The sequence below is a fragment of the Streptopelia decaocto genome (assembly GCF_964273445.1).
Source record: "Streptopelia decaocto genome assembly, chromosome: 9".
NCBI classification, from domain to species: Eukaryota; Metazoa; Chordata; class Aves; order Columbiformes; family Columbidae; genus Streptopelia; species Streptopelia decaocto.
The window spans coordinates 19756743-20274943 of record NC_138664.1 but is presented as its reverse complement, the minus strand read 5'-3'; the positions used below and the strand labels follow the sequence as shown (position 1 = coordinate 20274943).

The 518201-nt window shown below is 44.8% G+C and overlaps 7 protein-coding genes and 1 long non-coding RNA gene across 19 annotated transcripts; 5 read left to right on the top strand and 3 right to left on the bottom strand.

Annotated features, from left to right (window-relative positions):
- Positions 1–1140: 1140 nt before the first annotated feature.
- Positions 1141–8666, bottom strand: ADPGK (ADP dependent glucokinase). Of its 3 annotated transcripts, none has more exons than XM_082061064.1 (7): positions 8444–8666; positions 5675–5900; positions 4685–4747; positions 4333–4453; positions 3207–3403; positions 2779–2877; positions 1141–2274 (listed from the first exon to the last, which is right to left on the bottom strand). In XM_082061064.1, the coding sequence occupies exons 1-7, from the start codon at positions 8632–8634 to the stop codon at positions 1723–1725; spliced, it is 1449 nt and encodes a 482-aa protein (XP_081917190.1). In that variant the 5' UTR covers positions 8635–8666; the 3' UTR covers positions 1141–1722. The 3 variants fall into 3 exon arrangements, with proteins under 3 accessions (XP_081917190.1, XP_081917191.1, XP_081917192.1); XM_082061065.1 differs by having other exon boundaries at positions 1141–2271; XM_082061066.1 differs by lacking the exon at positions 8444–8666 and adding an exon at positions 8181–8250.
- A 76917-nt stretch (positions 8667–85583) lies between these two features.
- LOC309443810 lies at positions 85584–91635 on the top strand. 2 transcript variants are annotated; one of them, XR_014184863.1, is made up of 4 exons: positions 85584–86071; positions 86615–86729; positions 87444–87584; positions 88933–91635. It is a non-coding gene; the product is annotated as an uncharacterized lncRNA (long non-coding RNA). The 2 variants fall into 2 exon arrangements; XR_014184864.1 differs by having other exon boundaries at positions 87444–91635.
- A 16287-nt stretch (positions 91636–107922) lies between these two features.
- Positions 107923–267398, top strand: NEO1 (neogenin 1). Of its 6 annotated transcripts, none has more exons than XM_082061227.1 (28): positions 107923–108254; positions 158449–158766; positions 177183–177458; positions 180767–180920; positions 188543–188679; positions 212881–213032; positions 213792–213912; positions 231649–231868; positions 236214–236368; positions 236874–237022; positions 237807–237945; positions 240946–240995; positions 241832–241976; positions 243577–243687; positions 246278–246472; positions 247142–247237; positions 248380–248555; positions 251403–251541; positions 253823–253930; positions 256194–256388; positions 258633–258701; positions 259466–259613; positions 259919–260157; positions 260546–260638; positions 263150–263308; positions 264520–264774; positions 265083–265222; positions 266619–267398. In XM_082061227.1, the coding sequence occupies exons 1-28, from the start codon at positions 108140–108142 to the stop codon at positions 266700–266702; spliced, it is 4338 nt and encodes a 1445-aa protein (XP_081917353.1). In that variant the 5' UTR covers positions 107923–108139; the 3' UTR covers positions 266703–267398. The 6 variants fall into 6 exon arrangements, with proteins under 6 accessions (XP_081917353.1, XP_081917355.1, XP_081917354.1 ...); XM_082061229.1 differs by having other exon boundaries at positions 212881–213035; positions 231709–231868; positions 248332–248555; positions 265083–265219; XM_082061228.1 differs by having other exon boundaries at positions 212881–213035; positions 231709–231868; positions 248332–248555.
- Positions 267399–283179: 15781 nt separating this feature from the next.
- On the bottom strand, positions 283180–375321 carry HCN4 (hyperpolarization activated cyclic nucleotide gated potassium channel 4; the record flags this gene model as incomplete). Its single annotated transcript, XM_082061480.1, has 8 exons — positions 283180–284735; positions 295115–295279; positions 296975–297215; positions 299062–299208; positions 310934–311152; positions 319865–320026; positions 347280–347703; positions 374618–375321. 8 exons carry the CDS (start codon positions 375319–375321, stop codon positions 283180–283182), a joined length of 3618 nt encoding a protein of 1205 aa, XP_081917606.1.
- Positions 375322–417724: 42403 nt separating this feature from the next.
- On the top strand, positions 417725–430401 carry REC114 (REC114 meiotic recombination protein; the record flags this gene model as incomplete). The annotated part of the gene is made up of 6 exons (XM_082061106.1): positions 417725–417859; positions 418402–418491; positions 424159–424242; positions 426449–426661; positions 427960–428028; positions 429615–430401. 6 exons carry the CDS (start codon positions 417725–417727, stop codon positions 429774–429776), a joined length of 753 nt encoding a protein of 250 aa, XP_081917232.1. The 3' UTR covers positions 429777–430401.
- NPTN (neuroplastin) lies at positions 429867–483139 on the bottom strand. Of its 2 annotated transcripts, XM_082061487.1 has the most exons (9): positions 482923–483139; positions 459637–459984; positions 454252–454414; positions 450313–450407; positions 441758–441891; positions 440017–440290; positions 432869–432890; positions 431325–431398; positions 429867–430978 (listed from the first exon to the last, which is right to left on the bottom strand). In XM_082061487.1, exons 1-8 carry the CDS (start codon positions 483008–483010, stop codon positions 431338–431340), a joined length of 1185 nt encoding a protein of 394 aa, XP_081917613.1. In that variant the 5' UTR covers positions 483011–483139; the 3' UTR covers positions 429867–430978; positions 431325–431337. The 2 variants fall into 2 exon arrangements, with proteins under 2 accessions (XP_081917613.1, XP_081917614.1); XM_082061488.1 differs by lacking the exon at positions 459637–459984.
- A 14780-nt stretch (positions 483140–497919) lies between these two features.
- Positions 497920–508431, top strand: CD276 (CD276 molecule). Of its 3 annotated transcripts, none has more exons than XM_082060866.1 (8): positions 497920–498042; positions 501329–501476; positions 502829–503173; positions 503538–503834; positions 504603–504743; positions 505948–505989; positions 506457–506492; positions 507456–508431. In XM_082060866.1, exons 2-8 carry the CDS (start codon positions 501428–501430, stop codon positions 507476–507478), a joined length of 933 nt encoding a protein of 310 aa, XP_081916992.1. In that variant the 5' UTR covers positions 497920–498042; positions 501329–501427; the 3' UTR covers positions 507479–508431. The 3 variants fall into 3 exon arrangements, with proteins under 3 accessions (XP_081916992.1, XP_081916991.1, XP_081916993.1); XM_082060865.1 differs by lacking the exon at positions 497920–498042 and adding an exon at positions 498850–498915; XM_082060867.1 differs by lacking the exon at positions 497920–498042 and adding an exon at positions 501014–501231.
- Positions 508432–512476: 4045 nt separating this feature from the next.
- LOC309443832 (zona pellucida sperm-binding protein 3-like) lies at positions 512477–515725 on the top strand (the record flags this gene model as incomplete). The annotated part of the gene is made up of 9 exons (XM_082061105.1): positions 512477–512691; positions 513122–513440; positions 514033–514151; positions 514236–514339; positions 514519–514696; positions 514772–514892; positions 515000–515091; positions 515161–515306; positions 515715–515725. The coding sequence occupies 9 exons, from the start codon at positions 512477–512479 to the stop codon at positions 515723–515725; spliced, it is 1305 nt and encodes a 434-aa protein (XP_081917231.1).
- Between the last annotated feature and the right edge of the window lie 2476 nt (positions 515726–518201).

The following is a 518201-nucleotide window of genomic DNA, read 5'->3' as shown; positions in this document are numbered from 1 at the left end:
GGGCCAGAAGGCAGCGCCGGTGCAGTCGGCCTCGCGTCCCCACAAACCTCTTTGGAAGAGGAGTGAAATACAGCAGCGGGACTGTTGCTGATGACAGTTTGTGCCTATTTAGTTTTGTTTCCAACTGGAGAATCCACAGTTTGGCCCAACATCAGGAAAGCGGGACCTGGTGTAAGCGAAGGATTAGTTCTCCAGCTGGCAGAATGGTCTGAGAGGTTCAGTGCCAGAAAGCTGTAATGGAAATTTGCAAAATAACCTCACTAACGACCTCAGACCTTTGAGATGGATGAAAGGAGAATAAAAAATCTGGATAGAAATACTTCCAGCCTTAAGAAGGTCCCGCACAGAGGTAAATGCTGAGACTCAATGGAAGACCAGGATCGTCCTTCTAAAGCGACGTCCTACAAATTGTGGTACAGCTCCGGCTTGCACAGACGTGCTGACCGCATTTAATCCAGTCATCTGAAAAGTATGTATATATACACACTTGAAGGTCCTGGAAGGGGACAGAGACAAAACCATGCTGGAAAAACACCAAAAAAAAAAAAAGCTGGTGCTATGTAATCTATAGTGTGCAACTATGAAGGGGGAAAATATATGAGCGAAGTATTGAACAAGGACAGATGGTTCTATTTTTCTACTTTCCAAGGCTGTCCAGAGCAAAGAAACTATCAGTGACCTAGTTAAAGAAAAGTAAAGAAAATCAAACCTGAAAGAGCCCTCCTCACTGCAGCCTTACCTGGAAAACGCTGCTGCAGCTTTTGAGCCTCCGGAAGGACCTTCCCATAGATATTAACCCTTCGGAATGGAGGGAAACTGAACAAAATAGCACAAACGTTCCCAAAAGAAATAAGTCTCCAGCACGCCATAGGTTTTCTGTAAAATAGCAGCTAGAAGCACGCACGGTTAGCAAAGTGACAGCAGCCGCCAGCCCCCGGGCTGCAACTCTTGGTGTTCAGTGTGCAGCAAACACAGGTAACTGTGCTTGACCTGGCCAGAAAATAAAGCTGTCTGCCCAAATAGAAACCCTGATTACCTCCACGTCTCATCACCCAAAAACTAAGCGTGGGTTGCTCTGGTGCAGCTGAATACCCGTAGTCCCAGAGATCAGATACCCAAAATAATCCAGGCAGCCTCGAGTCAGGTTTTGTCTGTGTATTTAAGGAGCAGGTACAGCATCACATTTTGGGACTGGCCCCCTCCAGCGCTGGGGACACTGAGGTCGAGAGGTCATTTCATCAGTAAAACGTTCCATCATCACACCAAGCGAGCGCGAGGTTTGCTCTCACCACACAGAACGTGCTGTGGGGAGATAACAACGCAACAGCCTTTCATTTTTAATCTCTCGCGCTGTGCTCTCCCTGGGATCCTCACGCAGGAAACTCTCCCAGCACCCACAGACACGACCCGCGCGGAGTTACAAACAAACCTCAGCCAAACAGGGATTTCGATGCTCGTTTTCCTCCCCACACGCTTAAGACAAAGCCCAGCCAGTTTTCACATTAAATACTAAAACATCTGCACCTAACTGTGAAGTGTTCGAGTCACTGCCAAGTGACTGGAATGTATCTGTTTATACCTGGAATTATTCTTTGGCTCTTTTTCAGTTTTATCCAGAAAACACACCCTGATTCTGTTCCTATTCCTTTTCACCACCACTGAAATCCTAACAAGGACACCGTGGATCCTCAGACATCGGAGAAAAAGGAGCGTCTTGGTCTTCTACTGAGGATACACTTCTGAGTACAGCAGTCCTTCGGCTGAAATCGCATCCCCAAGCCCCACGGTCCGCACGGGATCTTTACAGACCAAAACGGGAGTGAAGTGGAACGAGATGCCTTCTCTGTGCCAACGCACCACGGGCTCGTCTGGGTTTAACGAGATTTTGGCGGGCGCCTCCAGCTGGGAGGTCACAAACTCCAAAGGAGCTTTAAGAAAGACTTTGCTGGTGTCGATGGTGTCCGTGGCGCAGGCCTGAGTCCCCGCCGCTCTCGCCCCGGCGGCCACAGCGGCCGCCTGGTTGCCCCAGTAGCCGTCCACAGTGACCAGGATGTGATAAGCCAGGGTGTGGAAGTGGATCCGCGTGAGATCCGAGGCCCTCTCGGCCGTCTTGCCGTGCTCCTTCAGGATCCAGAAGAGGATGTCGCTGACGACCCCCACGTCGGGGACGCCGCTCCAGGCCGCGAGGGACGCGTGGGGACCGGCGGCCGCTTGCGTGAGGAACAGCAGCTCCTGCTCGTTCAGCCCCAGGGAGTTCACCAGGGGAAAGACCTGCTAACAGAAACACAGCAACAACGGTTTTGCCTTTCCCGGAGAGAATCAGACCCGGGCGTTGTTTTTACAAGATTGTGTTGCAGACTTTGCCACCAGCGTGCTCAGGAGGGAGCACCCAAAGCAACCAAAGGCTTCCTCATTCTACACGTCTCCAAGAATTGACTTAGCCACGAAAACACGTCACGCCAAGGCCGCATGCTTGTTTTGTGCGGGTAATTTTCTGGACACGTGCTTTAAGAGTAGCAAACCAGCAAATTCACATAGAACAACACTGGGATGCAAGCTGAGTCAAGCTAAGATCAGTAGGACAGAAATTCTGCAAAGAAATCGAGGCTTTTTTAAATTAAAAACTCAGCTCAAATTCAAATCCTGTTCTCAATTCTTCTCCAAATGGATAGCCCTAATTTTAAGTTTCCATTTCTATATTCATCTACCATCTGCACGTTGTGATCCTGGTGAAAAGGAAACAGATTAAAAAAGAGCGTGTCCTTTCGTTTTCATTACCTGATGCACAATGTTGCTCATAAAATCCTGATCAGTCATACTGGCCAGCTCCAGGTGTATGGGGATGTCTGTGGGGATATCAGAGATGGAGGCCACAGCCTACAGGGGACAGGAAAAGAAGAGAAACACCCTAAACCAAATATTCATGATGATCATCTTGGTATCTGGGACAGAATGTGTCATTTAGCCACCAGGTGAGCTCCGGTAACTATGTCAACGTAGTTTTATCCCCCCAGACAACCCACTGAATCCAGGAAACAAGATTAAACTTTTGCCATTCTTACAGTTCATGTTCTTCTTCCAGCATGCAAAGCTGGAAAGATTTATGAGGGATCTGAAGATGCAGCCTAAATTCAAACCCAGGAAACGAAGACTTTGTTGTAAAGGTGGAAGGACATTAAGAAGACACCGGCGTTCAAATCTCCTACCTCCATAAGCCGTCTCTGTCGCGCCTCCTTGCTCTGCCCTTCCATCATGTGAAGTCCTGAAAGCACCACCAGATCTGGCTGAAACTCCTCCAGGCTGGACACAAACACCTCCAGCATGTTTAAGGCGCCGTTGGAAAGGTCGTGGGAGAAGATGAAGCGGTTGGCGTTGGGCGCTCGCACTCGGCCCCACTCTTCACCTAAAGCGACACAAAGAGAAGCGAGTTAACTCGGAAGAGAAGCAAATCAAACCACGCGTCTGGGGGTGGTTTTGGGGTATCCTGCTGGAACCCCAATGCGCGACTTCGGTGTGACCGTGCCCATTAACAGCTCTTCATTAACATTCCTCATTATGATAACAGGACAGAAAGCAATGTAAAGGGAATAAGTAAGCACCGGTCACAAAGGGCAGCTTGAACAGAAAGCTCTCGAGGGATTTTTGACACTATCAAAGGCAGAATCTCCACCTCAGAACCAACCTGTATATTTGTTCACTCATCTCTCTGTCGTTTTATGGAAAACACAACCAGGATTTGTGGAAAAGCTACTAAACCAGCATCAGGGCTGCCTTGTCTTGAGAAGTGTTTCATGCCAAAGCTCTGCTTAGGACAAAGATCCCCAGATTTTATCAGGATGACACTTCTCACCCAAGAACAAAGATGCTGAGAAAAGGAGACATCATATACTGATGTATCATCACATCAGGAGGCTTCCAGAAGCAAGAAGAATTGAGATTTACTTGGACATGAGTGTAATTTAATAAGTGCACTTAGTTCTGGTGACCTTGTCTCAGCAGGAGTCCCTCAGAGTGCAAACTCTGGGTGCTGCTCCACCCTCATCAGTTTTGCTGCTAGAAAGGGGGAATTAGGTGATTCTTCCCTGTCAGTATTTACAGTGACAAAGGAAAAAAGATTCAAAAAGAAAAAGGAAGATATAGTTTCAAAATATTTTAGATGTGTGTTCACCTATCACAGCTCCCTGAAGCGCATGGAATTAGCCCAGTGAGAGCTCATAACTTACACAGTCCTCCTGGAATTAGCCGATTTTAAAAAATCCTTAACTTTAAAGCCAGCATTATCTTAGTGATGTGCAGGGTTCCCATCGAACATCCAGCCTTCAACAAAGGTACCTGCTTGATACTCCAAGATAAGATGGAATTCATCTCTTTCCTGCATGGATTCTGGTGGCACAACCACGTTGTCATCCAGTAGTTCGTGGAGTTTCGGACCAACTGGGCCACAAAGGAGGATCTAGAAAATGAGAAACAAACATAAGGATCCCCTGCCATGTCCCTTGGCATCATCTCAGTGCATTTCAGCATCACCTAGACAACAATGATCATAATTCAATTTCACTTGTAAGGCCAACTGTATATTCCACCATAACCTAAGAAATAACCACAAGATCCCCAAAATCTCCAGGGAAGCAATGGGAGCCTCATTAAAGCTGAGCGAATAGTATGAAACTTCTGGAACGCGTACCTTCAGGTCTGGATTTGTCGCAAGCTTCTGACCGATGAGAGCAGCATTTCCTCCCACATAAAGCTGTGAAACAAACGGAGGTAGAGATTTGAGCTTTTTTAATCTAAATATTCACCTTCAGGTAACTCACAGCCCCATACAAATCAATTCATTCCTAAAGCAAACGGCCCTTAATTCTGCGCAGCTTTTCTGTGGCTGCTGGAATTTGTGTTTTATTAGCAAGGTGACAAGCAATCATTTAAAAACTGCAGCAAAACACTTCACCCAGTTGCAAATGGAGGTTAAACCTGCTACCTGTGCCCACATGAAGTGAAAGCAAGAGTTTCTTCAGGCTGAGAAAGGTCAAACTTTCAAGTAAGAAAACTCCAACGTGAGCTTTGAAACCAGACAGTACAGATTGTCAAGAGGTTCACAGGCACTCAGAGGCGGCAAAAAACAGGAGGACACAGCTCATAACCAGGTGATTCCAGGAAGCCAACGTAGAAAATGTGGCAAGAGACAAATGTTGAGCTCCTCCTCATTTTCCGAAGCCGCTGCCAAACCGTGTGCACCGCGGCATTGAGCAGTTTGTAGCAATTCACTGACTGCCAAGCAAGGTAGCAAGTTCGATTCAGAGGACCCGGTGTAAATTATAGTAACGAAACTTCGCTTTTGACACTTCTGGAGAGAATTTAAATAGCTGATGCTGATCAGAGTGTTTACAGCTCCTAATGCTTGGATTGATTTCCTCGCTTCTTGCCTCATTACAAGACGTTAGAGCCTTTTACAGCATCAGCCCCACCTGGCTCATTTATAGACGCGTCTTGGACGGACACTTTGGCTTTGGGAAAGCAATTGAGGGGCAGACCGGTCAAAGCTCTATTTGTGGTGGGTGCAGAGTTCTGCAGCATGTCATTAACGCACTCAAGCTTAAATGATTTGCGCTGTCACCAACGATGCAGGAAACAAGAAATATGCTTCTCAAAGGTTATTTTTGGGTGTAAAACCCACCTGCGCGCCGGGGTGCTCGGTGGCCGCGCGCGCGATGCGGTGGAAGGCGTCGGCGTCGCTGAAGAAGCGCTCGGCGGCCGCCCCTTTCTCCATGAAGTGAGCGAACGCCTCCCTCAGGTCCTGTCCCGACGTCAGCACCGCGTGGTTCTTTCCATCGGCGGGTTCCAGACCCAGCGCCTCCAGCAGCTTCACGCCGGACAGAACCACGTCCACGCACGCGTTGACGCTGCAACAGGGGAAAACACACACTGGGAAAACCACACGTACCTTCTCAACGAGGCGATCCCTGCCCAGCCAGCCATTATTTGCTCTTTGCAGCCCTCGTGCTAAGGGAGAAAACAACCAACAAAATAAAAACCAAAAATCACATTAATTTGCTGAAATTCTCTACTAAAGCGTTCTCCTTTCGATGTGCTTTTATTGCAGAGGAGAGAGATGTTCTGATGCATTAAAACAAATGAGCTGCGTGGTCCAAAGGTGGTTGTGCATATTGCAGAACATTTTGCCTTAGGCCTGCTCAAAAAAGAATAGGCACAATAAGAACAACACTTTAAATCTTTAATTCTTAAGAAGGATTTTTTGTAAATATGCAGTTCTGCTCTAAAGCGTGCCAGCAATTAAGAATTGTTAAAAAGAAAACTGAAAGCATTTCAGTCCACTAGATCAGCCTTTGGAGTTTCAAGCCCTCCTAACAATAACCGAACCCACACACCCCCCACACAGGCTGGTCTGTTTATAAGAATTCAAAAGAGCAATTTGTCAGGTGAAATATTAGAAAACTGCAATTTCACCAGAGCCGCCCCAAATTTCCAGCATTACCACACTGCCTTCTCTCAAATAGTGGAGACGGGAGAAAAATCCCGCAGTAGTCAGGAAGAGATAAGAACCATATCAGCAGATCTAGACTTTATGTGCCGCCTAACCTGCGGCTCAAATCTTCCAGCCCCCATTTCTTATTACATCAATTTAAACTGAGTCTAATTCAGATTAGAGAACAGGAAAGTCTCTGGGCTGGAGCCAGCCCCCCAGGAACCAAGTTCACAAACGCTTGCCCTTGTTTCTCCTCCTTGGTTTCAGAGAGACGCTGATATATCCCCAATATTCCCTGTGATGACACCAACCATTACTAAAGCGCCTTCCAGAACCGCTGTCAGACAGGTGTGATTTCTGTTCCTCTGCCCCAGCTTCCCTGGCATGGATCTAAACTATAAACTTTTGCAGGCTCTCCAGCTTATTCTGCGTCGACCCGTGAGGCAGCAAATGCTGATGCCCCCTTACACATCAGCATGAAACCCACAGCCATTTAGTGTTCTCTGTGGCCTTTCACGCACGACTTGGGCCACAAGACACGAAGGACAAAATAAAGGACATTTAGAACCCCGAGGCTTTTCAGTAGGTGAGGTAACCAATGCATATTCTACCAGAAATCCTCTGTATTGCGCACCATCTCATCCACTACGCAGAGAAAAATCTGTGTGTATTTATTATATATATTCAGTTGCTTTAAAGCAAAGAAGAAAGCAAGGAATGAACCAAAGATAGCTGGCGCTCTTCCAGGGAAGGCGTGGCAAAAGAAAAGACTAATTGAGTAAAAAACCCTATGTATTTTGTCATATATCCACAGGAGAAAGTCTGCATCAATCAGAATGCAAGGGCAAGACTAACACCGTATCGGCTCTGCAGCCACCGAGGTGGAATGACTCTTCCAGCACCTGAAGGCCAAATTTTCTAGTCAAAATCAAGTTATCCTGGTGTGGCCTTATGTTTAAAAGTAAGTCACACGCTATATATAACAGCAAGGCATATAGATGAGGTTCTTAGGGACATGTGTTGGAGTCGATAATCTTGAACTGAAACTATTCTAAGATTAATGGTCAGCCTTAAACCCACCACTGAAGATCAATGGGATGCTGAACTTTCCCCTCGCCCTTTTTTTACAATAAGAAAAAGGGTGTTGGGTTTCCCTGCACACACAGGTGTCTCCAGCATCTCTCTTTCACTTCTCCCTTCCCTCACCTCTCCTTTGTGCCTCTGCCTTGTCTCTGTTTGTTCTGCCCAGCCGCAAAGGCTTCACTCCCTTCCCCACTCCATAAACCCATTTATTTATGGCCGGACCGCGCTCCCCAACCGCCAGCAGCTCCAGTCCCTCAGACTCCAGCTGTAAATTTCCCAGGCAAGCCCATGGGTGATAAGGTCCTGCACCCGGCTCTGAACCACGCAGGACGCTTAAATCACCAAAAAAGTGACTTTTGGGCAGAGAATCCCACAATGTTGGAAGGGCCCTGGAAAGCTCATCCAGGTCAATCCCCCCATGGAGCAGGAACACCCAGATGAGGTTACACAGGAAGGTGTCCAGGCGGGTTGGAATGTCTGCACAGAAGGAGACTCCACAACCCCCCTGGGCAGCCTGGGCCAGGCTCTGCCATCCACACCAGGAACAAGTTTCTTCTCAAATTTAAGCGGAACCTCTTGTGTTCCAGTTTGCACCCGTTGCCCCTTGTCTTACCATTCATTCCCTCAGATGAGGACTAAGCAACGCAGCGGACAGGGCCCTGCTCTCAGGGGAATGTCCTTGCCTGGAAAATTAAGAAGCTCAGGCCTTTCTGGGCAAATATACACACATATAGATACATATATAAGAGTTATATAGAGCCCAGGGCAGGGGCTCCCAGCCGCGCGTCCCCCGCCCCGCCGCTAGGGGGCGCCCTCCCGCGCCGCCAGGGGCGTTCTGTCCCGTGCCCCTCCCCTCCGCGCGCTGCCGGCACCTACCCGACGGCGACGCGCGCCCAGGCGCGGGCCGGCCGCACTATGGCCGCTTGCCAGCCCGCCAGCGTGCGGCCCTCGGCCGAGCGGCCCCACCGCAGCGCGCCCAGCAGCGAGCCCGGCAGCCCGGGGCCCAGCAGGCACAGGTAGCCCAGCGCCAGGGCCAGCAGGCCCACGCACACCGACCTCTGCCACATCGCGGCGCGGCTCCTCCCTCCCGCCGCGGCTGAGGCGGGGCCGGAGCGGCGGGGCCGCCTCCTCCTCCTCCTTACGCCGCCTCCGGAGCGCCCCGCCCCCGCTGCTGCCGTAAAGCCGCTTCGGGAGGCAGGGCGGGGCTTACGCAATTTGCGCTGCGGCGGCTGCGTAACGCGGCTTCGGGAATAGGGCGGGAGGACGTGGCGGGTGCGGCGGCTGCGTAACGCGGCTTCGGGAATAGGGCGGGAGGATGAGGCGCCAGCGCGTCGTGAGGGGAAATGGCGGCGGGAGCGGGGCTCTCAGGGCCCGGCCCTCTGTCAGGGCCTCCCGGGGACATTCTGACGTGGGAGAGCTGGGCTTTGGGCCCGCGGGGACGCAGCGCCGAGGTGAGGAGCCTGCGATGGGGGCTTAGGCCTGTCTTGGGGCCTGGCCCTGCTGCCTGGTCTAGGCCTTTCTTGGGGCCTGGCCCTCACCGCGTCACCAGCACTGAGCAGAAGCCCATCTGTGGTCATTGTGCCCATACACTCTTCTATACGTGGTACTGCAAACCCTCCCCTGGGTTCTTTCTCCCTGTGCCCCTTTTCCTGTCACGCAGCACCTTTGTGCGTCTGTGTGGTGTTTTTCCCCACTGTCTCCTCAGAGGGCCTGTCACTGCTGACCCCCTGCCCTTTCTCACACCAATCCCTCTGTCCAAACAGCTCACGCACAGCAAAGCAGTGACTGACCTGAAGGTAATCACTGGCCTGGTGTAAATTCATGTTTTGTAGTGTAGCTGCTGGTTTCAGCCTCTTTTTTCCCTTCTCCAGGCTGAGGTAACTTGAGGAGGTCTCTGCCCACACTCCTGTGCTGGGAGCAGCAGGAGAGTGTCCTTTGTTTGTTCAGTCCCATTGCAGGGGTGTTGTAGCAAGTCAAAAGGGAGGTTTCCTGTTTTTAATGAAAGGGATCTTTTTCTGTGCTGCTTCAGAAATCACAGAAATGTTAGCTTGAAGACTTAATGACAAAATTTGCAAGAGTTTGACAACTGTGCGCCGTGGTGCGTTGGCTGAGGCAGCTGATAATTTACTTACTCAGTTCTGTGTTGTGAGTGATTGTCATGTCCTTTGAGTCTGACAAAACAAACAGTAAAGGAGATGGGATAGTGGGAGGTTTCATGTTGATTTTTCTTTTTAGGGTGCTAGAATCAGTATTCAATCAACAGCTGGTGTACAGCAGCTGTTATGAATTCATAGCTGGCCCTCAGGGTGGTTTGGCTGCCCATCAGATTCCATTTTGTACCAGTCCTTATCAAAAAAGCCTTCCTCATTATTTTGTTATGTTTTTGTTTGTGTTTGTAGGAGCAAGTGAAGACCAGGGGTGCAAAGGTGAGCAGGGCCAGTAGATGACAGGGGCTGGAATTGCTGAGGAAGGAAGGAGTGAGCAAAAGCCTCCTTGCATGGTGGTCTGCAGGGGCACTGACTGGTTTTATGAGCCTAAAGTGTAATGATAATATAACGATTTTTAACAACAGAATCCTGAAAACAAATTAGAGGCCTAGCCACCTTCCCTGTTCTTCAAGAAATCCTTCAACCAGTTCTTTCTTCTCAGATAACTCAGTTATTAAGTGCCCTTTAAAAGAGTGATTATCTTCATCTCCTCTCAGACTGGAGTTCAGCCCAGAGTTGGTCTGTTAATATGTAATCCCCTTTTTTCTTTGTTCAGGTGGTCTCTGGGTTTTATGAGGAGGCTTTTTCATTTGCACAAATTTATTATTATTTTTTTTTCCCTTTCAGCACTTTTCCCCGTAATGTTTGATGTAGATGTGTTTGTGGAATCTCTCTGGGATTCCCTGGGTACAGGCCTGCAAGGTTCTCGCGGCTCTGAGCAGTTCTCCACGCAGGCAACACTGCGCTGTGCAAGAAGAGAGCAAATACCTGCCAGAACCCCCCATTGCTTGCTGCAATCAGGTCTTCACCTGGGGGAGCGTGTATTTATAGCCTTGTCACAGAACATCATAATTAGACGTGCCCATAAGGCAGACACAGCCCATAGCACTGTCACAGCTCAGGGACCCTGTTATTGTGTGTCATCAGAGGGTTAGGCTGCAAGCAGATAACCCGTCTAATACAGCAATGCTTTGGGGAATTAGCTACGATTGCGATTTGGGGTGATTCGTTTTTCATCTGATCCTAATGCAACATTCTGTGTTGTTGCTTTTAAGACTAAAGTTGTGTTTTTTATGCCCGGGACAGGTACGGTTTCCATATCAATGAGTCGAAGCTGCTCAGGATGAGCCACTGCTATTTGGGGTCCATAAACTGCGGGTCTTGAGCCTCCGTGACCAGTTCTGGCAGTGGACTTCAATGAGATCGCAAAGGTAATGGAAAGATTTGTTCCATGATCTTAATTCTTGCCAACAAAAATAAAAGGCTTAAAAAAGAAAGGGAGTTCCCTCAGAGAATGTGTTCTGTTGCAGAGCTAAAGAGCAATTTTGTGGTCAACATTCGTTTTAAGCCAATGTGGATCTAGATTTGCCTCAAATAGTCAAATTAGAGGTAAAACTGTCAGTTGAGAACTGGAATTTGGGTCCTCATTTGTTTCCTTTGAGCCACCCAGCACCACACAAATTTTAGCTAGAGGTAACAGGGAGACAGGGTTGTCGAACATGCTGGAGTTGACTCAAGCTGCGTAAAAGATATTAAAGAAATACTTGTTTAATTATCAAGCTTGTTACTTCTGGTTCAGCACTGAGTGTTGTTTCAGATGTAAACCACACGGATTTAAAGAGTTTTTGCTGGAATATTTTTATTATAGGCATAGGAAGAGAAAGGTAAGAGTGGATTTTAGAACAGAAAGAGTTAAATCAAAACTTGATGGCAACAATTTTCCTTTGTTTCTTCTTCCTGGTTATATGAAGTGCTTTGTGTAAGAAGTACTTTTCTTGACACTGTTTCGTGGTATGAGCTGCTTGTGAGTGAGGGAGTGGAAGAGGGACAGCGGATTTAATCAGTTTTCAGTTATTGGAAATGGAACTTATTCCCTTTGGCACAAAAGAGGAAAAAAAGACTTGGTCTGCAGGAGGCAGACAAGCGATGCATTTTCTTGCTTGTTTGGAAATTATCTATGGAGAGTTGCACACGTAGCACGTGTTCTCAACAGCCACTCAGGGCTGACAGACCTTTGTATGTGAGCTTTTTAATGACGACAGGCTCGGTTTTGAGAAACGGGGCTTTGCCTGACGCTTATTAGGCAGGAGGTGAGAGGAAAGGGGTTAAAGATGGGCAAGGGGAGGAAATAGCAGAGGGGGTTGAAAGCCAAAGCTTCCAATTCCCAAAGGAGCTATGAAAACCTGTTTTTCTTAGTTGGAACTCCCAAGCTTGAAGCAATTGTCTCTACTCTTTGTTAAGATGAATTTACATATTCAAATGAACTCAATCTCCTTTGACCTACTTTGGCCAGCTTAAACTGTAGGCCTGTGCACAATGGGGCGAGGGGAGGAGTTTTTCCTCAAACTATGAATTCCTTTATTGCTGCTGGGATCGTTCATGCGTATCTGTAATGCCTGGGACAGAATCTTTAGCCGTACCCAATAAACGTTCGGCAGTGCTCAGGGCAGGATTTGCATTGCAGATACTCACAATCCTGTTCCATCCTGTCCTACTCAACGCTCCTGTCATATTTCTGCTTCTCTCTGTGTTCCCCAGGCTTCACAAAGTCAATTATTCAGGTTTTAAGTGTCCAACTTGCTCGTCTATGTGTCATCATGCCTTCTCTGCCATCAGACTTCTCCCTGAAATCACGCAGCCCCCTGTCTTTGCTTACAGGCCTTGTTTAATCTGAATTAGAAATGCTTTACAGAAGGAACCATATATGCATGAAATAAGTGCGTATGTTTGTGCTGCTTGACCCGTGACATTTAATGAGAGCCACCAGCAGAATCCATGGGTGTGAGTGGTGGCTACTGGCATGTGTTCACCGTGGGAGGATTAGGAAAAGGTGGAAAATAGGCCTTTTGGATGTATTCTCATAAAGGCCTGGAAAATTCCAAAGGTGAAAGTTAGTGCTGAGCCATGCAGATGAGCTGAGAAACTCTAATTAAAATACAGACTCTGTGTTGTTCTTAGAAACTGGGCAACGTTCCCCATCTGAGCTCTGCCAACATCTCTCAGCCCTGGACTTGGGCACCCACTGCTGCTCTGCTCCGAGGCGCCCGCTCGGCTTGGCCAGCACGTCTCAATCTTCATCTGTAACACGTCCTGCTGTTCCAATCCGGGGCCCTTTTTGAGCAGAAAATGCCATCTCTCTACTAAATTGTGCCAAATTGCTTAGTTTTGGCTGCAGAACTCATTTTCACTTGTCACCTAACGGGATACCTAGAGACTTCCATCTATAGCACTGTCAGCAACAGAGGAAAAAGACCATGTGAATACCTCACCCCCTGCTAAGCCCCCTAATTATATGGTGATGTGTTAATAGCAAACACGCTTTCATGTCTTGGCAGTTGCAAAACACTGGCTGGTGGTGCAGTGCTTCAGAAGTAGCATCGCACGGGAAAGATGCAATCACACTTTAAATTACTTAATTAGTATCAGCATAGTATGTACCCAGAATTAGGGTTTGGAAGGAATGCGTAGTAGGAAGTTGTCAGATGCCAGTTGTTTAGATGTTCTGCAGAATGTGAACCACCACATTAGAGAGAATTGCTGTTGCAGAAGCGAGTGTTTCTGCACAGAGAATTAACGATTCTAACTCCACCTTCCTTGGAGACTTCGCCATCATCCATTTTTGTGAGAACTCAGCAGCGGGGTGGTGGAGCTGCTTCCACCTTGGCTGAGACACCGGGGCTGGAGCTGGGAACATCCAGCTCCAAAGTGACGCGTTTCTTTCAATATGAGCCAAATTGCTGGATTTTGCAGTGCTGACGGCTCGCGCCCTGCAGTGATCAGCCTGGCTTCCTGCGGAACACGCAGGAACTGGAGCAAGTGTGAACCACCACGTGTGCTGGTGAACACCCAGAGCAATTAGAGTTTGTGGCGGTGACTGCCCGAGCTCGGATACAATCACCTTGTTTCTGGAGCAAGTGATACAGCCCAAAGAATAGAAGAACTAAAAACTTTGTGTGAAGAAGGCGGGTTAGGAAATTATCCTCAAGAAAGAAATGAGAGAACTTGGGCAACAAGATGTCTCAGTGGCCTTTCTATTCTTGCCCCATGGGACTCCAAGCACAGCTGCCCCAACAGCCCAGCTAAACCCCTATTTATCTGTCAGGTTTGGCCCTGTAAACAGTCACGTGAGAGTTATTAGCTGTATTACAGGTGGTATTGTATGCTGGCCAGGAGAAAGAGTGGCTCTATGTCTTCTATGAGCCGTGCATATGGACAGAACAATGCTTTCAGCACTTTCCTGCTTTGGGGAGATTGAGGATGAATGACAGATGCCCAATCTTATCTTTGGAAAGGAACTCTGAAAACAAAACTCACAAAATATTCCTTAGTCCCATAAATCAATCCAATTGACATACTCATTGGTGAGCATTATGTGAATTGCATCTTGTAATATATACTTTGGATTCTTTATTATGTAGTGATAATTTCCATTTGCATTAACAGCAGTGCTGGTGTCAGTGGTTGTGAATGTGCCTTGAAAGGTGTCTTATCAAATCTGACCTCACTACTCTGATAACAAGGGTGTTGCTAAAATGTCTTCGCTACCTCATCAGCATGTACCTCAAACTAACAAATCGGCTAGCACAACCCCATCAGCAAAATTACATGTCAGAAGTGCGACGCTTGTTTCTGTTACCGTTCAAGAAAAGCCAGATCTCTGAGAAGCCTTTGGTTTGCAGCCCTTTAGGCTCTAAATGAAGCCCTTTAGGCTGAGGCAGAAGACTGAGGAAGTGAGGTTTAGGCAGGCCTGGAGAGACTAGAGAAGTTGCAGTATTTGCTGTCTGTCCGGTCTGTGTCCTGGCAGTGCAGCACCCAGGGGTCTGTTGAGGGTATTTTGCCCATGAGCAGAATGGCCTTAGGTCTGATTTCTGCCAGTGTGATGGAGGGAAGAGCCAGAATCTCTGGCTGTGAGCCACATGGTTTTACCAGCAAAAATATACTCTTACTAGCATAATTGTATGAAAATCACCTTTTTTTCTTTTTCTGTAGCAATCAGGTGTATGGTTCTGCTTTCTCACAGGTGGCTGATCTGCTGACTGATAGGATGTGTTGTATTGTAAGCTAGGCACATTTTAACATGCTAACCATCAGATTTTGCAATAAATTTGTGTATTGGCCTACTGAGAGGCTGCTGTTTCAGAATTTCCCCAGTGAAACTGCCAGAACTATTTGTGTATTTCATAGTTCGTGTTGTAAACTACTCGTGTACATCCCCATGTCATATATTAACTGACAAACTCATAAATAGCGGTGCCTAGCAGAGCTGTCTACAGAGGCTTTAGCCACAGAACCTGCTTTGACAAAGTTGTCCCTGGCATTTTCCTCCTGTGTGAATGACAGGAGGCATGAGGCATGGAGTATTTGATATAAAATGAAACCAGTAGCAACCGTGGCTGCACGTGGGACCGGGTTTGTCTTAATTGGCAGAAGAGGTCTCTAACCTCTTCCGCAAAGACGCAATGAGCAGAGAAGTCGAAACTTCTGTAGAAGAAATGTGGCTGAGAAGAGCAATATGTGAGTGGAATACTCAGAAAATGTTTTCTAAAACAAAAGAGGAGATGGAGAAGCAATGGGGTGGTCAAACTGACTGTGTGGGGAAGGGCTAGAACAAGATTTGAAAGAAAATATCTTATCCTCTGGAAATAAAACTAAAGCACTGGAAGTCACAGAAATCCAGAACTTAATCTGTCCTGTTATAAATATTATTTGAGGTCTGTTTTTTCATATGTGAGCACATAGATATTTTTGAGTCTCTGTGAGTGTGAAATTCCTTTTTCCTTTGTAGATTTGCGTCACCTGCAAGTCTTGTGAGGACGTGTTGCCTCTAGGCTGAGGTAGCGTATGTGTCAAGGAGGGGTAGCTAACCAGAAGAGATTGAACTGGAAACCAGGTGGATTCCCAGGGAAATTGCTTTGTGCTCACATGGGTGACCGACCAGACCAGAATCCAGAGACGTCCTTGTGAAGGTCTGCGTGTGATTTGTGCTGTCTTCGTTTGATGAGCTCAGAGTTGATGCTTCGTTAACGCTGCAGGACTGAATGCTTTCCTGTGATAGCTTCAGGCTAATTTGGGTGGCCGGGGTGGGGGGGAAGGACCCCAAGAGCGAGTGACTGCTCCATCTCCCGTCATTCATCTCTGAAGGAAACACTTAGACTTTCAGTGACTCACTCCTGAGGAAGTCAGCGGCTAAACCCTCTGCGACAGAGCACTCCTTTTAGCCAAACGCAGACTTAAAGGAGCAGTTGTGGTTGCCCATCAACCTCAAAAAATAATATGGTATAAAAAATGTCCAGGGAAGAGCAATGGGAATAATTGTCAATCTGGACCAGTTTCTGTATGAGAAGTTGTCTAAAGGGGGACACTTGAGCCTTGAGATGCTCTAGAGCAGTGCTGTGGAGTGCTCTGAAGTCCTTTTTGTCTTGAGGGTGACCAGGGAATGACGGCTTGCTCTTTCTTGCTCTTTCTTTCCCAGACGTCATGCTCCTCACTGCTGTCAGAGATGAGATAACAGGCTGCATGGGTCGTTGTCTGATGTGCCATGGCTGTCTTCTGTTCTCTGGAGAGGAGAGGTGTTACTGAGCATGGTTTTTGCTTCAAGTGAAGTCCTGAGATGCCAAATAGGGAGGCATGCAAGGGAACCCTTTCCAAACAGAGTTCCCTTATGGGAAAGGAGCTGATAACTCTTTGGAGGCTACTCCTGATTTAGCACGTAGCTGGCAGCCCATGGTGGGAAAGACCTGTCTGGGCAAGGGCACAGCTCTGCACTAATCACCTTGTACCAGACCGAGAGATTAGCAAAGTAGATGAGCCTAAGGCCGTGTGACCAGATGAGGAGCAGGAGCCTGAGGACAGCTGGATTTTCGGTACTGGTGCATGTTAGTGGCTCCATCGCGTTCTGCTGGTGACACAGGTGCCGAGATGATTCTTGCTGTTGAGCTCTTGAGCTTTCAGCTGGGCACCCGTCCAGCCATCCGTCACTCCTTGGATCTTGGCCATGGGAAGCCAAGTGTGATGTGAGCGTTGCCACCACAGCGGGGGTATCAAACAGACACCTGGCATCGAACACAAACGGAGGTGAATTCAGTCGGAAAATAGAACCTTGGCTGCTGGGCGAGAGAGCCTGTGGTGAGGCTTCTGGCTGCTCCTGGGTCACGGCCTGGCACATCAGCGCCAAACAAAAGGCAGAACCAGATATTTGGGTGTAACCGTAGAAAAATAGATGTGGGACAGCTCAGACCCACAGGTAAATTGAAAGCCAAGGCGGGCTCTTCTTTTTTCCACTGTGATTTGATCACAGGAGCAACAACTGAGTGGGCTTTTCTGTTCTTTGTGGTACGACTGACAGATAATGTAGGGGAGGCGAGACTGGCTTTGTTTTCAACTGTGAAATCCATGAAGTGATATGTTCTTTGTGAATTAATTAATCTGGGGAAAATAGAGTTTAACTATTTGACAAAAAATTCATTTCCACCCACTTCCCAGCTGGCGCTCTAGTGCGGTCTAAACATGGACTGTCAGATTCCCATCAGCCTTCAACGTTTCAACTGAAATAGCAACTTTTGCCTCACGTGGCAGCGAGTAACAGTCGTGAGCCCTGGGATGCTGAGAGGTGGGAGACGCAGGACCAGGTTCTGCCCTGCTTGGTGCTGCACGTCCCATTCGGTGGACACTGTGAACAGGAGTTAAACTTGAATCCCTCTGAGCAGAGGTTTAGGTTCATTTCCCAGGCCAGTAGAAGCCTTCAGGAATTTTCCTCTCGACCTTTTTGTAAAGTGGGGGAAGTGATACTGTCCTGCACCCCAAGGGAACAACTTCCTGTTCAGATTATTCAGTATTTTAATAGGACGCGTGGGATGAACCCACTGATGTTCCACAGACAGGTGCAGAAATGTCTTCAAGACAGAAGCTGCAGCAGGTCATAATCACAAACTCATTAGTCTGCTAACAAGAGCTGGGGGAATAAACTTAAAATAACATTCTAGTTTTCTGTAATAGCATGCAGCAGACACCTGCGACCTTCCTGAGCTTGGGACTTGGCCCTGGAAAGGTGTGTGCCGCTAATAATAAGCCAGTTCAAAGACCGGTAGGATATGTGAAATCCCGATTCTTTCCAAATCTTTCAAGTATTTGCAAATGTTTAGTTAGCTTCATGGAAGAGAGAACTTTTATGGAGACATTTGCATCAATGTGGTGCACCTGGCCCACAGCAGGTCTTGTCCCTCAATGCACGGAACAGCAATACGAACCGAGAGGTGACAGTGTCATCTGTTGCCAGTAAATGGAGTGGCAGGAGAGCAGCGGCTTTCCTGTTCTTGTCACCGCTATCAACAGAGCAAAGATACCTTTAAATAGCACAGGAATGTTTAGCAATTGTGATCTCATGTGAAAAGTTCAAGCTGTATTTCAAGGACAGAAGGTCTTCTTAGAGGAAGGAGATCAAATCCACAAGGAGCGGTTGGAAAATGCCACTGTTAGTGCCCCCAAAATGCCTTCGGCTTATTTTGCTGAAATGGCATGCTGCAGCTTATGTCTGTATGACAAGAAAAGGACACAAATGTGCGCAGTCGGGACCCTGAGCCTTGCAGATCATAAATACAGCAAGGCAACAGTAAAATGAGATATTTATTCTGAAAGAAAATGCAGAAAAAGAGCATCAGCCGAACTGTGTGCCTGCTTTGGGTATAGTTAGGGAGAATCTGAGAACAAACTGTGCAAGGCAGATTTACAGGTGTGAATATATGCTACTCTGTCAAGATTAAGGGACACCAGAGGGGTCCCATTTACTGCCTAAAAATACTGAAACAAGATAGTGCAGCCCTCTGGAAAGACTGGCCTGGGAGCTGCGTGGCAGAAGACTCTGATAAGGTGTATTTGAGAAGGAGAAAGAGTCGGATGGACACAGCAAGGACCTGTATATCTCAGACAAGGCTGACCTAAGCCCAGCAAATCTAGTTCTGTTCAAGTCTTCAGCTACCTAAAGCACAAAATACTTCCTTGAGATGCCTTTCGTCAGTTCTGTGCATTTTGGTTTTCAGCTGCAATGTCACCCTGGAGACACAAACTGTATATTCAGTAGCTGAATTTGCAGGGGCTCTGCAAATGTCCTCACACTCCTGGGATGGAATAGCTAACTGTCTGTGCTCGGGAGAGGAGCTGTGGCAGCTGTGGAAGAGGAGGTTTTGGAGCCTGTCCAGATCAAAGTGGTGGGTGCAGTTGCATTTAAGAGAGCTGGGATGACCACAGCTCTCTTAAATGCAACCACAAGAGACAAAGCCAATGTAGGGGAAGCTTTGGGACTGTCATAGCCTGGCACAAGGTTTGATGTCAGGGTGGGGTGTATATGCTTTCAGTGATGGAGTTGGGCGTGTGGACCTTGCTCTTGTCTCCTTTGGGCAACATGGACTTGACCTGTTCCTCAGCCTAGAGCACCAAAAGGGGAATTTGCTGACTTTTTGGTATTTGCGTGCCCTGAAAGGTGATGCTCTCAATGTTACCATAGCCAGCAGTGGTGGAAGAACTAAATAAAGGTGAAAAGCGATGAGAAAAAGCAAAACCTCCTATCAGCAGTACACAAGAGACCCTCTGGAGCTACCACCAGGAGATCTTGTCAGTGTTAGACTGGTTTTTGAGGCTAAATCATGCACTTGGAAGCTGGTAGAACCTGTTGAGCAGATCAGTTGTTGCTCATTCAGCTTAGCAGTGGAGAGTCATATACTTCACTGAAACCACAAACACTCCCTGCAAGTGTGAGACGAATGAGACTTGGAGGCTGGTGAAACACGCAGTCTCCCGGGGCTTGCTCAGCAGCGCGCAGGAGGAACACGGAGCTGCCAGCCTGCTGTGGAGTGTGGAACAGCCTCTCAGCCCTGTCGCAAACCCTGTCGTCACAAGCCAGGCTTGCACTCACCCACGTCTAGCTTCCCACGCAGCATGCGCGAGAGTTTTCATGATGACAGGGAAAGAAGAAAAGATCTTCCTAAGCCTGGAGAGAATCCCTGAGGTGCTAAACCAGCCGAATTCAGGTTGGTGTTGCTTGACTGCCCAGGGAATGCAACAGGACAGAGCTGTAAGAACATATGACATGATGCAAGAGACGTGATGTTTATTTTTGCTGTCTGAGATGAATGTGGCAGGAAGGAATAGAACAAAAAAGCATTTTCCAGCAGCAGGTGCTGGTGCATGAGCCTGGGTATGGCCTGAGGGCACATCTGGCCAGATGCTGCAAGTGCCTACGCTGGAGAGAGCAGGGCCAGGCCACAGCACAGTGCTGCTGCTTCTTGCTCAAGGGGAGCCCTGGGCTTCTCATTTTCTTTTGGGCCAAATGTTCTGGTCAGTTGAAATCCATTTTTATTCAATTTGTAATTTCTTTTGCTGACTTTATTCCAGCAGCCATCGTATGGTGCTGGATGTCCTGTGGGTCTGGCTCTGATGCTGAGGGCTCCTGCAGTCCCTTGCACTGAGGAAGAGCAGAAGTATTTCTACTTTCCAAGTGTTTTCATGGCAGCCAGAGATCCTTTGCTTCTGGGCAGCAGTGTTCCCTGCCGAGGAAGGCGGACTTTTCCACGTTGCTCCCCTGACAGTGTGGAAGCATTCAGCCAGGCCTGGCAGCTCAGGCAGATTTTAATGCCGAGCCTCCTCTTTGTGTCTAATGAAGGTCCCTCATCCCTTTCTGGATCTCCTGGGGGTGGGACACCTCGTTTTCAACCACTTGGAAGGTAAAATGACAACTGTAGATGAGTTTTATTTATTTTGTCTATGTAGTATGTCTGTGTTTGTATCCTTGGCCCCCAGCACTAGGAGCAGTAACTCATCCTTTAAACTGATAACCGTCCCAAGCAAACTCCTTACATCCTTGTTATTGCTTTACCTTTGACTTCACAAAACTTCTCTCATGTTTCTTCTGAAGCATGTGACGCTCCTGTGCCCATGGGTTGAGGGGCAAGGCCCCAGGGCAGGTTGGTCAAGGTGTCTGGAGCCAGCTGGTGAGAGAGGCTTTAGAAATCCGCTGCGACGGTGGTACAAGAACAGAGTGGTGAGTTATTCTGGCTGTTCGGTACACTGGTGATGAGTGATGAGCAGAGACCAGCATCCAAAAGAGGGTCAATTACTCCACACTCCTCTGGCGAATGTCAAGCTCAGGCCCCAGCAGAACTCCCTGAACAGAACTCGCCTTTATCCGAAGTGCCCAGCAGCTGACAGAAAGCAGCAGGCAGGTGACGATTTCTTCCTCCGCTTGCCAAAATGCCACTGGCCTTGGCTCAAGGTGTGTAGAACTTACTGCTAGTTTGGGTGCTGTCCTTGTGAAACGCCAGCTCTGCATGCCAGGTGATGCCTGGCTGCTCGCGTAGCTGGTGTGAAGCTGGCACCGCCGGCCGGCAAGCGGGGTGTCTGTGCCACGCGTGCCCCAGTGCTGGCAGCGGCACGGCGGGCCTGGTCGGGCTGCGCGGTGCCGAACAGGCTGAGCCCGGCTGGCCCGCGGGAGAGGGCGCTGCGGGCCTGCGCTGCGCTGCTCCGCTGCAGGCAAAGCAGACAAAACCAGCAGCGGCTTCACCTCCCAGCTGAGAGATTTTGTGCCTTTGCAGGGGAAAAAAGGTTCAGGGAACTTTTATGTGAAACAGTCCGAAGAGGGGAGGGAACAGATGGTCTCTAACCACTTCTGAGAAACAAGGAGCCTGTGAATTACTAGATTATATTTGGTGCAGAGGTCTCTGTTTGTCTTGAAGGGTGTTTTTGGTGGATTAATGTACTTTGGAGTCCAGCTGTTGGTCAGCAGAAAGGACAGTGGGTTTTGTTTCATACAATCAGATATTTTTTCCCCTTTTTGTTTTGTTTTTTTTGTGTCTGCAAAATACCCAGTCCTGAAGGTTGTCAGTAGGAAAAGATGCTAGAAATGGTCCAAATCTACATCAGAAAAGGTGTATGTGTCACAGGCATTTGTTCTCTTCCCATTTCCATGGAAACATGCAGGCATGGACTTGGTGGTGTCAGGCAGAGCAGCCTGGCAGGATGGAGTGGAGTCTGTCCAGGAGGAGCTGCTGGCCAACAGCACATAGAAACATGGTAACCTGGTCCTGGAGAATAACAGGACGTGATATATCGCATCAGAAACAACAGCTGGGATGAACATTGCACTCCCGACTTTCCCCTTGCCATCCGACCCCTCCACATCCCATTGCCCCATCCAGTCCCGCTGAGAAAACAGTGTACACCACAGGCCATGATTTTTAATTTCCGGGGGGGGGGTGGAAGGGGTGGAGAGCACATCTTCTGGCGACTGACAGGCTTTTTTGTTCTGCGTCAGTCCTTTTATTAACCCCCTGCTAGATCATTCACTCTCTCTGCTTAGCCGCCCCTGCTGCGTTAGTGATGAGAGAGTTTGGAACAGCAGGTCTGCCTTGGGAGATTATGGGGATCCCGTGGCCAGGGAGCTGTGGGTTGGTCGGTGTGCGCACACAGATTGCTGGCTGCAGCTTGGCCTCCATCTGCCCTCTCTGCCAGCCTCGATACCTTTTATTATCCCCGCAGCGACGGCAGTTGCATGTCTGATCCCCCGGCAGCAACCCTGTGTCTCCCCGAGGGCGGATTTGCTGTCCCACCATTGCTGCCAACGGGTAGGAAGGTTAAGGCAAGAGCATCCTCCACTATCCCGTGCTCTCTACCATCCTTTGGCTTCGCCTAACCCATCTTATTTATCTGACATCTTAGGGAAAGGCAAGTGTTTCCACTCAATAATCTTGTCCTTTTCCCATTCTGTATTTAGGGCCTTGACTCCACAAAATATTTGTCCCAGACATGGGACTGAAGAATTTAAGGGAGCAATCTAGATTTCTCCGGACAGTTGTTTTCTTTTGGACCAGACTGGTGTTGGTGGTTGATTATTCAAACAAATTAATTTCGGATGCACACATAAGTTCTAATTAGCTGTAATTATTAGCTTACTTCCTCCCGGCTTTCCTCCCACATCAGTAGAAATTCAAAAGTATCACCCTAACACAGTGTGCCCTTCAATAATTATCCCCCAGGCCAATCCTGAACCTCTGAATCTCCGATCAATACCTCATCCGTCAGCCACGATTAATTAAACGGAATCCCACTTTCAGGGCTTTGATTCATATCACCCCAGAACAGCTTACTGCGTGTTATAATCCAGACGTGATTCTAATACTGTCCTCAAGTGGAAGGGAGGGGGTGACTGATACATCAAACCCCAGAATCATTAAAAAGCCAAGCGATACAGAAGTCTCATTGTAAGGCAAGTGATAAGTAGGTGGGACCGTGTTCTCCTCTCGAGCCTGGCTGCTTCAATGGGAAAATGGCGCTGCTGAAATCAAGGCCGGGAGCGAGGGCATTGCTCTGTGTGAGGAAGGGAGGCAGAGTGAGGCGCAGCGTGATCACTTTGATGTCTGCGTCCTCTGCGTGGGTGCATTCTGTTCCACAGTGGCTTATTTTTTTGGCCAGCGGTTGCAATTCGGGAGTTCGATATGGTTTTGAACGGTAATCCAATAGCCAAAGGCTGTTGGGAGCTTCCTGGCTGTGGTCTGCGGTGGTCCAAGCCAGGACGCCAGAGATGCTGTAACAAAGCTCTTAAAAACAATAAAAATGTTTTACTTGAGATTCCTCTGATGCTTTTAATAGCCCTTCATTCTACACATGGAGTGGTAAAAGCCAAGAGGGATGTTAGGCCAAGCCACGCAAAGCAGGGCCTGGAGCCAAGCTTTGTGGCTCGCTCTCCTCTTCACTGCCTTCCTCAAACAGGAAAGGAGGTCAGATCTAAAAGGGGGGATTTGAATCTGTTCCAGGTGTTAAACCTGAGCGCCAGTACCCTTTTTGCTGATGCTGACCATGTGTCTCAGCCAGACAGCATCCTCTCCCAGGATTTCTGCCTTCATATTCTTTTATTCAACTCTGATTCACAGTCGGGTTCACTCTTTCCTGGATTGCTGTCCTTTGCGCCTTCACCCTCAGGACTTCCAAAGACTCACATCCAAAATCTAGGAGTCCGAGGGCAGCTCCCATTATCCGCAGAGGCCTGGCAACTATGATTTTGTGATTTCTGTGAACTCAGCAAATCTTCAGGTGATAAGAGACAATGATTTCCAACTTCAAGCTGCCTGGAAGAAAGTGAAGCTGCTGATGTTGCAGAGTCTTGTGACCCCAGGACTGGGAACAGCAAATCTAAGGACTCCTGAGCTCTGCGGCAGCCCTCAGTCTCCAGTTTTCTTAGTGCAACTGGCTGGGGGTTTCCAGGACATCTTCCCAATGACAGATGTGTTTTGTTTTCTGCTTGTGTAGGACAAATGGCTTTAGAGCCATAATCAAAGGGGACCAGGCAAGCCGTGTGGGTCAGCTCAGGATTTGTGCTGTGTGCGTTAGAGGAGCGCGCAGTGTTTGCACAGCACAAGCAGGAGCTTGTTCCTGGTGCTGGAAATGCTAGATTTGGCCTTCCTGGCAAAATTTCTAGTACTGAAGGGGGGAAGCAGCAGGTACGTACAACCTTCCGCTCTGCCCGTGTCCGTGTTCAGCAGGGGCTGGAGCCCAGAACCGCAGCAGCGCTGCTCGAGGAGCCGCAGAGCCGACAGCAGCCTGGAGAGTCATTCTTTGCATAGCTGCTCCAATTTGAAAGTTCATTCCAGTTCAGTGAGGCAAGTGGTGTTTTCGTGTTTGCCATTCGCACAGGGTTCTAGTGTTGGAGTTGTACCAGCGTCCAGAAATTATTAAAGCAGGAACATTTGCTAGGCAAATGTTGTGAGTTTGATACGTCACTCAATTAGGGAAGAGAAATGGTAGCTGCAGCATGCTGGTCACCCAGTCTGCCTCACCGGCAGAGCTCGCTGAGGATTTCAGTGGCTTTGCAAAGGAAAAACCAAGATGTGGCACTTGGAAAATGAATAATTTCGTAGGAGTTTGCTGCCTGGCTGTTTCCAAACCCATATTCTTGCCTTTTGCTGAAGGTCAGAATGGTACCCAGGCTGTTACTTTGTTTGCACTTCAAGCTTCAGCTTATAAATAGCAAGTCTCTGTGATCAGAATGATTTTTAGGCACATGCAAGCCCAAAATGCCAATTTAGCTCCCCACTTAAGAAAATTGAGCAGCGGGGTTTGTAATAGAGCAATAAGGCACAATGCCTTTGTGGGGGAAAAGTGTTAGCCTTGGGTTCATTGCAAGCCAGAGGAACAAAGGCCACTTTGCTTTCAGCAGCCACTTGAGAAGTACAGACCCCCCACCACACTCCTGGGGTGAAAGGCTCTGCTGAGGCTTTCTTGGCAGCAGAAAATGAAAATTGCACACAAAAAATAGATGAGAAAACTCGGATCTCTGCGTCTGAGTGCTGTGCTGGGTATGACATCACTGCTAGCCAATCAGCAAGCTCCCTTTGTGTCTGGCTTTCTAATAAATGCCACTTCCTCAGAGTAATTTGCAATAATAATTTACTCACCTTCTAGGAACGACACCACCTGACACTCTTACCAGCCCGCGAGGGCGGGTGTGCAAAGGTCTCCAGCCCTGGACGCTGTAGTGATGTGCGGAACGAGTGTATCTCCAGCACCGACTTGATAAGAGTTGCATTCAAGTTGTGGATAAGTGATGACTTGTGTTAATTAATTGCCCGATGGTTGAGCACCCCAAAAGGTGCTCAGTGCTGCAGGTGCTCGGAGCAGAAAGGGGGTCCCTGTGACAGTGGGAAAATGGCTCTGGTGCCACATAACCAAAGTGAATCTGGGCAGGGTGTGATGGGTTCCCCTTGCTCCCCAGGGGTGTACAGGGCCAAGGTGCTTCTTTGAATGGAAACTGGGAAGAATTTGGCCTTTTTGAATTTGGGGGTTGCTTGAAAGAGGGGCAGGGAACCCTGCACTGGGAGCACAGAGGAGAAACTGAGGCACCAAAATGTTCTGTGCAGCTGAGTTGCCTGGTGCTAAGCTGGGGAGGATCTGAAGGTGCAGGGATGTCCTCTGGCAGTTGTGTCACTCGCTTCAGCTCAGAGAAACCTTTATTCTGTGTTCAGATGTCTCAAAGCTCTTCTGTGGTATCAAACATGCCATCCAGTCTTACATGCAACGAGTGATAGCTCTGCGGACGCATATGTGGGGTTCAGGAGCCCAGCATGGAGATGCTGGGCAGTGAGGTCAGACTGCATTAAAAAGAGAAGCGGAGTCTATAGGATCTCTCCCTGAAGCACAAGAAAATGTTGTGTAGAGTGAGGTCCTGCAGTACTTTGGGGTTGAGTGAAGGAGATATGGGGGCTGCTTGTCCCCCGTCTCTCTAGGAGGAGTTCCACCATGTGCAGGAGGCTCTTCCAAAGCTATAATATCTTAGCCAGAGCTGTGCCCTATAACTGCTTGTGAACAGCATATGGGACAGATTTTTTTGGGGTGTAAATCAGGCTGTGGACAGACAATGCTGGATTTGGAAGTGAGCATGGAACAGAGACCAAAATATGAAGGCAACTAAAATAAGAGATCACTTCCACCCTGAATAATTTGCTTTATTTTACCGTGAGAGGAAGCAGCAGAGCTGGGAACAGCAGGCAGGTGTCATGAGGCAGCCCAAGGAGCTCCAGACAGACACGCCGATATCACCATCAGCACACCGAAAGAGGTAATGGAGATGTCGATTGAAAATGCAGCTGGGTTAAAAAAAACAGGTTTAGGTGCCAGCGCCAAGGGGATATTTTCAGTGTGCAGGCAGCAGCCCTGCTCCCTGGCTGAGCTGTCAGCGTGGCTGCCTCAGGATCGCCAGGGTGTCTGCACAGCCTCTGGAGATTTTTGAAGTTAAAAACCTCAAATCCCAGCAATTCAACCAGCGGAGTAGATTTGCTCTGTAAAAGCTTCTGCAAGTGCATCCAGGGAGGTTTCTCTCAGGGCTTTCTCCAGCAGTTTCCCCTCGCCCCGCGTGCTGCATTGATCCTGTAGAGCGGGACAGCTCCAGATGATGAATAACCTCCTCGCAGCCCTCCTCATGTTCACCCAGCAGCCTGGCCTCTGTTCTATTTCAACAGCAACCAGGAAAATGTTTTGCTGTTTGGATTTTGCCCATGTATTTGGTTGGGTTGCACTCCTCCTGTCTAATAGAATGATTTGGGCTGGAGGAGCAATGCAGAGGAAGCCGGGGAGAGAGGAGGGCAGAGGAACTGCAGCCAGCTTCTGTCTGTAGGACCTTTTTAAGTGTTGTTTATTGATTTACTTTGAAACTACATCCTTGGCCTCCAATGAGTGCAATTGAAGGTGACAGAAGAGTTTATAACATATTTTCTAAGAAGGGAAAATGGAAGGGTAACGTAAACATGTACAATGCTTGGGCATAATGGCTATTACTGTGCAGAGACAGTCGTCTCGGAGTTCAGAGTGATCTGATGAAGTCTTGTAGTGGAAACTTGCACAAAGCTGCACTTTGCAAACTCAGTTCTCTTTGTAAATGAAGCTGTGTTTAAAAAAAAAAATATATATATATATATATATATATATTTATATGTCTCTGAATCACTGTAAGCAGACAGTCTGGAGAGACCAGGCCACCTCGTTCTGACACAACTCTGCACTCCACGAGCCTGGCTTGCTTTCAGCTAACCTCTGCTACTCACCCCCTGGAACCAGCTCACTTCATTTTGCTTATGGGGTTTGTACCAGAGAGATGTTTGCGCTGCTCACCCCGTCGCACCAGCTGTCAGTCAGCGAGGGACGTTTTCCGAGGAGTTTGCATTTACTGGCTTGCAAGGCTGGGAGGGAGACGGTCGCCTTTTGGCATGGTTCATTTATGAATCAGCGCCGTGTAATATCTTGCTTCCATCAGGATTTGTGTACCTTAAATGTAAAAGCGGTTTCCCTTTGTCATGCACACGCAGACAGAAACAGTATCGTGTCTAAACCACTTATTTAAGGTTCAAGTGTCTCACCTGCTCTTCTTGGCCAGGAAATTTCCAGACTGGAAGATGTCTGACTTGTTGTTATCCTCAGATTAGGCAGCAGCAAAGTTGCTTAAACCTGGTTTAAGTGTCGGAATAGGCCCTTTTAATACAACCCTTTCTTGCAACTGTTTTCCTGTTGCTCTGTTCCAAGCACCCCCTCCTTTCACTCTGCCTGGAGCTTGCTGGCCTTGCAAAGAACCTCTTTGGGGCTAGAAATGGATGCTCTTCCCTTCAGAATCACTTTGCTGCCTTCAGCTCTCAGCGTTCCTGCCTAACACCTGCAAAACCCCCCATCCCTCTGGAAATTGCAGGAATCCCTTCCTGACAAATGAGAGGCCGTTGCCAGTGCCAAGTTAACCTGGATGTTCCCTGCATGCTGCCGTCTGCTTTCCAGCCAGCACTCTCAGGTAAATGGGCCATTCCAAACCGCAGCACCTGGCCAGCTGGCTCTGTCATCTCGGGTCAGTTGTGACTTTCGGGATCCTGCTGCCCCTGCACATCACAAACACGAGCTCCGTCTCTTCCAACACCTGAGTAGTGCTGGGTAGGCTCAGTTTCCTGGCACAACTCCCTGCCAGCTCCAGCTCTGCCCTTGTCTTTCCCAGTTTATGGCACCAACAAGGTTTTTTGCCCTCTCTTTAGCTTTGGTGGGGGACCTTGCAGCTTTCTCTGGAAGGACTTCACTCCCCCTTCTTGCAGTATAGCTGCCAAAAGCTTAAATGAGAACCAGCCCCTAACCACTGGAAGGTTTATCCTCTCCCTGCCCTTCTGATGAGGTCCTTGCAGCTGCAGCAGCCAGGGAAACTGAGGCAGACATTCACCCTTGGAGAACCAGGACCCAGCAGCGTCCCAGGCCCTTTCTAGGTTTCTTGTCGGCATCTGGTGTGACACGTTTGCCGCCAAGGGACAGCTCAGCTGCTGGAGGTGTGTTTAATGCCCCCTGCTCACAGGGCAGGGCAGGGTTGCCCCTGCTATGCCGTATCTCAGGCTGTGCTTGTCCAACCTTCAAGTGCTGCCAGCTCCTCACCTGCTCCATCCTTGGCTGTGCGCCCAGCCCTCCTCTTTTCCTCCTCTACATTCCCTCTCTGGGTGACCTTATTTACAAATTTTGCATATGTAATCTCCTGCTGATGACTCACAGAGTGATCGCTTTCCTCCCAGCCTGTCCAAATTAATTCACAGTCTGTCTTTCAGACAGTGCTTCGTGGACACCCACCTACTGGCTTCAGCTCAACACAATTAAAGCAGAGTTTTAAATCTTGTGCTTGCTTTTCCCTGCTACCTTTCTTGATGTCTCTTTCTTACTATCTGCTCAACTCTTTGGTCCTCTTTGACTTGACCTCTCTCTAAACACCCATATCTGGGCCCTGCTGAAGACCAGCTTGTTCTTCCTGAAGAATATCTCCAAAATCCAGCTCCTCCTCCCTGTCTACCCAGCTGAAATCCCTTTGGGATGCCCTGGTTTTCTGAGCAATCAGATTTCTGCCATGCTTATCAGTTCTGCGCAGAGTAGCATGCACTCTTATCGTTGGGGTTTTCACTGGGAACCTCTGGCAATGCGATGTTAAAGGTGCTTGCAGACCCTGTCTCATCAATCCTGTAACAATTGTGTGTTTCTCCTGGGTTACTCCCTCTGCAGCGGAGAAGCAACCTGTAAACCCTAACAAAGCATTTTATCCTTCTTCCAGATCCCTCTGAAACACTACCGTGCTATCCTATGTACCCACAGCAACGTAGTTGATGCGTGCAGCCGCTCCCCAGCATCTGCCGTCGTGCCTGTTAGTGCTGCTTCGCCCGCATACAGCAGCTTTGTGTCCTCTCTGCATGTCCTTGGGATGTATGAACATTTCTGAGCGTGGGACTGGCCCTCTGAGTGTCCTCAGCGAGATGAGACCATTATACAGCCTGTAATGAGGGAGGAAAGCGTAATCATTTGGAAGCCTAAATTATTAAGCCCGGTCATTGTGGTTTCTGGGAGCAGTGATTGGTTTTAGGGCTTGCAGATCTTCAGTTTCCCAGGCACGTTGCTGTTGTGTTGCCTCTGTCAAATGCAGCAACTTGGGCTCTCCTCCCACAGATTATCTGGGCATGTAAATGACCTGAGACAGATACACTGTCATTTTCTCATGCTGGGATATTTGCTTACACCCCCCTGTGGTACGTGACAATAAAATTACCCCTCTTGTTCCTTTCCCACAGCCAACCTTGAAGGCTTGTCAGTCAGCACCACGTGTACCGTCCTCTATCCGTTGCCTTTGGGACATAGGGGGTGATTTGGGAAGGATCTGTTGTGCCCTAATTCGGCTCTGTTTGCCTTTAGGAGAAGGATTCTGGTTTCTGTGCTGTTTCCTCTCGTGCCTACATGGTTCTTTGATCATAACCTGACTCCTCAGGCCTTCAGAATTAGTTACCTTGTAAGGTTTGCCCATAATCCCAGTGACATGTTGTTTCCTGACAAGCTCTGGACTTTACTTGCTCCTGACTTGTGATTAATGGCTATTTCTGATGGACTCTGATTCTGCTGTTGCCACAAACTTCCTGTTTCCCACCTATGTTTGAGTGCTGTTTGGATTTAAAATACTCCTCACCTTCTCTGTTGCTGTCATCTCACCTTCCACATATTCACTTTAAAATAAGGAAGATTTCAGTCCTGGATCCATTTCTCTTTCTCTTCTGCACAATATACAACCAGACCTGCGCCACTAGCTCGGGTGGTGAACCTGCTGTGCTCACCAGCGCTCGTTAACAAGGTTCCTGTCTCGGAAACTGAGCCAGGAGGAAGAGAGTGTGTCAGCAGTGATTTCCAGCCCTTGGGCTGGGTGATTTCTATAGAGCCAGACTTTTTTCAGTGGGCCCGATCAAATCCGATGTGCAGAGGCCACATCTAGATCCAGGTAACTTTTTGGAGGCCTGAAATGTCTGAGTATCTAAGATTGTGCTCTGGAGAGAGGGAAGGGAGAGCAGCCAAGGACGGAGCGATGAGGAAGATGTTGTCCAAAGTATTGCTGCAAGAAGTTCCCTGGCAGAGAGGGGAAAGCACTGACTTCCATTTTTCCGTAATATTTTTTGTATTTTATAATATCAGTAGTGACCTCTTGGTCAGACATTTCGCGGGATTTCATGACCAGCTGTGAGAAGGGACCTTGGCTTCACCTTCTATGTTCCAGCCTTGCATGAGCCTCCAGACTCATTACGGGCACGTGCAGCAGCACTGATGTTACCTGGCGCTTAGCAAGGTAAAGTTTTCCGAGGTGCTGCTTCTCCTCCCTGAATTCTGGGCAAATAGGGTTCACAAATCCTTATTCGTACAAGCAGAAAATGTCATTATTCTGTTCAATTATAATCCCAAACTTAAAAGTTCATTGAGGCGGGTATTAAATTAAGTAGGTTTCACTTGAGTAAATATTTCCCATTTTGGAGCCTAATCTATTCACTTAATAGTCAAAAGCAATTTATTAATTTTTTCTTTTAGTTCCAAAAAAATAGTAACGTCTGTTCTATTAGGAGCTGTCACTGACTTAAGAAGATTTTGATCCCATTTTATGGTTTGATTTAAAGAAAATTTATTCTTGTGATAGGTTTAATGATTCTTAGCTAACGTTGTCTTTCCAGCTGCAATTGGACCGTGATAAAAAACCCTTTGGCTTTTGTTAGACTCGCACATTCTTGACTGCCAATAATGATTAATCTTTCCCCCTACAAGATCGTCTTATTACTTGGGCTTGACTTAGGAGCTGCCGTTCCCTCTGGAGCCTGCTCAGGGCTTTGTCCCCGAGCAGCGCAGGTGTCACCTGTGCCGCCTCCCTTTGCAGACTGTCTGTGCCTCTTAATTACTGATTTGTGGCTTCCTAACCTCCCCTATGCAGCAAAGCGATTTTGGGAGCAGCAGAGAATTAATTGCAAGAGGAATTCCTGAATAACTCCACCCGTGGAAGGTGCCTGGGAAAGCATTACAGATGATTCTGGGGTGTTGCCGCACATACAGGACCAGAGCTTCATGCTGAGAACATTTTGTGCTTTAATTCATGGCGATATTGCTAGTGTTTTAATGACTCGTAGTAATAAAAACCTTTGGAACAGGAAGGGAAGACACACTTAGCCAATTCACGAGAGACCTTTGCTGTTAACAGGACACATGTGCTTTCTGATGGGCTTCTCGCATCGAGCATCAGTGAATTTGCGCTAGATGAATTTGCTGTACTGCCTCCCTGCCTTCACCTGTGGGGTCTTCTGGGCAAGGTAATCACACCAGAGATGCTGCACAAAGGAACCTCTTCCCCTGCCTGTGCTCTGAAAGGCACAGGATTGGCAGCTGATTGTGGGAGGAGAAGCGATCAGCAGTGCCCACAATTAAAACAGAAGTGGAAAATGCATGAGACATTTGGGCTGGCACCTGGAATTTCTTTTAGAAAGCCTTTGCAAACGACCCTGAGGGGTCAGGGCTGTTGTGAAGGCTCAACCAAAACCCTTCACAAAATTCTGGTCACATTCAACAAGTCGTCTCAGCTGGGGAAAACCGGATTAGAGCTTCAGTCGTTTTTGACTTCTTTAAAAAGAAAATTTCTCAAGTTTTCATTTTGAAGAGCCATTTCATTCAGAAATTTAGCTGGCTGACATGTTTTTAAGCACACAAAAGTTTCTCAAACCAAAAACAATAGGCATTTTCTTTTGGGCTGGCCGATCTGTGCCATTGCTTCTGAAAAATGCATGGAGGGTGTTGGTCTCTTCTCCCAAGTAGCAAGTGATAGAACAAGAGGAAATGGCCTCACGTTGCACCAGGGGACATTTAGATTGGATGTTAGGAAAAATTCTTCACGGAAGGGGCTGTGGGGCATTGGAACAGGCTGCCCAGGGCAGCGGTGGAGTCACCATCCCTGCAGGGTTTAAAAGGCGTTTAGACGAGGCTCTTAGGGACATGGTTTAGTGCTAGAGTTAGATTATGGTTGCACTCGATGATCCTGATGGTCTTTTCCACCTGAAACAATTCTATTATTCTATCAAAAATGGTTTTTAGTTTGTTTTTTTTTTTGATTCAGCAAAGGAGCCTGACAATCTTTTCTTATGGGTTGGCCTGATAATGTGTTGTTTTGTTTTGTTTTTAAGTTTGGTCTTGAGATATCCTCCAGATTGCTTGGACGGTCCTACTGGCTGAGATGTCCAGCTGTGTTGGGAGACCCCTCCATCCTCCTCCTGGTCAGAAAAGGGACACGGGTGGGCCCTGGGAGCCGAGCGGCTGGAGAGCAAGGGCAGGATGAGCCGAGTCCTGCTGCTCTGGTCAAGAGTAAACGTGGATGAACATCCCCTCCCCTGCTGATGGAGCAACACGGATTCCTCGCCTCTCTCTGCCTGCCCTTCAACACCAAATGGGTAAGCTTGCCCACTTTCTGTTTTTTTAATCATTGTGCCTGCGTTCCTTTCCAAGTGTTGGGTCAGGGTTACCGTATCATGTGTAAGGAGTATGTTTTCCCTGTCCTTGCTGTTCCAGCTGGCTGCCCATCCCTGTGTACCCCTCTCTAACGCTATTTCTGGGCTCAGAGCACTTCTCACCTTCTGTGAGCGAAGGCCGTCTTTTCTCACGTCCTGCTCAGCCATTCAAGTAACATAATGAACCCTTTCTACTGCGAGCAGCTCCGGGAGTGTGAAGAGGACTGATAAAGACTGTGTTTTAGTTTTCACCCTTTTATTTCTGCCACCAAAGCCTTTAATGCCCCGCATTCAGCCCCCAGACTGGCTTGGGTTGTCACGCTGGATCAGCAGCCCCTGGTTGTCCCTGGGGGATGCGCTGGCTCAGGTCACGGGTGTTTCAGCTGGACTGACTCACAGGCACTTCAAAGAGGCTTCGACCGACAGGAATCGGGGCACGTTAGAGACACACTGAGGCTTTTATTTTATGCCAGGACTTCAAAATGTTCTCGCTGGTTATTTCTGAGGCCTCATTTTTAACCACTCTTAATATGTGTAGATAATATAACATGAGACCAGCTCCTGTGAGCCACACACACAGGGTGGATGTCACAGGACCCTTGACATGCGTTGGAGAGCCAGGGGGCTCCAAGGGGGTTCAGGGCTGGCTCCTCCAGGTCTGTTCCCTCCAGCAGTGAGGAGTCAGCGCACCCCGCAGCCCCGGCACCGCTCTGGAGCCTCAGGTTGGCCATCCCGGGTTCTGCTGACGTGGCCACGCTGCTTCGTGCCTTTGGGACACACCAGCTCCCTCGGAGTGTGCACGGGGAGGCAGTGCAGAGATAGCCAGAGGTCCTGGCAGGCTGGGGAATTGGGGATGCTGGAGTTTTGCTGCTTTTTCTCTTCTCTTGTACGTTTGCACCCTTTCCAGACACGCGTCAGCTCCACTCCTGCAGGAGCCTGGGGAGGAACACGCTCCAGCTGCTGCTCCTCCATGGTTTCTCCCCAGCAATGTAAACAGTTTACAGGGGACTTTGTAAACAGCAGATTTGTTTAGGATATTTCCTTAGGATGTTTCCTTATTCAGCAGCACAGGGGAAACACTGCTCTGCCAGCTGTAGGTCTGCAGCTTGTGTTGTCGGAGGGGAAGGTGATGACGACAGAGAGGAAGGAGTTGTGTACGCTCCTGCATTCCCCGTGAGCCCGGTGGGTTTGGGGGATCACACACGACTGCGTGGAAATGTTTCTGCATCCAGCAGAGAGGAATGTTGGCATGGGATGGAGCTGCAGCTGAGCCCCACACAGGATGCGGTTGCGTGAGGAAACAGAGTGGACGTGAACAGAGAGTTTGTGCTGGGAGGTAGATGAGCAATCTTCAAAGACAGGAGCTTCATTTCAGAAAAGCTCTGTCTGTTTGAGCTGTTGGTTCCCTGGGGATGCTGATTGTCCACCCAGAGAATGGAGGCTGTGAAATCAACTCGGCTTTCATCCCGGGGGAGTAATATCTGAACATTTGTTCTCTGCCTTCAGAGCTCAACACACAACCAGTTGCAGGAATGGATGAGGAAGGCTTGAAATTGAGGTTAACGTGCCAAAAAGAGGGTCGAGGTGTGGAGGGGAGCAGCAACCTGAAATGTTTAGGAGCAGCTGGGGCAGCTGGGTGAGAGGGTGATGTTCCTCAAGCCCCCAAATGTCTCTTGCAGCTGAGAGTGAGTTTAACTGGCCCTCTGCTACTAAGACATTGCTCCTGCAATGGAGCTGTGAGGGACGGGTATCCGAACAGGAGAGCACGGCTTTTGGGAAGTACCCAGGGATGCCCAGCAGACCCCAAAGAGGAGGGAAAAAACCTCAAATGATACAGTCCACCTATCTGTTAGGCTTTTTGATTTTTTCTGTTGTCCTGCTTAAGCCTGAGCAGCTTAAGTCTGTGCCAGGCCCTCGAGCCGCTACCTCTGTATTGAAACATTCGGCACTGCTGGCGGGCTGGCTGCCCTGCACAGGCTGTCGGGAGCTGACAGCGCTTTGTGCTGCTGTATGTTCACCCCGTTCCCTGCCAGCCACAAGTCTGAGTCTTGAATTTCCAGCATCCTCAATGAAAAGGATGAGATCTCCAAATGTCACCTCCGATTTGTTGCCAGGGAAGCCCTGCGTGCAGAAGACACAAACAGCTTGACAAAGCTGAACACAGGGAGAAGCAATCTGACCCCGTTTTCCCCAGCGCTGGCTTCCAAGGATGTGGCTGCTGGTTGCAATTCAGGCGTGGTCTCCACCTCCTCTGTTAGTGTGACCGTGTGAGGGGCTGGAGACCCACTGGCCACGTCCACATATTCACCAGGATTAGGAAGAAAAGGTCAGCAAGTTCTTTCTGCTTCACTGAGAGCCATGAGGGTATGGCATGGGCCCAGCCTGGCCTGGGAACAGTCAGGAGGGATGAATTTTGGATGTCTCTGGATGTTTTAAATACCATGCAAAACCCCTGTTTTCCTTTGGGGGATGTGGATAGTTGAGTGCTGTCCAGCAGAATCCTGTTGACTTTCTGGTGAGCTTTAACTGTAAATATTTAAACAAAAAATTAGCTGGTCTTAACCTTAGCAAAATGTAATCCTTCTGTACATAGTGAAATCTGGCTGAAGTCGCATGTGAAGATGAGAGGGATAGTTTGAGGTGATTCCCCAGCGAGCGTTGGGCCACATCAGCACAGAAACCGGTGCATTGCCCCATACGTTTGGCAGCCTGTTCCGCTGGAAGGGCTGCGAGAGCAGCTGGGCTTGCTGCAGAGGGTGGAACTGTGTTGACTGAGTGTAATTTAGTCCAGACCAGGAAAGCAGGAGGGCTTCAGGTCACGGTGGATGAGCTGAGATGCAAGGTGGAATGCACAGGGCTGTCCAGAGAACTCCTAGTTCTCAACTCTTTGTTTCGTTGCAGGGTCTGGAGTTTGCCTGTAGCTTGGGACCAGTTTTGCTATAAACCCCAAAGCTGAAGCAGATTTTTAGCTCTGCTTTGAGTAAAATCCCCCTCTGCTCAGCTCACTGGCCTTTGTTTTTTCCCTCTTGGGAGGACAGTGGATGTTATAGGAAGGAATCAGCTAACTCCTTCCTTCTCTTGGACTTTATCATGTCAAAGGATGGTGAGGAGGAGGCAGGAATGTCTGCATTCCCTCCTCCTTCTGTCTGCCTCTTTTATTCCTGGCAAACTCTGCTGTGGCCTGGGATAGGGGTGCTGAGCTCCTGGAGAGCAGAGCCGAGTCTGAGGGAAGGGAAAAAGGGTTCAGGTAACTGAGGAGAGGCTGAGCACGTGTGGATGGATGGAGGGAGAGATGGACTCGTACAGCCTGGAGATTCAAATACTCCCAAGCAGACCTGAACGTGTAATGAGATCTTCATAAAAACCTTAAATAAGCAGTTGAAGCGGACTGGGGTTCCTTGGAGCTGGTAGTGTTAGTGGAGCAGGGGAGGGGTGACAGGTCGGGAGCGAGGACAGAGCCGCCTGCCCGGGCAGCAGGTCTGGACCAAGGCTCTCCCAGAAAGTCTTTGCATTTCTGCTCAGAAAAGATACGTAAAGCAAGTTTCCGAACAAGAAGTAGCTGAGAGCTGCCTCCTGCCACCCTCTAGTGCCTTGAGATCCCACCTTCCTTTGCCATAAACAGGGGCCTTGCTCAGTTAGGCCCCATGAGTGGAAACATCTGGAAGCTCTCACCGTTCACCCCAAATTCACCCTACTTGAGACACCCAGGCAGGCAGGTCTGTTCCTTCTGTACCCAGACCCTCTTCCAAAGGGATGTTGTGGGGCTGCGCTCCCGTGTTTAGGCCTGGACTGAGCTGTGCCTGGGAACCCATCCAGTGGGAGGTGCTTGCTCTTCTGCAGTCCAGCTCAGCTCTGCTCCCTGTTTCAGGCCTTGGCTTTGGCATAGCGACCTGCTCCTGCTGAGAAACACTGCCTTTGGGTCAAAGTTCATAGAATCCCAGAATGTCAGGGAATGGAAGGGACCTGGAAAGCTCATCCAGCGCAATCCCCCCATGGAGCAGGAACACCCAGATGAGGTTACACAGGAAGGTGTCCAGGCGGGTTGGAATGTCTGCACAGAAGGAGACTCCACAACCTCCCTGGGCAGCCTGGGCCAGGCTCTGCCACCCTCACCGGGAACAAGTTTCTTCTCCTCTTTCAGTGGAACCTCCTGTGTTCCAGTTTGCACCCATTGCCCCTTGTCCTGTCACTGGTTGTCACCAGAAGAGCCTGGCTTCATCCTCCTGACACTCCCCCTTTCCATCTTGATCCCCAGGAATGAGTCCCCCCTCAGTGTCCTCTTGTCCAGCTCCAGAGCCCCAGCTCCCTCAGCCTTTCCTCACACGGGAGATGCTCCACTCCCTGCAGCATCTTGTTGGCTGCGCTGGACTCTCTCCAGCAGTTCCCTGTCCTGCTGGAACTGAGGGGCCACAACTGCACACAATATTCCAGATGCCATCTCTGATGTGCGATACAGCCGTGGGGTGGCAGAGCGCAGGCACAGGGAGCGCCTCGGTCCCGGTGACGCTTTCTGCCTTGTGTCTGAGCCCTCACTGCCCATCCTTGTGCCGCAGGGCGTCTGCGAGGGAGCGCGTCTGAGACCAGAGCAGCGCCCGTACGCTGAGCCCTGTTTTGTCTCCAGGCCCCATGATGAGAGATTGCAGTAGAGTTGGGAGCGAGCTTGCAAGATGGCAAGTGCCATCTGATTAGTAGGGAAGATGATTGTTAATAAACCAGATGTGGTAATAGAGGTGGGAAGGGCTGATGGTTGTAAAGGTGCTCAAAGACTGGGAGTACCTCGAGTGCTGTTATGTGCAGAGTCTTTTGGTTCTCGCTCCTGCCTGCCCCGTATGAGTGCTGGGAGCTCATCCTGCGAGCGCAGGCGATGGGGACGTCTGTAACAGTTCCCATTTAGGCTTGACCTTTTGCTGGATATTAAAGCCTTGCTGTGGCTCAGCGAGATGAACTCTGCAGCAAACATAATTCCTCAAGATGAAATATCTCTCCAGTGGGTAATTCCAGCCTCATTTGAGGGTTGTTGTGTTTTTTTTCTTTCTTTCGTTCCCACTGAATCATTTATTCTTGGTGTCAGGAAGGTGCAGAATGACTCTCCCCACTGGCTTTCAGAGCTTCATTGATCCTTCAACTCCCACTCCTGCAGATGTGCTGGAGCAGCAGCCCTTTTGCCTCTCTGGTTTTCCCAGGTGGGGAAGGGGAGGGTCTCAGGACGGGGGGGGCTCTTCAGTGAACCCATTCGCAGTCTGGGGGAGATGCCGTCATGTTTTCAGCTCCCTAGTCCAGAGACAGCATCTTGATTTGTAGGTTTTCTGCCTTAAATGCCTTCTCAGCACTCGGCTGTCTGCGTGGGGAACGGGGGAAATAGGGCACATTAGAACTGCTGCTGAAAGCAAGTCTTGTGCTGGAAGGATGGGGAGTGGGGCACAATCCCAAGTCTCTGCTCACCCTGAACGCCTTTGGGACACTGACAGCGGTCACCAAAGGCAGGACAGAAAGAAAAGGGCCAGGGCACATTGCAGCAGCTCCCCCAGAACAGGGAAATAATGACAGGTGGATGGTAGAAAGGGGAACAGCGAGCAGGATCATGTGCTGCAGTCGGTGTGTATATATGTGTGCAGCACCTATGGCATCCCTGAGATTGTACAGAGCGCCGGAGACCTTGGGCCCTCCTGCTTTCTGTTTTCTCTGTTGCCACTTAGCTCATTGCTCACAGTGGGTATTAATCCGGCCTGTTCCTTCAGCAAAGGGAAACAATCTTCCCCCAAAATATGCGTGCTGAAAAATTCAATTATTGCGCGTGTGCCAGACGGGAGTGATTGAGCCCAGGTCATCAATCCGTGTGCAGTCCCGTGTCTGACTTACTCGTGTTCACCGGTGCGGCTCCTGGGACACATGGAAACGCTCTTCTTCTTCACAGCTGGGGGAGATGGAAGGAGAAGAGGCCGGGAGCAGGTCTGAGCCCTTGTGTGGATGCCTCATGTCCAGCAAAACTGTTTGCCAGGCACTTGCAACTGAGCTCCAGAGCTTTGATTTAAGGAGTTTCAGGCAGTCTGGCCGTGCCCGTTACACGATTCCCCTGCCAAGTGGTTGTAAATGTTTCCATTTGTTCTGTGCTTGGCCCAGTTTCTCCTGTTTATTATCCTAAATGTGCCCAGGACGTGACCCTGCTCCCCCTATCCAGCACTCACTTTAATTCCATTTAATTTCTGCTTCTGTGTAAACCGCTGTAACATAAGTACCATTCAAAGGGCAGAAAAATGAAGGGAGGTGTGTGCTCACAGGGATGTGTGCCCTCCTTGGGGTCGGTTACGGTGCTCTGGATGGGTCCAGACCTCCCCGTCCCACTAACAAATGCAAATGGGTGCTGCTGGGGGCTGGAAAGCGACGAGGGTGCTCAGTGCTGGCAGATATTTAAGTCGCTGTTTATTGCAGTGCTACAGAGGAACAAAAAAGATCAATATTTATTAGTCGCAGAAAGCGTAATTTTGCATGAAAAGCATCGATCAGTGTGTCAGCCGAGACAATGTCATTACATCTTCTTTATGATTTGGTCAACATCGCTAAATTAATAAGGACATTGCTGCCCTAGATAGACCAAAACAGGGGCTGCAGCAGTGCTTAATATCATAGGCTGGGCTTAGGGGCTCTGGCTTGGGCTCCAGTTCTCTACCTTGTTGTTCTGTGTGGTCAGTACCAAAAGAAATGCACTGCTTCAGAGTCGGGTCCTAATTTTTTACTCTTTTTTTTCCTAGTGAAATAAACTGCTTGTCAGCTGGGGTCAGGGTGAAATTCACTAATTTTTCCTATAATGTAGTATCGTGCAATTATGGGCTTTATGGGATGTTTAGACCATCCTTTAAGGCAACCCAGTGTATGTGGGGAGGATGCCTGTAGGTCCCAACTCTCCTCCGGTTGTTTGGTGCCTGTTGACTGACTCCAGCCCGACCTGAGCCGTGGGTACAGGTCTCCATTTCCAGTGCCTGGCTTGGCAAAAACATTCTGACCACTTCACAGGCTGGTTGTGAGCCTTAATCTAGGTGTTTGTAGATAAAAGGTGTTGTCAGATGAAGATGAGCGGCTCTGCCTGGCTGTCGGAGTGATTAGCGAGTTGTTGTTCCATACGCACAGAAAGGACCTCCGTGTGCATCTGAAATCCGTTTTTAAGACAGCTGTTGCTGGTTCCGCAGCCCTTTGGTCAGTGAGAGGGGCTGTTCAAGAGATGATACAGACTAAAGCTTGGTCTAAAGGGCCTGGGTAGGGTCTGAGGGTCGCGTTGCATCGAGGAACATTGGGAAGAAATGAGCTTTCAGCCCCGTTTTTGCTCTGCCAGTGCAATGCACAGAGCAGGCAGCTTTGCCGCGTGGAGTTTTAGTGACCCATTAATTTTGTATTAGGACATAAAAACTGTTTGAGCTGAACAGCGCGATAGTCTGTCCAGCCCGGTATCCTGTCTCCAGCAGAAGCCAGGGCCGGATGCCTTAAAGGAAGGCATAAAAATCCCATAATGCCCGTAATTGTGCAATACTACCCCACGGGGGGAGATTTGCCCTGACCCCAGCTGGCAGGCAGCTCCGACCCTGAAGCAGGAGAATCAATAGCTGTTATGATTTTATCTGAGCTGGTGTCACTGCGGATGCTGTTCTTGTTCACGTAAACGTCTGATCCTGTTGTGAAACTCTCTAATGCTGTTTGTTTTACTGTTCTTTTGATATCCTGGTGAGGAGCTGAGCCCTGTTCAGGATGGATCCTGGAGGATCTGCCACAGGCTGCTTATAGGAGAGCAGAAGTGGAGCTAAACCTGTTCCCCACCACCCCAGCCAGTCCTTGCCCCTTTTTGTGCTCATTATTTCATATTAACTCTCCCCATGACCGTGGTGGGGAGGAACATCCCTGACTGTCCTGTGTCTGGTTTTGGCTCAGGTATTGTCCTACAAGTAGCAATATACCAAAGTTAAGTTTCTTCACCTCTGGAATATTTGCAATATAGTCCTTAGAGAGGGATCATGGAGCTAACAGGTTGATCTATGGCCAGGTGTGACCTCCTCAGGTGTCAGAAGCACTTTCTCATCTGACAGTGCCCTATCAATCCTTTTCACCTTGGACATCCCCACCAAACCTCCTGCTGTTAATTTTGGAGACCAGGACAGTGGCTCCCTGCAGTGTTTGGGAGGAGAGCTTGACATGACTTCAACTCTAAGGAGAACATTTGGTTAGACTGTCACTACATAAGTAAAAAAGCCTTGATTTTCACCCAGGAAAGAAGTCCATCTTTAGGGTGAGAGACTGTGGGTTCCCCCAGCCCAGAGCATGGGAGAAGGCGGAAAGCGAACTACCCAGGAAGGAGCGGCGAAGGTGTGTTTGCCCGCCAGCAAAACAGGAGAGGGGAACGGAGGCAGGAGAGCAGGTCTCGTCATGTAGAACGGGGAGGAGGTGACACAGCCCGGGATAATTGGACCATTAAATCTCCCAAAGGCACCGACACTTACACAATGTGGCTCAGGGAAACAAACGTTCTGGAGTAACAATAACTCTCCAATAGCAAGAGATAATAACCATCTGCAATCATTTTTCTGCTGATTCGGTGCTTAATCCTATTGTTCAGACTCCAGGTCAAATTGTCCTCAGAGCGCGGTGCGGAGGCCAGGTAGGTTTACAGGGATGCGCACGTGTGACTGGGAGGAAATTTTGGCTCAGGAATCCGTTTGTGAATCTCTCAGTTGTCTGCTTTTGTTTGCTGTGCCTCCTCGCTGCCAGCCCTCCAGAAATCTCCGCAGTCCTCCTGGTCAAACCCCCTTTATTCTGCCCCAGTGTCTCCCCGTGAGTCTCACGCACTACAAAGAATGCCAGAGCTGCCCGAGACGGTCACAAAATTGGCTTAAAATCCTTACAGTTTACAAATCTGGCTTGAACTCCTTTTATTTATTGTAGGCCTGAGGAGGAGAGGTTTAATCCTTGAACTGCATTCTCAGACTTTGCAGCTGCGAGAGCTGAGAGTGCCTTTTTTTGCAATAACAAAAGTGGAATTTCGCACACAGACATGGGGCCCCAGGGGTGAGGAACAACACTCCATTTCTGAGAGCTTCACAGTAAAGTCCAAGCTCTTGGTGATTTGGGGCTTCCAGGACCAATACCTGTCTGGACGAGATCTTTATAGATGCTTAATTCACCAGCTCTAATCCCATGGGGCATATCAGACCCCGCTGGATTGTTGTTCGTGCTGTCAAGTCCAGGCGCAAGCTTTGACCAAGACGATCCGATGTGGTGTTGGCTTTGTGGCACTGGGTGGCCCTGGCCATGCGCAAAGCCCAGGTCCTGTGTTTGGTGACCAGGTCCCATTTGGTGCTGGTGTATTCAGGGTGCAAACGTGCCCATAGCTGGAGTGCTGGCAGGAGCCCTGAAGCTGGAGAGAGGCTTAAGCTGGGTTTAAAAGCAAAGATATAGAGAATTTAACCTCTATACTTGCTTGGGTTTTTCAGATGGACATGGAAGAGCAGAAAAACCCCTTTCTCAGTCCCGTGTCTGGCCAGGCGGGGCATTGCATAATGCCACGGATGTTCCAGTTCAAGTGCAGGGAACTTTGCTGGGTGTTGCTTCTGTCTTGGGTTACTCTGGGCTTTGAGCCACCAGGCTATGGTAGAAAAATGACTTACATATATTAACCACACATTTAGCTGATAAGACACGTCCCTTTTTCGAGGGCGCAGATGCATTTGAGAGCGAGTTGATTCAGCATTCAGCTGATCTTTCTCCCACAGCAGCACCTTCCTGAGTAGCTCAGTGCTCCTGAACTGGAGCGAATGATGCTAGTGTGTGAGAACGCCTGCTATATTTTTACTAGCACTTGGGTGGTGGGATGTGCCTCCTTTCTTATAGTCCCAGCTCCTGTGTTGCTTCTGGATCAACTTCACCGCTTCTCCTGCACAACCACACAGGTCCTGCTAACAGGACAGGGGTGCGACTCTCCACTGGGCACAAAGGGGTTGAACTGGGGCAGAAAGATGCCAGACTGTGTGACATGGGTGTTGTGAGACACCGGACTCAGGGCTGGCGACGGCGTGTGGTTGGAGTCTCCTTGGTGCAAGGTGAGCTGGTCATGAGAAGTTTGACTCCCCGTAACTCATTCCCTCCCTGGGGCCGTCTGAGCTCAATTACGACTTTCCAGAGATGTCTAGAGAGGGAAGATGCCTGGGATATATTTGTTTTCCTCTTCTTTCCCTTTGATGTCTCTTCCCTAATCACGGGAGACTTCTGCAGCTTGGGGTTGACCTTCTCTGCTCGGGCTGGACCGGTGCTCCCTTGGTGAGGAGGAATTAACGGCAGCGGAGGGCAGGACCTGTGATAACTCAGTCTGGCAGCCCCAGCCCCGTCAGCACCAATGTGATGGAATAGTCTTTGGAGACCCAAAGAGCTTCGGTCAGCGCTTCTTTCTGAAAAGGGTTGTTGCAAAAGGAGTAAAGGAAAGTAACCAAGCCCTGAAAACCTGTAGGAGGGGACAGAAATGGAGACATTAAAAGGTTAAGCTGATACCGTCCCAGTAATCAGTGCTGGTGTTAGCAAGTCTGGACTCGATCCTGCTCTTCCTACCGATGAAACTCTGCCGCTGTCTGCGTCTGAAGGTGTGAAGTGGTGCTTTGTTCAGCCTCTGTGTGTTGGGAGCAGGGAGGCCCCAAGTGTCGCTGTCGTGTGTGCTCAGCCCTGCTGGGGAAGCCCTTGGGAGGAAGGGGATATCTGGGCAGTGCAGATGGCATCTGGTGGCACCTGCCTGGCTTCAGAGCTTGTCCCTGCAGCTGTGGGCGAGCCCTGTCCCCTCCCCGAGCCAGGGACTCATGGTTCTGCCTTTGGGAGGGTGTCACTGGGCAGAGGCTTCACTTTAACATTTCATTTGAACAAAGGAATAAAAGAAGGGGAATGGATTTTCCCTCTGCCAGATTGCTATGCATCTGTCTCACCCAGACCATCCCACCGCTTCTCTGAGCCCCAGCCAGACTTTTGAGAGCTGGTTGCGGCTCATTTTTCTGCGGCTGAAGATGCTGCCCTTTAGCAGTTAGTTGGGCTTTGGGTTCCACAAGTTCAGACCTTGGACTCTGTGGCATGTTCTGTGGTGGCACAGCGTGAATGCAGAAACCTCCTTCTTTGTTCTTTCAGCGATGGTGATGTCAAGGTACCATCCTCTTCCCTGCAGATGCTTTTCATCACCCTCCTATTAAGCTCAGCCAGCTTGTTAACACCGCACACCTCCCAGGACCCAGATTTGTCAAACCGATTGGCTGCTCTTGCTGCAACATGCAGCAGTGTGTTGCAAAATGATTATTTCCTCACGTTGTACCATGCCAGAATGCTTTTGGGGGTAGGAAGCACCTTTAGTTTGTGAGTGGGATTGCACCTTATCTCTGCTACTTATATTTCTGTATCCCCTATGCAGCAATGAGACAACTTGGTGCCCAGGAAGGTTATCCCAGCACCCGCAGCTCTGAGCTTGTAGCCGTTGTGCATCTGGAGGTTGGTGATTTGTTTTGTACATGTGCACACTCGGAGTGTATTAGAGTGATCTCAGCTACTTGTGTCACTGTCCCTCATTCCCCAGGCTTTGGTGTGGGGCTGGATTGACAACTGGCCAGGCAAGGGAATGGCTTCAGTCATCACGCTGGAGCTGCCCCCAGTCAAATATCTTCTGTCACTGATTCTTAGCAGTCTTGTGGCATCCCCAAATGAGGCACGGGGGATTACAAAGCAGTCAGCTTTTGTTTAAAGCCTGACCTTGGCATCGGGCTGTTAGCGTGGCAGGGAGGAGAGATGAGTTAGCTGGCAGCCTGCCGCTGTGTGGCAAGGGCTCTTTAAAGCCTCAGAGGATGCATTAGTTTGATGTCAGCAGCTTTGTTTGTGGCATTCCCTGGAATAATCATCCTCCCTCTGCGTGTGTACGCGGATCTCCTCCCTGCCTGCATCTCTGATGTTCCCCGTCCCGTGTCCGAAGAGCGCAGACAGATGGAGATGGATGCAGGGCTCTGTGGGCACAGCTGCGTCCCTGACAGACCCCTCTGGTCGTGCACCTGTTAGAACTATACTTAGCATGGGAAAACATTCCAGGAAAGAGAAAGCAGGGAGAAGCGGGGAGGCAGAAAGGCTGTGAATTTGGCCTCATTCTCCCCCGCCACTCCTGAAGCTCAAAAAATGCCTCTCAGTAATAGCATCCAAAAATGACAATGGGGTGGAAAGTGGGCAGCGCACCGAGGTGTGCTGGCGCTGCTCGGAGACAGCCCAAGCGAGTGACGGCTTCATCACTGCTGGCTGCGATGCCAGGAGGCCTGGCGTGTTTGTCCTGCTGAGCCCCAGCCATCCGGATCACTCGGCAGCCGCCGTGCGGGAGCTCGGGCAGGTCTGGAGTGAGGCACGTGCTGGGGTCACAGGCTGAGCCTTCGCCGTCATGAGACGGTGCAGACTCAGTGTCCATCGTGTATCACGTATTGCAGAACCTCTAACGTCACCCAGTTCCAGCAGACTCCATTCCTAAAGCGCTCAGCAGGCTGTCTGCCACACTTACAGCCATCCGTCCGTCTGTCTGTCCACATGTCCATCATCCCTGTGCGTAGCCACCTACCCATAGAGCTCGTGTGGAATGAATGAAGGAGAAAATCCTCCTTTTGGCACTCTACGAGGTTCTCGGTGAGAAGATGGGAGGCTTTTCAGCTCTTCTTTACCTAAGTGAAGACCCTGGAGCTAGGTGCCCGTGCTTTGATGGTAAATAAATGTGCCTTGGCCCCTGCAGCCCCTGTTTTGCAGCCAGGGCTCCCTGGGAGCCTTGCGGCATGCAGACCGTGTTGTGCTGTCCTGCCTGAGCATATGTGGGTCTAGAGCCCGTCCTTTCTTTTGTATTCTTTTCCTTTGAGAAGCGCTGAGCTGCATTTTCACCGTCAGCACAGGAGGTGCCCGCTGGGCATCTCTGCTGTGTCATTCATGACAACAACCTCTCCAGACCACCCCTCATCTTCCTCCCTGGGGAGAAGCTCCTGAGCTCTTTCTCTGGAGAGAATCCCCTGCCCGGAGCTCCAGCTGGCGAGGAGTGAAACTCAATCAGAAACTGCAGGAAGCTTGGAGTGAATGAGAATCCAGCAGCTCTCCGATGCCTCTGAGCCGTCCCAGCTCCCGGCCCTGCTGACAGGTGCCATCGTCCCCCTGCAAGGACACTTGGCTTCACTTTCAGCTGCTCTCCCGCCACCCCTGTCTGCACACCCTCGCGCAGTTAGCGTTGTGGGATTTACGGCCACCTGGGTTGTTGCTCAGCGGGGGGATTTGCTGTACTTAGATAAAAATGCAACAGGAACTTTAAAGTGCTCTGTGGCTAAATTGAGAGCAGTTTTCCAGCCCCCGCAGCTCTCTGCCCCTCTTAGCAAGAAGTGTGAAAAAGATGATGTCGCGTTTAGGACCCACCAGGCACTGTGGGTTATACTCAACATTTTCCCTGAACTGTGTCCCTAGTCAATGTTTCCTCAGCCTCGTGGAAAGATCTGGGTGTGAAACCAAGCAGGGAAGAGGGAATACAGCATATAGTGAGGATATCGGCAACGTCTCCAGCCCATATCCATAATGTTGGCTCCAATCCATAATGTTGGTAGCTGCCTAATCTGGATTTTTGCGGCACCGATCAATGTGTGTTTACACACCTGTGCAGCAGATGTGAATAGGGGCATCTTGCCGTTTCCAAGCACTTGAGCCCTGCTGGTACCTGTGCTGGCTCCGGTGCCGCAAATTGGGTTCTGTGCCATTGAAACTGGGAAATCCGTGTCTCCTTTCAGTGGCCGCTTGCAGGTTTTTCTTCCTAAGAGTGGGAAAATCCTTCTCATCTTTGCCAACTTTCCCCTGTAGCGTTAGGAAGTGATCTGTAGCGAGAACCATACCTATTTCTGCTCGTGAGCAGGAGAAATGGGAGGTTGTTCGGGATGATGGAGATGGATTGAATGAAACTGGTAAGTGTGGGGTAACTGGGTAACCTCTCTTTTACTTGCAAGGTGCTTAACTTCATAAATGCCATGAAGGCTTTCCTGGAACCAGAGCCACTAGCCAACATAAATTGCTTCTGTCAGTGTGCTTTATTGGACTACATCAAAGTAGAATCGATAAAGAGTTAAAAAAAACCCTCAAAAATGGGCTTACTAAGGCAGACCAAGGCATAAACAGATGAGGGTGCTGTGGAGGTCAGGTTTCGGCCGGCAGTCATGACAATAGGGGGGTTCTGGTGCTGTTGGGGGGTGATTCACTGGAATATTCCAGGGGAGGAGAGTTGTACGGGAGTTGTGAACGCGCTGCTGCCAAGAGAGGGGCTCCTCGTGCCTCAGGTTTCTGCCTCCAGCTTGTCACAGATCTGTACTGATATCTTTTATATCAGTAGAAGTTATCTGTTTGCAGTTAACCTAGATGAAAGCCTGAATGTCGTTATTGCAGCCTAAGGTTGCTGGAACTTGTTAATAATTTAGAATAATGAAGTTAGTCAAATTAATTCCCTCCTAAAACTGAGTTTATTTGCATTGGCTTGTCTTTTGTAACAGATCTCTCTGCGGGCACATGTTTGTGTAAGCTTTTTGTATGTGCTCCTGAGTGTTTGTGTGCATACGTAATTTCCTTTACCATCTTATAACCAAAAGAGGCTGAGCTGGCTTTAAACCGTGTGCAAGAAAAATAGTTTCTCCCTGCCTGCGAATATATTCAGGGAAGGTCCACCCCAAAGTGAAGCCGAAGAGCTAAGGGATAAATCCACAGGAAAAAATGGGGTTTGTAATGGAAACGCTCCCTCTCTTGAATTATAGCTCGGCATATGTGAAGCTGAAATTCACGCTGCAGCATCCAGACGGTGCCTCAAGCTGGCTGCACATGCCCAGAAATAAAGAAAAATCCCCCAGCCTACCTGTAAAATGACCTTTCTCCCTAACACCGACTCGCGGCTCAGAAGCTTTTTGTGCTGGAACAAGCTGGGGAAGATCCATGAAGTGACAGATTGCTGCTGACAGCAAAAGGCTCTTTCAGCTGCGTTTCTCTACAGCCTCGGCGATATATCCAGGGGCTTGTTAGAGGAACAACAGCCCCAGCCAATAACCAGTTGGTCTAAGCCCTAGAGATAGACCGTCTGTCCCACGCTCTGCGAATGTAGAGGAAATTCAGCTGCCGTCTTGCTTCCCTCCCCGCATGTTATATAGCCAAGAAACCCACCCGTGTATTTATCCGTCCATGGCAATGCCTGTATCTATAAATAACGATGTTTGTATCTGTGTATGCATGTGTGTGCATATTTATGTGTCTGTGTCCAGAAAATGCAAATCCTTTTGTGCAAATCACGCTTTCTTGGAGGAGAGGACAGACAGGAGACCAGGGGGGATGACATTTTTTTCTTTTTTGTTGAAGGCAAAACAATTTTAGGGAAAGGTTCTCCGAAAAAAAGTCCAGTTGGGGAGGCGGCTCAATTGAATTTCTGGTTCCTGGCTGCCTGCCCGAAGGGCCTCTTGTCACTTGTGCTTTCTTCCAAGGAGGCAGAAGGCAGAGCTGACAGCAGCCGTCCCGCCGGGCTGCTGGGGAGGCCAGATGCTTTGCCTCCCCGCTCCCTCCCCCTCCTGCGGCCCAAGAGCTGGAGAATTCACTTGCTTAACTTTTCCATCTTTGCTCTGCAGAGTTCCTGGTCTGACCCGCGGGGATCCCGAGGAATAAATTAACGCCCAGCAAGCACGCGCGAAGGGATTCCTCACTAGCAAGAGACAGGAGTGTGGGTGTCACGCAGTAAAGAGTCATTCTGCTTTTGTACAGAAAAAGGTGATATTTTTGTACAGAGAGTGTATGCAGAGGCACACTGGTGGAAATGGGCTGATATAGGAGCCTCAGCCTAACGCGAAACCAGGGCAAAGCGTTGTGTAATGTGATTTCAGAGCTGTTCCAAACTCACTTCTAAACTGGCTCTCAGCCCGTGCTGTTGGTGTGACTGCATATAGGTTACACTGTAGGTGATCGCTAAAATATTCTTAGGATTTTTTCTGCAAGGACAGCGTGTTCAACCCCTCTCTTTTCCTCTTTGTATGGGACGATCCCCTTTAGATGGTAAGAAATGTAAGAAGGTTTCAGTTGCTGTTGAATTAACATTTCTATATGCATCATTTAACTAGATAATTTGCTGACTCTAAAATTTTTGTGTAATCAAATTGCTTGGCTGTTTGAACGTCCTTAAGTGGTAGTTAAAATGAGGACGGAGCCGTTTCTTTAGATTCAGGGCAGGAGCAGGGTACGGTTCTCTAATGGAGTGTGTTGAGACAGGACCTGCCCCGAGTCAGGGGTTGCGCGTTTCCCAGCACACACGACCCTCGGAGCTCTTGCCTTTCCCTTCCCAGTGCCAACAACCACAAAAAGGGGTGACAAATCGGTGCTTGGTGGCCAGGAAATTATACCCTCTCCCTCCCCAGGATCATCTCATTGCAAAAAGCTCCAAATGCCAGTTAATATGTGAACCCTTCACTGCTAAATTCATCTGAATTGAAAATGAGCGTCTGCAGGCGAGTCTCTGCAACCTGTTGTCTCTGCCAGGGGTCATCCAGCCGTCTCAAAAAGCAGTGAAATAGGGTTTCATTAAAATACTTGGTCCCTCTGCCACCTTCCCCACGTTCCTCCTCATTCGACACGTGTTGCTGCTTGTGCCAACTCGGGCAGGAGCGAACGTCAGCCCGGGGCAAACCACGAGCATTCGCAGCCTGCAGCGAGGCAAAAGGTTTTGCCCAGAAGAGCCCTTGGAAATATTTTAATTACACCTGGTTGAACTTGCAATCGGCTAAGTTGAGGTAAAGATCACAAGTGGAGACAAAGTCTAAGGGGAGTATTGTGCTTGGAGTCAAATTTCAGCAACATTTTGGAAGCATTTCTGGTTGGTGATGGTTTAGCAGCCATCACCAAACATCCCCAAATCAAAACAGTTCTGATGTACATGGAAAACAAATCACAGCGCAGTATTGTCGGGTGGATGAACATGGGGCTTATAAAAGAATCAGAGTATCAGCCTAACCATGGAGGCTTTTCTGAGCAGCTTTATAGTCGGGAGGCTTCTTTAATGGCCTGTGAATCAAAAAATAAGATGTATTTTGTGTTTCTGCAGACTTGCTGGTGAAAGAAGAGCTTGTGTGTGCCTGGCTGCTTTCCGATCGAGTCACCTTTGCCAGCCAAAGCAGATTCTTCTTGCTGCTTCCAAGAGGCACGAGCTTAAACAACTGGTCTCAGAGCAGGGTGTCTCTACAGTCTTAGCCGTGAAGAGAGGTGATTATTCCTCCCTCATAATTCCGTTTCCCATAAGGAAATTATCACATGCAGAGAGGCGTGCACCTTCTTCTGTTCTGGCGACGTGCACTGCTAGAAAGATTTATTTCAGTAATAAGGTCTTTGCAGTGAAACTTAACGAAAATGAGGAGGCGAGTTTATTAATTATATATTTTACACTTAATGAAAGATAATATTTAACAGAAGTAATTGCAGGCGTGTGCCTTGATGGCCCAGTTCGTTTTCAGTAATAAATGGTTTGTTCGACTGATCAGTTACAGAGACAAATCCTGCCCCATGCTAAGCCCCTCTTATCTCTTTTCATTTGCAGGAGGTGAAATGTTCTCCTCTTCAGTGTACACAGACAAAGCTGGAGCAGAGCTGCTGTCTCTCGAACAGTCAAACTACAGCGAAATCTGAATTTTTTGTTCACGTTTCATTGCCTGCTTTGAGGAAAACGGTGCTGGTGAGATCAGACATCAGCCTCGGGGTGAGTCCAGACACCGCCCACCCCAGCTCTGCCGACACACCGCCATCTGGAGCTGCTTCTCGCCGTTCCTGTCTGGTCTCGGGGATTTCATCCCTCCCGCTGCTTCTAAGCAGCTTCTCGCATTTCTGCTGAAGCATCTTGTAGGAGCACGTGTCACACGCATCTCAGCTTGTGTTCAAACCTGGGCCTGGATATACGTTAACTATGGAGTAACCTGACAGGTTGTCAGAGCACATGGCCCTTTGGTATCTGATATAAAGGGTGACTGGGTGTCTTCTTATGTTCTCTGACATTTGTAGGGTGAGAAAGTTTATTTTGTAGATAATTTTTCTACTCTCCTAACACTTTTCAAGGGAGGAAAAGGAGGTTGGTAGACTGTGCCTCATGTAGGTGTCCGTCTCCCATTACCTTCCTGCTACCTGAGGTGCACTGCAGAGCCTGTGACACACCGTTGAGTGGTTATTTAGTTTTTTCTTTTTATTCCCTCCACTTGAGGGAAGTATCCTACAACATTTTACACTGGTCCACTGCGACTGACTCATGCCACTCGTTTCTGAAATGCAACCAACAAGGTGTGAGTAGTTGAAATGAGTGGGGACGGGCTGTATCTGCCCTGAGCTTCCAGCCTGGCTTCACCTTGGTCTGATTTTGGAAGGAAAGACTTGGGGCTGAGTCTGGGCAACCAGTGCAACGGAGTAAGTAGTTGTAAGGGCATCTGTTAAGCTCTAGTGTTGGCTACTCTGCTGTAAAACACAGGCTTTTCTGCAGATCTGTCTTGTAAATACTGAAATGCATGAGCAGTGGAACCAGCGAGTCTGGGTGGAGATCTGTGAGCTGGAGGGAAGCGGAGAAAGCGCGAGTTGCGTTTCTCTTTCTCACGTGTCTGCACTTCCAATACCTTCCAGAGAGATTTTCATCTGAGGGGCTCTGACAGCCCTTCAGGCCCAATCACGAGCTCCACGATGACCCTGCAAGGTCAGGGAGCGTTATCCGGTGGGGGAGAAGCCCCTTTGTTCCTCAGAGGAGCAATTTGTGCCTGAGCATGAGAGGTGAACAGAGGACTAGTGATTCCTGCGAGCGTGTTCACTCGCTGCAAGCAGAGCTTTCCTGATTCCTGGAGCCAGGGATGGGAGCCAGCTCTCCTGAGTCCCCGTTTTCTGCCTCGACCACTAGAAATGCTTCTTCCCCACAGAAACCTCACTGTGAAGCTACCCGCAGGAGAAGGGCTTTGTTGTTTGGCAGGGAGAGCACAGGCTCTGCTCTACCCAATCCGCAAGCGCATTTTTGGGGTTGCGTGTTTACTAAAATCTTGGCTTTGCCAGTCTGGAGAGAAGAAAAGTTGATTGTTCAGCAGCCAGGAATCGGCGTCTCCCTGCCTGTGCGTGTAAATATCTCTGCGCAGCCATACCAGGCCATAGGGAATGTTTGTGGTGCAGCAGCCTGCTTGTATGAGAACCCTTGTCTTTTTTCTGTGGTAAACACGTCTCCTGTTACCTGTTCTCACCGAAGCTTTTCTGGCTTCTATCCTTTCCTTGGCCACTTTGGCTTCATCATAGCTGGATTGATTAATTTCATAATGAGAGTTAAAGTGGTTGTTTTCCAGTTTGTCCCAGGCAGTGGTTGTCTCTGAGGAGCCAGGTCATGACGGGGTGAGTGTGGAGGGAAGCAGGGCTGCCTGGTGTGAGCCTCAGCTCTGCCAAACCCACCGTTCCCTCTGCCTCACAGCCTTCCCAGTGACCTCCCTCCCCCTGAAACGGCAGGATTATGACGCTGTTGCCAGTTGCATCCCTCTCAGGATGTGGCAAGGATAATTTAAAAGGGAGTTCACAGCCCAAATCTACAGGTAGGACCACGTGACAGTAGAGAGAAGAGGACAGAAGACAAGGGGTGGACCTTCCATGGGTTATTTCTCCTGTGCAGGTCCCTAGGAGGGGTCACAGCACGTGCTGGCTGTCTCTCTGTGGGCCCACATCCGAGTGTGGCTGCTTGGCACATGGAGGAGCTCCCCAAACCCAGGTTTGGCTGCGCAGATCTGGGCTCGTGGGGCAGAACGGAGCTGCTCTGCATGGTGCTGCTGATGTGTTTGGTCCTGTTGGGACTCTAGCATGTCAGGTTTGTGAGACTGGGTTGGTTGTCCTGTTCACTAAGCCAGCATAGAATCATAGAATAGTTTTGGTTGGAAAAGACCCTTAAGATCATCAAGTCCAACTGTTAACCCAACACTTTCCCTAAAACATGTCCCCAAAAACCTCATCTGCATCTTTTATACCCCTCCAGGGATGGTGACTCCACCACTGCCCTGGGCAGCCTGTTTCCCTACTTCTCAACCCTTTCCATGAAGAAACTTTTCCTGATATCCAACCTAAACCTCCCCTGGTGCAACTTAATGCTGTTTTCTCTCATCCTAATATAGCATGTGATACTGAGATTGTGCAAGGGGAAGCGTGATGGGAGAGACCTGAGCATTGTGGGGAGGGGAGAAGGCAGCAGAGGGAAGTGGGGATGGTTATGGAAGTAAATTCTTGGTGGAGATATAGGGAGGAAGATGGGAGGGAGGAAAAGACCTTCCTCTGGCTGAAGAAAAGGGAGAGACTGAGGCTGGACACCTTCAGTGGCCTTATCCCATCTTCTATGAGGGACAACAGTATCCTCCTCCTAAGGGTTTGCAGTGTTGTCTGTTTATTCACATGACTGGGAAGCAACTGCAGTCTTCTGGATGATGGATTAATAAGTGTTTTAAACCACAAGTCAGAGATCTGTGCTCTGGATCCTGAACTGAGGCATCTGCTGGTCCTAATCGGAGGCAGTTGATTCCTGGCTGCTGTGGGAAAGGCTTCCCCCACCCCACAGCTTCACACACCGTACCGACAGGTCTAATGGGCTGTTTTGCTGCTTTAGGAGACTTGATTTTATTCTGCTTTGGAAAATCTTGACTTCTTTGTGACAGCACAGCTTTGAGCAGTCAGTCGAGCTGCTGCGTCACTGATGCTTTCCTGTCCATGGGATTTACAGCTGGATAGGAAACCTGCTTCCCATCACTCTCTGATCTTGGTTTTGCAGAGTGCTCAGGTGCATCTTAAAGACTTTGTGTTCCAAGAGGCAGAACTCTGTTCCAGCTGCAGCTCTGTGCCACGGGTGTTTCGTTTCCCTGAAGGTTTGGCCCTTTCTTCAGGAGGAATTCTGTATCTTCACAGCCTGTAGAGCTGATAACATTGAGATTGTTTCACACAGCAGCAGAAGAGTGAAGAAAGCAGAGGCAATCAGGACCCCAAATAATTATTTTTATCATCTGTAATCATCACACAGGGTCTAACAGCACATAAGGTGCTTTCAGGAACACAGAATGCAGGCAGTATCATTAGAAGATTCTCTGATTACTTAAACAGATAGCAGCCAGCCACTGAACAGCACAGTGGGGGATTCTCTGGATGGCAAGCGCACCTATTGATTCCATATGTGGAAAACAAGGGTATAGCCAGTGCTGTACCCATCTCTGTGGTGTAGTTTCCAGAGTCAGGCTGTGGAAATAACAACTCAGGCCCTTTCTGAGTGATCTCAGGGATTTGGAAGGTATAACCTGGAAGAGCTGCTGGCAGAACTGTCCTCCACCGCGCTGCTGCACAGTCTGAGGGTGCTAAGCAGAAATGTCTGAGCAAATTCAACCGGTCTCAGGTCAGAAAAGCCCCCTGAGAATGTTTGCAATCAAGAAAAAACAACATACTTCAACCTATATCCTTGCAGCTTAGTCCTCTCTTTCCTCATGCTGTGCTGTTAAGGAAAGCCAAGCTTTGGAGCAAGGGAGAAAGGGCCAAGGAAGGTCTTGGCCATGGAGCAGTCAGTTGCTCATTTAGCCATTTGGTGGAAGGTCTTAGTAATGATCTGCTTGGAAGTAAAACTCTTAAAGCTGAGAGCACAGGAGGAGTTGAAGCCAGATTTGTCTGTGTAGCGGAATTAGTTGGAATCCCATCAAAAGCCTGTGACACTTCATCTCTTCAGCAAAACATCTGAGATGCTGCACATGTATTATACGTACTGTGATGGTCCAGGTTGTAAAGTGGCTTTGGAAACCCCTTGTTTTCCATGCTGATCTCCAGGTGAGGATGTCAAGTCCTTACAGGATGTCGATCCTGAGGTGTCTCTGTGTGAATGAGGGGTATTTCTCATCCTCTCAGTATCTGTCAAAGGGAACTGGTGTTCTGCTGCAGACACCACCCCACCGCCAAGAGCTCTGCTTTAGCAGGGCTCTTACAAACCACTTCCAAACCCCGAAGGAGGTTTTTTTAGAGCCAAACACCAGTGTAAGTGCATTTCTACTAAAACTCAAATGCAAATCAATCAGCATTTCACTCTAGCACTTCAGTTTTCCTGCAGATTTGTTTTTCCAGAGGCACCTTCTCCTTCTGGCTTGTCTGCAAGACTGAGGTAATGCTCTCAAGGCGGGAGCTGTTCTATCAAAAGGACAACCAGCTTAGGGACTGAGCCAGGTATTTCTGTTTGGTATCTATCTCCCACCAGGGAGCCGAGGAGCAGAGCTGAGCTCTGTGGCACGTTCCCTGCCTGGTCAGAAGAGCTTTGCCATTAACTCAGCAGGTGAGGTTCTGCCTGTGGTTTCAGGGATGGATAATCCTACAATCCGAGGATAATGCTGGGTGAAAAGAGCCCCAGGGAGTCTTCAGTCTGGGCCCCAAAAGCACAGCTGGCTTCAAAGCGAGGTCTGGTTGGTCTGGACCCGGTCCAGTCAGCTTTTATATTCATATACCTTCAAGGACGGGGATTCTACTGCCTCCCTGGGCCCCTGGCCAGGAGAACTGGGGTTTTCCTGGTGCTGAGTGCTCAGTAACCAAGTGTGAAATCTTGTGCAAAGATCTTTGTCCTTTTCTGTGCTGGGATGGCTTCCGCTTGCGAAGCAGGTTTATCACTAAGTCAACATCTGCCAGACTTCCCCGGTGCTCTTAAAGCTCCTCCAAGCTGCTGGAGGTGGCCAGAGGAGCAGTGGAGCAAGACTGACCATGGTCTTGGTGCTGCACCCTCAAACTGGCTGTAGGAATCAGAGCGAAAGCAGATTTTGAAGAAGACAAGTAAGGAGCTTTGTGGGTGTTTTTTTCCCTTCTAGAAGCATGAATAAAGAAAAGCACGACAGTGCTGCCTTGAAAATCTGGTGGGTGGACTGGTGCTGTGAGCTGGTAGAAGATGGGGGCTGATTCCTTCGTGGTGAATGAAAGATGACAGATGGGGAAAGGAAAGGAAAGGCCTTCAGCACTGGTATAATTAACTTTGAGAACACTGGCATGGGCTTTTTTTCCTAATATGAAGAAGAGGAGATGTTTGCCTGAGAGTCGCGGGATAAAGGGAATTGTGAAGGTGAATTTGGTTGGTCCTCTGATCCTGAGACACCTGAAGCAAAGATCCCGGACCAGCTTCAAGAGCAGAAGGAGAAGATGTCCCTGTTCTTAGGGAGGGACGGCTGCCTGGGGCTGGTCTGTGTCCTCCTGGCGTCATCAGCTCTTGTTTTGGAAGAGGAGGTGAAAAACTAATCCCCCTTCAGCCCAATTATGACTTCACACCCTGACTTTTTCCCCCCCCCCGCAAGCCTTTTCTCTTGCAGGCTAACGAGTCTGAGCCTACTTCATTGTGCTGCAGTAATTGTGCTTTTAATTATGCTCTGTGTCTTTGACCATCTGTTGTGCTCTTTTCAGAATCTGTTTCAGTTCTGATATCCCCTTTGAGATGAAGGGACCACAAGTGCACACAGTATCCGAGGTGGAGATGAGTCACAGATTTTTCTGTTCTGTTCTTTTTCTTTTTTAAATTTCCAAATGATTCATACCACTTGATCTGTTTCTTGATGGTTACTGACATTTTCATGGAACTGACAGCTCTATGTGGAAGAATGAGGGCCTACTGAGAGGAGTGAGAATGATGTCTCTTGGAGAGGAAAGCCAGGCTTAATGTCCACAGATTCGGTGCGTAGGATAAACGTAGCTGGAACAGAGGGCTGAGGTCTGCAGGACCTGGAGGAAGAGCAGGAGGTGATGACCTGCAAGTGGCCTGTTCTCCTTTGTAGAGTCAGGAAATAAAACTATGGGCTGGGGCAACTGTCAATGTGGTTCTGGCACCTTTTGGCTGTGTACAGGACATCTTTTCCCTTCATAGGGAAAACGGAAGTCCACGTGGTTTCCTCTTTATCGTGTCAGCTCTTGCTCTGGCTCTGTTCTCCTGGTGTGCGGGGCTGTCCTGGCCTGTCCTCTGGCAGCTGCTCTGTCTCTTGTCTTCTGAGCATCTTTTACAGATACCTCAGACTGCCTTGATGTGATTTCCTAATGCCCTTTTTGACCTTCCTCTTTCTTCTGGGCCTGACAACGTGGTGCTTTAGATACCACCCATCATTGCTGCTCCAGACGTCACCCATCATCACTGCTACCTCCACGAGCAGTGAAAAGAACCAGCTGATGTTCTGCTTGCTGCCTCTGTTCCAGCTCTCAAATATCTTCCATCTCCAGCTTCCCGCTGTGGGAAGGAATTGTGGTCTTTGGCCTCATGGTTATCAGCCCAGGAAAACTGTTTATTAGCCAGAAAGCAGGAATGACACGTGGCTAAAGTGACCAAATCTAATTCCCATTGACAGGAGAAAATGTGCATCGCTAGTTCTGTCTGAAAGGGAGAGCAGCAATGGGGGTGGAAGGATAAAATGATGTACAGAAGCAAGTTACCTGGCTGAGATCAGCTGGGGTCCGTGGTAAATTTAGAATTACCAGGAAGATCACCTGGCATAACTGTGTCCATTAGTTACTCAAGAAACATGAGAGAAACCAGAAGATTCTTTTGGAGCTAAGACCGCAGAGATGATTTGGGAGCGCTGCTGTCTTCTTGGCAGAGTTTCAGACTAGATCCTCCTTATATTCTGCGCCCCGGCTGCGCCCCTGGCCGGATGCCTGTGCCCTGCTCAATCCCAGCCCTTCCCGACCCCTCCGTGAGCATCTCTTGGTGCTCAGCTTACAGTATATTCTGGTTTAGCGGGGCTGTCTTGTTTTTTAGGCAGAGATACGAGTTGCCAGGTCTGAATCTCCAGGAGCGCTGCCAGCTCCACACTCATGTGCGAGGCCTTTCCCCGTCGTCCTTCTGCTCTTGCTGTTTCCTTATGCGCGGAGGATGGTGAACATAAATATCTCACCAAATTACTTCAGGGGCTCTCTCTCTTATTCCTGTATTCTGCAGACAGGTTCCTTTCCGATGGACTCCCGTACCTGCAGGGTTAGGTGCCAAGCATCAGTCATGTGAGAGGACTGTAAATGAGGTTCCTTCAAAAAACTACTTCTATTTTGCTTAAGGCCATAATGGGGAAACTGCTGTGTTTCCATTAAAACCCCTTTGTATCAATCTGTAGAGCTCGGCTGTGGGTGAGAGGTGCTGGGATCCCAATAGGCCGCTAATTAATTACCAACCCCACATTCTTTATTGGCAATGCAGGGCCCTTCCGGCACCGCCTCGCGATAGTTAATTAGGGGGAAAGCCAAGGAGAGGCTCCGTTTCAGTGGCGATCAGTTAACGTTCCCTCTGGCTTTATTCCTTGCAGACACGTCTTGGCATTGTGAGGGGAAGCCGAGATTGAACATATGGCTGATTGTAGATCCCTGACCTTCCCAGAGCGCCACATGGCTGGAATTGCCTTCAAGTGCCACTCAGAAGCCTACCTGGTGCCATGGAAAGCCTCCGTGTCATTTCTGGGAGAATAAACCCGTGGGCCAAGTACCAGCAGTTGCTACTGCTTGTGTTATTCCTGATTGTGCAACACGGACGGCTAAGAGGCTTTTGGTGGTGCGGTAGGAGAAGACCACTGATGAAATCATCCGAGGTGACCCTGGGATGGCTCTGTGAAGCCAGGGGACTGCAGGAGAAGGATGGGGACACCTGAGGGCACACTGCTACCTCTGTCATCAGAGGAAAAAGCAGGTTTTGTTAGTTCAGACGCTGGCCAGCAATTCTGGGCATTAAATCTATGACTGGCCTGAGAGGGACCTTGGGTAAGCAAAACAGAACTGCTCACAGCAGCTTGCCGAGACGTGGGTGGGAAAGCTTTCTTTGAAGAGGGTGTCCCGTCCCTTCTCCTCAGGTGTCCCCAGCTGCTCAGCGTGCTTTGTTGCCACGGCCTCGTGTTTGGGATTCGCTTTTCTCTCAAGACCTTGAAACCCACCCCCTTCCCCAGCTCCTTGTGGAGTTTGCTGCAGCCTGTCTCTGGTAGCGCAACCGTTCGTTCCGTCTCCGGAATCTGCTTTGCACAGAAGTGATTTCTACGTTCTTTTCTTTTTGCTTTGCAGCGACCTAATTCATTAACTGTCTGTTGCAGCCTCTTCCTACAGCACTTGCCAAAGAGCTCATCAAAGCCTCTCTGCCACGGCACTGGGGGAGGCGGATTATTAATCTCTCTCTGTTCAAGGTTAGAAGAGATGTTTCCTCCTCTTGTGGACTAGCGGCTCTTCCAGACACATCTTCAGCCTCCTCATTCAAGATGAAAACCGCAGTGGCATTAGAGTGGTGCTTGTTCAAAGGCGGTGAAGTGACTCTCAGCCCTGCCTAGTGCAAGTGTCAACCCTGGCTTTGGGGAGGATGAGTGTTGAAAGGAAAAGAGTTTGGCAGCTGAGGCTGGTTTGTCACTTTGGGAGCTCCCTGGGCTGTGACCCCACCTCATGGGAAGTGTCACCATAGCGAGCTGAGAGGTGCAGGAACGCCAGAGGCTGAGCACGTGCTCTGGAGCTCAAGAGCTCTGCTGATCGTGTTTCTTCTGCTGCTCTGAAGGTGTCTGAGGGCTGATAACACTGAGTGTTTCCACAGAGTGGACTTGACAGAAGATTCCTCCAGACTACACTGGAATATCACATTCTTGGCATAACTGGATCCCTTCGATCTTGAGATGATTAGAGGAATGTCTCCTTCCTACCTTGGCAAAATAAGGCTCATAAACAGCTGTATTGCTCCTGTGGCATAGAGGCTGATGCGCATACTGAGCGCCAAAGGCTGATGTACACAATGTATGTCAGCGCTGACTGGGATTTCCCACGTGCGTGATGTCTTAGAGCTGTGGCAGTGTGCTGAGCAGGGGATATGTGAGAGAGCGGGAGATCCTGGTGAAATACCCGTGTCCACACTCGGATTTCAGGCGTGTGTCCGCGCTGCGTGATCAGAACAGCTGCTCAGGCCTCACTTTGCCAGTGCCCTGAGCTGCACGGAGCTCTGCAGCATCTGGGAACGAGTGTCTCCACTCCAGGAGCTCATTTTGAGTACAGAAAGCAAGAGCAAGGTTTGCAGTGGTGGGTAAGAAGGAACCAGTGGTCAAGCAGGAGACGCTGGAGGAGCGTTGGAAGTTGCTGTCAGAGCCGAGGGAAGCCGATCTGACTTGTGCTGGAAAACCACTTGTTTCCCCAGGAACACCATCCCGGGACATCCAGGGCTGTCCCCAAACCAAGGGACTCGTGTACTGCTCCCTCCATCGCACCCTGCGCTCCCGGGGCCGTGGGTATCACCCAGCACGTGCTCCTGGGCAGCAGCTGCTAAATCCATTTTCTCAGCAGGTGTGTTCTTGCATTCTCTGGAAGAACAGGATTTTCAGAAGAGAGGGGGAAGAGAACAGAGGAAAAACTGGGATGCGGGAGCGGACGAAATAAAGGGAAGTAGAAGACAGAGGGAAAAGGCAGCGCATCACGGGAAGAATTAGAGATGGAGCATGGAAAGGACTGCATGTCCCTGGTTGCTGTGAGCACTCAGCAGATCCTGCGGTGTGTCTGCTTTATTACTGACAGAGTTCTCCCTTCTGTCGGCTTGTTTCCTAATTGCTGGTCTTGTAAACTGCTTGATTTATGGCTCTGTTCATCAGTTCTGGCCCTCGGGTATAACATGCTTTTCCTTCCAGGCTGGGAAGTGAATAACGAATTAACAGCCCGCCCTAGGTTCAATAAGAAGCTGAGCATTCAGGGATCTTTATTGTGATGCACGTGCCAAATCTGACTGCTTAATTTTTACTTCTCATTCATGGAGGGTATTCAACAACTCCATCCCCAGGGCAGCAGCTGCGTTGTGGATGCGTGGTGCCTTTGAAGTGTCCCACAAGAGAAGCCACCGAGGAATGGTTTCGCTGTTGGTTTGCACAGAGAACTCCAATCTGTTTCCTCGCAGCTTGCTCTGAAGCTGACATTGTGCGCCGTGCACGTTTGTCTCGGGCAAACTTCCTTTCAGTGCAGCTGAGGGATGGAGATCAAGGCAGAGAACAAAGGGCCCCGCTGAGCCGGAGCCACCACCCCCGGTGTGCGCGCAGCCATCCAGCCAAGCCTGGCTGTCATCCCCGTGTTCAGCCCGGAGAAGAGGTTTGTCCTACACCCCGGAGCAGCGTCCCTGGAGTCAGCGCGGCTTTAATCTTGTACTGAGTGAACCCAGTACAGTCCTTGATGTCAGTCCTTCCATGCAGCTCTGATCCACATGGCTGCGTGGTCGTGCCATGATGCACCAGGTTTATGGAGCATCCGGGCCTTGGTGTGGTCAGGTTTGTCCCTCCCTGCCACCCCAGAGGGTTGTGAGGGTAGGAGCTTTTGTGTAGAGACCAGAGAAACTCCTGTAGAAATGCGGGAGCATGTTCTGCAAGCACAGTGCTCTGCAAGTACCAGCTCAGGTCTCGAACAGATCAAGTTGAAGCTGACAGCTCGAGATTTAGCAGCTCTCTGCTGTCGTGCCCTTGAGCAGCCTCTGAGGATGCTGGTGCCATCTGGGAGCTGCTTCGTGGCTGGTAAACCTGATCTGCCTGGAAGGGGGAGGTCAGGAAAATGGCTTTGTGCCCTCTGCATGCTGCTATAGGATGTGTTCAGCTCTGCATCACACGAGGCTATAAGTGAAGGTGAGAAATCTTAGGAAGTCAAGGGGAGCATTAACATGAGGGCTGCAGCCCCTCAGGTGCTGTAAAAACTCAGTTAGGGGCAGAGTTTTAATAGACAGTCCTGATCCAGTCCTCGCCTATCTGCAGGAGCTCAGCTGGATGCAGCGTTTTCTCTTCCGAGGATCCTATGGCAGTGAGAGTTGCTGATGTCTGTTTTTTGTGTTAGGGCACGTACAGTAAAGCAAAGCAGGAGTAAACACCGGGGTACATTTTCTTTCCCAGTAACATCAGTAGCACAGCTCGATTAGATCGTCACAGCCGTCCTGTGTGCTTTATCTCCTGCTCTTCCTTCCCTTGCTGGTCTGCAGGTGCAAAGAACTGTGTCCCTGTCTGAGGAGCAGGGAGCTGGTGTCTTTTGGAAGCATCTGCCCAGCCCAAGCCCGTCACTGTGGGTCTGGAATGCCTCCAAATCTTGTATCATATTCTTCAGCTTCTCACAGGGCTCAAGAAGCCTGAAGTGAGCTTGGTCCTCATGTCTTTGTATGTCATATTCAACAGGATCCTTGATGTGACCTTCATTTCTATTTAAAATTAATGAGTTCTCCCCCAACTGCCTCCTTCTAAATGATGCAGCAAGCCTGTAAGTAGACAGCACATCTTGGCGTGCAAAGCACGATGACGGGACGGCAACATTCCACACCACACGGCTGTCATTGCTTGGTTCCTTGTGCTGTGTAGTCCACGATCCACGAACATGAGGACAGAAGATCAAAAGAACCTCTTTCTTGAATTTCACATGTCCTATCACCGAGAATATTAACTGCTAAGTACTAAATTAATCTGAATATATACTCAAAGTCCAGGTGTTATCACTCACTGATAACAAGGCTTGAACTGCCTTTGGTTCTTCGTGTGAGTGCGCTCACACCCATGCAGAATCTCAGTCGTATTTCCTAAATTGCACGGCAGGCAAGATGGTTCAGATACAATAAACGCAGGAGGTTCAAGGTCCCGGCCGTATCTTCCATCTGGCTGATCAGCGCAGCCAAGATCAAAGGCAATCGTCTGGGATCTGTGTTGGGGGTGGCCAGAGGAGATGCCTGTGCCCTTCCCCTCCTCCCGTGTAAAGGTTGGAGTTGTTTTGAAGCTTGGGACCAAATCAGCCCCTTTCTGGGTGCTGTTTTGAGTGACATCAACACAGCTTCTCTTCAGACCTGTTCCTATGTTCACGGTGCACGAAGGGGCCTTAAATGGGATCAGAGTGAAATATCCCTCTTTAAACTCGATATTTATGTGGCAAGATCGTCTCGGTCACCTTGTACGTGTTCCTGCCTGGCTGCCGGCATGGATCTGAGCGCTACAGCGTTCAGTCGCCCTCCAGACAAGCGAACAGGAGCTGTTCTGAATACCAGCGCTCTCCCCTCCCCTGCCCGTGAGCAGGAACCATCTCGAGCAGGTCGTCGCAGTGTGTGGAATAATGACCGTATCAGTGAATGTAGTTCCTGTTGCCTGGATGCGGGTAAAAAAAAATAAGCCTGCTAGTAGGAAGGGGATATCGTACAGCTGAAGATGTGATCAGATGAGCACCTGTTCCATCTTTAGAGTCTTGTCTTTTTTTAAGGTTACTACATTTCAGCTAAAGGTTACTGCCCCTCTGCTGTCGGGTCTCTCCCTGCAGCTCCAGTAAGTAACTGTTTCTGCTTCTGTTCTGTACAGAAAGTAAAATAGGTTGGTGTGAAAGCCCTGCTGACGTGCTTTTCTTGTTCAGAGTACAATGATGTTGCGGATGTGACCTTGCACAGGAGTTGGTTTAGCTGCGTGTGTCACAACAGTCTGCCCCATGACACTCCCGGCCCCAGCCGACGCTTCTGTCCATCTAGGTGATTGTGGTTGACATGAAAGGATGGAGATGGGGATTTTTGGGGGGGTGAACCCCTCTGTAAACCTCAGGGAGAATTTTGAGCTCCCACCCGGGAGTGTCCGTCCACTGGCCAGAAGAGGCGAGGGTGCCCTCTTCCTAGCACACGTTGTTTTGGTGACTATCAGGCACCAAAGACCTGCACCAAATACTTCTGAAAATGGCTTTGGCTAAGCTATGTTTGGACTGGGAATGCTGGTGAGGAGCACGCTGGGCTGTGCCGGTCTTCTGAAACCCGGGGATGTGAAACACCAGTCCTACACCCGTGAATTCCTAATTTATCCCAATACATCCCTCCCTCCCGTGGAGGGATGAGGATGCAGAAGCAAGCATTTATTTGCATTTAGAGCATGGAAAAGGACAGCTCCTCTTGACTGAAGTGGATTTGGGAGCCGTCACGAGTGTCCCCCGGCTGGCAGATCTGTGCGAGGGCGGTCGCGGGGAGCGGGATGGTGACAAGGTGTGAGAACAGCCGCAGCTGAGCTCTGGTTTTTCTCCTTGGCAGCAGTTTGGAGCCTCCAGCCCTTCCCCCTGCCACACCGGTTTGCTTGCAAACGACAGGGAGAAGCTGGTGGCAGCCTCCACAAACATTCTGGGTCCTTTCCAGATCTCTCCTACTCTCTGTAGCAGCTCTCAAGTCCAGGCCATACATTAACTCACTGTCTGTCTTTTCTCTCTCCCACACAGCATGTTGCAGTCTGGGATGTTACATGCAGGGTGATGGGAGCTTTCTCTGGCCTTTTTGGGGATGGAGAATATTCAATAGTTTTAGTTCTCCTTAGCCAGGGGGATGCTGCACCGCTGAGCTTGCTCTGAGCATCGTGCTGGGAGCATCCTTGGCTCATCCCTGCCAATGGGAAGGGAAAACTCGCCGTGCGTGTGCGCAGCTCCCACTGACATGGAAAGTTCTGGCAAGGTGAGCGTGGGGAAAAGGAGGAGACTTTTTTCTCTTGGTTGCTTTGTTCGTTGTTTAGGTAACGTCTGGAAGAAAGACTTTGCCGGCTCGGTTAAGGAAGTGATTGTTTAGTTGAGGGCTTATTTGTTCTTTGCCTTTGCGGAGGGGATATTGTGTAACAGCAGTTCATTTTAATCACTTGCTGTTTCTTTACCTTGGCTTCTTGTGACCAGAGAAGAAATCTCTGAAAGGAGAATTTTAAAAAGAGAGGGAGAAAAAGCAAAACAAAAAGCCCAGATTGGGGCTGGGGTTTGGGATCTTGTCCCTGATGTGTACCCAGTTAACAGGAGAAGGTTTTGCTGTGGAGCAGAGGATGTGTCCATCGCTCTCCCTCTCCCCCCAGCCTCTCCAGTCGCTGCAGGGAATGAATGAGCCAAGTCTCCATATCTGTGTGGTGGGATTAACGGCAAGAATGTGTAATGGTCCATTTTCCCAGGAGAGGCTGGTACCAGCAGCCCTTTGGGCCAGTTTGGTCTGTATCTGTTTGTCTTTTAGAAAAGCACACGATAATTTTCTTCTTTCGGTTCTTTTGCCCTTGAGGGTGAGTTGCAGCAAATGCTCCCGAGCTGGGGAGCAGGGCAGGGGATCCGTCATGGAGCAGGTGTTGCTGGGAGGGTATTTAGACACCTCTTTATCTGACTTGAGTGAGAATTAGGCATTAAATAGGACTTGAGTCCAAGACACAGGATCTTTCCCTCTCTCCCCTTCACATCCATCCTCTTTGATATCCATTTTCCTCTCTTGCAACCCCATGGGGAAGATTCCCCTCTGTTCCGCCCATGTCTCCGAGTTGCAGCTGCCCACGAGGCTGGGGTGGCTTTGGGGACCCTCTCAGCTCCGGCTCTGCCTCGTCACCACTTCTTCCCCCCAGAGCTGCAAGGTGACGGTCACAACAACAGCCGGAGAGCAGGGCCAGCCAGCTGGGCTTTGACAAGCTATAGGTCAGGCCAGGGTTTGCTTTTGTGCAGGGCATAAAGAAAGGAGCCCTCCCGGTACAAAGAGAGTTAAAAATGTCTCCATTAAAGCACTCCCGGCTGCCCAAGGCTCTCCAGAGCGGATTTGGAGGCCGACGGCACTTGCCGGCAGCCGGTTGCCCTCGGAGCGGAGCCGGGTGCCTCCTGTCCCCTCTGTTCTCTCCGAGGGCACCTCCCCGCTGGTCGGGTCCCAGTGAGCTCGGGGTCACTTGCACTTCAAGCCTTTTTCTCCTTTTCCCTTTCCAGCTCCTTAAACAACAGAGGTGTTGAGGGGATTTATACCTCTGCCTGGTAACAAGACAGATCAGCAAGACGCTGTCACGGTTTTGTGAGGGCTCCATAGATTTTTATTGCTTTTCAGTCCTTGGGTTCCCAACCTTCCTTTGGCGTGTAAATTGCCCACAAAATGCAGACACAGCTCCTATTCTGTGAGTTCCTTTGATGATTTTATTTATATCTCTTGCTTTGTCTTGTCTTTTATTGCAGGGAGACTGCAATTAATTATTATCCCATCAGCTTCCATTTAGGCTGGCAGTACAATGCAACACTCAGTGTCCAACCTTCCCCTGCCTCTGTGTGCACGAGCGGGCAGCTATTCGGAGAAGAACAAAGGCGCTGGCGGCTTTGGAAAGGGACGTGCTGCTAAAGGGCAGCGTAAGCGAGTTCAGTAGCACCAGCAGAGCACGGTTGTGATACGGCTAAAGTGACCAGACATCCTAATTTCATTGTGATGCTCCTGATTTTATCTTCTCATCCAAAGTGTATTTTAGACTGTCAGTCTTGGAGTGGGAATGGGCTCATGGTTAGAGCAGAGCCAGGGCTCTCGTGGCTTTTCCCCACGTCTCTCACTGAGAAGATCTTTTCATCTTTTCTTAATCCAGCTGTGAAGTAGAAATTGCACCTGCGAGTTACATAAACCAGTCCCTGCTTGTCCCTCAGTGGGAAGAGAGGAGATGCACACCCTGAGCAGCAGAACGGAGCGATTGTACATCTAGAGAGCGCTGCCCCAGGGAGCGGAGCAAGGGAACTGGCAGCGTCTGGGCAAGAGACAACTTGGAGGACACCTGGTGACGTTCTGGTAAAGAGGGAGGGCAGGAATGGACTTAAGGTCCATTCAGTGGACTTAAGGGATGTTCAGTGCAGATGCTGGGAAAGTGGGAGGAGTAGTAATGGTGTGAGCATATGTCCTGGACTGGAGAGGGAGAGTCTCCAGTGCTGAAGCTTCTCAAATAATTTTGGATACACGTCTGTTTTTTTCTGTGAGCTTACGTGTCAGAGGTGCCCTCTAGAAATAATAATGACTGAAAACCTCAAGAACAAGTGTGTGTTAGACAGGGAAATGTTTGATGGTAATTTCAGGACTCGTTTCTGATCCCGTCTTTAACACTGGGTTCTGTACAGGGAATATCACTTTACTGGCCATTCTGTCGCTAGAAAACCAGCAAAGCCATTTTCACTCTTTTCTTTCTCTTCACATCTTGCAAAAAGGTTTATTTGCCCTATGGGCCCATGGACCATGTGACGCTGTTCCCGAGCAGTGCTGGTGATGAGAGAAAGATGTTTTGAGAAGATCCAGTGCCAGGTGAGCAGAAACTGCTGTTAAACCAAATGTTTGTGCACTCCTGCTTATTTCTCTCGTTGTCTCAGTTGATCTTGGCAGCCTTTGGCAGGGCAGCTCTTGGCCTGACCTCCCCAGCCCAGCTAATGACAATGGAGCGGAGCCTCAGGGCCAACATTTTAATGAAAATGTCAGTGTAGTCCTTCTACGCCAACCTCCTCGCCTCTTCTCCCCAGCAGAGTTCACTCCAAGCTTCAGAGGAAGCTGCAAGATTGGGCTACGATGCCATAAATTCAGAGCAATGTTTCTTGCTCCTGTTTTCCATGAATAATGCGCTCAGTAACCCACGTGGCTCCCAGCCGTTCGCTGGGTGAAGTTTTCCAGTCCAAGCCAATGTAGCTGTGGGGCTCGGTGGGAAACGAAGGGCATGTCTGGACGGGGAGGACAGACAGACCAAGCCGTGTCCTGCTGGAATGGAGGTGGCGGGAGCTGCAGGGCTGGGCTGGTTGGTAGATTATTGGCTCAAGTTTCGGACTGTCTGGGTTCACCCTGCTTAATTATCCCTTCTGAAAGAGCAGGTCGAGTGGCGCGGGTGCAGTTCTGCTCAGTGAGCCGGGATGCTCTTGCAACCCTGTCTGATGTTGTCAGAACTCAGCTCTGCGGTGTTTCAGGACTCCCTCTCCCGTGCTTAGAAGCTGAAGGTAAGAGCTGTAACTTGATGTCTGATTCCAGGTCTCTTATTCCAAAACCTTGATGAAACGGTCAAGCGAGCTCTTCTTCCACCTCCACCCCAGCTGTGTCCCAGCTGCTTTTTTCCTGTGGTTACTGTGATAAAATTGCAACTGTCAGCTCTGAAGCATGAACTCTGGGGCTCGGTCTTTACATCAGACATGTAATTACTTGTCTACAAAACTAGGAAAATGTAGAAGGCAAAAAAAAGAGAGGGAAAAGCAAGTTCTTTGTCAAATTAGAGAAAGGCTATCATTTTCCCCATTATTTTTGTGTTGGTTTTCCTCCGTTCACAGCATAGCTGTGCTTAATCCAGCTGGGAACCTGCTCCAGAGATCAGCCTGTTGATAAGCTAAATTGTCACTACTGACCCTCAAATCCATGTAAGGACTTCATGTTTGAAAACCCTGGAAAAATTCTCAAATCTGCAAGATCTTAGAAGCTGGAAAGTCTATTTTCCTGCATGAGAAGGGTTTTTTATGGTGACTGAACACTGAATTGCAATCAGAATGGCAGCACTATTTGTTAAATGCAAGTTACTTAAATAATTCATTTTTCTCGCTAATTATACGGTACGTGGTTAGCTTCAATGATCACATGTAATTAAAGGGGAATGGTTTCTGCAGCGCTGTCGTGACTTTGATGGTGCTGATCGAGAAGTGACTAAGATTTCCTGGTCGTCTACAGATTCTGTGCTAATTAAGGGGTTTACGTGGAGTGGCGTGTGTGTCCTCTGCTTGGCGACACACCTGGAACAACAGGCAGCAGCTCCTGATTTCCTGGAGGTCCTTCGCTTTCACCGAGCTCCCAAGTTATCAAAACCTTCCCTTCATTTCAAATATGTGCTTAAAACCTTTTGAAGTCAATGACACTTAAGTGTGCTCTTCAGCTTTCGTCATACACTGGAGCATTTTGCCGAATTGGGGCTGCGGGCTGGTTGGGGATGAAGCCTCACCCGTACCAGGGCCACATTTATCCCCTTGATTAACCCATCCAACACCTCGATGACTGTCATGATGAGCTTTATATCTTTTATAATACAATAGGCAAGCCCCTAAGAGCTCAAGAAGTTTTTTTTCTTGAGGAACGAAATGAGATTATATGTTTGGCTGTATTATTTTACTGTGCCAAGCAGTAAGGAAGCCTGATGGAGAGTTATGTATAGGGGAAAGGCTTGATTTTCTGTACATGCTTTAGTGACCGGACCTTTGTTCTGCCTTTTAACTGCGACCATTTAGTAACAACTTGACTCACTTTGCTCTCGGCAGGGTGTTGCATGTAGCTTCGCGGTGTTGAAGAACACAGCTGAAATGAAAAATGAAATGTAATGATTCAGTTGCTAACAGGCCCATTACCCAGTCGCCTGCCTGTGGCGTGGCCCTTCCTGAGCATCCGTCCACACAAAAATGCTTCCCTGGACAAAAATTACCTTACAGGTGTTACGTGCTAAGTCTCCAGGTCATCTCGTCTTTTAAATCCCCTGTGAATCTCTACTGAATATTTTGCCAATAACAAAAGGAAAGACAATTCTCTCCTCGAACAAAAAAGAATGGTCCCTACCAACTCGGAGAGGAAGCTGACGTGCCTAAAGGTGGCACAAGAGGACAGAAGCAGAGCTGGAATTACACCCCAGCTGCATTTGGATGTGGGCAAACCCGATGTGGAAGGACATTATTATCTACAAGCCATCGTGGTGGGTAAAGAAACCGTAAGAAGCCATTTTATATACCCACAAGAATTGAGGAGGGCTTCTCTTCAGCTCAGGAGAGGAGGTACCTGGAGCAGCACGTAGCTGACAGCCCAGAGCAGTCAAGAAAAGGAAGAACAAGCATATTTTGACAGAATTTATCAGTGGACTTTAGTTCTCTGGACTCGAGCTCAGTTCTTGCAAGGAAGTCTTTCCTGCCAAAAAACCCCAGGCTGGCAAATTCCCCCAAAGCCCTGGTTCCTTGGAGATGGATCTCTCAGCATGATGGTCATGTCCATCTCGTCTCCAGGTCCCAACCAGACAGCGGAGTGAGGGGAATGGAAGTTTTGGTTGGAGAGAAAATCCCTGGTTGCCCCGAGGGAAGAACAACAGGTCTTTGTGCCCGGTGTCCTCAGACAGCTTCGTTGGACGTGACTCTCCTGTCGGGCAGGGACCGGACAAGAAATAGTGGATTTGGATTACACAGGGAAAGATTTAGATTACATGGCAGGAAATTTGTCCTGTAGTCAGGGTGGTTTATCCATGCAGTAGCTTTTTTTAAATTTTATTTTAAATTTTTTTTCTAGTTCTATTAGCTGTAGAAGGTGCTGATGCCGTCTGTGGTTGGAAGCCACCAAGGCAAACCTTCCTGTTGTTCCTGCTCCCTGAGGTGCTTTGTCAGGGTCCATAGAATATCAGATGAGATGAAATCCTATTTTCAGTGTCTCATGGCAGGTTTAATTCCTTGTGCTGCGTCTCTGTGAAAGGAGTTAAGTGTCCTTGACTGTAGCGGCCCTCTCTGGAAAAATAATTCTTCTGTAGCTCTCCTTGTGCCTGTACCCTCTATCTCTCTCTTACTCTGGCCCGTTCCCAAAATGATGCAAAAATGCATATGGTCCATCACACTAGAAATAACAACAGGAGGGAAAGATTCAAGATCTTTTAGTTTGCAGCTGTTTTTTTAGAGAGAATAAATTTACTGTAACAGGAGTGAGTCAGCATGGATGTATTGCAGGTAAATCACGTCAGACTAATTTGATCACTTATGCTAATGAAATAACTATCAGTCTAGATAGTATAAATCTATCTGGCTGTCCAGAAGGTTTGAAGAAAATTTTGCTGGATGGATTATAGCACAAACTCCCTAAACGTCGGTTAAAATTATGTAGTATTGGAAAGGGTGAAATAGTGGCGAGAAGGCAAAGTCATGGCGTGGAACTGAATGTCAGAGAGGTGACAGGAGCAGATCCTCTGCTGCGGCTCTTTAGTATTTGTATTAAAGATGTACACAACGCCACAGCATTAAATTTGCACATGATACAGAGCTCAAGGGATCAGGACTTGCTGGTCTTTCTTGGGAGACAAATTGCTTTTTGGCAATATAATCTTGGTAAAATGAGGTTCTTAGGGACATGGGGTAGTGCCAGAGTTAGGTTATGGTTGGACTTGATGATCTTGAGGCTCTCTTCCAAACAAAATGATTCTATGATTCTATAAATAATACAAGGAGACTCAAAACCACCCCATGATCTTGACTGGACCAAGATGTTCCACAGCAGTTCCAGCACCATTAACAAAGAACTGGAGGTACCAACTGGAGTCTTTTCAGTGGAGATGGAGAGGTTGATATCATAATCACCAGTAGGACAGAGAGATATTTTTCCTTCATTTTATAATTTTTTTGAGCCCTTAATACTCTCTCATGATAAACATTTGCATTGCAGTATTTGATAGGAAGCACCGGGGGTGGCCATGTTTTATTATAGTATGTAAAATATATATTTTATGTGTAGCTGATGTAGCAGTTAGTTTGTATTTATGTCTCGAGTAAGGACTCGCCTGCAGTGGAAGGAGGGGGAACGGGACAGGAACAAAATGTTCTTGTTCTCATGTGTCCGTACACTCTGGAGTTAAAACTGCGATTAGATACTACACTTGTAGCTCCTGTCCTGTCACAGCACACAGTAAGGCTGTGGTGTAGCCGTATCCCAGCCACATTTAGCTCTGTAAATATTACTCTTATCATACGATCTGAGCTACCGAACCTCACCTTCAGCTGGGTTTCTGGTTTTCGGCATTCTTCATTATGCAACGTCTGGGCAACAGCTGGCCGGTCTGGGCAAGAAAAGGGATTTCCTTGGCTTCAGCCCGTGCCCCGCAGGCTTCCCAGCAGCTTTTTTACCCATTTTGAAGAGCAATGTGATGACTGCGCTTCTCCAGTGACTGTTACATACGCTCCTCTTTCTGCCGCCCTGCGAAAATGTTCAGTCTTTGGAAGATGTGCTGTAATTGGCGGGTGATTTGTCGCGTGAGATTCTGAGGAGGGGAAGAGTGAAAATAACAGGAGGGTGCTTTTTCTTCTATTTTGGGCTCTGATTTAAATCAGCTTCTGAGGCAGCATTAATTTCTGGGAGAAGAGGGCTGCTTGTGGTTGGAATTTTCTGCAAGAGGAGCACGTTTCCGAGTTCATGCAGGTGTTTAAAGGTGGCTGGTTGCAGTAAACCCAGACGCCATGCTCCAAATTGCTGCACCGCTGAGAAGCTGACCTGCACATCTTCAGATGGCTCTGATCATTAACAGAAGGGCAAAAATATTAAAATGTAAGCCATAAAATCAATCTATTAAATAAACCAGTTAGAACAAAAGAGGAAATCTGAAATCCCTGTGTAGTGGGTATAACTCATTCTTACTGTCAGTTCAAAATGAACCATAGCAGGAGAATTCAATGATACCATTGTTTGGTGAAATTAGACTTGACACTGGCCAGTTCCCGTTTATTTTGGTTGGTTAGGATTTGCAATTGTTTGACACTCATTAGAAATCACAGCAACCTGTACAAGATTACTCCGTACAAGATTACTCATCACGCCACAGCTACGTGCTAATCGGAAAATAACTAGTGAATTACCACGTCTTCCATGAGGTGTCATCTGAGCACGTCAGGTAACATACCAGAGTGATCTGGCAAAGAATTTGGTCATACACAAAACAGCTAAGAAAAAACTTGCAGGAAATTAATGTTACAATAAGTTCTCAGATGCAAAAATAATTATTAATTCTGGTGATTTATGGGAATTCACTTGACCTTCTGTTTCCTTGAGTGCCTCCAGCATGAGGACACGTGGTTCCCTACCTGAACCTCAGCCTGGTTTGGTTTTGTTTTCTATTTAGAGCCTGCCAGTGAGTTAGAGAAGCCCCAGATGTTTCTTAGCAGTTACACCTGCCTGAGGAAGCAGCAAAATGCGGTAGGAGCAGATCTGGGGAGGGAAATGTTTGGTGCTGCTCTGCTCTGTGTGGTTTGGGGGATTTATTTGGGCTGGGTCTGATCTGGCCCCATGGCTTGGCACCTTCCATACCAGCTGGGACATGTTGGGTGGGTTTCTGGAGCTTGTCTTGTTTAGTTTTGTCTGAAATTAATCCAATTCTGCAGCGTGGACCTAAATGTGGTAAGCAGGGAAGAGTCACCTCAAAAGAGCCGTCCTGCTTCAAAATAAACCAGAGGCCGATGGGCTGCAGAAGAGTCTGCAGGAAACTGGTCAGACCAGCCTCTTATTCCCGGAAATCGTTAGGGAAAATTAAACTGAATGCGCACAGCCTGTTTGATTGTTTTTACAACATGTTTGCTCTCAAATGCTTTTGTTCCAGGGAAGCAATACCTCGCAATAAGGAAGCTGCTTATTTCGCGATTAGCGTCGCTGTTATCCCCGAGGGAAAGGATGGCACTGTCTGGACAGACTGTGGATCCAACAAGGCAACTTGGATCTGGTTCTCCAGCCTGCATCAGCTGGAAAAGTTGCCTGGTTGCCACCGGTGACTTTGGATTTAGGAGCCACGAGATGCTGTGATGTGTGGGGCCGTGAGTTCACCCGCTCGCCATGACGTGGGTTTTCAGCCTCTGTTTGGCAGGAAGATGTGCAGGTAAGATTTGCTTTATCAGTCTATTTTCTGCAATGCGTTCATTTTTTTTAATATAGAAAATATACTCTTTGTAGCACACTCCCCAAGTCTATGTGTCTGCACATTCAAACAGAAGACAAATTTTCACTTCTGACAGTTCAGCTTGCAAAACCGAGGGAGAGATGGAAAAAACGCCCTTCTGCCTCAGCTTGATGATTGATTGCTTTTTATTTTTGCTCAGTTGCCAGGCCTGGATTTGAAATAGAAAAGTAATACAGTATTTTATGGAGTTACTTCAGGAGGGGGCCCTGAAGGAGGAATGTAGAGTGCTGTAAGACAGGGCTGGAGAGATCAGAGAGGATGCGGCACAACAAAAGGCGCCGCTGTCAGAGATCGGGGAGTTGGTGCTGGATGAAGCGGGGCCTCCCGCTGTTCCCCGCTCACTGTTGCCGCGGCCGGGCTGGCATCGCCGTGCAAGGGGAGATGCAGGCAAAGAGCTAATCTGTGGAAACAGAAGGACAGATTTAGCTTGAGAAGATGAGCATGCTGAGCTGGTTTCTGCTCCGCTGCACCCTGGAACCTCACTGATATCTGTGCCGCTCCCCAGTCGTAACTTGGAGCAGACAGGGGTTCTTTGTGCGTTTTCTCCAGAGCCAGACTGGTGAGGATTTGGTGAGGACTGGAGAAACTGATATTGAGATTTGCAGCTCGGCAGGAGGGTATCTGTGTTTGCTTAATTCGGGAAGAGACAGTCGTATAAGTTACAGTTTGTAAAGCTTAAACAGAGCAAGTGTTCCCCCGAGCACAGCGGAGAGTTCAAGGCAGCGAGGAAAAAGCCATTGAGGCCTCTCGAGCCTTTCTGCAGTGCTTCCCCAGTTCCTTCCAGTCCAAAGAAACGTCTGCTCCGAACAGTTTGTGCAAGAACCAAACCCCATCTCGTAATCCAGGCATTACAACAGCCATGTTTAGTCTGACCACCTATATAATTTCTCCCAGAAGCTGAGTCAAAAAGCGCTTTCTGAAAAACAGCTCATCTCATCATTTCACGTGGGTCTCTGGCAGGCTTTTCCAGTACTGAATGGCCTTCCCTCCTGTTTCTGGTAGGTTTTATTTCAAGGTTAGATTTCCAATAGCCAGCTTTTGCATCGTGGTACCCGACGACCCTCTCTCACAGTTGCCTTCCCCCGTATCGGTGCCTGCAGCAACAATCAGATCCTGGCTCAGTCACCATGAGCCAACAGGCTTGAGCTTTTACAGAAACGTGCTCGACAGCTTCTGTGTCCCAGCTCCGGGGTCATTTTTTGGCTTTACCTGAATAGTTTCTGTATTTTCTTTTTCTCTGTGAAGGGAAGAACACAGCCAGGACACGGCTTTCCAGCAGGTTGTCGGTGGAGCAGTGTACGAGAAAGAATGGTTCCTGCTGGGCTCTGCAATTGCCCTTTCTCAACACCGAGGGGTCTCTGTGGTGTCCTCCAAGTCCTTTTCTGAGGCAGCGTCCTGTAAGTGTAACCTGCATTTCTGGTTTTGGACGTCTTACCTCACATTTGACTTTTAAAATCATGTTTCACTGGAGTGCAGCCAACTCTCAGTTATTTCAGATCGCTGAGTATCGATAGTCCAGTTCTGCGCGTTGTTTCCCTACTGCCAGTCTTGTTGGTATGTGCACACTTGGCCACAACAAGGATTTTTATAGCGTCTTTTAGATCATTGATAAAAATATTGAATAAAAAGGTAATGGGAGTTTCACTGTTCCTTTATCCCAGGTATTTTTACCCAGTGGAATATTACTGTACCTTTATTGAATTGTGGTTATTGGAACATTCAGTAAACATGCCTGTGAAGAGCAGCCAGTTTCCAGGAATGCTTTCCACCTGAAATGTGTGTTCCCAGTCCATTACGGCGGCAACCAAGGGAAAACAGAGCTGTTAAATGCACGGGTGTGTGCATCATTGCCCAGTGCCAGCTTGTTTGCCCAAGCGTAACCAGATGCCCTGTGGTATCTAAGGAACTTGCTGGTTTTTAGATTGGCAATTAACTCTCCTTTGGCCTTCGGATTGCAGCAGTTTCTGTGCTGAAGGCGTTATTGGTTCAGAAGAACTCTTGTTCTGGGCTTTGTCTCAGAGTTGGCTTCTGGGTTGGAGCTCACCACAAGAATGCAACTTTGCTTCGTGGCATCTCATGGAGAGGAGGTCACAGCCATGCTGGATGTTGTCATGGTGGTGCCCACCTCCTGAAACAGTGCTAATGCACATTTGGAATGGTTTTTTTCAGTTACCAGCCTGGATCTCGGTGGGGAACGGGGCTGCTCTGCTCGCCATGTACTGGCAAGGACCTGCAGTGGCTGCAGACCAGGAGCTCAGGCTGTGAGGGTTGCAAACCCAGGAAATGGTTTATAAATTCACCCTCTAAATCTAGATTCAAAGCATCTACCGCCCAAAGGATCTGCATCTCTCCCAAAGGATCTGCACCTTTCACAGAGCATCCTAAGGCGGGAGATGTTCCTGTTGCAGCTCTTCTGACACCAATCATGTAGCAAACCTCTTTACAGAAACACATCTTAAAATCTCCAGGCTGCTCAGAGCACCCCAGCCAGATGTCCCCAGGTTGGGAGAACAGAGCAGGAAGGAAAACATAGATATTCTGACCTTGGTCTGTAGCTGCACAGCACCTGAAAGCACGGGGCACGTTTGCACCTCTGGGGAGAGAGAACGAGGAGGCAGTGCCGCCTTCGACGTGGTAACAGGAGCTCTGCCTTGCAGAGCTGGAGACAGAATAGTCATTATGAAAAGAGGGTGACTTGTCCTTCATGGAGACATTTGAGCTGCTGTGGTTTGCAGATCCCCGGGTCCTGAGTCCTGAACCTCGCAGTGGGGTTGGCTCAGTGCAGTGGGTTGGGAAGGAATCCACTGGCTGCGGAGCTCTGGCACTGCCGGTGTGAAGAGGTCGTGCAAAATAAGTTAAAAGAGTCCCTTATACGGGGTTGAGGAATACTCCTGACCATACACAAAGAAAACGTAACTGCTTAATATCAGGCCTGTTGCTCATGACATACAGGCAGGAGAAAACAAGAGAAGACAAGTGAAGGGAACTCCTTCTCCATTCAGCTCAGCACAACCTGGGAAAGCTCTGGGCAGCCTAATCCCCATCTCTGTCTGCTTTTCATTATTTTATTTTTTATAGCCAGAAATAAGAACTTTATTGGCTTTATTCATCTCCCATCAGATGCCAAATCAACATCTGGCGATACAGCAATTCCCAGAAAATGCTGACCTAGCAAGATCCGGTGGAGCAGGCTGTGCTGAGGACATTCTCCATCCCTGACTGCCCTTTACATTACCTTCCCAGCCAAAGCAGGACGTGTACCCCACCTCACCCTTGCTACCTGCCTGCGTTTCAGAGCTCCAGGGTCATGGGGAGCTCCTGCGGTTGGAAGGCACCTGAGAAAACATCTGTGGCATGGAGGATCAGGGAGGAGTTGGGGACCATGTGCCAGTGCCAGAGGAGCTCAGCTCTCTCTCCTCCCGTACGCCGGATGCAGAATTTGTGCATAAAAATGCAAGGGTCCTTCCCGAAGGGTTTTTGATAGAGTTTCCTGCAGGTTGGAGGATTTGAAGATCTAGCTGAAGACTGAATACAGAGGAGTACCTTTTTATTTACCTCAGTGCGTAGTGGACTTATCATACGGCTCAGGTGCAACAAGCCAGAGGCAAGTTCTGTTCACAGATTAGCCCACGTGGAGCTGCTCCAGCAGGTCCAGCAGGTTCCCGTTGCATCCCTGGGCTCCCACAGCCCATCTCCTGAGCCCCCTTTTCCCACACGGTCCTGCCCCGACTGCTCCCCTGGGGTGTGGGTGTTATGGTTTGTGCTGAATTGTGGTATCCGCCTTTTCTTTGCTCCCTATCTCCTCAATTCAAGCTCCAGCCAGGCGCTCAGGGCCGTTCCTCCCTCTTCTCTGCCAGAATCCTCTCCCTACATTTTGGTCTTTTTTCACCAGGGCAGATATGGTTACAGCTTTTCCCTCCTGGGCCGACTGGTCTTGGAGTAGCAAACCCTGCTGTGAAACAGGGACACAAACCCTTCAGCGGTACCAGGTGCCATTTTTGGAGGATGCGGTCTTCAAAGGCCGTGTCACATCGCCAGAGCTGGGTATCTTTGGTTGTCCTCAGCTCCAAACCCACAGCGAGAGCTACAGATCATTCAGAGAAAGGGTCCTGGCCAAACCGCCTCATCAGGTGCCCACTCATGTGAGCAAATGCCACCGGTGGGAGCTGAGGCTTCATCATCCAGCCCATAATGCTTCTTTAAAGACATTTCAGCAGCTCAATTAAGTTTCCACTTGTGTGTTTTCTTTTCCCCCCCTTTGCTTTCATGGTCATTTAAAACAAATAAAGTGAGCAGAACATGGCAGCGTGATAACCACCGTTTAATTCCCTTCCCACGGGTCTCCAGATTATTTGGTGATTCAGCGGCCGCAGGGGGAACATTTACGGAAAGGGAGGCGGGAGCTTCCCACAGGGACCACAGCTCACAAAACCATGGCCCCCTGAGCATCTTGGCCAAAACACGTGCCTCGGTTTTCCTTTTAAACACCACGGATATGGTGAATGTAACACCGGAGTCCGGGCCACCCGCTCCCGCACTTTTGTGGCGTCCCCATTCTCATCGCATGTCTCACTGCCCTTGTTGTTCTCGCATTGTGAAGTGTGGACGAAGACCAATGTTCGGGGTATATTTCACGCTTCTGTGCAAACACAATATGAGATGAAGAATTCGTACCCTTAGACAAGGAGACCAGGGTGTATTTTCTCATTATAAGGAAAAGCAGCCAAACGGGAGCCTGCCAATTCCTCTTCAATGCTCCCAACTTCCCTAGGAAGTTCAAACAACCCTGTGCTTTTAAACTGGCAGAGAGAAGTATATTATATTTTTTAAAAAAACAAAAACCAACACAAATCCTTTTGGATCTTTTTTTACATTATTCTCCCAACCTCTATCTTGGTAGGTTTTGATCTGCTGGGACTGCGGTGGTGGCGAAGGAGAACACCATGTGTTTTATGTGTTTGCGAACAATTAATAGCAGGACCGCGTTTCACTGGAGCAGCATGTAAAATGCACCCCAGGAGGGGGAAAAATAACAACTAACCAGACTGTTAAGCAGGCCGGAGCTTTTGCTGTCCTGTAGGAAAACAGTGTGGGGGTTTGCGTGTTCATCAGCAGCAATAAATAACGGGCACTCACCTTGAGCTCTCCTTCAGCCGCTGCTGCTTCTCCCCAGCCTCTGTGCTAGCAAAGAAAAGAAATATTGACTATAATTTGGGTGACAAATTGTGGGGTTTGTGGCTGTTTGAATTTTAGCTTTTGGGGTTTTTTTCCCTAAAAAGCTCTCATTTCGTAGCTTTGGCTTTGTCTTCCCCAGCATCCAAAGCCTCTGCCAATCTGCCACTGAAAATGAGTGGTGAACCATTTGCGTGAACCTGCCAGCCCCACGTCACAGTCAGGCGTGCAGGTGGTTTGGCCTGGGAAGGCCGCGGAATGCACGTTAGTCACTTAATCCGTTGATAATCTAATGGCACTGTCAGCAGGTTCTCTCACCCCTCGCGCAGAACGTCGAGATGCGTTTCCATCCCGTGCCAGGAGGAGGAACCGGCTCACCCAGCGCTGGATGGATCCGAATTCCCTCCGGCAAAGGTTGTAGCGGCGTCGGGTCCCTCGTCCTGCCTCCTGCCCTCGCGCCTTCAGGACTGTTTTACCCAACACCTTCGGAACGTTTCCTGAATTAAAATGATTCAGGAAACACATTTTCAGACTGTCAGCGAGGTGCATTCATCACTCCCCTGAATATGCACCAGATTGTTAATGCTTTGGGCCAAATACATGTCTTTTTTAATGCCTACAAAATGTAGTGCGTGTTGCTGGCTCTGTATTTATAATAATTATAAAAGCAACAGGAGTAACTGCATTCCTACAGGCTAGAAATGGCCAGGCATGGACAAAAAAAAATGATTCATTGTCGCAATTAATGCTTGAGCTTGCACCTGTGATTAATTAGCCTGGCAATAGTGCTATGCAAAAGATCAGGATGAGAATTAATAGGGAGACAAGTGCCGACTTTTAAGATGGTTGGGCTAGTATTTAGTGCTCCTTCCTTGGGCTGCCTCTGCCCGTTTAATTAAGAGCAACGGCACAGGCTTGCTATGCACCAATAGACCCATAAGCAGGTGGTGCAGAATATTTATATTACAGTGTTCTGTAGAAAACTTCGAAATTAAACTCCCATCCAGGTCTCTAAATAGAATTTTGAAATGTCAGAGATGCTCAGAAGGATGCTGGCGTGGATGAGATTGCTGTCAGGGAGAGGCAATAGCATGCCAGATTTATGCTGGTCTAAATAATGCAGGTGACTTCAGCTCTGGTGTTTAAAGAAACCTCAAGCGTTCTGATGGACGTTCTTCAGCTGGTGGGAGGGAGAGGAACGGGCAGGAGCATGTGCTAGAGCTTTGCACCCCGTCGCCGATCCCTGCGGGCTGCCGTGGTATTTTTTCCTTTTCCTCCGAGCGTGCCCCATGGTGAGGAGCAGCTTTGCTCTTGTTTAGTCGGTGACTTTGACACGTGAGAGGGAGCAGGGACAGCTCCCAGGAGCCTGCGAGTCCCCGCCAAGCACAAGCTGACCCTTTCAGGTGAGCCCTGTTAGCGAAGTTTCTCCTCCAGATTTTATCGCTCACTCCGTCTGCTGGCTCATTGTCTTGTCCTGCATATTTGTGCCTCCCACCACCCCAGTTCATTTCTTCCAGTTGCAGCAGCTATTGACTGGTGTATATAAATGGGGTTTAACTAGTCCTGCTCCTGAACCGCTGACGAGCCCGATTTCTCTGTTCACGCATCAATCTGAAAGCACATGCAAAGTTACATCTTGGCTGACTTAATTGTTAGGAGCTGCAACCTAATGTCTTTGTAAATAAAACGGTCTGATCTCATGGGACATGCCTGGCGGAGAGAGTCGAATAAATACATCAATATGGAAATAGATCCACAAGAGGAGGATGAACTGGGACTTTGCAAAAGTGATAAAGCGTCTTAGGAGACGGGTTGTCACTACGCTCCTTGCATATTCTGATGAAGCAGAGAGCGCTGCTGGGTCTGGGCTGTGCAGGGGAAGGGAGGGAGAAGCGTGGGCACGGGCGCACCGTGACTGAAATGCTTCTACGGATTGATTTGACTTAAATATATTCCGAGGCTGGTCTAATTGCTGGTTTAGTCTCAGGCTTTGATTTTCCTGGTGCTTTCCCATCTCTGATGCTGAGTCTTTCATGCATTTCAAGCAGCCTGACTGAGGGCAGCGTCCAGCCCGAACCGAACCTCCGTTAGACCAAAAGAGACGATGCCCATCCTCCCCGAACCCTTTCACACCGCGCCTGTGGCAAAGCGGGCAGGAGTTACAGGCAGCCAAGGTCAGACTCTTGCTGGATGAGTGTTTTGCCGGTGTAACAGGCAGAGGGAACCTGTCACCCTCACCTTGCCGGGGAGAGGGGCGGAGGAGACACCTCACATGGCGTAGTGGGGGCCGCTGCCTCTCTTCATGCCGGCCGGGCTCCAGCCCTTCTTTTGCAGCATGCACAGGGAATTTTATCACCTTCAGCAGCGAAATCTGTCACCTTCGAGCTGCTTTATTGTAAGCTGGAGTGTTTCATCTCGTCCTCTGTCACCCAGCACAGGTGCATCCCTCCCCACGCCTTCGCTGACATCGATCGGGCTCCTTGCTGCCACTGTCCCCATTAACTTTAGGGACCACATTTGTACTTGTTTTCTCAGGGGGATCAGAGCGTTAATTGATGTTTCTCTTTGCCTTCCTTTGGTCTCGTGTGCATCTCAATCCCATTCATGTGGTGGCCGCTTCACCTCCCCTTCCAGCCCCAATCTGGAGAATAAAAGACACTCACTACAGCCAGGATTCAGGTGACCTGCTGTTTCAAATAAGTACAAATACATATTTTAAACCATGATACCTTTGTGTTGCATCAGTTATAAAAATACACATATCTGCATCAGATTAACTGAGATATTTTCTCTTGGAAAAAGCAATTTAATATTATTTGGGGAATGGTACTTCAGCAGACGTGACTTGGGTGTCCCAGCTCTGGAAGCGTGGTGGTGCAGAAGGCCTTTTTCTGGATAGTTTGGTGTGGCAGAAGGAGATAAATTGACTTTGTTAATCCACATTTATTATATGCTAAGATCAGAATATTGCTGCTTTGCTGTTGCTTCTATTGTAGATGCATTTTTGTTTTAAGGGGTAAGTAGTTTCATCTGAAATGCAGTTATTTGCATTTGTATGGGCTAATTAAAAACTTAACGTCAGAGATACATTTCTGTGAGCAATCGTTATACAGCAAAATGGTTCTTGCTTTCTGTAGATCTCTGCTTCAGTGCAGAAATCTGAACGTTTAAAGTCATTTGGTCAAATCTTTAGATTTTCAATGAATAATCAGTCTTTGCAACAAAAGCTTTAAGCAAAAAAACAGGTGTTCGTTGGAGTTTTTCCACAGAAAAAATCTATAACTTATTATTAAATATAAAGAGGCTTATGTCTTGAGTTTCATTGCGCCACAGCTTATAATAGCTTTTCAGAAATGGTTTTTTTTTTCATCAAACAAAATGCGTCGTTCCCGCTGCCGCACTCGTTCCCCGCAGCGCAGGGGAAGGTGCCGGGGCCGCCTGGGGCTGCTCCATCCGCCCCATCCCCGGGAGTTACCTCATGAGCAATGGAAATATCGATTGCAAAAGGATCCGAAACGCAACCAGAAAGGAGCTTTGGGGAGAGAAAATAAAATCGCGTTACTCTGCGTCCCTTGAATTGTTGGGTTTGGCAGGAGTGGGGCTGCGTCAGCGGGCAGGAGGCTGGGAATACATAAATACTCCTGCTGTGTTTTCGTTCGCCATGGCCAAGTTCCAGCGTGCAAACTGGGATTACCAGGGATGAGATGCAGTTGGGTTTGACCTCTGCTGACCTGTTCCAGCCCTGGGACAGCTCTGGGGATGCAGCTCCACACTGATGTTTCACCCTGATATTCCTGCCTTAAGTAGGTCCTAAGCCAAGACTACCAACTCACATACCCAACTGCAGAGGTTTTGTGAGGAGCCGATGGAAACCTCTCCTCCAGCACACACAAATATGCTTTGCGAGGCAAAAATAAGCAGTAATGCAAACATCAAACCCTTATTTTTTCCTTTTCCCCCCATCTTTTCTTCCATTTGCTCCAGGAAAGCAGGAAGAGGCGAGGAGGGATTGACACTCATCCCACCGAGGGCTGTTTCTGAGCCGCCTGCTGGGAGCACTCGCTCTGTGTTTCTCTTTAGGTAGTCGCTCTTTTGATTTTTCTCGCTGCCTTACGAGTCACACCGAGGTGCCTGGAGAAGGATTTGCTGATTGCTTATGAAATCCATTCTCCCTCGAGGATCTGCTCTTTCCATCTTGATAAACTTTTAATTCTTGCTTTCCAATAACACTGAGGGTCTGCGTTTTATGCCTTTATGAGGGTTGTGTGATTGATGTTCATCTGTGCTTGCAGGAGACCAGTAACCTCAATTTGGTTTTGACAGAATGTTGCAACAAGCACCCTGTATCCTTCTTCTTGGTCATGTATCAAAGGGAAAGTAAAGCGAATATAATCTGTCCAGATCTGTCAGTCTGGCTCACTTGTGTGCTCTCACCATATTACTAAACTTCCAACGCTGTTTCTGTCCAGCATGGCATATGGGCACGTGTTTAAAGGACACGGTCGGCTTCTTTTTCATATTGTTCTGTTATATATTTTGTTTTGGTTCTGTCCACTAACGTCTGGGATATTTGGAAGTACCTGCTCTAACCTGGCGTGGGAGTAGATTGCTTAAATATCACCTCACAGCGTCAGTGTAAATTTGTAGCAGATAAGACTTGGATCCCAAATGCCTCTTTTAACCCATTACTGTATTTTTTCTGATTCTATTTCCTCTGCTCTTTCTGATCCATTTCCTGCACTTTTGAGATGAACGTGGCTTCTGTTTGATGCTTAGACTGACCTCATCTGTGATACCCAAGGAGTTTCTACACGGCTGGTAAAGAGATCTTGCATTTCTCTGCGTATGTATGTGCACACACATATGTACCCACTGCTGGTGGAGGATTACTCAGTATAACAAATCCTAGAGGAAAAATACCCACAAAGATGGCTTCATAGAAAAAAACATAAAATACTACACCCAGATAGCTAGGTGATACCATTCACCAAACTGTGACACCATTCTCATAGAGAAGATGTCATTTCCCTTTAAAAAAATCTATTTTCTTTCCTTAGGAGAAAGGATATTTAGAGCATGTACGCTGAGCGGGGGAAGGTGGAAAGGCCTGTGAGCGCGTCCTGCTCCCCGTGCTCTTACACACGTTCTAAATGCAGGTTTGGTTTCTTCTTACGTCTTTCTTTTTCATTTCTGCGTTTTTCCTTTGAAATACCTGCTTGCGTTCTCAATGAAGAGCAGCTGAGAGATCAAGAAAATGGCTTAAGGACTCGGCGGGCAGTAAGCTATTTGGATTTAAAATAGTGCCTGGGAGAGAGGTTTTTCCAGCGCATCACTAAACAATTCTGCTCCTGTCACCGTCCGGGGTTGCCGTCCTTTGTCCATCGTGGTGTCGCCTTCGCTCTGACTCTGCAGAGCCCCTGGGGAAATGAAAAGGGGGATCCCTACAATTCCTTCTTTTCAGAAGCCCCCCGTGCCAGCCTTGGCTGCAGCTCACCCTTCGCATCCCGCAAGGAGAGCCGGCTTTTCGGGCATTTCTGAAGCCATTTTTGTGCAGAAATTCCTGGTGTTGGTGGTTTTGCTGACCTAGGCAGGCCGTATCTTTTCCAAACGTTTCTGACATTTCTCACAGAGTGATCTATTAATGTCACAGACGAGGATTCTGCTGACTTTAGTTTGGCTTGCGTTCCCCGTTGGACGGGCTCCTCTCTTTATGAGGGAATGCCTCAAGCCAAAAAGAGAGGAGGGAAAAAACCCCAACCCAGCCCCGAGCTAACTGAAAACAGGCCCAAAGGGAAGCGCTTTCCAGCCACATCGCCTCTCGCTGCCTGGCTTCTGTTCTGCGCTTGGGGACATGCCAGACTTCAGTGCCTCCCTGCTTTTGATTCCTGTTTATCCCCGGCAACGTGATTGTCTATAATTATATATAATCTCCCCCTTGTTTACTCTTCTTCCTCCAGGCCTGAACGCAAAGCTCGATAGCAACTCTCTGCTCACTCTGCCAAGGCTCCAGCTCCAAACGGCTTCTCGGCATCCTCCACCTTCTTTTCCCGAAGTAACAAAGCCGTTTGATTTCCTCCCACCCCTTCTCGGTGCGCCCCTACGCTCTCCCCATCCCCCTCGCTGGCGCTGGGGTTATTTATACAGAATGTGGAAACAATTTGCAGGAAAGCGAACAATGTAAGCTGGAGCGAGGGGAAGGGAGTTTATTGTGCACATGCATAGCCCAGAAGTGAAACACTGCTTTTTGGAGGGGGGAAGAGGGAGCGGACTGTTTTCCTTTCCTTCTGCTCCTCACTCTCGACGTCTCGCTGACCCGCGTTCCGTCTTGCCAGAGTCGGGTCCAAACCGGAGCAGCCAGATCTGAGCGCGTGTTTTGGAGGAAGTTCGCCTTGGATCCCTCCCCGCGTCCCAGCGTGATGAGGCGGTATCTGTGTACTTAATCCTCTCGGATGGTTTCTGCTCCTGGATTAGCGTTAATGAAGAGCATGTGTGCTGGAGAGGTCCTGATCCGGGCCCGGAGAGCTGCAGCCGTGCTCAAGGCACCGTTCTTGTTAGACACAGGTATTCTGAGGATTGTTAGGCTGAAGGAGAAGACTCCTTGGGAGTGAACGAGACAGGAATTGTTTGCAAAGTCTTATTTCAGTCTTTCTCCCCTCAGCCACTCAGCATTACATTTGCAGAGCATCCCAGCACCTTGGTAGTGCCAATGTGTCTTTGTTAAATGAAGCGGTTTGCTTTAGTGCCCACCGGAGAGCTGAGCTCTGCCGGAGCTTGGGAACGAAGCGCTTGCAGTTCTCAGAGGTGCAGGGAAGCCATGCGAAGCTGAACCAGCAATTTGTTCCATACCGTTGAGCAGCTCTGAGGTCTTCAGATCTTGCTGTGCACCATGAAATCCTCCAAAAGAAGTGGTCCAAACCCACACATCTGTTGGGATGTTGGTGAGGCAGAGGCAAGGAAACATTCTCCGGAGCAGAGTGGCTGCCTTGGTAAGCTTCTCCCTCCCCAGAGCTCGCAGCGCCTTTCTCAACAGCCTCAAGACATGGGACGTGATCTGAACTGGTAGGGCAGGGCCAGGAAGCTGCTGAGTGGGACATCGCGTTGCTCTCTAAGCCAGGTGGATTTCTGACCGTGAACTGGTGCAGCAGATCAACGGTGATCCTGTGGCACAGAGGGACGGTTGGAAGGAACCTGTCCCGGGCTGTTCCTCCCTGAGTCCTGTATCATCTCCATGTTCCAGGACTTACTGCTCCTCCTCTGCCTTTGTCCTCAAAGTGTGACTGTTCAGTGTCTGTTCTGTAAAATGCCGCATCTGCTCTGCCACACAAGCGTCTGCCTGGATGTTATTAATGTTTACAGGTATATAAAGGGTGAGTGTCAGGAGGATGGAGCCAGGCTCTTCTCAGTGACAACCAGTGATAGGACAAGGGGTAATGGGTTCAAACTGGAACACAGGAGGTTCCACTGAAAGAGGAGAAGAAACTTGTTCCCGGTGAGGGTGGCAGAGCCTGGCCCAGGCTGCCCAGGGGGGTTGTGGAGTCTCCTTCTGTGCAGACATTCCAACCCGCCTGGACACCTTCCTGTGTAACCTCATCTGGGTGTTCCTGCTCCATGGGGGGATTGCACTGGATGAGCTTTCCAGGTCCCTTCAACCCCTGACATTCTGGGGTTCTGTGATAGGCTGACGGTCCTAAAGCCACCAGCACAGCACAGAGACCATTCCCAAAGCTGCTGCTGCTCCTTTCTTTAACCTGAATTAACAACTCAAGGTGTAAAACACAGAAAATACCATAGCAAAGATACTTTGGCCACCTATGGTTTTGTGTTATCTCCTCTCTTTGCGCTCTTCTAATATTCACTAACTCTCAGAAGGGCAATCTTTTTTTCTGTTTTCCAAACCAGGCCCCAACACTGTGCTCTGGGATCCTGTGGCTGGGATTGAAGCGTGGTTGTCGCCATCACCAGCATTGCAACCCTGTCCCACCATGTGAGCCCCGCGGAGCCATAGATCTCGCAGGTATTCACCCATCCTCACCCGTGTCGGTGAGCACAGCGTGTTCCTCAGCCCGGCTGCCTCCCGCAGAGCCTGGGGATGCTGCACCAGCCTGCCTGGGCACGTCGCACAGCGTGCTTGGCAGCATCCCGGCCTACGGAGGGTGTTTAAGTGCAGAAGATGGGAGAGGAGCCGCTCTGGTCCTTCCTGCAGCCCTAACTGCAGGCTCAGGCTGTGAGAACAGCAGCTCTGGGTTTCAGGGGAGGCTCTGGGCACCCCATTTAGGGAGCAGACAGACCTTGCCAATCTCTTTCCGACTCCCGAGGGTCCTCCCCTTGCTCCTGGAAACATGTGGCGCTGAGTTAAACTCCATGGAGAACTCTCAACCAAGCAGCTCACAGCAGCAATGCAGGTTTGGGCAAAGTAGAGTCTTGTAGCTCTACCTGTGGAGACTTTAAAACGCAGAGACCAGGGGACCAGAATAATTTCAGGGAAACAGTCACTGGAGCTCTTGTGCTTTATCCCTTCTGCTTCTAAGTGTTCAAATTCTCATAAAAATATGGGAAAAACTCTCCTTGGAATGATTGTGCTGCTGAAACCTTTGTCAGCTTTTTGGAATTTCCTCTTCCATCTTGTTTGTTCTAAATTACTTTTAGGGCTATTTAGATGAGAACAGATTTGTATTCTTCTCTTCATGCCGCTCGCTTACCACCTGAAATCCTCATCTGCTCTTTGCAGTTCCCAGCACAACCGCGAGCAATATCCTGAACAGAGCCTGTGAGCGCCAGGTGAAGAAAAGCAACAGAAGCAGATGGGCTTGTAAACAGCAGAATTCTGGCTCCCCCACAGAGGTCCTGCGGAGCGGAGAGGAGCAGAATGGTTGGTAAACATGCAGCAACTTCCATTTTCTGGGCTGAAATGCGATGATCTGAGGAGGGGAGGATGCTGCAGGAACAGCAGCTATGGTATCTGGCACAGTCAGCTATTCCCAGCAGACGGTGTTCGCGTTCAAACTTGTAGCAAATTGGAGAATATGGAAAGAGGGGTACGTTTTCCAGCATCGGAGACTTTGTGGGTGATGAAAACAAGATTTCTAGCAGCCCTTTTACACCAGCATTTCAGTTGTGGTTTCTAAAGAAGTATCCTCCTGTTTTTCTGTTGTTCCTCCCTCCCCTTGAATTCCTTTGGAAACTGTCAGTCGATCAGAGTTATCATGTCAACGCTATGAAATTCCCACGAGTTACCTGATGCTTTGAGGCTGGATGGAGGGGAAAAAGAAACCCAAAGGTTGAACCCAGTGGTGGAAGAAAACCCAACCGCGCATCTGTTCAGAGAGCTGGGACTCCTCACGCTTGAGCTGGGGTTTCTGTTTCTCTTGGGGATTGGGAAGGGAGAAATTACTGAGTCATTGAATCTTAATGTAACATGATTAGAATCTGGAACGGATCCCCAAAAGACATTTAGGGACAACTAAACGCACAAAACAGCTTGAGTATACGTAGCACCAGTGTTCATCCAGTGCTGGATAAAGCCTCTCAAATGGGCAGCGCTTTAATAAAGTACATATGTCTAGGGACCCAAAATACAAGAAAAAATTACGAGGAGGTAGAGATAACACTTTCTCTGTTTCTTAGAGAGGGAGAAAATGCCAAAAAGTTATTAATTTATTTTCCTGAGAATGTCTCAGTTGGACAAGAACCACCACAGGTTAAGACGATCCCCAAGACCTGACACTTGCAGAACAAGCAGGCTCACTTCATCCTGCCACAAATCCTTCTGGCTTTTCTAGGGGGATCTGTAATTCCAAGTATTAACCTCAGAGGTTAATTGAAGCCTCAAAAGAAGTTTATTTGGTAGGTGAGCTAAAGGGTGTTTTAATTATGTGTTTAATCACTGTTGCTTTAAGCATTAATTTTGCCTGGGAAAGGAAGCTGCAGTATTGGGAGCGACACCTCACAGCTTAAGATTTGGAGACAGATAAACAGGGGGGGGACTGACAAAAGCTCATAACCTGTTACGGCAGATGGAAACGAGCTCTGATTTAAAAGAAGCTCTTTTGTTTTGGGCCAAAAATAACTGGACTCGGTAAGGCCTGTTTCCCTGAGAATGGTGCTCAGCAGTTTTTTGACAGTCAGAAGGAAGTTACCTGAAATGCAGACTATATACCTCTGGATATTTTTTTGTTGCCTTACTTCTCTTTTCTGCTTTATGTGTCCTATCCTTGCAGCTTTCCAGAGCAGAGTTACTCTTCCACTTGTTCCCTTTGCCTCCTGCTGAGTCGATTTCTTTATTTTTCACCATTATTTGTACTGCAGTCACTCCTGGAATCTGGGAAATCTCAGAAGTCTCCTGCGCTTACCGCCAACTCTCCCACTAAAGCAGTTCGTTCTTCATTATAAAGGAGAATAAAAGGCCAGCAAAGCGCACCGTGACACCCATTCAGGTGTTGTTACCCTGTAATTCTTTAAAAATTCTTTAAGTCGCTGGGAAGCACTAATGTGGGAAGCCGATGGACTAAATCGGTGTGAGCACGTGAAAAAGCAGCAAGTGCTGTGGCCTGGGCAGCGGGTTCTGGTTTTGGTTTGGACACTGACTCAGTGAGCTCGGGGAAAATCATTTCCCTTCTCTGTGCACCTGTTTCCACTCCCCACCTCTAATTGTCTCCCTGTTTGGACTCGGAGCTTTCAGGACACAGCGCCTCAGCACAAAGGAGCCTCGTCTCGCTGCGCGTTGCAGCAATACAAACAAGAATTAAAGGGATGCCCAGACAGCAAGGCGAGCTGCCCAGACGGGCACGTCTGGAGCCCGCTGTGCTCGAGCTCCGTTCCCACTCCTCGGCTTCTCTCAGCCACCCAGCAAAGCAGACACCAGTCCCAGTTCCAGCGGGGAGGTGAACTGGCACGAAATCACCAAAACTCATCAGCACCCAATCGGAACCTCCATCCTGGAGCTGTGCCACCTCCCCACGGGTGAAAAGCTCCTTTTGGAGCCAGCTCATCCCGCCCTCACAGTGCACGCTCGAGCCTGCTCCAATTTGCCAGCAGAGAAATAAGCACAAACGTTTTCTCCTTTCCTCCCTTGTCTGAGGAGGTGCGTTCCCGTCTTTTTGGCTTTTCTTCTCCTCCCGTTGTTTGTTCCTTCCCCGCACTCCATCCCACCTTTTGCCGTCCTCCCTGCTTTGCTGCAGCATCTCGCGGATGCCGCTTCACACGAAGAGAAGGGGTATTAGATGGATTCCCCATAGAGTAGAAATTGAATGGAGAGAAGTGGCTGGTTTCCCAGCAATAATTTATCTGATTAAAAAAATACTCCCCCAGCTCCCCCTCCTCTGCTGGGCCTACGCCTCCTCCAAAAAGAACATTGGCACTCGGGCTAGTGTTTGAACTGTATTTATTCAAATTGCTGGAAGAGGGATTTAAATGGGAAAATAAGTGTCAAAAGATGGTTCTCTGGGGACAAAAAGCGTGAGCTCTGAAATTTGGAACATGGGTTGTTGTGTGCAGGAGGCAGAGAGTAAATAATTCTGAGTCAAGTACCTCCGTGATTTCTAGCTCTGCCCTCATCTATTAATAACAAATACTTTACACAGACACGCACAGATGCACGCACACACATTTCACAGAAGGAGCCCTTAGCAGGAACTCCAAAGCACAGCAAACTGTTTCTGCTCTTCCCTTTCTCCTTTTTTTTTTTTTCTTAATTCAGGGCTGATTCCAAATAATAGAAGAAATCCACGTCATAAAATGCTCGTCTCCTTGTTTGTTGCCTGTACAGGTTTTATTCCTTTTGAATCAGCGCCATCCAAGGCTGGCAGTTTTCTTCTCCTGCCAAAGCCAACATGGACCGTCATAATTAGGGAATGGAAAAGTCCCCCTGACTCCCGTCTTCATCACAGCAACTCAGCATGGTTGACCTGAACCGTGTATTTCTGGCCCATCTGTGTTTCACCGTAGCCTGTTTCTTTGCGGGAGAGCGGCTGGTATTTTCCATTTCACACCGCTCCCGCGGTACGCGGTGATTTATAACAGGAGCTGCCTTATTAATGTCAAGGGCAGAACTGCTACCGACGTTCAAGCTGCAAGAGCGGATGAAAATCATTTTGTGAGCTGCGGCGAGGTCCCGGCACCGAGGGCTGTTGGCTGATGTACGTTCCGCTCGCAGCGTCCGCCAAGTCCGCGCGCTGGGTTCTGGGCCAGCGGCTGGAACGTGAACGAGCTCGTTCCGAGCCGGAGCTTCTCAACCTCGGAGCAACCTTAAGCCGGGGTTCAGGTTTCCATGCTTTTTGACAGGAGTGCTGTTCAGATGAAACCCCGCTCCGCTCCTTCTGGAGGATTTACACTGCCACAAGCCTTTATTTTTTCCAGATGTTTTACGTAATAAATCAGGGAGGCTCATCAGAGGATTCGAATCCAAAAGCTGTTACCATGACTTCAAAGGCACAGGCTGGAATGGAAAGAAGCAGCGCAGACATTTTCTACCACTCTCTAGTCACTGATCATGAATATACTTTCTGGTTCTTGTATTTGTTTCCTGTGGATACCAAAACTCCACCATGATTAAATAAAACAGTGCTGTGCTCCTTCAGCCAACCTTTGCTGAAAAGAATTGATCCAGAGCCCTCGTGGGTGTGTGGTGGGCAGACACCGAGGATGGCGCTGGTGCTGAGCTGAGCTTTGCCAGCCCAGTCCAAGATCAGGGACCATTAACACAGGTTTGAACTCGCTCTGTCTTTACAGATCAATACGCGGCTGCATGTTCTCTCTCCGCGCTAGTTTAAGCTGCTCTCATGTAAAGGATTCAGACGTCCATTCATATTCTTCAGATGTTTGGGAGAGAAAAAGATAAAAGGAGTTATATGGCCGCAAAGTGTGATTGTGATTATTCATACTGGTTTGTTCCTTGATCAATAACATAACTTTATTTTGTTTAATATAGTGGACGCTTTCTTTTTACAGTGTCTATATGGTGTCATTTTCTTTTGCTGCTGCGTTTCTGAAGATAAACGCCCTGGCATTTTGAGAAACTGTTTTGTATGTGTTTCTAATAACAGCACAGTGTACTGCAGGGTAAGGTAACGAAGAAAAGCACCTGAAGAAAGGGAAGATGTTCTGTGGGTAGGTGAGCCCAAGAGCTACAAGGCTGCGTTTTGTCGCCTGCTTTCCTGAAGAACTTGGCTCTGGCTGCGTGAGGTGCTGCCCATCAAAGATGCCTCACGTGCGTTGTCTGCTTGGACATAAATTTACTCCAATTAGATCACATTCTATGTGTCCCAGGCAGCAGAGCGTCCTGCAGCATGTTTAACCAGATCTTTAAAAATCATGGCGGTTGCCCAACATGTTTTCAGATAGGATGTTTTGGAGAAGGGGACGTCCTGCTGCATTCTGGTGGAGGGTGGTCAGAGTGGGAAGAGCCAGGTACGTATCATCTCCTGTGTTGTAATGATGGGTTCAGACCGAAAAATAACGTCATCTAAATCTTAATAACAAACTAACAGTTACCACGATACTATCTGTTCCTGCCACAGACTGCAGAAAAATTGCTGCTTATCTTCCCTCCCCCAGCACCCCGAACTGCTGAGGCTGCCTGGGCTCAGTGACATCTCGAGTGATACGTGTTGGATCGTCAGAATGGAGTGGGAGTAGCACAGCTTGCTTTCGGGAGCCAAAAATAGGTACTGTCATTTCAGAGCTGAATCTTCCCATCTTCTTCCCCACCCAGCCCTGCCTGTTTGGCACGTGTAACACATAATCGCAGCGTTCCCGTCGTCCCGAAGAAAAACCACATTCCTCGAGCAAGCGGCGCGTTCAGTAGGGGACGTGCTTTGGGAGCAGGGTGCGTTACGATGTAGATCCTAAATTAGCGAGCGTCAGCGATGATGGTTTGCAGATGTTTGACGGGTACAGCTCATCTGCTGCATCGCCACGTGGAGGAACATCAGAGGTGTTCAGAGATGCGCCGTAAAATGGGGAGCTTGAATTCTTTTCACTGGACAGCTGCTCAAGTGCTTGTAATTGAATGACTGAGCGATGAACGTAGCACGTTTGACTTTCTTCTTTGGTTCTTTTCTGGCTTTTGTTCTGTAGCTCTGTGAATCTCAGTCATGCTTTCACCTTTTTTTTAAGTCTGCTCACTGGAGTAAGTATTTGTCTGCTTCTGCCAGACCCCAAAAGCTACATTTCATTAAAAACCCCCTGATTATTCAGGAAGGGTGAAGTTTGATTCACAAAGGTACCACTCTTTGAAGGTGTCTGCTCCTTTGGTAGTGGCTGATTTAAATGGGAACCGTTTTACTATGCCTGTTTCGCTGTTCTCGAGGCCACACAAAGGAGGAGGAATTGTGCGAGGCCATATAAATCAGGGTTTGTTATAGGGATGTCAAATGCAACTGCGCCGTGGGGTGTTCATAGTGAGCAGGCAAGTAGTCAAAAGCAAGTCAGAACCACCAAACAAAAGCCACAAAGCTAATCTGGTTCGTGATGCTTCCCAAAAGCTCAGTGTCTTGTCCGGGAGGAGCTTGGGGTGTTAGACTGACCCCTGTCACATTTTCAAAGTGCTCCGGTAAGTAATTGGGTGAGTAAGCTTGGAACATCTTTGGTTCTCAGTTTCTCCCATCAGGAGAGATCTAAAAATGAAGCTACATGAGCACATCACTAGTCCGGGTCTCCTCCTACTTATTAACACCAAGCTGAATTCGGGCTCAGCTCAAGCAGCGTGAGGAGAAACAGCCCACAGGACACACACTGAGGGACCTGCTGGGTTTAACTTCCATCCAGTAGTTCATCATTGCGTGGAGGACAAAGACTCCCAGTCTTTGTGCGTGCAAATGAGAGTTCCCATCTTTTCCAGCAGCGCTTTGTGGGCAGAGCGAGGGCAGACAAGAAAATTTAACCAGATTGAGAAATCCGACAAACCTTTTAGTGCAGACTGGAGGCGAAAGCTCTCAGGCGATGTTTGGACCACAGAAACACCTCATGGACTGCAGCGTTTCTCCGGAAACGTTCACCGCAATGGGCCCTGTGCACATCTTGGAGCTGGGTTCCTGCTGGCCTCCTGAAAACCAGAGCGCTTGCTACCCAACATCAGTCTTTACCCAACATCATAGTGCTTTAAACTAACTTCTTTTGTGCAAAAGAAATTAAAGAGAGCGGAAGGTTTCAGGATTGGCTGCAGCTTGTGGGCCAGGATCTCAGGCTGCACACACATGCGTGCACATGTGCCTGTGAGTACATATGTTGTGGTTTCCCTATTAATTTTTGTTATTTCTCAATATTCCCATCGATATTTAACGTATTTATCTTGGTTGGTGGTAATTACAGCGGTGAAAGTGCTGACTCTGATGTCCCTCTGGGACATGACGTTGGCTGGGGACAACCCAATGTTTTTGAGTGGGCCCACAGAAGTTGCTCTGCCCACTATTCTTCAACCCCAAGAACATTCCTGGTTTCTCTGATAACATCCTTAAGCACAGCGCTGATATAAAGACTTCTGTATATATGGATGACCTGGCACTTCTAAATATTATTTATTTTCCAGGACTTCTGGGTCACTAGAAGTGATTAGAATTCTACTATTAAGGACTTCAGCTACCTCAGTCCTGTATCTTCAGCATCCCTCCGTTTCACAGGTAATTTTTTTCGGAAAGAAGCAAATCTGGCACAACTAGCAAGCAGGGAATGAGAGTCCAGACCAGGGGAGACCGGGGTGCCCTGATGGCAATTTTTGGAAGGCAGTAACTGAAGCTGGAAAGGACTGGTCCTGGTAGGGAGCACGATCACTTTTCATCCGCAGCGCAAAGGCTGATGCAGGTGCCCTCCAGTTGGATGCACAAAGCTGGATTTCGCCTTTGTGAACATTTGCCGATTATAACACATCATGTGCGTCAATAGTGCCTCTAACCTGCCTTAATACCTTTTTATGAGAATAAAATTTGTTCTTATATGGGGCTTTTCATGCTCGAGGCAGTTCAAAGCGCTTCGCTAAGCACAGTAATGAGTTGGGTCTGGGGAGTGCAGGGATTGTGTAGGCAAATACAGGGACTATTATGTGCTCTGCAATAATTCACAGAGCTGCCTGTGCTAGAAACGGTTTTATTTATGGAAGGGAGGAATGTTGGCTGGATCTCATGGCTGTCCTCTGGAAGATTTTAATGATCTTTAACTTCCATGTAGAGAAATTGGAGCCAAGAGACCTCGCTCGAGGGACGAGGCACTGTGGCAGCCGTGTCCGCTGAGGTGAGGGGCCCTTGAGCCCGAGGTTTACCTTTCCCAAGCATATTACATCTCCCAGAATCCTCCCAGTGCCTTCAGCCTGACTCTGTTGTTTGATGTCCTTTTTTGCCTTACTTTTAGTTATAAAAGAAAAGCTTTTTCTGTGCAGGACCTTCCACCCCTAGGTCTCGAAGAGGGATTACTGAGTTCAGCGGTGACGCTGTGAAATGCCGTGGAAGTATTGCTGTTCTCCACACAAATAAAGGGAGGTTTAAGGCTGGATCCGAGCAGATGTCTGCAGTGAAATTTGCACAGAATTTAGGCACCTTAGTTCAAAGTCCTGATGCTGAAAAACCTGCTCTTGGCTTTCCCTGCTGCAGGAGCTGCCTGTGCACTGCAGGCTCTTCGTTCGCAGAGTTTAACTTCTTCTCAAAGGTGCTTGGGGATATGTCTGGCCGGATAGACCTTTCCTGCTGACCAGACTGAGTCTGGGGTTTATCCCTGGAATATTTGGGTCAAAACAAACTGTTCTGGTGGAGAAGGGCAGTAGCTGCTTCCACTGTCCTGCCCGTTTGTGCTGGTAGGAACCCTTTGAGTGAGTGAAGACACCACGGGCAGTCTGGTCCTCAAGGTAAATTCACGTCTTTTTACCTTTTCTAGAAAAGGCCAGATGACCCCTAGGACCTTGTCCTGAGTTTTGTGGGTACCTACTCATGGTTGAGGTGCCCTTCCTAATATTTAGAGAGGTCTAGGTGGAAAATGTGCCTTATTCACTTCTGCACTGCAGTGTGTCTCTGCAAAGGGAGCCACCTTTATCCTATTGCTACATGATTATAGGAGTCTGATTAAGAAAGCGAGTGGAGTCAAAAAGGAAAATGCTGCCCCTCGTTTCCTCCACAGCGACCTGGCCTGCGCTGCTTCACTTTTTTAAGCTGTTTGGTGTATTTGTTTTACTGAAATGCTTGTTTCGTGGCAGAGGCTCTGCCCTTTGGTGTCCCCTTTGCACACCACAGCAGCGGTACGTAGCACAACAGTTAGTAAAAGAAGTTTCTTGGGTATTTGTGGTGCCTCAGGAAGCACTGCATGTTCTGGGACAGCCTTGAAACTCTTCTTCAGGCTCCTGTGAGGCCACTTAGGCTTTGCCTCCTGGGAACAAAGGGAATTTGCATGACTTTTCAGCATCTCCCGCCTGCCCGGTGATTTGTGTGTTAACTCAGAATAAGTCATTACCTCTCCGGAGCTGAGGGCACCAGAGGGTTTCAAACTGCGTTACAAACAGGGCAGCCCCGCTGACATGAATACAGCTGGTCAATTGGGAGTGTAAACACAGTCTGACTTATTATCAATTAACTTCCTACTAATCACAGAGGTAAGGAGAGGAAGGCGTCACTTCACGCTGGAATGGTATGGGGGGCGTAGCTTCAATTGTCCAGAGCACAGCTACCCCCAGCTAAAACTGTAAGTAAGGGCTATCTCTAATTGAAACCAGATGGAACATTCGAGTAGGCAGCCTACAAATGCTTTACAAAAAGTAGAAAGCTTTTTGTATGAGAATTAATCTTTAAGCCTCGCTGGGGTCCTAAGAATTCAGCTCAGTCAGCACTGGTCTGTAAAGATCTATGTCCAGGTTTGCATTTAATTCTGTTTATCTGGGGCTATTAATTACCTCCTTTCAGTTTCCCTGTGAAAATCCGCGTGTTAGGTCTGCTGAACACTCTTGCACAGAAAGATCTGTCATTGACTGTTTGGGCAGCTAAATTGGGTACAACAGTTCGCTGCTCAAAGGTATCTTAACTTCGCATCCTTTTCTGCTGGGGCAGGAATACTGGGGATGACTTCAATCTTATTGTAATCTCCTTGTACACATTGCTTTTCTAATTTCATGCCTAGGTACGGCATTTCCATTACAAAGGAGTTTTGTTGGTTGAGCTCTGCTGGTCTGGGTCTTTCAAAAGCTGATCAGAGCTTCTGGTCATGTGCTTCTGCTCTTTTCCCGCAGAACAAAACATCATCTACGCAGATCCCGGGCTATCAAACAGTTCAAGTGCCAAACACAACCCAAACGGCAGCCTGAGAAAATTATGTGTCCCGTAGGAGCTGTTGAATATGCACAAATGTATGATCTGTTTTCCTAACGTGGCTGTTGGAACCCTGCTGGTGCCTCCAGCAGGGAAAAATATTTGGCATGGGCCATTTTCCCCCAAACTTTCCTCCGTACAGGAAATCAAAAATGTTCTTTTCCTACATATTTATTTGTGCTTCACTGTAATCACAAAGGGTTGCATTTTTTCCCCTTTCTCATGAATGTCCACTCGCTGCCAATTCTGTTTCCTCTTCTCGTTCCGGGAGCTGCGAGTCTTTTCAGCCCTTCCTCTGGTGTCTGCTGTATATTCCAGTAAGAATTCAACGTAGGAGATGAGCTTTAGGATGGGTGGGCTGTATTCAGGTTTACTTAGCACCCTGTACTGGCTTCCCTGTTTATTTTATTTAATCCTTGTTCTCCAGGTGCTTCTGGTAAAAGTGTTCTAAAGCGAACAAGGCTTTTCAATACAACTATGTATGCTGCTGATTTTTCAGACCATCTCTTTTGCTTTCCCCTACATTGAATGGTGGATTCCTTTGGTCAGAGAGAAGATCCCCACTGTAAGTGCTGGCTTAGAGCAGTTTCACTCACTACCCGCTTTCAAGAATCTACTTGTTGCTTTTTGGGGGGTGCTAATGAAGTTCCTAGCGCTGTATAAGTTAATGCATAACTTAATTAATATCTACGTATCTTTCAGGCTGTGGTCTGCTCACGCTCTGCTACACAGCCATCCCATAAAGGACTCCAAACGGGGATTTTGTCCACACTGACCGTTGCATTGGCATTTGCACGTTCTCGATGTCATCACTGGAGTGACCCCGTCTTTTCCCAAAGGTGGGGACTGGTTTCTGCTGCTTGCCCCGCTGCTCTGTTCCATTGTGTGGGGGTGTTTTGCAGACTGCGGCTGAATACTATAGGTCTCTGCCCTCCTCCCTTCTGCCATAGGTTTTTGGATTATTGGATCTGTGTTCTCTCAGCTTCAGGACAGACATGGTGACAGATCCGTTCCCTGACACCAGACCCACAGCTGGAACGTGGTCTCCAAGTCAGCTGCTGCGATGCCACAGATCCGGTCCTGGACTCGTTGATACCCATGTTCTTTGTGAGTAAAAAAATCTACTTTTGAGTCGTTTGTTCCAAAACACAGCCAGGATCCGGTCTGTTATCTGAGTCCACCTATCCTTTCAATGCTGCAAAGAAGCTGGAGAGGATCACAGAGCTTTCTGCGCTTAGTCCTTCTTTACATACAACGTATCTGTTATTTTTAGGTGAAGCCCGAGATTTCTTAGATTTGTCACTTCTCGCATGGTAAGCATCATTCACCTGCGTCGGCTGGAAGGCAGTAAGAGCTGTCATGTGTGGCTGGCTGTAGCCAGGAACAAGACTCTCTTCATCGCTCTGGTTTGGGAATTGCTTGCTGTCAGGTATTTTCCTCGCTCCATGTCGAATTCTCACTTCTGCAGCAGGAACCTGTGCACAATACGTGCTGCTTCAGGGTCTTTGGAGGCACCGTACCCCACGGAATACTGCACTTGTCGGAAACTGCATACAATACTTTAAAAAAAAGAGAGAGAATAATAGAATAGGAGTTTTATGTGAGGTTTTTCTTCCTGATGTCTTTCTCTGGTACTTCTTTACAGCTTCCTTTTTAAGCTGAGCATAATGCGTGAGCTCTGCTCTCCAGTAAAAACACACATTAACAGCATTAGTAGCAGTAAACATCAAAAGCACATCGGTAATACTATTCCTTATCTTCCCCTACGCTGCCTTCTCCAGAAGTTTTACTTCTAGAATGAGCTGGTGGCATGAGCAGTATTGGCAACACTGCAGATACTGCGACAGGAACCCCAGAATAATACCAGGGAATGTCTGGTGAGTGGGCTGGAGGTCGGGAGGAAAAAGCCTGGCTACCATTGGAGAGGATGGTTTAGACAAAACTAACAGATACTTAAGCAAGCTTCAGGCTGCAAGAGGGTTTTAGAGGCAGATTGCAGCCATTCGGGGCTAGAGAAACATTAGATTTGTGAGAAAGCTTTTCTTCCTCTGTCAAAGATGTATTTTTTGTTACCTGCCTCAGAGGGCTCGCATCTGGAAAATGCCACTTTGTTTCTTCTTAGAATGTAAATGTTCATTCCAGATGATATACACATAAACCTCAATTTCTTCTCAGCCCTCACTCCAGGTTTTCGAACATTGAGTCTTTTTGAGAAATACCTTTCTTGCTGAATACATACACTTCTGCACGTCCAGAAATGACGGGTACTTCAGAGAGCCTTAACCTCTTTCTCTACCAGTTCCTCATTTTTAGCAATGTACATTTGTTCCAAACATTGAAATCCTGTCCAGTTTTTGGTAGTGATCCTTTTTTGCTGAATTATTTTGGGAATGTGAAGGGCATCTTGCTTTTACACAAAATCTCCACTGCGTGTGTAGCACAAGAGTGTTTTTTATTCTCAGATTTCCTGCCAGCACGTACCTCCCACTGCCCTGAAGGAGGATGTGCCATTCTACCTTTGGTCCTTCTAAGAGCATCCCCCAAAACGTGTATTAGTGGAAGGCGAAGTAGGTGGAGCAACAGCCCCGGGAACATTTACAACGTGGAGGTACCTGCTCACTAGAAGGTGCATTAGCACCTTCCCCTCTTTTTGGGCCAGGCTGCTCGTGGGCAGCGATGTTCAAAACCCGCCCATCTCTCTGGGTATGAAGCAGCAACGTTTAATTTCCTGCAGTTCCTGCCGCACAGTTTTGTATCTCTGAATGTCTTTGTGTCTTGCTTGGGCGCAAAGTCGCATTCTGACCTCTTTGAAACTCATTTCATATTTCTTCGAATCAATAAACTTGGAATGCAGTTGCAGAAATACCAAGCAGTCAATAAGTCCAGTCAAGTCACGTTAGGAGGAAGAACGATGTGCTGCAAAGGCAACATTTTCGTAAGGGACTGCTCTCCAGCCATATTTGTTGTTCCAATTAGTCTGATTTAGTGGCTCAGGCAGGGGGCTGCAGCCTGGAGCACTCAGCCTCTAATTTGATTTTTAAAGTTGTCATTCAGGTCCTAAGGAAATAAAAATATACCGTAAAACCACGGTGTGACAGCAGATGTATAGATGCTGATGTTTAGTGTGCAGCCAACCTGTCAGGAAGATCTGCAGGTTCACGGCATGATCACCCGCATTTCACATCCCGTTGGAGCCGCGTGTTTTGCTCCCCGGGCTTTGATCACCGCTCCCCTGGGAGGAGCATGGAAAGGTGGCAGAATGGTGGTGGTTTTCCAGATCTGCTGCCCTGAAGGGATGTTTAAACAAAAAAAGAAAGTAAAATTAATGTGTGTGAAAAGTGCCAGATTGACAGCTTTAGCGAGTAAAACACTTTACCTATTTGAAGGCTACCCACGTTTTATCTGCCAGAGCTCTCAGCATAGTGCCGTCTCTCACGCAAAATAGATTCTTTTCTTTTTAAACTGTCCTTGTATCTCCAAAGTGCTCAGTCCTGAATCTGAAGAACAGTCAGACAGCACTGATGGGGGTAAAAAGTTGAACTGCTGAAAACTGGGAAGAAACGTTGTCAAATGTGCCCTGGTTTTGGAGATGCTTACAATTTGCAAGCGGCTAGAAATGATTTAAAAATGAAATTTATGCAGAACGCTTCAAGGCATTGCTCTGCTTGCAAACTGGAAACTGCTGGGAACAGAAGCTTGTTTCTGTCCTTGGCGAATCGGGGCTGTTGTTGCTCTCTGCAAAGAGGCCTCTGTGGCTCCTCCGACAGCGGCAAAGCCGAGGGCACGTCCGGGCTTTGGCAGCACGAAGGTGCTTTGACAGACACCATGATCACCTGGCAGGAGATCACTGGCAGAAGACAAGTCCTTCAGTGGCACCTTATGAGCTTGGGGAGTTTACACTGTGTCTAAACAAGGTCTTGGATCTGTTTGTTCATGGCATTGGTAACAAGATATTCAGCTTACTGGATAGAGTCCAATTAGGTCTCTGCGCTTTTATGCAGAGATAAATGTCCATCTGAAACTGCACAGTGAGGTCTTCAAAGTACCCGCTGCACAAACGTGAAGAACTGTGCTGGAAAGCCCAATTTACAACTGTTTGTGCTTGTCCCCTTTTCAGACGACATGGTAAAAATGAAGCAGTCCGATATTTCTTCCATGAAAAATGCGTTGTAAATTCCTTCACAGCATTTGAAAGGGCGATGAGGAGCAGACCCAAAACTCCCATTTTACAGAGTGGCCTGAGGAGTGTATGAACAAGGTAGTTGCTCATTACAGCAAACAAGACTCTGTATTGTCTAACGTCAGTATTCCTTCTCGTTTCTGCAGATCATCATCTTCACTACATCATATTAATGATGGGTGCCACTGTTTTTAAACTGTTAATTTTGTTCATATTTACTATTCTGTCACAAGGTTCTAAAGGTTCTCTGTGCCTCCAGTGTCTGCCATTTAAAATGTGGGGGGGATAGTTATGCCACTATTTTCAAACAGGGTGTCGTGGAATCATTGTAGCTGGTTATTCAGGTGAAGCAGCGAGAGCAGTCTGAGCTGGCAGCCCTGACTGAGTGCCAGCAGCACAGGACGCCTGTGGGAGCTGCAGGTGTTGACTTAGCAGTCAAATGTATCTTAAGTTTTATGCATGAGACTTAATTAATATCTGTAAAGTGCGCTGAGATCACCGGGAGCAATGGGCTGTGTATTTTCCAGGCATCCTCTCTTGCTGGTCGAAGATTGTTTCTTTGATTTCTCAAGCCCAGAGGCAGACGACTGTTTTTATATGCTAAGTATCAATTCTCTTCCTTTTGTTTTGAGCCTTTCTCCTCTCCACGTCTTTCCTCTCTGTTTTGAATTGCTCTCAGACTGCAGTCTCACTTCCCTGCCTTCGCTGGCACAGACACTAGGAGAAAATGTGAGAGTGTTTACGTAGCACTGAAGCACTAGGACTCCGGAGACGTGAATTGGGGACCTGCTGCGCAACCTTGGTGACTTTGGACACCTTTCCCCAGTTCCGCTTTCCTTCCAGCTCCCTTCTAGACCATAACCTCTCCAGGAAAGGACTTGCTTTTATTGTGTGATCCCTACTGTGTCTCATACAATAGGTCCCAACCTCAGGTAAGACCTTTAGGCACTCCCATTATATGAGAACAAGATTGTTGGTGTCAGTAATTAACATTCTTGTGGGATTGTTGGAAATGCTTTGGGATAAATAACGCTTGCAATCCTGTCTGGCTTCTGTGGTTTTTAAGCAGCGGCGGAGGCTGATCCTGTTCGTGCGAGAGGCCCTGGACCATCTGTCCCGTCTCTTAGTGGGTACACACAGTCCAAAAATGAGTTATTAATACAATAGCTCAGTGAGAAGTGGAATGCTGGAGAAGGGAGGGCGTTGCCAGTGGGGAAGAAGGATGGAGGCTCAGTTTTCAGTCTCCAGTTCTGATCTCACCTGAGAACAAAGACTACGGGACAAGTACCAAAACAGAAAGAAAAATACCAAGCTAAGTGTCGCCGATGACACAGGGAATGCCTGTGACACAGTGTCATCCCATGACAGGCTTTGGAGATGAAATCTCACTCTGGTGACGTGGATGGCAAAACTCCTGTTGACTGCAATGCCATCCGCCTTTCCCCGTGGGGGTTACCTGGATTTCTCTCCTGAGTGCCCAGAGAGCCACATCCCACATCATTATGCACATTCCCATAAAAAATAAATTATTCTTTAAAGTGTGGATTGTAAACCCTGAATTTTGGACTCTAAGTTCCCTCTATCTGCATCTGAAATCCCTAAATAAACAAACATTGAATTAGAGCTCGAGAGCTCCCTCCTCTCAGCAAGTGAAGCCTTTAAAAGCATTTCACACCAACTGCTCTGCTCCTGTTTCACTCAGTTGAACGCTGACTCACGCAAAGGGGCTCTGTCCGTCTTCCCCTCAAACTTCCCAGGGAACTCACCTTCCCTATTGGAAGGTCTGTCTCCAGCGAGGAGTTGGAATTGTTCAGCTGTTGACATCAGGAATGACATAAATATGGGCTGAGGTTAGAGAGTTGCTGGCAAACGGCCCGCTAACCTAGAATTTGCTCTGCCAAGTCAGGAGGACGACTTTTTAACCTCCAAGCAGTTTGTAAAACCGCATCTGTGAGCAATAAATATGAAAAATTGGGAAAAAAACCAATCTAGTACGTAGTGAGTGACGAAAGACAGCATACCTCGCTGGGCACCGTGGTGCAGGCGTCGGTGTGGAGGAATGATCACAGAGGTCATCGCTGCCAGAAGTCTGGGGACGTAGCTGATGCCTCATACACAAGGGAGGCAGCACAGCAGATTAAATTGAAGGTATCTCATGGCTGTGTCTTAATAATCCAGGTCTTTATTTGTCCCGTCTTAGCCCCGGATTGTCTTATTGAGCTGTTAGAGGATGCCCAGTAACGGGAAATTCTCTAGATAACAATAAATTGGTGTAACGCTCAGTGTCACCTCACATCCTGCTAAGCGATAAACCACGATCAGAAAAATAGACACAACCGGAGTGCCACTGAGCAGGCGGATCCTAATTTTAACACCCTTTTTGCGGGCCACAGATAACCCAGAGTGACTCGCAGCAGCTCTGAAGCGGCTCCAAATCTCAGCAGGAGTCAGAAAGGCTGAGTCCTAGCCCGGGGACGGAGGAGTCCCAAAGGATCAGTGGAGTTGTCATTGTGCCATAACCTTGCTTCTGCAGCAAAAAATCCAGCAAGCTGGTTTGAAATCTGAAGCACCTCAAGCAAAAAGACAAAATTTTAATCACTGATGAAATGAAGGTCCTCGTGTGGATCGCTCTCTGGAGAATACTGTCTGTCTCTGATGATCATGCACAGACTCCCAAAGAAGGTAAATGTTGAATTTTAAACTGTACAGTGTCAATAGCTGAATGACAGCATTAAATCTGGGCTGTAATGCTGAGATATCTCCAGGAGGAGAAAAACACCTTTTGCACTCAGCTGTGTAGAGGTGGCTGAGGTAAATATATTGTCTCCAAATATTAAAGGCTGAGGGAAGAATTTATACACGTATGTGACACATTTGCAGCCTAAAGGTGTTTTGTTTTTAATTCAAGAGTTTAAAAGGTCAGCAATGCCGACAGTAAGGTGGCCTGTGCAACTGTAATTTGTCCCTTTTGTGCATTTGCATTATGATACACTATTTAATTGTAATTAGATCACATGCTGTTCTTTCGACAGGTTCCCTGCTTGACTCACTGTACAAAATAGACTGTGCTCACTAAGTAATAATTTTATTTTCTCCTTGCTGTTCAGTATGTGGCCCGTGCTTTATTTACTGCACACTATTCAAATATTGTTCTGAAGACAGATTTATTCATTTCCTCCTGGGCTTTTCCACAGTACTCATCACTATGGTATCCAAGTGCTTCACAAACTCTAATTCATTTTCTCAACACGGTTGCGAGAACTGGTATTACCCGTATTTTACAGATGAGGACCTTCGGCATACAAACAGAATAGTAAAACCCGTCTTTTAATTTTGGATATCTGTCTCTGTTCTGAGTGCTGTGCTTTGCATCCCTCGCCGGAGCAGCCGTCACCCCCTCGGCCACAGCGCCAGGCGGCCTTTCCCCGCTGTTTCTTGCAAGGTACATGAAGTCCCTAGATCTTTATTTTTGTAGTAAATTAAGTGGAAGTTGTTTCAGCACTTACCTTGGTTCCTTGACCTTGGTTCAGCATCTGAGCCAGGCTTATCCTTTTGCCCTGGCAGCCTTTGTTCTGGTATTTCATAACTCAGGAGTGTTTTACTTTGCAGCCTAACTACTGTTGTTTTAATAGAAGGCTATTTCTCTTCCGTTTAGAGCTAACGTAGAAAAACGCCAGCAATTTAATTCTGTGTTGACATCGACGCAGGCTGTCAGCAATGTGGAAACTTACCCTAAAATGAGGAATGTAATAGTTTGCATGCCATCCAGCACTCGAAGGGGACAAGGTACGTTCCAAGTGTATTTCAGATACTTGCTGCCAGTCGTGATGTGACAGTTTTCCAGTTGGTTTTCATTCCCGTTCCTAAATCCTCACCTTTCTGCTCTGCCTCCCTCAGCCTCCGTCGTTCCCACATCTCCATCCCTGTCTCTAGCGAATTCCCTCTTCCCCTTGGGGTTGTGTGTCCTCCTCCCTTGCCCGCTCCCCCTCTCCCCTCTGATCCCTTTTGCCCACCAAATTTTCCTTCAGCCCTTAGCCAGGTAATGTACTGGTCTTGTACCGGTCTTGTGCTGGTCCTCCTGGGTTGCACGTCCTCCTGGCAGTTTTCTCCCCATTCCCAGTCTGTTTTCAAGCCTTCTCCCAACACGCTGGCTTCCAGACTCTTCTTTGTGGGCTTTGTTTTATCCAGTTCTTGTCCCTGGTCCAGTTCTTGTCCTGGTTCAGTTCTCATCCCCATGAGTGTTACTGCAGGAGTTTCCTGCTCTGAGAGGACTGGAAGGACAGGTTCTCCGCTTGCTCTTCCTACCTTCACACTTGGCATGGTCCAGGAAAGCGCCCGCTCTCGTTTGCAGGCTCAGAGATCCCTGACAGAAGGAAGGAAAGAAGAAATGTTTATAATTTAACCCAAGGTATGAACTTAAGATGCTTAAATTTCAGCACAGCGGTTCGTCTGGGACTATTAAAAGTGGCTGAAGGTAGGATTTTAGGATGGGAATTGCTAACCAGCTTTAATAGGGGTTCTACTACCAGTCCTGCCTTTTAATCAGTGCTTCCATTTTCAGTATAAATTACAGTTCCTTGCTGGTAATCCTCCTGGCATATCAGATATCCGCGTAACTCGGCAAGCGTAACGGAGAGAAACCCAAACATCCTTCTGAGGAGGTAATTATTCCTCGTTGTGAAAGTGCTCCCGGATATTTTGAGTGGAGGACAAAACCCCTGTTTCCTGACAGAAACAAAATTATAAAATAATGAAGCAAGTTTCACAATGAAAAGCACTTCAGACACCGGTATTAGCTGGTGCTTTGTAGTCACAGCAACGATTAATTAATCGTGCACATCTCTGCATCTCTATGTACAGCAAAATTCACCCCCGCGTTGGGTGCTCAGCAAAATGTGTTGTTGAAAAGCCTCTAAATCTGCAAATCCTGCTGGATCAGGGATAATTGCAGGAGAATATTGAGGTGCCTGCTTTGAGAGGGACACCCCGGCCACATGCGGGGAGGTTATCAGGTAAACTTGGCTGGAATTGGTCCTTGCTACCTCAGCGGGAGTGTGGCTACCGGTGCAAAAACGTGTTTCTTTCTGGATTTTAAACTAATTTTAAATGGTTTTGCAACACAAATGCACATTCTGGGGGGATGTACCCGTGTTCCACGTCTTGCAGTGCCCCAGGGGTACGGTTATCTCATGGTTACCACTTCTTGAGCCCCGGTACTACATAATTTATGTGCTGAAAGAGAGGATTCAATTAGTCAATAATAAAATGAGCAAGGATGGCATGCACATTGTAAAAACACAATTTAGTGGGCAACAAGCTGAGATGGAAAAAAATATAAGGGTACACTCCATGTGATGAGTGGAGGAGGAATGTATATTTATAGCTGTTATTGTGTCCTTTGGAGGGATATGGGATAGACTAAAACCGGCTGGTAACGATGCAGCATTCAAATGATTTGGATTTGAATGGCAAATGCTGCATAAAATTAATTACCCCCAGGAGGATGAAAACACATTTCATTTGCCTTTTCAAAGTATGTTTGGTCTTTTCTTCCCATTTATTTATCCTTTGGTTTGTTGAGAAACATGCTTGTTTACGAAAGCCAGCATCCCAAACTGAGCAGCAGAGATCCTCCCCGCACAAGAAAACAAGTTTCTGCAAGTTATTTTTACAAGATTAGTGTGAGATGTATTTTTTTCCTCTCGCCGGTTCCCAGCAACGCGCACCCGACGCCTCCTTGCTTGGCTCGCTGAATTTGCAAGGATAAACCTGATTTGCGCTTTATAATTCAGGGTTTTTTGCACGTCTCCGCGCACGGTAACACGGGCGGGTTTTGCAGCCGCGCTGTCTGGGCTGAGAGAGGGGGAAAGAAAAGTTGGTTTCACCGAAAAGCGGGAGCTTCATTGCTGCGCCTCTTGGCAGGAGCGACGGGCTGCAGCGCGGGCTCGGCCGCACCCCGGGGCCGCCTCCTCGGGGCCGGGGGCGCCGTGTGCGCTGAGGGGCGGCGGTACCGGCTGAGGGGACAGCGGTGCCGACTGACAGCGGTACCGACCGAGGGGACAGTGGTACCGACCGAGGGGACAGTGGTACCGGCTGAGGGACGGCGGTACCGGCTGGGTGGACAGTGATGCCGACTGAGGGGACAGTGGTGTTGACTGAGGGGACAGCGAGTGCCAGCAGTGCCGCCTGAGGGGACAGTGACACCGACTGAGGGGACAGTGATACCGACTGAGGGAACAGTGATACCGACTGAGGGGACAGTGGTACCGACTGAGGGGACAGTGGTACCGACTGAGGGACGGCGGTACCGGCTGGGTGGACAAGTGATGCCGACTGAGGGGACAGTGATGCCGACTGAGGGGACAGTGGCGCTGACTGAGGGGACAGCGAGTGCCAGCAGTGCCGGCTGGGGGGACACTGGCACTGACTGAGGAGACAGCGGTGCCGGCTGAGGGGGCAGCGGCACTGACTGAGGGGACAGCGGCACTGACTGAGCGGCCGCCCGTCCCGTCCCGTCCCGTGCGGTCCCGTCCCGCCCCGGGCTCGCGCAGGCGCAGTGGCGGGCGGCCGCCCGGGCGCGCGCACACCTGGCACGGGGGTCGGCGGCGGGAGGGAGCGCGTGCGCCGCCGTCTCCCCGGGAGCGGCGGGAGGGGCGGAGCGCGCGGGCGCATGCGCACGGGAGAGGGGAGGCGGGTGCGTGTGTGTGAGAGTGTGTGTGTGTGTGTGTGCGCGCGGGGCGGGGGCGGCGGGAGGAGGAGCGCGCGGCGGGCGCCCCTCAGGCTCCGTGTGCGGGAGCCGGGACCGGCCCGCCATGGAGTGACCGGCTGCTCCCGCCCGCGCTCCCGCCTCGCCGGCCGCTCTGTGGGCCGCCTCCTCGGGGTGCGGAGGAGCGGGGGAGGCAGGAGGAGCCCCCCTCGGGGGAGGGGCTGGCGCTGGGTGCCCGGCTGCCGGGCGCGGGGAGCGGAGAGATGGCGGCGGGGAGAGCCCGGCGGCTCCTCGGCTCCCTCTGGATCGCCCTTCTCCTCGGGCAGCCGGACCCGGCCGGGGCCGCCGCTCGGAGCGGCTCCCAGAGCCTCCTCACAGGTAAGGAGCCGGGCTGAGCCGGGGGGCGCGGGGGGGGTGTGCGGGCGCGGCGGGGGCTGCGCGGGGGCGCCGCGGGCGGGGAGCGGCGGGTCCGCTCCGCGCGGACCGCGCGGGCACCAGCAGAGGCCACTGCGCACCTGCGGACGGAAACCAGAGACACCTGGGTCCCCGTGAGCGCACAGCGAGTCACCTGCGCGGGGTCCCCGCGCTCCTGAGATGAGTCGGGACACCAACCGGCCCGGGCTGGGCTCCCCGGGACCGGGGAGGGCTCGTTACCGGAGCGGAGGCGAGCGGGCAACCTGTGGAGAGAGGGGAACTTGCCTGGAAACTGCCGCAATAGCTCAGAAACGAGCGAGCTGGCGGCGGTTCAGCCGCTGTAGTTCTCACACCTCTTGCCATTGTTGCCTTTAATGATCCATTATTGAATCCTGCTTTTTTTTATAGCCCACGAAAAGCGTAATCTCATCCAGATGAAGTGCGGTGTGCGTATGAGAAGCCTGTCTAAAAAAATGCCCTTGTAAAAGGCGATACTGTAGAAGGCTCTCTAGGTTTGCAGTAATGCTTATTTTGCAAAATATTTTGTTTTAAAGAACTTTATTTTTTCCCTTCCCCTCCTCGTCAGCAACAAGCTGCTAGAAACCTTGAAGAAAAATCTGGTTTTGAACGTTGGATGCTGGGATTTTTTTTAAATATTCCCGTGTAGATCGAATCCTGACATTTTAAAAGAAAGCTCCGTGCAAGTGGAATTTGGCAAAAAACTGCTGGTTAAATGAATTGTTTTTAGCAACTTGTAAAAGTAAGAATGGTTAGGCTGGTATTAAATGGTGTAATTATCCTATCCCAAATGCCATTAGGCAGCAGTGTCCGTGGTAGCTCTCATCTCACATCCTACTGATGTAACCGCGTGTGCTGACTCCTGTTGACAGGGGATATATTTATTCTCTTACACGCTACAGGCTTTGCAGATTCCAGGTTTGAAGCAGATTTTTTTTTTTCTGTTTGATAAATATCATACATGGAGTCAAAAATCTTCGGAGTATGTGTCATAGATAAGTTACTTTTTTGATGTGTAAAGCCTTGCCACGTGATGAGTCTTTTCCAGTATTTACTGCTCTACTGACAGCTCAGTGTAGTTACTGTTATGTTGGTCGCTCTTTGCTGTGTTAAAAAAATCCTTTGTGGTTTAAGGAAATCAGATTCATAGATGAAGTTTTATCAGTTAGAAGGCAAATATGTGAGCTCAGTTAGCAAAGGGGGAGTGATGTGCTGAAACATGCAAACTAAAACCTTCATTAAAGCTGTTTGGAGCGGGAATATAGGAGTAAAGGTGTGGGAATTTTGGAAGTTCGGTGGATCCTGGCTTTGTTCTCTTTTGTGGGAAGTGTTTTTGTGCCGTATCGGTGGGTACTGTCCTGTGTCATACACGTTAAGGACCAGGAGCTGGAGTTACTCTATGTTTGTACCAGTTATTTAGAGGGAGTGAGTAAATGAGGAGGAAGAGGCTTCCTGGATTCTTTGTCTCAATGAGGATGACACACTTGATCTTAATTCCCACTATTTTCCACCTGATTATTACTGTTTTTTTTTTTTTCTGAAAGAGATGATGCTCCATGTATATATTTGGTGGGAGGAGAGATACCTTCAAGTCCCTCCCTGCCTGAAGGGGAGGGAATTGGGTCCAGGCGTGAAAGTTCTCCCCTTTGTGTTGTGGATGCGAGGATGACTGCGTCTTATGTTCTGTCCTGTTCTGCGTGAAGCTCCGTCTCCTTGGCGCTCTCCAGAGAACCTCATTAGGTTGGAACCTTGTTAGGTTGGCGTGAAGGGCTGGGGAGGCAGAGGAACAAACACCTCGTGTCTAGTTCCAGGTTTAGCGCTGAGACTAAAGTGCTGCTTGTTGTATCCAGAACAGTAGTTTTTTAAATGAAAAAAACAACAAAAAAAGGCAAGCTGGCCTTCTGGTGTTGCTAAAGATGACGCAAATGAGCAGGACTTACAGATTCGGAAGCCCGTATTCATTGTATGTAGCCATGTATGTTTGAGTGATATTTGAACCCTTCTATAAATAGCCAGTCATTGCTCTCTGCAGAAGAAAAGAGTGTAGCTGAATTATCTTGGGGAAAAAAACCTATATGACTTCATTTATTTGTGCATCTGTAAACAGTATGTTTCCTAGTTTATGTGGTTGATTTGCAAATAAGATAAAATGAGCTACTGATTTTAGAATTAGGACAACATTTCACTTAGCTAAGGGAATAAAACAAAGAAAGTAAGGAGGAAGCATCAATTTAAGTTAAATGCTGCCTCTTGTAACTGTTTGGAGCTGACTTGATTTTAATGGAAAACCTTTGATCTATAGAGGATTGCATTACTAAGAATAAAATTCAAGTAGGTGTCACTATTAACTTTTAATACAAGAGCTCTGATAACCTATATACAGCATTAAGATTGCAAATTAGATTATTCAGAAGCTGGAAATTTGTTCTGTCTCCCCCCTGCTCTTCTCTAAGCCCTTGGGATCCATGTATATTTTGTTGTTGGACAAGCTGGCCATTTTGGAAATCCACAATCAAATGCAATTAGAAATTGGTGGCATGAAAGTTGCACGAGACTCCCAGAACTAAACAGGTGTTTTTAGCAACATGTTGATCAGGGATCAGCATATGCTGCTCTATAGGATGCTCTGTCTAGGGTATGGGGTATTGAAAGCTAAGGAAGATGGGTGCATAGATCAGCTGGGTTCCTTGGAAACATAAGGTCAGAATTTGTTTCTGTTTTGTACACACTTCTTGATTATTTCTAAATATATCACAGGCTAAAAATAGAGTGAAAATATTCGGGGCTCAGTTACATCCCAAGTCACTTAACACAGGTCTCCAGTTGATATTCCCGTTTCATATAAATACAGTACATGTGTTCTGCATGTTGCGTAGGAGCTGATAGAGCAGTTTGATTGCCTATAGCTCCTGAGATACGTGTTCACCAGCGCCACTCATTTTATTTGCATGTATAAATAGGCAACAGCAAAAGGGTCTGTTGGTGCTGGAGCATATTTCTTGTGGGGGTGAACAATTGTTTCAATAATCCACGACTCACCTTTCAGTGGGCTGGGGTGCTGCGCTGTCGCTTGTCCTGGGACAGAAGCGATTAAGTTGCATCTGGCTTTTGCAACCTGTGTTTAATTGTTTTATTAGTCATCTAAGAAAGTGATTTGGCTTGCTTATGAAGGTATCCTAATAAACTAATGTTCCAATTTAAAAATTGTAAGGTGTGTGTGCACACCTGTGCCTAATATTTATCACAGTGAAAAACAGCAAGCAAAACTTGTCATATTTAAAATAAACAAACACCAAAACCCAACCAACCAACAAACCCCAAAGCAAAACACTTGGCTTAGTTACCTCCCGCTAGCTTATCAGTGCAGTTTAAGTACGGAAATTATATATGGTGGTAGGTTTTTCTTTATACGAGAGTATTTGATTATTCCTGATGATAAAACATCCTGGTGATTTACAAGACATTAATCTTCAACCAAAGATTTTTAGAGAAATCTGAAAGCTATGTTGGCACCAACTCAAGTTTGGTGTGGTGCCAAGAGGAGGAGGATGAGAAGGAGCATGGAGATGGAGTGGGAGTTTAAGAAAACTACACGAAAAACTACTACAGTATGTTTCTTAACCTTTACTTTCAAACTATAAAGGCATTTCCCTTGTGCAACCTCAGCCTGAGTATGATAGAGGGTTTGAAAGCAAATTCTTGTACCATCACTAGTTTGGCATTTTGTGTATAAAATGTGTGCCAATATGTTGATAGCTACCTTTTCTAAACATGCCGGATTTTCAGAGTTTCACTTGGCATTGTGTGTAAGGGGGTATAGTTGAAATTCTTGTTAAGGACTAATTAATGCTCGTTTCCTCCAAGGAATCTGCACTAGTGTTGAGATGCCGGTCAGTGGGAGGGACGTTGGGTTCTGGGGGGAGAGGTGCTGCCCCAGAAATTCACATTATTGCGCTGAAACTCATCTCTGTGCCGTGAGTAGTTAAATATAATGCTCTGAGCCTATTGATCTTTAAAAACGGCAAAACAGTTCTTAATGGAGAAAATGCCTCAGTGCTGTGGAAACAACACTCATATTGGACTGATTGGATGCTATTGATTTAGTTCCCCAGTTAAATTGCCAAGATGAAAGTGGTAATCCTGATTAATTCCATAGAAATAGATAAGCACAATTTGTATGTGCATAGTTGCAGAGTCCTTTAGGAAGACTGAAACCCTAGCTTTATATGGTATTTCAGATGCTTTAATTTTAAGTGGGTTTTTACCATTTTGTATTCATGCTGAATAGAGTATCTTAATTTTATAAAACGAGCAGGCTGTCAGTTCATGATGAATCCTTTTTGCATCAGTTAAAATAGTGCGGGTTGTGTTGGGGTGTATGTGTTGCTGTGTTTTTTTATTTTTATTTTTATTAATGAAAACTGTCCTTATCAGAGGGATCGAAGGAATTGGCAATGTTCTGCCGTGAAACTTTCTTGGAGTTTCCCTGTAATATATGACAGCCATGAGACGTTTGAGGTGTGTAGAAAGTTAAGAGAGTTCATGTTTAGTTTTAATGAAAACTATTTAATGTCCCTTTAATAATCTGAGGAAGAAGTAAATTACTACAAAGCAAAAAGTTTATGTTTTTTTATACCATGACTAAACAACATCGCCCCTCTCCTTGCTTCTGGATGTTGTGGGATGCTTGGAAGCAATTAGAGATGTTAGCAGGAAAAAAATCACAACCAAATCCCTAGAGGTGCTGTTCTGAAGGGGCTGGCCAACTAGGGAACCTACTGGCCTCCAAATACCTATCCACGTATATATATATATATATATCTTTGAACTTTCCTGGTTCAGTTTGCTATGGTGAAGCGGCCAGGGCTGAGTATGGCGTTTTTAGGAAGGTGCTGGTAATTTCTGTTGTGACACTGGTTTATATTTTACACTTCTTATTCCTCTTGCATTCTAGCTTTCATAGCTATTCAGTAAGAGGTGTTCTCTTGAGCTCTTTGTCTTTAAAATGCATTTTTCTGCATACATTGCATTAAAAAACCCCAAACTGTATATTCGCTGTTTTTTTCATTTATCTGCTGCAGAAGCTTAGAAAATGTGTTAGTTTTTGAAAGCAGCTGAGCCACTTCCCATCGCTGCGTTGGATGTTTCAGCCCTTCAGATCTGGTGTGTTTTTACCTGGTGATGATGGGAAAACTGTCCCAAAGAAACGCTGTAACCCGTGTCATTCTCATGTTTTTGTACTTCTGCCCCTGCTCCTTTAAAATTTCACTTCATCTCTCCTGGTTTTTGTTTTTTTTAACTGCCTATAGACTTTATATCCATTTGGGTTTCAGTGGGGTTGTATTTCTGCTTGATCAGCATAGCTCTATTGAACTTACTTAGGGTTTTAATCTTTCTTTTTGGCTTAGAAGTATGGGCATCTTCTGAGTTGTTGATTCTAGCTTTCTGCCCTTGCTCTTAATATCTTCCCTTTGTTTTTGTTTGATGTCTTTTTTAGGAGTCTTGAAGCTGTCACGTTGTGTGACAGTGGGTCAAAGCAGGTGTCTGTAGCCAGCACACTTGTCTTCCATTATTATTATACTTTGATAAATTTATCTTGTCTGATGTGCTTTTAGCTTTTTTGACATGTGTCTGATGTCGATGTTGACCTAGAGGAGAATAATGCAGTGCTGCCAGCATGTGTGTGGTGTTCTGGAGTTTGAGCTTTGCCAATATAGGTTTAAGTGATGTTTCTTGTCAATTAAAATATTTAAGTTATACTTAATATCATTTCAAAGAGACATTGTACTTCTCTGCAGCTTCCATCTGTTTAATGTTCTGCATGTAGTTTTCAGCCAGGTAATAATGAGTCTTTGGCTCTGAAAGTTTTGCTTGATTTATTGTTTTCTTTACTAAGACATTTTGAGCCATGGAAGATCCAGATTTGTTGTTGTGTGACTCTGTGAACACAATATTTTCATGTCTGCAACACAGCACTTCCTACTCTGTTGTCTTGAATGTAAAAGCTGGAGCCAAAATGATGAGAAAAACATTGATTTCTCTTACTTTGGCAGAGACACTTTTGTATTACTGATATCGCCAACAGCTACTTCTGACTTGAGCCCTCAGGAGCAACTTCCAGCGTTTTTAGCTCCCAGTTTTCAGTGTAATGGTCCAGCAGCTTATTTCTACTTGTGCTGAGGTGGATGGAGTCCAGTCCTGTATAAGCTTCGTCTTTCTCGGTTTTCGTCTCTGGTTAATGAACCTGAACATCCCTTTTTAACACCACTCTGCAGTTCATGCATTGAAACCTTATAATGTAACTGTAGCAAGAAAGGGAGAGACACAAATAGAGGTGTTCGGATATTCTTTCTAAAAGTAGAACAGGCTGCCAAAAGTCATTTAAGTCATTAGGCCTGTCATGACTTTTAAAATCTCTTGAGTGTGTGTTGAGAAGCAGAGTATGGCTTGCTTGCTGAATTTTTACTGTCACATTGATTAAAAAAATGAGTAATTGCTTGAAACCAATAGCTGTTCAGTGTTGTACATAGAGAGGAAGGCTGGGTGTTAACAAGATGAAATATTTCCAAAAGTAATGCATAAAGCCAAATGTTCCTGTTTGAAAACAGGCAAGGAAGGAAGCAGTAGTAATCAAAAACTGCATCCAGAAGCATTTTTTGCCGTGGTAGGACAGCTGAACAGTTTGTAGTCTGCTCCTGCGCAGCTGGAAGTGGCATTTTTGATGTTGGGCTCCCGGTGCTCACGTTTCAGAAAAGCCAGGTATTTTGTTATCAGTTTGTGAATCTTCTATTGGAAATGTGTCTGGGCAGATATGAAACACAGCAGACAAGAAGTCGATGCCAAATGTTAATCCTGTTTTGATGTGTTTAGTTTCAGCGTTTGGAGCTGGCGGTGCCAGCGCAGGGAGGAGGACGCGCGTAGTCTGCCCTGCCGTTTGCTTTCACAGGCGTTTGCGGAGGATGGAGAGAGTTGGATCCGTTCCCTCATCTGCAGGAGCACTTGTGTGAGCAGAAGGGAGAGGGTGACATGAGCACATGGGAACGGTGCTACGAGAAAGGGACGCTGCTTTTTCTGCTGGGGGTAGACATCGGCTTAGTATTGGAATGGGAAAAGCACTAGGAACAAAATGTATCGCGTGTCTTCTGTCACCGTACCAGTCTTTAATATTATGATGTATTATAGCACATTGACTTCAGATCTATAGACGGAAATTTTGTCAGAAAATGTGTTATTGTTTTTAAATGAATTTGCTAATAATGTGTCTCATAAAAGCGAATTTTTAGATTGGTAATAAATTCTCAATTTAGCTTTAATTACTGTTTGGGTTTTGTTAGTTTTTTCCCCATGCTGAAATCTCATTTGCTTGACTGATTCCAAAGTGGGAATAAAGCTCCAGGTTTCACCTGAAAATCCTTAGCCTTGAGGAAAAGAGCTCTAAAACTACCAGGTGGGTTACACGTTCAGAAGAGGGTAGTGGCCTGGCAATTCTTGGAATGCAGTATCCACTTACTTGCTAGAAGTCCGAGAAAACTTAATTTAGTGCTGATTCCCTCGTGTAGCATATCATTTCAGGTGTCACTTTGAATCCGTCCCGTACTAACAGCTGCGGTGTAGCTTTGTGAGGCCAGGACTTTCAAAACCAGCCCTGTAGCAATGATGACATTTTGTAAGGAGAAAACGGAATTGAAACCTGGTGGAGAGCATAAGAAAAGCTCATAGGTGCCGTATGATGTGCCAATATGCTGGTGAAGATATATGGAAAGCATACGTGGCAGGCAAAGCAACTCCTTGTGTGGAGACTTCCCTTGCCTCTACCAACCAATGTAACAGTGCAGTGCATCTGGACTTGGTTAGATGCTGATAAAGGGATGGTCTGATACTAGAGGAGTATTTTCTTATTCATTTGCAAGGCAAATATGTTTCATTGGACACACTATTTTTATTAAGAGCTGTTAGAGTGTATACTGCAAATATAGGGTGTGACAGCCCTCCTTCATCATTTTCCCACGTTGCTTCCTTTTGTAGAATGTGGCATGTCTTGTCTTATGTTTGTAGTGTAAAATAGCTTATTTATCCTAATCTTCACATGTAGTTGTTTGCTTATGCCTAGTTCAGGTCTTTGTAACCTTAATTTTAGGTTCTGTAGTTTTGTTGCTATGGATTCTTTTTACTCATCTCCTTATTTGAAGTTATGATAGTTTTTGAAAAATATTGAAATACTAAGAGGTCACAAATGGCTTAGATATCTGCAGTGATTTGGTAACCATTTCCGTGTTGTGGTTTTCTGTAACTTTTTTGAGGTTCGGATGAAAGAAAACACACCCAAACCATAGCTACAGGAAATTAGTGTCATATTGGAACTGCTGAGGTTTCCCTGTTGTGCTGTGGAGCGTAAAGCAGTGTTCTTCACCTTGCCACTTGTTGTCTTTGAGTATGGACAAACAGCATTCTTCATAGCCCATGGAAATAGTGTAGGTCTGGTCTAAAATAAGGAGGCGGGATCTGCGAGATAACACCACGGTATGTGGATAGAGGTTTTCTTATTTCAGATTTGAGGCTTTTGTAGGGGAGAAGTTGATTTCTGAACAGGGAAGGAGGAGCAGCCAGTCATCAAATATATCCAAAGTAGGATCTGATATATTCTGACTTCTAGGTAGAGCTAGTTAAAGGCTTATTCTGGTTCAGCTCGACTGGAATATCTTGTGCTCATGGTAACAGCATTATCAGCCCAAAATCTGAAGTGGTATTTTGTAAAGCAGCGTTTTTCAGTTGTTTCTATATGCTGTTTTTGCCAGCTTTCCATTTGACTGTGGAAATCAATCTAAAAGAAGAAAGCCAGCATTCACAGTAACTGAAGGTATCTGCCTATACCAGAGCTGATCTACATGTGCATTTTAATCTGCCCTACATTTGTTCTGTCTGGAACTTACGCTGTAGGCACCATTGCTCCTGACTCCATCGCAGAGATGGAGCCTGTGCTTTGGAGCTTCATCGTCGCTTTCACATTCATTATGCACAAGCCATATTACTTTGGTATAACATTTTCAAGCAATGATCATTTTTGCCTTTATTTTAAATCTTATGTCATCCTAAATAACCCTTTTTTCCCAAGTTTAGCCTATAGGCAGGCTATTCCTGTTTCTGCAGGAGGCTGTGAGGGGTTATCAGCTGATTGTTTCTGTTATATTAGAGATTAATATATGGAGCTCTGGTAGTGTGAGGAGCTTTATCGTTCCTAATTTGCATGCTAAAGGGCTGTTGGTTATTGTGGGTGCACGGAGTGGAGAAGAGAGGGTGATGGTGTTTATTTAATAATAATAATAATAATGATAATAATAAAAAGGCCTTTGTTGATTCTCCCTCACAGGTACTGGTGGTATCAAGTGCCTTGTTGAATTATGACTAAATGCAAAGCCAGATTCACTGGCCTGTCTTGACTGCAGTTCCCGGGGGATACAAAGCAGCTGGATTGAATTGGTAAACTGAACCTTAAATCACAACACGTTCAGTGAACTAACCATGTCGCTAGCATCTAATTTCTTGTAATTCTGCAGTCTTACTCTATGTCAGCGTATTAAGAAGGAAAGCGGATTATAGGTTGAGTTGATGGTTTCTATGAGTAGCTTGAAGATTGAAAATTTATGTATTTCTTTCAAAATGTGTGGCTTGTCATGGAACAAACTGGCTTTAAGATACAAAATGCAGTGATTTCAGAGAGATTTAACCTTGTCCTGCAGTATCAGGAAAAGGTAGAGTTTGGTTTCAATGAGGGAGAGGTTGATGCATGAGCAGTAATTCCTTTTTCATAGCAGAATGGTTATTGTTTGGCACTACCTGTTACTGTTACTGTGGACCTTTGGAAAAGTGAAGGGTGGGTAGAGGTCACGTCACCGCTCAGAACACCTGAAAGGTAACGCTGGAATGGGGTAACAGCCTGTTCCCTGCGGGCAGGAGATGGTCACGAAGGTTAGTGCTGATTCTTTTCTAACTTTCCTATTAGTGGTTTCAGAAATGGCACTTAATAATCTTTCAGGGCTTCCAAAGGTGGTGTGTGGGTGGGAATTAATGGTTACCTGTTCTCTGCAAATAAGCAGGAATGTTTCTGCTGCTAGTGCTCTGCGGTTTGTTTGGTTGTGGAAGCTGTTACAGTTTTTTAGGTGGCATTTTGGAATTCTAATCATGAGGATACCTTTTGCTTCATAGTTTGGAAAATTTCTCATCAGGCAGTTTTCTAAAAGAATGATAGAAGGACTTTAGATGTTGACCAAATGATATCTGGGTATCACTATGAAAGCAGTTTCCACATTGAATTCATTCTTCTACCTTTTATGATAGTAACTGTTACATTTATGCAGTCTCTTATAGCAGTTTCAATCAGAAACATCCATGCTTGTTCTGCAATTGCTTATATGCTCTTCCAAGGCTACAAAACAGCCTTCAGTGCTGTCTGTGTAGAAGTAGTTCCATTTTGAGGTGCCATTTCCTAAATGTTTTTAGAATAAAAAATATTATACTTGTTTTCAAAGCTTCGGATTTGCATGGAGGGGGAAAAAATCGATCAAAGGTGGTAGCTACAATGTATAAATGAAAGTATGAGCTTGAATAGGCCAGTTTGGCAAAAATAAACTTTAAAATGAACAAACAAACCAAATCAAAACAAAAAAGCCCCAAAACCACAACAACAAAGACTTCTAATTTTTGTAATTGTAACTGATCTGCATTTTACTTTGCCAATGAGCACACACATGACTCAAAACGAAGTTAAGATATTTGGCAGAAAGCAAAGCTGTCACCAGAAAACTCAAGAAATGTGGTCTCCAAGTGTTCCTTTCCTTAGCAGGCTTTTGATGCAGGCAGAGAGCAACGGCACAACTTTGCTTTTACACAGCTTTTAGCCTACCAGAAAGCGACATTTAAATTCAGGAATTCATCACAAAGGCATCTCATGTTAATTATATGTCATACACTTTGATGCCGGAGTTCTTGTTTTAATGAACCGTTCTGGGGGAGGCGGTTGCTGGTTTTTTAGGTTGGCTCCTCCCTTTGTGTAATCTGTTGTGCATTTCCTCAGCATTTGCCTCCAAAGTCACTCCTAAGCTGGATTTCACAACTTTTTGATAAAATTAGAAGCGTATTTCTGTGATTAGCGTTTAATTGCTGTGGCCTTGCCGTCCCTATATCTAACATTTTGTCTCTATAAAGATAGATCTGGACCTGACTTAATTTCTCTCCTTTATACATGTTTTTACACTTTCAAACTTTGATTTACAGAAAAGGATCAATAAAAGTGTTTATTGTGGAAGTCCGTTTTAAACTGTTTGTGACATGTGGCATAATTCTTCACCTTGCTATACTTGCCTAAAAAAGAACTCCGGTCCCCAGAACCATCACAGGAAATCTAAACTGCTCTGGTTTATAGGATGGTCATTTTAAATTAAGCTTGTTCTGATAACTTGGCTATATTTTTGAGCTCTGCTGTAATATCATGCAAGATCTTTCTGAAGTTGCTTCATGATTTTTGGTGTACAGAAATAAAGATGTCAGAATATACTTCTGGAATGTTGACATAACCTGGTTTCTGTCATCCACAAGGCTGAATGTAAATAGCAATTGGGAAACTGGATGTAAGTATTGCGGTTAAAATCCTTGTTAGAATTCCTATCAAAAATTATCTGGATGAATCTGTTTGGTGAGTTTTCCAACCTGGAAAAAATCCTTGGCTTCCTTTTGCATCCCCACTCGGCACAGTGTGTGTGGGCAGCTGCGTGACATAGATAATGAACACAGAAATATAGGTAGAGGACACATACAGCACAGGGACTGCGAGAGGTGGTGTCTGAGCTTGAAGTGCCTCGGACACACATCGGGGGTCAGATGAGCCAGTAAAAGAGTTGGACGGATCTTTTAGTGTCTTTCCCTTATCTATGCAAATCCACCTCGGAGTGGGAATGACTAACACATCATGGGCGAGTAACGTGTTTGTACACACGTTCCTTACACCTCCGCTCGACTTGCAAACAGTTAAAAAATATAAAATTTGCACATCTCTAGTGCCAATGTAATGCATAAACCTGTACGTGCTTTGTAGGAGTAGGATTTCACTTCATAAACTTACAGAAATGTGGGTTTTTTGGGGGGGGGAGATTGTGATATTTACTTGTGGTGTGCTGTGAAGCCGGGAGGCTCTGTAAGGATATGGAAGCTGGGAGGTGAACAGGACTCCTGAGATTTGGGGTGAGGAGCAGGAGAATACTCTCCCCCACCCCAGAGCTGGAAAGGAGAGTGTTTGCACTCTTCCTAGCTGGCAGCAATTAGCTTTTCGAGTAAACATTGATTTTTTAAATCTGGGAAGAGGAGTATAATTACGAGATTCTTAATACATTAATGTGGACTGGAAGCTGGACTTTGATTGAATAATTTTATTTAGCTGTATTTACGTGGCTAAGTAGGTGAATGTAAAATCCAAACCCGAAGACTGTAGCAAGGGCCTCCTCCTCAGGATTGTTTTCTTTCAATTAGCGTGGTGCTTAGAGCTTTTCTCAAGTGTTCTCTTGTTCCTCATTGTAGGAAAAGTATTTTCCTTTAATGCTTTCTTTTTTTTAAACCACTTTAACCCTTGACCACTCTGGTATGAAGTTGAATAGAAGACTTGGCTGTGCCTATACTGAAAATTTGAAAAAGGAAGAGAAGTCTTGCTTTCTGTTGCTGCTTTGTCTGCTTTTTCCTAGTACGTGTTAGTGCAAGAGCAGAAGTCCTGCTTAATGAACACTAACAAACTTTGCATCCTGCAGGCATTTTAAGGATGGAAAAGTATCACTGAATTTTTAAAGATCTTAATTTGTCTGAAGCTCAACCCCCCCCATGAATGGTTGCGATTTAGAGTCACTGCCAGCATTGCACCCCCCAAAAGATGTCAGTGTTTGGATGTTCGAGGGCCGGTCTTTCTCGCTCTAATCCCGTTGCTGATATTTTCATTGCTTGACGGAGCAGAGGAATGTCTGAGGCCGCGGCAGGGGGCTGCGGCAAGCGGCCCATTGAGCCCCGCGTGGGGAAGGAGCCCCGCGCGCTCCCCTGCGATTGAAAAGAAGGGGCTGCAGCCCGGCGGATTGTGATTTACACACAGCACGCTCGTCTGGTGCGGGAGGAGATGGAGGCTCCATTGATGCAGCTTTATTTGCTTGAGAAATTAAATGCCTTGCGGTAACTAAGGACCAGGATTGCAACTAATTGCTTTATACCTGGAGTGACTCTTGCCCTGTTGTGCCGCTCTGATACCAGCTTTGGCCGATAGTTGAATCAAAATTATATCAGTTTTTAGTGGGGATAAATTCTAGGGAGACTGAGAGCTTAAACTGTTATTTCTAACGTGATGGATGTCAAAGACAAAGCCTTTCACAAGCTGTTGTGGCAGTTTGTCTGGGTGGCTCATTGTTCCTCATTCACACTTGCACTGGAAACGTTTTTATGGTGAAGAGCTGCTTTGTATTTATACAGAGATATAAATAAATCTGGAGTTTTACTTCTTGACAAGAAAAATTCAAATGCTATGAAAACTAAGTGCAAAGACAAACACAGAGAAGCTTTGAAGAAGTAGATATGTTCAAATTGTATTTTTGTTAACACAATTGATTTTTTATGCGACTTATACGTAAAAATTTACTTTTTTGATGTCTGAGGTTAAACAGTTAAAACATTATTCTGGAACATTACAAAATACTGGGGTACGGACAGGTTATGTGGAAATGAAGCTGTGTATTCTTGATGATGTTCATCCAAACGTTAGTCAGTGGTGCAGCCTTTTGTCACGTTTGCTTGGAAAGTGTTATGAATCTCATCTTTAGGTCTTAATGGTGCCAACATTGACCCAATTCTTTCTCTGAAAACGAAGTAGCTAATCAATATACAGTGGTTTTTGGGGTTTTTTTTTAGGTCTCAAATGTTGATTTTTAACACTTCTTATCCATCCTTGGCTTTCCTGGCTCCTCAGGACATTATTTTAACAAGCAGGTCGAGAAGTGTCTTTTACACGAGTGCCAGTTTTGCGGCACGGTGCAGATCTGACACAGGAATTACATATATCTAGTCATCGCAAGGATTCTTCGTGTGGACTAAACAGTGTAGCTTTTAATATACTAAAACAGGCTTGTGAGAATACAACACAGCTATCTGCCTTGTGTCTTGAAGGCTCCAAAGCAAGCTCTGTAATTACGTTCACTAATCAGAAGAATCCAACCTGAGAATATGACTCCACAGCTTCTGTCAGACACAGACATCACCAAATCATAAGCCCTTGTTTTGGTGAGGTTACTAGTCTTCTGGTGTCCATCCAAAAATCTCCATGGCAGGAGAACTTGAGGATACATTTTTAATTTGCATCGGTTGGAGACAGAGGGTACCATGCATACAGATTTATGCTGCTAAATTTAGATGTAAAGCATAATATTTAGCTCAAAAAGTAGTTTAAAATGTGTATTTGTCTCACGGTGCTGAAGGGCTGGCGGCTCTGGCTGGAAGAGCTTGAAGAGCAGTGCGGCACAAATTAAATGGTTAAAATATGACCATGTTATTGAAACAACTGATACAGGGTAGGTAAAAAAGGGCTAATCCTATTCCTTTCCACCATTCTGTCAGCCTGCGTGTTGTGTTGGTTTTTTTTTCTTTATAGATTTATGCACTTCTTGTTTGATTTAGCATTTTTTCGCTACCTTTTGGGGTAGCTCTTTACATATTTTGGCTGCTGTGTGAATGTAAAGGAATTCTGTAGACACAAAACTGCATTAGCAATGGGTCGGGCACTGTGTGCATCCCATCTCCAGTCACTGCTTCTAGTGGCAGTGGGCACTTGGCATGCATGCTGTTTATTTTGAAGAAAACCAGGAATTTAAATAAAATGTGTCAGTCTTTTCATAACAGTTTTCATATGGAAATAAATGTACTTGGCTTGTTACTTTGACAAGCGGATTTTATTGTAATGTGTTGTTTCACTCTTGTTTTGTGCAGATTATACCATTCTTATGCATATAGTCTGGTCACATAATAGTTTATTCATGACTAAAAATTACTTTGGGAAGTGCAGAGCTACAAGCAGTTGTCACTTTCCCGAGTCTTTCTGAATGGCTTGAAATCACTCTGAACTCTTGAACTGTCTTTTCTTGTTCCTCGGAATATTAACTTTATCACTTGAGAAACGAGCACAATTTGCGTGCAGAGAATACGCAATATTTCATCCTCCCAGCCTCCAATTTTACTTTATATGGAAATCAAGCTACTAAATTCCCAAACCTGAATATTCTCACGTGACGGCCGGGTGTAAGGTGACCTCCTTGGCTCTGCTCCCAGGCCAGGAATGCGTAGTTTCTTTGAGTTAGACTTTGAAACAGGTATTACTTTACAATTTAATTGGCTGCATGCATCGCAAAGGGTAAAAACCAGTGGGTTTTTCCACTGTGGAGACATAAAGGCTTGTTTCACTGAGGAGAAGGCATAAACACGCTGGTACAAGGAACCCTGTGTGAACTGAGCTATACCGAATTTTTCGGGGGAAAAAGAAGTCAGATATATATTTTCTTGGCCTTGTGGGTTTGGCAGCGTCAAACAAAACAGTCAGTGTTCTCCTAGGAAAATGAAAGAATTCTTTTATATCTCAAAAACATATTTAGAGGCCCCCCGGTGTTTGTGCATCACTGCGAGTGTTGTTCGGTCTAACTTTTGCTGGAGGTTCTTGCGTGGTTTGGTCGCTGCCGTGTTTTGCCCGTTCTGGTGACAGTTTCAGATCTGGGGCAGCAACCAGCTGCTTTGAAACCAAAGGCCGCTGACAATTAGAGAAAAGAAAAAAAGGAAGAAAATTCAAAATGTTTGGAAGGGCAAAGCCTTTCTTTTGGAGGTTTTTTTCTTTTCTCTTGTTTTTAATAACTGAAAGTGATCTAATTAGTGTCTGTAGCTGGATGAGAAGCCTTTTGCTGACCTATATTCAGCCGCCTTTCATCAGCTCCTCTGCGGTTCAGGTCTTGGGAGCAGTTATTTAGCAGTGGGGAACCAGACATTGCAAGGAGGGCGCACAAGCCTTTTGGGTCTTTGAATCTTGTTTTGCTAGTTGGTTGGTTGTTCCTTATTCAATATTTGTGGCTTGTCTTTAATTTAATCTCACTTTACTGTTCTTGGCTTTCCTTTTTTGTAATCTGCGGCTTTTAACGTCTAAAAGGTCCTAAATATTTGATCAAAATAAGACCTAATTCCCCTTCTGAAAAGAAGAAATCACGTTAAAAGTGGCAGAAAGAGAAACCACGTGCAGGCAAAATGCGGCTTGAGGGGGAAGCTGCAGCATGGCACTGATGTCCCTCTGCTCCCATCCCCTCTCAGGCTTCCAGTACAACTTCAGTCACTTCCATTAAACTAGTTAACGTTAAGAGCTCTGGGTGCAGAACTTTATACATGTGCATTTGCTTAAAATCTCATTTTCTCCTGGTCGCCTTAGTCTTGGTTTCTCCAGTTTCTTGTTCTGTGTTTAAATCTGTGCGCCAGCCACATTAAGACTCATTTCTGAATTTTTTGGAGTGGAGAGCGGGGATATGTTTGTGTGACTCTTTTGTAATTGCAAGTAGGATGTAATAACGATCTGTATCCTTCCTAATCCTGTTTTAGCAGAGTTTTCTGCAGTCCACATTTACAATAAATTCCCTTTAGTGAAAAGCTGGTGGTGAAACTACCAGATTTGTAGTACTCAAAGCTGGGTCTCTAGAATAAACTTGTTGCTGCAAACTACTGGAGGCTGATGAAGAGCTTTGGAGATGTCAAGTGCTGCAGAAGTGATAAGCAGCGTTAAGCAAACCGATGAACGCGCAGAGGTGGCAGATGTGGGTAACGTCTGTGGCAAAATAGCTCATAGTTAGTCACTGAAGTACTTAGAACGTTTTTCCTTGTGGATTTGGTTACTAGTAATAAAATTGAAAAAAATACTAGAAATTATCACTGTTCTCTCTTTTTGCAGAATCTAAGATCTGATTTTCAAGCAGTTCCTGACCCGTTGACTCCTGTACATTTTGTTTAATCCCATCTGAATATTGTCTGGCAAGGTAGTTAAAATATTATTTAAACAGAGTATCACTTAAAGCTGATTTTCTTTTTTAAGCTAAATATTTAAAGTTTTACTTACTTTAAAATCAACATTTATATTAATGCGTAACAATATTCTGGCAGGACAAGTCTGACATTTAAAAGAAATTCATGTGAGCAGGAGGGGAAGTCACTAGATCAGCGTTAGAAGCAGAGTTTGTGATCGGCTGGATCCTGACGGAAATCAGGATTTATGCCAATGCAAAAAACAGTCGCTTTGAAAGTTCAGTAGATACTTTGTGCAACCTTAAAATATTAATAAGGAACAGAAAAATCAGGGCAACTGTGTCTTTTGCTTCAGTCTGTAAATTAGGAATTGCGTGTGAGGAGCAGAGATCATAGGACCTTTTTATCAAAGCTTTTCAGCTCACCATCTATAGAGACTTTTGTTCAACAGAGAGATCTTAATGTGCAGAACGTGATCGGCTTGTAAGTCAAGAGCATTTAATGTCTATTTAAAGAAAACACAAAACAACTTCCATGTTTGTTTGCAGCATTCAAGTTAATTCTCTAGAAAAACAGCTTGACGCTGATATAAAGTAGCTGTATGTAATAAATAGTAATAATATCTTTTTACATTTTACTGTTTTAGAAGGTAATGCAGATGGTTTTTAAGAAGTGTGATAGCCTGATGATGCACATAAAATATCTTTCTTGGTCCAAAAATTGAGGTTTGGTGTAATGATTACAGGCTGTCATCTTGAAAACTATCAGCCTGGCTTGTGGGGGGGAAGGTTTATAAGAATAAAATAATTAGTTTTAAAACAACTGGGGGATGGCACAGCACAACAAAATTCACTTTTTGTGTTCTTCAGAGTAATGGAATTAATTGTGTGTATATTTTTCCTCCCCCTTTGCTCTAAGCACTGAAAGGCCACCACCTCACTAATGCCCTGCTGTAGTTCCGGTGACTTAATTTTTTAGTTTTGAGAATTTTTAAATTTTCATTTCTATGGAAAACAAGTCTGATGAATTTGTGGTAAGTAACGAGTCTCTTACACGTTAAGATCAGTTACAGGTGAACATTTATTATATACAAATGGAACAAGAAGGATGTGTTGTGTGTGCAGACACATTGCCATTTTGGAAGGAGTTATTTGTTACCTTAAAGATGGAGGAAAAGTAGATTTTGGAGCCTGAAGAAGCATGATGTTAAATGGATCGTGAAAGAACTCCTTTTCTTCCCCCCACGTGTTTGTGCTTTGATTTACTGCATATTACTTTTCTTCTTCCAGAGTTGTTCCCCAGCTCACTTTTCCATTTGTGCTTGGAGACCGTACATAGCGCTTACAGATGAATTATAAATAGCCTGAGACATTGGGCATTACCTGATCCGTTCATTCTTATTCTCCTTCTTTATGGTGGCAGCCTTGGCTGAAAGAAAAACCTATTGTTAGTGAGCCAGAAACAGGTCTGCGTCTGCATTTTTAGGAATGTGCTTTTAATATTCTTGGACAACTTACCTCTCACCAAGAATTGTTGGTGTTGGAGCTGCAAGGGCTGAACAAACTTCCCGAGAGGAAGCAATTGTGAATTATCCAGGAAGCTGTTAGGAAATGTGCGCTTCTGTCTGCGAGCTGTATGAAGGGCTGAGGCTTCAAAAACACCAACTTGCGTGTCACAATGCTTGAAAAAAATGGGCTTGTTCTCCAGTTATAGGCAACTTTGTTTTGTCGGCTGGATGTCAGCAATGTGACCCTCTGTTTTTCCTTGTTTGAACTTGAGCTCATCTGAAGCCAGCCTTACACTTGCTGCCTGTTCTGTGCTTTCTCTAGTGACACTTATTAGCGGCACAGTGACAGAAGGTGGTTTGTGTTTGTTTCTTCTTCCCCCCGTTGCCCTGGCTCTCACCTACCAGGCAGACCTGGCTGCTGTGATGCAGGGCGAGAGTCACTTCCCCGGAGAACCGAGGTCTGTGAGGATAAAGACAATTTTACATGATCAAGCGCATTCTTTGGCTGCTGTAATATGTGCCATTTCTTTGGTTTTGTCTTATTAATGTAAATCAGAACTGTCAGCGTGTAAGTACGTAGTCTCAGGTAGAATAATGACTGGTTATCTAACCGCCAAGTATTGCAAAAGTATAAAATCAGGCTATCTTCCTTATGATAATGTGGATGAGGAGTGTATTTGGTGTTTGTTAAAGGTTTTCTTCAGGTTCAGCTGTGGGCTCCACATTGTGCAGGGATATGGGAGGCTGCAGTTCAGGCCTTATCTGAAGGAAAGCTGTCCTAGCAAGGTTACACACTGCACATTTGCTGTAATAATAAATAATTCTTTCAATATATTCCTCATTAGCATTGAAGTACTATGTGGATTTTTTTGAGGTCTAAAAAGTCGGAGTTTACAGCCTTTTTCCTCTGGAGAGCAGTGAATCTTCCACCTTGATGTGACTGCCTTTTTATTAATTTTGTGGGACCTCTTGGAAATCATTCTCTCTGTCAAATTTGCTTAACATTTGCAAATACAGACTTGGGAGTCCCTGCAAGTCAGGACTACGGGCAAATGCATACATAAATATGCACGTCTATACAAAATTTGCCTTGTTTACTTGAAAGCAGCTAGAAATGGTGATGTATGACCGATGTTTGGTGGCCAGAAGGATTTTGGACTTGCTCTTGCCATCTCTGACCTGCAGATGGTTTGCACTGCTGAACTAAATTATAGTTTGAACATAGTTTTTTGGGTTCTTTTTTGGCTTTGGCCTGTTTGTGGGTTTAGGCGTTTTCGCAGCTTGTAGAATGAGTTAGCAAAACTCTGTTTTTCTGTGCAGTTTCATAAGAGCTGGCCATGCTTGCTTGAACTGAACTAATTGGGGTGTGATTAACCTGATTTACTTCTGAAGAGAACAGAAATCTAAGTATATAATTAATAAAGGTCATTTAACTTGGTTCTTTTCTTCCCTTCTCTTCCTGTTCAAACGGGAAACTTTGCAGGACTTGCAGTGAGGTTTGTTTGGGCGGCACCATATGCAGTGATATCCAGACTGTTGAGACCTGCAGTGTAAGTTGTACTTAAGCACCAATGTGCAGGTTTCATCTCGTCCCTCCTGCCCTTCTCCTGGGCTTAGAAAATAATTCGATAAAGCAAAATAACTTTTGAGAGCTATTTTATTCTAGAATTAATAATGTAAGAATTGGTGCTAGAATTTGATCCGGTATTCATAGATTTCTGTTGGGGCAGGAGTTAGAACAGCCTCACGAGGAGAGTTTAAAAATTACATTTTAAATAATTATTAATAATTTTTAAAGCTGAAAGAATCGCGCAGTCCTCGAGAAGAGTTTTGGAAATAATTTGAGTCTCTGCCTGTTCCTGTACTCCAGTTCTTCTACATTCTGTTATTGCTGGAAATGCTTTTCTTCTACCTCAGAATTTTGCTGTTCCTGTAATATAAGCCTCAGAGGAGGTGTTACAGAACTGGTGAGACTCCTAGCTGGATTGTATTTATCAAAACCCATCCGCCATGTCTTTCCTCTGTGCCACACACCGATTTATCTTGCTTGGCCTTCTCCTTGATGGCAATGATGGGTTTTGTCCAGCTGCTGTGTTAAGTTTAATTAACTTCAGATGCTGGGCACTTCTGTCATTGGCGATGTGTTGAAACCACTATAATCTAAAAGTGAGAAAGTTCTAATGTATCTCAACTGTAATTGTTCCTTAAAATATTTTAGGTTTGTTTTTTTTTTTAGTAGGATCTGCTATGTGCTCATTAACCATCTTGAGGAGACCTTGCATAGGAAGCCTGCAGATGCAGTGACCAGTGTGTTTGCAGTTGAAGGATGGATTTCTCTGTGCATGCTTGTTTTTCTTGTTGAGGACTGCCTATGGTGAGAATCCTCACCCAGTCCCCAAACTGCTGCTGGGGAAATAGTGACGTTCTCACGATTGTAATGTGACAAGCATTTTCCTCTCTGCTCTCTGGTACACTGCATTTTAGCGAAAGAAACTTACGTGTGCTTATAAAGTGATTGTATAGTCCACCCTGTGTTCTGCACAGGGCTGAAATTTCTTGAATGAATGAATTTAGGTCTGTGAAACATGCTTGAGGAGGAGGGGTGCTGGGGCAGAGGGCAGCAGAGGGTCTGTGTTGGGACATCGACTCTCCACGGCTCACCTGAGAGCCATAACCAGGTTTGGGGACATGGCAAAGTGTTCTGATCATGCTGGAATCCCCAGTTTCCTTTGGATAACCCTCTGTCTGGGACTTGCCATCTCTTTGAATGGAACTGGCAGCGTGTTGAGCCTGGCGTTGTAGAATTCAAAGAAATGATCAATCAAACACTTGAGAAATGGCTGAATCCCAGCAAAGGCTCCGTGGGACACACTGGGCTTGATGTCAGCCGTGCTGCAGGAAAACACGGTGGGTTTGTGACCCGGGCAGTGCTGACGGACGGTCCATACTGGTTGCGGTGTCCTTATGTGACATCTTGGCCGCATCACAGGCACAGGATATATCTGGTACAGTAACAACAGTGCTAACACGAGTCAAGCTCTAAAGAAATGGGCATCAAGCTTTTTTAAGGACTATTTTTGGTAATTTTTAAGTAGAGAATGCCTGAACGTAAATAGACTTCCCCATCCACTAATGAAAGGATTGGGTTTACTTTGCCTTAGCGTGCTTTTCTGGCTATGCTGAATTACTTGAATATGGCCCTCGTGGTTATAGATTGAATTTTTCTGCAGCATGCTGGCTCCTCTAGGTTAAAGTCTGTGTGGACCATTGTTATAGCAGTTTTTGTTGGTAAAACCTCTGTATGCGTAAGCAAAAGAACAAAAAAAAGTATTTGATTTATTAAACTGTATGTTAATCTAGTAAATATTGACTAAATGTAGTTTGGGGCATGGGTAAGGCTTTTGAACGTGAAGACAAATTTCAGCCTAAAGGGAAATTGTAAATGTAGGATCTGGCTGTATTTAAACAGAGTCTCCCGTGGTACATGGGTAGGACTGGCTGCTGCTCAGGATTTATTATAAACGAACACTGTGCTTAAGGTTTGCCTTGCCTTGAATTGCCAGCATCGGTGGTGTTTCTGGGAGCCGTTCCGTGAGGATGAGGTAGCCTCTAGTAGGTTGCCCAGAGTTGTACCCCAAATAGGTTCTCATTTCTCCCCGTTTCTGTGTCAGAGCTTAGCCTGGTGGTGTTCTCCCAGCTTTATGGTGTTTCTCTGGAAATGTTTGGTGTAGTTTGCATGTGTCAGGGCGGGCAAGGAGCCCTTTCCCCTTTAACATGTTTTGTGAAGCCTTGGGTGAGCAGGGTAGCTTGCTCTGAGCTGTACCAAAGGCCAATGCATTCAGTTCCTTTGTACTGCTTATTTACAGCATCACTGACTAAAATGTCCAGAAGTGATGCAGCTTTTTTTAAAGGATCTGTCCTGCGATTCTCCTTGAAATAAGGCCTTTTCTTCAGATCACATACAAATAGTACTTATTCATAAGTACTATTTTTACTCACTCTTGTTTTGTATGGAATTGTAGCCAGCTGCTTTTGAATGAAGAACGTGAATTATTTGCCTTTAACTGTCTTCAGCAACTCACCACTCTCCTTGCTGTCTGAGTTCAGTTCTCCTGAGAAGAATCGGTTCATCCTTTATTATTTGCAGGTGCACAAGGTACAGAGAGATCCAAGCTTGCACCTTGCTCTGGTAGGTGCTGCCAAGGCAAGAAAACCTTGTTTTAGAGTGATGGAGTAGTTGCTGAGTGAAGAAATGGATAACAAATCTGGAAGGACAGCTGGAGTTAAGTCATCTGTCACTTCACAGCGCTAGGGATTAGAATAGAAATGTGTTTAAACCAGTGTTTATTTGAATAGCAAGTTGAGTAATAAAGGTAATACCTTTGCCATGAGTACCAGAACTCTGGCATTATTTAAATTTGTTCTGCTCTTCACAAAAAGACCTTCTTTGCCTAGGAAAATAAACACCTGTTTTGAAGAATAAACCAAAAAGGACATTTGTGTATCACTTCCTCATGGTTGCGTGGTTCCTGACTAACAGGCAGCATTGCTTATATTCCTTGAAGCTGCAAGCATCTTGCCCAAAATCAGTGTGTGGCTATTGAGCAAATGCAACTGCTTGCCAGAATGCAGAAATCGAGGGCTCCATCAGTGTAGGAACGTCATGGCAAATTGAACTGCCAGATTTGAAAATTCCCAAAGGTATGCGGCTTCAGTGCTTTTCTCGAATTTCAGGATAGAAGTTTGCAGTGTTCGTATTCTACTGATAACCATTCAGAAGAAATCAGGTCAAGTCCTTCAATACCAGCGGCCTCGTTAAGGTTGCATGATGAACAAAACAGCTGAAATCCAGGATTATCTGTGAGAAGTTTTTTTTATTTAAGCAAAATGTTCTTACAAATAAATTAATTTAGGCTAGAACTGATTAGATTTCTGTATTTTATTTCATAGTTGGATACTTAGAATTGTTAAAACAATTTTTTAATTATCTGCTAATTTGCAAACTGTTTTTTTTTTCACATACAAGCTACTTGTAGATTTAATAACTTCAGTACTTTGCTTTTGCTGTTGCAGCAATATAAAAATACAGGAAGAGGGGACAGTGTGAATATCCCTGTCTTGCCGTGTCCTGTCCCTTTTTAGCACTCTTGTGTATTTATATTCAAAGCGAGCAAAAAAAGCCGGTGTCGTAGCAGAAGGGATTTTGGTTAATCTGGCTTGTTGCTCTGCTTTGGCACTCTAGAGCTGTATTAATTATTGACAAGACCAGCCTCATTCAAAGTCACTGCTGTCTGAAGGATTAATTTACCCCATAGCCTGGTGTGAGGAGAAAAAACATGGTTTGCTGTATATATGTGAACCACATTTTTGAAGCCAGAAACATTGCTTGGTGTGGAGTTTTATGTAAAATAGCTGAGGGTGGTCGGCTCAGCATGGGATGTGTTGTGTTTGTACTGAGTTCAGCTGCAAATGTAAGTTTTCTTTTAAATGAAAACTCCCATTCAGGAAGTGGCGGTAATGTAAAACTGATAGTACCTTGGGGCAAAGAGCTGCGGGTTGTTGTTTGCAGGTGCCCAAAAAGGTTTTTATTTAGATCCTCGCACTCAGAGGGTGGAGAACTTGCTTGGCAGGAGCTGTGCTCTGGAGATGCAGCTGGTTGCACAGGGAATAGTGAGGTTGGAGTTGGTTAGGGATGGAGATGTGATGCCATAATAATACTAATAATAATAAGTTTCTACCAGGAAGCGTGAAGCGGAGCTGAATGGGTGTTGGGAACTGCGGCTCCCTGTGTTCATCACTGTGATCATACCGTTCCATCATCCTGCTTCAGGGCTGGTCGTACATCCTCAATCGTGAGCTCTTTCTACTCACTCTTCATCCCTGATCTCAATTGTTCATCGTTCTGTCCTGTTTCCCACCTCTGTCCCAGACACTTTCCTCTGGCCACGTTTCCTCCTGTTCACCCAGCACCCTTCTGGACGTCCAAACCCCACAGCAGCATGTTCCACCCTTTTTGGAAGCCCCTGGACCTGCATTACGAGGTTTATCTTGCACGAGCGTGCCTAACGGGGGCTGAAAGCCGCTCAAAGTGATACTGCCTTCCTGCCACACCTGTTTGCGTTAGAGATCCTGTTCCTACTTATCAGTGGCTTGGAAGGTACCAACTTTCTTGGCATCAACTCGTTGCTCTCTTGTCCCACTCCCATGAATTTTGGCATTGTATTAATTCTTTCATGTTCAGATGCCACCTGTGACACTTGCATTCCACAAGTAACATTTCTACCTCTGCACAATGATATCCTGTAGTTTCTTTGGCCATCTTTAACTCCTGGTGTCCTGCGGGACTTCATAAATATCACTTCCTCCAGCAAAGCTGCTGACATGGAGCAAAAGCCATCAATAAATTATTCATATGCCGTTCATTTTCAATGTTTAGGAATTAATGCGGCTTCACTTAAAAATTCTCTTCCGTGGCTGAAGTAGAGTAAAATTGCTAGAATTGAAGCTGCATGCTAAGCTATGCTTTAATTTTCAATAAATCATTTTGGATTTTAGAACTAGTAGTTTGAAAAACAATTAAAAGTTGCATTAAAAGCTCCCACTGTAATGTTAAATACTGTAGGTAGGTCCGATTTAAAAGGATTCCTGATGTGTATGTCATTAACGTGGTCTGGTTTTTAGACAGTCACTTATGTAAAGTGCAATTTTGTGCTGTTTATAAGACATAATTTGTGATACTTTAATACATTTATGAAGCAGTATCTTCAAATTAGGTAATTTTGAGGTTACAAGATGCTGTTTTCATTAAAGAACAAAACAAAACCCACAAACCGAACACCTAAGCCTCTCTAAATCCCCGAAGCCTATGGTGTTGATTGCTTCTATCACATTAATGGCACGTTATTTTTCAAGAATGTGTTTTCTTTGTAATTTGAAGAAAGTGCGAAATTATATTCTTCTCTCATTTTAGCAATTATCCGAGATGCAAAGGCCTCTCATGGATGTATATAAATAGGCTAATTCTGTAATACTTGGCTGTCTTTGTGTGTCTTTTGTTTTCTTCAGTCTCAGACCATGTTTCTGGACTGGTTACAGTAAACAAGCACTTTTCTGTAGGGCACAGATTTAGTTCATGCAAATGTCCAACTTTATTCCACAGGCACTTTATTTCAAGCCTTGAAACACTGAGAACAATGCTCTGTGAAGGCAGATGATGGATTTATGTCTTTGAAACATAGCAGAGATGTTTAAAAGCATCCGCTCTGCTGCAAGGACAGCAAGTGAGGAGGAGCAGTCTCAGCCTTGCTTGTGGGAAGGGATGATGAAGAATTAAGGTTTCCTGGCTGGTTACTAAATGAGCACTTTGTGACATCTCGGTCATCTCAACATTACTTTTGTTTTTTGGTGTTACTGTGCCTTGCTTTAAATCATACAAAAGAAAATAGCGTCAATATTTAATTGCTGTGATGGTCCTAAAAGGTAGCTGCTGTGATTGGAAAGCATTCGTCCTGTTAGTTTGTTGTAAGGTTTATTTTGAGCACAACAAGTGATTCAGTGTAGCTTTTTTAACCCGATTTCCTTGGTGACCGAATGGCAGAAACTGTGGATGTGGTGGGGATCAGCGGTGCCCACACACGGGTTGGGGTGCACAAGAGAAAATAATCTCTTGGGTGAAACTTTGCTGCAGTTCTTTTACGATGCAGAACCCAGCGTAAAGCAGTATAAGTATTTTGCGATGGGTATATTTAGCTGCTGTGAAAATGTGCTACAGGAACTGCGAGTCACTTGGTGAAACAAACAGCTTAGTTAAAACAGGTTATAGAACCACATTACGTGGTGGGGACTGAACTCGTGGGACTTTGTGCTGGAGGAGAAGGGAGGCAGCACATTCAGAAAGGGTCGGACGTGCTGATGGACGACAGGTCAGGAACAGATCTACCCCCCATGACTCCTGTATAGTGGTGGTAGGTACCTGAGGACTGCGAGGGGAATGGGCTATAGAGAATGGCCAGGCTTGGTATTGTCACTTAAAAGAAATGCTGCTGTTGCTATTGCTGGAAACGGAACTGTAGGTCTCACATTATGTATGTTTTCTTAAGCAAAGGGCAGACAACTCTAGGAAAAGCGTCCTCCTTCAGTGAAAATGGAGCTCCCAGCTGGTTGTCATGCGTTTCTCAGCTTCCTTTTACGACACTGCTCATTCTACACCTCTCCATTCATGGGGTTTTGTGTTTTGCGAATCCCGGAGCTGTCGTGATGCCCTGTGCAGGTTCTCTGCTGCAAGGAAGGTTTCTGTGTTATTGGTGCACTGCTGTGCCATATCAGTTAGAAGACAGGAGCATCACTCCTTCATTTTTGTGACTAGAAATCTGAACTGTTGATATGCTACCAGGTGTACGATCTTTTTACATTCGGGACCTATTAACCAACAATTACAGGATTTCTATATGACTGCTTCCTTAAAAAAAAATATCAAACCAGGTTGTCTCTCTGCTCATCTTTGTGATGGCAAATACATCCTAGAGAGTCTGCCAGCTTTGGTCACAAGAGCTGAAGTGGTGGAGAACTTTCCACACTTGTCAGTCACCCAGTTGAGTGAACAATTACTTGTCTTAAAACCGTAACATCTCTAGTTAAAGCTTGTGGACAGAGACAACACCAGGAATTGAAATATGTTCTAATGTTTTATAGCATCATTTTGTGCAGGTAATTACTGGTTTTGAGTTGTCTTCTAATTTCCTCCACAAAAATTAGGTTTTCTGGCAGGACTTTCTGTATCACTTACTTTTGTAGGCTTCTGCTGTACTCGTCTTCTCTGTAAGTTTGGCTTGTGCTGTAGGTGATGGATCATTACATATATATATAATATAACTTCTTAGTGATAGCAGTGGCAGAATTCACAGGTCCTGTTAAGTTTGGGTGGTGGTCAGGCTGTAAAAGGAGTTACGGCACACACTTCACTTGTACCAGCAGTGCTGGAGTATGTGGCGTTTAGGGATGTGCTTTAGTGATGGAATTAGCAGTGAGAGCTTTACGGTTGGACTCAATGATCTTAAACATCTTTTCCAACTTAAATGATTCTATAATTGCTCAGGATTTGAGATTTTTGAGCCTTAGGATCATGCTGGTATTTGCAAAGTGAATGTTACAGGGGAGACATGGAATGTGTTTGCCATGTTTTTCATTAAAAATTTTGAAACAGATATTTGTTTTAATTGTGAATAAACCTTTTATTTTGTGCCCTTCTTGAGGTGTCTAAAGTCACCGGAGTGTCTGACCGCTAAACGGATTAGAGAAAACTCCCATCTATAAGGAATGAGAAGTGGATTAGCAAAAGCTACGACATGAGTAAGGTTATCCATGGAAGTTAGTGGGGAATGCTGGTATCAGAATATGTGATGTCAGATTGTGTGTCCTTAGGCTGAAGTGCGGGTCTGTAGTGTTGGGAAGTCGTGTTGGACGCAGATCACAGGAGATTGATGTCAGGTAGGTCTGAAATGATGCTGTTCCATCTGAACCCTTCAGCGCTCGGTGTACAGTGTTGTTAAAAGCACGAGATACATCTCAAGTGATTGGTAGTAATAATATGGTAGACTTGAAACGGAGCTGCTAAATCTAGAGTAGGATGAAAAGCAACTTGTTTTCTGGAAGAACCTCGTGTTAATTGTGCAAATACACGAATGCTTTATGGAGCAATGAGTGATGGGCAGTGCGTTACCGCCCTCAAACGCTGCGGCTGTAAATCACCTGGAGCTCTGTGCGTGCTCTCTTACCAGGGAGAAAATGAGAGGCTGAATGTCTGAATTATCCGTTGGCTAACCGTACTGAAGTGCCACCGCTTCAGTGTTGGTGCACCCACCTTCGGCACCTCTGCAGGAAAACAAATAACAGACTTGTTTTGAAGAAATGGAGAAGAATTGCAATTAACGCTTGGGTCGTGTCAGATGTGGCCCTGTGTACACGTACGTCATACCTCTGCCAAAGAGCTTATGGTTAATTAAAGAGTTAAATACGGAAAGCATAGGACATGGGAAAGGCATTGAACTTGAGTAGCAGAGCTTTAGTGTAGTCTAAACCCTAAAATCTCCTCCTTTTGTATTTGGAAAAATTCCTGTGCTTGTGTGGGATAAGTAAACATCTGGATGTTCTGTCTTAGATGCTTCATAGTTATTGCAGTTGTTGCTTTTATTTAAATTTTCCCTGAAGACGCAAATTAAAACGAAAAAAGCGCAGAGTTGGAAGCCGTTCCGCGCTGTGTGTTGCCGGGGAGCGCTGCTCTGCTCACTGGCTTTGGTGAATTCTTTTCTTGCAGGAACAAAGGAATGGGAAGCTCTGGAACGGAGCTGTAGTGCAACCGCACTGAACTTCTAAGGAAAGAAACAGACTCGTGGGGTTGGGAGTGTATTTTAAATATCAAACACTTGTGTTTGGGTGTGGGATGGTTTTTATTCTGGTCCACTTAAAGGACAAAGCAACGTCCTGAAGAGCTTCAAATGACAGAAAAGAGGCTTGAAGTGAACTGGAGGTGAGGTTTGGTTGGGGACTGTAGTGCAAGCACATCTGTCAGGTGCACGTTTTGCTGAGTTTACAGAACAGGTTTATGCCTGGAGAAGGAAAACTTGGCTTCGGAAACAGCTGAAAATATGTGACTTCCAGCAACGTCTTTCTAGCCGATACTGGAGTAACTATCAAGTGCAGCATTGCAAAGGTACTTTATTTTGCAAAATGCTTAACTTTCAAGAATACTTACTTCCTGCATGTGGAAAACTAACGCTGTTTGTATTAGTGATCCCCAGCTTTCCATGTTGCTCACTTGTTCACATGTTGAACTTACTAGGTATCATTATGAATGTTGGTAACTTCAAATATAAAACTCCGTAAGCTTTATCTTTTCTTCAAGAGTTTCTTTTTACTGTGGTTAATACCTGTTTTAATCCTGGTCTTTTTTCCATAGCTTTTTTTTTTTTTCTTTTTAATTCACAACAAACAACAAAAAACCCCCAAACCAAACAAAACAGACACAAAAAAATGAAAGTCAAACCCAATTATTTGGTTTGTGATCATTTTCTCTGGTCTTTTTTCACCTGTTAGTAGTCTTTCCAGGGTGTAGAAATCTATTTGAAAAGCATTTTTGGATAGTTATTATGGTTAATAATATATGTTTTGTTGAAAGGAGAAAGTAGCCTGACTTGGTTTTGATGTGTTTGACACTTGTGTTTTCCGAGCCACCATCTCTCCGCTCTTGCATTTGGTGACAATTAAAGAGAGACCAAAGCAGCTGCATCATTCCAGCTGTTGCTTGTGCTGCGTGACTTCACATCTGGTCCATTCGATGCGTACTGTGGAGATGTGATGGAAGAGGAACACACAGTTTAACCAGATAAAGCAAGTGAAAAAACTAATACAAGCAAAACCGGACATATTTTTAAGTTGGTAGCTGCAGGAAGGTAACCGTGTCAACTATGAATAGATGTTCTGCCTCTCTTTACAGCTTTTCCAATTTCTGCTCACACCTTGGAGAAAAAGGAGGTTATTGTCCAGCGTTAGGAAGGGAAAACTGCTGTTTAAACAGCCTTTCCTAACAGCAATTGGGATGCATCTCCCGAGTGTATATTATCTTGGTGGCCCTGGTACACGCTCTCAGCCAAGAAGAATGGACAAGAGCAAAAATGGCTTCTAAAATGAAATGGTTTTGTGTGATTTCTTACAACAAACTTTGCTCTTAGTGCCTTCATGTGAATGCACCCTCTTGCTGTTGTGGTCCTTATTTAGTTTCCTAACTCAGGGATCCAGACTATCAGTTCACATAGGGACGAGTCTATCTTTGTTAGAACACGTGGGTTTGGGGTTTCCTCTGACATTTTCCAAAACCCTGAGTTGGTTTTAATTTTGATTGTTGCCTGCAGGTTGAGAGAGACTAGAATTTGATAAATTGCTTCTATATTCTGTCTTGTTTTGCCACCATCATCTCTACCTTAGTCGTCTTGGTCTTGTCCTTCTCAAAAATGTAATTGCTTCTGGGAGACCTGCCTGGTGAGAGATATTGGGTGTCGCTGCTCAGGATAGTTGGGGTTTTTGTCCTGAGTGTTGTAGGAAGTGCCCATCTGTATCAACGCCTTTCCATGTGTTTCTCAGCTTATCAGAATCAACAAAACCCAAACAAATAAGACAGCATCAATCTGGCCAAGGCATAGTATACGGAAATTGCAGGTGGCCCTGTGTCTGCAACAATTGCTTTCTTTTTTTCCTTTTTAAGCTGCACAGCTCAGCAGGGGGTGGAAGTCAGTTACAATAATGTTATTTTTTTTCCGGAAGAGCTGTTTTGCAGAAGTAGGAGTTTTTCTCACAAAGGGCACATCCCATTGTGTTGTATTGCTGGATAGTACTTGAAGTGGCTGAAAGAAGGTAGAAGAGCTTCCTGATTATTACAGCATCCTCGCACTGCTGCTGTAAGTGACTCGCGTTTGAAAGGATTCCTTTCTTTTCCATCAATCCCTATCTCTCTGTAAGAGGGTAAACTCTTTCTCACGGAAGTCTGTACTTAAAAACTATCAGAAACAGAGAATTGGGGCTGCAGAAGCAGGTCTCACCGGGACAGTTTGAATGTGAGCAGGAGCCTTCTGGTGACACCAACCAGTAGGAGCTTTATAGAAGAGAGAAGAGAATTCCTATGACAGATATATATATATATATGTATTTTTCCCCTCTTCACAGCTTGCATTTGCTAGAATTACATTTGTCATTCACTTGGGAGGTTTGCATCTCTCTAGGGAAAACCTTGAGTTTGTTTCTCCTGTGAGAACCATTGACATTGTTTTACATTGCTTCAAATGAGGAGCGTAGAAGATTTGGGGACTTGTGCTTTATTCTGGATGTGCTCTCCGGGAGAATCTCAGCCCTTGAATGAGCTGGTTTTGGTCAGTTTAAAGGGAGTTTGCTCTCTGAATGTCAAGCGATGTTGTGGTGCTTTGTGTGAGTGACAGGTTTGTCAGCACTGGGGATCTGGGGACAATTTAGGGGACACAACCCACCCCCAGGTCCTGCCCTTCCTGCTCTGTAAATAACTTCGGCGAGGATCCCTGCAAGCTCCGCGATCTGGAGTTTGGCCACTTGTGCTCCATGGGGAGGTTGCGACTGCTGTATCTGATTCCCCAGAGCTGCCAGGATTGCAGTAAGTGGAGCTGTGGAGATGGAAAGGGTGAAGGGATTAATCTTTCTTGCATTTCTCTGCTTTTCCTATCAAATATTTTTGTGCACAGCCTCTCCAAAGACTATTAGTGTTAATAAACTGGCCGTTTTTTATCCCAGTTCTGAGAATTTCACTTTCCCAGTCTCATATATTCTGAGAAACTCTTCAGCTGTACTTGGTCAGAGTTATCACTTTCCTTGCCTATCATTATCACAATATTAAACTTTTATACTTTGTAGGTGACTGGCCAAAAAGAAGTCCTTGGTTTTTTATCCTGAATAGTTACAATGCTATGCAATCATGAAAGTTTTATTGAACTAGAAAATGTTTTTCTTCTACTATATAAGCTGATTAAATTTTACCCCAACTTTTCTTCCTACTTATCGTTCATAATGATCTGTAACCTTATGAACAATGAGATTCTTTTTAGGATGATGGGTTTACTACCCATTTGATTTCCAAGGCATTGGATGCACACACAGATTGTACTAAACCAACATGCAATAAAGCAATTCAACACCTGAATATGAGCTCATAGTACATCTGATTTATATGGTTTTCTTCTATACTTTTTTAGTACGGGCAGTTATATCAATAACTGATTGCTGAGTGTTTAAATGTAATCATGGTGTTGCAAACCGATGTGTAACTTTCTGGTGGGCCAAACTATAAAACTATACATATGTTTTTACCGATACCCTCGCTAACACATTTCTTCAGAAGCACAAAAATACGATTGTGCTTTCAAAAGTATTTTGTTTTTTAAATAACGTGCGCGTGTATGTGTATGCAGCTTGTTCTACCGTCTTCATGAACTAAAGCTCAGATTATAATTTCTTTTCCAGTTGTAATGAATGAGTCACTTCTGTTTATAAGGATTTGGTTGTTTACTCTGACAAACCCTTGATAGGAGACACTCAACAAGATCTCAGTAAATCAATTTGTTCAGGATCTATAAGCATCTCATTAGCATTTATTTGCAATGTTCACTCGAAGCTCAGCTGCAGCTGTTTAACACACTGAATCTCTCAAAGATTTCCAGGATTGTAAGCATATGTTTGGAGATTGTGCTTTAAGTGGAGGAATTTTGTGGGCTTTTTTCTTCTTTTCATTGCCACTGTTGACAAAGATCTTTTTGAATTGAATTGCAGGCTCCGTGTCTATAATCTTTCCCATTTCTTGACTGCTGAAAGCTTAGTTGGAAAAAAACATTACTGCTGGAGTGGCATTGACTGGGAAACTATTCTTTTTCCCGTCATTCTCTTTATTTCACCATTGCTGGGAGGACAACACTCGCATTTCAGTTGCAGTTTCTGAAATAATAGTTGAAAGGAAACAGAACGCTTTTACCTTCAACAAATCCCACGCGGTGACAAGCGACGTTGTCTTTGGGACTCGCAGCTCCGCGCATCCAGAACGCAAGCGGGTGATAATGCTGGATTTCAGATTGACTAATGTGCCTTGTGGCACAAAAGGAGGCCACGACCACCTGCAGCTCCCACTGATTGATTTTCAATACAAATCTCGTAGTAAGTCTATTTTAAAGAAGTGTAGCAGAAAACTAGTTGGATACGAACATTTCAAAAGGTAACTAATAGTAAGTAATGTCTCCAGGATTGTTACTGAGGGCAAGTTATTCTTGGGTTTGTTTTCATTTCGCAAACTAGACTGTGGGGAAAGGAGAAAACAAAATAGAAGCTTTTTTAGAGAGCAACTGTGTAATTCCCATAGTGCGCAGGCCAGACTGGGGCCAGGGAGCGCTCTGTGCACGCAGTCACCCATCAGCCTGCCTGTACATGTGTTCTTTATTAAAACTAAACCCTAACTTTGGCGAATACCAGATTTGGGGAAAGTACGAACATATAAAATGGTTCTTTTTTTGTCCAATCCTGTGCCTTGCTGGCAAAGCCAAAGTTGATATTTGACACTTACCCCTAGTATTTAAATCCCTGCGATTCGTACCACTCTCTGTAATTCAGTTAACCCGCATCTATTTTTCTTTCATATTTACGAGATGGAAAAACGACTGTAAGGCCACAGGGTTGTTTTGGTTTAAGCAGTGGGGGTTTGCATGACCCCCTCTGTGTTCACCCCCGTTTAGGGGTGGCTCTGTCGGCCCTTGGCTCTGCGAGGGACCGGGAGCATCCTCAGAGCATCCCCTGAGCAGCGCGGTTGTGAAGGTGGTTGTGAAGGCTCCTCTCAGCTGCCATCACCATGGCAACGGGAGGATGGATCCCAGGGCCCCCCATCCCCCTCCCGGGAAACCCGCCCTTGTCATTAGACCCTTCCGAGGAAAGGCGTTTATTTGACCTGTGGGTTCAGGCAAAAAGTGGAGAAGCGCTGCTTGCTCCGTGCTGACCTGGGAATGGGCCGAGTGGTGCGGCGCGTTGGACGTCTTGTGTCCATCTTTCTGGCTTGCTTTCCCACCTTGCAGGCAGCTACGCCAGGTTACTCAGAATTAAAACAGCAGGAATTGTCTGTCGATAAGCCACGGTAATTATTTTTTAAAAAGCCTTGTATGCCTTTGAGTGGTGCTGTGTAAATAAAATTAGATTTCAGTAGTCGGCCTTAGTGTACCAACTTTTTTCTGAGTGTATCAGAATGGAAAGTATCATCGGATCCGTGTATCTGAGTGAAAAAGGCTGTATGTCTGCAGAAGTGAGGGCAAACTGCTGCTTCTGCAAACTGTTTTCAGAATATTCGTTCTTTTTTCTGCAAATGGGAATCACATTCTTTCCCTGTAGCTGGTGCAGGGTCTGCTGAATCCCTCCTACAAGCACTCTGCAGTCCAAGCTGTTTAAATATTATTTTCTAAATTCCTTTCCTTATATGCAATTGCAAACACTGCAGCTCACTCCAGCTGTTGCCCCGTGGGTTGCCAGTCCCGTGGATATCTCGCTAAAGCTGACCTGGCCTGATCAATGGTGCAGTGAAAAACTGATCGTGTGTTTTCATCTCAGATCAAGAATGGATCAGCGGTTTGGGCAGACTCAAGATACCACCCACTACAAAATATTTCTCATAGAAAAAATGTATTTATGGCTGAAACCAGTTGTGCTGAAAAAATGGTCTAATAAGAAACTTGTGATCTTAGAGGCATAATTGCAGGACAGCTGAATGAAAGCTGAATCTTAATGTACAGTTTTGGAGCGATGAGGAAGAGGTCTATGACTTAGATTTTGTGAACATTCCTTCTCCTGTAGTGTAACACAAGGGGTTTGCAGCTTTAAACGGGTGTGAACATTCGAGATTGTACTTCAAAGCTACACTGTCTCCTTGATTTAAACTTTTTAAGACAAAGATGCAGTTTGTAAGCGTATGGAGAGTTCTGGAGAGATTTGAAGGACAGGTGCTCATTTATTGAACTTGACGTTTAAATAAAATTAAGACAACTGTGGCAGGATCCAGCAGGAATGGCCGTGTTTGAAGAATCCCTGTCCATGCCCCAGAGCAGCGCTCTCATTCAACCAGCTTTACTTTGCTAATAGTGGAGAACCCTCTTTGCAGCCATGAACTCCAGTGCCTCTGCTGCTTTATACCAGTGGTGGTGTCTCTTGTGTATTAAATTAACCACTTCTTTGTAAGTCCAGTTGTTAGCTGTGAAATACTAGAAAGTAGGTTTCCAACACCTCACACAAATTACAGGAGAGCGATCAATATAGCCGTGGTAACAGATAGTTAAGGTAAGGCTGGGGGGATTTTTGGCCTGACACTGTTATCACCAAGATGAAATGATAAGTGGGTGGCTGAAAATGCAGCTTGTTTTATTCTGAATTTAATTTAAATTTGAACTTGGAAATAGTGTGGTGGTGGCTGGTAGTATAATTGTAGCTTGACATAATTGCCTTTTTCTTTAGCCCCTTTTGACTACATTGAAAGATCTGTCTTTATTTAGTAGCTCCACCAATGTCGTGCGTTCAAGGTTACTGGAGAGCTGGGCGGAGGAGCTGGGTGATGGGGGGTGAATAAAACAGACCTTTTTGTGTGTGGATTCTGAGGGTGAGGGTGTCTGAACAATCTTCCGACCTTGAATTGTACAGTGGGGAAAGGGCTCCCACTTCCCATCTGACCGCTTAATGAAGACTCAATTATATTTTTGGCATAGCATTTAGAGAATGATCTATGAGTTGCATGCAAAATTAATAATCTTTCATTTAATCGATGTGGTATCCCAGGCACCTTAGTCTAATAATAAGTTTTGACTGTGTTAATACTAAATTTTACCCTGTGAGCTGCACAGACTTAAGGAGCTCTCCTTCTTATGTTCCATTCAGCTTGCAGTTTGGACCTGGACTTTGCATGTGATCGGTTTTTGGTTTGGTGGGGTGGTTGTCAGTCCCCTGCTCTTTTGGTGCAGGGTGAACTGGCGAGCCCTTCCTTTGCCTTGCTCTATTTTCCCCAGTTCCCTATGAGACAGAGCTCCCGTTAGACAGTGTCCTTTTACATTTTGTGGTCATTTTCCATCATGTGGTCCTGTAGTGTAGCCCCAGATTTTCTAAAATTCTACATAATTATAGTTGTCAATGAGGTCTCTCTGATTAATCATGTTCTGGTAAAAGCAGTTCACCTGCAAAACCAATTTAAAATAGGTAGCGCTGGTGTCTGGGGTTGCCTTTTTCTCTGTATATTTAAACAGTAAAACTGGCGAGATGAAGCTCAGATGCATTTCCGAACATTTTGTGAGACTGAAGATATGCAAGAAGCGGTACCTGGTGTGCGAGACGTCAGCAACCAGCGCGCCTTTGCTTCATTGAACATCTTTGTGAAGAGCCCTTGGACCGCTTCCGCAGTAAAATTATTAATAATCTGAATGCTGAAGCAGATCTACTGCCATCATTGGTTAAGTCTAAAAGGATCTATTATATGCTTTCTTGAAACCCATGGATTGATCATCTGCCCGTTGATAGTTCTAGCTTAATTTTTGCTTTAGCGATCATGGCATAGGTAATATTTACCAGTCTGAAGGAGGGAGCGTGCGTGGGTCGCTGTGGCTGGGGGGAGATGCTTTTAGAGCTGAAACAGTTAAGCCTAAAAATGTGAATAACTTGCCCCTCCCTCTGTTACTTTGCAAAGATCAAAACAACTTTTAATACATGTAAACTATGTATTTGAAAACTTTGGGAGATAAAGTCATTACATTTGAATACTGGCTGTAAGAAATCTCTGCTGTGTAGAAGCCCTAATGAAACAAGAGCAAAGCATCTTAATATTCTGTGATTTATATCCCAGCTCATGTGCAAGTAAGAGTGCAGTTAAGTGAAGGAGGACTGAAATAGTGCATGTTATTGGGTGATTCAAAGCCAGAAAATCTAAGATAAGCAAAGTTTGACAGAAACATGACGATTTTTTATTAATATGTTCACTCTTTTTTTTTTCCCCTCAATATTTTACAACATGTTTGTATGTGCAGAGCAGTGCTGTATTACAGTGCCTCACCTCTGAGATCCCTTGTCTTTAGATGAGTTGCCCAGTTCCTCTTGTAATCAGATGTGCAGCCGTGGGTGTTTCTGTTCGGGGCTGATAAAATGATTTTACATGCTCTTGTCTGGGACTTTTCATGGTTAACAGTGACACGAGCTCGGCTCTCAGGGAAAGCTGCATTTCAGCCCTCTGTACTGAAAGGAGCTGGTTCAGTAGTTGTGTTTGCTGGTTGTGGTTCTTGAACCAAATAAAAACCTCACCAAACATCAGGCAACGTTTTCTTGGAAATCTCTGTTTACAAAGTGAAAATTACTCTGCTAGGAAGCACAGCTTCCCGTTTGTGATAGTCAGAACGTGATGTGAATTGATGGAAATAAAGCTTTTTTGCCCCTTAAACATAGATTTTAAATGTTAATGGTAGCCTCAGCAGGGACTGCAGTCTAATTACCTGATTCTGGTGATTAAGGTATGTTTGAGTTGGGAAAGTTTCTCAGGAGAAGATTGTACAGGCTATTTCTGTGAAGCCCCAGAGCGGACAGGCAAACGGAGAGGAAAAATAGACCTGTGTGCCCTGGTCTTAGTACCAAAACCACGCTTAACATCGCCGGTAGCATAAACGCAACTGTAATGATTAATGAGAGTCAGACGCTGGGATTTTCAGAGTGTGCTGAGATTTTGTGTTGTCCTCCTCGTTTCCCATATGGTAGCGGATGGATCAGGAACATGGTGTAGCTTTTCTTGCTGGATTCCTCGAAAAAGATCTTTTCCTAATGTTGCCATTATTGTGGCTTTCTGTGCTGCTTCCGGTGCTTTTAACGTGAAGATATTTAACAGCTCACTGCTCTATGTGAAATAATGGAAAGCCAGTTTGGGGTTTATCTTTCACCAGGCTTTCCTGCTTTGGATGCTTGGACACTTCTTGCTTGTCTTGTGCCTGTCCCCGCAAAGAACCGCATCCAAATCATGTTTTATGAAGTAGCATCAGCTGAAATTTTATTTCGGAAAGTAAGTTGCATCCCACTGTCCAAGCAGGTTGAAGAGCTTTTTGTCATATGAAGGTGAACGTTTCTCTTGTGAAAACAATTCGGTTACAGTCTCCTCTCTTCAATTAAACGTTCTGTTCAGTAGCTCATACTTTAGCTCTCCCTCATCAGGTAAATTTTTGCATCCTAAAAGCTCAGAGGTGTCGCCAGAGCAAAGGGCGACACCAACACAGTCTGCACGGGGTCCCTGAGCCATCTGCTGTGTGTCGGAAACTTGTGCGGTTGTCAGCGCTGGGAACAGGTATTGCCCTCTTTCTGTGGAGCTGTTAGTTCTGTTGCCATAATTAATCAAATAATATTTCATCAGGTCTGTCTGTTTGTTTAACAGCTTAAAGTTGCGTGAATTGAGTGCTGCCCTCCAATGTGATATGCGGAGTTCAGGTCTGGGTCCTGTTTTGATATTACTTGAGCTTGAAAATTCTGCTTTTTATTAAGCAGAGGAAAATCTTGGAGCTGGAACCTTCTCAATAGCCGACCAGGTAGCTGTCAGACTACTGAATGTGTTCTGTGCGTGCCCATTCATAAATTCATAGTGAGAAGAAGAGAGTTATCCGGCGCAGAGCCAGCCGGTGAGGGGAGTGAGCTCAATGCTCTTGTATCGAGATGAGAACTTTTACCATCATGGGGAAATCAGAATAAAAGGGACATAAGGAAATTCCTTCTAATGTGACGTACACATTTGCTTTTCTTAAGCACTTCCGACTTAGTAGTTCAGGTAATACCCGTGTCTATATGATGATTTAGTTAATATATGCAATATTTGTGTTGCCACTCTTGTGTAAGTTCCTTTTAAACATGCTTGCTTTCCCACTTCGAAATAATATATATTATAAATGAGCAGATAAATCTGTTTTTTACTTGCACATCTATATAACATTTGCAAAGCTAATGCTTGTAAATATTTTTGCTAATATATTTACAAAGCCACAGTTACAGTTTTTTATTTGATTCTGACGAAACCTGCGCCAATCAAAGCTACGAGACTTCATGGGAATTTAGGAGGTTAAGCGAGTAAACAAGCGAGATGAAAGCTTTGGTTTGTCTTGTAGAAATGAAACAGGAAGCCGCTTCACTTTCAGAAGAGACAAGAATCTGCGTAAAGCCTTTAAAACTCCTCTTTCAGCTCATTTTACTGTACTTTCAACTGAGATCAAACAGGGAGAGCGCCGGCAGTTGGACGCACTCTGTGACATCCCCTGCTTTCTGTTCTCAGGTCAGCTAGATGTGTATAATATTATATGACTGCCCTGCTTGCCAGGAACATGTGGAAAAAGAGACATGAAGAATCGGGGTTAAATTGAGGCATTTGGCTAGTTTTCTTTTTAGCTTTTCTTATAAAGAGCTTGCTACTGGCTTAGTGGCAATCTGTTACGGAAAACTGGCAGCCGGGTAAAACAACAGGACTGCAAACTCGTAATAAAGGATCAGCGCAATTGGATTTTTTCATAGATCTGTTGTGAATACAGATACGTTGTTAATAGTCCACAGTTGCCTTGCTGAAGTGTAGCTCTTTGATTTCATATATGAAAAAGTAATAAACAAAAAATCCAATAATTTGCTCTACTCTGTATGTTCAGCACGCTTGAAATAATGAAGTTGCGGTAAATAAGACTTGGGGATTTTATATTTTTTTTAATTCCAGATCACGTTTGTGCATTTCACCATAAAGGATCAGCGAGATTTACAAATATTTCTGTCATGTTTAGGCTCGGGGGTCTGTAGTGAGTTTAATCTAGGATGACAAAGCTGCTGAGGTAGGTGTAGTGTACCTGGGACAGCTTGTTTAATGTGAGGATGTAGTCCGGAGTCGGTGGTGCAAAGCCAGAGCTCAGGTTTGGGTGGAGATTCCCTGTGGAGGCAGCCAGAGCCCCATTCTGCTTCTCAAACCCGTTATCCATTGCACCCAGCCAAACTGTATAAAAGGCAGGAAATGTTTCCAAATCAATGGGCATGACTCACACTTGAGAGGATAAAAAAACATGTTTGAAGCTTGTAAAACCAGTGTATTGTTGAGGTGACACAAATGGAGACTTTTATCCACTGCTCAGAGTAAAACACTAAGTGACTTGAAGGAGTTGTTAACTCAGCGACGTGCACTTGAGTTACTGCTGCAGCTATTCTGCTGGCGGACACATAACTGAGTGGTGTCTCTTCGCTTATTCTTGGCCATGGTTAAAATGGTGTTCATTTGTGACTAGTTATCCTCTTTTTTTAGCATTGGGGCTGATCTGGATAACAATTTTTGATTTCTGCATCTTCAAATCTCCGTGTTTTACCAGTTCTGAGTCTCCTAAGTTGTCCTGTCATCTGGTTCAGTAATATTCTGTTTTTATAAGCTGTATGATGTGTATTTGTTTATATGGCTAATAAGTTGTGTTTGGTTGATGCTTGTGGCAGTTTTTATAATTATTAAATGTTTGTCTTGATAAAGTAATTGAGGTTTGAAAAATAATCGGTTGTAGAGGACAGTGGTAGGTGTATGTGTAACATATCAAGTTTATATATATGCACACTTTATGTATGGGTGTGTGTATAAGTGTTAATGAAAGGCATGATGTACATGACTTAATGATTTGTTGCTTAAAGTTCACAGACTTCTAGATGGTTGCTACTATCTAATGAACTTTTTAAATCACAAGGCTCATTCTTGCCTTTCCCAGGGTTTCAAGACTAGGCAAATTTCTAATCCTTTGTCTAATGACAAGTGCCTTGCATATTTTTCTGTAGTTCCATTAGTATTGAGTGTGTGAGGGGACTGAGCATCTCCAGGCTTTTATCTTTAGAATGCACAGCTTTTTGGGGGCCCTCTCAAGCAACCAACGTGCCAAACCCTTCCGCTCAATGGCAAACCGAAACCAACGGGTGATGCTCCTGGTTATCAGTTGTTAGAACTTATATTTGGGAAGAATCAGTTTTATTGCAACTTAATTCATCCATGTAATGAACTCTGCCACAAATGTTGGATTTTACGGGATAGAAAAACTAGCGTAAATATGTTTTTAAATTGTGGTTCTTAAAAACACTGCGGCATGTTTATAGCGTCTGTTATGTGCGTCTTTGCCTTTCTGCTGTTCGTGGTTTTTTCACTAGCATCTGAAAGATCAATAAAATCCTCATTTATAAATAGCTAAGGTGATTATATTTTTATGTATTGCGGATCAACAGTGTGATTGGACAGTGGCTGCTGCATAGGGAGCCAGATGAGTGAAACAGGCTGTACAATTAGCTATGCTGAGCGTACAGAATGAACTGGGTGTCTGTATCTTTCAGCACGAGTCCCCTAAATTAGGGCCCCCAAGGCAGTTCAGGGGTGTCGACACAGGTTGCTGGTACTTTTTCTCCAAGAGCTATTGAGCTGAAGAACAAAACCCACTCCCGGCCGCCCAGGTCCCTCAGTCCCATGCCGAGGCTGAATTTGGGCGGGTTCTGTGTGTGTTTGCTCAGCTCTGAGCTGTTCCCTCGCATCCGCTCTCCAGTGCGCTGTGACAAGACACCGAGTTGAAAGGATTCTCTTTGCTCTGATCTGATGCGCCTGTTCTTCTGTTTCCAGGTCCTCTTAGATAGTCTTTGCTTGATCTTGCATTAAAGGTATTTGTTAAGATATTTTTATCCCTCTTTTATTTAACATGACAGGTCTCTCTCTTTACAAAGACACTGGAAAAGATGTTCAGCAACTTTGAGTTGTGTTCTTGCTTGCATCTTTATTTCTTTTTAATGTTCAGCCCTTTTTTTCCCATGTCAAGCTTCCCATAGAGACCAGGCTTCTTCTTATCATCCCCATCTATCCTCCTGTGTGCCGTTTTGACTGTTGCCTGCAATTGGAGCCCTCCTGAGTTGGTAACAGCATCCCCTTGCCCTTCACACCTCTGCAAGCATCTTTGTCACCGGTGTCATCCCCCCGAAGCGCTGAATTGAGTGGGTGGGCTGGAGGAACCCACCACATGCAGGGGGATCGTCCCCTGATGGCGCGGGGGAGCAATTTGAGGGTTCTGCCTGCTGCAGAACAATGTTTAGATTTCTTAAAGAGAAATGCAACCTTAAAGAGTTTGGTGGCGGGTTTGCTCTGTTATTTAGGAAGCAAACTGTCAGGTGTCTTCCCTCTCTGATGACCGTTCGCTCCAGGGCTGTGTCTTGTGGCTCCGCAGACAAACTCTCAGGCCAGGCCTATGTCTGTCATGGTGTGAATGTTCGGGATTCTTCTCTCCCTGATAACCATTGGCTCTGGAGCCTATTTTTAAAGCTCCAGTTGCAAACCTTCAGGTGAGGCCCTTAACCACATGCAAAACAGACTTTCAGGAGACATAATTCTCAGAAAATAAAAAATGTAATGGGGTAGAATAGCAGAAGGGCTGGCTCAAGCCGGGTACCTGCGCAGAGGTCTGCCCAAGCATAGAAAGCTACAAACTTTTATGTTTTTACAGACCGCTCACACCAAAATCCAGTCCAACAGGAAAATTTCAGCAGCAGGTCCTTTGCTCCCCATTGGACCTGTTTTCTTAGGCTCCACGTGGGTTTGTTTTGTTCAGTTGTAGACATTGGGTTTGGTCCATATCCTTGAAGGTGCCGTTTTGTCTGGGTAAATCCTTTCTTAGCGAAGTGCACAATAGGCCCCGCTTTGCAGGTGGCTGTGATGTCTCTGCCTTAGCCTTGGATCGTTGTTATCCAAGACAATTCCCCTTCATCTCGCAGTCATTCAGTGTAGTCTGCAGTTGCATTTGGTAAATACGAGCAGAACCTTACAGCTTAAAATTTTAGTAAATCTGGTCTGCCAAGTAACATGAATCAAAGAGCACACTAAAAATCATACAACCTTATATCTCTAAATAATCTATGATGTTTGGTGTGCATCTGCTTAAGCTAAATGATCAACATTGAGCTTAAACTAGGCTCATTCCCAGACCTGTGAGTAGTAAATCCATTGCCATACAGCTAATTTTTTTATACATATTTATATTCTAAACCATTTTTGAAGTACCAGTCTTGCAAAAATAAAAGACTGGGGCAGCGAATCTGCTTCTCTGGTTCTGGGGAGGGCTTGGGCGAACCAGTCACTCCAGCGTGAGCAGCCAGAGCCCAGCCGGGGTGCCAGCGGGATGAGAAGGAGGCATCTTTTGCTCTGGATGTTCAGCATCTTGCCTGCATTGTGTGCAATATGTGTTTTGATTCCTACAAATGGCCTTTCCATTTTTTAACCCGTTGAAAGCCACTGTTTGTTTTTAGCATTGCATATATCTAAAGAGGTAAATTCTGTTCCTGAGCACCCAGAAGACTGGAACTCTAGGGAAAGAAATCCATTACTCCCGAAAAAAATGGAAGTTGTTCTTCACCTGCTCTAACTGATGTGGTATTGTCAGGAGCTAACATATGGTAGCTATTTCTGTGGAAAAGTCAAAGTACTATTGTTCACAATAGTGAACAGAAATACATTTTCTTCCTTTCGTAGGTGTCTTCACAGTGCCCTCTAGTAATCTTTTGTAGAAATGCTCGATGGATCTTTTCTCAGGCCAGTCTGGTAGAGTCATGAAAACGATCATTGGAAGAATTAAAAAATTGGACGAATTGAACACTGGTCCCCTGTAACTGATGTGCTTTCCGAAGGAAGCACTGCTAATAATAAAGAGAAGTAAAAATTGCTCGGTATTCTTCTCTTTTTCATCCTTGATCAGGAAGAATATGAAAAGTGTAAGTACTCTGCAGTCAGCTTACTGTAAAACTGCCAGAACTGACAGCTGTAAATTGGCTACTCCAGTAATGGGGTTTCAGCCAGGGCTGTGAAGTTCCAAGCAGAGAAATTACATCTTTTTGCTTGAAGCGTGAGGAAGAAAATTGCAGGGGAATAAGAGCCATGCAGAGCATAAAAAAAAGGGATGGAATGGGCAAAAACCCCGCTCCTGGCATACTGTTAATTTCCTATGAAAGGTAATCACTGTGGCTTATTTTGACAGGTGAGAAAAGCGGAGTTTGCCGCGGGATGAAGGTTTGTTGGGTAGAGCGCGCGGGGGCCGTGGTGCTGGTCGCCCCAATGGCGTCGGCACCCGAGAGCATCTCGAGCTGCTCCCAGATCACAGCTCAACAACTGATCCCCGAGATTGTGGTCGAGGGAACCGCTGTGCCCGGAGCTCAAGTCAAAGAGGTTTTCACCTCGCTATCATTCTAGCGTATTTCTGTCATTAATAGCAATAGAAAGGGGATTACATCTGCAAGAACGGTTTGTTCTTACCGTTTTAAATCCTACTCAAGCTTAAAGGGGTGTGTCGGAGATTGGCTATTTAAACAAAAACTGATAGTTTTATGAAATGAGAGGAATGGCTTTGGTTGCTCCACAAAAGAAAGAAAAAGGTTGATAAAAATCCTTTAATCTATTCCTCTGAAATGATTATGAAAAGAAATGTTGCAGTTAACGATATTCAGGGTAATTCTTTCATTGGCTTAACGTGGAAATATGGCATTACATGGTCTGGCTTGCTTTCCCTCTGACTATAAAAGCAAAAACTCTTGGAAAGGATGTTCCTTGCAGAAGATGAGAGGTTTGTGGGATGCAGTTCCTAGAAGCGAGTTTTGTAAAACCCAAGGGTTGTTTTTAAGCAACCCGAAAGAAATCCAGTTTTTTCTTCTTAGTGGGTATACAGGATTCTTTTTCCTTATACACCAGGAGGAATAACAAGTCCAACCGATCTTGTTTTTGAAGCACAGCTGGTTGGCAGTTTCCTGGGTTGGAGTGTAGATTGAAGGTGTCCAGAAGCCCTTGGCAGAAGTTAACTGTCGAAAAGCAAGACTGGAGTTTGTGGCATCTTTTCTCCTTCCGTTTTCCAAGCCTGATGGTTCTGCTCGGTGTGGCACAGCTCCTTAGCTGGCTCGGTAAGGGAACCATCATCACAGAACGTATGGCAATTAAGCGGCAACGCTGGAAGTAATGAAGTTGCCTCCATGCATTCAAAATTCAGGTAAAAATATCCAGCTCCCTGGAGGTGTTAGGAAGGCCATGCAACGAAACACCAGACGTAAACGCATCTCCTAGAATGGCTGCTATTTGAGATTACAATCTGTGTTTGGATTTTGCTGTTGATTATTATCTTGTTTTCCTTCCCATTATTTAATAATATATGAGGAGATGGTATCATTTACAGGAGGAGTGGTTGGAGTAAGTGCCTGGGTGCTCGCTTTTCAGTGGTTTACTGCAGGCACACACTGTTTGGATGCTTTTTTCTTAATTCTGTTTCTGCATATTTTTTTAATGGGCTAATTTTTTCAAGTATAATTTTGTGCTTGAGTTGTGTCAGGAGGGTCGGTTAAGATTAAGCCAACATTAACTCATTATTAACAAGTGAAAGTGAACTGGAAGTATGGACAGAGCTGTAAAAGCATTGTTGCAAAATGTACTTTGCTTTGCTTGAATTTGTTCTGTGTTTATTGACTGTACTCTGTAAATGACAAGGACATTTCTGAGTTACTGAAGGCAAAGTCTTGAAACATGTATTATTAATATGTCTTTCTATCTTATAGTAATTTCTATGATGACGAGCATCTTGGCTTTTGTGCTCCTGTTAGCACATGATGTCAAAACCTTTCCTGACTTGGTAACATGAAACCACTAGAGAATAATGCGCAAAAGTAGGCGGCTTTTCCCAGCTTCATGCCTCTAGAAAGATACCCTTTGAAAAAGGGCAGAGCAGAGTTCCTGCTGCTAGAACTGTCCTCTGTGCGCTGGTGACAAGTGCACGTGGGCCCATGGTACCCAGACGGGCGCTCTGCACTGTGGTCCATACACAGGAATGTCTCTGAACGGACAATTGTGTGGAGCCAGAGGAGGGGGCGGGTTTTCTGGTGGTGTCCCAGGCTGTTCTATTCGCTCAGCATTGTCTGCTTGGTCTGTGCTGTAAGGAGACACCTGCGTGTCGGATTGGTGACTCCAGAGAAGGACAAGCACCCGACTTTGTGCTGCTTTTCAGGAGAATTTACTTGAACCAGCTGTTTTCCTTGTGTCTCCCTGCTGCACAGAAACAACCCCTTTTTATTTTTTGAAGGGGAAAGAGGGTCTGTACGGCTTGTTTCCCTGCATCGGAAATAAAACACTGTCTGTCCCTTGTGGATCTCGGAACATCCCTCCTTCTGTTATGGGCCAGGGCCCTTCTGCGTCGTTCTTCAGGCATCATTGCTGGCCAGCCATGCTTAATGATGCTGGGGTGAAGATTAACTCATCTTCTTGATTAATATCTTTGTTAATAGTGTATTAAATCATAAAAAGAGGAGTTCTGCTTGTGCTGAAGGAGAAAGGAATCTAGTAAGTCTGGGAAGGTCTAGATTGATACATGGCCCTACTCATCGTGTTACATCACTTGTTCTCCTCGGTTCCACTGTCAGCCCAGCGCGGGAATTATTGACGTACCAGCACCATTTATATTGTACAGCTGCAGTCAGGGGTAGCTCTTACCTTTTGTTCTTTTTTTTTTTTTTTTTTTCCCCAATGCTTAAAGGCAATATCATTTTTGTCTCATAATTTATGGATTGTAGAGGCTTTGTAAAGAAAGAAATGAAATGGATTTTAGAAAATGCAATTTAAAGGATTTGGCCTTGGTTTTTCAGTGCAAGAGGACTCGCCAACCACCATGTATATGATTGGGCATTAGATGTGTTTAAAAAACCCCCGAAATCCTAAAGATCTTTGCTTGGTTGATGTATATTGCCATCATGCGCAGCTTCATTTGGTCAGGTGGTCTATATTCTATATTGCCCATAAGAGAAACATGTAATATTAAGTAGAAAATAACTCTGCATCTAAACATTGGTTTATGTTGTAATATCATCTATAAATTTTTCTTATTGGGTAGTGCAGAATGTTTCCAGTGTTGTCAAGGGAAAAAAAAAATTCAACTTGCTAATACTTACATTTTAATTAGAGATTAATGCATGTAGCACTTTATCCAGATAGATAATGTGCTCCTTGGCAATGGATGTTGTAACAAACCACAAAACAAGTTCATCGTGAGCTCTTGCTGGCAGCTTGCGAAGAATAACATATGTAACATCTTCAATTAAAATACGTTGGGCTAATTCTCGAAGACAGCTTTTTTAATGATCTAGGTTAGGAAGGGCATGACATACTGGTTTTAGGATTACAAGAGCCATTGGGAATGTTAATTAAATTCTGGTGAAAAGCCTTTTAAAAGTTCAATCCCGCAGCAAGAGAGCTTGGATCTTTTATCGTGGGCTTGCAGTACGCAAAAGGGGCTTTGTAAGAGTTCCTGCCGCTCTGATTAGGGTGCTGTCAAATACTTCTCTTTTAACCGTCAGTTTTCAAAGGCATTATATATGTGCTCTTAAATTGCTTCGGAATCTAACTTAAAAGGACAAGTATGATCTCCCAATTGACACAGCTTTCCCCAACACGCAAAACAAGTGATGGTTCTCCATCAAAGCCTCGTATGAATCTAACATCAGGTATTTTTGATGAAAGATGCGTTTGGTTGCCTTCAGTTATCATTTCTATTTGGAAAAAGCGGTTCTGAAACTATACCTGCGCTTCACGTTTTCTTTCTGGATGGTTATTGGGTTTAGTGTGTGTAAATGGAATGCAGTTTCCTTCCAATACTCACGTGAAATCTGGTATTAAAAGTCCTCTGCTTGCAATGGAGTTGGCGGTCGCGGCCAGGAAGACGTCAGTATGAATTAGTTGTGTGGCAACAGTGAATTGAAGGTGAATCTGTAGCCGTGTGCTGCTTGGAGGTAATTTATATGTACTAAGTAGAACTGAGAGCAGAGTCATTTTGTCTGAAGTTATTTTCCTGAATGACATAATTTTTAAAGAGCTCGTGTCAGGCAGTTGTACAAGCGCACATTTAAATGATGTAAGTTTGATACCGGAGTGCTTGTCTTTTTCACAAATTAACTGAATAACGCAGGGAAGATTCTTCCCACTTGAGCAGCTGCTTTATATGTACTATTCCAGGCACCCCCTCACCTGGATGTACCACTGCACCAAGTGTACAAAACCCACAGGTCTGTAGGCATGGTAGCGGTGAAAAGAAGGCAAAGAACAGCCTTAGATTTCTTTTTTCCCGCTGAGGTCTGCAGCCCTTTGAAAACGCAACGCTGGGATGGGTGATTGATGAGCTCGTTGTGTCTTACCTCACCGCCCTCAGATTCGCTGTAGCTGGGAGGCGTCACTAAAACGTCCTTCTTTGGGGTTTCAAAGCGCTTCTGTGGTCTGTGGGGAAGCGTGCCCTGAGGAGAGGCTCAGGCTGCTTCAGCTCAACTTGCTGAACTCGGTGTCATGTCTCAGATGTGTGTTGTTGGCCCGTTTTCAGTGAGAAGCGTTGCGTGCTCACAGTCCTTCATCCCAATCCGAGAGAGTCAGGTTTGAGCTAGGCTTAGCAAAGGACAGCCAGAAAGTGAAACATTTTTCAATCAGGTACTGGTACTGCCAGACCAAGTGGGTTGGTTTGCTGCACCAATGTCAGGTAAAAATAACATCCTAGGTACCTGTGCTGTACAGTGGGGACAGGTCTGTCTTCACTGCTTTATGCATTGGCTGAACACTCATCATCTTTGTTTCCTCAATGGTTATGAACTGCTCTGGAAAGGGAGATGGAACTTCTCTGCCATGGCTGTTAAAGAACGTCATCAGACGTGACTTGAAAAAGTTATTTCTCAAATTTGTAGCTAATAGCAGTCTAAGGCTGCTGCTGCATGCTGAGGGTACGTTAGTAGACACAGTGGTTGTAAAATACACTTTATTTGTTAGGATGGTGGTTTATTTGCTGCATCTATGGAAAATAGTTATTTTCTAGGCCTTGCAAAAAGCCCTTTTAAGTTTGGCTGTGTGTTTTCAGGTGGCATTTTTAAGCGTTTGCTTTTGCAGCTTGCTTGCTTTCTGTAAAAACAGGAGGAATTGTCACAGCTCCAGGTTGAAGGGACTGTCTCCAAAAGCCCTATTAACTGTTCAGTCTGTGCACTTTTGTGTTTGGATTGCTGGTAGGCAGCTACTGGTATTACAGCTTATATTGCCGTGATGTTTTGTACATGTATCCCACTCCCAGTCCCAAGCCGAGGAGAGGTGGAGTTTGTCACAGTACAGGTGGGCAGCCCTGGTGGGGCTTCTAAGGTTGGATTTAAAAATAACGACCCTGTTTGCACTCAACACAACATTGTGCTGATTTGGAAAACTGTTCTTCCCTAAAAGTATTTTTCTTCTTTCTCTTTTCTCTGGATGATGAAGTTAAGGCAAGTCCAAGTGATATTGACACAGTCTTTCTGCTTGACCCAATACACCAGAAATACAGTAATTAAAATTCCCTTCTTCATGGAAAGTAGATGTTAATTATAGAAGTCCTCTGGGAATACTTACAATGGAAAAGTAATTGTGTTTATCCTGTGCTAGAATAGAAGAAAATGTTTTATGGCACTTGCATGATGAGTTAAGCTCAGAATTGGCATCTCTTTTTCTCTTGAGGGCTGAGTTATTCTTAATATATCTTGATCTTTATTATACAAAACAAATGACCGCACCGCTGTGGTATGGCAGCCGTACCACAAAAGGCCAAAAAGAGAGGCCTGGCAGTACATACCGTTTGTTATAGATGTGGTACTCGGGCACATCTATGGGTCTGCACAGGTTTTGGTGAGGCTGACTGGTGTCCGCAGCGGATTGCTCGGGGCCGTTAACCACATCGGCTCCACTGCGAGCAAGAGGATGTGTTACAAGGATGAAAATCTCTTTAAATTTGAGTGTTCATAGATATAAATAATCAAAGCAGAAAATACTGTCATATAGACCAAACTATTTTTACCATGTTCAGGAAGACGACGTTGCAAGTAGTGGGGACTGTTGCGCGCATCACAACAGTTTGAAATGACGATGCATTTTCTGTTTAAAAAAATCCAGAAGGCTAAACCCCAAACTGTGATGCAATTTGTGTTTTGCAGGATCCCTTGTGAGAACCTTCTCTCCTTTTTACTTTCTGGTGGAGCCGACGGATGTTCTGTCAGTTCGCGGAGCATCTGTCATCATGAACTGTTCAGCTTACTGCGAAACTTCGCCAAAAATTGAATGGAAGAAAGACGGGACTTTCCTGAACTTGGTGTCCGATGACCGTCGCCAGTTGTTACCAGATGGATCTTTATTAATAAACAGTGTGGTGCATTCCAAGCATAATAAACCTGATGAAGGATATTATCAATGTGTGGCCACTGTGGAGAGCCTGGGGACCATCGTCAGCAGGACAGCAAAGCTCACGGTAGCAGGTAAGTCTCTTTTTTTGGTTGTTAATATAACAGTACATGTGTACTCTGGCCTTACTAAAGGAGGAAGGTGCTTTTCAAGAAACGAAAAGATAAGTTTAATCAATGAAACTGGGGCTGCATCTCTCGTGTTACGAGCTGGAAGGTGTCACGTATTCTATTCACCTAAACGGCTTAATGTGCATTTCTCAGAAAATGCTGAAGATCAGGAAATCTGAAATGAACGGATTAAAAATATAAAAAAGTTGCATGTAATCACAATGAAGATTTACCACAGCTTGAAAGGGGGAAAAAAGAGCAATGTTCTCTTTATATCGAAATACCCTTAAAAATACCCGTCGCTGCCTGCTTGTATGTTGGCAATTGTCTGTCCACGCGGATGTTTGGGAAGCTCTGACAGGCCCTGCAGGACTGGAAGGAGTGCTGGGAGGTTGTTTTTCTCTTTCCTCAGTATCAGCTATGAACAAGGAAATTTGAAAAGTAACCACCAACCAAATGCTTAAAACTTCCCTGACGGACATTAGGAAACTCAAGTCATAACCTCCTTTGGTGTTCCGAGTAACCTTTCAGACAGAAGAGCTTTGATTTCGGGGGTGGAGAGCAGGAAGTGAAGCTCGCACCTAAAACTACGGAGCATGGCTGGGGAAGCGATCTGTTTTCAGAATGTCACTTGCTTACATGGCAGGGCTGGGGTGTCAGATTGGCCTGTAAACAGGGTAGCTGGAAGAGACCTATAATTACTTAGTGAGACTTCAAAACTGGAAAATAAAGGTAAACTTGGGAAAGAGCCTAGGAAGCAATTTTCTTTTGTGTCTCTAATGATGTTTGCCAGCCTTTTTCAAACAGTTTTTCTTTCTTTGCTTAATAAACGTCTCAAGATAATGAATTCTTCCTGACTAGCGCTGCAGCATCTCCCAGAGCTGCTGCTTACTGGCATTTATATTCTGATGTTGTTTCGATTAAGTTAGCTTGTAGCATTATTGTGAAACATCAGAAATGTCAGAAATAAAAAAGAACCAAGGGTTTTATACCTTCAAGGAGTGACTCTGAGTCTCTGAATGAGAAATAAATTCCTAAGTTTCTCGGCAATGAGGACAATAAAAGCAGTTTTCACGCACTTAGCTCAGGCAATTACCACCTTCTTACATTGCTGCTGTCGGGATGAATTCTGCTGCTTTCCACATGAGATCATTCAGCGTCTTGCTTCTGCCATCCTTCCGCTCTCTATGATCATTAGGTGAGGTTAATGGGGTTGGAAATGAAGGGAATCCAAAATGTCTTCAAAATTTCGAGTTTGCTTTCCCTCTATTTGTGTAGAAGACGATATTCTAACTGATAGTTTTTAAAAGGATGGAATCTTGAAGAGCCTTTCAGTATTAAAACCCAGCCCAAAGCCAGACAAACAGAAGCACACACACAAAACCAACCACCCAACACAGTCCAGGTGAGTTTTGTTTTCAAAACATCTTGGCTAGAAAACTGAACAAATAGAGTCTAACCCCAGTTAATACAAACATTTACTGCACAAATAATTGCCTTTGTGTCTCATATTGGCCTAGCAGTTGTATTAGAAGATTATTGGTCAACTCCATGCAATAAGAATAGCAAATTGTTTTGATTGTCATTCAGAACTAGAGAAGATGCTCTTAAGGCGTGTTCTCTATTACCTTGTGCCGCTGTGAAGATAGAAGCTGGCACAGGAGCATCTGCTGCAGTGTGCAGAGGCATTCGTTTCGTCAGGTTTAGGGGGGTGAAAACCTATTTACTAACTCAACTTAGTGCCAAGAGCTCTGCCAAGGCTACAGAGTGTAACCCTGTAGTTGTGGGGAAGGGTAGCTTTGCGTGCTGAAGAGAATATTTAAATTCAGGTTTCCTATATAGCTTTTCTTGACCTCCTTTGAATCTCTCAGTATTATCAGTGGATTTTATTGTTTCTTCCCCCATCTCTTTCTTTTAATTGGAGGCTCTCAGGCTGCGCTAAGTGTGGGGATAGTTAGCGCTGTAGAGTTTCTCTTCAGCCCCAAGGTAACAGTGGGAGGCAGCTAATTCCCTTCTTAATTGAGCAGTGGGATGCTGGATTCATATGGGGGGGTGTGTTATACGGCCATACACTTAATTTATTCAAAATATAATATTACAAAGCGTAGCTTGTGTGTTTTAACTGCTACTTATTCATGAAATAACTTCATTACTTGAAGATGACAAATTGTGGTGAGTAATGTAGGCCAGGGCAAAGAAAATCCAGTAAAAACACGCTGTGGTACCTTGTATATATATGAATATATGTGAATGAATACAGGTTTTGAGTTTTTGGTCTTGAAACTGCACAGTTTTCTCCAACAGACAATAGATAATGCTGAGCAATGTACCTTGGAATAAAGGTCGAACAGGCTGAGAAATTTGGATAAATATTTGAAATAACTTAAAGGACTTTATATAGAAATTGTTTTGACAGGTCTAAAATTTGCGGAGGTCAGAAAGTGTGGCTGTATGTAGACAGATGGTAGATGTTGGAAATGTGAGGTGTTGCAAGGGACTTAATCAACCGGTGTGTGGTAGAATCAAAGCGAAACACTCAGTTCCTGCGCAGGGACTGCTGGGCAGTGACAGGGTGCTCTGTGTTACAGCCCTGCCGTCCTGGGGTTTTGCTTCAAGTCGTGTTATGGACACGGTGCTGGAAATGTGTCATTTCAGGGCAAAATTGATGACGGCGCGAGTTGGCAAGTGTGCGGTGCGGGTGACTGTGCTCTCGAAGAACCTTTGCCATGTGTGATAATAGATGAGGAGCCTTTACTCTTTGTGGTTTATTTGAGGTGTGAGAATCAAAGCTTCTGTCGCAACTGAGACTCATAGAAATTGATCTTTTCTTTCTTTAATCTGTTTTCTCAAGCTATTTAAAAAAGAAGTGATGATAACGTATCGCATTATGAAACGTATTTTAAATCAGCACAGTTAGTCTGTGGCTTGAAATCAGATGCTACTGCACCCTGATAGTAAATTTACTGTTCAACTAGACTTCTTGTAGTAAATATTTGATTTTTAGAAATGGCAAACAGCAAGAAATTGGATAGTTTTCTTTAATGAGCAGCAGTTTCAGGGTGTGTGTATCTCTCCCTTTGGGGTGTGTGTGCACCTGCATTTTGGTTCCTTTAGCAAATGAAGGTTGAGATTGTAGATTCCTGTGTTCCATTTCTTTCTAAAATTGGTTTTGCTTGCTTGCTTGAAACCAGAACATGACTGCACGAACATCAGGGTCGTGGAGGGAGATGGTGTCGTGGTCATCTAGTCCATATAATACGTTTTTGTCATTATTATGATGGAGTTGAAGTAGGTGAAGTCAAAGCAACTGCCTAATTTATGTAAAGCCACAACACGTTTTAATCAGTGCCTTACTACAGTATGTTTTTTAACGGGCTTTTGAAGTGCAAATGTGTCTTTGATACCTAAGTGCCAGTTAGATCTTCAGAAGGGTTGAAGGGCTAGAATAAGTCTTGCAAAGCACAGTTTTAAAAAAGGTTTACAAGATTTTGGGGAACTGTGTATGTAATTCATCTCGGGGAAAATAAAATCGTGTGTATTTTAGTAAAAAGGATGATGATCCTAGCTTAAAAATATTCCCAAGATGATGTTTGCTGCTACTTAGTTGCAGCTTTCATTGGGAGAACAGATACACGGAGATCTAAAGGTCTGAAGTGTGACGGTGACACCGCGTTTCATCAAAAGGATTTATCAGTTCTGTATATCCATTGAAAGACTGGTCACTGAATTATTCATTTCACCTCTTGTCTTCTTTTTCCCCCAAGTGAACCCATCTGTTTTTCCTCCTTTTCTCCCACTTATCTTTGTGTTTGTTGGTACTTGGTTTTGCGCTTTCCATCTCATTTCCTTGGCTGCCATGATGTAGCTGTGTTGCTGCCTTCATACGAACTTTAAGTATGCCCAAGTTTCATTCAAAAAAGCACTTGGTGATAACTGATGACCTTTTTTTCCCCTCACCTTGACTGAATAACCTATGATAAAATTTCTACAAGTATTTACATGAAAAATAATTTTCAACCCTCTGTTTTGTGATTACTTTTAGAAAAAGCACAGGCAAATTGCTTCTGTTGAGAAATATTCCTGCCGTGTAGTATCCCAATCTAAAAAGGGTTCAGTAATCAGGAAAGGCAGGTTTGTATTTAGTAAAAATGTCAGAATGCAGTGACTGTGCGATTACCTGAACTATTCAGAGGCCTGGATGAGCAGTGACTGTGGTATTTAATGTAACGTGGCTTGGGTTATCAGTCACGAGCCAGGAGATGCTGATATCTAACCATGATTTTCTTGCAGGCCCGTTATACGGCCTCAAGATCCCCGTGCTTTGCCTTTTTCTCAATGGGCTACTAAAGAGTTTGCCTTCAATAAATTCAGTGTTACTTTTTCTAACGTCCCGAGATGCTGTCGATGAGAACTCTAAGACAAGCCCGTGTAGGAATTTTGTGCAGCATTTTTTACTCAATATTGCATATTTCCTTCAAAGCGAGGGCGGGCGGGAAATCTTCATCTTGTCTTCATTAATAAAGAGTTTTCTGTGCCTTGGAATTGGAAGAAATCTGAAGAGCGTAGGTACTTGAGCAGAGAGCACTTGAGAGCACTTACCAGTAAAAGTGAGACAGGTGATAAATTTTCGTCACAAAAACACATTTTTCTCTGAAAAAAGCACCTGCGTTTTTCATAATCGGCTTAGATCAAAATGCGTTTCTCAATGACAGGGAAATGGCAAAGGTGGTTTTAACAAAAGTGCAGTTTGTACAGTTTCTGTCAGCTGTTATTTAAAATGGGAGAGTTTAGACATTTAAGACAATAAATGCTCTACCTTATGTGTCATTCTAAATTCTTACAATCTGCAGTTGTCCAGTTAAAGTAGGAACAAAAATCTATATGAGCCCTTGAACTGATCTCTATTAGTACTTGGACTGAAAGCAAAGGTCCAGATGCAGAACTATAGTGTTTTCGGTGTAAGGTTAGGAAAAATGAATTAATAGACTTTGGCATCATTTTCTTTGTGTCGAACAGTAACTGTATAAATTTGGGAGATGGGAACCGAAGTGATTGAAGTCATTTGTGATACTGAGCCCTTTATTCTTGAGTGTGCGGCCTGGAAAGACTGCGGCGTAGCCTTTAGTGCCTTTTCTTCTTTCTTGCCAACAAAACCCAAACAGATGCCAAAACAAAATGGTGTTGATGTTTTCCTGTGGCCATGAATGACTCTGTACCATTTGCATGGTGTTAGAGAGTTCGGGTACCATTTTTCTTCCAGAATTTGGTTGACTTTAATTCATTTTTGGGAGTGTGGCAGGAGAGGTCTTGGGATTGAAATGCATCAGTGGGAATCTAATGTAACTACATCTGTGTCTTTTCACCTGGAAGTGCTGGAGGGATCAGCAGGGTGTCAACACAGTCAACTCTCTGGACTTGGAGGGGAACAAGAGCTGCTCCTGCCTCCCTTGTTCTGTGCTGTGCCTCTAATTCATCCAGCCCAATTTTGAGTCCTTGCCTCCCCAGTTAATTCATCCTGCTTTTCAGAGTGCTGTCTTCTCTCCTGCGACTCACTGGAAAGCCGTATACCCAGTTATGATTTAGTACCAGGCGGCTTCTTGCCACATCTGATGCAGATAGCTGTGCAATTTGTCTGCAGCTGAATCGATGGTTCTCATCCTGGGTGAAAGCCCCCGGCAGAATTTTAGACCTGCTTGTTTTTAAGCTATTCACCGATACCTAATGATCACATTACAGCCTAGTTGAATGATATTAAACACACTGTTTCTGTTCTAAAATGCAAGGTTTTTTGAGCTTTTGTGTTTCAAGTTTATTACATCTAATACTGAATCAAATCACCCAGCCCGTTTTGACCGATACCGTCCCTGTCCCCAATTGTGTGCGTGGGTGAGCTGGTTAAAGCTGATTTGTGCCATTGGAGGGTGACGGATCCTCTCCTGTGGCTCTAGGAGAGAGGACACACGTAGATCTGTAACACTCCTGCCTGAACTTTATGCTTTAGTAACAATTTATTATTGTTCTGAAGAAAAACCCCCATAGTGTGGGGTTTTTTTTCCTTGCCGCGATATCTTGTTTAAGATGGTTGTTGTAGCTAATTGTCCCGATTCTTAAACACCCAGCATGAAGTGTTTAAATCCAGTGATCATTCATTAAGATTTCCTTAATTAGGCATTATCTTAGGTGCAACTTTCCATGTTCTAAACGAGAAAGATGAGGTTTTACCAGTTTGCAACTTAAATTGTTTAGTCTTCTAATTAGCGAAGCAAGTATCCTTTGGATGTTTGGTTAATGGACAAAGTTGTCTAGATGTTGATGTGCTTCAGAAAAACAACAGAAACTTGCTGTAAATAATAGAAAATCAAAGCTCTTTGTATACGTTTGAAGCTTGACCTTTGGTTTGGAAAATAGGGAAGGTAATGTAGTTGTGATGTGAGAACGGAAAGCGAGAGCAAGCTGCTGATGCTCAGCACTCCTCAACAAGAAAGCCAGATGAACTTGGTTTAGGTTAGTGTTCTCATTTGTTAATATTTTCACTCAAATATGTATTTTTCTTGATGTCTCTGCATGTCAGCACCAGCCCTTTTGTAATTCTGTTTGACAGGCTTTCCCATGGATTGCTCACTAAATCCCAGACTGTCAGGGGACTGACAGTTACACATGCAGCCCGTATTCCTAAATCACTGCTGTTCTCGGGTGAGACTCAATAAGATGTTTCAGATTCAGTTACTACAAAACTAAAGGGTGTCCACGCTGACATTGTTCAGATTTAACTCGACTGAATGTTGCGTTTTGAAAATTAGAACAACTATCACACCTACCCAAATGAAAGATGACAGGAAAGAAGGATCGCGGCAGAAGTGTGCGTATGATTAATTACTTGTTTTTTCATAACAGAAATTCAAGAAGAAGTTTAAAGACATTAAAAAGGAAAAAATATTTTTAATAAGGCAAAATGATGCTTGCTGTGGTTGATTGCAGTGAGGTTAGTGCTTGGTAACGTTTTAAAAACATAGGCCACGTCTCATTCATATAAGTACACTAGAAATATGTTAAATTATTAAACAACCCTGCACCTCTTGCTTATGTGCATATAAAAACCCAATTTTGGGGAGAGCGTGGGGAGGTGTCTCTGTATAATGTATATGTTTCTGTAAAGGTGTTGCTCTTCCTTCTCTAATGTCTTCCGAAGTCCCATTCCTGGATTAGACACGTCAGTCTGCTTTTCTGTGACTGGTCTGAAGTTGAACTCATTAAAAGTGAAGCCATACAATGCTTCGTTATGGAGAGACCTTTAAAAAGCTGTCTCTGATGTGACGAGCTTAATTCCCAGCCGCTGGCCGGGGCCAGCGTGTGACAATGCACCCCTTAGCTTGAGCAAAAACCCACCGCCACTGCCTTGGAGCGAAATGCAGTTTTGAGGAATCATTTGCTAGTTGTGCTCCTTTGAGTCTTTCTGCTCCTTTCTGCCATGTCTCTAAACTCTGTCTTTTTCAGCTAGATGTTTCTGTCTGTAGAAGCTCTTCATCCTGCTGTATTTATGTCTCCTCTTAGGTCAGTCTTCAAGCCCTTTATTTTAGAGAGTTTCTTTGCTATTCTGGATTCCGAGTGTGTCTCTGAAATTGTTCAGGGTTTTTCCTATCCCTAAATGTCTCTCGTCAGGTACCAACTGGCTTTGTCACTGTCTATAGAGCTGCCTGCAAAATGTTTCTTTTCTATCTTCCCTTTCTTCCAGTTTCTTGATAAATTTCTGGTGACAGTGCTCTGTGTGCGTTAATCATCCTTGACTAGCTTGTTCACACGAGCCTTCGGAATTCATAGCCTCGCCTGGACCTAAAATGATTTAACCTGTCAAGCTCTTCCTTTCACCAAAATACTCAAATCTTATTCTTCTTTTGTTATGGCTATTGATTTTGTTTTAGAAAGAGTAATTATGAGCCTGTACTGTTCTTTTTTAGGCAGTCTATTGATCAAGACCTGAGGTTTCTTAACTGATGAGGTAATACCTTATTGTAAGGGCTCCTCTTAAAATCCAACAGCGCTTTCTTCATTGTTCTCACCATTACAATGATCTCCACAGGACCAAATAAACTATTCCATAGTTTGCAGTTCATTTTTTGTGTTATTGGGAATATCTACTTACCACATTTCTCGGTGTCTGTACAGATCAAGTTTCCTGTGGTTTCTGCAGCTTTTCCTGCTGCCTTGAACTGCTATTGATGCTTCTCTGGTCTTTGGCCCTTCAGTTGCACGTCCTGTCTCTGGTTTTAATGGTAGTGTTCTGTCACCGACTCCATTAGCAGAATTATTCTTTTCTGCATTCCTGCACCATTTCCTGTAGCACTTTGAGCCCGACGTTCCCCTGTGCCATGGGCAGAGCCCCCAGCTCACCCCTGTTCTGTTTATTGCAGTTTAAGGTTGGCATCTGCGACCTGAATTTTTTTAAGATCTTCCTCGACTCACCGTTCTTGTTCCCATTTCATTCACAGAATAAATTATTGATCTCTTCTTGATATCACCTGACTAGAGTTCAGGTTTGTTTGTTTAGCCTTGGTCTATTCTCTAGTCTTGTGCTTGTTTTTCAACACTTCCAATGCCTTATCAAAGATCTTCGTTGCTCATCTCCTGCGTTTCCTCCAAAGGGTTTCTGAGCTACTTCCATCAAGGACAGCTGGATTAAATTTTTGCTTAGCATGTTTTCTTTTTGCATTATTCATTTTTTTAAGTACAGCTGAACAGTACAACATTAAGGGATTTCCAGGACTGCTTCACCCCAGCTTGAGCAGGAATACCCATTGAGTTATCTTCATCACAACTCTGCTGGAACACATTCTGCGCTTGCAGAGCAACCTTGCTCCGTGAGGTTGTCCGATGTTCATTATTGGTGATCTGCCATTACAATAGTTTCCATAGTTTAGAAAGGACAAATATGTTTGTGCAATCGTAATTTCGTTTTCAATATAAAATGCCTCATGCCAGTAGCGTTTCCTTCCAAGTCAGAAGTATTTGATATTCCAGTTTCTTTATTCTCCCTGTCTTTCTCTGTGAAGTTAGAGTGCACCAGCCCTTCGTCCCTTCTCAGACCTGATCTTATTGGTTCACAAACAAAGATGTTTGATGGAGGGATTTTCTTCTCCTGAGCTGCAGGGCTGGGATGTCACAAAGCTGCTGCAGGTTAATTTATTTTGGCTAGAAACCCGTATCCCCGTTGATAGAGTATCAGGATGTACATCATGGCTACTCTCTATTTCTCGGTCTGTTTTGGCACTTCGTTATTCATGGGACTTCTGTTAAAGGTAGCGCTTGGCAAAATGGCATCATAAAGTTATTTCTAGATGTACAACTTGTCTCTTGCTCAGTGTTGTGTTGTCAGTCACAAGTCTAGTGGTTTCACCAGGATTATCTTATGGACTTTTGTCTCACTTGTTTTCATGAAGCTTTTACAAATGAAGGTGGGATTATTGTGTCCTGGTTTGGGTGGAAAGAGTTGTTCCCGGCTACGCAAAGTTTCTTGAGAATCCAGGATCTCTCTGTATGCTTTTGTCTTGAGTTCAGCAGGTGCTCTGAGCTTTTTCTATCCTGGTTCAAAATCGGAATCGATCTGTGATACTCAAACAGGCTTGATCACATCAAGTTGTGAGTTTTTTCTGACATCCCCAAGGCTGCGTTCTTATGCTGTTGAATTTCTGTTTGAGCTTCTGAGATACTGGACTTTGCAAAATCTACTCTGGGATGCAAAGGACGATGATATAAACACTTTTCATCAAACCATTTATTTTTTAAAACTTTTTTACCAGGTAAAACTTGAGAATATTCCGATGAGTTTTACTAGTCCAGACACCCTGTTAAATTTTTTTATGTGTGGTTTCTTTGCTTTGTTTTTGGTTTGTGGTTCTGTGGCAATTGGATCCCAGTCTGAGAGGGGATGGGACAACCTCCAATTCCTGTAGTCTGGCCCTGTGCCTCAGGCCTGATCAATTTTGCTCAAACTTTCCCTCTTAGAAGTTTGTTTTCAAAGATATTGTGGAAAGACGAGCAGAATTATATTTTGTGCTATACTTTGCTGTCTCCGTAGTTTTCTGTATAACTTCCCCATATCATAGTGCAATAGGATCATGGAGCTTGGAAGGGGCCTCGGGAGATCTCTAGTTCAGTTGCCCGTTCAAAACAGCTCTGAGGTCCTACTCTGTGTGCATTAATTTTATATATATATATATATAGGTATATATATACCTATATATATATATATATACACACATAGGTATATATGTCATGTGCATTAGTGATATGTACAATGGCATCCTCTCCCTTTTCCTTTTCTTAATTCTGATGGAGGGATACCCTTTTAAATCAGTATGTGCCATGTTAATTATGCTACTGAGTCTGTGTTTAACGAGTTCAGAATTCTGAGTATGCACCAAAATGTCTCGTTCCTGTTGTGTGTGCTGCATAATTGAAGCTTTAATTTAACCAACAAGGACGTTTGGTAGGTTTTCCTCTCTTTGTGTTATAATCCTTCTATGAATTCTCAGTCTCCTCTGGCTAGTTGTCTCTTGCCCTTAATTCAGGTGATGCCGGACTTCTGTTCTTCGTGAATGTTTTGTAATTATGAAGTCTAATCTATTCACTGGCGAGATTCATGAAATATGTCTTATTAACAGAATAGTATTTTAAAACATGTTTCACACCTCTGCCACTCAGACAAATGATGCTGAATACCGTTGAAGAAAAGGAGCTGTGATAATTTAATGAAGTGTCCACAGATGGCTGGACTTATTAATTTTTTAACAGGGTTCGCGTGGAAAGCTGATGCTCTAACAAAATATGCGGCATCTTTGAGATCCGCTGCTTCACGGAAGGATAACAGATGTTGCAGCTATTTCAACAATAGGGTATCATGTTCTGTATCCCTTTAGCTACTTGCATTGCTAAAACCTTCGCCCTTCCCAAGAGGTTCTTTTAATGGAGTTGTGGATTTGTCATAAGTTCAAATTCGATTAGGCAAACAAGAACGGGGCAAAATTAAAGCGTCTTAAAATTATATCAGCAGTTTGCGTAATCATTCGCAGGAGCTGGATGCAGAGGGGTGGGAAGGTGAAAGCTGGGGGGTTGTGGTGTTTGTAGATGAAACTGCTAAAGTTAGTTGAGTTTTGGGTAAGTTTTGGGAAACTGGTGTAAGATAACATTGGGCAGCAGAGGGTTTTCATAGCTCGTATACAGGAAGTAATTGGTTTGGAAAAACTCTCGGCTACTCCTGTGTTTCTACTTTTTCCCCACTGAAACAGAAATAATTAGGGAAAAAGCAAGGAAGATATTTAATGAGTTCATTGAGATGCCACAAAAAGCCTGAAAGAGGGTTTGGGAAACAGCTAATTGTATAAACGTGTAAGACGTTTGTGTGTTTAAATCTAGTTAATGCTTACCCAAAGTATTACATTATATTCCAGCCTGTGGAGCAGCGATAGAGGGGACTTGGGCACGTGAAAAACATACTCCCAAAGACTTGGTCTGACAGGGCAGTAGTGAATTTCTGTAGCGCTGCCTGCTGCCCTTCAGACAAGGAAGCTGTTCTTTTATTTTTGGTTTGCAGTCTCGATTTGACAAGATTGATGCTAAAAGGTTAGTAGGATTCTAAAGAGGATTCAATGTGTGTCTGGTAATAGCATCCATGTGAAATAAAATCAGGCATTTACAGTGATGGCCGACAGTATTTAGCGCAGAAAACAAGCATTTACTCTGAAGTTAGAATATTGTCCTATCAGCAAGTTACGTAGTAATGGTTGATTATGGAAGTTGGGTTTTCTTTGGGCGTTCTTGAAAATAATTGACAGTGGCCATGGTTGTGTAGAGGCTGCTGAGCTACACGAGCATCTGACTCGGTGCAATGAATTCCTCTTCTTCTGGAGGTGACAGGAGATGGAACAGCGGCTCCACTGACAGCAGACTGCAGCCAGGACTTTGCCATTTGTGTTTTCCAGGAGCATGGGAATTATCGCTTTTCCAGGCACATCTTTGCCTTTTCAGAAATGAAGACAATAGGTCACAAATCTCAGTAATGCTCAGATTGGGAATGCTGCCTGAATGGAACAAGTTTGCATTGAGTAGCTTGTGCATTTGCATTCCCACCACTGCTCTGGTTCTTTGAGGAGGGAGGAGGGACAAAAGGGAAGGAGAAAACGGGCAGAATTGACTTCCCTCCCCCATTTGTGTTGAAGTTTGTGGTGCATCAAATTCCTATTGTATGTGTGTGAGAATCTGTTGCTTATGTGTTCTGCCATGTTCAGAGAACATTCCAAGTGGAAAATCATCCTTCCTAATGGAGTTTATTAACCTGTGGTCAGCTAGGTCAGTGGTGTTTTCCTTCAGCATCCTGAAATCGATACCTAACATATTTGTGCTGCCATGGAATGATTAATGTACATATAAACATGAAAAAAAAATCTTTAATATCAGAACTTCAAAGTAGCATTTATCATTACATCTGCAAAAGATGGGGAAGTGCCTGCGACTGAGCGTCTTGCAGTGCGGGTGAGGAGCGGGTGCTGCTCGCTCATTAGAAATGTAACTAATTTTCATTAGATCTTGGTGATTGAGAAATACAAGCCATTGAGGAAAAAGTAACTATTTTTTAAAATTTAATTTTGAAAAAATAGATTAAAATGCGTATTTAGTTTAAATAGACTGGATTTGCTTATATGTTAATGCATTTGCGGACGATGGAAAGTTCGGGAAACACAGGCGTACAGCTCAGTTGCTGTGCCGGTGCGCTGGGACCTGCTACTGTGTTTATAAACAGGGCTCGGAATTAATAGTAATTAAGGCTTATATTTAGAGCTCCTTTTGTAACACATCATTATTGTTTTGTCGTTGTCTGTTGGCTGAAGGAAAAGGGTCCCATTCCACAATGGAGGCTTTTAAGCAGTGCAAATTGCAAATAATCAAGAGTAGAACAGAAAATTACTCTTTAGGACAAAATTATAGCCTAGGTTAAAATATATATTTTAAAAACACACAAAACAGTGATCAAATAAAGATTTTACTGGCATTTAAGATGACCTGGGAAATGAACTGTAATTTTGTTTCTAGTGAGTAATGAAACCATCTTAAATAAAGCTTATTTAACCTTAATGGAGCACCTGCACACAGCAGAATGCACAATGCCTATCTTGTCCAGAAAGCGAATAGTACTAGTTAGGGCTTTAAATTAAAGCATGGTTGAGCTTTATGTGAGAAATTACAGGGATTTAGTGCTGCTGTAACAATCACACTTATGTGCCAAGTTGCAGATACAATGATTGTACGAGTGGTAGTTATACGGGGTGAAGGGATGAAAACCTCACGACAAAACAAGGAGATCCAGGACTCCTTTCTATGCCTTAACATGCAGGTCTGTTAATAAAGATTTCTACTGAGTTGTGGATTCAGCCCACTCAGTTTGATGTCAACACTGTGCCCTTTTTGCAGGGATTTTGGAGGCAAAAGTGGAAAGAAGGCTGAACTGCGACATGCCTTGTGTCTGCGGTTTGTGTCTGGGTCGGTGGCTCAGAGCCCTGTGATGCGATGAGCACACCACGGCACAGCCCGTCGGTGCACTCTCCTGTGAGAAATTGGGCAGAGTGGTCGAAACTGAAATGAGAATATTGAGATTGATAAGAATCTGAGGTAATGATGAAAATGGGTTATATCGAGAGGGAAATCTTCAGAATGGAATGATGCCTCAGAGACTAGACTTTAGAAAGGTGATGTTTGATGTCTTCATCAGTCATTTTGCTGTAAGAACAAAGTATATGCTAACACAATTAGCAAGCGTGGCAAATCCAGGAGACCATGTCACTCGTGCTGTGGCCTCCAATGGTTTTATAGGAAGCGTTAATTAATGCTACAGACTGAATAATGGTGAAACTTATTAGCACAGTGTGCAAAGTCATGCAGGTACGGCAATATTCTTGGTGTGGTACTAAGCTGGGACAGAGGGACGGGTGATTTTATGAGAAAAAAGGCAGGTTACAGGATTGACCGTCACCTGCCGGTGTGCAGACAGCTAATGTGGTTGCGGAATCTTTCGGGGAGATGTTTTCAGTAGATGCAGGGAAACAATTTTGATACGTTCCTGTGGATTTTTTTGATCTTAAATTACAGCAGGCACTTCAATTTGTCTGTTGTCTCTTTGTTCTGCCAGCGGTGCGAGGTGGGAGAGAAGGAGGTTTTAGAGATCGGTTGAAGCAAAAGCGGCTGTGACTGGGTTGAAGGATGAAGTTCTTCACCATAGGGACCTCAGATGGTAGATCAGGTTGTCCAAGAGGTGGTGCCATCCCCATCCATGTGGATTTTCAAGATCCAACTGACCAAATTGCTGGGTAACCTGCTCTGACCTCATAGCTGGCTCTGACCAGGTCCTTCCGACTCAAATGGTCCGCAATTCAGAGCCTTTAAAGATGAATAGATGGGGAACGAGGGAAAGAAACTAAAGACTGTAGCTTTATTAACTAAGCAGATGGAAAGTTGAAAGCAGCTGTGATTTTTATTCATGCAAATACCTTAGAGGGAGGGAGTAATGGATAAATATAAAAGATACAAAATAATTAATACCGAAACAAGGTCAAGATCAAAGATAAGAAGTTGGTTGTAAATATACTGGGAGGGGAAACGAGAAACTTTCTTCTCAGGGAAATGAGGTTGTGGAAGGAGCCTCCAGATAGAACAACAAGGAGGGGGGAAAGTGTGTGATGGGTGGAGATGGACCCGTACAAGGTTATGGAGGGAACTGGGTGGCAAAACAGAAGAGAGCTGGATGTTCCAAATGTACTGTGCTAAATGCAATCCACCTGTGCTGAAGGGCTGGGAAGATCTCTGCTTTTGTATCTGCTCCCCAATTAGATGCATGTTTTATGTGCAGTTTGTTTTCTCTATAGAGGTTAAACACATTGTTTCACATTGCATTAACATTTTTGATCTCTCACATAGTGGCATGTGATTGTTTGCGGATGTTGGTCTTTAACTATAGGTCTTTTGTTTAATGTAGGTTGTGAAAATGGTGTTTTGTGGGTTTGCTCAAATCTCTTACCTGTTTGGCTTTGATTGCAGAACACTGGAGTTGGTTCAGACTTGTTTTTCTATGGGAGAAATATATGCAAAGGTTCTATGAGAAGTGTGTAGTAGAACTCGTGCTCAAGTGAGTGCTAATAATGGACAATCCTGCAGCCCAGGTAAAGAAGTTTTCCATTCAAGTGAAAAAAGCCTGAACATGTGACATCAGAAGCTGTTTCTTGCTGCTTTTCCAAAGATTTCTGAAAACAATTGGAGACCTAAGATCAGACAGTTTAAAAGACAAACAAACAAAAAAATCTGCAGGATTCTCCTGCAAGTAAACAGGAATTCAAGCTGGAAATGATAGGAAGTACCATTTAAAGAAATGTGTGTTACAGATTCTTTCCAAGGCAGTGGAACATAGTGAATGTGGTCAGAGAGAACTCCATGAGCTGGGTTCCAGCACCAGTTAATAGCTGATAAGCAGCATGCAGTAATGTACTCTTCTAGAACACTGGGGCTCAAGAGGTAGCCAACTCAGCCATTCCTTGTCCTGCCCTTCATGCGGCAGAGCCACGTGGTGTTTTTCACCCGTGAGTATTTTGTGTACCTCAACATCAGGGTAAAGTCCCTGGGCTGACTGTTTTATTTTCCCTTTTTAAAGGAAAAGAGAATTGCAAAGCGCTGAACTATGCATTTTGCATAATAAATTTTAAAAAAATCTACATGAGATTGGTCATACTATTGTTAAATTCGCAGTGCGTTCTTGATAGATATGTGTTAAGAGAGACTTGTAAAAATACAGGGTTGACCTGTTTGGAAATGAGTATTTAAACAGTGTAAAAGAATCATCTTCACAAGAGATAAATGGGAATTTTTCCACTTAGGTCAAACTTTTGACCACTGAAGATAGTGGGTAAGAGATTTCACCTTTAGATTTGCTAGAAGAAGTGGAAAAGGTGAGAACCGACCTAAACTGTGTTGTGTTTTCTGATCTGGAGCCCTGGCAGCAGCACTGAATCAGAGGTTCCCAGGGCCGGCTGCCTCCCGGCAGGCGCCATTCTCACGCTTCAGTAATTGCACTGGGATGGTTTAACTTCTGCAACCCGTAGTTCCACTTTCCTTCTTTAAACTGAAAGCACACAGTGTACTGACTTCAGAGAAAAAAATCATAGTACATGCTTGAAGCTGTGTGCTCTTGAGAGGGAAGGGTAAAATGTCGAGAGTACCGGCAGGCTGTTTCTGTGACAATATTAGCTTTAAGTGCAAGCGTAAAGAAGAATGAGACTGTTACTGTGTACATGGCCACAACCACCCCTGTGTGGCTGCAGAAGGGAGAGCTGATAATCACAGAATCATACTGCTCTGGAAAATAGAGCAAAGAGGCTTTTCTTTCTCCTGTCCCATGATTTGTCCTCTTCCCTCCCCACACACACACACTTTCTGTTGCATTTATTGAACCGTTTGCTTACATTGCTAATGGATGGGGAGGGGGAAGGAGATGAAAAAGTTTGCAGGTTGAGACAGATCACTGGCACTTGGGGAAAATTAATTTAATTTCTTGCCCGTTAAAAGAAAGTTGAGTGGTAGGAAAACAGAGACAAACACTAGAACACCTCAGCCTGCCCTCTTCTCATTTCCCAGGCTCAGCTTCCCGCCTTCGTTCCCGGTTCTGCTCCCCCTGCGTCTACCGGAGCTGCTCTCCCTCCTCCTCCTTCTCTTTGTCCTCCTCCTCTACCCGTGCTGTCACAGGGCTGTTTCTCACACACCCCTGGTGCAGCAGTTTCCTCATTTTTGGAGGTGATTCCACAGAGGAGCCACCGGCTTTCCTGCCCGGCTCAGCTCTGGCCTCCACAGGCCCGCTGTGGGACCAGCCAGAACCAGCCGTGTCCAACACAGCGTGTCCCCAGCCTCTTGTCACAGAGGCCACCCCAGCAGCTGCTCACTGGGCCACGGCCACCCAAACAAAACCTGAAGCCATTCAGTGGGATTTGGGTATTTTTGGAGAACATTTTTCCGCAGAAGGTGACAGGTTTGTTGTGCGGCGCTGCCGGGTCGGGGTGGCAGTGATACCTCGGTGTTATGCTGTGGAGAAACTCAGTTCTCGTTACGCTAGCGTGAGAGAGAAATATTTACGTAAGAATAAATGCAATTTTTACCTTATGGTGCTATATGCAAGGCTTTTTTTGTAGCTGAAATCTTCAAAGCGATATCCTGTTTCCATTGAATTTCAGTGAGATTTGGTCCTTTAACACCCTCAGGCTCCATTTCATGGTCTAATTAAATTACTGTGAAGCTAAACCTTTACTTAGACATGGTTGGTGACAAAGCTTTAGAAAATACTTTTTGACTTTTTTGGCTTATTCTTAATGGCTAAACTTCTAATTTTAAGATTAGGAATCTTAGAAGCCGATCAGAAAAAACCCCTCTCATTATAAGCAGTCCTGTAGGCAGTAAATGTAAATTAAGATGTCGTGTAGACTGAGAACATGAGAGTGTTGGGGGTGCCAGAACTCCTCCTCCATCCTGTCTCCTGACTCAGAACTAGAGGGCATCTGTGTTCCTCTGCAAGTCAAGCAGAAGCTCTTACAAAATATGGTTCAAACTGTATTTATTCAGATGTACCAGGCAGAGACACTGTCTTGGTTTTTGCCACTCTTGTGCTGTATGTTCCTTAAGGACAGCAGCAACTCCGGAGATCTAGCAGAGCCTACCTCCAGGCCTAGTCCCATTTTTGAGGCCTCCAGTGAATCACAGAATAATGCCAGGGATTGGAAGGGCCCTGGAAAGCTCATCCAGTGCAATCCCCCCATGGAGCAGGAACACCCAGATGAGGTTACACAGGAAGGTGTCCAGGCGGGTTGGAATGTCTGCACAGAAGGAGACTCCACAACCCCCCTGGGCAGCCTGGGCCAGGCTCTGCCACCCTCACCCCCAACAAGTTTCTTCTCATATTTAAGTGGAACCTCCTGTGTTCCAGTTTGCATCCATTGCCCCTTGTCCTGTCACTGGTTGTCACCAGAAGAGCCTGGCTCCATCCTCCTGACACTCCCCCTTTCCTTATTGATCCCCAGGAATGAGTCCCCCCGTCAGTCTCCTCTTCTTTTCTTTTCAACATCTGCTTGTTCCTAAAACTCTTGTTTTTAAATCTCTGCTTTTGTTATAGGTTTATTTACCCTTACACCAGCTATATTTTGCATTGTGCTGTTGAGTATTAAGATTTTGAAAGTTGGAGAGCAGCTTAATTATTTTTAAACTAGGTTCATGAATCTTGACTTGGACTTCAAAGCTTTGGTGCCGTTGTCACATTGCCTCTAATTGTTTGTTTTTCTAACTCTTCTATTTTGTATTTGCAGGCCTTCCCAGGTTCGCCAGTCAGCCAGAGTCCTCGTCCGTCTACAGAGGAAACAGTGCAATCCTGAACTGTGAAGTCAACGTCGACCTGGCCCCGTTCGTGAGGTGGGAGCAGGATCGCCAGCCCGTCTTTCTGGACGACCGTGTATTTAAATTGCCAAGTGGAGCTCTAATTATTAGCAATGCTACTGATACGGACGGAGGACTCTATCGCTGCATCATTGAAAGCGGTGGGACCCCCAAATACAGTGATGAAGCTGAGCTCAAGATTCTTCCAGGTATTAATCTGTTTTTCTTTGAAAAAAATGTTTTCTTTTCTCTGTGTGTAACTTGAAATGGGTGTGGGCACTTAATGCTGAAGGATTTTGGGCCTTGGGAACGTCAACCTGTATCTTGCAGGTGGGAAACAGAAAAGCAAAGTCATTTATCAACGTCTGAGCTCTTTGCAGTGGCTGGAAAAAGGCCAAAAATTTGCACATACTTTTTTGTCATGTTTAATGGTTTAGCTTTTAAGGGCTTTTTGGGAAAGTCTTCATTTTAAAGGTCGCCAATAATAAACTTCCATCGTGATGTGTTACAAGGAGGGAATTGGCTGTTTTGAGTAGAAACATTTGGGGATTTCTAAGTTTCTCTGGCTTGAATCCCATGTTTAAAATGCTGTTGAAGTTTCCAAAAGAAGTTAGTGCTTAGTTCCTCATGCCTGGGATGCTTAAATTGAGGCAGTTTTAATTGTCACAATATTTAGGACATTATGTTTCTTTAAACATTGGACCCTTGTGGGAAATCTCCAGAACACAAAAAGGGGAGTGACTTTATTTTGAAAGGTTTAGCTCTGCCTATTGTGCTGAAATGTTTGGATTTTGTTCTTAATTAAAACAAAAAGTCCAGTCCTTTTTCTACATTTAGGGTGTTCTGTTTGTGTGACACTACTGTGTGTCACAAGATGTCCTAACACAAAGCTTTGAAAATTGACCCAGAATAAGACAGGAGCACGAACCACGCTTTGCCAAACTAGGGAAATACAGGCTGTGTTCTGTACGGGTTTTCCAAATTACTTCCAGAACTTTGTGCTGACTCTTCTGAATTAGTCTTCGTGTTGGAATTCTGATTCCATTGGTAGTGCCTGGAGAAGTGCCGGGGCGGGTCGCTGAATCGCTATCTTTGGAGGGTTTTGGGGCTCTTTAAAATACCCCAATTTTACCATTGCAACCTTCCCTCTTTTAAAATGGAAGTGTTTGCTAGGGTTTGGAAATGAATCATGCTTAAAAAGTAAGAATTTGTTTCATTAAGTTCTTTAGACTTTCTGAAAAGAAAGGCTCATCACAGGTTTAGAAAAGATGCTTAATTTAATTACTTAGTTTGCTTTACCTTCATGTTTCTATAGCCCCTCAAATGAGTGCTTAAGACCTTTCTGTTTTTTTGGGAGATTTCCTGATAAACTTCCATACTGTGTTGATCTTTCCATTTCTTATGGTTCCAGGTATAGTTTACTTGCTTTTATAATGTTTTGCTGAAGTTGATGAAGTATAACGCTGTTAGAGAATACAAATAACGCTATTTCCTTGCTTGGTCATGAGTCTGAAAGTGCTGATAGAGTTAAATTTTGCGCAATCCCTCCCAGCAGCCGTTTTTTTTTTTTTTTGAGGTGGGATTAAACTGTCGAACAGAAATCTCTCTTAATCTTGAGTGGCCCCATAATTGATTGTTTGGTCTGAGATGTGTATGAAAGAAGGATTTGAATTAATCTGTTCTCCATTCATTTTATATCTGATGCGTGCCTGACACCACCCTGCTTCTGAATCCCCGAAATGCACCCGACACGTGCTCGCATCGCACAGATTTGGATCCATGGGCAGCATTCTGCTTTTCCTCTTTTTATCTGTGGAGCTCCGTCTGCATTTCTGAGCTCTGCTGCCTGGTAGCAGGTGCTTTCAAATATAGGAATGCAAAGAAAAAATAAAGACTTTTAATCTTTGAATCCAGCTTGCACTAACCTGAGACCTGAACTCCTTTTTGTGAGCTCGGAGCATTAATGAGTTGTGTCTGCGGTGACTCGTACCAGCCCCTCTCCCTGGTGTCATTACCTGCTGGCAATCTGTTAGACCTGGTTTTTGCAGCTCGGTTTGCTCCATATGCCACTCCACGTCACTCTCTGTGTTACCCGCCTGTTCACACGTGCTTTTATTTCTGGAGCAAGCGGACTTGTTTCTTCCAATTGGGAATGTGGGCAGAGCTGCTGTGATAGTTCGTGTGTGGGCCTGAGACAGACAGAACGATCCAGGATCGCTGGAGTTTGGCTCCCTTGGCCCAGGACAAATCTGGAACGTGATTTCCATTGCGCCTGGTTCTCTCCAATACCCTGGCGACCTTATCGTACCTTGAAACACGTGCATGCCCTTGATGTAGCGCTGTAGATGCTCAGTTAGTATTTTTAGCACTTTGAGCTGAAGAACGTGGAATCCAAGAACTTTCAGAATTTCCTGGGGGTATCATGTGGGTCCCAGGTGAAACAGGGACCAAATACTGTGTGTGATGGGCACAGAATGGGCTTCAGCGAGCAAAAATAGCGCAGGTACAGAACAGCCTGCCCCATTTAGGGGACCGAAATTAGCTTGTCCGATGCTGGAGCTTGCTTGTCATACAACTTGTATTGAGAAAACTCCAGTGAATGCAGCATAAACACTGGGGTTTTTTGAGCGGTTGACAGAAATGCTGGTGTGTAGTAACTCATTTAATTATGGGGCAAGGAGGTATCGCAGAGACAAAGGGTACAAGCTGCATCTTCCATCAAGGTGTTACTGGGGTCCCTTGATGAACTGGTTGCAGCTCTGGGAACTGTGTCCTAAGGTTACCTTTGGGAAGTCATGGAGATTTTTAGTACAGTGGAAAAGTAGCCTTTTGTTCTGGATATTTGTTCTTGGTAGTTTAGTTCAGAGTACACTGCTTTTATTGGTGGGTATGTTTTCAGATCTCACAAAGGGCCTTTTCCTGTAGGGAAGAGTGAGTAAAGACTAAGTAGGAATTTTGCTTGTGCTTGTTTTAAAGGGGGAGGAGAAAAATGAAACAAACCCCCCTCCAGCCCAATTCAAAGCAAAACTGCTTCAGAGGATTGACTGTTTCCAAAGGGATGGAGAACCAGGGTGGATTTTTGTTTTAGTGTAAATCTTGTGTTACTTCAGCATGTGAATGATCTAGTTATTTTATTTCACTTAGGGTTGACTCTTTACTGCAGTAATTTCATTTTCTAGTGCCTAAAAGCCTGAGGTTGGCTGGACAAAGTCAAACCTGTACCTTTATTTACTAAAGCTCTGCTAGCTGGTGGTTATTCCAGCTTCAAGGCAGTAGCTTTCAGCCCAAATTGCTTTCCAGGGAGTTGGAGGAGTCAGAATCCCAGTTTGCCTGTCTGGAGGAAATGGTAAAGAGTTATTCATGTGGGAGGAGGGAAAACCCCGTATGTAGCTAAGATGATGATTCAATCCTGTGAAGATGCAGGGAAGAAATCAGATGTCTCATTTGTTCTTTTTAATATGATCATCTTCCAATTCCACATCTGGTGACGACTTTGTCATTTCCAACACGTTTGCAGATCCGGAGGTGCCGCAGAAGCTGAGGTTTGCAAAGCAGCCGTCTTCTCTAACTAGAGTTACTGGGCAAAGTGCAGTTTTTCCGTGTGTTGCCGTAGGATTTCCAACTCCCTACATCAGGTGGACAAGAAATGAAGAGGAGCTTATCACAGAAGGGTGAGTATATTTTTATGTAACGGTAGGAATCCAGCTAGAGTTTTACACGACAGCACAATTTGCTTTCTGCGTCATTTTAAAGCAGAAGCTTCTAGACGGAGTCTTGTGGCAGGTAAGGTGGTTCATGAGGCTCACGGAACAGTCTCAGTGTTTTCATTTTTTTGTAGGCACCTGAAACCAAGAAATCTTATTTGAAGCAGGGTGGTTATTAAGAATATATTACTTTTAGATTGCCACTGGAATAAAAGAAGCAATCAAGGGAATAAGGACACTGCATAAAAGCTGGTTCTTCTTCATGCTGGCAAATTATGTGTGTGAAGCCCTGCACTCGCATTACTCTTTGGGTAGTGATGTTCCAATATGCGTCTGAATGTTCCATAAGAATTTAAGAATAAGCAGAATGTCATAATTTCTCATTAAAAGAGAATATTAAAATGTTAGGCATGATTTAAAAAAACGGGGTTTCAGGAATGGATTAAGTGAAAACTGCTCTATTATACACTGTCATTGCTGGTGTATTCACTCAAAATAACATGGTAGAAAATATGTATATAAACCAAAACAAGTCTTACCAAGGAAAGTTACCTTTTTGTCTATTTAATGAACATGCTAGAGCAAGGAAATTACAAACAGATACTTGAATGTTCTCAGTGTCCTCAAAGTCAGTGGTGAGATTAATGTGGAAACAAGTTAATTGTAAAACAATTAGGGTTAAAGTTATATTGGGGCATGGCTGCCACAGAAAGCACCTAAAGGAATATGAAGTATTTCTGCAGTACCAGCGATGGTAATAGATCTCTCTTTTTTGTCAACTCTTAAATTAAAAAATCCAGGGGCTCATAATTTCAACCGTCTTTATCTGGGAAATGCAAGTTCCTGTGGGTAATGACTAACACTGCTAATACTGAGAAACTGTCTCCGTGTCAGTCTGATGGCACATGATTTAGATTGTTTTTTCGTAAATCATAAAGAACTGTACGGAATCATTAGGGTTGCACAGTCAAATGTGATGAAATGCCACAATAAATGCACCTGGTAAGACATTAATTTGTTTTTCTTGTATGTAAAATGATATCCTGTCATATCTTAAGTTTTGGTGCCCCTCTGCGCCACCCTTCTCCAGGTTATGTTGCATTGGGTGCGGGTTAAAGGTCCCTTAACGCAGACCCAAATTTTGAACTCGTGCTCCGAATACAGTCCCGTCCATGTCCTCAGGAGCTTTCCTGGGCAGGCTGGACATGAGTGACTAAAGTTACCTTGCTGCTGAAGTGGATTTTTTCTTACATTGAAGAGTGTGCTCATTCTAGAGTTTAGTCTGAAGGCAGGTAAAGTAGAAGACTGGATTTTTTCCCCTCTGCAGCAGTAAGATTCCTTCATTGTTTAAGTGATCACACTGTGCCAAAACTCTGAAGCCTGCGACTCGTGACTATGGCTTAGCAGAGAACAGATTCAAACAGTAGGCAACAAAAAATTCCTAACTCCTTGACCTCGACAGCTGCTGTATGATGCTTTAGAACAGAATAACCGGAAAGTCTCTAGAACTAAACATTAAGATTTATTGTTGGAGTAAAGCCAGCAGTTAGACTGCTGCAAAATAGGTACCTCATCTTGTTATGCATGTTCTGTTAATTTAATTACAAATGAAATCACTTTTAATTTGTATTAAAATCCCCTTTTGATATCCAAGTAAGACTTCTCTTATGAGCATGACTTTTCTTTGTCCCAAGAAAAAAACGGTCCATTTAATCTGGAGGAGTTTCAATGTACATTCTGCCTGGGAAAGGCTCTTAAATCACGGCTGCTGTCTGTACACACACACTGCAGCCATTAACATACATATATATGTATACACACCTGTATATACATAAATATTTGCACCCATCTCTATGTACTATGGGGTTAGCCTGGATTGCATGGTCAGTTGTGTCCCTGATTTTTACTCCTTGTTAAATGGTTTAGGCACACAACCTTATTTTTGTCTTTTTTAACTGTGGCAATTAAGCCAATACAAGGTTAAACATTTTCCTTTCAAGCTGCATTTCTAAGGAGAATATGTATTTATACAGGAGCCTGTATTTATATGAAAAATAGCTTAATTTTAAGGATCTGGAGTGGTGAGTTTTTGGAATTAAATATTTGTTAGAAGACCTGAAAAAAGGGAAGGCGTTGAATTTCAATGGAGTGTTTGTCAAAGGCTGCAATGAGATTGATGTGAGTGGATAAATCTGGGTGAAGTTGAATGCTGGCAGGCTTGGCACTGGTTCAAACAAGCAGCCTGGAATGCAGTATCTTGTGAAATGAGTTTGCTGTGATAAAGTACTTTCTAAACTAATTTTGGTTGAATTGGCTTACTAGTCAAGCTAGTAATGTTTGATATGTCATAATTTTCTCAAAACTCCCTAGTTAGAAAAGAAAGGAAAAGGCCAAACCCTATTCTAGGCTGAGATTTCTGGTGTTTGTAGCTCCAAACCAGAGCTTTACAATGCGAAGCTAGCCTGTAAGCTCAGAGCAAAGCAGAAGAAAGAAGCCCATTATATGTATTAATTGTTGTATAATCTTTGATATATTGTATTGTGCTCATAGTTCTTCAGTTTAGGATTGGCCACCCTGTCATATATGTGGTTCAGCAATGTACAAACGCATTCTGCTTTTTCAGCTGGATTTCCTCTGTAAACTGAGAATATTTCTGCCAGGAACGGATCAAAAACTGAGAGCAATGGACGGTCAAGTGTACAGCTATTTGAATAGATCTGATGTCCTTTACAGAAAACTTTTACAGTGATTTCACCATATTTTTAATATTACCTGATACAAAAGGCTGTAATGGAAATGTTAGTTATATACAGGTTGAAGAGTTTTTCAGGTTTTGCCAGCTTTGAGCCTTTCGTACTTGTTTTTATTCTTTGTTTTTAATGTCTGGCTAAGGATCCACTGTGTGAGGTTCTGTTTTTTTGCAAATACAGGAGCAGTTTTGTGCTTTCGCTGATTGTGAGGTTGGGAAGGGACGTTTCAGGTGAGGTGGCTGCACAGGTGGATTTCCAGAGCCTGGGAGATGGACACAGGGTTTCAGTCGTTTGGAGAATGATGTTCTGCTCTGAAACCTCAAACAGCATATATTGTGTATCTTGATTTGTATTTGGACACTTATATGGGAGAAATTACAAATGCATGTGCCTCAAATTCTTGAAAACGTTACATTAAATGAGATGGTTCATCTGAAAATAAACAATTGGAAGGACCCTGAACAATAACATCCTATTTTACTAAGGCTCTTGAAGCACAGATGACTCTTTGGTGGTTTGGGGCTGTTCAGTTCAGCAACATTTTATGTTGGAAAATGCCTGCAAAAAACTGTAACGTGGTTTTATGGTTAATAATTGTCTAAAGTGGACCAGAAAGCTGAGGTTGCATGTGTGGGCTCAATTTAATGCTGTTGCTGTATGTGTTCAAATGAAGTCTTTAATTGTATGACCACATACATATTCTTAATGCTTCATGCAGATGTGTTATACTTTCAATTATTACATGTTATTGTTTGCCAGCCATTCAGAGTGATTTGTATTAAGTGAATTACACTTGCCCAACTCAGTAAAGGTTAAACATAGCAGAGTAATTATGGAGATTTTTCTGGTAGTAGATTCCACGAAATAATCTAATTTACTCTCTAATTTTATCTGCTGTACTTTACCGAGGCTGCAAACAGATTAGAAGATGTTTTGGGAATAGTAATTTAGAAGAGGAAAAAAAGAAGCTGAAACCTCAGGGTATAGCTGGCTGTTTGAATACAGTAAATTAATAAAGGCTCACTATGTTTTGTGATAATGAAGCATAAAATGAGTGTATGAGTTAGGTATCCAAGTAGCTCAAGTAATTGTATATAATGAGTGTGTAACTCAGGGCTGTATGGAATGCATATAAAAGGCTTGAATTTGATTTTCTTGTTACCTGACATTTGAATGATCAATCCTTGTTGTTTTTAATGACACTTGAAATTACGTTACCGCTACTACATTAAGCTGATTTTTCTCTCCGGCGTCTGAAATCTGATTGCTTTGCTCTTGTGTGGAAATGCTTCCTTGTCCTTACAAAATTAAGATGGTTTTACTTTATTATAAATGCACGGGGTTTTGAAGTCCGGAATTCTTCCACAACCAATACATACAGAAGGAATCACCAAAGAGTCTGGCAGATCAGTTGTTTTCTTCCATGCTTTTAGCAGCAGTGAACTTGCATTGGATCAATATTGGTAAATAAAAGTATAGCACGCAATTTAGATGGCTGAGAACTATATAACCTTGTTTCTTGAAAAGAAAGTGAATTCATGTAAATGCTGCTGTGTACAAGGAGTTTGTGAGATCCTGCATGACAAACCTTTGTTGCTAATGTGACAAGATCTAGTAAGTTTTTTGACACTTAAGTTCCCATGTGAAGTGCTGGTCAGTGCCCATGACAGGCTCCGCTTTGCCAGAGGCTGGCTGTGGGAAAGTGAGCATCGTAAAGCACGTGATGCTTTTAGGCAGATAACAACAGAAGTTGGTGGATATCCGGAAAAAGGCATTATACGGCATCAAAATCACACTGGGCCTTTTAGCATTCCTGTGTGATTTAGTCTCAGTTTCTCACTTCCAGTCAGTTCTTTCCAAACTACTTTCCTTCCTGTTCTGTGTCCTGTCACTGATGGATGTTTCACATTTACCAGTTGGCTCCATTCCATAGAATCATAGAAACATTTCAGTTGGAATAGACCCTCAGGATCATGGAGTCGAACCATAACCCAACTCTAGCACAGCCCTATGTCCCTGAGAACCTCATCTCCGTCTGTCCAGCCCTCCAGGGATGGTGACTCCAGCACTGCCCTGGGCAGCCTGTTCCAATGCCCCACAGCCCTTTGGGGAAGAAATTGTTCCCAGATCCAACCTCAGCCTCCCCTGGCGCAACTTGAGGCCATTTCCTCTGCTCCTGGCGCTTGTTCCTGGGGAGCAGAGCCCGACCCCCCGCCCCAGCTCCAAGCTCCTTTCAGGCAGTTCAGAGATCAGAAGGTCTCCCCTCAGCTCCTGTTGTCCAGACTCTTCCCCAGCCTGCACCGTTCATGGGGTGGTTGTGACCCAAGTGCAGGACCTGGCACTGGGCTTTGTTGAACCTCAGACAATTGACTTCAGCCCATCGATCCAGCCGGTCCAGATCCATCTGTGTGGCCTTCCCACCTTCCAGCACATCAACATCCACCCAGTTTGGTGTCATCTACAAACTTAGTGAGGGTGCACTCAATCCCCTCGTCCAGATCATTGATAAAGAGATTCAACAGAACTGGCAGTACTGAGCCCTTCTTTTATTTTAGCCCTCAGCGGATTATATGCCAGTCAGAATAATTTAATTTGTTTTGAAAGCTACAAAAAATAATCAAAGAAGGTATTTTACATACTAAAAGAAGATGCAGAACTGCCTATATGTATGCATCACGGTCCAGACTTGTCTTACTCATTTATTTTTCTTTAGGCATGGTTTTAGTGCAGCCTTAACGTGTCAACGCACCATTCTGTTCAACTTGACAACATTTGGAAAGCTCTTCTGTGTTCGTGGACTGTTGATGTCCAGATACAGACAAAGAGATTCAAGAATTGGGAAGAGCATCATTTTCTTAGATGTTTTTAGATGTCTTAGAACTTTCTTAGGTGGCCACATTTGCCATGGAGGTGGTGTAGTCCAAGACTTCTGTGTTAGTTTCTTTGTGCTGACTTAACAGACTTGTGTGGTTTAAATCTAATGAATTTATCTACATAGAATACAAGAAAGTGGGAGAAGAGGGGGGGAAAAAAGTGATAGAGTTTTGGCAGCTTCTGTTCACATCTCCTTTGTGCAGGCTTTTCTTGCTGCTCGAGGTGGGAGATGGATCATCCTTTGTTATCTTTGGTTACCAATAGAGCTCTTGGTTTTTTCTACATATTAGTTTTTCATCTGATCCACAACAGGGGGCTTCTGCTTGGTTTTTTTTTTGGCTGCACTGACAATAAAATACCATCAAAATAATCCAAGATATATCTTCCCATCTCCTTATTATGTCCTTGGATCACTGTTGAGCGCTTCCAAAAAGCCCCTTTAATGACAAACTTGCTGTTTTCCTCTTAGCCAGAACCTATTTGCGGTGCTGTTCACAAACTCCTCTACTGTTTTTTCCTCTTTTTAAAGCTCCTAATAAATATTTTCATATTTATTAACATCTTCACTCAAATTCCCTACGCTTCTTGCAGAACAAACTTTGTGATCCTCCCGTTACTGGATCACGGAAACAGGATCCCTTTCCTTGAGTAGGACTGGATATGGACATGCTTAGGACTGGTTTCTTTCACTTCATTCCAATAATGATTTTGTTTGGTTGGTTTTTAAATGTATTGAACCAGAAATTTGATGAACAATTAGAGTAGTATCATAAATCAATAATTATATGGTAATTACTTAGCTGAATCAAAAGTCTTTGTGTCCTAACCATTTGCCTTTCTGAGTAAGAAAGAGCATTGGTTCGACTGACATAATTCCACTAAAATTTCAAATGGAGAAAATAATTAGTTGGTGGGTTTTGAGAGATCAAAAAAGTTAATTGTTTTAATGTGCTGTTAAGTTAATATATTGAAAGAATTCAGTCCATTCCTGCCCGCTGAGCCATTGCTTGGTAATACCAGAAAGGAAGACATCAGGTAGACTCTTTTACATACATACAGATATATATATATATATATATATATATATACTTTTTTTTTTTTTTTTTTTAACTGCAATTAAGAATGGCTTGGGATGAGCATCCAGTTGTGATCTGTTTGGTGTTTTTGGTAATGGTATTGACATGTTATTGTGGACACTTGGAGCAATGAAGAATCTTGGAGAACTCTCGTACAAATTTGTATCACATAAAAGGGAATGGTGGTTGCAAGGGGAGAAGGATGCTGAGGGTACTGCATAGAATGCTACATTCAGCATAAAAAGCAGATCGTCTATAAGTGTAAACCCTCCCCCACCCTTTACAAGTCAGAGGGAGAAAATTCTCTATGGAAATTTTGCCAACTTGTTCAATTTGTCTTTTGAATTTTTTCAACCTGTACCTTATTCTGAAATCTGACATCTTACTGAAGCAGCTATTTTATTACAAAAATTCCATTAATTTACATAACACAATATACATTGCTGTTATTATGTTGTACAAGCATAAGTCTGGCATGTTATAGTTCATTTGACTTTTCAAGCAATCATTCCAGCTGTATCTGCAAAATGTGCTTTTTTTATGATGTGGTTGTGTTATTTAACTTTTAAAGTTTTAGTTCCTCTTGTCTCAATACTGTGAAACGCATTTAATTAAGAAGAACTGAAGCTGAAAGCGTAAAAAAGGATGAGCTGCTCTTGTGGAATTGATATAGTTGAAGTTAATTTTCAATGTGAAGCCAATTCTGGAGTTTGAACATCTAGTTAAAAATTCCTCTCTAACGTGGCTCCTTGTAAATGGCGCCCAGGAATATGATATGTAAGCACTTCTTTGGGTTACGTAGACACTGCAGTCCAGGTGTTCCCAGAGAAGCACATGCAGGTTTAGGTGCATTTGGCCCTCAGCTCACCCTGTGTCCTGTTTTGCGCAGCTCGGAAAGGTTGGTGCTGCTGCCGGGGGGCAGCCTGGAGATCGGGGACATTGCGGCGGAGGACGCCGGGACCTACACCTGCCTGGCGGAGAACGGCAACGACACCATCGAGGCGCAGGCCGAACTTTCCGTGCAAGGTGGGGCAAATGTTTAATTTTCAGAGAGAACAGATCCCAGCTGAATTTTCACAAGAGTTTTGTTGCGCGATCGGTTAAAAACCAGACAAAACCCCCCTCGATTCTGTTGTGTTACGTGTCACTCTTGGTCAAACTGCTTATGATTTAATAAGTATTCAAATGCGGAAGTTGCTTACAGAAAGCATCTTGAGCGTGGCTAAAATCTGCTGTATTTTATATAATATGTGGTTGATGCCGTATACTTTTTGCTCTAAAGGCGGACAAAGGTCCCAGTGTGGCTGATCACATCTAAAAACAGACCTAGAGTACTACTACTAAGGTCAGCCTTGAAAAGGACATACAGATATATGCATATATATGCATATATATATGCATATTTTGCATAATCCTTAAATATACTGTTGTTTTTGAAGAGCTTGAAAGAAGATAAAACCCGAGATAAGTAATTATTTAGTAATACCCTGATTTATTGTGTGTATAACATACTGTGTGTCTTTCTTCCTCTTGAAAGCTATTTTTACTAGAAACAGCACTGAAAATTTGATAACATTGATTTAAAAACCTGTGCAATTAAATTGGACTTGTTAGGGAGCGGGAGAAAAAAAAGGTAGAAGTTTGGCTTCTTCACCTTTCTTGCTTTCATGGGGGAATGTGTCCTTTTTATTAATTGGATCTTGATATTGATTTGAAATTGTTCAGCAGGAATTTACAGGCATGTGAGGTTTTTGAAAGCCAAGAAATTCTGGTCATGCAGACAAAACCCCCACGTTTTTCTTACCTTGTTTCTTGGGCCAAAAGAATAAAGGTAGATGCTCCATCTTTTGAAAGACTTACATGCTTGATGCTTCCCTGAGCTTTATGATGGTTTTACTCAGCTCAGTGTGTGCTGCGTTTAATTCACTTCCCACCCATATATTTTACAGAATGGACATGAGGCTTTGAGCTTTATGGGCAGTGGTAGAAATTAATAATATTAATGATACAATGCAATTAAGCGAAGCAAGTCATAGATGAGTGAGATTATAACCTTAATGTAGGATATACAACCAGGTCGCTTGGGGGATGGAAGTGATCTTGAGATCACTCTTTGCTCCTTATCTAAACTAATGTGATTTCTTTACTTGGTTATAAAGATTTAGAATATGTTCTGCCAGCTCTTTTATGCTGAATTTTTCTTGCGTGCCTGGCACAATAAAAAGAAATTGTAATGCTTGAGTAGTAAAATATATTAAAGATTATACTGAATGCATTTTGGAAAGCTGATTTTCTGATTTTACTTGCTAGTTCTAATGTTAATTCTGCTTTCCTTTGAGAGGTCACTATAGAGAGCAATTGTATTTCTGCGTTACTATAATTTGGCGAAGGGTGGAATAGTTGGCGTAACTGCTATCTGATCACTTACCATTTGCATCTAGACTAGAAAAAGTGTCATCTCTCCCCACCTAATAACTTCCTGAGTTTGCTTTAAGCTTCTTCTGTCATTCCTTGAAATGGTACCTGAAACTAATGGAGCTTACTCACATCCTACTGGCGACACTTAAAGATACCATCTCTTTCTTATACCTTGAGTTGAACAGGCTACCCTGTGTCTTTAAAAACTATCACCCAACTTTATTATCCTCAGTGTGTATCTGGGAGCTAGAGTTACGAGAATTGCATTTGATTCAGAGGATGATGGGAAAATTAATGGAGCATTTTGATGAATATGCAAAATGTACACAGTACTGGTCCTGAGAACACAGGAAAAAGTAGCTTTTCACTACTTGTAAAAGTAAGTAGTGGTATTCACTTGAGAAATCACTTATTTTAGGTGGGTTTGGAGAGAAGAAAGAGTGTTTTTAAAGTAGCCTACCTTTTTGAGGAGAACAACAGAAAGAATCATAAATGAATCCCTGTTTTTGTCATTAGTGACCTTCTTTGTGCCTTTATCTGTGAAACATCTTTGAATTTCAACCCTTTGCTAAACCTAGTTATTCTTTGATATGATAAGTAGGGATTTTTTTCTTTTTTTGAGAAATACAGGGAATTTGGAGCACTAGGAATCTAGAGTACCTCTTGGAAGGTGGTGGGGTTTGCTGTAGCTTCTGTCGAGTGCCTGGAATGAATCGTGTGTGTAGTGGTGAGTGACTCCAGCCGCTCCTGCCCACTGGGATGGTGGGTGCTGGTTCTACTTCACAGCCCCTCTATCATCCATTGACTACTTTGTGAGCTCTGAGGCACTATGGGTCACTTAAACCAGGCTCTTTTTAGGCTGATTGGAGCTATTTTAGATCATTCTGACCAAAATTTCTAGTTATGTGTGTGCAAACTGGAGATGTTGTGTACCCATGTGCCACGCACCTGATACTTGACTTGCTCATTTAAGAAGTGGTTTGAATATGGAAGAGAATGTGAAATGTCCTGAGGGAAGATCTGGGGCTGAGACAATCTAAAGCTTAACATTTCTGATTCTCATCCATGTTGAGGTAGATGTTAGTGGTGGATATCAAATGGATAAAATGTGTGTACAGCTTTGTACTTAATTGCTTTTCCTTGAGTTAATCTTGGGTGCAGTGAGCGTATGGCATCCCAGTTTTGGGCCAAGCACCTCCAAGGTACCTTTGCCAGGGTAGGTGAAGGGAAACAATAATTTGGTGTCTGAAAATCTTGGGTACGAAGTGAGATTCCTCTGAGCTGTGTTGCCAGTGTTCATTCCCTTGTCAGCGGGAGGAACGGTGCTGGCTACCACACTTATTTACAACGCATGTAATGAATTGAGACCACTGGAAAAATTTGTTTTGCTCTCACCAGCAATGAAAGAATCCGTAGTATTTCCGTCAGATAAGAGTGGAAAGCGATGAAAGGTGGGGAAAGAAGTAGTAAATGTATTTAAAATATAGTTGGCTTGCTGCTGTTCAGTCTGCGGCTGGGAAGAGCCCGAGTGGCAGTTAAATACTGACAAGGTTATAAGTTCATTGTTCATCTGGGAAATATTTCAGATTTGTTCCTGTGCCCAGCGCCCCTGGGATTTGTGCGCACGCCGTGACGCGGGTTAGAGCAGCCCCGGCCTTCCTGCCGCCTGCCCTCGCCCGGAGGGAGCTGGCTCTTGAAATACGTACTGCACTTAATGCTGAACCAGAATAATAACAAACAGACCAAAAAAATGCCATTTTCATTTCCCTTATGAATTGATACGGCAGGTCTGAAGTCTTACAAATAAGTCAATCGCTGCATTTGTGTGAGAAGAGTCAGAATTGCTCTTTTTTGTTGTCTGTGTTTTGGGGACTTGCTTTTGAGTCACTTAGGACAGCACTCAGTGTCTGATAGCACATCTTAAATATTATGCCGTAAATGCCTTGCTGTGTTAATGTACTAAAACTAAAAAGAAGAAAGGAAGGCTTTATTTTGGGGTATCTGTAGTGAGAAATGAGAGCTTGCACATGGCAATAGGCCGATCGCTACCACGTTCGAGCTGCCAGAGAAAATTGTATGGAAAAAACAAATGCAGAAGTGTTTTGATAGAATTATCGATTTTGTGTTTTGAAAGGAAACACTAGAAATATTTTCAGTATAGCTGAAAAGCTTTATGCTAACTGTAAATCCTCGTTCTAGCAAAAAATACATAGATTGCAAGAAAACATTTTTTGTGCTTTCTGTGCAAGGGCTGGGTAGTAATTGAGATAATAAAAGAAAGCGAGTTCAAGTCTATATTGTAAGTATTTTGTATTTCAAGATCTCAGCTTAAAAAACTAGTTGGGATTATGCTCCTATATGAATTATTTTCTATTTCTATTTATGGGTTTAATTACTGTTTTTTTATACTTAGGGATGATATGGTCTAAAGCTGTCAATGAAGCTTTAAAAATAGTTTGAAAAAGGGCTCCCTTTTACACTAGCATTGAGAAACGGGACTTTAAACGTCTTATTTTAATGCTTTTTGTAAACGTCTCAAAAAATATTGAGAAAGATCTGGTTTTAAACTTAGTGCATGGGAAACAGGCGGACTCGGTTGTTGCATCGTTATAATACCTGTTAGTCACAGTTGCCTGATTTCCCGTTGAGCTTGCAAAGTGGGAACATTCAGTCCTGTCTGTTTAGTTTCCCTCTCTTGTACAAAGAGCAGCTTTATTCAGTTTTATTTACTAACCAGCCTGAGTTAAACTTAAGACTTTCTTTAAACTCCAAACAACACAGTTAAGAAGGAAGAGCTTTAATGTAGAAAATCTTAGACTTGTTTTCCAGAGGTACATCTGACCAGATCTGCAGATGCTTTGATAAAAGATAATACAGTTCTCAAGAGATTGAAGATGTTTGAAAAGCTCATCAAATTCTGTAGCAACAGAATAATATGTCTGGGTAACTCTTATTTTTGCATTAAGCTTCCATCATTATTGGATACAATTCTAGGGCAGAAATTTGAACCAACACTGGAAATTGCTAAAACCTTTCACATAGCTTCGAGATTATCGATTTCTGTTCTAATTAAGCTCAGTGCTGTATCTTTGATAGTAGGCTGCACTTCAATTATAGATTCAGATGATGCTGCACTAAACCTGATGCTGTCCGTGGCGTGTGTTTGGGGCAAAGTATTGTTTTTATCTCTGAACTCTGGGGGAAGATGTTTAAAGTAAGAAGAGTACAGCAGCTTTGTATATGTTATTTCTTTCCCTTGAAATTGTAAAGGCGACTTTTGTTAATGATCTTTGCTCCGTAGTGATGCAAAAGGAACACAGTCAGAGGAGTCTGATGCTGGGAAGATTGATAAGCTGAATTCACTGTAATTTTGGTCAGGAGCATTGCACTTCACTGTGTTATCCGAAAAGACTTTCTACTAGTCCTTGCTGCTGCTCTTAAGTATAGTTTAATGTTTATGGAATTGTATAGTTTGCTTGTGAATTTAACTACATATGAATATAGATAATTTTTGAGTCAACTTGTGTTCAAGGATAATGGAACCGGCGGAAAAGTGATAAAGAAATGTTCAGGAACAGACACAAAATTGGGAGGAAGGAGATGGCAGCATTATTTTAACACTGCATCATTTGCTCAGGCTTTACCTGGAGACCCAAATTGCCCATCTGCATGAGATGAGTAATTTTTAATACTAAATGTAAACTTCCAGAGACATAAATGGTTCTTTGCACCATGCAATAGGTTGCGGTTTTGTTGTGCTTAAAGATGCTGTGATCTGTTGCTCAGTGCTGTTCTGCAGGACGTGGGCTCAGCAGAACCTTGGATTCCCTCTGCATGGTTCTAAACCTGGCCCTACAGTTGGTGAACCATTGTAAATTTTTTGGCCTGTCTTCCTGTTTTTCTAAGACCAGGAGGAACAGTCCAGACCTTGCCATAGTTCAGGACTATTACCGGTAAAGCTTGTTGGAGAGAGCTTGCTACAATTCTTAATAGATGCCCAAAAATGTGTTTTCTTCAACCATATTTCCGAAAATGATGAATGAGGTTTGCTGGAGTTTTGAATGATTCCCTTGTAGCAAAGCAAATGTTGAAAATTCCGTGGCAGCGTTAGGGAGCAGTGCAAACCCAACGTCGTACCAAGGACTGGGGAGCTTTCCCAAGCAGTGATCCCTGCGCTGCTGCTTCCTCTTGCTTTTCAGTGTTCAAAGGGGGAAAATGTTCCCCAAAACTAGGGCTGGGCTGGTTTTCTGAGCTTACCTGGGGTCAGGCTTGGGCAGAGTCCATCTCCTGTGGTCAGGGCAAGTACAGGGTGATGGTTGAACCTGGTGGTGCAGACAGGGGTTCTGTGTGTGCCTTGGAGAGCAGCATCCCCACTGGTGTGAACCATCCCCAGGCCGGTGGGGTGCTGTGGAGGCTTCACAGACCCAGCGCTCATTACATGTACAGATGCTTTTTGGTACAAACCGTGCTGCTGAGGTATGTGTGACACATTCAACTATCAGAGCGTGACATCCACCCCCCGACAGACCAGAATGAGGAACGGGAAATGGGTGTAGTGTCTGCAATGCTCCTGGCACGGGACGGGGACCTGAAATGAGTCCCGCTCTTTGATGGTGCTCCCAGCACGAGCTCTGCCCTGCGCCGTGACCTGGGACGGGCAGGAAGGACACCAAAGGACCACCGATGTGGCCATTCGCTGGGTTTGGACACCGTCCTGGGGACAAGCTGTCTGCAGCAACACAGCAGGGGTAGCAGCAATGGGCTGGAGCTCATCGTGTTGCTAGGTGGGCTTTTTCTCTTAAATTATCTTTTCCAAGTACCTGGCAACTGTTTATCACAAGATTCTTTTACATGAAACATCTATAATTTACTAGGCAATTTGATTGCATTTGGAAAAATGTTCGGTTTGTTACGTAGGTGCTGCATGGTGTTCAAACAGATTTTTATGGCGCTGAAAAAAAGATTGCAAACCAGCCCCAAATGGTTAGGTGTCAGTGAGGACAAAGATCAGATCCTTGGGGCGAAGCTCCCGTAGCTGAACTGCATGGGGGTGGGAGGTGATGTCTCCATAACTGCACATGCAAGGAAGATGAGCTACACTTAATTTCAAAAAAGCTTTGTGATTTATTTATAGATATCTTAAAAATACCATTAAGAAAGACAAAACCAAATTACCAGTAACCCATACAATTCACCCAAATGGTTTTCCTTGTAAATGTTCTTGAGCGAAATCCTTGGAGATAATGAAAATGTTACTAAATTAAGCGGCAGTGTCTTAAATATCTACAATGTAGAAACTGATATTGAACTAAGGGAATTGTAAAAGCTGGTTTCTCTTTCGGCTCGAATTTCTAATAAAGATCACGTTGATGGGGGTTTGAGCCAGCTGCTGCTTTATGGAAAGAAATACTTTTCCTTACAGAATGGCTTTTAAAAATACAAGCTGAGGTTGCTATCGACACCTTTCCCAGGTTGTTGTTCATTATGCTGCTGCCTTGCACTAAAATGCACATTTGAAATATTAATAATACTGTTGAGATGACTTTTTAGCTTTGGGAAGACACACAGTGAAGCTGGCCGGCTCTGTTTGCTATACCTAGTTTCAACTTATTTCTTGGACGATGTTTTGTCCTTCAGGTTGTTTGGAACAAAAAGCTTTAATTCCACGGGTTTTGTCACATCATCAGTGTCACACATGACTATACATAGTACACTATATGAAGCATACCATTATGTTCCTTGGGAGTTAATTAATACTGGGTGGAAAGCTCATTCTTTCCACAACTAACCTGCTGTTATGCCGCGTGTTTTTCATACAGCGATGTTGAAGGGTAAGACAGTCGAGTGGCCCAACTGGTTCATTGTTCCAAGTGCTCTTCAGTACTTGTGAAGGATTGAAGGTTACAGTAAATATAAACTAGAGGTAGACTACAGTTTTTTGTTACTATTTTTCTTCCCTATCAAAACGAGATGTCAGAATTTCAATTAAAAATAACAAATGAAAGATTCAGTAGTGATTTTTAACTTGCATATGCCAAAGCCTTTCAAGAAAATTGAATGTGTGAACTACGAAGCTCATTAAAATGCCTCCTTCTTCTAAGTGAGAACTCTTTTTATAGAAATTGTGCCCTAAATGGCAAGTATTTTTCTCTGTGTATTGAGGTCATCCTTCCATGTTTAATTGGTTGAATCAAGCTTTACGTCTGATTCTTGGATTTACAGGTTTTAAGGTTCTTTTTTCCATTTCAACAGAGACTTTTGCATTGTTTTTGCTGCTCTGAGCTTTGTGATGAAATCTGAGGGTGGTGGTAAAATGGAAATGAAGAACACCATGCATTACTTCAATAAGTCTCTAGAGACAGACCGTGCCATAAAGTCTACATATACTTTCTTTCAAGTTAAATTTTTATGATCGTTAAGCTGAGGCTCATACCAGCAGATAATTTATTTCTCTAATGGGAGATAGGTTATTGCAGTTTCTAGATGTCTCATTATCAAACCTACAGTCCTTGGCAGGGAAGTTTATCCCAAAGTTACACGGACGAAACAATCCAGTAATTTGTTGTAAGGAGGCACGTCGTTATCTGCAGTGCCTTATTCCCTATGCAGTCTTGCAGTTAATTAGTTTCTCTTCATGATAAGAATAATTAAAAAGAAAAACACCACGCAGTTAGGATTCCTCGAGTAAATACAGCTTCTTTCGTTACGGTCTCAATGTAGGTTCAACATACTGTTTGACAGTCCATGTGGAGGCCTTTGGGGCAGGGGTGATCTGTGTAATAAAGTTGTTTTATGCTCCTCAGTGAGGCTTCTGAGGTTCTCTCTTCACAAAGGAGCTGGAAGAAAACGTGAGCAGGATCCCGAATACTAGATAGGAGGAGACGGGGCCCACAGCAGGCCAGTTAATTGTCTGTAAATGGCAGAAATAGCTTTTTATGTTGAATATTTTTCTAGGCAGTCTGCTACTCTCGTTTATTTTCAAGTGCTGACTCAAAGATTTCTTCTGTGGTCTTTCTTTTTGGCTTTCTTAGGTCAGCTCTACCCTCAGTGTTAAACAGAAACCATTTGACAAGTGAGAGCGTGAATTGCTGTACTGGGGGTGATTCAAAGCACCCTTGTGCTCCAGACATACTATTCCACTGGCTCTGTGCTCTGGCTCCCATCAGGTGCCTTTAGTTCCTGTGAAGTATTTTGTTCTGTAAATACAGCTTAAGTACAAGTGGGGTTTTGTGTTCAACAGAAGTTACAATAAGTTACAATACTTGAAAGGCCCAAGGTAGGCCCAAGGGCCTACTGAAACCTTACTGTCCTTAGTAAGTTAATACGCACAGAACACACACTTACTAAACAATAAACGTATTTCTTCCACCAGCGGTAGGTGTGCAAATTGCAAAATCTTCCCAAAAGTCCTTTTTTATCAGTGAAGATCTGTAAGCACAAGGAACAGGTAAGTAGGACAATGGCGGTTTTGTGTTGCGGGGTGGAATTGAACTTAAGGGAGATACGGAAGTTTTCGCAGCCTTCAAAAATAGTCGCTTGTGCTCTGTAAGTTGTCAAGCTCAATAGGATTTTGGAGCTCCAACTTGAAATAAATTCTCTCAGTTTATTCTAATGGAATATGTTTTACGAAATGGATGGTGCACTTCACGTTTGCCAGGCTGCGCGCTGGCTCGAGAAGCTGAAGGCGGCTTTGTGCATCGTCACGAAACTAAGAGGCTAGAAGTGCAGTTTAAAATATGGCAGTCTTGTGTAATGAAAGTCTCTTTTGAGCTGAGTTTAGCAGCTCACGGCTTCCGAGAGTTGAGTCAATGCTGTTAAGCATACATTTTAGTCAGTTCAGATGTTTTACTATAAGCTCTGGGTGACACTTTGGGGAGAATTTTTAAAATATAATTTTGCCGTTCCTATCCCCTTTGGGCAAATAATTTTTCTTCAGCTTTTCCAGTCCATGTATAATTAATAACTTTGTTTACTGACAGCGTCACCAATATCATAGCTCTGATTTATAGCATTTCTCTTCTGCCTGTTTGCTTCCTCACTAGCACATCACAAAATGCCACATAGGCAGAATAAATCATATCTTAGGAAGGTGGTTCTAGTGAGAAAATAATAGGAAAAGAGCATGCGAGCACCGTCCTGTCACATTCTCTTTGAGGCAGAAAAATCATAAGGCCCAAATCATTGTGCTTTAAAGAACTGGTTGAAACTTTGTTTTGGACAGCTATCCAAGAATTCGCATGGAGTGGGGAGGGAAAATAACCACTGGAGGCTTTGCGGGATGAAAAATGAGGTTGTGTTATGCAAGATCAGGCTCCTGAGGTTTTGCGAACCGTAGCGTATCTATCCTTGGCACTGACTGTACATTTCCTTCCAGTCGTATACTTAATCTGAACGTTGCATGGTTATTGCTCTACTAATTTACTTAAATTATCATTAGTGTGATTAACCATTATAGGAGTGATTTGCAGAGTTGCTAATCTCCCTGCCACCTCTTTTGATTATAGCTGGTATAGGCATCAACTCGGAGGATTACAAGCACGAGAACTGAGGATTTAAACAATTAACCTCTTAACTTATGTAAAATTTAGCTGGATTGTAAGCAAGTGCAATAGGATACAAGGAGTAAAGCTTTTATGAAGCCTCTTCAGTGGTTTCCATTGGCCCTTTTCTCCGCATTACTGTCGGTAAAGCTTTGCGTCATCATATTAATGATACAATAACATTAAATCAGTACTTTGAGTAGTTGGGCAAAAAATTGCAACTTCACATCTTCAGCTGATTCTCTTGCAAAACTGAAACTTGGTCTCTTTCGTTTCACGTTGGGCTATAATTGTTGGTTATTGCTTTCTAAGTACAAGAGGAATTTTTTCAAAGTGCAGACAAATGTTATATATGAAGGGGAATAGTTTAATTTTTTTTGTTGTTTGGCTAGAATAGCTCAGATAGGTAAAATTTTGTTTGAAAGAGCGCTCTTCCCTTTTCGTTAAAACAGTGATCAATTATTGTACTAAAAATATTAAATAAGATATTCTTTAGAATTATATGCCACTGTTTTACTAGGGAAGTTCTAGTGCTTTATTTATGTTCAAGTGGTCACTATTTAATTTACTAAGTTGAAATGTGAGTAACTGAGACTCTTAGATCATCTCTTCCTAATCTATTAACAGCTTGTATAAGTATTTTGTGAATGCTCCACAATCTATTTGTGTTTGCTGGGAAGAATGATTTTCTAAAATATCACAAACTTGAAAATTTCTTTGATGGATTTGACATATGCTCCTTATCCGTAATATCTGCCTTGATTTATCTACCTTAAGGAACCCCAAACTTACTGGATTTAGTTAAGAAAAAAGCTTGAGTGAGGGACGTGCTTCGGTGAGACTGATTCTTGCAGCGTGCTGAGAAACTCATCCCCACATTCCATCTGTGATAATTCTAGAAAGCTGGGAGATTACTTAGGTGTGCCTTTGTGCAACTAATCATACAGTTTACAAACATTGCCTTAAGGTTACTTCAGGTACTTCAATTGTTAGGATCCAATGTTTAATTTATTTCTTAAATGGGAAATCAGAACACAGTATCTTGGTCCAGTGCAGTGTTGCAGTGGGGCGGTGTTTCTGCTCAGCCGCAGCAGCTGAAAGCGGTTTCAAACCCATCCTGCCTCTAACTCATCTTTATTTTTGTAAGACACTTGATGTTTGAGCACAGCGAAATGGTTTTTAAGGTTTGCATCCCGAGGTGGCAAAGGGTCTGTTCCCTTTAGGCACAGCTGGCGCTTCGGGTGAATTTTCTGTAGGAAGAGCTCTCCCTTTTAAAAACACAATTATTTTCCTAGCTTGTGTGGGAAAAGGCCGAAGCAATCTGTCCTTATTCCCCCACTATACCAGACACAATATTACAGGCCTTTATTGTATCCTTTTCAGTTGTTTCTTTTCAGACTGCAGTCTTAGCTTGTTTGCTTGTTCCTTATATGGCAACTATTATTGAATTGTAAGGGGATTTGTAATTTAGAAGGGACTTTGATGTGAAGATCGGCCTGCATTCATTGATCTGGAAATAGAAGCCATTGGATAACTCTTAATTGATGCGCAAATCAAGCTTACAGCATTTGTGTCGTTATAAACCGAAAAGCAAGCAAAATGGAAAAGAAGAAACTCTTCATCTTTTTTTGACATAAAAAGGCACTTTTTCCTGGTGAGCAATGAGTGTGGGGATGTGGCTGGTTCCTGCAGGAGCCCAGTGTTGGAGCTCACATGGCGCTTTGATCCAGATGAGAGCGGCGTAGTGGAGCAGTGGATCCAACCAGGCGTTTTTACTGTTCACAGACACTTTGGTATTTGAAATGATCTTAAAATCTGTGGCCTTTCTGGCCTTGGCCAGCTTCTCAGTCTCCAGCACACAAAGGCTCCACAGGCAAATACTCAAAAATACGACATTTCAGGGCTAGCCGTCTTTAATTTGTCACCTTCTTGTTATGGGAGGGACTTACGGAAATCTTAAAATACATGTTCTCCTGCTGTTTCTCCCTAGGAGCTTACTGCCTTGAGCAGTGCACAAACTTCACAGTACTCATTTATTGAGAAAATATTCAATATTTGATATTTTTTTCTTATTCAGGGGATAGTACCATGATTTATTTATTATGTTCCGTTCAAATCCATATTTATTTCTGGTTTGGCATTCAGCGCCATGGAACCTGAATCATTCATAAACACTAATGAATGCGTTTTTGCACTCCGCTGAAACGAAGCGCTATCACATCCCTTTTAAAAATTGACTGAGACGCAGAAGAATTAAGACGGACTGTATCCAGCTGTTTTAGCGCCCAGTTTGAGACACTTAAACATTGATTTTGCAGAACGTGCATCTCTTCACGTGTCCCGTTAGAGCCGTGTTCTGCGCTGCAGACGGTGAGCGGCTCTGCTGCTCCAGCACCCACCTGATCGCAAGTCACCTGTGAGAAACTGCATTTGCTTCTTAAGCTGTAGTTATTCTTTCTAGTCTCTGACTAAATCCTGCTCTGCAGATTTTGGGTCCCTCCAGCCGTCTGTTCTTCTCTCAGTTGATTCCTATTACTCTGCCTCTTCAGACAGTTTGTGCCTTTACCCCTTTTTCCTCGCCACCTTTTTTCTGTCTCCATCAGTCGCACTCCCTGAGATATTTTACAAATCTTTTTTCCTTCCCAACTCTGTCTGTGCCTGAATTTATCCCACCTGTTCCAGCTTTCTCACCCCGTCCTGCTGTTCGCAGTCCCCTCTCCCTTCTCCAGCCGTCTCCCTCCTGTTGTGCATCGCTGACATGAAGCATTTTAAAGTCCAATTTTTCCTTCGCTGATCAAACAGATCTGAACAATTGTAAAGTTTTGCTTCGAGTTTTTGAAAACTGCAGTTCAAAGAAGAAGATGCCTGTGGATGATTTGCCATATTCCTATTTTGGCAAGTTATAAACTTGTTATTAGCTAAACACGCGGGTATCATTCACTGTAGATGGAGACCTCAGCTTTACCTGTAACAATAGCTCAGAAAACAACCCAGCCTTTGGTTTGCCGTCTGCTGGAAAGGCTCATCTTAGTTGTCAGAATCACATAATTATTTAGCAGCTTTATGGCAACACTACAGTGTTTATATACGCATTAAGTGTGGTAGTCATCTTTAAAAAGTCGTTACACACTAATAAATGAGTAATAATAAACCACATGACACTGTGATTTACTGAGGACTACAACTTTTTGGTGGATGTGTTTGAACTTGTACATCATGCTGCGTGTTTGCGATGCTGGTAGTTGTTTCAAACACACCTTTCAGGAAACAAACCCACCACCCATATCCAGAATAAATATCTGTAAACGCCAGAAGGAAAGGTTTTTATTTTCCACAGTGATTGAAGCGATGCTGCAGATCCCTTCAGTGAATTGTCTCGGTATAAACAGAGGATCTGCGTTAGTGTTTTATTTTAGGCAGTGAGGTTGGGGGCTCTAAACAAAACCATCTTTTAAGCTCCTCTTACAGCTTTGCTTTTGAGAGGTGTCACGCTAGGAACCCAAATTGGGGGTTTCAGTCACAAGCAGCTTTGCACTGAAAATTGGAAACAAGGACCTGAGTCTCTGGGCCTCGGTCCTGCCCAGGGCTGTCTCTGCACCTTGTGTTCTCTGTGCTCTGGAATTCAATAAAAATTTCATTGCCTTTGGCGCTGCTGTAAGAAGTTTAAATTTTGATGAGCGTTCATGTTATTCAGATGTTTCCGCGGCATGTGGAGTAGATTCAGGGTCAGACAGACTTGATTTCTCTCAGAAGGGCTGGGGAAAGAGGGCTTAGTAAAACATAATGTAACATTTTTTACATTACTGATGCTTAGATTAAGATTTTTACTTCTACAAATCATCCTAGAAGTTGCTTAGAAGGCCTGCTTTGAATAATAATCAGTAATAGCCACTGATAAGAATTGTGAGTGAGCTCTTTTTTAGTTTATTGTGATTGTTAAGCTTTTACATATGGTCTGGATATCTCATTTTAATAGAGAAATCTATTTTGTCATCTGTTCTTTGTCATGACTTAATTGCTCTGTTCCCCCTGATAACAGCATGTTAATCCAGACTGTGCCTCCAGAAGTTTTCACAGAGGGTGTCCATACACAAAGGGTGGGCTCAGCCTTAACAAAAAGGAAATAAATCTTTAGGTTTTAACATTGAAAACGGTCATAGGAGGGTTTTACTACAAATGCTAGAGGGGAGATAAGTGCAGAAGGTATTGCGGCAAAACCTCTGTATCGTCACATAAAGAACAGAAATTCGCAAAGCTCTAAGAGGAAGAAGGAAAAATAAAAATCTGTTGGGCTGAAGCAGGTGCACAAAATGGGAAATGGGGTTTTTGTTGGAAGAAGGAACAGCAAACAGTCTGATGGTGCTAAGCAGGAGCAGTCAAGCGGGTGCCTGCCCGGGGTCTCTTGTTGTCCATCACGTCAGGCCGTGGTGGTACCGAGGGGTGAGGGTCTGTCCCCGAACCAAGGCCCATTGCACTAGCTTCTTGTTCACATTGTTCACCACCCTCGGCCTCCCCGTTGTGCTCTCCTCGTGTCCGTGGTGAAGCTGTCACCGTCCCGTGTCATTGCACACGCTGGGCTTGCTGACATCTGGCTAGTGCAGGTTTTGTACGCGCACATAATATTCATTCACTTACACTGGACGTTGTTAGTCTCCAAATAGTTTAAGCTTTCGTCTGTGCATTCACCTGTCGTATGCAAGATAGTTAAAATTTAGTATAGAACAAGCAATTACTTTCTAGTGGTTGTAATACTCTCAAGTCTTACGAAAGCAGCTTTTCATGGATCCTTGTACAAAGTTCAGTGTTCTATCCATGCAGCGACCAGCTGGGGAGGTGCTGGCATATCTTCTCCCCAGCTCAAACCCCCGCATCCCTTAGGATGTTGTGGCCGTACAAGCACACACCCTCATCCCAATGCATGTTGGAAATAAAACTACAAGAGGGCTGTGCTGTTACTGCACCTGCTTTTGGCATCTCCCTGTTGAGCTCTGGTTGTGGTTCACCCACCAGAACCATCCTTCCCCAGCACAGGGCTGTTTGCAGAGTATGACTATATAGGCGAAACCAGATAGAAATTACAGTCGGTAACAAATCCCAGGCTTTCACCATTGCCGAAAGTGTCACCCCGTAGGACAGGTGCAGTGTTTGAGGGTAGTTTGATCACCGTGGGCTTCCACCACGTTCATCTGCGCTGCCTTGCATGTGCGGTGCCAAGCCCTGCAGCTTTGCTGTGCTCCTCCAGGGCTTTTCTTTCCCGGTGGAAAGCAGCGCTTTGTGTTGCTCCTGTGACACCGTGCGGTGCACTGACCTCGAGTTCTCCCACCTGAGCTGTCCCAAAAGCTGTCTACACTGTCCTCTGAGGCCTGCCCCTGTTCGTCACCCATTTGTGTCGTGGAGGGTGATGGGGAACGAACACCAGCCAATGTGCAGAACTAGGGATAGGCTGTGTTGCATTTCAGTGCATCCTCATCAACTGAGACATCCCCCAAGTATTGGTCTGGTGAGGCGTTAGGGAGGAGCAGAGCGGCTGCTGAAGAACCCCAGCCAGAGTGCACCCCCAGCAGGGTGATGCTTGGCTGGGCTGCTGTTACATTGGGTATAGAATTCTCCCAGCCCCAGCCTCTCTTTTGCTTCCTCTGCTTAATAAATTGAACTTCTCAGCATCATGTTGCTGGTGTTCGAGCCCCCCCCCCGACCTGCTCAAGCTCTGCCCAAACTCCAGAAGTTCACACAGATCAGAGGAGATGCGATGCCTTATTTTCTTGTGGGGGGTGATACACTGGATATGTTTGAAATTTTTAACACGCAATCTCTTTAAATGGAGACTCCAGACTTAAATTTGAAGAGCACGGTGTTAGGGCTGGACAATTGATTGCCTCTCCAGAGGGGTGACATTGATCATCACCATCAGCATTTAGCCTTATAAAAAGGGATCTACATAATATCAAGGAAGCTTACTAAAACCTAAATGAAACGGCACAGCCAAAAAGGTTCAATACTTGGCAAGTGGAGCGGCATTTGTTTAGGGAACTGTGTGATGTTCACAGTGAATGTCTAACACTTGTCAGAAATTATCTTGGAAAGACAAAAACACCCCACCACCAAAACCCCAGCAGAAATCTAACTGCAAAGTAAAGCTAATTATTTTTCTCTTATTGGTATGCAAGTAAAATAGTACAAAGCTTTCAATCATTTGCTAATAACGTAAACCTCTTCTAATATTTTTTTCCAAGCCTGTCAGCAGAAAGCATAGGGTCATCAGATGATTGAATGTCAAGAGAAAGGGGTGAGAAGATGGCCTGAAGCAGTAAAGGCAATCTTGAGATCTGTGTTCTCTGCAAAGCTGGAAGGTTTTTTTTAAATAATATTTTGGTTTTTTAAATTAGAGCTTTTGGGGGGACTCACCTGAAACTGCGGAGCTAATAAGATGTATTTCAAAACAAATCCATAAAGTGAACAGTAAGAAATCATCAGGAGCAGATGGTATTCCCTCAACATTTCTCAACGTGTTTAGGTGTGAAGTGCGGAGCTCCCTGGTGTGGTGTGTAACCTAGCACTTAAGTCAGCTAATCAGACTGAAAAAACCCACACTGAAGATATTTGGTCAACGTGGCATCGAGTTTTTAGAAGTCTTTTGAGGGAAGTCTGGGAAACTGTGGCTGAGTTAATCTGACATCCCGACCAGTTAAATTGATGAAAGATTGAATAAAATGTAGTGGTGTTAGACATTTGGGAAATATTGTGTATTGAATCCATTTGTGTGTATTTTGTGGGGGAAAAGCCTTTTGAAGGATGTTGAGGGCTCTTCCCAGAACACTTGTAGCAGTCTCTCACTAAAGGCCTCGAACAATGGAGCTGTGAAGTCAGAGGGAATGTGCTCATGTAGATAAGATAAGAAATACATTGTTCAACAGGTATAGAAAATGAGAGTGGGGTTAAGCAGTTTGTTTTTCAAGTCTGTGCTGCTCAGCATCATTGGAGGATTTCTGGAAAAGGGGGTCCTAGGGTGACAAACTTTGCTGTTGCTCCTGAGCCGACTGGGGCTGTGAGGATGAATGTGGGCAGAGGAGCCTCAGAAACACCTCCTGGGGTAAGAAACAATTAAGCAATTAAGTGGCAGGTGAAGTTCCATGTACTATAAAGTGCTATATACAGGTAAACATAGTTCTAGAAAGGTATATACCTCCGAACTGCGGCATTTTGTACAGGCATCAAATATGGAAGTTGTAACACACAGGTCTTGGGAAAATGCAAGATCTTAAAAACCAAGTTAAAGGTTAGGAAAGGAATAGGCACCTAAGCAGAAAAATTGTAACAGCACTGCGTAAATGTGTGGTGGTCCTATATATCAAATGCCGTGAGCAGTTCTTGTTCCCTCCCCTCTTAAACGTAGCAAAGCCAAAGGAGGTGTAGAGTGTAACAAGGATGATCAAAGACACGTGGAACGTCGAAAACTCTTCTGTAAAATCCTGAGTGCCATGGGGAGCGTAAATACGGAATGAATGCTTGTTCCTCCTCAGTTGGAAGAACTGAGAGTCCGTGGTTGATGGGCTCCAAGACACGCAAAAACTGGTACATTTTCTCAGGGAGCGTCACATGGACCATCCTGCTGTGAGCAGTAGGGCTGCTAAAGGCTTCTCTGGGTCCAAACGCAGCGAGAACAAGTTTCTAAGGGCAAAATCTAATCAGGATAAGCAACCTTTGTTCCCTGGTTATCAGGGTACAGTTATGTGAAAACAGCGCAAAGCAGATGCTGCGTCTTCAGCAGGTGCCAGTTAGATAAGGTCGCTGCTCTGAACACTCCTTGCTGTTGCTGAATGGATCGGATGACAGTAATAGACGTTATTTTAGCTTATTTTTTGTATCGATAGGATTAAGGGAAGCACGTGTGATGCTGCAGTTTAATGCCAGCATGCAATTAGCGTATGGAATTGATCTGCAAATGCTAAGGCGCCCCACAAGTGCAAACATACATACCGCTATTAATAGGGATGCTCAGAGGGTTTGCTGAGCGTTTGTGCACCTGGGAAACTGCCCAGACGGCTGCACCGGTGGGTGTGTGTGCATCACCTCATGCTCTGCAGCCCCAATCCAAGCGCCCAGCTGACAGCTCACGGCTTTTAGTGAGAGTTTGTGCTGAATACCTGGAGTCCTGCATATCAGAAGCTCATAGCTTTTCTTTTTTTAGACTGGGACAAGAATCTATATGTTACTCCCATATAGTTTTTCCTGTGCAAGTATGATATATATATATATATATATTTATTTATTTATATATATATACACACACAATTTTTCTCTCTGTTGCAGTATTTATGTATTAAGCCGTCTCACCTATTTGAGGTGTCCCATTGCATGACTGCTTGGTCTTGCCTGTGCTCAAATCACTGAATCCAGGACTTCCATTTTTCTTTCGGAGCCACTTTTCTGAGTCATTGATCATTTTCGGTGCTTTCTTGTGTTTCCCCGCAATGCGGTGCCCAAACAACCCGCTCAGCAGCATTAGTGTGAGTCTCCTCCTGGTACAGTTGCTCCTTTCGCACCAGTATGATACTGGGAGTCTGGTTTAGTTCATGGGTGTATTTGTGATCTCAAATAAAGTATTTTCTTTTCCTCAGACCTTTTTCTGCAAAGTTTATTGCTATTGTTTCCTGTTCCATAAAGGTACAGTTATTTCTCCCTGAAAAAGAAATGCACGTTTATTGAATTATATCCTGACAAAGCTATTTTACCTTTGTAACTGATCAATATAATTTTACTTTATTATTGGTCTGTACTATTCATCCTCATCTGGTTTCTTGGTAGTTGTAGTATAATGATCATTGAATGTTGTATTTTTCTTCATTCCTGCATCTGCAATTTTATTTAGGGGCTGTATTTCAGACCTTAGCAATATCTGAATGAAAGCTTTTCACTGTAATGTGGAATAAGTGTATTCAAGTGCAATTTGGAAATCCCCGCCCTTCTCCCACCTCTCAAGTCGCATCTGCATGTCAGAGATAGAGTTTGTGAAGGAAGCTGTAAAACAAAGCCATCGATTGTTTACTTGTTAGAAACAGCCGTGCAGTCATTACCTCAGTAGGTAAGAAAAGTAATAGAATGTCGCTACCACAGAAACTTTCATCTGCAATTTCTGTTCAGAAACTGGAACTTGGAGGTTGTTCAATGAAAAATGCTGTGCATGTACTAGTTTACATTTTTATAACTTTTCTTGGTATACTGTTTTTTTTAATATTCATTTGACAGCTTTCTATTCTGTGGGTATTTCTCTGAAAAGATCCCTTTTTGTCAGCTTTTGTTTGCTATGCCGATTTTTCAGCTGCATATTAAGTACGTGTTAAGGACATGACAGCCCCGCTCAGAGCTTGGGAAGACTTTTGACTTTCCCGTGACATCATTTTGGGTTTTAAATATATATCTTTTTAATTTTTTTATGTTCTTTTCACAGTACTTATTCATATACCTTTGCCACTTTCAATTGTTAAAATCAAGTTTAACTTTATAAGGATTCTAAAAGGATTTGTAATGTACCCAAATGGGATATATCTTGTTCTCCCTGGAGGAGAAAAAATACCCCAGGGCTTATCCTTTTATACTGATATAGAAAGGTTTCTGTAGTTAAATACCCACTTTAAAGACTGTTGGTAATCCTGGTTATTAACTGAAATACAAGATTGGGGTTCTACCGAGAGCGTATACCAGAAATGTAGTTATAAAATGGAAGTCATTTGACCATGAGTGCCTAAGCCGTGATTAATCAGAGAGAGATGCAGAAAAATGATCCATTCTACTTAAATTTTATATCCGCTATTTGGAGGGTATGAGAACTTTTGGATTTAGAAATTGGTTTTGAATGGTAAGCATTGATTGATGGAGGAATATTTCAGCCGTGGGCAAGAGTATAGAAGGAAGAAGGTGAGATTTCCGCAAAGAGACAAGAACTGTGATGAAATCGTGTGACGCTGGAAAGCACGCTCCTGGTTCTGGGGATCGAGGGCATTTGCAGGTGGCTGAGGAAGCAGAAACGGCAACTTCGGTCTTGACCTTGGCAACTCCTGTGTGGAAATTGAGCCGTTGCGTTTCAGTCCTTTGCCTGCCTTAGGCTGTTGCAGAAGCGTGTTATACAGGGTGCTTATATCGCCACTTATATATAACAGTGGAGTCAGCTCTATAGAATTTGGTGAATCAATGGGAGCAAGAGAGAGATTGATCTGCACGGGATGAGGGGAAACAGTATAACATCGTAATAAACTTGATATGTACCTTTTACAGTCTGTGTGTGAGCTGCTTGTGGTCGGATGCTACTGCAGCAGCTGTATTTATTAATGCATTTTGAAAAGAGAATAAGTATTTTTGAAGTATGGTTTGCAATCTGTGTTTCTGTTGCGTGAAAACGAGTCTCTTCTTGGTGCTTCGTGTACAGCAGACGGTGTTTGGAGTATTTTAGGAAGTGAGATGATGGTGCAGCTGCCTGTCCCGTGAGGAGTATTAGGCATACAATGCTTAGTTCGGTTTTGGATACTTTTAAAAAAAAATATTGTAGACTTTCAGATTTGTTTTTCTTATTATTTTGGTGTAAACGGCCTGCGTGCTGGAGATCACTTCTCTGCAGGCTTTTCCTTGTTGCCCAGACGTGGTTTTCAGGAGTCGCTGCTTTGGCACCATTAGGGATTTGTACCTCCTCTGCGGAGGGACACGGAGGGGTTTGACTTTGGGGAAAGGTTCACATGGATAAAAGTGAGATCTTAGCTAGAACAGCAGCATTTGGGGTTGGTTATTGCCAGAGAAGCTTTGTTGTGCTCGTAACTAAGAAAGCTGAAAGTCCTGATTAGCTAATTTTTCCTTGTTTTGTGTAGTCACAGCTCGGCTGGAGGTTTTGGGTTTGAAGTCAGATTGTGAGACCAGAAACCTCTGGTCTTCTATCAGCAATGGTCAGGCTGAAAGGAAAGCTCTTCAGGAGAGGAAGACACTGTCATTAGTTTCTCTCATTTGAAGCTCTACAGATGGCTGAATTGAAAAGAGATTCTTTCGCCTGTGCCCCTGAAGGCCGCAGAATTTCTCTCATAATGAGAGTGAACAGGCCAGAGCCACTGACCACTGAAAAGACACTGAAGAAACAGGCGTTGTGTGAGGTTTGGGATAAATGATGCTGCTTTAATACTCTCCATGTAGCTATCCGAAGGTTTCTGAGCCTTGAGCGTTTAAAAAACCAAGCACAATGTGCATCTGAAGTTGTTGTTTGTGTGCTAACGTTAAGAGGGGTAGGAGCAGGATGAACTGCCAAGTTGTCTTTGAAGTTTAATTGTCTGTTTGGTGGCGGAACACATAATCTTCCTTTACAAATCTTATTTTATATGGTAATTGGCTCATTTTCTCTCTAGTTATCAATTTAACTTCTCTACCACAAACATCTGTACTTGCATTGCATTAATCTGTGTGAAGGTGAAACACTGACCAAGTGATAGAAGTGTCTTTTAAAAGCATTTTTTAATTCATTAACTGGCGAGTAAATCATAGTACAGTGAGCACTTCTCACATTGTTATCTAGTTGCGAGCAGCTTGGCATTTGCTCTGAAAGCCAAAAAAGCAAAGTCACTTTGAAATAATAATAATGTGTTTCAAATTCTTAATCTCCTAAATTAAAAATATTTGAGAGCAGGTAATGGGATATCTAGTTCAGCTTTCATTGTTGTGGAAAAGAAACACTGCATCTCACAATTCAGTATAAATGCCGGTTTGGAGACGATGCCCCGGGTTAAAGCAATGTCACTCACTAAAGATGTTTGGGTGCTTTCCACGTGTCTTCATTACCAGTGAAACACTGGTGGAGAAAACAGAAATAATCCCAGAACTTGCCTTTGCACTAATTCTGTTTCAGATGTGATGGTCCATCGTTCCCTTAGGGTGCTCCTCCCTGTGATTTAATTAAACATAAATTGGGTTCTAGTATGTTTCTGATCAAATAATGACTTGGGCAAAGGCAGTTGTGAACCAGAGCAGCTATTGTTCATGTGCCACTCATGATTTCATTGACCTTCTCTTCCGTACCCTTTTCTCATCCCCGAGTTTCACAGCGTAGCTGCTCAGTACGGCAGTTTCCATGTGTTCCGAGATCAGAAGGTCCTTATTTTTGCTTTTGAACGCTATTGGCTTGTGTTGATTAGGATTCCTGTAATAAGTTTAATATATGGCTAAGCAATGAAATGTTAGCCTGTATGTTATGACAATAGGAGCACTGTAAACTCGCAGAAAAACTCACATTTTCATGTTTCCAGTTTTTCTGTTCCCCTTTTTCAAGTGTGTAAGCACTTGTAGAATCGATACGTGTGTGTGTCTGTGTACACATGGAGAAAGATTGAAAGGAAATGAGACCATAAACTATTGATCAAGCAGACTGGAACAAAACTCCTCATTAGTTAGAAATGGCTAAGGAAGGGAGAACAGTATCTGCCGCATTGGTCTGGGACATCTGGAAAAGGGCAAATCCAGTAGTAGAATGGATTGGGCAAGACATTTGCTGCAGTGCTGACACTGTGTTTGTGCCGTTTCTCAAGTCACCAGTGAGATGCCTCTGAAATTGCGCGCAATTAATTGAAACTGCGACTACAAAGCTGAATTCAAAGTAGGGCAAACACAGCGGGTCTGTCTGTAGGGGGGGTGTGGTCAACTTAGACCAGGACTAAGCAAACGGGACTAGTTGGGCCTGCCCAAATAAAGCTGGGATGCGGGAAGGGAGTGGAATAGTGCAGCTCACAATCAATACAAATGCCAGGGAGGAATAACAGTTTATCACAAAAGGCACTGTTTTCATACAGAATAAATAATCGCAATTTGGCCACAAGTAAATTCAGAAGGCAGTTGTCAAATGTCGGAGTTATATATGGTTATAACAGATAGTACAAAAATACCTGAATCCTTTTAAGGTGTAGTTTATGGAATTTTTGGTAAATTTCTGGAACTGATTATACGCAATGTATGTCTGAACTCAAAGGCAACTAGACTCAGCCCCATCTAGATTTTTCCTCCTATGTGAGAGAGTTCAAGCAGTTAATGTATATATGTACATCCTTATATAGTTTCTGATATAGTTTTACATGTTTATCTGAGAGTTAAGCCATTTTCTTACTGTAGAAATAAATATTTCCATATGTGTATGTTCTCTAATTTATAATCCAAAATGTGAGGAGGTTTGGGAGCTGCTTGTTTCCACCTCTCTGGTTTTAAAAATATTAAATCCACCTACAAGCCTTTACAACAGGAAGACGTAAAATATGATCTAGTATTTCCTAGCATGAAATAAATCCCATTGATAGGCAAAGCGTATAAAATATTTGCCTAAACTCTGTAACCTTGCCTTTGTTTGATAAATATTAAAGGACAAAAGGCCGCGTTTGACTTTCCTGGAACTTGAATGATCAGACCCGCCAACATTAGTAAGCAAATTGCCCTTATGCCAGTGAGCGGAGTAAAAACAAATAAATAGGTGAATGTTCTTCATAATGGATGATATTAAAATTGTAGGTGCCTGCAAACAGCTTTTGTTTGTGCTGGGAGCAGCGGAGAGTCCTGGGTGGTGTTCAGTGGCACTTGTGTTCACAGGAGGTTTTTAACATGTCTGTGCATTGGACCCTTTGCGGCTTATATTACCAAAAAATCCTCTATCTCTCAGTTTTTATGGGTTTTAAATGTCTTTAATTAGTCTTACTCTGAGTACGTTTTAAAAGGCAGCCAAGTACCAGCGAAAACAACTTTGGGACGTGTCTTAAATGACGAAATTCTTTGGGTGAATACAGCACTATCTATTTGAAGAGCTGGAAACACAAGGCAGTAGTGCCCTAGGAAAGTTTCATCTCTGTTTTCTGTGCATTCATTTTTTAAATTAGTTTTGAAATATAACTTTAGTTTTTGGTTACCTACTGACTTGAGTACAAAGAGCACCCTGAAAAGTTTCTAGTGTATCAACTGGAGGATTTTCTCTGAATAAATAAATAGTTGCTGCCCTCCTATAACTACGTGTGTTGTGTGTTTTACGGAGATCCAGCTGGAGTCACCGTCCATCCAAGTGGAGATTCCTGAACAAGTCGAACTTTACACCGAGCTTGTATGAGCTTCTATCAAACCCTGACCTGAAAACTTCTCCCAGCGTTGCTACTGTTTGTGCAGAAATCCCTGAAGCCATCGTTGTATGTTATCTTAGAATAGAGGCACAAATGATGGGTTTTTGTGGATGCTGACACCATCTTTTCTCTTTCTTCTGCTCTATTTGAAGTTCCTCCCGAATTTCTGAAGCGACCTGCAAATATTTATGCTCATGAATCCATGGATATCGTGTTTGAGTGTGAGGTGACTGGAAAACCGACCCCGACTGTGAAATGGGTCAAGAATGGAGACATGGTGATCCCCAGTGACTATTTCAAAATCGTTGTGAGTATATATTGTCCGTTTGGCTGATTTTTAAGCTGTTGATTTATCTGTTAGTCCTCTAACCCACAGGCAGGTTCTTTGGTAGGACCGGCTGCCTAATTTTGTACTATGGATGTTTGCAGCCTGGGTGGGAAATGGTTTCTTGAGACCCTTAATGCTCCATAATTCAGTTGGTTTACTGAGATGCTGAGGCGTGTTGCTCATATCGTGTGGGTTGATTTCTTTATAGCTTAGATTACCTATGAGACAGACGCACACACAAATCGCACTTTGTTGGATGAACCTGTTATAGTGCGAGCTCGCCATGAACACCATTTCAAACAGGAGTTTAAACATAAATGTAACTGAGTTGTGCATCATCATGAGTTTTGGCATATCGGTACTTCTAGAGGGAAATTTTAGAGGTAGTGAAAGTCATTATTGAGACATGGTTGAGAACTTAATGGTCGTATAATTGGGTATACCTGAGGTTGTAGGATATGTTCAGGTTATATTCAGTCCTTAAAATAACATAAAAATGGCTGTGGAAATGTTATGATAGGTGATGCTAGAAAATGATAGCCATTAGGAGGAGCTGCTGCTGCTTTTCAATACCGAATAATATGAGGATTCAGTGCAAGAGAGATGAAATCTCCAAATATACTTTCCACATTACCGCTCACAAGTTTCTCCTGTTGTAACAATATACCATAATAGCACCATTGTTTTTCAATCACAACCTGGTTTTAAGTGTTGTAATTTTCCTTTTCTCCTCAGAAAGAACATAATCTGCAAGTGCTGGGGCTGGTGAAATCAGATGAAGGATTCTATCAGTGCATTGCAGAAAACGATGTTGGAAATGCCCAGGCTGGAGCCCAGCTGATAATACTCGACCTCGGTAAGATAAACCGTGACGATACAGCCAAAGATAGGGAGGAACAGTTCCAAGGGACCATTTCCAGATGATATGTCACATCTATAACTCAGCTAGAGCAGGATATATTTTGAAATCATATGAGGTTCAGTGTTGTCTTCTGCACACTTAAAGTTACTTAGGAGGAACTAAGGAGTTCTGTGGGATTAGCCATGTATTTTGGAAAAAATAGAGAAAATATTTAGTGCAATAATAAACTGTAGCCAGAAATCTGAACTGTTGTTGCATGCTGAGATTTAAAAAAACCACACAGGATAGCGGAAATGAAAACAGTCACTGAAATTACAAAAATAAGCAATTATGGAGCGCACCACAAATGAAATATTTGCACTGTAGTCATTCTGGTGTCAGGAGGGTTTTTTCTGCTATTAGTTTAAAAAGTAGTAAGCTTCTTAAAAACAATTCCTAAGAGCGTAAGGAAGAAAACCAATAGTAGGGGGGGATAAGAGGAGAGACAAGGCAGACAAGGAAATACTAATTCTGTACTTTTGGAGGCTTTTGTGTTGCCTGTCTTTTTTGGGATATTGGGTCAAAATTGTAGTTTATTTTTATTTGGATGGAAGGGATTTAGGAGAAACAGTCTTTGTATGGTCAGAGGCACGATGTAACTTCACACTTGGAATTTCAGCTGATGTAAATCTGCTACACCTGCTTGTGGCGTTCAGCGTACAGAGAGTAAGCTGTTAGGAGCGTACCACAGAAAGAGGGATTTTCCATGTATTTTCTGGTTGTTTTGTAGAGTAGTTGTGCACTTAGAACTTCTTCTGGGTTCTGTTTCGGCTCTGGGTGCGCTCCCTTGCTTGCTGGGTGATTCCGCAATGATTTGGGGAACGGCAGGTGCCCTGTGCGGGGTTCAGCGGCTTTAATAGTGCGGAGCTGTGGGATTTCAGCCTCCCAGTAGCGCTCGGCAGCTGGATCCCGCAATGAGCTACTGTCATCAGCTCGCCAGAAGAAATTATTAAAAGTAATTTTATTTCTGCTCTATGCATGAATCACCGGAGTAATTTCCAAATCTTTCAAGTGGAAGCGTTATTCCGTATTTTCCACATTTGAAAAATACTGAATAATTAATAGACTTGGGTTTTGAAGCCCTGCCCAGGTTTGTGCTTTCTCCCGGTTCCCAGTCGTGGTTTCTGAATGACTGTTACTGTTATTATTTTAGTTGCTGTGGTCTCACTCTTCTTCCTTTCCCTGCCCTGTTGTTTGCCCAGTGGTTTCTCCTTCCACCCGAGGACTGTGCCCTCCAACACTGTCCTTTTTCTTTTGCATGCTGCCAGAGGATGGTGGAGCCTCCCTGGGCTGTAAAGATGCATCCCGAAGTCATACCATTCTGTTGCGTGGCCCCTGTGTAACGCTGGCGTATTGTAGTTGTAGCGATAAGCTCACGGTACATCACCGACCTGCATCGTGTTTTGCTTTTGGTGTTGAGTAGCGGCATAACAAGTAGTGCAATTAGGCGTGAATGTGCTGTGGCTTGGTTGTGATAGATGAACATTGGTATAATATACAACATAGAAGAAAATGCAGATGTTCAATAACTTCTTTTAATTCATATATTCCTATATATGAATGGCAAAGAAGGAAACAATATTCAGGGAAAGAGGATGAAGGTTTCATAAATATTACTTCTTTCATGACAGATGTCTTGATATGAAAATTAAAAACACTAATTTGAGCAAAACGTATTCTGAACAGTCATTAATACAGAAAGCTTTAAAAAAAAATCATACCAGATGAGAAGAAATAACCTACTTTGCCAATTTGAAAAGTAGTTTCAGTAAAAAATGTGAAGTGTTGGTCAAGGTTGTTCCCGTTTAGCAGCGTGTCCCTTCCCTTGCTGTTCTCCGTCTTCTCCTTCCAAAATGGAATTGGCAAACTTGTGGCTATTTCCCATTAGCCCTTTTGCTTATCATCTTTAATAAATTTATATTAGAAATTAGAAGCCTGATGGAGTTTCTCAGACGGGGCGCACATATTTTTTTTATTTTAAATACAATAGGCATAAGGTATCTGATGTGATTATCGGCTACAACAAAACCTACTTTGCAGGTAGCAATATTTTGGTGATTCGGAATGTACGTGAGTGTATGTTGTGCAGAACCACACAGACCAGTTCAAATGCAGACTCTGCTAGGCTGGAATAAGCTTAATATAACTGTTGTGAGAAGAGATTTTAGGACAACTATTTGTAATGGAGCAGGTTGAAAGGCCAGGAGGAGGAGGAGGATCCAGGTGAATGATCTGAGTAAATACTCTTCCACCAGTATTTCCTGTACTTGAGCTCAGGTGCAGAATTCCCAGCGCCCTTGGAAAGCATCCCAGCTACTTTCCAAATCCTTGGAAACTGGAAGTGGTGTCTCTGTTTCTCAGGTACTGGCCACGTGCCTTTGGGAATTGCACTGGAGCCTTTCTTTAACTTAAAATTAGATCCTCATGGGTCAGCCTCTGACCATCTTCATTATGGATCAGATATAATCATATGCTCAATTGTAACAAAGCTATTTCTTGTCATCGTTTTTACAGCCTTGTTTTGTGTAGTCTGTGAAACTTCAGTAATGGATACATTGGGGCTTTCCTCGTGGAGGTTAAATGTTGGTGACAAGACTGAAAAATTGAGCCCGGACCCATAACCTGACCTCTCCCAGTGTATCTGGCGTTGCTCACAATGGCCATTTGGGGACTGAAAACGGAACAGGTGGTAATGAGGAAAAGGAGGTGCCTTGGAGAGGAAGGCAGATGGTTCCCTGTCACCCCCGTGCGATAGGCGTTTGACAAGTGCGCAGGCACCAAAAAAATGAAAGGAGTGATTGTTGAATGCTGTATAAAGAAAAGTCGTAGACTGTAAACAAATATGTCATGTTATTTAGAGAACAATTTCAAAACATTATTTGAGATGCACAGTATCACCATCAAAACTCCAAAGTAAGTGTAGTATACTGCGTGATTTCTGTACTTTTATACTATTTGCCATTCTGTGCTGTATTTGGGAGCTGTATGGGAGTGAGATCTTGCAGTGAATGAATTGAACATGATGCTGGTATCCAGTGGTATCAAGATTTTTTTGTGGTGGAACTATCAATTTCTTTAAACTGAAATTTATCATTAAACATAGTTCATAGCTGAGAAGGACTATCCTACATGTGAATTAATGTTACCAGCATGAGAAAGAAGATTTTCTTGGCCCAGGTTATCCGTGTCTGATGGGATGACTGGTGGAGGTGCGTGTTGTACCTGCTATCCGGGAATTAAAATGAACTGGTCAGAGATCTAAAGGTCACGCCAGCCTTGGCAGCAGCTCTCCTGAGCTGCTTTAATTCAAGCTTTGAGAGAACCGAGCAAAGCAAATAGCAGAATTACAGCCTTGGGCTTCAGGACAGGAGATCTGGATTTGTTCAGGGGTCTTTCTGGCAGGTTGCTGTGGGAGGTTGTGATGATGGTGACCCGTTTGATCCTTACAGAAAGTCTCAAAGCACAGGGGTGGGCTGTTCCAGAGGGCAGGACTTTGAACATGTGTGTCAAGGAGACCAGCAGGGATAAAGCAGAACTGCTAACTGAGCTCAGTCACAAAAAGAAAGTGCATAGAAGTTGGAAGCAAAGGCAGAAAAGTAAGGGATATTGCCTGGGTGTGTGGGGATGGAACTGGGAAAGACAAAGCTCAGCTGGAGCCGGAGCCATTTCAGAGAAGGTTATGGAGCCATGTTACACCAGAGAAATGGTGATGACCGGGAAAATCCAGCAAGATTTATCGTGGGCAAATTGTGCCCAACTATCCCAGTAGCTTTCTGAGTTTAAATGATTTGCCTTGTGGTGGACAGAAGTGAATATAGTTTCCTTTGCCATCACCAAGGCCTTTGGTGCTGTCTCCAGTAGTGTCCCTGCAGCTAAACTGGGGAAACTCGGACTGGCCGGGCGGATGGTGGGACGTGTGGGGAGCTGGGTGTCCCAGCAGATGCTGGATACTGGGACAGAGAGGGGTTCGGCCAGTGACCTGGCTGACGGGACACCAGGTTTGCAGGTTAGACCATGAGATGTGCTGTGACTTCGAGAGCAATGAGTTGGATTATTCCTGAAGGACGGCAGCCTCACGACATCTTACTGCTCAACCAGCTGCGGGAGGGCCCAGAGCGGAGGGAGGTAACGGGAAGATTTCTGAAAATTTCTGATCAGATAAGAGCAAATAGTTTGGGATGGCAGTTGCAGTTGGAACAGGTTGCCCAGGGAGGTTGGGAAGTGTCTGTTGTTGGAGATGCTCAAGGCAAGGCCCTGAGCAACCTGGTCACAGGTGGCTCTGCTCTGATGGAGGATCGCACAGAGGGACTCTTGAGATCCCTCCTAAGTCGTAGTATTTTACAATTCAGAAAACTTGCTGGTCTGAGAGGTGTGAATGGGCCCCATTTCTCTCTTTATGTGGAGTCTTAATGGAATAGTCAAATGATGACGGTTTTGTGGTGCTCATTTCCACGCTGATCTCCTTATGAGAAACACAAATGTCTGGTATCGGTGGCACAGTTTGACATTACAAACCAAACTTGATTACAGTGTAACATCGCTTCGCTTGCCCTGTGTGATACTGATTCCTCGCTGAATTGCTTTATGTGAATCCCGATTCTGAGAGAGTTTTAAAGACATCGTTTATTGACCTAGATTGGCGCTTTCTTTATGTAATTTAGTTCTGTCCAGGACCGTTGCTGCTTGACTAATTTCATTTTATGTTGGTACTTCTCCGCTAGAGTTTGGCCACGAGCGATCTCGAGTCTCTGATAGCACTGAAATGAGGTGGACAGGCCAGGGTAGGGTGGAGAACATCACAAGTCTGATCAACATAGTCTGGAGTTGGCACATCCCAGCTAAGATTGTGCTGAAAACCTGGCATTTCTATAGCATGAGTGGTGTTTGATTGCTTGAGGTTAGTTCAGACACGGACTCGGAGATTTTGGTGGGTCAGATTCCATTCTTAGAAGCTATTTCAGCCAATCCAGCTATAACTGGATTTTCAACTTGTTGGTAGCCAAACCTTGGACCCTTTTTTCCTTAACTGGTAGAGTGTCGAACCCTGGCTCTTTCTTCACTTTAACAACACAATTTGAAATTCTAAATGCACCCTTTGATGCGCTTCCAGCCCTCCTGACTTTGCCTTCATTTAAACCTTATGAGCATATTCTCTGCTCCATCATCCAGCTCTTAAAAAAATACATTGAACCGTATGGAACTCGCTACACCGTCCTGCGCACCCCAGCTCTGTATCACTTTTCCTTCTCATACCGCAGCAATGAGAACTATTCTGAGCGTGATTTTTCCAGCCAATTACGAATCCAATTTTTGTGGTGGCCTCGTCTGGAATGTATTTGCCTGCTTTTGACAATGTCACGCAAGGCAATGTTAAAAGCCATACTTAAATCAAGATATATGAAATGCTCTGCCTTTTCCATATCTGTAAGTTCCATTATTCTGATGTAGGAGGCAAATATGATTTCTTTTGGAGGAATTTTGGCTTCTGCTGAAAGAAATCCAACAGTTGGCACTGACAGGTTTGTGCTCTGCTTCGAAAAACTGGGTTGCACTTTTGGGTATTTTCCATATGTAAAAATTAACATAAATTTAACTTCTCCCCTCGTCTGGTTCAAGCCCAGAGGCAGAAATCTCACGTGTTACTTCAGAACCTATTTTGGATGATTTCACAGATATCAAATGTAACTTCTCAGGCGCTCTCACATTTATAGAGGTAATTTTTTAGAGTATTTTGTATGCAGTCACATACTGTGAATCAAAAACATTTGGTGGTGTTGTCAGGGTAAGACAGTAAATATTTTCTCAGCCCTGGAATGCTATGAAGCTTGTGGAGACTATAGGTATACTTGAAAAATACACAGGGTATTGCGGGTGAAACGGCCGAGTAAGGCGAAAAAAAGTCTGTGCAATAAAAGAGGAGGGTTATTTGGGGTATTCTTCATGTTCTTTCTGTCTTGCCCAATCTTAGATGTTCTAATGGAAGGGTTGATTTGGGAGATCCCGTCTGGGTGGGGAGAAGATCCCAAAGGAGCAGGATGGAGAATCCAGTCCCATGAGGCTCTTCAGAGCCAGAGCCAGCGGGGGAATTTCCTCTCCCCTCGAGAACCCTTCCCCCTTTTGTCTCTCATATATCGACATAAATCCATGGGTTTTTTTTTCCTCAGCGGGCTTTTAAATGTACGCAACCAGCTGCCATATTGAAACATGATATTCATACAGCGTTTATCACAGTTTATGTCAAAAATCGTGTCTCACATTTAGAAAATAATACAGAGGGTAACGGCACTGTGATATTTGAGCCAAATATCTTCTACACAGTATATGCCATTTAAAATATTTTGGCTCTTGGGGCAGTTATTGTATTATGAAATCCAAGTAATTTCCTCAACACCACGGTACATGCACATCACCTCTTTTGTGCACACATATATTTGCATATGTAAAATATTCACATGTAGAAATACTCATTTTTAAATGAAAGTTCTAGGATGCTGTAGGCAGCTACAGTTCTGTGAAAAACTCTAACAGCGGCAAATGTAACAAATACCATCTCAATACTGGTGGCACAGTGAGGTTTTTAAAAGATAATGACGGTGCTTGTGTTGTAAGCGGGCGAAAGCTTTTCAAACCCGTCTGACAATATCCAAATATCCGCGGGAATGAGGGATGAACAGCTTGGGAGGCTCCGTTGGAAAGTTGTGTTTCAGGAACACAAACAGCATCTGAAATCAAACTGACTCCAAACAGTGTTTTGTAAAACCGGAGCCAAACTCTGAGGATGTTTTGTTACTGGCTGTGTACACTCCATTGCTAATTTTCGGTAAACATAACCGTATGTTCTCCTCTTTAATGCTGAAAGACATTTTTCATTTTAATTTTGATTTTAATTTACCTTGCTTAGTTAGTCTTCCTCAGTTTCCTGTTTCTCATCTTCAAAATGACCAGAAAGCTGATTTAAATCAGTTAATTTCTTGACTCAATCCCTGTTTAAAAAACAGCCTTTATTTATTCCCTCTTATGGCCCCTGCTTATATAAAGTCTTGTTGAGAAGTCCAGCTGATTAAACTACACCAAATCATAAACTTCTTGAATTTTAACTTCATGAAACCGGGCCCCAACCAGCTCTCATATTCTGTATTCAATAGACTATTCACATATAAACTTGGCATGCACTTGAAATAAATTGCTCTAATTTAGATTAAATTAGTAATAGATTAATGTTTGCCGGCGCGCGGTGAATCGCAGGCAGGCATAACAAAATTGATGGGATATTTTGATGGCACTTATTGCTTTTCATTTCTCGTTTTCTGGCTGTATTCACAGTTGAGTTGGCAAAGCAAAGCGCAGCCCGGTGAAGGTGCTGGTGTCGCATGGGGCTGCAATTTCAGTATGCTCAGCACAAATTCGGGTTATGGGGCTTGCAGCTCGTGCACTTACACGTGGAAACACTTGGACTGCGGCTCCTGTTTCATTTTGGTTTTCCTGAGTGAAGCGAATGGCTAAAAGGTACTTGTGTTTGAAGAAATAGATGTATTGTAAAGAGCAGTAATAGGTAAGGAACGTTTGGTGGAGGCAGAGAAGGAACCTGGAGGAGCAAAAAGCTTCCATGTGTTTTGAGAATCATTCAGCACGTATTAGTACATGTTTTCTACCCTGTGCTGGTATTTATTCTGTGTGAATAAATACCAATGAACCAGGTTGTGTCTACACCGTGAAAGAGGCTCAGAGACTTTGAGTTCCTGTTTTAAATCATCTCTTCTGGGTCATCCCGAATTCCCCGCAGAGCTGCTCGCTTCAGTAACAGTCTCTTTGCCACCAGAAGGGCTAAGAAAAGCAGATACGTTTACTGGAATATCACTTACCGAGTCCACCAGTTTCACGTTCTGATTATCCTCTTGTATTTTATATAATAGCTGTTTCTGGCAGCTTGGTATTGAGCAAACGTGAGTGTATTCAGTGTGACCAGCTCCTAGGAACATCGGCTGTGTGGGATGCATTCATTGAATCACCGTGGGTGTTTATTTTTAGAGGTTTTTGGTTGTTTCTTGTTTAGATGAATGGTATAATGGCAGGATTAGCTTCATTTTGATATCTGTCATGACTACCAAAGGCCTTTATTATTCATAAACAAAGTTGTGCAGATTGACAGGAGTAGCCTTCATTTGTAATTGATCCCAGCCCCTGTTGTAAAGGAAAAGATCAGATTTTGTCAGTCTCGCACCAGAGGGGGGAACAAACGTGTGGATATGGTCTTAACTGATTGCTTATATTTCAGAGTTGCTAAATTATACAGTAATATCAGAGACAGCTGAATGCCATGTGGAGAAAAAGGAGGATGACTGGTTTACAGTTTGGTTGCAAATGTAATGGCATTCATCTCATTGAATATCTGAATCTAGAAGACTCTCTTCTGATTTTCCAGCAGTCTTGACAAGGTAATAGGCTTATGGGTTTTATAGCATAAGGAAATCAAATAAATGGAAGAAATAAGTGACTCTAACACTCATTTCTGATGACATGCATTCAATTGTGTCTCAGCAGTGAACACCTCACCTTGGGACTCGGGTCTGTGGCCTTTCTCTGTCTCTTCTTCAGCACCGTTTGCCATGGAACTGCTTGTTCATCTCGTTAGGCAGGAGTTTTTAACGGCGGTAAATGACCAGAGTACCCACATTTAAAATGTCCGTTTGGGGAGTAACCTTGTGCTGTGGTGTGCAAAGCAAATTCCCAAGCCTCTGTGCTAGTGAAAGAAGATCTGTTTTAAAACTGCTGATGGGCTTTACTATTTCTGTTAAAATCAGAAATATGAAGAAGCAGAAGAATGTTACCTTGCTCTTTAAAAATATAAAGCAAAAAAATCTTAATTAAGAGTTCATAGGATTGGCTGTTGTGTCCTTTGTGTGAATTCCCAACCATCCTGACACCTCATCTGGTTTCTATAAAAACAGTGAATCTGAGGTACTTGTGAGTGGTAAATATGGTCTTTAATGGAGAAATCCGGTTGAAATGATTGTAAAAAATGCCAGTACCACGTCCGGTAGTATTGCTGCATACCTGGTTATAGCCTAAAAGAGGAAAGGTGGGGTTTGCTTGGGACCCTCTCTCCCTTAAAAAAATAGTTGTGTGTATCAACCTGACCGAAAGACAAGTAGAGTGCACTAGATACGTATAAGAAATAAGTAGTTATAAATAAGTCAGTGTTTGAGAAAGAGATTAGCAGAAGTGAGTACAGTTTGGATACACAAACAGCTTCTTCAGGCTCGGCCGTTGGAACTTGAGCTTGTCAGAGTCATCGGAAGTATCAACAGACCCCGAACGGAGGGAGGTTATTTTTCATTTCCAAGTTATTTCTCAGAGAAAGCTGATATTTGGAGAAATCCTGGGTGCTGCAGCCACCCATAAACCACAGGTACCTTACATTGTATCCAGTGGAAACTTTGAGGAGCTTTACAGTCATTTAAATAAAGTATTTCCACTTACAATCAAGGCTATCAAAGTTATATGCAAGAAGCAGCACTGCAGGAATTGCACCTGGTGGATTAGCTCAAGGTAATTTATTTCAGTTTAGACTGTTACTGAGAAATAAGAGGAAAAAGAGCAATTACCCTGTGGTGTTTCTTTGAAAATACGTCGTTAAATCATCAAGGAGCAGGATTTGATCCCGGTACCGGCGCGTTGGTTCTGCTCTGCCATCCACACACTGACTTAGTCCTGAACCCGCCTGGTTGAACTGGTTCTTGTGAGTTATTTGTAGCATTGACAGAACTGGCAGCCCCTGTTACCTGGGGCGTGCGGAGACCCACCAGCGCTGCCAGAAACGCCCAAGGTGAGACGGGAACCGAGCGATTCGCTCAGGGTGATCAAAGAAATTATTGGCAGAATTCCCAGGGAAACGTGGAGCGGAAGGAACAATCTTGAACTCTTCAGGTGTGGAAATAGCTGCTGTAAAAACCAGCGCCTCCCAAAATAAACGGGGTTTTTAGCGGGAGCCGTTCCAGAAAGAGCTTTGCACAAACGTTACGCATCAGCTTTTGGAATAAAATCATCGCGCTCCTGTTATTGTTGAAGTCGAGTTACCACATATTGTTGCAGGCTCTACTGTTCTCAAGAGGCTTTTTTTAGTTGGCGTAAGAGTTTGCTTGAAGAATATTTACATTAAGAGGATACAAGGGGTTTTGGTACATTTATATGCATTTTTACTGCCTCGTTCTATATTTGTATTTTGTTTAGGGGTTTTGACTCTCATTTCTCAATGAGAAAATTAAATACTAGCAAACTTTAAGATGGTCACGTCCATCATTTTGCAATATGTAGTTAAGATTTGACTTCCTTTCCAGTTACAAAATCTGTTTAGCAGTAGTTTCAAACTCCTCAGGGACAGGTAGAGATATGTTTGGCTTTTTTGGTGAGGTGAGTCTCGTGATCCAAATGCTCTTGTGATCCAAATTGCTTTATATCCGATCCGCTATCTGATCCGACCTGGCGGTTCCTGCGTCACCGACGCCCAGCACGCCTTTTAATGCTTGTTTTCAGACACAGGAAGATAGCCAAATTGTTTCCTCTACACCATTTCATCATGAAATGAAAGAGGAGTGTTCTTATCAGAATGGATTTTATGACTTCCTTTCAACTCCGTGGCCAGGATGTGTTTATTAGTATATTTATATAGTCTCAATTTATGCAGCGCCCATCGTTGTCCATTAGAGTGTAGAAGCAAAAAATGCTTAAAATCATACTGACGGGGTATGAGGCATTTGTTTGTTGTGTGTTTTAAGTGAGCTTTTCCAAGGAGTATGTGTTGAGTGAAGAGTAAATAACTCTTCTCATTCCCAGTGGTAATGTAAATTAATCTAAGGCAATTAAAAAAAAAAAAAAGGCGTTTTGCCTGCCCGCTTCAGGCAAGAAGTGTCTGCATAGAGAAATAAGGAAGCCTCTCTGTTTCATTTCATAGGAAAATGAGGGTTGCTTTTCCCTGGGGGAAGGGCTGTTCCCAAGGAATGGAGGGTTGCGTTGGGCTTTGAAATCTACTAGAGACAGTGCCTCCATTTCCCAGCCCTCACGGACTGGGTGTTAGAGCCAAAATCACTGAAATGCTACAAACGTTAAAATAATTATTTTAAATGACTTATTGAAAGTAAAATAATTGGTTCATAAAACCAATAGATGGAGGTTTCTTTGGCCAAGTAGAGTGGCGGAACAAAATGATACTAAGATACTATTGCCATGAGAACATATAAAAAATAGCACTGGAAAAATTCTATTATCAAAGATTCTACCATTTTCCCGTCCGTTTTGGTACCAAATGTCTTTTCTATCCAATGGTACGCATTACTAAGGGATTCTCAGGTAATCATGGCAGACAATGTATAAACCACTGCAATATAATCTAATCTATGCCCACTCTGTGCGTTTTATCTCCTGAGCCTGTTGTCCTCATGCCGGTCCTCGTGTGGTTGATTTTTTGACAAATCCCCTAATACAGCAAAATCACAAAGTTGTGCAGTTTAAACTACCCCGCAAAGTGCGATTTTGTGCACAACTGTTGACATCATGTTGAATTTTCTCTGAACTGGTGACTTTTGTTGTCTTTTCACGGTCACCTCAGGCAGACGTAGATCCATGTCTCACTATCTTATACACCATAAATTCATTTAATACACTTTTTTTTCCCCATATCTGTTGATTTACTTTATCAGTTTTGCATGAAAGCACCTTTTTAGTAGAAGAATAGGAGTCTGATAGATTCCTTTTAATTACTTCTTTCCAAGGGAAGGAAGTAATTCAGTTATTAATACTGTAATTGATGTATTGAGACAAAGCACCAACCGTTGTGGCCACTTGTCCTGGAAGAACTTATTACCGCTAGTAAGCGTGTTTTCCTTTGATTATGGTATCATGTAAGGAATTACTCGGAATAACAAGGTGATGTCCCTCCTGTCATATTAATAAATTTAGGAATTAAGCATTTGAAGAAGGACGACAATTCGATATGAATAAAAATGGGGAAAAATAGGAGAGAAAGCCAGTTTTTAAAGGATAGTTGTATAGCATGCACTCCCTGGTTTTATTATTTCATACTTATTACATTGAGCCAGTCACTGTGGTTTATGTGAAAAATATTAGTTATCAAGTACGTAGTTTTATCTGAATACCCCCAGTCAAACATATTAGTACCTCTGAGGTGTTTTTTTTTCTTATGTTATTCAAGATGTTTGGAGATCTGAGTGTCTTACATCATGTTTTTTCTAACAGATTTTTTGGCAAAACAGTATTTTGCTGTTTTCCGTTGTTCTAGGTCAGAGCGTGGCCAAGAATGCCTAAATATGGCCAATAACTAGTTCTTAAGGTGTTTATGCATCTTAATTTCATATGTTAGAGTCCAGCCGTCCCATGGCAGGTTGTGACACAGATGAGGTGGCCTTGGGAGCTGGACCCGGCCCAGGTCGTTCCCATACAGCAGCAAAGCCCAGGCAGATCACAGATAACATTCCAATCCGCTTTTCCTTTGTGTCCTGTGTCCCGTGGGACCACGGGAATGTCATTGCCCACGGCAGGAGGAAGCCGTGAATATGCCAATAATGCGCCACAGGAGGAAAAAAGGAGGAAAAAGGAAATTTAAACCGGAGGGGCTGGACGACATGGAAAGTATTTCTAATAATTAGCTAACAAATGGAGCATTTCAATGACCGGTTTTCAGGTGTGGCGTGTTTGACAGAGTTGTTTTGATCGCATCAGCATCCTGCAGCGCTGCTGGTTGAACAGCACCGCGGACACACGCTCGAGTTTGTCGTCACACCACAGTGAATTTCGCTAAAAACACGGGGGTCATTTTTCCTATGCAATTAAAAGCTGGATCCCACGTTAGCATAAAACTAATGTGTGAATGTTTTCTGTATCAGAGTAAAACTAACTAGTGCCTTTTAGTCTTTACCAGCCTCACGTTTGTGCTTTTGCTGGTGAAGGATCCAAGTTATAGAAGTCATCGATGGTTATTTCTTTGAGTCCAGCTCCTTGTGGGTATTTGTGCACTCTGCAAAACATTGTGATATTAATAAAATAGTTGCAATAAGTGATGTCTGTTCAGATGAAACCCTTGGAAAGAGCGGCTTGACAAGGGCTGTGAGAAATGGGTGATGCAGATGTGTTTGAGAAGCCAGGGCTGATGGAGGAGGAATCTTCGCCTGCCTGGGTCGGTGGGATCCATGTTCAGATTGGCTTCCCACAGGTAGCACAGACGCACGACGCGACGCGTCGCAATCCCATGGAAACCATATGTACCGTGAGGAAAAATCATTTCCAGCAGATAGTTAAGAAAACGCTGCTTTTCTTATTTTCTGGCTCCGTCGCCCTGTTGGCGGGTTGCTGGGTGTCCCGCGGTGACTGGGTTTCAGTAGCTGAACGCTACCTGTCTATTTAGTAGTTTAGACATTGTTCTGTTGCCCCGGTTACTGCATCAGAAAAATTATTATGCGAAGCAGAAAAAAATGACTGCTTGAAATGTTTTGCTTTGGTTTAAACTTATTTTCATTAGACTTTAACTTCGTTAGATGCAGACAGATGAATCAAGTGACTTTCCCCGTCTATCGATCCCAAATTGCAATTGTATTGTGATGGTTTTAATGTCATCTCCCACTCTCAGCCGCTGCCTGCAGTGGAGCCGCCGTTTGAGGGCTAATTCATTTAATGTCAGCTCTTTGGCCAAACAATTCCCTCCAAACGCGGCTCCTCACAATGTGCTGGATCTTTGTGCGATGCCAAATTGAGCAAGGGCTCATTCTTGATCCCGTGGAAAAATATACGCTCAGAAAAACTGATACATCAGCAGTGTTTGAAAAGGTAAATCTGTTGTATATGTGTCTGGCGTGCAACAGCGTCATTCTTTTTTCATATTCTCAGCACGCCACTGCATATGCATATTGTGTATATATATATATATATATATGTACGTATTTTTTTTAAATTGAAGTTAATGCGAAACTGTGTAGGAATAGGCCTGCAAAGAATATTCCAGAGCATAGTTACTTTTTTAAAAGTGATGAACTATATGTTAGAAAGAACAGATTTGTTCTGCATGTTACTTGTTACACCATGCTTAAAACCTTGAAGTAATAAAGCTGCTCCCTTATTGGCGTTCAAGCTAATTTTAGTGTAATTACTCATTAACAGAGCTGTGCGCTGCTGAGCGTTCTGCTCGCGCGGCTGTGTACAAATCGGTTTGTAATGGCACTCAAGGCATTTTGAGGAAGAATGGGGGAAAAAAGGAAAGGAAATAACCTAGTCTTGTAAAGGCATTCCACAGCTATTAACAGAAGCAAATTGCCACCAAGCTGCTATTTAATTGCAGCTTGCACTGGGCGAGTTTTCCAGCTTATTCATTGCTTACCGTACTTGTATGATTTACAGGTCCTTTGTGCTTCTGTTTGCTTCACAGTTTATTTTTCAGACGCCGCTAGTTTTCTGTTGTGTTTGACCGATCTACCCATAATGCTGTCAGAAGAAATGTCTCTGGGTTTGAGTCTCGCGCGAGGATAAAGCCGGGTTTTTGTTAATCTCGGCAATCTTGGCAGCTCTCCCAGACTCCTCGTCTTGACGCCTGCAGGTTCGTCAAGCCCTGTGTGCAGATCACTTAAATAAAGGATGGATCTTTATTATAGAGGAAGACAAATAACATGAGTGTATGGGATGTGTTTGAGATTAAGCAGATGAATTCTAAAAAACTATCAGGAAAATCATTTTCCTTAGAGCAATTTCAGCATTTTGCTTCAATTTAACTATTTAAAAAATCTTCGTATTACATTTTAACTAAACAGAATGATTTTTAAAGGTAGGTAAAATGCAGCTTTTGTCTGCAGAGCATGTAATTTGAAGCAGATCACCCGACAATATTACCAAGAGACAGAGGAGAAACCAAAGTATTAATGTAAGGAGACAGAAGATGGGTGGTTTGCATTTGAGTGTGAATAACTATCCCAGCTGTACAGGAGAATGGCAAGTCTGAGGCTCAGCGCTGGAGTTTTGTTCTTTGTAAGTTCCTACAGCAGAAATGAATCTCCTGCAGTCTTCCCAGAGTTAAAACGAACAACCCAAATGGTGGTTATAAGGAATTTCTGTCCTGTTGTGCTGGATATGAAATGTCTTCACTTTCTTTTTAAAAAACGGAGACACTTCACATGTTAAGTAGTTTAAATAAATGTGTGAAGCGATCAGTCAAAGAATTCACCAGAATGGTTCAGAAGATGCTGCTTCAGAAGGGATATGGCTGGTGCAGCTGGCAAACACCAGTTTGTTTTTGTAACAGCTTCCCTGCAGATTATTCCTCAAACTGTTTCATGGATTTAAGTAATATTGTGAATAGAATCAGTTAATAGAAGGGTAAGAAATTAAAGCTCTCTGCAAGGGAAAAATATTCAATTGAAGTGCAAAGCGAAGTATAAAATCTGAACTGAAGCAGCAGTCAATCACGCGGGCACTCTGGGAGAGATGCTGAAAACTCTGGGCACCAGGAGGTTTGTGCAGGGCCCTGTACCTCGTTCCTCGGTGGCAACGTGATGAGTAAAGGCACAGTGAGTAACTCTCCAGTCCACAGCCTCAAATTTAAATGTGGGAGAAGCCTGGCTGGTGTAACCGGGATTTCATTGGCACTCATCAAAGAGCAGAGAGATGGTAGTTGGGAAGATCCCAACGCATGTGTTGGTGCTGAACTCCAAGGTTCCCACTTCTTGAACATGCCAGGTACCCTCCCCACTTTCCTTGGGATCTTGAATTCCACCACCTGAGGGTCGTTTCCGCTGAGGATGCCACTGACTATCACATCTCTGATCAAATTTTCCTCGCAAATAACCGATGTAGGAGAGCATCATCCAGCCCTGGTGTCCAAACATCGACAGCACACTTGGGTCTTCACCGAGTGAGGAAATGGTGATGCTGGAGGTTGGAGGAAGGGTAGAGCAGTAACTCTAAGTGCTGGTAACTTCAGTTTTAACCTTTCCTGCTCCGAGACGCTGCTGTTGCTCCTCAGTATATTGTACCGTCGAACAAGGGGTGAGGCCGTGTCGTGAAATATCCCGTAGTGAGTGGTCCGGAACAACAAGGCCCTGTCTGAGTCCAGCAAAAGAACTAAAACGTGGTGCTTTTCTGGAAAAAAAAAAAATTACGGCAGCATAAAAATAGTTTAGGTTTTGCAATGAATGTGAAATTAATAGTGGTGTCTATTCATTGGGAGGGGGGCGCTGGAGAATTCATAATTGTGATCTGTGGCTGTCACACTGTGGAAAGGATAATTAAGAAGATGATAAATTATTGAGTACTTGTATATCTGGGATCTGTGTTTTCGAGGCCTCCCTGTGATACGATACATTGGTTGGCAAGGTTTGTTTAGAATTGAAGATGAAGTTGTTGATGATGGATGTTCTTGGTGTGTCACCTGAGGGTTTGGTTGCTCAGATCACACCCTCTGGTTTACTCAGGTGTTGTGTGTCCAGTTTCCTCCTTGTCTATTGGGACACAGGACCACGTATTCTGGTGGTATGTTGGGTAGAAATGCTGAAGCTGTACTATTCCTGAACTCTTTCTGGGGACAATCTGAACCATTTTAGTTAGTTTCCATAATTAATAAATGAATGAAGGTATTTGGCTGCATACATTCCTGGGTGGAAAATGTCATTGGGTGGCCTAAGCTGGGTAAAAAGTTAAGAACCCAGAAAAATCAGCGTATCCTGAGTTAGGTTTTTGTTACTAATTGTGCTTCCTGTAATACTCTGTGGTAATTGGGGTCCAGCTGCTCAGAATATTACTGTTAGATTTACTGGACGGATTGCTTTAATGGGATTTCTAGAGCAGCTATTTGTACCTTACAGCTTGGACGTCTAACTCTCCAACCTTTCAATGCAATAATCCCAGAGATATCCCGGCTTTAACATAGCTATACATGAAGACGTACACGACTTAGCACAAAAAGTTTGTTAAGTCTCCGTATAATACGAAGCAAGAGTTGTTTCTGCGTGTTAGTATCTTTCTTAAATTATGTGTTATATGTTATGAGAGGGAGGAAAAGCCTTGATGGAAAGAAAACAGGGACATTAGTGAAAATTAGGAAAACGTTTCTATTTCTACTGCCATACCAAGTTGGTCAGCACATCTTAGCAGTGGCATTAGTAGAACCCGGCCAGCTCCGAATGTGAACTCACCGCAGTCTTTGATTGGATGAGTTATGAACTTGGTGTGCTGTCATTTTTTATGATTGAGAATAGTATAAAATCAACTCTGCATGGTAACGAAATATAGTAGAAAATTAGCTCTGGATGTATTTTTTAATAAACAGTACCAGTTGGGTTTTTTATTGGTAACGGTTGGGTATTACACCTGGTTTACGAAGCACTGCAAGTGCAGTTTGCTGCTGGTCAAATGTTATGCTCAGTTTTCACCCTTCCCTTCCCTTGCCACTTCCATTACAATGGAGATTTGGTCTGCTTGCTCCACAGTGACGTGTCCTTTAAAATTTCCCATTAGTTCCCAGTAGTTACCTTTGCCTGCATGTCGGCCTTCAGTTTAATGGCCTTTTTTGTGTGTGTTCATTTCTTTTGTTTCCCATCGTGGTTTTGTTTATTCCTTTTTTTTTTCTTTTTGTTTTGTTTTTTCTTTAACCGTGGTGATGTTTGCCCTTCATATTCCCCAATGTTTGCACATGACAAGATGTTGCCATCCCAACATTACCTCCCACTTCACTGACCAGTGCCACTAATGACCATCTAGCACCAGCCGCGACGGGACCGCTGCCCTCGGCCCCGCGGGACGTCGTGGCCACCCTGGTCTCCACTCGCTTCATCAGGCTGACGTGGCGGACGCCCGTGTCGGACCCCCAAGGAGACAACCTCACCTATTCCATCTTCTACACCAAGGAAGGGATCAACAGGTAAAGATCTCGGCGTGGAAAACGGGTTGCGCTCTGGCGGGACGCTCCACATTCGCTTTGCGAGCTCGTGCTGGGGTTTGATTGAATGCAAACATGTTTGTTTGACTGCAAACAGTCGCTACCCGCTTTTAGCAAAGTGCTCGGAAACTACGAGCAAGCAGAGGCTGTAACACCCCTTCAGCAACACCAGCACTGCTGTAAATCCATAAATGCTGTCACGACGAGCACAGAAACATCCTCCAGAATAACCCGTTGGGCTGACGAGGGACAGCATTCACTTCGTGCTTTCAAACCCTCTAAATACAGTCTGATTCTGGGGAGAACCGCGTAGCAGGTGTTGGTTAAACGTTGATCCTCTCCCAGTAATCCCTGTAAATGGAAATTTCATGGATGTGAAGCATTTGTCAGTTTTTGACATATTATCCCAATGGTTCAGTTCAATCCACCCCTTCTTCTTACTGATGGCATCTGCTGCTCAGACTTAGAGTAGTGGTCAGTTTGAAGGAGTTGGAGCTAATAATTATTTTGAGCAATGCTTAATTAATGGCAAATTAGCTTGCTTATCAGATTTATTACTCAAGAGAAAATGATCTGTCTACTTGCTAGAGCTTGAGACTCAGTTGAGAAAGTCATTTGAAAAGAATCTAAAACTACTCGTGATGAATTGCCACTGTCTTAATTCAGTGGAAAGACATCTCATCCAGATTCATGATGACTAATTGAGGCAATTAGTAAAATGTTCTTTGCTGCACAAGTGTTGTTTTTCTATTTCCTTACTTTAGTAATATCCATTTTTATTTTGAGATGGGAAAAAAGGTGGGATCTTGGTCCTTGCCTCTCCCCTTCACATCCCTGCTTGTAACCAGCCCAGCCTGCTGGGTGCTTAGAAAATAATTTGCTGGAAATTGGCTTAATCCCCCCCTGTACTGCTTTTGAGGAAACAAAATGCATCCCCTTGCACTACATACATGATTATAGAAATCTAGAAAACATTCCTTTGGGGCCAAAAGCGTGTGCGGAACACAGGGTAAGAGGTGTCTCGTAATTGGTGGTGAATAAATGAGGAAATTGCAGGGTAACGTGCAGAAAGCGCCGTTTCCAGTTCTTGCACCGCGGTGTGCGGAAGGGTTACCCAGCAAAGCGCTTCAGCTGGTGCTGATGGGTGAGCAGGTGGGTCCATTGACCTCAGTGAAATCTTTGTTTGCTTGAGTGTCCTTCTGGGTCAGGGTTCAGAGTGGGCTCCGAAAGCCTTTTGTTAGCACATATTCACCATTTCCTCAACTTCACCACTCCATCGCGTTTTTAACGGGTTTTGTTATGCTTCATAAAAGTGGTCGGAATCACACATTTCATGGATTTATATGAGAATACTGTGAAATCCTGCCGCTGAACCTGGGTTTAGAGAGGGAGAATGATGCCATTTTTAAAAAAGGAAAAGAAGAAAGTAGTTCTCTTTACCATTGATGTTACGTGGTACTTTTTGCCCAGTTTGTTGGGCCTTGTGGAAATGTTGGTTAATTATTGAATAAAAAAGCAGATGAGTGTGTAACACACAACTAAACAGACAGAAATGAGAAAAGCTCCAAGTCAAGCTCAGATGAGCAACCCTCCTTTTTTTCTCAGCGTTATAAAACTGCTTAAATGATTGCTTTGCAGTCCTTGAATTATACATGATCACGGATCTTCGCTGTGGTTTTAAATGCGTATGTTCCATCTCTTCGTACCGTTATATTTTTGCCTACATGTGCCATTTTCATTGCACGTGTTACTGGTTCCTTTAGTAACTCTGTTGTCTCTTCCTGGCTTGTATTTCAGCAGTGATCAAACTCGCTATTTGATTTATTGACCATTTAAATTGGGCTTGTGACAAATGAAAAAATAGGTATAACATGGACCGGCTTAGCGAGATATTCTGACACCTCTAAACGATATTTCACCTTTTAAATTCAGCATCTCCTTGCAGAAAAACATTGGCCCCTAAACTGAATGTTACAGAAAGCAGCAGGAAACAAGGAATTACAGGAAAAATGCAAATGTTGCCGAAGCTGTAGCTGTTTTTTACTGCTCTGGAATGGTTAAATGGTTCTGATAACGTCAGAGAGAGGCTTTTATTGAGGGAATTCCATCCCAATGAAGCGGCTGTCTGATGGATTTGTCTTCACACCTTGGGTAATCCCATCAGATACAAACGTAGGGATTCCATCCTTGCATCAGGTAATTCCAGATTGAAGTTCCCCTGAAAAAGGGGTGAAAATCCCAGCAAGGTGCGGGGGGCAAAGGGAGGTTGAGCTCGGTGCCGCTCCAGACAAGCACGCAGGCAGAAAATCTCCAGACTTTCAGGATTTGGACAAAAATAAAAGAGAATAGCACATGGCTGGTATGAGCTGGTAAATCCCACGTGAGAGGTGTTCAGCTCACGGTTCAGCATAGGGTGTTTAAATTGCAGAAAATGGAGTTTAATTGTGTGTAATCAGTGCCTGGCTCCACAGCTGACGGGGCCGGCACACCAATATTCGCTTTTTAATCCTTCCCTCCAGCTTGTTTTTTGTTCTAAGTGTAACTTAAAACTCTGCATTTCCAGTTCAACATTTCTGGGTTTGAACTTTTTCCCTGAGGTCCTCCATAGCTGTTTTAAACCTCAAGTCTAGTTGACAAAGCTCTTTAATTGGGTATTAAAGTGGAATGAGTGCGAATGGTCGTGATGTTCTGTAGGGTACTGCAGTTATTCATATGGACCAGCTGGTTTTTACCTGTTGTAGCTACCTGAACACATCAGAGCTCGCAGAAGTTGCTCAAGGCTCCCTGAGCAAGGGCATAAATGAGAGATTCCTGTAGCACTTAATGAGATTAATCTCTCCATATTTTTAACAGAGGGAAGGCGCAGTTCCCAGTTATTACAGAAAATTTCAGTACTTTGACGCCTCTATTTATTTTTTGATAAATGCTATCCTTCCATTAAAATAATTTTATTTTTCTTGTCGTTTTAAGTAATAACCTTGAATTGGTGATTTTTTTCCCTAGATCAAATCAGAGACTGCGTTTACACTTGAGGCAGAAACTGCAATATATTTTGCATGTCAATGGGAGACGATGTTATTCAACAGCTCTGAATCAGTTGGCACTTATCCTGGCTTTTCAAATGCCATCGTTGTATCTCAGACATGTCTCAAAGGAAACTACCCATTTGAAACTGGGTTTTCCAGCAAACATTTTGCACTAGAAATAACTGGAAAAGTCAGTGAGGGAAAATATTTCTTGTTTTCCCTGCCCTGCAGTTTCATTCTGTGCAGTTATGCAGGATCAGCAATACTAGTTGATTTTAAAAGAAATCAATTAAAATGGGGATTTTGACATCATATTTCCATGATACAAACCACAGCGTAATGGCTGGATGGTAGGGAAGGGGAGACCGGGCTCATTTTGCCTGGGCTTCTGCATTAGAAATGGTTTAATAGCCGCTGATGGTCAGGATGGGAAACGTCTGCCCTCTGCTGTGGAGCTGAGCAGACAAAAGGCAAAGAATTGTATCCAAAGCAGTTGATTTTCTCAGTGGGGAAGTTCCAGATTTCATTTGTAAGACCCCTTGCCTTTGTATTTTCAGGCGAGCAGCTCGTTTTCCAGCAAGGCCGCTGTGTAGATGGCGTTACCCCAACGTAGCTCTGAGAGCTCACGTGCCAAGAGCAACGTCTTGGAAATCAGACCTGTCGTTAGTTGATGATTAATCTTTCAATCTTCCCCTCAAGACAAGAGCCGCTGGGGTTTCCTGCCCCGCGTGGGGTGCGATGGGGGGTCCGCACCCCTGCAGTCCCTGCGGTGCCCGGGGGTGCGCCAGGCAGAGCCCCAGCGCCTTTGTAAAAAGTCGAAATATTAGGGAGGAACTCAGTAAAGTTTGGGGGAAAAAGAATCCATGAAAATGGTTGCTTTGAGGAATACGCAAAAAGCAGCCCCACGGGATGAACAGAAATGCCTTAGATCTCGCCAGACTCTGTGTACGTTGCTTAAATATTTCTTTTCGGGCTTCAGAGCAGTAGGATAAGCTGTCAGGATGAATTATCGCACGCTGTTAGGAGAATAACAAAGAAACTACTTAGAATTTTGTGATGTCGAGCGTAATTTATTTTTTTTACTTCGGTGCGTGGCTGTTTTTCAAAGAGAAGTTACAAATTTAGAAACTGTTTGTCACCAGCAATTTTGGCATGTCACTGTTACATGGCGTAGTCAGCACCGTATAAATAACTACACCATTAAATACATTAAAACAGGATATGTCTTAGTAGCATCTACCACTTTATAAACCGCTCTTACTAAGCCATATTTCTGTGCCCAAACCTTCTGTTTCCGAAAGGGAACGCGTTGAAAATACAAGTCGTCCTGGAGAGACACAAGTGACCATCCAGAACCTGATGCCAGAAACGGTTTACGTGTTCCGCGTTGTGGCCCAGAACAGGCACGGCCCCGGCGAGAGCTCCGCGCCGCTCAAGGTGGCAACGCAGCCCGAGGGTGAGCCCACCGTCGCTTCCATTTCCTGACTTTAACATTGAGGTTTTATTGCTGTTTTCCCCATTTGTGACCTTTCCCAGAACAAGGTGATAATCTTTCAAGTTGCTCTCCAAGCCATAGTTTCAGATTTATTTTCCACGTTACCATATTGATATGCTTCTGTGAGTTATTCCCGTAAGAAGAACTGAGATGATGTTCCTTGTTAAATTCTCTGCATTTGTTTTAAAAGGAATAATTCTAAATTGTCATTAACTGGAAGAGGTTAAAAAGGAAAAAGGAAACTTGAAGAAAATGCAGAATGTATGATTTGTTAGTATCATTCAGGACAAAATGAATCTGAGCAGGATCTCCTTTGGAAGCTTGGTCCCACCTTTACACCCCCACTAATGAATCCAGCCAAATGGTGGTATGTGGGAAAACAACCATCTTTTAAGTGGAGTCGGCTAATAGTGAAGTTGTTACTAAAATAATGATGTTCTAGCAGTGTGTCGTGCTTCCATTTCAGTTCAGCTCCCCGGTCCGGCCCCCAACATCCGCGCGTACGCGGGCTCCCCCACCTCGGTCACCGTCAGCTGGGAGACGCCGCTGTCCGGGAACGGGGAGATCCAGAACTACAAGCTCTACTACATGGAGAAGGGACAGGACACGGAACAGGTACGGAACCTCCTCTTCCTGCATGAGAAACGACGCCAGGGGCAGCCGGTTTTCTTTCATTATGTGTTTACCTTATATTTCCAGAAACACCTTGTGAAGTGCTCATTTTTTCTGATAGACTGAGTCGTTTAGCCTGAAATACAGAAATACTGAAAATCAAAAATCCATCATGAAATGTATAGGTCTTGGAATTAAAGCAACATTTTATGTGGTGGCTTATTTAGTTATTTGTCAGCATCAAGAAACATTTGGGTGTGTTCATTGTATCACTCAAATAATGGCTGTATCATCCTTTAACGGTTCTGCTTTGGGTAGCATCACAATGCTTGCACAGATTTTATACACTGGCCAGTTTTAGTTTAGTAAAGCAGGCGAATTACTGATTTCAGCATCATCCTCAATCTGAACTGCTCTTGCTTCTTGAGTTCTTTGATTGATATTTTGATAGTGGTGAGTGTGTAATCGATTAAATGTTCTTATGGTCCGACTGGAAGGATGCAGTATGGTCCGTGCAAGTATAGGTTGGTGCTTAAGAATAATCATGGCTTTGAAAGGATAAACCCCAGCCATTAGTCCTATCCGATGGCATAGGAATATGACTCCAGCTTTAAAAAAAGCTAAGGGAAGAATATTTCTGTTAGCATTTACAGTACTTGTTGACAGCAGTTTTTAAACAGGAATGTTGTATTCCTCAGATAAAATTACCTTTCCTACTTCTGCCTCCCACTATTTTAAGCTCACTTAACTCTGACCTTGACTTGCACGTGCGTGTGTTTGTGCGCAGGACGTTGATGTGGGCGGACTCTCCTACACCATCAACGGCTTAAAGAAGTTCACGGAATATAGTTTCCGAGTGGTCGCTTACAACAAGCACGGGCCCGGAGTCTCAACTCAAGATGTTGTTGTACGAACGCTGTCGGATGGTAAGCTGCTTTATTCCAATTTGTTGGGGTTTTTTTTGCAAGAATTATGCAGTAATTTCCTTTAAGCGAATTTTTAACCAGAAAGACTTCTATGGGTTTTGTGTGCCCTGTTTTATTAATAATGTCGCTGTTGTGTATGGCCACGTGTGCTGAAAGTTCCCCCGGGGCTTTCCAGATGAGGGGAAGGAAAATTACTGTACCTGATTCTGATTAGGAAACAACGGTGTCCTTCATTTTGCCATCAGTCGTTTATTTCATGGGTTATTGAGTCTACAAACTATTAAGAGTGGACAGAAACACAATTATATTGAAGGCAACAACTAGAAATTATTTTTTAGATTCTGTAATATTTTTACGTATGAGCAGACTTGGAGTGTTTTTATTTTAATTGTGGTCATATGGTCATCTCTGGACTCCAGCACACATACTATTAAATCAATTGCATATAACAATGAAATCACAACGTGGTAACTATAAGGCAAATAAAGAGGCGATGTGAGCAAATATAGATGTATGAACAACTGTAGAATGATGAGAATTAATTTTTATTTTTTTCTTGAGAAGTTGGTTTATATATAAGAACAGCCAGACCAGAGCCTGGAATCCTCTCTCCAGCAGTGTCCACAAGCAGCACAGAGGAGCATTGTCCCAGATTCTGTGTCCAGAAGTTTGTTCCTCTGGCACTTCTTGACTGTGTCGTGGCTTCTCTGTATTTGCTAATGCAGTTTCTCACCCACGAAACCCTGTCAGCATCATCTTTAACCCATGTCAGCTTTTCTCATCCACAACATCAAGTGGACAAAGGTTCTGCACATCAGTTTTCTGTGAAAAATCACCTGGTGGTGTCTGCTCAGAACCTGCCGTAGGTTGGTGTCGTTTGTTCCCCACCGCTGTACTGTGAATACTCAGTGAACGCTGAGTGTGCACCAGCCCTCTGCCCCACTCCTCATTTGGTAGATGTTTGTTGCACTTTGCTGTATTCTTCCTCTTTCATCCCTTTTCCAGACTCAGAAGTCACAGGAATACTTGGCTGTTCCTGTTCCAACCTCCAGTGCCCTTTTCTGAACTTTGTTTGCGGTTTCTTTTCTCCTGCATGCAGGTAGAGGGGACCAAAATTGCATCCAAGATGCAAGTGTGTAATTAGTAGCATCTGACCAACTTTTTTGGCTCATTCTGGGCACAGAGGCAACATTTTTGGGGTGGAAGTGGTGAGCTCAGAGCCATCATTTTGCATATAGAGACAGGATCATTTTTCCCATGCGTGTAACTTTATCTCCCGTGAATTTCTCTGTCACTTGAACATCCAGGCGCAAAATATCCCGAGGTGTTTCTGCAGCTCTTCAGATCTCATCTGTACTGACATTTGTCACCTTGTTCATCTCCCACCACCTTCCTTCCCACCTTCTCTTTCCTCTCTTTCAACCACTTCTTTTCTCAGGCAAGGGCTTCCCCTTATCGCTTCATTTCTTCAGAGCTCTCCAGCAGGTTTACGACGCAGGATTTGCCTTTAAAAAGTGAAAAATATGTATTATTCCTCCACGTATCTATGAGTTGCATACTTTATTATAGTTTATTTGCCTAATACCAGTTTCCAACTGACTTCTGGACTTCAAACTTAACATTTTTCAATACTGGCATTGAATTTCCCATCTCCTTGCACAGAAATAACCTGTGGGAGGTTCCAGCCCGCTGTGAGTCGTGCAGCTGGTTCTGTTCCCAAGTTGCTGGAGAAATCCTGGCTGAATAACATCTAACCCTGTTCGTTGTGTCTGGCGCTTCCATCAGCCTTTCTATTGGCATTTCAGTTTGAGAGATCCTGTAAGTTCCTTGTGAAGGGCGGCATAGAAACCCCTGTTATCACTTCCACTCAGTATAAAGGCAAAGAGGTTGCTTGTATGGCCTTACTTCTCTACAATTTCTCTGAAGAGCTTCCAGCTCCTGATTTAAGAAGAATTTAGGATTAGTTGTAATGTCATTTTCAAGTTTTCATTAAATTTATTTTGGCCCAACTTTTGTAGTTTAACCCAGTGAATTTTATTATCTACAGCTTTCTGTTGTCTTTCTTCTAACCGGTTTAAAACCTTTAAACATGCTCTTCTCCCCTTCAGTCTCTCAAATCTTTCTGGATGAGAGATGCACATTTTCTTCTTGTGTTTTCCTGTTGTGGGGCCTGTAACCCAGTTCCATGTTCCCTACAGGGTTTTCATTCTGAGCTTCTTCTAGCTTCTGTTTAACAAGCTGCTGCATTTTTATGGAGCTGCTCGCTCCTAATCTGAGCATGTTACAGTGGTTTGTCTAGGATTAGCTCTTCAGGTGTTAAAATTTGAACCAAGGTTTATGCGATGCTCATAGGGATTTCTTCTGATTGTTTTGCCCTTTCCAAGCTTGCAATATATGCATTAATTATTAATCATTCCCTGTGAAACCTGTGAGTTATTTTTAGGTTGTTCTGAAGGTACACACACAACAAACAGCACAAAAGTAGTAAAGACCCAGCAAAGAGTGGAGGGTGAAAGGCAGAAACTGTCTTTGCGATGCTCTTCAGTAACACAGGGATGTGTTGACTCGGAGGTTTTCGTGTCACGGAGAATGACGCTGATCAAACCCACAGCTAGAATTTTACATCTGGGTTCCCAGAATCCAGCGTGTAAAATAAAGATTTGATTTTGAAAAGAATTGAATGTGATCTTTTTTTCTTAAGAGTTTGTGGGAAATATGTTTAAATAGAGGGTGTGTTTAATTCAGATACCTGTGATAAGTAAAGAGCTGAATTAAAAGTGAGTTTGTTCTTTGTGTTGAAAATCCGTAAACCTCTTCAGCTCATACTGTATGGCATGAAGTACCTCTGGTAGCATCTTGTACTTACTTTCCAGAGTGTCTCCAACCAGAATGGTTTGTGCTTTCATAGTGAATGACGGCAGAGAGTGGTTGTGTGTGGAAATGCAGTATTTCATACAGTGTATGGCAATTCTGGAGTTGTAATTCCTTTAATATTTCTAGTCCCCAGCGCTCCGCCGCAGAACCTGACGCTGGAGGTGCGGAATTCCAAGGTAAGAACTCCCCCTTGGTAGCAGGAACAGAAGAGGTTGGTGGATCTCAGAACAACCACAGTTCAGGGCTGCTTTGGGTTTCTTTTCCACCGTGCTGCTTTTCAGCTCCTTGTGCATGAGTGTCCCGACAGGACGGTGTCTGGCGCGGGGTTTGGAGCATTAGAAGCTCCAGCGCCGTTGTGGATCGTGTGTCACAACGCGGTGAAGACAGTGACGATGTACCAGAGCATGGAGGCTGATTATGAAAGGGGCTTAATCAGGCTCAGCAGCCTGAAGCTCCAGAGCTTGAATGCATTCCTGGTGATTAATTACTGTTTATGGTGTGTGTGCATACACACCTGTATTTATAGTGTCCTGGGCACGTTACAAGAGAAAATTATATACTTAGTCATTATGACTTTACTGGTTATGATGGGAGATTTTTGAAAAAGCCTTTTCTAAACTCTTTTCCAAATACCTTTTTCTGCTGCCAGTATGATTAAAAAGGAATAACTTCCTGCACATAAGCTACGGTTCAGGTCATTTGTACCTTGTAGAGGCAACACCAGTTTGTATAGATAGGTCCTCAAATAAACCGTATCTTAAGGTAACCTGAAGAAAATGAGAGGGAAACCCAAGGGGCCATTTGTGACATGGGAATCCGAAGGTCTCATAGGATTGAAGAGCTTTGATGTGCCCTTCTGTAGGCACAGGTATGACCTGGGCTGCTGCTCGGGCACAGCAATTGTACTTTGTACAGACAGCGTATGTTTTCCTCTATGAAAATGCCCGGGTTTGTCTCGCGTTTCGTGAAGCAGCAGCCCTGGAGCGGTTGGTAACACGCTCTCCCTCCGCAGAGCATCATGCTGCACTGGCAGCCGCCCCCCGCGGGGACGCACAGCGGGCACATCACCGGCTACAAGATCCGCTACCGGAAGGTGTCCCGCAAGAGCGACGTCACCGAGAGCATCGGGGGCACCCAGCTCTTCCAGCTCATTGAAGGTGAGCTGGGATTTGCACACATTCGTTAGCAAAAACGGGGGTTAGATGCTTTTATGGGGCTGAGGCTCAGAGACGTGGGTTCTTGCCTTGGGAGAAAAAATGAAAACACTTAAAATTAGTGATTGTAGGTTACGAGGTGTAGCGTGGGCTGGCTGGTGGTAACCGAACTCTCATGACCTGTTTTCTAGCCCTGATTTTGTCATTGATCTGCTATAAGGGGACTGGACAAGACCTTTCAAAACCTTTATAAAGTGTGCAGGGGTTGCAGGGAGATGGGCACACACAGTGAGCTCAGGATTGAGCTGAAAGTCCAGAGGAGGATTAGGAGAACTGCAGCCTGGCTGCTGTTGGGCAGAGTCGCCGCTTTGCATGTAGGATATAATGTATAGAATCATACAATGTAGGTGTGCTCTGTTTGTCGGTGCTCACCGACAAGCCCAACTCAGAGTCCTGTGAACTTCTAACCGCCAGCATCTGCACAAACAAATCATCCCATTTAGTTCCACTAACACCAACCTTTCTTCTTCTTTCTGGCATGGACATAATATAGCCCCTCTTTATTTTGTACACTTAAAAAATCCAACCCTGTACATTACTCAGTATAAATTATATCTCGTCACTAGAATTTTGTATAGCAAAAACAGTACATGAGAACAGGAGCAAGACCACATATTATTCATTTTTTAAACCTGTGTAAATGAACAGTTGGTCGAAAGAGGAGAAATTGTGCAGCTTTAGAAAACGAAGATGCACTTTTTAACAAGGAAGGCCAATGGTACCTGGGGTGGGTTAGAAGGGGGTGGTCAGTAGGTCAGAGAGGTTCTCCTGCCCCTCTGCTCTGCCCTGGGGAGACCACACCTGGAATATTGTGTCCAGTTGTGGCCCCTCAGTTCCAGCAGGACAGGGAACTGCTGGAGAGAGTCCAGTGCAGCCACCAAGATGCTGCAGGGAGTGGAGCATCTCCCGTGTGAGGAAAGGCTGAGGGAGCTGGGGCTCTGGAGCTGGACAAGAGGACACTGAGGGGGGACTCATTCCTGGGGATCAAGATGGAAAGGGGGAGTGTCAGGAGGATGGAGCCAGGCTCTTCTGGTGACAACCAGTGACAGGACAAGGGGTAATGGGTTCAAACAAATGCAGGAGGTTCCACTTATCTATAAGAAGCAACTTGTTGGGGGTGAGGGTGGCAGAGCCTGGCCCAGGCTGCCCAGGGGGGCTGTGGAGTCTCCTTCTGTGCAGACATTGCAACCCGCCTGGACACCTTCCTGTGTAACCTCATCTGGGTGTTCCTGCTCCATGGGGGGATTGCACTGGATGAGCTTCCCAGGTCCCTTCTGATCCCTGACACTCTGTGATTCTGTGGAGATGTTTGATTTGTTCTCAGAAACTCCAGCTGTGTCTCAGTGAGTTTGTTTTCTCCCAGTAGCTGATGTGTGCCTATAACCACAGTACATTTTAGCCAGCAGCAGTGCCCGTTTAAGAAATTCCGCATATCAGATTTTGAGTGCATTTTCATACTGCTTTGACTGTCGATTATAAGCTCTCACACCCCATAACCCAGCTGACATTCCCGCTTTGGTGTCTGGTGCTGTTTGTGTCGCAGGCCTTGAGCGAGGCACAGAGTACAGCTTCCGCGTCGCTGCGCTGACCGTCAACGGGACCGGCCCAGCCACCGACTGGGTGTCGGCAGAAACCTTTGAGAGTGACCTGGACGGTAAGATCATAAATGTGACCGTCGTTGTGGTATCAAAACCATCACAACTCGTGGACAGGGCACAGGAATGTTTGATTGCCTTTGTTAAATCTGATTTCGTTCCATTGTTTTGCTGCCTTCTAATGATACAATGTGCTTTATTTTCTATTAAGTGAGATTAATTTTTATTTTCACCTAAAATTCTTACTAACACAATTAAATGGCTTGAAATTCAACCCCGCTTCTACTCTTCCTAGCAGTATGTGCTGGCACTATGTTTTTCTCTGCTAAGGAACATCCAGTTATGAAGGACAATGTCAGTGATACAATATTTAAATAATAACGTAAGACATATAATAACAATGGCTCGATTTTTATCTTCGTCAAATATGAGAGAGATGCCACAGTAGGAGAGAACCAGCAGAATTATTTACTTGTCACCCACAGACCTTTGCAATCTTACCATTGTGTTTCATTGCTCTCATGTGTCCTTAAAATATTTTTCCTGCCTTTTTTTGTTTGTTTGCTTAAATTTCTTGGACTTTTTTTCTAAAGAGAACATTGAACCCACAGTAACTGGTAATTTGCCACAGGAGAAGAGGGAGATTGATTCTATTGTCGGTACTGGTAGACTAGTATAGACCGTATCTTCCATCAGAAATTAAGTGTTTTCCACCAAAGCCGCAGATTCATACGTGATATCCAGAGCCTTGGTAACATCTTGTTTTCCCAATGCAGAGGTTAACAAGCAAAGCAGAAAATGTCCTGTGAATAATTGTGACCTGTGATAGGTGATCCAGATGTTTGGTATTCATCACACTAGAATGATTTGCAAGGGGGCACCTGATCCTTGCAGATTTAAAAGGAGAAGATTTGGGAGTGTGTCCCAGAATCCGCCAAAGAGCGATGAAAATGGAAGGAAAGTGCCGTTTTAATGAAAGAGCTTCAATTGGTGTCTTAGGCAAACATGATGCTCAACTTAATATTTTGTCCTCTTTTTGCTTCACTCGCTTAATCAGGAGCAGTGCGCACCCCAATGTTACTAGTAGAGTTCAGGTTTGTAGTTATTTAAATTTGCAGTCCTCTAGGAAATCTAAATTTCTTTATGCAAATGCCTTACTATTAATAAAGCAATAAAAATTCGCCGTTAAGACAATGTAACATGGTATTCATACCATTCTATATACACGTATGAGATATTTGCGTATGTGCATACTGGAAGGAAAGACGCATGTTGCTTTACTTTCCTTAGTAAGCTCGTGTGCATAATTTTAATACCGTGCAAATGTATTTACAGTTAATCTTTATTTCTCAGGTTCAATAGACACGTAAGGCATAATTCCTTTATATTCCATGGCTGTTTTTTTTAGCATTGTCAATGTAAAGGGGAGCCAGAGTGCTGCAGTTTAGTGTCCGTAGTGTTCGTAGGTTCGTACCAAGGTTCTCCCCAGTGCACGAACTTCTGTGCAGTTAAACATGCCATCTCTTATATCACAATTCTGTCGCTTTTCTGTATTTAATAGTTGTGAACTTTAATTGATCAGCTGTGTCACCTGGAGACCATAAACTCCCTGGGCTTGCAGGCCGATGGCCTATTACGATGCAAATAATCCTTTTGTGGTGCTTTATTGAATGTTTTGACCGAGCTGAAGCTTGTTTCATTAAAGTGAAATCCCCGCAGGAAGCAGAATCTTGTTTTGGAGTGAGAAACTCAGCACAGAATTATTTACGCTCTGTCACCACACAGCAGGCCCAGCGACCTGAGAATGTGCTTATTTCATTTTTGAGAAGGTAAAACAAAGGTGTGGACATTTGTAGGTACGATTTGCTTTTAAATCACTCTTTAAGTTGTAATCAACGTTGGAGAAAAATCCTTTCAGTAAAAATCAGAGGGGATTTCAGTGACGTATTTTGGAAACCCTGCTGTGGTGAAGGATCCACGTTCCGTCCCTGGGTCATCAGTAGATTTGTGCTGCTTGTGTGGGAGGATCTGAGCGCGAGGTGTGGACTCTGAGCATTCCTCGGGCGTGTGCTGTGGATGTGTCAGCTCCTCGACATTTGGGGAATTATCTGCAAGAGACTCCAGGATTTAAACAGCGACAAGTGTAGGACAAATCACAACCAACCTTTGCAGCAAAACCCCCTGAGTTTTACTGACCATGCGTAGAGCTTTGGAATGCTCTTTTTAATCCTACAGCGAGCTCAGGAGCCTCTCCTTCATCATCAGTGTGTTTTCAATATTCTAATGCCCACAAGTAAGTGGAACTAAAAGTAGATCGCTTTGTGGAGAGCGGGACGTGATAAATTCAACGCGTGTTTTGAAGAATTAGAGAGAAATGCACAAACATCAAAAAACTCGGCCTTGAAGCAGGTCTGATACTTTTCTTCAGTACGACTGTCCTCTCTTCTAATGAGGATCTATTAAAATCTATCAGTGTGTGAAAATGTGTTAATTTCTTCTCCTTATTAGAGTTTTTTGCTCTCTCTCGTATCCTAAAGCTTTGCAGCGCACTCATTTCAAAGCCGCAATGCTGCGTTTGCCCTCGCAGCTCTTCACATCATCCCCTTTATTTAAGACAAATGCTATAAAAGCCTCATTTTTCCCGAGCAGAGACTCGTGTTCCGGAAGTGCCGAGCTCCCTGCACGTCCGGCCGCTGGTCACCAGCATCGTGGTGAGCTGGACCCCGCCGGAGAACCAGAACATCGTGGTGCGGGGCTACGCCATCGGCTACGGCATCGGCAGCCCGCACGCACAGACCATCAAGGTGGATTACAAGCAGAGATACTACACCATCGAGAACCTGGGTGAGCCGCTCCAAATGAGTAAAATCCCAAGCGTGGGTCTTCTTTCCTTATTCAGATATTACATATTTCAAATAAACTCAGTTTTCTACTGGTAGAGAATGAGGCAGAGGAATAAACATTTAAATTAAAAACAACAATCCAAACCCAGAATCCTAAATTCACCAGGTTTGCAGCAGAGCGCATTTTGATGTGATGCTTTCCCTTATGACAAAAACTCCCCTGCTGAGCAGCATTCCCTTATTCTCCAGAACTTCCCACAAAAGCAACTAAAATATCACCAAGGTACAGCGGCATCTACTTGAAAAGAAAAATATAGAATCACAGAAGTCTCTGTGGTGGGTAAAACATCCTGAGAGCAAAATAAATGCTAGTATTGCAAACTATTGAGAAGTTTCATAAAGTTGGAGGCTTGATAATGCTATAGCAGAGCAACTTAAAATGTTGATTTTAAAACGTTTCTCCTTGCTGCTGTTTTTTTACTGTACTTGAGATAGATTTGCTGTCAGCGTGCGCTTCCGCTCTATGAGAGTTATCAAACACTAATGTTAGGCTAGTTAGTTCATGTATTTCACTTAAAAATAAAATACCGAACAAAGAGAAAACGGAGAAGCAGAAAATAGGATTCACAAACGGTTTGTGCTAAAAATCTATTGAATTTTTCTCTTTCAGACCCCAGCTCCCACTACGTGATAACTCTGAAGGCGTTTAACAACGTGGGGGAGGGGATCCCCCTGTACGAGAGCGCGGTGACCAGGCCCCACTCAGGTAACGCCCGCGGCGGCGCTTCCCTCCCGCACAGCCCGAAGTTGGGATGTGACGACACTCAACTGTTGGCTTGGTTTTTATTTTAACCGATTGGCCTCACTGCTTCAGGGTCACGTGTTTCATCCCCTTATTAACCACCAAAAACTGGTTTCATTTTTTAAATTACACCACTTACCTTTCAGCTCACTCAAAAAGTTACCGTTACGGTAGCACAGATTGTGTGGGTGCAGTTCTAAAGGCATTGCCCCTATTTGTTGGTTGGTTGGTTGGTTTTTAACAGACAAGCATAGGGGGTTTTTGGTCTTTTACTCTGAGATTTTGAATACAATGTCTGTGTTTTCTTTTTCTAAGTCTCAATCTGCAGTCACTTATGCTAAACAAGTTCTTGACTTTTTTTTTCATCTTGTAATACATTAATAGAAGATTTTAAGCAGAGACATTTGCTCGCAAGTGGGCTGTTGCAATGCTATGGCTCACCGTGCTCCCTGACTGTTAGGTATTTTGTGTAGATGTTAACAGTGCTGTTTGGTTCCGTCTCCTAAAGAGCAGGAGTTCTTACAGCTTTTATAGAGGACATTGGAATTGCATTTTCTTCAGTTCTTGGCAATTTGTATGGTGCTTGGAACTTGAGCCATGAACGCTTTTTAAAAGGTGGTGGGAGTTCCCTGTAACTTTGCCGAAGTGTTATTTACCTATCCAGACAAGTCCAGCTCTTTTTCCCCCTCCCTGTTTTCTGGAAGAGGAATCGGGGACACTGAGGGAAATAAAGTCAAAGTTAAAATTACTGGATGCTTGGGGTTGGTTGAATGTGCTGAACACAAACACAATTTGGTATATATATATGTGTATATATCAGCATATGTATGTTGTCTTACTGTCTTAAGAAGGGAACACGATGCAAGAATAATTTTATTAGCCAGTCCTATGTCACCTATTAACTCTGGCTTTTCTCTCTTTTTCTCCATTTCTCACCTCTCATTTCATTGTACTACCCTGCATTCCCCCTTTTTTGTTTTCTTTTTTGTTCACATTAAAATGCCACCTTCTCCCTCTTTTAATTATAATACACGACTTTTTGCCCATCGATTCCCTAGACACTTCCGAGGTTGATTTGTTTGTTATTAATGCTCCATACACTCCAGTGCCAGATCCGTCGCCCATGATGCCGCCGGTGGGAGTTCAGGCTTACATCCTGAGCCACGACACCATCCGCATCACTTGGGCAGACAACTCCCTGCCCAAGAACCAGAAGATCACGGATGCTCGCTACTACACCGTGCGCTGGAAAACCAATATTCCCGCTAATACCAAGTACAAGGTACCGGAGTTTCGACACCGCTAACGCAGCTGCGTTTTTTTCAGTGCGAAATTTAACGTCTAAGTCAGGCTTAAGTGGAAGCTGAGAGTAAAGACAAGCACCTAGAAAAGGGTATAGAGTGTGCCCTCGTTTATTTGAGTTGCCCGGACTGAGCTCACATCAGTCCCGCTCAGTTAAGTCATCCCTTCAAAGCCGCTTCTTGATTTAGTTTAGTGGTTGGTTTTGCGTATCTGTGTGAAGGAGACTGAGACGGGGAGTTGTGTGTGAGCAGCTCCGGGAAGGACGGCCAACACTTCAGAATTACCTTCTTTCCCCAAAAGTAAGACACGGTCTTATATTAATTTTTGCTCCAAAAGATGCTTACTTTTTTACATGTATAGTTGCCTGGACACTATTTAAATTGACTTTTTTTATTAATTTGTAACTAGGGCTTATTTTTGGAGTAATGCATCCTGAAAAAACATGCTAGGGCTTATTTTCAGGGTAGGTCTTATTTTTGGGGAAACAGGGTACCTTCTGCTGTGGAACCACAGACACGGCAGTGGCCCTTCTGCTTGACCCTGACGCGTTGGCCGTGTCTGACAGATATGCACGGGCCTGCCTTCCGAGGAGCCAGAACGCATTAATAAGGTTTGCGTTACTAATTAACAAGGTTTGTGTTACTAATGGCTTCGCTCCAGCGAGCAGAGGCCTCTGAATTTGTGGGGTGAGTCACGCAGGGAAAATATTTACCCTGCCGGTTTCAACTTTTGTTTTACAACCTTTTCTGGTCATGCAAAGTTGATAACGAACCTTTCCTTTGGGACCGAGTGGGTGCACAATAGCTGACGATAACTTTGTGATATCCCTGCCTGCCTTGATTTCCATCTTCCGTTTTGATGTGGAGATTCAGGGCTCGGTTTATTGGTTTGGATTCTTATAGTCAGATGGTTGGATTTTATTCAGTTTTCAGAGTTATCTGGAGGCCCCAAAACTGCTGACTGCAAATTTCACATTTGAAATGAGGCTCAAAGGAAATGGTTGTTAAATTGGAGCTCCCTTTATGCTCTTGCCGAGCAATCTTATTACAAACCAGATTTTTTCTTTTTAATTGAAATGAAAAGCCGTGTTCTTCCTCTGAAGGCGAGTTATTTATGAACCCACATTCCTGAGTCATGTGCAGAGGCCGTCTCGGGAGTGATTTATATAATACTGCAGTTACATTAGTTAAATGCTTTCCAAAAAATGGTGGTAAATGAAATACTCCCATTGCTGTTGGTGCCAGTGGTCAAGGAGTTTTATTGTGGACCAAAAATAATACGTAATGGTGGAATATAGTTCAAAATTACTCATCATAAAAAGCATTTGCCCAAAAGGACTTAAGTTTGAGAACATTTGCTCTAATCGTTTTTGACCCGTGATGTCTGAAGAACTCACAGCCCGCTTCTCTGTCTTGGTTTAATCATGAATCCTGTTGGACAAGAACAAAGAGCCGTTGTTGGCGGAGCAGAGTCGTCCTGCTCGCTACCTGTGATTTATCGCAGCCTAAACTCTTCAATCTTACCCTGGATCTTTTAGGAGAGTATAAAAGGAAAACAAATTTGACAGGGTAATATTTATGAAGTTTATTTCTAGCGGGTGAGCGGGGTTTAGTATCAGGGGACATGTTGTGATCTCAAAAAACAGTAAGTAGTGTTAAAAAGCAAAGCGGAGAAGTCAAAGTTTAGCCTTTCATGTGTCATTTACATTCAATATGATGCGCAGGGAAACAAAATACCAAGTTTCCAAGGCATAGATGAAAAATACAAAGGAGGATTCCCTGCCATGTCTACCTGGCAAAAGACACCTGTGAACAAGCAAAATACTCTGTACAAATCCAAATCTCGCTTGGCTGACGGCTTCCCGAATGTCACCTGCTGGAACAAAACACCTGCTATTGATATTAGGGAAATAAAGGGGTGCAGAATTTGGCCGGTATTATTCATCGACTGTGCATGGAACATGCATTTATAGACCCATGCTTGCCTTGAAGAAGAATTGGCTGCCAACAGCTGTTTTCTGAAGGCAGCAGTTGTATGCGATTGTTACATGCCCTGCCAAATACTGAAACAACCAGCTCTTTAATTCTGTGTTTGCATTACTGTAGGTCAAGGTAAGGAACGTACGAATATTTGTTGTTTGGTTGGGGTTTTTTTCCCATAGGTCTCAAATACTTTATGTCTAATTCATGTCTAACAACTATCGGATATTTTAACCCAAAGGTCAAGAATTCTACCCGAACGGCTGTTACAAATCGCACTATAAACCATGTGTAGTTTCAGTGCGTGATCCTAGACAACCAGTTTTTGCTGCAAAATATGGACCTGTTAATAAACCTTCACTATCTTCAGCTCTCTCAGCACCTGTACTTTCAGTTGATTTTTTAAAGTATGTTAAATATTTACAGAAAATTATAACAGGAGCGTGAAAGGCAGATATTTGGAGAAGGCCAGTTATTGTTAGCTGGGCTTCATTGTTTTCCCCAGCCAGAGGAGTTAATGAAATGCTGTAAATTAACCCCCCCAAGCAGACAGTGATTTACCCTGCCACATAACAAGTGTGCTCTGCACCTTGTAGTGCTCTCTTTCTTTTTGAAATGTATAATTGACTGCTATTAAATGCTCTTGCTGATTACAGAAAGAATTTCTAGTTTAGGATAAAACAACTGCACATTAACACTTGATTAATGTATTTGCATGACAGAGCAAAACCCGTACGGAATTAATGCCCGTGATGCTGCAGTGTTTGAAACACCTGAGACGAGGCTGGTGGGAGCTGGGGATGGATGGTTTCGGTCCAGAAGTTCCTGACATGTTGCTTTTCTTCCAGACTGCAAACGCCACCACTTTGAGCTACTTAGTGACCGGGTTAAAGCCAAACACCTTGTACGAATTCTCCGTAATGGTGACCAAAGGTCGGAGATCGAGCACCTGGAGCATGACGGCGCATGGAACGACGTTTGAATATGGTACGTGCTCCGCAAGGGCCGACGAGACGAATGAAGTCGAGTCTGCCAGAATTCTGGAGGAGGGAAAACATGTATTGAAATTATGCTGATGAATAATTGCTGGGGGCTTTTCTTCTTTATGGTTTAGTCAGAAATTCTGATTAAAAAACAACGTACTTCAAAATTCACAGGGATGATTGCATGCAAAAGAATTTACATCAAATTACGGAGGAGTAATGAATAATGTACCACAGTTCACAGACAGGAGATAATAAAGAAGCATGTTAATCGCAAATACAAAGAAAATACTTCAGCAAAGAAGAATTTCAATTTGCTGTAGTTACAATGATAATTACTACAGACTTGGGAAGTGCACGAGGCAAATGAAGTTTTAAAACATCCCAGTAGAAATGAAGCCATCCCAGTTAGACCTGAGTTCTTGTTCTTCAGCAGGAACTGCTCTTGCCGCACTGTCCAGGTACAGGAAAGAAAAGGGGTTGTAGGTACCGGCAGGAACTCGGGCCCTCCGATCCTGCAGTGGGAAATGGTGTTTGTGCAGTTAAATGCACTGCTGCTTGTGCTCGTGTTTGTGAGTATTGGAAGTGTAAATACAAAAAGAGCCCATCCACGCGACCTGCGGCACTCAGCCTCAAGTAAAATACAGCAAAAGTAGCAAGCGTTGGTGAGTTCATCCAAACATTCTAAACCAAGAAATGATAAAAAGGAAAACCAGGATAAAATCAGAACGCTTGTAATTTGTTCTGAATCTCAGAAACCTTTTGTGAGCTTCAGTTGCTTTAGTTTTCGTTGGGAATCCACCAGTCTGGACCGATGCTTTCCCATCCCAGATATTATACAATGCCCTTCCCACAGCACAGCACTGTATTTGGTATTTTGGCTGACAGACGTACAATTCTTGTCCGTACCTCTACACTAAGATGAGAGATTGCAGAGGTCGCACAAATAGAGTTCGTAAAAGAGAATTTGAAGCTCAAAAAGCACAGGAGCGAGGGCGAGATGCAGGAGGTCTCATTTCATTTCAATAGAAGCTACATTTCTAGTTGGGCTGGTTATAAAGAGTATTTGCAAATATGACTTAAATCTTGGGAACTAAAAAAAAAGGCTAAGTGTATTTTCTCCTAACAGATCTTGTGATTTATATTACTCGCCAAATTCCTGAGCGTGTGACTCATTATTTTTGAATACTGGTGAGCAGCAGCGTTGTACAGGACTTGCTCCTCGGCTAATGCCCAAGAGTTTCTATGTATTTATTTTCTCTGAAGCTCCCTACAGGGCCTTGATTGGTGCTTCACGTCTGTCCATTTCTGTTGAGCAGGTTTTTAAGTATTTGGGATAATAGTTACAGGAACTCTTGAGCTTTTGCTCTCCCTGGTTTCCTCTGTTCCTGTTACTCTGCGCAGGGATAATGAGGAGCCATCTCAGCGGACGGACAGATTAATTCCTCATAGGTAATGCACAGAAAGCTCTTTAAATGCAGAAAGCACCGTGTAAGCACTAAATGTTACTATTATAGTATTCAATATCCAAGGCGGATTTACTTTGCTAAAAGGTGCCTCATTAGAAGTCTCGGGTTTTTCATCGTGGGGCCTTGCAAAGCGTGGCTGGTTAATGCACCTTTGGAGACGCTGGAAACCATTAATCTGAGCCCCAGCTGGAGAGCGGAGCTCACAGCCAGAAAGTCTCCGATTTCAGGTTTTCTCTGGAGCAGTTTCCTGCATTTGGGCAGGAGGCTGATGGGGAAGCAGCGCTCCCCTTTCCTTCTCTCACTCTCGCTCTGCCAACCGGGGAAAAAGGTTGAATGGTGTTCAGCAAAGATTTCTGGATTTCCAGTGCTGTGGGGGTGCAGATTTCCTCGCCAATCACAAATAATTCTTCACTAAATTAAATCAGCAATTGCGGATTACGATTCGCCACCTCTGGTGGATTTACCTCGCTCACATTGGCATTTCTAGGTCCCGCCATTAACTTGCAGATACGGAGATATTCTGTATATCTGTACATACAGAATGTGTTTATTTCATCAGCTCATGTAATTTTTACCATGACCAGACAAAGTTAGAAGCAGGGACCTCCTTACAGAGATGCCGTGCACCACAATGGCATTTGCCAGCTGGAGTAAACCAGTAGGAGCGCTGCACTGGGATGGTGGATGTGTTCCAAGACTGAACATTCAGCGTCATTATTATTGTGGTTTTTTCAATGGTGAAACAGAAGGGAAGGTGCTTATCTGGTGAAGGGGGCAGCCCGCTTCTCACAGCCTGCTTTGGTTTTCCGTTTGCAGTGCCGACTTCTCCTCCCAAAGACGTGACGGTGGTGAGCAAGGAGGGGAAGCCCCGCACCATCATTGTGAACTGGCAGCCTCCGTCCGAAGCCAACGGCAAAATCACAGGTGCGGTTTGCGTGAGCGATATTGCAGATATAAGACACGCGGTTAACGGCAGAATCTAACCTGCATAACTATGGGAACATGTTCCGGGTTTCATTTAGCCCAGAGCTAGCCAAGAGGTTTAGATCTTCTTTGTCAATCTTTTTAGTAGCTCAGATTAATTATTTACTTTTGTACCTAGTAAAAATATATTAAGATATAAACCAACTGCAGTGTGAAATTGGAGCCTAACCAGAAATATAATTGAAAGTTGAAACAGCTCTATAACCTTTGCCTTCATCAGCTTGTGCTGTTGTAGTAGGTGCCTCCAGAAATACAGCTGTAATGCATCTGGCCCATCCGTATTTCATTTGGAAGACTCCATTCCAGAGCTCTTTGTCATCTTCGTGTCATTTTGTGGGCACAGAACAGACTTAAAATCAGTTTATTAGTCCCCTGGCATAAGTACTAAGAGTAAACTGTTATTCGCCTGTGAAACTGCATCATTTTCATGGCAGACAGATCATTTTACAGAAACTAATAATTAGTGTTTCAGTAATTTCTGTTTGGATTCTCCTTCCTCAAGGCTTTCGCTTCAGTTTTCCTTTTTACCCCAAGCTTTAAGCTTTTAAATCAGGTTGTATTGACACATAGTTTGCAGTGTATGAGTTAGTTTGCTTTTATTTTCAGAATTAACCATGGTGCAGAATGAAACCTTTGAAACCAGCTGGCGTCTGATTAGGCGGGAGTCTAGCCCAGGTTCTAGACAGGAGACTAGAACTAATTAGATCCCTTGAAAGGGCAGAATGCTGGAGACTCTCAGCCTTGAGTAATTGAAATAAAGTTTTATGCAATGTGTAAGAAAGACCCGTGAAAGGCTGCAGGTAGGACAGAGGCTGTAACAGGTACATGCTTTGTCTCTTGGGCTGCTCTTCTATATCAAGCCTGTCCAGGGTTATTTTATTATCAACAAGATGTTTGCTCTGTACAAGAAAGGTTTGACGGGAGAAACAGGAGCCGTTACCGTAACTGTAGGTTAAAGGCCACGGTTGCAGGCGGTCAGGGGGTCGTGCAGACGGGTGAAATTTAAAGCACAAATATCCCCGGGTTATAGACGCTCTTGCAAAGATCAGCCTTTCATCTTAGATCAAGCGCGTGCACAAGCAAGGGAAGACAATGTACAAAGAGATCAGCCTTGCCTGGCACGAAATGATCATATGCATTCCATTTTCCAGGTACAAAATCTCCTGGCAATGTCTGTGAAGGAGAACCTCACATTTATTTGCATGCATTGAATGAAAATGTATGTATTAGTTTTTGCAGGGACGCGGGGGCTGAGTGCCCTCTGCTGGGGACGGCCACCGGCGCCACCTGGGGCCGCAGGAATTGCTCATTAAGTAATGCCGTACAAACGACGCGATGATGTAACTGCAGCACAGCTGTGCAACAGTCGTCTTTCCAGCTCTAACCTCCTTTTCATGGGGGTGGGATGGATGTGAGATATGAACTGTGCTGGTCTGGAGTCCAGATGCTTGTGCATCAGTATAGCTGCTGACTAATTAGTACGGTCATAAATTAACTCAGTAGTCCTGTGCCACTATACTATATAGAGAGCTTTTAACTGTCACTATATATATAGATGTATATGTGCTGCTTCTTAGACAAGTTACAGATATGTTGCTGTGTGAGCTCAACAAGTAGCTCTGCTTCTTATATAACAAATGATACAAAGCTTTGACTTTATATTGCTTTGTATCTACAATATATTTAATAACAGATCATAAACACTTCCCATAGCTTTCTTCTTTGCTGTGCAAGAGAACTTCAGTTCTCTTTGTATTGTTGTCTTTGTTAATAAACTGAAAAAATAATTTTAAAAGTGCTGAACATGTCCTTTAGCTGTGCATGATAATGTTATGTTGGTTTAATGTTAATTATTTTTGATAAATATGAATGGTTTGAGGATTTTTTAATAATAAGAGCTTTATGTTATATGACATTATGTGATCCATGAATGGGTAAAGATAATTTCTCCGTATTCAAAAATAACGTTGATGTTGAAATTGCTTTTTTTCTCTTAACATATATTCTTGAAAGGTTAAAAATTGAAGATGGGAAGGATGTATCATATTTGAATGTATTCTTAGTCTTTGAAAAAGTAGAAATAGACGTTCAGAAAACCCATAATCCTTTAGCTGTGCAAATACCAGTAGCACATATTCTTTGAGATCTTGGCACTATCCAGTTCTTTCAGGTCTAAAGTTGTTCTGCTTTTTGCCTCCGACAGGATACATCATTTACTACAGCACGGATGTGAACGCCGAAATACACGACTGGGTTATTGAACCTGTGGTGGGAAACAGACTGACCCACCAGATCCAGGAGCTGACCCTCGATACCCCCTATTACTTCAAAATCCAGGCCCGCAACTCCAAGGGGATGGGCCCCATGTCCGAGGCGGTTCAGTTCCGAACACCCAAGGGTAGGATAAAGATCTTTCTTCTCATTTCCCGAATGCAGCCTCTGTAAGGATAAGATAGCAATAACGTGAATTTTATATTTAAACCGGAAAAGTCAGGAAGACAGTGGAGATAGACTAGAATGAAATGTTGTGTTGGATGGCTCCTGCATGTAGTTAACACACGTGGAAATGTTGCTCCGCTGTTGGATTGGTCGTGTTGTTTCAAAATTACCAGTGGGACAGGTCAGCTCGTTATTAACGCCAAAGGTCCATGTCCTAAATGGGCTTTTTAGAAAAGCAGTTTTGAGTTGCTTTAAGGTTCGAGGTGGTGTGTGGAGTTGGTAGCTGGATGGTGTCAGGGGAATCAGTGTGACACAACTGCTCGGTGCTGGGTAACTGGTGGCATAGGACAAATGCCTGATATCTGGAGAAAAATGGACTCTAAGGAGAGGTGAAAAAGTGAGGAGTAGAATTTCTGTCACTACTTTTTCCATACGAGTGCTGGTGTTTGGAAATGAGAGCTCTGGCCAGGGCGCTTATGCGATGTGAAACTTTAAATTCTGTCTCTCGCTCCTTCAAGGCTTGTGATCTTTCTCTTGTTTTTCCTTCCCTGTGCTTGCCCCACTAGCTGAGTCCTCAGATAAAATGCCAAACGATCAAGGTAAATGACCAGCCACGCTTTCTCTTTTATCCCATCCTTCACACCGTGTTTTTCCTGTCCATGTGCTGTTGCATTTTTGAAGTGAAACCAATATCTCGAAGTGTAGATGAGCAAGTTCCTGCGGTGCTTTTAGTAGCGGAAGAGCGGGCAGCGCTGGTTGGGTGTTAGGAAGGTGGAGGGATCTCTGCAGTCAGATGGCCCAGGGTTGTGCCAGCGGGTTGTGCCGGAGCTGAATCATTCTGTCCGAATGCGTTTGGATTAAGTGATGCTCCTGCCAACCTGTGCCAGGGCTCTAGAGCTGTAATTATTTTCATAAGAAAGGAAACTCTGTCTGCTCTGGAAAGTTTTTCTGGTCGGCTCATTGAGGCTCCAGACTCTCAAAAGCCCTCAGGTTTTAAAATGCTGGCTTGAAAAACGGCAGCTTTGAGTTGAGTGCATTGGATTAGAAGGTGAATGTCTCAGGGCTATTTTTGGTTTCTTCCAAATAACCTACAAGGCCAATAAAAAGGGGAGGAATTAGTCTACAGGCATGAATTTCAAAGGACATTGGCAATCAGCACAGATGTACAATTAAATAGATCCTGAAGTGTTGAGAATGAATTTATTTTACTTGATTTTCAACTTGTTGCTTAGAAGTAATTAATTAAACATGCTTTTACATGTTGTGTACCCAATAAAGCAGACAGTAAACAGTTACGGAGTAAATTAATATCCAGAGACGCTGGGTGAGATTCAGGATGGCTGTGGGGAAGCAGATGTTTCATTGGCAGGGAACAGGGGAAGGTTCAAGTGCTTGCTTTATTTAAAACTTGCTGGTTTGTCTGTTGCACTATAAATTGTCAGCCATCGTGACCATCCTGCAGTCCTGTACTCTCCTGTCTTTTTATATCTTGTTATCTACTCCATTATTTTATGTGATCTGTTAACTTCAGTAGCAATTATTTTAATTTTCTGTCATGGTGTTATTAAGGATATGAAATTACAGTTGGCCAAGCAGAGGTCTTTGCAGAACTCAGAAGGGAGGAGGAGGGAAAGGGAGCCCCAGAAATCCACACTCATTCCTCACAGCCTTTCATGCCCTTTCATAAAAGTGTTTCCCAACACGCAAAAAATACTACACTTTAGTGCAGTACCTCTCTTTCAATTATACTATATTTCATTTATTCCCCTAATATTCATAATTTCTTAATGTATGTCAATGTATGACAGTTATATTTGAATGATTTGACTATATAATCATAATTTATTATGCATATTAATTTATGCAAATGTATTATAGGATATTTTGAATTATTCCATTAATAAGATTGTTTTGATTTATTTCAGTAATTAATAATGATTTAATTTTTATTATTTCATCTTTTCTGTTATTTGTATTTTTCTTTACACATCACCAGCTAACAGGATTTTTACTCTTTCCAAATAGCTTAATAATGACACACCTCATTACTTTCACAGAAGGTTAAGCCGCACAGACAGGAGGAAACTCAGAAAAATGGTTCTGTTTCTAAAAACTGAACACTAGTAGTGGCTCCTGAGCTTAGTGACAGAAATACCACAGCAGTAACAGTGTGTGCCAATAACTGTGCCATGTCCTGTTGCAGCATCTGGCTCCGCAGGGAAGGGCGGCCGCCCGCTGGACATGGGCCCGGATTACAAACCCCCGCTCGGCGGTACGTGCTGCTCTAAAGCTTTGCCTGGAAAATACAGGGGGGTCTGTGTTTTGCTGTGTCTTACCTTCAGATATCCGTGACATCTTCCCTAGTAACTTCTCTTCCTGATGGGAGTTGTTCCTGTGCCAGAAATGGTCTCGTTCTTCTTTCTTCATGTTCTTACCTCCTGTGTGGGGAACATGGAAAGAAAATCTCATTACACACGTTTACATTTCAGTCTTGAAAAGCTAACTGTACAGGGAACGGGATCTGAAATAGCTGCCCTAGTATACCAGCAAAACTTATTCGGAAAGATCATCGTAGGATTGAAAAGAAATCTCATCTAATCTCCTCCTTATTGGCCCTGCCCATTGCAGAAGCCTTGCCCAAGATTGCACTCGTTAGTGTTACAGAAAACGGGGTTTTTCTCAGAGGAAAGTGACCACTGTGGGATCCTGATACCCATTCCTGTGATGACTTGGTCCAAGGAAAGTGCCTGCAGTTTTGAAAAGGTCCCAGGTTAACTCTCCTTAGACTCTAAAGCTATTTAGCAATTAAAACAAAAAATTATATATACATATACATCTCTATATATAAAACACTATATAACAGTTATCCAGAAACACAGATGACAAAAATAAGAAGTGAGCACTTCACTAGACATCCTAGCAGACAAACCACCTTTCTCATTCGACTGGTCTATATGATTCTAGAAACCTTTCCTGGGCACTCCTTGCTTTTGATGGCTGTTTTTTCTCTCTGTTAACCCCTTTTCCCCCCCCCAGGCAGTAACAGCCCCCATGGAAGTCCCACCTCTCCCCTGGACAGCAACATGCTCCTGGTCATCATCGTCTCCGTCGGGGTCATCACCATCGTCATCGTGGTCATAGTCGCCGTCTTCTGCACCCGGCGGACAACCTCGCACCAAAAAAAGTAAGATGTCAGTGTGGAACTTTGCCGTTGTGTTTAGAATATTCTCTTAATAACTGTAAGGACTGCAAAGCTAATTTTTTTAAATGAAAGTTGCGCAGCATGTGGTGGCATTTGAGACAAATGTCGTGGCACCAGAGCTGCGTTCTGCTTTGTCAGATGGAAAATTCAAAGGTTCGTCCCAGTGGGCGGCTCTTGCTCAGCTGGCCACAAGATCTGAAGGATCCAAGGATCAGTGCAAATTTGCCTTCCTCAACAAGTGAAAGGAAACTGCATCTCAGACCATGGCATTTGTTTTCCTTCCCAAGGAAACGAGCTGCCTGCAAATCAGTGAATGGGTCCCACAAGTACAAGGGAAACTCCAAAGATGTCAAACCTCCTGACCTTTGGATCCACCATGAAAGACTCGAGCTAAAACCCATCGATAAATCTCCAGATCCCAATCCCATCATGACCGATACCCCCATCCCTCGCAACTCCCAAGACATCACCCCGGTGGATAACTCCATGGACAGCAATATCCATCAAAGGCGGAATTCCTACAGGGGTGAGCGATCAACGAGTACTTCAACCATAATATTTAAAATAAAATACATTTTACTATGTCTACTTGACATCACTTCACTGACATATTATTCAGTATCTTTGTATTTTCCAAGTGGGGAGTTGGTTTTGGGTGCCTAGTTTATAAGACCCTCTGAAAAGGATGGGTCACTTGTTTTAGTGAGAAATCTGAGTGCACAAGAGTTAAATGATTAATTTGCCTTGGTAAATACTGATTAGTAATCAGAAGATCATCTAACAAGTGTTTCGTATTAAACTGTTGAGAGACGCGTGTGACTTTTTTAATTGGTCAAACACAGATTCGGGTTTTGGTGCTTTAACCAGCTCCATCTCCCTGCAGTGCTAAATAACCTTCCGGATTTTTCCTTCAGGGCACGAGTCGGAAGACAGCATGTCCACACTGGCTGGAAGAAGGGGGATGAGACCCAAGATGATGATGCCTTTCGATTCTCAACCACCTCAGCGTAAGTCAACGGCGCTGACGCGGGGAGCAGCCCAACAAGGCGCGTTGATGCTGCACGCGTGGGCAGCAACACTCACGTGCTGCCTTCCTGCGGCCTCCTAAGGAATTCTGTCCAGGCTGCAGGGAGCCAGCTCAAGGACGACATCCCGAATCCCTAATGGTGAAAGCATCCTTAGCTCACGTTAAAAGGAACACTGAGCGAGGAGTGTGCACATTGAGCTAATGAGATCAGAGATCGTCACCTGTATCTCCAAAAACTCTTTGCTGAGTTCTAACTGCAGCATTCTAGTTACTATTTTGATTATTTTCCCCTCACTGTGTTACTGTACACTGAAGGGATGCTCAATCTTTTTGCCCCCTCGCTCAGTCTTGTGAGGCCCTTCTGGAGTTATTTGCCATCAAATAGTATTTAACTACCCCACAGACCGTACTATTATTGACAAACTTGAAGACTGCACTGATTGCTTCTGGGTCACTGAGAAAGATAATTGATTAAAACCAGTCCCAGCATTGATACCTGGGGAATCTCCTGGTGACTCTCCTCAGTATATTGACATATATTTACTGGCACTGTCTTGAAACTGTGAGCTTAGAGAAGTGGGACTTACTTTTACAGGAGTCACGCTTAGTCTTTTCTAAACGACCATTTTACCCTTATCTGCAGTCATACTGAAACATTCAATATAACTGCTGTCCTGAGGAGGATGTCTGGTTATTTCTTATCTATGTATTTCCCTATTGTTTAATGATTATTTAAGCAAAAGTGCCAAACTGAAATTTTGTTGAGTAGTTTAATCATTATTAAGAAATATTTCCAGAATTAAACAATATATCTAGTTTTCAAGTGATAAGTCTGAGATGGAAGGGGACTTGGCTAAAACCTCGTAACAACTAGACAGAAACCCTGACTTAAGAACACACGTCAAACGCACAGAAGTGAACGTGCAGTGACAGAACTGTACAGCAAAATTACACAGTGCTTAGTTGGTCTGAGCTGTAGAGTTCCCTGAGCTCTATAATCATGTTCAGCCCTCTAGCCAGGTAATGATAATGATTGAAAGCCTTGCTGAAGACCAGTGGTTTCTACAAATAGAAGTCATTAAAATGTTTATGTCTTAAAAATCGTTAAGCCTCTTACCTTGGTGATGCACACGAGAAGTCCTGGTGTCTCTAACGCCCATTGCCTATGCCCGGACTCCTGATCGCTGAGCTTTTGTGGGTTTTTCCTCCCTTTCCCGATTTCCTGCGAGACAAAGTGGCATTTTATTCTTGCTTGAAGCTCTTAAAGAGAATACGTGACTTTTCACATCCCCTTGAGAGCTCTCACAGGACTGACATCTAGAACCGAGCGATTGCCCAGTATTAGAGTTTAGTTGCTCTTCATTGACAGGAGGTTGATAATGACATTGGCGTAACTCAGTGGGAGCAATTGTTCATTGGCAATAGCTGCAAATCTCTACACCTATCGCCTCCACTGATGGGTTCCCATGTCCCGTCCTGCCGACAGCCTGTTCTCCAGGAAAGGGGGAGCTTCGGGGGGACAGGTTTGTTTCGTCAGCCTTCGTGTTCAAACCGCCTGCGTCAGTGCAACAAGTCTGACCCGAAGTCACCCTTACAATGATGGATTTGTGCATTATGCCATTCCTAGAAAGTAACGTTCAAAAGCAGCACATTTGGAGAATTTCCAAAAATGGTTCAAACGAGAATAACCAACCACAACCTTTTTTCTCTTTATGGTGCTAGTGGTAGCATTCCCCTCCTGTTTTCTGTGTTGAGACTCTTTCGTTTGGAAGACTTTAAGCAATTCAGTATTATAGGCTGTCCTAAGAACTAAATTCTGCACGTGCTTTTCCTCCCAGCTGGGGAGAACTGAGTTTGTTATCACATCAGGGTGAGGGCAAAGGATGATTTACATTCAGTATAAAATTCATGGCTCAAACCGGAAAAAGAAAATAGCAAAATCACAAAAGGAAGGGGAAAAGAAAAAGAGGCTTTCGGGTTGAATTTATTGGAGCAGAGCTTTACTAAGTCTGCACCAAGTGTCTTGCCCTACTCTTACCCTTTGTCTTGCATTATTTAATTAACCAAAGATGCCACGTTTCGTTACAATGTCAAGAAGTTCAATGACAGCCAGAAATTATTTTGGAATTTGAGCTCCTAGTTCTCCTGTATTAGGTCTGACATTTATAGCACAGGGTGAAATACACGGAAGGTCTAAAGGGAACTGACCTTTTCTCAAGCGTAGCAGAAAGCGCTGGAAAGATTCAGCCGAGAGAGATGTACTTTGTGCCCAGGGAAGTGAAGAGCTCTGCCTCTCGGGGGGGTTGTGTATCTTGGCATGAAGTGCTGGAGCAGACTTGGAAAATCGGTGCAGAACCATCATCTTGGTGTCACTGGAAATCCCGTTGCGTGGCTCTGTGGGAGAAGAGAGGGACACAGGGTGCATTTCAGGACATACACGTGCATGCTTGTCTGTGCATTAAGCATTTTTCTGTCTTGTGTCCACCCACAGCTGTGATTAGTGCTCATCCCATCCATTCCCTCGATAACCCTCACCATCATTTCCACTCCGGCAGCCTCGCTTCTCCAACTCGCAGCTATCTCCATCACCAGGTCAGCCCGTGGCCCATTGGCACATCCATCTCCCATTCAGACAGGGCCAATTCCACAGGTGAGATACAAATCAGCAGGGAGATTTTGCTTGTCATGGAAAAAATGAGTGAAACGTGGAAATCAAACCCTGAAACATGGTTATTGTGGTGTTCCATGAAAGACAGATTTAGTACAGTAATTAAGTAATATTCCTTCACAGGCTGAGTTTTCTCTAGACACTTTCTTGTGTAGATCAGATGTTGACCCTTGAGATACGTGATGATGAAAAAGAGGCTTAATGTTTCATATACAACTTAAATAGGAAGATTCCTTATTCTAAACCCTTCAGACCAGGAATCTGAAACAGCAGTTTAAGTCTAATTTGAGCCACTTTATATGAAAACTAATTAGTCGTGTTTAAAAGTGAGAGAGGACAGAAGTCCAGGCTTCACTACAGAGAGCTGACGTTAGTTAATCATCCTGAAGCACACAGAATATTCTGGTGTTTCCTATGCAGCATTTTCAGGCTTGAAGCACAATCATTTGCCATATTTTTTATAATGTCTCCAGTGCTCTGTGAAATTCTGAAGCAGCACTGTGGCTAAATCGCGCTTAGGTAACAGCTTGAGATGAAGTGAATTCTGAGCTTCTCTAGTTTAAGATCTACATTTTCATTAAGGTGCCACAGCCAACAGCGTTGTCTGCTGTTGCCTTATGAAAACAATTCACGAGGCTGCAAATGTAAGGCAGACGATACGTTAGAGGCAGAGGTTTCCCTTCTGGTTTTACACTGAAGTGACAGCTCTCACCATCCAGATCTCACGTGTGCTGTGAGTAGGATCACAGTGCCCTAAATGCCAGCTACCGTCTCATTGTCTGTATGCACTACGCTGACATACACTTAAAATATACCAGTTAATAATGCCGATACTGGGAAGTATTCAAGGATAAAATGAGGATGAAGATTAGTGTTCTAGGATGCTTATCATCTGAGGTCTTCTTACAGGTAGCTGCTTCAGTGCAAAATTGTTGATTTGGTATTATGCCTGTGGAGTCATTCCGTTCTCAAGCTTATTTTGTTATTAGACAGCCACTGCCGTTCACCTTAAGACAGGACAGTTACACAGAATTGGTGTTATACGCTACACAGTTAATCTGTGAATTCACTTCTTAGCTTAAAACAGCCATCTTGGAAAAGGTGCTTGCAAAACCTACTGCTTTGTTTGCAGCTGGCCACAGACAGAAATGCTGTTAAAGAAAATAAACCATGGGTTTTTCTGTCTGTTGTAGAATCCGTCCGAAACACACCCAGCACCGACACCATGCCGGCCACCTCGTCTCAGCCGTGTGCTGAGCACCAGGACCCCGAGGGCTCGGCGGGGCCTTACCTGGGTGCTGCGCCGGAGGAGGACGCGGCTCAGCCCCTCCCGACCGCGCACGTCCGGCCCTCACACCCGCTCAAGAGCTTCGCGGTGCCGGCGGTGCCGCCGGCCGGGGCCGCGTACGACCCCGCGCTGCCCAGCACACCCTTACTGACCCAGCAAGGTGAGCCGGAAACTGCCCGAAACAAAAGGGGGTTAAGATGAAAAGTTCCTTGAGGGGGGAATAGACTTAAACTGGGGAGTAGACTTGGGCTTCAAAGAATGTATATTAGAGGCCAGACTGAATTTTGTTGGTATCATTTTCAGTGCCCTTTGTGTTATGTCCATAGAGAAAGTAGACAAAAATTCAGGACTGCATAATTTGAAGCATTATAGAATCCTTTTTACTTCCCCGTTTTCAAGAGTTTTCTGAATACGCAGAACTAATTAACGCTATATATTAACGCTAATTATATAACAATTTCTTTTAAGCTCCTAACCATCCAGTTCACTCGGTGAAGACTGCGTCGATTGGGACTCTAGGAAGAACTCGCCCCCCCATGCCAGTGGTGGTTCCCAGCGCCCCTGACATGCAGGAGACCACCCGGATGCTGGAGGACTCAGAAAGCGTGGTGAATCGCTCTTTATATCATATTTTATATCACACTTAGTCCTGTCTGCACTGAGAATTTCACAGGCAGGTGATAATGAGGCATCTGACTTCCACCAAGTGCCATTGCTTGTTATCCACATTACAAAATCTAGCGCAAATACCTTTACATAAGGCTGTAAATTCAGATAATAAGCACTTAAATCGCAAGTATTAGTGGTGCTTTCTAAATTTGAAAATGACTTAAGGTACCTTCATTGCTAATTACATAACACTAAACAGGTGAAGTGCTTCCAGCTATTCCAGCTCACAAGCCCCGCTTGAAAAACAATCAACAATATTCTGGCTGAACTGAGGCTATTATTAATATTAGCAGAACATAAAGTTCTCCGAGATTTGCTTTCCTGCCTCCTTGCTGGTTTCTGCTGGCTGATCACGATTCCCAGAGGAAAAAAGATCCAATCTATAGCATGAGATTATAAAGTTAGGGTTATAAAGTTATTGGAATTGATTCTGCTTTTTTTATGAGAGCCTGTAGGGATGGGCCTGAGTCCTTCTAGCTCACTTCTATTTATCATTGTCAACAGTTGGCAGATAATGTCTTAGACAAAGGACAGAGAGGACTTGTCTGGGACAAGCCAGAAGACTTGGTAAACTGGAAAGCGCCCACTGTAATTGTTTCTATTTAAATGAAAGAAAAGGGTTGTATCTAGAAGCAGAGGAAAGGAGATCCCAGTCAGGACTCCAGTTTTGTGGAACACAATCAGCTGAGAAGTAGTTTCAATATTAGGTTTAATAATGAGCCTTAAATACATAGAGACAGGAGTTTTGCTGCTTCTGAGAACAGCGGGTTTGAAAACTAAACCATGCTGGGAAAGGCCTGGTCAGCTTAGGAAAGGTTTTGAGATGCACCAGTTTGTGGTTCTGTCTACACACACAAACAGCTACCAGAATTCTGTTATCTGTGCAATTCTCTACCGCAAGAAAATGGGAAGCTAGACAATTGAGGCTAAAAGTGGAGTATGATTTTTAGCAAGCATAATGATTCTCAAAGCAGTTTTACTGAAGTGATTCCTTTGAGCTTTTTTTCTAGTTAAGCTGGGAAGATTTTTCTACAGATTTTTCCTTTGGTTCAAAGGAAGCTGTTATCTTGAAGCAGGAATTGATACAAGGAAAACAGATAAGATGATCACAGTCGTAAGAATCAGTGAAAACATGAATCACTATTGCAAAGAGATCTGTATTAAAACAGGGAGTTGTTTCAAGTTACTGTAACTGTTGCTAAATCTGCTTATTCATGTGTCAGGGTCACAATCTACACCAGAATCACTGGTCATTTCTTCTTATTTCATAATTGTGTCTCTCTTTAAAGAAAGGAAGTCACCTTGCCAATAATAACAGCTCTTTATCTCGCCCAGAATTACGAACCGGACGAGCTGACCAAAGAGATGGCCCACCTGGAAGGACTCATGAAGGACCTTAACGCCATCACTACAGCGTGACCACCCGCACCGGGACACGACTCCAGACACTTTGCAAGTCTTGGGACTCAGCCTTGGAACACAAGGAATTGTACAGAGGAAAGAAAAAAAGATTAAAAAAAGATAAAAAATAAAGAGGGACAGCACACGAGAGCATGTACGGGAAGCAACCGAGCCAGCCAGCGCGGCTGCGCTGCAGCCGGGCGAGAAGAGACGACCTGTCTTGTCATCCAAGTCATTGCCACGTGGGATTCCACGTCCGTGCAGGACGGGCCGGAATCGGCATCCAGACGAAAGCAAGTGGACTTCGTGTTGGGTTTGTTTGGGTTATTTTCCTTTGGGTCAGGTTTTGTCTCAGTGGTGTGATTGCCCTGCCTTTTCAGTGTTGGACATTGGCATTTATGTACAATTTCTGGTTTTGTTTTATCTTTTTTTATAAAAAGGAAAAAAAAATATTGTAATCAAAAAAAAAAAAAAGAGGAGAAACTGTTGTTTTCCACAGCCTAGACTGACGTTTGACTGCTTGTTCTATTGTGTATGAAAATTCATTGCCAGCGTGGGTTGTTCTGTTTTGTTTTATATTCTGCGTATAATTACGTCCCCTTCTGGCAGTTAATCCATGGCCTTTTGGGATGCTGCACTGCTATTTGTAAGCTTTTTTTATTATTTTTATATTATAATTATTAAAAGCCTGACTTTTTCCTCTCATCACTGTGAGATTACCAGTCTGTTTGAATTGAAATGTAATTTGAAAGGCTTGTTTGTCGCTTTTTGTGCAGTTTCAATATTTTAAGTGGGGGGGGGAAAGTAGATGGGGAAGGGGGAGGGGAATCCAGCGGGAAGTTTCATTATTGTTGTTTTCCTGTCTTTTTACATCGACTCGAAAGACCGAGGCAAGTGAACGCATCTTCTGTAATGTCCTTCCCTGTACCTTCAGCATACTGTGGTTAACAAATGGCAGTGAGTCTCATTTAGAAACATTAAAATAAATTCCTCCTGTAAAGTAGGGTTCCTTATGTTCAGATGACACTAACGCTTCTTGGTGGACCTTTCCTCATCAGCAACAGACCAGATCGTATTTTTGAGAACACCACGTGTCCACAGGATCCTGCAGCAGCAAGTCCAACCCCAGGGCCGTGTCCCTACCCTATTTAAACCAGAATCCTTCTCTTCAGGATCGTTCAGAGACATGAGCAAGGCAAAAATGTATTTTTTTACACTTTGGGAGCCGTTTGAAAAGAAAAACCAGTATTAGCGCCTCAGGTGCTGTTCACATATCTGGCTAGAGAGGAAGGAAATTTCAAAGGGAATTCCTATATGAGGGGAAAGAAAAGGGTGTTTTCTCCTCAACTGCCTGGCTCCGCCATACTCTGTGAGGAGAAATGACATACAAAGAGGGAAAAAATACAATACTCAGCTGCGTAACAAATTCATGTGCAATTCCGTTTGCAAGATGAAAGGAAACTCCAAACTTACGGAGGATTGGGTTGGAGCGTCCGTTCCTCCGGAGCGGTGGGATTTGCCGTCTCGGGCGCTCAGCGGTGCCGCTGCAGGACGCGCAGGTCACGGGTGGTGCCTCTGCTGGAACAGTAAGAGGAATATTGGCATCTGCTTGCATTAAAATAAAATAACCAAAAGCAGGCCACAAAAAAACCACCACCATCACCAAGTACGTTAATTTTCATAGGCCCTGTCGCTAAGAGAAGGGGGAGCCAGTTTTACTTCCTCTCTTTTCCTGGACTCTGTGTTGTCATTTCTAGGACATTTGCTGGTTTATTTATTATTTGAAGGTGGGGGAGGAATCAAATTAATCAGAGCACCGTGGGCAACCCAGATAATTGATGTTTGGAATTTTAATCAACACAATTCAGGGCAAAATAAGCTACAGAATATGTATTTAAGTAATGAAATACACACCCTGTCCTGAAAGGAGGGGGTGTATGTTTTCCTCTGCCTGTTTTTTACCTATACCCAAAGAAATGCCATCACACATACACAGTATTCTTAGCTGGTGGGTCTTTGTGAATATTACTTATGTATAACACCATGAATGTTAATATTGTCATTGAATTTGGGGAGGGGGAATATTTTTAATGATAAAACAACTGTTCAAAGTTGGTTTTTTAAGGTTAAACTAAAAAAAAAAAAGAAAAAAAAACAGCAAACATTTATTCAATTCAGTGTACAATCTGTATTGCACTTTTTCACATTTTAATGCTACGTTTTCTTACGTATCCTGTGATTTTCCATTTGGAACATTGTGTATCCTTGTAGTGTCATAGCCCAGCTGTGCAGTGCCAGCTTCCCTCAGAGACATTCGGGGAAAAAACCAAATCTGTATATTGTTTTATGATTCTCATGTAGAATTTCGAGGCCTGCTGTAGACGTCTACCTTTCTGTACAATTTTTTTGCTTTTCTGTAGTATTTGCTGTATACTCTATGGCTTTTTTTAATAACTTCATGTTTATTATTTTGTATTGGACATCCAATACACTTTTTTTAATCCAATCGAATTCTGGTCTGCTTGGAGAGTTTTGTTCTCTTTTTAATTACTCCCATACCTTTTTTGTTTTTCTTTTAATCAGGGTGGTGACCAGGTTTGGAATTTTACTCGCCCTTTTTTTGCTGGGGCTTGGTGAGTTGTGTATCCAGAGAAAGAAGAACTCTTTTCCCCCATCTTTGTGCAGACAATGAGCACGTAGCATCTTTCAACTCCCTTTCAAAGCTCAATAGTAAAAGTCTCACCCTCTAAACAAGCAAGCAGCATAAGGAAGGGTTTCACATCCGTGAAATTGCATTGACTAGCCTTAGTAAACCAGGAAATCACAGCAAAATAATCCTGTAATTCTTTGAATATAGCACCTTATAAAAGTGCAGTAATATCCTTACTGTTGCCCTCATTCTAACTCCAGCCTCTTCCTTCCCATACTAGAGACTCTCAGTGATCATCAGCCTCTTCTCCACAAGCCACCTGCTTGCCCAGTGACTGGTGCCCCCTGTTCTCGGGGACATCAGAGCATTCCTCAGCCCGGCCTCTGCTAACAGGAACACAAGATACTGCTTTGTTTTGCATCTCTCAGCTCCCCCCTCTTTATTTTGCCACTCTGATCTTTCCATTTACTGGAGCACACGAAGCTCTCAGGTGGGAGCCTCAAGTTCTGGAGGGATTCCGAGACCCAGCAGGGATTTCTCAGCCATGCTAGAATTGGATTGTGCACATATACGTGTACAGGAGAGGAGAAATGGCATCAAGTTGAGGCTGTCACAGGGCAGACAGAGTGAATACGGGAAAATAAAAAAAGGCCCTCCCTTCTACTTACTAACCTCTAGCTTTAAAAGTGAATATTTTTTGCTAGGTTAGTCGGTGCTACTTGCTTTGCAGACCAAGCCAGACGACCAAGGGACAGTTTAACAAGGCGTTCATCGCGTAGCCCGTTTGAAGGCTGAGCTGCTGAGAGCTGAGTGGGGATGGGGACACCAGAGGGCAGCAGTGACTCGCTGGTACCCAAAGCTGCCCCGCAAACCCACGGGCTGCACCATTTGTGCATCCGCCTGGAAGAGAATCACTTGTTTCTCTTCAGCCTGGGTTAAGGACACTCACATTGGTGATGCTTTCGTGTTTGTTAGCAGCAGGTTAATAAAGAACTCGAGCTGCTTGTCTTTAAGATGCATTGAGACTGGATTTAAACTAACACCAAAACACTGTTTATCTCAAATAAAAGCATTACTGATTTAACTGCCTTTGTCAAAACTGTTAAACCATTATAGCTTTTCTGTGGGGCCAGGTTTCCCCTAACTCAACACAGGCTTCAGCCTGAACACATACAGCCTGTGCGACTCTTAAAAGCCAAATGTTGAGCTGCACTGTGACTCTCTAGAACCTTCCATAAGCAGAGACGGTAGAATTCCTGCCTCCAAAAAAGCTCGTCAGCTCTCCAGTGTGACAGACACCCTGGAGGTCAAGGGGACAATCATCCCAGCAAGCCAAGGGGGGCTGACAGGGGACAGGCAGCAGACAGGACCAGCGGGTTGGGAAAAGCAAAGCCAACCCTTGGCAAGCACAATGTGGAAAAGTGGCAAGGAGAACACAAGCCTAAGAGTGAAAGGGTGAGAAACACGCACACCTGCAGGCAGGAAAAGCCTGAATGTGACAGAGCGCCAGGGAGACAAATGCAGCAAGAAGAGTGGGCAAAGAAGGATTCGGCCTATTCTGAGTGCTGCTGGGCCACTTTGCTGGGGGAAAAAGTTCTCTGCCAGCTGAGAAAGGTTCTGTCATCAGGACTCACAGGTGCCTCACTCATTTTCCTTCCACAAGCAGGACCAGTAGCAGTTAAACTAGGACAATCACCTATTCTCCGCCTTTCAGCAAATGAGAATCAACTTCTCCCAGTCACTTCACATTTCAGCCCCTGTTTCCCAACCTCCCTCCAGCACACGCTGCTGATCTCTCTGTAGGGACCATGAGCTCCCATAGGGCTGCAATTTAGAGAAAACGCTAATTTTTCTCAGTAATCTCTTAGGAGGAAATGCTGTTCCCCACCGCAGCTGCCTGAGGACATGCCAGCCCAGCCAGCTGCCCAGTGCCCCTGGCTGAGGGGATGCTGCAGGGTGCTGTGCCCATAGGGTTGGTCAGGCTGGCAGTTTAACCACAGCCCTTTTGTTCAACACGCAAATGCACCAGTAACACACTTGGAAACATGATGCAGGGCTGCTCCGGGATCTGCAAATCCTCACCACCTGAGCCAGACACAGCCCTGCTTACAATATCCTGCAGCAACCTCCTCACTGCAAAGGCTGGGAGAACTAACTGAGACGTGCTAGAGATGTAGCAATAAAATCACACATTAACAATCCAAGTCAGTAGTACTCACCCTTGGCGGGCCAGGGAAGGCTGGGCTGTCGCAGGCTCCTCTACTCAAGGATTTACTGTGTCCCTTTTTCCCTTCTTTCACTTGAGGCGGCTGTCAGCACCTCCTGTCACTTCATTATTCTGGGAAAAGGGGGTGAGGTTTTTCTGTCCTGGGCTGCAAACCTGAGGGAAAAGGAAAGAACAGCCCCATCTGTAACCTCAGTGACTGTCCCTGGCTGGCAGGGCCTCTGCAGACAGACCTGGGACAGTCACATGAGCGTGTTGGAAACCCTTGACATGATTTCGGGCCCCCCTTAGGACCCTTTCACAGGGAGCTCAGCCTCCCAGGAGCACTGCTAATGCAGACACATGGGGCAGGACGGGGGGGCCAGGCTGTGGGCACCCAGCACCATCTGGGGATTCACAGGACACAGAGGTTTGTCAGCGGAGCCCAGCTGTGATTAGAGCCTGGGGAGGGTTTCCCCAGCAGAAGGAGGAAACCGGGGATGGCTGTGTGCCTGACAGCCTCACCCCGCCCAGCATCCTCATATGTGAGGAAAACACCAGGCCCCGTTTCTGCTCCATCACCATGGTAACAGCAGCCACCTCATGTGGCCAAGCTCTGCGCTGAGGATGGCGCTGAGGACAGCGATGCCGGGGCGGCCTCCCTCCCGCACGGGGGTTTCCCTGGCAGCTGCTGCTGGTTTATGAGGCGCAGCCCCAGCTCGTGCTGCTCTTCATTGATCTCCTCGCTGGCTGCAGGGAGGATTTGCAGCCCCGTGACAAAAAATCCCTGTCACTGGAGACAATGCTGCGGTATGGGCAGAGAGCAGCTGCCCGGTAAACCCAGTCCCTCGAGCTGCTTTTTGGTGAGCTCCAGTAGCCAAATGCTGGGACAGGCTCAGTGACACATGGGGTTACTGAGCTGGGGTCACCTCAGCCCCATGTGGGATCAGCCATAGTTGGAAGGGGAAAAGAAACTACATTGCTGGTGGAGCAGGGCTGGGTGTGCAGGGAAGTGGGGGGAACAAAAAGGACACCACCAGATACAGGGTTGGGGAAAATGCTGCCCAGTCCCAGCCCCACACCTGCTAGCACTGAGGGGACCCTAAAGACGGGATGCACACTGGTTAGCAACACACTGCAGCACACAGCAGCTCCCAGAGCCCTTCACCCCAACATGGAGCACAGGCCTGGCCAGGGGGACTGTCCCCATCCTGGACTCAGAGCACAGAGCCAGTGCTCCACCTCTCCTCCACAGCTGCTCCCAGCAATTAGGAGGACCACAAGCACCTCCCAAAAGTGGGTTTAAAACAGCAAAGCACCCCAAAATCCCAACCACCACTCCTACCTGAGCTGAAGGAGCCTGCTGCTTGCTGCAAGGAGCTGGGAGTTAGACTGAGAGCTGCCCCGTGCCTCACCTTCCCCAGGTGTTTCCCATCTCCATCCCCAGGGCAGGGCCGCTTCCCAGCTGTGTGGAATTAGCTGGAGTGTCCAACCCAGCACTGCTCACTGGGAGCTCGTTCTGGCCACCTGCCTGGACTTGGTTTGCAGACAGGCTTGGAAATGGGGCTGGGCAGGACAAGGGAGTTTTAATGGGGTGAGGACTGGAGCTGGGGACAGCCCTTTTCAAACAGGCACTGTGTTGGATACTACAAGCCACTGAGATGCAGTAAAACCCAGCAAGCAAACAAAGGCATCATGACAAACTGGAGATGGATCCTGAGTCCCCTGTGCTTGTGACTCATGGCCTCTCACAGGATATTCCTGAGTCCCCAGGTGTCTCCCTGTTTTCATATTACTTGAACCAGACCCTATGATTTTGGAGATCATTTTGCTGGAGACAGGGAGAAGAAAAATGTGTATCGTGTCCATGCACGAATGCCTCCAGGTCTCCCTGTTCATCCCTGGGGTATCTGCACCTCCTATATATATGTATGACATCATATATATATATATGGTATCACACTTGAGCCTTCACAGTAGAGCTACACGTTAAGCATCTTTCTAGAGATAAAGTGTATGTGGCACAGCCTTTCCAGGAGCACCAGGCTTACAGTGACATGAAACACCATGTTGTCCTGGCACTAAATCTTCGCCACAAACCATGAAGCTGCAAGAGGGGCCTGAGGCACCAGGGAAAAGGTTAATAACCCACCAGGGACACTGTTCCTGCCTGGCAGCACGGCCATGAGCTACAGATGTGGCAGAGATCAGCAACATGCTGCCCAAGCATCGTGTCCCCTCCCTGCCCAGGCTGCCAGGCTTCCTGTGCTCCTGGCAATAAGTTCAGACTGCTCCTGGGCAAGGCAGCAGAAATAGAACTGGTTTGATTGGAAGACAGCCTTAAGACCAAGTCCAACCATAACCCAACTCCAGCACCAACCCATGTCCCTGAGAACCTCATCTAAATGCCTTTTAAATCCCTCCAGGGATGGCAACTCCACCACTGCCCTGGGCAGCCTGCTCCAATGCTTCACAACCCTCTCTATGAAGAATTTTTTCCTGTTATCCAATCTAAACGTCCCCTGGTGCAACTTGAGGCATTTCCTCTTGTCCTATCACTTGCTATTTGGGAGAAGAGACCAACACCATCCATGCTCCAACCTTCTTTCAGGCAGTTGTAGACAGTGATGAGGTCTCCCCTCAGCTCCTGTTCTCCAGGCTCTTCCCCAGCCTGGAGCGTTCACGGGGTTGTTGTGACCCAAGTGCAGGACCTGGCACTTGCCCTTGTTAAACCTCAGACAGTTGGCCTCAGTCCATTGATCCAGCCAGTCCAGATCCATCTGTATGGCCTTCCCACCCTCCAGCACATCAACATCCCCGCAATTTGGTGTCATCTGCAAACTCAGTGAGTGTGCCCTCAATCCCCTCATCCAGATCATTGATAAAGAGATTCAACAGAACTGGTCCCAGTACTAAGCCCTGGGGACACCCCTTGTGACTGGCCAACAACTGGATTTGGCTCCGTTCACCACAACTCTTTGGTCCCGGCCCTCCAGCCGGTTCTTTATCCATCACAGATAAACCATCCAGGCCATGAGCTGCAGCTTCTCCAGGAGATGCTGTGGGATACAGTGTCAAAGGCCTTACTGAAGTCTAAGGACACAACATCCACAGCTTTTCCCTCATCTACTAGGTGGGTCACCTTGTCATAGAAAATCAGGTTGGTCAAGCAGGATCTGTCTTTTATGAACCCACGCTGTCTGGGCCTGATCGTGCAGTTGTCCTGGATGTGCCGTGTGATGTCACTCAGGATGATCTGCTCCCTGACCTTCCCCAGCACTGAGGTCAGATTGGCAGGTCTGGAATCCACCAGATCCTCCTTCTGATCCCTCTAGATGGGTGTCATGTTTGCCAACTTCAAGAGTCCAACTTACTTCCAAAGGAGCAGCACTGAAGACCTGTTCTCCATCTCTCCTCCCCTGCTAAGAGCAAGAAGTCACTCCCAGGTCTGCCAGGCCCTTTTAACTTTGGTTGCTTTGCTCCAGCAGTGCCAGGACCTGCCATGCCTGCCTCCCATGCTGGGTGGTAGGGTGACCTCACTTCTCCCAGGATGGTGGGGCAGCTGGGCCAACTGGAGCATCAGCAATAGCCAAGAGCAGCTCCCGTCCCTCTGGAGAGCCACCGCAGGGCTGTGCTGGCCCACGTCAGTGCCGAGCCGCTGCCGAGAGGAGCTGACAGTGATGGGCATGCACAGGGCCGGAGCTGACAGCACCCTCTGACCGCAGCAGGAGGCCAGCGCGGGCGGAGAGGACACCTGAGAGGCAGCAGCGCGTCTGGGGAGGGCAGCTGACCGTGTCCTCCATGAGCCACCCCCATGACCCATCTCCAGCAGAGCCAGAGGGGGAGAGCACGTGTGCTCCTCTGGAGCCGTGCGTGGGTGAGCCCCAGCCATTCCCATCACAGCTGAAGAGAACCAGTGTGTAAAAAAACAAAAATGCCCCTGAAGAGCTGTCTAATTTGCAGCACAGTCAGGGAGAGCAGCTTCCTAGAGAGGGGAAGGCGTTGAGGCATGTGGCCCTGGGAGATGCTGTTAACACCTTCGTGCCCAGTGCCGCAGGACAGCTTTGGGCAGATCCCATCGCCTCCCACAGGCAGGGGCTGCCTTCGGGGGGGCATTTCTGGAGGAGGTGACCAGCTCCCCCTACACCGCAAGGAAACCGGGTCCTGCAGTGCCCATGCCAACAAGAAATCACTCAAAGGCGTACAAAAGGATCTTGCATTTGCTGGCCTAAAGCACCCGCTTTAACCTATCAAGCTGTTCTTTCTCCCCTGTTAAAACAAAAGAGCATTCACCTCTTCCGAGAGACTTCAGTCAATGTCTTTTCTAATCAAGTGCCTGCTAAAAGTTGGACCTGAGAACAGTCACTGCTGGTGATTAAGGCCAGCTGGTAGCTGGAGGCTGAAAGGCAGCTGGTTTGCAATGCCTTCTTAAAAGAAAAATCAATATTTACTTTCCTGCAACTGTAGAACCAAGTTAGGATTTTCTTTCCTTAATTTGCAAATAGTAGATGGCACCATATTCAGCTCCATTTAAAACAGAGCCTAAAGTCGAAGTGAAGCTTAGGCTCAGTGTGCTGGAATTAAAAAGACAAAATGTCTGAGGCCTCTGCAAATGATTTGAGGGACAAAACCAATGTGCATATACTGATGTGTGAAAATTTCCCCCTTTTTTACCAAAAGGTAGAAAGCAGGCAATGAAGGGATTTGTTTGAGGGGACCTTTGAAGATGCCAATCCAGAGAGCAGTCCCCGGGGATTGCTGGGAGCAGAGACAAGGACAGCGCCTGGCAGGGACACGGACGGGGACGTTGGAAAGGCCCCAGCACTAACAGGGTCACTGGGGCGGGTGGCACTGGCAGCAGACAGCTCACATCCAGGGCCATCATGCACGTCCAGCCAGGCCTCCCGGCCCAACACCTTAAACAGCGAAAACACTTGGGACCTCAGACTTCAGCACTGCGTTGAAAACAGGCAGTGCTCAGCTGGGACACGGGGACAGGACCTCGGGGTGGCCCAGCTTCTCCACATTGTTCCCTCCTGCCAGAAAAGCAGTGTTGAGCCAAGCCCAGGCCTCTGCCAGGAGGGGGGTAGTGTTGCTCACAATATGCCTAAGTGGTTTGATTGAATTTCTGCAGATTTCTGAGTGTGGGCTTGAGCTTAAAAACCAAACTCACTGGTGGTCACACCCTGGCTGAGTGGCCACAGAAATCCTGGCACCGCAAACTGAGCATTTCCCTGGGTGGGGAAAGGGAGAAATGTGACCAAGGAACCACCCAGTTGATGACAAGCGGCTGCAAAACCACCTCTGACTGCTGAGGGCAAACCCAAACTGCAGCTTTCCCTGCCCTGATTCTCTCCCCGTTGAGCCCCGCTTTAGTTTAGCAGTGGGAAGGGCCACCCCACCCACGTCCCTGCCCAGAGGCCACCAGTCGGTCACCTCTTCCAGGGATGGAGGGGTGGGACACTGTCAACAAGGGGGTAATGGTGGATAGGAGAGGGCTGAAGTGCCACCAGCAAAAAGAGGGGTGGTCAGCACTGGAGCAGAGCATCAGCAGGGGGATCCCAGTGCCATGGCTGGTCTGGCCTCTTTTCTCCCTTCTATTGGGACTCACGTGGTACTGATGGCCCAGCCGAACCTCTCACGGGCTTGGAGAGGTGTCTGCCACCCACGGGTGCTGCAGGGACAATGACCTTTGACAGGTGCACCTTGTCGGGTGCTGGGGCTGCGCTGGTGCCAGCAGCTGCTGTCTCTGCTTCACTAGCGCTCAAGCTGTGACACTGCCCTTGCCTATGGGAAGCAGAAACTCCTGGTCAGCCTTTCAGTCCCACCACAATCCCCAGCACCTCTTTGCCAGGGCTGTCGAGACGCCAACGCTGGACCCTCTCCCTTCTCTCCCTGGGCTCCAGCTCCCTCAGCTACGGAGCTTTGTTCCCACCCTGGTGCCTCCCCTGTGGTCTGTATTCCTGTTCTGTACCCTTGTCCCAGCCAGGTAAGGCTGGAAAGATTTCTGCCTACCCCATCACTTGAGGATATGATTGTCTGTGCCCTCCCCATGTCTCCAGTCCCACAGGGAGGTGGGGGCCCTTCAGTCACTCATTTCTGCAAGCTTTTCCTTTTGTGTGAGGTGGCTGCAGAGCCCAGGGGCAGAAGTGGCTGAGTTCTCTGCAGTCACGTGCGGTGTGACAGGTGGCCTGGCCAGAGGTGGCTGCAGAGGAGCTGGGGGGCGAGAGTCCTCTGTTGTCCTACAGAGGTGTAAGCAGTGAGATGTCACCTCTGCCTGGCCACCGGTTCCTCCTGTTTCTGCCTGAAGGTGGAGGAGCAGCAGCAGTGACGCCGCACCAGCAGTGACAGGCCTTGGGCAATTCTCTCAGTTGCTTTTTACATGCCGTGGTTTGCACAGAAATGGGAGCATTGCCTCGTGCACATCTTCCACATTGCAAAGCGATTCTCTTCCACAGAATAACGGGAATGCAGAGCCCAGCTCACGCAGCTTGCAGCTCGTGTCCCACTGCCACATCAGCCCCTTGAGTTGGCATGTACCAGGTGGCTCCTGAGGCTGAGTAAACAAGTAAAAGCTGTCACAAGTGCCTGGTTTTCTTTATTTTAAATAATATATGAATATATGTATTCGTTTCTTTGAAGTTGTGGTTCCTCAGTTAGTAATGATGTCTCCCCTAGCAAGGAGGAGAAATGTACAAATCCCTTCTCCTCCTGGGCACTCACTGGAGTACTCTGTAGGGTACCAGATTCCTCCTCTGAGCTCACCAGTCCTGTGCCCAGCACTACAAGATCCCTGAATTTGCAGAGATTTAAAAAAAGACTCATCCAGGGCATGCACAACCGCAACCCCAGCGTCAGGCTTCCTGGAGACACATCAGAGATGTTGCAGGGTGTCTTACGGTGGTTGTGACTGGAGGTCAATGCTGAGCAAAGAGCCCACATGCCAGGCTCGTGCCCACATAGCACTGAATGTTGTGCTCAGTGAACCTCATCATCACCTCGCAGGTCCGAAACAGCTCAGTGAATTTGCAAAGAGGAAGAAAAAAGCCTCATTTCCAAGAGCTGAGCCCCAGCCAGCTTCTCGCCGCACCTCTGGCACCACTTTCCTTGCCATCGAAGGCCGGTGCAGGGGCTCCGAAAGCACTGCCAGGAATAAGGCTGGTCTCCAGCACCTCAAAATGTCTCACAGGGTCAAAGAAGTATGAGTTTGGGGGCCCTCAGGAAAAGCATGAGACCCTCCTGCCCATTCTTCTGCAACCTGTGGCTGTGTTTGAATCCCTGCTGGGTGTTGGTGGAGAACAGAAAGCAGGTTTCACAGGGAAGTTTCAAAGCTCAAAACTTAGATCTTCGTTCTATTCCAGCATTAAAACCTTGGAAGTTTACAAATCTTCTGTGAAATGTAATTTTAAACCACATTTTTAAATTGGACTGACTCACCATCCCAGTTTCCTCTGTAATAGTAATGGCACATAAAATAAAAAAAAACGCTGGCACAGACATTCATTTTGAAAGGCAAAACCAGTATTTCACTGCCTGAGCTTCCCTCACTGAAACTCCTGAACTGACCTACCAGGGAGGAGTCCTCTCATTTCAAGGGAACAGCATTTTCTGATGAAAATATCTGGTTTACCCTTATGCTTTCCTGCTGATTTACAGCCAGGCGAGGCCAGAGGATTGCTGCAGGGAGACTCTCAGGCTCTCCTGTTTTCCTGTACTGGCAGAAATAGGAGGGAAAAGGAGCGTCCTGCCTGGACTGAGCCTGTGCTGGGCTGTGCCAGCGGGAGTCTGTGTGTCTGTGCATCTTTCTCTGCAAAATACCGATTTCATTCATAGCCCTTGGGCTCCTTTTTTTCTCTTTTTGACATCTCCGGCATTGGGCATTCTGGCAAAGGTGGTCCTGGACCTTGTTCTCATCTCAGCAGGGAAGAAACACAATTGATGTGTTAGCAAATTCGAGTCTTTCAGAGGCTGGACAAGATGTCAGAGGGCTAAATAAAACCATTGGATGAGAAGTTACCATGAAAATGAGGTTTCAGAGCAGGAAAGATGAATGTGAGACTATCAGAAGGCAGAGGTGGAGGATGGTATCTGCTACACCTCGCTGCCACGGGCTGTGGGACACACTACCTCCAGCAGCTGGGCTGCTCGGCCCTACATTTTTTTTTGCTAGAAAGAAAAGGCACGAGGCAACAGCTCCCATTTGAGCTACTGACCCAAATCATCGATTTCGTGTGTAGAGTGGGGCTGGACAAAGGCTCAAAGAGGATCTCAGAGGAGTGAAAGGACAGCTAAGAGTTGAGTCTAGTTTTATCTTCCTAAAATATATCAGGTCCTGACCTTGACATCCTCATCCAGCTTAGTGTGAGACCTCGAAACGGCTATTTCATTTCTCTGGTTTCCTGTCTGCTTTCTGTGATAGCTCCTACTCCGAGCTGTTAAGGTCCGGATCCTGTGGCAGGGCTCCTCAGGCTCTTCTCCGAGGATCACAGATTTCTCCTTTTTACTGTTAAAAATTCAAGTGTAGGCAAAAGTTATAAACTTTTACTGTCAACGGCTTAAGACTTAATTCCTACAAGAACGTGTGAGGTGGACATGTGGCAGCAGGTAAACGCACTACTAAAGCTCTAAAGACATCAGGAAAATACAGACAAAACCCTCCAGGCTCCTCTGTCCAGTAGGAAAGAGAGGACTGAAATGTCACCCAAGGTTTTTTTTACTTCTTGAAACCTCATCTCACGTTGCCTGAAGTTCAACACTCAAAGCAGACGGCCAGTCAGAGGGATGGGTTTTTCACATTTTTATTTACTAAGGTTTTTATTGTGTGTTTTATATTGCAAACCCCACCCTTAGAACTCTTCCCTCCCTTCCCCCCAAAAAAGAAACCAAAAAATAACAGTAATAATAATAATAAATATAGTTCCACCTACTGAGACAAGCCTAGTGTTGACTGGGGTCCAGTCGGAATAACTCAATATTGGCTACTGCACTGCTAAGAACTGGAAAATCAAATATCCCCGTGAAAAACAAAGCAAAGGAACCCAACCGAAGAAGGATGTTCACCAGACTGGTGGATGGAACGCACATCTACCAGAGACAGCCCTCGGGGTGTTGCTGTGCCCCTCCGTTTGTCTGAGTGTCCACAGGGCTTGTTGAGATTCAAGTACCAATGCAGCAGTCACGGGACCGTCATCCAAGAGGGCTCGGCATTGAAAACCAGCTCCTTTTATTAAATACCCCAGACCCAAACAGCTCCCAACCTCTTGAGATGCTCGTTCTAGGGGCCCTCTAAGCATACGTGGAAAAAAAGATCGCTAAAAGAAATATCAAACTTAAAAGGATATTGTGAGTCTTCCTTCTAGGAACTGCCTCATACCTTTGAAAATCTGAGAGGGTCTGAGTCTGCTTCAATTCCGGCAACTGATTCTGTTTCAAGATGAACCTGTACATATTTGGAAAAGCAGGAGCTATGGATTATAATTATCACCTGCCAATCAGTCCTACAGGAGGGTCAAAATTGACATGTATTTTAAAACTAGGAGATATATATATGTGTGTGTGTGCGTGCTTACACATGTGCATAAATAGACTACATATGTGTATAACTGTATACTATATATAGAAAAGCATGTGTGTATATATAGATAGATATATAAAATCTACACACACACACACAGACACACACACGCACCCCTCCCACCACACACACTCACACATATATACTTGTATGTAGCTAGTAGAAAAAACATTTCCAGAGTTCCCCTGACCCTTTAAGGAAGACCAAAGCTGATTACATCTGAATTCTGAGCCACCAAAGCACGTTGAAGCAGGAGTGCCCAGTAATGCTTGCAGCGACATTCAAGATACAGGCACATGTCAAGAGTTTTGCAAACAATTCGGTATAAAAAACTACTGTCAGCCAGTGTTTCGGGAGAGAGTTGGGGGTGGGAAGAGGTAAAAGAGGGAGTTTTATGGACCTGTATCGTTACTGTGGAAATAGTAGTTTTTTGGCACTGCTGCATGAAGTCCTGCTTTCCTTCTGAGGGCTGCCAGGACCCCGTGATCGCTGGGAACAGAGGAAGGCTGGACATGTGTTTCTAAGACCTGTTAGAAAAACTGAGCACCTGACTCTTTACAGCGAGGTGGCTGGAGACACCTCTTGGCCTACAGGAAAAAAAAAAGAGAGAGAGAAAGAAAGGATCGAAGTAAAAGAAAAGGAGACGTTTGCTCTAGAGGTAAAGGCTGTCGCTTCTCAGCGCTGCGCGCACCCAATGACCCCTTACCGTCTCCATCCCGCTTTGACTGCCTTATATCAGGGGAGCCTGGAAAATCCAGCTGCAGGTGCCTGCCAGGCCCCAGATGTGTCCGTGACGCTGCAGGACAAGCCCAACGCCAGCCACATGCAGGCGCTTATTGCTGGTGAAATCAAGCAAAGGATTTCAGTTCCCCCGTCAGAGAAGCATAGACCACGGCCGGCCGAATTTCTGCTCTAATCTGATTTAAATGGTAGAAACGTAGTTGCAAATCTGGAGGATTCTTGGCTTGGTGCCTCAAAGCTCAGACTCCCCTGGGCTAAGGAGGAAAAGGGCTGGGGTGACTGCACCCCACTTCTCCATCTTTTTCTACCCAGTTGTCTTCAAAGCAGTCAGCCCATGGACACTGAGACATTAAACTGAGGGAGGGAAGGCCAAAGTGCTGCCTCTATCCCCGTCCCTCCCCTCGCTTTGCCCTGGCAGGCAGCGCACACGGTAAAAAAAACACAGAGAGGCTGAAGCTTGGGCTCTTCTGCTGGCAGAGAGACAGGACTTCTCCCACAACCCATATCTGTGATGCCTACAATAATACAGAGGGGATATTCACTGCCCTCCCTGGGACTTACAAGGGATTGTTTCTTGTTCCCAACTAGAACATCAGTGGAATAAGAAGGAGACAAGTCATGCCCGTCCATCTCCTGGTCACCTTTATCTTCTTCAGATGGAGTCCAAGCAAAAACTCAGCCCTTCTGAAATCCCTAGATGGGACTGCATTAATGACACTCACCCCGCTTCTTGCTTCCTCTGCAACCTGCTGATCCCAGGAGCAAACCTGGGGCAAGTGAATCTTTCTGATGCGCACAGTGAGCCATCCAATTCCCCCATCAACAGGTGCTGGGTTCACAGCTGGTGCAAAGCCAGGCCAAGCTGAGGCCAACCAGAGTTGTTCTACACACACCAGCTACAGGCCCGACCTGATGGTCCCTATCATGGCCCACGTCAACCTCGGATCTTTGTCTCAACAGGAAAACCTTTTTTTTGGTGGCTTCTATGGCTGATCATTCATATGTTCCAGCTCAGGCACACGCCTCGTCTGTGCGTTACCTCGTTGGATTAAATTTGCTCATATCCTTTTGTTCCATGTATTAAAATATTCTATAAAATCAAGTGACCAAAAATCTATAGCTCTAAGAATACCTGGTTATCTTTTTTTTTTGTTGTTGTTTTTCATGTGGTTTTTTGTTTGTTTCTAATCACAGTTAAACCTAAATAAAATAAATGGAGAGAAAAGAGGGGGAGAAAAAAAAAAAAAAAGGAAAAAAAAAAGATTCATGAAAGTCTAATCGGGAACTGAATTGCACGGCTGACATAACCAGCTCTCAGAAGGAGTCCTCACAAATTGGAGGGCAGTTTGGATCTGACAGGTTCCAGATCCCCTGTGAGCACTATGGATTCTTTCCGCCCGCCAGCAGTCAGAGCGCCTGCAGCGCTGGCCCCAAACACCAGCGGATGCGGTAAAGAACCTGAGGACATCTGACGCGGTAAAGTCACACGCCCAGGAATTGAGCTACAAGGCTTCCCAAGAAGTCCGGTCCCTCCCCCAGGAAAAGGGGAGAAGCTGGAAATAGATTCTCTAGAGGAATGAGGAGAACTTTGGCTCAGTGTCTGAGCCAGCTCCTGGGGCAAAGATGGCTGGGAAGCAGAAATCAACTTGATGTCCTGGTTCAGACGTCCCGGCGGCACGGGCGGCGTGCTCTTGGACTGCAGGATCTGCGGAGGTGGGCTGGCGGTCTGAGGCAGGAGCAGAGATCCGTGAGAGCCTGAGGCCCCCGAAGGGCCACACTGAAAAGTTCTTGTCGCCACTGGGCTCTGACTAGGAGGACTAAGGCCGGAAGGGGTGTAACAGGGAGAGGCGACGCCAGACTGTTGTAGCGGAGACACGGAGGCAAAAGGCGGCCGTTCTTGGTGGAGCTGGGCTATCGTTCCAGTTAACGATCCTAAAGCACTTGGATGTGTCTGGCACAGGCCTGAGGACGGCCCAGCAGAGACCTGTGCCAGCTGGCTGAGGCTGGAGGATGGAGAGTTGGAAGAAAGAGGGGGTTGGAAGTGATTCATTCCCCCCAAAGTCCCGCTACCCGAGAGCTGCTGTAACTGTCCCCCCTGCAGCGGTCTTGTGGTGGGCTGGAACTGGTTGAGAAGACTGGGGGGTGAGTTTGATGAGAGCTGGGTGAGCGATGTTGATGGGGAGCTACTTGTGGCTTGCTGGAAGTGCCCAAAGCCAGCACTGGGAAGGGCTGGCGGCTGCTGCTGCTGCACGGGCTGAGCTGTCCCCAGGGGTGACCCAGAAGGCGCATGCTGGAACTGGCTCGGTCCCACCGAGGACATGCTGCTGGAACCCGGCTGGCTCGGGCCACCCGGAGGGGATCCCACCTGGAACTGGCCTAAGCCGGCGGCAGCTGAGAACCCTGCGAGCTGCTGGATGTGGAAGGAAGAGGACGAAGGGGTTTCTGCTCCGGGGGTGTGCAGCTGGGATGGAGTACTGGAGGGAGAGCCAACGGCAGAAGGCCCTGTCGACGGGATTAGAGACTGCAGCCTTTTAAGCTGTCTCGGAGTCTGGTTGGATTGCTGGCCCAAGGAACCCAGCACGGACACCGGAGGACGGAAGATGGCAGTGGGGAGGCGCGGGTGGTGGGTCAGAGCTATAGCCACGGAAGTGGTGGCCGCTGCAGCTTGCAGGGGCGCCTGGATCAGTGGGGTCCAGATGACGGGGGTCGGGGTGGACGCGGCAGCGGCGGCGGCGGCGGCGGCGGCCTGGACGTTGTGAGCGCAGTGTGCCATCTCCCTGTCGTGCTGCACAATCTGCTGGATGATCTCGTTCTCCTGGTAGTTGAAAACGCCCGAATTGAGGTCATGCTGGACTTTGTGCAGCAGAATGGAATTTTTCTTGCCTGTAGAGAAAGTGAAGAGAGAAAGTGTCATTCGGATATGTCAAAGCACAGGAGGCTTCCTCAAAGCCTCCTGCCAGACCTTCCTCGGATTGCCGGCACTTTCTCTGTCATTATGGGATCTGTGCACAGTCTCTCTGCTCCAGCAACAAGAGTACAAACGTCACATCCTCTAGTTTCATCGTATGATCAACAAACCTCAAGATCCCATAAAAATGTGCCCGACAGGACATGTATTCTGACTTAGACAGTAAAGCCACTTTTGATAAGTGTGGCAGACTGGTAGCAAAGCTTATGAATCTGGAAGATTCCCATTTTGCACCTCACAATCTGAACTTCCATTAGAAAAAGAGAATAAATGTGAAGGCTGTCGTTTTGTTGTGTCTGCAAAGGAAAACCTCAAAAATGTAAATCCAGTCCAGTCTCCTCAGTTTTCAGCTAATCTTCTTCAGCTACACCTTTTCCTCATCTGCCTCGTGCAACATGTTCCGTCTGGAGACAAATATGTGTTTCTAGTGGAAAGGAAATTTCTCTATGGAATAAGGGATGGAAGGACTTTACATGCTGGAAAAGCTCAGCTGGCCCAAGTAAGAGCTGCAGCTCCCATCTTACTTGGCCGTGCCCTTCTAGCCCCAACTTTAAGGAATCTGCAGGCCAGCAAATATCAGGTGCCAGCTGAACTTCCTCACCTGCAGCAAAATATTAGCTCAGCGTTTTGCCTTTTAAATGGGCTGAAAAATGTGGCGTAACGAGTTCGTCTGGCCTGAGCGTGCAGCTGGCACTGAAGGGATGCTCTCTGCTGGACCGAAGAACAGGACTGGTCAGAGCTGGGGGATGAGATGCTGCCCGTGAGGCCCTTTCGCCAGAGCACAAATGCCTTCACAAAAAATAAGATTTCTGATGTGGACAAGCTCTCTGCATAATGGTTCTCATACCTCTGTTCTCATAACAGAGTGCAAATCGGTAAATGTGCCAGCATTGATTCATAAAGAGCTGGTATATGCCGGTTTGAATGATTTTCTTACAAAATCAGTGTGGATAGCACCTGCCTACAGGCTTCCTTTTCACTTAATTTTACTGAAGCTGTTTGGATTGGAAGGGTTCAGCGCAGTAAGTTCTGTGTTTGTGTGTGTGCACATCCCCGGCGCTGGTTGCGTGTCCGTACACAGTTCACTTTGTAGCTGAAGCTCAGGGGGTGAGCGTAGAGGAGTCACCTCTAGATGAGGCACCAGCCAGTTTGGATCAGATCAAAAGCTGTATTAACCTTGCTCCTGAACCAAACGCATCCTCAGAGAAAACTCTGCTCTGATTCAAATGTCATTTCTGCTGGTTCCTGGCTGATCACTTCTCAATCCCGCACAGGACCAGGGCAAACAGAGAGCATCTTGCCAAACGCTGTGGGTTTACAGAGCATGACATAGCAGCAGGTATGGAAAGGAGGCCTGGATGTGGAAGGGCCTCTTTTTCTGTATTTCAACCCCCAAATCATGTCATGCTTTAAGAATTAAAGGCTGGCAGCACAGCTCAGGTCAATTAAATTTCCTGCAACCAAGGCCTCATCCGCTAAATTTGTCTTCATGCTTTCATGAAATCGCAACTCTCAAGATAAGCCAACCATTGATATTATCGACTAAGACCACAGTATATTTATTTTGTCCCATATAGCATCCTAGTTTAAACTGGCCAGTAGATGGTTTCTGAGGAAGAATGGTTAAGAGTGGATGGCTACGTTGGGTAGTAAAGCCCAGTGAGATTCCAGAGGAATTTCCTTCTCAGATCTCTATGTACACAGTGCATAGATGACATCTGGATTGTCATTTGGGTGTTTAAATGTATGATGTATGTTTTACATCTGTAAAAGATTAAAGAGTAGAAGTTTAAGGACATGCCTCTTACTCTAGCCAATGTAAAATCAAACACCTGGCAGCAAAGAACTTGAATGACCTTCTGAAGACAGTAGCTGGTACCCTGGTGTCCTAGAAAGTAGCTCTGAAATGGTGGAGTCTTGAACATAAATAGTTGAGTTCCAAATCTACCACCCGAAAAGGGTGAAACAATTATTGCACAAGAAAGGGGGAAATTGTAAAGTATAAAGGAGATAATAGTCACTATCACACATAATACTGGGAAGGCATACATGTAGTATGATGTTTTAGTTCTGGTGTCCAGCTGCACAGCATGAAAAGGTACAGAAAGTAACTACAAGAATCAGGCTTGAAAAACATCAGTGAATAAGTACAATGTATTCAGCTTCTCTCAGAGAAGAGGTGATTTGATACTGATTTATAGGGAACTTCACAGGCTGCTAAGAACCGTTCCCTTCAGTTCCAGGAGGACCTAAGAGATATTGTGATTTTAGACAAGCCCATTAAAAAAAAAAGAGCAAAAATGTATATAATGTCTGTGTCATTGTATACTGGACTAGAACACACAGCGTTCTACCTACAGATCCACCCGCCTTTCACTCAGCCAGGCACACCAGAGGGAGCACGAATGTCACCTTTAAACTTCTGAGCATTTTTGCAGTGAACAGAGTGAAAGGGAGTGAATGGCGCAGAGGGTCAACACAGTCATTTCCACCTGGTATCTACTAGAATCACATACGTGCCCACAAACAAAATAGATTGCAAAGAGTTGCTTAAACAGAAGTAGAAATACTAACTACTCCAAGAGAAGGAACAACCAACCTATCTTAAATAAAACAGACAGGTAAGAGAGATTCTGGCCAGCACAGGAATTGAAGAGGGATTCGGGTTGCAGGTTTGTAAATCATTCTTTCTGGAGTTGAAGGTACAAATCCCAGCATGGGGAACCTGCCGCTACCTTGCACAATTGTGAGGTCAGGATGCGGATGGGAGGCACACGCTGAGTTCAAAGCAGCCAGGGAAAAAAACACCGAGCCACATTTGCTTTCTTGCTAACAGACTGTAGCAAAATTGGGCTGAGGAGGAACAGCAAGGGGTAGAAGAAGGAGAAACAGCAGATGCTGCTAGTGCAGCTTTCCAGAAAGCTCAATACCAGCAACCGCTCGGTGTTTCCATCATCACACCTCAGCTCACTCTTTTAATTCCATCTCACCTGTCTTTGGCTTCTGATTTGCTCGTCTGTGCTTGAATAGGCTGCAATTTCCAGTGCTGCCCTCAATTCAAATGAGAACCCACAGCGATGTTAATCAGACCTGCACGGATGAATTGAGGGGACTGATGTTTTCATAACCGGAGCTCTTGGAAACACAGAAAGAGCTGAACAGCAGACTGTGGTTTCCTCGGCACAGCTCTAGATAGAGAATATGCTAACATTTTCCAAACGTGCATACTATTTACCGGAAAATGGTCTCATCAAAGCTCCTTAAATTTGTGTCAAATTGATAAAGCAGCTCCAGCAAACACCTTGGATTTTTTTTGTTGTTTTTAAAACAGAATATTGCAATTTTTCCAAATCATTTTTCAGAATTGTCACTGGTTAGCAAACCGAAAAATTAATCGGTTCCACTATTCTAATTAATTGTATCATTTACATGATGTTTCCACACACCAACGTTAAGTCTTATTAGTTGCTTCTGAAGAAAATCCTCCTTCCAAGCAGCAGCAGACGAGAGCAGGCAGAGTCCTGCTGGGATAAAGACGTTTTCCTGGCAGGTCTGACTAAGGTCCTGCATGAAACAGAAGCCAATGGGGGAACAAGGCAGCAGGACTAAGTTTGCTTGCGCCAGTGGTTCTGAATTTATTTCTCCCCCATGTCTTAATTATGGAATTGCTACCGGAGCACAGGGACTTAGGACTAAAAGGTCTCCACGGCACAACTGACTTTTTTGCTCACTTTGTACAGCTCCTCACACAATATGATTTTTTTTTTCCCCCCATAGATAAAAATAAATACCATTAATCGAGTGCTCTGGGTTCTAAAAATTCCCTATTTTCCTCACTGGAACAATAGGCTAAATACAGGGGGAAGAAAAAGAAAAGGAAGATATTTAAAGCCTAGAAGATGTTCACTGCAAAGCTACTGGTGCTTTGAAGCGGAGTAGGGTATGTAAAATTATGGAAACTAAGCAAATAGATGTTTCTCCCTTAATAAAGAACTGCAAAGTCAGATTTTCCTCAACTGTAGATAGCACACAAAAGACCAAGGAGAAAGGCTCATGTGATTTCATAAAAGGAGCCAGCACTCAACAATAATTCTTCCATCAAATAATCAAAATTAGCCTTCAGTTGTTAAAATTCCGCACAGACACAGGGGAAATTAGCTCTGACTTTCTGTTCATTTCTCTTTTCAGCTCTGTCTAAGCCCACTGGCTGCAGTTTAAGAATTCAGGTCACTAAATTCCTCTCTGAATTTGCATGTATTTGAAATAATCTCACTTTATTAGGCTGGCTTATGCCCTGGCCTGCTGTCCAAGTGACACATGGTGACTTCTTTCAGGTCTTCGCTTCTTATTATTCACCTTCTGTCACTATGTTTCCCCCGCATCCATCAGGGGATGGAGATTCTCCTTGGCCCTCCTCTCCTTGCTAGTATGTACAAAGGGAAACTAGCTGGAACAGAGATCTGAAAACAGTTCTTAACTCCCCGTATATGTGCTCTTTTCCTGTCCAAGCCTGACTTTCTCTCAGAGGTAGGTTAACCCACACTGAACTGTATTAACTGGCATGCAAAGGTTTCTGATCACAATTAGAGCAGCTCGTGGAATCAAAGCCAAGCCAGCTGGATCACATCTAAGAACATTGACAGAAGAGTCTGGTGCACTTAACAAATCTGCTCTGGAAACTAATTCAGATTAACTTCCCTGAGAGCCTGGCTGCGTAAACACATTACAAGCTGGATGTGCAGCTCTTGACCCACTCTGCAGTATTTGCCATACGTGTGTTCTTGTGCCACGAGATGCACAAGGCAGCACCCACCTGCACCTGCAGCTTCATTTCTCTTGCTAAAGCTCGATCAGCTGAACTCAGCTGGTGCATTTAAAGTACAATATTCCCTTCTCTCCTGCAAGCCGATGTGGAATTACACCTGCACACAGAGGTTTTCTTGTGGGAAATCCAAGTGCCATATTATAAGGGAAATAAATTTTACTGGGGAGGTTAGCTGAATCTGCTGTCTTATTACCCATCTTAACAAACAACGAGTTCAAAAATGTAAAATGGACGATTCTCTATCTTTCCAAGTGGAGGTCTTCCCTCCCTTACAGCTCAGGCCTGCCACTGATTGCTTCTCCTCTCCCATAAACTGAACAGACATCTTTCAAAATCTGTGGCATCTCCTTGAACAGACAGAACGCAAACTTTAACTGGGCCAAACTGCTGTAGGTCAAATGACACACAGTGAACAATGTTGTCTGATGAATCTCATGGCAGTTAAACAAAACTGAAAATCAAGTAAGTTCTTCACTCCCCCTCTTCACATTTTGTGTAATTCTAAAAGGCCTGTGACGCCCTGGGCTGCCGCACGCACGGTGTCCCGGCTGTTGCTTATGGCTGCAGACTGAAACCAAAGAGCTGCCTCCTCCTCCAAGTGCTTCTGTCTGCAGCCTGAGGTCCTGCGCTCCGTCCTCGGTGCCTGCTGGGCTGGCAGCTGTGACAGGGACACGCTCGGGCAGACACCGGTTTGCCATCAGCTGGTCTGGTTGCAGATAGCTGCTGGACTGCCTTCCAGGCAGAAAAGCCCACTCAGTCTAGAGGTGCAGCTGGGAAACAGGCCCTACTTTATATAATTAAGGAGAGGGTTGAAAATTATCTTTAAAGGTGTTGGAATGGTAAAATGTCATCTGAACAGGTGCTTTATTTTGATGCAGATGCAAAGAGGTGTGGATGCGGCTCCCTGAATATAAAAGGAATCCATAACTTGGGGGACCCGCAGAGATGAGGCACAAATATACTTTATCTCCTACAACTCCCTCACTTTTCTTCTTGTCTCCCAGCAAATCAACTACCCTTTGGTAGTCCTGGTGACTCCTGCTTAGGAGACCAAACTGCCCAAAGAAATTGCGCCCTGCAAGGTAGACATGGGTTGGGATAAACTGATGTGACCAAGGTCATTTACAAACTCAAATACAGGTCTCCCTGGATCTCATCACCACTTGTGCTGGGGTGTCTTTGGCTTTATTTTCCTCCTAGAGTTTTGCATGAGAAATGGCACTTTGTATTCAGGTGAACAGGGTTGCCGGTTCACCTTAATTAAGCTGAAGTAATCTGCATTCACGCACAGCTGGTGGGTTGCTGGCATCTTTCCTCAGGCTGAACAGCAAATACTCTGAGTCTGGGCCTTCACTTCCAAATAAAAACAACTTCAAATATTCCATTCCTGCTGAAGTCCATGCTCCTACCTTGCACATCTGTGCTAGGCAGCATTTCCAGGGTGGGATTCACCTGAGCTATTTTGGATAGTCACCTTCGGAGAAGACAAATCACACTCTAAACACCTTTCTCTCTCTGTTGACTATAAAAGTCAGATTCAGATCTCCACACTGTACTGTTGGAAATGATGGGAGAGACACAACACTGAAGAACCTGTGTTATCTCTTGTCAGCCATGGACACCCTCACCTGCTCAGTACCTGGATAATAAATAAGATTCCACCTCCTTAAAGGGCTGGACAGAGTTCAATGTGATTTTGAAATAAAGCTCTCTCCCAAAGCACACATACTCTGCCGTTGTTTACCTGGGCCATGGGAACTTGTATCTGTACATCACCTGTGTCTGTATCAGCAGCCTCAAATAAGTATATACAGATATGTATACAGCCTTATGACCAAATCTGCTTGCTCATCTCATGTGCAGCTCTTCAGGGGTTACCCACCTGCGTACAGCAAACCAATCTGGGACTAGGATGCAGATACAGTGTAAAATTTTTGCTGAGTATTTATTGTTTAATTTACACACGTTTCAGTCTGTTTCATTTATTCGGATGATCTTGCAAGGCCCCTGCCACACGGCAGCTAAGAAGCATTCAAAGACAGAGCTCCACCTGTGTTGGTTTTATTTTCCCTGTGGAAGAGATGAGGTGCTGAGGCACAGAGCAAAGGCACGACAAGGACAAACAGAACGTGTGGCAGCGCTTGGCACAGATCCCGGCTCTTCTCATTCCCAGTTCAGCCAGCCCAAGGCAGGCCAGCCCTTCCTCTGAGGCAGCAGATCCCAAAGCATTAGGCACGACCTAGACAAACGGGGCTGCAAACCCAACAGGATTTCAATTGCAAAAGCGTGATCACGAGCTGATAAACAGGGTGCCCAGTCAAAAAGTTTGGGAACAGCTATTCTTGTGGCTTGTTTATATGATAAAGCTTTTCAAACTTCTAGCACTCTAATATCTATCTTGAACAGACATTCTTGTACTGCAACAATATTATATTATTATATTTGGAGACTGGTATTGTGATGTCTTAGCTTTAGTTTTTTAGCATCTGCAATGCCTGGAGGAAGTGCGAAGCACTTTTAACCCTAGGTTAACTGCAACATATGCAACTGGCATTCAAAGTGTATGCATTGCAAACTATGTGGTGACAAATTCCTGTCAAAAATGAATCAATAACTTCCTCTGGCTTTAAGTATGCTCTCAGCTCTCACCAGCGGCCTCGGCACGGATGGTAAGCAACTTTATGCCACACATTTATGGTGTTTATTACAGCACAATGAACAATACACAATAATTGTCCCCCCTTATTTTTTCAATGCATCAGTGAATTCTGACTCGACAATATCCAGGACCTGTATTGTATTTACTTTCAATGAACATTTAAGCGGTTGTGTTTTACAAGTGCGAACAGTTGTGAAAATCTAATTTTAAGCTTCAGTGGTCACTGAAAGCCAGTTTCAAAGCCAGTCAGGAACAGAACGATGTGACTTATGTAACTGGTGCATCACAAACTGGGCCGATTCACAAATGCTTGTCACACAAAGAATTACTCACTGGAGAACTGAACAAATATGACAAAGAATTTTACAGCTTGGTCAAGAACAAGAGGAAGATTCAGTCAGTGATAAAATGGTCATTAATCAGTGATCAGCCTAATTTTCTTGAGTCTCAGCCTTCAGGTCTGGAGCCCATTGAGCGTTAGGTGTGTGATGCTCTGCAGGTTGAGGAGTTACTCAGAGTCTGAAGTTACTCAGAGCGCAGAGTGAAGCAGGGACACAAACCTCTGTGGGATCCCAGCCTTAGTCAATCCATGCAGACTAACGCAGCTACTGTGCTGCTCTTTCTGGATGGTGCACGTTTCGGGGGAAGGTGAAGAAATGCCTTATTTATAAAGACAAGGATTTCCATAGGATCTGCTAGTTTCAGTAGGGTGCGCATAATTCTCTTAGGTTATTTATGAAATTCCAGAGTGTTGGGCACAATAGGGTTGGAAGGTGCTATCAAGATGCTATTTTGCAATAGCACAGGATGTAAAGTTGAGAGAACAGGCAGCTCTCAAGTCTGACTGCCAGGGAAAAAGGGATTTTAAAAGTACGACTCTGAAGGTCTCTGCATTTTATATGGCACAGAACTGATTTTGTCTCAGGTCAGCAGAATGGCAAAAGGAGGGGAGGACAGTGCCAGAGCTCTGCTCCAAAGGGCCTGTTATTCCAGTAGCTCTGTGTCACCTTCTGACCTTACACTGACATTTTGCCGCTGCGCGTGGAAGGGAATTTCTCCTAGGGGAAGAAGCATGTGAGGCTCTTCACGCTGGTTCAGAATTTTCCATGAATTTTAGTTGTGTGTGCAGTAGCACCCAAAGCAAAAGACAAGGGGCACAGGACGCCCTTCCCACGTGTATACACAGTCACAGAGAGTGTCAGACTAGGGTGCTGAGCAGCACTGACCATCTAAAGATGAAGAACTGGAGATAAACTCAAGCTGGCCCACCCCTGGTTGCACCTGACATTACATTTCCTTAGTGCTTTGTACAGTCTAATTTAAATAACCCGAGTGATGGGACTATTGCCACTTACACTAGGGCCTCATTAGTGTGGGCTTTGCCAAACTCGACATATTTAGCTCATAACCTTTTCCTCAGGGGTCACACTTTCTGATTTGCAGCAGGTAATGAGATGCACAGAATACAATGTTCCTGGCACGAAAAGCCCCAAAGGCACTGCACCCCTTGCTGGGATGCCAGCTTACTCCCTACCCCCTCACCCCATCATCCTCCTGCCTCTGCATTGTACTCAGACCCACGCTGACCTTTTTCAGGCTGAAAAGCGATGAAAATGCAAGTGGTTTTAGGAGATATAGAATAAGAAGCTAAAGGAGTTAGACTGGGACTCTGCAATGCTTGGTCCCATGCTCTGCAAAGACCACTTGCACAACCTTGTCATTTAATCACTCTGTGTTAAACGTCTCTGGCTGTGACCAAGGAATAACATCCTTGGCTTTTCTGTTTAGACAAGGATATTTGCAGCACAGGTGATGTCTACCACAGACACAAGATCATCCTGGGATGGGTCACTATGAGCTAGAGCAATCCAGTAATACTCCTTGGTTACCTATGTTTCCTTTGGGCTGTGGGAGGTTAGCTTTTTAGCAATTGTTCCATGCCTCATTCCATCAAGTGCCTGTTCCTCCTGAATATATTTATAATTGGGCTCTGACGTTCAGCTGGGCAGGTCCTCTGTGGTTGTGTTTGGTTGATGGCTTTGCACAAGAGTCTCTTTAGGATCAGAAAGCACCCAAAGCTTTCCCTTCCCTACAGCACTACCTGCTTCTCCAGTTGCTTGTCAAATACGGTCAGAAAAAAAAGGTGCAAAAAAGGAGCATTATGTCTGCATTTCATTATGCATTGATAAACGAGAGAAGAATCCTCTTCCTCATCAACGTTGCTGCCAGTTTTTGTCTTACAAAAAATTAATACCAACAACCATATCCCTGCAAAATCAGGTCACACTGTAACAAACACTTAAGTCCCTGTGCTGAGAGATTATTTCTGCCACAGAACACTTCAATGAAATACTGGGGTTTGCTTGCAGGACTTTGGGCTCACAGCCTGGGCTGTCTTCTCTTGGACCTGAGAGGCTGTGGGTACTTACACATTCTGAGCTAAAATTCAAAATGTAGGGAATTCATCAGTGTGGCCCTGATGGACTCAGATTGCAGATCTCAGTTCTTCAAAAAGACCTCTTAGAAAGGGAAACAAATGAAAGCAGGACCAGCAGAAATGTGTATGTGTGAAAGAAAAAGAGTGAGAAAGATGGGGATTTAAATGATTGTGAATGGGGCACCTTGCAGGGGCTGAGGTCAGGCAAGAACAGACAGGCTGGAATCTCCTTCAGTTCACAACTCCAGAGAAGGAACTACAGACCTATGTGATCTTTGAGGTCCCTTCTAACCCAAACCATCGTATGATTCTATGGAGACAGGGTGCCAGGGCAGCAGGTAATGGGAAGGAGACCCTCACACCTTTTACTTACCAATTCTGTCCAGCCTGTCAAGAGCCACGGTTTCGAAAGCTCGCCGCATCATGGGATACTCCTCCAGCACCTCATTGAAGTTGTCCACGGAGAGGGAGTAGAGGCGGCAGTAGGTATCAGCTCGCACGCTGGCTGTACGGCGGCCACGTGTCAGCAGGCAGATTTCTGGAATGAAAGAGCCAGCCTGAGAACATGGGGACAGACACTATCACCCTGTGACACAAGCCCTGGCACTGTCACACCAGTCTCCCCTCGAGCTGGAGTCTACCTGCTCTCCCACTGAAAACACAAACAACGGTAATATTCTCAATATGCAATAACATTTTAAAATACCAGGGGGCTCGGCTGTGGCAGCTGCTACACACAGTTGCACCCCAGGGATTCTGCTGATCTAATTAGCCAGTCAAGTTTTGTTATGGTGGATTATCAAAGATTCCATTCGTTTATTCCGAGTGGAGAAGCTGCCTTTCTCCAGCTCCTCATGGGTGCTGGGAGCAGGTCAAGCTGTGCTCTCATTGAAGCCAGTCCTCTCTCTAGGTTTGTAGTAAAGGCTCTGTGCTGACCTGTGGCTTTGGTGCTTGGCAGTAATTTTGAACCCCACACCTGGAACATTTGTCTTTTCAAAGTCTGTGAAGTTTTTTGTAGATGTGCCACAAGCTTACAGATTGTCAGACTAAACTGAGTTAGTGCTGCCCACTAATTCATGGTGTACTTACACTGCAGTCAGCTACTCCTAGGAGGATGCCCAGCTGGATACAGACCAGAAAGCCCTTGATTTTACCATAAATGCCTGACTTAGACACAGACGCTCCTTGAACACTCAGCGGAGAGCTCCTGAGGCTGCTTTCCTAAGGACATCGTGCTTACAAGACCATGTCATCTTTGAATGTGTGTGCAGAGCTGTGTGTATGGTATCTAAAACACGCTGAATGCCATCAGCAATTTTAATCAAATTGGTCAGAGTCAGGGTATCCTGAGTCCAACCCTGGAACTCCAAATCCCAGCAAACTGACCCAACTTACTAGGGATGTGCAGAATCCTTGTACTGCAGGTAGATGCAGACAGGTTGTTTCACAGGATGTAAGAGACTAAGAAGAGTGTAGGAAATGCATGATGGGGATTTTTTAAAAAGGAAAAGGCCTTACAGAAGGGAATGAAAGGCAGGTTTCATTCTGTCCCCGCTCAGTAGGTTGTTAATTGCGGTGTGTTCAGTGCTTGTACTGAAACATGCACCTACCAGAGACCTGTCTGTCTTGAGCTGTCAGTGAGGTCTCTGTAGGGCTTGGGTGGGTGTCTCTGTGTTACTCAGAAGAACAATATCCTAAATCTTGTTTCATACGCTTTTCTGACCTGACTGTTCCAGATGATACATTACGCCTGCCTGCTGACCTTCACGACATTTTGCTCAGCCACAGGCTGGGGAGATGAAGGACTATGTTTTTTCCTCCGAGTTTCTACAGTACCTCATATGATAGATGCCAGATAGCAGGACTAGGCAACACTATAAATGTGCCTGGAGAATTGAGATCGCTCCATTTTTTTTCTGTAGGTTCTCAGCTTCACAGACCTGTTCATTTGCTTGGGGCAAAAAGAAATGAACCGACAAGAACTAAGTTCCCCTTCTCTGTTTTGTTATCATTTATTATCTAAACTCCTGCATCACCCATGAGTCCCAGTCACCTCTCATTGCACAATTTACTATATGGGAAGCTGCAAGACAGGTAAGAAGAACAGAGGGTGGAGGAGGAGGTTCCTGTGGTATCAGTTCCACATGTTGCCACCCTTGCATGCCAAGGACAAGTTAAGGAATGTATGAGCAACAGCAGTGGGTGTTGCTGTGGGTGATGGACCAACACGCACCTCCAAAGTAGGAGCCATCTGCCAGCTTGGTCTCCTTGTTGCCTTTGGTGAGGACGCTCACCACGCCGTGCTGGATGAAGTACATCTTCTTGCCAATGGTGCCCTCCCGGATGATGTAATCCCCCGGCTGAAACACCTCGAACCGCAACTTGGTCAACATGGACGTCACAAAATTGGGATCTGCATTGGCAAAGAGGGGCATGGAGGCAACCAGCTTCCGGCAGTTGAAATTTATGATTTCCTGACCACAAAGTGAGTGTAAAAGAGAGACAGAGAGAGAAAGAGAGAGAGGGAGGAAAGGTGGGACAGGGAGCAGAAAAAACACACACATATATTTAGTCAATATCTAATAGCCTATGAAGATCCCCCACTTGACCTGCACATTAGAAAGTTAAAAATAACAAAAAAAGATGCTGTTCCCCTAGTCTGGCTCCCCCGAGCACAGGCTGGAGTGGGCCTCTGGATGCTCAGAGCATGTAGCAGAGCTAGCTGAAGCTGATAGCTTGACACCACGCTTCACTGCTTCCATTCATCTGCTTTCTCTTTGAGCAGGGACAATACGCCCCAACCTTCCAAACAGACACAATATACCTCTTTCTGCAGGAAACCTTGAACTGCGAGAGAGGTGCATAGTGTCCGTGAAACACTGAATGAAAAAGCCCAGGGCTCCTCTCTGGGAAAATGTCATAACTCACCTTGGCAGCCCTACGTTCTCTGTTGCCCTTCCTTGTCAATGAGATATTAAACAGCACAAATGCGGCAAGGCGCTCAGAGAAAGAATTATCCTGAGCAGCTGGGGACAGTGTCAAGGGAGGGGAGGGAGAGGTGCCCACCAGTCACTGGGGCATAGGCTGGATCATCAACCTTGCATGAAGAAAACCCAATTCAGCTGTTCAGCTGTCATACAGCAGACAGGGACTGTGCCTCCTCCTGTGGCTTGCTGTCACTCGGAGGGTGCGACAGCACTTTCTGCTGCACAGGAGCTGCTCTGTGCCGTGTCAGCTCAGACTCTGAAAGCAGCAGAAAGTGATATCAGGTAAATCACCTCAGCATAACACTCCCCAGCCAAGCAGGGAAGGAGCATCTGTGCAGGAAGAAAGAGGGCTGGGGAAGCAGGTGCCTCCTCCTCACCAGGGTACTTTTCAGGGCTGCCCTTCAAGACTCTGGCAGAAGTAGTTTTAAAATACAGCTGGTAGATCCTCAGCTCCTCCTCCCTCCCATGGAAGTACATTACCCAGGGAGGGGGGGAAGACAGGAGGAAGACTGCTTCTAGTGCTCATGGGTAACATATCAAAGGCATATATTAGGGAGAACCTGCATTGCTGGCTTCAGCTGGGGAAAGGGGTTTTCTGTGGAGACTCCTTTCAAGTGTGGGCCCTGCTCCTCCTTTCCTTTGACCCTACATGCTGGTACACATGATGGACGAGGCACAGATGAGGCCAGCACACTGCATAGAGGTTTATATAAATATATGAGCTACAGCTTAACGTTAGGGGGCATGTGGTGGGAGCTCACTGAGATGCTGTGGTGCACGTATGCATGGGGAGAGAAGTGTGAGGTAACAGCAAGGCACTTTGAGAAAGAGGATGACATGGCCAGACATCGCCATGGCCTCAAAAGGTGCCCAGATGTATTAATAGCTGTTCACATGACTAGTGTGTGTCAGGGCCTGCGCGCTGTAGCCCCCATGGCCTTTATTTCAGACAGCACTTGTGCTGCAGCAGTTCGCAGACTCGGGCGGCAGTCCTGCAAATGCCAAAGGCCTGGATTTCTCTCTCCACAGCGGTGGCTTCTGCCATGACCAAGGGAATCCCAGACATACACCAATGAGTAGGACAGTCACTCCCTTTGAATGAACATTGCCAAGCTGTGGACCATATTCCTCTTGGCTTTCCTCTCCCAGAAAGTTAGGCCAAGAGGAACAGGCACAATGTCAAGAAAAATGGGGCATTTATGGCTGTTCAGACACATGTCTGCTGGGCATGACACTAGAGCAAAGCACGGGGACAGGACACTGCGCACTGGGAACTCTACAGCTGCCAAAGACAACAGCAACAAGCGCTGCCCGTTCACCACCCTCTCCTTACCTCGCGGAGGGGCTCACTGAGCTCTCCCAGGATGCTCTCCTCATCAAACATCTTCCCCTGGTAGCGGTGCTCGTAGTAATCATGGATGCGCTGCCGCATGTCTGCAGGGAGCTTGTGGAAGGACATATACTGCTCCACTTGTTTGTACTGTGCAGGGGAGAGAGGAAGAGGAGTTACCAGGACATGCAACAAACGGTGCCCACTCATGGACAAGCACATGGCAGACCGTACCCAGCCCTGCTCCTTTCACATTAAGCCACTAGGCAGATAAATCTGGTGCAGAAGACTGTCTGAACACACAGGGAGTTTGCAGACAACTTTGCTATATTCCCCAAATGGTTGCCCTATGTTTTAAGCTTTAAACTTCTCCTGAGCTGAGCAGCCCTGGTGCCTGTTCTCCCCTACGCACACAGCAAGAGTCAGAAGCAGAGACGAGTAACAAGTGCTCAGCTAGGAATCTCCTCTCAGCAAATAATGCCAAGGGAAGAGTGTCCAAACTCCACGCAGAATGAGAGCAAGGAAAGCACAATGTGCCCTTGACAGAAGGTTTTTCCACACCACACAGCAGAATGGTGGCCAGGGTGTGTGAGTAGTAAGGCCTCAGCCAAGCCCAGGGGCTGTACGGAACCGCAGAACACGGTTCTGCCTTGGATGGTCACCAGCACAAACCAAAGGACACACCTAGAAACCTGATGGTTCTTCGTTGAAGCTGCAGCACCCCTGGCCTGTGTTTCCTCCTCTGTGTTCTCGTCCGTGCCAGCTACGACGGCACCTTTGCTCTCCCACTTAGGGCTGCACAGGTCTGGCATTTCTTCACCTATTGCCCCATGCACTTGTGCTGTCAAAACTGTCTGTATTTTTACCTAATGTTTTACACTTCCATCATGTCATTTAGAGGGGAATACAAGGGCACACTGACGGATGCCAGAGCAGTATTTGGGGCTGAATGGTGCTTTCTATAAGCAAGTGACACTTCCTCAAGGGCACAGGACTGTAAATGTGTGCACTTGCCTTGAAGGTGCTGCAGGGGTATCGGGTGTGCCTTGCAATGGCCATGCTCCCAATATGATCCTAAGCATGTAAATAATGCTGACAAAAGGACTATGCTCCCTCTTTTCCATACTTCTTTCCCCTCTTTTGTGTCTCTGAATGTCCCTTTACTGCAGCTTGTGCTGAAGAGCCTAATTACCAAACTTCTGCTCGTTACAGACCTCCCCTGCACACATCAGTGTCACTCTGCTCTCCGTACAGTCTGTGCTGGCACTGCCTTGCATGCTAACAACTTGATCTGCACCAGAGAGGAGAAGGAATTACTCTAAGAAGCCAAGGTGGCGGAGGGGACACTCGGGGTTTCCTGGCATTTCCAGAGCTTTTTGTCTGTAGCTAGCAGCAGAGGAGCTGGCTGTAAATATTCATGATCACTACAGCATGATCAAAGTCAAGCGAGTCACCACCTCCCCACAGGCAGCCAGGCAGAGAATCGGCAATGAGCGTCGCACTCGATGAGCTGGATTGCTGAAGTTCCATGCTGGCTGCTGCACAGTCTGCAGCAGCGAGTAAGGAAGATAAAGGGAGCAGAAACCTATACCTCACATGGGGACAACTCACTGGATTGAGCCCACGGAGGATTTTGCAGGTTATGTTCTTAAATGCAGAAAGTTTAGGGCCTTGCTTGGCTCAGATGCCTAAACACAGATGTCTATTGCCACTGAAGATGCACTGCAGCATTTGAGACATATGTAGGACCTGGCAAATTAGACATCATACATCCACTCATTATGGAAAAGGAAATCCTTAGGCCCTAGCTTTTGCCGACTCGCTTTTATTAAATTTGTCCTAAATCCACAAATGGTTCTGCTTGGTTTGATGCCACATTTTTGTTGAATAAATTATTTGCCAAAAATATCACCTTATACTCTGGGGTTTAGCCATGTCTTGATCTGGACCACTGACCAGTGTCACAAGATGCTTCTCACCGCCTGCTGCCAGTCACCTGCCCACTGCCCCTCTTCTCCCCAGTCTTCAACTGACCTTTGCTTCTTGGGAAAAATACTCGCAGTTTCTCAGATTCACAAGCACAGGAAGGATGGGGCGACTCAGACTTTTTGCTTATTCACTACCGTACATAGATTCATTGCTTTGTAACAAAGAGTAATAAATTACTGCTCTGCAAAGTCCCCAGGGCTTGTCAGATTCTCCTGCAAACGGCCCCTAGGTAAAGCTCAGAGTAAAAACAGGACAAGTTTCCTTCACCAGAAACTGAAAGCAAAGGAGTAACAGGAACTGTGTGGTGAACATCAACAACAGAGCGCATGGGGATTAAAGACTTTGCCTGATAACCCTGAATTTACAGGCCTTCCTTTTCCAACCGAAGCCCTGATGCTGTGCAGACCTGGCACTCTCCAAAGCCCCTTCACACCCCTCTGAGTGCTCTTCAGAGGTGGCCAGGACTAACCTCACAGCCCCTTTTGCTTCCTTTCTCCCTTGCACTTGTCTTGCTACTCATCTCCATCCATGTCCTCAGTCTGACCCGTGCTCGGAGGAATGCGCAGAGATTAGTGGCCAATCTGAGTTCAACTAAAAAGACTCATTTAGGAATTATTTCAATCTCTCTGAAGACAATTGAGTCCATTTAAATCCTAACTCATTTTCTTAAGTCTGTTTTTCCTCAAATAAGCCCTTGAAGGAGGTATTAATATATCAAAAGGGAATCATTTAGCTGAGTACTTCTATAACTGGCCACTTTCCCCAGCTGTCTCACCACTCCCCTCCCCTTCCACCAAAGCTCACATCATTCACAGTCCAAAGGGAACTAAATATTTTTAACTCCATCCATGCCCTCAATCTCTGTCACGAATCCTCCTCTCTCTGGCAGTCACAAATCACTGCCTGAAAAGGCTGGACTGTTTCCTTGTCCTGCTTCTGAATATTAAAAAGCTCCTGCATCTGAGCAGAGCTGCTCCCATCCCAGTCCTAGCACCAACAGCTCTTTGGATCCTCTGCCGGTCCACACACATCACTCTTCAGAGCCTGATTTCCATTTTTGCATCTCAGTTCGTTCAAACACACTTAGACACTTTCACAGCATGAGCACACACACGTAACCTACTGTAATGAAGGCACTTGGGATGCTTGTCTCCCTCCATCCAAAAATAAATATACATTTCCTATACAGAGCTATACTGCTTGCACCCTTCCAGAAAGAGGCTGAAATCACCATGCAACAGTGTTTCATCTTGGTCACAGGCTTCAAATCTGGACATCACAGAAGTCAACAGAGATGCACTTGTGTAAGAAAAAGGAGAATCAAGCAGGGTAACACATTTTGAATTAAGTACGAAATTATGAGGCTCTAACTGTATTTCAAAAGCTGGTAGTATATATCCTGTGAGACTGGATTAAGATGCACATAAGCAGCCACGATATACAATGCTATGGCTCTCTCCTGTGGAGTAATGCTTCATAGGGGCAAAGATCAAGTAATGAGATTCACCAGATGGAGTGTCCTGATGGGACACAGTTGCATCTTTGTTTTCTTTTCTCTGAGCTCTGATTAGGAGTAAACCAGTGCTGCAATGCCAGCTCCCCAGCATTTAGTAATCATCAAAACTAAATAGATGTTGAATTCCATTTTTCATCTTCTAAACCATTCATATTCTCATCCTCAGGATTTGTTCTACAACCAGGAGATCTCCACCTTACTCAAAATGATCAAGACACATGTTCTCATGGAGACAAACGCTTCCAGGAGTGAGCAGTTTAAGGGAAGCAAAGTGAACTTTTCTAACACAAAACCATGCTGACATTGCTGGGGTGATCTTTGTTGGTTTCCCTGTACAGAGCTCCATGCTTGGAGCATATTTAGTGTCAGATCTTGCTTACAGAATTCCGCTCTTCTCCTGAAGTTTTGCTCGGAATGGTAAGTGGCACAGGCTATCACACTTTATCCCATGCCAACACTCAGAACGCAGCTGGCTCTACACCCATACTCATGTTCCTGCTGTTTTCCAACAAGAACATAGACGTTCATCAAATTAAATGTGCACATGGCCATCTTCTCTGCAGCAATAGGGAAGTGATTGAGAGGAGCTGTACTCAGACATATGCTGTCCCTTCTATGGCCTCCAGCCGCCAGGCAGTGAGAAGCTGGGCTTACAGCTGGATTCTTTACAGAGGGAACCCGAGGAAGCTCCTATATAAAGCGGTAAGTGCACAAGAGCTGGGGTGTCTGCACAAGGGGAGAGCTGATGCGGGGAACCGGGGATTATTTCAGTACCAAGTCAAGCAGAACAACTCCGACCACATCCAGCACAGCACCAAAGATTATCAGTGCTACTTCTGCTTTTTTGATTAATGAGCTAAATTTAAACCCACGTCCATCTACTCTAGAGCTTTTGGAAGCTGTTTGATTCTGCAAAAAGCTTTACGTAATGTCCTGGTTCTCAGTTCTTCCAAAGACTATCATCTCGATTTGATACAGGAAGGTGATTTTTAAGTGTTGCATATTAGATGCTGGAAAAGCATGGAACATGTTCACCCTTACTCCAGCGATGCATTCTGAAATTGTAACACCTTACCTAGAATCAGGCTCTTTATCTTTTGCTGTGTTACAAAGACCACAGGCACCAGCAGAAAATTCTTGGAGCTTCTTCTCCACTTCCCATACAACATTCCTTACATTGAGGATGGCTGTACTGATCAGCTGGGGTAGCTGCTCTTAATCAGCACCTATTCAGGCAAGGATCATGCTTCAAATATTTCTGGGCTGTGAGATGCCAACAGACTGAGCAGAGTCAATGATGAGCCTGATGAAACAGTTGTTTATTTCCTCGCACAGGGCTGCAGCAGCCACGGCACAAGCCAGGGAACCCACCACGGGGGACGCTGCCATCCAGCACAAGGCGCTGAGCTTGCACTATGTATGATGTACAAACTTGTACGTTGCGGCTACAGAAACAGCTTGTTTTCCAGAAGAAGTTCCAGCCTGGGAAAGGCACACGAGGAGAATGCTTTGCCTGGGTGGACAGGCCACATCCTGGTGGGAGTCAGTAGTTCAGCACAGGGAACTTTTGGACCTGCTCAATGAACCTTTTATTATTCATTAGGCACCATGAAACATCACAGGGTGGTTTGGAGATGTCAGGTTTTGTCACTGGATCCACATATTTGGAGGTGCAATGGGGAATAAAGAGATCAACATTACCTTCATCAGAAGAGCAGAAAGAGCGAAATGAGGTAAAATCTGCTACCAGACAAAGGCTGGGATGGGGCAAAGGGAACAGCGAGTCTGTGCAATTTGCAATCAGCATTGCTGGGAGCAGCTTTCTGCCAGGAGAGACAGCTCAGCAGGGAGCCTGAGCTCTTCGCATTATGATATATTTCTTTATTTATTTACAGTCCAAGTGACAAAATGAATTTCAAAACTGATAATGAAGTTTGAAATCCCACACTGGGATGTGAGGAACTGCTGAGGCGACAACCCTTTCCCTCCCGTGACAACACAGGCAGTGCTTGTGCATGCACAAACACACTGCTCAAAGAACACAACTGTCTGCCTTCCACTTGCAGAAATAAGATGTCAAAACCCCACCTATCATCACAGTATCTCTGATACAGCAACCCAAGATGAATCTCTGGTGTAAACCTGCTGACAGAAGGCAATCTACCTGACAGTTTCATTTTTATTCCTGTAAAGATGCTGCAATGTTGCTGACTCCTTCCTTGCATTGTTCGTATGAGCACGGAGCGGGTACTGCGTGTTCCTCTGCACCTCAGGGCAGCCATACATTCCATATAGGCACTGCTATAACTATATAGTCCACATAGTGTCTGCTCTAAGTGCTGACTGATCACCACTGCATCCATATCTAGAAAATGTGTTTTACAGTGGGGCTTCCCTCTAACACATGGGTAAACAGTTTCAAGAAAACGTTCACCAATGAAATATTCTTGCAAGAATAAAAACTACTTGACCTCAGATTAGTTAAGACTATAAAGGGAAGGCAATTTGCACTGCAAGATGTTTTTAAAAGAAACCATTAGGTATTTCTTTCAGAAAACATTTGCATTTACAACCAGCCCAGGATTCTATCATGAAAAGGATTAAATAACCTTAGAACAATTGACACAAACTTCTGATTTTTCGGTTGAGTTGAAGTGAACAAATCATTATTTATACTACTCCATTACCTATTTCTTATAAACACTCTAAAATGGAGATGTAATTGTGGTACCTGGAAAAGGAAAGCTGCCTTGCGTGCACGATCCTGAGCCAGCCATTCACACTGAATCCTGACAGCTCACTGCCTGAAAACACCTGGGGACTTTAAACCAAAAGAAGATCTAAGTTGGAAGGAACCTCTGGGGGGTCATCTGGTCCGAATCCCCGCTCAAAGGAGGACCAGCTTACGGCAGGTTGCAATTATCACATGTGGGTGGGTACGCAGAGAAGATGGGGATGGGGGACCCTCTATTATTCCAGCCATTTAGGGGGCGGAAGTTGGACCCTTCCTGTAAAATTAAGCTGGATCTAACCTTGCTCCTTTCACTTGCTGACTCTGGGCTGCAAACCAGCCAGAAAACCCAGTCCTGCTTCCAGAAGAAACTATGCAGAGGCACTGCTGAGCCAGCAAGCCCGGTGCTCAGCACAGGCCCTTCTAGACACAATCAATACAGCATATTATTTATTAGCCTTGTTAGCAACCCCAAATGCTTTGACTGACCGTAACACAGGACATAATAGTACTCAAGGCCATCTCTTAACAGGCTGAGGTAACACACAACTAGTGTGCAGTCACAAAAGGATAAAGAAAGGCACCCCAAACTTTTTCCATTTAGGAAATGTGATTAATTTTTGCATTTGATTAAATTTTCCAGACACCTTTAATTTCTGGAGTGCTGCGCCCTCCCTCTCCTCTCCTTCACACACATCACTAGAAAAGTAAAGGAGCTTTGCAGCTTTCCTGACATGCAGAACTGAGATGCTACCTCAGGAGGGGACTTCTATATGATCCCTTTGGACTCTAAGAACCTGGGAATGCCACCTGAGAACCTACAGACATTGGTGACTTGGGAATGGCACTTCAAATCCTGGCCTGAGTGGTAATGAACATGAAATCTCCCATCTGACAGGTTTGTGGCAGAGTAGGTGTGGGAATAATGGGAGTTTTGGCCCAATTTCACATTAACAGAGCAGCTGACACTGGTTATCTTAATATATCTGTGCCGTGTTGTCCCCAAGGTAGCACTGGCTAAGCCAACCCTGGAGCCATGACAATTAATATCACTTTGGTACAGTGTTGTGCTTGGGTTAATTAGCTGTGCTTAAATGAGGGGTGGAGGGGGGCTAATCAGCAAGGGCATGTTGCCAGGGTAATGTGATTATACTGTACCTAGGACCCCAGCTAGGAGCTCTGCACTGAATTCCCTGTGCACCTTCATTTGGAGGCAGTTCAGAACACGAACTGCATAGTAAAACAGCCTGAAATCAAACTTTGGGCCCCCACAGCACCCTGTAGCAGTGAGCACCACACTTTATAATTACATATGATTAAAAAAATCACTCCTTAAATATGTTGCCTATTAAGACTCTCTACTGCTAGTCTCCAAAAAGGGCAGGGACTGCCTAAGCCCAGAAGGCAGATCCTCAGCTCAGTGTAGTAGGCAATGTCTCACTTCCCCTCTAGCAAATGCTGCTCTAACATTTGCTTTGTCATCCAACAGAGGTTGAACGTTCCAGTTGTCATGCTTCAGCCTTCACAATTACTAAACTTTCCCCAATTACTCTTTCTTGAATTCAAGCTGATGACAGAAGGGCTGAAATGTTGATAGTTGGCCAGTAAAGTGCTTTTTTGCTTGGACAGTCAGCCCATGGGATAAAACTGTGGCAAGAAGGACTGTGCTGATGGCTAAGCAGGGCTGTTTTAGGAACCGAGAGCCAATGTCATTAGTGCTGCTGTAGGATTTATAAAGTGATTAGAGTTACCTGCTCACCCCCTTGCCACTGTGCTGCAGCAGGTGCTTCTTCGTAATACTGACAAGTGAATATGCAAGTGTCTACCCAGTTTCAACATATATTTTAAGAACAAGAGGCACTGAATGGATCATTCGGGAGGAAGGAGGAGCTGGGGAATGAATGTGGAGCACAGAGAGCCTGAGTGAATGCCAGTGTAGTAGACAGATCTCGAGGAGAGATGAGGCTCTGGAAGGAGAGATTACAGCTTTACTGGGCTCTGCGGTGCTGACAGCAGCAATTCCTACCTCTCATCAGTCATTCTTCCGTGTGTACCTGGCAAGATAAGGCGGGAGAGCTGAGGCTCTCTGCAGGATGCCCAGCACTGCCTGCGTCCTGCTGGGATGGGAGAGCGAAGCCCAGAGTCTCTGCTTTGTTCCAGGGAGCATGGCTGCAGATAATCACCACTCCCCAAAGCCTCGAGGTTACCGAGTCTGCTGGGGAGGATGAGGGTGTGTGTGGTGACTTGACATAAATATTAATCCAGGATTAGAGAAAGAAATTACCAGGGGAACCTGCAAAAACCACGCAAATAACTTGCATATCAGCCTAGTTTATCCAGCTCCTGGGTAGGAAACACTCTTTCTCTCTCGTGAGCCAGAGTTACTGCAGGTTGTAGGGTAATTTTTCAGTCAATTATGAACTTATATGTTATGACTTGAGCTAATCCAAGAATAGCTGCGAAGGGCCCTGAGCCTCTGCTCTTGTTTCTGGACCTCCCCCCCCAGCACCCTGCACTCTGGCACTCACCGGACTCTACAGTAAGATAATCCAACCCGCTAACCTGGCACAAAACTAACTCGGAATAAGGAAATCAGTGCAGTAAAGGTCTGAGGAGTATGAAAGGTGGTGCACAAGAGTGAAGAACAGCAGCAAGGAGCACTGGGTGAGAACAGATCCGTGAGGCTTCCCTTCCACTCAGAGCTGTCAGATCAATTCAGTTATAACACAGAACTGCACAACATGACTTCGGGAAATTTTTCTATTCGAATCCTTGTAGAAATATTGACTCACATGTAAGCAATAGAAACGAGTCTTGGGTGCAAAGATATTTCAGAGTTAGACACCAGACCGAGATTAAGAGAGAAGAGTCAGGTCCTGATCCTGCCGTTGACTCTCTCTGTGAGCACAGGCAAGTAATGTAGGGCATAACGCACTCAGTAATGCAAGACGGGACAGACAGGTCCCTCCTCACTTTGCCTCTGGGACTGGAAATAAAACAGTCACTTCAGAGTACCAGATCTAAAGAGCTGTTCTGATTCAGAGCTTTTTAAGTGAGGCTCAGAGACAGACTGACACAACGGCTGTGCCACTGACAGTGCCTGAGCTGGTGTGAATGCTCTGAGCCACGTGGGACCCTCCACTCATACTCAGAAAGCTTAGCACTACGCTGTCTCGGAGGGTGCAACTTCTCTCTCCAAATTCTCCAGGCCTCCTTCCACCCCACTGATCCTACACGGCTTCCCTGCCTTGCAAAAACCAGCAGAGCATGAAGTCAGCTGCTACAGGAGGAGATCTGGAGAGAACAGGGATTGAATCTCCAAGTGTTCAATAAATCCACCCCCGAGCGAGACAAGCCTGCTGCTGAAGCCAACAGACAACACATCTTGGCTTTTATTCCTCTTCTCAAAAGCCCTGTTTGTACAAGTGAAGAACAAGTTGGTTTGGCAGAAATCTGGACAATCCGAGGCTTCACCACAAACTTACTCCCGAAGCTCGTCCTGACGGTTACACAAAGCAAAGCCTCTCAGTACAGTTCCTGCCCGGGTATTTTGTTATTTCTGCTATTCCTCTCACTCCCCCCTGTCTCCCCTTTCTTTGGCTGCTCCCAGAACAGCTGCTAAAGTCCCTGTAGCCTGAGCCTCTGCTGAGCCCTGTTTGCAGCCCAAAGCTGTACTCAGCAGAGGTCTCTAAACTACTGTCTGCTTCTACCAATCGACCTCCAAACTTGTTGAGATTCTTTGCTTATAATATGCTTCAACAGACACATTGTCCCCTGAGGACCGAACTAAATTGAGTTGCAGGGCTGCAAATCACAAAGCAGCCTCATTTTAATCATGGCTATTCAAGTGCTAAGGAATGCAGAGAGTAAATACATATTTGTTTTGAGACCATCATTTGTCCCATTTGCAAGAGGAATATGAACGTACTCAATCCCTGAGGCTTTATTCCTAGGAGAATACCTTGGGAAATGAACCTCCGATAACACTACAGATGAAATACACCCTTTGTTAAACCCTCTACCCACTGCTTTTGACACAAAGCTTTTCTCCTGGATCTGTTAACCCTCTCACTCACATCTCCACATTCTAAGGAGGCTTTAACATTTCATTCTTCTGCCACCCCTGCCGCAGTCCCTGCTGGCTATCGGTGACTGATTTCCCTGAGCACTGACTGGAGTCCAACTTCCAGGGTCAAGTTCTGCCCTTGTCAGGGGACCTGGTTTGGGAAAAAAAATCACCATGTCCAGTCCTGCAGATGTAAACTTGGCTGCAGCTCGGCTGCCCAGGTGGCTGGATGTGCAAATCAAGTCCTTGACTTCTCTGCCGCTTCAAACACATTTGAATAAGGGCTCTGCACACACAGATTTGATCAGCTTGCGTTCCTAGTGCTGCAGTGTCCTTCTCTTTGGCATGTCTTGCTCTCAATTAGCATTAGTCCAGCCAGTGTGTTACACAGTGGTAAAACTCTATACAAAGCCCAGGGCTCCAGTTGCATCCCAGTCCTCCACACTTCTTCTCCTGGGCTTCTTCCATCTTTAATCTTTAGCTGTGGTTTGAGATCTTCCCTATTCTCAAAGCGTGATTCCACCTTTGATTTTTCACTCACTGGCCTACTGCAAGGTCCTTCTGCAGCTCAGCGGTGTCACCTCCACGTCCCAAACCTGTTCCTAGGCCATCTAACAAATCCTTTCTCCCATCTTCCCACCCCCAAACTTAAAATTCATCTAGCCACAGTTTACCCACTTGAACAGCTACCCTTTCACCTATCTGCACCTGGTAGAATCAGAACAGGGCTAGCACCTAATTCTTCCTCTTCTTAATCTTCAGATCAAATGCAGGCCTACAGGTTGAACCAGATGTTGAAGACCAGAAGTTTTTGCCTGCCTGTGTCCTAGAGCGAAAAGTATCATCGCACCAGCAGCCCCTTTGCTTGAGATAACTAAATGTCATTGTGCAGAGAGCAACACACTGACGGCATGGAAAGAGGGAAGGAATCGATGCAGTTCCAGGAGTTCCTCCTTATTGGTTGAATCATGGTGACAGACCCTGTTTGGCCCTCAGCATAGTATAAATTCACAGCATCGCCTTGAACCCACGACCACCAGTTCCTGCCGCTGCAGTGGTAACCTGATCAGTTGTGACATTTCTGTCTGTGCCCTACATTATGTAATTCAACAACCATGCAATTAATTTGATAGCTACCTGGGGAACCTGTTCGGTGCTCCTGAGCTTTGATCTGCGCTTTGGAGTTTGTTACGTAGTCTCACTCACGAGCACCAAAGTAAATAATCTGGATAGTTTTAAAGAAAGTACTTGCTAAACAAAAGCTGCACATTCTGGAACGTTCACTTGGGATTTGAAACAAGATCTCGGAAAGTAAAAAGTGATTTACAATTTTAGATACCAGTGACATTGATAAAGTTTATCTAAAAAGACAGCTTGCCCTGTTATTATTCATCTAATCTTGCATCTACTTCCTCCTAAGGGTCTGCTTGGCTGAATGGATTGGTATGAATTCCCAATAAACAAAGTCACGGCACCTTTGGCCTCTTGCGTGGGTCACTCACAGCTCTGGCTTCCTCCAGCCAATGTATAAACCACCCCGGCTCACAGAAGGGTTGCAAAGCCCAGTCCTTACCTTCTCCTGGTACTGACGCCGCGAGGAGTCCAGCGACTGGATGAGGGCTGTGGCGTGGCCAATGAACATGGCGTAGCAGGTGGCGCCAACAATCATGCTCAGCATGGTGAGCCACACGTCGGACATGCCCACGGGCGCCTGCTGCCCGTACCCGATGCACAGCATGTGACTCATGGCCTTGAATAGAGCGTAGGAATACTGCTTCCCCCAGGAGTCGTTCTGGAGAGGCACACAGACAGACAGACAGACAAAGCTTTAGCAGTGGGACAAGACATTCTCCAAGCTGAACACGTTTCAGAAAAAGAATACCTAACATTAGACCCAAAACTCCATGTTTAAGGCATCTCTATATCTTAAACAGGCAATTCAATTCTTTGATGGCTTGTAAGGGCTGGGCACCCTCGGTTTAAAAACAAAAAACTCAAATTTAGCCAACTGACATCAACTGACTTTGGCCAGGGTTTCTGCAGATTCCATGTACTCTTTCCAGCAAAACTTTCCAGAAAAGAAGCCAGCCAGTCTGACACACTGGTAACCTGGGATAAACTGAGATGATGCACTGGGGTGTTTTCAAAATGACCCACGTGTGGGAGAAGGAACTGAAGCAAATGATTACTCCCCTGGGAAATGGACTTGAAGGGAGCTGGCTGAGCAAGCTTGCCAGCAGCAAGATGGGGAAAATCACTCCCCAGCAATTTAAGAAATGGTCAGGTCATTACCTGAAGAGATGGGAAGGGCAGAAAATTAAGAGGATAATGCCCAGACAGCAAGTTCTTCTCGGTGTTAAACAGGGTGGGCTTTTGGGGTTTTTTTTTGCCCTTTTTTTTTTTTCAGGGAGCTGAGAAAACTACAAATGGTCTCATTTGAGAGATGCAACAATCCACTGTGAGAAGCCAGCTGAAGTCAACGGCTTCTTCTGGTCACCCTGTGCTCTCCCACTGCAACTATCACAAGATGCACCTCAGCAATTACATCATGGGATAGCGAGAAAAAACATCGTAAGTTTCATGATGATTCTGATTAGCCTGAGTTCATGGAACAGCTAAAGGTACATTTACTATCCTGTATTATATGCTGGTAAGTCCTTGCCACAAAATCTTGTAAAGTAAATGCACTGTCATCACACACTGCTGTTACAAGGTACGTGAAAAAATACCTCTGCGACAGTGACATCCATTGCAGCACATAACCTGTACATTCATCAGTCATCTTTCTGTTCCTAGGAAGGAGTTAACATTATGGATATAGCTGTGCAGATACATATACCATGGCAACTTAGAAGGTCATCGTACAGAACGTCTGGTTTGTGGCTTGTCAGACAGACAACACTCTTGTGAGCTCCACTCAGAGAGATGCAGCAGCCCCAGCACCAGTGACTGGTCATGCTGGGAGCTCTGGAGTTTACTGGGCACCTCCTTGGAGGGATCTAATCACAATCAGGTGGATGGTTGATGACCTCTCTGCAAACAGTGTCACTAATGTTGATGGAAAATTTCAGTAAATTTACAAGTAGTAAAGAGAAACTGTTGCTGTTTGTGAGCCGTGGCAAAGAGCTGGAACCTCTGGAGGGTGTTACTGCTCGGTTAGGAGATAAGCACATGGATAAAGATGGAATAGCGTTACTCTGGCCATATTTGGTTACATTATGCAAGACAGGCCTGATTCATGCTGCAACGAGAAGGGCAAAGCAACAGAAGTGACAAGGAAGCGGACACAGGAGAAGCGGCACATTCACAGCCCCAGTAGAGACTGGTCCCCGCTGGCGCCAGCCTGTCTGGGCTCACCTCCCCAACAAAGCAGGCACCTGTTCCCCTCCTGCACTGGAAAAAACTACCCTTGATCAACAGACAAGAGACAATGTGGCCATTGGTGTCTATTCTTGGTTATGCAGTTGTCTTGTGTGTGAGGAGCTGCAGCTCAGATTGGAGACAGCTACGGGTGAGGGCAAAGAGCACTTGCACTTCGCTGCCTGTACAGGGCAGCAGGAAGGATCCGACCGCAGGGGCTGCCCGAGGTGTAAGCACCAAAGCAGCAAATCTGTTTGCTCCTCAGCCTCACCCAGGGCTGTATGTGGCTCCCAGAGACCTGGCCAAAGAAGCAGGGTGGGGGGGCTATTTTTCCACCATCCAGGTTCTGTGTAACATTGCAGACCAACTTCTGATTTGGGAAGGCATCAAGCAGCCCACACACCTTACACAGGCATCCCCGCATCTTCACTGTTAATACTTGCAGGAGACACAGTCCCTTTCCCTCAGCCCTGTGGTACTTGCAGTCACAAAGCCAATGCGTCTGGCACTTACAGAACAGCAAATGCTGTGAACTCCATGGCTTTAGCCCATCTCTTGTCCATGTGAAGCAGGGAAGTCGTCATCCTGAGACAACAGGCAGCAGTAGTCACTCCTGACCAACCTTTGCTTAAAATGATGCATCACCCATAAAGGTGGGCAGCGCATTCACAGCTTTACTGGGGCAGTGTCCTGTCCCATCCTTTCCTTGCTAAATTAATTCCTTTCCCATGCAGGCGCTTCTCAAAGGCCACTGCAGAAATGCTGCTGCCTTCAGAGTTCAGTGTGGCAGCAGTTAAATAGGGCAGCGCATCTCCATAACAGAATGGAGAACAGCGATAAAAGAAATACCAAGGTGAAATTCAAAAGGGAATTTGGGGAGACAGAACAAGAATAGCTAAGCTGGAATTTGATATATCAGGAAACTGGCTGCCAGAGTCTTTAATGGCCACAAATGATCAGAGCTTAAGAGGAGCATATGGTAACAGGCAGGTTCAAATTTTAGAAGCCATTTTTCCAGCAACTTGCTGTTTAGGAGGAGGCTTGCCAGCGTTTTGTAGGAATTAGTCATCCAAAACCACGACGTCCAACATGACTGTGCCTCCATAGCCTGCAGAAACACTCCTGGCTCCCTGGGAACTCTGCACTTAGGAGTCACAACCCCAATGCCATCAGCAGCAGAGCTCCCCGGGAGGACAGCCTGCTTCGTGCCAGACCCAGAGTGCTGAGTAATGACAGACCGAGGGGCGAGAGCTGCAGCAAAACACGGAGCGTTTAAAAATGCGGTCTGCTGCGAGAAGAGAGCAAGGACTGCTGCAAGAGAGGCACTTCCATAAGGGGAAACTTTTCCAAGCAAGTACCTTTAGGACACAAACTCTGAGCTCTTTGAGCATCTGTAAAGAGCACTGGATCCTCATGGTACAGTCTATGGGATGACTCTTTGCTTACAGGTCTCAGTATATCTGTAGTTTTTAGGCCTGCTCTGCACTCTTTTGTTTCCCACAGAATAAGCAGGCAGGGCCGAATGCAGTACTTTAAGCCAGACCAGTAGAAGTGGTTCCAAATGTACTGTGGACACCAGTTTAATGGCATCACAGTGCCTTATCCTGATACAGCTTGTTTCCCTAAGAGCCAAACCCCTATACTCAACATATGCCAGTCCCCACAATGGGAGGGTTGTACTTCTTCATATACACTGGAGTGGCCAAAATGGTCCATTAGGGTAGGTAAATAAGGCCTTAAACTGCAGAAAGAAAATAACTCCGTGTTAACCAGACCTCAAAGCAAGCTAAAATGCAGCTACAGATCTGTGCTTGAACACAGTCAAGAGGGATGTTATTTCAGCCACATCCCAGGCACTAAGAGCATTTGCAAAAGGGAGTTAAAGCCACTTTGAAGTGGTTTCGCACACCAGCTTGTTTTTAACATCCACACTGGCAGGACTATAAGGGTTTCTCTGGGATTAGTGTCTGGACTGTAATGCCTCTGTTCAGATCCATCCTTGAATACTCGGAGACATGTTCCTGGAACTCTTCAAAGGTAATGTTCTGCGGGACTTTACAGAAGCACCTAAAGAAACAGTACAGTGTCTTATAGGACATTCTGGGTCTGATGTATATGTGAGTGCACCTGGTTGAACCCTCACAGGAGAAGACTAGACAGAGAGGAGTAAGGACACAGAGAAGTACTGGCAAATTCTTGAGGTAGGGGCACAATGGGCACAATGGTATGTCTGATTTATGCCACTAACATTTCACAGTATTAAGGAGCTGTCTGTAGTGAAAGGCTATATTTCAGTCTTGTGAACTCCAACGTTTGTGGGAACAGTCACTTATCTGGCCAGAAGTTGTTTCTCGAGGTTTGCTACTGCACACCACTCACATCAAGCTGTGAAATAAGGCCTCTGAACATCACTGCCCTTCTGTGGACAACACTGCAGCTGCTGGGCAGGGAAGACAGACCTTCCCATCCAGTTTAGACGAAGGGAATAGGGGGACAAGAAATTGAGATGACGGGTCAGACTTCACATCGGACAGAACCTGCCTGTTCTAGGCTTATTTCAAAGAAGAGCTTTGCACGGCCTTCATCTACCAGAAGAGATGATTTCTCAGGACTCTGAGTACACCAGTATGTTTTAATTGCCCCAGTCAGCCCATGGCTCCTGGAGCTCCATTTCAGTTCAGGCCTGGGCATCCAGGCCTAGCTTGAGCTGGCTGTACCTCTGCCCAGTCTTCGGCCCTGAACATCTGTTTAACTTTGTTTCCAGCCTTGCCTCTGATCCCATCTCCTGCTGCTTCCACCTGGACTCCCTGGGAGGACTGAGCCATAGTCAGTGAGGGCACTGCCTGTGCAAGGGCCACCCTTGGCTCCTGGCTCATTTCCCATTGTGAAGCAGCCCTACTAGATTTTGTAAAACATGAGAATCTACTACACAGCTTCCAACTTGAAGTATTCTGTGATATGGCTGCTGGGTGAGGATATGAGGGATCTGAATGACCAGAAGCTTGGGGGGTGGTTAGGAATCACACGGGAGATCTGAATTCCACAACACACGCTGCATCAGTTCTCTTCCTCCTTTCTATCAGCAACACCACAAGAATGTGTTGGGTGGCAGGGAGGGGGGTATAAGCTCAAAAGGAATGCTTCTCTCCCTCTTTGGGTAGAAGGGAAGATAATTAGTATTTCCTATGCAAGGTCGCTGCATTTGACATGGGGATATTTGCCTTCCCTGCAGGGTTTATCAGTTCAGCACAATACCCAAGGGAGGGAGCCACGTGTTTCCAGCAGCTTTTGGGTCTCAGGAGAGCTCAGATTCTTTTGATGAGAAGCTGCCAGGAAAGGGTCTTGGGGAGATGCTCTGCAGCTGACTCACTAGCGTTTCTCTTTTTAATAATGTGCCCTGTAGGGAAGCTAATGTTGAAGCCCATGAGATTGAGGCTGAGCAATTAATACTGAAAACATCCTTCCCTACCATTTCAGAGCCAGCTCAGAAAGAAGTCCTACAGAGACTCCTTTGACAATTGCTAAAGATGAAACACAGAGCATGTAGAAAACACCAAGATGAATTGGACCCGGGGATTTATCGAGCCCCTGATATGATTTTGGCAACAGCAGACCCTACACAGGTCCCCTGGAAGAAGATCAAACCTTTAGGAAGGAGATGAGAGGTGATGAATCTTCTTTCCCTGCTGCATCGGAATCAGAGCTGGTTTTATGAACTGCCAAGTGGCTGGGTGGGAAACTCCGGAGCAGTGGAAAAGCAGCACCAGCATCCTCAAGGAGAAAGCCTCCAAAGCATTTGGCACCTCACTCTCAGCTCCCCTTGGCTGTAGCAGCTCCAGAACATTCCTTTCTTTCCTACAGTGGTTCCATCCCAGCTTTTTGGCTCCTGTGTGCAATTAGGGCAGTCATGCACCAAGGATATTTATCTCCTTGGAGCTGTGACCAGGTCAGTACAGAATGTCCCCAAATCCAGCCTACTGACTCCGTCACAGACAGATGCCACCCTGGCCTCCCAACCCTGTCCATCACAGCTCTCCAACAGAGAAATGGAAACTACCAGCAAGATCTTGGCACCAAAGTCTGAGAACAGCCCAAACCACCGTTTTATTCTTGTTTCCTGACTCAGTGGCCTCTAATATTACTTCGGTATAAACACTATGTAAGTTGTTGCACTAATCACGCCATCCACATCCATTGCTGGTCCCACTAACACATCTGGAAATCTTCTCAGGAGATTAGAGGACAGAACCTTACTGTGAGAAGAAACTATCTTATTCCAGAACTAATTATTCTCTTTGTTAAATATTCTAAAACCAAGCTATTTTGGGGCTGGCATATTCCTGTACAGCTTCTGGAGCTGAAGTGGGGCATATAATCATCTCTCAAGTTCTTCATCCCAGTTTCATGAGGCTCCATTTCTGAGACAGTCACTGAGATAATACATATATTTTTTTTCCCCACTTTTATTAAGTGGAAGAAGTGAAGGTGATTCAGCTGCAGAGGAGAAGCAGAAAAAAAATCACACAAGGCAAGTTTAATTCCCAGCTTCACAGGCTCTCAAGGCTGGAAGACAATTACTGCAGCATGAGTCTTTGCCTGGTAAAGCTCTGCTCTGGATAGAAACTTTCTACTCTGCCTGTCTTGAAGACTCTGCTGAGCCCTCCTGCCTGTGGGATGCATCTTTACCCCCGACTTTATTTCTCTGTCCTGTCTCCTGCCACCTTTCAAGAAAGTACCCGGGGAAGGAGAACACCTCTCAGAGCCCCCCATCTGACTCGCCTGGAATCACACCGAACTGAGCTGGGAACTGAACCCAGCTGCTGTGCCTTCAGTCAGTGCTCCAGCCATGCGATTATTCTTCCCCCCGTCATGCGTGTCCGCCATTGCTGGTTCTGTGAAGGTTCTTCATGCACCAGTTACCAGTAGACCTGGTTGTTTTGACTCTTCATGTCACTCTGCAGTTTGTGTTGCAGCTTCCATCCAAGTGTGTAAATCTGCAATCCTGGTTTTCACCTCTTCCCCCAGGGTCAGATGGGAAAATCAAAAGAAGTTGTTGCCATCAGACAGGAGCCTCCACCCCAGTGTTAAGGTAAAGGAAACACGACCCAAACCTGCTGCTCCGAAGCTGTCCTGCAAGGCCACCATGGCCAAGCCACTTCATGGGATGAGGATGATTTCTGTCTGCACCTCTGAGCTCTCCAGGATGAAAAGCTCTATGTCCTTTTGAACCCGAATAGCACAAGCACAATGGTGCCCTGATCTTTCATTGCTCCTGCCATATAAATAATAAAAAGGCAGCATGGGGGAAGATAAGGCAGCTGCTACATGGGTTGTTCTTCTGCTGTAGATAAATAAAGGACTCTAGTCTCCAGAACTGTCAGTCTGGCGCCTTTCAACAGCAGGCAGTGAACGATTATTGCAGAGGGAAGAAATGAATAAATAAACACCAAACAGACGACTTTCTCATGGATGCTCACTCTTCTCAGGCATGGGCAGCATGTGCCCACAGCTCTGCATGTGGGAGGCATGGGAAGCTGGCAGTTCTTTTATACATTTTACGTTTGTTCTGTTCTGCCCAAGTGCCTGATTATGTATTTTTTTTTAAGAAGAAATTGGCTGGGGGAATCCGGAGGTTAAGAGCTGCAATAAGAGGCAATTTTTTAAGCTTTGTCAGTTTTTGCTGCCTAATCAACTGGACATTGTCCCTTTGAATAAAAGATCCTGAATTCTCAGCGAGATGGCTGAAAGGTACCGTGAACTCCCCGTGCATTTACCATATGGTACAAATCTCCCTCACAGTAAATAGCAGAGTGAGCAGCACAGCTTGGGACGTTATTGGGAAGTCTGGCAAAGGGAGGTTGAACTGTGGCTTGGCAGAATGCTTCATCCCACTCTAATGGGATATTGTGCAGCTCCCTGGGGTGAAGTGTGGGTGATCCACCCTTCAATTTTCCTTGGGATCAGCAATGGGAAATACAGATCAGAGCCAGCCATGGCTCTAGGACCCCCTCTGCCTCCTGCCATTGGCTCAGGATGCCCAGACCCCAGAAGAAAAGCTTCCATTCTTGCTCTTTGCTGTCTCCTGCCAGGAGAGGGAGCCTGGCTCCTGCCTTCTGCTTTAGGCAGGCTCTGATGGGGCTGGTTCCTTCCCTGCGTCCCTGAGACTGTCTCATTGCACAGACTGCCTAAAAGGAGCCTCCATGCCCACAAAATGTTCCTTGGCATGAGCTAGCAGCCAGAAAAAGGATCCTTCCTATGCCAGGTCCCTAGCATTTGAAACATGGTACTCCATGGAAATCCAGACCAACACATACAAGATTTGGAGAAATTGTCTGTGGCAAGGTAAGGAAACTTAGTGACTGTGAGAGAACATCAAGGTGAATACCTTGAATTTGAATTAAAGGTTTTGTGACGGTGAGAGAACATCAAGGTGAATACCTTGAATTCGAATTCAAGGTTTTCTTTAAAGAATGCCATGAAGTAGCCAAATTATTAAAAAGAAGCCTTATAAATTTTGAGCTGCAGAAAATATCTCATACCATCTGTGGATGGGAACCTCTGCATGAACCCTGATTGGGTGCTGAAGAGGTACTGTTTTGGAACAAAGCAGTTCTTTAATTTTCTTCTCACTAATGTCAAATCTACATGACGTATTTGAATGGTGGTCTTTCCAAATGATCTTAATGTTACAAACGTACCGGCTGCCTCCTAGGGGTTGCCCTGGCTTTTCAGCCTCTGCCTGTGGAAAGTCCTAGTGCTTTTTTGTATCTTTCAATCTAATTTTTTGTGGTTATCTTATTTCCTTTTAATGCTATTAAAGCTTAAGTGATGTACACTCCCTACAGTTTTCACTCAGTTTTTGCCGAACCAAGAACCTCTAAGGTAGCTGTTCCTGGCTGAGGCCGAGGCATGAATAAGAGGAAGAAACCCCAAGCATGTTGGGTCCAGACTGATACAAAACTTCATCCATACAATTGTGGGTGGTGTGGCAGAATATGTACTGGGATCCCACCTGAACACACTGCTGGAGAGTGGAGAAATGCCCTAAAAGGACATGGGTTTAGATGGGAAGCTGGAGGGTGCCACGTTAGCGCTGGGAGGTCGATGCCATGATTGAGGGCCTGGGTTTAGGCCAGGCACTTACCACCATGCGGTTGAGGGACACCCAGCAGTCGTCGGGGAAGTCCTGCAGCATGGGCACGAGGAACTGGAGGCAGCCATCCCAGTGACACAACAGCAGCATCATCCCGATCAGGTTCACGATCCGCACCACCGCACTGGCCAGATCGTAGGTCATGTGGAAGATCTGCAAGGGCCAAGAGGGAGCGGATTAGATGGCAGGTCCCCAAACGACCAACCCAACATAATTAAATGCAGTATCAGGGTCAAGAACCTTGCTAAAGTAGCAGAAAAGGCTGCATCAGCTCAGCTCAGGTCAATCACAGCATGCAAGCAGAACCAGCTGAAAAACAGATTAAAAACCAAAACACAAAATCATAGTCATTCATCCTTTCTGCCCTTTGATTTTGCCTTCTAATTTATATTAAAAGCTCTGTAACTAATTTTATAAAATAAGTTGGTTGCAAATATTTCTGGAACACCAGCCACTCCTCAGAAATAAACTCTATCATTACATCTTTTTAACTGCAATGCCCTTCTTTGATTTCTGCTCTTGCTGAATGTGTGCTAGGCACTGACCCATGGTGGAAGCTGTCTTTGTACTGCACGGCAGATGCAGTCCCCGCAAATATCAAACGCAAGAAAGAGTGGCCTCAAACTCAGCAGAGACTTCTAGAAGAGGATCTGAATCACCCATTTTCTTGTTTTTCTTGTATTCTGCAGCTATATCACTTCCAGTCTTATGTGCAGGTGTGCAAGGAAAAGAGAAACGTGGCAGAGCTGTAAACATTTCTTAGCAAAGAAGCCCAGAAACAGGCAGGTGCAACCACATCTCTGCAGTCAGTTCTCTAATGCAAACGGAGTTTATGGCCACGTTGTCCACAGTACTGGCCATAGCAGAGCACACTGAGAAATCCAGGTGACCTATTATCAAACCGGCATATACAATCAAGAATTACTTGATGGACACTTATATTTTCCCTATGGGTGGTGTGTTTTGGAGTTTTGGGGGTGCTTGTCATTTTATGGCCAGCTTTGTGATGACAGCTAGACACACAGGGCATGCCAGCAACTGCTCTACTGAACCACATATAGACTCAACGTTGGATTTCCCTTCTGTACAACATGCCACAGTGAGGAGAGCTGGGCTCTGGTGAGTGTGGTTCAGCACAGAGCCCACCTTCTGGTCTCTTTTGCCATTAACACAGTTCATGAAGAGACGAGACCTTCAACCCATTGCTGGGCAATGGTTTGGATCCAGTAAGGACCAGTCCTCACAGTGTGCTGGCTTCCAGCTAAAGAAGTTGACCGTACCACCCTGAAAACAGAGACCCCAAACACATCCGGCATCCTCTCCCACATGGTGCTGTGTCACCATGGCAATTTGTGACAGAGATGCAATGGACAGAGGACTATTAGGCATGTCCCAGCTCTGCCAATGTGTCCTGCTCTAGAGCTTCACCTGAGGAAACGTTAATCACATCTCCCCACATGTGGTCTTGCCGTTTCTGGGAGAGGAGGAGTGAAATATTTGGAGTGTTGTGTGTGAATGAAGCGGAATGAGCTCAGCCTTCTCGGGAGGCACATCCAGCCCGGCTGGTTTGCAGCTCAGCCCGCAGTCTGGTGACACAACATTCTGGTTGGACTGAATGGAAGGGAACAAAAAGCAGACGAATGGGAGGAAGTAAACAAGAGCACTATGAAGCAGATGAGGTTGCATGTCCCAGCTCTCTTCCTGCATTAACTATCCACTCTTCAGATGGAAAATAAACCTGTAAACAAAACTCTCTTATGGGGCACCAGGCAGTGGGCCAAAAGGTACAGAGACACTGACACAGGCTTAGAGAAGATAGCGGTTTGCTGCAACAGGGACTGAAACCACAGGGAGTAGCACATCTAGCAAAACCTGAGTGCTGAACACCTATGTACCCGTCATATCTGCCCAGACCAAGGATCAGCCTGCCCAGGTCCCATTGCAAGTTGGTTCAAGCAGCTAAAAAGGCAGGAAACTTTTGTTATAAAATAAAGGAATCGTGGTTTGTCGGTTTAGCTGAACTGGCTCATCGCTCTGCTGTCAGAGCTAACCATTCAATTTGAATTTCTGTTTCCCCACCTAATCGGGATGCCACGAGCTCGTACGTGTTGAGAGATGCCAACGTGCTCAACTCGGACCGGGAGGGAGCCAGAGAAGGACGCTGGAAACCACAAAGACGAATGTTTTGGTTAACTGCTTCTACAGCCCATTATTTCCACCGCATCCAAGATGCAGGTAGAGTCCACAGTGTCACCTGGTGTGAGAAAGGCCATTCTAGTGATATTTCTGGGCTGAAGAGAAGAAAATATCCAAAGTACCGTATGAAAGGCTGTTCTAGGAAATCTGACTTTCAATGCCGACTCAGTATGAAAGCTGAGCGCATAATTCCTAAAGAATAATTCCTACTGGTTTCACCTTTTTTTTTTTTCCCATTGCAGAAATGATCATTCTCATTTAGATAACCCAAAGCGAATCCAGCCTATTTGAGCGACAGCCACGGGCTATGCTTTTAACAAAGCCAGAGCAGTAGTTTGCAGAAGGATCACTGAATGGATCTTTTGTATCGCCAGGGTTTTACTGTGCTAATGACTTTTCCTCTCCCATCTATGTGTGTTTTTTAAAGAGCTGCAGGCCTCCTGCAACCCAGTGAACTGCAGCCAGGGACAGGGATTTAGGAAGTGGTGGTTTCAGCTTCTTTGAACCTTGAGCACTAACCTATCATTAGAGCCACTGGATGGAAACACACATCCAGAGGGTAGGACATCTGATTTGTGGCACTTATTTACCAGAGAAGGAGATGCGCTAATTATACACAGGAATTCCTGTTTCTCTCTGCTGCCCATAAAGTAAGCCTAAATAATGAACTCCAACTGTAAATGTCTGAAGTGCAGGTGAGACAAATCCTATTTCAAATGTCAGTCTCAGGAGTTACCAGCTTTGGCCCACTCCCTGGAATACATTTGCATTCACGTGCAAGAGAAAAATAAGAAACACTGACTGTGTGGCACACGGGAATAACTGAGAAGAAGCTCCTCGTGTAAATGGGTGGCTCTGTTGCAGGAATATTAACTCCATTGGTGTGCTGGAGAGTGTCTAAGTCAGAGCTGCAGTGCCCTTAAGCAGTCTGGAGCTCACCAGGGAGGCAGGGGGAAGAAACATTTGAGAATAGCTGGGCCATGAGCAGAGGAATGTGGATGGTGAATGGAACTTCTCTGGTTCTCATCATTAACACTCAGGGCTTTCTTGTTGTGTTGTAACACAATCCAGGCTGGGTCTCAGAGCTTCTTCTGCCCCTGGGACTGCTTGTGCTTTCTGGCTTTCTGCTGCCTCTGATTGGGAAAAGGGGAGCGAGGAGGAGAAGGACAAAGCATGGATTCACACTTAAAGGTACCTCTTTCCAAGGGTATTATCTGATAGAGCTAATATCCCTGCTTCTTGACTGTCCAAAACAACCTGTGTCTTCAGAATCCCTGTTACAAAGCTGTCTCTTGCAATGCTTGCAATGCTTTCTGAAAAAACAGCTTGGGAAAGTGAGAGGACCGAAACTTTCCTCAACAAAGTCATCTCTACTTAAAGAAGAACTTCATCTTGGAAATCCTGCTAATACAGAACAAGCTACCGGGATCCCATCAGTATGAATCTGAAATCTTGTCAGCCCCAAACGGCTGCGTACAGTTGTGTACTGCAGCAGGATTCCTCCAACCTGCGCCCATGGGTTGGAAGAAATCAAGGACACCTTGGAGAAGTGGGGACCCAGCTCCGGCAGTGAAACAAGGGCTTTGCCTGAAGTCCAACTCCTATGTTTAATTACGCGCCTTGTTTTCTGTTGGCACACAGCTTGGTGTGGCTACCCACACCAACGGGTCACCAGAATTTCTCAGCTCTTTGAAAGCCATGGTGCATCAGTATTCCTGTAGCACTTGCAAACTAAGAGAGCCTGCGAGTCCTGAGCCAGTGCTGGTGTCTGTATCCTCGCTATGGTTAATAAACAACTGTGATAAAGCCCCTGTGGATAATCAAGTAGCTATGACACTATTCCAGCTTCACAGAAAGCAAAGAATTGACTCTTAATTTATGGCTTCAAAAAACCAAAGACCTTAAAAGGAAACACAAATGTCAAAAGAGATTCAAAACAGTGTCATATGTTATTCTGAGTGCTCTAGTCACAGTTAAGGTTGTTCTGCTGTAAGGAAATACATATTTACTTATATTTCAGAAGAGTATTTGTGAACTATGGGGGAGAAAGTTGAGATGTCTTTCATTCTTCCTTTCTTGGCCTTCGTAGATAACAACAGAGGTAAAAATACATTTTCCTCATAGAGGCATTAGCTGCCTTTTCAAATCCCAGTGCTAATCTCTTTATATACTGGGGACAGGTGGTTGCTGTGCAGAGCTTTTCTGAGCCTAAAATACTGTTAGATTACTCTAGGGTGGTTGTACTAAGTACCCGCATCATGACTGGGCCTCGTCCTATTTAGTTCCAAGAACTGACTGGACAACAGTTTAAGCTCTTACTCATTCTGGCCAATGTGCAAACTAAAGGCAGCTCATTACAAAACCAGTGGCTTTTCTCCTTTAGGGATCACTACCACGAATCAGCGCAAATTCTAGTGGTAAGGGCCAAAACGTCACCTTCTCCACACTCAGCAAGTCTTGACTGACACAACCCACGTAAGAGAGGAAGGGTTTGGGAGCCTTGGCGTGCAGCTCTGTCCTGGGAGGCTGGAGCGAGGGGAAAGACAAACAACATGTGGAGCTCGCAGGATGGGCTTCCCCAGGAGGAAAAATCCTCTCCAGGCCCACACAGCGTTATGCACATTAAAGCACCGAAGCGTGGAAGCTCTAGCATACACAAGGCTCACACAGAGCCAAAAGCCCCGAGCAACTCAGACACTGTGAGGACACACATAAAAATCTGAGTTGAGAAAGAAAGGGCAGCTCCCCAAGAAATCCAGCCTGCTGAGGAAACCCACACTGCTGGGAAACACAATGTTTCAGCAAAGCAAAACAAAACATCTCGAGTTGCTCTTTCCCTCTCCTTGATGCTGCAAGGAGAAATGCATCAACAACCCCTCTACTTGCTCCTTCCTCACCCTCCCCAACTTTCTATTCATTATTCCAGTAATGTCATGCTTAAGCTGTGCCAAAACATAAACTAATTTTACTACAAAAGGTTTGTTGTCTTGAGTAACTCACCAGGACACACATCTGGTTGTTTTGGAAGAAGCGACAAAATGCTGCTAATGCTGCTCTTGCCACTAAAACATACAAAGTCTGCATTTCTGAGGCAACTGTTGCTCAGGCTGGCCTGCTGAAAAGGGGTTTAGTTAAGGAAGAAAAATTATGTAAAGGACAGCAGTTTGGGCTTATTTACAACTCCAGAGTGTACTGGGAAGCAGGAGTCCCTTACGAAGGATCAGCTTTGGGTCAGACAGCTTTGCGCCGTGCTCATCACCATGTGTTTGGCAGAATGGCGCAATGGTACGGGAGGGAGAGAGGGAGCTTCGAGATCCAGATTGTATTGGGACAACGCTGAAAGCACCAGCCAGCACAGAGCAGATGGGCTGGAGATGGGAAGTCATCTGTGCCGCACAGATACATCTGCAAGCAGCGTGCAGAATCAGGGATGCGCTCAACAGTTTGAGACGGTGTGAGATTTGGTTTTGCCTGCTTTTTGCTGTGCCAGCAAGGAAAACTATAGCCAGAAGATCAAGTTTTAGATGAAGGCCAGAGTTTGGGGTTGATTCTCTTTTTATGCTTGCTTTGCACCAAATGACATAATCAATGTCAGCAGAGTTGCTGATGCTGCCTTGAGTCAGTGCGAGAGGAGATTCGGGTCTGTGATTCATTAGGTTTAACACTCACGGGGGAACATATTATGGAGTGTGCTTGTCTCAGAGCTGCCTGGAACAGCGAGTTTGAGAGAAGTGCACCGAGTGTCAGGTGTTAGAGAGATACCCAAGTAGATTTTACACTTAAAATACAATAATCCTTTGTGCTGCTGTGGCAGATTTCATCTGAAGGTCTCAAGGGACTCGGCTGACATTAATCTGGTATGCTTCAATATCTCCAGCGAATGTGTGATCTCCATTATTCTAGATGGGCAAAATGAGGCATATAAAAGAGAAAAGCCACTTCCCAGATGTTGCAGAGAAAGCTGAGAGCAAAGTTTGGAGTCAAATCTAGGGATGCCAGCTTTGATCTCCTGCTCTAACCACTGCCCAGGTATTTTGTTGACTAACTGGAGCCCAAGCAGGTCCCCTTGATGGTCATAAACAGCCACTTCAGCGCCAGGACAAGCCGGAGCGTGTATGTGCACATGGGGCAGGGAGAAGTGATCTTGCTGCAGCCTGTTAAAGCTCTGCCAGAACACGATGCAAGGCTCTGCCTCCTCCCAAGGTGATCTAACTCTTCTTGCCTTCTGCCTCAGAGACTTGTGTCTGTTGGAAAGTATTCACAGCAGAGAAAGGTGAAATAGCAGGACTAATTAGCACTGAGAAAGCTGGCGTAAACGGCAGATGTTTATAGATATATATATAAACCCCAAAGATCCCGCCACCACCATGTGTTTTGCCTCTTGCACTCTCAGAGTGGAGGCTGTCAAGACAACAGCCCCATTTCCCCTCCCCATGCCACCATTCCCAGCCTCGACTTTAATCTTCAGCATTTTAAGAACTTTCGTCACCACGGCAACACGCCACAGACTTTTAAAAATATTTTCTAGCACAACTCGAGCGACTGTCTTTCCTGCATCGTTTTCTTTAAATCTCTAGGGAAAAATCTTCAGGGTTGGATTCTGTCTGCACTGAGCTGAGCTGGGAGCCTCCCATGGATGCTAGTGAAGAGGGACAGGAGCTGGCCAGTGCCACCAGCACAGAGGGACAACGGCATTGTCACCTCCCAGGGAATGTGTCCCAGAACAGCGATGCAAGGACTGGGGCCAGGGTTTTTTTATGAACCTCTATAACTTTGGAGGATGCACCCCTTTGCTTTTCAATGGGGCTTATGTTCCATATGCCTACCGCTCAGGTTTGCAGCAGTATCTCTTGATATAGTTAAATGCTTTTGGAGAAAAAAACTCAAGCCCCCAGAGCTGTAAGTAGGTTAGGTGTCTCGCTCTCTGTGGGAATTAGATATCTTACCTCCCTAGGCTTTTTTTTTTTAAATCTCTCGTGGCTCTTATCTGCATCTTTGGGAATTGTAGCTCTTACGAGAGGCTGGCAATGAATCACTTCTGGAAATAGGTCACAGGCTTTTTTGGAAGTTTAAGAATGACCACAGTCATCAGGCAAAAGGTCTGTCTAGCTCAGTAGCTATACATAGATACGCCTAGGGAAAGAAATATCTGGGAGGTTGAGAGGAAAGGAAGCATGAATACCTGAGAAGGAGACAAGAAATGTAACTGGTTTGAAAGTGGGCATTAGGAAAACATGGGTAGCACAGGGTAAGAGGTGACACGTGTCACAGCCTGGACACGGCATCGAGGAGCTCAGAGTGGGGTGAGAGGCTGGACCGGACCAGGCGCAGGTATCGAGCAGCAAGATGAGGTAACCGCTGGATGAGTCAGACCATGGAGGTGAGTCCAGGCTGCAGACTGTGTCAGAAGGACCTCGGTTGTGGTCTGATCAAAAATTCACTGAGCTAAGGGGGAAAACACTCCCTGAGTGCACTGAGCTACCAGGGACAAAGTCAATTAAAACAGTTAGGATGGACGAGTAATGAAACAAAGCACTCATGGCAACACTGATCAGGTTATGCTATTACCTAGGTCAGTGACACCCCTTCCCTTGGAGCACAGACCTATTTTCAGCAAGTGAATTACAAATTCATATAAATAGGTGTTCTGAGGAAGGGGATCCCCATCATCTTTCCTCCCAGCAGCAATACCAGGTGTCAGAGCTGGGTGCTGTCACATACTGTTGTGAAGCTGTTTGCCTTCCACTGAGGGATGGCTTTACCATAGTTCAAAGATTCCTGATTAAGGGGTAGGAGTTAAAAAACAGTAATTATATTATAGAACACCTTCTGGGACAGTTTGGTCCAGGGAGAAAATGCCGCCAGGCAGGTAAGACACAAATATCCCAGAAAGACATCAGTATCGTGTAATCCTCTGGGCCAGGAACTTGGCAGGATATTAAATGGATGCCTAAATAAATAAATGGCTGACTAAAAATAACTTTTAAAAAATCTGTTTATATTCTTTGTTTTCAGTGCTTAAAAAACCCTGAGGAATAAATCTTACCTGTGAGCAGATTAATGTATAGCTGTTGTTTTGGAATTCATCGCGTGCCCCCACTGAAAGATTTGATGATTATTAAGAGCAGGAGAGTGGACTAAATGAACATCTGGTCTGCCACAGTGCCTCCCCGTCCCCATTTACAGACATGAACGAGCCTGACCCAGAGACCTAGGGACTGCCAGCTGTATTTGTATCCATAAACACACAACCAGAACACGAGAGAAAGGAAATCACATCAAGAGAACAGATGCTTCAAATGAGAAAGAAAACTGTCTTCTCAAAAGAAATTAGCTGTGACCTTTATCTTTATATTTCTTTCAGTCACAACTGAATTTTTTAGTTTAAGATTCCTAACAGGTTTTTAAAAATCTAAGATTATCACTTAACGTATGTATGGATTCATATGACTACCACCTGGGATATAATATAGACCCATTAGGTCCTGCCCAGTAAGTGCAAACTTGCTGAAGAACTGCAGAAGCCATGCAGTTTACTCGTCATCAATTAGTACTTCTTTAATGCATCTTGCATTTCAATCGAGAGAGCAAAGCACACACATATTAACCCACTATTCAGCCCTATTTGGATATCTGTAAGAGTGAACTGAAAGATGCTGAGCCAAAAAATGCGTATCTCTCAATGGAATCAGTACGTGCCTCTTTGTCTTCAAAACGCTTTTCTCTGCATTAACAAAGCAACATTTGCACAGGCAGTTGAGGCCTCCAGCTCACCCTAGAACAGGCTTGAGCAGTCTGAAGCACAAGTTTATAGGCTCTGTCCCTACAGAAATCTGGCCTGTGGCTCCATAGCCATGGCGGACCCTATAGAAGCAGCACACAGAGATCAGGGCATATTTATGTACAAAAGCATAAACTATTGCTGCTTACAGCACAGCTCGCATTCTGCAGGGAGGCTGCGAACTTTCCACCTAACTCAGTCCTCTAGCTTAATTCAATTACAACCACGGCAACCAAGGACAACTTCCACCCCTTGACTTTTTATACCATTGGCGATTGTAAGACCCACAAAAAGAAGCGGCCTGGCAGGCCTGGACACTTGGATGGTTCCACGTGCCACGAGGCAGAGTGTGTGAGCAAAGATAATGCAAAAGCTCCTGTGGCTGTGAACTCGGTGACACTGTGTTTTAACAGAGCCCAAAGTTCGCAGCCTGAGGATGCTCAGCACACGGCCTGATTTTCAGACAGGCTGCGCATTTGCCTGCACAGTCTCCATTGATCCCCGTTGGGCACTTTTTCTTGCTAGCAACGTTTCAGCAATGGCAGATGAAACGACGGGTGCACTTCACACCACGGTGATGAACAGTTTTCACTGCAGCCCTGGACAAATTCAGAAAAAGCAGGTTTGCTTGCTGGCCAGGCTGCTCTTTGGTCCCCAGTAGTGCAAATTTAAATTGCTTTGTTAGTGTTGGTTTTTTTCCCTAAATTGCTTTGACTAAGGCTTGTCTGAGTGTTTCCAGAAAAGATCTGAATCATCTTTTGGGGGACCTCAACAGATTGCTGACAGAGCGCAAACCATTTCATTGCAGACGGATGCAAATTTATTTCCATAGAGTATGTCATACATGTCACATCCGGCCCAAGACAAGTAAGAGGAGAGACAAACGTCCTCCTACTCTTTTAGAATAATAATAGCAACATAACCTTTTCAGTTAGAGAAGCACCTTAGAGAAGACATCCTTAAAAGAAAAGCGCAGTGAAAATAACTCTCTGAGTAATATACCTCAGAAAACCTGTACCCTCCAATAACCTTCACAGAGCAGCAGATGAGGAGGCAAAGAGAAATTAGAGGAAGAGGAGCTGGGTGCATTTTTTATTTGCTTTAAGAATCTGGGGCAGGGAAAACTGTTTTTTAACCAACAGGCAGCACAGATGATATTTATGAGAAGTATGACAGGTTAATTCCTGCTGTGGTTGTATATAGACACTTCTGGTTGATTATAGAAAGTCAGAACACAGATGTTGAAAAGCAGTATTTAAACTCTACCTAAAATGTTCTTAAACTTCCATTAATATATGCTGGGCAGGAATATAGTCCCCAAAGGCTGCCATTTTAATTAGAAATCCAACAGGAAACGCTGCCTGATGACAGTTATCAAGTAAAAAATCCCCAGAGCTGGAGCCAGCAAGAAAGAGATTTGCACAGTTCTTTTAGGGGTATAACATTATATTATAATAATAATAGTAATAATAATAGTTTGACAGGGATGTTGTACATTCAAGCAAAATACGAGGGTGTTATACAAAAGTGCTGCTGTCCCCCCTGTGCCTCAGAGACACGTCACCAAGTTGAAAACGCAAAGGGGAGTCCCTCTTCGTATTCACAGTATGGGGCTTCGCTGGTCTTGAAACCAATCTTCACAACTTTGACACCCTCAATTTGCAACAAACCCACAGCAACCAGGCCCCCAAAAGGCAAAAGATATTAGGAAGTGCTTTTAAAATGCCCCACTCTCCACAGCCAGGTTTCCATCCTTTTTCCCCTGAAAAGGAAGACACATTTCATACCAAATACTCGTCTGTCAGTGCCGGAATGGACCCAGACACTGCCAAGGCATTGCAAGATGCTCACACAAACATTAACAAAATCCTAACTAAACCTTTTCCTCTTGCTGCATCACGCGATCAGAAAGTATTTTGTTGGTGTTTCTCTCCCAAAAAGCACAATGCATGATAGAATTATTTAAACAAGGCTACTTGCTCTGGCCTAATTTTGGTTATTTTCCTTCTGAAATGGCTTTGCTGCTACATCTATTCAACTTTTCCTACTATCCTGATGGGAACGGGACCCACCACTCTCTCTGGATTCACTCCTCTCTTGGCCTCCTTCACACCAGTGAACTCAAAGAATCATTTCACCCGCTTCAGTTGAAACCACAACTGAACAAGGTCAAACCACATCAGATGTGGACCCAACTGCTCTAGAAAACTCTCTTTGGCAGCAACCAGGATCAGTTAATTCAGAAAAAGGCCTAAGAACCTCCCATCAGGCAGAGGGATGCTAACCCAGCTCCTCAGAAGACTTCACCTGAATGTGTAATAGTGAGAGATTGATTTAAACTTGGAAGCAGGAGTGGTTTTTAACCTTCCAAAGCTCTTGTCTACCTTATAACTCTGGATATACTTATAGCTCACACAAACATCCAACCTGCCCTTGAATTGTGCTGTCTGTGGAAGCAGCTCTGATGTCTGAGTACACGCTGTCTGAAAGAACCTTCCCCTGAATGCGTTTGGAATTTGCTGCCTTTTCAATTTCATTGACTGCTCCATTTCTTTCCTGAATACAGCAGGAAAAATATATACAGCCCTCATCTTTTTTTCTAGTTCACTTATTACTTTACAGGCTTTTTCTCTTCGCCTTAGAGGAAAGAATTTCAAACTTTTCATTTATTCCAGGTTCTCAATCATTCTCATCAGTTTTCTCTGAATCCACTTTACTTCTACAGTGCAGAAGCAGCCCAAGTAATTCAAATTGGGATATTTTTATCCTCAGTTATGCTATGATGGTCATTTAGATTATTTTTTAATGCTTGTCTCCACCCTGTGCCCTGTCAATCCCCGTTCTGCTTTTCTATCCCCTCCAGCAGAGAACCAGCCAGTAAGAAGCTATACAGAAGCGGCTTCTATAAAGAAGCTATACGATGAAACAGAAATGGAGCTGCTTTACCAGTTCAGCCTTACTCTGCTCGGCTTCTTGTTCAGCTTTAACAGAAACCGAGTCCTCTGGGAATTCACTTCATAACCTGCTCATATGCCCTCTCCTGCCTTGCCCTCTGCAGTGTGGATCATTCCTGAGCTTCTGCTGCCCTGTCTGACTTAACGACACCTCATTGCTGTGAAAGCCCCTAGTCCAGCGGTAGGAAAATTTGCCCCCATCAGTGTAAGAAGAAATAGCGAGAAGAAATGACAGGAGCAGCACTGAAAAATTACCAGTGGAAATGAAGCACATGGAAATGACAGCACTGATCATTCTTTTCAGTCCCCTAGCAGCTCGCTGCTGCAGCACAGCCTGCCTTGTCAATACCTCAGAATATTTATTCGGAGAAATTAAGTCTAGGGTAGAATCTGCTTTACCTCTGTGACTGGCTGGGCTTTACAAGAGCTATTTCTACACGTGCCATGTCTACAAAGGCTACAGAATAAGTACATAGAGGCTATATTTACACCAGAAGGTAAGGAATGGACTCCAAGCAAGTGATAGGTATGTGGAGCCAGCCTTGCGCCACACACTCTTCCACCCCTTGCGGTGGCTGGGGCTGTAGCACCTGCTCAAAGTATCAACCCAGAATCAAGAAAGGCTGACATTGGCTTTCCCCCCCAAAAACAAGTACTAATAGAGCGGTAAAACTATAACACAGGGCTAGATTTCTGCCCTAGAGAGCAAACCACGCTGTAAGAAGGGACAGAGAAGGGACCGGTACAGCGCTTCAGTGGTTTGCATTTACTGTAATGAGTGTCTTTTCCATGAGCACTTCTAACCTAAGGCAGAATTATTATTAAGTGTCAGTGGTGATTATAAATGAAGCCGGATCCCTGACCCCAGAAAGCCTTGGCAGAGCAAGAAATGTGAATCAGGACACAAGTCAGGCAGAGGATGGAGACGCCAGGAGCAGCTGCAACATATGGGATCAGGCAAGGAGAACAAGCAGGGCAGCAGGGACATTCTTCCTAGCCAATGTGAAAATACTCATTTCAGAAAGCTTCAGCGCTGGGACTACACGATTCTCTGCTTTAAATAATACTATTGGTTTCTTTCTTTGTATTCACGGTGCTTTCCCCTCCACTAAGTGAACAGGGAGTTAAGATGCCGACAGGGAGCTCTGCTTGAGCAGCACACGGTAAGAAATGCTGTTTGGAAACCCACCGTCTGGCAAACTTGACCCTTCTCAGGCTGCTGCCATCCTGGCAGTGTGAGAAGGGGTGGTGGGATGCTTGAAAATGACAACAGAGCACAGGGTGAAGCAAACACAGGGCACCAAACTTGAACCTCTTCAGATTCCAAAGCCTGAACAGGAGAACCCAGATATGAGCCCAGTCCACTAGTTTAGGGATCAGCATGAATTCAAAACCGTGGGATCTGATTTCCCAGTTCCATTTCTGAGACAGCTGAAATCTCACAAGACGCAAGATTTTGTATCCTTTCACCAAAATATCATCTTCTGGGTTCATAGCACCATCATATTTCAGAATTCTGTGCACATGGTGGGCAGCTGGTGAGACATGGGAACCGCACTGAAGTTTCTCTTCGTGACCACCTACGAACCAGTGACTTCCTCAGGAGAAGTGGCTCTGAGGCACACAGATGGGTGTGGGCACTCTGAAGAGCAGTAAACAAAATAACATGAGGGATCAAATATATCGCAGTCCCCAGCAGGGAGACTGAAAATGGAAGAGAGTTGGGAAGAGACGTCTGATATCCTAGTTATTAGTTTGGATCTCCATAAAACCCCAGCCACCTCGATCTCTGGAAGAATTAGACTGGTGTCTAAATTTTTAACAAATGATCGGTGTTTGAATCTGAGCTATGTAAGAGACAAGAAATGATCTGAACATCAGGATTTCATTAGGGATCCATCTCCCATCTGTAAATTAAATATCATGGGGGGTGCAAACACTTTTGACAAGACTAATGAGAAGGAATTTGGCAATTGTCTCTCCTTCAGATCTGCCAGATGTCAAGAGGGAGGTGAGAAGGCAAGTGTTGAGGATCATCAGGGATGGAAGGCATGGAGTAGAATGTACTGGGATGCAATTAGGGAAAACCCTAAATGGAACATCAGGGGGAAATCCTGATTGTAAGGCTCCTTGAGCAGCTGCTAAAGGAAAGGTAGGAAGACTCATCACTTAGGGCATCAGAAATCAGGGCTGCTCTGGAGTACAGGAGGTTTCTGCGAGCATCTGCACTAGCACCTGTGTCTGCCCAGCCCAGCGTATCCTCACAATGACTCAGGACACCCAAGGTGACCTGGCACATCCTTCTGTCGCAAAAGACATAAAGGGAAGACCAGGCCAGCGACAAAGACAAGCGTCTGGCCAGTATGTCCCATCACCCTCCAGCAAGCCAGCTGGGCTTTGCTAAGTTGTCAGCCTCATACACACAAATATATATTTGTACGCAAGATGAAAGGATGTCTCCAGCAGAACTGATGACCACAGATGACCTCCTGCTGCCACCGCTCCAGGAATCAAGCGTCTCTCTCCCCGGTCAGCCTGTGAACCGGCCAACAGTGCTCTCCTATATTTACCGACTGCGGGAGCTCAGTTCTTCCCACCTGGCTTCCAGTCTTCCCGGCAGTCAGCAGAAAAGCGCACAGCTTGCCGTGCTGCTCCCAGGAGGCTCCAGACCAAGGACTCGGAGCATTCGGCTGCCCTCGCAGTCCAGCCTCCCAGCCAGCCACCTGGCCTGCCACATTTCCTCGGCTTTTAACAGAGTTATGCACTAATCCCCCTCACACGGTTATGTCCCAGGCTTGTTTCCCCACTCCCACCCCAGCTTGCTTCCTGGCCCTTTCTCCTGTCACTTTTCTGATGCCACTGCTGGCATCTGGAGCTGGCAGCTGCCTCCCATCCATCAGCGCGTCCCCTTTTCTGTGCCAGCTATCAATTAAGCCGGCGCATTGGTGCAACCTTCCCACCTACCCGGCTCCAAAAAGCAACCCACGGTGCACTGAAGTGCCAGGCTCAGAGGGGAGGAGCCGCTTGTTAGCTGTCAGACAGGGTCAGCTCTGGACCAGCTGCACACAAGTGATGGGAGCGAGAAGTCACTGTGTGCAGTGCTGATGCCCAGCCCTCATGCTGAGGAAATGCCGTGTCTGGAATTAAATATGCTCTGTCCTTTTAAGCTTGGTGGTTCCACGTCAATCACTGCGGAAATATCCTCCCCCTCCTCATCTGTTTGAAAGATCTCTCCACAAAATAGTTTCTCCCCCCTTCCAAAATAGTTTTGGGGTGGTGTCCTACAGTTCATGTCTTCCCTAGGAAGGAGAGAACTTTCCTCTAAATGACCAGAAAAATTGCTAGCTAATCAAAACAGGCACTGCTTCACTCAAATGACTGATTGTAGCACTGGCTCTTGTCCCTTCTCTCACCCCATTAGCTGATCGGGGTCAAACGCTGGGCTCTGAGGCTGCTTCCCCTCTGTCTGGCCAGATGCTGCAGAGGTAGGAAGGAAAGGCTGAAATGAGCAGCCCATCCTGTTGCCGGCAATTGCTCAGGCTGGGGCGACGTTTATCAGGCAAGGAAAGGGCAGAGCAGTCCATGCTTTCACCCTCAGGAGCTTGCCGCACTGCACTTGCAGAGGTTTGCTAGAACACAAAGAGCAGGGAAGCTGGAGCAGTCCAAGCCTCCCCGGGGCTGCGCAAATCTCACCAAGGCCCACGGGTATTTGGTGGGGTTATGATCCTGCTCTGACCGGTAAGGTCCCCACTCCGTGGTGCTATTGATATCCAGACTTGAGCTAAGTCAGCAGAGATACGTCTGCATTTTTGTGCAATGCTGATGAACCTTTAAAAGCAGGAGGGATGGCTTTCTCATGAGAGTGCACGGCTGGTTTAGCGGGTGCACTGCTGCAGACAGGCTGGGAGAGCTTCCCTTTGCAGCGGTAGATGGAAAGCTGCTGCCAGCTGCTGCAGGTCCCCAGTCAGCACTCTGTGCAGCACGTCCACAGCTGAAGGCTGTAGATAAGGGGAGAGTGGTTTGCGATAAGGTTGCTTTTAAAGGAACCATCTCCTGTAGGAGCTTGCAGCACGCTGTGTCTCAGGAAGGGGGGAGGAGGGAAAGGAGAAAGGCCAGAGGAACATGTTCCAGCCTGGCTCCAGACCTCATCATCTGCATTCCCAGCACTCACAGCGAGCCAGGATAGAAACCAAAGGGTTTTTCCATCTTCCTAAAATGGGTTGCGTTCTTCCTTCCCTGCCAGCTACTAAAATGACCTTGAAGAGGGCAAGGAGAGGGGTGAAAACCTGTATATGAGAAGCAGCAGGATCGTGTGCTTGCATCTCATCGCTAGCAACATTATTGCCCGGGTCGTTCCTTGGGTTCCCCCGAAGCATCGCTGCACTGTACTCCCACGCACTCACAGAAGGCAGCAAAGCAGGACGGAGCTGCAATCTGCTCACTGCTGCATGCTCCCCCCTCTCTCTCACTGTGGATAGGAGAGCTCTCCTTTGGCGTTGTGTGCTGCAAAAGCCAATCTCTTCCCCCTGGCAAGGCAAAACACACCTCTCCACTCTCTGGCCCACTTATGCTCTGGGGCCAAAAGCACAGTGAGACCCTGGCTAAGCACAGCAATCTACAGCATTGAAAGTAATCAATCTCCTTCACAGTATACAAGACAACGCTACAAGATGAACATCTCAGAAAAAGTGACAAGGTATTGCTACCTGACACATTTAAAACTTATCTGACAACAGCCCTTGAAGATGGAACAGACAATTCTGTGCCACACAGACCAGATGATGCAGTGAGCCTTCCCTATCTCTCACTGCTACCGTCTCGTATCTCAGAAGCCCTCTGCATTCCGCTTTCCTCCCACTCTGCTGGCCTTCCTCCTGATTCCTTTTGCATTCCAGAGTTGGACTGGGTCTGCCTTATGTTCAAAACAAAATACAAATATGTCTTTGGAGGGAAGAGAGCTAAAGGGAAGAGTTCTTATCTGTCCTTCCTCATACCTACAAGCCAGAGGTGATTTAGGAGCTGAGAAAGGTGGTTGGTAAGATGCCTGTGCATCCTGGCAGGATCAGCTTTGGGCAAGTGCTGGGAGTGCAGAGGAGCAAGGAGGCTCTGGCACAGGCCAGGCTTGTCTGAGCTCTGGGATGTGCTGTAACAACTTCAGGAAGGCTTGTAAGTGTGGTGAATTTAGGGGGATGTTGCATCCTTCTAGCACCGAAAGAGAGGAGCTTTCTCAGTGCCATGGTCACATTGACGTGTCTCATCTCCCCTAGGGACACTCTGCTACGTACACAAATCAGTTAGAGCTGGGCCCAGTAGACAGGACTAGTTTTGGGTGGTGGTGATGAGAAGATGACCAAAAGCTCTTTCTCTGCTCACAATCTTTCATTGGTGATCACTGCTGGGCCCTGACAGAAGTCTCTGGACTTTGGCTGCACCCAGTTTGTTTAATTAACTACACAATTTCAGCTTAATTCTTAGTAGCATCAGAAAAGCCAGGCGCACTGTGGGATAAAGCGGAATTAGAGGATGTTTGGGCGATGCATACTGGAGAGGAATTTAATCAACCCTATTTGAGGGACAGCCTCTCCAAACTGGGCTGCAGCGAGACAGAGCAAATCAAGAGGAATTAACACCCGGCAGTTTGCTGGGTGGAAAAAAAAAAAAAGTATATAAATGAAAAAACACACAAACACAGCTGCTGCATCTTAACTGCTCTCCACCCCCTCCAGGGACTTGAGGAAGAGCAGGCCTGTCAGCTGCTTTAAGGGACATTATCCTCACTGTTTCTTCCCAGTGTTTACAAGGAAGCGCTGTTGCTGCTTGTTTGATTGCTTGTCACTGCCAGCACACAGAGAGGTTCTGCAGAGTTCACCCTCCACGGGCTCCACCACGCGATGGCTGAGCCAGACCTAACGTGATCCTGGGCAAGGGCAGACCTAACGTGACACCATCCTCTGCTGTGCTCATCTACCTCGGTGACCCCAAGTCAGCAGGTCACGGGAGAGGAATTACATACATCACAGAATGAGAAGATAAAGATATAGATGTCCCACTTTGGTTTAGGGCTCTGTTTCTACAGAAGAGTAGAACTGTATTCCCCGGCCCTGGAGAGTACTGAGCAGAGAAGTAGATGTTGATGTGGGATTGCTCAGGGTCTATGTCAGAGCAGATCCCAGACCTAATGGCACCTCAGAAGCGTGAATGAACTGCAGCTGTTTAAGATCTGTGAGGTGACTACATTATTATCTTTGTTTTATGGAAAAGAACATTGTGGTACTCCAGGCATGTGGCTTATCCTAAACCCAGAAGGAAGCCAGAGGAATAATTCTGGTGTTTCTGTTTTCAGATCACAACTCTCTCTTTCTTTTTCCAGCTGTCACAAAAGAAGAATGTTTCCCAAGACTGGGCTCTCCCCGATTTCTGGCTTCTCCCTCATAAATACTGGATGAGCAAACGGCAAAGATAAAATCACCAGCAGCTCAGCAGGGAACTGCCTGCTACACGGCCATGCCAAAGTACATAGGGCAACCATTGCCATTTTACATTGTCAGGGAAAATAATTTCCTCCTTAGATTAAAAAGCCAAAGAGCAGAGTCTTCATTCCCCTTTCTGTCCGTACACCCAGCGTCCGTCCCTGGCAGCGCTGCTGAGTCACACTGGGACTTACTCCAGAGCCTTGGGCTGCTCTGCGCTGCGGGACCCATGTGCCATCAATCCGTGAGGAAAAGCTCCAAACAAGGGGCCACAAAGAAATGTTTTTCTCAGCTTCTGTGATTAAAAAAATCCAGTCACTGGGCACTGATCGGGCAATGGGGGAAGTATAACTCAGATTTATCTGAAAGCATCAAAAAAGTAAAGCACTTTTACTTTCTTGAACATAAGAGAACCACAGCGGGTAAGGTGGCAGCACAGTGAGCTTGGGCTGAAGTTTTTTGTTCTGAAGTTTATCTTTAGTCTGCAAGGAATTTGCATGTGTCACTAGACTAAAATACTGTACGTGCGGTGCAACCCACTTCAGAAGTGCCAGGGGAAGGAGAGTGGGCATATTAATGAAAAGCATGGCAATTACCCTACTTTCTTCAATTTTATGGCACATTCTTGTTGCGGAACTTCTGGCCACACATTACCCAGCTCACAGGTGGCAGCTGCTGTTCTGCAGGACTTCTTGCTTACAGAGGGGAGAAGACACAAGGGAGGACTAGTTACCAGAATATCTATTGCCATGTGGGAGTAGAGAAGGTAACAGACACTGGAAGAAAAGAGAAGAAGGGGACAGGTGTTCCTTGGAACAAAAAACTGGGGTGAAGATCAGCACCAACACCACTTTGGAATTGTTCCTGGTGAAGTCGTGCTGAATGAAATGAATAAAAAAAGTTCATGTACTAAGGTCACAGATGCACTTCCAAGTCCTTTTCCAATAAAATAATAAGGAAATTTTTGCCATCTATTGCAAAGATATTTCAGAAATATTTTCCATTCTAATGTGACTCTGTGAATGTGGAAATTGTCTCACCCGTTCCTCTAGTCCTTGGGGTATTCCTGTTTAATCAGAACTGGGAGAGGGAGGAGTTAAAGTAGAAGAGGAAGCTTAAAAATATGCATTCTTATGAGAAAAGCAAGAATAAAATGTCATCTCTCAGCTGTGAAAAAGTTACCACATTGATTTCTGCTTCATAAAAATGAGGTTAAGTTGAATGCATTAAGCTGGCAAACTGGATAATTGCATGTCCTGAAACTGTCTTCGAAACGGCTCTTTTCACAGCAGTGCTCAGAAAATAACTTCATCAATAAGGCTCTTGTCCACTAAACCTTCGCACCTCTCTGTGCTTTGCTCAGGAGTGAAGTTTGTCCTTCCCCAGAAAGACGACTTCTTCCTTTCAGCACAAACTAGTGGAGAAAGTAAGGCTGGTTTGCATTAGATCAGCATATTTCTTGCAAGAAGAAAAGAGGGTGAAAACCAAACATGTTCTCAGGGCTAGGGCTTTCCAGCTCCGGTTACCCACACAGGGTGTGCTGCAGAGAGTCTTGCACTGCGCCTGGCAACTTTTCCTGCAGAGTGGAAGTGAGAACTGCTCAGAGCCAAAGCCTGGCCTTGGGTTTTGCTGCCCTGCAGAGGAGCTTTCCTTCCTTCCTTCTTTCCACAGTCTGTCTCAGCAGGGCCAGGCCGTTCCAGCCTGCCGAGCCCCCGTCCTGCCCTTCTGCATGGCTCACATCGCCCTTTTCCCCTTCCTCAGCGCACAGAACCTTTGAAAGGCAAGCGCTTCCCTTTGGCTACCTTGTTTGCACGGCAACGCATACGAATTCTTCAGCTCACAGAATTATCTAGTGGTGGTGGTGGAGCCTGAGGTCTGAACACTGCATGCCATCCTACTGAGCTTTGTCTGGGAGAGGGATTCAGGTTTCTGCTCTGCCTTGAGCTCCACAACACAACACCACTTGCCACATGGTTTTGTGTCTGCAGACAGGGAGGTGTATTGATAATTGATTGCTCTGTCCCGCCATCCCCATCCACTTACTAGAATAAAACGGACCGGGTAGGTACCCGCTGCCATGGATTCCTCTGGTGTCCGGTGGTGCCCCAGAGGGCCAGCAGCTTCGAGGGGGAAGACAAGCAAAGCAATCCAGACAGAAGAAACCACACACATATCTAAAGAGTTGTTCAGATACAGATTCTCTTCCAGAATCCAAGCCCTTAATTATGGCAGTGAGTGGGGTATTTTTCTTCTCCCGCTGGCAGAGCTTTGCTGTCCCTTCCACTCCAACTCCAGCAGGAGCAGCTGTTCGGGTCCCCACCTGGCGCTTGCCCAGACACTGGCTCAGAGCACAGGAGGATGCTCTGTGGGAGACGAAGTAACCGACTTCAATCTCTCGGCAAAAAGCAACACCACACTCCCATCCTCTTTCTAACACTCAAAAATCCCCTTTTCTTCCTTCCCCACTAACCAAGCTGAATTTTTTTTTTTCCCATGGTCCTATTTGGGCCAAGCTCATGCTTCATTCACACAGCTCACGGATTCGGCACGTTCCTTTCCAACCCTGTCTTGCTACATATAAAAAATGAGCCGAGGAAATGCTGTTCTCTTCAGCTACCTCATTAAAGTTTTTCACTAGATATGAATGCAATCAATAGTGCCTTCCTGGAAGAAGCTTCAACAAGAGGAGCAATTAATTTGCTACCACTTGCCACTGTGCCTTGGAGACACTGGCCTTAAAGTACAGAGTTAGTTTGGCAGAACATGCTTCCCATACTGCTAAAAGACAAAAACCAGACTTGCCCGTTGGATCAGCAACCCAAATGGTAACAGGATCTCCCATGGAAAGGCTTCAAAAGCTCTATCGGCTGTCCCTAACCTCACCACTATCTTTTCCTTAAGCTTTGCAGTCAGAGCACAGGGTCGTCAAGACCCCTCTTTCTGTTCGAACATACTTCATATAGGTCACAACACCTTGTATGTCACCTATATGGCAGCAACACGGCAGGCTGTGTCAATACGCTGTGGGCCCGGGGCCCATATATCGCTGGAGCACGCCCCACCATGAGACTGTGTAGCCTCCGTGATACTGCATCTCAGAAAAGAACGCTGATTGCAGGAGGAATCCTCACGCATTTCTCCTTTGAGGACCCTCTGTTATTGTATCACCACAGCAATAATAAAGCCTGCCAGAAATCCCCCTCCAAAAACAATGGCCTGAAGAAAAATGACAAGCGGCTGGCAAGATACGGGCACAGAGCTGCAGGCAGCTGGTGCTGGCAGAGAAATACAGAGACGTGAGCTCCCCAAAAGGCAAACCCACCACCACGTCCAGTGAAGGGACACGTAAGGAGCAGGCTAGAGGAGTCTGAGGGAAGAGGAAAGCAAAAGGCTGGAGCAGTTACCAGCTATCACAGCGATTAGACATCATCAGGAGAGCAGCCTAACTCTTTTCAAAAGCTTTAGAAAACCCTAGACTGACGGCCTTTGTGATACAGAGAACCAGAGGATGAGCACAGGCAAGACCCCTTATTATTAACATGCCTTACGCCCTGGTCAGTGGGCCTTTCAGTCCAGATGTGGGGGGAATTTAACCCCCTTGCTGCAGCTATGGGGAGCCTGAGGCTCACCAAGGCCAGTCCCCCAGCTGATTTTGTCACACAGGCACCTGTCTACACACAACAGATCAGAGAAAAAGCATCCATGAGAGAGCAAATGCCTTTCACTTGCTACATGCTGGATCTGAACTACTGACCTAGAGACAAATGGCTCCATGCCCTAATCCCAAGCCCTCAAGCCATCGATTCCCCCTATCATACCATCCTGGTGACAGAAGACACATTAAGCACTGCCAGAAGGTGACTGTAAAAAAATGAAAGGCTTTTTCCTTTTTATGGCAACCCCCGTAGCTGCGCAGCTATTCAAATATTTGCCTGGCTCCTTATAATTCATTATAACCCATTTTTTATGGTATTCTCTTTGAAACTGTATTCCCATTGCCCAGGTGGGAAACTTCATTTGCATTGTAGCACTAGAACTTCCTGTTAAAGAGAAATTCTACCAGAAAACTTTCTCAGGTTTCTTTCTTCTGAAAGATAATATGGCACAGGGCAGGGGATGGATCACTTGCCCGTGGGCAACTGACGGAAAATGCAACATCAGTACAGGAATGGAAAACATCTGTTTCCTTCTGTTGGCTACCCTCCCTCTGAAAGGATATTATGCTGCACAAGTGAAAACTGTTCAACGAAAAAGGCTGTGGTGAAACCTCCAACGACCTTCTCATACGTGAACGAGAGTTTTTTGCCATTGATTTCAGTGTAGCTGGGATTTTCTCTACGAGGAAAAGATGCTCGAGCTTTGGGTCACTTTGTGCAGTGAGAATGAAAATTACTGTAACTTGCATGATGGTTCTAATAAGCTCCAGTAATGACATTAAAGACAAAAGCTTGATAATGCTGCCTTCAGAAATGAGGTAATGCAAATTTAGGAAGAAACTCAGCCCATTCTCCCCCTCCCTGCCACATTACCAGTGTTTGTTGAGTCTGATTTTACTCAAGGGTGGCCAGAGGTTTTAATGAGTTACTCTCGTGGGTCTGCCTTGCTATTTAACATGACAGAATTGCAAATCATATCGATAAAAAATCTGCTAAGCTATTTTGAACTGCTTATGGAATGGGACCCTGCTGTGCTGCTTGAGAATAATCATTTTGCCGAGCTCCTCCCCTCTCAGGATCTAGTTATGGATTTGGCCTAACATTACATCCCCCAGGCCGCTAGCCACGTTATTTTAATTTAATTTAAGGAAGGCTACAAATAGGTCAGAAAAAAATGAGGGAATTAGTTGTTCAAATCCAATAGAAAATCAATTGGGAGCCATATTCTCACAGTCTTTGGAAGTTCTCTCCTAGTCCTTCCACATGAGTCTTGTAGCCTTTGAATCAATTATCTGAATATCTCTGAATCTGCTTAAAAGTGAAGTCATCCTTCAGGTGATGCAATCTGAGCCCAGTAACGGACCTGAGAAGATGCATTCCTTCAGTTCTACAACTTCTATGTAATATGGAAAGTCAGGGGAAGAAAAGGACAGCATTTGGGAAAGTTTTCGTTGATGTAATAGTTTGAAAATCACCTTTTCTTCAGGTTTCAGTTGCAAAAATTGAAAACTATATTTCTTCCGACAAAAATCTGAAAATATCCTCTCATGATAATGTTATCATTGTGCTATGTATCAAACCCAGTTAGTTCCTTTCCTTCCCATCATGAGCCCTTATATAGATCCTGAAATAAAAATATTTTATCTTAGCGTATGTGCTATTTCAAAACCAGTTTATAGGAGTAGGATTTCACTGTTGTCCCAATAAATGTTTCTTGTTCATAAGTCAAAATAGTTTGATCTTAAATGTAAGTTACTGCATCCTGGCACCAAACAAAGGGGGAGATTCTGTGCAGAAAATAGTGAAAGCTCAGCAAATCAATCTTAGGGAAAAAAAAATGCAATCATTTTTGCCTGTGAAAACCTGAAGAGTTTTTTTTGTCGAACACTCACAACCTGAACTGCATTGGTTCATTTTGATTGAGTATACGGATTACATGGTATTATTCTGCTTTTGTTCCTGCTGCTGGGTGACCTTGGCTGAGGTTTGTAGCGTGTTAATGTTCAGAGTCTGCATTTGTTTGACGAGTTGCTCAGAGAAGACCCAATTCTCTGGCTCCGTGAGCGACACTGTGCCTCTGCGTTCACACGGTCAAGAACCACAGACCGGCCCAGACACCCTGAAGAGCTGCTGGGGTGGTTCGAAGGCCGAGATGACGAGAGCTTCCACGGGTATGACCACGGCACGACCAGGGTGCGCAAGTTCATTGCAAACCAGGCAGCGCAGCTCCAGCCACAGACCACGCCAGCCCTCTTGGATCTCTGCTTACGGACTGGCTAACTACCGCATACTGAAGTTTACGATACGATATTCAGGCAAGCTCGGCTCAAGCCAGCGTGAGTGTGCCTTCCTACATTGCAATCGAGCTTCCTACTGCAGGGTAGATATGGCAGACACTTCAAAAAGACTCTATTTATATTTTGCCCTACTGGTAAATTCATTCGTTGGACCACTCATGCAAAATGGATAATGCAAATGAAACTGCTACATTTGGAATTAAGCTTATTTTCGTACTCCAGTGAACAGGAGAACATTAGACTGTTTTTCTTTCTTTCTTTTTTTTTTTTTTTCTTTAAGGTGTTTGCCCAGCTGTAGTGCCCAGAGCTCTTGTTTCAGAGCTGGGGAGGATGTCAGAGCATCCTGCTGCTGAGCCACAACGGTGCAGGCACTTCAAACCACTTGCTCTCGAGCTCACAGCCTCACGAGTAGCGTTGATGTGGAACAGATGAGTGGCTGGCTGCTTTACAGCATTGCAGCCTCGGAGAAGGCTGCTCTCCTCACTGCAGGGTGAGTGATAAATTCATGCAGAGCATGGACAATTGCAGGGGAAGAAACGGAGAGGCTCAGGGTGAACTCGGGAAGTAGCCACTTATCCCTGTACTCACTCAGAGTTACACTAAAGCACAGACATAATGTTCACCTAGGAGGCAGAGGGAGGAGATTAACATCTCTGTGTGTACTGGATTCCCTTCTACTCCTTGTACAGGACGCATAGTCTCAGCACGAGTCATAAGGAAGGAGCTAAGTTTCCCACGGCACCAGTTTATCTGCAAAGAGCCTATGAGAGAAGGAAACTACCAAGCATATGAGGCATAGGTTGGGATAGTGTGGGGAGCAAAGGAGACTCGAAGTTTTCAGCAATCCTCTCTCCCAACAGTCCTCTACCCCTTTTGTAAACCCAGAGTAAGTCTAGTGCAACACTGCTCCATCCTACAGGAACTAACACTTCTAGATCAACACTGCTGATTGGTGCAGTTAGGAAAGATGAACGTGAACTTTCAGAGATGGATCATCTGCAGGCACTTCAAAGAGGAAAAAAGAACTGTCAGTGTGGTTCCAGTGAGCACAACCATTTACTTCCAGACAAAGATGAAGCAGCACTTCTCTCCCCCATCTCCTCATTGCTTTGTAGCGTGCACTGACTGCACCAACGACAAGGACCGACCCTTCTCTCTGCATCCCTCCCCTATTTGAGAAGGTGGAAAACCTCCCAGCATCATACTCTCTCTGGGAAACTGCTGCTTGGGTTAAGCCCTGTTTGAAAAAAAGACTATCATGTTTGCTCTGCTGGGCTCTGCAATGCATAACAGCGTCTGCATTGCAGTGTCAAACTGCAATCCAACACCATCTGTCTCTTCCACTTGCAGCACTGCATCACTTCAGGGACTCCGTTCTTCGGGGGGTCCAGAGAGTGCCCGGCTGTGCTGTCCCCTGGTACCCATGACAGGCAGCAAAAGGGAAAAACACCCCACCAATTCGTGTTAGAGGACTGAAACTGGAAATGGCTGCTCAGTGAAACTGTATGCAAAGCGAGGCGGGAAAAGGGCACTGATTTGCTTTGACTTCATTATTTTTTAAAACAAGTTCAGTACACTCAACAGCAAATATACTTAAATCCTTTTCAGCCACCTTATGGAAAGTAAGTCACGGAGCAGAGACAAGCAAGCATGGAGCTCTGCGCTGCTGGGGCTACATGTAAATCTGTATGAAGGAGCTACTTGAACACCAGCCTAAGCCACCAAGTCGCCTTTCCCGAGCGTGCCCAGATTAGAGGACAACGGACGTGGAGATATTTCATTGCTCTGCTCAGTCTCTGACTTACTGAGTCACACTGAGAAAGACATTTTTGCTTTATTTATCTCCATCTCTCTATGCACTTCCTGCCTGTCGTGTTATGAAGCAAATTAACCTCATAGTGAATTTTTCAGGGCTGTAGCCATCTCTCCCTATACATCCATAGAGCACCTTGCACAATGTCATCCCAAACTTCAGCAAGGCATCATGCTCTGCTCTAAGTGAAGCATTCGCAAATTATTACACCACAAAGATGAAGCCTGAAATTTGTAAAGTATGCACCAGTGCTCTCCCTCTGAGTCTGTGATGCCGGGAGGAGGAAACGCTTCAGCTCTATCATGAATTAGCGTTCCGACAGCTGGGTGCAATCTAGCCATGACTTGCATGGCTGCTTTCCCTTCACGTTCCCAGGAGCACACTCTGCATTAGATCATGCTCTGCATCAGGCTCTGCTCCAAAGCAGGGGAGAAAGTACAGGGAAGAAGACGAAATTGCCTTGACCAGCTTTCCTTGTCCTGAAAATATGTTCCTGCCATGTGGAGAAAGCTGCAGGGAGCTTCCTCTCTGCTTTGGGGAGCACGAAGACAGGAAAAAATAACTAATTGTCAAGCTACTTGTAAGGTTGTGGCTTTGCTCACGTTAGGCCTGACAACTCACCCTGAGTATTGGAACTCCCCTGGAAACAGCACAGGAGTTCCTCTTGCTTTTCACCAGACCTTTATGTCTTTAAACAGACGCTATTTGTCTGCAGAGTTTTTTTTCTTCTTTCCTTTTCCCCTTAACACAGTGTTGGAGAATTTAGAAAGCGAGAAAGTTATAAATACATCACCAAGCCATTTATTCAAGAGATAAGCATGTAAAAGAAGATGATGCTTGGGTAAACAAATGCCACAGGTTTTGAAAATGGTCTGTCTCTAGACCAGCTGTTCTTGGACATTTTGGGGTTCTGAGAGGACAAGACCCCACTGTCTAGCTAACTGCTCCCCCTCCCAGGCAGCTCTGCTTACTTTCCTCCCAGCCCACGCATCATCTCCACAAATTATACGTATTATGATCGTGAAGCAGATAGTACAGCCCCAAGCGACTATGTAACAATATGCTGAAGGCCCTCTCGGGAACCTGCTAAAAGCAAAGCATTAGACTCAAGACACAATTCTTTAGCGTTCACACTGGGATGAAGTAGGAGAATGGGCATTCAAAGAAAGCACTTTTGTGTAATAGCAGCATAAGTGGAGAAAAGATTTAGGATGCAAGTGCATGACAGGCTGTGCTCACCTCCTCCCACTGGTGAATATAGCGGATGAGCCGGGAGAGCCGCAGCAGTCGCAGGAGGCTGAGGATCTTGGTGAAGCGCACGATGCGCAGCGCCCGGGCTGTCTTGTACACCTCCGAATCAATGCGGGTCTCAACAATCAGGAAGATATAGTCCACGGGGATGGAGGAGATAAAATCCACCACAAACCAGCTCTTCAGGTACTTCATCTTGATCCTCTGCGGGTCTAGGATGATCTCGGTGTTGTCCTCCACCACAATGCCTGTTCGGAAGTTGAGGACAAGGTCGATGAGGAAGAACGTGTCCGAAACCACATTGAAGACAATCCATGGGGTGGTGTTTTCGTCCTTGAAGAAAGTGATGCCCACAGGGATGATGATCAGGTTCCCTACCATCAGGAGCAGCATGGTCAAATCCCAGTAAAACCTGGACAGCAAGACAGAGACATGTGAGATGAGCTACAGAGTGGGAGATCAGGGTGCCCAGGTCAACAGCGCTAATGTGCTTTATACATCTCTATTGTCATTCATTCCCTACGCTCTGCTTGTCCTCCTGATGTACTCAGAGGGTCAAAATCATCAGGCTTGCTCCTGCTGCCTGCTCCTTCCTTAGAATTAGCTAGCACTGATAGCATTGGGATCAGGATGGAACTGGAGACCGTGCTGTGACCTATAGTGTTCAGTTTAGATTTCTTGCTGAGCCAAGCTTACACTGAGCCTGGTCTTGAGGAGGTTAGTCCACACTCTATAGACTCCTGTGTGGTACAGAAATGATCGATAAAGCTTGGAGTCATGTGCCTGGAAATATCTATTTCATTTCTAAAGTAAGCAATGACAACATTTAACTATTGTTCCATGAAGCACACTCTCCAAGAAGCTTATCTTCACTTTAGTGACAAGTCCATGTTATTCAGTGGGCCTTACAACATTCATTTTTTATTTTGAAGACACACATAGACTGAATCCAGTTCCTTATTAATTTGTTGGGGATTTTTTAAAGATTTTCCCTGGGTATTAGTGTAAAAGATACACAGTCACATTATGGTGCCTCAATTCACCCAGAGTAAGGACTACAATTTTTTTTCTGGGTCTCAGTCTTTGTTGAGGAAAGGAGAAAGGAGCCTCATTGCCCCACAGAGTCAGTGGTGCTCCCGTCCCCACCAAAAGTTTCACACACCAATGTACTGTGGTTTCACTTTGCCAAGATTTCATCAGCTCTACACTGTACACTACAGGGCAGCTCCTGCAATATTGTGAGGCACCATAAATAACTTGTATGAAGATGTCACAGCAAATGAGCGAAGTACACAGAGCAAACTGATTATCAGGTTTGACTGCTTAAACCTGAGGATACAACATTCAGAAAGCTGCTGTGGCTGTTCCAGTCAGTCACACAAATTAGCATGGTGTTTTTATTATTATTATCATTGTTGATCTCTTGAGTCCCAAGTAGGCCTAATAAGCCTACAATACCCTTGAGTACCAAATAACCCTTGAGTACCAAATAAGCTTAATAACTCTAGACCATAAAAAAGGTGAGAGCAAGTTAACACAAGAGAGAATTGTGCCTTCCTTTAAACCAATCGTCTCAATAAAGTCAACACTGACCTTGGATTTACAATGAGGTACAAACAAAACTGTTTGGTCTGCTGGAAAAGGATATGCACATGCTGCTTCTTTAACTGACAGATTATGTTCCAAATCATCGAAAATGTTTTAAGAGAAACAGATTTGCCTCAAAGATCCTCACAATCTAGTTTGGTAATAGTTGTTCATCTTAAACCTGGGCCCTGGACCAGGCTGAGCTGCTGCAAAACAGCATCAGTAGAGTGAGGCAACTACGCTCACTTGTTAAACTCTCAGCAGGAAAACAAAAAGGGCAGAATATGCCTTGAAAGCCTTCTCTGTATAGATGCTCTCTCCCTGTTAAGAACGTAACACTTTAAAGCACCTAAAAGCATATTTAAGATTCCAGCTATTACACATGTACAGAGAGGGTCACAAACCAGCAGCACGCCAGCAATTCTCAGAAACATTCAGCAGAGCCTGATGGAAACTGGCTTTAGTATGAACAAAGTTACCCGCTAACGAGGTTTCTAAAAAATGTCATCAACCATCTCTTTCTGGCTCTCAAGGTGCCATGCCCCCGCAGGCAAGGTAGCAAGCAATCCTTCACTTAGAATAAAAGTATAGTTGGTGCTGGAAGACACTCAGCAATGAGATTTGTCCATATGTTCTAAGAGCAAGGCTGTGTCATGCAGTAACGTGCATTAATACCGTATAAATCCATGTTGCGGTCTTCCTTATTAAGGGCCTGAGATGATGCTGCAGCTTTCCTAGTCAATTAATCTAGATAATCGCACAATAGCAGGAAGTCTGGAAGCAGCGTGTATATTATTACTGAAAATAAATAACCTCCCAGCCATCTTTAATTTTCCTTGGGGAGATACAGAAGGAGAAATGCACACAGAAAATTATTTTTCCCAAGTTTCAAATTAATGGCATGAGGCGGACATGGCCAGACATGCAGAGATGTAAAGGTAAGTGGCTTTCTTCAGAGAGCTTGGGATTTTTCTGCCACTTATTTCTACACTGGCTGGTGATTTCAGTACTTAGTGGGAAGCGGGGACAATGACAACAGTGGCTAGGCTGGTTTGTAGTTTAAGTCAGATGTTTTCCACACACACAACCCCAGTAAAACACTTTCTGCCTGCACCTGCTACCCCAGTCTCTTCTAGTCAAGCCTGCTCATACCAGAGTCAGCTGGCCTGATTTAGAGCATTTCTTGCTATTCCAGTTCAAAGATCTTCAAATTCACACAGGCTCCTCAGTCCCAGTCTGCTATTACTGCTAAATTGTCCACACGGAATCATGGTTTACAATGTGGGCAAGCAAAGATGAAGTGCTAAAATTCATTGCCATGTGTTTCTTAAACCACAGTTCTCCTCAAGGGTGTACTAGTGACTCAAGATTATTGTCACAGGCTCCCCTCAGTTCTGACCTTTAAAGCCATCACTTACAAAACACAGAAGGCAAACTTTTGTATCCAGTGCACCCCTGCTAATAAAAGGGTATCCAGTGTGTCAGGAAGGGGATAACCTTTGGACCCTACGAAGGAGACAGAAAAAGCTGAAAACCACCAAGAATTTGGTCTGCAGGCTCATTCCAGCACAGAAAATTACAGTTAAGACTCTCCACAGCTCCTACACATTTTAATTTTACCCACATATGAAGTATGATCTGCTCAGGGTGGCATCATTGGATTGAGACAGAATAGATGCTCACGGGTCTAATATCATCCGTGTGTCATTTTTGTATTTACACTGAGGAACATCTTTTCACTTCCCGTAAATTATTGGCCAGAATGACTAACAGTGCATGTGATGTATGTAAGGGCAAGAACCAGCTATTAATAACCCATGTTTTCTGTATTTCTGTTGTTCCTTTCACCCAGGGATTCCACGGAGCTGACAGTGATGAAATTGGCTCCGCTGCACCCATGAGAGGCAGATAGAGTTATTATCCCTGTCTTGCAGATAGAGAAGCCACATGGCAAAATTAAGAGAATGGGATTTGTCCACAGAAGTCTGAGGCTAAATAAGGGTTAGGACCTGAATTTGGTTCTTGAGTCTAACCAGATCTGAAGCTGTTTATATGGCTTGAAAAAAAGTGTTTAATAGAGATGCATCTCATAGACAGCTTCCTCTGATATCCTGGCTTCTTCTCACTTCTCTTCCTGCTTTCAAAAGCCTACATAAAAAATTAATAAATAGGAATGTATTGTTTTATTACAGTTGACTCAGTGCGACTGAACAGCTCACAGCACAGGGAACAGCCAGTACTATATAAACCAGATGTCTTGTTCAAACATACCTGTGTTTTATACAACATCCTACTCTGCGCACGCTTCTTAGATCTGAAAATCACATTTTAACATGCACCGCTACCTCTCATCTTTTAGTTCTTAATATATTATTTAGTTGTAACAGAATGCGTCTGAGAATTAGCGTGGCAAAGGCACTTCAAGAATATATGCTCTTTAAGTGTAGTTGGTGTCACTCAGTTGATTTGATAGTATGTACACTTTGTAGGTATTAGTCTGTGGTTTCTGATCAGAGTCAGATCATCTTTCCGTTCTGTTGAGTGCATGATGTAACAGGAGGCTAGGAATATTGCTTTCGGATGTCATTTTTTTAATTAAATAAATCTTGATTTTTCAAAGCTATGCAGTGTAATCAATTACAGTGCATGAGCTCAGGAAGGACAGTGACCAATTGGAGAGCAGACTGTGAATTGTCGAGGTCAGCCCAGCATCTCTATGTCGGTCTGGTGTTCAGAGCCTTCCCAAGCAAGGCACATTCGTGGCCTTAACTTCTGTTCCTGCTCTGTAGTGTTTGCACTGTCAAGAGAAAATAGACTTGAGCAATCTCTAAATTAGCAAAGCTTTTTGGATGTTTCCAGCTTCTGCTGAAAGGCAGCCAACTCCAGGTTGAACTGAGGCGCTGCCTCAAAGTGCACACAAAGGAAGCAAAAATAAAAATGCGTCTAACTGAAAATGCCAGCGAGCCAGGGCATTTTCACCAGCAACGGAATTCAGCTCAGACACTGTGACCAACCTTCCTAACCTTAGTAGAACAGATCTTTAATGAATGTATCTTGCTAAAACCAAGCCCAAAGACAAATCCAATTGCTCTAGAAGCCCGGGCAGCATTGGCTCAGCGCTGACTCCAGAAACAGAGTGCCACCTACTGAGTGACAAATGATAGCTCCAGCCTCTGATTGGCATGGCCAGGAATTGCTGCATTATTCTTTTGAAGAGCTGCTGAAAATCTGCCCTTTTTTTCCCCCAAGTGGCAGCTCCTTTCCCCCTCTCTGCATCGCACGTTGAATGAGACGCTGCCACGCTCCTCAGCAACTATCCTGACGGGAAAGAGGTCGCACTTTAATTCCCAGGACTGCTAGTTAGGCTAGAAATAGAAATCATCTTTTGTAAGGAGCATTAGTGGATGTCAGTGTGGCTGGAGCAAAGTTTACTCCAGAACGCAGCCGTTCCCATAGGTAACTGAACACAGAGGAGAGAGAGAGAGAAGCAAGGAACCTTCCCTGCCTTTGGAAGCATTACTTCTCCCAGATATGAGTAGGCGTATTTCTACCGGAGAGTTACAAACTTTGCATTATTCATAGAGGTAATAGGAGGAACATGGTGATTCACTGCTCCTAAACGCACTAAAGGACACTTAACCAGCTACCGAGTCCAAGAATTCGCTTGCTAGAAGAATTCATTTATTTATAGTGAGATATTCAAATACCTGTGCACTTGAAAACCTCTTTGAAATGAATATCCACCAAAAAAAAAAAAAAAAAGTCAAATGACTTACCAAAATATTCTGTGTGCTGTATAATGGGAAATGATTAGAGGGACCTAGCTAAAGAAGAAGACAAACAGTTTTAATTCCTTCTGACCAACCTATGCAAATAATATGTGTCCTCTGCCATCCTGAATAAACCCCCTGAGAGTGCTGCTAATTAGCCATGCATTATGGCAGCAGGAGGAAAAGCAAGAGGAAAAGCAAAAGGAAAATCTGTGCTGTGTCCCAGCCTCCTCTCCAATCCCCTGGCCTCCTATTTCAGTTGTCCTTGGCTGGTACAGAACATGGGCTGCACCGAACTCCGCTTCACTGCCCACTGCTGCTGTGCAAATACGGAGAAAATAAAGAGATATACCAGGGCTGATCCACTCAGATTACCGGCACCCATGGGTCTCAGGACTCTTAAAACTCATGTGTTGTCTTTGACAAAATTTTAATTGAATTCAACTGTCAGTTTTACTTGAGGCAAGATATCTTCTGAGGTCTGGATTTAGCCTTTCACTTAGATTATCTCCAATCTACAGAACTGCTCACCTAATCCCCTCTGAACAGTGCAGAATTCCATACAATGTTTCCAGTTTAACACATATGCTCATATTATTATCTTGAAATATAATTACATGGATTTTGTTGAGTGGAAAATTATGAAAGCTATTGCTCATGTAAGAGTTTAAACCAGCATTTGCAGTCCAAGTAAGGTAGCATGTTAGCTTCTTATTGCTTTTCTATCATCAATTTTTAAATCTAACACTATGTTATTAAACAATAATCAACACCTTGCATTTTTTAAAGTAATGTTCATACATTAATTACAACCCAACAGATGAAAGTAAGAAGGTATTAGCAGCCTATATTACAAATAGATAGACTATGAGACACTACAGATTTGAGTAACTTATTTGGAGGCAGAACTACTATCCAGAAAATATAGTTGCCTAGTTTCAGAAGAGGTTTCCAGTCTTGCTATACGCTGTAATTTGATCAGTAGCAGCAAAGGGGAAATTTCCTTTTTCTTCCATTGTAAAAATATAAATATACACATTACTTAGTGAAATTTTTATTCCAGCTATAATACTTGACAATTTGCAAACAACACATTTGAGGCACCGATGCATTTACCCAATTATAACATAGTACACTATGAATTATGCCCTTTCTTTAACTTACAAAACACAGTACATTATACCAATATGAGCTAGTTTAAATTATTAGTTCTTTGATAGTACCTACAATACACCCACTCTACTGTCAGGCTTCTTAAAGAGATGAAGACTTGCGTGACGGAGATTTTTACAAGAGAATTCAAAAGAACTGAGAACTAGTAAAGCAGACCTTACGTCGATGGTAATCTCCCAGGGAACGTGTTGGTCTGACCTATAAAACAGCTCGATGCTCTGAATAAACAGTATTAGCAAAGCAGAAATTGCAAAGCTGTCGCCTCACATGGGCTCTGGCCACATGCAGGGACCTCAGGTGCAGGGACCTTGGGGGACTTGTCCCCCCATAGCTGGGACGCCCAGCACTGCCTGTGGGAGCTGCTACAGCAGCCACCAAGAAACAGACTGTCCTTCCCAAAAACTACACTTATCAAGATACAGACCTCCCTCTAGTCAGTTTAGAACAGGCTTTGTAAATCGGCCAAGGCAGACAGTCCTGACATTGTAACTTCCTTGGAACAACTTCATTCTGTTTCCTGTTTTTCTGCCTCCGAAACCCCAAGCACTTTCTATTATCTTTGCGCTGAAGGGCACCAGTCGTGAACCAAAACGACATCAACTATTGTTCAAGCATGTAAAACAATAGAGAACCTTCTCCACAAGAGCTGCTGACACCCCATCTCATAAGAGCATTTAACTTTTACTCCACAGGGATGCTGAAGATAGGATTTCAGTGACTTGGTAGGACAACAGCTCTCTAACCACTACAGTGCTATCTTTCACTCAAGTCCCCCCAGATGCCATTCGGTGTACGTGACAGAGCAGTTCTCGGAGGCTGCGGTGCTGCCGCCTGCCTTGGCCTGGGATAATGAGAGTTCTGGACGTCTCATCTGTAAAATCAACCTTGCAGTGCGTTTAATAGAAACTGTACATGCATTTTCAAGAGTTTAATGTGCAATCTGCCATTTGATAAATGCAAATGTATTGGAACCCTTACACGTCTTCCTTGGTCCGCAAACATACTGTATCACACAGAAACAATATGCTCCTGCACTTCTTTGCCAATAATGCTGAAACATAAACGTGTCTCAAGAATAAGAAAAGCCATGGCGGATTCTGCACGAAGTAGTCAATTGACCACTCTCCTCAACTCCTGCCTTCCTGCCTGCAGATATCACCCTAACAAAGTAAACCGTATCTGAAATCTATACTTAGAACCTGATCTTCTCAGAAAGGTAAAAATAAATAAGATTTCATTTCTCCCTTTGGGGAGCACACATGGACAGAAACAGAGATAGCCACAAGAGATTTTGTTTGTTCCAGTTCTAAATTTGGAGTATGGAGGCCAACAGAGCACATATCCCATTTTGATTTAAAACAGCGTCAGTAATATTTTCTCACTTGCCTTGATGCAGCTATTCCGAGCTCATGAAGAATTCACCTGTAACAAGCTGCAAAAGCAGTGAAATTTTTGTGGGTGTTATCTGTAGGGAACATTATTCTCTCTCTTCTTTGAAGGCCCAAAGGAAGAACATTTATACGCTCAACATAGACAATTTATTATTGAGCTCCTAGCACCACTGAGATGGTCAGATATATATTGTTCTGCAGTGGGAATTCATTGCAGCAGTGGCTGGAGGTAACCACTGGGAAGATAAAGTGGTACAAATTCAGTGGGACTGGGATTAGCACAAGTTTCTTCTGGAAGGAAATCAGCGCAGAGAGCTTAACCCTCTCTTCATATCCCACCCTACTGCACTCATCAATGTCTTGACAGCCCCCTCCTTTGCACCCCCTCCTCTGAATCCCAAAGGTTTTCAAGGTGTTCAATGTGTATTGATTCCATAAAGCTCCCAGAATATATTATGTATGAGACTGACATGCTAAGGGCCTGGCGATTCTGCATTGTTTGATCTTCTGAAATCTCTCGTTTGTATGAATATGGAAAAGTTCCTTTTTGCTTGCTGTCCATTGATCCAGACATTGACCCTTCTCTGTGTGCATTTATCTCCGATGATTTAATAATGAAAAAGACCAATAAACTGAGGAAAGGAAGGAAGCCCCTTCAGGGGGACCTATTGCCATGGAAACGTGCCATATGTTGTTCTTGTAGAGAATGAATAGATCAATAAGGGCTGCAGCTTCCAAGTCATCATGAATACGTTGCGGAATGTGAAGGACGAAAGCCTAAAGACACGCTTAAGTTGTGACATTAGAAAGTCCAGGCCCTGGCTGATATCCAGCATCTCGGATGACTCAAATTCAAATGTTTGGGCAGTCTGTTAGAAAGGTGGATCTGCACCAGGGAGTTCTGAATTGTCTCAACAAGCAGCTATATTGGGCCAAGAGTTTGATTTGTACCCAAGGATACAAAGAAAAGGGAGTGTGTTTTATTTCAGAGTGCGCAGACTCCAATTTCTGGGAGACATACAGGTAGAGATTGCAAAGCCTACTTCTCTGAGCCTGACCTTTCACCTTTACTTGCCAGAATATTAACAGCAGCTCACACTTACAGTATTTGGCGCTGCATGTACAAACTTTACATCTATATAGATGATACGGATACATGTAGGTATGTCTATTAGTTCAGTGTAAATGCTACTGCAAGAATGGCAGAGGACACATGACACCAACTGATGTAAGAGGTATTTTCCACCAACTTATCTTCTCAGTATGTTACAAGGATGACAGGCCAGATTCTTAACTATTTAGTATTGATATGGCTCTCTTAACATAATGTGTGTGCACATGAGATGAGGATATCAGCCTCACCACTTGGAACCCAAATTTACTAAAATTAAGCACTAAAACACGACAGAGAGATGGCATGAGTCACGCAACTAGATCAGAATCGCAGTTGAGAAAGTGGGAGACATTGGAGGGGACGTATCTCGGCTTTCTGCCAGCTGTTCTCCTTTGGGTTGACATATTTAAGCCCTCATGCTCTGCAGTAGTCCACAGAGAGGTGACAACACATGCGGCAGGTAGCTAAGTCATCTGCCAGGCTGAGAAGAAGACTTCTAGCCATCTGGACTGCTAAAAATGTTCCTCCTAGGTGTTGCTGTGCCATGGCTTGGTGTTCATTAGGAATCACAACTCCAGTCTCCCCAGATGGCAAGTGGTCTCTTTATTACAACATCTAGGCTCTCACAGAGGCTCCTAGAGACCCAGGTTTGGGGTACCCACCGTAACCTTTGAACCACGCACCACCAGGACAGCCGTCTGTGCAGCAGGTCACCAGTGGGCTTAAGCAAAGAAACAAAGATCTATGTCGTTTAGCTGAGTAGCTGGCCAGTTACATCCAGCTACTTTACAATGAAAGACTGAAAAAGAGAGGAAGAGCTTCCTGTGCCTGAGGATGGATCAGACCTGAGCCTGATCCAGCTACATGAAGCAATTTACTCAGATACATCTCTGCTTGCAGGATAAGGCACACGTGCTCTCTCATAGTGTCTCTTCAACTTTTAAACTTCCCGGGATTTATATCTGAGATAAGCAACAGCATCTGCCAGACTTGAGCACCCATGCACGCTTATGCCTACCGCTCTGCATGAGCCCTGGACATGCCAGAGGGGGCAGGGGAAAACACTTTAACCTTTCTCGCTTAATGGCACAATGAGAATCCAAAACTGCCAGAGAGAGGTAAGAGAAAGTAGTGTGAGGCTTTTCAGCAGTCTGGTGGAATTATCACATTCAAAGGCTCAAAACTTCCTAAACCACATGCTCACTGAGGAAAGAGAAAGCTGAAGTGACAGAACATTTCCCTGCGTGCAGCCTTCATCTCCAACAAGGACACTTCACCATAGACCTACTGGCTGTGCAGCACAGGGGGAAGAAGACCTGGAAGTGAGAGTTCACTCCCCATTTACACTCCCAAGTCACGCGTGGTTTAGTTTCAAAATCAGAAAATATTTTTCCTCCCCAACTCCCTTGCTGCTAACATCAGATTCTTGTTTGCAGTGAGTTATTCAGGCTGGATTGGAGCACAGTGAATCCTCAAAAAGACTAATGCTGCTGGGATCTCGGGGTTATTCAGGTATCTGAGACCCCAGACAAGAGATGAATCATCATCTAAAAATGCAGCAGTTCAGGGGAAAAAAAAAAGTCCAATTGCCTCTGATTATTTCAGGTCTCAGAAGAAACATACTGTGCTGAGGCTATGCTTATCTAAGGCATCCACGTGAATCCACTATCCACTCCAAACATCGGATGCTGAATTAATTACTGCATGTACTGAAACACTATGTAGCTCACAAGAGATTTTTTCCTTTTGACCTCAGAATACTCTATGGCAGGTAGCCGAGTCTCACCATCAGCATGTGCCAGCCGGGGAAACTGAGGCACGGAGCCACAGGCATTTCCCAAGTGCCTCACTCATATGCAGGTCCAGAGAGCCCAGGAATCCTAACACCCACTCCAGTGTCTGAAGGACACTCAGCTCACAACTCAGCTCCACAGAAAGGCAGTTCCTTATGCAAGTAGCCGCTGTGCTCCAAAGACCTTTTTGGTTTCTGAGAATCTATTATTTGTTGTCCTCACAAACATTTCTGCATTAAACTACCTGAAATGAGGAAACTCAGCAGAAGATTAAGGGCAGAGGAGACTTGGGGAAAAATGAGGGCGACTTGGTGCAAGCTCTGAGACAGAAGACCCAGAAACTCTGGACATTTAAAATATATTATCCCCTAGAAATGATACAGTCAGACCCACTCTTCACCCACACAGGATGCTTTGAATCACCATTTATACAGAATATTGAAAATTCAATGGCTAGATTTGGGGTGTTAGATTGGCAGGTGTGTTAGAATGGCAGATTGGTGTTAGATTGGCTTTTCACCCTCTGTGTGGCATAGAACATGCTACGTAACCCTCCTGTAAAGGACACGGCTGCTAAAGGATCTGGGCATCTTCAGTGAACTCCTATCTTGGCTTTTGCCAACACTCAGGATGTTGACAGATCTCTCCTGCTCTTTCCAGGACATGCTGCAAATTTCTTTTGCACATCTGTGTGGCATGGTGGGAATTCTCAGGGGATTCTCCATTACCAAAGCTCTAACCCGTGTTGCAGGGTCTCGCAGTCCACTCCAGCAGTTTGCTCCAGTCAAGAAACCTCCAGCAAGTTAACTGCAGTCTCTCCTCACCATTCCGAATCCCTGTTACAATCAATGGTACAAAACGCTGGTTCCAAAACACAGCAGCTTGCGGTAACACTAGGGTAACGTCCAGTGCTGCTCCTCCAATATATACAGCGCTTTTCTGCCGGAGACATCCAGACAAATAGTGATGGGCACCATTAAAAAATGCTTAGATAAATCTTTTCCAATATGGGCTGGGCTTGATCATCACTATTTAAGTCAATGGAACACAGCCATTGAGCCCTGGGGGAGCAAGTGCCAGCCCTCAATAATTTCTTTGATTAATTGTTCTTTGGAAGGAAGAATTCATTAAGCATTCCTCTCAGCAATTATAAATAAATATATTTTTAGAATGAACAACCTGCCAGAAACAAGTTGTTTCAGAAATATATTCAAATTGATGCAGCCCATTTTCCATCAATCCATAACAAGGAGGCTCCAGTCTGCCCAGCTCCCATCGTACCTAGAGGGGCAGTCCGGTCACCGAGGAACGACTTGTGCTGCCTACACAACTCAAGTTCGGATTCTGTGAGCAACTTGCTAGAAAATTATGTAGTTTCTCTGTATATTAGTTTTCCAGGCATAAAATGGGAATACAAATCCTTGTTATTTCACAGAAATATTACAAAGCCATTTCTATAAACAGTTGGGACAGTGAAGATATGATAGTCATGAAAACCCAATAAATAATGAAAAAAAACCCTGTATTTGCACTTCAGCATCAAAGCTTAGATGTGCTACAAACTGAACGTGAAATAAGGTTCTCTTTAAAGATTTTTGGATGTATGATCAACATCATTCCCACAAAATTCAGGTATAACTGAAACACACAAGTAGTTTTGTTGACACAGTAAACAATTACCAAAAGGAAAGCGGGACAGGTAGCTACACCAAGCCAGTGATATTTGAGCACTTTCCTGCCTCTTCAAGGTGCAGACTCCACTGACAAACGAGAGGTAAGTGATTATTTTAAATCTACGTGATCCTGTTGTAAATTTTAAATCCCCTTACTTGAAGACAGAAACTCATCACAGAGCTCTCTCTATTTTCTTTGCTTCTTTTGGTGAGGACAGTGTCTATTTGTGCCCAGAGAAGCATGTACAACTGCAAGATGAGCAGTGGCACTTGGTGGATGCCACAGCTCTCCTCCCCAGTCTAGAAAGTTGTACTTGTCCCCAGGCTGGAAGAAGAAACCCCAAAAGAACCTGAGCGTGCTCTGGATACTGAAAGTTACAGCCACAAAAGACTATTCCGGATTTTTGAGTCTTAAAATAAAAGACATGTCTTATAGTTTGCTCGTGGTGCCTAGAGGCAAGTCAGTTCCCCGCCCTGGTTTGGGGACCCAGGATGGCAGCAATGTCTCAGTGAATTCCAGCTTTCCCAAGAAGCAACACAAGAACACACTCTCAAAAGCCCTTTTCTCTAAAATATGAAATATACTTGTCTTTTTTTACATCTACACATACAGGACCCAATTTCAAGGCCACTGTAGCAGGCACTGACTTAACCTCTGATTTTGACAGGAGCAGGGATGCGCCAGCATATTATGCAAATGAGCTGGGAAATGTGCACTTCAATAATGCTTGATTATGTTATCTTAATGTTTTTCTTCTTTTTAGTTAATCTAGTCCTTCTGTTTAAGATTAGTAGTTAGGCAAAGGCTAGGGTTTTCCTCTGTGTGGTTTCAAATTCATCCCACCAGAAATACATGTGATATGACTCAGCCCAACTGGCTGGCACTCGACAGGAAGGCTGAGAAAGAGAAATATAAAGATGGTTGAGTGCCGAGGGTACCTGGAAAAAGCTCTGCAAGTCACTCCAGCCAACATCCGCAGCGCTCCCTGGTTTCAGCAGGGAACAGCACAAGGTCTTTTGCTGGAGCTCAGGAAAAGCAGATAGCAGATTAGCTCTGTTCTCAAACATTTGAGCTCATTAGATATTCAGATCGTAAATTAGGGATCTCCTTTACAAAAGATATCATTGAATCAGAAATAGCTGCTTAGTAGGCAAAGAGCAGAAAATTCAGTGCTCTAAAACGCTTCCACAGCAGCAAGAGAGAGCTATCCTCACTAAATCCTGTTTCAAAGATCCATTCCACAAACATCCAAATGTGAACGTCACCTGGTGTCTCCCACTGTAGTGCAATATGAGCAGGTCTTGTACAGTGCTAGACATAGTGCCTGTATGTGCCTCTCAGGTACATATACAGGAGAGACAGGCCAGAAGTAGCTCCAAGGACTAAAACGGGTTCCCAGTGTCACCCCCACTAGCTGCGATGGAGTCTCACCAAGGAATTTGGCTCCATATGTCTACTAATAAAAAGTCATTTCAAAGAAATGATGGCCCATCCTTCTGCATCCACAAGAACCCCAAAATATGGAGAAAACATTTTACCCAGCACTGTAGCACGGCTAACGCTGGGGTGAAACACAGCAGCAAGGCAGTACATAGCAGAACATACAACTAGTGCTTCAGGGCAGGGTACGAATAAAAAGCACATCATTTAAACTGTACTAAAATTACAGCGTTATCTGGGTGCGTATAAGGCTAGTAGGCTGCTCTGTCAACAGCCATGGATTTTGAATGATCAGGGTAGTTCATATCACTAAAAAACTACTTCACGTGGAACATTTTCCCTTCTGCTTTCTGAGCTAACCAGGACCGTGTATGTTTTTCCTTTGAAAAAGAAGTTTTCAAAGAGCTTGTGAAGAATTCTTTCCCCTCCTGTAGGAAAGCTATGCTCCACCTTTAACCATTCCAACCTGACATACAGCTGACCATGTCTTTTTCCCTAACCAGACTGCAGATCCAAGTATCCAAGTACGGGGCAGGCACAAGTTGCTGCTTATCTGTCCTTACTTGAAAGAGGTGCTCTTTCCATGGGAAAAAATCCCCAGCCACAAGGATGTGCACAGCAAGCAAGGCCTAAGGCTTATTTGTGGGCCAAGCTGAGGAAATGTGAATGACTAATGTCAAGGCATCTTGTTCAGCTCTTTCACAGCTTGTCTCTGCACATCTTATCTAAGAGGAGTGGAAAGAAAAGCTGATGGCCTGCCATTACTGAGAAAATGTGTGTGTGATGATTACACTAGAGGAAGTGTTTAAGAACAGCTCAGCCTTGTGAACATAATATCCTAGAACAGCTGCCAAGTCCCAGAGGGGTTACATCTCCCGACTCCCCAAGTCATGCATGACTGATGTACATTCGTGTCTCCAGCAGCTATTGCTCATGGATACGCATTGTCTTGCATCTCTATGGACAAGCCAACACCTCCATCATGTCCTATTCACCATAGGGTGCTCTGCCCTGCAAAGAGGGTTGTGCTGATTGGGAGACTGAGCTTTTGAGAAATGTCACTGCTTTTTTTTTTCCCCATGGTTTTAAATTTCAGACTGGAAAGACATTGTTAGTGTTTTAGGGTGGGAGCAAGAGCAAACAAGGGGTAGTGGTGGTCTGGACTTGGGAATCACCATCCTGTAGTACCAGGGAAAGTGATCTTTGTACAGATGTTTGACACGCTCAGCTCTGTTTTACTCTTCTCACATCCACATCACTCACAAGGTATTGTATTATAATATTAGATGCACCCCCGATGTTATGTATTCATTTCCCAAGCAGATTCATTTGCACACACACAACACATCCACCCACATGCAGTGATGGTTAGACAGACACAAAGCCATCAAGCAGCCAATTATTTGGGATGGGAACAGCTTGCATTAGCTCATGATGAAGCTTAGCCTTAATTCTAATGAGCTAGAAGGGCTGAGAGCTGTGCACTGCTCTCCTGACTGCGGATCTCAGAGCAGGGCAGATGATGTCAAGGCAAATATTTTTTTTTTTCTGCAGCGCAGATTTTGCCGGGTGAATTTACTTGCAGATGAGGCTTCTAGATCCCCTGTTCAAAGGCAGGAGCCTTAGGCCATACCTACATCTGCCAGTGTTAGCCTAAATTCCTCTTTGTGCTGAAAAAGAAGCACACAACCAGCAGAAGTAACCTTTGGCACCACTTTCAATCAATGTGTGTAGACAAGAAGCTGGAGAAATTTGCCCCATGTGGGTGATGGATCAGGAGCAGATGACAGGAGTGCCTGTGGTACTAAGAGGCAGCAGAGGAGCTCAGTCACAACAGGAATACAGCCAGAGAAGCTCAGAACAACCTAACTTCACATGAGGTTTTGCAAAAGTAAGGACCAGAACCTTTCCAAATGCAGTCGGGGTTGAGCCAACAGTCATTGCCAAATCTGGTATTTAAGTATGTGTTAGACCCAGGCATTTGTCCCAGCTCCCAACTGTGGAACAAGCCTAGTTGCTCTCTTACCATGGCATACACAGCGTATCACCTTAACCATAGCTGGCATGACCTGAAGCACACTTGTTTTTGCACTAAAAGCCAAGGGTCACAACAGATTATCCGAAAGATACAACATTTGGTGAGCTTAGACACTGCTTTCTAAAGGTGCCCCACCACAGAAATGGACAAACATCTTGCCAGCTCCTGTGCCTGACCTTTTATTCAGGAGTGTTTGCGTAAGTCAAGAAATCACATATTCTCAAAGAAAAGGGTAGCACACCTTGCAGTACACGTGACCGGTGAGAAAAAGATGAAACGTTTTCCTTTTAGACCATCTTGAAACCCCATGCAGGGGCTGTACCATTCTCATTTAGGGATACAAAATGTAAAATTCATCTTGTCTCCCTACCCGTGCAGGTCTTTTTCTATCTTTTTTACCAACCTAGCTCTAAACGTGCCCCACAATACTGTACAATACATACTGTACAAGTGTTGGTAACCAGCTTCCTTATTAAGACAAAGGGACAAATTATTCACAAATCACTTAACAGTATATGGATCTACTCATTTTTGCGGACCTAGCAAAGAAATTTAACCGAATCTACAGCAGTACACAGAAACAGATAAATATGAAGAAATTCTCAATAAACTGCCTTGTAGATATTAACCACACCCTTGCTGACATCTACTCTGGCATCTTCTGTTACATTAAAAGATTTCAGATTTCTACAGCATCTTCCAAAGCCCCTGGCAGCACCATCACCCCCTTCTGAAAGCTGGAGAAATCAAGGTACAGAGTATTCTGTTGAGGATGGGTCATAGGGTCAAAACTAGATGTCTGACCTGCCTTCCAGTTTGTCCTTCTATTCGTTGTACGTTGTGTATAATTCAAAGGATATCAGCAGCTAAATGAGCATGGAAGAATGATACAAATGGTTTGTACAGGCATTAAAGAGAACAGACCATGATCTGTAGTCTAGACTGTTCCTTTTTCCTGCCATCCCCACAATTCACAGAAAACCAGGGATGGAAAACAACATTGCTCTTGTTATGAACAAAAGTATAACTTGTGTGTGTATTAGTGCTTTAAAGCAAAGGGGGAAACACCAAGCATCAAGAATTTGTGCTTAATGAAAGCGGGTTTGCTATTGTTAAAAAAGCTGCATAGTTTCAGTCATCATTATCTTTTCTGTTATCATTTTTGCTGTTGGGAGAGCTTGTCCAAAGCCTGACACTGCCAGAAAATGTCACCTTTGCACCACTTCGCTATGCCTAATGCAAGTTCTGCTTCTCTGCAGAGAGCCAGGATGTCACTGCGCTGGCTCAGCCCACACCTCTGTCCCTGCCCTGTCCCCCCAGGCCGGTCACAAACGTGGACGGAGCGTGGAGAACCCGCGCAGCTTCCCCTGTTCCGCGGAGACACACATACAGCTCCTTTGCGGATGAGACACTGCACGGGGTAACGATGATGTTAACGCTGTTAACGCTGCCCTGAAATCACGTGTGAAGCAATGGCTGGGAGGAAAGGACCTATTAATGTGGAGTCCCCAAGCCTTTGGAATGCAGCTGTTATCTCACTCGCAAGCTTTGGAGCGCTGATAACTTTGCAAGACATGTCTTTCCCACACCCAGACAAATTCAAATGCACTTCACTAGGATTTCCATCCCCAAAACACACAGAGGGTGGAACTGAGCATCACACTGCCCCAGCGCTCAGTACTCTGACCAGGAAAACTGAATCCTGTCAGAGCTCCCGCGCATACAGTCTCATTGGAGCTGCGTATAGGGACGAGGAGTTACTCAGTGTACAAGTATTGATTTCCTGGCAGTCACAAGAACCCCAGGCACAGCGGTGAAAAGAAAAAAAAATTAGAAAAAAGGACTTATAGCTGCTACACTACAGTCAACTGGCAATCTGCAGCACCTCCCCTGCCTCTAAGCTCTTTAACAATAGGTGCATAAACACAGACAACCTCTCCATCCAAAGAGGCAGAGATTTAAATCCTTAATTAGCACATTTGGACGAGTCGCCACGAATGAGATTAGCTTTTGCGCATCGCTGGGGAAGCAGTTGTGCCCCTCTAATGTCCAAGTGGTGGGGCCTGGAGCTGACCTTGGAATTCCCCTGGGGATGCTCATCTCTCTGCTCTCAGTGGCACCATCCTCCCCTGCTGCATGCAGCAGCTCTTTAGGAGTCAACAGCCCGGTTTTACTACAGCCTGGTGCTAATACCAGGCATGGGGTGACCATATTTGATGTCAGCCACTATGAATATACTGCATGGAATGAAGAATTTCAATTTGTAAAGGGACCTCCCAGGTAGCAAACCATTCAACAAGGAAAAGGGGCAGAAAAAGGTCTCTATGATAGCGCCTTGTTAGCCCAGCACACATCTGCTCTCTCGTGTGTTTCTCAAGTCCTCCCGGCTTTGTCTGCTGACAAACCCCTGGTTTTAGTGCTGTCAGCACTGCAGAGCTGTAGAGCTGCACAGAGCCAAGCTGCGTTCTCATCTGCCTTGTGCTTCACCAAAAAAAACAAGGATACCTGAGCAGTTCTTGCTGCTTGTAATATATAAAGCAGCTTTGATTTGGAGACCCCAGGAAGGATTTGCAGTGTGGCTTAGAGAAGAAACCTTGTCTGGACTTGTAAGCTGAAAAGCAACTATTTTACAACTGTCTCACTAAGAAATGCTCAGACAACGTGGGAATGAGCACTGTATTGCTGCTAGACAAAGAGGCTACCTAAATGTTTCAGAACAGAACTTGAAATTAACTCCTATTCACCAGAACAACTCTTCTTCAGCACAAAGTAAATATCATGAAGTTATAGATCACTGCACAGCAAAAAGGTAATGATGTCCCCAGCCAGGTGCTGCCTGACTTGAAAGATGGCTGTGGATACCACACCTGCATATGGGACACTGGGAATCCGTAAAGGAGAAGAGGATGTAGGTTTCCACACAGGAAAATAAACCCCAAACCATGGAAGGGGCAGACGAGCATTTGTCAGTGTTGGTGATTTTCTTAATTCTTCCTTTTGCCTTGAGGTCTGCAAATTGTCTCAGCTCTGCGCACACACAACAGCCTGGACCTTGTTCAGCCACAGGCCTCCTGCCATAAACATTTAGGGGTCATTTTTTTGTTGTTGTTTTTCAAGTTCCCAAAGATAAAAAAGGAGCTGGCACCTTTCTTTTTGAGTGACATTCATCTGTAGGTAAATTGATTTAATAGCTTGTTAGAGTGCCAATTAGAACCAACAATAACTCAATTGACCTATAACTGCCTTGGCACCAACACAGCTTTTAAAAATAAGAGAAAGGAAGAAATCTGTGTTCTGGCAGAGATGAGAGCCCAGATAGCTGGTTTCAAAAGCAAACCGAGGGATTCATGGGCTTGCTAATGAGATGCTCATAACACATCAGAAACAAAGACAAATTTCAATGGTTTCAAGCTAAAATGACACTATGTTATCTGCAGACAAAGATCACTCTTTTATCTGTATAATAAATGGATTTCAGTGCAGCAGCAGTGACTCTACAGCAGAAAAAACTCAGTGCGACAGAAAGCACTAGCACAGCTACCTAACCAGAATAACACTGTACCAAACACTTCAGTTTACCTGCTTACCGTAGTACTGAAAATTCCGGCACTGACTCTGTGTGTGCCTACTAATAAACACCTTTAGAAGACACGTTTTTCCATCAAATAAGATCTGGTTTGCATTAATGCAGTGGAGACTGTGTTTCTATACAAATCCATCATTTGAAACGTCTAGCTCCAAGGACACAGATATTTCAACTTTAAAAAATAAAAAAAATGGGTAGAGTTTGTCTAAATATTGCTGGGCTGGTGGTCTTCAAGGATGGAAAGAGGGATCGTGTGGAAGGGTTTTAAATTACTAGGCAAAATGATCCATTCTTCAATCAAGAGGGAAAGCAGGGACCAAGAAAACTGAGATTGTTTGAAGAGCCAGAGGGACGATAGCAACTAAGAATATCTAGAAGGAGAGGAAACTAATTTGGGGGGACCCACCCAGAAGAAAAAAAAACCTGAAGGGTAAGGATAGAGACTGTCAAGAGAGGAAACTGGACTAAATGAATTGCCAAGCGCAACATTCTGAAAGGAGAACATGGGGAGGGGGGGTGGAGAAAAGAGGCAGTACTAAAAACTAAGGTGAGAATGAAAACAGTGATCAGCTGAAAAGCTTGGTGTTGGGATCCAGGACCGGCTGGAGAAGAAACCTACCACGGGAAGCCCAGAAAATGGAGATGGACCTGGTGGGTTAAGAAACACGAACTTGAAGTGAGGGATGGAGAACACAACAGGTTGGAGAGAGTGGGGCTGAAGGTGTCATGCTTAGGTAGAGAAAACAAGCGAGAGTTTGTAATAAGCAGGGTATGTTTCCCTTCAAAGCCTGGAGAGTAACCCAAGAATCTGGTGCATCGTCGTTCTTATGCCATAACAACTTGCTACAGCCATTGCTTAATTCAGAGCAGAGGGTAGCGCAGCATATCCCCAAAAAGATCCCTACCTGCTAACAAACCCAGAGATGATATTATGATGAGGACGAGGACTGATTTCTTTTATAAAACCTTAACAACTGTACAAAGCCACTATATCAATAATTAGACTGCAAAGTCAAAAGTGGAGGTTATAAAATAGCAGGACGGATGTTAGCTGTACATATATATTGTGTTACAGTCATTACATGATGCAAAACAGTTCCTCCCATAGAATCCGGGCCCGCTTCAAGATGAGAGGAAGGGCTCGAGGCAGATGTGTGCAGGAAAGAGATTTTCTATAGGAGCTCATTTCTTGCACAATCTGGAAGGTTTGCAGTAAGAGATAAGGAACTGCAGAACGAGATGTGATGGCTGAGGCAGATGAGCGGTGCCCTGGAGATTCCATCTCTGCCAAAAAGTTCCTGCAGAGGTGTCAGGCGAATCGCTCAATCCAAAACTGTAATTAGAACAATATTCTTAGGTGATGATTAAAGAGAACACTATGTCATTGTTTACAGCAATAATTTTTTTTTTTTTTTTTTTTTGCTATAAACAGATAAACTAACAAACATAACAAACCGAGGCTTCGGAAGAGGGTGGGTGGGATCGGCATGTCTACTTCTCAGTCTGGCTGCTCACCAAGCTAGCCTAAGAAATGGTCCAAATTAGAACGTCCCAATCCTCTTCAAACACCCGTTAGCCTTAAAACAGGTAGTTATCTCTGTGCCTTTGTCTTCTGGGTCACAGGGATGTCTGATTTCTTACTGAGCACCCACAGAGGCAGAACTTTGAACGTTAGATACACCACGTAATGCTACGTACTCTGCAAAACAGGTCCTCAAATTGACTACACCAAGCCGATGGATGTTTTTGACCTTAATCTCTAGGAGTCTGTGCCACCTCGCTATAAAATGGGAATGATGGTACCAGTTTCCCTACCCCAGGTGTCAGGAAGCAAAATGAACATTTTTTGCTGTTATAGTTGAATATTTTTTAAGTGTCAAAGAAAAAAAAAAAAGGCCACGAGGAAATTAACCTGTATTTTTCAGAATATGAAATAAATGAGATTAAATAAATACAAGGAGAGATGGAGAAAATGTTACGTAGTTTTTCACAAAGAAACCATCACTGTGTGCGCTAAATGAGACATGGGCGGAAGTGATAATGTGTTCATCTATTGGCAGAGATTCGTACAAAGGGCCTGAATTAAGTTTATGCAAAAAAACTTAATCACATTACTTCCTTAAATCCGAATGCTTGCTTTAGTATTTTTACTCCTTTATCTCATGTTCCTCACATGAACATACACGAAGATACCATAATAATATACAATTATAGTCTTAAAACATATTCTGATGATACATTGAGGTGTTTCATTTACTGAAGCCTTCCTGTTTTCAAACGCTGCCTTTTGTAGCAACTGAACCTATCTCATACAAAAAAACTATATCCCCACACTGATTGTCTAGTGTGGAATTTTTTTATCCTTTGCCTCATGACATGTGAACCAGGGCATGATGTCTGTGATAACCAGCCTATAGATATGGACAGTATGGCTGCACTAGTTTGGTCTCCTTAGCTCATCGTCACAAAACCGTGATGCTTCTCCTGATTTGTAGTCCACTAAAGGCAACAGAGGTCAAATCCATGCTGTTTATTTGGATAAGCTCGAGACACGGGCCCATGCAAACCTCATGAGGTTCAAAAAGGCCAAGTGCCAGGTCCTTAAAAGGAGCCTATATGAAAGATGGAGACAGACTTCTTAGCAGGCCCTGTTATGGTAAGACAAGGGATGATGGTTTTAAACTAAAGGACCGGAGATTCAGGCTGGACATGAGCAAGAGATTTTTTACAATGAGGGTGGTAAAACACTGATCCAGGTTGCCCAGAGAGGTAGTGGATGCCTCATCCCTGGAGACATCCCAGGCCAGGCTGGATGGGGCACTGAGCAACCTGAGCTGGTGAAGATGTCCCTGCTCATGGCAGGGGTGGCACTGGGGGAGCTGGGAAGGTCCCTTCAACCCAAACTGTTCTATGATTATCCCTCATATTATTCCTGTTTGGATCCCCTAGGTTTGCTTCAGCAAAACTGCCCTGGGAATCAGCAGGAAAAGTCATCTGCAGTAAAGACAGCAAGATCTGACTTCAAGAAAGCATCTCCCCTTCCTCAGCTACCAGTGTCCTCACCCTATTTTGAGGCAACTGCCATCATCAGCATGAACAAGAGAAGAAGACAGCCAAGCCTACAAGCTGCCTGCCAATGAACCTGTGCCCGATCTACCCTTTGTAGTTTGTTTCTACTGACAGGCACAGGTTCTGCTACTAATGCAACTGTTTCCCCGACCTTCACAGGTTTCACTGAACCAGAATTTCAATTTGCTGTACATAAGGCTCACACAACGGGTAGCTTTCATTTTCCTTTGCTATGAGCAGTGGGCAAGTCACAAGATCAGGGTTTGCCACTGTGGGCAGCATCTGAATGCGGGTAGGCTGGCACGAGCAGCAGGTAAAGAAATGGGCGCTATTGTCTGAGAGCAGGGACAGCAACGCCCATCCAAGTGAACTGCTGAAGTCCGTGAGCAATGCTGCACGCTTCACAAATTGTTTATCCTTCTAACAAAATAGTGCAAAGCTGACAAATGAAAACAATCTCCACAGATAGAGCAGCACTCCACGGGGCACTCTGGAAATCAGTTCTGCTCAGGAGAGCGGAAAAGGTAAACAGGCATCTTCCCCATTTCTGGTTAATCCCCCCAGTGCTATTTCATTTAGTATTTAGAACTGTGATTAGTAAACTTCCCCGATTCCCTACAAGAAGGCAGTCTGAACAACACTGCCTAGAAGTCCAGACATGTAGGGAAGCAAATGATTTTGTTCTTCAGGAATTCCCCAACTTTATACGTCGCACTTGAGGATCTATTTCTTTTGGTGCCACAGAAACCTCCCCAGGTTCCCAAGCAGATAGGAGGCTCTGGCGGAGGAAGCAAATGCAAAAGGGATCTGTTTGCAGACAAGTATTCTAATTAAGAGAGACCAGCGAAAAGAAAAATTCTGAAATCTGAAGTTGGGATTGTTACTGAGTGGAATATTTTCCATTGTTTTCAAGGAGGCAACCACTTCTCTTTTCTGTGAAGAAATTAATAGATTACTGGGCAGTGAATAATGTGCACTTATATTTACTGCTTTGGTCCTTCAGATAGTATATCTGTTCTCAGGCCTTTCTAAAAGCAGCATGCTACACTTTTTTGCAAGCAATTCTGGATAGCAGCGACAACCAATATGTTTTAGTCAGCTACAGACTAGATAGATCATTGTTTGTCTGGAATTTTTTGATTAAACCAATTTTCCTGGATCAATGCTTCCTCTAAGCAATAAGTTACAATTCTACCTACCCAGTGAAAAAGCTTTCAAAGTCACAGATAAATCTTGATCTAGGTAATAGTCCGGCTCTACACGGATGTGCCATCAACCACAGATGCAAATAAGCAGCTGGCACATACATCTGCACCTCAGCACAGGAGCTGGTATTCTTATTTTCATTAGAAATTGCTAAGATACCTTTTAAGTGCTTCTAGAACTAGTCCACTGCATTAGTCAGGAGTACTCAGGGGCACTGAGTTTGGTTTTTATAAAGGTCATTTGGCGTCTTTTCCCCTCACAATGGACTAAAAGCAGAAATCAACAGAGCTTTAATCTATATTAATCTGCTTTACTCTTGGAGGGTCATAGATTTGCCACTGAAATTAGCCATATTAGATGCTAAAATGATAATTTAATGAGACTATGATGAAAGCCTCTGCTCTATTCTAAACCAGGAACTCCTCTCACAGTGCAAAGGAGAAGCAGCTCCATAAAGTTGGAGGAATTACACCAATGTCATTTCACAGCAGAATCAAGCTCCAGTAAATAGGGCTAGAGTGTTCAGTCCCAAGCTTCACATCTCAGGCTGCACTGAGACAGAAGCCACGAGGTCTGGAGCTCTACCAAAGCACCTGGACATTCACCTCATTCTCACAGGTGAAACTGGTTTCTCTCCAAAGAAGCAGAAAACAAGATCTGGGTCTAAATATTGAAATATTAACTTGAAACTTGTACACCAAATGCTGCACGGCTTCAGTGACAGTGCAGGATAATGGAGACTCGTGCCTCTTACAACATCCTAACTCTCCAGAGTCTGCACCCATCTGTAACAAGGAACAATCACGCATCGCACTGCGTAATTTGCAAAGCAGAAAATAAAAGTCCTTTGGGTCAAGGATACAGCTTTTGCAAATATTTTGACAATATCTGCTCTTTGGTGCAATCTGCTGCATTTCAGAGGTCAAAAAATGTTACTCAGATTCATGTGAGTTGTTTCCAAGACAGATGCTTTAGTAGCATTCAGAGAAGGGGGGAATACAAAACCCAAACAGAATTCGGGGAAGCTCCCACTCTTCTCCTTCAAGGCAGCCGTTGTTCATAGGTCATTTTTCATGGAAGCCCACACGTTTTCTCTAAGCAGCATTCATATTCAAACAGATATACAAGTGACCTAGAAACAGGAGCGAACAAAGTTTCCCAGAAAATCCATGTACTGACCATACAGCAGCTCCTCCTGCTCTCCTCAGATGTCTCGCTGTACAATCAATACCACTGCCCCATCTGATGTCGATATACAGTAGGAGGGCGAAAGCATTTGTGTGCATCAGTTTAGAAGAAACAGCAAGAGGAAAGGTATCAGCCTACGTGGAATCTGACCCCAAGCAGAGAGCTTCTTGCACCAGGACACACAGATCCAACTCACTCTGCTTTCTCTGCACAATTGCACAGCTACATAAGGGGAGGATTTTATTATTAATACTAACAAGTCATACATGCATTCGTATATATCTGCATACACAGGAACATCTAAGCCTTAGCAGACTCAGTGTGGTCAGCTGGCTTGGGAGAGTCTGGCTCGCCCACGTATTTCATTCCTTTGTGTAAGACTGGGAGTAGCCCTATAGTCAAGTACCTCAGAAATAAAAACCTCCTAACTTATTTTGCCATTTTAAGGAATAAGCACGGGTGCACTAGGAATCTTAAAAAAATGAACTCTTCAGACCATCTCACCTTGGGCAAGGTGGCTACCTCAGCAACTGCTACAGTCCTTTTACTGAAGTTTGCCAGTCTGCTTCTATGCTGAAAGCGTAGTCATAAAGATGAATAAACCCACTACACAGACACATAAAATATATGAAAACTGAACACTACTTTATCATAAATCCAAATATAATCCAGATATTAAATCCCAAATGCCTTGAGGGTGTGACACACAGGAAACACCTTGGTAGAATAACCCAAGAAAGCAGAGGAGTTAGTTTTTAACTCCAGACTTGGGGCAAATACAAAGATCTAGAGCTAAGAGAATGAAATTGGTTTTGTTCTTTATAAAGCTAATAACTCTCGCATTTCACTGTGTTTGTGAGGTACTACTTGATCACTCGCAACAGGGAGGCAATTTTATACCCTTTTCAATCTGGGTTTCCATAGGTTCTATTTGCAAGGACTATGTATCACGATGTAGCTGCTGGAAACCCGCATGTGCTTGGTCAGCTGTGCGCTTGGGACACTCGAATGCACTGAATACAAACGACAGTGCAGTCTTCCAATTCACGGAGCCTTCTAATAACATTTGTTAATCCAAGCAAATATTAAGGAATCTGCTCAGTGCCAGTGCTGAATCTTCTCAGCGTGCGGACTACTTGCTAAATCCATAACAGGTAGTGTCAAAAGGTTTGGCATTTCTGGTTTTGGGCACCCAAATCCATCCCAGAACTCCTTCCTGCAATTATCTTGCTAACTGTGTTTCAGGGAATAATGCAAGGTTTCTTCAAGAGTCCAAGAATTCAATAAAATCATGCAGTATGACAGATATGTGTTTGAATAATGTTCTTCTACTGTGTGCTTTTAAATGTGAGATATAAGCCAGTTGTAATTAAAGTTGAAGCAATAAACCTTAGCCGTTGGTTGCACTAAGTAATTAATTATTGATTGCAGTACTTTACATACATATTGCAGAGGACAACTCACCTGTGCAGTAGACAGTACTTTACTCAGAAATATCCAAACACAACCCCTCTGCTACACAGAACTCTACAAAAATTTGGCTCTAGGGTTTACAAGTTAATTTCCTTATTAACCTTCATGGAAATGTTGCTGAGTGCAAGAAAACCATTGCTTTCATAAAGACAATGTTAACTATTCCCTGTCCAAATGAATTCTGCAAATAAGGATTTACATCTGTAAAAGAGAGAATCTTTCTCGATAAGACTCTGAAGGTGTTAAGCTCCTTCTTAATGATGCCGCTATCCCCTGCACATACCAATTCTCCACAAGCGATGCTGCAGTAAGAAGCCCTACAGAACAGCAACGGTGGCAACATCCTTCCCTAACTCTTGGGGAAGGAGAAGGGAGAGGACTTGGATGTACAGAAATGGGACCTGAAACATTAATCAACCAGATCATCTGTTCTGAACTGGAGACGTAGGACTAGTTAGGCAGCAGAGACGCTTTTAGGCTAGAGTTGTGCATCAGGTGGAAACATCTTTCCCCATTTACACTGAACTTATGGAGAGGCTTTCCCTTTTAAAAAGCCAAAGCAAAAGACTGGCTGTTGCTCTAAAAACACAGTTTAAAATTAATGATAGAGTGAGGAATCTAAAATTAAGCTTGAAGAGAAATGAAACCTGCAGACTGTTTGACTGGAGCAGATCTAAGATGTGTCCTCCAGCTCCTCTGAGTAGGAAATGAATAAGGAAAGTTATGTCTGGATGTGTGCTCTGTGCAGAAAGGTCTGAGATGGACATGGCAGGGGAAGGGGCAGGCCAGGTAGTTTTGAATGGGCCAGGAGGGGGGGATTGTACCTGAAGTCGCTGTAGGGATGGATGATCCAGAACCCGGCAGACTTAACCCTTTCCTGCTCCCTCTCCACGGCCTTCTGGCTGCCAAACATCCTCAAGGAGAATTTGTTGACCCCCGGCTGGAGCATGGCCCCGAACTGCCTCTGAATGAAACCGGTTTGGCCCAGCCTCTGCTCCTCATCTGGGGTGATCTGGTCGCATCCTCCACCTCCTTCCACTTTGATGGAGGTAGAGGAGCAAGCCCTGGGGGGCTGCTGCTGGGGCTCCGGCGGGGACGCCGGCGGTGGGGACGCTGGCAGTCCCTGCTCCAGCTCCCCGCTGCCGGGGGGGCTTTTGTCCTCACAGGGGGAGGCCGGCTCCCCTTCCCCACCGATCAGCCTCTTCTCCTCGGCCGCGTCGTGGAGGTGCCTGCTGGTCAGCGAGGACAGGCTCCCTTTGAAGCGGCGGCAGTCCCCATTGGTGCTGGTCTTGGCACTCTTGCTGCCGGCTTCCGTCTCCAGGAGGCCGGGGTCCCCACCTCTGCCGGGGTCTCCCCCGAGCGCCCGGGTGCTCCCAGCAGAGGGCGAGGGCAGCGGCTTCAGCCTGATGCTTTTCCTCCGGGTGTCCTTGTCGCTGTCTTCCTCCTCGTCCATGATCGACGCCTTGGGTCCTATCTGCTGGGGCAGGCTGTACAGCCTCTTGCGCATGGAGGGGGGCAGCTTGTCCATGGCCGGTGCTGCTGCTGCTGCTGCTGCTCAGTTAGAAGGAGAGAACCCCCCCGCTCTGCCCAAGGAGGGGAACTGTCACTGCCCCCAGGCCCCTGCCCCCAGCTCAAGGGGCTGAAAGGACCACAGACTGGCGTGTCATCTCCTTACCAGACTGTGGTATCCACAGGCTCTGCATCCAGAAGAGAAGGAGAAAGAAAAATAAAAAGAAGGAAGGCGAAAAAGCCCCCCCCTTCCTCTGTTGTCCCGATTTGGCTACTTGCTGCTTGTCGCCCCTTGGTGAGTGTTACTGCAATCCCTGTCTGCTCCAATCCAGCGCACCGGGCAAGAAGTCTAGAGGAGAGCCACACACTTCTGGCTGGAAGGCGAGGGAGGGCGGCAGCAGCGGCAGCAGCCGCCTTGCCATGTTGGCTTCGAGATGCAAATGTGCTGGATCTCCCGGCGGGCAGACATCATCCGGAAAGCCAAGCTCAAGCCCGGTTGTCTCCAAACTCCTCAACCTGCCGGCCAATAACACAATGAACTGCAACCTGCAGCAGCCACCGCTTGCTTACATCACTGTCATCACTTATTCCTCATGCAGCCCCAGCTCCTGGGAATATTCATGAAGCGATCCCGTTCTATTGGGTTGCCATAGGAGCGACTACTGCACGCAGGCTCTGCCTACCTGAGCCAGCACCCAGGCTTCTTAAAAGGGCAACGCCTGCCTGCCAAGGGTGTGTGGGGATGGACGGCGCCGCATCGCTGCTGCTGCTGCCGGGCTGCAAGGACCGCGGCGCCCTGGCGCTGCACAACTGCTGAGCTGAAGTCACTCGCGGCTCGGCTTTGCTGCCAGGCTTAGTGTCAGCCTCGGCTTAACACCAAAAATTAGCAGGCAGTCGTGAATTTAAAAATAGCAGCATCATAAACATTGAAATAAAAAAGACTACGAAGATTGCTTTTAGATGCTGATGATCCTTTCTCCTTCGGGAGTCGTAGCTGCTTTGTTGCGGGTCTGCTTGTGAAGCCTCGGGGTTTTTGGGGGAAGGGGCACACCCAAACCTAAAGGAAAAACAGCGGTTCACCTTGAAAATCTCAGCTGCATGCAAAGCAGGGGTGTGGGGACTGTTTTTTTTTCGAGCAGAAGTTTGCCTGCTGGGAAATACGTCGTGGTTTGTACCTGTCTGCAAACCACCGAAGGTTTGGAACAGTTCTTTTCCCTCTGCTGCTTTCCTTCCCCATTACACATGCAAACCGCTACTATTTCTCCCCTGCGGGGCTGGATCTGTAGAAGTCATTCAAAAAAATAAAAAAGGCAGCATCTCCAAGAGCTCCCCCGCTTGATTGCGGGAGGCTGGATGGGGATGGGAAGGAGGAGAGCGGGGATGCCAGGGATGGGAAGGAGCAGAGCGTGGGCTCTCCCCACCCACCACACGGGAAACCCACTTCCCAGTGGGCACCTGAGTCAGCACTTTGTGCAGCTCAGCCTCGGCTTAGGGAAAATAACAGCTCTGGCTGGGAACACTCCTGCCTTGGGCTGCTGGCTGGGGTGCATTTCGTGTAATAGAGGCCAATCAGTGTCGGGGGGAAATTAAAAAAAATGCTAAAAATCAGGTATTTCCCTACCTTTTGTTATTTGAGATGGTGTTTTTCGGCAAAAAGAGGTGGCAATCAGCCCTGTCCTATCCTACACTGTTTATTCTGTTATGTTTAAGAAGCTCTTAGACTGATAAACTAGTTCAAATTACTTCCTACTGTAAAGCCTTTGAAACCAGTGGAATTGAGAATCTGTTTAGCCATGCATATATTTTTGCACAGATTCAATATGTGAGGCTTTCTAGAATGTTTATATGTTTTATATACTTTAAATTGTGCCTCCTAGGAAAAGGAAACCACATGAACTGTGCAGACAGGCAAGGAGGCTGAACACAGGCAACAAATGCCCTCTGTGAGCAGCAAGGAAACCCTCACCCCATCTCTTTGCTTCTGCTCCCATCAGCAAATATCTATCTTTGCAAATATCCACCTTTTCCTTTCCAGGAGTCACCTGCCACTGGCCTAAGGCAACTCTGCCATTTAAAGCAGAAGGAGGTTACTTAAGCTCTTGCTTCAAGGCAATGCAACCATCAGCAGTGATTTCACCACACAGACAGGACATGCTTCCTCACCTTTGTTTGCCTGCCCTCTCACTCAAATCCTTGCTCTGAAATATTCACCTGCTCCTCTTCTCCTCCCACCTCCTGGCACAACTGAGACTGGCTGTGACTCACTTGAAATACTCTCCAGTGAAGCTACCCAGTGGAAATATTCTTTAATATTATTATTTTCATCACAACTTCTGGTAGAAGAAGCTTTTCTGGGGAAACAGATCTCTATTTTGAAATGCTCCTGTAGACTATATCACGTGAACTAAGCCAGTGATAGCATTAAAGGTCTTTTTCCTCCTCTTCCCTCCTCCAGACGATGGGGATGCTGAGGTGTAAGCACTTCTGTGCCTCAGCTGCAATCAACTGCCTTCCAAAAGGATGCGTTTTGATTAATGAGGTGCATAACATCTGAAACTGATGCAGCTTCTTAAACACAGTCCCTTATGTACCCAGAGAATGACAGAGCAATAAAGGACGTGCTCAAGGAATCAAGCTGTTCGTCCTCTTTCAGCTATAGGTATTCTAGCCAGCTCCCAGAAAATACCCACACTCTTTATTTCCTGGCCTATCTGGGATTATTCTCTGAGTGCTGCCTTATTTGATGACACAAAGAAGATTCTCTTACAGCCCTGAAGTGGAGAAAGAACAGAACGGAGCATCCAAGCAGCAGAATGCTCCTTTATCACTTCTGTAGCTGGGAAAGGCAATTCTCAGGTGCAAAGACTGAGTCAGGCTGACTAGCACGCTGCTGCACAATCACAGAAGCACGATGGTATCCTCATGCCCACAATCCTGCCTGGCACTCCCCAGCCACCAGTGTCCAGTCGATATACGATGTAGATGATTCCTCGGATAGAGAGGAGGGGTTTTAAGTTATTTTTTTGAGACCACGTTTGTTCACCTTTACGTCTATCTATAAAGCATGAAGTTTCACTTCAGTGTCACACCTGCTTTGAAGCAATTTTTCGAGCACATCATTTTAGCAAATACTATAGTCCCATTTTGAAAAAAAAAAACCCTGAAATAAGAGTGTAAGTGCTGTACTGAATCTAGGCCTTGTCCAGCAGACAGCCCAAAGGGCATTCTTGGGTAGTTCTGTCTCCAAGTGTGGATTACTAAACACTTGTAAAAACTTGGCTCCAGAGTTACAGCAACAACACTCAGCGGAAGTTTTAAAGTCTTTAAATGGAATGAGAGTTTTGTGTCCAGAGAACTTGAAAGCAATGATACTTTATTTGAGAGCCTTCCAAGAACTAAGTGCAGGAGGCTGGGAATTATCATTGTCTAACAGTATGAAACTACTATCATGGACATTATTTATTGTTGGCATTATGGCGGTGCTTTCCATGTCAGCAAACGGACCTTTATAGGCACATTTTTAGAACATTTCAGAAAAGCTAGGATTGTTGTAGGACTGTCCTGCCTACCATTGGCTGCACAGTACATTCAGAAAGGGTATAGAGAACCCACCTGCTATAAAAAAGGAGAAGTGTTTTTGAGGGAAACTATCTCCTTTTTAATAATATTTGTCAGATATTGATCCAAGAATTGGCATAGATACAAAGGGAATGGATTTAGTAGGGAGAATGCAGGTACAGCAGCCAAAGATTAATTTGTTTCTTAGGGGATTTTGCCAGCTCATATATACATATATAAATATGTGCTAATACATGCAGTGCTACTTTAATAAAAATCCAGTGCTGCAATGCAAATGTGAAAAATCACATTCCTAATGAGCTCAGGACTTTAGAAGAATAGACTGAGAACCATAAAAACTGATATCGTCTAGCTCAGGGTACAGAATGCAGCATCACAAGCTTTCTGCACGTTGGCCTGTTACAACCACGTTTGTTTGGGTCAGAGTTTCAGTCATCACCCTTGAAAACTTGGATTCGCAGATAAAAAACATGTGGTATAGATTGGAAGAACGGGAGCAAGTCCTTTCAAAGCTGCCTATTGTTCCTAGCAGGCAGCAAGGAACTCATAATTGGCATTTGAAATTCATGAAATATTCAACACTACAAAACAGGGGAAATTCTACCTCAGAGTTTTAGTGGTAGAGTCGGCACTCGCCGCCTCTGCAGCTCATATCATACCTAGAAGATAATAAAGAAATAATCACCATAAATACAGAAATTCTACCCCCCGTCGCCTCTATTAATTACCAAAGTGTGCTGTCACACTTGTACTCATTGAAATTCAGCTGGCTGAAACATATTTAAGGTACAGACAAGAGGGCACCAGAGCATCTGGCCAGAATAAAGAAACAGCTGAAGGATGGGAAGCAGGATCCATGGCAGGATGCAGGAGTCAGGGAGCCAGACCAGAGGGCGGGGAGACAGGGAGGAGTCCCACAGAGCGGGACGTCAGGATGGAACGAAGAAGTTCTGCTGTGCAAGAATTGGTTTGTGTTGGGTGAAAGAACGGTTCAAAGTCCATCAGTGGGAGCAGAGAGATACTAAACAGATCCCTGACAACAGCAGACTGTGGAGCCTGGCAAGAGAGGCAGCAGCGGCAGGAGACAAGATACACAACAGGACAGGAAAGCTTGAATTAAGCAGTCCTTGGAAAGCTTCATTCATTGCAGTGGTAAACAAATCTGCAGCAATCCCACTCTCTTCACCCAAGACGAAAATACAGCACTTGGTGGGTTACTGGGAACGTGCTTATAAATAACAAACAGCTATGCCGCTGCACTTCAGAAAAGGAAATGTTATCCAAATAATCAGCCATGTTGGTTATCTATGGAAAGAAGATACAGACTATGCAGAAAATAAACCTCTGAGGTTTTCAGGATGTTCAGACATTTGGCAAGAGCTGGTAATCCTCACTGGAGCAAGTAGCTAAAAAACAGATTGATTAGCAGGAGCATCTCGCCACCTGACCTTTAATATTCCCCGCAGAGAACAAAAAACTTAATAGGAATAGAAAAAGAGACAGGTAATGAGGTATGAAGCTATGAGAAATTACACAGAATCTGAGAAGCTGCTGAGATGAGAGCAACTATATGATTTAGTCACAAATACTTTTAGTTTACAAAGTATCTACATTTTTACATTATGGTCTGAACTCTACCAATGAATTTTCCAATATTCACATTGAAATGCTCATATTAAGCTTGTATCTTGGACTTCAAGAAAATTTGCCTTCCGAATGTATAATGCCATCAAATTTCTATTTAAAAACCGAGCACTAGCTTATTTTTCTACCGTCAGCTGGAATTATTCAGGAGAAGGTTGAGAAAGCATGGGGAGGTTTGCTCAAACCGGATCAGTTCCGTGACCATCAAAAGACTCTTTCTCAAAATAGTGCCTTTCACCAGCATTTAATGAGCTGTAGCTTCACAAAGAATAATGGATCCCTCTTCACGAGTCTGTCCCCAACGATGTGTCTTCCATCTATGTGAACTGCGCTATTTTTGATGGTCATGCAGTGCTGGATGAGGCACGGAATGACCTTACAACCCTTGAAGTTATAAGGAAGGTATGCATTTATTTACGACGCCGGACACACGGGGAATCATTTCACCTAATGTGTGTGTAAAACTACAGTACCTGTGAGCTTGGTTAAATGCAGTAAAGTGTTACATATTCATGAAAGTTTTAGGAACGCCCGTAAGTATTCATAACCTGTGCCCGAGAAGGTGGTTCTTATTACAATGAGTTCTGGGAGACCATTTCCATAGTCTCCACCTCTGGCTCCTCCTGGTTGCAGCTGCGCAGTGATCGCGACCCCGGGTCCTCTTTCTGTGTACACGGTCACCTTTGGTCCAGTGTGATGAGTTGGTTGGGTCTCAGACTGCTGAGTTGGTTAAAACTGGCGTATCTCCTGTCCTGTGCCCAAGTTTCTGTAATCTAGTTCACCCAAGGATGCATCAAGGATGCACCCAAGGATTATTATCCTTGCAAGGCGTCAGGGAAGCCCTGTTTTTCGTACAATAAGTTACACAGAGTTAAGCAAGGCTAGGCAATAGTGATGTGGGTTAAAGGGTCAGTTCTCTAAATGTCTTTAGTGATGTGGGGTAGGGTTAGTTCTTTAAGTGTCAAGTGTTAGTTTTTAAAGTGTTAATTAGTTAATTGTCAATTCCCTGTATCATGGATTCGATGGGAAATATGTTGTTGTCTCCAACAACAGTAATGGCAGCCTCCAAGGTTGGGAAGTCTGGACTCGGCCCTTGGTGAGCCGAATCATCAGGGCTGACTTCAACCCTTTCTCCTCCTCAGTAAGCGAATCAAACTAACTCAACATCGTGCTGTTGATGCAACTGCAAACCAATGCTTCGCAGTCATACCACCTGTCAGACATTTAGACAGCTCTGATTTAAGAACTCATCATCCTAATGGATGTATCTTAACAACACCTCCCCGCAGCAAACTGCTGAAGACAGGCAGAAGATCTAAAAATTTGAAAGAAGAGACTAATTAGAAATAAGATGCTCTTGTGAGCAAAATGGCTATGAAAGAAATGTTCCATAGATTTGCTCCTTGTGACCAGAGTCTCCCACGTCCAATGTGCAGGATTCAATACAAACTTTTCCTCTATAATTCATAATTGTACTGTCACCCATGGATTCCCTGATGTGTAGTAATTTATGATGCCAGTGCTGTAGGCTGCAGCAGCTTTGAGCAGAAGACTCTCAAAGGTCCCTTCCAACCTAAATTACACTTTAATTCTATGACTCAACAGGAATTCTCTCTTTACTCCAGATACCTACGTTCACAAATGTGTAGGAAGATTTTATCTTCAAGATAAAATCACTCTGTCAAATTTATTTTAAAAGATCAAACAGGTTGAAATATTAGTAGGAGGGAACTGACAGACTGATGGATACAAAGCACGACTGTATAAGCTTCATTTCCTCAGGTAAGCAGCAAGAAGCCATTTCATGATTTTGGAGAGCAAACTCAGACATTTTCATGCTTATTAATGATTTCTGAACTCCTGAACATTGCAAAATTGCAAAACCAAGTTTAGCCTGCATGTCTAAGCAATACGGCAGTAGAAGAGCTCCAAGCAGAGGATCCTAGTTTATCACTACCCCTTACACATCCCCTGGTCACACACGACCCACAGCGAGATGTTTCGGGCAGTTACTCGTCTCACTCAGGAACTGCAATGGAGTAGAATTCCACTACCAACAAAATCAAGGCCAAAAGCAAGGGAGATACAGTATTTCTGTCTGCATTTCGTTCCTTATTGGCATAAGTGTAATAGATCCTCTACAACCAAGCAACCAGGCTAGGCCAGTCTGAATCCTCAAGACATTCCCATTAGTGCCGCAGAGAAAAAGAGCCATTTGTGCCACCGCCATGTCTGCTGCTCAGCCACAGTGTCTGCGCCTGTCAGCAATGCCGAGTGCCTTGGTGAGCCACCAGATAAGGGAAGAGGCTTCACTTGATAAGGCTATGAATAGTTATAGGAGATTAAAAAAAAGACCTCGTCTCTATGGCCTTTCCTTTTAGAAATCAGCCCTTTAGTGATACTGCATGTAACTTGCTCAACACCAGAGAGATCTTGTGGTTAGCCTAAATCTGGATGTTATTTCCTGAGTTTGAGCATGTCTGTGTCTACATATGCATGTTTGTGTTTGTGCTAATCAAGCTTTTACCTCAATTTGGTATCAGAAAGCACTCCAGGGCCTCTGTCATATGTTAGTTTTGTTTAATTGTGTTACTGAAGCATCTAGAAAATTCTGTTGATACCAAAGCCCCAGCAGAGGAAGGTAGTCCAGCCCCAGTCTAAACAGTAGAGGAACGGAACGCAGCAGCAGAGTAAATCTCCTGGTCTTCAAATGCCAGTTCAGTGCTGCATGTTTCCTTTTTGCTTGTTTAGTTTTAGCAAAGGCTTTGTTGAGAAGAGCTAGAGCAGGGAAAAAAGACAAAGAAGGGTGGATCCAAAGCAGAAGAGAAAAAACTAAGAATGTGGCAAGCGTTCAGGGAGAGAATTGTCTCCATTGCATTCAACTTTCTGTATGAAGTTGTGCTGCAAATGCCACCGTTATGGACAGCATGACCTCTCGTTATGCACTTCTTTATGTTTGTTCTTATTCTCAAGCTACGGAGCTGACAATTCTGGAAACATTATCTTTACCAAAAAGTGAATTTCATTTTTTTGTGAAAGTTCAAGCAAAACCTGGCAACAAGAAGGTTGTATGTGTAGAAGAGAAAAACAAGAAAATGCACTTTTCCTTTTTTAAAATGGTATTTTAGGAACCAATGTGTTACCCAAGAGCCTAATAATAAAATGAGATCTGGACTCCCTAATAAAAAGATATGCAAACACTGTACACTTGACAAAGATTAAATACCCAGTAAACCCAGAAAGTTCATGCAGCGTTTTCTTATCTGTGCCTCCCCTTCCCTGGCTGCTCCTTGTCAGCCACATCTATTCAGCCCGTATGCCCTTGTACTAATTACTATCTATCACGCAGGCAACTCCCTAGTTCTCAGGCATCCAGACTAAGGACTAAAGCATTTATCTTGCAGAGTGCCACACGAGCTGTCCCCGATTAAACACTGTCAGATGCTCGGATGCTCCTCTGCACAGGCAGGAATGACCAGCCCTGCCCCACACTGTGGCAGCTCCACAAGTCCACCCAGGGACTCCCCGTTGATTAATTTTCACAGCCTGTGCTTTCATTTGTTTTCAACACTCCGCTGACCTTTGTGTAAGAGTTTAAACAAAGCTCTACAGACATTTGAGGCCATTGCTTTGATAGTATCAGTTCATCATTGTATAAATTTGTCTCAGTGGATGGTCGTCTTGTGTTCATGTGTGTGTGTTTTTGTGAAGGGGAGGGATCCTGCTCACCTGGCTCTTCTGTGAATACTGACACTTCTTCAGTGAAATCAATGAGAAAACTTCACACTGCATCTAATGTTATTGCTCTGTGCTGCTTAACGCAAGGGCAGGACAATACACAGCAGTTCTAGATGCTGCTTCCTGGACTCTTTTTATCCTCTTCTTTTTAGACAATGCACTTTCCCGTGTGATTTGTAGAAACCTTCCTGGGAGCAGGACTAGAAGACAGGCCTGCCTGTTTTCCCCCTAAACCATTCGCTGACAGAATCATACTCCCTCCTGTGCTCTCCTACCAAATGATGGAATCTTAAATCTTCTGTTCAATGAAGCGACTTCACAAAGATGCTTCCTGTGGGACACTTGGGGAACAGGAAAGTAGCATTTGCTTCACCAGATGCAGTTTAGGAAATAAGAGTGAGAACTGTTCTGATTTTTTTTTTTTAAAAAGGCTTAAATGCAGCCCTGCACATGGCTGAACTGTGGTGAGATGATAGGGAGAAGCACTTGGCAGCTACTTGATGTTGTCAGCGTTCCCTTCCTGGCTGGGTTGCGTTCTGCTCAGCACACAGGCTGGCCCATAGGTTCCTATGGTCTACCAGAAAGTTCAAGCAAAACCCTTTTATTTCTGCTTGCTGTTCCTGCTTACTACTCCTGTAAAGAAAAAACTGTTTATGCACATACATACATATTAAAAAAGTAGCTTAGACCTAGACACTGCAATCATTCTCTCCGGCTACTCTCATAGAGGGATGTCAGACTAAACAGCACCGTGAAGCTGGCGACATCTCAGTGCACACTCTACCCCAGATGAAGCACTTAAGGTTAAAGAACAGCAACAACAAATACCACCTTTCCCTTTTCTGAACAACTTCATGTCATAGCGGATGTTCCACAGGCTGCTGTTCAAAGTCTGCTCGAAGAAAAAATGTATCTACTATTAGCCATTTCTGTGCTTGTTAAAGAGTTGTCTTTGTTTTTCACCCTTCTGCAAAACCCTTCACAAACCCCAGTTTCAGTGGAGCAACAAGACTTCTACTTGCTTGGATTTGCAGGTTTCACTTAACAGGATTAGGTGTTAGGATTTATTTAGCAATGTGTGGTGATAAAAATACCCAGTTCATGAGTAACAGGGGGAAAAGCTCACAATTTTGTTGCTGCTTTTTTGAATTCAAACTCCTCAGCAGGGGAAAAGGTTCAAATCAGGTGTTTGCCACCCACAGTTTTCAGTACTAGAGAATGCTTAACTTTTTCTAGCTGGGAGAAGTCTGGAGCGGAATAAATAGAGAAGACTGAGTCTTGCTGTGAGACCTAAAGAATGTGAGATTCAGAATGACTTGATCTTCCCATCAAACCTAGGGCTGACACGGAATTATGTTAAAACATCTTCCTGGGACTTTAAGTAGTCTGAAGACTTTGCTACCCTACTTCAGCTTTTCCCAAGAGGCAGATCCATTAGTCTAAACTAGCAAGAACATGTAGCCCTCAACCATGCATTTACTCCCTGCTCAACAGGAGGGTGGTATCAGAGCTGCTTTGGTGATTCTGTCCTTCTCCTGTTTCTGGAAGGCCTCCCAGTGCAGAAGACTCTCAAAAGGTGGTCAAACTGGACTCAGGACTGTCTTTGCCACTTGTGGTAGATGTTAGCACCAAATCTAAGCTGAAGATCCTGCTCAGTGGAAAAGAACTGGAAGACATACTTTAACAGAAAAGATCCTGAGAGTCTAATTTTTTTATTTTTTTTTTCTTTTTAGTCAAGCAAAGGGAAGTATAAGTAATTATTTGATAATAATCTATAAGTACCCACACGGAGAGGTGGAGACCTGAACACAGAGGAATCCTCACACCAGCAGACACAGTTGCAAAAGCGATGCTGCCTGGAAGCTACACACGTTCAAGCCAGAATGAAGTTAATAATTTTTAATGGTGAGGGCAACTGACCTCTAGATTAACATGATGAAGTTTTTGTAGATTCTCTGTCGCAGGAAATTTAAAAAACAAGATTAGGTATTTTTTATACAAGATCTGCTTTAAACTCAATCCCAGATACTAGACTTGAATCTGCAATTAATTTGGGTTAGTCCTTCATCACATCACACAGGATGTGGAAAACGGGAAAAGCAAATGACCGCTAATAGTGGCTAGAATGCTCACACCCTCTTCTGGGTCATTTCTGAATATGCTGAACTGCCTACACCCCAGCACAAACGCCTAAAGAACTCTGTTGGCACTCTCCTTCCAATGTGAGGCTCAAAAATTTACCATCTGTTTCTACTGTCTACCCAACTCCTTACCCGTGCTAGGACCTTCCCTTATCCTCTTTAGCTGCTTAGTTTCCTCAAAAACTTACTTGCCAAAGCCTTTTGAGAATTCAAATGGACAGTATAAATCAGATCACACCCTCACTCCATTTCTTAATGGCTTGTCAAAGATGTCCGAGAGGTTTGTAAACTATTAGGACTCCTCTTTACGAAAGCCACTTTGACACTTCCCAAGTAGTCTGAACTAGATAATATTTATCCAAGTTCGTGTCCTGTAGGACGTTTCTGGTTTTAGTTACAGTGATCTATTCGACTATTAAATATTTCCTTCTAAGCTGGAAAGCCATTCACAAATTTTGTTGTGCTGCATTTTTAATAGGATGGCAGCATACTCTTGACGGAACTCCTAACATGCCTACATGGAAAATGACAGTGTCATGTGGCCTTTGGGTCATTGTCCCCCAAGGGTTCACAAACACTTGTCAGATGCTTGTGCCCATATGAAACGGGAGTACATACACACTTGTTCGTCTTTTATGAGCTGAGTATTGAGTTTCTACCAGGCTGGACCATTGCAATTTCAGTTTCAATATGGACTCGCTTCAAAGAAAGACTCATGATGATCATTTTCCTGTAGAAAATGAATGCAAAATAACAAGATTTCCCAGTCTGTGTAACTATACTGCATGGATTTCCAAGTGCAATGAAGTCAGCTTGAGCCTTTCATGTTTTATTAATGCCTTGTAGCTAAGTAAAATGACTAATAAACTGGCATTTTATAGAACGGGATGGAGCCATTCTGAAGACAGAATAATAACTAACCATTCATTTACTAAGCTCCCTCTAGCAGTTTTTCAGTATACATAGAATGAAAATCATGGAGCTACTGAAATAAGTTCACTCTACCTTGCACCACAGATGCTACTTAACAGTACGCGCACAAATTCACTCCAGCAATTTCTGTCTAGTTTCTGTGTAGGGAAAAGGAGGAAAAATGGTTACCTTGCCCAGATTACCACAACAAAGTCCATGCTGGCCCCAGAATTAAAGACCTGGAACAGTCTCGCTGTCACTTCCTAATTGGTAGTCACCATTCTGCAGCATATTACAAAGGAAGAAAGTTAAAAAGCTAAAGATCCCTCAAAATCCAAATTAGTTTGATGGGTTCTTTCCTTATAAATCCACTCTTTCATTGTAGTTCCTCTTTACAAAGGGACCAAAGAGAGAGGATTTCCTGAAACAGGGGAAAAGCAGATGGAAGCGCTCTTAGATCTGTGTTTTCCCCCAGACAGAACAGGAAATTCACACATATTATCACTCCCATGTGCACTGCTGGGACGATGCTGATTGTCAGTATTTTCTTCTCCACTAAAAATTAAAAGAGAGAAAACATATGCACTGCTTAATTTTCTAAGCAAGGCACATTTGTAGTGTGTCAAGCTGCTAGCCTTTGTGACTGTTCACTGAAGCAAGTTTTAATGCTAGATGAGACACAATCAGTAAGAGGCTCACTACGGAGAATCTAACAGATCTCATCTCAGCAAAGCAGTGGCAGGGCAGAAACCAAAATTTATAGAATTTCCTAATTCCTCATCCCATAATCAGTCCATTGGAACAAGCTATTTCTCTCCATTTGTGCTTGTTCAACACTGTCTCTTAAACCCCAAATCCAGCTGTTGTCACTGAACTCAAAGCAGCTTTTGTTAAGCATTTCCCTAAATGCATTCCAAAACATGTTTTTTGCACTAAACCTGATCTTCCAGCTGCCAGACCACTGAAACTAGAACAGCTCACTTCAATTTCCATCTGATATGAATGTTCTAAGGAGACATCTCTGACCAAAAAAGAAATCACTGGCTGGAACTTTATGACTAGATAGTCTCACTTTTTTTTTTTAATGTATTTTTTTGTCAATGTATAAGAAAGGAGGTGACAAATGCAGTATGCAAGAGATTGTACTGTGTTATTCAGAAGGCCTCATTCACCTTTGATTCCTGTGCTGCAGATATCGTACAATGACAAGTATAGGGTTAGGAACTAGAACATAAGACAAATAGAGCAAGTGGAATTAAAAGAAAAAAAAGAGAGAGAGAGACAAGGCTTATAGTCAGAAAAGGTAGCAGCACTGCTGTTTCAAGGTTGTTCTGCGTTTCAGATCAATAACAATGAGCAATCTCCCAGGCAAAGTCAGCTAAGGTCTCTGAGCCTCCACCAACAGCCCCCTGTGTCTCCCTGCTTGTATCCAGCTGGACGCACTGTGGGCCACTTCTGCACGTGAACATCACTGACCATATACTGAGAAAGCTGATGAGAAGACACAAAATCGGAGAGCCTTCCTGAGGTAATGAAACGGGGATCCTCAAAGCCTGTGTAGCCTCTGTTGAACTGAAACATGCTGCAGTCAATGGGAGTCATTCTGTTAGGAGACAGCTGATATCTTTTTGCCCTTGACAGAGGTCAATTTGGAAATGCTCGAGGTGTGTGTTTCCCAGAAGGAATGGCAGCACATGCATGACACAGACTTATGCTTGCAATTCCAATAATTCTGCCTTCTTGAATTCAACCCTAATTGTAGTGTGCCTCTCTGATGATTTAGAGCATTTCATTTACCGATCTTATTTTACTTTTCCTGCAATTTCACCTCTCTGATCGGATCTTGCCAGCAGGTTTTCATTATCAAATAGGTGGGGTTTTTTAAATGGCACAATTGCAAGTCATCATCTTAAATATCAATCTTCATAACTCATCTGAGCACTTTACGTTCTTGTCATGTCGTGTGTCAGGATTCTGCTGCGGAGAGAAATCCCCATCTGCGTGGCTGCCAGCTTCTCATTCCTTTATTGATTCTCCCCTATTTGCTGTAACTGAGTTTTTATACTTACCTTGTTCTTCAGTATATAAACGCCTGTCAGAGGCAGGAAAAGAGAGACAGACCAGGGACTTGCACTCCTCATCACCTCTCAGCAGAAGAGGGTGCTGTGCAACACTGATTAAAATAGATGCTTTAGCAACTGAGGCAGTTTAGCTGAGGATTCCCTACCCAGGTACCAAACCACGTATTACTTACGTGTCAGCAGGTGACTGTAGGAAAAAGCTTATATTCGATATTTTCCACTGGATAGGGAAGGAGAAGGGAATAATCTGCAATTTTCCAGCACTGAGCCATCTGTTCTGAGTTGCCCACATTAAAGCAAGCTTTAAAGGGAACTTTTTGTTTATTTTATCATACAGGAATGTAGAAAGGCTCCAAAACATGTCATTGCTCTGAAATGTTTGCATGTTTAAAATCCAGATTCACCTTTAATTAAGTATGGCCTCAACTATATTTATAGGTATGTGTTCAAAGGTTGTGTCCCCAACTGGCGGGCAGGCACTGAGCTGGTAGCCTCCCTCTATTACTGCTTTTACTAAATGAGCCCAGTCTTACATGGAGTGGTAGTTACACGGATCACTCCCCATGGATCACAGTAGCTACGCCAGCATAAGGGATGTCCTCAGCAGACACTCACGAGCCACAATTAAACTCTGAGGTAGCTACCCCTGAGATAAAGGCAGGGGGATGAGTCAGGGCTTTATTTCTAGTTTTGCCTCCAGTTTCACTGCCTGATCTCTGAATTTTCTGCCGATGACCACCTTCTACAGCAGGCTGGCTCTTTCAGCATGCAGGATGGCCTCACTTTTATTCTCTAATGAACCACATCACAGGACTGTTGAACTCTGGCATGAAACAGACTCTTGCTCACCAGGTGCTGCTCTGCCTGTCCTGGCACAAAGCAGCAGCAAACCGGTGAATCTGCTTACTGCTGCTATCTACTGGTTGTAACCAGTGAGCAACTGTGTGTCCTGGGCCATCTACTGCCTATGGCACTGAGAAATCTTCATTCTGCAAAGTAATTCCTGAAAGGGCTCCCAGAAAAGCATAGAATTCTCATGTTAAAAGCAACTAGAATTCAGCATAATGATTGCTCCGACCCTCTCAAGTAACACTACACATGTAGATATACACTGGATTAAATTATTTATTGTTCTTTCTTGTGTAGTTTAGATACTTCCATTTTCCAATTTACCAACTTGAAATCTGGCAGCCATTTTCAGGTCTGCACAGCAAGAATTAGGCATGCATGTATGAACTTATTCTGAAGAAGCAGGATACTTTTGGCTTTTTTGTGCTTCTACCACTAGAGAGCAGGAGAATGGACCCTTGCAGCTCCAGCACTACAGCTGCTGTGACACAGCGAGGAGCTCGTTGTTACATCAGCGAGTTTGAGCCGACACTCGCAGTGAAACTGGACAACCTTTCAATCCATTTATCAAACCTTTCCAGTTACCATGTCCAGACAGATGAAACCAGGCTGAGTATGAAGCAGAAGAAAACAGTCTGCATGGAGAGTAACTGTTGAAATCCTAACAGCAATACAGACATATGGACCACCACCATCCTGTGTTTCACTGAGACAAGCTAGGTTGCTGTGTTTTTTTTCCTTTTAACATCCAAGTCTAGCCTAGATTCTACCCAAGGAGAAGAATATTCACTATTAAGGGTTGAACCCTGCCAAAATATACCTAGAACTAGAATTAAAAGGGAAACTACATTCATGTGCTTTGTGGTCTGTGATAATTACCCTGTAGATATTTTTGCATAATTAGGAGAGAGATTTCCGTGAATCATGAAATTTGGTCCTAGGTTTCCAGTTTTTCCTAATGTTTAAAAAACCAGGATGAAACTACAGTTGTGGTTTCACACTCTCATCTACCAGCTGGCAGATGTCGAAAGAGGAGATGTCATCTTCAACCTCGAGCTTCCCCTTTCTTTGCACTCACAGAACCTTCACGAACAAACATTTCTATTCCCTAATTCAGAAAAAGTGTGCGTTTTTTGGTTGTCTGACAGATTAGTGGAGTATATCAGTTTATTAAAGCACCTGATGAGAGCCAGAGGCAGTAAAGAGCAGCAGAATGTAGGAAGCAGGTAGCTGAAGAAATAAAGCTTCCCTCTTTCAGTAGCAGTAACCTTTTGATCAGCTTGGTCTGACACATGAAATAGCACAGTAAGATAGAGACATCAGGAAGGGATTCCTTGCCAGGAAAGCTGCTGAGGTGTTTTCAGAAAGAAGTGCTGGATGCCCTGAAGAACACTCTGTACTGGGCTCTGAGTGGGCCGTATCAGATGGTACCTTTACAGGAGGCTCAGGGCTCTGATTTCAGCAGCAAACATAACTCCCTGTAAAAAAGGGCAGAGCAACTGGGATTCACCTTCCAGGATGAGCCATCATGGAAGAAAGGACAAACAACTGATCCAGACTGTGTTTCCCACTCGACATTGTGTTAATTCTTCTATGTAAGATTGTCCTGCCCACCAGTCAGCATTATCCTGCAGAACCTTCTGGAAAGAATGCTGTAAACCCAACTTTTACCAAAAGAGTGTTGCCTGGGCCTTGAGGTTATGATTGGTTCTGACTGGACTTCACATTCAGCTCAGGTAGAATTCCTGCAGTTTTACAGACCAAGAAGTATTGGGCTTGTTCCTCTGCTATATAGCTTAGAGCAGGGATGTCAAACTCATTTTCACCGGGGGCCACATCAGCCTCACAGTTGCCTTCAAAGGGCCAAATGTAATTTTAGGACCGTATAAATGGTTTAGAGCAAATGCATTGTTAGGCGGGACAAAGGCAGGCAGCTACCAAGCGGAGTTTCTCAGCTACTCTGAAGCAGATTCAAATTCCTATCTGCTTTGTTCCTTCACAAAAGTAGCTTTTTCCGCTGAAGTCATTTCCCACCAGGTTGTATCAGTAGATTGTGCCGAAACCCAAGATACCAATTTTCTCACCTGCGATAACTAGCTAAGGTTCCACTTTCCATATTGACTGACCTATTTAAGGAACAGGCAAGTCCTAGGAAGCGTGCTGCATAAATCAAATGTGGCAGGCAGGGGAGCAGAGGCTCGATTCCTACTGATAGTGAAGAATGTGCATTTGCTTGTACACTTAAGTTGCAAACTTCCTTAAGTGGACTGATGCAATCAAGGGACAAATTATCTCCATTATGACAATGTGCTCCTGTTAAAAGTCCTGACTGTGAAGCCACATATTCTTGGGTTTAGAATGGACAGGTCACACTTTCCAATCTGAGCTGTTTATTTCACAAATGTTTTAGATTCTTGTTCAAGGTAACTGAATGAAATTCATCTTCAAAATTAAAGCTAGAAAAGAACAGAGAAGGAATGAAGACCTGACATAGCTTTGAGATGAGAAAGGAAGATGTGGAATAGGAATCTGTCCTTAAACTTTATTACTTGCCCATGTTTTAATAAAGCATTAAGCAAGCCCTATACCCTGTTATTAATGAACGTTAATGAGGGTATTAAGAGTTAGTACAAAAAGTTAGGTCTTTTGCCTCCAACTTCCTCAGTGGGAAATTCATCCAGAACATCCGTGGCTTGATGCTTAAAGCCTTTTCAGCCCAAATTTTACTGGCAGCCATGTATTGTCCCAGTGTATCTTAGCTCATACATGTTTTACATTACTTAAATCCCCCTTGCTGCCAGTCTTGTCCTCAGCAGATTCTGTGGGATTTAGCCCCGTTGTAGTTCAAATAGCCTAGTGAGGGGCTTATCACTCTGCTCTATTTCTGTAGTTTGTTCTATTGTGATGGGCTTCGTTATGGTGATTTACAGGAGAATCCTAGCTAAAACTGGGCCCTGCTGTGCTAGGCACTGTGTAAAACATACCGTGACAGGCAGCTGTTGTTGCAGAGGGCTGATGTTCCAGATGAAGGGTCAGAGAGCAAAGAGAGGATGAAGGTGGGAAGGTGATTTAATCATGCTCAGGGAGTCACTCAGTGGTGAAGGCAGCTGTAGGGCCAAGGTCTCCTGAGTACCAGCCCCGTGTAATACACCAACTGTTACGACATTTTGATACGTCAACTAATTTTCCATTTGCGCAGTTTCACCTTGTCGCTACCTGTGTAATAGGTAACACCTAAACCAGCTCCAATCTAAACAGATCAGTTCACACAGTGCAGTTTAGAATGTGAATAGCTGCTTTTGCAAATAAACTTTGCTTTCCCTCCAGGGGTTCGCAGACAACCAGCTCTGGTGTGCCTGTACACTAGATAAACAGAAATTTGTAAGTGATGTTGTTTAGTTTGCCCCAGGCAGTTAAAAGCAGGCAGTTTCTGATAGGAGCCATTCCTCAGGAAGATGTCTGTGTATCTGAGGTGTGAGATCAAAGGCTGATGCAGAAAATTAGTAACTAGAGTTCCTGTCTCCTGTCCTCAGCTCTGGCCATGACTCATTACCTGAATCCAGTTGTGTTTAAACTGGTATGCCTTGCGGGACTCCTGCCACTAGCTCTGTCCACCCTGATAAATCAGACCACCATCCTTTCCACACACACACACACAAAACTATCAAAAGAAGTTGGATTGTTCTTACAAATAACTTAAGGGCAATAGCTTCCCCAAGAACTACATACTATGTGTGACCATGGGCAAGACCTGAGGCCTTAGGATAAACAGAAAATTAGAGTTTTCAGAAAAATATATCAGTAAAAAAGGAAGATAAAGCAATTTTAAAGGGAGAATCTGCAGCAGTGTTGTATTATGAAACAAAGAAATAGGAAAATGTCTTTCCCCACTGTGGTGAAATTGTATCTATAATGTGGTGTTCTGTGATGGGGGGTCCTTATAAAGACATTGCCAGATTTTGTAGGGAGTTCAGATAAAAGCATTGCAAGTGATTAGGGACCTGAAGGGATTGACTTGTGAGGAAAGATTAAATTTTTTAAAAATCAATATATATAGCTTGGCTCAGCAATGACTGGGGACCCATGACAGCCACGTACCAATAGCTGAAGGGTTTGAATACAAGGAGGGAGGGAAATTCAGTTTGTTTTGAAGCGCTGTAATGAGAAGGAAGGGAAAGGGAATGGAGTAAAGGCGGCATAGGCTAAAGCCCAAGAGAGCTTCCCAACAGTGAGATGTTGCTACTACGTGAACAGTGCAACTGGTAAAAGAAAAATGTTCAAAACTTGTGGAACTGAAGGTCTTGAGCATAATTGCATAACCAGCTCTGATATACAGAAAGGGAGCACAGAAAGGGAAAGCACTGTTGCCCAGGAAAACACTCTGAAGTCACTGTAGAAGAACACTTCACCTCCTTCACGTTCCTGGACAACGCTTTTGAGTCCTTAGTTGCAAACAGGCAACAATGGGTTGTCAAGAAAAAGAAAGCACCAGCCTCTCTGAACTTGGGCAGTGTAATATAACAAATGTGTTGGCATCAGCGGGAGGCTTGTTCACGCACTGAGTGACAGCATCTGTTGTGTAACAGGGACTCAGGGTGACAGTCACCATCAGGTGTTTGTATGAAAGGGCTCTTGAATGAGTCCCACTATTCTTCATTTTCAAGCTCCTGTCCTTAAATGCAGCGGAGGAGCAGAGTCGAAACTGAAGGAGGCAACATCTATACAAGTGTAGCCTTCAACCTCACCCCTTGGTTTTCTTTTACCCACCTAAGGTAGAGCAAAATGAGCCTGGTCCAAGACTTGCTAATTGCCAGATATCCCACAGAGCTCTCACAAAACCAGAGACTAACGAGAGAACCAGCAAGGGAGCACGTATGTGTGCGCACCCGTGTGAAGCACAGCTAAACCTGTTAAGTTCCTGCAGGCAGTCTTCACAACTCCGCTATAAAGCGTAATGTTGCCCTAATTCAGGAAATAATTTCACCTTATATCTGTAAAAATGGAAAGAATTACATTCCCCCACTTCCTCACAATATTATGAACCTGATAAAACCTCAAGAGATCTCTGGATGAAAGCACAAACAGTTCATGTTTTCAGAATTCAGAGCAGACTCTGCACATTAACAGCTCTGCAGGGAGTTAGAATTATGTTATGTTAGGGACAAAAGCTAAAAGTTCTCGCCTTTCTACAAATTATTCCACTGCCACTAACTGGCATTTCCCAAGCCAAAACCAATCAACCTAGTTATTCCAAAATGTCTTTGTTCTTGGGTAGTAAAGATATATATCCAGTCATACGGTTTGAGAGGCCTGTACAAACTCCAAGAGGTACAGTGCCCAAAGTGTCAGGGACAACTGATTTTCCAAAATCTCATTAGACAGTCCTTTTCAGCAGACGCTGATTTGCAAGGCTGAGGAGATCAGCTGGGGATATCTTTAGAAATTACAAAGTATTGAGTGCACACCTTGAAGAAAAAGCAACACAGATAAAATCAGGCTATCAGTTTCAGCTAAAACGTTGGGATTGTGCTTGAAAGAAATAAAATACCTTCAGATTACTAAAGTTATCTCTTGGCCTTGTGTTTTTCCTATGCCTTGAAGATGTCTGTGCTCAAAGCTTTTTCCTTTCTTTGGACAATAGGGGCTGCAAAGAAGCCTTTTCAGTGTGTCAGGTCAATAGTCCAAAGACTGAGAAGGATTTATTCTATAGATAGTAACAGCATCAAAGAGGCCATTACATCTTCAGCACCAGTAATCCCCATTTTAAAAACTCCATTATCTGTCTGGTTCTTCATTTGCTTGTCACGTAATCCTTGTTGTTGTGGTAACTCAGAAACTAATGCTGTGAGCTTAACAGAGACAGTGACAGAATTGCCTGTCCCTGGATTCAGTCAGGATGGTTATGGGCAAGACAGAAAGAAATCACAGACTAATAAGGAGTTCAAACATGTTAACTGAACAACAAGAATAAAGTCTGTGAAGATGCTGCTGCAATTGTGAAATACTTGTTCTTGCGGATTGACTATTTTCTGATTTTCATTAATCACTCAAGACCAAATGCGTGACACACTAGTTTTTTTAGCAAACCTTTCAGCATAGGTCATAAATTGTGAAGAGATCTGTTCTCTGGGTCAGAGGTTGCTGAATTTCTACAGAAATCAATGTCTGTTCCTGGGCTGATGGAAAATGGCTTCCTTTATTAACCAGAACACTAACTATTTGTTAATATTTATATCCTCTTCTATGAAAATAGATGTCTTGGTAGAACAAAAAGATGCAGCATCCCCCTTCTGCTTTTGGGCCATCAGTTGTAGTCTGGTTCAAACTGGTACAAGATGCAATGTATTGACCTACACAGGAATATTTAGTTTATTTTGGAGCACATGAGCTGTAACTCAGGCAACAGGCTTCTCTTTGGTCAGTAAACTGAAGGCAGAAGTGGGACTCATTTCTCATCAAAAAGGAAAAGACTTGTAAGCCGATCACAGCTTATCTATGGAAGAATCCCTGGCTCTCAAAGGCTCTTCTTAGTAGCCAAAAATAAGAGTGAAAAAGAAGAGGCTGAGAATCAGAGTGATCATTCCTGGGAAGACCCTGTCAGGAATAAGAAAGACGATGTTCCTGAATGCATCTATATCCCAAATCCAGCCCTTACAGATCACAGCCCTTGGCAGCCTAGTAAAAAACAGGTTTCTGCAGGATTAAGGAGAGATTATCACAAAGCTCTCTTGCTAAGAATGTGCTAAAATAGGGAGCACAAAGACAACCAGTTATGACCCTAAATGTTGTCAGATCATCTTTAACTCTTAGGAATCTGATGCAAAGTATGTTTTAAACCAGCATTTTTTAGATGCAATGCCTCAGGCAGAGCCAAGACACAGGGCCCCTGCCTGAACAGTACCTCGTAACAATGCCACCAAATGAGCAAACAGCTTCTCCCTTAATGAACAACTTCTGTAGGGCTTCTCCTGTATGGGCCTGAACAGCCTCATCACTCAGCTGTGGCACCTGACTGAAATATGGACTTTCTTTTTTGGAGAACAGCGTAATATTTTAGTCTGGAATTAGAGCAAAGTATCCTGTGAGCAGAGGCTAAGGTGCATTGTCTAAAAGGACAGTTCAGCAGCAGCCCATGGAAGAGCCTGTAAGATATGAAGACTCTGGAGTGGTTAGGAAATAAGCTAGATATTTAGTTGACTCAAAAAGAAATACTTAGGAGTTAAGGAAGAAAATACAGCCCCACCTCAAGCTACTGTATGTATGAATGAAGGTAGAAACAAGTTGTTTCCTTTAAAAAAGGTTCCCAGTTGTTGGTTAGTAAATCATATGTAGTAGGGATGTATGCAGATTCTCTATTGCTTTGTAATGAGTGGCAGCTGGCATACATCACAGACTAAAGATATATGATAGCTGAATTTTCATGACTAGAGTTGAGGGTAGAGGAAGGATCGTCCTTCACTGACTTTACTGTCACCATAACAATGATGTGACGTCTCCTTCTGTCTGCAGTTTTGGGCACTCAGCAGCCTCAACAAGAGTAATTTATTACTATGTGCTCTTCATTTATTCTATCCTGTGAATTTGCAGGAAACAGCAGTTAAAGAACTGGGAGGATACATAAACCTGCATTGCAAATTGGCCTGTGATGAGACTTTGGAAAACAACAGAATTGCTTCACCATAAATTGCTTGAAATGGTTGGGCTGCGACTGGCTTCGGTAGATTCATTTCATTTTAATGAAGGAAACGGCAACTCTGCATTCACAATGCCAGCAAGCACTGTGTGAGGGGACAGGAAAGCAGACACATCTTTTAAAGAGAGATCACTATTCAACTTCAAAGAAATATCACTATTCAACTTGTAGTGTCAGGGTTCTCAGGGCACCAGTAGGCCCTAACTGCCCCACCAGCCCTGCCCAAAGATGCTTGAGGGTCGAATTAAAGCAGCGATTCCTCCACCATTACCTTCTCACTCACAGTTCCCTCCTTTTGCATATACTCATCATCTAATTCATTGTCAGTAACAAAATGAAATTATAGTCTCAGGACTAACTGGGATGGGGGATAAGGAATGTCTTAAGAATATGGAACAGGGTTAGAGTGAGTAGAGAATGGCACTAGTAACTAGAGCCTCGAGAACAAATGTAGCTCACATCAGTAGAGAACCAGAATCAATGTCTTCTCCTGATTACAGGATAGAAAGCATTACACCATTTCAGTTCTGTTCCCAGACAAAAACTGCCTATTAAGAACTGGATGAGCCATGGAAAGCAAACTCTCTCCCCTTTTATAGTAGCCTATGCAAGGATAGGCCAAGTTTTTCTGCTTGAATCATGTGAAAGATGTGTGAAAGTCTGCAGTTCTTCAGGGATGTTAAATATCTGTCATTCACAAAATCACACATATTCGATGGGAATGCTGTAATTTGAAAAATGGGACAAGCTTTGGGGCAGGTAATCTGAAGGATGTGTGTGCCTCAACTTCCCATATTAAGCTTTTCACAACATAGGCATGAACTGCTTCCAATAGGATGTACCCCTGTCTGAAGATAACAAAAAGTATGCACTGAAGTATACCTCCATTCCATAGGTTGATTCACATTCATGTCATATTGATTTTAAAGTAATAGCATTATAAAATCTCAGTACAACAGAATGAAGAGAATATTGCTAATGCTGCGGAGCTCACACCAAATTGCACTCATGTTTCACTCAAGCATGTGAATTTCAATTATATTCACTTTCCCAGCAGTCTTTCTCCTAGGAAAACGAATATACTTTTTCTTGCCCTTCTTCAAGAAGGGTAAGAAAGAGTAAGAAGGACTAATATGTCAAACTTGCAAATAAGGTCATATGCAATTTCATGACTTCCCCAAGGTTACACTCTCTTGGTTGCCAGTCTAAATACTAGACAGTTACTAAGCAATGCAAATTTCCAGTGAAACTATTGCATTGGGGGAGATCTGCAGAAACAAAACTGCCTTCAAGCCAGTGCAGATCTAACTCTGGAAGGATTATTTGTCACACACACACTCATAAGCCATTTGCTTCCCTTGCTCCCAAATTAACCTAGATGAAACAGAGGTCAGGATTTGTGCACTGAACTCCAATAAGATTCTAGAACTATTCAATGGACAATGTAAACTAGATGAAACCACGCTGTTCAAATTCCCTCACGCCCTGCGCCTAAACACGGAGCCTTAAAATTAGTCAAAAGCCTTAGCAGGCTTGTGTGGAGCACAGCTTACAAGGACTGGGGATTCTGGCCCTTACCGTACATTTAGTTCGGCCCGTACCGAACTAAATGACACTTTTCCCTGCAGTTATAAACGGCCTTATGTACATCTGTGCTTTTCAGAGTTCATCTTCCTTCCTGCTGTCAGTGACAGCAATCTACAGCAGAGGGACCCAAAGTCTTCTGCAGCTGTGCTGGAGCTTTGTGTTCCACGCAGCAGGAACGCGGCCAGCACAGCAGTGCAGGAACTGGGACACAGACTGACACGGAAAAGGCCTTTTGAGCTCAGTCACCCAACACACCAATTAAACAGGAGCAAGGCACGCATATATTTCTAAAGGCTTTTTTTCCCCTGCCATTGTTACAGGTTTTTGAAAGGTAGATGGATGTATCAGATCAGTGAATAAGTGGGACAGTGGTAATGCTTCTAAAATAGCATCCCCTACCACTAATAGATCCTTTTCTCTGTACCTGAAGGGTAAAATGTCGGGGGGTTTTGCCCTTCTTCCTCTTGTTGCTACTACACACAGCTCTGAAAATAGATTTTTACAGTAAACAGCTCTGGGGAAGGAAAGGTATAACTGATGATGATGTCTTAGACAAAGAGGCACCCCATTGATAATCAGACTGGGATAAAAAGCCATTTTCTACACCATGTATTTTCACTTTTTTTTCTCCCCACTGAAGTGAAGTTTTTGGGGTTCCTCTGAGTTTGTTTGAGGTCTGTATTATCTTTGAAGTATGTGCAGTAATACTGTCCAGCTTTGACAATATTTTGTACACCACACTGGTCTGAGTATGATATGAATTTGCTTTTGTGCTCCTTTACTGGCAAGTATTTATTTCTCTAATTTGGTCTTTTAGCTCAAGCTGAATTTAAGAGTGGTGGTCCAGCATTTTATCTCAAGTCAAAAATCAAGCTGCATTCTCAATGGAGTCCAAAGTGTGATGTTCATTAAACAGCAAATGTATGAATGACACAAAACCTTCCCTTGCAGTTCAGGCACCTACTGACTTGGGATATAACAAAGCCAGTCCCCTAACTAGTGCTACCAATGAGCAATGTCAAGCTGCTGAACAACACACCTCACTCTAACTGCAATCTTAGACTGCAGGTGAGACAGAACACAAGAAGCCATAGTGAGCTACACAAATTGCAGCATTCAGAAAACACAACGATCCATCTCTGGCAGTCATCTGAAGTCTCAGCTGTACAGTCTTCTAATCATATAGGCAGACTGGCAAGCAAAACACAAGCTCCAAACTGAGGTTTCATTTCCAGAGTCGATATAGGTATGCATGTATATGTGTACATTTATACGAACATATAGGTATGTACATAGACAATGAACAAATAAATCAGTGCCACATCAATGGCAGGGTTTCTTATCCAATACGTGCCCAATCTAACTAGTGCACTTGAAAAGAAGACACCTCCACTTTATTCATATATCACATCCACTGCTATTCAGATAGAGAGATGTACAACAAAGCTGCATACAGCCTCTATTTACTCACTCCTTAGATCTAGAATACCAGGAATTTGCTTATTTTTTGAATCTGTGGTAAGGATTTAGGCTTTCTACAGATGCTACAGTTACCATAAACAATTACTCCTTGCAGCTACAGAAAGAAGCCCTCTAAAGTGAAACCAGGAATTACACAGGAGCAGAAATCTACCTGCTCCTTCCCCCAACCCGTGTAGATATAACTTGTGGCATAAAACAAGTGATGCTGAGTAACATGGACTAGAAATATGCCGGGAGTCAGTACAAAATGAATAGTTTTGTTCCTTGACCGTGAATGGCACCTCAACATCTTTAACTGTCCTACCTCATTGTTCCAAAAGAAAGCAAGTTAATGTTACTAAGGAATATATTTCCTTTCACTTCATCATCATCTTCTCTCCTTCCTCCATCACACTTATCTAGCGTCCAATACATGTGTACAAGGATGCCCTCACAGCCTCGCTCAGGTTCAGACAGACTTTTGCACAATACTGAAGCTACAGCTTCATATATTTTCAGAAATAATTACTACTTTAGCATTATCACTTCAAGTATTTTAAACCATGCCTTCAAAAGCAAGAGATCTATTTTAATATAATGACTGCCCAACTTGATGTGCTTCTACATCTACAAATGTTATCTTCCACCACCATCCCCCAAACAAATAACAACACGCACCTGTGATGTTTGGCTTGTACTCTTAAGTTGGAAGGTGCTGCATTTGGTAAGTACCAAGTATTTCAGATTTAAAAGAAAAAAAAAATTGAGATCTAACTATACTGGTGAAGAAACTGTACTTACTCTGCTGTAGCTGACAAGCTCAGAGAGGTAAACTCAAAATATACCAGATTTCTACCAGTGGGCTGTTCACTTACATAGGAAAAATGATCTGTCTTGCTTACAAGACAGAAAACAATGAATTTTGAAAAATTTTGAAAAATCTGATTTAATATAAGAAACTCTAAAGTAACTTCACTGGTGACACTGGGAAGAATTCCTGTGTATCTGCTTGGTGAGACTGAGAGCAGAGTTGAAGCCTGTATATTCAGACCCAAAGTTGGCCATGCTTTGGAAAAGATTTACTGCAAATAAGCAGCCACTCAGTCACCAACACCTTTCTCTTGAAGGCAGGTTAACTGCCTAAGTGAGGACTTGCCTTGCAGACATCAAGAAGCAAATATTTAAGGGTTAAATTCTTGCATTTCAAAGAAGTTGTACCAGCAAGAAATGCTTATTTTGATATCGAAGTTGATGAAAAACTGTCAGACTAGCATTTATGTTTGGCATTACAAATGTGTTTAAGTATCATTGAAGCCAATACTTAAAGTTATGTATACATTCCAAAATCATTGTATCAGCCACTACACTTCTGAGAATGCACAGGTTCTTAGGGCCTCAATTATTTCCTTACACATGCACAGGGCAAAACACAAATGGGTCCAAACATTATGAAGAGCAGGAAAATAACCCTAACCAATTCCAAAACCCACAGACAATAAAAACAGCAAAAGCACTGATTAATTAAGCTGTAAAGTTTTCACCTTCGGACCTCAGGAGCAGAAGGAATGGTAAAACCACTTACTATACAAAAGCAGAAATAAATAGATCAGGCAACTATCTGGAATCCCACGAAATTCTAAAAGAAACACAGTGCTGAAAATCATGTTTAATTTTATTAACTTTTAAAATACTTAAGGACTAAACCCACTGCTTTTAAAGGTCTGCTTACAGCTCCAGTTATACTGCTTTTTGTTCCTGCTGTGCCTTACAGTGCTGTGTGACCAATACATGGGTTTGCTCATCTATTCTTTGCAACCAAGACTGAAATTTACTTGGAATTCAGATTTTACTTGAAACAAATCTTACTTGATCAGTAAAATCTGTCCAAGTAACAGGATGATTCTCAGATTTCACACTAACAACAACATGAATAATAACATCATTTAGTTAATTTATGTATTTACAGGGTTTAATATAATAGTTGCTATTGAGGAATTTGTGACATGTAGGTTACATCTAGCACTTATGTATATGAAGTATTAGTTAGTACTTGAAGTTCAAAAAGGACATAGCGTAATTCTTGACTTCTGGAAGACAGAAAACATTCTGAACTGGTTCCTTTCCCTTGGCTCTACGCACCGAGTTTTTGAACTTGTTTTAACAGTGAGATTCCCAATATGGTTCTTCCACAAACTATAAGATTCCGAATAGCATTCAGTATCTTAACGGATAACCTCCTAAGGGGCTTGGTGCTCCTAGAAAGCTGTGGCAGGGACTCAGTTAATCAATAAATTCCAAAAACCCACCATAGGCCTAAAACCTCTTCTGCAAGAAAATGTACGAAATACCTTGATTCTCCACAGAGTTCTTATATTCTGGTTAGAAGGTGTCCAATAAGTAGATGAGATGGCAGAAATAATCAATTCTTTTCCTTATTTGTTTTGAGACTTGGCGCTCTGTCAAGCAGTCTTTTGAGACTATGATAAGCAGTAATGTCTTCCAAGGGAGTCTACATAACCACATATTAAAGAGGGCCCCTGCAATCACACCAACCATGTTAACTGCTGTAATACTTTATGCTGATTTACCTAGCCCTCTTGTGGCACCAAAAAAAATATAAAAATCCAATGGTATTCACAGCTATCTATACCTTCCAGGACATGCTGCTCTGTCCACCAAAATACACCTGCCAGAAACGGTCATAAAAAAAGAGAAGCCTTTATGAGTCATGGGCAGAATTTTTCAACAGTTGCTAAAAGAGGATTTTATAACTTCATAGAGAGGTAACAGTTACCTCTTTGTGGCTTTTAATAGCTGCAAGTCTTTCCAGTGACTTTAGTGAGCTTAACAGAGCAACAGAAAGGTGACTGCTTACTTTAGTCAGTGCAGCACTCCAGCAGTTTTAATGCACACTTACATCTAACTGAATTCAGTAGGAATTCTATACATCTATACTACGTCCATTACCTTGCATCAAAATATCTTCCATCAGTGCTTAGAGCACCATGAGTAATAGATGTTACTTGTTTTTAAATCCTCTCAATGGTGGAACAGTAGATGCAGGTGAATTGTTACCCATCTACACGTGCATAGATTTGCTGTCAAATGTCAAGGTGATGCATCCCTTGCATTTGAAACAAAAAATGATCAGATTTGTCAAGGTTCTTAGTTTCTTTCTAGAGGATAATAGTGATGAATGCACCACTCAGATGTATGATTTGTTCGACCAAACATGGATGTCTGCAGTGTAGATCTAAGTAATTTCCTCACCTCTCCTCATAATCAATGGAGGCACAGGTCCTCACTCTAGCTGTGTATATCTGTCTATAATGGGCTGGACACTCTGGTAACGTGATTATATACTGCCTTGAGTGGGAACCAGAGCCTCTGGACACACAGGAACACGAACCAAAAGCCCAGAGTTTTAAAGACTAATGGAGGATTGCTACCGAAAACACAGAGACAGACTGAGGAGACAAAGGGAGGATGCAGAGCTAGCCTTTTTCTTCAATAAGATGAGTCTTCTCTATATTGTTTTGTAACTACATAATACTATAAAATGGACAAGTTTTTAAAGGCTTATTTGTACCTTTTAACCGCACTCACCTTAAGCTGATTTTGTGCAACCTTGGTATGGGTTTTCAGAATACAATGGGAGTATGTTTGACATCTCTGTAATGGTTTTCTGCTGGGAATGAATTTGCCCACTCACAAGAAAATCCTACTCAATAACCTTCTTGTGTCAACACAGTCAGAATTAATCATGTCCTCCGTTACACAGAAGAGAAGTTTCCATGTCCCACAGGAATATTCTGCAGCCTTGGTAGATCTCCTTGCCCCGAGTTAGTGATTGTTTTGACAAGTAGGGTCAAAGTGTGTATCACAATTACCCTGGATTTCTGAACAGCTCCAGTGTTTGGTGAGTTGAGGTACAGTAGCAGCATCTGACTGACTGGAACCATTTTCTATATTATCTGGAAACAAACAGGCTGGTTGGAATGAAACAATATATACTTGGTAGAAATTCCTGACTTCTCCTGCAATCACAACAAGCAATTGGAGCTGCATTCCTTTGTAATGAATAGGGATCTAATAAAATAGTTTAGTATTTCTCAGGAAGAAGCTTTAACCTATCGAGTGGCACTGCCCTCTCCACGCCCTTGCAGCAGGAATGCATCACAACTGTGGACTCATTTTCGCGTTACTTCTCCCTCTTCATAACCATAAAGCAGAGTAGTATCATTCCCATTTTCTAACTAGAGGGCAGAAGTATGGCACAGAGTGAGGAATACACAATCTTGCTAGTGCAAAGAATGCTTGGGGACAAACCAGGAAATGACCCTCAGTTCTGTACAGCTCTGTGTTGTACAATCCTCATTCATTCATTTTCGCAGCTACACAAAGAACATCTGGCCATAGAGATTTGAACAGGAAAGGCAAAGACTATCACTCTGTTCTGCCTAGCAACCAGTATCAACAAGCGGATTTTATAATCTTCTTTCTTTCCCTCATATCAATAACACCAGAGAAATAATTACCTTATAATTTCCCTCCACATCGTAAGAACAGTTGTGTACTTCAGCTGAAATGAAATGCTTCATGCTACCTATTTTCTAGAAATGATTGCACATCTGGGGCATATACATGTGTTCAACAAAATCCTGAGACCAAACAGACCAGTATTCTACTGGCTTATTCACTTTGGTACTGCTGCAGCTACCTATTACAGGAGAAAACCACTACAGTCAGTTGGAATTGCTGGATAATACACTGGTCTGTCAGCTTTCTGAACACAAAGCAGACATCATTTTAAATTCAATGAATGCATGTTTTGAGAGGCAGGATACAGATTACTGAGACTTTGACAGTATTTCAGAGCAAGGAAAGACTGCTGCAAATTGACTGAGTGGAATCCAAGTACTCCCTTGTTCACAATTTAACAAAAACTAGCACCTAAACTGCATCCATTTGTACAAATGATGCACAAACCCAGCAAATGAAGGTCTAACTGCTTTCCTGGGAATGCACAGGTTTTCCATTTGGCAAAGCTTCACCACGTAGCTTGCAGAGCTAGAATTCGACTTCCCTACACTTGAAACACAACAGGAACAAACAGGAAATCAGATTTCCAAGCAAACCTGTCTTGGTAGAGTTGCTGTCAAAGTTTATCTGGGAAAAAGAGACCAGAAATAACAGCTCTGGATCTGACATTTATCATTGATAATAAGGCAAACAGAAATGCCCATCTGCACACATAAATACACACAAACACATTCAAACTAACATCCTGAGAATGCACATACATGCAAAGTCTTTGCCAATTCCTCTTGTGAATGAAACAATGATTGGCAAAGTGATAAATAATGATTTATCTGTCAGCACAACACAGAGAGCACTTTGGTAAACTGAGACAATTCAATGAAGTGTTTTAATACAGCAATTTGCGAGGCCATACATATAGAAAAAAGGAGAAAGATTCCACCACCTTTCTCCAGCAGTCAGCAGGAATTATGATTCCTAGCCAAACCTAATTCAAAGGGACTATGAGACAACACAGTTTCTTCCTTGAATTTCCTGGTAGATTAACGTCTTCCTTTTTTAACCCCAGCACCTGCACTTACACATGAAACCCCACAGGAATGTTTTTCACTGGCCACAGCAATGGCTCACAGGGCAAACCGGTCAATTTATCCTACTCTGTATGTCACCATCAGCAGCTAATGCCTGGCCTACTCCTCACAGAGTGGTGAAGAGGAGGTACTACTGTTTTTACAAGGTGATTTCTTTGAAAATATTTCTTCTCTTAATTGAGATGATTAAATTGAAATGGTACAGCATCATTTAGCGTCTTTAAAATAAGACTGCGTCACTGTTTCTTAGAGAAATGCTCTAGTTCATCTACAAGCGGCAGTTAAGAAGCACTGAGTTAAATCCTACAGCTCATGCTGTACAAGTCAGGACAGAAGTTCCCAACGAAGTCTCAGATTCTCAAGAAACAGCTTGTGAACTGTACTGTAGCATTCCACAGTGCAGTGTACAGGTGTGTTATATAGATACCTATACAGCTTTCCTCACTACAGCTGTCATCCAGCTGTGTGCTAAACAATGGGACCACATGAAGTTTGTTCTTTTCCCTCCTTTTTCCTTGAGGCCTGAATTCTGTAGTGTATGAATAAATGAACTGACCAAGAAGAGCTTCTTGCTATAGTGAGAAGATTCCAACTGAATTGCTCATCTGATAGCATCACAAAATACCTCAATACAATTGTAACAATGAATTGTGTCCTTTCACTGTGCAAAAGGAAGAAAAATGAACATTGAACAGCTACAGATCCAACCAGACATAGCTCCTGTCTGTCTCTGAGCCAAACTTATAATTATTTTTTTCTATTTTATCAAGCAATGCACTTCAATGGAGAAAGTAAGCAAGAACAATTCTGAAGTTAACGTGAGCGTAGTGGAATTTGTAAACTCTCATATACAAAAGCCATCAGCTGGAAGCTGAACTCCCTGACTTGTTCTCTTTAATCAGCAATGACTTGGCCAGTGCCTTCTGGATCTCCCCACTGTTTCAGAAAGCATTTTGAAGCAGCTAGATAGAGCAGTATTTTGCCTTCTGTCTATTTGACTTTAACTCCTTTTTGTACGTTTCTTTCTTGAATGTTCTTCCATACTCTTGCAATAATATATCCATACACTTCAATAAGTATCATGATCCCTCTGGCACGTGACCCGGATTAAGTTTTAGAAGCTGTAACACATGCTGAGATCTCACTTCTTAGTGTCACATCATTACCAGATACTCCCACCTTTCTTGCAAAAAAAGTGTATTTCTAGCCGTTATACTGGTAAACTAGAGTTTGGAAAACTGCGTCAGCCTACTGCATCCTAGAACGAAATAGCCGATGAACTGGCTCACAAACTAATGCTGGTTCTAAAAATTGTCCACCAGTGTCTGTGAAAGGCAAGCAAGATGGCCTTAGTGGATTCAGGAGGTAACTGCTTGCCAGTGCTAATTCCAAAGAAATTTATGGCAAGGCTGAGGTTGTTACTTCATAGCTAAAGTACCCCATAATGCTCATAGAAAAGCAAATACATTATTCTGCTCAAGCATTACGAATTGCATAATTCACTGCAATAAGATGAACCCTTAACCCATCAATTCTTGGTTATTATTTTTTTCAGAGAGATTGTTAGGGAGAAAATATTATTCATTTACATATTTGTGTGCAGGTGACAGAACTTTCAAAAACTAATTGAAGATATTGTGCCATGAAAAGATTGGTTTATATGTGCTTTCATTGGAGAAAATTCCTGATAGTTTAAGCCCATAAGCTTGCATATGGCACTGATCGGTTAGCATTATGAATATAAGTGGCTATTTTTCTTGTATTTCCTATTATAGCAATACAGAGTTCCATTTATATTTTATATAACAGGCAAAGACACCTTGTACTCTGAATCAGGTCACAAACACCTGTTGTATACACTTCTAACCCAATTTCTTCTTTGGCCCACAGATATAGGCTAGGGAGGATGCTTCAAGTAGCTGAGGATTTACCCAGTTTTGTTTGCATTCTGCCAACAGGGAATAATTTGGAATTCCTTCTTCACGGAAATAACAACTCCGTGAAAAAAAGTTGTATGAGATGAGCTAAGTTCAGAGATAAGTATCTGAAAATTGAGTGGCACTTCATGGTATATATTAAATACTGATGAGTGGTGCCTGGGTTTAAGTGATTTGGCAAATCTAGAAAAAGTCACTCAGCAATTAAGTAACCAAGAGAAGTTGTTTCAGAACTTGTGTTCTTGCTTCTTGAAAGCTTATTATTGAAGCTGGTAAAAGACAGAGGATGAATGTGTGCACGCTGGTGGAATGAATAATGTGTGTGCATGTGTGCAAAATTCACAAAATTCCACCTCCCCAGCTGCTGTACGCGATACACTGAGAGATTTTTTTAGTTTGAACTTTTTTTTTTTAAAGAACAAATAAGTAATTTTACTCATCCCTTTTGAAACGATAAATCAAACAGCATTTTTTCAAAACCGTAATATTGATAAAGATTGGTGCCTGGATCTTATGCCTGAATTTTTTTCCTGCATATTATGCGTGGCTAATACAGCATGTGTTTCTGTATGATTTCTATTATTCAAAGAAGCATCTAGAAAAGCATGATTTTGAAGTAAGAAAAGAATCATATAGCAGAAAAACAGACAAGAGCGGTGCAGACTAAGATCTGTTTAGTTCGAGTCCAGTCTCCAGTAGCATGTTCATGATGCTGTTCACAGGGTCTCCTGATGCGTGTTTCCTCTGACAAAGAGGGAGACCCTATGTGTACATTCAGCATGCCAGGCTGCATTCCGCCAGCTCTGCTTTTACCCTCACGGCTTTATTTATATATTCAAAGTTGCACTAGATCGCAAGATTTCCTTTTGTACACTGGGAAGTGACTGTGAAACCTCTCTTAGCATCCAGCATCTCACTGGATACCTTGAGGGAAAAGCGGGCACTGTTGGGAGTGTGTTGCTCAGTGTTCCCTCAATCCTCAACACTCTCTTTTGTTGTTCTGTTGTCCCCTGAACTTACTTGGTTTTGTACTTCTTCCTGGTCTCTGTTTCCTGGAACTCTCTCCCTGCTTTTTGGCTTTCACTAGGGAAAGGCCACTAACTATTCTGAAGGAAGGGAATAATGAGAAAAGTATATAAGAAGAATGGGAAAATCCTATAAAAACATTTCCCTGCAATATCCTCAAAGCTTCTGGCAAGCTGTGGCTCAAGGACTTCATTGTTCTAAGGCCATCTCTATGCTTAACATCTCATTACAAGTTTTTTTTTTCTTTTGCATTTGTCTAATTACTTTTCAGACCCATGTAACTTTTGGCCTCCACAACACTCTGCAGCAAAGAAGCCCACAGATGAATTGTGTGCTGCTGTGCAGTCAGGTATGTGTTCTGTATTTTTATGCATTTTTCTTAAAAAGAATGAAACCTTTAAACATATGAAATAATACATTTTTCCTTGCATTACAGGAAGCTCTCAGCTTAATGTGGCCTACTCTTCTTTGCTTTTCAAAACCTTAAGAAACAACAGTCTTACAAAACTTAAAGCTGCTGGAGAAGAAAAGCTACAGATTGCATCACCTTGCTATGCTGCTTTGAATGCCAATGAAAAGCCCAGACAGATGAGTGCTTAGCATTACTTGTAAGCGTCTAAGTCTGCGGTTCTACTGAAAAGCAAAGTATTCTGTGCTGTGCACTGTCCAATAATACTTTTAAAATTGCCAAACACTCTAAAATTGTTTCCATGCTACTGTTTTAAGTACTGAGCCTCTGTGGTACGCTGGCTTGCACTCCACTAGTGAGATATCTACACGTAGAAAAGACAGCACCCATGATCATACCAGCAGGGTCATCTTGCCCAGCACCTTCTACATGGCATTAAACACTGCGCAAAATCCACAGTGAAGAATATGTGAGAATCATACCAAAATCATCTCATTTTTTTTTTGGAAGAAATACCGGAGTGATAGAAAGTTTAGGTGATTTGTAGATTCTCTGCAACAGTGGCTTTCAGTCACAGAGCCACACTACACAGAATATGGAACAGACTGTGAAGCACTGGAAATGTTCGCACAATCTAAAATCCTTCTCTTTCAGTCCTCTGTCCTTCAAGTCAAAATATTCTCTGTCAGCATCTTGAAACACAGACACAAACCTATTATTTGACATTACCACTGTTATAACTAAGACATTTTTACATTGACCTTTACAGTGAATGTAGTGGAGCCATGAAGTTGTTTGGCTTTGGAAAGGGGTTGTCTTTGAAAAAGCATGTGAGGAGAAAAAGCAGCTTTAAAACAATCTCCAACTTTCCAGTGTGACCCTACCCTTCACTTCTGTTCAGGCAGCAGAAATGACTATTAAAAGTTACATTTTTCTTGATTTATGTGAGAGCTTATGTCAAATGACATCTGAGTTTTCCACTGACATCAGGCTGTTGCTAAATGTTAGCAAATAACCTACCTGTGGAATGCTAAGATAGGAAACCAAAATATCTTTTATCACAAATGGCATTCCATCCATCACACTTGATTTTTTTTTTGCTGAGAATAACAACTAAAATTCTGTTTATTTCCATACCTGTCTATTTAGGGCTTGTGTAACAACAACAAATATGACAGAGAGACTCTCTTTCTTACCTTCTGTCAAACAATATCAAGAAGAAATCAGCTGAAGCTGGCAAAACTGTTCTGCTGGACGATCAGAATCGTATGCAAGTTCTGCAAAGAATGACAATAGAGACAGTTTTCATGCAGCAACAAAATTAGACTGAACTAAGCAACTGTATTAAAACTAACAAAAATGTAACTTAGAGTACAGAGAAGATATTCCATATTTATGAAACGGTGATGCAATGCTTGGCTCTATAAAAACATGGGAAAACAAAACCAGTTCTTGCAAGATGCACTAAGGCAAGCTCAGAGATGAAAAATGGGTTATTATAAAACTATACCTTGAAGAAATGTCCAAAGCTTAATAATGCTTTCCTATTTGGGAAGGGGCCTCAATGAAACTGGGGACAATGGATGAGAGTTATGTTTGGCCACCTGTATCATTCATACAGGAGCATGAGAGATTGATATCTGCACTTACCACAACAGATTAATTTCTTATGATATACAGAAAGAGAACGTTCAAGAATAGGGAGATATCATATGCCTGATACTGACTGGGGGGAAAAAATAATCTCACAGAATATTCTCTTACATTGAATGTCTTTGAATGTCAGTCAAATGCTGAGAGACTGTAACACTATTAGCAGTGAGATTTCATCAATGTAAGCTGAAGAGAACCTGCCCCAAGGTGCTGACAGGAAAAAATGATGGATCTCACATATTTTAATTAACAAGAAAACAACGCTGTACATGACAGTATAGCATAATTTCTACACTGTACCATATGCAAGCCAAAGCAGAAGCCTTTGAGGGCTGGAGAAAGATCAGGTCTTTAATTTTTGTTTGAGGCTGTTAGAGCAAACAAAGATTTCCCGTGTAACACCGCATGCTTCTGATCAATACTCTCTTTTACACATACTGATTCTGTCATCTTTGGTGCGATGGGAATGCCTCCAGTATCTAATATTACATGATTTGGGGAAACCACAAATACGTGATACCCCATTCCCTGGCGCAGAAACTCCTGGCACAGAATATAACTCGCTCTCATTGAAGTTACTTGTATCCTGCTGCAGGAGATTCAGACCTCGATTTTATGTGCGGTAAATATGAGTAACTACATTAACCTTAAGCTGAAAGAGAACATTTTGTTATATAAGGACACCCCTGCTCCTATACTGCTATTCATATTAATACAAAACATAGGGGAAATTAAGCAAGTAAGTTAAGTTTGTTGGCATTCTGCTGCTTGCTTCCCAAACTGTGTGGGACTCAGGGTCTCACAAGGTCAGAGGGACAGCTGAAGGTGGCAGGGTGGCCTTAAGTGTACCACACAGTATCCTTTTTATTCGAAGATGCAGCAACTATATTATACTAGATATAGAGTCCTCTCTTCACCTGCTCACTAAGTCCTAGGTTGAACACGATACACCAGTCGACTAGAAAGCAAATTCAGAATTAAGGTGGGTGTTGGGGAGAGAATATCCTTCTTTGAGAACGCACAGAAGTTCGAGATGTATTTTCTTCCTTCTCTATGCACACATAACTCTCACTGATGTGAGCTGTAGGGCTGAAACTTAAAGAGATAATCAAAGAGGTATTTTCCCCTACAAGCTCACTGCAAGGACTGCTAAAAACAGTTAAATGCAGCTTGAGAAAAAATATCTATTTTTTTCTTTGCCAAATCTCTTAACAGTCTGGTACATGTTTGGGCAGAAACAAGGGACAGTCATGTAGAAGTCAGAAGTCCCTTTCATTATTGCTGCATTTATAGCAGTATATACAGGCTTACACTAAGAAAAATCCACAGTCAATCGGCGTAAGAATTAAAAAAGCAGAGATGATTACAGTTCTTGTCCATATCCAATACTGTCAGAAATTCAGTTTACAATAATTACTTTACATGCAGACTCTTCTCTTCCTGCTCAGGTCCCTATTTAACCAGCGGTTAAATGAAAACCACAGTTGATTGGAACAGGAAATCTTGGCAATGGCGAGGACTATTTCTCCTTCCACAATCCTCGTCAAATAAGGGGCATACAACAAATTGCTTATCTCCAATCTGCAATTCTCCACTCCACCCATCTGTAAATTTGAATTAATTAACAAACGCCCTTATGTTTTCGAGGTCATGGAAAATGAAAGGCACTCAGCAAAACTGATGCACTGACAGTAAAGGGTGTTTGTGGGTGGTTTTTTATTTAAATGCGAAAGGTGTGAGGCATAGGCTCCTTCACCTGTGCAATGAGCGATAAAGTTAGAAAACTCAAAAGGAAGGGAATGCAAATAAATTACTCTTTGGATAAATGTGACCTTCCCTAGAAAAAGTCTAACACTTCATGGGGCAGAGTCTCAAAAGAAAAGGCCAAAGCCATCATTAAGCCAGGGGTCTTTATCCAAATCCAGTCACCCTGTCTTTTGTTTGTCCCTGCTGACCTCTGCTTTCTATCGACAAAAAGAACTGGCACAGGCTCTTCCACTTGTTGCAGACCAGCCATGGAGACCTTGTGTAAACAGACTTTTTAACATCTATATCCACCTACCTATTTAAAGCCTCTGACTCGGTTTGCAACGCTCCAGCAAATCCCATGGCTGTGACAATTAAGATATGCAAACCACAGAATTAGATGGCTACATTTTTTTGTCACATAACTAAATGTGCACATCAACATGTATGTCTGTATGAGCTTCCACACCTTTCTTGTATATCCCAAGCATCTTCACAAATAATATAAATTAGGGAGTAAGATGAAGGTGTCATTTAGGCATACAACACTTGACAAGTTAGGAGTGTCACCATCAGATAAACAGAAACAATACATGAATTATGGACTCAACTTCTGGAGGCATACTAAAACTGAATAAATTGTGGGGAAAAAAAAAAGACAACTGAAGACTTTCCTTGGACACAATTACTTCATTGGAGAAAATGTTTTGACTTTGGATCAGCTGCTTAAAATTCTGAAAGACTCTGAGCCAGAAGAACCTTTTAATTATTGTGGTATTTAACTAGTGGATTCTCAGTCTTAATCTTGATATGGCCATTGAAAAGAGGGACTATGAAGTGTAACTGCAAATTACAATTTGAGCCTGATGCCTAACACAAGTCATCAGACTTCACTCCTACCTTACAACAATACTTGAAGTACATTCAGTCAGGAATGCACTGATTTGGTTTCTGGTTTTCACTTAAAAATTTAAAGCTTATTGCAAGGGGTAGATTTTGGCAAGGAAAAAAGTGAAACAGGATAAATGTGATGAGGAAAATTCAGTGAGTGCAGCTGGTGCCAGCTGGGGAATGAGGTTTCCTCAGAGGTGTGTGAAAGTCTGACATCCTCAGGACAGCAGAGGCCACACCAGAACCCAGAACACAACTGGATGAAGGTATTTTTGTGATAGATACAGAAGTGCTACGTGATAATCAAATACCAAGATGCTGTAATTTCATTAGCACTAAGAGATCTGAACAGTGAGGTTGGCCAATGTCAAATCGCATTCAGATTAAAGTAGGTACAACTATGTGAAGTGGTGATTAATGGAATGAACCTGTCAGTTACTGAGAGTCTCACAACTACTAACAAAGCAACTGCAGCATAAGGTAACACTGGTTATTGTAAAAATCAAAGCAATCAATCCAGTATTCTGAATAGAATGTTTTCATTAGCCTGTTATTTATGCCACTGTGAATAGCCCTATTTATCCCTTTAACACAGCTGGGTAGAAGCAGATGGTAAGATGTCAGTACCACATGGAAACCTCCAGAATTTCTAAAATGTACCTTTTGTTGCTCATTTTATTCATTTCATGCATCTGGTAGCCTCGATTTTCTTAATACATTATTTGTTCAACTTGTATAAATTACTCCAGTCCATCTTTGCACTTATGGGCAACTGACAGACACACTTTACAATAAAGTTATAGTCATAGGATTTTATTCTTGCTGTTATCACCACCATTATTATTAAAAATCAATCATGTAGATGGCTCAGCAAAACGCCTAGTACCAAAATCAACTGTTACACATATAACAATTACTAGCACATTATCAAATCCATTTTGTTCAGGAACAGAACAGATCTCTCCTCCTGCATGGATCTTTCTGCTCCTGGCAGCATTTCTCTAACTTATTAATAGGACTATGGACTTTTGCAATGAGAGAATTAACTTTTACCACTGCTGGCTGGGAAGTCTCAAGCAAATCTGAAGCAAACCACAGTGATAAACCCTCAGCACGTAGATGGGATTTGCTATCTCATCTCTGAAGAAACGCATTCTAATTTGTCAGGTTTGCCCACCAGTCTCCTTCGTCTACATTCTACTTGGTAATTTTAAAGAACTGGCAACCTCTGTAGCCTTTTACAAAAAAAGCATTTTAACGATCTTCCTACATGTCTGCTCTCTGAATACAGAACTAATCATGCAATTCCCTAAAAAAATCAGAATCAGGCTTAATACAATGCTCATTTCTCCCAGTTCAAACTATAAATTATACACATCTAAACCCATAACGCATTCAAGTCCAAAAGCTAAAAGCAAACTAATAGACTCTAGCCAAGCAAAAAGCTACGATCAGAAACTAAAGGGTGCTAGAATCATGTTTCAGGTTCAGCATCCCAAGTGAACGTGGCTCTGACTGGTACATTTGGGTAAGAGTGGATTGAGATTCTGACCAATCATAGTCGTCCTTTTCACATGCCATTCCAATAAGAAGTTATTTTTAAAGGATTTGATGGGACAATCTGATGCTCTTGGTTTCCTTTCGCCTCTTTTTAAACCACAGTTTCTAATTTTTGTTTTGGTAAAAGCCTGAGATTTGGTTTCCCTCCAGCACATCCGCCAGAAATCACTTCTAGAGAACAGACACTAGAAGATGCTGCTAACAAAGAGTTTTCCACACAGCTTCAGCTGAACTAGGGGAAAATCACTATATGCACCCGTTGTGTCTTTCTCTGACAATAATATTTAGCTGCTGCTGTAGCTTCCGAGAAAGTCCCAAGTTTACAGTCCAAGTCTGAATGTTTGACAAGCACAATTTGAGAAATCCTTCTGGGAGGCAGCGATTAGAGAAAACTGGCAGCTTGGAGGCCCACACTGTATTCCCTGTTTCATTACCGACTCTTCTGGATGACCTTGTCAAGTTATTTAATGCCTTTCTGCCTGTGCTTCCCTATCTGCATTCAGATAAACACCTTCCTTTAGAAAACACTGTAAAATTGTTTATTATGGAAACAGTTCCTCAGATCTGGCGCTCAGGGTGATGAAAACCACAACGGTCGCATGACATAAATGTCAATCTAATATTTTCCTAATAGATTGAACCATTGCAGTTTAAGTAACAGCTTAACCTTGTCCTACAAGGTTTTATTTCAAATGAGACAGTAGCCACTTGTTCCATTTTAACCTTATTCATATCAGCTAAGCCAGCGACATAAGCACAAGCCATACAGGTTAACAAAGAGGAAAAAAAGCGCATTAACTTCTTTATTCTGCTTCATTTTAGAAGTGTGACTATTTAGCCAAGCTTAATGTTGCTCAAGTATGTGCTGCTGGTGGTAGACAATGCTGAGAACTGGGATTAGAGCTGTCGTCCCTCAGCCTGTTCAGGTCAGGGGACTCTCAGGCACATCTCCCTGAACAGTAACTGCCTCTTCCATGCCCCCTCCATGACCTTGACTGCCTAATGCCCATATTTTTATTGTTAATTGGCCAGGATATGTACTATAAATGGAATGCCTAAATGCAGTCTTATTTATGAGTCATTTCACCCTCACTCTTTTTCTGGAGAAAGTGTGGTGTTACATAATTCTAGGAACAACCTACTGACAGAGAAAATACGAGAAGGGAGAGAGTGTGATTTTAATAATCCAGCTGTGCAAACCTGGACTAATAACATGCAACACCGCAGTGGAGGTAACAAAAAAAAACATAAAGAGAGCTGCTCTTGGACATTTAACACAGATCCCACTCCAAGCACCGTTTAAAGTTTTGTATAGTGAGCCCAGCTCCAAGAAATGAAAAGGCAATTTAAGAGCTTAGGACAGCTTTTGCACATGGACTTGAACGTGTTTCACCTGAGAAAGGCCGCCCTGTGACGGGCACAGCCCTGGCTGGCGATGCCGCCGCCTCCATTGTCTGCGCGGCCCGGACCGAGTCCCTCAGACCCACAAAATGGCGGCCGCACGCGCCCCAGCGCCCTGCTCCTCCCTCCCGCGGCTCACGCCAGGCGGTCCCGCTACTTCGGTAGCCCGGCGGGTGTTGGGAGGAGGGCGGGCGGCAGACACGCTCCCCTCGGAAAGGTGGAACCCTCGAAAGGAGACGAGATACGAGGGAACGGGAATGGACGGCACGAAGCGCCGCTGAGGAGAGCGGAGCAGCGGCACCGAGAGAGAGACTTGCGCGAGCCCGAGCGCGCTATTTGATTGGCTCGCCTTTCCTTTGCCGCCCGCTCATTGGTGAACAATTCCACCCTCGCGCTCTCTCTGCTTTCCGATTGGCTCCCGCTTCCCGCTCAGCCCCTGCCCGGTGTCGCTGCCTGCGGTGCAGCGCGGTCCCCTCAGGCCGGGATGGCGGCGGCGGCCGGGGGCGGCGGATCCTCCTCCCTTCTCGGCAGCGCCACAACGTGGCCCTTGAAGCGGTACGGCCGCTTCCTGCCCCCGGCAGAATCCGACGATGAGGGGCAAAACACCTCCTCTTGGAAGGTGCGGGGGGGTGCCGCTTGGTGCGGCTGTGACTGGCTCCAGTGGGTATCGAGCAGTAACAACTGAGGGCTTTGCGGGGGTCTTGTCGCACTAATGCAGCAAACAGGAGAGATTTAGTTTCGTCATTAATGTAAACACATCCGTGATATAATAGTGGCCTTTTTTTTTTTTTTTTAATTCTTTCAGCAGTGACTTGTATCAAAAACTATAGACCTTAGAATCATTTTGATTGGAAAAGACCCCTAGGATCATCAAATCCAACCGTTAGCACTGACACTAAACTACATCCCTAAGAAATCAAGTTGGAAGAGTCTAGATGTTTGCTTACAGTTGTTCAAACCTGGATATGCAGTTTTAACTAGTAAAAAAATTCTTAAATGTGCTTCCTGTCTGTGGGAGAAGGCAAGTTGCGTTGCTGAGAGGTAAATGATGGACCTGAATTCTAGCGCTGACCTTTGAAGTGACTTATTTTGCATTAGAAATGGAATATGTAGATTTTGTGCATACAGGGCTAGGTTTTTATTTTGTGTATCTTTTTAAAGGTTTTTGAATCAAATGAAGAATCAGGCCATCTGATCCTTACCATTGTGGTATCTGGCCATTTCTTTATTTCCCAAGGGCGAGCAGTGCTGGTGAGTTTCTCATGTATAAAGAATATTGCTCCATTCATGTTAGCATCAGCATTAACTTAGTTTCCCTTCTCAGCTTCATGTTCTCTCCCGCTAAAAGGAAAATGCCCAGTTTTATTTTGCTCATGGTAATTCTCATGTGCTGCTTTCTCTCTGTGTTTATCAGAATAATATTAATTGTGTTATTTCATACTGAGGAACACTGTTTCTTCTGTGCCCCTAAAAATCTAGATTAAGATGTAATACTAAGGGCTGCTGGTGTTTAAAGTTACTGTTTTTTTCACTATTCTTCTGCCTAAGAAAACAGAAAAAACACGCTGTTAAGAAGTAGTTAAAAATATAACTATTAGTCCCTATAAGATGTGCTGTATTGTCCAGCTGTTTTTTTTGCCAATGAACTGTGAGTAGTTTGGTTTTGATAATTTGGTTTATCAAAGTTTATGGTTTGTTTTTTTTATCTATGTTGGGTAATATGATCTGACATACATGTTATATTCATGGAGACAAAATCACAGCTTCATTTTCCTGTAGCCTGTACCTAAGCAGGAGCAGCGACTAAACTGTAAAGATTTCACAGTGACACTGAAGAGGTTAAACAAAACACCCCATCTAGGAGGACAGAGAAGGCCTGTGCTGGAAAGTGGAATCAAGTGTGTTCAGTGCTTATCACCAACACTCAGTGATGACAACAAGTAGGAATTGGCTGATAAATAGATCTGAAAGCTCTTACGATCCACTGGAAGATGCTGCAGCATTAAGATAGCAAAAACTTTTTAATATATATATAGAATATATTAAAGAGCATTTTCTACCTTTAAATATGTATAAGCTTATAAATTAGTTTTTGCTGTGCCTCTTAAAATGTCTTAAACTTACAGAAATATTTTGTAAGTATAGGGGAAGAACCAAGGATACCGTTTAAATTTTTTGTCCAGTGAATGTGTTAGGAGTGTGGAATAGATGAGCTAACAGTGAGCTGTCTGTCTGAATATCCCTCATACATCCCTGACACAGTATTTGGCTCACGTATGTCGTGAGGACAAGCAGAATGTTCTTGGACAAGGTAAAAAAAGAACGTGGAAAAGTGTTTCAGCAGTTGTGCTGAATAAGAAAAAAGAACGGAGTAATTGAAAGTCCAGATAGGTGAAGAAACACAACTGAATTGAGACTCACCACCATCTCTTGCCAAATTCTGCTTGGATTGCATCTCTCCTGGGGCTGGTCCTGTTTCCAGTATCCCAATGAGATGGCTGCAAATGTTTACTAACTAGTAGACTCATATGACTTTATAGAATCTCCTTGAAATAACCAAATAAAGGCTAACGGAAAGTAAGTTTTAATAACTAACTAAAGAGCAAAAAAGGCACAGGCAAAAGCTGTAGCCCTTCAAAGGCTGCATCTGGCAAAGACTGAATCTGGCAAGTGCCAGCGGGCAGATAAAAGCGCTGTCCTGAGGGATGAGCACGGGGAGTATGAGAAAAGCTTCATAAAGACTTGGCTGAGAAAAGCACTTTCTTGCAGCTCCCGGGTTCAGTGGCCAGTGAAGCTTTCAGGCGGCTGCCTGGCTTGAAATGCCAGCTGAGGAATTTCGGAGCGCTATCAGCTTTTAAGAGACACTGAGATATTGCAGTAACAATCACAGCTGAGAATAGTGCAGAATAGAGGAGGAACAGACATGCTTGGTAAAATCTGAGAGTTTAAAAGAAAAAAAAGTTTGTTTGCTTTTTAAGTTATTCTGGCAATGCTTCTCTACCAACCGCAACAACATTTTATTAAGTTTTAGAGAAAAATTACATGAAACCAGTGTCGTATGTGTTTTAAAACCTGATTGATGATTCTTTTGAGTGCACTTGAGTTGATGTAATTGGGCTCATTCTGCAGGTGTGTTCTGTGCATACAGAACTAACCCAGTGCGAAACACTTTGGTAAAATTGTTCTTCCTGGGACAATCCCAACCTACAGGTATCTTTTTAGTCTTTGAAGAACAAAGGCTGTGGAATGTCTCTAGTGAAGCAGCCAGGATCATCAAACAGAGAGGTGATGTGGAGGGATTGTGCTGGAAAAAGGCTGCACGGGCAGTGATGCTGATAACAGCATTGATATAAAAATAAGTATGACCATTACTGGTTCTCCGAATGCTTTTCTTCATTGTCCAAGGACAGTTTATACCCCTGTCTTTGGCCAGGTGTCTTCTAAAGCCTGTTGACAACAGGATGTGGAGAGCAGGAGCAGCTTAAAACGCAGTAGACTCAAAGCCAGCCAGAACTGCACAGGCCCCTGCTGAAATTTTGCAAACTCCTTCATGAGTTGCCCTATAACAAAAAAACTGCAATACTGTGCAGTCTGTGTTATTGCTGTAGAAGTTATCAGACTGTAGAAACGGTTAATCTCATGGGTTCTATCTCCCTCTAGTCTCCGACTCTCAGGAGCTGTCAGAAACCTGTCACAATATCTAAACAGGCTTTGCACGACTAAGTACATATAGTTCTGAATCTGTCACAGACCAAATCATCTCACTGGGGTCCATCACAATGGACATTCTGTCACAGAGGATAACGTACAAGTTTCTGCTGCAGAGGGAATGTATGAAGTTGGACGGAATGCTGCAATTGCTGGAATGATTCAGCTCATGTTTTTACTGCCCACACTCATTTCTACTTGCTGGTCTGGGCTACTGAATATTTCCTTTTATTGCCAAGGCATTCTCAACACGTCCGTGCTGCCTTACTCGCATTGAAATTCCCTCTCATCTACTTAACAGAACTGTTTCTTGCTATGTAGTAAGTGCATCTTTTAAGTTGTTGATGTCTAGGCTTTTGATCTATCTTCTAAGCCCTGCTTTTCAGACATTTTGATGTACTACAGGCTCCCAGTTTTGAGGGGACTGGATAACGATTATCACAGCTTTGTACGTTGTACCGCCGTGTAGGAACACAGCGAGGCACGAGATCTGTGTCACAGGGGCACCTTTTCCTTCTCACCTCGAATAACTATGCTGCATTTTTGTACAATTTCTGTGGATAAATAATAAAGGGCTTTCTTCCCCTCTGACAGTAACCCAAGAACAAACTGCTAGCTAAATTCAAGAATCCATTCAGTGGTGAATGTTCTTAACTTTGTCTTTCTGACTACAGCAGTAATGATAGAGCAGGAACCCTTGTCCCACCCCAAGAATTTTAACATGATCATCCTAGGTAATATTTTTTAAAAAAATAGTTCTAATCCAGCATCTGTAACAAATAAAACTTATTAACTGGATGCTTTTAAAATAGATAATACTGTAGTTGATACATTCTCATCTCTTCCAGTTTAAAATTGGCAAGGAACGTAGTAAAATCAGTGCATTAATAGATGCAAACTGTCTTGGTTTGTACCTTCTATTTTCTTTAGGAAGATAAAAGTCGGGGTGCATCTGTTCTTCGGTGGTGCATACATTTTACAAAAGCCAAAATGAACCTTTGAGCTGCCAGCAAGCTCTGCGTTATGCTGATAGTACTGCAGGTGGCTGCTTTTTAAAAAGTCCAGAAAAAAATCGAAGTCACAGAATAAAAAGCGTGAACTCCCAGGGTTCGGCTGGTTTGTATTTCACACAGAACTCTCCTTTGTTGATTCTTCTGCGGTGAACAGTGATGTAAACTGAACTGAACAGGTTGGTAAAATACCTTGTGCAGCGTACACTGCTGTGTGGGGAGGTGCTGTAGGTTTGAAATAATTGATGACGGTATCTAAGAAAGCTCCAGAACTGCTCATTAAAGCACTTCGATGCTGTTTTAACAAATAATTGTGGACATGCTCAGTGTTTCTATCAGAAAACAAGTTACGTATTTTTCATGGGTAAACTTTTGAGGAATGGGTGTGTGTTCGAGATGACTTTAAACATTCTTTAAGGACACTGAGACATGTTTGTAAACTATCTTAACATCCGTTTTCCTTTAAAAATGCAGTCTGCTTGTGATCAGGCAAATGGAATGAAGAGGACGGTAATTCTGCAGAGCTGAGCTGCTCTAAACCATTTCTTCTCCTTTCGCAGGTATAATACTTGTGCTGTGTATTGCTGGAGTACTGCACTGAGATTTCTATTTGATTTAGCTACTCTTAATTATTTCTGCTTGGCAATACGCAATCACCCAAAGGTGCAAGACAAAACGAAACACTTTCTGCTTTGTTCTTCAGTTAATTAAACCTGAACTAAATTACATTTCAGTTAATTACGTTTTTGAAGTTGAATTAATATGAGTACATAACTAAAAATTCCAAATGCTGTTTTTTTCCCAGCATTCTTTACTGTAGAAACAGGACATATAAATGGATGACAGCTTGGGAAACATCAATAAAATAGTTGGTAGGAATGTTAAACACTGGCTGATTTTTATGATTTATTTGTAAACAGTTATTATTTTAAGGAAAAAAATGTTTGTTCTACCTACATTTACAGTATAGGGAAAACCCCTATAAAATAGACTTACTATGGGAACAGCTGTATTTAAATAAACATATTTGCTGTCTCTCAAAAACAGCAACTATTTGAAATGAACAGAAGCAGCACAAGTAACCACAAGCTAATGTGGCTGTTGTGTTTTGAGAAAGGATGGATATTCCCCTCAATAGAAGTTAAAACATGTTCCAAGATTTATGGCTTTAAATGGGGGAATTAAGTCCTTGTGCTGATGTGGAATTTAAGTTAGTGTTTATTTCACAAAAAAATAAATGCACTTGGTCTTGTATTTTGTACCACCATGTACTGAGCCCTCTTTGCAATGCGTGTGCACATTTAATGTCAATTTTTTGCCATCACAGGTGCTGCTATTTCCACGATGTTGGCATGACCGAAATTTGTGACATTTGCCATAACTTCTTGCTGTGCACAATCACTACCTTAACTTGCCCATGTTTTTCTATTTTCAGCTTTAACCAATATTTTGGGGCCAAACTCTCCCCAGCCCTGGACAGCTGTAGCCAAATTTCAAAGTAATATATTCTAATGTGCAGTTTAACATGATTATTCTGGCAATGTTGTAACAGTGCTGTGTTCTGTTCTTACCCCACTAACATCATACTGGTGTTTTGCTCTGTATATTCTCCGCTGTCATCTCCTCCCTGAAGAGACTGACAGGTAACACAACTGCAAGATAAAAACATCTTTATCAAGATGCTTCGTTTACCTGAATTCCAGCTGGAGAAAACGGGCCTGAGCTGAACGAAATGTCCCCTCGTTGAGGTTTTCCTGCTCTCTGCTGCCCTCTTGGGCAACTCCATGGGATGCAGAAGAATGTAAAGCTCTGATGCAGCTGGTTTATTATGTATTTCATAACACGCATAAATAGAAATGTAAAATATTATAGAGATTGGAGTGTACTTTGACTCAGTGTTGTTACTGGAGCTGCAGATTCAGATTTAATTCCTCGTGCGGTGTATTTTTGAAAGGCTTTGTGTTAATGTACTTAAAGGAACAAGACACGTAAAGATACCTCTCACAGGTCACTGCTGAAACTCAGCTGTACTACTGGAAATATTACTCAGTGAAGCACACAATTCCTAGCACAGTAAAAATCACATATAGGTAATTTTTTGACAGATACAAAAGACTAATTGCATTAGGGATTAAATTACATCATGTAACTTCAGTGTGAGCTGCTGAGTGTTGTGTGTTTGTGCTCTGCTTCATTTCAGGAAGGCTTTTCGTTAATTGATTCCCATAAGTGGTTAAAGGTAGTCAGAAGAGCAGACTGCCTGCTGCTCCGCGCACACTCAAAGGTGAGCTGCTTCTGATATTTCCAATAGCTGACACAGTTCTGTATAAGATCTCTTAACAGTGGATAAACTGTGAGATACTGTGAATTGTCTGTATCAATTACAAGATTATTTTTTTTACTCTAAACTACAATGGATTGAATCATAATGTCTTTGGTAACTGCTAATACCATGTCTTTTAGGCTTTTTCTGAGTTATCTACTCAAGCAGTTAGACCGGTATTTATTTTAGAATCTATCCTTAAATATAAGGACTCATTTCAGAATAAGCCGAGTCTAATGCTGCCACTAGGAAATGCATAAGTGTCTTAAACTATTTTAAATTCACAGGCTATGCTTGCCTGAAACCAAAATACCTTGGCTTTCTGATTTTTGTCAATCCTTATGAAACGTGTATTATCATTGAACTACCGAGCCGTTCCAGTAATTAGTTCTGATCAATCAGTACGTCATCAGTTTTCTTTACAGTTAACAGAACCCATTGCCCAGCAGAGTGTCGAGAGATTCTGCTGCACCTCACAGGAAACATTAAATCAATATCACAATCACTTTTTGAGGCTTGAACAAAAGCTCTGAGGGACAGCTCAGAAAAGGAGGAATATTAAGAGTCTTAAATGAGTTTAATGCATCTAGATGTTTACTGACCATAAAGTCACCTGCCTTGAACTGGATTTAGTGGCACTGCAGTGGTCCTGTCATAGTTTCTCTACTTCATATCCTAAAATGTAGCTGAAGTGATCCCTTAAATGCCATCAGTGTATATAGCTTCTATGCCAATCTTCAAAAATATTACACCATTTCTGACTTACCTTGTGCTCCTCCTCAGTCTTATTTTACTGCTTCACTGGTTCCAGTTTCTTTCCTATGTTTGCATTTTTGCTGCCTGTTACCTGCTTTGCAGTTATTGAATAATCCATGTCAAAGAAACATGGAGCTTAATCACTGGGATCGCGTACTTCAGAAGAAACTGCGTGGACATTAGCTGATTGCGTTTTATAAGTCATTAATATTGTGTTTATCGCGAGACTTACTCATTTCTTAAAGAGCATTCTTTTCATAGGCCGTTGTGGACTCTTAGCTAGCAGAATGGGTTTCTAAACTACATTTTTGAGAAGCTCAGGATGGATGTAGGGGAATGTAGGGGTAACTGAAACAAGTGTGCTTCGAAAGCCTCCAAAAGGCATTCAAATTAAGACACATATTACTTTTTTTGTCATTTTAATGAGATCTTACCTGTCCGGCAGTTCCACCAAACAGTTCTTGGCGATGCGATGCTGAGCCAGTTGAGTTGACATCTTAGTTAATTGGAGCGAATGTCAGTGGGCACTGGTAAAGTGAGTGCTACAGTTTGAATTCTTTTGACATTTTTTCCCTTTAAAAGGCACCAATACGAGCTTTTATGCTTACAATGCCAATAAGCTACATCGGTCCAAGGAAAACTTGCTTCTTTTCTAGTACTTTAACTGTGTTTCAAATTCAAAATTTCAAGATCAAACTGAAAGTCCCATTAATTCGCTCCCTAAACAAGAGCATTCAATGTGTATCTGCCTCACATCAGCTGAATGCACTTGGGACAGCTCACGACAGACTCCTGCACCCCTCTGTTTTTGCTGGACCTCATATACCTTAAAAAAAAAGATTCTATATGGTACAGCACAACTACCTATACAGAGGGGCCAGATCGATCCAGTTTTTCTTATTTTTAGTATTATTTCACTATTTAAAGTAACACATTTGAGTTTCTCATGTTCCTGATCCAACTGCTGACTTGCTATGTTTAGCTGCTTCTAGTTTAGATTCCAAAGTTACCTTCTCCTTACTGTACTTGTCATTTCATTTTATATCATGAGTAACTGTTTGGAGTTGGCACATCCTCATAGGATACTCCTTGCAGCAAGTGTAAGAACCCAATTTCCCTGTTATACTTGTAAAAACCCGTGTTGTCATGGCAAGGTTCGTTCCCTTGGCTGACAAGCGGCCCTGTTCACTTACCATTTTCTTGAGGTTTTTTTTTTAAGTAATTTTCAAACTAGCTGCTGGGATAAACGAAGATATAGCAGCGAGAACTTGTTTCTTTGCATCTACGTTGGTGCAGCGATCCGAAAATTAATCGCCTTCTTCCAAACCACAAGAAATAGGAGTTTTTAATTAAATCCAAATAGTTGGAGGGGATCCACGATTAATTTAATTTCTCCTTGGTTGTGGAGCAGAACGAATGCCGCCTGTTCCGCGTGCAGTTTGGTGGCGAATCCAAGGAGCAGATGCTGGAACGCTGCTGCAGCTGCGTTCAGAAACTCGCAGAGTACGTCCCGGTGCAGGTCACGGATGAGCAGAGCCAGCAGCTCTATCACACTCTCCACCCGCTGGGGAACGGTGAAAATCAAGAGCAGGACACCGAACAAAACGCATCAGTCCTACTTATGGTAAGTAAGAGTATAGAGACAGGAAAACAATCAACTATTAGCGCTAGATCTGTAAATGACAACAGTTAAATTAGGAGACAGTCTATTCATAGAGGAAGTAGATTTGGGAAATGCAAAATTCAGTTTACATGCAGGGAAACTGAGTTAGTGACCAGGGAAGCAGCTGCTGGCACTGGTCATCATCTTGCTCTTGTCTCAGTGTGCCTGGAATAAAGTTAACAATGCTCAAAACCATGGTTCCAGCTCCTCACGCTTATTGTAGTATACCGCTGAGCAATCAGATACCTTGTTTCAGTCTCCAATAACCAAAATTAATATATACATTTCACATGACTATAGGAAGAATATTAGGAAGTGTATTCAGGGTAGGAACAGAGTTTCCCCTTTCCAAGACAAAGATCCAAAGTAAATATGGAAAAGTGTTTCTGAGGGTGACCAATTCTTAAATATCTGCTCTCCTGGGTATCCAGAAGATCATTTTCACCCACTCTAAAAACACATTCCCCAGCCAGCTTAGCCAGGATATCCTTAGGTATGTGATAAAAGTATCAGGACCAAGACTGAGCCCTGAAAAAGGAACAGCAAAGCTTTCAGCTACATCATTTTCATGATGACAGGAAGGTCCTGCTCTACTGGACACTGGAATCGTATTTGGTAGAGAAAGTGTGAGGAAAAAATATATATATACATTACTCATCTCACACCATTTCCAGGAAGGAATACAAGAGACCTTCAACAGCTGATACTCAAGATTTGTTGTTTGTTCTTTATGAGATAACCTATACTTTAGGCTTTGCTCGTTTTCCAATAAGCTAAAGCAAAAAATGAGAGGTAAAGAAAGTATTTGATGGCAGAATGCTACTGAACAGCAACAGTCAGACTGTTGGTAGTAATAATGCTTTTGCTCCAGAAGCTAACACTGAAAACCTTGCTCAGAAAATAGGTAACTTCAAGCAACTTCTCAGTCACGTGGCCCCCAGGAAGGAAAAATCCTCCTGGGGAGCATTCATACTGGAAGTATGACAACACTGGAAGTTAGACAACACTGTGTAAGTAGTTTAAAAGTTGTCTTAGTTTTGACATGACAGTTTAACTCCAAGCCCATTAGTTCATGTCTTTCGTTTTTAAAGATCTGAGCAGATGTGCATTCAGGTTCCAGGAAAAATGCCCTTTTACTGCAGAAGGTAGCTGAGCACATGCTCTTTGCGTTATCTCTAAAAATGGAACCACTTCTCTTCTTGCACAAACCCACACTCCGCTTGCCAACCAGCCCTGATTTGCATTTGATTTTTTTTTAGCCAGATGAGCCTCTACCAGATTCCTGCACAAGCCTTGGAGAAAGAAGATCTGTAACACAGCTAGCACAGGTAAGAATGATCTCGTATTTAGATCCTGTAACTGAATCTCATGGGCACAGGAAGTTGTTTGATATGCTGGAAACATCGGGTAAATATCTTCACTGAACATCCGGGATGCCATCATCTACACCAGCAAAACCCCGGGATCTCCTGTCATGATCTGGAGCTAGGAAATAAGCCACAAAACCAGGAATTTTGGGGTGTAATTCTTAATCCATTTGCATAAGAACAAAGCACCACACTGAAAGCAAACAAATACCCACAGGGTACACCCAAATGAATGGGTTTGTACCCCTCTGACTGCAGAGATGACTCTTCTTTTGTCGTAGTTCAAGTCTGAAAGGATCAACCATCCTTAACACACAGCAAAAGATCCCGTAATTGAACTGGCAGCTTCACCAAGGGAAAAGCTTTAAAAATAACTGGAAGTTACCATTGCTTGTTTACTGTGAATATGGGACTGTACAGAACCAGATAATTAAGGAGCAAACTCTTTCCAGCCTCTTACTTTTCTGCTCGTACAAAGCAGTGAGAGCACATCACCAAGCAAGCGATCAAACACAGCACTTTGCTTCTAGCAACTGTATTTTTCATGACCAACCTCTGCTTTAAGAGGCAATCCTAGGAAATGTAAATTAAACCCAACATAATAAACACCTTAGCTTCTAAAAACTATTCTGTGGTCCCTGTATAAGATGGGAACACGATACCTGCTTCAAACAAAGGGGTTCAATGCTCCTTTTCCACCACTGCAGGAAGCAAACAGAAACACCGATTTTAAGCATTTTCTTGCAGTTTTGTTTTTTAAAAAAAGCTCCTCAACCATCTTTTACAGATATTTTTCTGCACCAGGAAAAGAACAGTAGTGCAGTGTGAACCAACAATCATTAGCAAAAATATTAAGGCCCCCGCACGTCATACTTACCTTCAGCATTTCAGTGATTTACATCTGCTCTCATGTACAAAATTATTGATAACCATGCTGCAGCTTTAATGCCTTCAGCACAGACGGGTACAGAGAATTAAAGGTGGGGAGGTCTAGAGAACACTTGCAGCCCGAACGATGGAAAAATTTAAGTTGTAGTCAAGCTGCTTCAGCTGGTTGTCATAGGAACCACAGCAGGAAAGCACTCGGGGGTCACCCAGTAACCTATGGGTGTGCTAGACACATTTCATCCTTTTCCAGCATGGAGGTTCACAGGAAGCCATGCTACCCATTTCTGATTTAAAATTGATCAGGATGCCATCATCTGCACCAACAAAACCCCAGGATCTCCTGTCGTGATCTGGAGCTAGGAAATAAGCCACAAAACCAGGAATTTTGGGGTGTAATTATTAACCCATTTGCATAAGAACAAAGCACCACACTGAAAGCAAACAAATATTCAGAGGGCACACCCAAATAAATGGGTTTGTTCCCCTTGCGTAAAAGCGAGACTGGAGCTGGGTATTGCAGCAAAAACACCGTACTGCAACCCTACCCAATGGAAAGCGTTCAAAACAAGGTAGATCTTTATTAAATACTGATGGCTTTAATGGAGCTGCGTTGTTACCGGAGCTGCGTAATGGTACCTTGTGCTTGTTCAACTTGGCAGTGTGTGCTGAAGCGGCCGGCCGAGCTGTCGCTCGCGTGCCAGCGCGCGGTGTGGCGCGCAGAGGAGCTGGGGCCCTTCATCCGCCTGTGTCTCATGGATCACAATTTCCCCGCTTTTGTGGAGGACGTGGAGAAGGAATTGAAAAAACTCGCAGAAGGCTGAGAAATTCCAGCTTATGACACGCTGCAGGATACCCAACGCTCGGGATGCACACGCGTAAGTGTGATTAAATATCTGAAAAAGTCTCATGCCTTTTTTTTTTTGGTCAGTGTTTTATTTTTAAAAACAGGTGAATCCACTTTTTATACATCATTGCACTTCAACAAATACACAGAACACAAGTTCATGCATCTACAGTTACGCACATCATGAGAACCCTGTTAGGTCTATTTCTACAGTCTTTAAATCATGAGAAATTACAGTGTCAAACTAAAGAGTATAACTAGTTGCATAGAATATCACCATGCTGTAACATTTCATCATTTAAACAAAACAAAAAAAAAGAAGAAAATTATAAAAGTTTGCCTGAATTGAATGTACAAGAATATGTTGAACACATCAGTGCAAAAGGATTTGAGAATTTACATGAGTTAACAAAAAAAAAAAATCACTTAAAAAGCAATCATATATATATATTTATAAACTGAAGGTTTGTTTTCGTTTTCAACTGCATTCCACCACCACATCGAACCATTCCAGCTTTTGAAGCCTGATTATAGGACACCCAAGTCTCTCTATACAGGTTAAGCCCTTAAGATAATTTCAATTTATATTACGTCTCTAAGTACCAGAACACTATAATTCTCTCATCTTTCAGACATACAGTAAGGAATGAAGATCAGCAGCTTAAAAATGAAACACAATTACTGTATTTTGGTTTTCCCCCTCCCCCAAAATATAAATATATACTGTATATATTTTTAAGTTTCGCTGTACTTTACAAAAAGTCTCACTAGATGGCAGCGGTGCGATTTAGAGCTTTGCCAATTTGAACAGCTACAGGAAGTAAAAAATGGCGCATGCGTGAACCGGCTTTACTGCTCCTAATGTTTAAATAGATCCAGGAAAAAAATAAAAATAAAAATTAAAATTAAAAAGAAAAAGCAACATTCACAGCACATCAAGCCCAAAATAGTTTACACCTTCTACACTGAAGCATTATTAAAATTTATCTGGCTAAGTCATCCTTACAGGAGAGGCTAAATAAGGCATGCGTTAGACAGTCATATTGTTGCTCACTTGAAAAGGAAAATCAAATAATAAAATAATAATAAATCAGACAGAACTGGAGTTCTAGAACCAAGAGTTCCAACCCTTAAATTTAGCAGGTCATATTGCCATCAGTCTCTCAGAAACTTAAAGCTCTACAAAAGAAACGAGAAAAGGTGCCAGTCAATGCCCGGCGGCGCTCCCAGCGTCACCTCCCTTCCCAGCGTGCAAAGCCAAGCGCTCCGCGGTCACACCAACAGAAAGGGGGGTCATTATTATTATTAGCAATAGCGATGATCCGTGTCATTAAACTACCTGCATCACTTATGAACAATCTCTTTAGGCCCCCCCAGTGCTGCTGACAAGGTGGCAGGAAGGCCAGCGCCGTTCCTAGTGACTTTGGGATGGTTTAATACAACAACAGATCTTTACGCACCCCAAGCGCTACAGCAAAAGGGCTTTAGCCTGAGCGGAGCCGAGATGCGGGCGAGTCATACTTACATGAGAAGCGTTTTTAATTTGTGTTTCGCTGGCGTAAGTTTTTATCTTTATGATTGTTTGTAGAATTGGTTTTCCTGGAGAAAGAAAGAAAGAATTAAAAAAAAAAAAAATCACACCAAAATAAGTCGCAAGCAGAGGAAAAAATGTTTAAGTTTAATAATAATAAATAAGAAGTTAAATGGCATTTAATTTTTCCCTCCTCTTCAGTGGCCAAGGACAACGTGACTTCTGGACTTTGTATCTTGCCGCCTTCTCGCCCAGTGCAATTTGTGCCCCATCTCTGGCATTTTACTTCCTAGTTTTACCACTTTCTTGTTGGTGCTGGTTTTTTCGTTTGCTTTTTGCTTATAATATTTGTAACAAGTACATCAAATTGGCTATGCCAGCCTGTCAGGGAGACCACAAATACTTGTTTCTAACTCCTTCAGCACTATTTTCCTTGCAAAGACCTTGCCCACAGCACTTTTCCTTCTGTCAACAACAAACCAAAGGGTCCATTACCATCCGTAACCTCACACAAAATATCACAGAATCACAGAACGTTAAGGACTGTAAGGGACCTGGAAAGCTCATCCAGTGCAATCCCCCCATGGAGCAGGAACACCCAGATGAGGTTACACAGGAAGGTGTCCAGGTGGGTTGCAATGTCTGCACAGAAGGAGACTCCACAACCCCCTGGGCAGCCTGGGCCAGGCTCTGCCACCCTCACCGGGAACAAGTTTCTTCTCAAGTTTAAGTGGAACCTCCTGTGTTCCAGTTTGCACCCATTGCCCCTTGTCCTATCACTGGTTGTCACTGAGAAGAGCCTGGCTCCATCCTCCTGACACTCATCCTTTATATATCTGTAAACATTAATGAGGTCACCCCTCAGTCTCTTCTTCTCCAAGCTCAGGAGCCCCAGCTCCCTCAGCCTTTCCTCACACAGGATGCTCCACTCCATCATCTAGGTGTGGTCTCCCCAGGGCAGAGCAGAGGGGCAGGAGAACCTCTCTGACCTACTGACCACCCCCTTCTAACCCACCCCAGGTCCCATTGGCTTCCTGGCCACAAGGGCCCAGTGCTGGCTCATGGTCACCCTGCTGTCCCCAGGACCCCCAGGTCCCTTTCCCCTACGCTGCTCTCTAATAGGTCATTCCCCAACTTATACTGGAACCTGGGGTTGTTCCTGCCCAGATTCAAGACTCTACACTTGCCCTTGTTCTATTTCATTCAATTTTTCCCGCCCAACTCTCCAGCCTGTCCAGGTCTCTGATGGCAGCACAGCTTCCAGTGTCACCCACTCCTCCCAGTTTGGTGTCATCAGCAAACTTGCTGACAGTCACTCTATTCCCTCATCCAAATCACTGATGAATATATTGAATAATACCGGCCCCAGCACTGCCCCCTGAGGCACTGCACTGGATACAGACCTCAACTGGACTCTGCCCCATTGACCACGACTCTCTGGCTTCTTCCCTTCACCCAGTTCGCAACCTATTTACTGTCGATTCCCAGAAACCCTCAGATTATGCTCATTAATATTTTTTTCCTTAAAACGCACTTACATTGGCCCAGCTGGTTCATCATCTGCAGCAGAAATTCCGATGCGATCCGGGAGAAGACAGGAAAAGGAAAGAAAAACAAAAACAGAGTGAGTTCTGGCCCCGCGCGCCGGCCGAACCGCGAACAGCAAACCGATCTATCTACAGCAGGAAAGGCCATTCCACTGGGTAGTGCAAAGATTCATGGAGTTATTTTTCTGGATTCAGGTTTTAATGGCAGGTATGTTGCTTCAATGGTTTTTAGTTAACACTTGGAATGCTGGTCATGAAGAACTGCAACTGTAGCGGACAGACTGGTGCAATATGGTCAGACTCATCTTGTCCCCAAGTTCCAGTGGTTCAATCTCATAAAAAATAGATGAGAGGACAAACCAACGGTTCAGTTGTAAAATCCTGCTGGTTGTTTTCTTGCATTGATTTTTTTTAATATATATATATTGTTTTAAGCGATTCAACCAGTAATTACTGGTATATACACACCGGGGTATATACACCACATGCTCATCTTCCCCCAGGGATGATACAACCTCTACATATTCCATTTTTCTCAAGGTCTAATTACAACAGGCCAGGTTAGGAGGAGGTTGAAGGTGCAATTACTTTAAGGTGCAGTTAATTTAAGAATCCAAAGGCAGTCCTTGGATAGCAATGGGCATCGCAAAGGGCTCCAACACCTCCGGACACAACAGACTTCAGCTACAGAAGACTGACGGCATCGTTCTGCCTGTGTCTCGTGGCAAAAAAGATTCTCTTTTGGCAAGATAATTTTCTTGGCAATTGGAAAAAGATCCGCCAATAAGTAACATTTCGCACCAGCTTCTTTCATGACCAATTGAACTTTTTAAATGAGAGAATACCTTATTTTGCCCCCAAAGCTGTAGTTCAGAAGACAGAAGTGCAAAAAAATCAATCCAGAAAGTTAACGCTCCCATAGAAGGATTTTTTTGGGGGGACCAATTCAGGACCTGCTGGTTTTGGCACTCAACAGTTGCCGTTCCCACCTCGTTCCGGAGGGATTTTTGTTGGTTTGTTTCACTGAAGTCTTTAAGAAACTCTCAGCAGGATTCCACAAGGGTGCTCAGTGCACATGAAGCAGTTATGGAAGTTACAGTCTTAAAACAGTGTAGGCATCCGCATGAGCACACGCCGGGAGTAATGTCGCTCACGGGGGACATTACTCCACCTGGACCTTCAAGGCAACGGAGAGGCAAAGCCACCGCTAGCACGGACAGTGACCAGAACAAAATAAAGGAAAATATTTTGAAAAGAAATAAAGAAAAATAAAGAACTAACCACAAACCAAGAGCTTTACGGCCAAAAAATAACACACTAGCGACACACCGGTGTCCACAGAAGTCCATTACCAGCAACAGTGACACTATCGGACAAGGGACAGAGAGAACTGGGACTAATCAGGACAGCCGGACATCAAAGTGCTGGTGTTTGTACAGCGGGATATACGGACACATCGGGTACTGAAACACAAAGCGCGGGAGATCTACGACTGTCCTCCGCAAACGGCTTTTTGGTTCGGCCAAAGATCTGAAAGCAGGTGGGGCTGTGCGAGCCCAGCGGGGCGGACGGACAGACGGACAGACAGCCCCCCGCTCCCCCGCTGCTTTCAGACTTATCTCCGCTCTCTAACAAGCAGCATCGACACCTTTGAGAGTTTGTTTTGCTTGACTTCCGAAATAAGATTCAAGCTCTCACTAGGAAATCTTTAGCTATTTCAGATAGGTAGTTTTGTGCTTGTTTTGTTTTAAAAAAAGCCTCACGTTTCTAAAGGCTGCCCTCGGGTGTTTGCCCAAAAACGCCTATTGGAATAGTTCAGATTACACGGTGGATTCACCACCTCTCGCCCCTTTCCCATCTAGAACCTGAAGAAAATAAACCCGAGGACAATTTTCCTGTGCGTTCCTCCCCTGCTCAGCCATTTAACTGCTGGAAAAGTGTCCCCAGTACAGTACAGACAAAGACCGAAACCTCAGCAAAATCGGGGGGGCAACAAAACAACAGAGAAATAAGTACAAAATTAGACTAAATAAAGATTAAAAACAGCAAACTGAAATCCAAATTAGTCGTGAACGTGAATGAAGAAGTTGTAAGAAAAAGTGTTAACATTATGACTTGTGCATTGTATAGACTAAAGCGGAGATTAAACAAACTCCAAAGCATGCAGATCTCTCACTTACCACCATTTTTTAAAGGTATGATGCAATTGAAGGGGGGGGAAATAAAAACAACAAAAGAAAAAAAGAAAAACAACAAAAAAAGAAGTCATAGTAACCGACAAATATCAATATAACTCAAAAGCTTTATGCCAGAAGACCTGCTCTAGTCACCGATAGTCTAACAGTAGGTAAAACCTGTGGCCATTGAGAACTTCCTCCCCGTACGCTGCTTCATTCCATTCTGCTCCCAAAATGCTGCCAGGGGAGCTGTAATTGTATAAAAAGCTCCTCCTGTGGCAGGAATTTGCTTTTGAATTCTGCAGGCTCCAAAAACCCCACTGTTGATACCATACAAGGTTCAAAAAGCCCACCAGCCAAGCTCTTCTTGTGGCTATAACGAGGAATTATCTGCTTAGTCTTGCCCTGAAAAAGCACATTTCTGAACCAAAAGGTTAGAATCGCTGCATCGTGTAATGTATAATCAATCCTTCCGGGCAAAAATATCTGCACATTAAAATCACGAGATGATGACAAATAGATTAATATTAACTTGTCTGGGAATGTAACTCCTGCTCCAGCCTGAAAAGGGGCTGTGTTTTGTGTGTGTGTCCTCTTTCAGAATTCATTTAGAAGGTATTTTATATGCTACTCAGTTTCTTCTCCCTCCTTTGCAAGATTCAAGTGTTTATTTTTAATATCAAATTCATCTTCTGTAGAATCTTATGACTGGTAGCAGTTTCAAACGCAATGCTGGTGGGTGCTTCCATCACTAAGATTTGCACCCAAAGGGACTCAAGCGCTTCCAAACTTGCACAAACGTAAAATCTATAGAAAAGAAGAGTTGAGACGGGTTTGGAGTAACGCTCTTCTCTTTGGCTTCATTAATGGCATATATTGGAGGGATGGGGAAAGAAGAGGCGAACAGAGACGCTCGTCTCGCTCCGTAAAGCAAATCAATACAAATAAAAGTGGTCGCTCTGCAGTGGAATGAAGGCAAAAGCGTATCGGCAACGGAGACTCTCTGGCCGAGATTACTTACATTAAACTGGAGGAATTCGCATCCCGTAATAGCAGCTAAGAAATTAGTTTATAAAGGCCCAGAGGAGCTGGGTTATTTGATTACCACGGTGATACAACACTGTAGGGTATAGTCAGAGCTACGCAATGTGCCTTTCTGACCGTTTCCTCCCTTTGATGAATATTAAGCTTGGAAGGGAAAGGTGCGGTAATAGGAAAGAAAAACAAACCTAAACAAAAATTAACTCGTTACAAGGTAAACGGTTTCAGCGAAAACATTTTGTTCTTTAAATTACTTACAGCAATAGCAGGAACGGGGAAAGTCAAGAAAAAAATATGAGTATTAGAAAGAATGTGGGGATATGGATGGAGCTTCTGCAGCCGGAGCAGAAAAACTTTTAGGGGAAGTCTTTGTATTAAGCTGAGAAATGAGAAGGGAAGAATGAAAAAGGACATGTTATAACCCAGTCACCTCATGGCTTGGGACTAAAGGGCATGTAGAATATGGATTTTAAAGTAAAAACTGTTTACATTCCAACGGGGGAATGTCGCCAAGAAGTTTTTACTTTCTACTTACCCCAGCACACACCCTTTAAAACAGCGTCTTTGCTCATTTTAGGCTATTTGATCCAACAACAACAGAAAACAAACCCGAACACTTTCTTTAGGAATCTTTGATATATCCCACATTCAGGTCGCGATGGCTGATCGCTACAGCTCTCAAAAATAAGCAGCTTCAGCCATACCAGAGAGGAATAAAAAGCTATTTGCTTCCTTTTCTTGTTGAGCAACTTGCATTCTGAGCCCGTTCCTAGTGCATGCAGCGACCCTCCGGAAAGGTCTGTGATCCATACATTGCTCTCCCACGTGGAAAAGCAAGTTTAAAGTCGCGTTTTGAAAGGATGCAGAAATTCAAGCACAATCTGCCTTCCCTTCCTCCTTCCAGCACATAATTTGGATGCAAGGGGGCTCGCAATTACTGGGGGTCACTGCAGTCGCTGCCCCTCCCGGGAGGACAAAAACACCCCTAAATCCACAGGTATGACAGCGAGAACCTGCGCTGGGCACCACCCTTGCACCATTTCTGGTGGAAATGGAGATTTCACGAGTGCAAAAGGTCCTTTTTCTGCTATACAGCAGTAGGCAAAAAAAATAATCAACTAAATTATGTGAAGGAGGAAATATTAGCAAAGGAGCTACTGAGCAGCCCTGCTCCATGGCATAACAAGCAAATAAACGAAAGACAAAAAGCAAGGTCCATGCGGAAATAAACAAACCCAAACCAACCCAAAAACACGGTTAGGAAATGCCAAAGTTAAAGGAGCATCCTCGCCCTCCCAGCACGGCAGCACCTCTCGATGGAGGTAACGCTTCCAGGGAATACATTGCAAAAGTGCCTTAACAAGCAGCCCTTTGTCCACTTGTTTGTTTGAACTCAAAAAGGTACAGCCCACAAGCCTTGCTTAATTTTTTCTTAAGGCAGGCCCAACTGTAAGATCGCTCGCTTTTCTGTGAAGCTCGTACAAATACCTTCTTGTACGGACTTCAAATGAAATGGGTGAAATTGTCGGTAGGGTTTGCCAAGGGGTTATGCACCTGAGAAACGTCATGTTCCTCTAAATAAACCTGTTCTTTGTCCGTCTGGGTGGGCTGGAGGGGACACTCAGCTGATGCTCGAGAGATCACAGCTGTTGCCAAATAATCTTTATATTAATATGATGTTTAAACTAATATGTGCATGAGTTGCTGGCTCACTGACATTACTGCTCAGCTTGCTGCAGCATGTAGAGGCACAGTATGATTTTGGAAGCAGAGACTTTCAAGTCCAAACGACAAGCACGCCATTGCATTAAAACATTAACTTCGGCATTCCGTAACAACGTGTTTAAAAGAATAAAATTAAGATTAACCCGAGTAAAACATCCAAGTGTGGAAATCAGCAGCCTATGGAGGATTTCTCACATACGCATTTGTAAAACGCCCCTGTTTGTGGGGTGTTTCCCACCACGACACCACAGAAAGCTTCAAATGCCACTACAGAAAGTGCAAGAACATCCAAGGGAACGTAGGACCCAAGTCAGCCTTTAGTTGAGATGCGACGCCGATTGTGTCTCTTCAGCCGGGCAATAATTGCCCAGATGTTGACTGTGATATGGGATTTTGTCCTCCAAGAAGGTGGAAAAGTTTTCCAGCCAGGAAAACTTCAGCCTTTGGAAGCAAAGTCCTCACCTCCACCGTGTGCTTAATCACATTAACATGGTGGTTGCATCGCGATCTGGGCACATCAAAGCCCATTTCTATTGGATTAAACCCATTCGAGGCTGCTTGCAATTAATGTTGTCATATCAAATGATAATTATTGATACCTTGTGAGACTTCACCTGCGATGCAGGGAACTCTGAACAGAGACCAACAGAGAGGTCAGATACCCTCTGGCCACCCTGACACCAAAGTTTGGCCAACGTGAAACAGAGAGCATCTCAAATTGTTCTTCTTAATACATTTGAAGTTTTCTGGGCTGGTTGAGAGCCACTCAAAAACTGCTGGCAGAATAAGTCTCTTAGCAACTGTGAAGCCGTTAGTTATGCAGAAGAACATGCACTATATGGTTTAAATTTTGGATACACACCCAGAACAAGGCATGCTCTGTAAGCAGTTAGTAAACGCTACTCGAGTGGTTAAGATCAACAGCTAGTTTCCTCTAGGTATGCACTATTTAAGAAAGTTTCGATCTGCTACAGAAGGGATTGACACCTCAGCCATTCTCATTTGTTATCTGTTTTGTAAGATTATTGTTTTTCATTTTCCAAAACACAGCTCAGCAACCGTGAAATTTTGCCCAAACTCTACACGCAGATCCCTGTTTCAGCACCTCTATTTCCATCCCAAAAGGCAAACGTTGTGCTGCGTTATCAATCCTTTGTGCAGCTCAGCGGCAACTAGTTATTGCTGCTTTTGGAAGTTCTCTCCCACAGCAGAGGGCTGGTCCGACCCAGGATGGCACTGCTGACTCAGCGCTTCACAGGCTGACTCAGCATGTTTCCCTCCACCTACTCGAAAGCATTGGCTCCATTACTTGGCCGCGTCATGTTCCTACAGCACGATGGCATAACCAGCAGCTCCTCACAAGGATTTTTCTTGATAAACACTGTAGTAAGCAGCAAAGTGTCGTATTAACCTGTTTTTCGATCTGGTTCTTTCGAGGACTCATTTTAGGCTCAAACTGCCTCCTCTTCTGTCTTTTAAAAATGAAGGTATGCAGGCGAAGCTCAGAGATGAAACAGTTACTACTTTTGTGTGTATACCCAACGCAGTTGAACTAATTACTGCTACCAAACATGATAATAAAAACCTAATCTTTAGAAAATATCGACTCAGTGGCTAGTACAATAAGATACAGTTTCCAGAGCATTCCTCAAATACAAGTTCAGTTACACACCAATATTAGAGCCCTAGCCCCACTCTTTTAACATTGAAAACATATTTTTGAAGCATCTCTGTGGTCTCAATCTCTTTTAAATGTAATGTTTCCTTCCAAAACCTGCCCAGTGTCCAATGCAGATGTGACACGGAAGGAGTGCAATGGCAGATCAGTGTTTCCAGCTCCCCTGTGCTGCCCTATGCTTCTTAGGGCGGACATGCAGGATTTTTCAGGGCAAAGAAAGAGACGGGAACGCTAAACCCCTTGTGCAACAAAAGCTTTAGAGATATCAAGATAACTACCGTCCCACCCAATAGTCTGAGATGTTGGGGAAATCCAGGGTTAGGACTTTGCACAGCACTTGGACCCTCTGCGCTTGCTGGGCTTAATGTCTGGAGAGGGAACGGATGAGAAAGCAAAGAGCTCGGAGCGGAACAAACTGGGCTGCTGATCCTTCCTGCCACAAACCCCACTCCGTTCTGCTTCCGCACGTCTGCTTTGCCTTTATTTTCCTCCTTCCGAGCGGCTTTGAGCACACTTACCGTCTGGGACTTCATCCGGCCGCTTCCTTTTCTCATAAATAACTATGATGACAACGAGGATAACGATTTCTGCCAAGATCCCCAGAAAGGGCCAGAGAGGAGCCAAGTGGCTGCGGACGCGGAGGATGGTGGTGACCGAGGCAGAGCCGACCTGGTTGGTTGCGTTGCACTGGTACTCGCCGGGATCCTCGTTGATCTGTAGGTTTGTGATGCTGAGCTCAGTGTAGTTGTCTTTATTTGAAATAAAGAATCTGCCGGAAGAGTTGTTGATGTCCTGATAAAAGAAGAAAGGTGGAAGAGGAAAAGACCAAGAGCTTTAGGAAGTTCTGGTGCCTTTTTGTATCTATGGCATGGAAACTAGAAGATATTTGAGGGATTCTTGCAAAGAGGCTGGTCCTTAACACAACAAAAAAGCCCACTGCCAGTGTATCTCTCACTAAAGTGAATCGTGTTTCAAAAAGACAACAAATACCAGCTTGACTGACAAGCTGTATTTTTATTCTTATTCTTTTCTCTCTCCTTTAACAGCATCAGCCATGAAATGCCAGTGGTTGTGACAGTGGAAACTACCACAGCCTCAGCCTTTTGCTTCAAGAGAAACCGCTACGCTCCATCACCGGTTCACAGCAATAGGATCAAACAGGTTGATCTAAACAGGTGAGACAAGTCACAGGAGAGGATATGCTCCCTAGGAGGGGACAAAACCATGTCAACATACAGGGGCTACAAAAGAAAAAGCAGTGCCAGTTAAGGTTATTCCACATTAGAGAGCATTTTCTAACTATTTAAGGTATGACAGGCCTAATAAAACTTGGCCTTTGCTCACAGATTTGAGGTCAGGGCAGCCTAAGCCACTGACTTCAGCAATATTGAGAGAAGCTGGAATTCAAAGCATCACATTCTTTCTACCCTTAAAAAAAAGACTGGCAGAGTTGCTTATGTTTAAAGAATTTAAAAGGGACAAAACCTGGGCAAAATATGGATGTTTGATCATCCTGAAAGTTCATCTTGGATGAATTCATTAACTTCAGAAATACAGTGTAAAGGGCAACGTGCACAAGACTGTAGGACTCTGACAACGCGCAGCTCTTGGTAAGTCACTCACACAGCACTGTCCCGTAAAAATTTAAGCTCACACTTGAGAGGGAACAATCAATTAACATTTTTCTTTATCTACCAGCCAAACTGCTACCTCCCATACAGCAATGTAACAACAGCTGGGGGGAGGACTTCACAACATCCAGCTGCTCTTCTGCTCTTCCCACTGCAGGTGGAATTGCTCTGCTCACTGAGATCAGTTGCCACATGGAAAAAAATATGATCACTTAAACACTAATAAGTATCCCTGACATCCTCATATTAAGTCTTGTGAGCTCAACCAGTAAAACTGGAAAATAGTTTGAGAAATTTATAATCAAATGCATTTTAAAATCACATTTCATAACTCACATTTTGCAATTTGTAGCATGTACCTTGAACGCCACAGGCTTTCTGGACAGTTCATAACTTTGCCCAGCGGCAACGCAACGAGCAACTCCGTTTACACAGCAGCAATATAAATATCCATTTTATCCTGAAAAATTTCAGTTTCACTCATTAACATACCAGACTCTGGAGGAACTGCCTTTCAAGAAGTTATAAGGCACCCTAAATAATGTATCTCTAAACCCAAGGTGCTTGTTTCCTTCCTTACTGGGGGTTCTGGCAGGTTAATACGTGCCTGGTGCCACGGTTTTCTTACCTCAAATATTCCATTGACCTTCTTGCGCCAGACCCACTCGGGATGCGGGAAGCCCACGGACTTGCAGTACATGAGTGCCTCCTGCCCCTCGTTTTTGTTTTCACTTCGCTTGTGGCCAGTGATGTCAGGAATAGCTACGGAACAAGACCACATAAACCCCTCTGCGTTTACAAGCTGCTCATTCCAGTGAGAGTTAATTTAAGCTCTGAGAATTTGAACAGAAAATAAGTGACAAGTTCCCCGGAAGCTGTTGCCTTGCCCACACTGAACCCACCTTACAAAAGAAAAATTGTCTTTCCAAGCAATATCTCAACTGAATATCTGCAAGAATGTCCTTCAGGCTCAATTTGGCACACAAATTGAGGGGCAAGGGAGAAATCTCAACTTCAGACTTGAGTTATTTGCCACAAACCAACAAAACTAAGGTGGCTGAGTGCAGGGAGCTGAGAAACACCCGCACGTCCCTCCCCGCCGCACAGGAGGTCCCCGAGGCTCTGCAGGACCTTTGGCTTTGAAATTGAGCTGTCGGAGACTCTGGTTACAACTTGCCCATCGCGTCAGGACTCTGAAGTGACACGGTCTGAAAGCTAAATCAAGGTGTTCTGCCTCGCAGCAAGATTTTAGGTCTGGTCCGTGAACGTGCTGCAACTTGTTATGCTTTATGCTTCTTATACCTTACAGGGAAACTACTCCTGGGTACCTGGAATGCAGCAGAAGTCAAAATCCCTCCAACAAAGATCGTTTTGTTCACCCTACCCACCAATCCATACATTCTAAGGAAGGCTACAGGTGAAACTGTGCAACCACACACAAAACACAGCCCTGAATATCAGCAGAAGGGCTTCTGAATTCAGTTCTCTATAAATAACGTCCCCGCCGTTCGCCACGTTTGTCGCAGCACCCGGTGCAGCCTCAGACCTCACGAGAGATTACGCTGGATCACTGGAGCGCCCGAGCTGAACCTTCGCTTAAGCAGATGGCTTTGGTGCCGTGCCGACCACCTTTAAAGCCCATTCGCTTTCTAGCTTGCTAATTATGTCACACGTGGCCTGCTGTGTGATGGCAGGACTGTGATCTGTTAATCCAGTCAAAGTCCAATCCCAGTGCTCCAGGAAAAAAACAACAGGCACTGCAATTTATTATATATTCAAGGAGAGTTCCCTTCGCCACTAGCAATGCCTGTACAAGCGTACAGAGGGAACATGGGTTTGTGACAGCTTATTTGCAGCTGCAAGCTAAAAGAATTAAGCAAATTTCATAGTCCTGAGCAGTCCAAGAAAAGAAAACCAAGCAAAATGTCTTGTGCAACAACACAGCATCAGCTGAGCATGCTCCTTCCAAAACTTACATCGTAATTCTTTGGGAAAACGTTCAGCGAGTTTAAGTTCTAAAGGAATTATCATATTCCAAATGCAAAGGCTTTGCGAATGCAGAAGGTATCCCACGCCTTACTCCTGCAGGACTCTTTGTGGACAGTAATGCAGCCGATTGATAGTGCTGTCAGAGGCAGAATTGAAATAAGCTTCTGAACAACTGGAAAGTCATGGTTGTAAGAATATTAAAGCTACAGCGTTCCTTAGTATGTGTGTAAGGACAGGAGAGGCTGATCAACCCCGGCTTTTCTCAAAATACCTGTGTAACTTCAGACAGGATTTCCAACACGATCATCAGCTTGGCAGAAGTTCTGCCCCTTTGCCGTGTGAAGAAATGGGCACTTGCTGCTTACAGAGTTATTCACTCTTAGTCGCACTTTCGAACGGATGATTTACACTAACAAGATGCTGCAGAGCATGAAGGGGCCGGTTCCTCAGCAGAGATATTGCCCATCAGAAATTAGAACTAACTCCAGAACTTCTGGCAGTACCCTTAAGGAAGTTATGCCATTTTAAAATATTTTAATGTGTTAAGCATGTTCTCTTTTTCCTCCTGATTTTAAGTAAACACTTTTTCAGCTGGGAGCTGAAAAGGACTTCATTACTATAGAAAAATACTATGATTGTATCATTCCATAAAGAAGGTGAAACAAGTACTTGATCCAAGCCACACAAGCAAATAATGGCTTTGCTGACAATATTCAATATACGTGACTGTATAGCAAGACCTATGGATGAAATTAGACAAACACCAACTAATTGCAAGATGATGTTGACCATAACCACAATATTTAAGAATAAGGCACTAAGAGTTTTATTTCTCCAAGAAAACTGACTCTTAACATGTATCTTCACATATCAAGCATGAAAATTTTGAGAGCCATAAAACGTGAACTGAATGAAGACACCAGATCATAACAGTTCTCTGGTCTTGTGCAAAAAGAAGCTGCCAGGTGTAGAAACTGCAGCAAGCTGCAAAGGAAAGAACATCCCACCCTTGCTATGCGGTCACATACCTGTGCCTGTGAGCAGCAATAACGCTTGGAGGAAATTCAGTTTTCAAGCTGAAGGTCTCCAAGCAGAAAATAAATCAGCTTTAAGGTTGAGTGTACTGGTACTAAGCATCAGTACGTACCCGCAATGGTCCTTCAAACCACTGTCTGCAGCCTCAACAAGGAATATAATTATTCCAAAAGGCGATGATTCTTTAGCAAGCAGCACAATTTCATCTCGCGATCTACTGAATGGTGTCATCTCTGCCTCGCTAGGCTTACAAAGTTCTCTTTTAGGTGGGCGCTAGGTAAGCCGGCGGCTTTTGCTTACTTGAGGATGATCCACAGAGATTGCATCCAACCCAATAAAAATGAAAGGCCGGCACAAGAGACAGACGTCAGGCGGCAAGGCGACGGTCCCAAAACCGGCACTGCCAAAAGCGATGGCAAATTAGCCTCATTGGGAAAAGGAGAAATGGGATTTATCACCGCGGAGCCGAAGCCCCGCGCAGTCTCCATCTGTCAGCGCTCTGGTTTTTGCTGCCGCGTACCCGCAGCCAGCGAGCCAAAGCACAACCCTGCCGGGGAAAAAGGGACAGGCCGTCAGCGCTCCGCAGCTGGCCCACTTCTGTGACACTGCTGACAGAGAAAGCAAAGAAAGGAAAAGAAGGAAAGTGTTCTAGGACACAGTAACTTGTACTGCAGGGTGACCTGAGCGTCCTCCTGCAGCCAAGAGATAATTACATTTCTCGAAGAAGAGGGCATCTTCGTTGGGTTGTCCTAATGAGAGCAAGAGCGACAAGAACACGTTGAGCTCTTTGCTGGGCGGTGCAGCAGCCATTTCCAGCTCTGCTGGGGAACGCGCTATTTTTGTACACACTCCACGGAATATTAATATTTCAGGGCATCGCATGCTAGCCAGTTGCGAGATACGCCTGAGATATTAATCCAGTCCTTATTCTACCAAACTGTTGGGCTAGTTGCATTCTGCCGCACAAACGACATTTAAAACATCGCTGCGAGTGACCTCGATCACAGATTTAGCAAGAGCGATGTTTCCCCGTGAAGCTTTTCAAGTCGAGATTTTTCTTACATCGTTCAGCTCCAGTGCCAGTGAGGGATAAAGCACAGAATGAAGCGGGTTTTGCTCATAAAGGATTTAGATTTCACTTCAGCTTTTAAGCAGTGGAATCCACATCTCTGTTCAGACACAGTTGGCTGTCGAGACATGAGCACAACACGCTACGTCAGCTCCTAATCGCTGAAACCAAGATAATGCCCCTGATAAAAGAAAGCAAGTTTCATATTCTTACACTGTGAAACTGCAGAATTAAATACTGAAAGTTTGTTTGAAGCAGCATATGAAAGCAGAAAAAGGCAGGGCTAGTTTAATTGCTATTAAAAGAGACTCAAAATAAATACAGATTTAGTCATTCTTGACACAAGTAAACTGATAAGCATCGTTCTTTTGATAGTTTTAAACTGAATCACAGAATGAGGTTTCGTGCCATTTGGACCTTTATGCTGTAAGTACCAAATATGTCCAAAATGCACCATGCAGCAAGAGCTTTCTGAATTATATGCTTTTAATACAGCCCTGAAAAGAGGGTTTTTTCTTGTTACAAGGCATGCAATGCCATTTCTTGATATATAGGAGGTATTCAGCCCTTGGTTTCTGGGTATTTTCAAGACATTTTACTAGCATTCCTAAAAAGGAGAGGAGAACTAATATGCATAACACCTCCAAACCATGTCCCACTTAACAAAACCCCTTCAAGTTTTCCCATTAACAGCCAAAATTAAAGCAAGGGCAACAGCAACTAAAAATATTCTTGCATGTAAAAACTATTATGTGCAATGGGTGACCTAGTAAAAGGGCAGGGGAAGACTGATTTCTCTGCATTACGATTCTAATCCACATCTACCTTTACAGCCTGGGCAGGGAGCTAGAAGACCAAAGGCACTGTAAGACAGGAGAACGTGATGCGCATTTTCTGTGTCATGCTTAGGACCACTCTAAAATGCAGTTGTGCTACGATAATGTTCGATTTCTTCATTAATTTCTGGCGCAAAAACTGCTGCGGAGGTTTCTTAAGGCAACCAGGAGTCAAGACACCGAGATCCTTCAAGGCTGCTGAAGTAACCACTCATTTTCCAGCACGCTGCTTGGGCTGGAGCCAGAGTTTAAGTGGAACAATTAAAACTCTCAGTGCAAGTATTGCATGGGAAACAAAAGCTCAGCTGAAGTGAGGGGGTATAACAAGCACTTGTCAAAAGTGGTGGGTTTTATGTCTCTCAGAAGCATTGAACAGGAGTGGCCTACTGGGAAATCAATAGCAACCGGGGAGGATAGAAAAGGAAGGTGCAAAATGAGCGAGGGGTGAGGAGGGAAGTCAGAAGAACCCCCTCGATGCAGTGATGGCAGAAAGGCCTTAAACAAGAGGCATTTAAAAGCTCGACCTGTCCAGGTGCACAGAAAGAAAGGAGCCTTTGGTGGGAAGGCAGGGAGAACAGATGTCCCCAGCAGTCATGCTACGTACATTGACATCTCTCTTGATGCTTGTGCTATTTCTGGGCAGCCAGAGAAACTGGAAGCGCTTTCTTTCCCATCTGGCTCTCGCTGCTGCAGACGATGGCTGGGAGAATATCAGAAGACAAAAAGAAACTTGTTTCTTCCTCCTCCTCCTCCTCCCAAGATCTTGATAAAAGCAGAAAGACTGCAGAGGCAGAATTCTTCAGAGCTGCGCTCTGAAATAATTGGAGCAATTCTCCAAGTCTCCATGAGATGTTTCATCCGAAAGTCGACTGTATGAAGGAAACCAAACCTACAACGTTCTTGGAAATCTGGAGAGACCGACATCAAACCCAGTATTTTCAACTGCTGCTACACTACTGCTGTCCTAGCAAATTCTTTACCAAGAAAATCTGCTTTAAAGATGCAAGCACACCAAGTAATCCTACCAGTGATGCTCACGTTTCTGCCTTTATCTTCTTACATGGCACATGGAGAGATTCAGGAAGAAAATAGGCAGCATTACATAAAAGGCAAATGGCACTGGTGCATCCTGGATTACATCTGCTGCGAGGCATTTGTTAAAGTTGTTCACAAGTTGTCACAAAGTCACTATTTTGGTCCACAAGCGCTTTCGTATTCAGAACCATCTTCTCTGTGCGCCTCAGCAGTTAAAAATTGCAATACAATTACAACTAGCAATTAAGCAATTAAATTTGCGTAAAATTGCCCTCCCACAAATACTGGGACATGTCACACGTGCAGGTGAGCATTAAATTACAGCATCTGCATGGGCAAACAAGATTCCTGCATCACCGATGCAATATGTACATCTCGACTAACAACCAGGTAACCTGTCCGCGAATGAATTAGTATCAAAAATCTGTTTGCTTTGAGAACAAGAACTGCTCTGGCAGAACACGGAGAATATTTACAGTGAACTGCAGGAATCACACAGCAAAGCAAAGAAACACCTGCAAATTCTTTGCATCTAGCACAGATATTATTCAGAGACATTTACATCCAGGAAAATATGTGTGATACCATACCAACATACCTGTATGTCTCTTCCAGGAGTGGTGACTCAAACGAGCATCTCTGATCAGAAATTAAATTACGTACAGCACTAGGACTGCAAGGAGGCCACAAAGTTCTCTTTAACTGGTGCTTTCAATGCTTTAACTGGTGCTTTCAATGCAGTCCCAATTTATTACTACAGAATTTCCTAACAACAGGCATGAGAAAAGCATCTTTTCAGCTTAAAAGTGCAAGCATGTTCTAATTTGTTTTGCACAAGACTTGACAAGAAGGTGCTTTTCACCCTAAACAAGCTCCGGTAGTTCTCTCTGCTAAGGAGGAATTCATGGCCCACCAGGAGGAGCTGGAGAATGGGATTACTTAGTCCTGGCTTTAAGACTGCTGAGCAAGCTGCAGGTGTCACACCTCCCAAGAGCAGTACTGGAGTCATTAACTTCTGACTACTCATTTATATTTATAGATAAATTACCTGTGAAAAGTTGTTAGGAGGATTAATTATGGTTCTCCCTCTGCCCTTCGTGCCAGCACTTCAATCAGATATATATTGGCTTTTCTTTCTGCAACGTTACATCCCGTGTCCCTGTAAATCTCGCTGCCAAGTTCTCCTGGTGTCCCCGCCTGCCACCGGGCAGCAGCGGAGCCCTAAGCCAAATGTTTCTAAAAGGCCTTTTGAGAGATTAGACAAAGCTGGAAAAGGTCTTCATCTATTATCAAAGCAAAATTTCCTGTCTTTGGAAGCACTTTGTCACTCAAAATAGCCTAGGGAAGGCAGAAAGTACTTAAGATCTTAATTAAGATAATATCAGAAGATTTAGCAATTAGAGCATAACAGCAGAATGCAAAAAAAATCCCTACACCTACGTTCCTCAAACACCTAAAAGAGAAACTCACCAGAAGTATCAATTAAGTTTGAACTCAACTTGCTGTAAGAACAGCAATAACTACTTTTAGGGGTGCAGTCAGATTTTCAATCAATAAGTCCCTTTCTCCTGTGTCCACAGGCCGCACAACTTTCCGCTGGGCCAAGAGGAACTTGCTGTGCGTTCACACGAACATCTATTTTAGATTTCCTTTTCCCGTGCAGAGCTTGCTTCTGCACCAGATTTGATTCAACACAGGGCTGTTTCATGCAAGATCATCAGAAAAAAGCCTTTAAAACCGACACAGGAAATCACCAAGCTTTTCTTGGTATGCTATCAGTCAGAACGCTTATTTATGTGGCAATATCTTTCTTCCCCAGGAAACTGTTGGTGTGGTTCAAAAGATGCTGCTCCCCGGGGAGGAAGGATGGCATTCAGAACGCCACTGTGCATTTGTCACCTCACACCGATAGAATTACTCCTACTCCCTCGCTTTGGCTTCAGCATCCTGGCCATGCGGCGAGCACCAGAAATTCCCAGGAAACAGGTCAGCTTTTGGCTTTTGCTACCGATCCGTGGTACCTACTAGAATTGAAATAGCAATGATCGCTATGTAGAGCAGGACGGGCTGCAGTGCTGGGGCAGGGATGCTAAGAAATAGCATCAAGCATCCTCCTTCCCATTTGCCTTTTTCAAACAGCAGCAGAAGCAGCTCTACTTTTAAGCTGGGGATGTAAGAAGACAGTAAGTAATTCTTACTTAAATTTCTAACAAGTTTACAGTATACCTTCATAAAACAACCATCAGTATAGTCCCAGACATGCACAGGCTGGTTGCAAGACTTCTTAAACACGTTTTCACATTAACTCATCTGTCTTTAACTAAGAAAGCTGCCGCGATGCATCAATTCCATCGTAGTGCGGCACAGAAGGGACAAACCACGGCTACTGCAGTAAATTCCAGTTACTCAATGAACAACCAACCATTGTGGCAGCAGTTTAACACTCTATCAAATACCATCAGCTCTGTGTTACTGCTATTTTGTATGGCCCAAACACTTGCATTGTTCAACAACCACAATAAAACCCAGCGCAAACGATACACTTGCTGCAGTGCAAGATTCTCCTTCACATTTTGCATTTTATACCCGTGGTTTTAGGATCCTAAAGATGCCAGAAGAGCACCAACATGCACAAGATGGAATAAAAAAGGGTATGAAAGTAGAAAACTCCAATGTGGTCCAGGGCATCTGTCCTAACCAGAACCCAGGCTTTCCCAGCAACTGAAATAGTCCCTGCAGACAAAAACCGGTTCCAAGCTGCCACACGCAAGATGCTGGTTCTTACTTTTTTTGGGTATTCAGAACAGCCAAATTCAAAGTACATTGAATACATTTCCGATGGCCTCATTTACAGTGAGACAGGGAGGAAACCACAGCTGTCTTTCCACGAGCACAGACATATTCTACAGCGATATACCCTGCTGGCCGTGCGCTCTCTCCATAGCCAGGTTTAGCTAAAGAGAGCAGAAGTGTGTGCTAGGAGGTGTTTTAGTAGCCTCCGTGCAGACCAAAAGCGCAATGGTCATATTCCCCTTATCTGCAAAATCTTTCCCCTGCGACTGTATGCAAAACCTCCCCTGAAATTATAAGCAAGGATTAGACACAGGTTTGATTCCATGAGGAAAAGCCTTTCGTACAGGCTCTGAGCGAGGTGGCAGAGGCAGTGAAAGCACTTTGGGGGAGAGGAAACAAAACACAACAACAAGAAAAAAATAGTACCTCTCACTTCTATAGTGGCGTTGGCTATAGGAGAGTTTGAAAACACAAACACGCACAAGTATTCCCCTGACTCTTCTGCTCTGGGCTTCAAAATCCTGCAGACAGGGAGAGAACACATGAGCCGTGTTAGGTACTGTGTTAGCAACTAGAAACGAGCAGGCTAGGAGTTTTCTTTCCCTCCCCATAAACTTAAAGCTTTTAACTGAGTTTCGCAGCTATTACTTGTTATTCAAGGTATGTTGTACAGATTTACCTACTTGAAAATAAAGGATGCTCGCCTAGGAAGGGAGCTCTAGTCTGGAAAGTCAGTACCAACTTAGCTGGAGAAGCTGCATTGAGTTAAAAAGCAAAGAAGGAGCCCAACAACTATCAATTATGCACCACAGTTAGTTTGATTGAGACTATTAGGCAGATATCACCTCCCACTGAAGGAAAAAAATTGTGATTTACATGTAATATCTGGACAATCGGAAAACAACAGACTACAAACACTGTCATGCTGTCATCTCAATCTGTTCTCATTCTCCCATAACAGATCTGAGGTCGGTCCATTCATAGTTTTCTCCAGCTCAGCCTGGATGTAGATAAACTGCAAAAGCTGGTCAACTCGTGAAGGAAAGCACCACACAGGAATCCGCTGCCGCTTTAAATTAGGCAAGACTAACGCAATAACAACTAGCAGAGGGAAACACAGATGCAAGCCAGAAAGAAGAAAATTAGAGCTGTAACAAATGCCAAAAATTAAAACAAATAAAATCACGATGAATTTACACTCAAGATGGTATTAACTTTAAGTCCACCAGCTTTTGTTGTCCTTCAAAAACCTTTCAGATACAAATGACTTAAAAGCCCTACACATGTTCTTCAGATATTTACCTGCAAAAGACATATTAAGCTATAGAGAAGTATGATGATGCGATGCAGGATTTACATCTCCACACAGCACAGAACAAGGCAGAGTTCTCCACAGCCCGCCCTCCCTTTACTGAAAGGTTTCTTGGTGTGCTTTGTTTTATTAATACTTGTAAAACACATTAAGTAAATAGCACACAGCAACCTCATAGAACAGCACTGCGATAAAATAATTTACACTTCTTAGACACATAGAAAGAGCTGCTCAGTTTAACACGATATTTTGACTCAAGTCTCCAATTTGTTTAAAACACGTACTTTCCAGAATTGCCGATGGAAGTCTAAAGTTAGTTATAAAGATAAGCAATAATATATCCACTTCTCACAGAGTTAAAATTAAAGATTATCTTAACAGAAAGAACGATCATTCGGTATCAAACATGATAATCTTAATAGTGAAGTAATCACACTTCGACCTCTGCTTTTATTTAATACATTAGAGTCAATGCTTAAAAGGAGAAGAGGGAAAAGTGAGACATTGTATTCTTGCAGTTCTCCACAAACTGCTTTTTAAAGTGTGAAACAACAATGGTATTACTGCAATAAGTCATTAAAGCAAGTGTAAATGGATTTAGCAGCAAAGTTTTAAAGACAAACACCTGAACCAAGTTTATTTAGCCAACAGCGTCCCTCAGCCCTGTGGTTTTAGGACGAGCCCAGCTTCTCCTCAATGGAGACTTTTCAGCAGATGTAAAATCAAAACAAACCCCAGATTTTCTTCAACTGAGCTCAGTAACCTGCTGCTCAACTCTGAATTTGGAAAGAAATCCCTACTTTGCTGCAAACCATGAACACAGACTAGAGGACAGGTCTCCAGAATGAAAGCACAGGATGGCCAGAACCACTTCCAGGCACTTGCTGCTTGTGAAAGAACATACCACAAAGAATTCTTGCCCATTTTTAATTAAAATGGTGAACTAAAAACTACGCTTAACTCTGAGTTTTCTGACTGTAACTGCCTTTCAGAAAAAGCAGCTACAAGTTTGAATGAAGAATCAGGAACTATGCGTTCACTTCTAATGTTATACAAAAGCAGGATTTTTAAGGTAAGTAGTTTAATTCACAAATTGTGAAGTTAACTGGATGGTGAATAACACTGAACTACATTTCCCAGCAAAACAACATCTCTGACTGAAACACCGAGAACCTGGAAAAATGTTTTATTTTTTAAGGATAATAAGTAGAATGCAAAAACCCAATCATCTAGAGAAATCCTGAAGCTGAATAACCTCTTAACTACAACTATGTTGATACAGCCTGTATGAATTTGGTATTTTTGGATCTAAATTAAAGTAACCAAATCAAACTGGAAGTTAACAGATCAAATGCAGTGCGATCACATGAAACAAAGAGATGCCACAGGAAGCCTGAAAACACAACACACAGCAAAGCAGTTTATAAATGGGCAGGAAATTTGAGGTCTGCATTGCAAATGCAAATTTCCTGGGATTCCTTCATGCTTTACCAACCCTTAATTCACTGGGAAGTTAAAGCCAAAGCCAAAGTTTAATTCTTCCTTACAGAGGAATCTGGAAGGAAAAGTCCGTTCTAGCTTGCAACAGATTATAGAGAAGTCAGCCATGATTTTCCTGAATAATAATGTGCGATTTTCAATAACCTTGATGTAAAGGTCCTTTTGTATCACTCAAGCGGGTGTTTTTGGACAAGACAGCTCATCAAGTGGAATTACTAGATAAGAAAGCAGAGCCTTTAAAACTCAGCCGCAGTGTTAAAACGCTGTACTGAAAAAAATAACAAGATGGAATTATCGAACTAAATGAGACTACTTTTTAAGCTGCAAAACTGAACAGATAACGCAAAGTGAGCTAAAGTACAAAACAAAAGGAAATATTTAAACACATCTTTATCAGAATCAAGCACAAAATCCTGTGGATGAACGGATGCTATGCTAAGGCAATGAAAACCTTGAGTATTTCTGAATCTTGCTAGTTGAGTGTGCAGGAAGTTTCCTTCCTTTAGTGCAGTGACAAGGCACAGTAAAGCAGATGCGGTATAATATCGTGGGCCTTGAGCAGACAGAAGCATCTCTTTCTGGCCTACCAGGTGGGTCAGCAGTGGCCTAATGTCTCCAAAGAGTCAGTTACTACCAGTGGTTAATCGTGCTTGAAGTGCTCTTCATGTTAGTTTAACACTGAACACAAAGGTGTATTTGCTATCCGTGTTGGCATCAAGTGAAGAAAATGGAAGGGAAAAATCACACATACAAAACAGATTTGAGGGCACCACTGCGCATAAACTCTCATCAAATCCATGGCAAAAGCGCCACATTTCAGGAATACAGAAACCCTCCAAGGATTTCTGCCTGATGCAAGCGGCAGTGAAACGCGAGCGGTGGCTGCACACATTCTGTTTTCCTTCACACCCCGTGAGGGAAGGGTAGAAACAAAGCCACAGCACGGGCACGTGGGACAGATTAATGCTGAAAATGCGTTTGCGCTGACAAATAAGAAGCACAAGTGTACTGTTTTAATCAAGATTTGGTACCGTTTCATAGTAGCGGTTTGACAGCTCATCAGTTACAACTCAGAGAACACCGTATTTCATCTCCCAAGGCCAGAAAACAACTAAACCAGCTGATTTCAGCTGTGATTTATAAGCTGCATTGCCGTGCACGGTAAAGATGCACAGCTGCAGGTCCACCTTTATGTAGACTGCACAATACACTTAGAGGAAAAGAAAACTAGATTCTGTGTGCCTGTGTCCACACATCACGTGTACCCTAGAGAAGAACTCAAGTTTAGACTGAAAAAGAGAAGTTTACAGTGTGTTTTTGTGGACATTATGTTTACAGGAGCCAGTTGGTACAGACGTAGACAACAATCTTTCCAGAATTGTTCTTCCAACACTATTCCCACGTGTAATTTTTGTGGAGCCTCTAGCGCAGATGAATTCAATTAGTCTGAGGGTCCGTGGAGTCCCAGCATCTCACCACCTACCCCAAAGGCGTAAATCTATCAGGTTCGTAATTCTCCAGTATAACATGAAGATTATTCCGGAGAAACTTACTTGTATTCTGTAGTGTTGGAAGCTTTTCTAGTGCCAGGGATCTCCTCTCCATTCTTCACCCAGTAACTGGCAGAAAGGGGGCTGGGACTTGTGGTGAGATTACACTGCAATGTGACGGCTGAATTCCGAATGACTACATCCTCGCTGGAGTTGATCCTGGGCTCTGAAACAAAGGACACAGTAAATAGCAACGAATCTGCACCAGCAATCGCGCAGCGCTAGGCTAAAATTCCAAAGGGGAATGGGGAAGGGAAAAAGACTACACAAGGAATGTCACTGCACTAATTTGGGAGACATCGAGAAAGTCACAATAAAACAGCTGACCACTAGTGAAGGCAACACCTTATGGATCAGCACCCCTATGTGGAAAAAAAAAAGAATTTTAGATTATTTTAATATTTAACATCACGACAGATTTTTCTGTAACATCATTAATTATTTTTTATACACTACTGACCATAACTTGGGAAAATGCATGTCCTGTGACTATATGTGGGAGACCAGCTAGTCTTTGTGCAAGCAGCTTCTTTTTGGCTATTCGTGAGTTCCTCTACTTACTTAAAGGTTTAAAACAAACCCGTTTTCTACACAGAATAGCCCCTAAAGTTAAACAGTCGTCTGCATAATATTTCTGGACCTCCTCGTGCAAAAAGACTAATGTGTAACTGAGGAAAATATCCTGTGCATACAGGATATTTCGAATAGCACAGCTTTTCTGACATCTGAAAGTTGAGCAAACACCCAGTGTGAATAAGGCACAAATCTGATGAAGAATGGCTGAAAACAGCCCTGAATGCCTAACAATAGAAAGTAAGAATATACACCATGTTAATATTAGAGTCAGGAACTATTTTGTTTCTAAAGTAACCTTCAACATAAACATTTATGAAGAAAAAATGCTATGTGAGCCTCTTTGCATAAACAGACCACAAGAGTTACATACTTTGCTGGCTGCATTGGGAACTGAACCCAGACTGCTTCACTTTACCATCTTACCTGGGAACATCAAATTCACAGGTTTTTAGGGGAAAGATTATTCTAAGATTATTCTGAGGGCACTGTCCTTACATTTGATAATCATGGGGGTTATTTTAAGACTGGCTATTACTCTCTAACATATAAGGCTGATGAATTTTTAGAATAGGGGGAGACAAGTTTTTTCAGAAGCTTGGAAAAAAGACCTTTCTATTGAAGGTCCCAGGGCTCACATCTGGTTTCAACTATTCTGAAAAAGAACACAGGATGACAGAGCTTAAAGGAAATTTAAGAATTCTTGCCTTTAGTCTTCCAAAAATACCTAGATTTAGTATTGGCTATAGTTTCAGCTTGAACTAAAGGCCATTCCCATAGCAGTGTCTGCCATGTAAATGCTGCTGCGTCCTCAGTCTTCGATGTATTTCCTGACTTTAAAAGGTGAACAGAATTCCAAAGCGGTCGCTGGTGCCAGCTGCTCATTTCAGCCACCGCTGAACTCCAGGGCTGCCTCCTGCACCATCTGCTCGGCAGCGAAGGGCAGGAGCCCGAGGAAGCTGGTCAATAAGCAACGTCTTTGCGATTTTTGCAAGTCAGCAAAGGATTTTTAATCCTGTCAATTTTGTTACGCCTTGTGGTAACATCTTTGAAATAGAAATTTAGTCATACCCATGCTGGGTTTTTTTTTTAATATTCATCTGCAAAGCACTTGGAACACAAATTATGAAACAGAATAAGGAGAAGTGGAAAATACCCGGACTGTCAGAAACACTGCATTTTTCAACACATAAAACATTCATCTATCCAACGGTACAATACTTAAGAGTATTGCCCAGAGAGAAAAAAAACAACCTACTAATAAGCTAACAAAACCATTTGAGTCCTGTATGTCGTTTCCCCCTTTCTTCAGCAGGCTGGCTGCAGTATCCTATTTAAAACTAGGACTAGCATTTATCTGCAGAAAAACTGGCAGATACTCTAGTGAGGTTTTTTGACACTTCGCTATTATCACACATTTTCAACTGTGCTTCTGCCTCATTGTTCCCATGCTGGGAGTTTTTTTGACCTGTTTGGGTCCTATGGGGCATCAAATTGTTTTATTATAGCTGTACCATTATTGGATTGCCCTGTATGCTTCTCCATCCTCCACAAAAAGCTTGTGTGCATGCTCAGAAAAATACTAACAGAGCTCTGGAAATATATTTAGCCGTGTGTTTGAAACAGTAATTCGGTAACAGAAACATTTATCTAGAGAAATCAACTTTTGCCACTGATCACACTGGGTTTTGTTTTAAGCGTTTTTCTTTGATGATGAAAGATGTGGCTTCAAGTGTGTAGCCTGTGAAATAAACGCAGCGTTTTCTTTTCAGAAGGAGGATGCTGGCGGGATGGGCTTCGGGCTGCTGTGAGCGAGACTGCAGCACATCTGGCGAGCGCTGTTCTAAGAGATGCTGATGTCTGTGCTGAGACGCATCCTGCAGCGATCCTGGAAACGGAGAGTGTACCTGCTGCCAGCAGAAAGAATTACACAAATGCTAGCAACGGGGAAAAATAGATCACCAAAATATATCTAGTCCCCGCAGAAGTTAAAGATTGAATGCAGAAGGGGTCTGACAGTGGTAACCTCCTGGCTTTTGTATTCTGTTGATAATGGACCATGTTGGGTCAGCTCTTCAGCATCCATGAAACAGAACATACAAATTAAAAACCAAACATGCCTGGAGCTCCAGTAACTACTTCTGCTAATTCACACCTATTCTTACCTACATCCCCACTAAGCTGTGATATCCAAAAAACATTTATAGCTGTCTCAAGCTCGCTTTGCTGCAGTTTGCTGGAGCCTTTTGTGTCTGACTTGCCAACTTTTTGTGTTTTAGGTGGAAGCAACTGCAGTCTCATTTACATCTTTTACCTGCATTTACGTTACTTTATTTTTTAAAAAAAGCAATTGGGCAATCCTAACCTGATTTAATTCTAGATGCCAAACTGCAAATGGAATGCTACTGGGATGGCAACATCCAAAGGATGTCCACTTAAAAGAGCAGGATGCTGAGGAGTCTTGTTTTACACATCACTTAAACTGCCTATTTTATGTAGGATGAGGTTTTAAAATTAAAAAAAAATCATAATTGAAGTTCTTTATCCAAACTAGGAATGAGATAGAAGCTAGACACTGGTTATTGCATGCTAACTTGCGAATCAAGTCACACTTGACCTCTTCGCAATTCAAAGTTTTGGTACTTGAGACAAGCTGTTGATTCAAAGGACACTGATGCTGATGTCGAGTCAAGGCAGCAGCGAAACAGCCACCACCAGCTGGAAACTCCAACGCTGTGTAGTCAGAAAAATCACCATTTCAAAGACAAATTGTGTTCGTGCACATAGCACAGCAGATGAGACATTCTGGGCAGCTTCAGATACGATAATCTCCATCTTCCAAGGGTGGCTTAGCAACCTACTTCCCCCACTTATTTCCGTTTCCAGCATAGCTATGCAGGAATTTGATGTCTAGCAGTAGCTGGTCAAATCTCTGAACATACACAGTATTACAGAATATTAAAGTATCCTGTCCAATATTCCCCCCGCAATGAATAAAACACAGAAGAATTAACCTGGGCACAAGGCACTTAGCAATGAAGTCATGATACACACTCCAGAATTAGTAGAATAAATCAGATGCAACAAGATGACGTTAACTGGGGAGGAAGACGGAAGGTTAAACTTCAATCCCTGGAGCAGGTTAGTTATTAGTATCAAGTGCCTGAGAGAGGAAAAACCCATTTTCCATACGGAGACATCTTCACAGTAATTCATTCCCAAACGGTGACTTGTCATATGAAAAAGGATTTTCTCCCTCAGCAGGTTACTAAAACTGACTAAACACAAAGCGAGGAGCACAGGACCACCACAGACTTGCCACACACTAGAAAAACTAAAGGGCTAAACAGTGGCAGGGGGGGGATTAACCAGGAGAAATCAAATTTTTTAGCTTTTTTCTCAAGGTGGTATCATTTCCTAAAATGACATGGCTTTTGCTCTTGGAGGTCATGCAAGTGATTTACCCATCGGAGTCCTTTGGTACCTCAAAGCACAAAGGAGGGATCGGGCGTCAGGACTGGAAGCTGAGCAGGTTCGAGTTGACCAACCCAATGCCACTTATATTTCAAGTCAATTCATCATTGGGCGCACTATTTTTCCACATATATCAATGTTGTTTCCATTTTCCAGAGGGAAGAATGTCTCTGATCCAGCAGGGCCGACTGCAGCACTGTGCTTTAGGGAAAATTTGGTGTGTTTTTCTTTTAGGTATCCAAAATCACAACTGACACACAATTACAGAGTTTGGCATTTTTGTACTCAGACAAAACTCAAAGTGGTACACAAATGATCTATTTATGCACAGAGCACAATAGCAAGATAACACCTATGCCTTACTCTTTGCTGCCTTAGGACACTGAGAACTCACCGAGAAAGCAAGTTGTCCTGTACCTCCACGCAGCAGGCTCACATTGCAGATTTAATCCGCTCTACCTATAACTCATTAGACATTTGCTTCTTCTCATCAGCAACTGCAAGACTTGTGCATCTTACGGAAAATGAAACGTGGTTCTTCTCTGCTGGCTCTGACAATATAAATTCCCAAACTGGGCTGGGACTGCTTTAAAAAGCAATTCTGTGCCAACCATACTCGCCGCTTTTGAAAGCTTTTCTGCTGCCAAAAGTTGCATTCTCAGATGAAAGTCATTTAGCTAAAGTTATTAGTTCAACGCTGGGGGAAGATATTTCACCCTCCCTTCATAGGCTGGATTAAGAATAGCTGCATCGGTTCAGTGCTACTGCATCAGAGAACTCATGAGGAACATGCTGCTGTTCGGAAAGGAAAAGAAACACGACGACTTCATGGAAAAATCTAAACATTCACGGGCACGTGTAACTGAAAGGGAAGGATCTGAACAGAAGCACAGATGCAGCCAAAACCGCGTGAGAAGGCATTCAGAGAAATTCCAGGAGAACAGAAGAAATAAAAATAAAACGGTTAGACCTGGGAAGAACACAAAAATCAAATATAAAGGCACTCACGGAAAAGGCAGCATTAGAGTGGTTGGGAACCTACTACAAAACTAAAAGGGGTAGGGGAAGAAACACAAATTCAACACCGGGCTGCCTTTTTTTTTTTTTTTTTTCTCCACACAGAAGCTATAAATGGATCTATAGATTTTCACAAGTCCTTTTTGATCCTAAGGAGGAGAGACACAGATGGCAGACAACGTCAGCACTACAGGCAGAGGAGCAGCCGGGGGATCCAAACAACAGCACAAGGTAGCAGAGGGTTTGACGGGGGTAACGGGGGGTGAGGGTCACTAGACTGCCTCTAGATACTACAGTACCACTACTACGGGGTGCCGGACTCACTCTGAAGGACGCTTATAGTAGCCTGGGCTCGAATCCACGTTATGGAGGGATTTTGCCTCAAGTCATTCCTCCTGGGATCGTTGCTGGCCCTGCACTCGTAAGTCCCAGAGTCTTCCAAGGTAAGGCGGGTTATTCTCAGCACACTCACCCCATTCGCCCCGTAGGCAGTGTTAATGGTGACCCGGCGCTTCCGAGCGCCGTCCCACAGCTGTTTGAAAGACTCAGCCCGGTTGACTTCAGCATACCACCACTGGATCTCTGGAGTGGGGTTCCCAACCACATCACAGTACAGTTCAAAGGCGTCCCCCGTGAGCTTAGTTTCTGACATGGGCGACTTGACAAACCCAGCTAGAGGGAGGGGCAGCAGAAACGCAGTGACAGAGCGGCAGAAAACAAAAGATCTTTTAAAGAACAAAGCAATGAGGTGCAGAAAACAAAGAGAGAAGACATTAGCATCTACAATAACACAACTTTTATAGAAAAAGCACAACGAGGAGCACTGGCAGCTGGAGGTTGATAGTTTGAGAGCAGTATACTCCCACTTGACAGTATGCACGGCACAAAGCGCTATTCTCCTTGCCGCTCCGGGGATTCCATCCCTGGCAGCCGTACTGGCAAAGCCAAAGGCTGCAATGCCAGGAGGTACCTCCAAGCCATAGAGCAGACTGACTTTTCAAGCCTTTTTCAGTTGCATGGACCTTGTAACTGGTATGTGTTAAGTGTTCGTGGCCAGGTGCGTGTTCTCTGAAGAGTTTTCTTGCTTTATTCAACTGATCTACAGGGGAGGGAGGGGTAAAACCCCAACCTGCTGCCCTACGCAGCTCGCAGTTCTGAACTCTGCTTTGACCTTTCCTTCCATCTATTTTGGATTTCCAAGGCGGGGAATTCCCCAAGACACAAGTGACCTACTTTCCTGAAGTAGCCGGATCGCCACAGCTCCAGGAGTCTCACAACCCTGTACGGTAAAGCGAATTGCAGTGGTATATACACACACAGGCCAAAAGATCATTTCATTAGTGAGGAAATGGACTAAGGTGCTTCAACAGACTGCACGATTTTCACCTTCTGAAATGTGATGCAGTGCTGACATTTGAGATCAGGCCAAAATCTCCTTATTATGGCATGAAATCCTTCAATACTTACCAGCTTCAGAGCTGTGTTAAGAGCGCAGACATGCTAAGTTGTGCTTCAATCCTATTTTCAAAAGTTTCTATTGAAAGCAGGGTTGCCTTAAAGCCAGCCTCCTTCCCTGCCCGGCCCCTCCTAAAACTAAAAGATTAGAATGCAGCTGGCCAGACAGATTATGCAGCAAAACCCCTCATATTGCTGTGTTCCCTGGGCAGCGGGACTTCCCATCAGCAAACAGAATGCCACACAGCTGATAAAACTGTTTCATCCCCCGCCTTTAAAGTCACGGCTTATTTTCAGGAAGAGGATTGAAAGACAATTCTTTAGAAAAGGGAAAAGGTGGCCTTAAAGCTTTGGAAAAAATTCTGATGCAGACTCATTGAATAGTATTCTTCCCTCCCATCATTTGACCGCACTCTAGAAATAGTGACACAAACAGTTGTACACTGACAGACAATCACAAGGGTAATTTGCACTAGAGATGTATCTCTAAAAATTCACCTGGGCAAGAAAACAAGATCAGGAGTCTCCAGAGCAGAAACAGAAACTGTTCCTCGCCAGCACAGTCCTGTCTGAAGAGCTACTGTGCAGTAGAATATTAACCCCACAAATTGTCTCAATTAAACTCATTTGACAAGGATTCTCCAGCCTTGTGCTCCAGCACCAAAGAAGGCGAGCTCTATGAAAGTACCATCGCAAATAACACATTGCTGCGGGAGAGGGGGGAAAAAAGCTATTACACGAGAAGTGCCCTAATTAGTAGCAGCTCCAAACCCCACTCAGCCCACCGCCGTGGTTGTTTCTTGAGGTTAACAAGGATCGCGCTGTTTTCACACTGCTGGACTGTCCACATGTCAAGGGATGCTGAACGACGAAGGCTTTGTATTCCCATCAAACAGCGAGATCGGCATTTATCTCAACGTGGTTTGCTAGACGCAAAAGACTAAAGAAGCAGCATATGGCGTGGGCGAGCTTCTTTCCAAACCCTAGCGGTTCTCTCTCTCTTTTTTCCTACTGTAATATTGAAATGCCACTCACAGCCAAAAAGATGATGGTAGCTCGGGGAAGATTGCTCAGAAAGCGATTCCCCTTCTACAAGTTCCCAGTTTCCACTAAACACAGACGCACAAAGATGATGAACTGAAATCCATCCCTGCAGTCAAAGGCCAAGTGACCCCAAAACCCCAAAGCCGCAATTCAATCCTATTTCTCCAGCTGTACCGGCTACTAAGCAACCACTTCTGCAAGAAAGGCTTCTTACCTGGCCTTGAAGGGCTGTAATTGTACATTTTAAAACGAGCGTGAGCTGCACTGCCACCGGAGCTACACAGTAGGCATGAAAGAGGACTGTAAATCCTCTTATTAAAAGGAGTACCAATAATTTGAATAAAACAAGCTGTCAAAAGCTTTTGGTTTTGAATCTGATTCTGGATTTGCTAAGCTGTTAAAAGTGTTGCAATTCTGCATAAAGCCTAAAAAGAATTTTAAAATATTAAACTGGACAACTGCATCCAAGTGTCTGTATAGTAAATATTCTCTGCGTTTAAGTTTTAAACCCTACGCTTCCATCAGTTTCAAATCCTCTTGTAAAACAATGTCTCAGGTTATGATAAATTTCAACGCTATCATCATCTCAGTAACCACGTCATCAGCACCGATAACTCCATAAAGATGGCAAAGAAAAGAGCAAACTGGATTTGATGGCCCTCCACACCCCACCAAGAGATAAAACACACTCTTTAAAAAGGTATTCCAGCCTAGAATAAAATCCTGGGAGGATGAGTGGGAATGAGGGTGGTAGAAAAGCCTCCACATGCAAATTAATAAAAACTTTGCATTACAAAGGACTGGCAATGCTATTAAAAACCCTACACAAGAGTCTGGGGTTAATGTTTTGCATTTTCAGTCGTTCAGAAACAGCAAAGGCAAGACATCAAACAGCATCAGTAAGCTGGGGTGATGCTTCCAGCTACTGTGCATCTGCCAGAGGGCCATTTCCAATTAAGATATCCAGCCAGAAGCTACAAAAAGGGCTGAAATCTGCCAGTATCAAACAGACATGTTAAAAGAGAAATAAAAAGAAAAGAGAAAGAAAGGCTAAATATTCCAGAGAATGCTCCCTGTAACACAACAGGAGTCTGGAAGTTGAAGCACTCCAGCTTTTTGGCAATTGTCAGCCACTTCCATAATTGTTCAAAACCAAACAGAAAATGACATTATACAGATTTCATTGCTTATATAAGAGGCTTTCGGAGCCCAACAGTTTCCTTACTTGGTCTTCTCCAAGCACCGTCCTCTCTGCTTTGTTCTTACCACATTCTGCACGATTCTACAGACAGGAGCATCAAAAGAACAAATACACCCCAAAATACAAACAGATCAAGGCAAGAAGAGGTCAAGATTTTTGTTCAAGTGGTTATGTTCTAGCCATTTAAAACTGAAAACCTGCCCTTCTTTGCAATTTCTAGCTGTCTTATTCCAAAAATGTAAACTGTAGGAAGCACTGGTTGCAAGAATGATATTCAGCTTCAGCTTGCAAGTGTGAGCTCCACAGAGAATAGCAGAGAACCACAGTCAGCATGCAAAAGCTCACAAAGATCAGGACTCTCGGGAGGCTGGAGGAAGGAGGCAATAATGCATGGATCATATCTTCAGATCGTATAGATCCCTGCCAAGCAGCAAAACAGCCCAAACTTTAAGTGAATCCTTAACAGCCAGTACAATAGGAAGAGGCACCTGCAAGTGCTTTCAAGAAAATCTTACTTTATTATAATTTATTCTATTTTTATATTATTGGTAGCTGTATTTATTTCATTATAGGCATCAATAAGTTACTCTGTTACACAGTGAGTTTTCTCCATTAAAATAAAAATGCTGGTTTGTGCCTTTTTTAAGACTAGTTGCTGTCATGCATAAAAGAACAAGGGGAAAAAAATCTACTGTTAAATATCCCTCACAAGGACTTTACAAATTTTCGCGATGGACCAGAACACAAGAAAAAGCAAGTATGACGCTCCAGAAGGTGTAGCTATTCAAGTACACTATTATATTTCCAGTAATTTCTTTTTTGATAATTGATGGCTGCCTGAAAGCATGAAGAACAAGTGGCAATAACATTCAATCACTTCTGAAGCGATGCTTGCTCACTGAAGATTTGATCTCAACCGCCAATCGTGAGGATAAAGGGGAGGAAAGCAATGGACTAATGCTCTAAAATTAGAGAAACAAAATAGTCGCTACATAAAACTCTGCCAAAGATGAATGAAATCCAGTGCACAGCAGGGCTCTTCACATTTGCAAAATCTCTGTGTTAAAATTTGTGCTGTAGTGAAGAACTGCTAAATGCAGGTTAAAAATAAAAATGCACTCTGAGAGACAGGTGCACTTCAACTGGGAGTGGGAGAGAAACTAAGAGCTATTCAAAAGGGCAGCCAAAAATTTCCATATGCAGTAAGAAACATGTACAGCAGACTCCCTGAGCCAGAAAGCTGGAAAAGCTCCATATTAAACAAATCCAGAGTTCAGAAGAGGAGAGTGGACAAGAAGCCTAAAGATGGAGAGTTTAAATGAGCGTAAAAAGCTTAGCTTTACCACTCCTGAGCGACCCACTTTCATTAGCGAGGCTTCATCAATGAAAGACACCTTTTGCAGATTAATTTTTCTTCCGTCAATATTTATGAGCTACCTGTCGGCTGAAATTCAAGCGGGGTCAAGCCAAGCTACATTCCAGCTTGGCATATAAATGAATCACAGTTTCACATACTAGCAATACCCCTTCCGACCTCAGCCGGCAGCAACACCCTTTCCAACTTGTGGCTATTTTCCTCATCGATAGAAGCCAGAACATAGTCAGGAAGCGAGTATCTCTGGAAGAGGTGCAGGAGGGAGAGGGAACGGGGCTTATCCTCTTGCTGACACCATCATGTAACTTTAGGATTAAATAGAGCATACAACTAGATATTTATGGAAATATTTCACTGTAATTTGACTAGCTGTGGAAGCCTGTAGGGTTTGGATTCTACGGTGGCTGGAGCCCAAATGAAAAAGCGACACAAAAGGTAGTTCCTGAACAGCTTAAAACCAGTATCGCAATGACCAGAGCTTCCCAACTTCACCTGCTAGAATGAACATACAAAATAGGATCTTGATAGAGAAATCGATTCTTATAAAGTATGCTAGCAGTGATCTACCAGCCTAGGAATATACAGAAAGCAGTACCTGGCAAAAATCATCCTTGAGCTGCAGAAATGATTGCACTATTGATTTAAGCATCCTTTTGTTACTGAAAGTAACACGAGATGCAAAAGAGTCAATGCCACGTGCACTGGAGAAGCAAAGCAGGGAAAATACTGATCTTCCCAGGTCAAAACCTGGTTTAAAGAAAGGGGTTTAAAAAATAAAGCTAGGTTTTGCCTTAAGAAAATGTAGATAAGCGCTAGCTGAGGGAAAAAAACGTTAAACCGGTCCCAGCAGAAAGAAGCCCTAACAACATAGAACAAATTTCTTTATGTTTTACATACATCAAGTGTGAAGATTAAAGCTGAAAACAAGCACGAGCCCATCAACACCAAATAGCAAGAGGAAACAGTCTTGAAAATGGAATCCGCAAAGATCGGGAAATGGGAAAATACAAAGCCCAAGAGCACAAGGGGCTGATGAGAGAAGTTCAAAGCAGGACACGGGCACAACATACAAAGGTGACCCAAATGAAGGAAATGCAATATATTTCCAAGGTCATTTTCCATTCTAGCTGTAAAAAGCAATTTTACTGTCAGGGCAAAGCAGCGCGTGTCTCTGTCAAGGAAGATAATGCTCCTATCCTGATCCTATCTCTAGATTGTGGTGAGTTCCACTTACATAAAGAAAGAAAACATGGTTCGAAGCTCAAAAAAGAGAGTTTGCAAAGCTACTGCAAAAATAACCCAAATTTTCAGTATGAACCCACAATACACAGATAGAGTGTAGACTCCTTAGGGACTGAATGCCTTACAGATTGTCTACATTGGCAGTGAAATCCATCATGTAAACAGCAATAGGCTGATGTTTCCTATTTGTCCTATTAACCCACCATATGTCTGCATTTCACTGCTTCTCCACCGCTCCCAGGCCTTGAGCACAGTTCTGGAGACTGTATTTCTGTGCCTTGGTTGAGAGCTTTGCCTGCAACTCCATTTATTTATAGACTGAATAAAGCAGAGCTAAACCAGCCCTTTGTTGTTTCCCTTTCTCTTGGAAAACCCACTTGAAATTTCCTCATTAAAGCAACTTATTTTCGTAAACATGTGCCTTCAGAAGAGCCTTTCCTAAATGGAATAGCAAAAAGCCAAATATCTTTCCTGAAGTGAAGTTTTATATGTTCTATGGACCAGTGTTATTCAAAATACTCCAGGTGAGATACCTATGTGTTACTCCGGCAAATGCCATCACTCTTGGTACCAAAGGTGCACCATCGAAACAGGGATCAGGGTTGAAGATTTCAGTTAGGTCTCCTCATTAAGCTGTTTTTACACCTTTTTCCTAACTGCTATTGTGAATTACACAGTCTGATTTTGTAATATATACATTAATTCTTCCAGCTACCCCAGGCTCTGCATAGGTAAAACAAAGCAAAGCTTTACCACCACTAGCACATGCTTCAGAGTGACTAGATAAATGGCTTCACCTTTTTGTAGTGGAATTACAAATAAACTGCCATTATAAGAGTTCAAAAGGGAAGAATATAATATAACATAATCAGTTATGTTATGCGTGCTCCTGAAATGCTGCATTTGTGCTGTCTCAGAGACAATCACCTTGTTCCAAATTAAGTCTGGTGGTGACAGCAGGACTCAGGGTTACAAAACCTGGTCGGAACATCACAAAACAATCAGGTAGGTTGTGGTTTCAGAGAAGGGGGCACAAAGCTAAGTGCTAGCTGTAAAATACTTCATTAAAATATGAAGGCACAGCTTACTTTCACCTTTATTACATAGCAACAGTCTCAGTGACAACTTGCATCAGAATATCAAAGAAAATTACCATAAGAAACTGCCCTCCTCCTCGCCCCTCTCCATTTGCCTTCTGCACCCACCACCCAGGCTTCCAAAATCAAGCACCAGGTGTCTGCTACTCAAACCGGTACTCTGTCTAATTAATACCTTTTGCTTCTTCACTGAAGGGTGTTAATTAGGTGATCATTTTTTGAGGGCAGAAGAAAGCCCACCATCACTTTGACAATGTATTGCATTTTTGCTTCATTTAGGATGGGCAAAAGGCTGCCTAATTAATGTCTAGTTTCTTTCCAATACTCACCTTTACTAAACCAAAGTATTTGAAATGAGTCAAATCTACCAAAAAAGTGACAGCCAGCTGGAGAAGCCTGAAAATATCTCAATTCCATGGAAGCACTAAAGCATCCTGCCTGGTTTTGCCTATTATTTAGTAGGTCTGATGGTTTTCCATTCTTTTATCACTAGAAAGCATGGGTTTTAATCATACCAATGGCAAGAAATGAGTCTGGGTTTAATCACTTCACTGATAAGAGATGTTTCACAGTTTTACAGTGTCCTCGTTGCTGCAGGTGACTCACCAGCTGCCACAGCATTCCTACACATTCTATACTGCATCAACCTCTGGCTAGAAGTGCACTGCACCAGTTCCATAAACTAAAAAAAAGGCATTAATTTTGAGTTTGTTTTGCCCTATTTAGCCGACTACAGAAGCAGCTTTAAGACCAGTACCTCGATGTGCGTATCAGATACCCAGATGAGCCTATACCGTCTATAAGCATAATGAGAACTAGAGCGATACATGAAATTAATTCCTGCAATCTCATCTTGCAGCTTTATATAGCTGAAGGTAGGTTATGACTTGCTACAGAGGAAAACGCTACCCAGAGAGCATCATGTAAAATGCATGAGCTCATGATGTAGCGTTAGATTCATTTCACAGAGAGGGAAACCTGAGGATTACTTTTCTCCAGGTCCACAGACATGAGGATTAACATTTTCTGGATGCAGACCAACATTCCTTATTTCTCTGTGCATTAGAAACCCAGGCTTAGTTTGACATGCAAAAAGATTTATGGACGAACTAATTTCATTTGTTTGCTGAAGGAAAATCCAGAGTCCTTAAGTTTCAGAGCCTTCCCTGCTGCAAGGCCATCCTGGGAACATGCCCCACATAGCCAAGAGACGCTTCTCTGGCACAAATGGATGGGGAGAAGACACACTGATCAGCTTCTGGGTTATAAATCAAATGGATTCAGACTGGAAAGGATTTCTGAAGGTCCTCTGGTCCAACTGCCTCCCCCAAATGTAAATGCCTTAGATCAGGTTGAGGCCTTCAAGCTGCCCATTCATCTTCTCCCACATACATTCAGTGCAGATGCTTTTATTCCAGAGCTTACTCAGAATAAAAAAGCAATGCTCAGCTTCACACCACAATGATTTCTGAGCGCAACTATTATTGTACGGTCACTTTTATTATGCAAACACTGATCTCAGTAACCGTATTTCACTGAAAAACACACACACACATGAAAAAACACATCAAATGACAGTTCATAGAAACATTACTGGATAGAAAAAGACACTGTTGTGTTGTGGCATTTACAGCTACATGCTTCAATTTCAGGAAATTACTTTCACCCCAAATATATTCTCATTATAGAAACTGTTTGGGTTCAGAACCCTTCTCTGGGCATCTTTCTCATTCACACATGATTTCATGTGTTGTGGGAGCGTTTACAATTCTGCTTTTGCAACAATCCCATATCTGTATGTTTGATGCCATGATGAAGACATGAAAAGAGATTCAAGTCTGGAATACCCAGCAAAGGAAGAACAGTCAGAAGATGAAATTAATACCTACTCCCTCATTTTGGCCCCACATTGATGTCACCCTGCTGGTTACAGTCACCTTTGGCAGGGTAGGAGTTACGCAGATCTTTTTTCCTAGTTCTTTAGCTGGAAAGAACCAGGTTCTTCTAGTTCTCCAGTATATAGTAACCGAAACACTGACTTAAGTCTTTTACAAACAATTGGGAAACTTGGTATTTTACTTAGTTACTGGAAAAATGATGCAACAAAGTTGAAATACATTCCACTTTAAAATTATAAGCAAGCCTTGATATCAACATTTATTTGCTCACTTAGTTAACTCACCAACTCCTCTATTTTTCTGTAAGGGACTTAGAAGTGCTGGTAAATAAAGTAGTGGTTTACATGTATAAACTAACTATTCAGATGACCCATGAGAAGCAGACATGGGGTTAAAGATGCTATTTTTACACAGGCTTGTCCCTAAGGTCTGCTCTGCAGTTCCTATCATAGCCCATTTTCCACTGAGTGCAAGCTCTATTTTCGATTTATAGCTTCTTCATTATGAAAGTATTCCCTTTTTTCTAAGCCCATCTGCTTAGAGGCATCGAAGGAGTATTAACGAGAAAGCTCCAAGCCTCTCTTCTGCCCTATGAGTTTACTAAAGTGATTCTCTCTGTTTTAGTTGAAGAGACATTTTAAAATATCACTGCAGACATGATATTAAGTCATTCTCTTCCATAGGAAGATAAGAAAATCCCTCATTTACTGGGACCAGCACTCACCAAATAAACAATAAATTAATGGAGACATTTCAAATCCAGCTCAAAGCAGTTCTGAGACGCACATGTCAACTTGCCTATCAAATAATTAATGATGTCCAGATCAACAGTAAGTGCACCAATTCGTTCAGTGCCTTAAAAAGCATATTTCTTCATATTTCAAAGAAACCATTAGAGGATATCAGTCAATAACTAACCTGGCTGTCTTTAGAGCAGCTCACGTATACCACAAGCAGCACAGAAGACGACATGCTAAACAGAATTATATTTAGCCATGTGGCATTTCAATCAGGTGCTTTGAAAAAGGCAAGTCTGGGTAACTTCATTTGGCAGTCTGCGTAGAGCAACAACTTGCCTAACACCAATTAAACAAACATGGGTGACGAGGCCGCTTTTGAGCGATCCCAGGAAAACAGCAAGTCATTCCTCACAGAGGATACGCATCTCAACTCAGGGCAACGCCAGCAGAACGCAAGCCAGTCTTAATATCAAAATAGCTTAAAATACAAGAGAGGCTTGTCATAATCACGTTCCGGAATACTACATGGATGGCTGGAAAAGGTTCCCCTGGGCTGACTGCAAACCAAAGGGGTCAGCATTGCAGGACCGATGCAAGACTCAAGTGACTTCAGGCAGTTTTCATCTTCTGATGAGGGATCCAAAGCAGACATATAAGTGGTAATCATGTTCACTAAGTAGCCACCTTGAGCTATAAACTATTTCTAATTTGAAGGCCAAAACTAAAATCCCCAAGTGGCTGTTGGAATCAGGCACTCAAGCTCCTCACCTGAAGGAGCTGGGCCGGTTGCTTGCCTGATGCTGGCACAGCACAGGATGCCACACTGAGCCTTTTCAGAATTCTCTAACTGTGCAGCAAACGCTGCTCTTGCAGGCCTGGTGGTTCAAAAGAGCCCACGCTGTCAGGTCTGAATGCATCAAGAAGCATTTATCACAAGAGATTTTCTTCCATGTTGAATTTGTAGGCTACTTTCTCTATGGTTTTTCCAAAGATTAAGCTTGCATCATCCTCAGAATAGGTAGGCATTATTTTCCTGTTCTTTCCATTTATGCTTCTCCCTGGCACAACTTAGGGACAAACGACTTACAATTATCCATGCAGGGAGAGAAAAATAAATAAGCCAGCATTTATTAGGTTTAACTCCTTTTTTTAGGTCACTACAGAAATATTATTGTTGTAGTTAATGAATGTACAATAATTTCTCCAAAGCAAAACCACACAGGAGCAGAAAAGCTCCTGTACATTGCCAAAAATTGTCAACAACTAAGAACCCACTCCCTGGAAATAAGCAGGAAGGAATTCAGCTTCACAGCACCGAAAAGCTGAGTGTCAGTAGACAGCAATTTGAATTTGTTAATGTTCACATGTAACAGAGCAACTGAAACCTGCAAGCTAAGGATCTGAAACAAATTTAAGACCACCAGATTTGCACCCTACAGCTATTGAGAACACTGCAAAATGCTGGCGAGGATAACAAAAAAATCTTGTGTTCAGATTAGTTATTTAAAATCCTCAGACTATGCCATTAGAAAGCTAAAGGTTTAAAGTACTCCTCAATTTTGCTGTGACCTTTCCTGATCCAACAAACGTGTGTTTGAAAGGAGACTGATTACATTTCTCTTTAGCACAAAGGAAGCACATCCTGAATTGCAAACCTCTTTCTTCCCCTTTTATGCATTCTGCAGAAGTACCGAGCTGCTGTGTCTCATCCGTGATGAAGAAGCAGGACATTTGAATACACCGACCTTTTTAAAGAAATGCCCTTTGCAGAACCGCTGGGTTATGGAAGAGGTCACACAATCTCAGGCAGGGCTGAGAACAAGTCATTCAGTGAAGAAAAGAAATTTAAAACTCCATCTACATGCACAAGAAATACTATTAGCAGAAGGTACAACACATTTTAGATACATTTAAAAATGTAAATGTATAAAATACCAGCTCCACTGCAGGAGATGGGTTTAGAGGAGGGATGTTTTGTTTATTTCAAAGGTTTATGCTCCCTGTAGCTGGAGAGAATGACTGCCCGCTAACTGCTAAATTCAGAGTAACACATCTCTAGCAGGTCAGGTCTTGATCTCCCTGGTCAGACAAGCTATACAAGCCGCAGCCGGCAGCCCAAAGCCAGTTATTATAACATATTCCAGTTACAGGAGAAGATGAAGGCAGGAACGAAATGTATTAAAATGTAGCAGGGACGCCACAATCTGTTTGCCAGATTTACGCCCATTCGAAAATGGAGAGATGCTTGCTTCAAGTTGCGTTTTTCCATATTTTTCCCCAAACCACTTCTACAGGGTTGTTCAGCTTCTCCCGTTTCAACGATGCCTCTGACCACAGGAAGGTTTTGCAAACTCTGACATCCACACCAAGCTGTCTACCGACTCTTGCTTTTATGTAGGATGTGCCAAGGAAAATAGTCTTTGCCTTCCCAGCGCTTTGTGCCAGCACACACAGCTGCATCAGGGTTACGCCATAAATCGGATCCTGCCTCGGACCAGGGGTTGATCTCGCATGGCCTACTGACACCGCTTAGATTATGAGTACTAAAATAAACTGCTGAGGGCAGCTCCTCTACAGCATCAAATGTGGCTATTGATGAGATGAAATTCAAGTTCAGTATCGGTCAAGATTAACGCAAGCCTAACGTGATCATCCACACCGTGCATCCTGATCCACGCACAGAAATCACCTTCCTCCAGCCGCAGGCTGCTCGCCATCAGGAACCGAGTCACTTGCATCTCCTGACTTTGTGTCACCCCCCACTCCAGATGAAGTGCAGGCGGTCAACAAGCCCCCACCAAATGCCAGTTGTGGTTAAAGGGGTCAATTTTAGCTGAGAGAGTCAGCCTCACAGCTTGAAACACAATGTACAGCCCTCCTGTTTAGGCTCCCCTGCTCCACAGCAAAGGGCCAAGCAGTTGGACTCTTCAAGCAGTAGTCAGCATAAAAGGCAGCTGACATAAAATACCGATAGAAACCTGTTCCTTTGTTCAGTATAAAGAGGCAACTTTACAAAACCACCCCACTGTGCTACCAATACTAATCATAAGTGAAAAAAAACCCCAACCCAAACAACAACAGCTGTATCTAGTATAAGGCTTCTGCAAGAATGAAAGCGAAGCCCCCTAACAGTTCACCAAGCAGTTTTTAAACATTCATTTGGAAATTCTTCTGATTTTTTTGACCTGAGCAGCAGTACCAGCACATCACTGATACAACAAATTTAAACAGATAGCTTGACAGGACTGAAATAGAGAAGATTGAAAGGCAAGGGTTCGACATGACTTCACTATAAAACTGATGAGATATGAAAAAAGTACAACACACAAGCCAGTGGCAAGACCCAGCATTAAGAGAACTCAAGCCTGGCCTACTCAATATACCAGGGAATCCAGATCCAGCTGAGATGTATTTAAGAGTATTTGACTACATTTTAGAGATTTTTTTGGTGTTCGAGAAGAGTATAAATGGTGACCTGAACAATTTGGTTAAAATCTAATTTGGATCATCTCCCTTAAATCAAGTAAGAAAGGCACTTCATCTACTTAATATCACAGCACCCATAAAGAGCTGTCGTACTTAACACTAAGAATCTTCCATGTGCTCTTGAACCAAAGACCACATTCAATTGTGCAGCCATTTTACAACAGCATTAAAAGATATTTTTAAAATACCTTACTAAAGACCAGACAAATTGCACTAAAAGAATTTCTCCTCTACCAGGATAACAGTGGTGGTCACAGCAAGAATATAAGAACAGGGCAAACACGCAGTGATCTTCTGCCAGCCTGCAAGAGTTTGGTGCCGAGGGTTTTCCTAAACCAGAGGTGATGTTTTCATTGCCATCATAGAGCAAGTTTATATTTCCACAAAAAAACTGAAAATCTTTCTTTGGTAATTTTCCATCTCTGAGAAGCAAGAGCTCTGTTTCAGTTTGCAAAAAGAGGACAACAGTTTAATATTTGGAAAACCCTTTGGGAACTATAAATCCATTTATTTTTGTCACACTGAGGCCCCAAAACAGGAGAGCAGCAACGCAGGACAAGGTACTGACTGGGCAGCCAATGTCAGATTAACATTCAGTAGGTGCTGTTAAAAGGATAAATCATCTCTACAGTTAATTTTCTTTAAAAAGGGGAAAAAAAATGCGATAATGCTTTGAAAAAAAAATGTGAATGTAGGCCACTGACAAACAACTGTAACTCCCAGATTTTCACTGGGTACTACAAAGCCACAGACCTTATTGTATCTACTTAAAGCAAGAAGATGAAGATGGAGGTACAGGGACAGAAAACAGGTCTGTATTCATCCGTGCCCTTTCACAGTTCCTGCCTTGGCTATTATTTATAGCTCCTTAAAAGCTATTTCTCTCCTGTCATTTTTGCGCCATTCTCCCAACTAGTTCTCTTCCTAGAAACCAAAAAACAACTTTCCCCCCATCCCCCTTACTCCATATGGTTCAAGACTGGGGTCACTAAATTGATCCTGGTATTGCTAAGAATAGGAGCTTTGCAAGTCTGCAGCTTTGCTTCAAACAATCTTAGACCCTTAGCTGGGACCATAAGTTGCTACTGAGCACTACAGAACTTGCAGCAAAGTGCTGAAAAACCTGTCAAGTGCAAAATTTAACAACTTAAATCCGAACGCAAACCATCAATACCGCACATCTAAGTCTCATATTTGGTTCAGTACCCTCAAAACTGGGGAGATATGTGAACTGTCCTATCTACTTCAAGGAGTTTGTTTCTGGAAGGAAAGAGCTGGGAAGGGAACACTGCATTACAACATGTTCTAAGGGGAAAAAAATGGGGAGCATTGCACTGTAACCAATCTAAACACAAATAACACAACAGAAGGAAATGCCTTTTACAGTACTGAATGGTTACAACCAGGTACTCAAGCATCATTCCCAACTCCTTTGCATCAAGGTACAAATAGGATAAAGCTCAAATATTTCCAGAAGTGCAAGAGTCAGAGGTGACAGCACTAAGATTGTGGGGGAAATGCAAAGATGAATACAATCTAAAGCATTGTACGATGGGTGCCAGTCATCAACAAAAACATGAGCCCAAATACAGTAGAAGGGAGAGAAGACAATTTTGTGAAATGCAACATTTTCTTGGCAGTTCTGAGAACACTGGTGCTGGGCCAGAGACACACAGAGATCCCCAGGTCTGCACAAAGGCAGGAAGCTTGTAAAACCAAAAAGGTGAGTACCCTGAATTAAACAGAGAAATAACTGGCAGTGTTTGTAGATTATGGGGGCCAAACAGGCACCAAATATACCACTTTTTAAAATAACATGAAGCACAAAGGGAGTGGCAATCTGAATGTTTCTCTCTTAGTGCAGATGTAGAGCAGCTGTACAAAAGCAAAGCTCTCCCAGTCTAACTAAAACATCTATGTCTTCAAATAACTGCTAAAGACAATCCTTTCACCTGCAATTTGGAAGTATTTGCACCAAGTCTCCCAGTATGCCTGAGACATACCCAGATTTTGCCATTAGGTTAAATTAAAATCACTTGTTTCTGATGGGATGGGTCATATACAGCACAGCACCAGTAATGGCTCTGCTCACTTTCTCAGGCTTTTTCTGCATGAAAAGAAAAAAAGCCAGACCAGCCGTAGCTTCCCAACATACATCAATATAGAAGAGGAGTCCATCCAGAGAAGACCTGAGTCTGAGTCACAAAACCTCCATGTTCAGCTGCTTCAGGATTTTGAAAACACTTCCCCAAGGCAACTCTCTTCTAGCAAAGTGCTAAACCTCCCCAGCAGTAACTGCTGAACTCGCCTTTGTGTAGCCTGGCAGCACCAGAGAAGGAAGTTTGCTACAGACCTTGTTTTACCACATGCAAACATTGAATGAAATGATATCTCCAAATAATTAAATTTCCTATTCAGACACATTAAGGTAATCTATCAGAAGCGAAAACTAAGCTGCCCGATTGACCCTACACTGAAAGTCTTCAGCTACCAACTCAAGAAACACAGGATAATGCAATTCTGTTCAGACTAAATGTTTACTTAATTGGTGACTATCTGCCTTAAAACTGCAATTTTTACATCCTATTACCACATTTCTTGCTATACTAAATTCACCAGACTTGCTCTCTATCTATATACATATATTTCCTCCACATCATTTATTCTTGGCTTTGATCTCAATCTCTTAGTTCCCTCCTCAATCCTCACTAGCACAGTTTTCAGTCTTTTTCTGCTATGAACCCCCTTTCTGAATGAAGATGCCCCAGGACTGCAGAGTACAAATCAGCAGCATGCAGCAGAGGACATCGTCTGCTCATGTCTACCAAACTTTAGGCATGCCTACCAGTGAGGATCCAAATGTTACAGATTACCTCTTTCTCTTGTACAAAACCCCAGCATGCACTTTGTTATTAAAGACTCAACTATGACATTTTATTATATGAGTTTTAAATTTTAAAAAAATTAATTTTGGAAAAGACTAATTCTCCTGCAAAGGTCCTCAATATCTCAGTAACTGTATGCAAAGATTTTCCTTCTAGAACAGAATTTTTACAAGTTTTCTCGATTGACTATACAGATCTAAGAACTACTTCCAGTTACATACTGTGATATGTTTTTCTCATTTCAAACTATACCCAAAATGTGAATTAATATGTCATTACGCTTCTATAAAAATCATAGATATGCAACAGCATAAAATGTGAGAGTGGGAGTCAGCTGCTTGCAACCTTGGATGCTTAAAGCAAAGCAGAGAGAACCAAGCAATATTAAACTATCTGTACATACAGGTTAGAATACCTCAAGCAGATATTAACAACCAAAAGTACAATAAATGGAAATTCGCTGTCCTTGAAGATCTATAGAATACAAAAATCAACAACATACTGCAAAACTGTATGTCATGGATCTTCTAATTGTTTGCTCTGACAGCCTGTGTAACAACGGCCATAATTTCACTGTACTGAGATTAAAAACAAAACCCAAACACACAAAAAGCCAACAAAAAAACAGAAACCAAACCCACCCATATCCAATTCTCCCAATGTCTTTGACAATCTCAGATCCTGTATCAAGGGACCTTCCTTCCCTTTCCAAGCTCTGGACCGTAATAGTTTCAGATTTTCCTCTAGCAAGAAAGCATCATGTAATATTTTGAGCACTTATGTCAGTCATTACATACTATGTTTAGCATCATGGAAAGACAAGAGCTTCTTAACATTACAACACTTGCAAGAATTTAACAAGACTAACAGAAACAATGCAGCTGAACTCCAATTTATAACTGCATTTAAACCAGTTTAGCATCGCTTAGGAGTTTTGAATGAATATAATAGGAATTAAAATACTTCTACATTCACAACCTGAACTTGTTAAAGTAGATTATCTTCATTAACTACCACAAAGCTTTTCTAACAAATTAGGCAAAAAAAAAAAAAATCTAAGAGTGATCAGTCAAGATGGTATCTACTTGTTGTTTAAAAATACACTCAAGCATCTGTTTTTTTTCAAGCTCCTGCTGAATGCCTTCAGTGAATTATTGCAGTCTGCTCTGGGTCTGCCATGATGCCTGTTGAGAGCTTACCGCATTGCCAAAATCCTTGTCAAGCTCTTTTCTAGGCATTTAAGTTCAATTTCCTTCTTTTTTCATTTAAAATGTTCTTTATCAGTTTTATCAACTTCCCAGAATTATTTTTTTTTCCACCCACTTTTACTGCTGAAGTTTTGGACTGATTGTGTCTTTTCACACTTCCCCTTTTCTAGCCCATTATATTCCCCTTCCTCTTATTTTCTCATCTCCTCAATACGCATTCAGTTCAGGTTTCCAAGCACACACACAAGCTCTAGGAAGAGCCACAACGATCCCTACGTGCACCCACAGCCAGCAATAATCCACAAAACATGGGAAATAGTAAATACCTGCACTACTTACTTACACTAAATAGCACTTTCCCCTCAACAGATTCACTAATGTAACATTTTAAAATACTTAATGCAAAACAAGCCTATATGAATATAGTACAATCTAAGCCCACTTTTTTTCTTTATTCAATCCAGAACAGGACATTATGCTCTAAAAAAGTTTATTATTCTTTATTATAGCAGAGGCCCACAGCTTCTGACAACACATGACGAGGAACCCTTCACAGCTTCAAAAGTTATTGTCTTTTTTCTTGAATGAGTTTGCGTCAGTGTGTAAGCAGTGACTTCAACTACCCGGATGACCCAGATAAGCTTCAAGCTTACCAACAGGGCATGAATTTTTAAAAGTCTATGGTAGTTGTCTTACTAGGGGATAAATATTTTCAAGCTTTGACACAGATACATTCAATCCAGGTTGAAATGATATTTAGACTCAATCTCCTTCAACACCGAAGAGACCATGTAGTACAAGACATCAAAAAAGCGTTTAACTCATAGAGCGAAAATAAATTTAACATATCAAGTCATGCAAATAACATTTCAGATAACTATAGCAATTTGAACAACTAGATATTGTATTTTATACAGAACTTTGATAGCTCCAGAGTTAACTTTTAACAGCCACCCTCCTCCACCTTTATATAAGTCAGGTTTCATATTCTAACTGGAATATGAAATTATGAAATACCCATAAAAACAGAGAAGGGTTTGGGGAAGGGAAGAAGAACAGACTTGTATTGCCTGCCTGTGGTTCAATAGTTTGCCCATGACAATCTGACCTCCTGCCATAAAGTTAATAAAAGCCAAAGGTGACTCTAGAGGAGAAAGAACAGACACAGTTTCCCTAATTTAGCAAAGCTTTTAGCACTGCCCTATATAAGAGCCTCATAACAAAACATAAAATCTCATTAATGTAGCTTGGCATACCGTGTGTTTTTCTGAAATAACAGTACAAGTAGATGGAAAACAGAATGAAATTAAGACATGATGGGTATCTTAAACTGAAATGATGAAACCAAAGCAAGCTGAAATAGGGGTGGATGCTCGACAAGATAAAATAGGTGATGCAAACAGGAATGCCATCTGCAAGACGCATCGAGTGATCCTTCCACTCCACTGAACCTTGGTCTGGTCCCAACTAGGAGTGTGTCCGGTTTTATACATCACACTCCAGAAAATGTGACTGCAGAAAATCCACAGAAAAGCCCCAGGAACAGCCAGGAAAATGAAACTTCCCAAGAGCAACTGTGACAATTAACCTGGAGAAGTATAGCAAGTCATTGCTGATAAGAAGGTAACACCCTCCTCCCCACTCTAAATTGCAAGGATAGAAAGAATAAAAAGCCCAAGACGATAGGAAAGCAGGTTTAGGTTTGATTTCCAGAAGACCTTTCCAGCTAATAGATATGCAGAAACAGTTTATCTAACTTTCAATCTTAACAGGTTCATCGGTGGGAGCTGCAGCACCTCCAGCACTTGCAGAAGAGTCTGAATGCTCGGGCTTTACCACCCAAGGATGAATCACAGGCTAGCATTGTCCTTTGCAATGCAAGTTTTTACAATTGCCTCCTCTCAAGTAGTACTTAGAGCAAATGAAACAGCTCATTGTGAAGGGGACAAGGCGCCTCATTCATGAATTTAACGAGAAGTAGTCTTCAGACAGTAGTTGTGTTGTAAGGACAGTTAACACTCTCAGCATATTCATCATCTAAAAGCAGTTCCACTGAGTCTCTCGCTTTGAACTGGGTGTCGACAGAATTAAAACTTATTTGAAACAACTAGCAGTTTATTGCCTATTTACCTGTTAGCTGAGATCTCTCAGAATTCGGTGCAATTTTTGAGAAGGATACGTACATTAGTCATATTGCTTGTTTTTAATTCTCCTATGCGGGAGTTGTAGGAGGAAGGAGAATGGCAATGGTGGGAAAGAGAACAGAACTTTGAACATTTTCCTCACTGCTCAGCCCACACTCTCGCTCCATAAATGCTGTATGAAACTGTTTTTTAGTTTTATCTGGGGACCATTAAAATTATGTCAGAATACAATCAGTGCAAAATGGATGAGAATCAGCAGTCAGAAATAGCACAACAAGTACAAAAGCAAGTTTTTTCACTTGCTCTTTTAAGAAGCAGCTCATTTAAGAAGCTACTCTTTCCTGATTTTATGGTCATTTCTGTACTGGTTTCTGCCACCAGAAAAGCCACACTCTTTTTTTAGCCAGCTAGCTCTTTCTCATTCATCCAAGAAGAGGATGAAGAGAGCAGAGCTACACAAGCACCACCTAACTTAATTTGGTTTTATTTCCACTTAAGTCTAGCTTTGAATAATAACCCAAGCAATTTTAATAACGCAGTTTTCAGTTTTAAAAATGTGATGTTTAAGAACACCCTCCTCTACAGAACACATGACTTGGTTCTGGATTTAAGTGCACTTTACCAGACCAAAGCTCTGAAAAGGGAAGAACTTGAAAAATTGCTAGCAATTCAACCCACATGTCAGTGTGCTGAACAAACACTCCAGATTTTATGGGGGCAGTCCAAGCATATATTTTAGACAACAGTCAAATACAACCATGCTACTTTAACTTCAAACACTTCAAGGTGAAATTATTAGTACACTGAAGTCTTTATTTCTAAACAAGCAGCTGGAGAAACAGAGGTATTGCAAAGGTTAAAAAACAGCAACTGGAAAAGGCGTGTTATTCATCACCAAACAGCAAGTCAAGCACCATTCCATAAGAAGGAGGATGTTTGTTTTGAAGCACTGAAGTGATTTTCCAACAAACACCAGTTGGAAACTACAGGTTTAACATAGATCATCTTGACAGACTGGCTTTTTCCAGCTGTTCCTCCTCATGTTTCTTCATGTCTCTTCTAACCCTCCTTTCTGCCACTTCATCTAAACTACGCTCTGGATACGAGTGATGAGCTAATGTGCACCAGAAATGCAGCCTTGAAGAACCTGACAAGTTTCTCAGAAGAATATTCAGGAAAAGTTAAATATCTGACATGCAATTTTTTCTGTGATCTTCAGGTGCTTACGCAAGAGTTTAAAAGTAATCCATACAAGTGTCAAGAACCTACTTCCAGCTTTAGTAAATTTAAATCTACAGTTGGGTTGGATTAAACATATTCTAAATTACATTAATTCTGGAAAAATCACTGACAATTCAACAGTGATCTCCTGTCGAAAGCAGGAAGAAAAAGCTGCTTCCCACAGATACTCAGGATTCCACTGGGCATTTTCTGTGCCAGGTAAGTGGTGACCTGCCCTGCAGTTTCAACAAGTTCATTACCATTCCTTTATCATCCTAAACTCACATGGTGTTACTTCAGGTTCAACAAGTTCATTACCGTTCCATTATCACCATAAACTCATGGTGTTACTATACGTTCAACAGCACATGAACTATCACCTTTTGCTCCATATCAATAATAAGTAACCTAATTCTTGCGTGTACACTTTGGGATCCTTCCGAATACCTTCAAAGCCCACACCTGTGTGTTAGATGTGTTTGGTTTTTTTTTAAAAAGAGTTGTCACTGACATACTTGCACATGCCTGTTCAAACCACAACATCATTTTTTCTAATGACTTACAAGGAGTATACGCAATTCAGGAAATGGCTGTACCTATTCTTCAGGCCAAAGCCAAAGAGGAATTGTTCCGTTTCATTAAGCATCTCATTTGCCATTATTTGCTGCAAGAAAACAGTTCCTCTGTGGCAGGGACCACAGTCTTTAATTTTTTTTTCCCTTCTGTTACAACAGCATTCGAATTGGGGTAAAAAAATCAAGAGCAGCAATAAACCTTATTCAGAAGAACCTCCACCTTTCACTTGGCTTCAAAGGGCTCTAACTCCTTTCCAAGAAAATTCACACTCGCCTGTGTAAACTCCTACAGCAGCAGAGACACTCAGAGCCTCCCTTACCATTTAATTGCTTGGATGACCCTAGTAAATAAAATAAAAATTTAATGAGTTTTCATGATACATCTGGGGTCTGCAGTCTTAGATCTGCTACTGCTTGGTTACCTTCATGTCAGGTATGGAAGTCATGATTAAGACACAAAGAGGCTGAAGCCTTCCACCTATCCCAAAAATTTATCTCATTGTTGACCTCCAGACATATAACTACTGTCAAACACCAAATGTTTATACTGCCTACCAGCTATTTGGAATTGTTATACCAGCTGCCAGCATTTGACACCTTGCTTGCTAACTCTGCACAGGAACAGCTTCAGGCACGCAGCTCATTTAAACTGAACGTCAGAAGACCGCTCTCACCTCGCTTCATCCAAATACAAGGGGAAACACCCACGGCACAGGCAGATTAAGCCTGAGACGATGCTCAGATAGCACAGCTATCACATGAAGCAGACAGCATCTCTGCAACAGAGAACCACACTTCATCACTGCTCAGCCCCACTAGCACGTTCCTGCCGGGTCCCTCATTCCCACTGAACCCCAGTGGAATTTGCCCAGACCCTTTTAGGCTCCACAAGAAGTCCCTCACATTGCAGAAAGCCCACAATTTCCATTCATCCAGCCTGGATGTCAAAGCCGCTTCTGTTTGATTAACAGAGGCTCAGTTCTAGTTTCAGACTGCAAAATCTGCACATACTAGGACAATAATTGTGATCTGGGATCTTCAAGACGTTATTTCTTTCATATACATCTCTCCTACCATTGCTGAAAGCCTCATTTTTTTCTAGAGCAAGCAGCTGACATGCTGCAAGGCAAATTCACCTCGGTAGAAGGAAAGCGCTAGGACTGAATAATCTCTGCAGAGCAGAAAGGAAGAAGAGGGAAAGAGTGATGAAACGACAAAGCCTTGTGCGGGACTGGTATATTAGTAAGGCATCCCTTCCTATTAGGTAAATTTTCCCCATGCACATCAACTGCGAGCCAAGATCCCTGCCCTTCCCAGCACTTACAGGCCAAAGCACCCCCGCCATCAGCTTCCCCATGATGCTGCATAGGAAGCCGCCTCGGAAAGCCTGCGCTCGGGCACTCCTGGAGCGGGTAAAACCTGCCCTCCCCGCCACACGATAAAACGCACATTTTTAGAGCGCTGCAGAACCTCCCTGGGCGCAGGAGGCTCACCCGGGGTCACTCCAGCCCCTCGGCCCCGCTTCGTTCTGCCACTAATTGTCCTGCACTTGGCTGCAAACTCGCAGGGAGGAGGCACTCCGCGCTACCCTGAGCTCACGCTATCCTTCAAGGAAGAGAGAAGGGTGGGTTTTTTTGTTTTTTTTTCCTTGTTCTTTTACGCTCCTATCAGAGGACCTCTTCAGTTGCTAAGGAACTACGGTTTTATTGCATTATAAATGATTTAAGGCAGCCCGGCAGATGCAGGTTCAGTAGGCGGGAGGAGATGTTCCATTTTACCGGCAGCCTCAGGAGAAGCGGGGGGGGGACCCGCCGCGGCGCGGCCCTGTCAGCGCCCCCTCCCCTGAGGGAACCGAAAACACGGGGCGGGGGGGGGCCCACAAAACCCTGGGTCGCGCCCCCCTCCCCCCGCACAGGTCCAGGGGGTAGAGCACAGCGTACCCCCGCACCGCTTGACCTCCGTCCCCCGCCTCAGCCACCCCCGAAATAACCAGCCGCCCCCACAGCCCCGCGCCCTCCCCTCCGCCCCGCCGCCCTCACCGTTCTGCGCCGCGGCGGGTCCCGGCAGGAGCGCGGCCGTCGCCAGCAGCAACGAGAAGGCGGCGGGGAGCGGCCCGGAGCGCGGCATCCTCCCGGAGGGGAGGCAGGAGGAGGAGGAGGAGGAAGGGGGCGGCGGGGCGAGGCGGGCGGCGGCGGGAGCGAAGCGGCTCCGTCCTTCTCCGCCGACCTCCTACCGCAGCGCTGCGCCCGCTCTCGCGACGCCGCCGCCAACTCTCGCGAGATTTCAGCGGGGCGGAGGGAGCGGGACGGGGGGGGGCACGGGGCGTGGCGCCGCCCGCCCCTCTCGGCCGCCATGTTGTCGTGAGGATCGCTTACCCAAAAACTGTTGTTTTTACATAACTAAAAACCTGGCACCTGACCCCAGCAGGGGGAAAGGGCCGAGAGACATCGGACTATGAATCCTTAATGTAGAACACAGTCTCTTCCCGGAATATGTACTGATACGTGTATACACACTGATACCCGTATTTACAAGTTAATTTAGGGGCAAGAACCAAGAGACAGCAGACTGTGAATCCTTAATTTAAAACGCAGTCTCTTCCCAAAATATATACTGATAGCTGTATACATACTGATACTTGTATTTACAAGTTAACTTAGGGGGATGAGTAGCCAAAGTATCAGGAATCCGTATCTTAAATGGATTGATAAGGGTTCCCCTTTTTATGTATTATTTTATATAAACTGAGGCAGGGTCGGGTGGTCTGTAAACCCTGAAGTACCAACCAGTGGGGAACAGGGGAGGAAAATTGCGGCGGGGATTTTGGGGGATATTAACAGGGGCTTTTTGCCCTATTATGCGTGCCGACCTTTAGGTCCAACACATATTGTTGCAATATTGTTATTAAAAAGATTGCTTTGCTGAGAGATCCTGCCTGAGCCTATTATATTTGCAGAATAATTGTCTCCTACATTGTCCCCATTCCCCCCATCAGCTTCGCGTCCACACACATACAAAAGACCAAAATTACTTTAGACGCCATTTTATCAATCACTGCTACTCATTTATATTAAACAAATAAAGCAGTTAATGTGTTTTTTCAAGCACCCTCTCCTTTTGGCACAAGTAGGAGTCCAAGGCCACAAGCAGCAAAGATTTTTTCCCCAGGTCGGTGGGGGAGTTGGGGGCAGAAAGCACAAAAGCTCATTCCCGGTTCACTGGACCTGCCAAGTGTCACAGAAAACGGCCGATGCTGAGCTTTGGGCAGGTTTTCTCCTTATTTCCCTGTCTGTAAAACACACGTCCCAGGTCAGATCTACTTCTTACGCTCCAGTTGCTTAGCACTGCACTGGTGAGCCCAGCCCGTGGTAAACTCAGCGTGGTATTTAAGCCAGATTTCAGTTTGCTGTTTGCTCAGGACAAGACAAACTGCTGGATCGCGCTGCTGAATGTGAGTCTGTTCTATCGCACACCCAAAGTGAGGAGATACAGGGGTTGCAGAAGACCATGGGGCGGACCAGCAAAGAAGGATGCTAGAGAAAAAAAGAAGGCGGGGGGGGGGGGGCAGAAAATCCCTGAAAACCAGATTTTCTGCAGACTCCTCTGTTTCCAACACAGATCTCTGCAGGCATTGGTGTCCCCACGATGGGGAGGACTGGCTCATCCTGGTTATTCTTAGCTGATCGTTTGCAAACCCAGTCCTTTTATTGTTGGCTTGACTCAAAGACTGAAAAGGGAGATCGAACACACCTTTTCCATTAAAACCCTGCTCCTCGCTTGAAGCCAGGGAAATCGCTGCTCAAGCACTTCAGCACTTGGATGACAATCTTCACAGGGCTGAGAAACGCTTGGGCATGTACAGGTGCTGTACGTAATCCCGGCTGCCCCTAACTCCCCAAGGATGCCGCGGTGCTCGATTTGATGTGCATTGGATATTCCACTGTGCCGTGTATCCTGCGCCGAAGAATTTCCATGGTGCATTTCCATGACTCACTGTTCATGCCAGCTGAATCATCTGTGACTCTACTATTTGTTTTCTTGCCATGGTGCAGAAACATCCTTTTTCCCCACCTCTCTGTGGAACAGTTCAAACAGTAGCACTTGCAAACCAAAAGGAACAGGCAAAAAAAATGAAGGTTTCACGCAGCGGTGTCCTTCTTTCCGCACTTTGCATGGTGTTTTGCCTGCTGAACGTTAGCTCCAGAGGACTTTGCTGTAGCTCTCCCTTTTGCAAACACCCACTCGGTATTAGGCCTTACCTACACTCGAATGTTTTCCAAGTTTGGAACTAGTTAGCGCTGTACTTGCCTCTGAGCATGGTTTGTATCTGCACAGTAATACTTGTTTCGTAACCATGGCAGCTCACAGTGACTCATGCTGCCAGAGGCCTGGGCCAAAGTTAGCAGAAGGCTTTTTTTTCCCCTCTGTAACCAGCTCAGCACGCTGTTGTTTTGCTAGATCTTCTCCCCACAATTGCATAACTCAGCCGTCAGGTTCGCATTCCGCTGGCTCTGTCGGGGGACAGCCCCGGGACACGCTGCCCCGCTTACGGCTGGTTTCGCTTTGCGGAGCGTGGGGCTGCGGCTGCCGGGGTTTCCCTCGGACGCTTCGGTCGGAGATGGTTACCCAGAGCGGTTAGCGAAGGTGCTGCACACACTCAGCTACCTGTGGGTTTGTGGTTGGCACAGACGTGCTGTGAACATACGACGCAAGAAACCAACGCAGAAGATTGCCACGGCCAGAAGAGAATTGTGCTGACGGGCCCAATCTGTTGCCTTCAAGAGTCTTTTGGGGTTCCTACAGATCCCTAATATAGCAAGATCTATTTTTGCCCTACTCAGGTATCCAGCCATGTTTAGCATCAGGTAAAAAGCTGTTCTTTTACCACACAAGAGCATATCCTCTTACAAGAGGTTCCTCTTGTTGTGGAGGAAAATAGGATTCACCAGCACCGGATCCAACACAGCAGCTTGATAGTAAGGAAATAGTTTCTGACAAAGGCAGGCTGAGTTTTGTGGCGGGTGCTTGTGTGGGTATGGCGATTCCTGACCTCCTGAGTGGCAGGGGAACTCAGACGTGTCAACAACGCTTCCAAATACAGTAACTCAAAATCCCTGTGTTCCCCTTTCAGTCAAGACCCAGCTTCTTTTTGCCTGGGGTGTCTCAATTGTTACTCTCTGGCTATTCCTCAGTACAACAGAACATCTTGGATTTGAAACAAGCAAAGAAGAAGAAAAAAAAACAAACCATCAGCAGCAAATTCAGGAAAGAGTTTCAATTCTTGTAGCATTGCAGAACAGCAAAGAGACTTTTGCTGTATGATCTTTGAGTATGTCTTCTTGCAGCTGGAAGTGTTTAAGGCATCCCTGTTATTTCAATGTAGTTATTGATATGCTTTGGCGCTCGAAGAAAGCTTTGCCTCTAGAAGTCTCTCCTGCCATCACCTTCTTTTGAATCTATTATTGGCAAGTTGAAAATGTAAGGTAGAGCATGAAACATTCGCTGATGTGTATCAGTGAAACTCAGCTATTGCAGCTGTTCTCAGGGCTGAGAAATGCTGAATAACAGCAGTTAATGCTTTGAGGGCGACATGCTAGAAAAAACCCAGGTCCACATCCAGCAGCCTCGTCCACAGACACACGCACACGGTGTGCTGGCAAACCAGAATACCTCCTCACTGGGAAACTGCATTGTTAAGTGTGCAATCAAAAGATAATGCGCTGTGTTTGTTTTGTGCATGCAGGGGGAGAGGTGAATGAGCAAACACAATGCACTCTATACGTCTATATACATTTTATAAGGCTGCCAGCCCTTGGCAGTCATTGCAGAGGTGTACTGGAGGTAAAGCATTCTAAGAGGTAGCTCTGGCCTTTGGGTTATACACATCATTAATGTTATTTTAATCGTCCCAAAGGCACAATGGCGGGTGGGGAACATCATTAACGCAATCAGATACCTGAGTGGAGCCACCAGACAGAGGTGACACCCATCCCAGCTAGTCACCAGTCAGTCATCCTAAATAGCCAGAGAAAGACTGAACTGAAAAAGTTGGAAGAACAAGAGGCAAAAGAAAAGCTCATAAAATCATAAAGTAATGTGCTCTGAGGTATGAGAGGCAAAGAGAAAGCTGCTGAAATTATGGAGAAATGGGCTTTCTGAGGAAAAGAGGAAAGAGCCCAGGGTAGTAATGAGGAGACAATATAGATGTGCTTTCTTATTTTGCAGGAAGCTGGCTTTGTACATCTCAGCCCCACTGGGTGATGGCAGTTTGGTTATATCGGGTGATCTCCCATCCTCCCACGTGTTCAAATGTTCCTGTCAGAACTGGTCAAAATGTTTTAACTGACTTTTTTTCCCTCTGAGAAGAAATATCTTTTTAAGCAAAACAAACGTTGTGACAGAAAGGGTAATTATGGTCAGAATGATCTGCAATGTAAACAAAGATTCCAATGGAAATATCAGCATATTTGATTTCATCTTTGTACTAACAAAAAGAACACCTGAAGTTTGTCTAACCTTATTTTTTTACAGAAAAAGAGCAAGAAAAGACAAAAAGAAAGTGCTTTTTTCCTGTCTCTGACCCAACCCCAAAGTTCTTTCTCTCAATTGCAGATCTTTCATCCAGCCCAGCCACACAGTAATGTTTTTCTCTACCCATTTTTTTCAGAGAACTGGGTCTAATAGCTTAGTTTCCAGTTACAGACACACTAGAGCTCTTCCCTGACCTCATTATCCCAAGGAAAGGGATATCGTTATCCTCCTGTTCTCATTAGGAGCAGCTCCAGGGTGCACGGGTGCTACGCTACACCCCAACTCTGTTCCACATGCTGTAGGTCCCAACCAGAGGCCTTTGAAAAGGCACAAAGGGAAAAAGCTGAACACCTGGAGCAACTGGCAGGATGCAAAGGTGGAGTTGTGGGTGATGCCATCAGAAGTAGACAGCAGGTGGCACCCATGGATTACACAGGGCTTGCTCAGGGTGAGCGCAAGCCAGGCTGGGCAATGCCTAAAGCTCGGGTTAAGCTTCGTCTCCTGGAAAAGCAGGGAAATGGGTTATTTTAATTGCATGCAGGGACATCTCTGTGTCCTGGGACTATTCCCCACAAGGCACTCAGGCTATTCCCATCACATTTTGTTAGCCTAGGGGCTAGGCTTGGCTTTGGTCAAGGGCTGCCTACAGCAAGCAGAGCTGTTGTGCCAAGGCCATTAAGGGACAGGGAAAGAAGGGGGACACCGGGGCTGACAGGAAAGGACCAGCCCCAAGGTACCTGGGCAAGGAAAGCAGGTGACAGCCAGGGTCAGCCAAGAGTCCAAAACATGAGGTACATTCACAGCAACAAGATCAAGCTGAGAAATCAATCCACAGGGCAGGATCAATCCTGGTGAGGGCAACCAGGGTCAGACACAGCCAGGTGAGTCCTAAGCAGGTCCAAGGTGATAAAACAGACCTGAGTTCACACTAAGAAATCAGCCTGCACCAGGATTTAGATCAACAGGGCTCACAGCCAGGTACATATGTAGCCTGGGGCTGAACTACAGACCAGCACCCCAGGGGCACAGCTCCAATGAAGACTGAGTGCCCTGGGCTGAGCTTAAATGGGTTCCCAAGCCCATGGGTGGGAGTCCCAGGTGGGACTGCTCAGGGCTATCAGTGCCCCCAGGACTTGTCACCTGGGGTCACCTTGCTCAAGTGATAGAAGAGCTTGTGCCATCCCAAAATGCTGCGCACTGTGTTTTATTAATACATCATTTTTATTAATGTTTTTTAAGCATACATATTTTAATGAATACACCGAGGGACACCTCAGTGAGCCACACGGCCCCTGACCTTCTCCTCAGGGCTGTATTTGGCTGTGCCACCCTGGCCTTCTGCTCTTCCCTCCTGGGCTCGTGGTTCCCAGTGCCAGCTCCTCCATGACATGAGTCTCTTCCTAAAGGAGCACCCACATACAGGTGTCACTGCGGGGGTGCTTAAGCCTGGTTTTGGGGGGGCTGGAGGCAGCCCAGTGACCCAGACATCGATGACCGCTGTGTTATTGCAGCTTTGCATCGACCGCAGTCCTCTCGCTGCCTGCCCCTGGGTCCCGGCCATGCACGGCCAACCAGGCGGAAACGCCAATACGTTGGACTAAATGCTGATGATTAAAATGAAATGAAGATGATCAGGCTTGGATCATTGAGGGGGACGACAGAGGGAATAGCCCAGCCAGGAGTTTGTTATCCAGCTGATAAACAACAGCTCGTGGCAGCATGAATCGCTCATGATGGTGGGTAGTGGAAGACCATACATGTTGTGTGTGCTGGTTATCGCATTATATGTGACATTTATCTATTTTTAGCATCCCTTACAGGTCAGCTTTTACCAGCTAAAACAAAATTAAAGGTATTAAGCAGCCTTTACAGTATGGTAAATGATACAATTAGCTCAGCTCAGCCTATTTTCCTAATCCTATGTGATGCAGGTCAGATTAGATGTGGGTTTTTCTAGCCTTAATGGCTCTCTTGGCTTCCTCTGGTCAGAACTTTCGAGATGGAGCTTTCTGTGCTGGCCTGGGGGGCATTTATTTTAGCCAGTGATGCCATGGCTTAATAAAAGCAATTTGATGAAATGTGACACTCCCTTTTCCCTTCAGACTATGACACCTAAAATAAATACCAGTCCTATGAGAGAACTGGGTCCAGCCATGTGGGCACTAATAGGCTTTAATGGCCTTGAGCAGCTTCACCTGAGACCCCCACCCACACACCCTCTGCCCATCGCTCCATATAAGCTCAGAGGCAGGAGGTTACTCTTGGTTTGAGCTGGTGAGTCTGTCCTAACTTGGGCTTTCAGGCTGTGTTGATCAGAGCTATGCTATGTTAAGGCCTGGAAATGGGCTAGACTGGGAGAACTGGGGGTTTCTGTGGAGGTTTTAGGCTTTGTTTGTGTTGGGGATAATTATCTGGGCTTCAGGCTTTTTTGCACCTTTAAGAAACAAAAGTTCTAGGGGAAGCTGCACTGAAGAGGGCTTGGGAAGAGCTTCTAGATGCAAATGCAAAAAGAAAAGCAATTTCTGAGCAGAGGAATTTTTAATCAATAGAAGAAAATGAACAATGGGGGGTAGCAGTGAGTGACTGTGGGCTCAGCTGAATATCTTCAGTATCTCACCTACAAAAAGCTCAGAGGAGTTGTCAATAGGGGAGGTTTAATTGATGGCAAACATTATGGCTGGTGCAGAATTAGAGACACTCCAGACTGAGCAGGGAGGACTTTTATAGCAGTGAACAGATGAGTGTTGTGAAAGATGACTATGATTCTTTGGGCATTTCTGGGTTAGATTGCAGTAAAATTGCAGCAAAAAGCAATTTTGCTTTAATCAACTATATAACAAAGCCCCAACCTAGTAAAGAGCAGAAGGCATCAGAAGATAGGAAATTGTCAGCATTGCTGGAGCTGAAAGATAAGATTGTACTCCTTACAGCTAGGCTAAAAGAAGATAAATTATCCATAGGGGCAACTCTGAAAGAAAATAATGGACAATTAAAGTTGTTTGAATTACAGTTTTGGGGAAGCATGGGGGGGAAAAAAGCTGGTTTTGGTGGAAAGTTTGAAACCTTCATGTGTGCTTTTAGAAAGCAGAACTAGTTTTGGGGAAGAAAAAGATATAAAATAGGCACAGCAACCCCTAAAGAAGAGCAAGGGGTGTGTTAAGAAGGGACCTTAGAGAGCGATGCTGAGCCTGAGGGATGTGTGCATGGAAAGGGAACTGCTCTGAGCTTGCCAGCAGCGAGAGGCAAATCTGGGGAAGCCTGAAGAGTGATGGGAAGGCTGGAAATCTCATCTCTGGAGGTCCTTGCCAGCTGTCCTGGCTGGTTTGCCTCTCGGAGCCCGTGGGCGGGGGAGGATGGTTGTGTTCCAGCAAGGCTGGGCTGCTGGGAGCAGAGGTGGGTGCTTGTACAGCATCTCTTCACCCTCCCTCCCTTCCCCGGGGTCTTCAGCACACAGTGTTGTGCCTTGGGATGCCAGTGGGCTTTGGGAAAGGTTCCCAAACTTCAGATAGACCTTGGTCCTGCGGCCTTGTGGTCTCTAGAAAAAGCCAATGAGGAGGGTGCAGAGGTATGTGGTTATTTCAGGTTTCTGCTGACATCTGCCCTCTTTGGGCTTGATTTAAGCATAGTGCAAACAAACCACAGGCTAAAGGTTAAAAAAAGAAGATTGTTAGAGGAGTGTGTCTGTGTGAGTTCAAATAACTGTCCTGAAGCCACCTGTGTGTCTGATGGGGCCTGTGCTGTGGGGCAAGGTGGTCCATGCTGCAAACCTCCCCTGAGGCCCATCAAGCTGCTGCAAAAGCGTGGGGGAAGGAACAGCTGATCTTCAGTTTGTTGTGACAATATCTTTGCCTGGCTTTGTGAGTGGGAATCTCCTTGTGGGACTATGCCTAAGCAGGTGACAGGATATTTGGGAGAGATTCGGTGTATCCCGTGCTGCAAGATCCCTTAAAAAGCTGATGGTTCCTCTTGCCGTCCCACCAACCACCTGTTGAGGGGGCCCAGCTCCAAACAGATGGCAGTGGGGAGGACTGCGATGGGGATGATGGTGCGAACGTGGCATCTTGTGCATGATACGTTTGACACGTTGCCATGGGGCAGCTGCAATTTATAAGCCTAAAGCATCAGATGTAGACAAGCTTCGTGGTGACTTCTGCAATTGCTGTATTCCTTTCCTTGCTGGCAGCTGCCTTGGAGGAAGAGAAGAATGAGGAGGAGGATGGTGATGGTGCTGAGATGGAGGAGCTGCTTTGGGAAGGGCTTTTCTTGGAAAAGGCTCTGTTCTGTGCAGCACAGGGTGGGCTCCGAAAATGTGTGGGAGAGTCTGGAAATGTGGTACACTAGAGCTTGGCTTCCTGACATCAGCTACTCCGGGAGCAGCAGTGTGGGGGTTATTCCCTCTGAAGGCTTCATTTTTCTTTGGATCATGCCTTTCCCACTGCTGTAATAACTCCTTCTCCCCATGACCTCTTGGGACCACTATGGCACAGATGATGGTGAGGATGGAGCAGCCGATGGGCAGCTGGGACGTGCTGCAGTGTGTTGCTCTGAATACTTCTGCTAAATTTTTACCCAAGCTGGTAGGAACCAAACCACCCCTTAGGCTTTGACCTCATTTCAGGCTTAGGTAAAGTTTGCTAGTATGTTCCTGGGGAGAAGAAGGACAGCCAGCAACGTGATCAGCATTTAAGCTGCCCTAGAAAACCGCGCTTAAAAGGGATATTTGGTGTGTCTAACAGCAGGGACACTGATGGCATCATGGTTCCTTTACTTCAGGGTTGCTGCTGTGCTGCGGAGGATTTTGCTGGAGCGCTGGGGATGCTGCGCAGGAGAGATCTGGGCTGTGTGTCTGTCTGCAGGCTCCGACTTAGGAGCTGGTGCAGCAGTTGGTGAGTAATGACTGGGTGGTGGAAGCTGCCAAGCGATCCCAGCCGTGCAAGGCTCTGCCAGGTCCTGTGTGGGCTCTGGGGGGCATTCCCCAGGCAGGAGAGGGACTAATATGTAATTAATATGTAATGCAGCCTCAGGCTCCCCACTGGTTAGATCAAATTAGCCCCATGGCTGATTACGGTTATATTTTGTGGGGGAATAGTGTAACACTTTGCATTAGCTCAGTCACGCCCTGCCATAAGGCTTAGCCAACTTCACATACCATGTAATTGTAAATAGAAGCGTTGAGTCAACCAGGAACAGTTTCCATTAAGACTGTGCAGCTTTTGGGCAAACCTGGTGCTTGCACGCACATGAATTGTGCGCAGCACGTATCCTTTGCAGCGCATCTTGTGAGTACCTAATGGCCCAGGCAAATCTGTTTTCTCTGTGTGGTTTGTTCTTCACCGGTGCCCGATCTTTTGAAGTTCTGCATGGCTGGGCTGCGGTGTCACTGCTTTCCTTGGGACGTGGTGATCCCGTCCTGTGGTGCCGCGGCTCCGCTTTGGCACTGCCTGGGTATTTATTCTGCTTGATTTCCCATGTGCATGCACTTGAGGTTGGCTGTGCTGTTGCTGCTGTTCTGCCTGCATGGAGTTTATTGTTGCGATGTGGGTTTTTGAATTTATTAAAGAAAACACCTTAAGAAAAGGCTTTAGAGATATTTTTTTTTCCAAATCATGAATTGATGAAAGCTGTAGTGAAACTAATCTTGCAGAGATTCTCTGATAAGAAAATACCTTACTAATATTTACAGATAGCTAGCCTGCTCTGAATGGAATTAATTTCCTGGGAGATCAAAATGCAGGACATGCTTTATAACTAAACCAGAAAACCCTGCTCTCCTGTCTGCTTTTTCTGTGAATGGGCAATTTGTCTGGTGTGTTCAGGAGACAGAGCCCACAATGATGGGTCTGGGGACAACAGGTAAATGGGCTTGCTGGGGATGGTGTTTGGGAAGCTGCATCTGGTTGTTGGTGTCAAAGCAATGAAGGCTGTGGGGTTTAATGGGAGCAGCCATCAGGTAAGGGGGGAAAAGCATGGACATCCCTGCTGTGAATTTCCTCTTGCTTCTGCAATGTGAAATTTGGGAGGGAGCTGCCAGCACTATGGGACCTTCACCCCATATTAGGGTGGGCTCTGCAGCTTCCCATTTCTGCCCCCACCTCCAGCTCAGTCTACGTTAAAGTGACCAGGCAGGACCAGAGCTGCGCTGTCCAGTGTCACAGGCCCTTGGAGGACAGGGACATGCCTTTTGCGAAGCTGTCAGCGCTGGATTTGAGGCGTTTCTCTGACCTTGGGTTTGGCAGCTGCAATGCTCCTGCCTGCCCCCGTCCAGGCTGGCACCCACGGCCTGGCTGGAGCAGGATGAGGAGGGACAGACCCCGATGACCCCACTACAAGGGTGGCTCTGGAATAGCGGAGGATATTGTGGGGACAGATGAAGGCTCTGGTGATGCCTGGATGCACAGAGGAGCGATGCCTTTGGGGATCAGCTCTCATGTGTCTTAGATTTGGGAAAATAAATCCCCTTTTTTCCTTTATGTTGTCCTTGCTGGCTGTTTGCTGAGTCCCAGCCTCCCTTAGTCCAGTTGGCTTGTTGGAGAGCTGAGGTGGGTGCAGGAAAGCTGCTTCATACTGTAGATGCTCATAGCAGCAAGGCTGGGCGGAAGGACTGGGGGATGTGGAAACAAAGTGGGGGGGAGGAAGAGGAGGAAAAAAGCCTCATTTTCCATGTCTGGAGGAGGGGAAGTCCTCTCCAAGGGCCTGGTGTGCAGCTCAGCCTAGCAGCTTGCTCTTCACCCCTGTGTGCCTCAAAAGCAATGCAGCTGAAACAAAGAGGAGCCTTTTCACCCTGCAGTGTCTGCTGTGAGGCAGGTTGCAGGGAAACCGCTGCAGACAGGGCAGCTTCACCTTCCTGCTCCTGAGAGCCCCTGCGTGAAGCGAGGAGGCGGAGAATGACATGGATGTGCACTCAACACCCCAAAGACATTCCTAGAAACCAGATCTGGGCAAAAAAACCTCTTGACGTGCTCCAGCTCTGCTCTGGGGAATGGCCAGTCCCACCGAGGATGTGTCCTGAGCTGTGCCCGGCAGAGCAGAGGTGAGGTCTAAGTGCAAGGATCGCTTCCACCGCTGCTGCAAATGTACTATGACTTGAACAATAAATACCCTTGTGGCTGTGACTGGGAAGGCTGCGTGGGTTTGGCTGACTGTTGGCAGGGCTCTCCTCACATGGGCTTCTGAAAGCATTTTGTGGGGGTGCAGACCCCCATGTCATGAGGTAACCCTGTGCTCACCCTCTCTCATTACCCCTTGCGGACCCTCAAGGCAACTTCACAACAGTTTAGGCAAAACTAAGTAAAGGTTGTTGCAGTGTTGGCCCCATCTCCGCTCCCCAGTGCATGTTCCCACCCCTTCCCTCGCACCGGGGCACCCCGGTGTGAATTTGGGCTGCTGATCCCAATCATTTGTTCAATTTCCAAATAAAAATCAGCATGATTGGTTCATCTTGCAGTTGTGGGAGCACCAGCACTAGCAACCCAGACCTCTAGCACTTCAACTATTGCCATCCTAGATTCCGTCCAGATTTTAGGACAGATAAAGCCCCCCTAAATTTAGGGTGGAATGATTTGCAGCAGCTGTTTTGAACTGAAGGACAGATGAAGGCTCTGAGCCCCCAGTTTGAGCATCTCCTGGTGGGGGGATCTGCTGGGCCTGTGCTTGGGAAGGAGAGGGAAAGGGCTGGTGTGTATGTGGGTACCACCCAGGTGTGGGATCAGGGCTTGGCCAGGTCTGCACCCACATCTGAGAACTCATTTTTGCCAGCATCCCACCGGGGTGGTTCTGCATCTGGAGCCCATCGCTGGGCTCTCTGCTTATGAATGACCTTTGTGTGCTGCAAAAAATGCTGAGCTGGCGCCAAAGCGGCCTCCTGTCACATGTGCAGACCTCAAACATCTGCGCTTGGGTGGTGGTGAGTGACTCGCTGTCCCCAGCCCCAACCCTGTGTCTCGGGACAGCCACATCCAAAGCGCTTTGAGCTCTGTTCCTCCTGAGTGAGCAGGATTGAGGTTTTCCAGATGCAGCCTCATCAAAAAAGGCTCAGGAGCCCACGTTAGTGTCGTGGTGTGTCTTGTCCTGGGACTGGCTTGGTGCTCTGCCTTTTTGGTTCAAAGCAGCCTCAAAACCACATTCCTGCTCCTCCACATCCTTTGCCTTTTGCCATTGCAATGTTCCATGCATTCATTTGAGGTGGCAGCGAGAGGAACAGGAGCCTCTTTCCGTACGTCCAAGGATTCTGCAGTGGAGTAGCTGCCGTGTGGATCCAGCTGGTGTTCGGTTCCAAAGTGCTCCAAAATGGATGATCTTGGCAGCTTTTGGGGGATGGAAATCTGCACGTGGCCAAGGTGGGATTTACCCTCCGCTCCCCCGCCTTTTACCAGAGAGATTCTGAAGATGACATGTGCATACTACCCTGTGCTGGAAGGAAATCCAGGAGATCCTCCTGGGCACTGCATGTGTGATTTCTCCAACTTTAGCAGCTGGAAACTGCTGGTGCTGTGCAGTATATCCATGGGGTTAATGGGAAGGAGAAGCAGCCATACAAGCCTCCCTGGGATGCACGGAGCTGATCTGCATGCTGTGGACACCTTGTCGGGAGGCTCCACATTTGCCCCAGCGCCTCCATCCATCCTCTCATTGATCAAATTCTGGCTGAGCATGAAATTAAACTTGCAAATTGTAGCCTTTTTCTTTGTCTTTCTGTATATTTTTTTCGTCAGCTTCATTATTATGCACATTTCTTATGCGCATATCTTGGGTACTGCAGGGTTTGAGGAAGGAAAATTAGCCAAAAATAATCATTTGGGATGGAGAACATCTACTATTTAAATTCCTCCCTGGAAGCCCTTTCATTGTTAATTATGAGCAGACTTGCAAGCAGCATGGGTTTTAATTTTTAGCTAGTTTTGATGTTGAAAAATCTGCGTTTGTTTCCAAGCTTCTTAGTTTTTACTTTTTTTGTGTGTGTTTGTATTTAACACTAAGAAAGCTCCTGGTGCTCAGATGCTCACTTTTGCATCTTCAAAGACTAACAGAAGCTGAGTTGCACTTACAGTTAAGATATCAAAGTGGTGATGCTGCTTTTATCACATGAACTGTTGGGAGAAGGGACAAAGCCATGAAGCTGTGATGGTGTGAAGCCCCTGTGTCTCTTTTGGGGAGTCTTTGTGAAACACTTGGGTTCCACCTGCATTTTTGGGTTGCTGAGCTTTGATGCTGGAGATGCCCATGGACCTATTGCTCCTTGGAGCGGGAATAATCTCATGCAAAAAGGTCCCTGCAACCCACACCATCTTCCTGCTGCAGCATTGGGGTCTGATGGAGAAGATCCAACCATCAGCCCCCAATAAAGGATGGGGACAGTGTGCCAACATGAGATGGCTCAAGTTTGGTCTGCAGGTGGTCCTTAGCTGGAGCTGGGATCACACAGCTGCTCCGCACATACAGCTGGGCACGGAAAATCCTCTTGATTCACAGGGTGCATCTGTGAATCAAGCACAGGGCTCCCAATTTAGTCACAGGCTTCTGAAGTTTATTGGCTTCATCTTTTCTCATTCTTGCTGCTGTCACCTGTGGTGCCTGGGTCAAGGCATTCAGGTCTTTCGCTGCAAAATCCTTCCTTGCACGCAAGGGGAAAAGAATTGGTTTTAAATATAGTGTGTTTCAGGTTATTTTTGTTTGCCTTTTCATTTTAAGCTTTCCAGGTTTGGTTGTTCCAGCTTTTCTCTGTAATCAAAGGGGTGAGGAGCTTCCTTTGCTCTGTGAAAGACCCAAACCTCCCACGCAGGGACCTGGCTGTGGGGCACAGCCACTGCCACCAGAGCCTTGGGGACACGGCGAGAGCTTCTGGCGCTGAGAGACCCTCTGTGAAAAACAGATTTGAAAACAAGAAGCTGCTTCCTTTGGGGAAACATCTGGTGTGTGTGTGGGCTGCTGAAAAGTCACCCTTGCAAAGAGCCTGCCTCCTGCCTTCCTCCTCCTCTTCCTCCTTTCCCGCTGTGCTCCCTTTCCCAGTCTCAATCCTGATGAGGCCCCTCCGTGCGTGTCTGGGAGTGGTGCTGGGTGCCGCCTGCCCGGGGCTGTATAAAAGGAGACATTGTGTGCAAGACTGTGGGAGGGAGCTCAGTGCCGTGACCCTGCCCCAGCCTAAAGTTGACCCCATGGGTTATGGGAGCGATGGTGGTGTCCCCCCAGCACCCAGCCAGCCTGTGCCCCCAGAAAACCAAACCCCCAAAGGTGCTGAGATGTGTTTTCCAAGGGAACTGTGGTCCCTTTGGGTGGTTGATGCAGGAGGGAGGCTGCCCTGATGCCTCATGCATCTGAAGTCCTGGGCGTCCCCTTCCAGCACTGCAGTTCACAGCTATTTAGGGGGTCCCCCTCTAGCCCCCAGCAGCATTTTCTACCAAGCACAGTGTGTGGTTTTTGGTGCCTCTGGGCAGCTGCTGTGGGTCAAGCATTAGCCAGTTTTTTCCCCAGGAAGTGGCCTCGTCTCCGCAGGGGAAACTCCAGCTGCCTTTTGTTCTCCCCAGCCGAGGTGGCTCAGCCCTCCTGCCTCACCACAGCCCAGCTCCGTGCACCCCAGTGCCCTGACTTGGAAGGCTCCAAAGCCCCAGCTCTGCGCACCCCAAGACCCCCAGGTACGAGCGCTCCAGTCTACTTGCTCTGTGCACCCCAGTTCCTTGGGTCTGCATGTCTGAATCTCCCAGCTTTGAGGGCTTCACATTCCGGCTCTGTGCACCCCAACATCCCCTGGCTCAGTGCACTCTGGCTCCCTGGCTCTGTAAAGCCTGACCCCCGGCTCTGTGCACCCCAATGCCCTGGGTCTGCTCCAAGCACCCCAACCCCCCTGGCTCCATATGCTCTGTTTTCCCAGCTCTGTGCCCTCCAAATCCTCGAGCTCTGTGAATGCCAGTCCCCAGGCTCCATGTCTACCCCCCAAGCCCTGCGCACCTCACTCCCCTGGCTTGGTGCTCCCCAATCCCTTAGCTCTGTGCACCCCAACCCTTTGGCTCCATATACCCCAATCTCCTGGCTTGGTGCTCCTCAAAGCCCCAGACCCATGCACCCCACTCCTTCTGCCTCAGTGTCCCCCAACCCCCTGGCCCCATGCACCCCAGTTCCTCTGGCTCAGTGGTCGCCAGTCCCCCAACTCTGTGCACCCCAATCCCCTGGCTCGGTGCCCCCCATCTTGGTGCACTGCAACCCCTTGGCTTGGTGCCCCCAACTCCCTATCTCTGTGCACCCCAATCCCTGGGCTCGGTGTCCCCAACTCCCCATGTCTGTGCACCCCAAATCCCTGACTTGGTGCCCCCAATCTCCCGCTCGGTGCTCCCTGCTCCCCCGCACTCCACTCCCCGCCACCCCCGGTCCTTCCCGGTCGCGGCTCCTCCTCCGCCGGCGGGACCCGGCCGGAAGCGGCCGCAGCCAATCAGGGCCGTGGCCGCCGCCCCGGGACCAGCCCCGCCCGTCGGCGGAGCGCGCGCTCCCGCCCGTCCCGCGCCGCCTGCCCGGTAAGTGCGCGCGCCCGGCGGGGCGGTGGGGGGGGGCGGGGGGGAGAGCGGGACGGACACGGACCCGCCGCTCCCGGTTCCGCTCCCGTGGGTCACGGGTTCGAGCCCCCGGGGCGTTGTTCCGGGAGGGCGAAATGAATGAGGCTCCCACCGGGATCCGGTGCCGGGGGGGTGCGGGGATCCCCTGGGGGGTGCGGGGAGCTCTCGGGAGGGCAGGCGGTGTCCCCACCGTGTGGATGCAGCGACGGCAGCGTCCCCGGGTGCTTATGGAGCCATCCAATTGAAAATGCCATATTTAATGTATAGAACTAAACTCCACCCCACGCGCGGGACAAAAAAAACAAGCGATTGTGCCCGTTTTCCATGTCACTTCCTTCCCACCGCCACATATCGCACCCCAAATCCCCGCCCGGGATTTGGGGGTTTCACCCCATCCTTCCATTCCTCCTTTGTCGTGGCCCCCATCCCCACAGGGTCCTGCTTTGAGCTTCTGCTGCACACCGAGAAGTTAAGCAGGGACTAAAAATGGCCTAGAGCAGAGCCGAGCTTTTCACTGGCACAAACCCTGGGCAAGAGCGGAGCAAAGCCGGGGGCTCAGCCCAGGCACCCACAAAAGTCGGGACCGACCCGCACCGGTGGGTGAGGACTTGTCCCTGGACCAGCAGATGTTTTCTTTACATCTGCACCTATCTGAGGGTGATAATTTGGCAGCTGGTAATCTGGGTATTATAAAAAAAAAAACAGCAGAGTTTTGGCTGCACCATAGTAAATATTAAAGAGGAGAACAGGTGACGTATGGTCCCCGAGGTCCCACTGCAACAAACGGCACACGTGGTGCGGGTGTTGCTTGCCTGGCTCGGTAGTGGTTTTCGGATGCTTTGTAACGGGTTTTAATTATTTCTTGGGTTTAGGGAGGGTTCAGCTCTCCTGATTTGCTATGCACGAGGGCGTCCCTTTTCCAAGGGACATGTTTGTGGGGTTCATTGTATCGTGACTTAGGATGAAAGCTGAGGTCCAGGGCAGAGCCCATCTTTTGGCCAGGCTCAGATCACAGAGATGGGGAAACTGGGTCACGGAAAGGCGAGACACCCACCGAAAGGCAAAGAAAACCCCCTCTGGCTCCCAACTGCGGAAAGAAAGTTGGGGACCAGGGTGTCCCCTTCCTGTGACACCTCTGAGATGGTCCGGCAGGTCGTGAAAACTATAAAATAGAATTTATTTTAGTATCACCAGGAAAAGGAAAGAGCTCCAAGGGAGATGAGTAACCGTGTCCCTGGCCTGGGCAGCCGAGCGATGTCCCACCACCCTGCAGCTCCCTCCCTTCCCGGCTGCTGGCGTTTGGCTTCCTCCGGGCTCATCGGCTTGGGAATGGGTGAGAGTCAGGGATATGGGTTCAGAAAAAAAGCTGGATAATCTAATTTGCCTAAAGGAGCCTCATGCTCAGGAGGGAAGGAGAGGAGATGCTATCCCAGAGCATTTGGGGCAGAGCTGTGCCTCAGTTTCCCCTCTGGGACCTGAGCAGAGCTTCGGGGCTGCCCATTTCCATGATTAAAGAGGGTTTAAGGAGGAAGGTGCCAATGGCTGAGGTTGTTCCCGCTGCACCCAGGGAAACCGGTGTCACAACGCTGATTAATTGCAAATACGACTATTACACCAAAAATCATCAGTGCTAAAGGCTCCAGGCGGAGCAGCGGGGCTCTGAGGTGTGCTGGGAGAGAGATGGGACACGGCAGCAGTGACGCGGGCTGCGATATCTGGAGCTCGTTTATGCTGCGAGGGAGGAACGCGGGTCACGAGGGGCTCGGCGAGTTCTTGGCACGGCTGGGGAGGGATGCTCGGGAAGCGAGCCACGGTAGCCAGCGGTGCCGGGCAGCTTGCCCTTGCCTCTCCCCACACCCAGCTCCGAGACGCTCTGGTTTTATTCCCCATTTTTTGGGGCAACCTCATGCCAGAGACTTTCTCACTGCAAGCAGGGCTGAACCTCACAGTCCTTGAGCCTCTCGTGGAGCCAGGAATCTGCAAATCTCTTATGTTTGTTTTTTAGCCGTTTTGGACACTGGGAGAGAGCTGCTTCCTCTTGGAGGATGGGGATGTAACAGCCAAAAGCTGCGGGGAAAAGCTGAGAAAGAGAGAAACAAAAGGGGAGGAGAAGCAGTGAGGAGGGGAAGAGGCTCACGTGGCTTCCCCGGGGCACTGGCCAACGCCTCCGGCACAAGATTTGCCTCTGGGTCCCTCGGCTGCCCAGTGCAGGGGCTGCACCGCTCCCTGGGCCGGTACCGGGCTGGAGGCGAAGCCCCTCCTGCGTTTTATGACAGGGTGGGGGCTCTGGTTGGCATGTGGCTCTCCTGCCCTCTCGCTCTCTGTCTCTGCTCCCCAGCACCATCTCAGTGTTTCCTTCTTGTTTCTTTCCTAGCTCAAGGCATTTACCACAAGAGAGAAATTTCCCTTTGAGAAGGACACCCGGGGCTGCACTTGCGTCTGCTTCCTTACCCCGGCTTTGCTTGTGCCGAGGATGCTCTGCCCGCTGCTTGCCCTGGGAGTGCTGGCGCTCGGCCTGGCAGGTGAGTGGGGCTGGAGAGGGTTTGGGGTTGGCGTTGTCTGTGTGTCACAAGCCCAAAGGAGACGTCCTGAATGTTCATCCTGAGAAAGCGACCTTTGAGCTGGTGGCAGCACCCACAAGGTGTTTCTCCTGTTTTTGTGGTCCTCCAGATGCCCAGAGCATCACCCCATAGGTGTGATGGCTTCTGCTGTACATGGGCCACCCTCATAGCACAGGACATCATCTCCTGTGTGCTAAAGCTGAATGACAAAGGCAGGGGAGGACCCAATTCTGAAAATTTCTTACTTACCTGGGTCTGTCCCCATGTGCTGGCCCCTCAGGTTGCAGCACCTCAGCCTGGGAGGGGTGTGGGGACAGGAGCCTTTTGGCATGCTCAGCAGCGATTCCGGCCAGAGTGGGTGACGTTCCTAAAATGTGCTGGCATTTATTATTAGCCAGGGGGAGATGTGAGGCTCTCGAGTCTGCCAAGAGCCAGGGAGGCTGCCCGAGGACTCTCCTCCTGCCTGTCTGAGATCCGTGGCAGGTCTTCTGCAGCCCAGCTCCTTCCTGTGGCTCCTCATCCTCCCCACTCGGGCTCTTGTTTAAAATTTAATGTCTCATTGTTGCCCTCATCCTCAAGGAGGTATTTTCTGCAGGTAACAGCTTTGCTCTGTTCTGTTAAAGCCAGAATATTAAGCAAATCCTTGGTCTGAGGTCAGTTTTTTCCCCTTTTCCTCCTCCTTTTGGGATTGGGAGGAATTGGTGAACAAAGCGCTGCTGGTGCCCAGGGTCTGTTTTGGGTGATATCACCACTTGCTGCCAATGGGACCAGCTCTGAGCGTGAAGCGACCAGCAGCCCTGGCACGGTTGGTACTGATCCCTGGCACAATGGCAGGGTTGGCGTCCCACCGTGACTCAGGGACATGGTTGGCATCGTGCCGTGGCGCTGGGATGCGGTTGGCATTGTGCCGTGGCGCTGGGATGCGGTTGGCATCTTGCTGTGGCACACCAGTTGGCATCGTGCTGGAGCACTGGTGCCATCTAGCGCCTGCCTGCCCAGAGCTGCCTCGTCCTGGGGACATGGGATTGTGTCCCCACTGCTGTCACCCACCGACCTTCTCTCCCACATGGGCTGTGTGTCCTGGGGGGTGCAGGTTTGGGTGCCCGTGGCCGCAGCTGAAGGCAGCGATGCCTCAGGTTTGTGGGCTTGGCTGGGAGTAGGTGCTAGGAAGGGTCCTGAGATGCCACCTGCCCACAGGTCCCTCCCGTGGGCATCCCTCGATTTGCTTAGATGTTAAATGGATGGAGAATTAAGGAAGCAGATCCTCTAAGGTCTCACCAACATGTGCTTTTGCCCTCGCCACTGTCCTCCAGGTGCCATGGAGGTCCAGGTCCCAGATGAGCCTGTGGTGGCTCTTTTTGGCCAAGATGCCACCCTGGACTGCTCCTTCTCCCCCGACGCCAACTTCAGCCTTGATGACTTGACTCTCATCTGGCAGCTGACGGACACCAAGCGCTTGGTCCACAGCTTCTCTGGTGGCCGGGACCAGCTGCTAGACCAGGGCGGGGACTACGCCAACCGTACGGCCCTCTTCTATGACCAGCTGGCCCAGGGCAATGTCTCGTTGCTCCTCCGGCGTGTGGAGGTCTCAGATGAAGGCAGCTTCACCTGCTTTGTCCGGGATTCCAGTAGCGCGGCCGTGACGTTGCAGGTGGCAGGTGAGAGATGGAGAATTGGGGTGTCCCTCTATGTCTCCCGCACAGAGAAGGGTTCTTCATCATGCTTTGCTCCTCTGTGGAGCCTCTTTCTCTCTCCACCCTTGCTGTGGTCTCCCCATGAAGTCAGGTCTCTCGTAGAGACCAACCAGCTTCATCTCCCCAAAATATTGCTGACAGGGGGAGGTGCTCCCTCCTGTGCCATCCACCTGGAAGCATGGCCATACATGAATGAAAACTGAGGAGGCTTCAGCTTGTTGATCTTCTTAGAGTCAGTCCTAGGGCTTGCTCAGCCTCTTGGTTTACTCCAGATCCTGCTTCTTTGTTCTTCTCCATTGCCTCATCCTGACTGTCCTCTCCTTTGCAGCTCCGTACTCCAAGCCCAGTGTGTACCTGGAGCCCAACAAGGACTTGAAGCCAGGAGACCTTGTGGCTGTGACTTGCCACGCTTCTCGTGGCTACCCCCAGGCGAGTGTCCTCTGGCAAGATGGCCAGGGCAGCAACATCACGGAAAACATCACCACGTCCCAGGTGGCCAACGAGGAAGGTCTCTTTGATGTGCAAAGTGTCCTCCAGGTGCTGGTGGAGCCCAGCAGCACCTACTTCTGCCTGGTGCGAAACCCGGTGCTGCAGGAGGAGACCCGTGCCTCCGTCACCATCACGGGTGAGCCAGCGAGGGCCCAAGTTGGGGGAAGGATGGGATGGGCTTTGTCTCAAGAAGGTGACCGTGATGGTACCAGGGTCCCTAATGTGACCCAGAACCACCCAGGAGGTTGCTGCCCCATATCCCTGCTCTACATCTCTCCCCATGGACCTACAAGGGTTGTGCTGTCCTCCCTGTCACTCCATGCTGGCGTCCCAGCTAGAACTAACATTTTTAGTTCTTAGTCTCTGGTTTTGCTGGTTGCCTCATCCAAGTTGAAACCACCGCAGAAACCCAGCACAGGGCATGGTAGTTGTCTTCTCCTTGGCACGTGGCCATGGGATGCTCTCCATTTGGGGCTCTCCATCTCAGCTGTGACAATCCTACTTCAGAAACCCAAGTTGGAGGAGTTCAAGTACCTTCAGCCTTGTGCCTTCACTTGGAGCTCCTCCCACTGCCCTCCTGGAGCTCTTTATAACCTTGTGCTCTCCCCGGGAACATTAATTAGCGTTTAATTGCCCTTGGTATTGCACTTACTGGATTGGGAAGGTGGGTCCCTGGTGGAGCATAAACTTTTTGGCTGGATGCATCAAACTCTTGCAGGAAAACTCCCATGGATGCTGCTAGTTGGGAGCAGAGGGGGAGCTTTTGTGCGGGCAAATGCTGAGCCTTGGGGTGACGTCTGTGGAGGGGCAGGGTTTGGGGCAAGGTTTTATTTGAAGAAGAACGATATTAAGTCCAGTAGTGATGCTCACCATGCTGGTATTTCTCTTCCCCCCTCCCTGCCAGGCCAACACCCCCGCTTCCCCACCGTGGCTCTCTGGGTGACAGTGGCACTCGCCATCTGCGTCCTGGGGCTGCTCATCGTCCTGGCGTACGTGTGCCAGAAGAAAATCCGTGAGAGCTGCGAGGAAGAGGAGGAAAACGCAGGTAATGTTGCGATTACTTTCCCCCCTAAAAGGGGTGGGGTTTGCAGGGGGTGATGGATGGGGGAGACAAGGCAAATTTTACCTGGCACGGGTTTTTCTTGGTGGGGGCATCTTTTAGAGGCTGAAGGGATGCTTGGAGCTGCTGAGGGTGGCTGCGTGCTGGTTGCACACCTCACTCCAGGTGGCTTTTTCAAACATATACCTGTTTTTCCTGCCACCCAGTGTATCTTCCCACTTTCATCTTCCTGCTCCGAGCATCCTCTGTGGTACCCACACCTGGAGGTATGCGGAGCATCTCCTCTGAGAAGGTGCCACCGTGGAAATGCCACATGCTTTGACACGTGGAAATAACATGAGATGCTCCATGCTCTTGTTTTCCGCATCCTTTTCCTGTTTGCTTTTTTAATTCCTTTTTTTTTTAATTTATATTTTTATTATGGAGGGATACTTGCACTAAAAGGGGAGGCTTTGCTGCTTTAAAAATGGCTGCAGGAGCAGCTTTGCTGACGTTCCCCTGTTTGTTTTCTCTCGCCACCTCCTGCCAAAGCCTTTCCCTGCCAGCATCGTGCTGCGGGGCCTGGACCCGCCGCCTCCCTCCCCGCGGGCTCCCCCTTCGCTCCCCTTTTCTCTGCTGGGGGGTGCAATATCTGGCTGTGGGGTGTCCCCAGCGGTGGGGTCCAAGAGGGTTTTCCCCTGACAGATTGCAGAGAACCATCTTCAGGATATATATATATAAAAATATATGTATATATGTATTTTTTTCCCTCTGCAACAGAGTATTTTCTCCTCGGCCAGGGGATCTGCAGCGCTGTGAAGCTCAGCCATGGCCCCGGGCCAGCTGACCTCAGTCCTTTAGCATCAGGACGCGGCTCCCAGCCTGCGATGTTTTGCACTGACAGCTGCACGCCCTCAGCAATAACCTTTTGCTGTGGCTCTGGGTCAGCCAGAAATCAGGCAGGGACCCTGCACAGCCTTGAGATGGGGGAAATACCCTCCACGGGGTGCTGGGTGCACGTGGGTACCAGTCGCCTCCTCTCCGAGCATCACCAGCGGCTCGGCAGCGCCTGGTGCCGGGCAAAGCCCAGGATGTGCAGTGATGGTGATGGTGGTAGTCTAAGGGACACCCATCAAACCTGGGAAAACGGGGTTCAGGGTGGGGTGAAGCCCGGCAGATGCTTCACATGGTCCGGCTTGCTCTTTTGCAGGGACAGAGGAGCAGATCGGAGAGGGGGAACAGTCCAAGACAGGTGGGTGAATGATGCTCATTATATACTTGTTATTAATATTATTATTATATATATGCCTTATAGTGTATGTTCGTGCCACTGTTTCCAACGCCAGCAAACACTCATGTGCTTTGCACCCTCCAGTGATGCTCAGCCCCCCTGTGTGTGTTCCCTGCTCTGCCATGCACCCCTCAGGCTGGCAGCTCCATGATAAGCCACGCTATCTTGTAATAAAAAGCACTCGTAGTGCTCTGGTGTCGTTAAACAGGTTAATTATATGTGTAGTGATTGCTTCTGTCTGCAAGAGCAAGCCTGCTTGGGATGCCAGCTCTGCTGCCGGGGAGATTTCAGGACTGGGGGTTGGTTTGAGATGGAAATTGGTGGGTGCAGCTGAGGTGTATTCCCCAAAATGGGGCTGGGAGGTGTTTCCTTGCTTCCCCCCGTCCCACATGGTGGGGACTGACTGTATGCTGGTTTGCTTTTTGCAGCTCTGCAGCCGCTGAAGAGCAAGGAGAGCAAAGACGGTGAGCGCCCAACCCGGGGCATTGCGAGGAATTTGGGTCTGGTTTTGAGGTTTGCCATCACTTTGCAAAGGGAAGGGGAATTGCTGGGGTCCATCCTTGCCTTGCGGAGAGGGAGGCATGAGCTTCATCCCTCCCCATGCAGAATTCCCCACCAGCAGCCCAGCACCAAATTACTGGTGGAAATTCATGAGAATTAGTCAAAGCTCCTATTTCTTTCGTTATCTTCTCCCAACCTCAGTGTGGCCAACAGCCCATCACCCATCCCAGCCCGGTGCCTGGTCAGCCCTGCTCCTCCCCGACTCATCCTCCTCCCAAGATCAAAATCTTTTTAATTTATTTCCTTTCTTATTAAAGGCAGAGGCTTGGCCTCTGCTGCCAGTGAATTGCTGCTAATTTAACCCTCCCTTCCTCTTTTATTAACAGCCCTGTTTTCTCTGCAATGCAATTTCCCCCTCCTGCCACCCCGATGGGTTTTTAAAAGCCTTTTCTCCCTTTCCCTTCACTCGGTTAGCACAGCATCAACCTGCTCCACTTTTCCTCTCTTTTTTTTCCCCTCTTTGCCCTTATCTCCCCCTCGCCAGCCGCTGCAGACCGTGCTTGGCTTCCCAGCCCCTCGGCTTTTCATCCCCGATGCAGCCTGTTTGCTTAACCTCGCGTGCAAGACGTCTCCCGCTTGCTCCTCAACCACTTCTGCAGCAGAAACGAAGCTTGAATAATAACATTTCCCAGAGTTTGCTGCCTGTGGGGGTGTTTTCTAGCCAGGAGGATGGATGGAGGGATAAAAACACCCCTACATGTGCCTGGTTGTATTTGCCTAAGGCCCTGGGAGTGGGGATCCCAGTTTTCCAGGGCAAGGAGAGCCCAGAGCTGCCGGTGACCATATTAACTCATTAACTTGTGAATTATTATTCTTTTTAATGCCTTTGCCAATTTTTATTTGGTCTTTTTTTTTTCTCTCCTCAGATAACGAGCAAGAAATTGATTGACGGGAGCTGGGACACCCCCAAGCAGCGCCTTGTACCCTGGACCAGCTGAGATGTCCCTAGTTGGGGACAAGTGGGGTCCCCTGGGGAGGGCACGGACCTGCTGCCACCCTCATCCCAGGCCCTGTCACCCTCCACCTTCCCCGGCCATGTCTTCGGGGTGCCCTGGGGCTGGAGAGAGGTTGCATCTCTTTATCCCCGGTGAACCCCGAATACCACTGCATCCTTCTCAAGGATGCTGTATCGCGGGTGGAGGCTCCTCCTCGTCCGTCTGTCCGTCCCCATGTGGGGCTGAGAACAACTGAGCACCCTCTGTGCCTGCTTCTGGGTGGCCACAGCCAAACAAGTCGCCTTCCAGGTGCCTTCCAGGGCAAACTTCGGTGCCTTTTCCAAGCCCAGAGGCCTCGGGATGGGTGATGGGCTCAGCGAGGTCCCTGGGAGCGACCGACGGAGCTCTGGGAAGATGGATGGGAGCTGCGGGATGCCCAGGCACAGGGGGGACAGAGCCCATGCTCTTGGCCCCAATGAATGTGTCACTCCAGGGACGTATGGGGACGATTATTTTTTCATGTTACACCAGTGTGGCTCCCACTGGACTTTGATTTTTGCCTTAAATGCAAAATCCCACTGGGGTGGGTATCCCCTGCCTCAAATTAACCTGGGGGATTTTTTTGAGGGGTGGTTAAAAGGCAGGGCTTGGGGGTGACCTGCTGGCCAGGTGAATCATAGAATCATAAATGGTTTGGGTTGGAAGGGACCTTAAACATCTCGTTCCACCCCCCTGCCATGGGTAGGGACACCTTCCACTAGACCAGGGTGGCGTGTCCCTGATCCTGCTCCGGTGGGTGAAGTCCCCACTGTGCCCTTCGGCTCTTCTGCTGTTTTTTTGTCCTTATTTAAAATCCAGAAGCTGAAGGGGACTTTTGTGCCTTGACAAAATAAATTCGGGGGTTGTTTCGGACACTGCTTTCTGGGCTTGGCGTGGTCTCCGGGATGCAGCTTTAGCCGTAATTAGTTTAAATATTGAAATTCCCAGAGTGACAGCTTTATGTCCCCCTTTCAGCCCTGCCCTGTTTGTCCCTTGGTCCCTTGTTACTACCATGATACCTTACACTTTGCCACCCTCATCCCTCACCCAGCATGGGGGAAAAACCACTGCAGTGAAGGGGAGGACCTCCTGTTCCGCTTTATTTTAACACCTTGAGCAGCAGAACGAAGAGCAAAATCCTGAAGGGACGTTGTCATCTGTCAGAGATTGCTCAGAAATTCAGGCTGGTTAATCCCATCGATGGGATGCAAGTGGGGTCTGATGGGGAAGGGACCTTCCTAAGTCACCTGCGGAGGATTATTTTTAGTTGTCCTTCCCTGGGCATGAAGCCAGGCTCTGCATTTCGATAGAAAAATATCTCTTACAGCGAGACGAGGGAAAGCGTGCTGGTATCAAACCCAGATTAGGGAGGAGATGGATTTCATTTTGGGGCTTTGATCTACAGCCTGGATTAAGTGCCAGTGCCATTTTTAATGACATGCCAGGAGGTATGATTAATGAAGCCATTAACCACCTCCAGCTCCTTGGTGAGTGGTGGGATGGGTTGTCCCCATGTCCATGTTGAAAGGTCCTGAGATGGTGCCGGCGTCCCTGGGGATGTCTCCTCCAGCTGGGAGCTTTCTGGGGCAGTTCTTTGGGTGGATCTGAGGGGTTTCCATCCTTCTCCTCCCACTCCTGGATAACAGTGAGTTTCCAGTCACGAAAGTGGGATTTAACAGGGGTACAGATGGTGAAGGGCCCGGCATGGAGAGCTGGCAGCTTGCTCGTGTTTGCTCTGATCCCTCCCGGGAGCAGGCGAGGCTGCGAGTTCATCCAAACACCCTCGACGGGTGAAAAAACAACAACTCAATCGCATTTGGCTGGTTATTTCAGAAAGCATCAGAATGAGTCTCCCCATCCAATCATTTTGAAAATCCCTTTCTACCTCTGCTTGGGGAGCAATAACCAAAAGAAGATTTAAATTGGTCAAAGAGTCCAGGATTTGTTGTGGGTGACCGGTTTTCATTTAATTTCCCTTTGGTTTCCTCCCAGCGCAACAAGTGAGATGGGGAAACCCCCCAGCTCAGCACCAGCTCTCTGCATTTGCTTTCCAGGGGCAAGTCGGAGCCAATGCAAAGCGCTGGCACGCTCTAAAGTTCCTTTTTGGCAAGAAAAGGCCTTGAAAAACTCTCCATTTGTGCCATCGGTGCCGGTACCCAAATCATTTTGATGGGGGATGCCAAGCGACGTGATATTCCTAAGGAAATATTGTGGAGTCAGCACTTTCAGAGCCAGTTTTTCCCTCTCGGGACCCATTTTTCAGAGCCCAGTCCCAAGCGGGTTATTCCCCGTGCATCTGGTCTGTTAAATCAGAGTTAGCAGTGGGGCTGAGAGACGTTTTAATTACAGATTTGGGTATCCTGCGTGATTTATCCCGGGTAACTCAAGCAATTTATCCCTCAGCAGTTACAAGGGATCCGAAGCAGAAAGGAAGCACAGGGAATATTTATCGTGGTGACTCAGAAGCCATTTAAGAGAGATTTGAAACGAAACAGTGACATCGCTTAAAAAAACCCCTACCTGGCGTGAAGAAGTTGTCTCCAGCCAGGAAAATTAATGAGGAATGCAATTTTCAAACTCCAATTCCCTTTTATTTCCCATGCTGGCCAAGCAGGGATCATTTCTCTGTGGGCTGGCATGGGGGTGAGGGAACTGGGGTGATGTTTCTATGTCATTTTATGATGGGGTGGCATTTCAATGTCGTTTTACCATCATTACTCGGAGTAGATGAGACAAACCCCTCGGCAATGCTTTTGCAAGCGGAATCTGAGCCATGATAGCATCATTTTCTCAGGGACGATGGAGAGAGGTTGGTGTTGCTTAATGAGCCTTAGAGAAACATGTGCTGTCTCAGGTAAGGAGATGTTGCTTAAATATTGCTGGAGAAGTATTCCATTCCCTGATTAATACAGTATTTAACACGCCAGTGAAGAAGCACCCTGGCAAATAAAGCCCTGACAGTGCAGTTCTTTGCCGTACCCGACAGAGAGATGATTTTTCTCATCTCAGGTGCTGAAGTTGTGAATAAAACTGAAAAATTCAGAAGACCCGTCCCAAAGGGAGGTTGGGATATTGCTTCCTACAGCATGGATCCAAGATTTTCACCGTGAGACTCGTCGTGCTCAACCCAAGGCTTTCTGAGGAGCGTGGATGGGACGTACCCAGCTGTCGGTCTTGCCCATCTAACAGAAGACCCCAAGCTTCTGTTAACCCCCTGCGGCAAAAAGGTGTCCCCCAGTGTCCTTTGTTCCCGGAGGAAATCTATACTCGGAGGACTCTGCAGACAGAAAGGGCTATTAAATGCAGATTACAGTGATGGATAAGGCACGAGCTGCAGCGCGAGAGAAGGGAGGTGGTGGATGATTTTTATTGTTTGCTGCCTATTGATTTCTTTTTGCACCCGAACGAGAATAAAAGCGGTTCCCACCCAATGGCTTCAGACTCTTTAAGGCTTTTTCAGACTGTTTAATCTCCCGTCCCTGTTTCATCCCAGACATCTGAATTTATTTGCCTCCATCCCATTCCCTTTGGAGCGGGAGCAAAGATGCGCGGGGTGCAGGCACCCATCCCTGTGGATGTTCCCCGTAGGGATGGTTTGCAGGAGGTTGGGTGAGTCAACCCCTGGACATTCAGTGCCAGGGAGGGTGACAGGGATGTGGGCAGCACAACTGTCACCTCTCATCCTCCTGGATGCTTGAGGGTGACAGGGCTCTGGGCAGCACAACTGTCACCTCTCATCCTCCTGGATGCTTTTGGCTGCAGGAGCTCCCCAGGCAAACCCAGCTGGCATGTCCCAGTGGGGTGGAAGCCACCGATGTAGCACAGGGATGAGCTGGGTTTGGTGATAACCCATTGCTTGCTGAATTAATAAAGAGAGCTCGAGCCACCGGCGGGGTTTTTCTTGTATCATTTATTCATCACTCATTAAAAATTTCAGGGGTGAGACTGGGACACGGAGATCATGCCAGCAGAGGATGGCGTGTGTGTGTGTGGATTTATTCATGCTTCGGGGAGACACCAGCGAATGCACAATGCAGGGATCCCCCCAGGAGTTTTTGGGCACCCCCTTGGTCTTGGTGGAGCTTTGTTCATCCAGCTCCTTGCTGGGGTCTCCCCTAAAAATGACCAGTCACCCCATCCCAAACCCACCCCGCAGATCCCAGCAAACCAGGAGGAAGATGCTTGTGGGACTACAGTGGATCCGTTGATTCCCTGACAGAGGGAATAGGAACAGAAATTAGCCTTGAAGATATCAAGGCCTACCCGTGAGAAAGATGGGAGTGAAGGAGTATCCAGAGATGTTCAGGATGTACCCGTGAGAGAGAAGGAAGTAAAAGAGTAACATTGATGATAGCAAAAATAGCCAATGAGATGTTACTGCTGTAACTTGTAATCAATAGTGAAGAGACACATGAATTGGTAAAACTGTATAAAAATGCACTTGTGGCAATAAATGGCATCTACTACTTTCATCCTGGAAGAACCTGGTCTATGTCGTTCGTCTGTCTCAACCACAACAGATGCTTCAGCCAGTAAACCCCATTTCCCTGCACACCCATGTAAAGCACTGGTAGAAACACAACCACTCAGGCTAAAAAACCCTCCTGGTTTGTCCGGCTGCTCCGTTGAAGAGCGGGTGTGAGTGGGGGCATCGCTCCTGTGTCGGGGGACGTCCCTCACTGGGCTCTGCCACCGTCACGAGCAGCTTTGGGTGACCCCAACCTCTTCATCCAGCTCAGCGATGTAGAGCCATTAGTCATCCTACTGTACACACGAGCAGCTGTGCCAATTAGCGTAATTAAGACACGAGGGCCAATTAATCTCTCGATTATGCCTGCCATTCACTTATCAGCTGCTATTATGGGAAGATCGGCTTTTGTACCTCTGCTTTCTATGCAAATAGGCTGGTTATGATGCCTTCATTACTCGATAGACGATTACCCAGCACGGATACCCATGAAATCAAGCATGGACAGATTGTCAACACCCACAGGCCAGAGCCCAGGTGGGTTTTGCAGTCAGACTCCTCTCCATTTGTGAACGTGCCACCTCGAGTGGTGCTCCAGAACCTGGATTTTGGGAAACTGCTGATGCTGATGTTGTGGAGGAGACTAGAGGATAAACGTTTGTGAGAGTCTGACTGGGCCCTTGGCACGTTGGTGGCCAAAATTGGCTTCATCTCATATAATAGAAGGACACGGGCTTGTGGCTAGTTGGCCACTGAGGTGATGGCAGCTGATGCTACCCCAAACAGGCAAGACAGAGGGACATGGGACAAACTGCTCCAGGGAAATCACCCTCCATGCCCGAGAGGGAGGGATGGTCCCAGCTGGATCCCATTGCCCTGGGTTGCTCCTGGCTGGGTGGGGACCCCAGGTGTGTCCCATCTGGGCTGGGGCTGCTGGGAGTGCTGCTATAAAAGGTTCCTGAGCAGCATGTCCTCTGTGAACTGGTTTTGCTGGGGTCAGGATGGGGTCTGGAGGCAGCTTGGGTGCAGCTCTGTTCTGCTGGGTGCTGGTTGAAGTGGCATCTTACAGTCCGTGGGGTTTGCCCCACAGGGACTCAGCAGTCTTGAGGGTGCGGGGGGACTCCTCTTGGAGCCGGCCCCGTGTCCCTTCCTTCTCACAGCCCTCCCCCTGGGCATGGGTGGACATTTCCCAGCTCCAGGCTGCTGCCCCATTGCACCCTGTGGCTGTGCAGTGCCAGGAGGCGCAGATTGTGGTCACGGTGCACAGGGACCTCTTTGGTACGGGGCGTCTTGTCAAGGCTGTGGACTTGACCTTGGGCTCGGCTGCCTGCCTGCCTCTGGCACAGGACACTGCTGAGAGCGTGGTGACCTTTGTGGTTGGGCTGCATGCGTGTGGCAGCACCTTGCAGGTGAGGTGGGACACCGGGGTGAGGGGCTTCTCCATCCCTGCATGGGTAATGGACCTTCCCTGGGCTTTTACCAGCACTGGCTGGGGAAATGAGAATTATTGGGGGCACTTTAACTGCTGCGGAGCAATGCGCAGTTGTGTTGCCTAATTCATCTTTGGGCCTAGAGATGACCTAGTAAAGGTGATAACAGGGTTGGGGATGAAGGGGCACAATGCTGCCATGAGAAGGGGCTCAGCTGGTTGCAGCAGATCTCTGATGGTGTGACTATAGCAGAGGTAGTTCTATGGGGGGAGGTACCATCCTGAGGACTTAGCTCAGGCGTACACTCAGCAGCAAGTAAGGCTTGTGGTCTTTTTATGACTTAGAAAGATGCAACTGTGTGAGTGTATGTTCTTCTGGGCTGGGATGGCAATGCAAAGCTTCACAGCATCCTGTCTGGACTGGATTGGGAGTATGGAGGTCACCCTGTGCCTTTACACCTGAGGGACCTGTGTGTCCCAGTACAGGCAGTACTGAGTATCTGGTGTTGCTGAGCTTCTAGTTGACTGGTTTGTTTTATTGACTTATTGAGTCTCCCAAATGTTCTTCCCAGATGACCCCAGACTCCTTGATCTACAAAACAATTTTGTCCTACAAACCTACTCCTTCTGGTAACCCAGTCATTGTAAGGACCAATGCAGCTGTGGTTCCTATTGAGTGTCACTATCCCAGGTGAGCAAATGGGGGCAGTGTCTCTCCTCCCATGCACCTGAGGTGATGGTGATATCCTTGTTAACACCCGTCTTTTGCATTTAGGAAGGGCAACGTGAGCAGCAAAGCCATCAAGCCCACGTGGGCTCCGTTCCGCTCTACCCTGTCGGCAGAGGAGAAGCTGATGTTCTCCCTACGTCTCATGAATGGTGGGTGCAGACCTGGCAGCCCCTTGTGTTTCTTGGTCACATGCTGAGAGCCCAGAGCTCTAATCTGGGCTAAAATCACAGCTTGCAGAAGTGGCACATGGGGTTGCTGCTCAGTTAAGCTGTCCCATGTGTAAGGGAGGGTCTCCAAATTAACCTGTAAGCTTGAATCTACCTTCCAGATGACTGGAGCGCTGAGAGGCTCTCCAATGGCTTCCAGCTTGGGGAAAGCCTGCATCTCCAGGCTGATGTTGCTTCTGGGGACCATGTACCTCTAAGGCTCTTTGTGGATGACTGCGTTGCTACTCTGAGTCCTGACAGGAGTTCTTTTCCCCGATATGCCTTGATTGACCTCAGCGGGTAAGGGGTGCGGGGCTCTCTGGGTGGTATTGCTGCAGCTGGCTGGGATGTCCCTGACTTCTGACCCTTGTCTAGGTGCTTGGTGGATGGGAGATCTGATGACACCACTTCAACCTTCATCTCTCCAAGGCTGAGGCAGGAAACGCTGCAGTTCACAGTTGATGCATTCAAGTTTGCAGGAGACAATAGAAACTTGGTGAGATGCGGTGGCCACTCTTCTACCCTTGGTGTGTTCAGAAGCTGTGCTGTTCTGCATGGATGAATTAAATTAACCTTGGATGTTGCTTTAATTTCCCCTTCCAGATCTATATCACCTGCCACCTGAAGGTCTCACCAGCTGACCAAGCCCCAAATCCATTGAACAAGGCCTGTTCCTTCAACAAAGCCAGTAGCCTGTGAGTAACTGGTGCATGAAGGGAGGGGACCAGCCTGGAGAAAATGCTTTACAGGTAATTCTGTTTCAGGTGGGCTCCTGTGGAGGGTACTGGAGACATCTGCAGCTGCTGTGAGACTGGCAGCTGTCCACTGTATGGAGGATACCCCGGGAGAACTAACCCTCTGGCCAGATGGCCAGCAAGACGATCCAAGAGAGACATCTCTTCCAAGCAAGGTAGGGCTCTGGGTCTCCAAAATGTACCCCCAAGGCAGGGTGACCCTCTAGGTTGGGATGGCCAAAGATGCTGGAAGATCTTCAGAAAATGGATCTTGCCTTAAGGACAAACCCAGCTCTTCTCCAGCATCCTTGGGCTAGTAACTGTGTCTGTATGTCCTTCTGTTTAAAACTACTGTAAAGCTACTCTTCTGTCAGTCCAGCTGAAGCAGGAATTACCTCTCCTGTGAACTCGTTCATGTCCATATCTTCTCAGGTGGGTCCTCAAGGGCAGCGGAGGCTCAAGTCTCAGTTGGACCACTATTAATCCTGGATTCAGCTCAGGGATTAAGAAGTTCCTCAGGCGGTCTTGTGCCATCAGGGAAGACCTCACATGGTATGTGTGGGTTTTTTTGACTGTACCTTCAGGTCTTAATTGAAGGTGATCTGGTAAGTGGCTCTTGTCTCTTCCAGGTGCTGCTGAAGGGCTTCCGATGCTGGTCCAAGTTGCCCTGCTCACAGCAGCCACTGTCCTGAGCTTAACTGCTCTTGGATTGTTTCTTGGGTGCAGAAAAATGTAGCTGCCCTCCTGGAGCCTAATTGTAACTCCTCAACCTGAATAAAGAGAAGTGTTTCTGTCCTTTCCTGTGTCCTCAGTGGGGAGGAGGGACAGCAGGCAGCCTTTGCTCTGCTCACATGGGAGTTGGGGTTGTCCTCATGGACCATCCTCCAGATAAGCCATCTACTTGGCGGGGGGGGCGGGACACAAGCTCTTGGGAAGCCACCGATGAACCAAAGATGTGCAGAGCTGTTGCAACCTGAAAGCATCTCCCAGACCACAGCACTTGGAGATGGAAGGTGCCTCTTTGCAGGAGAACTTTCCAAATGTCCTGTTGAGGTTCCATGAATGGTGGATGCCTGGCCTGCAAAACTGTGCCTGACAGCAAGGAATCCAAAATACTGTCTGCAAACAAGGTATGGCTCCTGTTTTCAGGTGGATGAGGGCAGACTATATTATCTTAAATGGATTCCTGGTTCTAGAAGTCCCGTTTGTTCCTCCTTATCAGTGATGATACTGGAGAACATGATGACAGCAGTTCTGTCTTGGGTTTGTTGTAGCCTGGATAAGGAGGTGGCTCTAACCCTGGGATTTTTGTGAATGCTGAGGCTGAGCATGGCTTCTGCTACTGGGACAACTGGGAAAAACTTGGTATTGGAGATGGAGAAGGGCTGAAGATGGGTGGTACTTCTGGTTGGTATGGCCTTGGCTGTATAAAAAGCAGGGGGTGATGGCTGGATGGGGAGGTGGAGCTGGTCACTCTGATTAAAAGAAAGAGGATGAATAGGGAAGTCAAAGACCTGATGCTTACAACAGCTTTTTCTGAGCTGGGGAAACTGCTCTTGGCCCTGGATAAGGAGTAAAAAAAGTGCAAAGCAGCAAATTCATCTCAGAGCAATGCCAGCAGCCCCAGTTCTCAGCTGTTTGGTCCTTTTGCTTTTGCTAGTGTCTTTGGAAAACTGCTGCTGTTAAAGACATTAGTTAGATTTGGCGGCTCAAGGCTGGAAATGATACTTCTGCCCTGAAGCTCTTTGGGCTACAAACCCCCAACCATTAGGCTGCAATCTAGTGATGCTGATTCTCCATACGACATTCTCCAACAAAGCCTGAGTGCAGCTACAGCTCTGTAATTGAGCCTTTCCTCACACAGAAATTAAATTGGTGTTTGTGCTCCGTGGGCTCGGAGCAGGAATGGCCTCCCTGGGCAGGCTGGGTTGGAAAGCTCGGGGATGTCTGTGCTTAGGGCAAATGTTTCTGCTTCTGTTTTCAAGAAATTAAGCAGCTGAGCTGAAATAATCAGGTGGAAAAATGAGGCAGCTATGTAAGCTTTTGTTTTGGGCTGAAATCTTCCCAGATCAGGCTGTCAGCCTTCATGTTTTATGCACCAGCTACATCCTGAAGGAGCTACAGAAGATTAAAAACTATTGGTTTTTTAATGAATTTTTTTACTGTGATGCAAAGTGTGAGGCTGGGCTGAGTGTGTGGCCAGGCTGGGATGTCACTGTGCCAAAGGGCTGTTGGTGCTGGAGATTGTCCTTCATGGGTGGTCCCACCTGCATGGTCCTCTAACCATCTGTCTTAAGGATCCTCACTCCTCTATAAAGCCACTCTCTTCCCATCCTCCCAAGAATTTACCAACAAAAGGACCTGGTGTTCTCATTCTCTTGAAGAGAGAAAATATGTGGTATGTGCTGGTGGTGATGCTCAACTCACCTGTTCTTCCCCACCTGTGAACACCAGCAACCCCAATCCCAGAACTGCTGCTTCTGGCCTTTATTAGCATTCATTTTGCTTGCACACATGAGCATCTGAGTGAAGACTTAATTAGAAAGCTGTGGATGTTGGCGGAGCAATCAATGAGTAGGAATTAATAACGCGAACAAGGATGTGTGGGGGTTATTCATGTGTGTCTCCAGTTTGCTGGAAGTACCCTGTTACATGGAGATGTTCGTGATAGGCTGTAAGTGGCCTTCAAGGCAATTAATTAAAAGAAAAATAATTTGCCACACAGGAGATTAGGTACTTCTTACAGGAATTTAAAGGTAAAAATGAGCTGCTTGGTATGTTCATTTGCAGATTTGTGCTGTGGAAGTGGTGAGAGTGCTAACACCCAGCTCAGCAAGAACAGTTAAAGGCAGGGTAAAATAATTAGTTAATGGAAGACTTACCAAGACCAGTGCACCCTCATCCTCCACTCAGGGAGTTGGGGTTTATATTTAAGCAGGATATTTGACCAGGTGGTTCAGTGCATCCCATGGGACTGTCCCCTTTATTGCACTGTCACCTGTCCTAAGGGGCTTTTCTGTGAAGGATTCCTGCTCTGTAAGGTAGGTTGGTTGCCTTTTTTAACCTAAATT

Bases quoted from the DNA above. Each gene is read 5' to 3' on its own strand.
- ADPGK (XM_082061064.1), bottom strand. From the start codon at position 8,634: ATGTGGCAGAGGTCGGTGTGCGTGGGCCTGCTGGCCCTGGCGCTGGGC. The intron at 5,901-8,443 runs GTAGGTGCCGGC...CCCCTGTTGCAG, and splicing joins TGGGCGCGCGTCGCCGTCGG to CGTCAACGCGTGCGTGGACG. The intron at 4,454-4,684 runs GTACGCGTTCCA...CTCATTTTCTAG, and splicing joins CGACAAATCCAGACCTGAAG to ATCCTCCTTTGTGGCCCAGT.
- NEO1 (XM_082061224.1), top strand. From the start codon at position 108,140: ATGGCGGCGGGGAGAGCCCGGCGGCTCCTCGGCTCCCTCTGGATCGCC. The intron at 188,680-212,880 runs GTGGGGCAAATG...CTCTATTTGAAG, and splicing joins GGCCGAACTTTCCGTGCAAG to TTCCTCCCGAATTTCTGAAG. The intron at 231,869-236,213 runs GTAAAGATCTCG...TGTTTCCGAAAG, and splicing joins ACCAAGGAAGGGATCAACAG to GGAACGCGTTGAAAATACAA.
- NPTN (XM_082061487.1), bottom strand. From the start codon at position 483,010: ATGCCGCGCTCCGGGCCGCTCCCCGCCGCCTTCTCGTTGCTGCTGGCG. The intron at 459,985-482,922 runs GTGAGGGCGGCG...CCCTCCCTCTAG, and splicing joins ACCCGCCGCGGCGCAGAACG to CTGGGTTTGTCAAGTCGCCC. The intron at 431,399-432,868 runs GTAAGTGCGTTT...TTCTTTCTCCAG, and splicing joins GATGAACCAGCTGGGCCAAT to GAAAACCAATTCTACAAACA.
- CD276 (XM_082060866.1), top strand. From the start codon at position 501,428: ATGCTCTGCCCGCTGCTTGCCCTGGGAGTGCTGGCGCTCGGCCTGGCA. The intron at 503,835-504,602 runs GTGAGCCAGCGA...CCTCCCTGCCAG, and splicing joins TGCCTCCGTCACCATCACGG to GCCAACACCCCCGCTTCCCC. The intron at 505,990-506,456 runs GTGGGTGAATGA...TGCTTTTTGCAG, and splicing joins GGGGGAACAGTCCAAGACAG to CTCTGCAGCCGCTGAAGAGC.